The following is a 430,911-nucleotide window of genomic DNA, read 5'->3' on the forward strand; positions in this document are numbered from 1 at the left end:
GTAATACTCAGCTACTCCTGGCTGAGGCAGGAGAATCACTTGAACCTGGGAGGCGGAGGTTGCAGTGAGCCAAGATCGTGCCACTGCACTCCAGCCTAGGTGACAGAGAGAGACTCCGTCACAAAAAAAAAAAAGAATACAACTTTTATATCATGCATCCTCCCTTTCAAACAGCCATCATTCACCATTTACTTCCCATGCTTCCAAAAGTAAGCAACACACTCCAATTTTAAACTCCATAAATACTCTCTGGTGGCATGTTTTATATATTTTTGTTAATAAAAATAATAATAGATAAGGGCCCTTATATCTTTATCTTGCCTTCTTTTTTTCAGGGTGTCAGTGACCTTTATATGTCTTCTTTCAAAGGGACTTTTTAAAAAGTTTTCCCTAATTCTCTAAAGATCTACTCAAATGTTCTCCACAGTGCTTGGATACCTGACACCAAGCTGGAATACTGGAATTGTGTGTTAAATGTGTTTTTCTTCCAGTAGTAAAACAGCATAAGGAAGCTATCTCCCTGAAAAACTTTAGAGGTTTATATGAATTAATTTAAGGAGCTTATCCTATTCCACTCTACACTCGGGGCAACCACAATTGCAGTCGTTGAATGCACTGGGTGATAACATCTCTCCTCAGCACTCTTCTCAGAGCCTTAGCTACATCTTTATTCCGGAGAGTATAAATCAGAGAATTCAATGTGGGCGTAATGATGCTGTAGAACACAGAACCAACTTTGTTCTGCAATAGAGTGCACTGGGACCTGGGTCTCATGTAGGAGAAGATGCAGGCACCAAACCAAAGAGAAACCACCGTGAGGTGGGAGCCACAAGTGGCAAAGGCATTTCTCTTGCTCCCAGATGAGCGCATCTGAATGACACTTTGAAGGATGAAGACATAGGATGTAGAAATCAGGAAGATGGGGAGGAGGAGGAGAATGCTGCTGATGTACACTGTGGTCTCATACACAGTGATGTCGCCACATACCAACTTCACAACAGCTGGGAACTCACAGTAGAAGTGGTAGACTTTCCGAGGCCCACAGAAAGGGAAGTGCATCAAGATCGCCATGTGAATTAGGGAGTTCACGGATGCCCCCAACCATGACATGACAGCCATCATCAGTCCCACCTTCTTGTTCATGAGCACAGCATAGCGCAGTGGATGACAGATGGCAACATAGCGGTCATAGGACATGACAGCTAAGAGAAAACATTCAGCACCACCTAGACACAAATAGAGGAAGTGCTGGGTTGCACAGCCCACAAAGGAGATAGATTTCTTGCCAGATAGGTAGTTGGTAGCCATCTTCAGGATGATTGTGGAGACATGCATCAGATCCATGAGGGAGAGCTGGCTGAGCAGGAAATACATTGGTGTATGAAGCTGGGGATCAATGCAGATGAGGAGAATGGTGAGGGTGTTGCCACTCACCGCAATAAGGAAGACCACCATGGTCAAGGAGAAAAGGAAAAGGTGGGTAAGGGAGTCATCGAAGAGCCCCTCAAGGATGAAGTCTGCCAGAGAGGTCTGATTCTTCTGCCACATTGTCCCCTTTCTCAATCCCTGAGGAAACAGAGAGTGGAGATAAAGAGTGTGACTGGAAATACTGGGGTCCAGTATACCCAAGGAAAAGCACCTTTTGATAGAGGACAGAACCTGTGAAAAAAATTTCCGTTTCTAATTATTCAACCTCTCTAATTATTCAAATAACCTTTTTTTAAAAGAGAGCTTAGAAATCTGCCTTCACAAACATAATCACTCTGAAATTTCAGAATATCTGGACTCTATTATCAAACTTCAAGTCTCTTCTCGTTAAGAAAGATATATATGTGTGTGTGTGTGTGTGTGTATGTATATGTATGTGTGTATATATTTATTCCCCATTTACTTCCTAGGCTTCCAAAACACACATATGTATACACACACACACACACACACACATTTGTCTTTCTTAATGAGAAGAGACTTGAAGTTTGATACTTAATGGAGTCTAGATATTCTGAGATTTCAGAGTGATCATGTTTGTGAAGGCAGATTTTTAAGCTCTCTCTCTCTATACAGACACACACAGAGAGACAGTTTGGAGAAAAGCTTGGGGGCGTTGCTTATTTTATCAGTGAGGATTTTACTAGAAAAGCTATAACACTAAGAGATTTCTCTTATACAATTGTGGAAGCTGGTTAGGCAATCTATGCGTGGCTGTTACCTTTGTGTCTGATGCTGGAACTTTAATTCCAGAGGGCAAGTAGTCAGGAAAAAAAAAATGGATATAAAGAGTGGCAGATCAAAGTCATGCTGGAACCCACAAGCATGAGCTGCAATCCCACAAAGGCAGACTGAAACCCATGTCAGTTCTTGTTGTCTCTGAAATTGGCGGTGTGGATATCCTGCAGAAGCTGGGGCGCCTCTTTTTTTTTTTTTTTTTTTTTTTGAGTTGGAGTCTTGCTCTGTCGCCCAGGCTGGAATGCTGTGGCCCGATCTCGTCTCACTGCAAGCTCCGCCTCCCGGGTTCATGCCATTCTCTTGCCTCAGCCTCCGTAGTAGCTGGGACTACAGGCGCCTGCCACCACACCCGGCTAATTTTTTGTATTTTTAGTAGAGACGGGGATTTCACCGTGTTCGACAGGATGGTCTCCATCTCCTGACCTCGTGATCCCCCCGCCTCGGCCTCCCAAAGTGCTGGGATTACAGGCGTGAACCACCGCACCCGGCCGCTGGGGCGCTTCTTAATGGCCAGATTAAAAATGCACACACCTGGCCGGGCGCGGCGGCTCACGCCTGTAATCCCAGCACTTTGGGAGGCCGAGGCAGGTGGATCACGAGGTCAGGAGATGGAGACCATCCTGGCTAACACGGTGAAACCCCGTCTCTACTAAAAATACAAAAAATTTGCCGGGCGTGGTGGCGGGCGCCTGTAGTCCCAGCTACTCGGGAGGCTGAGGCAAGAGAATGGTGTGAACCCAGGAAGCGGAGCTTGCAGTGAGTGGAGATCGCATCACTGCACTCCAGCCTGGGCAACAGAGCGAGACTCCGTCTTAAAAAAAAAAATAAAAAAAAAAAAATAAAAAAAAAAAAGAATGCACACACCTGACCCAGAAGTCAGAAAAACTAAAGGAGAATCCAAGGGAAGGCCTTTTGAAGACCATCTGGTTGGCAACACGTTTTGGTGCTGGGGCAGTGTCCTCTAGGATGTGAAATATACTCTAAATCTGCATCCAATTTATGCTGCTCTTCCTCCCATAGCAAGATTCATGGAACCAGAAATCACCAGGTAGAAGAGAGAATGAGTCCTCTCACTATAGCCCCCATAACTGTGACCCACCAGCACAATTTTAGTTTTCTATCCCTTCACTTTTAGCTTTTGCTGTTTTAGAGGTCTTAGTTCCAAAGGGAGAAATTCTTCTACCAGGTGTCACAACAATAATCCCATTTTCTGATAGTTAAGACTGCCACCATGCCACTTGGGGCTCCTCATAGAACTGAATCAATAGGCAAATAAGGTTACTCTATTGGCTAGTAAGACTGATTCTGACTAGCAATGGGAAATTCAGTCACTACTATACAGTGAGGATATGGAGAATTATGTCTGCAGTCAGATTTTCTAGGGTGTACTCTCATGTCTCATGATGTAAGCCAATAGAAAACTACAACCCAATTCAGACAAGACTGCTAGTGGCCCAGATGCTTCAGGAATAAAGGTTTGGGTTACCCCACCAGGCAAAGAGTCATGAATAACTGTAGACAAAGAGAATTGGAATGGGTAGTGAAAGCAAGTCGTTATAAATACCAGCCAAAAACCATGTGAGCAGCTACAGAAACAAAAACTGTAATAGTTATGGGCATTTATTCTGTGTGTGTGTGTATGTGTACTGAATATTTGTTTTCTTCTCCTCTGTCATCCCCCGTATCTAACATAAGATGTATTAATAATTGTTAATTTCAGGCAGGGGACAGTGGCTCAGGTCTGTAATCCCAGCACTTTGGGAGGCCAAGGCAGGCAGATCACCTGAGGTCAGGACTTTGAGACCAGCCTGGCCAACATAGTGAAACCCTGTCTCTACTAAAAATACAAAAATTAGCCAGGCTTGGTGGCACATACCTGTAATTGCAGCTACTCGAGGGGCTGAGGCATTAGAATCCCTTGAACCCGGGAGGTGGAGTTTGCAGTGAGCCAAGATTGTGCCACTGCACTCTAGCCTGGGCGACAGGGCAAGACTCTGTCTCAAAAAAAAAAAGTAATCTTAATTGATTCCTCAAATATCCACCCTATTCTTTTTTGTGTTTTTTCTCCTAAATGTCTTTCTAGACCTTCATGCGGTGACGATTATCTATTTACTTCTTAAAGCAAAGAACTCAGAACTGAATGCATTCTCCCAAGCATTTGATCAGTAAGAAAGAGGTCACATCTGGCCGGGCGCGGTCGCTCATGCCTGTAATCCTGGCACTTTGGGAGGCCACGACAAGTGGATCACCTGAGGTCAGGAGTTCGAGACCAGCCTGACCAACATGTAGAAACCCCGTCTCTACTGAAAATACAAAATTAGCCGGGCGTGGTGGCGCATGCCTGTAATCCCAGCTACTCCAGAGGCTGAGGCAGGAGAATCGCTAGAACCCAGGAGGCAGATGATGCAGTGAGCCGAGATCACACCATTGCACTCCACCTTGAGCAACAAGAGCAAAATTCTGTCTCAAAAAAAAAAAAAAAAGTCACATCTATTACTGTCTCTCTCCTAATGCAGTCTACAGTCTCATCTTTCTGGCTGTCACTTCACACTGTTATTTCACACTCAGCTTCTGGTGGACTAGAAGCTCAACTTCTCCCATGCTCCTCCTGATCACTCCAACCCATTAGAGATCTCCACACACTTCCCTTTTATTTAAGTATCCATATACTTCTCTATCACTTTCCACATTAGTGTCCATCTTTCTCTACAAATCTCCATGGTGTAAGTTTTTCACCATCTGACCTGTGTCTCTCTTCCTCCCTTCAGCAACTTTGCTAATAATTTCCCATTCTGATTTGTGGCCTTCAAGTGACTTTTTTTTTTCTCTGCCTTCCAAGGAAGCTTTCCTTATGGATTGACTTAAGGGATAAGCTGACAATGCCCTAATTTATAATAAAGGTTTCCTAAATACCTCAAGCCCTAATATTATCTTACCTGTTATTTCCCTGCAGAGACTCGTAGGAAGACAAAGCATAGAAATGAAATGCAGAGGGCAAGAGAGGTCCACACTGACCCACCTGTTGGCTACTGTTGATCAAAACAAGCCTTTTCTGAGGTGCTCACCAGACTTCCTTCCCTAAGCCTGGAAATTTCCATTTACGTTACATTTACTGTGGAACGGCATAGAAGAAATTGCCCCAACGCAGGCATTGTTGTTTGCACTAATTACCCTAATGGCAGAATATCACCAGGACCAATGGGACACATGTGTGTTCATATTGTGAGCTCCATCAACACACATCAGGACAGATTAAGTAACTGAACTTTAGCCTCTACTAGTTGGACCTTTGAATCACACATATGCTTCCTCTGGCTCTATATGTATATTTGAGACAACCCTCCATTCCAATATCGGAGCTTGGGCAATAGGAATTTCCATTAATATTACTTTATTAAGAAGGTAAACTGAATACCAGTTTAATCATGAATGTGCCCAGAGTCAAAAGAAAATCTGTTATGGTTTTCCATTGTTTTGGATCTCTCAAGGCACTCTCTTCTTAGCTTTACACTTCCTTCCCTACTTAATAAAATATGAATTTGGCTGATGCAGTCAGGAAGCACTTTTCTGACTGCATAAATGTCTTCTCAATAGTAATCATGGGGGTTAGAGTAAGAACATTCTTGGTCTGATGTGAGCCAATCATAAGAAAAAACAGACATCATCTGGGAGAAATAAAACATCCCCCTAACCCAGAGGACCTATGTCAGCTGAAGCAAATTGTGGACACTAAATAGAATGGCGTCAGGGATTCCATCCCAGAGGACACATCTTGCATGGCTTCTGGAGACCATTACTCAAGATGTCAATTAGACTGTGCTGTATGCACTGAGATAAGCATCCCCAAAGGGCTTTACTTGGAGTTTGTTCCAAGTGATCAGGAGAATGAGATATTTTGCGGAGTGAGCCTGAAGATAACAGGAGAATATTCTCCTCAGGGGCCAATTAACTGTGGAGATAAAAAATTCTTAGAGTCCCTTGATTGTTTTTCACTTGGGAACCCAGATTTCTGTAACGCCTTTCCACGCAACCCTTTTGAGAAGACAGTCTGAGTAATAATATCTAGTCTCTTTTGCCCACAGGACCCTTTTGAGGGTTTCCATGTGCCATATCATAGGAAAGAAGTCAAGGAATAGAGGCAGGCAGTTCCCATCCTAGCTGTTGATCGTACTCCAATTTCATAGACTACATGAATATAACATGTCAAGAGATTTCAGGTCGAGTGCGGTGGCTCACACCTTTAATCCCAGCACTTTGGGAGATGGAGGCAGGTGGATTACTTGAGGTCAGAAGTCTGAGACCAGCCTGGCCAACATGGCAGAACCCTGTCTGTACTAAAAATACAAAAATTAGCCAGGCATGGTGGCACACATCTGTAGTCCAAACTACTCGGGAGACTGAGGCAGGAGAATCACTTGAACCCGAGAGGTGTAGGTTGCAGTGAGCTGAGATCGCACCACAGCACTCCAGCCTGGGTGACAGAGTAAAACTTCATCTCCAAAAAAAAAAAAGAAAGAAAGAAAGAAAAAGATTTCAGACACAGAGGGAAAAGGAAAAAATGGCATAACCCTACCTCTCCTTCTTATGCACTCCGATATCATTCTCATACCCTGCCCTTCCTTTCCATTATAGGGATATGTTGACCTCTTCTTTGTTTCTCCATCTCAACTCAAATCCTAAAATGTTTTGCTTCACTGATATTCGCTGGTTGTTTAAAATTGTGTAGCACTCTCCCCAACTCTCTCTCACTCCTGCTTTCTCCATGTGACCTACCTGCTCTCACTTTGCCTTCTACGGTGAGTAAAAGCTCCCTGAGGCCTCCCAAGAAGATCATCGGACACAAGCACCAGGCTTCCTGTACAGCCTGCAGAACCATGAGCCAATTAAACCTCTTTTCTTTATACATTACCCAGCCTTGGGTACTTCTTATAGCAATGGAGGAATAACCTAATACAGATTGCAAATAATTTCTCTCATTCAATAGGTGGGCTTTTTATTTTTATTTTTTATCGTTTCTTTGCTGTGCAGAAGCTTTTGAGTTTGATGTCTTCCCACTTGCCCGTTTTTGCTTTTGTTGCCTTCTTTTGGTGTCATACCCAAGAAATCATTATAAAGGCTAATGTCAAGAAGCTTTTCCCTTATGTTTTCCTCTAGGAGTTTTATGGTTTCAGGTCTTACATTTTGGTCTTTAATTCATTTTATGCTGATTTTTGTGTATGGTGTAAGAGAGGGGTTTAATTTCTTTGTTTGCATGCGGATATCCAGTTTTCCCAAAACCAGTTATTAAAGAGACTATCTTTTCTTTTTTTTTTTTTGAGACGGAGTCTCACTGTTTTGCCAGGCTGGAGTGCAATGGCGTGATCTCGGCTCACTGCAACCTCTGCCTCCCAGGTTCAAGCAATTCTCCTGCCTCAGCCTTCCAAGTAGCTGGGATTACAGGCACATGCCGACATGCCCAGATAATTTTTGTATTTTTAGTAGAGACGGGGTTTCACCACGTTGGCCAGGATGGAAAAGAGACTATCCTGTCTTTATTGTGCATTCTTGGCACACTTGTTGAAGATAAGCTGACTGTATATGCATGGGTTTATTTCTGCACTGCCTATTCTGTTCTGTTTGTCTATCTGTCTGTTTTTATGCCAATACTGAAGCGACATCATTTGTCTGGGGAAATACCCAAGGTTCGTTGTCTTGTGCTAAGGAAATCAAATATGAGGACACATACAAGGAGTGGGTTTAAGAGCAGAACTTTAATTAAAGTGAAAGAAAGAAGACAGAGCTTCCTCATGCAGAGGAAGGGAACCAAAGTGGGTTTCCAGGTTTGGGGTGAGATGCAGTTGACTTTATAGAGGGGCTTAGAAAGGCAGTGTCTGATTTTCATAGGGCCCATGGGATTGGTTGGACCAGGTGTGCCATTTACATAGCCCGTGATTAGGCTGGCCATCCCACCCTAATCTTTTATTATACAGGTGGGATCTCCACCTGGCCAGCACCATGACATCTGCACATTTGGCAACAAAGAGAAGGGAGGAGAAAACCTCCATGTTGGATGTACCTGGCTTCCAGGTATCTCTTTGGTATCGGCACGGCTGCCAGTATTCACCTATGCAAGCTTCCAGCTTGTGTATCAATGCTTGCAGCTTGATTTTTCAGGTTGATTTTTGTTAGAAAAGAAATGATGTGGGGGCTGCTTTTTATTAAAAGGAAATTCCACTGAGAATTCTTTTACCCTTACTAACTGCCTAAATAATTCCTTTTTAACTTCTATATCAGTATCATGCTGTTTTGATTATTGTAGCTATGGAATATAGTCTTAAATCAGGACTTGTAATGTCCCCAGCTGTGTTTTTCTTGCTCAAAATTGCTTTGGCTATTTGAGGCCTTTTGTGGTTCCATGTGAATTCTAGGATTTTTTTCTATTTCTGTAATAAATACCATCAGGATTTTGATAGAGACTGCACTGATTCTGTAGGTTGCTTTGGTAATATGAACATTTTAACAATATTATTCTTCCAATTCATTAACATGGAATGTCTTTTCATTTATTTGTGTTTTCTCCATTCCAAAAACAACATAATACACATTCTTATCATCTGCAATGGCACATACTCTAAAATCAACCAATCAGCCATAAAACAATTCTCCACAAATTCAAAAAAACCAAAATCATACCAACCACACTCTCAGACCACAAAACAATAAAAATAGAAAACAATAATAAGAATAGCAATCAAAACTAAACAATAACATGGAAATTAAACAACCTGCTACTTAATGACTTCTAGGTAAACAATGAAATGAAGGCAGAAATCAAGAAATTCTTTGAAACTAGTGAGAACAAAAGATATAATATACCAAAATCTCTGGGACATGGCCAAAGCAGTATTAAGTGGAAAGCTTATAGCACTAACTGCCCACATCAGAAAGCTAGAATCTCAAATTAACAACCTAATATCACACCTTGAGGAACTAGAAAAACAAGAGCAAACCAAATCCAAAGTCAGTAAGAGACAAGAAATAACCAAAATCAGAGCTGAACTATATGAAATTCAGGTGCAAAAAAACCATACAAAATATCAATGAAACCAGAAGTCGATATTTGAAGGAATAAGTAAGATTGATAGACCGCTAGATAGACTAATAAAGAAAAAGAGAGAAGATCCAATTAAACACAATCAGAAATGACAAGGGGACATTACTACTGACCCAATAGAAATATTTAAAAAAAACAAAAACCTCAGAGAGTATAACAAACACCTCCATGCACACAAGCTAGAAAACCTACTAAAAGTGGCTAAATTCCTGGAAACATACAATCTCCCACGATTGAACCAGGAAGAAATTAAAAATCTGAACATACCAATAACAAGTTACAAAATTGAATTGGTAATAAAAAGCCTATCAACCAGATAAAGCCCAGGATCAGAAGGATTCACAGCTGAATTCTACCAGATGTATAAAGAAGAGCTGGTATCATTCCTGCTGAAACTATCCAAAAAACTGAAGAGGGACTCCTCCCTACCTCATTCTATGAGGTCAGGATCATCCTGATACAAAAACATGGCAGAGACAAAACAAAAAAAGAAAACTTCAGGTCAATATCCTTAAAAAAAACATAGATGGAAAAATTCTTAACAAAATACTTGGCTGGGCTTGGTGGCTCACACCTGTAATCCCAGTACTTTGGGCGGCCGAGGAGGGCGGATCACGTGAGGTCAGGAGTTTTAGACCAGCCTGACCAATATGATGAAACCCTGTCTCTACTAAAAATACAAAAATTAGCCAGGCGTGGTGGCACGTGCCTGTAATCCCACCTACTCAGGAGCCTGAGACAGGAGAATCGCTTGAATCCGAGAGGCGGAGGTTGCAATCAGCCGAGATCAGGCCATTGCACTCCAGCCTGGGCAACAAGAGCGAAACTCCATCTCAAAAAACAAACAAACAAAATGCTAGCAAATCTAATCCAGCAGCACATCAAAAAGGTAATCCACCACTATCAAGTAGGCTTTACCCCTGGGATGCAAGGTTAGTTCAACATATGCAAATCAGTAAGTGTAATTTATCACATAAACAGAACCAAAAACAAAAACCATATGATTATATCAATATATGCAGAATACATTGGGAGTCATCCACCTGCCCTCCCACCTGGGGGTTGGGAGGGCAGGTGGATGACTACAAAGCGGATACACAGGGTAATGATAGGATGATGAAACTATTATATTTGGTACTGGAGTGATAAATACATAACTCATGCATTTGCCAAAACCCATAGAACCATACATCAACAAGGAGTGAACTTTGATATACACAAAATTTTAAAAATTAAACAGGATGTTCAAAGAATTCCAGGATGAAATGCAGACTGTGAGGATGACTCTAACTATATTACAAATCTTTATTACACAATCTCACTGAAGAATGGAGTGGTAGGGGAAGGAGCTGAATAACTTTGGAAAATGCTGTTTTGATGGAAAAACATAAGGTGAAAAATAAAAGGAATTGTGCACAAACACTGTACTCCAGTTGATAAATTTCTCACTGGGATACAGGTTAACAATTCTGAATCTGCTTTGCGTGTATGATGGGGTTATAAATAAACAGATGGTGGATGATCAGAGAAGAAAATTACAGATGATAAGAAAGGAGGGAAGGCTAGAATGAATCTCATGGAGCTGGATTACAGTTGGAGACATTAGTATTAATTCATGCTTAGCTGAATATAAATATAGATGGGTAGACAAAGAAATAATTCTAGAAGTGTGTATATATATGGGTATTGTGATGGTTAATAATGAGTGTCAACTTGATTGAAGGATGCAAAGTATTGATCCTGGGTGTGTCTGTGAGGGTGTTGCCGAAGGAGATTAACATTTGAGTCAGTGGGCTGGGAAAGGCAGACCCACCCTTAATCTAGGTGGGCACCATCTAATCAGCTGCCAGCACAGCCAAGATATAAAGCAGGCAGAAAAATGTGAAAAGGCTAAACTGGCTTAGCCTCCCAGCCTACATCCTTCTCCTGTGCTGAATGCTTCCTGCCCTCAAACATCAGACTCCAAGTTCTTCAGCTTTGGGACTCTGACTGGCTTCCTTGCTCCTCAGCTTGCAGACAGGTCTGCATGATATGCAGATACCACCGGAAAGTGGACAACTGCAGCACTACAGCCCCTTTCTAGGACATCCCTGAAGGACAGGAAGTCTGTTAGCTAATTCACTGCATCAGACTAACCTGTAAAGGTGTGTGACTTAAGGTCTGTCATGGCCTTAGGTCTTATTTATAATTTGGTATCTTATTGTCACAGAGCCCATTTTGTTAATCCTGTTGTCTCTATTTTAATATTAATGTTGGGCAGCTGTTGTGTCTAAACTCCAAAAGGGAGGAGGTGCACCTGAGACACGTCTAACTTCTCAGCCCATCATGGCCAGAAATTTGTTTTTCAGGTTTCTCCGGAGTCCCCTTAGCCAAGAGGGGGTTCATTCAGTCAGACGGGAGGCTTAGGATTTTTAGTTTACAACTGACAGTTTATTTTCAATCCTGTTTGTATATCAAGAAGCATGGGAAAGAGTTTATGGGTGGATTTTTTTTTTGGTTGGCTTTTTTTTTTTTTTTTTTTTTAATTGATCATTCTTGGGTGTTTTTCACAGAGGGGGATTTGGCAGGGTCATAGGACAATAGTGGAGGGAAGGTCAGCAGATAAACAAGTGAACAAAGGTCTCTGGTTTTCCTAGGCAGAGGACCCTGAGGCCTTCCGCAGTGTTTGTGTCCCTGGGTACTTGAGATTAGGGAGTGGTGATGACTCTTAAGGAGCATGCTGCCTTCAAGCATCTGTTTCACAAAGCACATCTTGCACTGCCCTTAATCCATTTAACCCTGAGTGGACACAGCACATGTTTCAGAGAGCACAGGGTTTCGGGGTAAGGTCACAGATCAACAGGATCCCAAGGCAGAAGAATTTTTCTTAGTACAGAACAAAATAAAAAGTCTCCCATGTCTACTTCTTTCCACACAGACACGGCAACCATCCGATTTCTAATCTTTTCCCCACCTTTCCCCCCTTTCTATTCCACAAAACCACCATTGTCATCATGGCCCGTTCTCAATGAGCTGTTGGGCACACCTCCCAGACGGGGTGGTGGCTGGGCAGAGGGGCTCCTCACTTCCCAGTAGGGGCGGCCGGGCAGAGGCGCCCCTCACCTCCCGGACAGGGCGGCTGGCCGGGTGGGGGGCTGAACCCCCCACCTCCCTCCCGGACCGGGCGGCTGGCCGGGCGGGGGGCTGACCCCCCCACCTCCCTCCCGGACGGGGTGGCTGGCCGGGCAGAGGGGCTCCTCACTTCCCAGTAGGGGCGGCCGGGCAGAGGCGCCCCTCACCTCCCGGACAAGGCGGCTGGCCGGGCGGGGGGCTGACCCCCCCACCTCCCTCCCGGACGGGGCGACTGGCTGGGCAGGGGGCTGACCCCCCACCTCCCTCCCGGATGGGGCGGCTGGCCGGGCAGAGGGGCTCCTCACTTCCCAGTAGGGGCGGCCGGGCAGAGGCGCCCCTCACCTCCCGGACGAGGCGGCTGGCCGGGCGGGGGGCTGACCCCCCCACCTCCCTCCCGGACGGGGCGGCTGGCCGGGCGGGGGGCTGACCCCCCTACCTCCCTCCCGGACGGGGCGGCTGGCTGGGCGGGGGGCTGACCCCCCCACCTCCCTCCCGGACGGGTCGGCTGCCGGGCGGAGAAGCTCCTCACTTCCCAGACGGGGTGGCTGCCGGGCGGAGGGGCTCCTCACTTCTCAGACGGGGCGGCTGCTGGGCGGAGGGTCTCCTCCCTTCTCAGATGGGGCGGCCGGGCAGAGACGCTCCTCACCTCCCAGACGGGGTCGTGGCTGGGCAGAGGCGCTCCTCACATCCCAGACGGGGTGGCGGGGCAAAGGCGCTCCCCACATCTCAGACGATGGGCGGCTGGACAGAGACGCTCCTCGCTTCCTAGATGGGATGGTGGCCGGGAAGAGGCGCTCCTCACTTTCCAGACTGGGCAGCCAGGCAGAGGGGCTCCTCACATCCCAGACGATGGGCGGCCAGGCAGAGACGCTCCTCACTTCCTAGACAGGGTGGCGGCCGGGCAGAGGCTGCACTCTGGGCACTTTGGGAGGCCAAGGCAGGCAGCTGGGAGGTGGAGGTTGTAGCGAGCCGAGATCACGCCACTGCACTCCAGCCTGGGCACCATTGAGCACTGAGTGAACCAGACCCGTCTGCAATCCTGGCACCTCCGGAGGCCAAGGCTGGCAGATCACTCGCGGTTAGGAGCTGGAGACCAGCCCGGCCAACACAGCGAAACCCCGTCTCCACCAAAAAAATACGAAAACCAATCAGGCGTGGCGGCGCGCGCCTGCAATCGCAGGCACTCGGCAGGCTGAGGCAGGAGAATCAGGCAGGGAGGTTGCAGTGAGCCGAGATGGCAGCAGTACAGTCCAGCTTCGGCTCGGCATCAGAGGGAGACCGTGGAAAGAGAGGGAGAGGGAGAACGTGGGGAGAGGGAGACCGTGGGGAGAGGGAGAGGGAGAGGGACAGGGAGAGGGAGAGGGACTTGGTTGGCTTTTTAAACAAAAATGAACACCTAGGTCCCATCCCATACCTGATGAGACCAGAGGGGTCAATATCAAGACTCAAGCACAGAGACAAAGAATTGTGAAGAATAAGAAGGGTAGGGGAAAAGAATTTTTTCTCTGTTGAAGATGCAAGTTCTTTGCAATCGTATGAAGGGGGACTCATGAAGGCTTAAAAGGAAAAGTTTGGAATCATTGCCACCAAAGACGTTAAAACAAGTCAAGTGATAAAAAAAGTTTACCATGCAGCTCAAAGGGCCCACTTGAAGGCAGAGAGCAAGGATTTATAGCAGAATCAATCAACCTTTCAATAGCCAGAAGGAAGAGAGGAGGGAAGGTACTGATGAGTTTCCAAAGGATTAGCTATTAGTAAGACAGGCACTGAAGGACGTCCTGAAGGGCAAGTGTAGTCATCATTTCCTAAGGTGGCCATAACAAACTGGGTGGCTTAAAACAATGGAAATTTACTGTCTAACCTCAGTTTTGGCAGTTAGAAATCAGAAACCAAAGTGTTGATGGGGCCATGCTCCCTTCAAAGCTTCTAGGGGAAGATTCTTCCTGGCTTCCCCCAGCTTCTGGTAGCCCCAGGTTCCTTGGCTTGTGACAGCATAACTCCAATCCAATCTCTGCCTCCATCTTCCAGAGCCTCTTTCACGTTGTTTCCATCTGGCATTTTTCTGTGTGTGTGTGGGCATGAGTGTGTGAACATATGCATAAGTTTCCTTCTTTTTATAAGGACACCAGTCATATTGGGTTAGAGCCCACCCAAATGACCTTATCTTGTTTACATCTGCAAATATCCTATTTCCAAATAAGGTCATTTTCACAGGTAGCTCTTCAACATATGTTTTTGGGGAACATAATTCAACCTATAACAGCAAATATCCTGGGAAGTTGAGAACTCAGTAGAAACTGTTGAATGAGGGGGCTGCTCAGGCTGAATAGGAAGACAAGCCAAGATGGCTGATGTATAAGAAGGGGAGGAGGGGAGGAGGAGTTAGGGAAGATGCTGTAAGTTGTGTAAGAATCCTCACTACCACCATTCAACCCAGCAATCCCATTATTCGGTATATGCCCAATACCCAAAGACATCATTCAACCATAGAGACATATGCATGTATATATTCATTGCAGCACTATTCACAATAGCAAAGACATGGAATCAACCTAAATGCCCATCAACAGTAGACTGGATAAAGAAAACATAGTACATATACACCATGGAATACTATGCAGCCATAAAAAAAGAATGAGATCATGTCTTTGCAGCAACATGGATGGAGCTGGAGGCCATTACCCTAAGCAAACCAACACATGAACAGAAAACCAAACATCACATGTTCTCACGTATAAGGGAGAGCTAAACATTGAGTACCCATGGACACAAAAAAGGGAACAACAGACACCAGGGACTACTTGAGGGTAGAGGGTGGAGGAGGGTGGGGTATCAAAAAAGTATCTATTGGGTACTATGCTTATTACCTGGGTAATGAAATAATATGTACACCAAACCCCTGTGACATGTAATTGATCTATAGAACAAACCTGCACGTGTTCCCCTTAAACTAAAATATAAGTTAAAATAAAATCCTCGTTAAATCACTGCCTGAAAGTCTTTACTGAAAATCTGGGAGAAAATATATTGAAATGTTAGTAGTGCATAACTTTAATTTTTATACTTTTTGCATCTTACAAACTTTCTACAATAAGTACACATGACTTATATAAACAGAGAAAAGCAATCATTATCTTAAAAATAACTATCCAGTAACTGCCACAATCTCCTGAGTCCAGACAATCTAGAGCAGAAGGGTAGACTGAGGAAAATATACACAGTATAAAAAAGTAACAAAATCAAAACCTGAAACAAAGATCAACATCCAATAAATGCTTCTGAATAAAGGGAGAGTAGATAAGAACTGGATTTTAATCCCAACACTGCCATTTACCAGCTGGCCAATACTGAGCTAGTTACTCTAAAGAGTTCAGTTTTCTCATTTGTACAAATAGGATTTGACTTTCCATCTCACTGAGTTGTGATGAGAGTCATATGCAACAGCATATGAAGAGGCTAGCAAAAGATATTTAACAAGCGTTCAACATTCTCATGATGACATGAATAACACTGTACATACAACATACCAACTTGATAAATACACAGCACAGTTAATAGCTGAGGGCAGAGTTATGGTTGGGAAGAGAGAGAGTGCAACATAGGCAGAGTGAGGGGGGATTCCCACAATTTTCTAAGACAGAAAAGTGGGGGAATCAGTAGTTACTGGAAAGAATAGGCAATGCCTGACTGGATAGAAAAAGATTCTATGCCTTTGTCAAATTTCACAAAAGTGACTTAAGCCTATACTGCGGGATGTTCACACTACGTCCCTTTAGTGCAGTTACGGTACTTCAGGCTGCAAGTAACCAAATACAACTAAAATTGTCTTATACAATAAGGGCGTAATTATCTCATATAACAAGAAGCTTGGCATGAAGGAAATTTCAACAATTTCACAACGGCAACAAAAACTCTGTTTCTTCTACCTTTCCACCATTCCTGTGTTCTCAGTTCCAATATGGCTGCTAACATCCATATGTCTTCCCCGCACATCTCTTTAAAAGCTACAAAAAGATTTCCCAAAAGCGTCTTGGAAAATTTCCTGTCCCATCTCCATTGGCCAGACCCACCTCCCATGGGACTGCCTCTTGTGAAGCACACAAAGGGCAGATACCAAACGGTACCGTTAGGGAGACCCAGAAGATGGACCATCCAGGATAGAGACATGAAGGGCAGAAGAGGGCCCAGGGATGTGTGTCCCTCAGCTGGACTACAGGGAAGGAGTTTTGGTCAGGGGAAGAAAAGCCTCATTTCCTATCAGTCACTGGTGGAATGACTAAAGATGCTAATGGACTCAACCAAAAAAATGGCCGGAGGCGTGAGACAGAAGAACAAGAAAAGGTGTGCAGGTGCACTCCGTCCACAGCGCTGTAGAAGGAGACATTCCCAGTCCCACGATCCAGGTAAACCCCCACTCGGTGGAGAGCTGGCTCTTGCTGGGTGGGAGTTCCAGGGAAGCCTATCAAGGGCCAATAGCCAGCAGCACTCCAATAAATCGCCCAGATGCCCACATCTGGGGACATTTTTGAACGATCAGTAATTCCCATGACGTCCTCCCGACACACCCCAACAGCAACCTCCAGACTATCTCTACTCTCAACTTCCCAGTAATGTTTCCCTGAGGTGAAAACGTTTTTTCCCAGAACACAGGGTAAGTGCTGAAATCTCTCTACAAAAGCAGTCTTCTGAGGATTCCTCCATCCAGCAAAGTAGTTCCATGCTGAAGAAAACACTGGCCAAGAACTGGCTGATGCTGTATTTTTCACGTATCTCCCTTCCTGGGAGAAGACGAGTTTGGGATGAGCTGTGTCTTCAGCTAGGTTTACAGCCACTGTGGAGAAAATGAGAGCTAAGTAGTGCAGCAGCTTATCATCAACCCTTCCCCAGAAATGCCCATCTTTTCCAGCATCAGTTTCATCTTTCTCCTCCTAACAAACACTCATGACTCCACTGCTGCCCAACTGATCCTCAGCCAGGCCTAGCAGGCCACAGCATGGCCTTTAGCAACCTGAAGTCCTCATTTCCCTTCTGCTCTAAAAGACTAAGCCCTAGACCAGGCGCAGTGACTCATGCCTGTAATCCCAGCACTTTGGGAGGCTGAGGCAGGGAGATCACTGGAGGTCACGAGAGTGAGACCAGCCTGGCCAACATGGCGAAACCCCGTCTCTACTGAAAATACCAAAAAACAAACAAACAAAAAAACTGGCCCGGCATGATGGTGGGCACCTGTAATCCCAGTTACTGGGGAGGCTGAGGCAGAAGAATCACTTAAACCCAGAAGGCGGAGGTTGTAGTGACCCGAGATCGTGCCACTGCACTCCAGCCTGGGTGACAGAGCAAGATTCTATCTTTAAAAAAAAAAAGACTAACCTCTAGAAACTGGGGATCTAATTATTTCATGCCCCAAGTTTTCACAAACAGCCTAAAATTTGGAGAGATATTAACAAATTCTCACGTTGAATCAAAACTAGAACCAAGGCTGCCGACTAGCTGGTTCTTTGGCTAGATACACACAGGTGTCACATAGGACAGAATAATGAGGTCTCTTTTCACGGGTTCCAGTTGTTTATGGGGCATCTCCACAAATCTCCCCACAGATCATTCAAAACTGAACTAATTATCTTACTTACACCCCCTTCTATACTCTCGGGACTAATCCACTTCATATGCAGACATCTTGCCTTCTATGTTCTCTAAGGTGTCAGAGTCCCCTCCACCTGAACACTCATGCTTTTAAATCTTTATTTTCGACTCTTTCCTCTAACCTTCAATAGCTAGTTAGTCACCAAGTCCTACCAATTCTACCTCTGAAATTTGTCACTCAGGTTCTTTTCCTCCCCTCCACTCCCATTGCCACTGCCTTTACTCCAATCTCCAGTGTCACTCAATGTGTTAATAATGTCCTCCCTGGCCTCCCTGACTCCAAATTCCCTTCCCTCTAACTCTCCATGTCTCTTGAGTTTGAGGACTTTTTTTAAAAAAAATCAGGAATGTATGCTAGAGTTTGACAAATGCTTTTCCTGCTTCCACTGAGACAATCACATGGTTTTCCTTTTTTTTTTTTTTTTACTTTAGTGATATAAACTACATCGATTTTCAAATATTAAACCAACTATGCTCTTCTGGGATAAATCTCACATATTGTGATTATTATACATTATCCTTTTTGTATACCAAAGGATATATAAATTGGTTGTGATTATTACATATTATCCTTTTAATATATTGTTGGATTCAATTTGCTAAAGTTTTCTGAGAATTTAGGTATCTATGTTCATGAGAGACATTGATGTATAATTCTTTTCTCTTGTGACGTCTTTGTCTGATTTTGGCATCATGGTAATACAGGCCTCACAGAAAGAATTGGGAAATATTCCCTCTTCATCAATTTTCAATAGGAGTTCTTGAAGAATTGGCATTTATTTCTTAAATGTTTGGTGAAATGTTTCACCAAGAAAATCATCTGGGGACCAGGCGCGGTGGCTCATGCCTGTAATCCCAATGCTTTGGGAGGCCAAGGCAGTGGATTACGAGGTCAGGAGTTCAAGACCAGCCTGACCAACATGGTGAAACCCCATCTCTACTAAAAAAAAATACAAAAATTAGCCAGGCATGGTGGCGCGCACCTGCAGTCCCAGCTACTTGGGAGGCTGAGGCAGGAGAATCACTTGAACCTGGGAGGTGGAGGTTGCAGTAAGCTGAGATTGCACCACTGCGCCCCAGCCTAGGCAACAGACCAAGACTCCATCCCCCCCCCAAAAAAAAAAAGAAAAGAAAAGAAAGAAAAGAAACAAAACGAAAGCCATTTGGAAGGTTTCTAATAGCAATTTCTTTCATAGAAATAAGATTATTCCAGTTATCTCTATCTTCATGAGTCAGCTTTTGTAATTTGTGTCTTTTAAGGACTTCATCCATTTCATCTATATTGTCAAGTTTATTGGCAAAAAGTTGCTCTTAATATTCTATTATCCTTTTAATATCTGCAGAATCTGTAATGATGTCACCTTTCTCATTTCTGACATTAGTAATGTGTGTTTTCTTTTTTTCTGATCATTTTGATTAAAGGTGTGTCAATTTTACTGAAATTCTCAAAGGACCAGCTTTTGGTTTCATTGGTTTCTGTTGGCTTTCTGTATTTCACTGCAATGATTTCTGCTCTGATTTTTATTATTTCCATTCTTCTGTTTACTTTGGGCTTTACTTGCTCCTCTTTCTCTAGTGTCTTAAGGTGGAAGCTGAGGTCAGTGATTTGAGAAGTTTCTTCTTTCCAATATAGCACTATACACTTTTCTTTAAGTTTTGCTTTAGGTGCATCCCACAAATTCTGGTATATTGTCTTTTCCTTTTCATTCCATTCAAACTACTTCCTAATTTGCCTTTTGATTTCTTCTTTAATTCAAGGGTTACTAAAAAGTCTATTATTTAGATTCTTGATATTTAGGGGGGTTTCTAAGGATATTTTGATACTGATTTCTATCAATTCCATTGTGATCAGAGAACATACTCTGAATGATCGGAATCCTTTGAATTTGACACTTGCTTTACAGCCAGCTTAGTCTATCTTGGAAAATGTTTCACGTACACTGAAAAAAATATGTAGTATATAGCTGTTGGGTAGAGTGTTCTATAAATAATGGGATCAAGTTGATTGATAATATTATTCAAGTCTACTATATCCCTGCTGATTTATTGCCTAATTATTCTAAAAATTATTAAAAGGTACTGAAAACTGCAAACGTAATTGTGAATTTGTGTATTTCTTCTTGCAGCTCTATTAGTTTTTGCTTAATATGTTTGAAGCACTGTTAAGTGCAGAAATGTTTAGAACTTACATTCTCTTGACGAACTGACCACTTTATCATTAGGATATAACATTCTTTATCTCTGGTAATATCCTTTGCTCAGAAATCTACTTTGATACTAATATACCCACTCCAGATCTATTAACATATCTTTTTCCATTCTTTTGCTTTAAACGTATATGGTTCTTCATATTTAATGTGTTTCTTTTCCAGTAAAAAATTGGGTCTTATTTTTTTTTTTTAGCCAATCCAACCAACTTCTGCCTTTTGATTAGCGCATGCAGACCATTTATAGTTAATGTGATTATTAGTATGATTAGATTTGTGTCTATTATTTTGCTGTTTTCTATTTGTCCTATATGTTTTCTTCTTTTTCTGCCTTATTTTTTATTAATCTTTTTTTATAATTCCACTTTATTTCCTTTTATTGACTAGCTACATCTCTTTTATTTTAGTGGTTTAAGGTTTATGGTATCGTATGGCAGATGCACCTGACAGCAATAACTCAAGCATACCCTAACAATGACCCTATGGTCCAAGTAGAATGTGGGTTCACACTTCCAAGCTAAGAAATGTGGGAGTGGCCAACTCAGAGATCTGCTCCTTTTCTAGGAAGGACATCTGAACATCTGAACCTCTGGCCCATTCTTGGAATGCAGGCTGTACAGAGGATCAAGGCCCTTTGATTCGGGTTAAATGGAGGTTGTTAGGAGCAGGTTGCTAAGTGAAAATGCTATATAATCTGCATGCTTTTTACAAACAGTAGCAACTGGTTTTCGTGTCCAGCCCACTGCTCCTGGACCACCCAGCATATAAGTCCTCAATAAATCCTATGTCTCATTCACCGGCTCCAGGTTTCTTCCACCTCTCAGACACAGTGCCATCCGTACTGAAATCAATAGGGGTCTAGCACAACAATTAGCCCAGCAGGAGGTTGGAGAAAATTCCACGAGTGCCAAGACAATGGGATCAGGGGAGAATCCACGGTGGAAATCCTGGGCTGGTTGTCCACATGTATGTGGGGCCCAATAGCCACTATCCTTGATGGGTGGGGCCCACCAGGTGAGTATGGGGATACCCCCAAAATGCCAAAAGTTCTGGAAGAACTGCTGCAGGGGGTGGATCCAACTAAGGGAAAGTCAAATGCCCAAGCTGTGGCAGCTGCAGTTGGCCGGCCAGTCCTGACTGTGCTTAGAGCAGCCCCCAAGGTTGAGCTTGTGGCACAGGCAAGGGTGTACCACTTACAAGATGAGCTGCAACTAGGGAGATATTAGCTCAGGCTAATTTCTGTCCCACCTGTGGGAACAGGATGACAAAATGGAGACACTGGTTTGTTGCATAGCCTGTTTGAAGGGTCACTGACTGCCACATGGAGTTAGGACTATCATGACTAAATTGTCCTGGAACCCTAAGTCCTGGGACCCCGTGAAGAGATCTAGTGGCAGGGAGGATGAGGACTGGGATGAGTCCATAGAGGTTCCCATCCTCTCAGCATGTCTGATGGTCACTACCAAGATAAAAGAAGACCAACCACACCCACAGAGGGTAGCCCTACAAGACTTGCCTCCACCTGAAAGAAGGCAGACCACCACAATGCAGGATTATACCGCTGTGGAAATGGTGAAGCTGGGAAGTAAGTTCAAACAGAGTGGGAGACAGTCGATCCCACCCTCCCTGGGATTTTACACTCTCCCACTTAGTAGAAATGGATTTTGAATGTTCCCGATGCAGATAATGATAAATGTTTGAGGTGATGAATATGCTAATTACCCTGATTTTATCATTATGCACTGTATACATGTATTGAAACATCACACTGTACCTCATAAATATGTAAAATTATTATGTAGCAACTAAAAAAAAGAACAAAAGATTTCTCAAGTCGGTTCTTGCACTCCATGGGGGAAAGGCCTAGAAAAGAATATACAGGTCACACCTATTTTACATCCTACTCCCCAACCCCCTGTATTTCCAAAATAATGAATCCCAGTCTTCCTTGTGCAAGGGGACAATCATCCTCTTATAGAACATTATAATACCCCCCACTGTCTTACTCTGGCCACTTGCAAAGCATTGCAAAGGGCCCAATCCACTTTGTATTATAAACCAGGCGCCAGGCCACTGCCAGGGGTGGTGCTCTCAGAATGACACAACTTCCTGTGTCTTACTAAATGGCTTCCCCTTTCTTGTACCCACTAAACATCTCACCTGTTGCCCACAGATGGGGTGCAGCAAACCGCTTCACCAACTGGGTGCACATGGTGACCTCTTTCCAGAACACAACAGACTATTGGGTCTGCAGAGAGTTGCCCCTCTCCTCCACAATGGGCCTGCCATGGGGCATCCATGCTGCTAACTTGAGTACCTGGAGCCATGTCTATATTTGGCATGATAAGTCTCACCCACTTCCCTTCAGCACCACCACCACATTATGCAGTGCGTTTCCCACCATCAGTGAGACAAGATGACATATTTTCCACCTAGTATGGGAGCAGGTTAGTGCTACCCCAGCTGTGGGGTATTCCATACACGATGGACAAGGGTGAGTAACAAGAGTGCAGATACAGGTAGTAAGTCATGCACCCTTATGTACTGAAAGGCATGATAATAGCATGTCACAAGCTAAACTCTTAATGTGGGGTGGCTACCCCCACAGCAATGCAACCAATCCCTTCAAATAGCCAATAATATGTGGCTAGGGTGGCACAGTAACTGTCTCCACGTAGGGGCCCATGCCCTCCCCTTGGGGATGGCTACAGGTAGACGGCAACCACAGCTGGCCTTACTTACCCTAAAATTGGGCTGGTAGATGCACCTGGGGTCGTCTTCACCTGCCGGACACATTCTGTCCCATTGAGACACCATTCTTACTAACTGGGAGAGTATAAAAGCCAGGCACTTCCAGAAGTGTGCATTCTGGAGTTGCAATTTGGAGACCTCGCTAAACATATGGCTGCAGCCTTCAAGGATACCTGTGCCATGCCATTACTCTTCTCACTGGGCAACTGTGTAAAATCGCATGGCCCTGGATATCTTAACTGCTGCCCTGGGTGGAAGCTGCACATTAATTAAAACCAAATGTTGTGTATATATCCCTATTACTCTCACATTATAACCGGGGTTATGTGAACCCTAGAAACCCATATTTCAGTAAAAATTCTCTATCTTATCAAGTGCTTGGAAAAGCTTTCTGTAGAGTATGATTGCTACTATGCTTGTCATTGTCTTTTGTTGCTGTAGTTTCTAACGCTGCTGCAGCATCTGGCAGCAATGCTACTGCACATACCTTGCCTCAGGGAAGTTGCAGAGAATGACGTGATAAGAATGTGGGGGCCATTCAAGGGTATGCTGGACTGCAGTGTACGGCAGACACACCTGACAGCAGTAACTCCAGCACACCCTGAGAATAACCCTATGGTCTAAGAAGACTGTGTATTCAGAGTTCTGAGCTAAAGAATCCAGGAGTGGCCAACCCAGAAATGCACTCCTCATCTATAAAGGCCATGTGAACTCCTGGTCCATTCCTTGGAATGCAGGCAATACAGGGAATCGAGGCCCTTTCTTTTGGGTTAAATGGAAGGTCCCAGGTGGAGATTGCTAAATGAAAATGCTATATATAACCTGCATGCTTTTTACAAATAGCAGTGGTTTGTTTTCCTGTCCAGCTGGCCATTCCTGGACTGCCCTGCATGTAGGTCTTCAATAAACCCCATGTCTCATTCACTACTCCAGATCTCCTCTTCGGCCTTTCAGACACGGTGCCATCCTTAATGAAGTCAGTAGGGGACTGGCACAAGTATACACCTTTTTATCAGTCTCCCTTCAAGTGATATTATACCACTTCACACATGAGAACTGTATCATAGTATACTTTCATCTCTCCTCTCCCAATCTTCACACTACTGTCATGGATTTTACTTTTAAATATAAGTTCCAAAATACACCATATTTTGTCTGTTGAAATAGTCAATTATTAGGGTTCTCCAAAGGAACAGAACCAAAAGGATATATATGTCTGTGTCTGTGTATGGTGGGTGGGTGTGTGTGCGCACACGTGCATGCATGCACCTGTGAGTTTTCTGGGTTTTCTTTTGAGATGGGGTCTCGCTGTTGCCCATGCTGGAGTGCAGTGGTGCAATCACAGCTCACTGCGGCCTCAACCTCCTGGGCTTAAGCCATCCTCCCGCCGTGGCCTCCCAAGTAACTGGGACTACAGGCACACACCAGCACACTAATTATTTTATTTTTTGTAGAGACAGGGTCTCACTATGTTGCCCAGGCTGGCCTCAAACTCCTGGCCTCAAGCAATCCTCCTAACTCAGCCTCCCAAAGAATTGGGATTACAGATGTGAGCCACCACACCCAGCCAGTGTATAAGATTTAATATAAGGAACTGGCTTGTGTGATTATTGCTACTGACAAGTCCGAATCTGCTGTGTGAGTTGGCAGGCTCAAGACCCAGATAGAGCCAGCGTTCTAGTTGGAAGGCCATTAGGCAGGAAGAGCCAATGCTGCAGTGAAGGCCAAGGTAGTATGCTTTAGAAATCCATCAGAAAGGTCAAGCCTTTTTTTTCTATTCAAGCCTTCAACTGATTAGATGAGGCCCACCCACATTATGAAGGGCAGTCTACACAGGCTTACTGACTTAAATGTTAATCTTATCCAAAATCACCCTCAAAAAAACACCCAAAATAATTTTTGACCAATATCTGGGCACTCTGTGGCCCAGTCAAGTTGATGTATAAACTTACCATCGCAATTCCTTTTTAAAGGAATAAATAATGACAATAATATATATTTATTCGTGTCATTACCATTTCTGGTGCTCTTTTATTCCTTTGTGTAGAGAGATTTCCATCTGGCATTTTCCTTCTGTCTGAAGGACTTCCTTTAAGACTTCCTTTCTTGAAGTGTCAGTCTGCTGTAAACTCTTTCTTTTAAGCTTTAGTTTACCTCCAAACTTATTTATTTCACCTTTGTTTTTGAAGGATATTTTTTGCCAGTTCTAGAACTCTAGGTTAACAGTTTTTTTCTTTCAGGACTTTAAAGAGTTTGCTTACTGGCATTGTTTCCAATGAGAAGTGTAATGTCAACTTCGTCTTTGTTCCACTGCAAGTAACTATCCTCTCCCCTGGTTGCATTTAAGATTTTCTTTTTAACACTGGTTTCCAGCAAGTTATGATGAGCCTTGGCATATTTTTCTTCATATTTCTCATACTCAGGGTTTGTTGAGCATCTTGGATCTGTGGACTTAGTTTTTATTATATTCAGAAAATCTTTGGCCATTATGTCTTCAAGTATTTTTCCTATTCCATCTCCCTCCCCACTCCTCTCTTTCAGGGACGCCAATCACCATAGATAATAAGGCTGCATAAAGTTGTCCCACAGGTCACTGATGCTCTTTGTGTTTTTGTAAATTGTTTTATTCTGTGTATGTTTCATTTTTTTGTAGTTTCCATTGCTCTGTCTTCAAGTTCACCAATTTTTTCTTTTGTAATATTTAATCAACTATTAATCCCATCCAGTGCATTCTTCGCCTTAATCACATTTTTCATCTTTAAAACTTTGATCTGGTCTCTATGTACCTCTTTACAGAATACACTCATAATAAATGTTTTAAAGTCCTTCCATGCTTATTCTAACATCTGTGTCAATTCTAGGTCAGTTTCAGTTGATTATTTTCCTCCATTATGGGTCACTGCTTTCCTATCTTTTTGCATGCATATTTGACTGGATGCCAGACATTGTGAATTTATATTGTTAGGTGCTCTTTTTTTGTTTATTTCTACCAATTTTCTAGGGCTTTATCCTGGGATGCAGTTAAGTTAGTTGGAAAGAGTTTGACCCCTTTGGGTCTTGCTTTCATGATTTGTAAGGTGGGTGTGGAGCAGCACCCAGTCAAGGGCTAAATATTTTCTGCTAATGAGGCAAGATTTTCCTGAGTACGCTACTCAGTGCCCGTGAACTACGAGTTTTCTGGTGTGGCTGATAGGAACTGGCACTGTTCCTGGCCCTGTGTGAGCACCAGGAACCGTTCCCTCTAATCGTTTTAGAAGCTTCTATCTCCAGCCTTGAGTAGATTTTCACAGGCATGTGCTGATCAGAACTCTGCCAAACAACTAGGAAGCTCCTCCATAGATGGCGAGGGTTCTCTCTGTGTCCGGCTCTCTCCGCTCCAGGATACTGCCCAGTACTTTGCGAACTCTCACTACTTTGTTCTCCGTGAACTCCCAGGTCTATTCCTCAACTCAGCAAGTCTCCCTGGCTCTACCTCAGTTACCTCAGCCTTACATGGTCTGGAAACTCCCTCAGGCAGAGGGTAGGGCAATCATAGGCTGACCTCATTTGTTTCACATTTCTCAGGAATCACCGTCCTTCACTGCCTGACGTCTGGTGCTTTGAAAACGGTTGTTTCACATATTGTGCCTGTTTTGTTTTTGTGTTTTTATTTTAGTTGCTGCAGACAAGAAAACAACTCGTTTATTTACTCCATTTTGGCTAGAAGTGAACACCCACAACATGGTTCTTTTTAGTTTGTTTGTTTTTTGAGACAGAGTCTCACTCTATCGCCCAGTCTGGAGTGCAGTGGATACAATCTCAGCTCACTGCAACCTCCACCTCCCAGGTTCAAGCGATTCTCCTGCCTCAGCCTCCCGAGTAGCTGGGATTACAGGTGCACACCACTATGCTCAGCTAATTTTTGTATTTTAGTAGAGACAGGGTTTCACCATGTTGGCCAGGCTGGTCTCGAACTCCTGACCTCAAATGATCCGCCTGCCTCGACCTCCCAAAGTGCTGGGATTACAGACATGAGCCTTCGTGCCCGGCCTACAACATGGTTCTTAATCAAACATGTGCACATAAGAATCACCAGCACAGCTTCTAGAGCATGTACCTGCCTTGGTGCCTCCCTGGAGATCCAATGAGTTTATTTTCAGTCTGTCCTACACTCTTCTTCTCAACCTCAACCTCTACCTTTCCTCAAAATACACCTTGTTCTTTAGCCTCTTTGGATACCCACCCCTCCATGTTCTCCACACCTTAGCTCATGCTGCTGCTTCTGCTTGAAACAGTCATCCCTGTTTTCCACCTGCCAAACTCCTACTAATCCCTCAAATCTCAAAACTGTCGCCTCTGCTGTGAAAACTTTCCCATCTCGCCCCCAACAGAGCCCTTCCTCTGAATTTCTGTAACATTTTATTCCTACCACCAGCAAACACTGGCTCCTACTATATCACTGTGAGTGCTGTGTGTCTGTCTCTCCAATGTGCTTACGAACTCATGAAGAAGTGAACAGGTCTCTTCTTTTTGTATCACTAGCACCTTGTAACAGTGCGTTAAATAAATGTTTCTTGAATGAAGTGTATACCCATTTATTAACCACCTTTCCTGACACTCTATTAGCTGCATGCTGTTTCCTCTTTCCTCTCCAGACTTCTCTCTTTATTCTCCTATTTGAAAGATTTCTAAGGAGCCCCAAGTCCTAGAAATTCTGCTCACCTTGGAATCGCTTTAGCATTTCCTTCATCAATGGTATCTGGCACACTGTCTTCACCTTTACAGCTTCAAGAGAATAGTTCACATCCTGGATCTCACTCCTAAGAAGGTAGAGAAGACTGCTCTTAGGGGACAACTAGGGTAGCCAAGACCTCCACTCCCGGTCAAAGGTTCTTAGCCCAAAGTTCAGATGGCTTCTGTTCCCATTCCTCCTCCCAGAAACAATCAGGAGAATTTTTCCTCAGACCCCCATTAGGGTGTGCCCAGACTGACCTATGGATCCTAGGCCTTGTTTCCCCTCTGCTCAGCCTGTATCTTTACCATGCCACCCAGGTCCCCATAAGAGAACAGGAGTGCATACCTGGTCAACACTTCTTTTGGATTCTGTGAAAAGAAGGAAGACATAAGCAAATTACGAACCTTCTCCTGGAGACCTGGAATACAACTGTGTGAGCAGGTATTTTCTGACGGTTGCATTTGCTCATGTCACATATGATCTCCTGCTGCCAAAGCCAACAGATTGACAGAATCTGGTCCTTTCTTTCACGTGGCCCCTCTGCACTTATTCGACAATGCTGCCTGCGCCCCTCCTCTTTCTCCTTTGGCACTATGACATAAACTGGCTCCTGGCTTCCTGCCGGCCTCCCCAACTAGTCTCAATCACAGAGCCTGCTCCTTTGCGTGCCTTTTGGTGGGTCCTCAGCAGCTCCAGCTTTGAGCTTCCACTCTTCTCCTTCCTGTTGTTTTACAAGATTGCTTTTAAATTATAATCGCAAGGGATATTTTATCATGCCCAAGTCCAAAGAGATTTTCTACAGGTGAATTTTACTAAACTTTATGGAACTGAAAATACCCTAAGTTATAACACAAAAGAGAAAAATATAAATTTTCCCAACTGATTTTTCAGAGACTATTATAACCTTGTTCCTTAAGCCATGAAATGAAACAGTAGAAAAAAATTACAGACCCATTTTACTTAAAGACATAGATGTGAAAATTCTAAGTAACATATCAGGTAACCAATGGCAACGTGTATTTAAAAAATACAGCTCCTCCAAAAACCTGTAACTCAGCCTAATCAAGAAAAAAACAGACAAATTCCAATAGGGGAGCATCCTACAAAATACCTGACCAACACTCCTCAAAACTTTCAAGATCATCAAAAACCAGAAAAGTCTCAGAAAATGTCACAGCCAAGAGGCACCTAAGGAGAGACAATGACAACCAAATGAAATCTGGTATCCTGGGTGTGGTTCTAGAAAATAAAATGAATACTAGGTAAAAACTGAGGAAATGGAAATAAACTACAAACTCTAGTTAGTAAACTGTATCACTGGTTCATTAATTGTAACAAATGAACTATATTAACACTAGATGTTGACAATAGGGGAAACTGGGTGAAGGGGTATGTGGGAACTCTGTCCCATCTTCTCAACTTTTTGGTAAACCTAAATTGTTCATTTTTTTAAAAAAACTGGTTAATTACCACATGAAAAGTGCTCAATCTCACTAGTTATCAGGAAAATGCTTTATCTGGATGAGTACAGTGGCTCATGCCTGTAATCCCAGCACTTTGGGAGGCTTAGGTGGGTGGATCACTTGAGGTCAGGAGTTCAAGACCAGCCTGGCCAACATGATGACACCCCATCTCTACTAAAACTACAAAAATTAGACAGGCATGATGGCGGGTGTCTGTAATCCCAGCTACTCGGGAGGCTGAGGAACGAGAAATGCTTGAACCTGGGGGGCGAAGTTGCAGTAAGCCAAGATGGTGCCACTGCACTCCAGCCTGGGTTACAAAGCGAGACGCTGTCTAAAAAATAAAAAATAAAAATTAAAAAAAAAAAATAGCTTTATCAAGGAAAGGTGTACATACATATATATATATATCCATATACCTTTAGGAAGAGGGAAGGGGTGCTGACTGAGGGCAGGAGATGACATTTTGCACCTTTCAGGGTGGCTAAAGTTAAAGAACTGACAAATCTAAGTATTGGTGAGGATACACAGCAACTGGAACTCTTAATTTTACACACTGGTAACAATAGTGTAAACTGGAACAATCACTTTGTACCAGTTTGAAAATGGTTTGGAATCATCTACTAAAGCTGAACACACATGTATGTCCTATGACCAGGAATTGTTCTCACAGGTATACAACTGATAGAAATGTATATAAATGTGCACCCAAAAAGATATGTTCACACATATTCCTGTTTTTAATAATAGAAACAGAAATCATCCAAATTTCCCTCAAAAGAAAAATGAATAATATGCTTTGGTATATTAATATAATGGAATACGACAGTACTATACAGCGGGCACTACTGACATTTTGGGCTGGATAAGTCTTTGCTGGGAGCTGAAGGCAGGCATGTCCTGTGCATTACAGAATGTTGGCAGCATCCTACACACAAGAGATGCTGGTAGTAACCACCCTCCAGTTGTGACAACCAAAAATGTCTCTATATAATATCAGATTTTGCCCTTGGAGGGAGCAAAATCACCCTGATTCAAAACACTGGTGTACAGCAATGAAAACAAATACCTACTGCATGGATTCATCTCACAAACGTAATGTGAGCAAAAGAAGCCAGTACGAAAGAGTGCGTCCTGAAAGATACTCACTCAAAAATAAGCACAACGAGTGCTGGGTGTGGTGGCTCACGCCTGTAATCCCAGCACTTTGCGAAGCCAAGGCAGGCGGATCACTCGAGGTCAGGAGTTCAAGACCAGCCTGGCCAACATGGCAAAACCCCGTCTCTACCAAAAATAGAAAAATTAGCCAGGTGTGGTGGCACACGCCTGTAATCCCAGCTACTTGGGAGGCTGAGCCCAGAGAATAGCTTGTACCCGGGAGGCAGAGGTTGCAGTGAGCCAAGATCGCTCCACTGCACTCCAGCCTCGGCCACACAGCAAGACTCCATCTCAAAAAAAAAAAGTAAAAAAAAATTAGAGTGTGAGAAGTCCAGAGGGAGGCTACCCTTTGAGGAGAAGGGAAGAGGTACTGATTGGGGACATGAGGAAGCTTCTAGGATGCTATGTGTGTTCTATTTTTTTGACTTGGATAGTAGTTACATGAATGGTCACTTTGTGATAATCTGTCAAGCTTATGATTTATACATTTTTCTCCACGAGTGTCATACTTTTTTTTTTTAAATAGAGACAAGATCTTGCTAAGATGCCCAGGCTAGTGCAAACTCCTGAGCTCAAGAGATCCTCCCATCTCAGTTTCCCAAAGTGCTGGAATTACAGACGTGAGCCACTGTACCTGGCCTTAAAATGTGTTTTAATGTTTATTTTATTATGACAATAAATATAACAATTTGTCAAAATCTGTGGAATACAGAGCAATAAAGGTAAAAGTATAACTTAAATTTACCAGCAAACAAAGGGGTAAATATAAAGGAGCCAAGCATTCCAACTCAAGAAGTTGAGAAAAGAGCTAGAGAAGAAACCCAAGGACCAATTTAAAAAAAAACAGCTGGGGGCGGTGGCTCACACCTGTAATCCCCGAACACTTTGGGAGATCAAGGCAGGAAAATTACTTGAGCCCAGCAGCTTGAGGGTGCAGTGAGCTATGAGCACACCACCGCACTCCAGTCTGGGTAACAAAGCAAGACCCTGTCTCAAAACCTAAATAAAATAAAAATAAAGATAAACAATAAAGAGCAGATATTAATGGTTTCACTGCAGCATTATTTGTAGTGGTAATGGTGTTGGAGGCAACGCAGGTAGCCATTACCGGAAAAAGAAACAGGTAAAATGTGGAAGATGTACATTAGAAGTGGGTCATGGGGTAAAAGTAAAGGAAATCAATTTTAAAAATGGGTAGGTAGATAGATAAGTACAGTAGTTCTCTCAGGCTCTGAGATTCTATGTTCTAGTTTCATCTGTTTGTTTTGTTTTGTTTTGTTTTTTGGTATGGAGTCTTGCTCTGTCGCCCAGGCTGGAGTGCAGTGGCACAATCTCGGCTCACTGCAATCTCTGTCTCCCGGGTTCAAGTGATTCTCCTGCCTCAGCCTCCCAAGTAGCTGAGATTACAGGTATGTGCCACCATCCCCAGCTAATTTTTAGTAGAGACGGGGTTTCACCATGTTGGCCAGTCTGGTCTCAAACTCCTGACCTCAGGTGATCCACCCACCTCAACCTCCCAAAGTGTTGGGATTACAGGCGTGAGCCACTGCACCCGGCCCCAGTTTCATCTTTTTTAATCGTTTCCCTAACTTTGCATTTCCATTTGCTGATATAATTTTTTGTAAACATTCTGCTGGCTCACATGTATCTTCGAGGTTTCAGATTCTAATTAGATGTTAAGCCTGTATTTTAAATGTGTTATTTCAGAGATTCTTTTATGACACATATTTGGATATGTACTTGCAACTGCATTGCTTAAGCATGTTGTAAAACTTTTACATAATTCTTGGAAGTCATTACATTTAATTTTAACTGTTAGGTTATATCTATCATATAAAACCTAGCTAGCAATTTCTTATTGATAATAACTACTGGGTGGGTCCAGGTTTCTGACTTCCTTAAGAGTAGAACAGAATGTTGTCTCTTGCTTATGAAAAAAAAATAGTAATGGTAGACAGAAAATGTTCTTGAGAACACCTTTTAGAGATCTTTTCATCTTCATTCACGTGATATGGAGGAAAGAGAGGTTCTGAGGCATCCGATACTCAACATGAATTATTTCAGCAAAAAGAAAAAGCAAAGTCACAAATGTAGGACCCTATCCAAAAACTAAAAGAAGCTATAAGGACACTTTACCTACAGAGGATATAAAGGTAAAGATTAACTCAAAGGAGGGGCTTTTGATAACAAACTGGCCTAAAGACCCAAACTTAAGTGCTAAGTTAGAATTATAATCTTTTAAAGGTTGCTAGTCATTGGAAATTATTTAAATGAAAGTACCACTCAAAATATGGGGATAAGAACAAAGTTTTATCAAGCTGTGATTGTAATGATTAAAAATAAGCGAGAAAGTTAAGTGTCTCTTAATTGTTGATAACAGTTATGTACTTGGGAGTTTTATGCTTGCTTTGTTTTATTGTTTAATAATTATAAATGTACACATAAGATGAATGAAAAAAATCTTATATGTGCTAAGTCTCAGATCCTAGATGAACTATGAGACTGTGTGAATCAACTTATCTCCTATGAGCTGAGCTCAGCATACCTACATTTCACATTAATTTCCTTTGAATGGTGAATCTTTGGCTTTTTAGTTATGTGACAGCACAGAACTAGCAAGAGATAAGACATGTCTATGAAACCCACTCACCAGGAAGGACATTCAGCTCTAAAGACAAGAGAGAGTTCAGTTAGTGAAGATGAGATCACCCCCACTCGTAACTGTCTCACCTGAAGCAGCTCCAGGGTGGGAGCCTGGCTCTTCTCCCCCACCTCTAAGATGAGCTTCTTCAATGAAGCGATAGTTTGATTGAGTTTTAACGTGTTCTCATTCAGCTTCTTCTTCGTCTCTTCTTCTTCTTTGTTCAATCTCTGAAGAAACAGGTCCTCTTCTTCAACCAGGAAGTTGTGCAGCTTTGAAAACTCCGTGCTGATTCTCATTCGCTGACTCTTTATCTTATCCTAAGGCCACATGAGATTTGCTCACTCCTTTTTCTGCCTGACCCCAGCTACTAAATTCCTTACACAATTCCCCAGTAATCCACAGTCAATCCTAATCAAACCCTCTTGAAAAGCTCCTGCCCACCCCCACTAAAATTTCCATTACTCCTTTATTTATACCTACTTGATAGCTCTGTCTAGTCATTATAGTATTCATTCATTCTTCCTAACATTTCAGTCTCTACTACTGACAAGTTTTAAACTAAAACAAACTTTCACATCTACTACTTAGTTTAGCCTTCAGAACTCGTTTAGTTTTACCAAATCTTTAGGAGTGTGAGGGTGTGTGTGTGTGTGTGTGTGTGTGCGTGTGTGTGTGCATCCATTCATCTGTTTCTTTCCACAATGCCATGGGCCCAAACCGACTCTAACCTAGGGAGTATATTTAGGAAAAAGTAGGAAGGAGAGGGGTGCTACCTTAAAGTAGAGACATGGGGATGAAGTATGCGGAACTCATTATCACCCAAAGCCACTAGCAGCAGGGACAGGTACTTCCTCTCCTATCCCCGTATCTACAAGGGGCCTGACAACTGAACTGACACCCAGAAAGCTCTTCTTTCAGTCACATGATATGGAGGAAACAGAGGTTCTGAGGCATCCAAGACTCTACGTGAACTGCAAAACCCCATGACCAAAAGGACCTCAGAAGCAAGAAATGTCCCAGACCAAAAGGACCTCAGGAGCAAGAAATATCCAACCACTTCTGCCATTACCTTCCACTGTGTGGCGTTCTTCACTTCTACATCCTGTAAATGCATGACTTTCTTCATCTTGGCCACGAGATTACGCTGAGACTTAAGAAGTTTCTCCTGCCAGCAGAAACACACACAGGTAAGAAAACACATCTCCAACCATCATCATCTTCTTTTTTCTTTTTGTTTTTTTTTTTTTTTTTTTTTGAGACAAAGTCTCACTTTGTCACCCAGGTTAGACTGCAGCGGCCTGATCATGGCTCACTACAGCCTCAGCATCCCAAGCTCAAGTGATCCTCCCACCTCAGCCTCCCAAGTAGCTGGACTACAGGCATGCTCCGTCAGGTCCAACTAATTTTTTTATGTTTCGTAGAGACAAAGTCTCCCTATGTTGCCCAGGCTGGTCTTGAACTCCTGGGCTCAACAGATCCTCCCACCTCAGCCTCCCAAAGTGCTGGGATTACAGCCATGAGCCACCACGCCTGGCAACTTCATTTTTTAAGAGCTAAAAGTCACCTAATCAAAACAGAGAATGAGATTGAAAAAATGCTGAAGACGGTCACAGGCCTATGATAAGAACTATTCTGGTCTGAAATCATCACAACACTATATTGAGTTTTCCTGGTAAGTTAGCAAAAACTAAAAACTGTTAGAAGATTAGCAAATATCTACTACTGGCAGAGAGAAGGCCTCTGGCACCACAGGAGATTAAAAACGTGCCTTTTTTTGATGGACAACTGGCAGGATTTAACAAAATTTTAAATGGGTATAATGCTACTTCTAATAATCTATGCAACAAAACACTAGCAAAAATAACCAATATGTAAAGAAATGGTCACTATAGCATTATTCATTATCCACTAATTAGGAATTATTAAATAAATTATGTTATATTGATACTTTGCATCAATTTCAGGTAGCTGTCTATATATTGACATGAAATACACAATAAGTTGAAAGCAAGCCATAAGACAATATGTATTGTACAATTCTGTTTTGAAAAGAATAAACGTGTCTATGCGCATACGTGTTTATCTATGTGTGTGTATTTGTATGTGAAAGCAAGGGAAATCTGGAAGGATGTATACCCAAGTATTAACATTGGTGACTTCCAAGGAAAAAGAATGGCTTACGAATTTGGAGGTGGGGTACTAGAAATTTTATGCATTTTTGCTTTAATTTCTACAAGTGGCATATGCCATTTTTGTAATTTAAAAACCCGAGTAAGTTATTAAAAAATAAAGCAAGTCAATCAACATTGACAAATTGGGCTGAGGGGCAGCACCCGATAGTAGGATGTCAGCTGCGAGTGCAGAGATGGAAGCAGAAATGTTAGAGAAACACACAAGAGAAAAACCCACAGGAACTGATGATCAAATGGCTGCAGGAGGAAAGGGTCCAGATTTAGCCCCTCAGTTGTGGTTTAAGTAACTGGATGGACTGCAGGTTATTTATCAAATTAGAAAATATAGGAAGAAGAGCAGTGTGTAAATGGGAGGAAGGAAAATAAATTTCACCTAAATAAATTGAGTCTGAGATGCCTGTGGGACATCCAAGTGGATATGTTAGCAATTAGAGTTGGGAAGGAGATCTATGCTGCAGAAGCAGATTTCGGGATTAAAGCACAGGTGGCAGTTGGAGCCTTGGGTGAGCGTAAAATCACCCAGTAAGATTCTATAGAGTAAGAGGATCAAGGCTAGAACTGGCAACAACTACATTTAAGCAGTATGTAGAAAATAAAAATCCTGCAAAGAAGCTAAGGTGAGCAGTTGGTGAAAAACCAAGAGAGAATGGTTTCTCCTATGCCAAAGGAAGAGACCATTTAAATTACAAAACTAGTGAATAGTGTCAAATGCTGGAGGGTGGCCTGGGCAACTTTCTGTAAGTCTCACTATATGTCAAAATAAACAAAAAATTAAAAAAATTAAAAATAAATTTAAAAAACTAAAAGAAAAGAAATGATTAGAACTAAAAAATAATCTGTACAACTTTTTAAATTCTTCCCCAGAAAACTAACAATTACTAATAGGTATAACTTTTCATCCAATCATTTACAAGTGACAATGGTTAAAATCAAGTTAAATAACTGACAAGGTTGATAACATCAAAGTTGGCAAGGGTATGGAGCAACTGGAACTCTTACACAACATTAGCAGGCGAATGAAATGCTACCACCATTTTGGAAGAAGGTTCAGTGTAAAACTAAACATACATTAATCCTAGGGTACAGCAATTCTACTCCTAGACCCTGGAAAAATGAAAACATGTACCCATAAATAGACCTGTACAAGAATATTCATCGCAGCTTTATTCACAATAGCTAGAAGCTGGAAACAGTCCAGGTATTCATTGATAGGAAGGTGGATAAATAATGGCAAAAACCGCAATTACATTTGCACCAACCTATACAAAAATGGATAAATCTCAAAATCAATATGCTGAGCAAAAGGATCCATACAGACAATGGAATTCCATTTATATGAAGTTCTGGAACAGGCAAAACCTAATTTGTGTTTGAAAAAAAATCAGAACGGTGGTTGCCCTGGTAGGGGAAGGGTGCAGAGAATAACTGGGAAAGGGCATGAAAGAATTCTCTGGATGGTAATATCCTTTATCTTGAGAAGGGCATTTGTCAAAGCTCAGCAAATGTACAACTAAGATTTGTGTTTTTCATGGTATTAAATTTTACCTCAAAAAATACCATAGGCCAGGCACGGTGGCTCACGCCTGTAACCCCAGCATTTTGGGAGGCCAAGGCAGGTGGACAGCTTGAGGCCAAGAGTTCGAGACCAGCCTGGGCAACATGGTGAAACCCTGTCTCTACTAAAATACAAAAGAAATAGCCAGGTGTGGTGGCACAAGCCTGTAATCCAGCTACTTGGGAGGCTGAGGCATGAGAATCGCTTGAACCCAGAGGCAAAGGTTTCAGTGAGCCGAGATCACACCACTGCACTCCAGCCTGGGTAACAGAATGAGACTCTACATATTAAAAAAAAAAAATAATACCATAAACAAATGTTAAATCTGGTTAATGATATACATGCTGAAGTATTTTGTTTGCAATTGAATTTTAAAAGCATCAAAAGGAAATAAGAATTGATGTATTCAGAGAGATACAGACAAATGGACAGCTATGTGATAAAAGAGTCAAATGTTAATGGTAGAATCTACATGTGGGTACACTGGTGTTACTACAAAATTCTTCCAACTTTGATGTATGCTTGAAATTTTCATGGTAAAATGAAATAGGAAAACAAAATTAAATTATAAAAGGGATTCATACAGTTCTGTTAAATGGCACAATACCATCTGTGCTATTCTGTTTCTACCATGATGTTTCCTAACATTATATCATCTATTTACTATCTCTAGTAGTTAACTTTAATAGGCATGTAACCCTGCTACTCTCTCATGTAATTTCACTTTATTCAATTATAACTGCCGCTTTGTGGTCACTGTCAAATTTGATGTATATGAGGTTTGTAATGAGATATATATTAGTTCCTTCAAATAGGACCAAGTTTTTGAAAGTTTTCACTTTGCTTGATAATGAAAAATATAATAATCTACTAAATAGAGATTTTCTATGTCTTAAAAAGCCTTAACAAGTCAGTATGCATGAATTCTCTCATATGGTTCTACTACTCAAGACTCTACCCAAGTTTTTTTCAATCTGGCCACAGTTGGAATCTAAACTGGGAGGTGAGTTAACTTGACAGCCTTGGTGGAAGTTAGAAAACACTTTCCCTGCAACAACAGAAACTGCCAGGAGGTGGCAGGAGCGCAACACCAAGCATTTCAATCTGGGTTAGAAATACCAGAAATTTTAAAAATCACTCTCTCAGCTAGGTGCGGTGGCTCACGCCTGTAATCCCAGCACTTTGGGAGGCCAAGGCGGGCAGATTACGAGGTCAGGAGTTCCAGAGCAGCCTGACCAACATGGTGAAACCCCGTCTTTACTAAAAATACAAAAAAAAATTAGCCGGGCATGGTGGCACACGCCTGTAATCCCAGCTACTCAGGAAGCTGAGGCAGGAAAATCGCTTGAACCCGGGAGGTGGAGGTTGCAGTGAGCTGGGATCGCGCCACTGCACTCCAGCCTGGGCAACACAGTGAGACTCCATCTCAAATAAATAAATAAATAAATAAATAAAAATAATAATTTTTTTAAAAATCACTTTCTCTTAATTTAGCACCAGAAAATTATACGTATATGAAAACACAAGTGTAATAAAAGAGCATACTTTTATAGAATGAAGACATTTACTGACTTGTGATCATGTAGCTCAAACAACATTAAACTTCCAAAGATCTTAGTTTCACTCTAGACCTTCAAACCAGCTGTGCATCTGTGAGCAAGTCAGCCTTGCTTATTTCCTGGATCAAGGCTTCCTTAACTATAAAATGAAGACAACTGGACCAAATGTCTCTTAAATACCATCCCAGCTCTTGAGTTCTATGAATTTCAGTCACTGTAACTTCTGCAATTGATCCAAGCTGGTAGGTGTACTTTGGAAATATACCTCAAATCTACCTACATGCCAAACCCCACTGCCACCGCTAGTTGAAGCCACCATCATCTTTTGTCTGACAACTACAATAACCTCCCGACTGCCCTCCCTACTTACAGTCATGTCCTTCTCTCATACAATATCCACAACGCAGCCACAGTGGCACGATCATAGCTCACTGCAGCCTCGAACTCCTGAGTGCAAGTGATCCTCTAGTCTCGGCCTCCCGAATAGCTGGGACTACAGATGTGCATCACTACATCCAGCTAATTTTTGTATTTTTTGTAGAGATGGGATCTCACAGTTGCCTAGGCTGGTCTTGAACTCCCGGACTCAAGCAATCCTCCTGCCTCAGCCTCCCAAAGTGCCAGGATTATAGGCATAAGCCACCACACCTGGCCTTGGAATAACTTTTCTAAAAACTAATCAGATATTGTCACTCTCCTGCTCAAGATTCTTCACTGGCTTTCCTCTTCACCAAGAAAATCTGAACACTTCATTGTGGCCCAACATAAGCTGACCGCTGCCTACATCTCGTTTCACATCGCATGCCACCTTTCCCCTTGCTCTTGGTCCTCCAGGTGCAGAGACCTTCTTCCTACCCCATAAACATATCCAGCTCTCCCCCGCCTCAGGGCCTCTTCCCACAGTTCCTCAGATGGCAGACTCTGCATCCAGCAAGTTTCAGCTGCAATGTCACCTCCTAAGAGAAGACTGCTCCCTTCTCTGGCATAGCACTTTTTCTTTTTTTCTTTTTTTCTTTTTTTTTTCTTGAGACGGAGTCTTGCTCTGTCACCCAGGCTGAAGTGCAGTGACATGATCTCGGCTCACTGCAACCTCCGCCTCCCGGATTCAAGCAATTCTCCTGCCTCAGCCTCCCAACTAGCTGGGATTACAGGTGCCCACCGCCGCACCTAGCTGATTTTTGTATTTTTAGTAAAGACAGGGTTTCACCATGTTGGCCAGGCTGGTCTCAAACTCCTGACCTCAAGGGATCCTCGCGTCTCAGCCTCCCAAAGTGCTGGGATTACAGGCGTGAGCCACTGCGCCTGGCCTAGGATAGCACTTTCTTTTTCTTTCCCAGCATGCCATCACCATCTGTGATTATTTCATTTATTTGTCTGTCTGCTATCTACCTCCCACCCTCAGCCCAACTGGACTGTGAGCTCCATGGAAAGCCTTTACCTGTCTTGTTCACCACTGGATTCCCAGTGCTGCATCTGGTGCCGTGCCACAGCATCTGACACAAAGCCAGTGCTCAATAAACATCTTAAATTAATTAACAGAATGGAGGGATTAGCTCCTAGAGTCAGGCATGAAGGAAAAAAGAGCTGCACTTGGAGGCCTTTTCCATGCAAACAATTTGCATCCGGAGATTTATGAAGCTATTTCTCTTTCTCTTTTCTCTTTTTCTCCCCTCACCATAACGGGTATAGGATGGGGATATTTTCCATGGATTTAGGGAACTTCCAGCTATCCAACTTTTAAAACACAGTCCATCCATCTGAGTATATGCTGAGAATGGGATGCTTGGAAATAAAGCAGCTTCACCCAGGGGCAGTTTATGTTTTTCTAACTAACTTGGGGTGGGGATGGAATGAAAGGTGGTTGAATAGGGCAGTGACTAAGCAGAGGAGGATGGAGAGATGGGCGGATATCAGGGAATTCCGCCCAGTGACCTGGCTCCTGAACACCTACGAAGTCAACCTTGTGACATTCAGCCCATCCCAGTGTAACCCTTACCCATCCACTCCTGTCCTGTTGGGCCATTGTGTTTAATCCTGAAATCCCACCTCTTCTAAGAAGTCTTCTCAGATTAGTTGTGGCAGAGTGAAAAGTGTAAAGGATTAGGGGTTAGAAGACCTCAGTTCAAGCATAGCCACTTCCTAGTTCTGTGACCTCGGGGGCATGTAACCTCACATCTCTGTGGCACAGTTGCCTCATCTTCAAAAAGGGAATAACAGAATCCACCTAATAGGATGTCTATGAAGATTAAAGAATTACAGTATGAAAAATGCTTAGAACTGTGGGTGGTACGTAAGAAGTAATGAACAACTGATAGCTATTACTGCTGAAGATGGAAGATTTAAGGGCTATGTTCCCCTTTCATACCCATCCACTTATATTTCCCTCGGCCCCCACCCACAAGTGTATTTTCCCTTCCATTTATCTGATGGGTCCTCTCCATGTCTTTTGCTGGCTACCAACCATTGGTGTTTCCCAAGCTTCTCTTTGTGCCTTTTTTTACTCTCTATGTGGTCCTCCTAGGAGAATCTCATCTTCTTACTTCTTCCATGACTTCAAGAACAGGCTGAGGATTCTAAAATATTATCTCTAGCCTCCAAGGCACCCCACCTCCTGTCCCTCTTCCTTGGACTTCCTGTCACAATTACTTCACACTCAGTACATTCCACAAGCATGGGATCTTCTGTCCTAAGACTACGCTTCCTCCTGTGTACCTTACCTCAGTTAACCTGACAGTCATCTACCTGCCATCTGAAGCAGAAATCTGAACTACCATCCAAGACTCCTCTCTCTCTCACCCACCAAGTCTAATTGATCACCAAGTCATTCAACTCCAGCTCATTATCACTCCATCCCTCCCTCTCCATCATCCCTGCCCTGAACTAATTCAGGTCTTTATTACCTCCTGCTTAAAATGGTACAAGAGCAGCCTAATTAGTCTTCTCTTCCATTCATCCACGTGGATGTCAAAGTTACCTGTCTAAAACAAAAAAAACGATCATATCATTCCCTGCCTTAAAACCCTTTTATAACTCCCCACTGCCTGAAAGAGAAAGTTCAATCTTTTTACTATGGCAAACAAGATCCTTCATGATAAGGCCCTGCCTTTTTCTTCAAGCTCATGGCCCACCATCCTCCTTCCCATGCTCCATGCTCCAGAAGTACTGAGCAACCTCCAGTCCTCTCACACACCACATGCTATCCCACTCCACCACATTTGGAATATGCTGTTCCTTTGGCCTGAAATACCTTCTTTCCTACCTCTACTCACCCTTGAAGAGCTAACACATTTAACTCCTCAACGGAGCCTTTCCTCACTCCTCAGTGATCACTCCGACCTCAGACCTTCTGTACACTTGGTAAATACTTCAGCTACTCTCACACACACTGAAATTAATGTTGTACACGCTTAAGTTCCTTACAAGACAAAGCCCATGTCTTTCTCATCCACTTATGTCCAGATTCTAAAACAATGTTTGGCAAATAGTAAGCATCAATAAACGTTACTGAGTGAAGGAATGAACATACACTTTCTAGTCCAGCTTTGTGTCTGTTTCCTGTTCATAGTCAGCTGGTACAACTGTACAGTATTTTACAGTTTCCAAACATTTTCACTGTGTCATTAAATTCATGTGTTTGGCCAGGAAAGCTTGCTCACGCCTGTAATCCCAGCACTTTGGGAGGCCAAGGTGGGTGGATCACCTGAGGTCAGGAGTTCGAGACCAGCCTGACCAACATAGTGAAACCCTGTCTTCACTAAAAATACAAAATTAGCTGGGCATGCTGGCAGGTGCCTGTAATCCCAGCTACTCGGTAAGCTGAGGCAGGAGAATCACTTGAACCCGGGAGGTGGAGGTTGCAGTGAGTTGAGATCTCACCACTGCATTCCAGCCTGGGCAACAAGAGCGAAACTCCATCTCAAAAACAATAATAATAAAATAAATAAATAAATTCATGTGTTCATGTACTTACTGCATATCAATTCTGCTGGAGACCACTGGAGTTACACCATCAGTAATGGGAGGGGGTGGGGCTACTCTGGAAAGGATGATCAGGGAAGGTCTTCAAGCTAAAAGCTAAAAGGATCTAAAGGATAGATGTGGGTAGAGAAAGAGAACAGACTTGAAACAAAAGCAAGAAAGCCAGTATGGCTGAAGCAGAGTAAGGTAAAGTGATTTATTCAACCGGAGCTTCTTAACCCATGAGATAGGACAGATAATCCCCAAATTCAAATGTTACAGGATTTTCCCAACTGATGAAGGAAGCTAGTAACAAAACCCAGCCTCATCATTACAAGCTAGGCTTTTCCCAAATCATCAGCTGTCTATGACATTTACAGATACAGACAGGCACTGTCCAATACAGTATCCATTTAGCCATACAAGCACCTGAAACGTGGATATTCCAAACTGCTATGTGTTGTAAATGTAAAATACACACCAATTTCAGACCTATTATGAAAAAGGAGTATAAAATATCTCATTGAGGCCGGGCGTGGTGACTCACACCTTAATCCCAGCACTATGGGAGGCCAAGCGGGGCAGATCACTTGAGGTCAGCAGTTCGAGACCAGCCTGGCCAAGATGGTGAAACCCCTCTATACTAAAAAACAAAAATTAACCGGGTGTGGTGGCGTGTGCCTGTAATCCCAGCTACTCGGGAGGCTGAGGCAGGAGAACTGCTTGAACCCCGGAGGAGGAGGTTGCAGTGAGCCAAGATCACGCCACTGTGCTCCAGCCTGGGCAATAAAGTGAGACTCCATCTCAGAAAAAAAAAAAAAATCTCATTGATAATTTTCATCTCAGCTTTGAATATTTGGGGTAATCAGATTAAATAAAATATATTATTACAATTAACGTCACCTCGTTTCCTTATCTTACCAGAAAGATTTTAAATTACATATGTGGTTTCTATTGGACAGCAGCGGCACACACCCTCTCAGTATGTTTTTCTTTATTATGAGCTCCCCAAGGGCCAGTTTATTGAAAATTCTGCACAATGATTGCTGAGGTTTGCACCTCCCCTCCTCTCATTCCAGTTTTAACCCTAGCTCTGAAATTCGTGTTTTGCTTAACTTCTTTGAGTTTCAGGGGCTTTTCATGCTTCCAGTAGGAATGACAGCCACTTCGTGGCTCTTTTAGGAGCATTAAGTAAACTTTATCGGGCAACACTGACAGCCCCGTCATAGTCACCGCGACGGCCAGCTCACCCGGTAGCTCTCGAAGGCCTCGTCGATGGGTGCCATGGCGTGAGTCTGGTGCTCCTGGGACTCCCTGCACACCAGGCACACTGGCCGCTGGTCGTCCTCGCAGAAGAGCCGCAGCGGCTCCCAGTGGCGGCCGCACAGGCCCGGGGGCACGGGGCCCAGGCGCCGGCGCTGCGTCTTCTCAGTCAGCCTGGCCAGGGCCCAGTTGGGTCGCAGCGCGGCGGGCGCCGATGGGTGCCGACATTCGGGGCAGGGGAACGGGCCGCCGCCCGGCGCCCAGTTGCGGTGCAGGCAGCCGCGGCAGAAGTTGTGGCCGCACTCGATGGACACCGGGTCCTGGAAATAGTCCAGGCAGATGGGGCAGGTCAACTCCTCCTGGATGTCCTCAGCTTCCATGCTGCTTCCCTGCCGCGGAGACGGAGTCCGACGTGAGGCGCGGGAGAGGCCAGCAAGCTGCGAGCGGCCGCGGGGAGGCCAGACGACTTCCGAACCGCCGTCACCGCCTCACGTAAAAGGGTACAACGCAGTTTCTCTTCCGGGGTTCAGGACCCAAAAAGAACGCACGGACGTTGCCCGGCCTGAGCGCGCAAGACCGGAAGCTGCTGGGTATCCGCGCCGGAACCGCGAGGGGGTTGGTTCAGGCCTAGGCGCGGGGCAGGACGGGACCGGTGAGTGGCTCCTCCAAACAGCTATAGAGACCCAGAAATGCCTGTGGAAAGCTACAGAGGACTTGGGCAAGGCGTTAGAGCCGGACGTTGTGGTCCCTGGGGGAGCCAACCGGGGAGGTGCCTATGATCTTTCTTTCCAAGTTTGAGGGTTCAGGTCTGTGTTCGCCTGCTGGTTAGACCGATTTAAGTTTTAGAGTCCCAGGAGTTCTGGGCGAGCTGCAGCCTAGGGGCCTGGAAGGCCAGGAAGACTTGAAGGATCTGTGTTGGTAGGCCTGGAGTTTGGCTAACGTGGGGATGATTTGGATTCTGAGATGCAGATACATTGCCTTTTTGGTATCCAATTTGAAAAGTAGCAACCATTTTGCTATCCCAAAGAACATCCATGGAGGCTTTCAACAAATAATATGCTCACCTGTTTCAGGGAATTATCTATATCCCTTAAGTGGATTTTCGATCTTGTGTTTCTGAGGTGCTTTGCTTTTTATTCTTCCCACTTTCTTCCTTTTCTTGTGAATATTTGTTTAAAACAAAAAAAACTCTGGACTGACAAATTTAATAGAAGCTATTTGCACAAAGAACAGTTCATGAATTGGGCAGCACTCAGAACCAAAAGAGGTTCAGAGAGCTCTGTCCAGCAGTATGACCTGCTAGCTTTTATAGGAAGCAAAGTAGAGAAATCACCTCATTAGCTAACATCTAGGTGTCTGCCTTATTTGACAATGATATGATGAGGCATTTGCCTTATTGGGGCATGGTCTGATCAGTTGGCTGTCTGTTATTTGCTGAAGCTCGGCCGTGATTGGCTGAAACCCAGCTGTTATAAAAAATAAAGTAAGTTAGGCTTCAGTTCGTTTACATACTAAGTCAGGTTGTATTTTGTTATATGGGAACTCAAGTACCAAGACAGCCTCAGGCTAATGGGCTTTTGCTTATTTAACAGATTTTTCATTCTTTTTATGTCCCAATATCAAATACTGCCTTTCCTATAATAATTTTTCTCAGTAAGTAGTATGATTAAATGATTAGAAAAAGGGGTTCTTGAGGTATCTGTTTGGGGGTTATTGATGAAAGTTCCACTGAATATTTCTAAAACATTTAAATTGGACAACTAATGAATGGATTTTCTTTGCAAATTGGAATACTCTATGGAGAAGGGATCTGGTTCTTTAATAGGGACCAAGCAGGAAGGAATGCTCTTAACAGTTACTGATGTTTACCATGAGTGTTTATGGCATCTGTGTGTCTATATGTTTACCTAAGTATTGAATGAGAAGTTTCAGCATTCCTGCAAAGTATTTATTCCCCTTACAGTAGTCATTTAAATCTTTTCAGGTAAATCCCTTAAAATCCTTATGTCTTTATTCCTGCCATACCAGAGATGACCTTCCTTCTTTACTAAGTGAGGCTCCCTAATTAACAATTTTTCTCCATCACAAAATGTCTATAAGTCTGTATACCAGCCAAGGTTCATTCAGAGAAGTGGAATCACTATGTTTCTTTATGTTCGCAGGGCAAGCAGTTAAGAAGGGAAGATGAACATAAAGTAGGGAAGAGCAAAAATGAGTTGGAACCTAAGACACGAGCTGGTCATTCTTTCACTGTCTCCAACTTTAAAGATATGAGTATCCTTGCTAGAGGAGCTGACACTTTTTGCCACAGGACTAGACACACACACAGCTCAGGAATCAAAAAAGGTGAAGGAAGACTCAGGGAAAAGCTTCTGCCCCATCCCAACAAGGTGAACCAGCTGATTGGTGACAAAGTAGATGAGCCGCAGTAGCACCTAGTGTCCCTGCACCACCGTTTCAAGTATAAAACTGGAGGGATGCTTCAGTTCTCCCCTTCAAGACTTACACAACCATGTCTCTGTTGGGCTATTCTAACCAGAAACAAAAGGAAAGGAAATTCTGGGAAACATAGTTTAGCTTAGCAAAGTTGATATATTACAAAATTACCACTGTCCACTCTGCATCGAGTTGACATCCATACAGACCTCTTTAAAACACACTTTCAAAATAAAGTCCACACCCTACACATAAGCTATCTCTAGAGAAATTTGAAGTCTGTTGTGCACTGAGGATAACCACAACAACAAACTGTAAACCTAGCCCAATTTCTGACTAGACTGATACCACCGAACCACTGCTATGCACTCAAGAGCACTAAAGGCCTAGCAGAAGGAAAGACACACTCATCTCCAAGCATAAAAACAATCTTTACTTCATACTGTGAAGAGAGAATTGAAAAAATAATTTAAGCAAAAAAAATACAACATGACTAACTTTTAACAGAAAGAAAAAAAGACGCATACAGAAAGGCAAGAAAAAACACAGTCCAAAGAGATAAAACAATCATTAGAACCAGATTCATAAGACATAGACATTAGAAATATGAGAGAATTTTAAATAACTGTGATTAATGTGATGAAGGCCCTAAGGGGAAAGGTGAACAAAATGCAAGCTCAGATGGGTGATTTTAGCAAATAGATGGAAACTATCAGGAAAAATAAAATGGAAACTATAAAAATAAAAAATATAATAATAGAGATGAAGAATGCCCTCCATGGGCCCATTAGGAGACTGAACACAGTTGAGGAAAAAATCAGACTTGAAGGTAGGTAAATAGAAATTGCTGAAACACACACACACACACACACAAAAAGAGTGACAGAAACAGAACACAGCATCCAAGACTGGTGGGAAAATATCAACATCAAATCAAGAAATAGGCGCAGTGGCTCACCCCTGTAATCCCAGCACTTGGGGAGGCCGAGGCAGGCAGATCACGAGGTCAGGAGATCGAGACCATCCTAGCTAACGCAGTGAAACCCCGTCTCTACTAAAAATTCAAAAAAATTAGCCGGGCATGGTAGCAGGCACCTGTCGTCCCAGCTACTCGGGAGGCTGAGGTAAGAGAATTGCGTGAACCCGGGAGGCGGAGCTTGCAGTGAGCTGAGATCACACCACTGCACTCCAGCCTGGGCGACAGAGCAAGACTCTATCTCAAAAAAAAAAAAAAAATCAAGAAATAATGGCTGAGAATTTCCAAAATTTGTAAGACACCAAACCAATCCAAGGAGCTCAGAGAACACAGAGCAGGATAAATTCTTTAAAAAGAAACTAAGCTTATTGTATTCAAACTAAGCTTATTGTATTGATACCTGGTAGTTATAACTTACCAAATACACTGCCCAACATCTCCAGATGATCTATTATTTCTGAAAGTTTCCTTTATTACATTTCTTACTTCAGGGAGATATAGCCTTCGCTTCATGTTATGGTTGGTGCAGTCAGTATTCTCAGAAAGAAAGTACTGGTTCCATTTTACCTCCATCTTTTGTTTCCTGTCAGAAAACCTACCATACCACCAAGTACTCCTTCTCTACACTGCCTCTGATATTTAAGTAATTTGAGAATTCTGTTGAGACTATCTCCCTTTTTTGGTATGATGAATCTGGTCCTAAATTGCATGCCAAAGACTTTGAGAACTAAACTGTAGACCCAGATCTCATGTCCCAGACTGGCCTTTTGTTACCCACACAATGAATGGGTTAAATTGCTTGGCAGGGGACAGTCCAATGACCACAACCAAGGAGGATTTCCCAGGGGGATTTTATTACTTGCGATAAGTAAGGAGGACACTGGGAATAATTCCCCAAAGCAATGCCTCCCTGAGCAATGGTGCAAACATGGCTTTTATTAGTCTGGTTAGCTGAGTCATTGTATGTAGAGGTGGAGTCAAGGCAGCGCAGTCCCAGTTGTCGGTTATGCTGCTACATATGTCACATGTATAGAAAATGGTGAATAAGCTCCTCCTTGGACAGGATTTTAAGTATGGTGATGAGGAAAGTTGGCCAAAGTTCATCTCCAACTCAGGCATCTCTGGGTCCAACTGGTCTTTGTTTTTCCTGGGCTAAGCTTCTTCCTGGAACTTTTTAAAACAAAAATTCAAGATGTAACAGTTACAAGTGTGTAACTTTTTCACAGTGCGTACCCAAAACCCAAGGACCCTGGGTTACACTTTAGGTGCCACCCATGTGGGACCTATCAGAAGAGTACTACAAAGGCTTTGAAAACTGAACTGACATTGGAACCACAACCCTCAGAAGGCTGGTCAAAACTTATGACTTGAACCCAAATGGGTTAATTACCCTTTAAAACATAAATATCAACATCCTCCACCAAATTTAACCAAGACCCAGAGCATCCTAATGACATTCAAAATGTCCAGGATACAATCGATATTAATTGGCAGGTGAAGAACCAGGAAAATCTCAACTCACGTTGGGAAAAAATGTAACAGATGCAGAATGTAAGTTGCCACACATGTTGGAATTATCAAGACTATAAAGCTGCTATTCAAATGGAAAGTTTAAAAGTCTCAGAGAAGTAATAGAAAATACAAAGAATAGCCCCATGGAAATTTTAGAACGGGAAAATACAAAAACCGTCATCACATCATATCCGGGGCACATGCTGTCAACATTGCTCATCACTGTTGATGTTAACCTTGATCACCCGGCTGAGGTAGTATTTGATGGGTTTCTCCCTGTAAAGTTATTCTTTCCCCTCCCCCTATTTTACTGTTTAGTGGGAAGTCACTATGTGCAGCCCATGCCTAAAAAGGGAGTAGTTGGTGGGCACGGTGGCTCACGCCTGTAATCCCAGCACTTTGGGAGGCTGAGTGGGTGGATCACCTGAGGTCAGGAGTTCGAGACCAGCTTGGCCGACATGGTGAAACCCCGTCTCTGCTAAAAATACAAAAATTAGCCAGGCATGGTGGTGCACGCCTGTAATCCCAGCTATTCAGGAGGCTGAGGCAGGAGAACTGCTTGAACCTGGGAGGCAGAGATTGCAGTGATCCTGCCATTGCACTCCAGCCTGGGCGATGAGCAAAATTCCATCTCAAAAGAAAAAAAAGTGAGTAGTTATATTTCCCCTCCTTGCGGTGGAGTATCTACATTCTTCTGCATGAGAAATTTGTCAGTTATCTCCTATTTATTCAATTATTTATATTATGAATTCATGGATTCCTATTTTATACTTTGGGTATAATCCAATACTATGTTGTTTATTTTACTGCTCAGATTATTCCTGTGTTGGCCATTGGGAACTTTTTCAGTTGACATCTGTGTCCCTTTGACAAACTCCTGTCATTTTGTGGGGAAGAGGGAGTAGCACTTTCTTACTTTCTACCGCTACAAAATCCTCCAGTCTTATCTTGTATTTCTCTTCCCTAACCCTAAAGTCAATCATTCTCATTTCTCTAATGATAAATGATGTTAAACATCTTTTCATATGCTTTCTTATTATCTGTATATCTTCTCTGATGATTACCAAGGATGGGAAGGGTAGTAGGGGGAAAGTGGAGATGGTTAATGGGTACAAAAAATAGAATGAATAAGAATTAGTAGTTGATAGCACAACAGGGTGATTACAGTCAAAAATAATTGTACATTATAAAATAACTAGTATAATTGGATTATTTATAACAAAGGCTGAAGGCTTGAGGTGATAAATACCCCATTTACCCTGATGTGACTATTACACATTGCATACCTGTATCAAAATACCTTGTATACCCCATAAATATATAACCTACTATGTACCCATTTAAATAAAAAAAGTTTTTAAAAAAGAAATAGTGCTGAGACAATTGAATATCCACATGCAAAAGATAAAGTTTGACATTTATCTTACACCATACACAAAAATTAACTCAAAACCAACCAGAGACCTAAATGTAAGAGCTGAAACTATACAACTCTTATGGAAACATAGGCATTAATCTTTATGGCTGTGAATTAGGCAATAGTTTCTTAGGTAATACACAAAAATCATAAGCAACAAAAGAAAAAATTGGATGTTAGACTTCATTAAAATTTAAAACTTTTGTGCATCACTATCAAGAAAGTGAAAGACAATCATAGAATGGGAGAAGATATTTGGAAATCATACATACAATAAGTATCTAATACCCACAATATATAAAGAGCTCTTACAATGCAACAACAAAAATACAAAAAACTCTATTTATAAATGGGAAAAGGATTTGAATAGACATTTCTCCAAAGAAGATATACAAATAACCACTAAGCACATGGAAAATGTTCAATGTAATTAGCCATTAGGCAAGTGCAAATCAAAACTACAATGAGATACCACTTCACACCCACTAGGATGGCTAGAATTTAATAGATAAATAAAAAGTATTCCCACATTGCTGGTAGGAATGTAAAAATAGTGCAGCTGCTGTGGAAAAGAGTTTGGCAGTTCCTCAAAAGTTGAAACGTGGAGTTTCCTTATGACCCAGACATTCTATTCCTGGTTATTTATGCAAGAGAACTGACAACATGTGTTTACACAACACTAAAACTGGGGCCAGGTGTGGTGGCTCAGGACTGTTGTTCCAGCACTTTGGGAAGCTGAGGCAGGCAGATAACCTGAGGTCAGGAGTTTGAGACCAGCCTGGCCAACATGGCAAAACCCTGTCTCTACAAAAAATACAAAAATTAGCTGGGTGTGGTGGTGCGCACCTGTAGTCCCAGGTACTCAGGACGCTGAAGCAGGAGAATCGCTTGAACCCAGGAAGTGGAGGTTGCAATAAGCCAAGATCACACCACTGCACTCCAGTCTGGGTGACAGAGTGAGACTCCATCCCAAAAAAAAAAAAAAAAGTGGTACACATATGTTCATAGCAACAGTGGTCATAAGAGCCAAAAAATGGAAACAACCCAAATGTCCTGAAACTGAAGAATGTATAAACAAAATGTGGTATCTCCTTAAACAAAATGTGGTATATCCTAACAGTGGAATAACACTCAACCATATAAAGGAATGTAATACTGAAACATGCCACAACATGAATGAACCTCAAGTTATGCTCAGTGAAAGAAGCCAGACATGAAAGACCACATATTGCATGATTCCATTTGTATGAAAGAGTAGGAAAACCAATAGAGACAAAACCATATGATGGTTGCATGTTTTGGGTGCTAATAAGAGTTTGAGAGTAACATGAGGGGGTAGGGTTTTTTTAAGTTGATGAAAATGTTATTAAATTGGTAGTGTTGATGGATATACAACTCTGAATATACTAAAGGCTATTTAATTGTATACTTTTGTCACTGGTAGAGGATAGTGACTGCAAGTTGTCCAGGTTCTTGGCGTTTTGAACAAGGAATTGGACAAAACTCCTAGCAAAGCAAAGAAAGGATGAAGCAACAAAAGAACGAAAGCAGGGATTTATTGAAAACCAAAGTACACGCCACAGTGTGGGAGCAATCCGAGCAGCGGTTCAAGGGCACGGATACACAATCTTCTTGGGTCCCAGTACCCACTAGAAGTTTCCCTTTGGCCAGTTCATGCTTTGCAGAAAGCAACCAATCAGAGGCTAGGAAGAAGTTACGAAGTTGCAAAGGAAGACTCATCTGCAAACAGCCTGATTTGTTGGGGACAGGCAATTTCCCATCTGCTGCACAGAAAAGGTGGGGGTGTTGCAAAGGGAGTAGCCTCTGGTCCTTGTGTTACTTAGGCAAGGAAAGTTAGAGTTTTCCTTTCAATTTAGTCCTAGGAAGTTGGCGTGAAACAGCCTTAGGTTCCCTTCCTCCAGAACCTATTCTCCTGCCTCACTTTAAGTGGATAAATTATATGGTGTATGAATTATATCTCAATAAAGCTGTTTTAAAAGGGGGTGGTATAAGGAAGAATTCCAAATGATGCTATTTGCGTTTTTCCTTGGTCACTTTGGCTGGGCTCTGGCTACAGTGGATGAGGGATTCTTATGAAGCACTTGTGTAGCAGGAAGAAAAAAAAAATTTCCTAGCTATTGCCAAAGCATCCCTTGGGATCCCCTAACTTACTTGGGGATAATTTGGGATTCAGAAAGAGAAAAAAAAATAGATAACTGCCTTTGTTGAGAATTTCAGGGCAAGAGAAAACTAAGAAAAGAGGGCAGCGTTCTGTTAAAAAAAAAAAGGGATAGAACAACACTGTCCAACAGAAATGACTAAGAGACTCGAGAAGACTGATATTCAGATTGCAGTTACCCGCCGAATCACACTGTGATGTCAGCCTCCCTTGCTGTTACTCCCAAATCAGCATATCAGCAGTAGAACTCTACTGCTTTTTCTGTGTGGTATTGAGGGTTATGAAATTAAAGAGTAGGAACTTGGTCCAGCATGAGTTGCTGCAGTTCTGGAGACAATTGTAACAAGCTGCAACGAGAACTGCAGAAATGAAGAATGAGAATTGAGCAGAAATCAGAGCTATCAGTGATCAAGGGGGCCTAAGCCCCTGAATTCACAGTAATTTTCCTTAAGGATATGGCCGGGTATTTGGATAAATCTATAGATATTAGAGGACACTGACTTATATATGCTTGAAGCCCAGAGTTTCTGGCTTATGACATGTGCTGCAGGTCTGAGGGGCATTCATTTACAAAACTTTGATGATAAGGGGAGCAGAGAATGTGGAAAAACAGAAAAGAGGTAAATGAAGCCAGTGAGACAGGAAGGGGCATTATCTTCAGCAACAGGAATGCCAACAGCAGTCATCAATATTTATTGAGCAGGACAGGGGAGAGACACAGTTTAGGGAGGCTTCTCCCGGCTGACTCTTGAACCAAGCCCATAAAAATTGTGATGCTGACACCAGAAAATTCCAGTGAAAAGGCACAGTCAGGAAATGCTTTAGACTACATGGCCCAAGGGGCCCTTAGAGATCCTTCAACAGCCTCTAATTTGTCACAGACATGAATCCCCACTCACTGGATGTTGGAAAGAAGATTCAATCACAGAGTTTCCTTCAGGCAAGTCAGGTGTCTTTATAACTCTGCAAAGTAGAGAATCAAGAAGAAGCTGAGATTTTTCCTAAGTGGAGAGAGACCTAAATGGAAGTTCAGGAGGGACAACGGACTAGCACTCTTGTCCTTGTTCGCTGGAAGGAACCATCAAGTTGATGGGGATGGACATTGGGATAGATTTTGAGAGCAAGAGAGAACAAAGAAAAGGGTTGGGAGTGGCGGTCAGAACACATCTGCCTAGAACCTGGTTACCTACTTTGTAACATGCAGAAGTTGTACTTCCCAGAAAGGTGAGGGACCTGCCCCGGGAGGAGATCATCAGGACACAAACATCAGTGACAGGAAGAGAGCGTGTCCTTCTCACCTGCTTCTTGAAATTGCTCTTTGGTTTCCACCACTGGGAGGCTATCGGTTGCTTTCTTGTGTCTTCTGGTGCTCTCTGAAGTTAGGAAGTATTTAGAAGAGGAAGATTTGTGCTTCCAGGTCCTCCACCATCTCCCCAAACCCAGAAGCACAAGCTCCAAAAAAGTAAACAAGAGACAGAAACCGCTGACTCCAAACATGGTCTTTAGGAAAATGGTCTTCTCAGAGGGGCGGGACAGATTGCAGGTTATACTACCAAGGCAAGGTTCTCGGCGACATGCAAAGGAGCTGGGCATCTGGAACCCATACAGGTGGTACTGCAACCCCAGGGCTGCCCCCTCCAGGACAAGCCGAGCCCCCAGCTGAGCCACATAAGCCCAGAGCAGCCTGAGGCTTCCAGCCCCTGGGACATCTGTGTTGCCCTCCCGTCCCTGGATCAGGGTCTCCTCCTCCTTCCCCTTTCCTGATAATTCCCAGTGCCAGATCACGTGATACAGAGTGAAACCCATATAGAGGGCGCTGGGTACAGCCACCAAGATGACCTGGAAGACCCAGAAACGCAGCGGGGAGAGGGGGTGGAAGGCATCGAAGCAGGCAGCCTTGCAGCCCGGCTGCTGGGTGTGACACACGAATTCACTCTGCTCATCACCATAGACTCCAGGCCCACTGGCAGCCAGCAGCACAAGGCGGAATCCCAGGAGCACGGGAAGCAAGAGGCGCCCCACGGGGGTGGAGCGCCGGCTCTCCTCCGCCAGCAGCCGCCGCAGGAACCTGCCACACATCCTGTTTTGGAGCAGAGGACAAGAGATCAGTGTTGTTCACTGTCCTTCAGAGGGAGCTCCAGTCCACCTTGTCACTCCTAATCCAAGGATCACTGAAGGCAAGCTTTTTTATTCCTCTCCAAGTATCTGACTGATTAAATACCAAGACTCTGATTGCACCTCTTTACTACTTAATGAAATCATCTATGTAAAATAATAACAGTGAGTGTGTGTGGTGTGGCTCTCTCTTCTGCCCTCCCCTTCTGTACTGCTGGAGTGGAGAGGAACTCTCAGGTTGGAGAGACCAGGATACATCTTCATCTCTCTCTTTCCCTCCTTCCCTCCGTCTCTCTTTCCCAAAGGCTGAACGTAAGAGAGTAGACTGGGATGTTTTGTTAATTTTCCTTTGAAAGGTATTGCTTCCCCAGCTGATGGCTGCCAGGCCTGGTGCTCCTACAGCATCATCTTAAGCAAATTAGTGCTGATGCTGAGAGGGAATGTGCATTCTCTTGCGGTCTTCTTTTCTCTTCCTCCATGCCCTTGGATGATCACAGGTGTGTCTGGATGTCCTCTTCTCCCATCACAGTGGTAAAGTTGAGAGGTAGTTAGGTTATGGGGCTAGATGTGATGGATGAAATGAACAGAGCAAGCATCGAGGCTTGCTTTAGTCTGATGCTCTTAGGCCTTACAAGCTGAGGAAGAAGAGAACATTTGGAAGGTAACCCAGCAGAATTTACCAGAATTACATACTATAGGATTTGGGGCCAGAGCCAGAACTGACTAGATAGAAATTCAGATTTTTGACCCCCACTTGCCATTGTTCCTTGGGCATATTATCTCCCTCATGGTGACAGGCGACCATGATCAAGGATAAGTTTCAGAAATCCCTCTGTTCCCCAGCCAAAATACCACAATGCTACAAGCCCAAGTTCACCATCTCTATATTTGTCCTAATCAGCTGCCTTCCCCAATGCCCAGCAGCTGTTTCAAACCGTCCCCATTTAGCCTAAATTCTCACTCATCTGGTTACCCTCACACTCAGAAGACCATGTGGTATGGTCTGAATGATGATCAAGATGCATATGCTAGAACCTAATACAGTAGTCCCCCCTCTTATCTGCGATTTCACTTTCTACAGTTTCAGTTACCCACAGTCAACAGAGGTCCAAAAATATTAAATGGAAAATTCCAGAAATACAAAATTAATGTTTTAAATTGTGTGCTGTTCTGAGTAGCACTATGAAATCTCACACCATCCCACCCAGGATGTGAATCATCCCTTTGTCCAGGGTATCCAACGCTGTAGACGCTCCTTGCTGGTTTGTGACTTAATCGCCATTTTGGTTATCAGATCAACTATCAATACTCGTTCAAGTAACTCTTATTTTACTTAAGAATAGCCCCAAAAAGCAAGAGTAGTGATGCCAGCATATTGTTACAATTGTTCCAGTTGTTCTATTTCTTTTTTTTTTTTTTTTTTTTTGAGACGGACTCTCGCTCTGTCACCAGGCTGGAGTGCACTGGCACGATCTTGGCTCGCTGCAATCTCTGCCTCCCAGGTTCAAGCAATTCCCCTGCCTCAGCCTGCTGAGTAGCTGGGACTATAGGGGCGCACCACCACGCCGGGCTAATTTTTTGTATTTTAGTAGAAACAGGGTCACTATGTTGGCCGGGATGGTCTCAGTCTCCTGACCTTGTGATCCACCTGCCTCGGCCTCCCAAAGTGCTGGGATTACAGGCATGAGCCACCATGCCCAGCCACAATTGTTCTATTTTCTTAGTAGTTATTGTTGTTAATCTCTTACTGTGCTAATTTGTAATTAAACTTTATCATAGGGATGTACATATGGGGAAAAAAAACATAGTATATATGGAGTTTGGTACTATCCACAATTTCAGGCATCCACTGGAGGTCTTGGAACATATCTCCCACAGATAAGGTGGAAGTGCTGTACTCAATGTGATAGTATTAAGAGGTGGAAAGGTGGAAGTGCTGTACTCAGTGTGATAGTACTAAGAGGTGGAGCCCTTACCAAGTGTCTTAGTCCATTTTGTGTTGCCACAAAGGAGAACCTGAGGCTGGGTGATTTATAAAGAGGTTTATTTGACTCACAGCTCTGCAGCCTGCACATCTGCTTAGCTTCTGTTGAGGGTTTCCATACTGTGTCAAAACATGGCAGGGAAGGTCAAAGGGGAAGAGGGACCAAACCCAAGGGGCATCCTGGCTTTACAACAACCCACTCTTGAGGGAACTAATCCATTCCCTCAAGAATGAATCCAGTTTCACAGAAGCGATAACCCACTCACTGCCACAAGAATGGCACCAAGTTATTCATGAGGAATCTGCCCCCAGGACCCAAACACCTCCCCCTAGACCCCACCTCCCAACACCATCAAACTATAGGGATTAAATTACAACATGAGATTTGGTGGGAACAAACAAACTGTATCAAACCAGAGGTGATTAAGCCTTGAGGAAAGAACCTTCATGAATGAGATTAGTGCTCTTATAAAAGATGCTCCAGGGAGCCCCTCCATCCCTTCCCACTGTGTGAGGATACACAAGAGGTGCCATCTAAGAGGAACAAGCCCTTGCCAGACACTGAATCTGCTGGTGCCTGGATCGTGGACTTCTCAGCCTCCAGAACTTTGAGAAATAAATATCTCTTATTTATGAATTACCCTCTCTAAGGTATTTTGTTATAGTAGCCCAAACAGACTAAGACACCACGAAAACCTCTTACTCCAAAGAGAAAATAGAGACACTGATGTGAAACCCCACAGATACTACTTTCTCTTATCTTAATATTTACTTCCTTTTCTAACATTGTAGAGAAAGAAGTGGACCTACAGTTATCCAAGTTTACTCTGCCTTCCAAATCTGTGTCCTTGGGTCTCATCTTTCCTGCTTCTTCAAGGATTTGTTCCCCAAATTATCTTCCCTGTAATTTGGACTTCCCCTGTGGTCTCAGTCAGAAGGATGGGTTGAGATGAGTCCCAGGGACAATTCTAAGGGTCTCAATTGACCAGAGAAATATGTCATCATTCACCAACTGCAAGACACTATATTTTGAGCCATTAAGAGTCAGAGTTTGAGTTCATCTAGGTTGGTCACGCATCCTCCCTCAACCAGCCCCATCTGTGAGGATACCTGCAGCCCTGCCCCATCTTGTAAGTCTAGGGGGGGTGTCCCTGGATTTATGGGAAGCATCCCCAGGGCTCTGAGGGTTTCTGTCCTTCCTCTCTTGAGAGTTATCAGACTAGATGATCATTAGGTAAATTCTCAAGTCTTGCTGTCAGCCTTGTTTTATTTCGAAGTGCAGGTCCAGCACCCTCTAAACACATTTCCGTCACATTTCCAGCAGACGTGGAATTTCACACAGGGTGGGTCTGACATATTTCAAGGGTCAGGGATTCAAATCATTTCCAGAGGCCGTACCTAGTGTCCCCTTTCTTTCTGTCTCTCCCATTCCCACCCCAGGCCCATGAAGAGACACCTAAATCCTCTCAGAGGCTCTCAGAACAAAGCTGAGGTCTCCAGAGCTCACCACAGAGCTTTGGGGTTTTGGAAAGGAGAGAGGGGCAACAGTAGAACAAAAGGACCTGCCCAGGGCCCCTTGGTTTGGAGCTCTCATATCTAACCCTAAGCACCCTTCCTTGTCATTCACCTGCCTTCACCTGCAGCTGTTATCGCCAACACAATGCTTATGTCCCATGCTTTCAGGGCCTTCTGGAGGGTTCAGACAAAACTGTGCTTTCTGTCCCAAAGTCTGCATACCAAAGGGACCTCCCTATATGATAGCCTCCTACCCCCTTACCCCCTGCTTTTCAGGGACCCTGTGGTCTCTCCAATCTGGTCCAGCTGTCCCCAGCTCACCTTTCTCTTTCCCTAAGACCCACATCCTCCTCTCATCAACAAGTCTGCAGCTTTGCCCCACGGTGGACAGGGCCCCCAGGTCAAACTTCAGGACCTAGAGAGCTGAGGCTGAGAAGGAGGGGGAGATGTACCAAAGCCCCCAGCTCAGCATTGTTGGAAAAGCTCGGCTGAAGGGACACCCCTGTTTCTGAGTAGAGAAACAGCTTGCAAATAAAGTTGTCTGGGAGGTAGTAGAATTGGAGCTCTGTCAGGATTTTAGTCAGTGAAGCAACACCTGTGAGCTCAAGAGTTGGGAGAGGAAGGAAAGGCCAGGGTTTGGAGAAATTTTCTAATATCCAAACAGATTTTGAAATTCCATCATGATTTTGGTGTGAATTTTTCTTATCATCTCTTGGGAGAAAACGTCCAGGATTCTGTTGGTGGCAGAATCCATGTCAAAGAGTTAAGGTATGAGGGAGGGAATGCCCACCCCATCTGGCCTGGAATACCTTCTAGATGCTTTTATCCAGTGTGGCAACAGAGCAGCAACACTGGCATCACCAGGCATGCAGAATCTCGGGCCGTATCCCAGGCCTCCTAAGTCATATCTGAATTTCGATAATATCCTCAGGTATGATCATGTCAGAGTTGGAGAAGCCTCTCGAGAACCCAGAGCAGCCCCCCTACCACCACCACCACCACCACGAGGCCCTGAGCCAGCTCAGTGGCTCTCTGTCCCTGCACTCACCCAGTGGCTTTCAGCAGAAGCATTCACAACAGGGGAGAGAGGCCGAGAGAGGAGTCCTCAGGCTGGAGCCTGTGGGGTCCCACACTTCCCTGGCCCAGCCTCCTGCCACCACCTACTTCTTTTCCCTCCCCTTTTCATTCCTGGCAGCCTTCATGAAGGGGAAAAGAATTGCAGCTGGAGCAGCAGCAGGCCTGCTGTTAAAGAATGAGTTCTGCAGAATAACCAACCCTCTGTTGTTGAGAGTGAGGGGTGTTTTCAAAGTGAACTGAAACAGGGATTTTCAGATCATCTGAAGGGGGAGCAATGGCTTCAGTGTGTTTCCAGCACTGGGGCATGAAGGCAATGACAGGTAGAATAAAACCCCCCTGCTCTCCTGCCCAAAGTAGCTGAAGCACAAGCTTACCCACAGAAGAATGTGTGTGTGCACGTATGTATAAGTGTGAGTGTGTATTTGTATGTCTTTGTGTGTTTGTGTGTGTTTGCTTCATTTCCTCAGACAGCCTTCATCCCAGAATTTGTGGTGATTTCGGGATGTCCTCTCCTCTTGGCTGGGAGAATAGCACAGACTCCCCGCCACAGCATGATGGGAATCTGCTCCACGTCCCTTCAGGAATCCAGAGAACCCAGACCCCTCTCCGTCAGGCCCAGGGAGAACTGTGACGCCTGTCCCCATGGCCATTCCTAGCCCCACTGCTAGAGCCAGGAGTCTCTCCAGAGATACCGCCAAGAATGGGAAGCAGCAAAGTGAGGAGAGTAACTCACAGGGCTGAGGGAGTGTGCAGAGAGGGACTGGTCTCCTGTGTTCGAAGTGACAGTGCTCAGGGTCAATGCTGGACTCTTCACAGAGGAGATGCCAGAGGCAACCTCATGTATTAGTCCATTTTCACGCTGCTAATGAAGACATACCTGAAACTGGGCAATTTACAAAAGAAAGATGTTCAGTGAACTTACAGTTCCACGTGGCTGAGGAAGCCTCACAATCATGGTGAAGGCAAGGAGGAGCAAGTCATATCTCACATGGATGGCAGCAGGCCAAGAGAGAGCTTGTGCAGAAAAAAAAACCTATGAAAACATCAGATCTCCTGAGACTTATTCACTATCACGAGAACAGCACAGGAAAGACCTGCCCCCATGATTCAATTACTTCCTACCAGGTCCCTCCCACAACATGTGGAAATTCATGATGAGATTCGGGTGGGGACACAGCCAAACCATGTCACCTCGGTTCCAGATACTGCCCCTCACTAAGGCATGAGGCTCAGTCACAATAGTCCTTTCTATTCATGAGAACAACCACTTCCTGGGTGCAAAACATCCTCATAACCCAGGACTGAAACAGACGTCCACCACCCAAAATCCTATTCCCAGATGGCCTTCCTTTCCTCAGACTCTCTCCAGGACTCTAGTACCTTCTTGTCCAAAATATCTGCTGCCAGCAATTGGCTCTGCAGGACTGTGGTCCCTGCAGCAGCTAAGATGTCCTAATTCTCTGGTGCTCTCCATGGATTCAAGGAGGGGGTCTTGAGAACATTCTCCAGCCAGTGAAGCTTCTTGACTGAAAGGGGACTATCCTAAGTGCCTCTGGGAAGCCTTGCAACCTTCCTATGATTCCCAGAATGGAGCAGCCTGCAGAGCATCCTAAGAGAAACTAAGGTCCAAAGAGAAATTTTCTTGGCACCTCTCTCTAAAGCAAAGGAAAAAAATAGCACAAAATAGCATATCAAAAAAGCATCTTACTAAAATTATATTGAGAGCTTATACAAATTATAAGATAATTCTAAGTGCACCGGTACGTAAACTTAGCAAAGACATGAAAAGACCATTCATAGAAAAGGTTATTCAAAGCCTGTAAATGTTTAGTCCAGGTAGGAATCAAAGAAATAGTAAAATAGTGATGAAATACTATTTTTATCCACTTGTCACAGACTAGTTTTGTGTAAAGTGATCATATCACACTATTTTTTTTTTTTTTGAGATGGAATCTCACTCTGTCACCCAAGCTGGAGTGCAGTGGCGCAATCTCAGCTCACTGCAACCTCCACCTCCCAGGTTCAAGTGATTCTCCTGCCTCAGCCTCCCGAGTAGCTGGGACTATAGGCACATGCCACCATGCCCGGCTAATTCTTATATTTTTAGTAGAGATGGGGTTTCACCATGTTGGCCAGGCTGGTCTCAAACTCTTGGCCTCAAGTGACCTACCCGCCTCAGCGTCCCAAATTGCTGGGATTACAGGCTGAGCCACTGCGCCCGGCCATATCACACTTTATAACCTGGGCATGCAGGCCAATTCCAACGTCTTCCATTCATCTGCTGATGGTCTTAAGATTCCAAGGGCAGCACCCTTAGCCCTTGCTCTTGGGGAGAAGAACTCACAGCACACCTCTCTCCAAAAAGATCTTCTCTCTTGGCTGGTCAAAGTGCAGTGCTGTTTTCAAACAATTTATCACAACCAGTTACAAATGTCTTTGTTCCTTCTCTACTCCCACTGCTTCACTCAACTAGCCTAAAAAAAGAAAATAAATTTAAAAAAAAAAAACAAAGATATCTTCTCTCCAAAGTTAATTCTCTCTCCCTGTAATTTCCAACAACTCTGCCATTTTATACAACTTTGATGTGGGTGTAGATTTTAAGAGTAGCTTAACCTTTATTTATTTATTTATTTATTTATTTATTTATTTGCTTTTCCTTTGAATTGCTGCATCTCAGACCAGCAAATCACTTTGGAATATGATATGTGTTGTATTTCCCAAACATTGCATCTCGAAATCCCAATCAAAATTTCCAGTTTAACATCCTGTTTGACTAACATTATTCAGTGCTTAATAAATGATGGATTTTTTTTTTTTTTGAGACAGGGTCTCACTTTGTCACCCAGCTGTAGAGCAGTGGTATGAACACGGCTCACTGCAGCTTCAATTTCCCAGGCTCAAGTGATCCTCCCACCTCAGCCCCCCAAACAGCTGAGACTACAGGTGTGCACCATCATGCCCAGCTAAGTTTTGTAGTTTTTGTAGAGACAGGGTTTCTCCACATTGCCCAGGCTTGTCTAGAACTCCTGGCCTCAAGCGATCTGCCCACCTTGACCTCCCAAAGTGCTGGGATTACAAGTGTGAGCCACCATGCCCAGCCTTGAGTTAATTTCTGTGTATGTTGTGAGGTAATCTCATTCTTTTGCATATGCATATCCAGTTGTCCCAGCACAATTTGTTGAAATGACTGTTCTTTCCCGACTGAATTGTCTTGACACTCTTATCAAAAATAAATTGGCCATAAATTTAAGAATTTGCTTCCCAGCTTTCAATTCTATTCCACTGATTGAATTTATGTTTATGTATATTGTTCTTCTTTTTCAATATTTTTTATCTACTTTGGGTCTTTTGTAATTCTGTTTGAATTTTAGGATCTGTTTGTCTATTTCTTCAAAAAAGGAAACTGGAATTTTTATAAGGATTGCAATGAATTTTTTTATCAATTTGAGAGCACCACCATGTTAACAACATTAAATCTTCTAATCCATAAGCATGGAATATATATTATTTATGTTTTCTTTAATTTCTTTCAACAATGTCTTGAAGTTTTCTGTGTAGAAGCCTGGCACTTCCTTGATTACATTTATTTCTAAGTATTTTGTTCTTCTTTATGCTATTGTAAATTGAATTGTTTTCTCATTCTCCTTTTTGTATTGTTTATTGCTAGTGTATAGAAATAGAATTGATTTTAATATACTCATCTTGTATACTGTGATGTGGCTGAACTAATTTATTAATTATAGTAAGCTGTTGTGGGTTCCTTAGGATTTTCTCTACACAAGATTATGTCATTTTCAAACAAAGTTTTATTTCTTCCTTTCTAATCTAGATGTCTTTTTTTCTTGCCTAATTGCCCTAAATAGAACCGCCAGTACTAGCTAGAGGTGTTGTTGAATAGGTGTGATAAGATCACACATCCTTCTCTTGTTCCTTCTTCTAGGAGGAAAGCTTTCAGTTTTGTATATGTCTTTTATGTTTACCTATGTCATTACCTTTGCAACTGTTCTTTATTTCTTCATATGATCTCTTACTAGCATTCTTTCATTTCAGTCTGTAGGACTTCTCTTAGTATTTTCTGTAGGGCAGTTATGCTAATAATAAATTCTCTCAGTTTTTATTATCTAGAATTGTCTCAATTCCTCCTTCATTTTTGAAGGATACTTTTGCTGGTTGTAGAATCCTTGACTGACAGCCCTTTTCTTTCTGCATTTTGAGTATATCGTTCCAGTGTCTTCTGGCCTCCATGGTTTTGAGGAGATATCAGCTGTTAAACTTATTGAGGATCCTTTGTCCTTAATGAGTTGCTTTTCTCTTGCTACTTTCAAGATTCTCTCTTAAGTTGTTGTTGTTTTATCTGGTCTTTGACTTTTGACAGTTTGATCATCATGTACCTAAGTATGGATGTCTTTGAGTTTATCCTACTTGGAGTTTGTTGATAGCAAATGTGATGCATTTGCAACCGTATATTTTCTCCATGGAAACACTATTTTCTATTAGCCATCTCCACAGATCCCTGAAGGTCAAGGCCCTTTGGCCATAATTTCAACCTTCCTGATTATTATAATAATAATAACTACTTTGCTTCTGATTATTAAGTGCTGCCAAATAGCTTCTGCTGATTCAGAATCCTATCATTCCTATTGCTATTAGGGAACCAGTATATCCAGTATATAAGGGCATCTGCTGTCAGCCTCCGTCTACAGAGGATGAACACTACTGAGATTCTTACAGCTTCTAAACTCCTCATCACCAGCACATTCATTATTTCTTTGGTGAAAATGAGTATTATCCAGGACTTCCCAAGGAATAGAGTCTGGTGGTGGATTTTCCAATCTTTTGTTATAGATCTATTCTCCCACATCCATTTCTCTGAGAACTGTGAACCCTTTACTCACAATTTTCCATATGAGTTCTGACATCTCAACTTTATTAATAGAAGCTCTTGTTGTTTTCCAGCTTTCCAAAAGCCACCCCAGTATCATTTCATATCAACCTCCTAAGAATAAACTTGCTAGGGTGTTAAATCCTGTGTCCCATAAGAATGCCCTATATTGACAAACTCCTACATCCAGCTTTCTATTTTTAGTCCCCTCCCTTTGATCCAGGATCTTCAGAATCTTCTCTCTGATTTATTTTCCTTGCTCCTGATGACACATGTTGTCCAAGTCTTGAAGCTCCTTTAGTATCTAATCCATCCCTCTCCTTAGTAAGTCAAGTACTTCCCCAGTTGGGCCATGCTAAGATTTGATTTTTGTTATGGGTCTAGTGGCCAAAGGGGGAGGTGCAACACATCCTGAGGGGAGCCAGCATTTCCTTACAATGAATTTGTCTAGTGTAAGACTTTTGCAAGGTTTTCAAGCAAGAGTGGGCCTCTATCTTCCAATAAAAAGTGTGAGCCACTTCTGCAGGTCCAAATGGTCCAGAATAATCTGATGATCCAAGGACCTCAAAGGGCATCTATCTAATATCACCATCCCATGTCTCAGGGTCTTATTCTTTCCTATTGAGGTCCTGGTTTTGGTACTAGAAACTTCCCTAGGCTGAAAAATTTGAACTTCTCTGTAGTTATGCCACTCTTAAAGTTAAATATTCAGCCTGGTCTCTCTGCCTTCAGGCAACGAGAGATAAGGGTCTCTTTAAATGTTGCCAAGAAGGCATTGTAACTCTTATATTTTGCTTTAAATTGATTACTTATTGTCCTGAGCCTTTCATTTTTTTCTCTTTAAGGCATCACTGAAGCTCAGTAATAGCCACCTAATTCCATAGTCCTTTATTTTATTTTATTTTGTTTTGTTTTATTTTATTTTTGAGACAGAGTCTCACTCTTGTCACCCAGGCTGGAGTGCAATGGCGTGATCTCAGTTCACTGCAACCTCCGCCAAGTGATTCTCCTGCCCCAGCCTCCCGAGTAGCTGGGATTCCAGGTGCCCACCACCATGCCTGGCTAATTTTTGACTTTTTAGTAGAGATGGGGTTTCACCATGTTGGCCAGGCTGGTCTTGAACTCCTGACCTCAGATGATCCACCTGCCTCAGCCTCCCAAAGTGCTAAGATTACAGGCGTGAGCCACCACACCTGGCTCCATAGCCCTTATACTTGCAATTTGTCTTATATCTCTTAAATGCCAGACACATTACATCAGCCAGTGAATCTAATTCCACCTGTGTCCTAGCCTAGTTATTCCGAGTAAAAGTCTTAACACTTGCACTGCTAAAGCAAGTCAGAAACTATGCCTGCCATCAACATGGCTGTCCCCCTTGCCAGAGGGCTGACAAGTAACCCAGCCCTAGAATCCCATTCTTATGTTGTGCTTCCTAGGACCGCTCCTGGTACCCACTGTCTTAGGTTTGATTCCTTAGAAGCAGAACTTAAAAGAGACTTGAATACATGTGATTTTTTAGGTTGGACTCACCAGTAAAAATCTCTAAGGAAATAGAGGAAGCAGAAAAGGTAATGTAAAAAAAAAAAAAACTGTGCCAAATGTGATCTCAGGTAAGGTTTGAACTTGATCTTGTCCACAGGGGACCCTGAAGCATAAATCATACCACAGATTTTATCCACTTGAGGTAAAAGGGCTGTTCTTTTGTACTCCAATAACATTCAGTCATTGGCATTGGGATGCCATCGGGGAGAGGAAGAAATCATATTATCCCGGGTGAAGCCATCTCTTTTTTTTATTTTTATTTTTTTTGTTTGAGATGGAGTCTCACTCTGTCACCTAGGCTGGAGTGCAGTGGCATGATCTCGGCTCACTGCAAGCTCCGCCTCCCGGGTTCACGCCATTCTCCTGCCTCAGCCTCCCGAGTAGCTGGGACTACAGGCGCCTGCCACCATGCCCGGCTAGTTGTTTGTCTTTTTAGTAGAGACAGAGTTTCACCGTGTTAGTCAGGATGGTCTCGATCTCCTGACCTCGTGATCCGCCTGCCTTGGCCTCCCAAAGTGCTGCGATTACAGGCGTGAGCCACCATGCCCGGCCAAGCCATCTATTTAGAAAAGGAGAGAGTTCATGAGCCAATAATAGCCACCATTAACAACAGCCTGTGAGTGGGCATGCCAGCCCAGAAAAGGACATCTAGACAGGGCACCAACAGTAGATAAGAATGACAGTAGCTTTCTTGTTGGAAACAATATAAGCTAGAAGACAGTGGAAAAACATGTTTAAAGTAATCAAAGGAATAAATTGCCAATGTAGAATTATATACCCAGCAAAAATATTTTTCAGGCCAGGTACGGTGGCTTACACCTGTAATCTTAGCACTTTGGGAGGCTGAAGTGGGCAGATTGCTTAAGCTTGGGAATTCAAGACCAGCCTGGGCAACATGGTGAAACCCCGTCTCTACAAACAAAAAAATACAAAAATTATCCAGGTGTGGTGGCACACGCCTGTAGTCCAGCTACTTGGGAGGCTGAGGTGGGAGGACAGCTTGAGCCTGGGAGGTGGAGGTTGCAGTAAGCTATGATCACATCACTGCACTCCAGCCTGGGTGACAGAGGGAGACCCTATCTCAAAAATATTTTTTTTCAAAAGCTGAGGCAAAAATTAAAACTTTTTAAGATATATAACAGTTGGAAGAATTCATCTCCAGAGTGAATGAAAAAACATATATGCACCATGATAAATGGTAAAGGAAGTCCTTTGAGCTAGAAGAATTTGAAACCAGATAGAAACCTGGATCTACGTTAGAGAATAAAGAACACCAGAAGTGGTAACTATGAGGGTAAATATAAAGATTATTTTTGTTATTATTTAAATCGTTTTAAAGATAATTGATAAAGATAATTAACAAGGACAAACTTAAGAGAATATAGATGATAGTCGTGAAAAGGCACTTCACAGAAGAAATCCAAATGGCCAATGGACAAATGAAACGTTTCCAGAGTCAACCCTTCCCCACTTTATCTCTAAAGATAAAGACAAAGATAATCTTTCACTTAAAGCGAAAAGATAACAATGTATTATGGGGTTTATAGCATATATTGAGGTAAGATATATGGTAACAATTATATAAAAGCCAGGAGGGAAGAAATGGGAGTATACTGTAAGGTTCTTACAATGTGTGAAGAGTGCTATAATATCAATTGAAGTAGACTAATAACATGAAGATATAAACCATAAGCCTAAAATAACCCAAAAAGGGTTATAGTTAATAATACAAACATGGAGGTAAAAATAAAATTATATATAAATATATGCTCAATCCAACAGAAGGTAGAAAAAGAGGAAAGGGGGAACAGATCAAACAAATGGCACAAATAGAAAACAAATAGCAACATGAGAGGTTTAAACCTAACCATACAAATCATCACATTAAATATAAATGATCTAACCATTCCAATTTATAGGCAGAGATTAACATATTAACTTACAAAGCAAGACCTAACAGTATGCTGCCCAAAGATAACTCACTTTAATTATAAAGGTACAAGGTTAAAAGTAAAATAATGGAAAATATACCATGCTGACACTAATCAAAAGTAACCTACAGTGACTATATTAATATCAAAGTAGATTTCAGAGCAAAAAATATTACCAGAGATAAAGAAGATATTTGATTGTTACAAATGAGTCCATTTATCAAATCCTAAATGTTTACACACGTAATAACAGAGCTTCAAAATACGTACAGCAAAAATTAATAGAAATACATGGAGAAATAGACAAATTCACAAAATAGTTAAGGAGCCAACACCCATCTCTCAAAAATTGATAGGACAAGTAGACAGAAAATCAGTAAACAAATAGAAGGCTTGAACAATACTATAAGCCAAATTGACCTAATCAACAAAATTGACAATAGAACATTCTACGCAACAATACATTCTTGTCAAGAGCACACAGAACATCTACCAAGATAGATCATGTTCTACACCATAAAATAAGCCTGGATACATGTAAAAGGATTTAAGTGATACAATATATGTCTTTGATCACAATGGAATTAATAGGGATGGTTTCAGTGCATATATATATATGTCAAAACATCACATTTTACATTTTATGTGCAGATTTTTGTATGTTACACTTTGCTAAAGCTGCTTTTAAAAATATATATAAAGAGCATGAAAAAGCAAGCCTTGTTATCAGGGATATATAAAGAACTACAAATCAATAACAAGGACAAACTTAAGAGAATATAGATGATAGTCATGAAAAGGCACTTCACAGAAGAAATCCAAATGGCCAATAGACAAATGAAACGTTTCCAGAGTCGACCCTTCCCCGCTCTGCAAAATCACTTCTCAAGAAGAAGCCACAGAGTCAGGTGTGTTCAGCACATTTTTGCTCACAACATGTGATTATATCCTTGGAAACCAAGAGTTGTGACCCCACCATTCTGGGTTACACAGATGGTCTAGCCAGAGTGACCAAAGTCCTTGTCTAAATGTCTGAAGTGGGAGTGGAAAGTGGGGAGCTGCCTAGGACCCAGGAAATAGGGGACATTTTTCAGTTGCATGAGTTTCTCCTGAGTCCTCAATGGCTCCATTTATAAATGTCCCTAACCCTGGGTCAGTGTGGGTATCGGGGGAGGAGACTAAAGTTGGTGATGGGGATTGGGGGGATGGGGATTCTGCCTAATTATTTCTAAGCTTCTGACAGCACCCTAAAGCACAAAGACAAACTTCTCTTTCACAATTATTTTCTGAGGATTAATGCCAGAAAAGAAGCCCCCAAGGGTAAAGGGAGCTCTCATTCCACTTCTTCTATCAACAATGCCCTCTTTGTCTCTCTCCTTCCCACCAGACAAGACCAGCCTCCTCCCACAGCCATACGTTGACAACACGTGCCAAGGCCTGGGGCAACAGGGTACCCAGGGTGAAGGGCTCACCCAAGAGTAGGGAGCGAAGAGAAATGTGGAAGCTCAGCACCTCTGTGCCCCAAGAACGATGATGAAGTGGCGTCATTTGTCTGGAGTAATACCCAAGATTCATTGCCTCACGCCAAGGAAATCAAGAAGGTGGAGACGCACAAGGAGGAGTTTAAGATTGGAGGTTTAATAGGCAAAAGAAAGAGAAAAAAGAAAAGCTCTCTCTCCTGCAGAGAGAGAGGGACTTCCGAGTGGGTCTTCCGGTTTTGTGGTGAAATGCACGGGGGGGGGGTTTTATAGACAAGCTTGAGGAGGCAGTGTCTGATTTACATAGGGCCCGAGAGATTAGTCAGACCAGGTGTGCCATTTGCATAGCGCACCAACAAGTTGGCCATCTCACCTTAACCTTTTATTATGCAGATGGGGTCTCTACTTGGCCATCACCACGTTGCCTGCTTTTTTACTGCAAGCGTGTTGACAAAGGAAAGGGAAGAGGGCACCTCCATGTTGAATATACCTGGCTTCCAGGTGTCCCTTTTCTATTGGCACAGCTGTTGGCATTTACCTATGCAAGCTTTTAGCTTGCTTATCTATGCTTGCAGCTTAATTTTTCAGGCTGCTTATTGTTAGAAAAGAAATTATTTGGGGGCTGCTTTTCATTAAAGGGAAATCTTACCACGGACTCTCTTACCCTCACTATCTGCCTAAATAATTTTTTTCTAGCTCCTGTATCAATGACAGAAGGGATCTTTCTTCTCCCTCCCTCTTTTCCACACCTGGGTGCATCTACCTGGTTTGGGGGAGGGTGAGCGACACAAGGAACAAAGGTTGAGAAGGAATCAGCAGAAGAAAAGGCTCAGAACTGAAAACAAAGCATCTTCCACAGAGTCAAATATAACAGCACAGGGCCTAGGATACTGTGTGACCTAGAGAAAAGGGAGCAAAGCCAGCCTTGGGCCCATCTTTCCGCAGAAATCTGGAAGAAACAAAACTATAAACTGGTGAGGTCTTAAGAGTGCACAGGTTTTAAATCTGTAATATTGACCAACAGTCAGCAAATACATTTCTTTCTCACCAGTATGGCAATGATTCAACTGAGCAACAAGTTGAAATCAAAGAACTGGTGGTACGGAGGCAGCATCCTGGTTTTATTCCATGCTCATCCCTTCCTGTTCATGCCTGGATTTTTTTAACTCTTTTTCTTTTTCTTTGTGAAACAGGGTCTCACTTTATCATCCAGGCTGGAGTGCAGTAGCACGATCTTAGGTCACTGCAACCTCAACCTCCAGGCTCAAGTGATCCTCCCACCTCAGCCTCCTGAGTAGCTGGGACAACAGGTGTACACCACCATGCTTGGCTAATTTTTTTTGTTTTTTTGTGTGGTTTTTTTTTGTTTGTTTGTTTGTTTTGAGACGGAGTCTAGCTCTGTCACCCAGGCTGGAGTCCAGTGGCGTGATCTCAGCTCACTGCAAGCTCCGCTCCCAGGTTGACGTCATTCTCCTGCCTCAGCCTCCCGAGTAGCTAGGACTACAGGCGCCCACCACCATGCCTAGCTAATTTTTTTTTTGTATTTTTAGTAGAGATGGGGTTTCACTGTGTTAGCCAGGATGGTCTCGATCTCCTGACCTCATGATCCACCCTCCTCAGCCTCCCACAGTGCTGGGATTACAGGCTTGAGCCACTGCGCCCAGCCTTTTTTTTTTTTTTTTTTTTTGTATTCTTTTGTAGCGCCGTGGTCTCACTATGTTGCCCAGGCTGCCTGAATTTTCTAATAAATTCTCCTTCCTGTACTTTCTTTCTTTCTTTTTTTTTTTTTTATTTTGGAGACAGAGTCTAGCTCTGTCACCCAGGCTGGAGTGCAGTGGTGCCATCTCAGCTCACTGCAACCTCTGCCTCCCAGGTTCAAGTGATTCTCCCGCCTCAGCCTCCCGAGTAGCTGGGATTACAGGTGCCTGCCACCACGCCCAGCTAATTTTTTGTATTTTAGTAGAGATGGGGTTTCACCATGTTGGCCAGGCTGGTCTCAAACTCCTGACCTCAGGTGATCCACCCACCTCAGCCTCCTGAAGTGCTGGGATTACAGGAGTGAGCCACCGCGCCCAGCCTCCACCATGTGCTTTCTAGCATATAATGGCAAGTCTTTCTGCCCATATGAGCATGCAACACTAGAAAGCTGACAGGAGAAAAAAGGCTGGACATGAAGAGCATGTGGGCAGCTCTTGACCCCAGTTGCCAGGTCCTCCTTCTTGACTTCTTGCTGCCCCACAGTAGGACTCTGCAGTTCACCCCCACCGCAAAGTCCTCTACATTTTCACAAGTCCTTACTTAGTGACTTTCTCTACACCAGAATGTTTAGGCCCAGTGAAGTCCTCCCCAGGTTTCAGGCCACTGCCCACCCCAGCAATCAGGCCTTCTTCCACTATGGTTTTGAATGCAGGAAGGCTGAGTCTCTGGGATCCTGGAGCCAGGTGGTGGGGATGGAGGATAGGAGAAGATCCAAGTTCAGAAAGTCAGGAAAGAAATCTTGTGGGAATGTGAATTAATTCAACCATTGTGGAAGACAGTGTGGCGATTCCTCAAAGATTTAGAACCAGAAATTCCATTTGACCCAGCAATTCCATTACTGGGTATATACCTCAAAGGAATATAAATAATTCTATTATAAAGATACATGCACATATATGTTCATTGCAGCACTATTCACAATAGCAAAGACATGGAATCAACCCAAGTGCTCATCGATGATAGACTGAATAAAGAAAATATGCTACATATACACCATGGAATACTATGCAGTCATAAAAAATAATGAGATCATGTCCTTTGCAGGGACATGGATGAAGCTGGAAAACCATTATCCCCAGCAAACTAACGCAGGAATAGAAAACCAAACACTGCATGTTCTCACTTATAACTGGGAGCTGAACAATGAGAACACATGGACACAGGGAGGGGAACAACACACACTGGGTCCTGTCAGGGGAGGATGTAGGTTAGGGGAGAGCATTAGGAAAAAGAGCTAATGCATGCAGGGTTTAACACCTAGGTGATGGGTTGATACGTGCAGCAAACCACCATGGCACACGTTTACCTATGTAACAAACCTGTACATCCTACACTTGTACCCAGGAACTTAAAAAATAAAATAAAGCCAAGCACAGTGGCTCCTGCCTGTAATCCCAGCACTTTGGGAGGCCAAGGCAGGTGGCTTACCTGAGGTCAGGAGTTCAAGACCAGCCTGACCAACATGGAAAAACCTTGTCTGTACTAAAAACACAAAATTAGCCAGGTATGGTGGCACATGCCTGTAATCCCAGCTACTTGGGAGGCTGAAGCAGGAGAATCGCTTGAACCCGGGAGGCAGAGGTTGCAGTGAGCTGAGATCGTGCCATTGCACTCCAGCCTGAGCAACAAGAGCGAAACTCCATCTCAAAAAAAAATAAAATTAAAATTAAATAAAAAAGAAAGAAATCTTCATGGTAACCTTGAAAAACATCGTAGACTCTGCCAAGGAGAGAGAGGGCCAATGCACTGAGGACTGTGGTTGGAAGGTAGAAACATGCTGTTTTCACAAGCTCATGGGGCAGCCCCAAGCAGGTGTGAAAAGGAGGATTAGCAGGAAGAAAATATCAAAGCCCTGAAGGAGAGATCAAAGGTAAAAGTAGAAATGCACAGACATTTCCCCATTTCCCAACCCCACAACACATCTGCTTCCTCCTTCCCCATCATTCTCTCATCTTCTCTCCAGGCCTCAGCTCACACAGGAAGTGATAGCAGAGTCACTTCTTATCCAGGCACCCCTGACCTCTCACCTCCACACCCAACTCATCTGAGGATGATCCCTCTTAGAAGGTATCAGACTTAGGGCTGGACATGGTGGCTCATGCTTGTAATTCCAGTGCTTTGAGAAGCCAAGGCAGGAGGATGCTTGAGGCCAGGAGTTCCAGACCGGACTGGGCAAAAGAGCAAGATTCCCACCTCTACAAAAATTTAAAAATTAGCTGGGCATGGTGGTGTGCACCTGCAGTCCCTGCTGCTTAGGAGGCTGAGGCAGGAAGATCGCTTGAGCCCAGGAGTGAGACTGCAGTGAGCTATGATGGCACCACTGCACTCCAGCCTGAGTGACAGAGCGAGACCCTAACTCAAAAAAAAAAAAAAGAAACTAAGAAAGAATCAGGATGGTGGCTCTGCTAGTCACTACCTGCTTGACAATGAGCAAGTAACTTAATTCTAGGCTGCATTGCATCAATGAGTTGTGAGAATTCAGTGTAGCAAAACCAGCCTATATGAGTTTCCTGAGGGCAGGGAAGATGTGCCTCTTGATCTTCCCTGAAACCCCTTTGCCAAAGACAATGTTCAGCATTTAGAACTTGCTTGGTAAATAGAGCCCATAGTTTGCAGTCCATGCTAGCTACTCACAAATTGTTGTTTTCCTTGCCACAGACTGTGAGAACTACACGGAACCCTAAGGAGCTACTAATCCAGCTGACACACGTGGAAACTGACTCAGACTAAGTGATACATACAGGCCATATGGACTACCAGACACAGGGCAAGACTAGATGCTGGTTCCTCAGACCAGGTGAAGTGCTGATACCAAGGCATGCAATAAGGGGTAAAGGGTGGAATTAGAGAACAAAATGCTGAGAATCTGGCTCCAGGAAGAGAGATAAGAAGGTAGCCTGGACTGTCTCCTAAGCAGGAGTGATTAAAGCACGGGGAACTGGGAAAGAAGAAGTTATGAGTTACAGGGATGATGGGCACTAGGTATTTACAGTAGACGGGATTTATTAAGTACTGTGTACCAGGTGCATGTTATTTCTTTTATTTTACCTTAATTGTTTTAGAAACAGGGTCTCACTCTGTTGCCCAGGCTGGAATGTGATGATGCAGTACAGCTCACCGTGATCTCAAACTCCTGGACTCAAGCAATCCTCCCACCTCACCCTGAGTATCTGGGACTACAGGCATGCGCCACCACACCTGACTAATTTTTTTAAATTATTTTTTGTAGAGTCAGGGTCATTAATCATAATGCTCACTATATTGGGTAAAATCCTTATTAGGAGTTACTCTTTTAAAAAATCAGATGGAGGAGGTTGAAGCTCTAAGCCCAGGTTGCACTGATCTCAGAAAGTGGGATTCAAGGAGAGGAAAACAATGGAGAATTATTACAAATGGATGGTAGGGATGGGGACACCAGGAATTTGGGATGAGGATGCTAAAAGTAAGATAAATGATGGCCAGGCACAGTGGCTCACTCCTGTAATCCCAGCGCTTTAGGAGGCCAAGGTGGGCAGATCACCTGAGGTCAGAAGTTCGAGACCAGCCTGACCAACATGGAGAAACCCCAACTCTACTAAAAATACAAAATTAGCCGGGTGTGGTGGCGCATCCCTGAAATTGTGGCTGCTCGGGAAGCTGAGGCAGGAGAATGGCTTGAACCCAGGAGGCGAAGGTTGCAGTGAGCCAAGATAGCACCATTGCACTCCAGCCTGGGCAGCAAGAGTGAAACTCCATCTCAAAAAAAAAAAAAAAAGACTAGAAGTAAGAATTCTACAATCATTAGACTGGGCAGATGAACTCTTAAGACGGGAAGAAAAGTTGCAAAACGTTAGAGCTTTAAAATAATTTTACTTGGTTTTGGAATACTTATGAATGTCATGTCTGGTTCTCTTACTATTTACAATATATCCAAAGAAACTGTTTACTGACTTCAGCGGCTGCAAATCTGATTTTTCTCTTCCAGCCCACTCATAGGCTCCTTCTTGTGGCAAAACATGATATTACTCCTAAGACTCAAACACCAACCTAAGCACAAATATCTGGCAAGTGAAGACATTAAGAGTTTTGTTTTATTTGCAAACTGTGCATCTGACAAAGGTCTAATAGCTAGCATCTATAAGGAACTTAAACAAATTTATGAGAGAAAAACAAACAACCCCATGAAAAAGTGGGCAAAGGAGAGGAACAGACAGTTCCCAAAAGAAGACATACAGGCGGCCAACAGACATATGAAAAAACTCAACATCACTGGTCATTAGGGAAATGCAAATCAAAACCACAATGAGATACCATCTCATACCAGTCAGAATGGCTATTATTAAAAAGTCAAAAAATGACAGATGCTGGCAAGGTTGCAGAGAAAAGGGAACATTTTCACATTGTTGCTGGGAATGTAAATTAGTTCAATCATTGTGGGAAGCAATATGGCGATTCCTCAAAGAGCTAAAAGCAGAACTACCATTCGACCCAGCAATCCCATTACTGAGTATATACCCAGAGGAACATAAAGCATTCTACCATAAAGACACATGGGCCAGGCGTGGTAGCTCATGCCTGTAATCCCAGCACTTTGGGATGCCAAGGCAGGCAGATCACCTGAGGTCAGGAGTTCAAGACCAGCCTGGCCAACATGATGAAACCCTGGGCTCTACTAAAAATACAAAAGTTAGCTGGGCACAGTGGCTCACACCTGTAATCCCAGCTACTCAGGAGGCCCAGGCAGGAGAATCATTTAAACCCAGGTGGCAGAGGTTGTAGTGAGCCAAGATTGCACCACTGTACTCCAGCCCGGGTGACAGAGCTAGACTCCGTCTCCAAAAAAAAAAAAAACAAAGACACATCCACATGAGTGTTCATTGCAGCACTATTTACAATACTGAAGTGCCGAGACCAGCTCGGTTGGGGAGACCCTAACCCAGCGGCGCTAGAGGAGTTAAAGATGCACACACAGAAATATAGAGGTGTGAAGTGGGAAATCAGGGGTCTCACAGCCTTCAGAACTGAGAGCCCCAAACAGAGATTTACCCACATATTTAGTAACAGCAAACCAGTTATTATCATTGTTTCTGTAGATATTAAATTAACTAAAAGTATCCATTATGAGAAACAAAGGGATGGGCCAAATTAAAGGAATAGGTTGGGCTAGTTAACTGCAGCAGGAACACGTCCTTAAGACACAGATCGCTCATGCTATTGTTTGCAGCTTGAGAATGCGTTTAAGCGGTTTTCCGCCCTGGGCAGGCCAAGTGTTCCTTGCCCTCATTCCTTCATTCCTGTAAACCCACAACCTTCCAGCTTGGGCGTTAGGGCCATTATGAACATGTTACAGTGCTGCAGAGATTTTGTTTATGACCAGTCTTGGGGCCAGATTATGGCCAGATTTTGGGGGGCTTGCTCCCAACAGTGAAGACATGGAACCAACTTAAATGCCCATCAGTGACAGATTGGCTAAAGAAACTGTGGTACATATACACCATGAAATATTATGCAGCCATAAAAAAGAACAAGATCATGTCTTTTGAGGGAATATGGATGAAGCTGGAGTCTATAATCCTTAGCAAACTAATGCAGCAACAGAACACCAAATACCACACGTTCTCACTTATAAGTGGGAGCTAAATGATGAGAACTTATGAACACAAAGAAGGAAACAACAGACACTGGGGTCTGCTTGAGGGTGGGAGGAGGGAGAGGAGCAGAAAAGACAACTGTTGGGTACTGGGCTTAATACCTGGGTGATGAAATAATATATACAACAAACCACGATGACACATGTTTACCTATGTAACAAATCTTCACACGTACCCCCAAACCTAAAATAAAAGTTTTAAAAAAGAGTTTTGTTTTCAAAATCCTTTCTTCCTAGGAGGTTGCAAATTTTACTGAATAAGAATAACCAGGGATGGGGCCTGGCACGGTGGCTCATGCCTGTAATCCCAGCACTTTGGGAGGCTGAGGCAGGTGGATCACCTGAGGTCAGGAGTTCGTGACCAGCCTGACCAGCATGGAGAAACCCTGTCTCTACAAAAAATACAAAAGTTAGCAGGGCATGGTGGCACATGCCTGCAATCCCAGCTACTCAGGAGGCTGAGACAGGAGAATCACTTGAACCCAAGAGACGAAGGTTGCAGTGAGCCGAGATTGCATCATTGCACTCCAGCCTGGGTGACAGAGCGAGACTCTATCTAAAAAAAAAAAAAAAAAAAAGTAGTTCCTTGGAAGTTAAAGGTTAAGCTTAAGGACTGATTCAAAGGCAGGTGCAAAAAATAAACCCTCTTTTGTAACCCAGAACTCATTTTTCAGTATGAGTTTTGATACATATAAGAAGGAAAGCTAGGCATGGTGGCTCACACCTGTAAACCTAGCACTTTGGGAGGCCGAGGCGGGTGGATCACGAGGTCAGGAGATCGAGACCATCCTGGTTAACATGGTGAAACCCCGGCACTACTAAAAATACAAAAAATTAGCCGGGGGTCGTGGCGGGTGCCTGTAGTCCCAGCTACTCGGGAGGCTGAGGCAGGAGAATGGCGTGAACCCAGGAGGTGGAGCTTGCAATGAGCCGAGATTGCGCCACTGCACTCCAGCCTGGGTGACAGTGAGAGGCTCCGTCTCAAAAAAAAAAAAAAAAGAAGGAATATGATACCTGAGATAGTTTAAAATAATGGAGGTATTGATAACCATAAAGGTTGGTTCCAGGACTGTAGGGTTGATCATTTAAAAGCATAGGACATAAGGAAAATCTCAGCTATGTTGATTTAGTATTCCATTGGAGGTGGAGCTTGCAATGAGCCGAGATTGCGCCCCTGCACTCCAGCCTGGGTGACAGTGAGAGGCTCCGTCTCAAAAAAAAAAAAAAAAAGAAGGAATATGATACCTGAGATAGTTTAAAATAATGGAGGTATTGATAACCATAAAGGTTGGTTCCAGGACTGTAGGGTTGATCATTTAAAAGCATAGGACATAAGGAAAATCTCAGCTATGTTGATTTAGTATTCCATTGGAGGTGGAGCTTGCAATGAGCCGAGATTGCGCCACTGCACTCCAGCCTGGGTGACAGTGAGAGGCTCCGTCTCAAAAAAAAAAAAAAAAGAAGGAATATGATACCTGAGATAGTTTAAAATAATGGAGGTATTGATAACCATAAAGGTTGGTTCCAGGACTGTAGGGTTGATCATTTAAAAGCATAGGACATAAGGAAAATCTCAGCTATGTTGGTTTAGTATTCCATTGTCATGCTTACATGATATGTCAAGACAGCTTTTCTTAAAGGCTTTTACCTTGAGAACATGATTCCTAGAGTTGTAATGGCATATCCCACAGATTTGTACTATGCTTGAGTGTGATTCCTCAGGAACGAATATGATTTGAACTCATTCACGTTTAGAGAGGGTGTCAAGTTGAAAACCAGGCAGATTCACTTACCCTAAAAATGACTCTAAAGTAAAATGATTGAAGAAATTAGATTCCAAAGATTCTGGGTGGAAATTCTGAAGTATATTTACATTCATGTGGACATAAAAGAGGCCAAAATTCAAGAACTGTGGGCTGACAGGAGAGCTGTGGATTAAGCACCAGTTCTATTAAAAGGGAGGCTGGGCACAGTGGCTCACACTTTTAATCCCAGTGATTCAGGAGGCTGAGGTGGGAGGATGGCTTGAACCCAGGAGTTCGAGACCAGCCTGGGCAATATAGCAAGACCCCATTACAGGTATGAGCCACTGCACCTGGCCTCATCTTTTAATTAGCATAAAGCCCTTAGTTCCTACAGCTTTGCTCCACAAGAGTGAAGTCAACGCTGAGCCTCAGCAGGACATCTCTTCCCACTGTGGGCCCCGAAGCTTAGTGAAGCTAACTTGCTGGCCTCTGGAGAACCAAAATCTGTGTCTAGAAATGGTTCCAGCAACTTCTCCACACCCCATGATGAAATAGATTACTGGGCTTTTTCCTGATGTGATGCAAGATCAAATACACTTTGCATAATTCAGATTTTAGACTACACCAGCCAAAACCACAAGGACACTGTGCTACTGTCTTGAGTTGGTGACTCTCTTTTCATTCTACCTAATCACCCTGTGGCCCTGGGTGACAGCCAGCCTCTCTCCAGCCAAGAAGATCATGACTACAGTTGTGTAGTATTTGGTTCATAAAAGATCTGAACAGGAAATTCAGGCCATTGCAGGCTGGAGTGCAGTGGCGAAATCATAGCTCACTGCAGCCTCGAACTCCTGAGCTCAAGCAATCCTTCCTCCTTAGCCTACTCGGTAGCAAGGACTACAGGCATGCACCACTATGCCTGGCTCATTTTTTTTTTTTTTTTTTTTTTGGTTTTCGTAGAGACAGGGGTCTCAATATGTTGCCCAGCTGGTCTCGAACTCCTGGACTCAAGTGATCCTCCCACTTCAGCCTTCCAAAGCACTGGCATTACAGGTATGAACAACCATGCCTAGCCCCATATTAGTATTTTCCCTTTTTTTTTTTTTTGTACTTTTAGTAGAGTCAGGGTTTCACCATGTTAGCCAGGATGGTCTTGATCTCCTGACCTCGTAATCTGCCTGCCTTGGCCTCCCAAAGTGCTAGGATTACAGACGTGAGCCACCACACCTGGCCCCATATTAGTATTTTTCCTGTACAATATTGGATGAGCAATATGTAAAAATACTGATTTGAACAGGTTTATTCCATTTAGTCAGAGAAGATAAGCCAAAGCGCTCAGGAGGAAATTGCCCAGCCAGTGACATTTCACAGTAATGTCGAATACTTTGAGCAAATAAAGAATAGCACATGACAGGAGGAACATTTCAATTTTTTTAAAAAAAGCAAAGGGCAACATGAGCAGGCCAGGGCAAAGGAAGATTTGAATGTGAGCTCTGGCGTCATGACAGGAGAGATGGGTAGGGGTAGAAGAAGGGGAGGAAACCTCAGAAGATCCAAGTCTTGGCCAGATGTGGAGGGGGAGCAATGGGGCACAGAGCTACTCAGAATTCTGCAAACTCTATTTATTTATTTATTTATTTATTTATTTATTTATTTATTTATTTATTTTTGAGATGGAGTCTTGCTGTGTCACCCAGGCTGGAGTGCGGTGGTGCAATCTCGGCTCACTGCAACCTCCGCCTCCCAGGTTCAAGCAATTCTCCTGCCTCAGCCTCCTGAGTAGCTGAGATTACAGGCGCCCGCCACCACACCCGGCTGATTTTTGTGTGTTTAGTAGAAATTTTTGTGTGTTTTAGTGTGTTTTGTGTGTTTAGTGTGTTTAGTTCACCATGTTGGCCAGGCTGGTCTTGAACGCCTGACCTCAGGTGATCCACCCACCTCAGCCTCCCAAAGTGCTGGGATTACAGGCGTGAGCCACAGCGCCCGGCCTGAAAACTCTTTTACACAAACCCAAGCGTCTTCTGTGCCTCAGTTTCCCCACACTCCTTGGCTTCCTGGGAGACCCGGCCCTTCACTCCAGCCGCTCCGCATCTCCACACCATGTTGGTCTTGGCTCACACATCCAGAGCTTGTTTGAGAACCCTCAGCTCTCCAGGGCACAGCTCAAGGATACAGGAATTGGCCCTGGGGTTGTCAGATCCCCTCCAAGTCCCAGGGAGTGAGTTTCCTCAAATGAGTCACCAACCGCCATGCACAGGTTTCAACCGCAAAAGACACAGCAGAGCTCTCACCTTGACCTTCTCATGAAACCTCACCTGCCTGTGTCTGTGCTTTTCCTTCCCGTGGCACAGAACTTTCCTTACATCCTGTCCTCAGCCTCCCACTCTGGATTATTCCAAAGTCCATCCTCCAAGCTGGGCTCCTTAAGGAAATCATTCCCAGCCTTCAGAATTCTAAGTCAAACATCTCATCTTTTTGGAAAGCCTAAATTTGAAGTTATCCTTCCCCACCACCCGCTTTTTTTTTTTTTTCTTAATGCTTTGGGTTCAACTTGGAAATCAAAGCTGAGAAATTACTTCTTCAGACTAATGAAATCCGCATTTCCTCTTCTGGGGCAAAAAGTTCTATCTGAACATATAGAGCCCCAGGGAAGAAAGCTCAATCAAGAGGGAAAAATACAGCAACTGTATTTTTCAATTCAAAAAGGATGACACCCTCAACAAATAAAAGGATAAAGAATCAACAGCTTAGGTCAATAAGGAAACCAAAAGCTCGTGTGAGCAGGTCAGGGCTAAAGAACATTAAAAATGGGATCTGGCCTCATCTGTAACAGGAAAGAGGAGTGGGGTGGACAAGGGGGAGGAAACCTCAGAAAACTGAAGTCCTGGACAGGTGTCAGGGTTGGGGAGAGGGGCACAGAGCCACTGAGTCACCCAGAGAAAAACCCCCGTAGGGAATGATGTATCAGAGATGTGAAGACCTAAGAGCTTGCCAAGAGGCGGTCAAAAGAATGTTTCTGCCAGGGGAGGTCGGTCACTACTGTAATCCCAGCACTTTTGTAGGCTGAGGCTGGTGGATCACCTGAGGTCAGGAGTTTGAGACCAGCCTGGCCAACATGGTGAAACCCCATCTCTACTAAAAATACAAAAATTAGCTTGGCATGGTGGCAGACACCTGTAATCCCAGCTACTCACAAAGCTGAGGCAGGAGAATCACTTGAACCCAGAAGATGGAGGTTCCAGTAAGCCAAGATCACGCCACTGCACTCCAGCCTGGGTGAGAGAGCAAGACTCCATCTCAAAAAAAAAAAAAAAAGAGTGTTTCTAACCAGGTCAGCATGAAACAGCAAGTGGGTGTGGGGGACACAGGAGCCTGACAAGGGAGGTGACCTGGGGGTAGGGCTGGGCCATGAGCATAGACTAGGCATCAGGGATGATAAAGGAGTCCAGAGAACCCAATGTGGTTCCTTCGACAGTCACTGCTTGCTCCCCCAAAGGAGGACCACTGTTAGATTCTCCCACAGGTAGGACCAAATCCAAGTGCAAATTGAAGAGGCCCCAACCCAAAGAGTCTCATTGCCAAAAATGATCTCTTTTAATAATTTCTCAGTCACCTTAGAATAGCATGTCACTTTGTACACCCCATGTTATACTGTTCATAACATTTAACAGAAGAGAGGATGATATTACTCCCAATGTCACAGGAGGTGTACACTCCCCTATGATATTGTTCCTAATCTCCAGAGGGGAAGAGGATGATACTACTTCCAATATCCCAGGGGGGTGTACAGCCCCCCCTGTGATATTTTTCATAATATCCAAGGGGAAAGAGGGTGATATTACTCCAAATATCACGGGAGTGTACACCCCCCATGATATTTTTTGAAATATACATGAGGAGAAACAATGATATTACTCCCAATATTGCAGGGGGTGTACACGCCCTTGTGATACTGTTCATAATATTAAGGGAAAAAAAGAATATTATTCTCTCCCGCCTGAATATTACAAACAATATCACGGGGGGAGGTTCATCCCCTGCGATATTGGGAGTAATATCATCTTCTCCTCCCCTAAATAGTAAAAGCAATATCATAGGGGAATGTACACCCCCTGCAATACTGGGAGTAATATCATCCTCCCTTCCTGTGAATATTATGAGCAATATCACAGGGGGTGTGATATTGTTCATAAAATTGTTCGTAATACGCCCGCTGATATTGTTCGTAATATTAAGGGGCAGAGATGATAATATTACTCCCAATATCTCAGGGAACATACACTCCCCTGTGATATCATTTATAATTTTCAGGGGCAGAGAGAAAAATGATCTCCTTTAATAATTTCTCAGCCACCTTAAAATAGCATGTCACTTTGTACACCAGATGTTATATTGTTCATAATATTCAACAGAAGAGCGGATGATATTAGAAGAGGGGAGGTACAATCCCCTGTGATATTGCCCGTAGCATCCAGAATAGAGAGGATGACATTATTCCACATATCGCAGGGTGTGTACACCCCCTGTGATATTGTTTGTAATATCCAGGGAGGAAGAGGATGATATTGCTCCCAATATTGCAGGAGATGTATACCCCCCTGTGATATTGTCCCTAATATCCAGGGGCAAGAGGACGATATTACTCCCAATATCGCAGGGGGTGTATACTTCTCCTGTAATATTGTTCCTAATACCAAGTGGGGGAGAGGAGGATACTACTTTCAATATCGCAGGAGGTATACATTCCCCTGTGATATTGTTTTTAATATTTAGGGGAGGAAAAGATGATATTACTCCCAATATCACAGGGGATGGACCCCCCCGTGACATTGTTTGTAATATTCAGGGGGGAGATGATACTATTTTCGATATCGTAAGCACTGTGTGTGTACACTGTCTGTGACATTGTTCCTAATATCCACAGGGAAAAAAAGATGATTTTACTCCTTATATCATAGAAGGTGTACACCCCTCTGTGATATTGTTCGTAATATCCAGGTGGGGAGAGAATGATATTACTCCTTATATCGCAGGGTGTGTACAACCCCCTGTAATATTGTTTGTAATATCCAGAGGGGAAGAAATGATATTGCTCCCCATATGGCAGAGGATATAGACCCTCCTATAATATTATTCGTAATATCCAGGAGGGGAGAGGATGCTATTACTCCCCATTTCACCGGGGGTGTGCACCCTTCTGTGATATTGTTCATAATATCCAGGGAGAAAGAATATAATATTACTCCCCATATCGCAGGGGTTGTACACCCACCTGTGATATTGTTTCTAATATCCAAGGGGAAGAGAATGATATTACTCCCATAAACAGGGAGGTGTACACCCCCCTGTAATATTCTTCATAATATCCAGGAAGGGAGATGATATTACTCCCAATATGGTAAACACCCTGTGTGTACACCATCTGTGATATTGTTCGTAATATCCAGGAGGGGAGAGGGTGATATTACTCCCAATATCGCAGGGAGTGTACACTCCTCTGTGATATTCTAGGAGGGAGGATAATATTACTCCCGATATCGCAGGCAGTATACACCCTCCTGTGATATTGTTTGTAATATCCAGAAGGGGAGAGGATGATATTACTGCCCATATTGCAGGATGGTCACACCCACAAGTCATATTCTCCAAAATATCCAATGAGGGTCAGGATGATGTAACTTCCCATATGGCAGAGGGTGTACACTGCCCCGTGATAATGTTCATAATATTCAGTGGGGAGAGGATAATATTACTCCCCATATCGCAGGGTATGTACATCCCCCTGTGATATTGTTTGTAATATCCAGGGAATGAGAGGATAACATTACTCCTTATATGGCAGAGGGGGCACACCCCCCCGTGATATTGTTCATAATATCCCTGGAGGGAGAGGGTGACATTACTTCTTATATCGCTGATGGTGTAAACCCTCCTGTGATATTGTTGGTAATACCCAGGGGAAAGAGGATGATATTACTCCCCATATTGCAAGGAGTGTACACCTTCCTGTGATATTGTTCGTAACATCCAGGGGGGAAGAGGATGATGTTACTTCCCTGTGATATTGTTCATTATATTCAGAAAGGGAGAGAGTGATGTTACTCCCAATATCGCAGAGGGTGTACACCCTTCTGTAATATTGTTCATAATATCCAGGAGGGAAGAGGATAATATTACTCCCAATATCACAGGGGGTAAACACCCCGTTGTGATTTTGTTCGTAATCTCCTGGAAGGGAGATGATATTACTCCCAATATGGTAAACACCCTGTGTGTACACCGTCTGTGATATTGTTCGTAATATCCAGGAGGGGAGGGGATGATATTACTCCCAATATCGCAGGGGGTGTACATCCCCTGTAATATTGTTCCTAATATCCAAGGGGGAGAGGAGATTACTGCTCTTCATATCGTAGAGGGTGTACACCCGATTGTAATATTGTTCGTAATATCCAGGAGGGGAGAGAATGATATTACTCCCCATATCGCAGGGGGTATACATCCCACTTTCATATTGTTCATAGTATCCAGAGGGGGAGAAAATAATATTATTTCATATATCGCAAGGTGTGTACACCCCCCTGTAATATTGTTTGTAATATTTAGAAGGGGAGAGGATGACATTACTTCCCATATCACAGGGAGTGGACATCCCCCTGTGATATTGTTTGTAATACTTAGGGAGGGAGAGGAAGATATTACTCCCCATATCGCAGAAGATGTACACCCCCCTATTATATTGTTCCTAATATGCAGGGGGGAAGGCATGATATTACTCCCCATATCACAGGGGGTGTACATCCCCTTGTGCTATTGTTCATAATATCCAGTGGGGGAGAGGATGATATTACCTCTCCGTGATATTGTTTGTAATATCCAGAGGGGGAGAAAATAATATTATTTCCTATATCACAAGGTGTGTACACCCCCCTGTAATATTGTTTGTAATATTCAGAAGGGGAGAGGATGACATTATTTCCCACATCACGGGTGGTTCACATGCCCCTGTGATATTGTCCATAATATTTATGGAGGAAATGGAAGATATTACTCCCCATATCGCAGGGGGTGTACATTCCGCTGTGATATTTTTTGTAATATCCAGGGAGGGAGAGGATTATATTACTTCGAATATCACAGGGGGTGTACACCTCCATGTGATATTGCTTGCCATATCCGGGGGGGAGAGGATGACATCAAGTTTAATATTTTAAACACCCTGTGTGTACACTCCCTGGTAATATTGTTAGTAATATCTAGGGAAAGAGAGGACAATATTAAACCCAATATTGCAGGGGGGTACACAACCCTGTGATGTTGTTCATAATATCGAGGGAGGAAGAGTATGATACTACTTCCAATATCGCAGGCAGTGTACACCACACTGCGATATTGTTCCTAATATCGAGAAGGGCAAAGGATGATATTACTCCCAATATCGAAGGTGGTGTACTCTCCCCCTTGATATTGTTTCTAATATCCAGGGGGGAGAGGATGATATTACTCCCAATATAGCAGGGGGTGTACACTTCCTTTGTGATGTTTTTTCTAATATCCAACGGGGCAGAGGATAATATTACTCCCAATGTCGCAGGGGTGTCCACCCCCCACTGTAATATCTTTCCTAATATCCAGGGGAAATGAGGATGATATTGCTCCAATATCGCAGAAGGTGTATTCCTCCCTGTAATATTTGTTCTTATGTCCAGGTGGAAGAGAAAATGACATTACTCCCAATATTGCAGGTTGTGTGCAACCTCCGTGATGCTGTTCCTAATATTCAAAGCGGGAGAGAATGACATTACTGCCAATATCACAGGGGGTGTACAACCCCCACTGTGATATTGTTCCTAATATTCAGAATGGGAGAGGATGATATTACTCCCAATATTGCAGGGGGGGTAACACCCCCTGTGATATTGTATTTAATATCCAGGTAGGGAGAGGATGATATTACTCCCAATATAGCAGAACGTGTACACCCCATCCCTGTGATATTACTCCTAATATCCATTTGAGGAGAGTATGATATTTCTCTCAATATAGCAGGGGGTGTACACTCCCCCTGTGATATTGTTCCTAATATCCGGGGGGGGAGAGGATGATATTACCTTAATATCGCAGGGGTTTTACACCCCCCTTTAATATTGTTTTTAATATCCAGCGGCAGAGAGGATGATATTACTCCCAATGTCGAAGGGGGATACACCCCTTCTGTGATATTGTTCCTAATATCCAGGGGCAGAGAGGATATTACTGCCAATATCGCAAGGAATATACAACCCTCTGTGATTTTGTTCCTAATATTCAGAGGGAAGAGGATGATATTTCTCCCAATGTCGCAGGGAGTGTATCCCCACTCCGTAATATTGTTTCTAATATTCGGGGGCGAGAGGATGATGTTACTCCCAATATCTCAAAAAGTGTACACCTCCCTGTGATAATATTACTCTTAATATCGCAGGGGGTATACACCCCCACTGTGATATTGTTCCTAAAATCCAGGCGGGGAGAGGATATTATCCCAATGTCTCAGGGGGTGTACACTTCTCTGGTAATATTGTTCCTAATATCGGGGGGGTAGAGGATAATATTACTCCCAATATCGAAGGGGGTGTACACCCTTAATGTAATATTTTTCCTAATATCGAGGGCAAAAGAGGATTATATTATTCCCAATATCGGAGGAAGTGTACAACCCCCATCATGTTGTTTCTAATATCCAAGTGGGGAGAGGATGATATTACTCCCAATATCGCGGGAGGTGTACACCCTTTCTGTGATATTTTATGTAATATCCAAAGAAGGAAAGGTTGCTTTACCCCCAATATCGCAGGGGGTGTACATACCCCCTGTGACATTGTTTTTAATATCCAGGTGGAGAGAGGATATTACTACCAATATCGTAGGGCGTGTACACACCTTCTGTGACATTGTTCCTAATATCCAGGGGGTGAGAGGATGATGTGACTGTCAATACCGCAGAAAGTGTACAGCCTCCCCCCAATGCCGTGATATTGTTCCAAGTAGGGAGAGGATGATATTACACCCAATATCGAAGAGGGTGTACACCTTCTCTGTGATATTGTTCCTAATATCCAGGTGGGGAGAGGATAATAGTACTCCCAATATTGCAGAGGGTGTACACCCCCCTTGTGATATTGGTCCTAATATCCAAGAAGAAAGAGCATGATATTATGGTCAATATCGCAGGGGGTATACACCCTCCCTGTGACATTGTTCCTAATATTTAGGTAAAGAGAAGATGATATTACTTTCAATATCGCAGGGGGGGTACATACCCCCTGTGACATTGTTCTTAATATCCAAGTGGAGAGAGGATGATATTACTCCCAATATTGCAGGGGGTGTACACCCTGCCTGTGATATTGTTTTTAATATCCAGAAGGAGAGAGGATGATATTACTCTCAATATCGCAGGAGGTGTACAACCTCCTGTGATATTGTTTCTAATATCCAGGAAAAAAGAGGATGATATTACTTTCAATATGGAAAGAGGTGTACACCCCCACATGATATTGTTCCTAATATCCTGGTGGGGAAAGGTTGATATTACTCCCAATATTGCAGGAGGTGTACACACCTCCTGTGTTAATTTTCCTAATATCCAGGGGATAGACAATGACATTACTCCCAATAACTCAGGGGGTGTACACCCCCTTTGTGATGTTGTTCCTAATATTTAGGGGTGAGAGGTTGATACTACTACCAATATCGCAGGGGGTGTACACCACCACCCCGTGATATTCTTTCCAATATCCCGGGGGAAAGAGAATGATATTACCCCCAATATTGAAGGGGGTGTACACCCCCCCAGAGATATTATTTTTAATATTCAGGAAGGAATAAGATGATATTACTGGCAATATCGCAGGGGGTGTACCCTCCGCCTGCAATATTCTTCCTAACATCCAGGTGGGGAAAGGATGATATTACTCCCAATATCGCAGAAGGTGTATACACCCCTGTGATATTGTTCCTAATAACCATGAAAAGAGAGGATGATATTACTTCCAATATAGCAGGGGTTTTACACCCCAAATGTGATATTGTTTCTAATATCCAGGAAGGGAAAATGATACTACTTTTTTTTTTTTTTTTGAGACGGAGTCTCGCTGTCGCCCCAGCTGGAGTGCAGTGGTGCGATCTCGGCTCACTGCAGGCTCCGCCCCCCTGGTTCACACCATTTTCCTGCCTCAGCCTCCCGAGTAGCTGGGACTACAGGCGCCCACCCCCTCGCCCAGCTAATTTTTTATATTTTTAGTAGAGCCGGGGTTTCACCGTGTTTACCAGAATGGTCTCAATCTCCTGACCTCGTGATCCTCCCGCCTCTGCCTCCAAAAGTGCAGGGATTACAGACGTGAGCCACCGCACCCGGCCTGAAAATGATACTACTCTTAATATCGCAGGGGGTGTACACCCCTCCTGTGATATTGTTCCTACTGTCCAGGGTGAGAGAACACGATATGACTCCCAATATTGCAGAGTATGTACACCCCCCCGAGATATTGCTCCTAATACCCAGGGAAGGAGAAGATGATATTACTCCCAAAAGCACAGAAGATGTACACCCCTCCTGTGAAATTCTTCCTAATATCAACGGGAAGAGAGGATGACACTACTCCCAATATCTCAGGCGGTGTACAACCTCATCCTCTCCCAACCTGAACATTAGGAACAATATCACAGGGAGCGTGTACACCCCATGCGATATTAGGATTAATATCCTCTCCCAAATTGGATATTAGAAACTATATCAAAGGGGGGGATATACATTCCCTGCGATATTGGGAGTAATATTATCCTCTCTTCCCATGGATATTAGGAACAATATCCCAAAGGGAGAGTACACTCCCTGTGATATTGGGAATAATATCATCCTCTCCTCCTCTGGATATTAAGAACAATATCACAGAGGGTGGTGTATACCCCCTGCAATATTGAGAGTAATATCATCCTCTCCCCTCCCAGAATATTACGAACAATATTACAGGGGGGTTTACACCCCCTGCGATATTGGAAGTAGTATCATATTCTCCCCTCCCCCCCGCATATTACAAACAATATCACAGGGGAGTGTACATTCCCTGCGATACTGGGAGTAATATTATTTTCTCCCCCCTTCCCCGGATATTATGGACAATATCACAGGGTGGTGTACACACAGGGTGTTTACCATCTTGGGATTGATATCATCCTCCTCCCCGGATATTGCGAACAATACCACAGCAGAGTGTACACCCCTGCGATATTCGGAATAATATCATCCTCTCCCCCCTGGATATTACGGACAATATCACAGGGGGGTGTACACCCCCTGTGATTTGGAAGTAATATTATCCTCTCCCCTTCTGGATATTACAAACTATAACACAGGGGCTTGTACACCCCCTGTGATATTTGCTGTAATATCATCCTCTTCCCCCTTGCATATTATGCACAATATCACAGGAGGGTGTACATTCCCTGAAATTTTGGGAGTAATATCATTCTTTTTTCCCTGGATATTACAGACAATATCACAGGGAAGTGTACACCTACTGCGATATTGGGAATAATATTACCCACTCCCCCTCTGGATACTGCGAACAATATCACAGAGTGGTGTACATCTCCTGCGGTATTGGGAGTAATATCATCCTCCCCTTGACTGGATACTACAAACAATATCACAGTGGGGTACACACCCACTGCGATATTGGGAGTAATTTCATCCTCTTCCACCCTGAATATTACGAACAATATTACAGGCGGGTGTACACCCCCTGTGATATTGGGAGTAATATTATCCTCTCTTCCCCTGGATATTATGAACCATATCACAGAGGTGTGTACACCCCTTAGATTTTAAAAGTAATGTCATCGTCTCCTTTCCTGGATATTACAAACAATATCACAGGGGAATGAATACCCAAAGCGACATTGGGAGTAATATTATCCTCTCTTCCCCTGAATACTACAAGGAATGTCACAGAGGGGTGTACCCCCGCTGAGATATTGGGAGTAATTTCATCCTCTCCCCTCTTGGATATTTCGAACAATATCACAAGACAGTGACCACCCCCTGTGATATTTGCATTTATATCATCCTCTTCACCCCTAAATATTATGAAAAATATCACAGAGGGGTGTACAACCCTTGGGATATTGGGAGTAATATTATCCTCTCCCCTCCCTGGAAATTACAAACAATATTACGGTGGTGGTGTACATCCTTTGTGATATTGAGAATAATAGAAATTTCTCCATCTTGGATATTAGGAACAATATCACAAGGGGGGCTGTACACCCCCTGCGATATTGGAAGTAATACTATTCTCTCTTCCTTTGGATGTTAGGAACAATATCACAAGGGCGTATGCACTTCCTGCGATATTAGAAGTAATATCATCCTCTCCTACCCTGGATATCAGGAACAATATGACAAAAGGAGTGTACACCTTCTGTGATATTGGGAGTAATTTCATCGTCTCCACCCCTGGATATTAGGAAAAATATCAAAAAAAAGTTTTCACCCCCTGCGATATTGGGAGTAATATCATCCTCTCCCTCCCAAGATGTTAGGAACACTATCACAGAGGGGTGTACACCCCCCGTACACTATTAAAAGTAATATCTTCCTCTCCCCCCTGGATATTAGGAAAAATATCACAGAGACCTGTACACTTCCTGCGTATTATCCACTCCCACCCTGGATATTAGCAAAAAAATCACGGGGGGGTGCACACCCCCTGCGATACTGGGAGTCGTATCATCCTCTCCCTTCCTGAATATTAAGAACAAGATTACGACGGGGGATGTAAATTCCCTGCGCTATTGAGAGTAATATCATTTTCTCCCCTCCTGGATATTAAGAACAATATCTCATAGGGGGTGTACACCCCCTGTGGTATTGGGAGTAATGTCAGCTTCTCACCTTTTGGTTATTAAGAACAATGTCACGGGGGGAGGATGTAGACCCCTGCAATATTGGGAGTAATATCCTCTCCACCCCTGGATATTAGGAACAATATCAAAGGGGGGGTGTACAACCCCTGCAATATTTGGGTAATATCATCCTTGTCCCCCCTGAATATTAGGAACAATATCACAGAGAGTTTAAACACCCCTTGTATATTGGGAGAGATATTCTCCCCTCCCCAACTGGGTATTAGGAACAATATCAAGGGGGGGTGTACACCTTCTGTGATATTGGGAGTAATATCATCTTTCTTCACTCTGGACATTATGAACAATATCACAGGGGGGTGTACACTGGCAAGTAATATCATCCTCTCCCTTCATGGGTATTAGGTACAATACCACAAGGCGTCTAGGGACACCTGAACAATCCCCAAGGGAAAGGGGGTTCAGGCCACACTTGGGATTGCCCAGGTCAAGGTGCCCAGGAACCATGGCCTCCAGGGGAAACCAAGAGTTTCAGATGAATTCAGTGCTTGAGGGCAGAACCAATGAGAAAATCTAGTCACATTTCTACAGCGCATCACCGTTAAAAAAAGGATTCTCTGTTATGCTAGGCAAGGAGGGATGATTATTTATTAGCTTCTACAGATTAGACAATGGGGTGGGGGTGGGCTCAAGGTGAGATGATTTTTTGGGTCCAAGTCTACTCAAGACAGGCATCCCAGTCTTCGGTCTCCAAATCCACCTCCTGTCTGTCCCCCCACACTGCTCCTCAGGCCTTGTGGATCCATTGACTGTGATTTCTGTGGTTCAGCTCCCACATCAGGCAGGAAGGGCAGCTACTGGGTCTGAGATCCCACATTGCCTCCAACCCTTGCTTCCTAGCTGGCCTCCCAGGGCACCACGAGGGGCTGGGCCAGGCTGCTGTGCTGCACGTGGCAGGAGTAGGGGGCTGTGTCCTGCGGGGGCACTGCCACCACCACCCAGGACTGGTAAGTGCCATTTCCATTGTGAAGAACATCTCCCCGTAACTCAGGCTCCTGCACCTCGCCGGCCCGAGTCCAGTGCACATCAATTTTCCCTGGGTAGAAGTCGTAGGCCAGGCACTTCAGTTTCTTCTTTTCTCCTGGGGCCTGGTGGCTGGTGACCACCACAGAGGGAGGATCTGTGGAGGGATAGAGTGTGACACTGCAGGCTTGAGGTGGACTTCTCCCGGCCCAGGTCTCTTCCTACCCCCACCCCTGGATGTCAGCGATCAGCAGAGCTCGAAGCTCTGTACCTGCCCACCCCCAGCCCCGGGAGACTTTCCAGAATATCAGGGAAGGCTGACGCTTTCCCTCTTGCCCAATCCCCACCTCACCCATGTATTGACTCTGACGGCAATAAGTTGTGAATGCTCCGTGTGCTTCTCCATGTTTTCCCACATCTCAGTGGGCTTTGGAGTTCTGTCCCCCAGTCTCAGTCCAGCTGCTTGGTTCAGCCCATGCCTCTATCCAGCAACCACTTCCCTGCAGCACTGCACAATCCTGAGTCTCACTACGTCTCCAATCCAAGTCTCAGCTTGCAGCCATCAATTCCGCTCACACTGGCTTGCTCTTGTCCTTCTGGGGCTGACATTTTACACGCCTCCCTTCTCTCCACCACCCAGATGGGAGGCATCATTGTAGAGATAAAAAACGATGGGATTTGGAATCTGAAATCTGGAATTTGAGTCCCAGCTCTGCCTCTTACAGACAGTGTTACCCTCACCTCCCTAACCTCAAGCTCCTTGTCTGTTAATTGGAGATGATTTGGGGACACTCATCAAGAAAGAATGGCCTTCCTGGCCCATTCTGCCTGAAATTTTGATGATGTTCTTTTTGGACCACAAATTATATTATCCCAGGGAAGGAATAAATCCTAAAAGATGAAAGCTGGGGGTCTGAGGGACATCCAGGAACAGATGAGACCGGACTAAGATGTTGCCTGAGCTCCTAGCCTGAGATCGTCTTTTATTCTGGGCTCAGTACTGGGGAGCAGGAAGCAGTGAGTACCTTGCCGGTCCAGGATATTTTTGCTGTATTTCAGGTATTTCCGCAGAGTCGCAGGGCACTCCTCCTCCAGGTAAGCCTTGGCCCGCTGCACGTAGACTGGTTCTGCCTCCCACTTCTGCTTGGTTATCTGGGCTGCTGGGTCGAAGGGGACCCAGGCTGGGATTTCTTTGTTGAATTCAATGTAGTCCTTTCCATCATAGTAATATTTCCAGAATGCTCCGCTGCTTCTGTTATTCTCGATCTCACAACCAAACCTTCCCTGCAATACGTGAGACCCTGAAAACTCCCCCGACCCCACAGAGAGACAGTCAGCCTGGTGAGAAATTTATCAAAATAACTCTTAGTCTTGCACATTGGGCAACCCAAAAGAAATAAAGGTTTTTGCAATTCAAGCATGCAATCCCTTTATCAAGACAAATAGGTTATTACTCCAATATATACAACAGACAGAGAGGGGCTAACTCAGTTTGGTTTGGCATTTCAGGTTTGTCTCAGATGAGATATGTTCCTCCTTAAGAGAGCTACAGCCTGGGCGCTGTGGCTCATGCCTGTAATCCCAGCACTTTGAGAAGCTGAAGCGAGTGGATCGCTTGAGCCCAGGGGTTCCAGACCAGCCAGGGTGATATGGCGAAATCCCACCACTACAAAAAATATAAAAATTAGCGCAGCATGGTGGTGCATGCCTGTAGCCCCAGCTACTCAGGAGGCTGAGGTGGGAGGATCACTTCAGCCTGGGAAGTCAAGGCTGCAATGAGCCAAAATCACACTACTGCATTTCAGCCTGGGTGACAGAGTGAGACCCTATCTCAAAAAAAAAAAAAAAAAAAAAAAAAAAAGCACCAGGCCCAGTGGCTCACACTTGTAATCCCAGCACTTTGAGAGGCTGAGGAGGATGGATCACCTTAGGTCATGAGTTCGAGACCAGCCTGGCCAATATGGTGAAACCCCATCTCTACCAAAAATATAAAATTAGGCTGGACGCAGTGGCTCATGCCTGTAATCCCAGCAGTTAGGGAGGCTGAGGCCAAAGGATCACCTGAGGTCAGGAGTTTGAGACCAGCCTGGCCAACATGGTAAGACCTCATCTCTACTAAAAATACAAAAATTTGCTGGGTGTGCTGGCACATGCCTGTAATCCCAGCTACTCATGAGGCTGAGGCAGGAGAATCGCTTGAACCTGGGGGACAGAAGTTGTAGTGAGCCGAGATGGAGCCATTGTACATCAGCCTGAAAGACAGAGCAAGACTCAGTCTTAAAAAAAAAAAAAAAATTAACCAGGAGTAGTGACACATGCCTGTAGCCTGTAGTCCCAGTTATCGGGAGGCTGAGGCAGGAGAATCCCTTGAACCCAGGAGGCAAAGTTTGCAGTGAGCTGAGATTGCATCACTGCACTCCAGCTTGGGTGACAAGAGCAAAACTCCATCTCAAAAAAAAAAAAGCTACAGAATATGAATATATTTCTATCTCTTCTATAGCATCTCTTCTAAGGACAATTATTTGTTTGAATTTATGCTGAGTCCTGAGGAAGCTGTCACAACTACACCAAAGTGTACTTCCAAATTGGATAGAAATTATTTGTGATTTCATATGAGTAAAGGAAGGCTCTCTTTTTCTCTCAGTTCTAGGAAGAGTTCATATCATCACCTAAGTAACCCTAATCTGATCACTTCTTTCTACCTTTCTGGTGTTTGATATCTTTATCCCAAATCTCTAAAGCCCCAACCTTCTTGCCCATTAGCCACAACTCTCAGAAATGGACCTCATAGGGCAGGGGACACAGCCTCTTTGTTCTGATGATAAAAGCAGGTGTTTACCCAGCACTGGTTGGTGCTGTTGGCATAGACTCTGAAAGCTCTCAAGCTGTCTGGGCTCACGTCCCAGGTCTCTCCCCAGCCCCCCACCCCCACCTGGTGTGTTGCCTGAACTGGAGCCACTCAACTCCCTGTGCCTCTATTTCCTCACCTCTGAAATGGCAATGCCAAGAGCACTGTTTTAGGGGGCTATTCTGAGCATTATATATGCTCATAGATGGGCCTGGCACAAAGTAAGTGCTCAGTAAATGTCAGCTACTATTATTTCCTTTTTTTGTTTTTTGTTTTTTGTTTTTAGACAACGTTTCACTCTTGTCACCCAGGCTGTAGTGCAATGGTAGGATTTTGGCTCACTGTAACCTCTGCCTCCTGGGTTCAAGCAATTCTCCTGCCTCAGCCTCCTGAGTAGCTGGGACCACAGACGTGTGCCACCATGCCAGGCTATTTTTGTATTATTAGTAGAGACAGGGTTTCACCATGTTGGCCGGGCTGGTCTCGAACTCCTGACCTTAGGTGATCTGCCTGCCTCAGCCTCCCAAAGTGCTGGGATTACAAGAGTGAGCCACCAAGCCCTGCCTTCTATTATTTTCTAATACCCTGTGTTCATCTCCTCATCCTCCTTCCTCTTAATTATCCACTTTGCCATTTCTATTCCTGTCCATCAATGCTTCCCCCAGTGTCTTTTCTGATCACCTGTGCCCCCTCCTCTCCTATTGCTGACACACAGCCTGGGCCATTTTCCTTACCAAGACCTCCCCCACCCCACATCCTTGAAACATCTGCCTATCTCTTTCTTGCCTCCTTTTGAAAATCTTCAGATCCCATGTAGCACCTTGGGCATTTTTGTACTTAGTAGCCCATCTTTTGACACCCACTCTATGATAATTTAACACCAGCAGTTCACCAGACCTGAGGTTGGCTGCCTTGGGGCTGGCAGTGTGGTTTAGGAGAAAGAGCACTGGGCCGGGGGCACAGGGACCATCTCTGCACGGGCTCTGCCACCAGCTCCTCTGACCATAGCGCAGGTGGCCCTTCCTGGGTCTGCATCGTATGGTAAGGAGGAACTTTAGGGCTCCAAGGAACTCTAACAGCCCACAGTTTTGAATCCAGCACTTCCTGAGCCCCCAGCATGGGCTACGGTGTGTGCTGGGTGCTTTTCTCTGTTGATTCCACAAATTTCAATTGAGCCAATATTGGCTGTACCCTGTGCTAGGTGATGGAGCTGCAAGGGAGATCAGGACAGACTGTGACATCCTTCATAGAACAGACATAGTTAAATATTACAGACTTGTTTGGAGGTAGGTCTCAGTGCTCCAATGTTTGCAGATTTCAACCAGATATTTTGGGAACGTTTCACTGTCAACAGCTAGGACTGGCAGAACCACCAGGTGAGCCCAGGTCTGAGTGACTTTGAGAGTGGCTCACTCTCCAGGCAACCTCCCTGGACAGGGGTGAGTCTGATGCCTTCTCACGGGGGTATCAGCCTCCGATGGGTGGGGTGTGGAGGTGAGAGGTCATAGGTGCCTGGATAGGAAGTGACTCTGCCATCACTTCCTGTGTGACCTGAGGCCTGGGATGAGGATGGGGCAATTGATGGGGAAGCGGGGAGCACCTGTGCTGTGGGGTGGGTGGGATGTGGACATGTCTGTGTTTCTGCTGTGTCTCCTGTTCTTCCCCTGGGATTGGGACTATTTCCATCCTGCTGATCCCTTGCCACTCACACTGGGGGGGCTGCCTCTTGGGTTAGACCTTCCACCCCTGTGGTCTGTTATTCACTGACCGTTACTGTCGTTGTAATACTCCACGATGTCTTTCAGGGTCTCCATAAAGATGTCCTCCCTGGCCTTCTGAAGTTGGCTGTCCTGCTTCCAATCCTCCATTCCTTCCACCTGTCTCCAGAGTCCCATGGGCTGAGACTTCCTGTCTTTACTGTTGTATCTAAAGAACTGGAGGTCATTGAGTGAGCCAAGGGCCTGAAACGCGGGGACGTCTTCAACATGCTTGGACAGCCCAGTGTAGATATAGGTCAGAGAGTAACGACCTGCAAAAGAAAAGATTCTGATGGTTGAGGTCCATGCAAGGGTCCCACTGTGGGGCTGCATAGGGCTAGGAGGGGAGACCTGCCACTGGCCTTTTCTTCCCCAGCTCTTTCTCCTGCCATCAACTTCACACCACTGGAGGCTCACTCAAGTGAATATGCTCTACTTTCATGCCTGAGATGATATTTCAGAGACCATCCTGTGTCTTCACTACATTATTTCCTCTGCTTGACACATAGGAAGATAACATTACTCAGCCACCTCGAAGATATATTGGGACCATGTGACTGAGTTTTGTCAAAAGAGAATGTGAGCAGAAGTGATGTCTTTCTTCTTGTCCAAGACCCTACCAGCTGGCTTGTCCCTTTTGTTTCTCATCCCTAGAGGTGACGACTTTGAAGGCCACAGGATAATATGAAAGAGTCTCAATATGCAATTGGCCTGGATCCCTGAGTCACCCCATGGAGGAATGGAACCTTGCCCAGTGTGCATGGAATCTGACATGCGTTAGAAATTAACATTTCTAGGCTGGGCTCCGTGGCTCATGCCTGTAATCCCAGGACTTTGGGAGGCCAAGGCAGGCAGATTACTTGAGATCAGGAGTTGAAGACCAGCCTGGCCAACATGGTGAAACCCCATCTCTATTAAAAAATACAAAAATTAGCTGGGCATGGTGGTGCGGGCCTGTAATCCCAGTCATGCTGGAGGCTGAGGCAGGAAAATCACTTGAACCAGAGAGGCAGAGGTTGCAACAAGCCAAGATCATGCCACTGCACTCCAGCTTGGATGACAGAGTGAGACTCCGTCTCAAAAAAAACAAATTAACATTTCGTCCGGGCTCAGTGGCTCACGCCTGTAATCCCAGCACTTTAGGGGGCCGAGGCGGGTGGATCACGAGGTCAGGAGATCGAGACCATCCTGGCTAACATGGTGAAACCCCGTCTCTACTAAGAATTCAAAAAATTAGCCAAGCATGGTGGCGGGTGCCTGTAGTCCCAGCTACTCAGGAGGCTGAGGCAGGAGAATGGCATGAACCCGGGAGGCGGAGCTTGCAGTGAGCTGAGATCATGCCACTGCACTTCAGCCTAGGTGACAAAGCAAGGCTCCATCTCAAAAAAAAAAAAATTAACACTTCTAGCTTAACCTGACAAATACATATAGTTAGAAAGGGTAGAAAGGAGAATTTACCAGAAAATTCAAGAAATGACCCAGACTGAATTAGCACAGGGTAAGACTAGGATGGAGCTCAGAATTCCCGGGGTTGTACCTTGCATTTTGGTACAAGGTGGGATCTGGGAGAGAGGGACATTTCCATAATAGTTCCATAATTATTTTATGATACAATTTACACAGGTGCTAATGATGTTGGAGGTCATATGGCAGAATCCTAGTTCAATTACTAAAATTATTCTTGCTCCTGAGTGTCTAAATGTGATTAGCCTTTAAATCAGTAGACCCTACAATTGAATTCATGGACATAGAGAGTAGAAGGATGGTTACCAAAGGCTGGGAAGGGTAGTGGCAGGGTTGGGGGGAAATTGGGAGGGTGGTTAATGGGTACAAAAAAAATAGTTAGAAAACTATTTGATAGCACAACAAAGTGACTCCAGTGAATAATAATTTAACTGGGGCCAGGTGTGGTGGCTCATGCCTGTAATTCCAACACTTTGGGAAGCTGAGGCAGGTGGGTCACTTGAGGTCAGGAGTTCGAAACCAGCCTGGCCAACATGGTGAAACCCCATCTCTACTAAAAATACATAAATTAGCCGGGCGTGGTGGCACACACCTGTAGTCCCAGCGACTCAGAAGGCTGAGGCAGGAGAATCGCTTAAGCCCGGGAGGCAGAGGTTGCAGTGAGCCAAGATTGCACCACTGCATTCCAGCCTGGGCAACTCTGTCACAAAAAAAAAAAAAAAAAGAAGAATGAATAAGACCTACTATTTGATAGCACAACAGGGTGACTATAGTCAATAATAATTTAACTGGGGCCAGGTGTGGTGGCTCGTGCCTGTAATTCCAGCACTCTGGGAGGCTGAAGTGAGTGGATCACTTGAGGTCAAGAGGTCAAGACCAGTCTAGCCAACATGGTGAAACCCTATCTCTATTAAAAATACATAAGTTAGCCGTGTGTGGCAGTGTACACCCGAGGCAAGATAATTGCTTGAACCCAACAGGCGGAGGTTTGCAGTAAGCCAAGATCACGCCACTGCACTCCAGCCTGGGTGACAGAACAAGAATCCATCTCAAAAATAATAATAATAATCATAATTTAATTGTACACTTTTAAATAACCAAAAGAGAGGCCAGGCGCAGTTGCTGACACCTGTAATCCCGGCACTTTGGGAGACCAAGGCGGGCAGATCACGAGGTCAGGATATCAAGACTAGCCTGGCCAACATGATGAAACCCGTCTCTACTAAAAATACAAAAAAATTAGCCAGGTGTGGTGGCAGGTGCCTGTAGTCCTAGCTACTCAGGAGACTGAGGCAGGAAAATTGCTTGAACCTGGGAGGCGGAGGTTGCAGTGAGCCGAGATCATGCCACTGCACTCCTGCCTGGGTGACAGAGTGAGACTCTGTCTCAAAAATAAATAAATAAATAAATAATCAAATACTTTTAAAAACTAAAATAACCAAAAAAGTATAATTGGATTGTCTGTAACACAAACGATAAAAGCTTGAAGGGATGGATACCTCATTTTTGATGATGTGATTATTTCACATTGCATGCCTGAATCAAAACCTCTCATGTACCCCATAAATATATACACATACTATGCACCCACAGTTTTTTTTTTAATTTACAAAAAAATCAGTAGACCTTGAGTAAAGTGGATTACTCTCCATAGTGGTGGGCTTCATCCAATCAGTTGAAGGCCTTAAGAGAAAAAGCCTCAGATGTCCCCTAAAGAGGAAAGAATTCTGCCTACAGTCTGCCCTTGGAATCAAGACTAAGACATCAACTCTTCCCTGGGTCTCCAGCCTGCTGGCCGGCTCTGAAGATTTAGGACTTGTTACTCCTCCCAATAGTGTGAGTCAATTTCTTAAAATAAATCTCTACTCTCTCTCTCTTTTGTATACATATATGTAAATCTCTTCCTATGTGTGTGTGTATCCATGTGTATACAGTGTATGTATGTATGTGTACGTACATATATATGTATATGTGTACCACCTATTAGTTCTGTTTCTCTGGAGAACCCTGAGTAATTCAGATTTTGGCACAGAATCAGATTAACATTCCAAAGTGATTGTTATATAACAAACATATAACACCTTTTCTGACAATTTGTAAATGTCATGAATTTTAAACTCACACAACTGAGAAGCCATTCGCTTCCATGTCTTTATCCTGCACATTCTCATGCCACAAACAGCCTCCTTCCCTTATCCTAGGAGTGACTCTTGATCTCCCGGAGCTCCCACTCTCTTCTCTTCCAGCCACTCGCCTTCCAGACCCACTGCAGTGGTGTCTGAGTGTGGGATTTGGGCACGGGTTTCCTTCTAGCACCATCCCTCCAGCCAACCTGCCTTCCCACTTTCCCCTTGGGGCTGCTCTCTCTTTCCCTCAGCGTCAGGCAGGTGTACCCAGCCATCGGAAGGAGGGAAGGAACAGGAGCAGAAGCAGCTCCAGGCATATGGTTCCTACTCCGTCCTGACTGTCTACCCCAAGCAGGTCGCTTGGTCTTTGGAGTCTTTGTTTTCACTGTAAACTAGGGGTTTTAGATTCAGATTCCTGAAGGTCTTATTTCGGGCCAGCGCAGAGGCTCCCTGAATGCTCCTGGAAGTGTGTGAGCTGAGGGAGTTGACAGCCTTGGGCACCCATTCCTGCCGTATGCCAGGGTATCCCAGCTGCATCCAGCCTGTCTCCCAGCCACATGTCCTGTTCCTCACCTCCTTCCAGTCCTCTCCAGCACCCATCCCTTGCTTTCCCCACTCACCATCTTGGTTCTCCTGGGGGACAGCAGGACCCAGAAGCAGCAGCAGAGACAGCAGGACAGGCACCATTCTTACCATTGTGTCTGCTTGGAGGGTTCTGGGCAGGAGGCACAGATATTATCCTGGGTCCTGGGGCCCTGCCCAGGGGAGGTGAATCTACAGGCCAATGGGAGTGCCAGGACGGGCTCCTCCCCTAATAGAGAAAAAAAAATGATACACAAGCTAGGCTGGGCAGAGGTTATGAAGAATGAATCTACACACAGGATATGCAAATTCAGAGCTGAGTCCAGAGTTGATCTCTGGACTGAGGCTTTGTGTGTGCCTGGGGTGGAAGGATGCCAGTGGGTAGGAGGTGCGTGTGATGGGTGGCAAGCGCCTGGGATGTGTCACCCTTCCAGTCTATTGTGACAACCCCTGGGCCAGTAGGGGCATTTGTGTGTTTTTGGACCACACTGTATCCCTGCCTTCCAGAAAAACTCTCAACATGTCCAAGACATGGACCTGGGTAGACCCCAGCTGGGGTGGGACCCTCACTCTCCCACATCCGATCCTGCCAGAGGCTGTGTCTGGAGGACAGTCACATTCCCATCTCTCCCTCCTTCCTTTCTGTGCCTGTGGAATCCCAGCCTTCCATGATGGAAGCAGAAATAGCCGCATCCTCCTTTTGCAGCCTCCCTGGCAACAGAACGAGCCTCCCAAAATGCTGGGATTAAAGGCGTGAGCCACCACGCCCAGCCAAGATAATTTTTAATGCATACAACAAGACTCGTTTTACACAGACGAAGCCAGTTATTTGAAAACCAGGTCTTTCCAGGCACGCTCAGTGTTGATGGGCTATTTGCAGAGAGACCCTCCGAATACAAAGCAACATGCTATTCTAAAGTGACTGGGGCCCGGGTGCGGTGACTCATGCTTGTAATCCCAGCACTTTGGGAGGCTGAGGTGGTTGGATCACCTCAGGTTGAGGTCAGGTACTCGAGACCAGCCTGGGCAACATGATGAAACCTCGTCTCTACTGAAAAAATACAAGAATTAGCTGCGCGTGGTGGCACATGCCTATAATCCCAGCACTCAGGAAGCTGAGGCAGGGGTTTCACCATGTTGGCCAAGCTGGTTTTGAACTCCTGACCTCGTGATCTGCCCGCCTCGGTCTCCCAAAGTGCTGGGTTTACTAGTGTGAGCAACTGTGCCCAGCCTCTCTTTTGGTTAAAGAAACCTACAAAGGGACCTTTTATAGTGACTTCAATTTTATGGAATAATTGTAATGCTCCTAAGGCCGTTGTGCTCCAAAGTCTAGCCGCAGGTATTGTTATTGATTGGGCTCCAAAAGGGCATTATTGGCAAGATTGCTCCAGCAAAAATACCTCATGCTCAGAGTTTAATTATTTGTTAGATTATGTAGAGGATGGATGGCAGTCATACAGGCTGAGACAATGGGTGTCCCCTTACCTATTTAAATGGATGGATGCAGGCATTACTCCTCCTAGACCAAAAATGATTCATCCCTTTGTTACCCCAGAACATCCTCAACTATGAAAATTAGCTGCAGCTATGACAGGAATAAGGATATGGAACACTACCTATCAACTCCTTCACACTAATACCAAAACACCCACATTCAACATCACCCTCATATCTGAACGGGTGATACCCATCAGGAGCTATGTCAAACCCCCTTACATGCTGTTGGTTGGAAATATAATTATCATTCCCAATACACAAACTATAGAATGTGATAACTGTAAGCTGTTCACGTGCATTGATGCTACTTTTAATCCCACTACAAGTACTCTCTTGGTAAGGGCTAGGGAGGGGGTATGGATACCAGTTTCTTTACATCGTCCATGGGAGTCTTCCCCCTCTATTCACATAGTCAATGAAGTTCTTAAAGGTATCCGCAAAAGAACAAAGAGATTTATTTTTACTCTTATTGCCATCATTGCAGGACTAATTGCGGTTACTGCAACAGCAGCAACTGCTGGAGTTGCCATCCACAATTCTGTTCAAACCGTTCAATATGTTGAATTGAAGCATGGCAGAAAAACTCCTCCAGACTTTGGAATTCTCAGGCTCAAATTGATCAAAAATTAGCTAATCAAATTAATGATCTCCGCCAAAGTGTAATCTGGCTGGGAGATATGAATTTGGAACACCGTATGCAATTACAGAGTGATTGGAATACTTCTGATTATTGCATAATGCCTTATGCTTATAATAAATATCAACATAGCTGGGAAAATGTCTCAAGACATTTAAAAGCCTGGGATGATAACTTAACCTTGGATATTTCAAAACTTAAAGAGCAAATTTTCGAGGATTCACAAGCTCATTTATCCACTGTTCCTGGCTCAGACATTTTTGAAGGCATAACTAAACAATTATCTGATCTTAATCCCTTTAAATAGATCAAACCCCTTGGAGGATCATTGTTGTCACTGGCATTATTAATATTGGTATGCTTACGTTGTCTCCTTTTAGCCTGCAGATGCCTCCAAGGAGTCCGAAAACAAATCCGAAGTCAACGACAAGCAATGATGGCGATGGCGATCCTAGTTAATAAAAAGGGGGGAGATGTGGGCGGCAAGCCATCCAGGTGCCAAGCCAAGAGACCGAGGGCATGAGTTGTTCCAGTATAATAAAATATATAAAACAACAAGAGTTATACTAGATCTAGATCATAGATATGATTATATATCAATATCATTAATCATTAGTTTTTTCCAAATTTATTATTCCAATATTATAATATTATAATAATCCTCCAATATTATAATTTATTCCAATATTATAATAATCTTCGCTGCATAATCATAACCTAAGAAAAACCAGGCCATACAGAGATAGGAGCTGAGGGGACATAGTGAGAAGTGACCAGAAGACAAGAGTGCGAGCCTTCTGTTATGCCCAGACAGGGCCACCAGAAGGGCTCCTTGGTCTAGCAGTAACGCCAGTGTCTGGGAAGACGCCCCTTGCCGAGCGGACGGTGGTCTAGCGGTAGCCTCAGTGTCAAGGAAAACACCCGCTACTTAGCTGACCGGGAAAGGGAGTCTCCCTTTCCTTGGGGGAGTTTAGAGAAGACTCTACTCCTCCACCTCTTGTGGAGGGCCTGACATCAGTCAGGCCCGCCCGCAGTTATCCAGAGGCCTAACCGTCTCCCTGTGATGCTGTGCTTCAGTGGTCACGCTCCTAGTCCGCCTTCATGTTCCATCCTGTACACCTGGCTCTGCCTTTTAGATAACAATAGCAAATTAGTGAAAGTACTAAGTCTCTGATAAGCAGAAATAATGGCATAAGCTGTCTCTCTCTCTTCCTCTTTCTCTCTGCCTTGGCTGCCAGGCAGGGAAGGGCCCCCTGTCCAGTGGACACATGACCCACGTGACCTTACCTATCATTGGAGATGACTCACACTCTTTACCCTGCCCCTTTTGCTTTGTATCCAATAAATAACAGCGCAGCCAGACATTCGGGGCCACTACCGGTCTCCACGTCTTGGTGGTAGTGGTCCCCGGGGCCCAGCTGTCTTTTCTTTTATCTCTTTGTCTTGTGTCTTTATTTCTACACTCTCTCGTCTCTGCACACGGGGAGAAAAACCCTCCGACCCTGTGGGGCTGGTCCCTACACCAATCTACCATAACAGATACCTCAGCCAACTGTTGAAGTTATCACTGCACACCAGGCCTGCCAGAATCCCCCAAGACTCTTGTGTTTTCACTGCGCAGCCCCAATCTGGCCCAGTAACCAACCTCAGCTTCCCAGCCCTCCATTTCCCTGAGTAAATACTGCCTGGAAACAATCCTTGTACCAATCTCTGTATCCGCCAGGAGTATTTGTTATTGGAAACGTAATGCAGTTCTGACCTTAAGCAGAAAATAAACGTATTTATTGGTTAGCTCTCAGAATCCACAGAAAGGATGGAGAACCCAGGCTCAGAATTCCAGAGGAGCCCAACAGTCAAAATCACACCTGCAACCGGCCCAGTAAATATACAGAAGCTGCCAGCAGGGGGCAGCAGAGGCCACAGCACGGGATCTACAACATCCCGGGGGACTGAAGCTCAAGACGCCCCCCGCAGCTACTGCAGCCCCACTGCCCCGGGAGCTGGCAGTTGCAACCCCTGCCAAGACCACCAGAAAACATTGTCCACTGTGCCCTCCTCTTTGTTTCCCTAACACTTGACCTGATATCCAAGGCAGTAGCTTCGACTTGCTGAGCATAAACCCTGTGCACACCTGCTCGTTCTATTGCCAGGGAGGCTGCAAAAGGAGGATGCGGCTATTTCTGCTTCCATCATGGAAGGCTGGGATTCCACAGGCACCTAAAGGAAAGAGGGAGAGATGGGAATGGGAATGTCCTCCAGACAGCTCTGGCAGGATCGGATGTGGGAGAGTGAGGGTCCCACCCCAGCGGGGGTCTACCCATGTCCGTGTCTTGGACATGTTGAGAGTTTTTCCAGAAGGCAGAGATGAAGTGTGGTCTGACAACACCCAAGTGACCCCAGAGGGTGTCATAATAGACTGGAAGGGCGACACATCCCAGGCACCTGCCACCCATCACACACACCTCCCACACACTGGCATCCTTCCGCCCCAGGCACACACAAATCCTCAGTCCAGAGATCAACTGTCTCAGCTCTAAATTTGCATATCCTGTGTGTAGACTCACTGATCACAACCTCTGCCCAGCCTGGCTTGTGCATACTTCTTTCTTACTGTCAGGGGAGGAGCCCGGCCTGGTACTCCCATTGGCCTGTAGATTCACCTCCCCTGGGCATGGCCCCAGGACCCAGGATAATACCTGTGCCTCCTGCCCAGAACCTTCCAAGCAGACACAATGGTAAGAATGGTGTCTGTCCTGCTGTCTCTGCTGCTGCTTCTGGGTCCTGCTGTCCTCCAGGAGACCCGAGATGGTGAGTGGGGAAAGCAAGGGATGGGTGCTGGAGAGGACTGGAAGGAGGTGAGGAACAGGACATGTGGCTGGGAGAAGGGCTGGATGCAGCTGGGATTCCCTGGCATATGGCAGGAACAGGTGTCCAAGGCTGTCAACTCCCTCAGCTCACACACTTCCAGGAGCATTCAGGGAGCCTCTGCCCTCACCCAAAATAAGACCTTCAGGAATCTGAATCTAAAACCCCTTAGTTTACAGTGAAAACAAAGACTCCAAAGACCAAGCGACCTGCTTGGGGTGGAGAGCCAGGACGGAGCAGGAACCACAGGCCTGGAGCTGCTTCTGCTCCTGTTCCTTCCCTCCTTCCGATGGCTGGGTACACCTGCCTGACGCTGAGGAAAAGAGAGAACAGCCCCCAAGGGGAAAGTGGGAAGGCAGGTTGGCTGGAGGGATGGTGCTAGAAGGAAACCCGTGCCCTCACCCCACACTCAGACACCACTGCAGTGGGTCTGGAAAGCGAGTGGCCGGAAGAGAAGACAGTGGGAGCTTGGGGAGATCAAGATTCATTTATAGGAGAGGGGAAGGAGGCTGTTTGTGGCATGAGAATGTGCAGGATAAAGACATGGAAGTGAATGGCTTCTCAGTTGTGTGAGTTTAAAATTCATGCCGGGCGCGGTGGCTCACGCCTGTAATCCCAGCACTTTGGGAGGCCGAGGTGGGTGGATCACGAGGTCAGGAGATCGAGACCATCCTGGCTAACACGGTGAAACCCCGTCTCTACTAAATATACAAAAAATTAGCCGGGCGTAATGGCGGGGGCCTGTAGTCTCAGCTACTCGGGATGCTGAGGCAGGAGAATGGTGTGAACCCGAGAGATGGAGCTTGCAGTGAGCAGAGATCGCGCCACTGCACTCCAGCCTGGGCAACAGAGCGAGACTCTGTCTCAAAAAAATAAATAAATAAATAAAATAAAATAAAATTCATGACATTTACAAATTGTCAAAATAGGTGTTTCACGTTAGTTTTATAATAATCACATTTATAATATTAATCCCATTCTGCACCCAAATATGAATTATTCGGGGTTCTCCAGAGAAACAAAACTAATATACATTGTATAAACACTCACGTATGTATATATGAATATACATTGTATATTCATATGTACACTAAATATATGTGTATATGTATAATATACATATATACGTGTATGTATATACAAAACAGAGAAAGGGAGGAGTTTTATTTAATATTTCTTGTGGCTCACACAATTCTGAGGGCTAAAAGTCCTAAACCAGCAAAGCAAGCCAGCAGGCTAGAGACCAAGCAAAGAGTTGGTGTTGCGGTCCTGAGTCCAAGGGTAGTCTAGAGGCAGAATTCTTTCTTCTCTGGGGGACCTCAGCCTTTTCTCTTGATGCCTTCCACTGATTGGATGAGGCCCATCCACACTGTAGAGGGTAATCTGTTTTACTCAAGGTCTGATTTAAAGGCTAATCACATTCAGAAACTCATGAGCAAGAATGACTTCAGTACTTAAATTAGAAATCTGCCATATGACTTCCAACATTACTAACACTCATGTAAATTATATTCTAAATTAACTATGGAACTAATTGTGGAAATGTCCCACTCTCTCAGCTTCCATCTTGTACCAAACTGCAAGATACAATGCCAGGAATTCTGAGAGGTATCCTAGCCTTACCCTATGCTGATCCATTCTGGGTCACTTCTTGAGTTTTCTAGTAAATTCACCTTCCTACACTTTCTAACTATATGTATTTGTCCGGTTAGACTAGAAATGTTTATTTCTCATGTCAAGTTCAATGCAGATTGGGCAAGGTTCCTCTCCTCCACAGGGTGACTCAGGGATCCAGGCTGTTTGCATCTTGGGACTCTTCTGTTTCATCCTGTGGCCTCCACAGTCAACGAAAGGGATAAGAGACCGTAGGGGCAAGCCAGATGGTAGAGCCTTGGACCAGAAGAAAGACATCAGTCACTTCCACTCACATTCTTGTTTGACAAAACTCAGTCACATGGTTCCAATCTATCTATAAGGAGGCTGAGAAATGTTAACTTCTTCTGTGCCAAGCAGATTAAACTCTGTAGTGAAGAAACAGAATGGTCTCTGAAATATCATCCCCAGCATGAAAGTAGAGCCTGTTTCCTTGAGTGAGGCTCCAATGGTGTGAAGCTGATGGCAGAGGAGAGAGCTGGGGAGGAAGAGGCCAGTGGCCAGGCCTCCCCTCCTGGCCCTCTGCAGCCCCACAATGGGACACCCTTGCATGGACCCCAGCCCTCAGAGTCTTTTCTTTTGCAGGTCATTACTCTCTGACCTATCTCTACACTGGGCTGTCCAGGTCTGGCAAAGGCACCCACAGGCTGCAGGGCACTGTCTTCCTCAATGGCCATGCCTTCTTCCACTACAACAGTGAAGACAGGAAGGCTGAGCCCCTGGGACCATGGAGACATGCGGAAGGAGTAGAGGACTGGGAGAAGCAGAGCCAAGTTCAGAAGGCCAGGGAGGACATCTTTATGGAGACCCTGAACAACATCATGGAGTATTACAACGACGGTAACGGTCAGTGAACAACAGACCGCGGGGGTGGAAGGTCTAACCCAAGAGGCAGCCCCCCAGGTGTGAGTGGCAAGGGGTCAGCAGGATGGAAATAGTCCCAATCCCAGGGGAGGAACAGGAGACACAGCAGAAACACAGACATGTCCGCATCCCACCCCCCCCACAGCACAGTGTTGTCCCCTTCCCCATCGATTGCCCCATCCTCATCCCAGGTCTCAGGTCACACAGGAAGTGATGGCAGAGTCACTTCCTATCTAGGCACCTCTGACCTCTCACCTCCACTCCCCACCCATCAGAGGCTGATCTCCCCATGAGAAGGCATCAGACTCACCCCTGTCCAGGGAGGTTGCCTGGAGAATGAGCCACTCTCAAAGTCACTCAGACCTGGGCTCACCTGGTGGCTCTGCCAGTCCTACCTGTTGACAGTGAAATGTTCCCAAAATATCTGGTCGAAATCTGCAAACATTGGAGCACTGAGACCTATCTCCAAACAAGTCTGTAATATTTAACTATGTCTGTTCTATGAAGGATGTCACAGTCTGTCCTGATCTCCCTTGCAGCTCCATCACCTAGCACAGGGTACAGCCAATATTGGCTCAATTGAAATTTGTGGAATCAACAGAGAAAAGCACCCAGCACACACCGTAGCCCATGCTGGGGGCTCAGGAAGTGCTGCATTCAAAACCACAGGCTGTTAGAGATCCCTGCAGCCCTAAAGTTCCTCCTCACCATAAGATGCAGACCCAGGAAGGGCCACCTGCACTGTGGTCGGAGGAGCTGGTGGCAGAGCCCGTGCAGAGACGGTCCCCCTGCCCCCGGCCCAGCGTTCTTTCTCCCAAACCACACTGCCAGCCCCAAGGCAGCCAACCCCAGGCCTGGTGAACTGCTGGTGTTAAATTATCATGGAGTGGGTATCAAAAGATGGGCTTCTAAGTACAAAAATGCCCAAGGTGCTACATGGGATCTGAAGGTTTCCCAAAGGAGGCAAGAGATAAGCAGACGTTTGAAGGATGAGGGATGGGAGGTCTTGGTAAGGAAAATGACCCAGGCTGTGTGTTAGCCATAGGAGAGGAGGGGGCACAGGTGATCAGAAAAGACACTGGGGGAAGCATTGATGGACAGGAATAGAAATGGCAAAGTGGATAATTACGAGGAAGGAGGATGAAGAGATGAACACAGGGTATTAGAAAATAAGAGTAGCTGACATTTACTGAGCACTTACTTTGTGCCAGGCCCATTTATGAGCATATATAATGCTCAGAATAACCCCCTGAAACCGTGCTTTTGGCACTGCTGTTTCAGGGGTGAGGAAATAAAGGCACAAGGAGGTGACTGGCTCCAGTTCACACAACACACCAGGTTGGGGCGGGAAGAGACCTGGGACTTGAGCCCAGACAGCTTGAGAGCTGTGAGAGTCTATGCCAACAGCACCAACCTGTGCTAGGTAAACACCTGTTTTTATAATCAGAATGAAGAGGCTGTGTCCTCTGCCCTATGAGGTCCATTTCTGAGAGTTGTTGCTAATGGGCAAGAAGGTTGGGACTTTAGAGATTTGGGATAAAGATATCAAACACCAGAAAGGAAGAAAGAAGTGATCAGGCCAGGCGCAGTGGCTCGCATCTGTAATCCCAGCACTTTGGGACACCAAGGCAGTCAGATCACCTGAGGTCAGGAGTTCAAGACCAGCCTGGCCAACATGGCGAAACCCCATCTATACTAAATATACAAAAATTAGCCTCGTGTGGTGTTGCGCACCTGGAATTCCAGCTACTCAGCAGACTGAGGCAGGAGAATTGCTTGAACCCGGGAGATGGAGGTTGCAGTGAGCCAAGATCATGACACTGCACTCCAGCCTGGGCAGCAGAGTAAGACTCTGTCTCAAAAAAAAGAAACAAAGAAATAGTCAGACAGATTAGGTTGATTTAGGTGATGATATGAACTCCACCTAGAACTGAGAGAAAAGGAGAGCCTTCCTTTCCTCATATGGAATCACAAATAATTTCTATCAAATTCGGAAATGTACTTTGGTGTGGTTGTGACAGGTTCCTAAATACTCCCCGTAAGTTCAAACAAATAAAAAGAGATGCTACAGAAGAGACAGAAATCTGCCCACGGCCTGTAGCTCTCTTAACTTCCCTGGCTGGGAGGAATGCATATTTCATCTCAAATTGGCCCGAAATGCCAATCCATATAGCCTTTGCCACTCTGTGTCAACTGTACGTCCAGATAAAATCATATGCCATGATTACGGAACTGCATGCTTAGATTGCAAAAGCCTTTCCTCCTATTGAGTTGTGAAGAGTGCAGGACTAAGAGTTATTCAGTTGGCACTAGGCTGACTGGCTTCCTGTGGGGTCAGGGGAGGTTTCAGGGTCTCATGCCTTGCAGGAAAGGTTTGGTTGTGAGATCCAGAATAACAGAAGCACTGGAGCATTCTGGAAGAATGCCTATGATGGAAAGGACTACATTGAATTCAACAAAGAAATCCCAGCCTGAGTCCCCTTGGTCCCGGAAGCCCAGAACACCAAGCAGAAGTAGGAGGCAGAACCAGTCTACGTGCAGCGGGCCAAGGCTTACCTGGAGGAGGAGTGCCCTGCAACTCTGCGGAAATACCTGAAATACAGCGAAAATATCCTGGACCGGCAAGGTACTCACTGCTTCCTGCTATCCAGTGCTAAGCTGGGAAAAACCAAGGTGATCTCAGGCTGGGAGCTCAGAGAGCATCTTAGGCCAATCTCCTCTATCCATGTAAGTCACGTAGAACCCCAGTTTTCAACTTCCAGGATTCATTCCTTTCCTAGGAGGACATCAAAATTTCAGGCAGAATGGGCCAGGAAAGCCACTGATTCACTGGTAGGCTTCCCTAAATATCACCCATTGAGAGATGAGGAGCTGGAGGTGACAGAGGTGAGGGTAACACTGTGTGTAAGAGGCAGAGCTGCAGCCAGGCATGCTGGCTCACGCCTGTAATCCCAACACTTTGGGAGTGAGTCCAAGGTGGGTGGATCACTTGAGGTTAGGAGTTCGAGACCAGCCTGGCCAACATGATGAAACCTCGTCTCTACCAAAAATACAGAAATTAGCCTGGCGTGGTGGCAGGCGCCTGTAATCCCAGCTACTCGGGAGGCTGAGGCATGAAAATTGCTTGAACCCAGGAGGACTAGATTGCAATGAGCCAAGATCGCGCCACTGCACTTTAGCCTGGGCAATAGTGTGAGACTCAGTCTCAAAAAAAAAAAAAAGAAAAAAAAAAAGGAAGAGCTAGGACTTGAATTCCAGATTTCAGATTCCAAATGCCATCGTTGTTTCTCTCTACAATGATGCCTCCCATCTGGGTGGTGGAGAGAAGGGAGGTGTGTAAAATGTCAGCCCCAGAAAGACAACAGCGAGCCAGTGTGAATGGAATCGATGGCTGCAAGCTGAGACTTGGATTGCAGACATAGTGAGACTCAGGATTGTGCAGTGCTGCAGGGAAGCGGTTGCTGGATAGAGGCATGGGCTGAACCAAGCAGCTGGACTGAGATTGGGGGACAGAACTCCAAAGCCCACTCAGATGTGGGAAAACATGGGAAAGTGCACAGAGCATTCACAACTTATCAGAGTCAATACATGGGTGGGGTGGAGAATGGGCGAGAGGGGAGCCAGGACATTCCATGATCCAACAGAGAAGGATCAGGGAAAGCCTCAGCCTTCCCTGATCTTCTGGAAAGTGTCCCAGGGCAGGGGGCAGTGGGGCGGGCAGATACAGAGCTTAGAGCTCTGCTGATTGCTGACATCCAGGGGTAGGGGTGAGAAGAGACCTGGGCCGGGAGAAGTCGACCTCAAACCTGCAGTGTCACACTCTATCCCTCCACAGATCCTCCCTCTGTGGTGGTCACCAGCCACCAGGCCCCAGGAGAAAAGAAGAAACTGAAGTGCCTGGCCTACGACTTCTACCCAGGGAAAATTGATGTGCACTGGACTCGGGCCGGCGAGGTGCAGGAGCCTGAGTTACGGGGAGATGTTCTTCACGGTGGAAACGGCACTTACCTGACCTGGTTGTTGGTGCATGTGCCCCCGCAGGACACAGCCCCCTACTCCTGCCACGTGCAGCACAGCAGCCTGGCCCAGCCCCTCGTGGTGCCCGGGGAGGCCAGGTAGGAAGCAAGGGCTGGAGGCAATGTGGGATCTCAGCCCCAGTAGCTGCCCTTCCTGCCTGATGTGGGAGCTGAACCACCGAAATCACGGTCAATGGATCCTCAAGGCCCAAGGAGCAGTGTGGGGGGACAGACAGGAGGTGGATTTGGAGACCGAAGACTGGGATGCCTGTCCTGAGCTGACTCGGACCCAAAAACCATCTCACCTTGAACCACCCCCCGCCATTGTCTAATCTGTGGAAACTAATAAATAATCATCTCTCTTTGTCAAGCACGACAGAGAACAGTATTAACTGTAAAATGCTATAGAAATGTGATGTGATTTTCTCATTGGTCCTGCTCCCAAGCACTGAATTCATCTGAAACTCTTGGTTTCCCTTGGAGGCCATGGTTCCTGGGCACCCTGACTTGGGCAATCCCAAGCATGGCCCGGACCCGCTGTCCCTTAGGGATTGTTCAGGTGTCCCCTGCTGACATCCACAGGCGTGGCCATGGCCACTCTGGCTGTGAGGTGCTAGAACCCTGCAAGCTCTTTCACACAGCCAAGCCTCTTCTGTGCCTCAGTTTCCCCACACTTCTTGGCTTCCTGGGAGACCCAGCCCTCCACTCCAGCTGCTCCACATCTCCACACCATGTTCGCCTTGGCCCACCAGCCAAAGCTTATTTGAGAGCTCTCAGCTCTCCAGGGTACAGCTCAATGAAGCGGGAATTGGCCCTGAGGTTCTCAGACTCCCTCTGAGTCCCTGAGAGTGAGTTTCCTCAAATGAGTCGCCAACTGCCATGCACAGGTATCAACCCCAAACACACAGCAGAGCTCTCACCTTGACCTTCTCATGAAGCCTCACCTGCCTGTGTCTGTGCTTTTCCTTCCTGTGGGAAAAGAACTTTCCTTTTTTTCTTCCTTTTTCTTTTTTTTTTTTTTTTTTTTTTTTTTGAGATGGAGTCTTGCTCTGTTGCCCAGCCTGGATTGCAGTGTTGCAATCTTGGCTTACTGCAAACTCCGCCTCCCGGGTTCCAACGATTCTCCTGCCTCAGCCTCCCAAGTAGCTGGGATTACAGGCATCAGCCACTACGCCCGGCTAATTTTTCTATTTTTAGTAGAGACAGGGTTTCACCATGTTGGCAAGGCTCGTCTCGAACTCCTGACCTCAGGTGATCTGCCTGCCTCGGCCTCCCAAAATGCTGGCATTACAGGCGTGAGCCACTGTGTCTAGCGACAAGAACTTTCTTTACATCCTATACTCAGCCTCCCACTCTGGATTATTCCAAAATCCATCCTCCAAGCTGGGTTCCATAGAAGAATCATTCCCAGTCTTTGGAATTCTGAGTTAATCATCTTATCTTTCATGAAAGCCTAAATTTGAAGGCTACAATTTTTTGTTTTAACTCTTCGACTCCAATTTGAAAATCAAAGCTGAGAAATTACTTTTTTTTTTAAAGTCTACATGAAATCCACCTTTCTCCCTTCCAGGGCAAAAACATCCTATATGAACAGTAGCCAAGTTCAGGAAAGAAAATGCAAATAGTCGCCAGGCGCGGTGGCTCACGCCTATAATCTCAGCACTTTGGGAGGCCCAGGCGGGCGGATCACGAGGTCAAGGATCAAGACCAGCCTGGCCAACATAGTGAAACCCCGTCTTCACTGAAAACACAAAAAATTAGCCGGGTGTGGTGGTGTGTGCCTATAATTTCAGCTACTTGGGAGGCTGAGGCAGGAGAATAGCTGGGTTTGGTGATGTGTGCCTGTAATCCCAGCTACGGGGGAGGCTGAGGCAGGAGGATCACGTGAACCCAGGAGGCAGGGGTTGCAGTGAGCTGAGATCTCGCCACTGCACTCCAGCCTGGGCGACAGTGCAAGACTCTGTCTCAAAAAAAGAAAATGCAAATAATCAAGAGGAAAAAATATAGCATGTGAAATGTGAATATGAGGACACTTGGAGCAAATAAAAGGTGAAAGTTAAACATTTAAGATCAACGAAGAAACCAAAATCCACATGATCAGACCAGGGCTAAGGAAAATTGGAATAGGAGATGTGACCTCATCTATAACAGGAGACATGGATGATGATAAAGGAGGAGAGAGAAGCCACAGGATTCAAGTCCTGGGCAGGTGTGGGGCAGGAGGAGAGGGACACAGGGCTACTGAGATACTCAGGGAAAACTTCCTGGAGCAATTCGGATTTCAGAGAGATGTGGAGGCCTAAGACAGCTTGCCAAGTCGAGGTCAAAAGATTTCCATGCAGAATGGGATTTTACATTCCCTGTTCTTTTGAGTCTCCAGTGCCTACCAGAGAATCAAATATACAATAGGTCCGGGCACAGTGGCTCATGCCTGTAATCTCAGCTCTTTGGGATGCCAAAGTGGGAGGATTGCTTGAGCCAGGAGTTCCAGATCAGTCTGGGCAACATAGCAAGACCCTGTCTCTACATTTAAAAAAATAAAAAATTATCTGGGCATGGTGGCACACACTTGTAGTCCCAGCTACTTGGGAGGCTGAGGCAGGAAGATCACTTGAGCATGGGAGGTCAAGGCTGCTGTGAGCTATGATTGTACTATTGCACTCCAGCCTGAGCAACAGAGCAAGACCGTGTCTCAAAAATAAATAAATAAATACACATATTAATACAATAGGTAATTAATACATAATTTCTGGATGAATCAATAAATACGTAAGCAAAGGCAATAGAAAGCACTAAATATTTCTGACGACCACGAAGAACCTTTTGGCTGGGACAGTGAATTCTACTGGGAAAGAAGTTTGAAAAAGCAAAGCTCAGAGAAATTGAAGAGGACCTTAACATATGTATACCTTGCTATATCTGATTGATGTCTTTTGCCTGATTCAGTGTGCATCATTCCTCCAGCCTACCTGGGAACTATCCCCAGGAGAGTCCACCAGAGAGAGACAAGATAGTCTAAGGCAGGGGTCCCCAACTCCCGGTACCCGTTCATAGCCAGTTAGGAGCCGAACCACGCAGCAGAAGGTGAGCTGCAGGGTCGAAGCTTCATCTGTATTTACAGCTGCTCCCCCACCCCCCGACCATTGCTCCAATTACCGCCTGAGCTCACCTCCTGTCAGATCGGCAGCAGCATTAGACTCTCACAGAAGCACGAACCCTATTGTGAACTGTGCAAGAAAGGTATGTAGGCTGCCCGCTCCTTATGAGATCTAACGCCTGATGATCTGTCACTGTCTCCCATCAACCCCAGATGGGACCATCTAGTTGCAAGAAAACAAGCTCAGGGCTCCCACTGATTCTACACCGTGGCGAGTTGTAGAATTATTTCATTATATATTACGATGTAATAATAATAGAAATAAAGTGCACAATAAACGGGATGCACTGGAATCATCCCAAAACCATTCCCCTCCCCAGTCCGTGGAAAAACTGTCTTCTACGGAGCCGGTCCCTAGTGCCAAAGAGATTGGGGACCGCCGGCTTAAACAAAGAGGTCTTTTTCTCAAGCAGGTTCCAATCAGCGCTAGGCCGGATTCGCTATGGCTTTTGCCTGCCCCCTAGTGGTCAAGGAAATAGTTGCAGCCAAGTGTTAGGATCCAGTCCTTGAGAATTTGGCTCAAAGCCTGGATGCAAAGGCCATGAGATAACGGTCATCCGGTCTTCCTCGCACAACTCACACAATTCTCGCCGTCTTTTTTTTTTTTAAGAGGGAATTTCACTCTTGTTGCCCAGGCTGGAGTGCAGTGGCGCGATCTCGGCTCACTGCAACTTCCAACTCCTGGGTTCAAGCGATTCTCCTGCTTCAGCCTCCCATGTAGCTGAGATTACAGGCGCCCGCCACCACACCCAGCTAATTTTTTGTATTTTTAGTAGAGACGGGGTTTCATCATGTTGGCCAGGCTGGTCTCCAACTCCTGACCTCAGATGATCCACTCGCCTCGACCTCCCAAAGTGCTGGGATTACAGGCATGAACCACGGCGCCCAGCCAATTCCTGCCTTTTATTATGGAGGAAAACCTCCGCGGGATTACAGCACACCCAGTGGACGTCTGTTACCTCATCGAACTTGGGTCCAACCACCGGGTGCTGCAAACACTGACATGTGGATTCCAGTGAGAGAAACTGAGGCATTTATTGCAGGGTGCCAAGCAAGGAGAATCAGCCAGCTCAAGTGTAAGACCTAAATTCCCCAATGGCTTGTAGGTAAGGGTTTTTAGAGGCAGAGAAGCAGAAGTTACAGGCAAAGTCATAAATCAATACATGGCCCGGCACAGTGGCTCACGCCTGTAATTCCAACACTTTGGGAGGCCAAGGCAGGTGGATCACCTGAGGTCAGGAGTTCAAGACCAGCCTGGCCAACATGGTGAAACCCCATCTCTACTAAAAATACACAAAATTAGCCAGCTGTGGTGGTGCACGCCTATAATCCCAGCTACTCAGAAGGCTGAGGCAGGAAAATCTCTTGAAGCCGGGAGGCAGAGGTTGCAGTGAGCAGAGATCGCGACACTACACTACACCCTAGGCGACAGAGCAAGACTCTGTCTCAAAAAATAAAAAATAAATCACTCATAACCTGGTGCAATGGTTCACACCTGTAATCCCAGCACTTTGGGAGGCCGAGGCAGGAGGATTGCTTGAAGTCAGGAGTTTGAGACCAGACTGGGAAACATAGCAAGACCCCATATCTATAAAAACATTAAAACTTAGCTGGGCGTGGTGTCATGCACCTGTAGTCCCAGCTACTCAGGAAGCCGAGGCAGGACGATTGCTTGAGCCCAACAGTTGGAAGCTGCAGTGAGCTATGATCACACCATTGTACTCCAGCCTGGGCAACAGAGGTCTTTAAAAACAAAAAATCAATAACGTGTAATAATCTTTTTTTAAAACTCCCTAACAGGATGTGTGGCAGGTTCCTGAGGTGGTGGCTGCTGGCGGAGGAGAGCTGGCACTCCACCCCCGTGGGGCGCCTCCTGTTTCCCGTGCTCCTGGGATTCCGCCTTGTGCTGCTGGCTGCCAGTGGGCCTGGAGTCTATGGCGATGAGCAGAGTGAATTCGTGTGTCACACCCAGCAGCCGGGCTGCAAGGCTGCCTGCTTCGATGCCTTCCACCCGCTCTCCCCGCTGCGTTTCTGGGTCTTCCAGGTCATCTTGGTGGCTGTACCTAGCGTCCTCTACATGGGTTTCACTCTGTATCACGTGATCTGGCACTGGGAAGAATCATGAAAGGGGACGGAGGAAGAGGACACCCTGATCCAGGGAGGGGAGAGCAGCAGAGATACCCCAGGGGCTGGAAGCCTCAGGCTGCTCTGAGCTTATGTGGCTCAGCTGGGAGCTCAGCTGGTCCTGGAGGGGACAGCGCCGGGGTTGCAGTACCACCTGTATGGGTTCCAGATGCCCAGCTCCTTTGCATGTGGCCAAGAGCCTTGCCCGTATAGATTAACTTGCACCTTTTCCCACCCCTCGGAGAAGATCATCTTTCTAAAAGCCATGTTTGGGGTCAGTGGGTTCCGTCTCTTGTTCACTCTTTTGGAGATTGTGCTTCTGGGTCTGGGAAGACTGTGTAAGCCCCTGCGGAACTTCCTGGGTGGGGCCTCTTCCTCCAGCCACGCCCTGGCCCTGAGCAGCAAAAGGAACCTCCAGCAGACACTGTGAGCCATCCATCGGCCTGGTCAGCCTTGTTCCATTTCAGAGACCATGTTCCCCACAGCCCCAGTGACTAGGGGTGACATCTCCTGACCTCCCCCACCTGTGGATATGGCCAAGTCGAGGTACCGGTTAACCAAAGATGCTGAAGGAGTGAAGAACCAGCCATCCCCTAATACGCAGGATGGTTATATTGATTATGTCAAACTGAAAACTTTGGAGAAACTCCTCTCTCAGAAAGCGATAACTGGGCCAGACACGGTGGCTCATGCCTGTAATCCCAGCATTTTGGGAGGCCTAGGCAGGTGGATCACTTGAGGTCAGGAGTTCAAGACCAGCCAGGCCAACATGGTGAAACCCGTGTCTACTAAAACTACAAAAATTCTGGGCATGGTGGTGGGCGTCTGTAATCCCAGCTACTTGAGAGGCTGAGGCAGGAGAATTGCTTGAACCTGGGAGGTGGAGGTTGCAAAGAGCCGAGATCATGCCACTGCACTCCAGCCTGGGTGACTCCGTCTCAAAAAAAAAAAAAAAAAAAAAAAGTGCTGGTGTTCCTTAGGACTGTGTTGCGGGCCCTCTCTCTCCCCATTCCACACCCTCACTCTCCCTGGATAACTTTCCCTTTGTCTATAGCTCCAGCCACCACGTCCTTGCGGATGACTTCCCAGTGCAGATCCCCAGTCTGGGCTACCTCTCGAGTTCAGGCTTGAAATCCTGTCGTTCGGCCAGGCACGGTGGCTCACGCTGTAATATCAGCCCTCTGGGGGTCGAGGCGGGCAGATCACCTGAGGTCAAGTGTCTGAGACCAGTCTGGCCAACATGGTGAAACCCCGTCTCTACTAAAAATACAAAAAATTACAGGCATGCATGGTGGTGCGTGCCTATAATCCCAACTACTTGGGAGGCTGAGACAGGAGAATCGCTTGAACCCTGGAGGCAGAGGTTGCAGTGAGCCGAGATCGCACCACTGCACTCCAGCTTGGGCGACAGAGACTCTGGTCAGATGCCTCCTAGGCTCAGGCACCTGCTCTGGGAGCAGTGGGCTCCTCTGCATCCTTGAGCACCTAATCTTTATGTGCAGGATCATAAAACACACCGTGCGGATCAGTGTCAGATTTCCTTCTTAAGCTAATAGAACAGAATGCAGCTTTCAGGATTCAGGAAAGATTTTTCTGCACAGGCAAGTCAGTTGCAGTCGCGTGTTATTGCCACCAGAGGACACAATGATCCTGCTAACATGATGAAAGACTCTCCCAGCGGATTTAATAACAATCTTAGCAATTTTTTATTTATTTTTTTTTTCTTGCTCCGTCGCCAGGCTGGAGTGCAGTGGTGCCATCTCGGCTCACTGTAACCTCCGCCTCCCGCCTCCTGGGTTCAAGCGATTCTCCTGCCTCAGTCTGCCGAGTAGCTGGGATTACAGGCGCGCACCAACATGCCCGGCTAATTTTTGTATTTTTAGTAGAGACGGGGTTTCACCATATAGACCAGGCTGGTGGGTGATCCGCCCATCTTGGCCTCCCAACGTGCTAGGATTACAGGGGTGAGCCACCGCGCCTGGCCTTAATCTACTTTTTATATCTGTGGTTTTGCCTTTCCTGGTCATTCCATCTATGTTGAATACTACAATACGTGGCCTTCTGTGCAAGGGCAATTGGTTCCATGCTTAGTCCCACCAGATGATAGATGTTAACCAATATTTACTGATAAGTTGGGGCCTCTCCGACAAGGAGACCAATGAGGCTGTCTCCTTCAAAAGCATCTCAGCTCTGTCTTGGAGCTTTGAGTTGAGAGTTTTTTTTTCAAGCCAGATTTTACGTCGTTCCCAGACACATTCACAAGCCTTGCTGGACCAAAGAAAAAAAACGAGTTAGCCTGGGCACAGCGGCTCACACCTGTAATACCAACACTTTGGGAGGCCAAGATGGGTGGATGGCTTGATGCCAGGAGTTCGAGACCAGCCTGGTCAACATAGCGAGACCCCCCATCTCTAAAAAATAAAATAAAGTACATATACCAGCAATGATGTATAACCGAAAAATAAATAAATAAACAAGTTAATATTGAAATGTCATGTTTGCCCCCAACCCAAATAAGCACTATAACCTCTTGTTATTCACTTCTCATGCAACCAGTCTTCTGTTCTCTGTGAGTCTTTAGGAAATGAGGAGCATGATCTTCTAGCAGTAAAACACCTGTAGAGAATTGCCTTATGTTTTTTGTTTGTTTATTTGTTTGTGTGCTTTGGTTTGGTTTGCTTTTTTTTTTTTTTTTTTTTTTTTTTTGAGATGGAGTCTCGCCCTGTTGCCCAGGCTGGAGTGTAGTGGCGAAATCTCGGCTCACTGCAACCTCCACCTCCCTGGTTCAAGCAATTCCCCTGTCTCAGCCTCCCGAGTAGCTGAGATTACAGGTGCACACCACCACGCCCGGCTAATTTTTTTGTATTTTTAGTAGAGATGGGGTTTCACCATGTTGGCCAGACTGGTCTCGAACTTCTGACCTCAGGCAATCCGCCTGCCTCAGCCTCCCAAAGCGCTGGGATTACAGGCATGAGCCACTGCGCCCCGCCTCCATGTTAATCACTCTTTCTGATTTCAAATAACTCATTATCCCCATGACCTTATGGATTTGTTTTTCCTCTTCATCCACAAAATTCTCCAGAGAAGTCTCCCTTGTTATCTCTTGGCTGTGCTTTCTATCTCACCAGTTATCTTTCTCCAAAGAGCTTCCTCTGCAAAGAAGCTTTGTATATGAAGACCATGTGGGGGCTGAATCAAGACCAAGTTTCACAACCTAAAAGTAGTTCACAAAGCTTCCTTGCCTCTATTCTCTGCAAATCTGTAAACTCTTCAGCTGACCCAATTTCTCTCTTTAGCCTTCAGAGATTATTTTATTTTATTTTATTTCATTTCATTTCATTTCATTTTGACAGAATCTAGCTCTGTCGCCCAGGCTGGAGTGCAGTGGCACCATCTTTGCTCACTGCAACCTCCCCCTCACAGGTTCAAGCAACTGTCCTGCCTCAGCCTCCCGAGTAGCTGGGATTACAGGCGTGAGCCACCACGCCCAGCTGATTTTTTTTTGTATTTTTAGTAGAGACAGGGTTTTGCCATGTTGGTCAGGCTGGTCTGGAACTCCTGATCTCAAATGATCCGCCTGCCTTCACCTCCCAAAGTGCTGGGATTACAGGCGGGAGCCACCACACCAGCCAATTCTATTTTTAATTTTATTGAAGAAGCGCTGTACTATTTCTCACGGGGGCTGCACCATGTTATGTTCCCACCAGCAATGCACAAAGATTCCAATTTGTCCACATCCTCACCAAACACCTGCTATTTTGTTTTGTTTTGTTGGTGGTGGTGGTGGTTTTTTGTGTTTGTTTGTTTGTTTGTTTTTAGTACAGGGAGAGTATCCCTAATCCAAATATCTGAGCTCCAAAAGTTACAAAACCAGAACTTGAGGGCCATCATGGCACTTAGAGAAAATGCTCATTAGAGCATTTCAGACTTAGGATTTTGGGATTAGGGCTGCTCAACCAGTAAAGCAAATATTCCAAAGTCAAAAAAAAATTCTGAAATCTGAAACATTTCCGGTCCCAAGCATTTCAGATAAGGGATATTTAAACTGTAGCCATCCCGACGAGTGTGAGGCGTCTTCTCAAAAGTCTTGCACACTATTTTGTCTGCTTTGATCTGTCATGTGTTTCCTACCACTTTGAAAGCATAACGAATTTTATCCGTATTCATTTATGATGAGAGGCAGTCCAGGCAGTGCAAAGGGCACAAATCGTGGTCCCACAAGTCCTGGCTTCTGACCCGGATCACTGTGAGACCCTGAGCAAGCAAGAACTTGCTCCAGGCCTCAGTTTCCTTGGTCTCTGGGGGAAGCCAGGATGATAATCAGCCATGCTCCAACCCCTCAGCTGAAACTCAGGCCTGGATGCATTGTAAATGGATTTCCTCTTCCACAGGTGAGCCGCTGAATTCGATTCCTTCTTCCTTCCTTCCTTCCTTCTTTCCTTCCTTCCTTTCTTCCTTCCTCTCTTCCTTCCTTCCCTCTCTCCCTCCTCCCTCCCTCTGTCCTTCCTCCCTCTCTCCTTCCCTCTCTTCTTTCCTTTTTTTTCCTTTTTGAGATGGGGTCTCACTGTGTTTCCCAGGCTGGAGTGCAATGGTGCAAGCAAAGCTCACTGCAGCCTCTGACTCCAGGGCTCAAGTGATCCTTCCACTTAAGCCTCCCGAATAGCTGGGGCTACAGGTGTGCCCCACCACACCCGGCTCATTTTATTAATTCTTGGTAGAGACCAGGTCTCTCTCTGTTGCCCAGGCCAGTCTCGAACTCCTGGCCTCAAGCGATCCTCCCACCTCGGCCTCCCAAAGGACTGGGATTACAGGTACGAGTCACTGCGCCCAGGCTTTTCTCCCTTTTGACTCATTTTGAGGCCCCCGTCGTAGGGTACACGCCCTGGGAATCGGGGGTCTTCCAGTATAGGGAACCACCGAGATGCGGGCCCTCCGAAGTCCTAGAGAGGGCGCCTCGGCCGCCGGCACCCGCCACACTTCCGGCCTTTGTGGGCCGCAGCGACGGCGGTCTGCGGCTGTCGGTTCTGTTTGTTGCTGTCACTGCTGTTTGTTCTTGCCAGCGGCTAGGTGTGTAGTTGCTTGGGGCTCCTAGCACGAGGCCTCTGTCCCCAGGCACGCAGCGCCAGTCTCCGGCTGTTGCGCCCTGGGCGCCGCCTCTCTCCGGCCCCCCTTTGTTTCCTGAGCCAGCTGGGAAGACTAAAAGGGTGGGTCCTGGGAGCGGCCCATGGTTCGACCCTTCTTTTCAGGCATCCTTGGAGCATGCAGGCTGCAGATTTCAGGCCGACCCCGCTAGCACCAAAGTCCATGCTGCTGTCCGTGGCAGCTCAGTTTGAAAATGGCCTGGTAGAAAGTCCAGGTTGTTGAACTGGTAAACGCACTCTGCATCCCTTGACTTGAAGTTTTCATTATTCTCTAACGTGCACTTACCCCCAGTAGAGAGCAAATGAAGATTCATACAAGAAATACTGCCTTTCCCAAAATGGGACATTCCAGCAAGGGTGCCGGTACTGACTTGGGTTAGCTTAAGAGAGAGATGCAGTTGAAAAGCTTGTCGGCAGGGATCAGGGAAGACTTCCACTAAGTGGTGTGTATTCAAAGGAGAGGTAGGAATTGGTTAGGTGGACGACATGCTCCACCATCCAAGAAGAACATTCCAGATGGAACTCAGGCAAAAGCACAAAGTTCGAAAAGTCAGAAGTGCAGGGGAAGTGGTAAATATTTCGACACCATCCAGATAAATGGTTGTTTTTGGTTTTTTGGGATGGGGGACAGGGTCTTGCTCTGTTGCCCAGGCTGGAGTGCAGTGGCACGATCTCGGCTCACTGCAACCTCCGTCTCCCGGGTTCAAGCGATTCTCCTGCCTCAGCCTCCCCAGTAGCTAGAATTACAGGCGCCTGCCACCAAGCCCAGCTAATTTTTGTATTTTTAATAGAGACAGGGTTTCGCTATGTTGGCCAGGCTGGTCTCGAACTCCTGACCTCAGTGATCCTCCCACTTCGGCCTCCCAAATTGCTGGGATTACAGGCGTGAGCCACCTTCCCCGGCCCCATCCTGATAAATGTTTATTCTCTGTCGGGGAGTGGTGATTAAGATCTGTGTGACCACAGATCACTTCTGCTCAAAATAGCCAAGCCCCTTAAAAAATAAAGGTTTGTTTTCTAGAAATAGTATAGCAGGAGAACTGACTGCCACTTATTGGCCAATTTATTTAACCTTTCTGACTTTCAAATCCCTTGTTTCTAGGGGCATAGCAATAATATCTTGTAATAGGGAGGAATGGATTAGGTTAATTTGTAGAAAGCATCCACCACAGTGTGTGTGGCAGGTAGTATTAATACGTCGGAGGTTTATCATTGTTTTTACTGTTAATAATCATTAAAAATGTGATAGTATCCCTTCCCATTATGGAGCCTCCTTCTCTGTACAGTAAGCAATGTGGAAAGAGGAAGAGGAGTAAATTCCAGAAAGTGTTAAGAAAGATGTATGTAGAAATGATAGCAACCTATTCAATTTTCACAAAATTTGAATAGGGCATCATACTGTCTCTTACTATACCCATAAAATATCTTGTAGCATTTTTATCTGAGTGAAAGCAAGCATGATAATGTATCTTTTAAAAAATAAATATACTTTGTAAATCACTTTTTTTTTTTTTTGAGACAGGGTCTGGCTGTTTTGCCCAGAATGGAGTGCAGTGGCGTGATGGTCTCGGCTGACAGCAGCCTCGACCTCCTGGGCTCAAGCCTTGGCCTCCCAAAGTGCTGGGATTACAGGTATGAGCCACCATGCCCGGCCCTCCCTTTCTTTTGTGTCTTTGGATTTGTCTTTGTGGAGAGGGTACCAGGTAGGTCTTTTTTCCTCTGAGCAATTATTAAACCTGTGTTCCTTATGAACTGTATTGTTCTGTTTGAAAGCCCCTGTCTGGCACGCAAAACAAGACCAAAATTAATAGAGTTGGGCAAACTACTGAAAACTATATATATTTGCAATCAAAACTTCAAGAAAAAGCAATAACAATCCTCATTAAAGAGGTTAGCACTGGCCAGGTGTGGTGGCTCACGCCTGTAGTCTTAGCACTTTGGTAGACCAGTGCAGGAGGATGGCTTGAGCCCGGGAGTTCCAGACCACCCTGGGCAACATGGCAAAACCTCGTCCTTACCAAGAAAATATACAAAAATTCCCTGGGTATAGTGGCACACGCCTGTAGTCCCAGCTACTCAGGAGGCTGAGATGGGAGGATTGCCTGAGCCCAGGAGTTTGAGGCTGCAGTGAGCGTGATCACATCACTGCACTCCAGTCTGGGTGATGGAGGAAGACTCAGTCAAAAAAAAAGAAAAAAAAAAGGTAGGAGCTTTCCTCAAACATCTTCTCTGTCCATTCAAATGTCTTTGTTGTAACTGAATCGCAGGGTTCAGTCACTTGCTATTTGCAGAGTCTGATTAACAAGAGCAAAGTGTGGTATAAAGTGACCTTTTTTTTTTTTTTTGAGACAGAGTCTCACTCTGTTACCCGGCTGGAGTGCAGTGGCACGATCTCGGCTCACTGCAACCTTTGCCTCCCAGATTCAAGCGATTCTCCTGTCTCAGCCTCCCGAGGAGCTGGGATTACAGGCGCCTGCCGCCACACTCGGCTAAGTTTTCTATTTTTATTAGAAACGGCGTTTCACCATGATGGCCAGGCTGACCTCGAACTCCTGACCTCAGGTGATCTACCTGCCTCGGCCTCCCAAAGTCCTGGGATGTCAGGCGTGAGCCACCATGCCCGGCCAGTATCTGTAGCTCTTAGCCCTGGGTCAGTTTCTCCAGAGGAACACCTTCCAGTCTCCTTCCTGAAAAGTCCAAGCCCAGCCACCACTCTATACCAACAGAAGTAAAGACTTAACCATTGAAGGTGGGAGAAGGAAGTTTAGGGCTGCCCATCCATGGTGGGTCTGAGATCCCACACCCCTCAGGCCAGCAATCAGACCCCGCTGGCCTGAGGAATACCGGGCACAGTTGAGGGTGTGGACGCTACAGAGAAAACAAGAGGATTAAATAGATATTTACCTCCCGAATGGTGAGACCCTCCCTCATCCCTGCTCAGATGGCTACTTTTATCTAGAACAGGAGATGGCAAACATTTTTCTATAAAGGGCCAGATAGGCAGGGCACAGTGGCTCACACCTGTAGGAGGTGGGAGGATCGCTTGAACCCAGGAAGCAGAGGTTACAGTAAGCCAAGATCGTGCCACTGCCCTCAACCCTGGGTGACAGAGTGAGACCCCATAGCAAAAAAAAAAAAAAAACTAATTTTTGTCTGTAGGCATAAGGGTTGCTGGCTCTTTCTCCCTCATGCAGCCTCCAAGATGTACTATGGAAATTTAGACATTTATGAATTGCCTTGCAATGGAAAGGTAGTAACAGCAACTTCGAGAGTTCCTGCCAAGTTCTACCCCGAGTGGAACAAGTTGCTGATTGTTCCCTTCCCTGGATTTTAACCAAGGTGATAAATACAGTGGGAGGAGATATCTGGGAGAGGTAGAGGCTTTGACTCCAGACCTTGAGCTTTTTTTTTTTTTTTTTTTTTTTTTTGAGACAGAGTCTCACTCTGTTGCCCAGGCTGGAGTACAGTGTTGCAATCTTGGCTCACTACAACCTCTGCCTCCCCGGTTCAAGCGATTCTCCTGCCTCAGCCTCACAAGTAGCTGGGATTACAGGCGACCACCATCACCCCTGGCTAATTTTTGTATTTTTAGTAGAGACAGGGTTTTACTATGTTGGTTAGGCTGGTATCAAACTCTTGACCCCAAGTGATCCGCCCGCCTCGGCCTTCCAAAGTGCTGGGATTACAGGCATGAGCCACCGTGCCAGCTGATCTTGAGTTTATGGAAGTCAGAAACTTTGTCCCTAAGCAATAAAAATAGTTTTTTTTTTCTTTTTCTTCTTTTTTTTTTTTTTTTTTTTTTTTGCCTTTGGGTTCAAGTGATCCTCCTGCCTCAGTCTCCCAAGTAGCTGGGACTACAGGTGCATGCCACCACACCTGGCTAATTTTTTATATTTTGTAGAAACAGGATCTTGCTGGCTGGGCGCAGTGGCTCATGCCTGTAATCCCAGCACTTTGGGTGGCTGAGGCGGGTGGATCACCTGAGGTCAGGAGTTCAAGACCAGCCTGACCAACATGGTGAAACCCCATCTCTACTAAAAATACAAAAATTAGCCAGGCGTGGTGGTACATGCCTGCAATCCCAGCTACTTAGGAGGCTGAGGCAAGAGAATCACTTGAACCCAGGAGGTAGAGGCTGCAGTGAGCCAAGATTATGCGATTGCACTATAGCCTGAGCAACAAAAGCAAAACTTTGTCTCAAAAAAAAAAAAAAAAAAAAAACCAGGGTCTTGCTTCGTTGCCCAGGCTGGTCTTGAACTCCTGGCTCAAGTGATCCTCCTGCCTCGGCCTCCCAAAATGCTGGGATTACAGGTTTGAGCCACCACCCCGCCCCCACCTTTCTTAGTTGCAGGGGCAGAATGGGGGTTTGGAATACAAAAGAGCTGTTCCTGCTACTTACACATACATATTTTTAAGCAAGTCAGTTCTCCTAGCTAAGTCTTAATGTCTTTATCTCTAAAATGGGGATAACCCACCCTACCTCATTGGGTATTTGTGTAGATTAATAAAATAGCAGGTAAAAATCCCTGTCATATCAAGGGTGTTCAAAAAATGGCAAATATTATCATTCTGATTTATCTAGACAAGGAAACTCCAAGATGTTAAGGCATCATCCAAAGGGCACACAGCTCATTAGGGGTAGGAGCAGGAATACAATTTGTTTTCTTGACTCTCCAGCTAATATTCTTGCTTCTAACCTGTACTACTTGAAAAGGAGGCTTTAGTTCTTTTTATTGTATTTATTTATGTATGTATGTATGTATGTATGTATTTATTTATTTATTTTGAGATGGAGTTTTGCTCTTGTCGCACAGGCTAGAGTGCAATGGCGCCCTGTCACCTCACTGCAACCTCCACCTCCAGGGTTCAAGCAATTCTCCTGCCTCAGCCTCCCAAGTAGCTGGGATTACAGGCGCATACCATCATGCCTGGCTAATTTTTGTATTTTTAGCAGAGACAAGGTCTCACCATGTTGGCCAGGCTGGTCTCGCCTGACCTCGGGTGATCCACCTACCTCAGCCTCCCAAAGTGCTGGGATTACAGGCGTGAGCCACCACACCTGGCCTAGTTCTTTTTTTTTTTTTTTTTTTTGAGAAAGAGTTTCTCTCTTATTGCCCAGACTGGAGTGCAATGGCACCATCTCGACTCACTGCAACCTCCGCCTCCCAGCTCAAGCGATTCTCCCGCCTCAGCCTCCAGAGTAGCTGGGATTACAGGTGCCCACCACCAGGCCCGGTTAATTTTTTGTATTTTTTTAGTAGAGACAGGGTTTCACCATGTAGGTCAGGCTTGTCTCAAACTCCTGACCTCAGGTGATCCACCCGCCTCAGCATCCCAAAGTGCTGGGATTGCAGGTGTGAAGTACCGCACTTGGCACCCCCTCCTTTTTTTTTTTTTTAACCATGTTTGAATTGCTAAGGTAAGAAAAGTGTCAGGGCTGCAGGATGTTAGGAAATAAAGATTCTCCCCTTTTCTTTCTTTCTTTTTTTAGAGACAGGATCTCGCTCTGACACCCAGGATGGAGTGCAGTGGTGTGATCGTACCTCATTATAGCCTCCAACTCTTGGCCTCAAGCGATCCTCCTGCCTCGGTCTCCCAAGTAGCTAGGACTATAGGCACATGCCACCACGCTCAGCTAATTTTTGTATTTTTTGTAGACACAGAATCTTCCCATGTTGCTCAGGCTGATCTCAAACTCCTGGCCTCAAGCAATCCTCCCGCCTCAGCCTCACAAATTGCTGGGATTACAGGTGTGAGCCACCATGCCCCACCCCAGTTCTCCCCTTTTCTAACACCACCCTTCCTACCACCTTGGTTTCTGCTGCAGACAACAGGCCCCCTCCTATCACGGCCAGACTTTGAGCAAAGCTGGCTTTTCTGTACCACATAGTACAGGAGGTATTGGCAAGCACCACTCCTGCCCCACCTTTGCCCCTCCTGCCTACTCTTCCCCCATCCATCTCCACCCCGAGTCTCACCCCCTCCGGATGCAGGCTCTCTTCCCCTGAGCAGAGCTGCTCTTCCTGGGCAGTTACAAAGATTCTTTGTAATGTGTTTACAGGAGGAGGGGGTGAGAGCGGGGCCTGGCTGTACTGATGGGCCCACCAGCCCTGTTTACATAAGCAGAGAAGGAGCCAAAACAGATGACCCTGTAGCTCAGGGACCTAGATTAAACACATAACCAAAGTCCAGAGCCCTGTGCCCCAGCCGCCCAGTTTCTAGGCTACACCACACAGAAGCAGCATGGAGGAGCCTCTTGACCCAGGGAGGGTTGTTGACTCGGCTGGGTGAGAGATGTTTGCACAGAGAGGGAACTAGCAGGGCCATCTGGCTGTTCTCCTGCTAAGCGCTGGGCATTTGCAGGTCAGGCACCCTCAGGATTCCAGGGCCCCTGGGAAGGCAGCCCCAGCCAATACTGTTTCTTCTTTGGGGAAATTTCTAAAACATTGTTATTTTTACATTTTTCGCCCGGTAATTATACCCAACCCAAATAAACTGTGAAGTTTTATTTTGCGAGGTGGTGAGAAATGCAGTTCTCCGCATTTAAAACATGGCGATGGCTGGCACCTAAAAGTCCTCTGCAGTTTACAAAGCATTGCCACCTCCACAATGTCATACCGTCCTCAGAGTAGCTAAGTGGGTAGCTATTTGCCAAAACCATCCCTATTTTACAGATGAGGGAGTCAAGACTTAGAGAGGTCGGGTCACTTGCACAAACCACACGCCCAACAAGAGTGACTCCAAATTTTACACCCCTACTACTCTGACCCCTACTTCCTCTCCATTGGGCTGTAAAATAAGGCAAGAAGAGAGCTTGTTCCAATACATAATCACCTTGCAGGTGGCTCCCAGGAGAGAGTGTCACATCTCATCTCAGACATGCTGGAAGCCGAAGTGGTCAGCCTCAAGGGGCACTTAGAGGGCCCTGCAGTCCACCCAAGGACACCACCAGCGGGGCGTTCCCAGTACGCCACTCAAAGCCTTACGTGGAGAGGCCAGGCGCAGTGGCGCAGACCTGTAATCCCAGCACTTTAGGGAGGCTGAGGCGGGTGGATCACCGAGGTCAGGAGTTCGAGACCAGCCTGGCCAACATGGCGAAACCCTGTCTCTATTAAAAATATAAAAATTAGCTGGGTGTGGTGGCAGGCACCTGTAATCCCAGCTACTTGGGAGGCTGAGCAGGAGAATCACTTGAACCTGGGAGGCGGAGGTTGCAGTGAGCTGAGATTGCCCCATTGCGCACCAGCCTGGGCAACAAGAATGAAACTCCGTCTCAAAAAAAGAAAAAAAAGAGAAAAGAAATAAAATGCCTTATGTGGAGAGACTGAGCCCCCAACTATGTGAAACTGCATGAAACATACACAGAGCATCCCACCACTAGCTGAAATCATGGAGATAAGAGAGGGAACGTGTTTAGAATCACAGAAACTTTCCTCCAAGTTTGTTTCCTCTTGTCTCCTCGTGGGCTTTGTCTCCCCGCATTCAAACCTGTACAATCTACCTGAAGCCATTACCTGAGTCCCAATTAGTGTTCTTTCTACTTTCTCCTACTTCTTTATCCTCCCTTTTACAACCCAAAACACCAAACCTACCCGAAAGGCATCATCATTCCATCTTCTTCGCCGCCTTTGTCTCTCTGCCTCTTTTTTTTGTTGTTTGTTTGTTTGTTTTGTTTTGTTTTGAGACAGGGTCTCACTCTGTGGCCCAGGCTGGAGTACAGTGGCACGATCTAGTCTCACTGCAGCCTCAGTCTACTGAGCTCGAGCGATCCTCCCACCTCAGCCTCCTGAGTAGCTAGGACCACAGGCACGCACCACCACACCTGGCTAATTTTTTAAATTTTTTGTAGAGACAAGGCCTCAGTATGTTACCCAGGCTGGTCTCAAACTCCTGGTCTCAATGATCCTCCCACATTGGCCTCCCAAACTGTTGGGATTACAGGTGTGAGCCACCAGGCCCGGCCTGTCTCTGTCTCTTAACCCCAACTCTACTGCTCCATCCAAATAGCTTTGCCCAGTTTCACTGATTAGAACTTCTCTGCCACCCAAAGGTCCCAGCTCTGCTCCCATCACCCTTAGTCCAGCCCCAGCATCTGGCTCAGCCACCAGGTCCTCCTGGGCTTTTCTTTCTTGTCACTGTCAAATCCTGGTTCCCCTGCCTTCTCCTCAATTTATGTATTTATTGTTTACACACACACACACACACACACACACACACACACACACACACACATATATATATTTTTTTTTGAGATGGAGTCTCGCTCTGTCGCCAGGCTGGAGTGCAGTGGCATGATCTTGGCTCACTGCAACCTCTACCCCCCAGATTCAAGCGATTCTCCTGCCTCAGCCTCCCAAGTAGCTGGGACTACAGGCGCCCGCCACCACACCCAGCTAATTTTTGTATTTTTAGTAGAGACTGGGTTTCATCATGTTGGCCAGGATGATCTCAATCGCTTGACCTCATGATCCGCCCGCCCACCTCAGCCTCTCGAAGTGCTGAGATTACAGGCATGAGCCACCATGCCTGGCCCTTTTTTTTTTTTTTTTTTTTTAGACAGAGTTTTTGCTCTTGTTCCCCAGGCTGGAGTGCAGTGGCGCAATCTCGGCTCATTGCAACCTCCACCTCCCAGGTTCAAGTGATCCTTCTGCCTCAGCCTCCTGAGTAACTGGGATTACAGGTGCGCACCACCACACCTGGCTAATTTTTAAAATATTTTTAGTAGAGAGAGGGTTTCACCATGTTAACCAACCTGGTCTCGAACTCCTGACCTCAAGTGATCCACCCACCTTGGCCTCCCAAAGTGCTGCAATTACAGGCATGGGCCACTGCGCCCAGCCTGTATTTTATTTATTTTGAGACAGAGTCTCACTCTGTTGCCCAGGCTAAAGCGCAGTGGCACAATCTCTCCTCCTCCGGGGTTCAAGTGATTCTTGTTCCTCAGCCTCCCAAGTAGCTGAAATTACAGGCATGTGCCACCACGCGTGGCTAATTATTTTGTATTTTAGTAGAGACAGGGTTTCGCCATGTTGGCCAGGCTGGTCTCGAACTCCTGACCTCAAGCGATCCACCTGCCTCAGCCTCTCAAAATGCTGGGATCACAGGCGTTAGCCACCATGCCCTGCCCCAACCCCAATTTATTCTTTAGTGATCACGTTTCTGTAACAACTGTGTGACTGTGTTTTGCAGCTTTTAAACTAGTTTTACGCAAATGTATATAGAGGTACCTTCATACAGAGTCTCATTTACAAGTTAACTTCGCCTCCCCGTAGGATCTGTGTTCATTTCCTGCTGAAATTGCTAAATGTGGCTTGTTTGTTTTTTTCTGTCTTCATCTTCAATGTGCCTGGATTCTTCCTGCTATCATGCTTTTAACCAACCTACATTCAGGTCTTTCATTACCTTCCTGATAAAGTGCTATTTATAAGTTTTCAGTACTCTTTCTACTTTGAAGCCCTGACTTCTTTTCCCCCAACCACTTTATTCTCTCTCTACAGTCACTGGTTTTTTGTTTTTGTTTTTGTTTCGTTTGTTTGTTTTTTTTTTGAGATGGAGTCTCACTGTGTTGCCCAAGCTGGTCTTAAACTCCTGGGCTCAAGCCCTCCTCCCACCTCAGCCTCCCGAGTAGCTGGGATTACAGACGTGAACAACCACACTGGCTCTTCTCTGTCTACATTCAGCACCACCATAGATTATTTTTTGTTTTTTGGGGTTTTGTTTTGTTTTGTTTTGTTTGAGACAGAGTCTCCCTCTGTTGCCCAGGCCGGAGTACAGTGTACAGTGGCGCGATATTGGCTCACTGCAACGTCTGCCTCCTGGGCTTAACCGATTCTCATTCCTCAGCCTCCGGAGTGGCTGGGAATGCAGGCGTGCACCACCACACCCGGCTGATTTTTGTATTTTTAGTAGAAATGGGGTTTCACCATGTTGGCCAGGCTGGTCTCGAACTCCTGACCTCAAGTGATCCACCTATCTCGGCCTCCCAAAGTGCTGGAATTACAGGTGTGAGTGTGAGCCACCACACCTGGCCTACCTACTTTTAATTACGTGTAGATTAAGGGGCAGTTAGTGCAGAAATTACTAGGGAAGAGGTAGTAACTTCTAGGTTGTCAGCTCATTGCCATGGAAAGGGGTGGTAACTCCCGGGTGTTGCCATGGCAACGGTAAACTGACATGGCACTCTGGTGGGCATGTCTTATGGAAAGCTGCTTCTGCCCTGGCCCCATTTTAGCTAATCCTCAATTTGGTCCACTGTCCAAGCCCCACCTGCAGAGTCAAGTCCCTCCTCCCACCTCAGCACTGCTAGAAAAGAGCTTCAGGATGGAGCCACACATGTCACTCAAGCCCAAGGGTCAGTCAACAGCCCACAGCCCTAAATTCATCTGTGTCCAATGCCAGACCCTGCAACTGCTGATTTACATGAATCAACTCCATCATGCAAGCCTCATGACATCCCAATGAGGTAGGTGCTGTTTGAATCCTCATTTTACACTTAGAGAAACTGAGGCTCCAAAAGTTCAAGTAACTAGACCAAGAGTACATGGTACAGACAAGATGAGAACCAAGACCATCTGAGTCCTGCGCCCCTCTACTATACACCATAGCTAGGAAGGATATGGCTTGGGCTGACTTGGGAATGAGGCCACAAGGCTAGGGGCTGTTTGGTTTGTTTTGATTTGATTTGATTAGGCACCAATGTTCTCATAAACATCCGTATCCAGACGCAGGTGCTTTTGCAGTCATGTGACTGGACGTGGGCTAGGACTCTGTTGTCCGTGGCTGGAGTCCATAGCTGAGAACAAAGAAGGAAAAACTTCAGGAGGACACTCCCAGCCCACAGCACGGCACATCAAAGATCCCAGATGCCACCTACGTGACAGGCAGAAACGCTCGCGAGCTTTGCTTGCTCAGCCAGTTTTTCTGCTCCTCAAGTCTGGACGAAAGCAGCAAGAAAGAGAGAAAGGACTTGGTAGAAGCCAAAGAGAAAGGACTTTGCCTTCTGCCTATTGGTGGGGGCTTCCCTCTCCTCCTCCATGACTGGTTCCCTTGCCCCCTCACCATGAAGACAAGTGAGAATGTCTTCAAAACCTGGGGACAGAGGCTGGGTGCGGTGTCTCTCACCTGTGATCCCAGCACTTTGGGAGGCTGAGGTGGGCAGATCACTTGAGGCCAGGAGTTCAAGACCAGCCTGGCCAACATGGAGAAGTCTCATATCTACTGAAAATACAAAAAATTAGCTGGGCGTAGTGGCATGCACCTGTAACCCCAGCTACTGGGGAGGCTGAGGCAGGAGAATCACTTGAACCGGGAAGCAGAGGTTGGAGTGAGCTGAGATTGCACCACTGCACTCTGCACTCCAGCCTGCACAACAGAGGGAGACTCCATCTCAAAAAAAAAAAAAAAAAGAGCAGGGGGCAGGGCGGGCAGGAATCCCAGTCACCAGGGAGACTCCATATCTACAAAAAACCTCATCCTCGGCCAGGCACAGTGGCTCACACCTGTAATCCCAGCACTTTGGGAGGCCGAGGCAGGCAGATCACAAGGTCAGGAGATCAAGACCATCCTGGCCAACATGGTGAAACCCCATCTCTACTAAAAATACAAAAATTAGCTAGGTGTGGAAGCACAGGCCTGTAGTCCCAGCTACTCAGGAGGCTGAGGCAGGAGAATCACTTGAACCCAGGAGGCGGAAATTGCAGTGAGCCGAGATCACGCCACTGCACTCCAGCCTGGCGACAGGGCAAGACTCAAAAACAAAAACAAAAACAAAAAAACCCTCAACCTCTAGTTGAGCATTATTTTAAATAGGAGACTCTCGTGCCTAGGCAGGTGGCGGGTGATTCAACAAAGCCACTAAGAGGGGAAGGTGGCCAGGGAGGGGCAGGAGCACCACAGGAGGTCCACGTTCCATTCACTAAGAGGGGAAGGTGGCCAGGGAGGGGCAGGAGCACCGCAGGAGGTCCACGTTCCAGCCATTTGAGTGGCCAAGGGTGCCTGAGTTTGTCACAGATCAAATGGACCCAGGAGCAGGTAGCTGGACTTGAGTTGTCCAACTGGTGCCCCCACCCAAGAATCTCCTCAAAAGGAGGTTGTGCAGTGCCCTGCTAGGGGCAGAAGGCAGATCGACTGGGACAGGGGACTGAGTAGTAAGCAGGCCCCCAAGGCCCCCTGAGGATTTCATCCCTGAACACCACAAGCCAACGTTTGTGTGGCTGACGCACAGTAGCGGTAGACTGTGTTTTCCAAAAGTGACCTTGGCAGCGTTTTTGGTCCCACATGCAATTCCAGAACCACATCACTTCCCATCAAAAGGTGGCATCTGGCTGGGTGCCATGGCTCACGCCTGTAATCCCAGCCCTTTAGGAGGCCAAGGTGGGCAGATCACCTGAGGTCAGGAGTTCAAGACCAGCCTGGCCAACATGGCCGTCTCTACTAAAAATACAAAAATTAGCCGGGCACAGTGGCAGGCACCTGTAATCCCAGCTACTCAGGAGGCTGAGGCAGGAGGATTGCTTGAACCCGGGAGGTGGAGGTTGCAGTGAGCCAAGATCGCGTTACTGCGCTCTAGCCTGGGCGACAAAAGTGAGACTTAGTCTCAAAAAAAAAAAAAAAGGTGGCATCGCCAGGCATGGTGCCTGTAAAACCAGCACTTTGGGAGGCCAAGGCAGGAGTATCCCTTTAGCCCAGGAGTTTAAGACCAGCTTAGGCAACATAGTGAGACCCCATCTCTAACAAAAAATAAAATAAAATTAGCTGGGTGTGGTGGCGTGCACCTGTACTCCCAGCTACTCAAGAGGCTGAGGTGGAAGGATTGCTTGAACCCAGGAGTTTGAGACCAGCCTGGGCAACATAGTGAAACCCCCATCTCTACAAAAAAAATTTAAACATTAGCCGGGCATAGTTGCTCATGCCTGTAGTCCCAGCTACACGGGAAGATGAGGGTGGAGGATCACTTGAGCCCAGGAGGTCGAGGCTGCAGCGAGTCATGATTGTACTCCAGCCTGGGTGACAAGAGTGAGACCCCGTGTCATAAAAAAAAGAAGAAAAGAGGGGGGAACATATTTTCCCTTCCCCTGAAACTAGGTGTGACTTTATGACTGCCTCAAGGCATTGAATGCAGTGAAAGGGATGCTGAGTGCTTCTAAGATTAGGTTATAAAGGACATGTGGCCTTCATTCACCTGTCCCCTCTGTCTCTCTGTCACCCACTCCACTTCCTTCCTTCCCGTACCTCCTTCCTTCCCTCCCTTCCATTCCCTTCCCTTTCCTTTCCTTCCTTCCTTCACTCCCTCCCTCCCTCCCTTTCTTTCCTTCTTTCCCTCCCTCCCCTTTCCTTCTTTCCCTCCCTCCCTCCCTGCCTTCCTTCCTTCCTTTCCTCCCTCCCTCCCTACCTGCCTGCCCGCTCACCTGCTCTTCCTTCCTTCCTTCCTTCCTTCCTTCCCTTCCCTTCCCTTTCCTTCCTTCCTTCCTTCCTTCCTCCTCTCTCTCTCTCTGGATACTTGTCCTTGGACCCCAGCCACCATCCTGTGAGGAAGCCCAGAGCACATGAAGAGACCACCTGCACATGTTCAGATCCACTGCCCCAGCTAAGATCTCCGCTGACAGCCAGACCAATCACCAATCTTAGGAGCTGGCGAGCCTTCAGATGGTCCAACCTTTGAGGCCCCCCAGAGGAGCCAGGTGGAGCATAGATGAGCCATCCATGTGGATCCCTCCACCAAATGGAAGATTTAGGAGCAAAATAAACAATGTTGTCATTGCTTTCACCCACGAAATTGTTGAATAATTTGTTTTGCTGCTTAAGTAGCTGGAACACTGTGTTACCGAGGGAAGAGCAACAACCAACAGGAGAGAATAGTCAGTTAAGTAAGAGATTTTTGACCCTCTCCCTATCCGTCCACTTTGCTCAACACAACAGAGAAGCCACAGCTTCCAATAGGAAAATAGAGAGGGAAGGTGTCTCCAACAGTCAGATCACTCACTCCTGCCACCCCAGGGAGAGGGAAGGGGAGGAGGAAAAGCATAGATGAAAGTACCCTTCCCACAGCAGGTTCCCCAGCCACAGCCCTAGCCGACAGTAAAGAAAACTCAGGCTGGGCACGGTGGCTCACGCCTATAATCCCAACACTTTGGGAGGCCGAGGTGGGCGGATCGCTGGAGGTCAGGAGTTCGACACCAGCCTGGCCAACATGGCAAAATCCCATCTCTACTACAAATACAAAAACTAGTCAGGCAGGTGGCACACGCCTTTAATCCCAGCTACGTGGGAGGCTGAGGCAGGAGAATCGCTTGAACCTGGGAGGCGGAGGTTGCAGTGATCCCAGCCTCGGTGACAAAAGCAAAAACTCCGTCAAGAAGAAAGAAGAAGACTCAGTAAAATGGGACCTTTGGAATCAGATATAAGACTTGGGTTTGTTTTTTTTGTTTTGTTTTGTTTTTTTTAAGACAGAGTTTCGCTCTTATTGCCCAGGCTGGAGTGCAATGGTTCAATCTCGGCTCACCGCAACCTCTGCCTCCTGGGTTCAAGCGATTCTCCTACCTCAGCCTACTGAGTAGCTGGGATTACAGGCATGCACCACCATGCCCAGCTAATTTTGTATTTTTAGTAGAGGCGGGGTTTCTCCGTGTTGGTCAGGCTGGTCCCGAGCTCCTGACCTCAGGTGATCTGCCCGCCTTGGCAGCAGCACCCCATCTGGAGTGGCCACTGCCATGATGCTGGCTGCAGTGAGTGAGGCATAGCTGGGATCGCAGCACTCCACAGAGCTGGAGGGAGCTGGGAACACATGGAAGCCCCCACTCCTTCCAAGTTGGAGGGACAGGAGACCCTCCCTCCCAGGAGTAGCTGCAGCCACCCAGTCACAGCCGCAAACCCGGGCTCCCCTTCAGCATTGACTCCACCAGCTTTCACAACACAGAAGTCAAACTTAGGCAACCACAGTTTCTAGGGTGCCCTTCAGGAACTTTTATTTGTTCAGGGCAGCCAGCCAATTTTTAAGCACAATGTCTCTTTGTAATCATAAATCATTAGTTTCATGATTCTTTCAACACTTTCATCTTAGAGTCCTTTCAAAACTCTTGGGTGGATACCACCTGATCTTGTCAGCTGAGCTTGTTTGCTGACAGGTCTAGAACCCTGGGGTTACAAACGTTATTGCCTATATTCCCTCTGACTATCTGTGGGACCAGTAATCTCATTTCTTGGAATCCATCCTTAGGAAGTAATCAAAGATGTCGAGGCCAGGCGCGGTGGCTCACACTTGTAATCCCAGCACTTTGAGAGGCTGAGGTGGGTGGATCACTTGAGGCCAGGAGTTCGAGACCAGCATGGCCAACATGGTAAAACCCCATCTCTACTAAAAATACACAAATTAGCCAGGCATGGTGAGTGCACACCTGTAATCCTAGCTACTTGGGAGGCTGAGGCATGAGAATCACTTGAGCCCAGGAGGCGGAGGTTGCAGTGAGCTGAGATCACGCCATTGCACTCCAACATGGCAACTGAGGGAAACTCTCTCAAAAAAAAAGAAAGAAAAGAGGCCAGGTGCAGTGACTCACACCTGTAATCCTAGCACTTTGGGAGGCCGAGGCTGGTGGATCACTTCCTGCCTCTGCCACCCCTGAGACAGCAAGAGCAACCCTTCCTCTTCCTCCTCAGCTTACTCAGTGTGAAGACGATGAGTATGAAGACCTTGATGATGATCTATTTCCACTTACTGAATAGTAAATATATTTTCTCTTCCTTAAAAAACAGTGTTCACATGATATGAATGTAGCAGATACTTCCAGGATACCAGCCTCCTCTTCAATACAACTGCAACTATGGTTTTGAACAGTGTTTAAAATAATATCAATAAATATTTATTTGTATATGAAAACAGGAAAAAGGTAAACTAAAGCCATGGGGATTGTGTTAGGGTGGAGAGATTACCGGTAATTATTTTTCTCCATTTTGCAAATTTCCTTTAATGATACTGTTGTTGCTTCTTTTTTGGATACAGAGTCTAGCTCTGTCCCCAGGCTGGAGAGCAGTGGCACGATCTCGGCTCACTGCAGCCTCCGCCTCTGGAGTTCAAGCGATTCTCCTGCCTCAGCCTCCCAAGTAGCTGGGACTATAGGCGTGTGCCACCACGCCCAGCTAATTTTTGTATTTTTAGTAGAGACGGGGTTTCACCATATGGGCCAGGATGATCTCAATCTCTTGACTTCGTGATCCACCCACCTTGGCCTCCCAAACTGCTGGGATTACAGGCATGAGCCACCGTGCCCGGCCCTTTTTTTCTTTTTTGAGATGGGATCTTGCTCTGTGGCCCAGACTGGGGTGCAATGGCACAATCATAGCTCACTGCAGCCTCAACCTCCTGGGCTCAATCTATCCTTCTACCTCAGCCTCCCAAGCAGCTGGGACCACTGGCACACACTACCCTGCACCCAGCTAATTTTAGTATTTTTTGTAGAGAGAGGGTCTCATTACGTTGCTTAGGCTGGTCTCCAACTCTTGGGCTCAAGAATCCTCCCGTCCCAGCCTCCCGAAGTGCTAAGATTACAGGCTTGAGTCATCGTGTCTGGCCCTGTCATTGCTTTTTAGTTTTCAAACATTTTTTAAAAAGTAAATCTGGCCGGGCACGGTGGCTCACGCCTGTAATTCCAGCACTTTGGGAGGCTGAGGCGGGTGGATCACAAGGTCAGTAGATCGAGACCATCCTGGCCAATATGGTGAAACCCTGTTCTCTACCAAAAATACAAAAATTAACCAGGCATGGTGGTGTGCGCCTGTAGTCCCAGGTACTCAGGAGGCTAAGGCAGGAGAATCGCTTGAACCTGGGAGGTGGAGGTTGCAGTGAGCCAAGATGGTGCCACTGCACTGCAGGCTGGGTGACAGAGCGAGACTCCATCTAAAAAAAAAAAGTAAATCTCTCCAAGCAGTAAGAGTCATGCAACCAAGCTACTGAGTTTCTCCCATGAACTTGTCTCGGAACATAGTGGAAAGTCACAACCATTAAAGCCTGTAGTCCCCCCCACCCTTGCACAACGTGGCCCCCTCTTATGCGTGCCTTACCCTGCAAGGCAAAGATGAAGGCTGTAACTGTGGTAGGTTGTGAAAGCACTTTGAAGGTAAAAGTGTCTGTTGTTACTCTGAAAACTCCTTTTAAACGGCTATAATAGCATATGCCACATGAGCAAAGCACAGAACCTTATAACTATGCTTGCTTGTGGAAAGACATCCCTTGTCCACGGGCCAAGTATTTGAAAATACCACTCCATATAGCTCCAGGGCCCTGAGAGAAGCTACCGTGGCAGCTTTGGGAAACCAGCCACCCTTGGCTTCACTTTGATCTTCCTCAGTCTACATCCTTGTTTCAGTTCCTTTGCCACAGACATACAATTACCAAGTACTATATTGCTTGATAATAACTATAATTACTACAAGGACTGCCTGAGATGAAAAAGACAGGTGAAATCGAACTTTCACATGGACTGGTGTCTGAGCTGGAGAGTCTGTTTGAGTTTGAGTAGGGGAAAGCCTGAAACCCCCCACCACCTGCTCCCGTTAGTCCCTGCATTAACTAGGGGCGGACTGGGACCTGATCCTCCAAGCTGGAGGCTTGAAAACTCAAGGGCAGGCGCCTGGTCCAGCGATTCGGAAACCGAGATGCAAAGTCCTCCCGCGCTCCTAGAGAGGACCCGGAAGCGCGGCGCGGTCCCGGAAGACGAGGTGGTGACACGCTTCCGGCCTTTGTGACTCATTGTGTCTGTGTCGAGGCGTCGGGAGGGCCTAAGTCCGTGTGCGGTGCCCTTCGGCCGGCCTGAGCCCCAGAGTCAGCTCCCCTTTCTCGCCCAGCGCCCCCAGGCCGCTCCCGGGGCTCACGGTGAGACTTGGGGCCGGCCTCTGGGGTGGGAGGGCGGGGCCGCAAGGGTGTGTGCGCGAGGGTGGGCTCCGCAGCTGCGGCCCTGGGACCCCCTCCAGGCGGCCCCGCTGTTGTGCGAAGAGAGTCCATGCCCCTGCCTCCTGGCCGGGCCCGGCCGTAGAAAGCGCCGTTCTTCCTGGGAGACGTCCCCGCCCCACCCCCAGGATCAGGCGGGGAGGGGGCGAGGGTTTCAGTGGCTGAGGGTGCCCGGAGACCCGGGGAGAAGCCGTCTGTGGGCCCCTCTCCCGCAGTGTCGTCATCGCCCTTTGACGTTTCTGCAAACGGGGTCGCGAGCGAACCGACCCCGGTCTTGATTTTTCTGCTCTCCCTTAGTCGCCATTTGCTTTGATTCCGGTGAGGTGTCTTTTTCCCCCCCCGGTTCCTTCGGGACCTCGAGGTGAAATGAGCGGAAGGATGAGAGATGGACACATTTTGAGGTGCCGCATACGTTTCCAGACCTGCCTTTCCTTCTCCCACCCTCATCACTGAGCGGTGATTAAAGAGTATTTGAAGCCTAGTCATAGTGGATAAATAGGTGATTGGGATCTAGTAGAGATTATATACACCCCACTCTTTCAGCTTGATGGAATGCTTTGAAGGCTTTGGAAAAGAGCTGTCCGGGACGTTAGGTGGATTTTTCAATTCTGGATAGTTGCTCTGTTTGACATGGAGTGGGGTGAGAAGTGAAGGGAATTTGTGGAAATTGCACTGTGTCACTAGGAGACTGATTAGCTGAGTGACCTTGGATAAGACGAGACACTCACCAAGTCTTAATTTCGTCATCAATAAAAACTAACTGGATTTTCTCAAAAGGCCCTTCCGACTTCGAAATGATTTGGTCAATGTAATTGAAGAATTAACTACAGTTTAGCTTGACACTCCTCCATCCCTCCCCTCCCTTTCCTGCAGTGCCCCCTGTACACAGTAAGATACTTTCATTATAGAGAGTGGCTGTTCCATGGCCTGGGACCAAAGAAAGCATTTATTGTACGGGCCAGTGCTAGGCGGATTGGAGGCGGTCAATAAATACTTGTTGAATTGAATTGTGGAGAATTCATTGTAACCACATCAGCAAAGCACTGTTAGTATATATGCTGAACAAATGTGGAGAAATCGCTGTTTTACATAGGAAACCATGGTGATTTGCCCCAGAATGTGTATCCAGGTTTGTATCTTCTCTGAATTAACATATAAGATTCTTGTTTATTATTTCAGGCAGTTTTCACCACTCTTAAAATACAAACGAGGAAGCTAGCTACTTAGTCTTTTGCTCATTCTCGATTTAAAAGCATTTAAAATACAGATGAATAGCATATTAAATCTAACATTTTCATTCTGTGGGAGTATCAATATTCTTTGAATAGCTAGCTGTCTTTTAAGGTAGCTTTTTCATATTAAAACATTTGATTGCTCTTTAAAAAAATGAGTGTAAAGGGCAAAGGGCAATTTATTTAAAAAAAAATTTTTTTTTTTTTGAGACAGAGTCTTGCTCTGTCGCCCAGGCTGGAGTGCAGTGGTGCGATCTCGGCTTACTGCAACCTCTGCCTCCCGAGTTCAAGCGATCCTCCTGCCTCCGCCTCCCGAATAGCTGGGACTACAGGCATGTGTCCCAAGGCTTGGCTGATTTTTGTATTTTTAGTAGAGACAGAGTTTCGCCATGTTGGCCAGGCTGGTCTCGAACGCCTGATCTCAGGCAGTCCGCCAACCTCAGCCTCCCAAAGTGCTGGGATTACGGGCGTGAGCCACTGTGTGCCCAGCCTTTGTTTACATTTTCAAGACTATGCCCTGGAAAAATACTGGGCTGTTTGGAACACAGCCTTTGAGCTTGTAACTTCAAGCCGTTGTTTAAGAAAATCATTTCTGTTTATCCTAGGTGAGAACTGAGGTATCCTTAGCTGCTGGAGGTAATTTTATTTAAAGTGGATGGTATGTCAGTATGTTTTTCAGCCCATATTCACCCAGAGGTAGTTTCCTACTATCTGGAACCCCCACCCTACCCCCATTTGACTGATAAAGATACAAAATGCCAGAGAAGTTAAATACCTCTCTCAGGGATGTGCCACTTACTTGTGGGAGACTAGAATTCAGTTATTGCCTGTGCAGCTTTCACTATTACAGGAGTTGTCCCATTGCTTAATCTTCTAAGCAGGCTGAAAATTGGAATGTACAGTTACATCTTTTAAGCTTATTGAAAAAAATTAAGACATTTCTGTAGTGCCTACTAAATGCCAGGCACTATTTTAAGTGCTTTATATCTATTACCTCATTTAATCCTCACGGCAACTCTATGGGACAAATGCTGATTTTTATTCCCATTATACAGATGAGGAAACTGACGCATAGAGAGGTTAACTTGTTGACTTGCCTAAGGCCGTCAACTAGTAAGGGGTGGAGCAGCTTTAATGCTAACCTGAAACTCATCCAACTAGTCCATGGAACAAATTTGAGTGCAACATTGAATGTAGAATGATCGGGCTTTTAAAAAATAGTAACGTTGTCAATTCAGTCAAGTGTATTTTTGAAACTGAGGCTTGCAAGGAATCATGCTAAGTGGTCTAAGGAGTACAAAGAGGACTGCTCTTAATAATCTAGTTGAGGAAGAAGGCAAGAAAAATTACAGAGAAAGAAACATCATGAGAAATTTTTTTTTTTTTTTTGAGACAGAGTCTCGCTCTGTCACCCAGGCTGGAGTGCAGTGGCGCAATCGCAGCCTCCCGGGTTCACGCCATTCTCCTGCCTCAGCCTCCCAAGTAGCTGGGACTACAGGCGCCCGCCACCACACCCAGCTAATTTTTTATATTTTTAGTAGAGACGGGGTTTCATCGTGTTACCAGGATGGTCTCGATCTCCTCACCTCGTGATCCGCCCACCTCAGCCTCCCAAAGTGCTAGGATTACAGGCATGAGCCACTGCGCCCGGCGCATCATGAGAAATTACCTAGCAAATGTTTGGTGAAGAGTATTAGGGCCTTTAGAGACAGAAGAGTATGTGCTCAGATCATCTGGGAAACCTCAAATAAAACCCAGCCTTTCCACTGCTGTGATGGCTTTTCCCTGCACCCCAGAGTAGGAGCAGAGAGATACTGAAGGTGAGGAGGAGGATCTGTCCCAGTTGTGGGCAGAGGGAATGTGCCCATGTCTGTGTCTATTTCCCCCTGGACTCATTTCCTCCTTAGAGTCGCATCTTCGCACTGACCCAAGAAGTGTCCTGCTCAATAGCTAAGGCAGGATAAAACTTTCACAAAAGTAGGGATTTCTGGTGGCTGGGCTCGCTATCACACTAGTTCTGCTCAGTTACCATGTTTGAAGATCCCACCTGGTTATGTTGTAGACAGTCCCCACTTGAATCTTCTGCTGTGTCTCCTCCCTTTCCCAGGAAGGGCTTCAGTCACATAGTGACCCTCCAGTGAAAACTGGGTGGTAGATAAGGCCCGTTCCTGAGTGATTTTTTTTTCTCTTTGAGAAGGAGTCTCTCTCTGTCACCCAGGCTGGAGTGCAGTGGCGCGTTCTCAGCTCACTGCACCCTCCACCTCCCAGGTTCAAGTGATTCTCCTGCCTCAGCCTCCCGAGTAGCTGAGATTACAGGTATGTGCCACACATCCAGCTAATTTTTGTATTTTTAGTAGAGACGGGGTTTCGTCATGTTGGCCAGGCTGGTCCCGAGCTCCTCAGCTCAGGTGATCGACCCTCCTTGGCATCCCAAAGTGCTGGGATTACAGGCGTGAGCTACCGTGCCTGGCCCTGATTGATTCTTCATTGTCACGTTCATAGGCCTTCATTTTAGGATCTGTATACCCCACATGTCAGGTACAAGATAAATTTTGTATAATGGTTAAAGAGTTTACATTGGGGAATCACTTTTATTTCAAATTCTGCCTCTACCATATACTTGCTGTGTGACCTTGAGTAAGTTATTTAATGGCAGTATATCTCAGTTCTTCTTTTGTTTTTTTTTGAGATGGAGTCTCACTCTGTTGCCCAGACTGGAGTGCAGTGGTGTAATCTCAGCTCACTGCAGCCTCCGCCTCCCAGGTTGAAGCAACTCTCCTGCCTCAGCCTCCCGAGTAGCTGGGACTACAGGCATTGCACCACCACACCTGGCTAATTTTTGTATTTTTAGTAGAGATGGGGTTTTGCCATGTTATCCAGGCTGGTCTCGAACTCCTGACCTCAGGTTATCTATCTGCCTTGGCCTCCCAAAGTGCTGGGATGACAGGCATGAGCCGCTGCGCTCAGCCTCTCAGTTCTTTATACAGTGAGATGATAAGTGTAGCTACCTGCTAAGATTGTTATGTGGTCAAGTGAAAATGCTTAAATACCCGGTACCTAGAAAGCACTCAGTAAACATTGGCTCTTACTGTTATAGTTATGAGAGGGTTCTTGAACAGTGATAAGAGGCAAGTCGCGTTTTAGCTAGCTTTAAAGGTTAAGTAGGATTTGAAAAGGCAGAGAGGACTGCGGGGGGAAGTCCCAGGCATGGAGTGTGATGTGAGGAAAGGATGGCAGTCAAAATACAAGGCATATATAGGAAATACTGATGAGAGGGCTTTTGTTGCATAGGGAAGGTTTATGGGGGGATTGATGGGAAAAGAAGCTTGAGGGAAAATTGGGACCAGGCACTGGAAAGTATTAACTGCAAGGCTGTAGAGTTTTAGAAAGAATAATCTGAAAGGTGGATTGTGGGAGAGAAGGGAGAAAATGAAGGCAGGGAACCAAAGAAAGGAAGCTGGACTTCATGGAACTAGATTAAAAAAAATAAGTATGGCCTGTAATCCCAGCTACTCAGGAGGCTGAGGCAGGAGAATTACTTGAACCCGAGAGGCGGATGTTGCAGTGAGCTGAGATCATGCCATTGCACTCCAGCCTGGGCGATAGAGCAAGACTCCGTTTCAATATATATGTATATATAATTTTTGTGCTGTTATATGTACATGATCCCTTTTTCACCAAAATTAAGAATATGTTTAGTGAGAGCCATAAAACTAAAAATGCTTTTGCTAGTTTAAAACTCGGTTTAACCCATCATGATAAAGCAGTTTAATGGTCTGTTTCTAAAACTTCAATTTGATGCTTAGTTTTGATGGCTGTAGAGGTGAAAAGAATAAATTCAGAAAGATTTGTAGCTTCAGATGGAAGAATCACAGTGTCAGTTCTGCTTAGTAACTTGTGATTGATCCAACCTATCAACCATGCTGAATTTTTGTTGTTGAAATGCAGGGTATAGTCTTACAAACTAATCAGGTGGTGGCATTTTATATTTTTAACAAATAGGCTTAAGACCCACCTGAAATTCTTCATTTGAAAGATTTTTAAACAGGTTAGAAAATATTTCCAAGTTTCTTTTTTTTTTCCTTTTTTTTTTTTTTTTTTTTTTGAGATGGAGTCTCACTTTGTTACCCAGGCTGGAGTGCAATGGCGTGATCTCAGTTCACTGCAACCTCAGCCTCCTGGGTTCAAGCGATTCTCCTGCCTCAGTCTCCCAAATAGCTGGGATTACAGGCGCCTGCTACCATGCCCAGCTAATTTTTTGTATTTTTAGTAGAGACGGGGTTTCACGATGATGGCCAAGCTGGTCTTGAACTCCTGACCGCAGGTGGCCCCCTGCTCCCTGCCTCAGCCTCCCAAAGTGCTGGTATTACAGGCATGAGCCACCTCACCCAGCCCCAAGTTTCTAAAATGTGAACATAGATGGGTTTTTCCTGGATACTTGACATCATTTTTGGCAGTTAAATTACATAACAATGGAACCATTTCATACAGCTGTTCCTGTAATTGCCCTTTCTTCACACTTTCTTTAAAGAAGCTGATTACTCATTGGTGACTTTTTCTTTGATTTAGACTGACATTGGTTTTTACCTCCTAATGTGGCTAAAACCTTACTCTAGATAGAAGCTTCATCTGTGCCATTTTCTTCTTGTTCACATCTGTTTATATTATTAGTGTGTCCTGTAATTGCAGTTTCTCTATAAGAATCTTTTTTTTTTTTTTTTTCCTTTTCCTGATAGGGCTTTGCTCTGTCACCCAGGCTGGAATGCAGTGGCGTGATCGTAGCTGACTGCAGCCTCAAACTTCTGGTTTCATGCAATCCTCCCACCTTAGCCTCCTGAGTAGCTGTGACTGCAGACACAGTCCCCATGCCCAGCTAATTTTTTTCTTTTTCATAGGGACAGGGTCTTGCTATGTTGCCCAGGCTGGTCTCAAACTTCTGGCTTCAAGCATCCTCCTGCCTCATCCTCCCAAAGGGCTGGAATTATAGGCATGAGCTACCATATCTGGCCACAAGAATCTTTAAAGCTGCTTGTCTCTTTTATGACAGAGTCTCGCTCTGTGGCCAGGATGGAGTGCAGTGGCGCGATCTCGGCTCACTGCAACCTCCGCCTCCTGGGTTCAAGTGATTCTCCTTCCTCAGCCTCCCAAGTAGCTGGGACTACAGGTGCCCGCCACCGCGCCCAGCTAATTTTTCTATTTTTAGTAGAGACAGGGTTTCACCATGTTGACCAGGATGGTCCCGATCTCCTGACCTCGTGATCCGCACGCCTTGGCCTCCCAAAGTTTTGGGATTATAGGCATGAGCCACTGCGCCCAGCCAAAGCTAGATTTAGAAATCCATTATTTCACATAACTGGTCTCAGATAAACCAGTCTACATCACAATGTCTAAAATGAACAACACCTGTGACAGGTCAGCACAGACTAAGTAAGTGTATTAGTGTCAATTTATAGCTTAATTTCTCTCTCTTTTAAGATACAGACATTCCAATTATTTTCTTTCTGTATCCTTTGCGGATCATCTTGTACTTTGGAAACCACAATTTAACTGCCCAAGTCACTCATAAAAATAGCAAAAGTAGCTGGATGGTACAAAAGTAGGTCCCAGGGCTTCAAATTTGGTTGAATATTGACTCCAGTAGGCAGCCACCTACTACTGAGCAAACCTAACCCTCAGTTATGTCATTTGTAAAACAGCACTTAACAGTTTGGCCGACCTGCTAGGGCTGTTGTAGGGACAAAAGAAGATGGTGCGTGTACTGCTTTAAGCCTGGCACCTGGCACTCTGCTAACATTCAGCTCTCTGGGCTGGGCACTGTTAATGCTCCATTTCGTAACCTGCTGTCAACCTGCAGGTAAATCACTCTGACTCCAAGCAAACACCCTGAGGGTGGAGTCGGCCTGTTTGAGGTTTCTGTTTGCAAATCTTGATATATGAAGTGACAGTGGAGATTGTACAGTTTTTTCCTCGATTTGTCAGGATTTTTTTTTTTTTGACGGAGTTTAACTTCTTGTCTCCCAGGTAGGAAGTGCAGTGGCGTAATCTCGGCTCACTACAACCTCCACCTCCTGGGTTCAAGCGTTTCTCCTGCCTCAGCTTTCCGAGTAGCTGGGATTACAGGCGCCTGCCACCATGCCCTGCTGACTTTTGTATTTTTAGTAGAGACGGGGTTTCACCATGTTGGCCAGGCTGGTCTTGAACTCCTGACCGCAGGCGATTGGCCTGCCTCGGCCTCCCAAAGTGCTGAGATTACAGGCGTGAGCCACCACCCCCGGCCTCAGGAGCGTTCTGATAGTGCCTCGATGTGCTGCCTCCTATAAAGTGTTAGCAGCACAGATCACTTTTTGTAAAGGTACGTACTAATGACTTTTTTTTTATACTTCAGGAATAGTAAAGAAACACATCATAAAACCTCCCAGGACATAAAGGTGAGCACAGACCCTGTTTGGATCAAGTCAGTTCCTGGAGCCTGAATGATGACTGCTGAATCACGGGAAGCCACGGGTCTGTCCCCACAGGCTGCACAGGAGAAGGATGGTATCGTAATAGTGAAGGTGGAAGAGGAAGATGAGGAAGACCACATGTGGGGGCAGGATTCCACCCTACAGGACACGCCTCCTCCAGACCCAGAGATATTCCGCCAACGCTTCAGGCGCTTCTGTTACCAGAACACTTTTGGGCCCCGAGAGGCTCTCAGTCGGCTGAAGGAACTTTGTCATCAGTGGCTGCGGCCAGAAATAAACACCAAGGAACAGATCCTGGAGCTTCTGGTGCTAGAGCAGTTTCTTTCCATCCTGCCCAAGGAGCTCCAGGTCTGGCTGCAGGAATACCGCCCCGATAGTGGAGAGGAGGCCGTGACCCTTCTAGAAGACTTGGAGCTTGATTTATCAGGACAACAGGTAAAAAGAGGTGAAACCTATTATGTGTGAGCAGGGCACAGACGTTGAAACTGGAGCCAGGAGAAGTATTGGCAGGCTTTAGGTTATTAGGTGGTTACTCTGTCTTAAAAATGTTCTGGCTTTCTTCCTGCATCCACTGGCATACTCATGGTCTGTTTTTAAATATTTTAATTCCCATTTACAAAGTGATTTACCCACAAGCCCAACCTGTCTGTCTTCAGGTCCCAGGTCAAGTTCATGGACCTGAGATGCTCGCAAGGGGGATGGTGCCTCTGGATCCAGTTCAGGAGTCCTCGAGCTTTGACCTTCATCACGAGGCCACCCAGTCCCACTTCAAACATTCGTCTCGGAAACCCCGCCTCTTACAGTCACGAGGTAAGAAGCAAGGTTTCATTTAGGGGAAGGGAAATGATTCAGGACGAGAGTCTTTGTGCTGCTGAGTGCCTGTGATGAAGAAGCATGTTAGTCCTGGGCAACGTAGCGAGACCCCATCTCTACAAAAAATAGAAAAATTAGCCAGGTATAGTGGCGCACACCTGTGATTCCAGCTACGCAGGAGGCTGAGGTGGGAGGATTGCTTGAGCCCAGGAGGTTGAGGCTGCAGTGAGCTGTAATCATGCCACTACTCCAACCTGGGCAACACAGCAAGGACCCTGTCTCAAAAGCTACTTACAGAAAAGAATTAGGCTCGGCACGGTAGCTCACACCTGTAATCCCAGCACTTTGGGAGGCTGAGGCGGGCAGATCACTTGAGGTCAGGAGTTTGAGACCAGCCTGGCCAACATGGTGAAACCTTGTCTCTACTAAAAATATGAAAATTAGCCAGGCATGGTGGCACATTCCTGTAATCCCAGCTACTCGGGAGGCTGAGGCAGGAGAATCACTTGAACCCAGGAGGTGGAGGTTGCAGTAAGCCGAGATCGTACCACTGTGCTCTAGCCTTGGTGACAGAGCGAGACTGTCTTAAAAAAAAAAAAAAAAAAAAAAGAATTAATTAAAAATTTAAAAAAAAATGAAAAAAAGCTGCATGCTTGTTTTTTGTTTTTAGTTATTCTACATTGTTGTCATTATTACCAAATATTGGGGAAAATACAACTTACAGACCAATCTCAGGAGTTAAATGTTACTACGAAGGCAAATGAACTATGCGTAATGAACCTGGTAGGCATTATTTATTGAATTATCAGCATTCCAGATGTCCAGCACATTTTTAATAGGAAAGTATTGGGAACAGATGTCATTATTTTCAGCCTAGGTTTTAAAACATTTTAGTATGTCATGAATTATCTTCAAAAGGATCATAAATCTTTTTTAAAGGTCCATTTTATTTAAAATATATAAAAATAATCACTGCACTGCAGCCTGGGTGACAGAGAGTCTGTTTCCAAAAAAAAAAAAAAAAACTATAGCATCAGTCTTTTCTAGGTTATTTTCAGAAATTTCAAACAATGGGAAAAGAATGGAAGAACTTTTGAGGGGAGTTGAGGAACACGAAAAAAGATCAGTTCACAGTCATATAAATAAAAAGTCATGTTACTTGTTTTTTCTCTTTTGACGGAAATATGTAATACATTTATCCAGTTTTAAAATCAAAGTATGTGCTTAGAATGTAAAGACAAGGAATGCTAAAAGTACATTTATCACTTAATGGCAGGGATAAGTTATGGTAAGTGCAATGTTAAGTGATTTTGTTGTGCGAACATCATAAAGTATACTTATACAAACCTAGATGGTCTAGCCTTCTCCACACCTACGCTACAAAGCTGTACAGTATGTTACTGTACTAAACACTGTAGGGAATTGTAACACAGTGGTAAGTATTTGTGTATCTAAACATCGAAAAAGTAAAAACAGAGTATAAAAGATTTTTAGCCCAGGCACAGTGGCTCACGCCTGTAATCCCAGCACTTTGGGAGGCCAAGGTGGGTGGATCACTTGAGGTTAGGAGTTTGTGACCAGCCTGGCCAACATGTTAAAACCCGGTCTCTACTGAAAATACAAAAATTGGCTGAGCGCAGTGGCTCACACCTATAATCCCAGCACTTTAGGAGGCCAAGGCAGGCAGATCACCTGAGGTCAGGAGTTCGAGATCAGCCTGACCAACGTGGAGAAACCCCGTCTTTACTAAAAATACAAAATTAGCCAGGCCTGGTGGCAGGTGCCTATAATCCCAGCTACTCAGGAGGCTGAGGCAGGAGAATTGCTTGAACTCAGGCAGCAGAGGTTGCGGTGAGCCAAAATCGCACCATTGTCATGCCATCGCACTCCAGCCTGAGCAACAAGAGTGAAACTCATCTCAAAAAAAAAAAAAAAAAAAAAAAAAGTACACCTGTATGGAACACTTAACCATGACTGGAGCTTGCAGGACCGGAAGTTGCTCTGGATGAGTCAGTGAGTGAGTGGTGAGTGAATGTGAAAGCCTAGGACACTACTCTACCATAGACTGTAGAAACACTGTACACTTAGGCTACACTAAATTTATCTTTAAAATTTTTGTTTCTTCAATAATAAATCAGCCAGGCATGGTGGCTCATGGCTTAATCCCAGCACTTCGGGAGTCCAAGGTGGGCGGATTACTTGAGGCCAGGAGTCTCAGACTGGTTTGGCCAACATAGTGAAACACTGTCTCTACAAAATAAAAAAATTAGCCAGGCGTGGTGGTGCATGCCTGTAATTCCAGTTACTCAGGAGGCTGAGGCACAAGAATTGCTTGAACCTGTAGGCAGAGGTTGTGGTGAGCCAAGATTGCACCACTGCACTCCAGCCTGGGTGACAGAGTGAGACTCTGTCTCAGAAAAAAAAAATAAATAAATAAATACAAATAATAAATTAGCTTACTGTAACTTTTTTACTTTATGAACTTTTTGATTTTTTTAACTTTTTGACTGTTGTAATAACATAACTCAAAAGACAAACATGTTGCACAGCTATACAAAAACATTTTTTATCCCCCTATTCTATAGGGGTTTTTCTAGTTAAAAAAATTTTTATTTTATACTTTTTAAGCTTTTTTTGTTAAAAATTCATACACCCTCCAAGCTAGGCAACAGAGCAAAACTCCATCTCAAAAAAGAAAAAAAAAGGCCAGGCGCAGTGGCCCACGCCTCTAATCCTGGCACTTTGGGAGGCGAAGGTGGGCAAATCACTTGAGGTCAGGAGTTCAAGACCAGCCTGGCCAACATGGCGAAACGCCGTCTGTACTAAAAATACAAAAATTAGTTGGTTGTGGTGGTGTACACCTGTAATCGCAGCTACTCAGGAGGCTGAGACACAAGAACGCTTGAACCCGGGAGGTGGAGGTTGCAGCAAACCAAGATGGCTCCTCTGCACTCCAGCCTGGGCGACAGAGCAACACTCATCTCAAAAAAAAAAAAAAAAGAATTGGTCGAGGCACATTCCTTAACCAGTGTGTTTATTGGTGATGACATTTAAGGAATATTAGACATGGAGCTTAAGGATGCATCCTCTCTTCCGTGCATCCTGGAGGACAGCCAGCAGGTATGTGCTAGAGAAAGCTGTGTAAACTGGTGCACCGTGGCCAGGCGTGGTGGCTCACGCCTGTAATTCCAGCACTTTGGGAAGCCGAGGCAGGAGGATCACAAGGTCAGGAGATTGAGACCATCCTGGCTAACGGTGAAACCCCGTCTCTCCTAAAAATACAAAAAATTAGCCAGGCATGGTGGCGGGTGCCTGTAGTCCCAGCTACTCAGGAGGCTGAGGCAGGAGAATGGCGTGAACCCGGGAGGCGGAGCTTGCAGTGAGCCGAGATTGCGCCACTGCACTCCAGCCTGGGCAACAGAGGGAGATGCTGTCTCAAAAAAAAAAAAAAAAAACACCGGTGCACCGTGATGTTTAACTCCACTACTGTTGATGTTCTTGTAAGGTTTCTCCACACTCTACAAGCAGAAGTCACAGGGCGACCTTAGGAAACTGGAGAGGATATTCATGGTCTTAAGCACTAGATTATAGAGTTTAGGTTGCCAGAGTAACAGTTTCAAAGATCCTGGCACACACAGTTGCTCTTTAGTAAATAGTTCTTAAATAAATTGAGACATGTACATTTATTCTCAATTTCCTCTTTCTTATTTGTTTTCCAGAGTGTTTCCTTACTCTCAGAAGTTTAAAAAATTAAGTACTTGGGGCTGGGCGCAGTGACTCACGCCTGTAATCCCAGCACTTTGGGAGGCTGAGGTGGCCAGATCATAAGGTCAAGAGATCGAGATCATCCTGGCCAACATGGTGAAACCCCGTCTCTACTAAAAATACAAAAACTAGCTGAGCGTGGTGGCAGGCACCTGTAGTCCCAGCTATTTGGGAGGCTGAGGCAGCAGAATCACTTGAACCCAGGAGGGGAGGTTGCAGTGAGCCGAGATCGCGCCATGCACACCAGCCTGGGTGATAGAGCGAGACTCCATCTCCAAAAAAAAAAAAAGTACTTGGGTACAGTGGCTCACACCTGTAATCCTAGCATTTGGGGAGACCAAGGTGGGAGGATCACTTGAGCCTGGGAGGTCAAGGCTGCAGTGAGACATGTTTGAGCACTGCATTCCAACCTGGGTGACAGAGAGCCTATCTTATTGTTGTATAAAGGTTTGAAATAGGTACAAGGTTTGGTCATTCAGTTTCAAATTCATTTCTCAAATATCCTTGTATCTCACTAACATCATCTGTCTACCAGTAACATTTCCAAATCTAATAGTACTTGGCAAGAGATGGGGAGGGGGTTAAATTGCACAATTTAAAATTTTCATAATTGTTATGCATCACAGTTATTGTGATCACGTGATAATGTTATGCATGTCTTTTGTTGTGTGTCAGCCCCAACTTTTGTCTCAGCATTTGAACCATGCATACATCTTATCAAAAAAAAAAAAAAAAAACAGTATTTATTGTGGCCAAGTGAGGGAGAAAAGTAGAGGGACAAAAACTGGCAAAAACTTAGCCAGAGGTGGCCGGACACAGTGGCTAACACTTGTAATCCCAGAGCTTTGGGAGGCCGAGGCGGGCAGATCACCTGAGGTCAGGAGTTCGAGACCAGCCTGACCAACATGGAGAAACCCCGCCTCTACTAAAAATACAAAATTAGCTGGGCGTGGTGGCTCATGCCTGTAATCCCAGCTACTCTGGAGGCTGAGGCAGGAGAATCACTTGAACCCGGGAGCCGAAAGTTGCGATGAGCTAAGATCGCACCATTGCACTCCAGCCTGGGCAACAAGAGCAAAACTCTGTCTCAAAAAAAAAAAAAAAAAAAAAAAAACTTACCCAGAGCTAAGGAGACCTCCTTACTTCCCTGCCTTTCTGGATATTGCTACTAAAGTGTTTTTTTTGTTGTTGTTTTTCTGGATTTCATTGAGACGGGGTCTCACTCTATCATCCAGGCTGGAGTGCGTGATCATAGCTCACTGCAGCCTCGACCCCTTGAGCTCAAGCAATCCTCCCGCCTCACCTGCCACTAAAGATTTTAAAGCTGTGTTGTGTTTTCCACAAGTGTAGGCATAAATGGGATTCTCATATCCTGGTATCGTTCCTTGGACTGGAGGAAATTAGGAGCCAGACTTGAGCTATGGGCTGAAGGTACCCACTTTTATAGCTGAGAATAGGAACCTGGGTCCCCATCCTGGCTCTGCCACTGGGAATGTGACATTAGGGAAGTCATTTGCAGTCTCAGGGACTCAAGTTTCCCCTTCTTTAAAATAAAAGGGTTGGACCAGGTGATTAGGACCCTTTTATGACTCCTGCTCAAGAGTAGAGGTCTTGGGAAAACTGAGGCCCTGTGTTCTCTCGTTTGTGTTGTCTGGAATTCTGTATTTGGGACCTAAACACTGAACAGTGAACATGCTGGTGCAGGAAGGAACATGCCCCGAGCCCTTCTTTGAGCAAGGCTCAGAGCGGAGCTGATTTACTCACAGACCCTTTCTCCTCCCCCAGCTCTTCCTGCTGCCCACATTCCTGCACCCCCTCATGAGGGTAGTCCCAGAGACCAGGCGATGGCATCTGCACTATTCACAGCGGATTCCCAGGTGAGCTGTGGCCCCTCTGCTCTCCTGAGTCCTCAGTGTCTGCCTCTGTTCCTGAGCTCTCTTCATTATCTCCACAGGCCACTCTGGATGCCCCTGCTCTCAAAGAAGCCCCAACCCTGTCCTCTCCTTTTAGCATCTTTCTACCACAAACTCCCCTCCACCCCCAGGTTCTGGCCACCCTTTTCTTCCCAGCGTCCTGTAGCTTTGCAGCCACCTCTCTTCCTGACTCCAGGTTTGAGCAATGGGATTGTCCCTGAGTTTGGGGGGAAATGACTGTTTGTCTCGTGTTATTTTAGGCAATGGTGAAGATCGAGGACATGGCTGTGTCCCTCATTCTGGAGGAATGGGGATGTCAGAATCTGGCTCGGAGGAATCTCAGTAGGGACAACAGGCAGGAGAATTATGGGAGCGCATTTCCCCAGGGTAAGACGGATGCAGGCTTACTGTCTGATAAGATGGTTTTGTCTCTCTGTGTGTTAGCTGTGGGATCTCTGATGTGTTCAATTGAGTGTTGAGGAGTTAGAGACTACCTATCCCCTTTTGTAGACCAGATGGAAAGTGAGAATGTTTGTGTTCATTTAACTCCAGAAGCATGGTACTGTGACCCTGATTCCAGGTGGGTTTTTTATTGCTAAGTAGTTTTTGCTCTTTAAAATCAGAAATAATTGAGTTCCAAGTCCTCACCTCTTCAGCCACTCAGTTGCCTGGGAGGCAGTTCTGCTCCGTTCCCATGGATTACAATTTAGGTGCCTCTGTCGGGGGAATATCTTTCCTAGCAGAGATGACCAGGCGAACTGATCATCCGTCTAATCCCAACCCATTGTCCCGGTACCACATTCCCGAAACTACCAAGCATCCTTCTGTTGGCTTTCTGTCTTCTTCCATCCTGTGTGATTAGTGTGATTCCAATACACTGCTTTGTGTAATTCCACGAACTTGCACCTGGACTGTCCTTGTGATGAGGATTCCCAGCTTCCAAACTTAATGGTGATTTTCTATGAAGAGCTCTGGGTCCTGGATGTGTAGTAAGAACGAGGAAGTTCAAGAGGCATCAGCCAGATAAGACAAGGTGACACTGTTGGCAGACATTTCCATTTGTCTCTGCTGGATCTTAACCCCTCAGGACAGTGCTGCAAAGAAGCCCTCACGTGAGTACAGCAATAGGGAGGTCCACAGCAAGCTTCTACCTGGAGAGGGCAAAGGGAGTGTGAATAAAGCGTGAACATGAAGGATGTTACTAATGAAACATCAAGTTCTATTTTTGATCAGGCATAAATGGGGCTTATAATTTCTCTTGGTACTTGCTCTTTGTACTAGATGATTTTTTTTTTTTTTTTTTTTTTTTGAGACAGGGTCTTGCTGTTTCCCAGGCTGGCATGCAGTGCTGCGATCACAGCTCACTGCAGCCTCGACCTCTCAGGCTCAAGCAATCCTCCCACCTCAGCCTCCCAAGTAGCTGGGACTACAGGCATGCATCACCATGCCCAGCTAATTTTTACATGTTCTGTAGAGAAGAGGTTTCGCCATGTTGCCTAGGCTGGTCTCAAAACCCTTGGGCTAAAGTGATCCACCTGTCTCCACTTCCTGGAGTTCTGGGATTTAACAGGAGTGAGCCACTGCACCTGGTCTCCAGCATTGTTTTCTGTTTCTTTTTTGTTCTGAGTTATTCTGTGTCAGTCAGTGAAGGGTTTAATTATTTTTACTAATGTCGTAACCACTTTTTTCCACCTACTCCTCTGTTACTTGAGCACTGTCAGCTCTGTGTTCCTCTCCTTGTTGGATAGAAACTATTTCCTGTGTCTGAAGATTCCTGTAGCCTGCCAGGTTCAAAACAAGTTCCTTGACCAGGCACAATGGCTCACACCTGTAATCCCAACACTCGAGGAGGCTGTGGCAAGAGGATCGCTTGAAGCCAGGAGTTCAGGACCAGCATGGGCAATATAGCAAGACCACTGTCTCTACAAAAAAATTTAAAAATTAGCCAGGCGGGGTGGTGCAGGCCTATAGTCCCAGCTACTTGGGAGGCTGAGGCAGGAGGATCACTTGAGCCCAGGAGATCGAGGCTGCAGTGAGCTGTGCTCATGCCACTGTACTCCAGCCTGGCTGACAGAACAAGACCCTGTCTCAAAAACAAAAACAAAACAAAGTTTCTTGTTTGTTAATCATCAGCTTGTTGATAGAAAACTCACAGAATTGGAGAAATATTTACTATTCCTTTCTTTCTGCTAATACCACTAATCATTTTCTATGAAAGACCTGTTCTTTTTTTGAACTTATGAATAATGTTAGAAATGGAACATGATGTTTTAAATGTATACATAAACCTTCCAATTAATTATCAGGTGATCCAGTAGTAGACCTGTGACCTCTGAAGGCTCCTGCTTCTCATCCCTTCCCTTCTGCTGTGATTTGTTGTCTTCCCTCTGCTCATTCCCCTTGTGTCTGTTTCTTCCATCCTCTCCCCATGCTCCCTCTGTTGTCATTTCCCCTTACTCTCCACTCTTTGCCTGCGCTCTCATTTTCCAAATTTTTGTTGTTCCAAAACTAGGACAACAGATCTTCCTGTTGTCCCAGTTTTTCCCCTTGTTTTTCTCCTATTTTATGTCCAATTAATATTGTGAAGTCAGGCCGGGTGCAGTGGCTCATGCCTGTAATCCCATCACTTTGGGAGGCCAGGGCAGGTGGATCACCTGAGGTCAGGAGTTTGAGAGCAGTCTGGCCAACATGGTGAAACCCCGTGTCTACTAAAAAAATACAAAAGTTACCCGGGCGTAGGCCAGGCGTGGTGGCTCACGCCTGTAATCCCAGCACTTTGGGAGGCCGAGGCGGGTGGATCACGAGGTCAGGAGATCGAGACTATCCTGGCTAACATGGTGAAACCCCGTCTACACTAAAAATACAAAAAATTAGCCGGGCGTGGTGGCGGGCGCCTGTAGTCCCAGCTACTCAGGAGGCTGAGGCAGGAGAATGGCGTCAACCTGGGAGGCGGAGCTTGCAGTGAGCCGAGATCACGCCATTGCACTCCAGCCTGGGTAACAGAGCAAGACTCCATCTCAAAAAAAAAAAAAAGTTACCCGGGCGTGGTAGCATGCACCTATAGTCCCAGCTACTTGGGAGGCTGAGGCAGGAGAATCACTTGAACCTGGGAGGCGGAGGTTGCAGTGAACTGAGATCACGTCACTGCACTCCAGCCTGGGCGACAGAGCGAGACTCTGTCTCAAAGGAAATAAAAATAAAAATATTGCAAAGTCATTTTGCAGCCGTGTAGAAGCTTCTCGGGAAACTGTCGCTTGACCCACCTGTATATTCAAAAGAAAAAGGTGCGATTTGAATTTTCTATTTATTATGTCAGGTGGTGAAAACAGGAATGAGAACGAGGAGTCAACCTCAAAGGCTGAAACCTCGGAAGATTCAGCATCACGCGGGGAGACAACAGGAAGATCCCAGAAAGAGTTTGGAGAGAAACGTGACCAGGAGGGCAAAACAGGAGAAAGACAGCAGAAAAACCCTGAGGAGAAAACCAGGAAAGAGAAAAGAGATTCAGGGCCAGCTATAGGAAAGGACAAAAAAACCATCACAGGAGAGAGAGGTCCAAGGGAGAAGGGGAAAGGATTGGGAAGAAGCTTCAGTCTGAGCTCCAACTTCACCACCCCTGAAGAAGTTCCCACGGGAACAAAGTCTCACAGATGTGATGAATGTGGTAAATGCTTCACGAGAAGTTCAAGCCTTATCCGCCATAAAATAATCCACACTGGAGAAAAGCCCTATGAATGTAGTGAGTGTGGGAAAGCCTTCAGTCTTAACTCCAACCTTGTCCTGCATCAGAGGATCCACACAGGAGAGAAACCTCATGAATGTAACGAGTGTGGCAAGGCCTTCAGCCACAGTTCCAATCTCATCCTCCATCAGCGCATCCACTCTGGAGAGAAACCTTATGAATGTAATGAGTGCGGGAAGGCCTTCAGCCAGAGCTCGGACCTCACCAAGCATCAGAGAATTCACACGGGGGAGAAACCCTATGAATGTAGTGAATGTGGAAAAGCTTTCAACCGAAACTCATACCTGATTTTGCATCGGAGAATTCACACTCGAGAAAAGCCCTACAAGTGCACTAAGTGTGGCAAGGCCTTCACCCGCAGCTCCACCCTCACTCTGCATCACAGAATCCATGCCAGAGAGAGAGCCTCTGAGTACAGCCCAGCCTCCCTTGATGCATTTGGCGCGTTCCTGAAAAGTTGTGTGTAAAGGAAGAATTTGCCATCAAGCCATTTCCCCCTTTTGTTTCTAAAATTATTTCAGAGATGTGTGCTCCTGGAGGGAAAAAGAAATACAGCCTCAACAGATTAAAAAACAAAAGTCACACTTAAGGATCCTTCTAGTCACATCAGCAGTGTTCTGCCTTTATGTAGTAGTTGGGCATATAATCCTTCCACACAGCCCCTGCAGGGAAAGGCTAATCTTACGGATAATCCACGTGAGATTTCCACACAAGAGAAAAGCACACGCATAGTGAAATGTCAGTCTTTTCAGTAATGAGGATACCTTTAAGGCACTCTTGGACTCTCGGCAACCACAACATAATAGTTGAAAGATCAAGATTGGCTCCACGAAAGTGATACGGAGGTTAGGATGCTACTTGCTGCAAACAAGCCCTACTTTGGCCAACATCCTGCTTATTTCTCAAAAAAGAGGGACAGTGAAAACAAAAACGACATTGGGACATGCTGCTCAAGGTAGTTATATATACGATAAGTTGTATATATGATCACTGGTAGCCTACCAAAGCTGTAGAAATCTAGGACTGTGCTAATCAGTATCAAACCAAAGATTTCTATCTCTTCCCGAAAGAGAGGGTATGTGCACCAGTCTACAGTTCCAAAGGACTGCAACAAATGTAGATGGTTCTGTCCTCATCCCTGAGATCAGTTCTACTGAAATGGCAACAACAACTCCAAATACATCTCTCCCTTCTTGAAATCCCTAAAGCACTATCGCACTCCTAAATGCATTTCTCCACAAGTTAGCACTTGATTGTATACTGTCTTTTAATCCTTCATTGTTTCATGTATGAAGTTTTTAATCACCCCCTAACCCCCAAAAAAGATTCGGTTGTCAAGGGATATATTTCTATCCCTGCCAGCACAGTGCTGGACATAGTGAGTACTGAACACCTAAGAGGCACTCATTCAGACTGACTTCTACAGGACTTCTACGTGTGTGATAAAAGCCTGTGAATCGTGAGTCCCTGAAATATGGTAGCCTGGCCCAGCTTCTAAAGAGGACCTTCGTAGCCACAAGGCATGCTAAACCTCTAGGGTCTGATGCTGTTTTTGTTCCAAATATAAACGAAAGGCACTAGTCAGCCGCCTGCATAGACTTTCTAAACAGTGAGTAAATACCATGGAATGTCAGAAATGACTTTATCATCGTCATCTTGAAGAAAAATATGAACACTGATGAAGGTCATTTTTTTTTTTTGACATCTTTCTGTGGCAAAGCTCTTAGAATTCTTTGCAGTTAGCTGCTGAACAGTATGATGATTTGGGGATTTTCTGAATCATTTGTACTTAGATACTGGAGTTCAGAAGATGTGATTTTTGTTGCTTTTCAGAAAAAGGAACGTGGTAGGGAGTGTTTTTTCCCACGCTTTTCCAGTAACTTTGCAAAAGCATTAATTGTTCACTGGCAATTACTAAATGTATTTTGTTGCTCTGAGAAACTCAGCAGTGTACTGAGATGTGGCTGGCTGTGCCATCGTCATAGTGCACAGTGACTTTTCTGTTTCTTATCACTAAAGACTGAGGTGAGGTTATGAAACTTTCATTGGTCCCATCGTTGTGCGCAGGGTGCAACTGGCTACCTAGAAGCTGATGGCAGGAGACTGTTTCACACACAGGAGATTGTGAGCTGTGTAAGTAGTCATCGCCACTCAAGTAGGACAAGGGTCCTACCCAAGGCTAGGACCGCCCTGCGGAAACAGAAACATAGACTGAGAACAAACCTCAAGACTATCAGTGTGACCTCCCCATAACAAGAGAACCCCATATATAGTTTGAGACTTTCCCTTGAGAAACTTATACTAAAACTATTACTCATCAGTCATTCACTGATCAGCAGCTAAAGTCCATGAGACCAAATGGTTTTATATGGAACCAACGAAGTGGGAGCTAAAACTGCACAGTGGTCATTCTTTGGCCTCTCCTTGGCTTTATGACTTAAACCAACTACAACTTCCCTATAGCTTCTAAGCAGTTTCATCAGCATTACTTGGGAAAACGTGTTGCAAGTCAACCAGTCACTAGGATATTTCTACCCATGCAACGGAAGAAAAACCCATTACTCCAGAAGAGTATATCTAAGTAACTAAAATGGAGGCAGAAAATGTTTTAAGGATTTTCTTCAAAGAATAAGCCACAGCAATGGTTTTGTAGAAAACTCCTGTGCTTTTGAGCAAGGACTTTTGCCCTCTAGAAAGCAACTGAGGCCAGGTGCGGTGGCTCACGCCTGTAATCCCAGCACTTTGGGAGGCCGAGGTGAGCGGATCACCTGAGGTCAGGAGTTTTGAGACCAGCCTGGCCAACATGGTAAAATCCCGTCTCTACTAAAATTATAAAAATTAGCCGGGCATGATGGTGGGCACCTGTAATCCCAGCTACTTGGGAGGCTGAGGCAGGAGAATCACTTGAACCCAGGAGGCAGAGGTTGCAGTGAGCCAAGATTGCACACTGCACTCCAGCCTGGGTGACTAGCAAAACTCCATCTCAAAAAAAAAAAAAAGAAAGAAAGAAACTGAAAAGTGAGGTGTGGAACTCCAGGCAACGACCCAAGCACTTATTTTTTAAGAGGGAAAGGACTTTGGTCATGTTTACATTGGCCTTTGGTTTTTTTTTTTCTTTCAGCCACAACTATATGCTGATATAACTCAGCCATCACTTTTGAGTTTTGTTTTTAAATGAAGGTTAAATGTGACCTGTGCCCTCACATTTAATTCCGTTTCATGGAGACATCTTCCTGACTTTGTTGGATAGCTGCCACTAGGGTTGCTTCGATCTTCAGCCACATGCTGTCCTTGAAGCAGCTATTTGAAGATGTGTTTTCTGAGGAAAACAGGCTACAACTGTTTATTAAAACCACTTGCAGTGCATTCGTTTATCAGATGCTCAGTGCAAAGTGTAATTGGGTCATGGTCAAAAACGCTTGCAACATCTAATTGGCGTTCAAGATAGTCATTCAAAAGTTCTTGGCCCGCTGAAGTCTGTTAACAGTTGAAACATTCTACAGTTAACCATTAGCATGCTAGTTGTCCTAATGGAAATTTTTGAAGAGTTTTTCAATATATACCCTACCCTTGCCAGGAAGAGAAGTAAAATCCTCAGGTTGTGGGGTATTTGTTTCTACTCCAGCCTGGCAGGCAAGGCTAAAACCTGAGATTATCGATCTATGAGACATCTTGATATGTAAAGCACTTAATATTAAAGGCATAAAAGTGAAACTGCTAAATATGTATAGAGAGGTTGACGTGTGATACGTGGGACAGTTCACATAGACATCAGAGAATTTATTCCAGAAAGGAGCCTCCTGAATGTGATGAATACGGCAAAGCCTTTAATCACATCTCAGCCCTTAGCATCGGAAAGCTTATACTGTAAATAAACTTGATGAATATTATATGTGAGGAAAACTTTCATGTATAGCACTCATTGCTTCAGACAGAAAATGAATTCCGTCGGTATGTTCCAATCGTGATGAATTTGAGAAACATTGCAAGAGGGAGCTCAATCTTGGCCGGGCGCCGTGGCTCACGCCTGTAATCGCAGCACTTTGGGAGGCCGAGGCAGGCGGATCACGAGGTCAGTAGTTCGAGACCAGCCTGGCCAACATGGTGAAACCTTGTCTCTACTAAAAATACAAAAAAAAATTAGCTGGGCACAGTGGCGCACGCCTGTAGTCCCAGCTACTCGGGAGGCTGAGGCAGGAGAATGGCTTGAACCTGCGAGGCGGAGGTTGCAGTGAGCTAAGATCATGCCACTGGCACTCCAGCCTTGAGTGACAGAGCGAGGCTCTGTATCAAAAAAAAAAGTTGCGGGGGGGTGCTCAATCTTAACTGCAGAGGATCTACAGATGAAAAAAAATGTGGGGAAATGCTTTAAAAAAATAGCAAAATGTGCAACTTCTTACAAAAATTGTTAACGTTAGGTACTTCTATATATTTTATATGACCATAATGTCCGTGTGTGTTTTGTACCTTCAGTCCCTTGTTATTGTTCCGTATATTACCTGTAAGCAGATACTGTATTTTATTTTAGCCTATTTGACAGAACACATCACTCAGAAAAAGTGAAGTTTCAGAGCAAACAGTGAAGAAATCAGTGTGATTGTAGACAAAAAGTCGGTTCACAGAACGGAGCAGCGGGGAGAGGAAGGGAAAAGCTTCATAGTTTGGTGCTTATCACATCAAGAGATTGGTAAATTTCTGAGGAAAGACAGGCTAATGGGGCACTGAAATGGAACAACTCCTTTAAACGTGCAGCCTTTTGAATTTTTCCTCAAAACCAAGAAGTTGACCTCTGAGCTGTCAGGTGACCACTGTGTGCAAAGGGGATGGATTCTCTTGTCAGTAGACGGTCTTCTCCATGAAGCGAGAGTAGGAAGTGTACTGGAATGGCCAAGTGGGACTGCTTCAGCTGACCAGGTTCTTTTAAACCGTAGTCATGCTTTCCCACTAACTCTTAAATCCTTATGCTTAGAAAATTGAGGATAAGGCTGGGCACAGTGGCTCAGGCCTGTAATCCCAGCACTTTGGGAGACCAAGGCGGGTGGATCACAAGGTCAGGAGATCGAGACCATCCTGGCTAACATGGCGAAACCCCGTCTCTACTAAAAATACAAAAAAATAGCTGGGCGTGGTGGCGGGCGCCTGTAGTCCCAGCTACTCAGGAGGCTGAGGCAGGAGGATCACTTGAACATGGGAGGCGGAGGTTGCAGTGAGCCAAGATGGCGCCACTGCACTCCAGCCTGGGTGATGGCGTGAGACTCCATGTCAAAAAAAAAAAAAAGGTTGGGGGGAGGATAGGACTGGCCAGGCACGGTGGCTCACTCCTGTAATCTCAGCACTTTGGGAGGCAGAGGTGGGCGGATCACTTGAGGTCAGGAGTTTGAGACCAGCCTGGCCAACGTGGTGAAAGCCTGTCTCTACTAAAAATACAAAAATTAGCCGGGCGTGGTGGTGGGCGCCTGTAGTCCCAGCTACTCAGGAGGCTGAGGCAGGAGAATCACCTAAATCTGGGAGGCAGAGGTTGCAGTGAGCCGAGATTGCACCACTGCACTCCAGCCTGGGTAACAGAGACTCTGTCTCAAAAAAAGAAAAAAAAAAAAGAAAGAAAGAAAGAAAATTGGGGATAGGAGAACAGCAAGGTGGGCATTTCCCGGAATTGTGTGCAGATGCATCCAGTCGTGGCATTGCAAGAAGTCTGTCTGATGAAGCTCGGGAAGCATTTTGCAATATTCCCTTTGGCTGTGTTCCTGTGTTCCCTGCTCCCACTTTTCTTCCCCTGGTTTGTGATTATTAGGAGAGAGGTTTTGCAAAGACTCGTTGCTGTGAAAGAATCTTTTTTTAATTTTTATCCTAGAGTCAGTCACTTTTATTCCAGGTAGTCATGCTGATCTGCTTATCCAAAGCCAGCTAACCAGGTTCATCCTACCATCCTCATGGAAGACTGTGTGTATGAATTGGAGTAACAGAACTGAAATACACTTAAACAGTGACAGCAGTACTTCCCAGGGTGGGGGCCATATTTCTCTGTGTCCTACTCTGAGCAACTTCTCAGAGATACGAGGGGGCTAGGGTTTTCCCATCTGGGAAATGGGGTGAAAGTCTGCAGATTGTTAAATGAAATATAGAATCAGAGAAAAAGAAAAGTCAGTGATATAAATAGATCATTTCATAGAAATTAGGGTAGATTTTTATTTCAACTACTACTGGAGAATTTAATAAAAGGCATTATTTGAAAAGTTTTTCTAACATAGATTTAGGGTTTTTTTTTTTAGAGTGGACACACTACATTTAAAAGCAATTATTTTGCTATTCAGATTTTTTATTATCTGAAAATGAAATTATCTGTTTTACTTTTCAAAGCTTTGTGAAACAAACTTGAAGTTATAGGGAGGTAAGCCATCTCCAACTCTGCAGGTCAAACGAAAGTTTGGGAAATACTTTTGACATCCCACAATACAGAATGTCTTAACATGAGAATTGAATTTCATGATGTGTGGTTCCATTTAATAGCGGACACCACCCCAATCTCATGTTTTCCTGTTACCCTAAAACAGTGGAAGGAAACTGGGTGTTTGGTAGACTTCTAAATCATGGTCTCTGACAATTTGAATCTGAGATTCTCACCTCCATTTACTAAAGAATCGTGACTTAATTCAAATTGCACAGTAATCAGTAAAGTGAATACGTTTTTAAAATGGAATTTTCTCCCTTCAGCAAGCACTCATTAAGGAGTGAGGCTGAGTATTTTAAGATAGAGTGAGATCTGTGAGTGATTGAAAGGTGATATTTAAAAACTTGGATTTCATTCCAGTGTCAGGTTTGGGTTTTAAGTTCCTTTGGTCCAGGGAAGGGTCCAAGCAGCCACAGTTGCCCTAAATCTCCATCATTAAGTCTTCCAGCAAGGTTAAGTGCAGTATGGAAGGAGAAGGGGGAAGAGGACGGTAACGGCCCCACACTCCAGGCTGAGAAAGAGTAATTAGGAGGCCTGAGGAGGGGCCGAGGAAAGGCTGTTGGGGTGTGCTGGGGTTGGTACCCGAGCGCCTTCCCCTCACCTCAACCAGAGAAGAGCATCCGGTTGCTTTTTAAAGCTTTTAGCCTGCCCTAGCAAGGACAAAGCATGTTAGATTAGAGATGCTTCTGCTGATCGCAGGGGTTCTTATTTGAAAACATCTATGATGGGGGTGGGGTGGGAGGAGACAGGTTGTGGTTATGCAGGAAAATCTTGTCCTAAAAATATATGAGTTTGGGGGTAAGGGGTGGGATAGCCAAGCAAAATCAGTAATTATTTTAAAATGAACATATGTATTTTTATTAACTTTTAGTTAAATACAGATTTTACAACGAGGTCAGCATAAGCCTAAATCTATATAGAGGGCTAACTCAGGCATTGTCTTGTTTATTTGTAGACTGGATTAAAAACAACCTGTCCTGTTTTGTCAGTTCCCAGCTTCTTCGTTTAGAATAAATTAGACCAAAAGAAGAAACGTGCTTGTCTCTGTATACCCGCAGAATGAAGTTACTGTTGTTAAAACTGGATTTTTTCATTTTACTAGGTTCCGAAGAGTCCAGATGCTTGGTAGATGTTCAATACGTGATTTTTTTTTTAATTGAATGTGTTCATTTAAAATCCTCCTTAACATTTCTAGAAAGACTTCTTTCAATAAATAATGGAATCTTAGAGGAAAAGTGGTTTTTTAAAAGCTAGGGAACTCCTCCACTAAAAGTAACCATTGGAAACCTCGAATGAGGGCTAAAGTTTTAATCATAAGAGAAAAGGCAGCATAATGAAATGTGTACACATACATAGTCAGTGGTCCATTTTAGGAAGCCAGTGGCGTCTGATAAAGAAATGTTAAGAGTAGTGAGGTTGAGGAAGGAAATTGTGGGGATTTGAAATATTCTCTTTATGTTGTTTCTCTTCTGAGTCATGGTAAAACAATAAATTATCATCTCTAGGTGGCAGTGCTTGTGCTGGTTTGTTTTTTGTTCTTTGTTTTTCTCATCCTTGGTTGCATAAATACACATTGGGGGTGAAGAAAAAAAAGTATTCCAAAGTTAAAAGACTGGAGCTGCAACCCACAAACAAAATTCTCATGCAAAACTATCTGTTTACTTTGCAAACCAAAATTAAATTTCAAAGGCCACCCAGTCACCTGAATGGACCTCTCCTCTCAGCCAAGGGCATTCCAAAGTTAACCTGAAAAACTAGTTCAGGCCATGATGGGAAGGGGGAGCCAAACATGCCTCATTATACCCTCTCCCCATATGGAATTACTGATAACAACAGACTCTTTAAGACTGATAGACATGGCCAGCCATGGTGGCTTATGCCTGTAATCCCTGCAGTTTGGGAGGCCGAGGCAGGCAGATCACCTGAGGCCAGGAGTTCGAAACCAGCCTGGCCAACATGGTGAAACCCCCTCTCTACTAAAAATACAAAAATTAACCAGGCGTGGTGGCGGGCGCCTGTAGTCCCAGCTACTCGGGAGGCTGAGCCAGGAGAATCACTTGAACCCAGGAGGGGGAGGTTGCAGTGAGCCGAGATCGCACCACTGCACTCCAGCTTGGGCAACAGAGTGAGACTTTGTCTCAAAAAAAAAAAAAAAAAAAAGGTGAACTGGGAGGATGTGAGGTTGTGTCCAGGAGGCATCCAAACACATCTCTGACTGTTTTTACTCACACTTCTGACACAATGTGGGATTTTTTTTCATACACCAACCAATTCTCTGGACACCAACTGGGTGCCATACGATTCAATTCAATTCTGACACTACCTGTAACTGATGCAGACTCCACAGGTTGTGGGCTCAGTCCCTCAAGACTGCCCCCATTTCAGACGCCAGTCTTACATTCCGGGTTTTCACCTGTGCTTTGGACCGGCTATAAATCAAGGGCTTCCACAATCTTCTCCTCAGTCTCAGGTTTGATAATTTGCTGGGATGGCTCATAGGTCTCATATATATTTTTATTATATATACACATGTGTATGTGTATATGTGTATAGATACACGTGTGTGTGTGTGTGTGTGTGTGTATACGAATACACCACCACACCCAGGTAATTTTTGGGTTTTTTTTTTTTTTTTTTTAGACGGAGTCTCGCTCTGTCTCCCAGGCTGGCGTGCAGTGGCGCCATCTCGGCTCACTGCAAGCTCCGCCTCCCGGGTTCCCGCCATTCTCTTGCCTCAGCCTCCCGAGTAGCTGGGACTACAGGCGCCCGCCACTGTGCCCGGCTAACTTTTTTTGTATGTTTTAGTAGAGACGGGGTTTCATAGTGTTAGCCAGGATGGTCTCGATCTCCTGACCTCATGATCTGCCTGCCTAGGCCTCCCAAAGTGCTGGGATTACAGGCGTGAGCCACCGCACCTGGCCTTTTTTGGGTATTTTTTGTAGTGACAGTCTGGCTATTTCCCAAGCTGGTCTTGAACTCTTGGGCTCAAGTGATCTGCCTGCCTTGGCCTCACAGGTGTGAGCCACCACACCCAGCCCTATTTTTTCTTAATAATTATTTTTTCTTTTATAGAGATGGGGGTCCCCCTATGTTGCCCAGGCTGGTCTCGAACTCCTGTCCTCAAGCAATCCTCCCACCTTGGCCTCCCAAAGTGCTGGGATTACAGGCGTGAGCCACTGTGCCCGACCCAGAACTGGATTTTATTTTTCTTTATTTTTGTAAGACAAGTCTCGTTCTGTTGCTCAGGCTGGAGTGCAGTGGCACGATTGTGGCTCACTGCAACCTCAACCTCCTGGACTCAAGCAATCCTCCTATTTCAGCCTCAGCTGGGACTACAGGCATGCATCACTACGCCTAGATTTTTTTTTAATTTTTTGCAGAGACAGGGTCTTGCTATGTTGCCCAGGCTGGTCTCAAATTCCTGGGCCTCAAGCAATCCTCCCACCTCAGCTTCCCGAAGTGCTGGGATTATATTCATGAGCCACCATGCAAGGGCCTAAAATCCAGTTTTAGCAAGAACCCTGCTAAGTTTAGCAAAAACCTCCCACCCTCCATATCTACTTAGGCTTTTTTCTTTTTCTTTTCTTTCTTGATTTTTTTTTTTTTTTTTTTTTTTTTTTTGGAGACAGAATCTCTCTCTGTTGCCCAAGCTGGAGGGCATGATCTCAGCTCACTGCAACCTCCACCCCCTGGGTTCAAGTGATTCTCCTGACTCAGCCTCCCGAGTAGCTGGGACTACAGGTGCACACCACTACACCCAGCTAATTTTTGTATTTTTTTTAGAGACGGGGTTTCGCCATGTTGGCCAGGCTGGTCTCGAACTCCTGACTTCAAGTGATCCACCTGCCTCAGCCTCCCAGGGTGCTGGGATGACAGGCGTGAGCCACCGCTCCCAGCCCATATCTAATTACTCTTGATATTTATCTGGTCAGGTTCCTTGTCCTCCACCATCCCCCAGGCGATGTCTGATCAGCCTGGCCTGTGTTCAGCAAGAATACCCCTTCCCTCTGATGTTTCCTCTTGATCATTTTCCATACACTGACCCCCATCCTGCTCCTTGGCTATAAATTGCCACTTGCCCATGCTGTGTTCAGAGCTGAGCCCAATCTCTCTCCCCTCACTGCAAGACCCCACTGCAGTGGTTCCTGTATTTATTAGGATGGTCCTGAATAAAGTCTTCCTTACCATGCTTTAACAAGTAGCACTGAGCCGGGCATGGTGGCTCACGCCTGTAATCCCAGCACTTTGGGAGGCTGAGGCAGGCGGATCACGAGGTCGGGAGATCGAGACCATCCTGGCTAACACGGTGAAACTCCGTCTCTACTAAAAAAAATACAAAAAAATAAAATAAAATTAGCCAGGCGTGGTGGCGGGTGCCTGTAGTCCCAGCTGCTCGGGAGGCTGAGGCAGGAGAATGGCGTGAACCCGGGAGGTGGAGCTTGCAATGAGCTGAGATCGTGCCACTGCACTCCAGCCTGGGTGATGGCGTGAGACTCTATCTCAAAAAAAAAAAAAAAAAAAAAAAAAGTAGCACTGAATAATTTTTTTCATGAAGTTTAACTCCACCATTCCACTTTCATTCTCTTTTCCTTTCAATTTCTTTAGCAAATGTCTTTGCAGCTTTCCAACATGCTGCACATGTCTTCTGCTTCCTGGAAGAAAAAGGACATGTTCGGAGTTGTCATGCGCCAGAGGCTTGCCCAGCCTGCTCTAAGGGAAGTCACGGTTTGGTTACCCTCTGCTGGCCAGCTGATGGCAGCAAAAATAGGTGATGATGAGAACGAGCGAGGAAGATCCAGAAATGCACCTTTTTAGAGAGAACCATGAACACCTTACTGGAAATGGAAGGAAGGTGCCAGAGACAACACTAAATGCTGGAATCTTTTCCTCTCCTGGGTTTCCGCTGCAAAGGGCACTGGAATTATTTTTCTTTTGTCAAGCCAATAATCTCCCAGGCATGGTGGTGTGCATCTGATCCCGCTACTTGGGAGGCTGAGGCAGGAGGATTGCTTGAGCACAGGAATTCTCGACCAGCCTGGGCAACATGGCGAAACCCCTACGAAACATTTTTTCAAAAAATAGGTGCGGTGCGGGTGCGGTGGCTCACGCCTGTAATCCCAGCACTTTAGGAGGCCGAGGTGGGCAGATCCTGAGGTCAGGAGATCCAGACCATCCTGCCCAACATGGTGAAACCCCATCTCTACTAAAAATACAAAAAGCTAGGTGTGATTGCGCATGCCTGCAATCCCAGCAACTTGGGAGGCTGAGGCAGGAGAATTGCTTCAACCAGGGAGTTGGAGGTTGCAGTGAGCCGAGATGGCGCCACTGCACTCCAGCCTGGCGACAGAGCAAGACTCAGTCTCACCAAAAAAAAAAAAAAAAAAAAAATTGTCCAGCATGGTGGCGTGCATGGGAATTATTTTTCTTTTGTGGTCCCAGCTACTCGGGAGGCTGAGGCAGCAGGATTGCTTGAGCCCAGGAGTTCTCTACCAGCCTGGGCAACATGGTAAAACCCCTAGAAATAATTTTTTAGGGGCTGGGCGCAGTGGCTCACGCCTGTAATCCCAGCACTTTGGGAGGCCGAGGCGGGTGGATCACGAGGTCAGGAGATCGAGATCATCCTGGCTAACACGGTGAAACCCCGTCTCTACTAAAAATACAAAAAATTAGCCGGGCATGGTGGCGGGTGCCTGTAGTCCCAGCTACCCGGGAGGCTGAGGCAGGAGAATGGTGTGAACCTGGGAGGCGGAGCTTGCAGTGAGCCGAGATCACGCCACTGCACTCCAGCCTGGGCGACAGAGCGAGACTCCGTCTCAAAAAAAAAAAAAAAAGAAATAATTTTTTAGAAAAATAGCCAGGCATGGTAGCATGTGCCTACTCGGGAGGCTGAGGTGGGAGGATCACTTGAGTCCAGGAGTTGGAGGCTGCAGTGAGCTATGATCACACCACTGCACTCCAGCCTGGGCAACAGAGTGAGGCCCTACCGCAAATAAATAAATAAAAATAAAAAATCTCTTGAGACACAGCAAGCACACAGGATTGGAGAATCTGGCTTGTGCTCTCAGCTTTGATACTAATTAGCTAACTAGTGTACCTTGGATCCGACTTCTTCAGGCACTGGTTTCTTCAACTGAAAACAAGAAACAAGAGTTTAACCAGATTGTCCTTAAGGTCTCTTTTGACGTTAATATTTTACAGCAGCTCTAAGCCCCTTTGCTTGAGGAGCATCTCAGCCCTGGAAAGGACAATGGGTTTGGAAATAGATGGATTTTCTTCAAGCCCCAGCATAACCACTTAATGGTTTCATAACTAGACAAAGACCCGTTGACCAAGAGGCTGAATGGAGCCCCACCAAAGCATCGACACAGGTGTGGCTCTTGAAATGTGTGTAGGTTTCCCGGTTCTTCCCTCTGTCCTGGTGATCCTGTTTCCATTTCCCATCTCTTTCTTCCCCGTCTAACTGAGAGGCAGTAGAGCACAGGCTTTGGAGAAAGGGGGCCAAGTTTCACTCCTGATGCTCCCACGTATCAGTTGTGTGATATTGGAAAAGTGACTTTTTGGAGCCTGTTTCCTGGTCTATAAAATGGAGATTTTGGGGCCAGGCACAGTGGCTCACGGTGGCTCCCAGCACTTTGGGAGGCTGAGGCAGGTGGATCACTTGAGGTCACGAGTTCAAGACCATGGGGGAATGAATTAAAAGGACTAACCATGTAACAATTGTTAAAGCTGGCCAATGTATATGGAGGCTTTTTTTTTTTTTTTGGTGAGACAGAGTCTCACTCTGTCACCAGGCTGTAGTGCAGGGGTGCAATCTCAGCTCACTGCAATGTCTGCCTCCTGGGTTCAAGCAATTGTCCTTCCTCAGCCACCCGAGTAGCTGGGATTACAGGCATGTGCCACCACACCCAGCTAATTTTTGTATTTTTAATAGAGACAGAGTTTCACCATGTTGGCCAGGATGGTCTCGATCTCTTGACCTTGTGATCCGCCTGCCTCAGCCTCCTAAAGTGCTGGGATTACAGGCGTGAGCCACCGTGCCCTGCCAAGGCTCATTTTTTTTTTTTTTTAAGAGAAAGCAAGTTTATTAGAGAAGTAAAGAAACAGCCGGGCACGGTGGCTCACACCTGTAATCCCAGCACTTTGGGAGGGCGAGGCGGGCAGATCATGAGGTCAGGAGATCAAGACCATCCTGGCCAACATGGTGAAACCCTGTCTCTACTAAAATACAAAAAAAAATAAAAAATTACCCGAGCGTGGTGGTGCGCGCCTGTAGTCCCAGCTACTCGGGAGGCTGAGGCAGAGGAATCGCTTGAACCTAGGAGGCGGAGGTTGCAGTGAGCCTAGATTGCACCACTGCACTCCAGCCTGGCGACAGAGTAAGACTCCATCTCAAAAAAAAAAAAGAAAGAAACAAAAGAATGCACATGGAGGCTCATTTTCTCTAATTTTGCATGTCTTTAAACATAAAAAATTTTTAAATTATCCTGGAAAATGTCAGGGAAAAATGATATTGAGTATCTATGAATTCATGACGCGTATGGACAGGGAATTCCACGTGCAGGCAGCCATATTGGTGTTCCTCAACACATGTGAGTTTTGCAGGACCAGACAAAAGCAAACTCACAGGGGGCCCGATGGAGTAGTGCTGAGGTGGAAAATACAGACTCTTCAGTCTGGAAACCTGCAGCTGAGCCAGAGCAGCAGGAGGAAAAGGCAGGCAAAGACATCTTCATCGAGTCCTGCAGCATTGGAAGGAGTTCAGCCCCTAGGTCTTCTGCTCAGGAAGTTTAGGACCCACAGAAGGGCAAGGCTACTTCTGATTGATGTCACCATGACCCTGGTCTGCAAAGTTGAGGACTAAACTCTGACTGTTTTCTTCTTTTGCCCAAATTACTATCTAAGGGGCCTGGAGAGTCACCCCCTTCAAACCATAAAGCCTCATCAGACAGGTTTTATTTAACTTTATATAACCTGGCTGACTTTTCAACCAGGCTCTGGCATAACATCACATGGCAGATAAAGAAGGAAACGAAAATATTTCCACCCCAAATATGTTTTTTTGCCATATCTTGAAATAACCCTACCAAGCTGTCTTCTCGTGGGGAAAATCTACACTTGGTAGAGAATCCCCTTCCCTTTCCAGGCCTTTTTCCTGATCCAGGAGAGAATCAACTGGGCGTCTGGCACTTTTTAAAGTCTGATAAGAAATATTTGCAGTCTGTTCTTTCTGAAGCCGGCTGCCTGGAGGCTCCATCTGCATAATGGGAACCCTGGTCTCCACAACCCCTTAGTTCAGCGGTCCCCAACCTTTTTTGGCACCAGGAACCAGTTTTGTGGAAGACAGTTTTTTCCATGGATGGCAGGAGGGGGATGGATGGTTTCGTGGTTTCAGGATGATTCAAGCACATTACATTTATTGTGTACTTTATTTCTATTATTATTACATTGTAATATATCATGAAATAATTGTACAACTCATCATAACATAGAATTAGTGGGAGCCCTGAGTTTGTTTTCCTGTAATTAGAGGGTTCCATTGGGGAATTATGGGAGACAGCGACAGATCATCAGGTATTAGATTCTCATAAAGAGTGCACAACCTAGATCCCTCGCATGCACTGTCCACAATAGGGTTTGTGCTCCTGTAAGAATCTAATGCTATGGCTGATCTGACAGGAGGCGGAGCTCAGGCAGTAATTAGAGCAATGGGGAGTGGCTGTAGATACAGGTGAAGCTTTGCTCCTGCAGCTCACCTCCTGCAGTAACGGCCCAGTTCCTAACAGGCCATGGACTGGTATCTGTCTGTGCCCCAAGGGTTGGGGACCCCTGCCTTAGTCATCCCAGACATTCCTTTCTATTGATTATAGGTCTTTAGACAATAACTTTCAGCCAGTTGCCCATTAGAAGATCCTTGAGTTCACCTATGACTTGGAACATCCCCGCTTGGAATTGTCCTGCCTTTCCCACAGAACCAATGTTCATCTTACATGTCTTGATTGGTGTCTTATGTCTCCCTAAATTGTATAAACCCAAGCTGTAGCCCGACCATCATAGGTACATGTTCTTAGGACCTCTTGAGACTGTACCTTGGGCCATTGGTCACTCATATTTGTCTCAAAATAAATGTCTTCAAATATTTTACAGTTTGATTGTTTTCATCAACGAAGTATTAACTCAATCTCTGGCTTCACGGGCCAAGCACAGCGTTCCATGTCCATAAACCTGGACCGAGGAGCTGGGCCCAAGGGTATCCAGTGACCTCGATCCAGGTTTATGGACAAGGAACCCTGTGCTTATCCCAAGGGTACTCAGGGACCTTGGGCTCTGAAGTCCACGAGGGTGACCGAGGTGGCTGCCTCAGCCCATGCCCTCCCTGCCCCAGGGCGTCGGGGTTGGGTGAGAGAACCGCCGCAGCCTTCATCTGGTCTGACCGTCTTCGGTAAAAACAGAAAGAGTCCCTGGCTTTTCATTTTCGGGGTGGACTCAACTCCTCCCTGATGTCCCAAGGGCCAGAGACACAGAGAGGACCTCCCGAATTTCTAGAGGGGCCGCTACGGCCCCGCACTACTTTTCCGCGGGGGCGGGGCTATGACGCACTTCCGGGTGCGCGGTCCCGAGGTACGCGGTGCGGTCTCCCGGTACCCGGAGCGGCTCTGATTCATGGTGAGCCTGCTGGTCGCGGGTTAGCGAGGCGGACAGGAGAGGGAGCCGTGGCTGAATGGTCTGGGGAGGGAGGAGTGGGTTTAGCAGCTGTGGCTTCCGAGGACCCCACCTAGACCGGTCCTAGCAGGGCTGTGGGGAGGAGCTCCTCGTCCCCGCCCAGGACCAGCTGGTGGGGGCGCTGGCTGCCTGGAAAGCCTTTTCTTCCACTTGGGGCTTTAACAAATGAAAGCTGGAAGAACAGATGTTTTGGAAGTTCTTTCGCGTTCCAGAATAGTTTTTTTTGTGCGTTCCCCAAGCCAAGCCGTCTATCAGTCTGACCGTGGCCGCCTTTTTTCCCTTTCTCTGAACTGGAGGTCCGAACGCAAGGCTCATTGATGGCAATACGCCCAAGGTGTTGGAAACCTGTGGGAAGCCGAACCTCATTAGAAGTGTTGGGTAGAATCAAATCCAAGGGAAGAAATAGTCCCCTCGGGCTTTGTTCGGGCTAGAACACACACACAGAATAGGGATCTGCTCATGGTTTAGAAAAACAGTCTTAAAGAACCATGTATAAATAAAAGAGTGTCAGGACAAAGTTGATTTGGGCCAGGCGCGGTGGCTCACGCCTGTAATCCCAGCAGTTCGGGAGGCCGAGGCCGGCGGATCACTTGAGGTCAGGAGTTCGAGACCAGCCTGGCCAAACCCTGTCCCCACGAAAAATACAAAAATTAGCTGGGTGTGGTGGAGCGCGCCTGTAATCCCAGCTACTCAGGAGGCTGAGGCAGGAGAATCGCTTGAACCCACCAGGTGGAGGTTGCACTGAACCGAGATCACGCCACTGCACTCCAGCCTGGGCGACAGAGCAACACTTGGTCTCACAAAAAAAAAGAACGTTGATTTGATGGGTGAGGTACTTGGAAACCCACGAAATCTAAGGAACAGTTGAGCTGTGGAGAGGAAAAGAATTAAGAGGCAAGATAATTGTTTTCAAGTGTTGGAAGGCTGCTATGGAGAAAGTGAGTATTGGTCTTGGACTAACCTAGGATTTTTGAAATGATGCGGAATTTGATTCAGGTTAAAGAATTTGTGTGGCCGGGCGCGGTGGCTCATGCCTGTAATCCAGCACTTTGGGAGGCCGAGGCGAGTGCATCACCTGAGGTCGGGAGTTCGAGACCAGCCTGACCAACATGGAGAAACCCCGTCTCTACTACAAATACAAAATTAGGCGGGCGTGGTGGCACATGCCTGTAAGGAGGCTGAGGCAGGAGAATCGCTTGAACCTGGGAGGCAGAGGTTGCGGTGAGCCGAGATCGCGCCATTGCACTCCAGCCTGGGAAACAAGAGTGAAACTACGTCTCAAAAAAAAAAAAAAAAAAAAAAAAAGGAAGAACTTGTAACAATTAGTGGAATTCTGTGGCTCAAGAATTATCTAATTTGGCTGCCTAGGGATCTAGGGATTTTCTTTTTTTTTTTTTTTTTTTTTTTTTTTTTGAGATGGAGTCTCGCTCTGTCGCCTAGGTTGGAATGCAGTGGCGCGATCTCGGCTCACTGCAAGCTCCGCCTCCCGGGTTCTAGCCATTCTCCTGCCTCAGCCTCCCAAGTAGCTGGGACTACAGGCGCCCGCCACAACGCCTGGCTAATTTTTTGTATTTTTTAGTAGAGACGGGGTTTCACCGTGTTAGCCAGAATGGTCTCGATCTCCTGACCTCGTGATCTGCCCGCCTCGGGCCTCCCAAAGTGCTGGAATTACAGGTGTGAGCCACGGCGCCGGGCCCCCTAGGGATTTTCAGGTACGGACTGAGTGTGAAGCATTTTAGCACAAGTGGGTAAGTGCTGTTCTACTTTTAGAATCTATGGTAATTTGATTTTTTTATGCCTCATCTTGTTACAGAATGGACTTGGGGCGCTTTCATAAGGGCATATAAGCTGTGGGAGATTGGCATAAAGGAGGAGGGAAAATGGACACAGAACAAGGGCCTTCTGTTTATGATAGACCATGAACTTTTGCTTGATGGACTTCTTGAGATAAACAGTCTAGATAGCTTTTAAAAAGTCACTGTGATTGTAGACAATGTGAGTTAGTAATGAAGCATTTGATTTCTAGCCGCATGCTTCTTTATTTTTTTAAGAGACAGGGTTTTCCTTTGTCACCCAGGCTGGAGCACAGTGGTACAGCCACAACTCTGCAGCCCGGAACTCCTGAGCTCAAGTTATGCCTCAGCCTGGGCAACAAAGCAAGACTTCGTTTCTACAAAAATAAGTAAATCAATAAATAAATTTTTTTTAATTAGCTAGATGTGGTGATGCACACCTGTAGTCCTGGCTACTTTGGAGGCTGAGGTGAGAGGATCGCTTGAGGCCAGGAGTTCAACGCTGCAGTGAGCTGTCATGGCACCACTACACGCCAGCCTGGGCAACAAAGCGAGACCCTGCCTCTGTAATTGAAAAACAATAAAATAAAGACCCAGTGAAGTGGTTCACGCCTGTAACCCCAGAACTTTGAGAGACCAAGGCAAGAAGATGGCTTGAGACTAGGAGTTCAAGACTTCCGTGAGCTGTGATTGTGCCACTGCACTCCAGTCTAGGCAACAGGCTAAGACACTGTCTCTAAAAAATAAAAAAATTAAATTAAAAAAAAAAAGTGAAAGAGGATTCGGGATGACCCCAGGTTTTTCGGTCCAAGTAAAAAGAACAATGAGAGTTGCCATTAGCTGAGATGAGCAGCTTTTGAGGGAGAGATGGGAATTCCATTTTGGACATGTTAAGGTTGAGATGTCTTACTGGACATCCAGGTGGTAATGGCAAGTGGGTAGTTGGTCGTATGAGTCTGGAGGTCAGCAGGGAGGTCTAAGTTGGAGATACAGTTTGGGCAGTTGTGAGTATATAGATGGTAATTAAAACCATGCAACTTGTGAAATCACCAAGGAGAGTGAGTGCAGGAAGGAGGAAGGGCACCCGGCCCTCTACTCGTTTGTAGTCTTTATGCATTGTACATTTGAGTTGTGTGCACCGCAAAACTGATGTACCACCGGGCGTGGTGGCTCACGCCTGTAATCCCAGCACTCTGCGAGGCCGAGGTGGGCAGATCACTTGAGGTCAGGAGTTCAAGACCAGCCTGGCCAACATGGTGAAACCCCATCTCTACTAAAAATATAAAAATTAGCCGGGCATGGCACGCACCTGTAATCCCACCTACTCAGGAGGCTGAGGCATGAGAATAACTTGAACTCGGGAGGCGAAGGTTGCAGTGAGCCAAGATCATGGCACTGCACTCCAGCCTGGGCAACGGAGTGAGACTCCATCTCAAAAAAAAAAAAAAAAAGAACTGATGTGCCTAGAATAAATCACTTAGCTAATGAGCTTACCCAGCCAACTGCCCAGCAGCAACATCCAAGGAAACTTTTTTTTCTGTAATTTGCAGAGGCAATCATGTGATCCAGTGGCATCTGTGAATTTGGATTCACCAAGTTCTCAGAGTGTATCGCACATGAATGTTATGTTACTACATGACGCTCCCTGTGTGATGCCAGCAGGTGCTGCATGACTCCCTGGTGAATTGCCTTGTTTCCCAGGCCAGATCACAGAAGCTGAGCAGCCCAAACAATGGTTTCTTTCCTGGTCTTAGGGTGCCCTCCTCTGGATAGAGTATTAAATTTTGTAACAGTTACGTAAAGTTAATCTGCCACTGAGGAGGGCTCTTACATACATACATACATACATACATAATTTTTTTTTTTTTTTTTTTTTTGCAACAGAGTCTTACTCTGTTACCCAGGCTGGAGTGTAGTGACAGGATCTTGGCTCACTACAACCTCCACCTCCCAGGTTCAAGTGATTCCCTGCCTCAGCCTCCCAAGTAGCTGGGATTACAGGTGCCTGCCACCACTCCCAGCTAATTTTTGTATTTTTAGTGGAGACTGTAACTTGTAATTTTATGGCAACTATATTTTTTTAGGTTTAACATGTGGCCCTAAAGAACCAGAAACCGAAAGGAACCAGTATTCCTGCCCCACAGAGTCCCATCTTTAGTGAGGCTATTTCTGGAGTTTATATGATGACCAAGATACTAGGTATGGCCCCAGTTCACCATGTTGGCCAGGCTGGTCTCAACTCCTGGCCTCAAGTGATCCGCCTGCCTTGGCCTCCAGAAGTGCTGGGATTACGGCCGTTAGCCACCACGCCCGGCCAGTCGTTTTAAATATTCTAAAGAATGCTCTCCAGCACAGCTACCTCATTATTTCTTGTTTATTTTAGTCTTTGGTGCTCAGGCCTTTGTTTTAGTAGGTGAGATGACGTTGCATCTCCCCTGACTCAATTTTTAAGTAGTCCTCAACTTGGGCACTCCTGTGGTATGTACTGAGTACATACAGACTTATTTGGCCAAAGAATCCTTTATTCAAATTATTGGTTATAGTGTGTTTTGTTTTTTGTTTTTTGTTTTTTTTTTGCAACGGAGTCTCACTCTGTTGCCCAGGCTGGAGTGCAGTGGCACAATCTCGGCTCACTGCAACCTCTGCCTCCCACGTTCAAGCTATTCTCATGTCTCAGCCTCCCATGTAGTTGGGATCACAGGTGCCTGTCACCACGCCCGGCTAATTTTTGTATTTTTAGTAGAGACGGGGTTTTGCCATGTTGGTCAGGTTGGTCTCGAACTCCTGACCTCAGGTGATCCACCTGCCTCGGTCTCCCAAAGTGCTGGGATTACAGGCGTGAGTCACCGCACCCCGCCTTAGTTATAGTGCTTTTGAACAAATTTTGGGAAATAATTCTGTATGCATTTTTTTCCGTGCCTTACAGTTTCCCTTTTCATGCTTTGGTTTGCTTCCTGATGTCTTAATTCCACTGCTAAACACTCCACCAACATTTCTTTTGGTGGAGCGTGGTGGTGCGTGCCTGTAGTCCCAGCTACTCAGGAGGCTGAGGCAGGAGAATCGCTTGAACCCGGGAGGCGGAGGTTGCAGTGAGCCGAGATCACGCCACTGTACTCTAGCCGGGGCAGCAGAGTGAGACGCTGTCTCAAAAAAAAAAAAAAAAAAAAAGACTAATCAAAGCCTTAATTTCATAACTATGAACCGTGTTTACAGAATGTTAGCACTAAAGTCCATTTTGTTTGTCAGAAAACTACTTATGATCTCTCTTTTTTTTTTTTTTTTGAGACTGAGTCTTGATCTGTCACCCAGGCTGGAGTGCAGTGGTGCAATCTTGGCTCACTGCATCCTTCCCCTCCCAGGTTAAAGCGATTCTCCTGCCTCAGCCTCCTGACTAGCTGGGATTACAGGTGTGCAACACCACACCCGCCTAATTTTTGTATTTTTAGTAGAGACAGGGTTTCACCATGTTGGCCAGGCTGGTCTCGAACTCCTGACCTCAAGTGATCCGCCCGCCTTGGCCTCTCAAAGTGCTGGGATTACAGATGTGAGCCACTGCACCTGGCACTTCAGTTTGTTTTGTTTTTATTTTTTGAGACAGAGTTTTGCTCTGTCACCCAGGCTGGAGTGCAGTGGCGCGATCTCGGCTCATTGCAACCTCTGCCTCCCATGTTCAGGGGATTCTTGTGTGCCTCAGCCTCCCAAATAGCTGAGATTACAGGTGCACACCACCATGCCCAGCTAATTTTTGTATTTTTAGTAGAGACAGGATTTCACCATGTTGGCCAGGCTGGTCTCAAGTCCAGGCCTGCCTCGGACTCCCAGAGTGCTGGGATTACAGGCATGAGCCACTGCGCCCGACCTCAGTTATTTTTAATGTACTAGTTAATTACACCCTTCGAGCATGACTCAGGTCATACTGACAGGCCCAGTCATTTGACTAGTGAATTTTCCTTTTTTTTTTTTTTTTGAGACAGAGTCTCGCTCTGTCACCCAGGCTGGAGTGCAGTGGCGCGATCTCTGTTCACTGCAAGCTCCACGTCCCTGGTTCAGGCCATTCTCCTGCCTCAGCCTCCCGAATAGCTGGACTACAGGCGCCTGCAACCACGCCCGGCTAACTTTTTTTTGTATTTTTAGTAGAAACAGGGTTTCACCATGTTAGCCAGGATGGTCTCGATCTCCTGACCTCGTGATCCGCCCGCCTTGGCCTCCCAAAGTGCTGGGATTACAGGCGTGAGCCACCGCGCCCGGCCCTCCTCTTTTTTTTTTTTAGACGGAGTCTCGCTCTGTCGCCCAGGCTGGAGTGCAGTGGCACAATCTCAGCTCACTGCAAGCTCCGTCTCCCGGGTTCACACCATTCTCCTGCTCAGCCTCCCAAGTAGCTGGGACTACAGGCACCCGCCACCACGCCTGGCTAATTTTTTGTATTTTTAGTAGAGATGAGGTTTCACCGTGTTAGCCAGGATGGTCTCGATCTCCTGACCTCGTGATCCGCCCACCTCAGCACCTCCCAAAGTGCTGGGATTACAGGCGTGAGCCACCATGCCTGGCCTTGACTAGTGAATTTTCATTGCTCAAGCTAAATGTCTTAGGTTTAAACAGATGGCATCTAGCCAGTAGATAGCTTGATAAAATCTCAGAAACTATAATATCTATAGTGGTGAGATTCTGAACTAGTTTTGGAGCAAAGTTAACTTTAAAATTATGCCACATTGCACTTTTTAGGAAAGTGGAGACCACTGAAATCAAAGTAGGATATCCTGAGCTGATTGCAGAAAGATTTTTTTTTTTTTAGAGATGGAATCTCGCTCTGTTGCGCAGGCTGGAATGCAGTGGCGCAGGCTTGGCTCATTGTATCCTCTGCCTCCTGGGTTCAAGCAATTCTCCTGCCTCAGCCTCCCAGGTAGCTGGGATTACAGGCATCCATCACCACGCCTGGCTAATTTTGTATTTTTAGTAGAGACAGGGTTTCACCATGTTGGCCAGGCTGGTCTCAAACTCCTGACCTCATGTGATCCACCCGTCTCAGCCTCCCAAAGTGCTGGAATTATAGGCATGAGCCACTGTACCCAGCTCATTCCAGAAAGATTTTGAGCAGTTGTTTTTGTATGGTAGTTTTATGGTGGACATAATTTCCACAATTTCTTGTGTTAAAGGTATGGCTGTAAAGACCCAAAAACACTTTTCAGTTTGATTATTTTTTGGTAACTATATTTTCTTAGGTTTAACTTGTGGCCCTAAAGAACTGGAAACCCAAAGGAACGAATATTCCTGCCCCACAGAGTCCCATCTTTGGTGAGGCTGTTTCTGGAGTTTACATGATGACCAAGGTACTAGGCATGGCCCCAGTTCTGGGCCCTAGGCCTCCACAGGAGCAGGTGGGGCCTCTGATGGTAAAAGTCGAGGAGAAAGAAGAGAAAGGCAAGTACCTTCCTAGCCTGGAGATGTTCCGCCAGCGCTTCAGGCAGTTTGGGTACCATGATACCCCTGGACCCCGAGAGGCCCTGAGCCAACTCCGGGTGCTCTGCTGTGAGTGGCTGAGGCCCGAGATCCACACCAAGGAGCAGATCCTGGAGCTACTGGTGCTGGAGCAGTTCCTGACCATCCTGCCCCAGGAGCTCCAGGCCTGGGTGCAGGAGCATTGCCCGGAGAGCGCTGAAGAGGCTGTCACTCTCCTCGAAGATCTGGAGCGGGAACTGGATGAGCCAGGACACCAGGTAGGCAGGAGAGACCTTTGTTATTCTAGGAGATTGGGAGCGTAACATTCTAGGCAGGAACAAGGGTTTGTCCATACATTAAGATTTGCTGAATGGAAATTTCTGCTGAATTAGACCTTGTTTCCTCCTATTTTTCTCTATCATCCTAAACTAACTTTTAGCCTTGGGAATGGAATGGGATGGGTGTTTTCCTTTTCTCTTTCCTAGAGGTTCTATGTAGCTCTACTGGGATTTTCATTCTTGGTCTTAAAGTGAGCCATGCACAAACCTAGCCATTCCTGATTGTCTCTAGGTCTCAACTCCTCCAAACGAACAGAAACCGGTGTGGGAGAAGATATCCTCCTCAGGAACTGCAAAGGAATCCCCGAGCAGCATGCAGCCACAGCCCTTGGAGACCAGTCACAAATACGAGTCTTGGGGGCCCCTGTACATCCAAGAGTCTGGTGAGGAGCAGGAGTTCGCTCAAGATCCAAGAAAGGTCCGAGGTGAGGACCACCCATTAGACTCCTATTCAGTGCCCCAGGCCCCTGTGGTTGGAGAAGCAGAATAATTAGTAATTCTTGGTTGTGAGGTGATTTCATAGATTGACTTGATTAGTTGGGCTGACTGGGTGGAAATAGTCCCCTTTCCTCCCCCAAGTAAGGCTGTCTTAACCTGGGCCCTAGCATGGGAATGGATCACTCTTAAAGGATCAGTTTCTCTTTGAAGTCTGAGTATTACAAATAATTTTTTTTAAAGGGTCAATTGAAATGAGTTTAAAAAAGAAACTGTTAACAGAGGTGTAGAGACTTCAAATGAACCAATAAGGAATAGTGTTGCACCAGACAACAGTGAAAAGCTGTTACTCCCTGTGAGCCTAAAGGGACAGAGGGGGACCCTCTTACCAGAATCAGGTAAGAGCTATAGTCATGGAGGAGGGGGTCACTTGATAGAAGTTGTGGCTGTAGGCCCTGCTGTGGGATGAGGAGAAAACGGAATAAATACCCCAACTGCACCCTCCTCCTGCCCTTAAATCTCCTGCTTTTGTTCCCCAATGACAAACTCAGTTGGCAGCCAGAGGGCAGGAAAGACAAGACAGTGCAGCCCTTAGGGTCAGCTTCCTGGGGCACAGGGCGGGTCAGAGAATGGATCTGAGAAGGGCAAATGGGAAATAATTGGCAACCTCCTTTCTGAAGCTATGGAAAGAGGTGGGGCATTTTTCACAAGTCAAAGCTGTATTAGGTGACTACTCCTGAGCTCAAATCTCCATATATTATGGTTTATAGAATAATCTCAGGCCATAAATGGTCATCCCCTGTGGGGGTGTTTTTGTGTGTTTTTCTGAGACAGGGATTCCATCCGTCATCCAGGCTGGAGGGCAGTGGCGTGATCATAGCTCACTGCAGCCTCAATCTCTGGGGCTCAAATGATCCTCCCACCTCAGCCTCCCAAGTAGCTGGGACCACCATGTCTGGCTAACTTTATTTTTTTGTACAGACAGGGTCTCACTATGTTGCCCAAGCTGGCCCTATGTTATTTTGTTATTTTATGGGTTCTACTCTTAAGTACCTTCATTTACCAGAAGGATTAGAACTAAATCTTTGAAACAGAGTTAATGTTTAATTATATGTTTGCAAAAATATGGCATATTATTCCAAATCCTAATAGTTTCAAACCAGGACTTTGCTTACGTGTTGGTGGTGTAGACCACTATTTATGTGTGTGGTGTGATTTCATGACAAGAGTCCATGGCCCTCAGAAATCTCCCTCCATGCTTGCTGTGTCTGAAACGTGAAACTCCATCATGGAAACAGAGTTTCGAGCCGGTTAAAAATCACATTTTCTAGGAAAAGTAAAAAATTAAACTGTTAGCTAAATTCTTCATGGTTTATGGTGAACACAGTAGACCTCTCCAGGCAATTGGGGTTTCCCCAGAGTTGCCACAGTAATTAGAGATAAAAATAGCCGGAGACCTATCTGGTCAGTTTTATTTTCCATATCTCTTGGTGTAGCCCCTTGGCAGTATTACACAAAGAGGAGGGTGGAGTGGAAGGATTATCAGAGCCAGGAACAGGCTTGGGTTTTAGTACCCAGATGGGACAGAAGACAAAGCTGCTGGGCCCTCCTAAGGAAAGGGAAGTTGGCTGTGAAAGCTTTGCATAAAGTCTTTTTTTTTTTTTTTTTTTTGAGACGGAGTCTCCCTCTGTTGCTAGGCTGGAGTGCATTTATGCAATCTCGGCTCAGTGCAACCTCTGCCTCCCAGGTTCAAGAGATTCTCCTGCCTCAGCCTCCCGAGTAGCTGGAACTACAGGTGCACACCACCACGCCCAGCTCTTTTTAAAAAAACAGAGTTTCGGTCTTGTTGCCCAGGCTGGAGTGCAGTGGCGCTATATCGGCTCACCGCAACCTCCGCATTCCAGTTTCAAGTGATTCTCCTGCCTCAGCCTCCCGAGTAGCTGGGATTATAGGCTTCTGCTACCATGCTCGGCTAATTTTTGTATTTTTGGTAGAGACAGGGTTTCACCATGTTGGCCAGACTGGTCTCGAACTCCTGACCTCATGATCCGCCCTCCTCGGCCTCCCAAAGTGCTGGGATTACAGGCGTGAGCCACCACGCCCAGCCAAGAAACTGTTAATAAAAACACAAACAGGCACCTTTGACAGAAACAAAATAGAATTTCTAAAAGTGAAAACTGTAGTCATTGAAATGAAGAATGCAATGGCTGTTTTAAATAATGAAGGACATGATTAGCAAACAGAGGTAGATGGAAGGAAGTCATCTGAAATGCTACTTAGAAAGATCAAGGTGGCAGGCATTGGACATCAGTGTGGGATCAGATGAGAAGGTCCAGTGTATGTTTAATAGCTGTTCCAGAGGAGGCGGAAAGAGTTGGAGAGGGCAGACATGATGGCTCACACCGGTCATCCCAGCACTTTGGGAGGCCGAGGAGGGCGGATCATGAGGTCAGGAGATGGAGACCATCCTGGTCAACATGGTGAAACCCCATCTCTACTAAAAATACAAAAATTAGTTGGGCGTGGTGGCATGCACCTGTAGTCCCAGCTACTCAGGAGGCTGAGGCAGGAGAATCGCTTGAAGCCAGGAGGCGGAGATTGCAGTGAGCCAAGATCGCGCCATTGCACTCCAGCCTGGCAACAGAGTGAGATTCCATCTCAAAAAATAAAAAAAAAACCAGACTGGCTGGGCATGGTGGCTCACGCCTGTAATCCCAACACTTCGGGAGGCTGAGGCAGGCGGATCACCTGAGGTCAGGAGTTTGAGACCAGCCTGGCCAACATAGTGAAACTCCATCTCAACCGGGCATGGTGGCACGTGTTGTCCCTGGGACCTGTAGTCCCAGCTACTCGGGAGGCTGAGGCAGGGGAATCGCTTGAACTTGGGAGGCAGAGGTTGCAGTAAGTCAAGATCGCGCCACTGCACTCCAGCCTGGCGCAACAGAGTAGGACTCCGTCAAAAAAAAAAAAAAAAAAAACATTTCTACTAAAAATACAAAAATTAGTCGAGTGTATTGGTACACGCCTGTAGTCCCAGCTCCCAGCTACTTGGGAGGCTGAGGCAGGAGAATCACCTGAACCCAGGAGGTGGAGGTTGTGGTGCAGCAGTGACCTGAGATTGCACCACTGCACTCCAGCCTGGGCGACAGAGTGAGACCGGGTCTCAAAAGTAACCAAGACATAAAAGACGGATTACCCCCCTCAAAGGAATGCTGATTAGACTGATGACAAACTACCCAACAGTAACAGTGCAGCCTGGAAGACAATGAAATAAATAGTCCTGGTAAATTCTTTTTCAATTTTTGCCTCATTCAGCTATTTTTTAAAATGTTAACTTTTGGCTGGGCATGGTGGCTCACACCTGTAATCCCAGCACTTTGGGAGGCCAAGGCAGGTGGATCATTTGAGGCCAGGAGTTTGAGGCTAGCCTGAGCAACATGGTAAAACCCCATTTGTACAAAAAATACGAAAATTAGCCAGGTGTGGTGGCTAGTGCCTGGGGTCCCAGCTATTCGGGAGGCTGAGGCAGGAGGATCATTTGAGCCTGGGAGGTGGAGGTTGCAGTGAGCTAAGATTATGCCACTGTACTCCCACCTGGGCAACAGAGCCAGACTCTATCTCAAAACAAAACAAAGTTTATGAGGTTACTTCTGTCCCACACATGTAGTCCATGGCTGTCCAGTGACTCGAAGAGAAGTCTGTGTGTAGGCAAGCGATTGCTAATTATGGAGAGTGTGAAGGACTTCAGCTGCTGAAGCTCTGACCCCCAGCAGATGGTGAGGAGAGGGTGAGCCTGGAAGCAGCTGATAGTCACTGTCAGCAAAGGAAGGAGATAGACAGCTGGGCAGAGAGAGAGAAGCTGTCAGGGCGGTTCCTAGGGAAGGGGAAACGGGTGAAGAAGGTAGCTTGCTGACAGGCTTCTGTACCCTCAGAGGACTAACAGTTCTCCAAGGGGTCCCATTTTTCAGAGCGAATTTCTCTTACTCCCCTTTTCCCTGATGTGGATGGCCAGGTGGACTTTGAAGAGGTGTGACTGCCTGGTGAGGCGTTCTAAAAAGATAAACTGGTTCCATCTGATTTTAATAGTGAGCGTCACTTTATAACTGAATTACAAGATGTAGCCAGTGTAAGTAAATGATGAGCGTGAAGCCCTCTTGGAGATCACGTGCTTTCATTCTGATTGATACGGATCTGGGGCGGGAATGATTGTAAATGGTCAGAATGCCCTCTGATTGCTTTTATGTTCAACTGCTGTGGGAACATGGGTTTTTGTGAGTTTGCCACTCAGCCTCATCCTTAATTGTCCTTGTCATTTTCCTTAACCCTGGCCCTGCAGCAGTCATTCTCCCTTGTTTTTAATCTGCGTGAGGCTCAACTGTTCTTTTTTTTTTTTTTTTTTTTTTTAAAGGGCCGGGTGTGGTGGTTCATGCCTGTAATCCCAGCACTTCGGGAGGCTGAGGCGGGCAGATCACCTGAGGTCAGGAGTTCTAGACCAGCCTATGGTCTAGAACATGGAGAAACCCTGTCTCTACTAAAAATACAAAATAAGCCGGGCATGGTGGCACATGCCTGTAATCTCAGCTACTCGGGAGGCTGAGGCAGGAGAATCGCTTGAACCTGGGAGGCAGAGGTTGCGGTGAGCTGAGATTGAACCATTGCACTCCAGCCTGGACAACAGGAGCAAAACTCCATCTCAAAAAAAAAAAAAACATCTGGGCACGGTGGCTCACGCCTGTAATCCCAGCACGTGGATCACCTGATGTCAGGAGTTTGAGACCAGCCTAGCCAACATGGTGAAACCCCATCTCTATTAAAAATACAAAAATTAGCTGGGCGTGGTGCCAGGTGCTTCTAGTCCCAGCTCTTCGGGAGGCTGAGTCAGGAGAATCACTTGAACCCAGGAGCGGAGACTGCGGTGAGCCAAGATGATACCACTGCACTCCAGCCTGGGCAACAGAATGAGACTCCGTCTCAAAATAAATAAATAAAATAAATATTTTTTTAAAGATAGGGTCTCACTCTGTTGCCCAGGCCAGCACAATCATGGCTCACTGCAGTCTTGACCCATTGCAGCCTTGACCTTCCAGGCTTAAGTGATCCTCTTATTCAGTCTCCCAAGTAGCTGGGACCACAGGGGCACACCATGCCCACCTAATTTTTTTATTTTAACTTTTTGTAGAAATGGGGTCTCCCTATGTTGCCCAAGCTGGTCTTGAACTCCCAGACTCAAGCCATCCTCCCGCCTCAGCTCCCAAAGTGCTGGGATTACAGGCGTGAGCCGCTGTGCCCGGCTACCACTCTCATATGCTGCATTTTGCCTTCTGTATGTGAAGCTGTTTTTCTGGCAGAAAAAGCCACGTTCTCTTCACATCTTAATAGCTTCGGGTGGGGAATTGTGTGAAAGTGTGGTATGGAGGCCAGGCCTGGTGGCTCATGCCTATAATCCCAGCACTCTGGGAGGCTGAGGCAGGCGGATCACCTGAGGTCAGGAGATCAAGACCATCCTGGCCAGCATGTTGAAACCCCATCTCTACTAAAAAAAAATACAAAAAATAGCTGGGTGTGGTGGCACGTGCCTGTAATTCCAGCTACTCTGGAGGCTGAGGCAGGAGAATCGCTTGAATCAGGGAGTTGGAGGTTGCAGTGAGCTGAGGTCACCTGCATTCCAGCCTGCTGACAGCGAGACTCCATCTCAAAAAAAAAAAGAAGTGCAGTATTGTAAACTAGATTGGATGCTGATTTACTTGTATCTATGCGCTATCATGAGCTCTGTTTAGTCACCCTTCAGAAACCATCAGTCTCACCTGATGGTTCTATCTCTCTGGTAACAGTTTCTTCCTCAGAACAAGAAACAACTGAAGTATCCTTAATCTGCTTATTGTTTCAGATTGCAGATTGAGTACCCAGCACGAGGAATCAGCAGATGAGCAGAAAGGTTCTGAAGCAGAGGGGCTCAAAGGGGATATAATTTCTGTGATTATCGCCAATAAACCTGAGGCCAGCTTAGAGAGGCAGTGCGTAAACCTTGAAAATGAAAAAGGAACAAAACCCCCTCTTCAAGAGGCAGGCTCCAAGAAAGGTAGAGAATCAGTTCCTACTAAACCTACCCCAGGAGAGAGACGTTATATATGTGCTGAATGTGGCAAAGCCTTTAGTAATAGCTCAAATCTCACCAAACACAGGAGAACACACACTGGGGAGAAACCTTACGTGTGCACCAAGTGTGGGAAAGCTTTCAGCCACAGCTCAAACCTCACCCTCCACTACAGAACACACTTGGTGGACCGGCCCTATGACTGTAAGTGTGGAAAAGCTTTTGGGCAGAGCTCAGACCTTCTTAAACATCAGAGAATGCACACAGAAGAGGCGCCATATCAGTGCAAAGATTGTGGCAAGGCTTTCAGCGGGAAAGGCAGCCTCATTCGTCACTATCGGATCCACACTGGGGAGAAGCCTTATCAGTGTAACGAATGTGGGAAGAGCTTCAGTCAGCATGCGGGCCTCAGCTCCCACCAGAGACTCCACACCGGAGAGAAGCCATATAAGTGTAAGGAGTGTGGGAAAGCCTTCAACCACAGCTCCAACTTCAATAAACACCACAGAATCCACACCGGGGAAAAGCCCTACTGGTGTCATCACTGTGGAAAGACCTTCTGTAGCAAGTCCAATCTTTCCAAACATCAGCGAGTCCACACTGGAGAGGGAGAAGCACCGTAACTTTCAAGCGCTCCTGTTGTTGTCGTTGTTTTAAACTTTAGAATCTGAAAACCAGAAAGAAGTCTTGTCATTGCAGCAGCATCGATTCCGGTGATAGAGTTTGTATCACTCAACATCAGGGGATGCCTGAGGAGTGCGAGCTCCACAGCAACATGGCAGGCAGGAGGTCCTCAGAAGGTGTCAGGAGGTTCCACACTCGCCAGTTCACTGGAGCAGAGTCCCTTCGCCACACTTAGGGTCCCAGTAAGCCATGCCAGCATTACCTTTTGCGTAGTTAAACAGACGTGTATCCAGTCTAGTTAAGGAAGAAACATTAAGATTGTTTAATTTTTAACATATATTCAAGAATTTTAATTTGTAAAGAATTGAGCCACATTGAACACAATTGAATGAGATTCAGAATAAACTTATAACATCTTGTAATGCCTCAGGACTATTATTATAACAAATGATGTGTTGGTTATTGAATACTTACAGATGGAGAAAACTATTCCTACTGGTTTAGCTTTTAGAAAATTTGGATTTGGGGGTCAGGCACGGTGGCTTACGCCTGTAATCCCAGCACCTTGGAAGCCTGAGGCGGTCGATCACCTCAGGTCAGGAGTTCGAGACCAGTCTGGCCAAAATGGCGAAACACTGTCTCTACTAAAGATACAATTAGCTGAGCATAGTGGCGGGTGCCTGTAGTCCAAGCCACTCGGGAGGCTGAGGTGGGAGAATCGCTTGAACCCGGGAGGCAGAGGTTGCAGTGAGCCAACATTGCGCCACTGCACTCCAGCCTGGGTGACAGAACGAGACTCTGTCTCAAAAAAAAAAAAAATAAAGCGAATGCTTTCACTAGATAATAACTGCATACCAAGAGCCAGGGGCCATGTTGAACTGTGCCGGCACAGCTGTTGTGGATGAGTTTGTGGCAAACAACCATTATCAGCCACAACTCGTCGGTTTTTTACAGAAGCCATACAGAAAGAGTGTCTTTTGCGTCTTTGAGGGCAGCAATAATCACTTCAGTTCCATTCAGGGTGTGGTATTGTTTCTTGCCACTTTGATTGGCTGGGGAAGGGCAGGGTGTGCAGGAGTTTCCACTTGACCCTTCTGCCTATGACCTAAGCTACAGGTTAAGTAAACAATGTGCTGGGCATCTGTCCCCCTGCTAAACATATCCCAATTATCTTCTCAGGGACATGGCCATAGGGTGAGTCTGTTCCCACTGGGCCCACTGAGATGGATTTGGGCCAGGACTCCATTTATCAGCTGACCTGTGTCTGGAGGGCAATGGTAAGTTTTAGATCCGTGTCATACTAGATCCTGTATCAAAAAGCCTCAAAAGGCCTGGGCATTCTGTTTTCTTAGTACGTTACTCTAGTGAACAGCCACAGGTCCTTTGGGGAAATATTTATTGCATAATACTCGTGGTACAGTTGGAAGGTCTTCAAAGAAACCCAGACTCCCCTTAACTTGATGGATTCCAGATCTCAGAACTGGCTCAGATCTGGAAAGCAGCAGCAGGATTGCAATTTCCCATTGTAACAGCCGGTATCAGCCTTCTCATCAACTCTTGGGATTTTTTGTTTATACAAATCAAAGCCTTATCCTGTTGGCTGAAAGTTTTTGTTAAGAACACCAAGGGTTATTAGTCAATGCCACAGTTCTCTGTGGGTCAAGACACCCTAGTGGGCTGTGCACAGTGGCTCATGCCTATAATCCCAGCACTTTGGGAGGCTGATGCAGAAGGATCGTTTGAGCCCAGGAGTTCGAGACCAGCCTGGGCAACATAGTGAGATCCCATCTCTCTTGTTTTTTAAATTCATATTTAATTTAAACAAAAATAAGGCCGAGCGTGGTGGCTCACGCCTCTAATCCCAGCACTTGGGAGGCCGAGGTGGGCGGATCACGAGGTCAGGAGATTGAGACCATCCTGGCTAACAAGGTGAAACCCCATCTTTACTAAAAATACAAAAAAAAAAAAATTAGCTGGGCGTGGTGGCGGGCACCTGTAGTCCCAGCTACTCCGGAGGCTGAGGCAGGAGAATGGCATGAACCTGGGAGGTGGAGGTTGCAGTGAGCCGAGATCACGCCACTGCACTCCAGCCTGGGCAACACAGTGAGACTCCATCTCAAACAATAAATAAATAGGCCGGGTGTGGTGGCTCACGCCTGTAATCCCAACACTTTGGGAGGTTGAGGCAGGTGGATCACCTGAAATCAGGAGTTTGAGACCAGCCTGGCCAACATGGTGAGACCCTGTCTCTACTAAAAATGCAAAAATTAGCCAGGTGTGGTGGCGTGCGCCTGTAGTCCCAGCTACTCAGGAGGCTAAGGCAGGAGAATTGCTTCAACCTAGGAGGCAGAGGTTGCAGTGAGCCGAGATTATGCCATTGCACTCTAGCCTGGGTGACAGAGTGTCAAGATTCCATCTCAAAAAAAAATCACCCTAGTTGCCACTCTGGCCTGGTTGCCCATCATGGTAATTGTGTCCACTTTGCCTGTGATAGCTCAGTGCTGCCGCCTGGCCTCTGTTGACCAGTCATCCCATTAATAACAGGGAACTCTGTTCTGTGGCAGAATCTCCTACTATTAACCCTGCTGAGGCAGCTGTCACTGAACAATCCCGGTGCTCCCCTCACTTCATCCTTTATTGTCTGAGTGAACGGGAAGCTATTTGGGCCTTCCGAGATAACATAGGTGTTTGGTTCTCAGATCTCGTGTAAGAAATTCATTTTAACACACGCTGAGTCTGCTGACACCCTTTCTCTGCTCATCATTTTAGCAGCTCTACCTCATTTACTGTAGGCCATCATTCCTCGCCAAGTATTGGATTTTTTTCTTTTCAGAGAGACAGGGGTCTCATTATATTGCCTAGGCTAGTTTCCAACTCCTGGGCTCAAGCAGTCCTCCCATCTCAGCTTCCTGAGTAGCTGGGACTACAGATGTGTGCCACCACGCCCAGCTAATTTTTATTTTTGTAGAGACTGGGTCTCACTATGTTGCCCAGGCTGGGCTTGAACTCCTGAGTTCAAGCGATTCTCCTGCCTTACCCTCCCAGAGTGCTGAGATTACAGGCGTGAGCCACTGCACCCAGCTGATTAATACATGAAAACCACTCGGAAAAGAGCCAGGCAACGCTGACACAGAGTATATGCCATGTATCAGCTACTGCTACCATCACTTGCAAATCCCATCTCCTCTACAATCTCAACTCTGAAAACAGTATCATTCCACTCCATCTTTACTGAACCTGCCCAGGCTTGATGCTGGTTAGATGGAGGAGGATGAGGAGTATAATCAAAGAAAACTTACAAAATTTTGATCCTGACAGGTTTACAGAAATTTTAAGAGGGGGCAATAAATGGGAAAGTGGGATCTGGTTTGAAACATACTATGAAACTGTAGAAAGTCCAGGTGTAACTGCTCTGCAGTCCACTGGAGACCCACGACTGAGGCTTGGGAGAGCCATCAGGACATGGGCAGGTTTTTTTCTTCTTCTTCGAGACAGTCTCGCTCTGTCACCCAGGCTGGAGTGCAGCAGCATTATCTCAGCTCACTGCAACCTCTGCCTCCTGGGTTCAAGTGATTCTCCTGCCTCAGCCTCCCGAGTAGCTGGGATTACAGGCATGTGCCACCAAGCCTAATTTTTCTATTTTTAGTAGAGACAGAGTTTTACCGTGTTGGCCAGGCTAGTCTCAAACTCTCACCTCGTGATCCGCCCGCCTTGGCCTCCCAAAGTGCTGGGATTACAGCCATGAGAACACAGATTTAAAATTTATTTGCATAGGCTGGGCGTAGTGGCACATGCTTGTAATCCCAGCACTTTCGGAGGCCGAGGCAGGCAGATCATGAGGTCAGGAGTTCAAGACCAGCCTGGCCAACATGGTGAAATCCCGTTGTCTATTAAAAATACAAAAGTTAGCTGGGCGTGGTGGTGGGCGCCTGTAATCTCAGATACTAGTGAGGCTGAGGTTGCAGTGAGCCGAGATTGGTCCACTGCACTCCAGCCTGGGCAAGAGCAAGACTCCATCTCAAAAAAAAAAAATGGCAATCTATAAAGTAATTTCATTTCATTTTTGAGACTGTCTTGCTCTGTTATCGTGTGGTGGTGCAATCACAGGGGCTCACTGCAGGCTCAACTTCCTAGGCTCAAGCAGTCCTCTCACCTCAGCCTCCCGAGTAGCTGGGACCACAAGTGTGCACCACCACACCCAGCTAATTTTTTTTTTGAGATGGAGTCTCACTCTGTTGCCCAGGCTGGAGTACAATGGAGCAATCTTGGTTCACCGCAACCACTGCCACCTGCATTTAAGCGATTCTCCTCCCTCAGTCTCCTGAGTAGCTGGGATTACAGGCACGTGCCACCACACCTGGCTGATATATATATATAATTTTTTTTTTTTTAGGAGAGAGAGCATTTCACCATGTTGGTCAGGCTGGTCTCGAACTCCTGACCTTGTGATCCGCCCACCTCGGCCTCCCAAAGTGCTAGGATTACAACTGTGAGCCACTGCGCTCAGCCCTAATTTTTTTTTTTTAATTTTGTTGTAGAGATAGGGTCTTGCCACGTTGCCTAGGCTGGTCTGAAGAGATTCTACTGCCTTGGCCTCCCTAAGTGTTGGGATTATAAGCATGAGCCACTGTACCTAGCCTATAAAGAAATTTTAGGGCCAGGCATGGTGGCTCACGCCTATAATCCCAGCACTTTGAGGCTGAGGCCGGCAGATTGCTAGAGCTCAGTTTAAGACCAGCCTGGGCAACATGGTGAAACCCCATCTCTACTAAAAATACAAAAATTAGCTGGGGCGTGGTGGTGCACACCTGTAGTCCCAGCTACTCTAGAGACTGAGGCACGGGAAGTGCTTGAACCCGGGAGGCAGAGGCAGCAGTGAGCCAAGATGGTGCCACTGCATTCCTGCCTGAGCAACAGTGCTAGACTCTGTCTCAAAAAAAAAAAAAAAAAAAAAATTAAGTCAACTTTCAAATTCCATTTATAGTTACCAACATGTCTTGTCTTTTTTTTTTGAGATGGAGTTTCGCTTTTCTTGCCCAGGCTGGAGTTCAATGGCGCGATCTCAGCTCACCACAACCTGCGCCTCCCGGGTTCAAGTAGTTCTCCTGGCTCAGCCTCCTGAGTAGCTAGGATTATAGGCATGTGCCACCATGCCCGGCTAATTTTGTGTTTTTAGTAGAGACGGGGTTTCTCCATGTTGGTCAGGCTGGTCTAGAACTCCAGACCTCAGGTGATCTGCCTGCCTTGGCCTCCCAGAGTGCTGGGATTACAGGCATGAGCCACTGCACCCAGCCAACATGTCTTGTTTTAACTGAAATATATGGTCCAAACATTGCACAAAACCACACTCAATCTCTTCTGAAAAACTATTCTGTTTAATAGTGCACTTCATTTATGCTACAGGATGAGCAGGGTTGGGAAAACACAATGGAAGGTCATCCCGTCGGTTGGGAAAACTCGGGGAGTGCCATCCTCACCCAGCAACGAGCTCTGCTACCAGGCTCAGGCACAGCCTGCCTTCTCTGGGCTTCGTTTTTTTGTTTTTTTGTTTTTTTTTTCTCCCTTTTGGGCTTTGCTCTTTCTCTGCATTAATCTTCAGCTGCTGAAGAGTCAGAGGTGGAGGCAGGAGTGGTCTGGCTCCTGGGGCTGGGTGTCAGAGGTGAGAGGGCAGGGCAAGCAGGCCAAGTGAGCTCCTTGAAAGCATCCTTACCCAGGCATTTAGAGAAAATCATTTTCATCATTGGAGTGGGAAGAGGACAAGAGAGGACAGCAATCAGAGGCCAACGCTAAGTGCTTCTGACCCTCTCCCTCACAGCCGGTTACTAGCTGTTTGGACAGATTTGCCCATTCAGCCCCAGGACAACTGGGGGGGATGGCAGGGGGTCTGCTGGCAATATCACCAGGTTTCTCTTGGAAACATGGTCTGGCTGCTCCAAGAGCCCTAAAGGACACCATCATCACAGATGATGATTCTGGAATCTCTTCTACCCTCAATAAAATAATCCCTCAATGCCAAATTTCCATAATTAACGAAATCATGAAACAAAACAGCATGTTTCTTACCGAAACTTAAAGCTGGACTAGGAACAGTAGCTTTGAAATAGTCTCCCTTTACCCTCCCTAGCAAATAACAGGACCCAGAGCGTCCTTTCCACTGCTGTCTGTGCTGACTACGCGGACTCCAACTAAAGGAATCCATCGAATTCTGTCCCGACTGTGCTTCCATCCCCACCTTGGAAAGGTTCCTCTGCTGTGAGAAAAACAGTTTAGTGCAAACTCCTTTCCTAAATGGGGTAACTGGTCCCAGAGCTGCTTTCTATTCCCAGCACGCCATCCACTTGCCTTGACGCTTTCTAAGGCTGGTGTGATTTCTGGGAAAATTCAACGATTTGCCCCATCTGCCCCATTCTCTAAAATGAAAAGTCTGAGTTGAAAGGGACACATCCTAAGCTGTTGAGATTTATAGGGTAAGGCAAGAGCTCTTGAGACTCAGGGAAAGTGAGGAAAATGGGTGTGTGGCTCTTTCACGTGGACTCTCTGATATTTAACTCGGTCGTAACTCTGAGGGAGCTTTTGCTCATGCCGATCCCATTCAAAGGCTTCTCTCCAGTGTGAATTCTCTGATGGCGAACAAGAGCCGAGCTGTACCTGAAGGCTTTCCCACACTCACTACATTCATAGGGGTTCTCCCCGGTGTGGATTCTTTGATGCTGAATAAGGCCTGAACTGTAGGTAAACTTTCCTCCACATTCCATACATTCGTAGGGCTTCTCTCCAGTGTGGATTCTCTGGTGCTGATAGAGGTGTGAGCTCTGGCTGAAGGCTTTCCCACATTCATTACATTCATAGGGTTTTTCTCCAGTGTGGATTCTCTGATGGTGAATAAGGGTTGAGCTCCTGCTGAAGGCCTTCCCACATTCATTGCAGGCGTAGGGTTTCTCACCAGTGTGGATTCTCTGATGGTGGGTGAGGGTGGAGCTCCAGCTGAAGGTCTTCCCACACTCATTACATTCATAGGGTTTCTCCCCCGTGTGGATCCTCCGATGCAGAATGAGGGCAGAGCTACAGCTGAAGGTTTTCCCACAATCACTACATTCATAAGGTTTTTCCCCAGTGTGGATTCTCTGATGCTGAATAAGGTGTGAGCTCTGGCTGAAGGCCTTCCCACACTCATTACATTCATAGGGCTTTTCCCCAGTGTGGATTCTCTGATGTTGAATAAGGTCTGAAGTTCGATTAAAGCTCTTGCTACATTCATCACACTTATGGGGTCTGTCTCCCACGGGGAGTCTCTGATGTGAGATAAGGTTGGAATTCACAGTGAAGCTGTTCCCAAAATCATTATATTTCTCGCTTCTCTCTCCCCTGGGGGTTAGCTTCTCCTCAACTGTCACTTGACCAAAATCTGGCATTTTCCTGTTCAGTCTTTCTCCAGGGGAGTTCCCCAGCGGCCTTTTCAGACTGACTTCTCGTTCATAGGCTTCTTTAAACTTGAGACCCTGAGAAATATCCTTTTGAAATCTTCCCAGTAGGACCCCATGTGATCTTGTGTCTTCAGAAATTTCTTGATCATTTTCAGTCCTGGTCTCACGATCTGACACAATAAAAAATGCAAATGTCACTTGTTCCTTAGGGAAGAAAGAGTGAAAATCACAGGACAGGATCATTGTAACGAATACTTACAGTGCCAAAAGCACATGCCTACAAAGAGGCCTGCCCCACATGTGTGCGGCTAAGGCAAAATGAGACAGCCGGGCTAAGGAGACAGGGAAGGGGCAGGGCAGAGCAAAACCAAGGAGAACAGAGCTGGAAGTGGAAAGAAAGCTGAGTGTGTGTGGAGGGGAGGACGGATCAGGCAGAGAGGCAGGGAACCAACTTTAGAAGAGGAAGGTCATATTGCTTAATGAAGTGACAAAGCCTTTAGAGAGGTCAGGGCAGTGGATATAACTGGGGACACAGTGACTGCAAGAAGGGAGAGCAAGTACAGGACAGTTGGTGAGAAAAGGGGGGAAGGGTGAGGAGAGACAGCAGCAGCGCGGGAACAAGCAAGGGGGAGGATGCTAGTGGCTGCCATGGCCCCATAAGAAGAGCAATCATGGCTGTCGTCACGCCACAAATGCCAAGCCCATGGAAACGGCAAGACAACTGAGTCCGCCTCTGGGCCCTATGCATAAAAGGCTATGCTCGCACGTAAGGCTATGCAAAGAATCTCAGTGTCTGACGTCTCTGTTTTCACTCCTTTTGAGTTTCTAAAGCCAACTCTGGGCACAGAGGATAAATGTAAAGGGTCCAGAGAGTTTGCGTTTTTAGCTTAATTGATATTTTAAAAAGTAAAGACAGGGTAATGTGTGTTAGGGACGGGAACGGCTGTTTCTCCTTCACCTGAAGAGGTACCTCTTAGGACCTCTCTGCTCTCAGTTCCTTTGAAACCCAGGCCCCTTGGCTCTTCCTCTCATTCTAGCAGAGAGATGGTGGCAGGATTCAGAAATGGGAATTCTGCTCATGGGGAGAGACATGGGACAAGGAGGTTTATCTGCTCACCCTGAGAGTCCCAGAGCTCAATTCCAGACCCCAGATCTGCCGGGGACAGAAGGGAAATGTACAGGAAGGTCTCAAATGAGAGTTAGGAAGACGTCCTGGCTCTGCTCAGGAAAATGCCCACTAAGAGTGGGGTGAGAGACAAGGAATTCTACATCCTAAAAGTTGAGAAACTAATTTATTAATCTTTCTTTTTTTGTTTTTGTTTTTGAGACAAGGTCTCACTCTATCGCCCAGGATGGAGTGCAGTGGCGTGTTCTTGGCTAACTGCAACCTCCACCTCCCAGGTTCAAGCAATTCTCCTGCCTCAGCCTCCCAAGTAGCTGGGATTACAGGCACATGCCACCACCCCCAGCTAATTTTTTTTGTATTTTTAGTAGAGATGGCGTTTCAACATGTTGGCCAGGCTGGTCTCAAACTCCTGACCTCAGTATCTGCCCGCCTCAGTCTCCCAAAGTGCTGGGATTACAGGCATGAGCCACCGCGCCTGGCCTAATTTCTTAACCTTTCTAAGTTTCTACAGAGCAGCAGGGGCACTAGGTCCTGAACAAAGCAACAGGTCCCTAGAAGTTAGAGAAGGGGAGCAGAGAAGCAGAGAAGGAGAGGACAGAGACGTGGGCAAAGAGCAGCACCTCATGTGTTCAGGGATAATCCTTCGGAAAAGTCTCTGGATTATATATTAAGTCCTGAGAATAACACGGAAAAAGTATCAGATTTGGCCAGGCGCGGTGGCTCATGCCTGTAATCTCAGCACTTTGGGAGGCCGAGGCAGGTGGATCACCTGAGGTCAGGAGTTCGAGACCAGCCTGACCAACATGGAAAAACTCCGTCTCTACTAAAAATACAAAATTAGCTGGGTGTGGTGACGCATGCCTATCATCACAGCTACTCAGGAGGCTGTGGCAGGAGAATTGCTTGAACGCAGGACGCAGAGGTTGCGGTGAGCCGAGACCACGCTATTGCACTCCAGCCTGGCAACAAGAGTGAAACTCCATCTCAAAAAAAAAAGGTACCAGATTTGGAGTTAAAGACTGGGCCCCAAGTTTTGCCACTCATCAGCCCAACTGATGACCATGCATGCACAAGACATTGAGACCGCTACTCTCACCTCCACTTTATTTACTTATTTATTTTTTGAGACAGGGTCTGTGTCACCCAGGCTGGACTGCAGTAATGCCATCTCGGCTCACTGCAACCTCGGCTTCCCAGGCTCAAGTGATCCTCCAACCTCAGCCTCCCAAGTAGCTGGGACTACAGGCATGTGCCACCATGCCTGGCTAATTTTTTGGATATTTGGTAGAGACAGGGTCTCGCCATGTTGCCCAAGCTGGTCTTGAACTCTTGACCTCAAGTGATCCTCCTGCCTCAGCTTCTCAGAGTGTTGGGATTACAGGTGTGAGCCACCTCGCCTGGACTACTTTCACTTTCCTTACCTGTAAAATGAGGAATAATACTAGCTGCCTCAATTAATGTGTTACTGTGAAGATTAAATGAAAGAATATATATGAGAACTCTTTATAAGTTGCAGACTGCTGTATAAATGAGTTAAGATTATTGTTCTTACAGTTTCCTAAGACTAAGTCAATCCTTACCTAGGCCAGGTGCAGTGGCTCATGCCTATAATCCCAGCACTTTGGGAGGCCAAGACGGGTGGATCACTTGAGGTCAGGAGTTTGAGACCAGCCTGGCCAACATGGTGAAACCCCGTCTCTACTAAAACAAAAAAAAACAAAACAAATACAAAAATTAGCCTGGTGTGGTGGTGCGTGCCTGTAGTCCCAGCTACTTGGGAGGCAGAGGTGAGAACCTGGGAACACTTGAATCTGGGAGATGGATGTTGCACTGAGCAAAGATTGTGCCATTGCACCTCAAAAAAAAAATCTGCTGAAACAGCTCTTTTCAGTGACTAGATTGTTACTAGCAAACGAAGAAGCAAAGAAACACCAGCGAGTTTTGTTGACAAGGCATAACTCCTTACCCAGTGAGAACACATTCCCGTAATTCTCCAGCATCACATCTCTATAGAGGTCCCTCTGAGCAGGTTCCAAACGCTTCCACTCCTTCCGGATGAAGTACACAGCTACATCCTCAAAGGTTACCAGCTCCTGAAACAACACGTGCTGGCATGCAATTTCAGGGTGAGGAATGTGAATGGCGGCACCAAAAAAATCACTGAGGATGGGGTGAAAAATGCACATTTGGGAAGGGAGGAAGGGAGGACAGGGTGGAGGAAGAGAGACAGGAGTCCAAGATAGAAGGTGAGGGTCCATGATTCAGCAGGACAGAACCATGGGCCTGATGGAGGAGATCAGGGTTTAAAGCTCTGAATGGGATGTCATTGCACAGAAAATGGAAAGGAAAAGGATAAACGGAACCACAGCTCACCTGGGACTTGGCCTTTAGGAGCGCAGCCGCCAACATCTCATCCCCCAGGCTGTCCTTGTCGGAAAAGGCAGGAACTTTTGAAGGAAGAGCTGAAGGGCAATAAAAGGGCCCAGGAATGAGTCCATCTGCTCTGTGACCTCCCAACCTGCTGACTTCCCAACCCACAGAAAGCTCCCGGGGTCCTGGGACAACACAGGACCCTCTCTCTCACATTTCTAAGTTTGCTTCCTCTGCAGCTAGCTACAGTGTGTCCAACAAAGGCAAACTCAGAGCGAGTCCATCCTGCCTGAGCAGATGGCCACAGGCCTGGTCATTCTTAGTCTCCAGTCTGTCCCAGGTCCCCTCTTCTCTCCAGTCACTCTTCTCTCAATGAAACCGCCCAGTCCTATCTTAGTGATTACTGCATTCTTGTCCATTCACCCAAGCTTGGCCAGAAACATATGATCCCGCTCTTGCATGAAGTTCTATTTTTTTTTTTTTTGAGGTGGGTTTTGCTATGTTGCCCAGGCTGGTCTCAAACTCCTGGGCTCAAGTGATCCTCCTGCCTCAGCCTCCCAAATAGCTGGGATTACAGTCGTGTGCCACTGCACCCAGCATGAAGTTCTTAGACCAGAGAAAAACCAGCAGCTTCACCCCAGCCCTGACTGGAAACACAATGCCCACAGCTCCTTTCTCTCCACCCCAGATCAAATCTGTACACTAAAAATGTTCCCTGTTTCTGTGTTGAATCTCTTACCTTTTTCTGCAATTCTTTTTTTTTTTTCTTTTTGAGGTGGCGTCTCACTCTGTCACCCAGGCTGGAGTGCAGTGGCGTGATCTCGGCTCACTGCAACCTCCACCTCCCGGGTTCAAGCAATTCTCCTGCCTCAGCCTCTGGAGGAGCTGGGACTACAGGTGCGTGCCACCATGCCCGGCTAATTTTTTGTATTTTTAGTAGAGATGCGGTTTCACTGTGTTGGCCAAGATGGTCTCAATTTCCTGACCTTGTGATCTGCCCGCCTCAGCCTCCCTAAGTGCTGGGATTACAGAAGTGAGCCACCGCGCTCGGCCGCAAAGTATACTTTAGTGGCTTCCTATTCACTCTGTCTTTTTGTCTATGACCCATAAAATGATTCCGAAGCGCCTCCTCTAAAAGCATGCTCCTAAAAAGCACAAACTATGCCTATGAAGTCGGCTGCATAGAATGCCCGAGAAATGGAATGATTGACACGGTTTCATTAATCTCGCGTGAGGTACTCACAACCCCTCAAAACTGCCTCAGTGGCCAGGCGCGGTGGGTCATGCCTGTAATTTCAACACTTTGGGAGGCCAAGGTGGGCACTGAGGTCAGGAGTTTAAGACCAGCCTGACCAACATGGCAAAACCCCGTCTCTACAAAAATTAGCCGGGCATGGTGACGGGCGCCTGCAGTCCCAGCTACATGGGAGGCTGAGGCAGGAGAATCACTTGAACCCAGGAGGCGGAGGTTGCAGTGAGCCGAGATTGTGCCACTGCACTCTAGCCTGAGCAACAGAGCAAGACTCCATCTCAAAAAAAACAAAACAAAACAAAACAATCTGCCTCAATTATCAAACCTATCAAGCTGTCATTGATTACTGTTCGGTCAGCTTCCCCACTAGGCTGTGAGTTACTGAATGGCGAAGAGTGTGTCTTATTCACATCTGGATTCTAGTAGTTAGCCTAGTACCTGGTAAGTGAGCGATTTCAATGGATGATTGCAGAATGACTGAGTAAAAGAATGAATGAGTCCTTATTCCTCACCACTGTCAAGCAGGGCCTGAGGTTCCTGAGATACGAGATCAGCCTGAGTTTCCATGGAAGGGCAAGGTGCTCTCTGGTCTCCTGGGTGCAGACTCAGCGGGAAGCGGGTTTTAAAAGAGAATGAGGAAGCACTGCAGAAGCAAAAGTTCAAGGTTCAAAGATAATTCAAAAAAACCTCCTGAATACAGAAAGATGGGAGCTAGTATTTCAGTGAGTACCCAGGAACAGTGAGAAGAAATGTGGCAACTGGGACTAGTCTTTTATTTTCTTTTATTTTTTAATTTTTTTTTTCCTTTTTGTGGAGAACAGGGTCTCGCTATATTGCCCAGGCAGGTCTGGAACTCCTGGGCTCAAGCTATCCTCCCACCTGTTGCCTCCCTGAGAGCTGGGATTACAGGCGTGAGCCACCGCGCCCGGTATTTTTAAATTTTCTTTATTTTTTTTAAGACGGAATTTCACTCTTGTCACCCAGGCTGGAGTGCAATGGCGCAATCTCATCTCACTGCCACCTCTGCCTCCCGGGTTCAAGCGATTCTCCTGCCTTAGCCTCCCAAGTAGCTGGGATTACAGGCACGCACCACCATGCCTGGCTAATTTTTGTATTTTTAGTAGAGGTGGGATTTCACCATGTCAGCCAGGCTGGTCTCAAACTCCTGATCTCAGGTGATCCGCCCACCCCAGCCTCCCCAAGTGCTAGGATTACAGGTGTGAGCCACCATGCCCAGCCTCAGACTAGTCTTTTAGATCCTGGTAAATATACTCCCTGAAATGAGACTATCACAAGGACCACAAAAAGGGCCCAAGTTCCTCAACAATATCCCGCCTTTGGCTGCCCCCATCACTTTGAGTAATATTTATAACAAAATGCAGGAGCGGGTATATACATTCACTGGCATAAAAAGACTACTCCCAGGCTGGGCACGGTGGCTCATGCCTGTAATCCCAGCACTTTGGGAGGCTGAGGCAGGCAAATCACGAGGTCAGGAGTTCGAGACCAGCCTGGCCAGGATGATGAAACCCCATCTCTACTAAAAATACAAAAAATTAGCTGGGCATGGTGGTGTGTGCCTGTAATCCCAGCTACTCAGGAAGCTGAAGCAGGAGAATCACTTGATCCCAGGAGGTGGAGGTTGCAGTGAGCCGAGATCACGCCACTGCACTCCAGTCTGGGCAATAGACAGAGACTCTGCCTCAAAAAAAAAAAAAAAGAAAAAGAAAAGAAAAAATACAAAAATTAGCTGGGCATGGTGTTACATGCGCCTGTAATCCCAGCTACTTGGGAGGCTGAGGCAGGAGAATCGCTTGAACCCGGGAGGCAGAGGTGGCAGTGACCCAAGATCGCACCATTGTACTCCAGCCTGGGCAACAGTGAGACTCTGTCTCAAACAAAACAAAACAAAACAAAACAAACCAACCAACCCTGGATTTGATCTACCTCTCATTATCTCTTTACTCATTTGCTCACATAGCAAATGTTTGCTGAGGGCTAACTCTATTGCCACTCACAACTGCAAGGAGTAAAAAAATCGGGAATGCAAAAAGTATGTGCTTCATAATTACAGACTGTTACACTCACATAAGGCATCAAAGGAAGAGGAATGGATAAGAGAATGTTTGAGAGAATAAAAGAAAAAAAAAGAACAAAGGAAGAGGGGTCCTGTTTGAAAGTCAGTCGCAAGTTTGGGCAACTCTGGTCTTCGGGTAGCAGGGGATATAGAATGTCCAATACCAGAGCCCTTACACAGTGGAAAGCACTGACTCAGGCACAAGCCAGGCCACTGGCAATCAAGGTGACACACCTTCTTGCCACCATCGCCCTCCTAGCAGGGTCCCTTCAATGGTGTCTCAGAGCCAACCATCATATCCTCTTATCAACCACCTTTACAATCTCCGGAGCTATTTATGAGCTGACGCCCTCAACAAGTCAGCTTTCAGTACAAACTCCTAGAAAGGCAGGTCAAAGGTCTGACTCCAGAGAAAAAGGCAACAGCTCCCTCTCACAGCTGGGTTAAGTGAAGCTGGAACTCAAAGGCATATTGTTGAGAACAAGCACCCAGTGTCCAGATCAGTAAACAGCGTTTCTCACAGAAAGAAAACTCTCCATTGTGCCCCCATGGCTTCAGGTCCAGACAGGGCCCTTCCCCTGCTCTGTTGCCAGCCTCACTCCCTGGTGCTGCCCGTGGGGACCGAGATAGATGGCCTGGCAGTAAGAACAAGACACGGAAAGCTTTACCTGCCTGATTCTTTCCTTCCTTCTTTGAAGTCAGTCCCTAGAAGGCCAAAGGAGCAATTACTGGGAATTTAGCAGCCTCTGTTCAAGTTCCCGGGAATTCTGACTTTTGTTGATGCCAATGCTGTGTGATTAAGGGGAAAAAAAGGAATTTAAAATATTCATGCAAACGTCTTTTTTTTTCCATGAGACAGGGTCTGACTCTGCTGCTCAGGCTGGAGTGCAGTGAGTTTGAGCTCACTCCAGACTCAAACTCCTAAGTTCAAGTGATCCTCCCAGCTCAGCCTCCCAAGGAGCTGGGACTAAAGGTGTGCACTGCCACATCTGGCTGAGTTTTTTAAAATTCTTTTTGTAGAAATGCAGCCTCACTGTGTTGCTCAGGCTGGTCTCAATCTCCTGGCCTCAAGTGATTCTCCCACCTCAGCCTCCCAAAGTGCTGGGATTACAGGCATGAGCCACCGAGTCCAGCCTAAACTTCATTTCTAATCAAGACATTTAAAGAAAAGGAAAAAAAAGAGAATACTTATTATATGCTAATAAATACCAATTAAGACCACCACCACAACTAGTATTTGCGTTGCACCCGTGGAGAGATGAAAGGGAATGGTAGGTTCTCAGGTCCACCTCCACCCAGGGTAAGAAAGTTCTAACGTTCTGTCAGCTAACTTGCTAGACACTGTGCTCCGAACTACTTCAGCAGGGGATCCACATTGCACAGCTGAGCCATTAGAAGTCTTCAGGTGATTCGCTGAAAATCTATCTCCTTGGACCTTCACCGCACAGAGACCTAGTGCATCACAGAAATTCAATGACTGGCGACCTGCAGTGGCTCACGCCTGTAACCCCAGCACTTTAGGAGGCTGAGGTGGGAGGATTACTTGAGCCCAGGAGTTCCAGGCTATGGTGAGCCATGATGGCACCACGGCACTCCAGCCGGGGGCAACAGAGCAAGACCTTAATACACACACAAACATTTTAAAAGGAAAAAAAAAAAAAAGGCCGGGCGCGGTGGCTAACGCCTGTAATCCCAACACTTTGGGAGGCCAAGGCAGGTGGATCACTTGAGGCCAGGAGTTGCAGACCAGCCTGGCCAAAAGGGCGGAACCCCGTCTCTACTAAAAATACAAAAAATTCGCCGGAGGTGGTGGCGGGCGCCTGTAGTCCCAACCACTCGGGAGGCTGAAGCAGGAGAAGCGCTTGAACCGGGAGGCGGAGGTTGCAGTGAGCCGAGATCGCGCCACTGCACTCCAGAGACAGTCTCAAAAATAAATAAAAATTAATTTTTTTAAAAAAAGAGCTTCAATAACAGAATCTTCTCCTTCCACCCGACTGTCCATCAAACACGTATAATCAAATGATGCCCACTCTCCACAGATGTCTTTTCTGGAGAAAATAATACGCTCGTTCCTCTAATTAGCCCATCGGTTTCAGGTTCATCACTCTGCTATCTTCTCCTGGAGTTTACAAAAGCCCTTCAGAGTGTAAACACCGATGTGGATTCAATCCCACTTCCGGAGAGAGGATCAAACCAGGAATCTAATACAACTGAAAACGGAGCCTGAGCCAGGTGTATCACGCGATGCACTGGGCTCCAGCAGGATTACCCCTGGAATCGGCGTCTGCACCCACTCCCAGCCCTCGTGCTAACTGCGTACGCTTAGCAGAATTTCTCTGATCCTTGGACCCAGCTGCGTAAAAATAAACTTCCTCTCCTGCCACGGGCGCGAATAACTGTGTTAACATCAAATAAAAACGTCTGGGAGAAATACCAAGTTAGGGTCGCTGTCATTAGCTGCTTTCAAGAGAGAGGCGCCCCTACCGCTCTGCTGAAACTTTTAAACGCTCCAGCTGGGTCGCCGTTAAAGTCACAAAACCAGAACCGGAGCCCCATTACTAACCCCTACGCAGGATCCCGCTAGGCTAGGGGGATCCCTGGGGAAGCGGAGTAGAGGACGGGCTGCAGGGGACGGAGGGGCGCCTCCCCGAACCCTGCTCCGGGCCGGCCGGGGGACCCTGCGGGCCGCAGTGGCACAGACACCACCCCCTTCCCCGGCGACCACAGCCTCCGTCTCACCGCGAGACCCGGGGACGCGTGGACTCACCCTGGGGGCAGGGACGACAGATTTGGGGGACCGGACACGGACCAGGCCCTGTTGGACCCTGTCACAGACCCACACACCGGGGACAGAACAAAGAACGGAAGTTCCCCCTCGTTTCGCTTCCGGGTCGGTTGTTCTTGCCACTCACCCGTACCCCCAACGCCCACTTGTTCTGTCTAGGAAAATGGGAGGTCCTCGCCTCTCTGTGGTTTGCTGACTCAGGGCGGCTGGCAGGCGGCGAGGGCAAGGAGCGCGATCGCTGACGCGGCACTCGGGGATCTTTCGCTGCGGGGGCTGGCCGGCTGCGCCCTCTGCTGGCCACGAATGTGCGAAAGCGGCCGACCACGGTCCTGGGCCTCAGGACATGTGCTCCAGCGTCGCCGGCCTTGGGGGCGGGCGGCGGGGGCGCGCGGGGATGTCGAGCCCGCGCTTCTCAGGCTGGCTCGCGAAGGGCAGCAGTAAACATACAATTATTGAAGGATTCATCAATATTAAAAAATGAACCCTGATTTAAAACTTGCCTCCGAACAAACCGAGTTTTTTTTGTTTCTTGTAAAAATGCCCCCTTTAAATTACCCACATCTGAAGAAAACATTCCAGTCCATCACAGAGTTGACATGAGGAAAAAACCCGTGTACAGGTGATGAGAGCAGAGAAGAGGAAGCTTACCGGCCGGGCGCGGAGGCTCACGCCTGTAATCCCAGCACTTTAGGAGGCCGAGGCGGGCGGATCACCTGAGGTCAGGAGTTCGAGACCAGCCTGGCCAACATGGCGAAACCCCGTCTCGACTAAAAATACAAAAAAATTACCCGGGCGTGGTGGCAGACGCCTGTAATCCCAGCTACTCTGGAGGCTGAGACAGGAGAATCGCTTGAACCCAGGAGGCGGAGGTTGCAGTGAGCCGACATCGCACCACTGTACTCCAGGCTGGCCACAGAGTGAGACTGTCTCAAAAAAAAAAAAAAGGAAGCTACAGGTGGAAGCGAGGCGGGGATAGTCAAGGAAGTGACCGTGTCCTGGAGACGCGGCAACCGTGGTGACCGCAGTCAACACAGTAAGCCCCAGCATTCGCATTGTAATTGAGCTCATTCAAGCTGAGCGCTCTCCAGTAGGGACTTTCCCCTGTAGGGAGCATGCGCATTTTGATTTCACCTGTCCTCAAACTGACCCTTTGCTCATTATCTTGGTAAAAAACACGCCCCTGGGTGGAAATTTAAGATGCTAATGAAACATGCAATGTATGAACAAGCCTGTACACCCACTGCGCATGTGCACCTAGAGGACCACCCAGAACATACTTACTAGTAACACTTCTCCCACCCCCTTATGAATAATCGTGTAAGACCCCTTACAAAGGGGGTCTCTCTAGAGCCAGCCTTTGCTGTTTCATCCTTAGGAGCAGCCCTCCCTGAACTAACTCTCTCTCTATCTCTCTCTCTCCCAGGGTGTACTGTCTACTCTGCACTTAACTTTCAAAATACTATTTTCCTTTTGCAATAAATTACTCTATGCTGGATTTCCTTTGACATGTGTTTCTTTTATTCTTTTTCCTTTTTTTTTTTTTTTTTTTGTTGTTGTTGTTGTTGAGAGGGAGTCTCACTCTTGTCACCCAGGCTGATTCTCGTGCCTCAGCCTCCCAAGTAGCTGGGACTACAGGCGTGTGATACCATACCCGGCTAATTTGTGTGTATTTTTAGTAGAGACAAGGTTTCACCATGTTGGTCAGGCTTGTCTCGAACTCCTTACCTCAAATGATCTGCCGCCTCAATCTCCCAAAGTGCTGGGGTTACAGGTGTGAGCCACCGCGCCCGGCCTCCTGTGTGTTTCTTGTTTAAATTTTTTTTTTCTTTTGAGACGGGGGTCTTACTCTGTCACCCAGGCTGGAGTGCAGTGTTGTGATTTCGGCTCACTGCAACCTCCACCTCACAAGGTCAAGTGATCCTCCCACCTCAGCCTCCCAAGTAGCTGGAACCCCAGATGCATGCCACCACGCCCGGCTACTTTTTTGTAGAGACAGAGGGTTTTCACCATGTTGCCCAGACTGGTCTCAAACTCCTGAGCTCAAGGGATCCGCCCACCTCAGCCTCCCAAAGTGTTGGGATTACAGGTGTGAGCCACTGCACCCAGCCTTAAATCCTTTTAAACTAAGAAGATAAGAAATGAGGTATCACAATAGCCATCAATAGAAGGAAAGCACCTCATCATGTTCATGCTTTCCTCTGCCTTCTTCAACATATGAAGTCTTTTTTTTTTTTTTTTTTTTAGAGACAGGGTCTCACTCTGTCACCCAGGCTGGAGTGCAGTGGCGCGATCCTACCTCACTACAGCCTCAACCTCCTGGACTCAGGCGATCCTCCCTCCTCAGCTTCCAGAGTAGCTGGGACCACAGGCACGCACCATCACACCTGGCTTCCTTTCTGTTTTGTAGACTGGGTGCTGCCAGTTCATGAATCCCTAATAAAGCCAACTCAATCTTTAAAATTCAATTTGTTGGCCGGGTGCAGTGCTTCACGCCTGTAATCCCAGCACTTTGGGAGGCCGAGGCAGATAGATCACCTGAGGTCAGGAGTTTGAGACCAGCCTGGCCAACATGGTGAAACCCTGCCTCTACTAAAAATACAAAAACAAAAATTAGCCGGGAGTGGTGGCAGGCACCTGTAATCCCAGCTACTTGGGAGACTGAGGTGGCAGAATGGCTTGAACCTGGGAGGTGGAGGTTGCAGTGAGCCGAGATCGCACCACTGCACTCCAGCCTGGGAGCGACAGAGGGATACTCCATCTCTGTATATATATACGTATCCTGAAGTATGTTTATGGTCTGTTTCCTACAACTAGGGTATAAGCTCCATGAGGTCAGGACTTCGTTTTGTTTAGTGATGTACCTGCTGCCTGGTAGGCACTCCCAAATATTTGTTAAATTAATGACTGATAGGTGAATAGATAACCACTGACCCATACCAAAAAGGAGCACTTGCTTTTTGTTCGTTTTTGTTTTTGGGGTGGGGATATTTTTTTGGTTTGTTTGTTTGTTTGTTTTGAGACAAACAAATATGGCGAAACTCTATCTCTACAAAAAATACAAAATTTAGCCTGGCGTGGTGGCACGCATTTGCAGTCCCAGCTACTTGGGAGGCTGAGATGGGACAGTCACTTGAGTTCAGGAGGTTGAGGCTGCACTGAATTGTGATTGTAACACTGCACTCCAGCCTGGGTGACAGAGCAAGACTCTGTCTCAAAAACAACAATAACAAACACAAAACAAAACAAAAACAAAAAAAAAGAAACGTTTAGCAAACTTAGTTCTAAAATGCGCACAATCAACTGATTCAATGTCAAAGTCATCCTTAAATTCCACAATAATCTCTTGTTTTATGAGCTGTATAATTATCTGAACAATGTTTCAAAAGCACCTGAAACAACAAGGCAAAGGAGTTCTTTAATGTGTGAGAGAGCAGTGCAAACGATCAACTTTACTAACCCTAGAATAATTCTCATCTTGTTTTTATTTTAGCCTTCTATCTAGCTGAGAAGCACTATGCTCCTTGGAAGCTGCCTAGCATTCTTTAAAGAGAGACATTTTTCTGGCCAGGCACGGTGGCTCACACCTGTAATCCTAGCACTTTAGGAGGCCGAGGCAGGTGGATCGGTTGAGGCCAGGAGTCTGAGAACTGACTAGCCAACATGCTGAAAACCCATCTCTACTAAAAATACAAAAATGAGCCAGGTGTGGTGGCGCAAGCCTGATATCTCAGCTACTTGGGAGGCTGAGGCACAAGAATCACTTGAACCCAGGAGGTGGAGGTTGCAGTGAGCCAACATCTCACCAAAGAGATACATTTTTCTGACCTGGTTTTTCCAAATAGAAACAAGGCATTAGGTACTTTTCTTTGACAACCCTCTCAGTTTGTCCAGACCTGGTTGGTTTATCACTGGGGACTAGAATAAAATAAATTCCTTTTTAACTTCCCTTTGGCGAGAAGACCCCTCTTCCTGCAGGATTTCTCAAGTCCGTTCCATTGAGGGTTGCTGGCCCCTTCAAGTTTCCTTCATCCAGGCTCCTAAACGGAGAGATTGCATAATTCCCCTGTAAATTACAACTATCACCATATGGGGCTGTTCAGGGTCATAACACAGTTCTTCACCTGCTTTCTAGGAGCTTACACTTTGGGTGGGGATACAGACACCTAGAGCCAGAGTATGTCTGGCTCTTTCTAGGTGTCTGTACCCCTCTTTGTAGGGGTGGCAGGAGGAGCAGTGTGTGCAACTTGCTTAGGTTTAGGGGTAAGGAGGGGGTGGAGCAGCCTAGGCTAGCCAGATGTGAATTTTGGGTTTTTTTATGAGACAGAGTCTTGCTTTGTCAACCAGGCTGGAGTGTGGTGGTGTGATCTCGGCTCGCTGCAACCTCCGCCTCCCGGGTTCAAGTGATTCTCCTCCCTCAGCCTCTCGAGTAGCTGGGATTACAGGCATGCACCACCACGCCTGGCTAATTTTTGTATTTTTAGTAGAGATGGGGTTTCACCATCTCTACTGGTCGAGACCAGGCTGGTCTTGAACTCCTGACTTCAGGTGATTCACCCACCTCGGCCTCCCAAAGTGCTGAGATTACAAGCATAAGCCACTGTGCCTGGCCAGGAACTCAGTATTTAAGGGAAGAAAGCATGCAAGAGGAAAATAAGGAAGAAGGAGAGGCAGTGAGGCAAATGTTTTTTGTTTTGTTTTGTTTTGTTTTTCTTAAGACAGTGTCTCGCTCTGTCAGCAGGCTGGAGTGCAGTGGCGCAATCTCGGCTCACTGCAACCGCTGCCTCCCAGGTTCAAGCGATTCTTGTGCCTCAGCCTCCCAAGTAGCTGGTACTACAGGTGCGTGTCACCATGCCCAGCTAATATTTTGTATTTTTAGTAGAGACGGGGTTTCACAGTGTTAGCCAGGATAGTCTCAATCTCTTGACCTTGTGATCTGCCTGCCTCGGCCTCCCAAAGTGCTGGGATTACAGGCGTGAGCCACTGCACCCAGTCCAGCAAATGGTTATTTTATTTTATTTTTTGAAATAGAGTCTCAATCTGTTGCCCAGGCTGGAGTCCAGTGGGTCCATCTCGGCTCACTGCAATCTCCACCTCCTAGGCTCAAGTGATTCTCCTGCCTCAGCCTCCCAAGTAGCTGAGATTACAGGTGGGCACCACCACACCCAGCTAATTTTTGTATTTTTAGTAAAGATGGGGTTTTGCCATGTTGGCCAGGCTGGTCTTGAACTCCTGGCCTCAAGTGATCCACTCGCTTCCCAAAGTGCTGCGATTACAGGCATGAGCCACTGCACACCCTGCTGCACATTGTTACTTTTTTGTGAGTTTCTCATTAGTGTTCAGTAAATCTACATTTTATGTAAGATACAATAAACATTTGAAAAGAGGGAGTGGAGGAAAAAGTCAGTTATGCATCTGTCTCAGGATAGGTGGAGGGATGATTCCTGGTCTCTTCCTTGTTCTATAATTGGGAAGATAAGCTTGTAATCAACATTGTCAGTATGAGATTTCACAGAACTCGGATTAGGGCTGGTTTATAGGGGGAATGTTTATGCTGAAAGATTCAGAGGCTAATGAGGAATTTCCTGGCAAGCAATTTGTGAGGAAGACCATCTGGGGAGGTATATGCCTTTTGCCATTGTAGGAGCCTGGCTTATGTATGAGGCTATGACACAGGGTTGTGGAATTACAGCTATCTGGGAACAAAAAGGAAGGGAGTTTTGACTCACTTCCCAAGCATAAATTTCCTCGGCATGCCTCTACCATACCCAGCGAATTTTGTTTCCATGTTTTGTTGAAACAAGGTGTCACCATGTTGCCAAGGCTGGTCTCAAACTCCTGGGTTCAAGTGATCCTCCAACCTTGGCCTCCCAAAGTGCTAGGATTACAGGCGTGAGTCACCATGCCTGGCCTTGTGGAGTTATCTTCTTTCTTTCTTTCTTTCTTTCTTTTTTTTTTTTTTTTGAGATGGAGTCTCACTTTGTCTTGCCCGGGCTGGAGTGCAGTGGCGCGATCGCAGCTCACTGCAGCTTCCACCTCCCGGGTTCAAGCAATTCTCCTGCCTCAGGCTCCTGAGTAGCTGGGATTACAGGCGCCTGCCACCACGCCTGGCTAATTTTTGTATTTTTAGTAGAGATGGGGTTTCACCATGTTGGCTAGGCTCGTCTCAAACTGCTGACCTCAAGTGATTGTCTGGCCTCGGTCTCCCAAAATGCTGGTATTACAGGTGTGAGCCACCATGCCTGGCCTTGTGGGGTTATTTTCGAAAGTCCTTGAGATAATTCCTATCTCAGACATGCAAGCATGAGACCTTCTCCTTGGTGTTCTCATGGCTCCAATTTGTTTGGACCTGACAATGTGATTTTGTCCTGGTATCTGCAACTTTCACAAGATGGAGCAACTAACTCAACACCAGATTCCACCCCTAATTATTCCTTCATTCACTCAAAAAGTATCTAGGCTCCAATGTGTCAGGCACCGTGTTGGTCACAGGGGATACCATGATGAACAAGAGAAGGAACCACAGGCTTTTGAATGGGAAACTAAAGCATGTGAAAAACACACGGAGAGCTGGGTGCGGTGGCTCATGCCTGTAATCCCAGTGCTTTGGGAGGCTGAGGATGGAGGATCTCTTCTGCCCGGGAGTTGGAGACCAGCCTGGACAACCTAGTGAGACCCCCGTCTCTATCAAAATAAAAACAAATAATAAAATTAGCTGGGTGCGGTGGGGTGCGCCTGTAGTCCCAGCTACTCGGGAGGCTGAACTGGGAGGATCACTTGAGCCCAGGAGTTTGAGGGTGCAGTGAGCTGACATCAGGCCACTGCACTCCAGCCTGGGCGACAGAGCGAGACCCTGTCTCAAACAAAACAAAACAAACCACCACCACCACCAGACATGAGGGCCAGTGCAGCTGAAGCCTGAAGATCAAGGGCTAGAAGAGGCCAGGCCGGGGCCAGATCAGGCAGGGCCTTGCAGGTTGTGGTTAGTTGTTTGGATTTTATTGTGAGGGAAATAACACGACATGTCATTCCTTCTGCAACAGCCTTAAGAACTAGGCGTTCTTATCCCAATTTCACAGACGAGGACGATCAAGTCGTTAATTTGTCAAAGGTCACCCGCAGGCGACAGGCGGGGACAGGGTCTGGGAAAACCCGCTAGGCACCGAGGCCCAGAGGGCGTCGGGCGTCCCCGCACCGAGTGCCGCCCGCCGCGACCCGGGAACTGCCTGCTCCCCGGACGCCAGGCCCGCCGCACGCCGCGGGGACACCGAACATGCGCCGCTCGCCTTACGGAAGCCGGGAAGGAAGGGGGCGGGGCCGAGGCTGGCGGGCGCGGGGAAAATGGCGGCGGCGGCGGCGGCGGCTGCAGCTACGAACGGGACCGGAGGAAGCAGCGGGATGGAGGTGGATGCAGCAGGTAACGGGCCGTGCGGGGGTGGCTTCCGGAGACCTCCTTCAGGGGTTCGTTGAGGCCTCCCTGTGCTCCCGGGAGAAGGGAGGAGGGCGGAGCAGCAACATCTTTCCCTGGGATAAGTTACGGGAGGAAAGTGTGGCCCGGGCTCCGCCGTCCCCCACTGCCATCTCCAGGGAAGAACGTGGGGCCCGGACTCTCACCCTCTCTCCTTTCCCTCCACCCTTAGTAGTCCCCAGCGTGATGGCCTGCGGAGTGACTGGGAGTGTTTCCGTCGCTCTCCATCCCCTTGTCATTCTCAACATCTCAGACCACTGGATCCGCATGCGCTCCCAGGAGGGGCGGCCTGTGCAGGGTGAGTGTTGGGCATAGACTCCAGTCTCTTCTCCTTGCTCACCTCCCCCAGGCAGTGGTCTTTTCCCCTTCCTCTACTGGAGCCAATTCCCCCTCCCCCAAATCATCGTTTCCCCAATACATGGTTCCCACTGATCTCAGACCCTCAGGTCATAGAAGTTTCTTTACCCTCACCTTTTCCATGTCATTCTCTTTCCCAGTGATTGGGGCTCTGATTGGCAAGCAGGAGGGCCGAAATATCGAGGTGATGAACTCCTTTGAGCTGCTGTCCCACACCGTGGAAGAGAAGATTATCATTGACAAGGAATATTATTACACCAAGGAGGAGCAGTGTGAGAGTGGAATAGATGTGGGGAAGAGGAGTGGGAGTTAAAAAAAAAATGTACAGGGTGGGGAAGATGGAGAGGGTTGGAAAGAAACAGGAGAGGAGACCAAGAACAGGGGAGAAAAAGTGAAGAGTAGCTGGAGAGATCTCAGAAAAAGAAAACGTTCAGAGTTCTTTCTCAAAAGAAAGCAAAGGATGAGAGGAGACAGGATAGAAGGGAGTAGTTATTCTAAACTGAGCCAGGATTTGAGGAGGGAGGAGAGAAGCTGGTGAAAATACACCAGGAGCTTCACATTGAGGAAGGATGGTTTAAAGAATTACTATGTCAGGCCGGGCTCAGTGACTCATGCCTCTAATCCCAGCACTTTGGGAGGCCGAGGTGGGTGGATCATGAGGTCAGGAGTTCAAGACCAGCCTGGCAAACATAGTGAAACCCCACCTCTACTAAAAATACAAAAATTAGTCTGGCATGGTGGTGCGTGCCTGTAGTCCCAGCTACGCGGGATGCTGAGGCAGGAGAATTGCTTGAACCTGGGAGGCGGAGGTTGTGGTGAGCTGAGATCATGCCACTGCACTCCAGCCTGGGCAACAGAGCGAGATTCCGTCTCAGAAAAAAAAAAAAAAAGAATTACTATATGTTCTGGCCCCTTCCCCTCTAGTTAAACAGGTGTTCAAGGAGCTGGAGTTTCTGGGTTGGTATACCACAGGGGGGCCACCTGACCCCTCGGACATCCACGTCCATAAGCAGGTATGCATGCTCACACCTGTGCATGCTGGGGCAGAGAATGGAGAATGAGGGGAAGGAGAAAGGTAGGGGGCACTGACTTCCTGTGCATTGTCCCTCTCTTCCAGGTGTGTGAGATCATCGAGAGCCCCCTCTTTCTGAAGTTGAACCCTATGACCAAGCACACAGATGTGAGTAATACTCCATGCCTACTCTGTCATGATTGTCGCTATACCTTTTACTGTGTGACACTCCTCTATTGGGGAATGCCAGATGCCACTTACCAGCTGTGACTCTGGCTTAGTCATTTAATCTCCAAACTGTGAAAGGAGGTAATCCCTACTTCATTGGTTTCTTGGGAAGATGAGAGGAAATGTGTAAAAGCAGCTAGCCCAAATGTTGGCATATAGTGTTCAGGTTTCTCCGTCTCCTTCACAGCTTCCTGTCAGCGTTTTTGAGTCTGTCATTGATATAATCAATGGAGAGGTAATACCCTACCCTTCAACCCTCAGATCCTGCTCTTGGCCTCTTTCCTGCTTTTGATTCTCCCTTTGTGGGTTACCTTGCCCTGTAGGCCACAATGCTGTTTGCTGAGCTGACCTACACTCTGGCCACAGAGGAAGCGGAACGCATTGGTGTAGACCACGTAGCCCGAATGACAGCAACAGGCAGTGGAGAGAACTCCACTGGTAATGGAGGGGATTCCTTGGAAGTGGGGTTGGAAGGTGTGGCCACATCCCGTCTCAACCTCCTCCTGTCCTCATCCCCTTGCAGTGGCTGAACACCTGATAGCACAGCACAGCGCCATCAAGATGCTGCACAGCCGCGTCAAGCTCATCTTGGAGTACGTCAAGGCCTCTGAAGCGGGTAGGACAGGGGCTTCCCTGGCATTCTTCCTCTCCCTCCTGGGGAAGTGACAGCATCCAAACTAATGTAGTCTCTTTTTGTGCCTTTAGGAGAGGTCCCCTTTAATCATGAGATCCTGCGGGAGGCCTATGCTCTGTGTCACTGTCTCCCGGTGCTCAGCACAGACAAGTTCAAGACAGATTTTTATGATGTGAGTGTAAAACCCGGATGGGGAGGCGGGGCTTATGCTGTCACTTTCACGTGCAGGACTGGGGACTGTTGTTCCCCGGGCATGCCACGAGGGATCCCGAGGAACTGGTCCTTTCTGTTCCCTCCCAGCAATGCAACGACGTGGGGCTCATGGCCTACCTCGGCACCATCACCAAAACGTGCAACACCATGAACCAGTTTGTGAACAAGTTCAATGTCCTCTACGACCGACAAGGCATCGGCAGGAGAATGCGCGGGCTCTTTTTCTGATGAGGGTACTTGAAGGGCTGATGGACAGGGGTCAGGCAACTATCCCAAAGGGGAGGGCACTACACTTCCTTGAGAGAAACCGCTGTCATTAATAAAAGGGGAGCAGCCCCTGAGCACCCCTGCTGGTGGCTCTGTCCTCTGTTAGGCACCACACTGGTTGGTCAACTTGGATGTTCATCGAGGCTCATTCTGGCCTTGCTCAGAAGCCCTTCTGATGCTCTTCAGTGAGGGAGGCACTACCATTTGAAGTGACCCCATGTCAGTCACATGGACTGGTCTTTAGCAAAGTCCAAGGCTGCCTGCTTCCACCTAAGTGGTCTCTGTTCTACACTTTAATGTCACCCTCTACATCATCTTACCTAGCCCACCCAACCTTATAAACATGATAATTGACTACTTTCCTGAGCTAAATTAACTTGTTTTTCACATACGCAAAAAAGAAGGGATAGTAAGCAGATTTTTATTAGAAAGAAGTCCAAGCCTTGATCCTGTGGGCACTGTGAATTACCAGGAGGGAGAGTTTCTCAATGACCGTTTACTACATATTTTGGAGAGGCAGCTAGGAAGTGGTCTAAAGGTTGGGATTGCTGTATGTGATCACTTGTGCTGATTTTCATCACCCGCTAACCAGAGCTTTAGAGTGGGAGTTGGGAACTAAGTAATGACCTGTCTGCTAGAAAAGGGGAAAAACCAAGAGACCCTGCATTTCATACTGGCGCCATATCCCCAGAGCCTGACTTGCACACAGGCAGTATAAGACCAAATAAGGGAGTCGGGGGGCTCAAAAAGTGGAGCCCCATCTTAAGTATCTCCAAACAGCAGGGACCGCTTAGTCCTTGCCGCATCCCCAGTGTCTATACTGGGGGCCTGGCAGGGAGATGCACTTTACTCAGGTAATTTACTGAGTGGATGAAATAGCATAAAAACGAACAGGAATCTAAAAAACGCACAAAACCCTGTTTTAATGGAAGTCAGGCCCAGGCTAGAAGATGACAATCTACAAACACTTTTATTAGCAAAAGGAGTAAGTGCAGCATGGGAGAAAGAGGGGCTCCTCCTTCCCCTCAAAGGCATCACTGCCCCTTCCCAAGGGGCAGGCCAGCAGGGAACAAGAGGACCCCAGGGTTGCAAGCAGGCTGGAATCAGACAAAAGTGATCCGTGTCCGGGAAGCATTGACCTGCCAGACATTGAGCTCCTCATATTCATCCAGAGCCGCCTGGAACTGGGCGGGTGTGAAGCCACGAGATACACAGCGCTGCTCTGCCTCAGAGAACCGGACACTTCGGCCCCCTGAGACCAGTTCACGGACGGTGGCAAATATCACATCTGCTGGTCTCTGAGTCCTGAAGGAAATGAGTGGGTGTGTAAGGTCAGGATACAAACAGGAATGCTCGACATCAACAGAGAACAATGGTGGCCAGTGTTAGAATTGAGGCCAACCTCAGACACATGGCCACAGAAGACAAAGTGACACAGCTTTGTCCTTCACTAAACCACTCACCTAGCTGTCTGCCCCTTGTCTCCTAGAAGAGAGTCCTTTGACATCTCCATTAGCCTGATGGCTTCATTCACATCTTCTTTCTCCACCACATCCACCATTCTCAGACGTGCCTAAGGGGAAGGTAGGGGGGAAAGATGGGAACGGGAGGAGGGCAGTGGAACGAGGTCAGGGGACACCCTTGTTCTGGCTTTAAGGCTGGGCAGCCCATGGGTCGCCTACTCACAAAACAGGAGTGGAATCCCCCCTCCCCCCAGCATCCGCAGTGTTGGGCCGGCACTGTCAGACCGAGACAAGTGCAATGCCCAGGGCAGCGTCCAGCAATTGCCCAAGTCTCCGCCTCTCAACACTGGCCAGTCCCGGAGTTCAGCTGTCCTGTGAGGGAGACCAGACCCTTTTGAACGCCACTGGGCTCCCCAGCATGACAGATGGAGCTTGGGGAGCTCAGCCAAGAAGACAATTGGCAGAGAGAACGTGTCCCGGGGGCTCGGGAAGTGCTAGCTCAGCAGTAGGTTGGGTAATCACACTACCTGCACGAACAGCACTTTGGAGCCCCCAGGACTGAGGTCCAAGACGGGAGGACAGAAAGGAAGGTCTGTAGCACAGGATCTAGGACACATGGAGTGAAACAGACCCCAACCACCCTCTCAGTGAAGGTTAAGAAGTGGGGAAAAGGCCTTTCCCTCCACGGACGCTGTGCGTGCCCTGCTGGAGCAGCAAGTACCCACAGTGCGGTAGCACGGAGAGGACCACTATCTGCACTGTCAGCACTTTAGCCCCGGCAGGGCTGGAGCGGGAGGTGGGGAGGCGGCAATGAGAGCACGGTAAGGAGCTACCCCTTTAAGGGTCAAAACAGATGGCCCTCCAGCAATTTGGGCACTTACCAGAGCAGTGGAAAGGCGCAGGATAGCCAGCAGGGTCCGGGCAGAAGTATAGGTGGCATCCTTACTAGCCCAAGCCTCTCGCCTCATCTCCACGTATGCTGCTGTGATGTAGTCAGCCAGAGACTCTGGCACCATGGGCTGCTTCTCGCGGCACATGGCTATGTAACGCCTGTGGGGGAAGGTTCATGGGGAAGCAGAAGAGGGAGATGGGGAAGGGAGTGAATATGAGCCCATGTTGTTTTCTGTACCAGGGCTCCCCATTTAACATGGTCCCCTCCAAGAATTTTAAGTGGAAAACACAAATTAGTGGGTGATTATTTGCTTGGCTTGAATATCACTGATGGATTTCACCAAACGTATAGCCCCCACCAGTATCCTCCAAGTTATTTCCTATTTTTTTCGGGAAAATGGCCTTTGTAAGACAAATCCGTCTGTCATTAAGAGAGGATCCAGACCCCTCCTCTGAGCGCATGACATGGCAAAACATATATTTTATTTAAAGAGAACTGTTTACAGAATATTTAAAAGGGAGTAAAAACCGGAAAGAACACTGGAGGCTCATGGGAAAATAGCGATAGAGATTATCATCCAGAATGCCTGGGAGCAGGTGTTTTAAACTTTAAATTTTGGAGTATTTGCATATGCATGAGATAGCTTGGGGATGGGACTCCAGTCTAAACATGAAATTCACCTGTATTTCATATACAACTGATACACATAACCTGAAGGTAATTTTATTAAAAATATTTTTGTGGGCCAGGAGCAGTGGTTCATGCCTGTAATCCCAGCACTTTGGGAGGCAGAGGTGGGCATCCTGGCCAACATGGTGAAACTGCTCTCTACTAAAATACAAAAAATTAACCAGGCGTGGTGGCGTGCGCCTGTAATCCCAGCTACTCAGGAGGCTGAGGCAGGAGAATCGCTTGAATCTGGGAGGCAGAGGTTGCAGAGAGCTGAGATCACTACACTCCAGCCTGGGTGACAGAGCAAGACTTCGTCTCAAAAAAAATAAATAGTGTAGGAAACAAAATTTCCTGTGTCCCTATGATATGAAGTGTGGAATTTTCCACTTAAAAGCTGATCTGAGGCTCTGGACATGTCTGTAGCGGGAAGTGGTGGTGTGAAAAACACACACCCTAAGACTAATAAGCACTTTTTCAGGAGGCTCGCACGGCCCACGCCAACGTTTGCCCACCCGCACCCAGCTCTCCTACCTCATGAGCTTCATGTCCAGAGGTTCAAACTGGGAGGGGGGCTGCCGGCTGTGCTGGTGCACATAGGTGATGTGCTGGGCCAACCTGGACAGAGGGAAGGTTAGAAGGAACACCCTTTTTAGGGCTACGCACCCATGTCCTCTTAGGTGTCCCTCCTTTGGCTCTGCCACTTCCTCACAGTGTAGGAGGGACAAGCTTTCCCGGGAAATCCTCATCAGCATTTCAGCCCCAACCCACCATTTCCCTGAGAACCATGGACCAGCCCCTGCTGCAAAGGGGAGGCTCTGGGGTTTCCAGGAGCGTGGAATTTGTTTTCTGATTCACCTCTCCTCCTCCCTACACAGATCATTACAGGGGACCTCTCTTTGGGTGTTGAGCTTCATTCACCGTAGGTCATTGTCTCGGTCGGGCCGGTCCTGAATCAGCCAGAGGAGGTCAAACCGGGAGAGCAGTGCAGCAGGTAGCTGTATGTTCTGCTCCAGGCTGCGGCGAGGGTTGTAGCGCCCGTAGGCAGGGTTGGCGGCAGCCAGGATGGAGCAGCGGGCATTGAGTGTGGTGAGAATGCCGGCCTTGGCAATGGAGATGGTCTGCTGCTCCATGACCTCGTGGATGGCTGTGCGGTCGGCCTCAGCCATCTTGTCGAACTCATCAATGCAGCACACACCCTGGTCAGCCAGCACCAGGGCCCCACCCTCTAAGGTCAGTTCTCCACTCACGGAGTCTCTCAGCACAGCTGCCGTAAGCCCCACTCCTGAGGAGCCCCGGCCTGTTGTGTACTGGCCTGGAAGAGAAGAAATAAGGAACCATGAGAGAGAAAGAACAAGAAAGAGAACAAGCAAAAGACAACAAACGGGCCAGGGAGGCGAGGCCTGCGCTGGGATCATTCCACTCCCTCCACCAGGCCTTCTTGAGATGCCCGAGGATCTGTGGGGCACTGGCAATGTCCCCCTTCCCCTCCCACTGGTTCTCTTCAGAACACAACTGTGGCTCACTGAAACCTTGGCTCCTGGGCTCAAGCCATCCTCCGGCCTCAGCCTCCCAAGTAACTGAGACTATAGGCACTCACTACCACACCCAACCAATTTTTAAAACTTTTTAGTAGAGGCCGGGCGCAGTGGCTAACTCCTCTAATCCCAGCACTTTCGGAGGCCGATAACAAGGCGGGCAGATCACGAGGTCAGGAGTTCGAGACCAGCCTGCCCAACACAGTAAACCCTGTCTCTACTAAAAATACAAAAAGTGGCCAAGTGTGGTGGCACGCGCCTGTAGTCCCAGCTACTCGGGAGGCCGAAGCAGGAGAATTGCTTGAACCTGGGAGGCAGAGGTTGCAGTGAGCCAAGACCATGCCATTGCACTCCAGTCTGGGTGACTGAGACTCCGTCTCAAAAAAAACAAAAAACAAAACAATACCCAAACAACAAAAAAAACTTTTTAGGCCGGGTGCGGTGGCTCACGCCTGTAATCCCAGCACTTTGGGAGGCCGAGGCGGGCGGATCACGAGGTCAGGATATCGAGACCATCTGGCTAACACGGTGAAACCCCGTCTCTATTAAAAATACAAAGAATTAGCCAGGCGTGGTGGCGGGCGCCTGTAGTCCCAGCTACTCGGGAGGCTGAGGCAGGAGAATGGCGTGACCCCAGGAGGTGGAGCTTGCAGTGAACCGAGATAGCGCCACTGCACTCCGGCCTGGGCGAAAGAGCAAGCCTCTATCTCAAAAAAAACAAAAACAAAAACAAAACTTTTTAGTAGACATGGAAGCGGTCTCAAAATCCTCGCCTCAAATGATTCTCCTGCCTCAGCCTCTCAGAGCATTGGGATTACAGGCGTGAGCAAACATGCACCCCTACTTTTTGAATAAACACTGTGGTCCTGTCTGTCACTATATTCACCTCCCGCAAAGCCCAACTACTTACTGCGAGGCGCCAGTCGATCAATGTATGACAGGAGCTGAGACTTGGCCACACCAGGATCCCCCATCAGACAGATGTTGATGTTGCCTGGAGGAAGGGAAGGCAGCCCTGGAATGACTCTTCTCCCAGTGCTTGGCCAACAACAGAGCAATTTTGAGTTCTGCCTACCCCTAACACCCAGCACTATTTCTAAGCCCTCCCTGTGTCCACGAAGGCAAGATGTCCACTCATACTGTGACCTACAGGGACACTTGTCATCCTTTTTTCCTCCTAAATGACTTCATCCACCCTGAGCCTCTCCCTTGTTTCTTCTTACCCCGGATTTTCATGCCTCGAGGAGACTGGTCCACACCCCCGACTAGCAGGAGCAGCAGTGCCTTCTTCACATCTTCATGCCCGTATATTTCTGGGGCGATTGAAGCTGCCAGCTTTTCGTAGAAATCCTCCTCTGTAGAGAAGTTAAGGTTGTTTTATTTTCTGGGGGAAAAGGGAGCTAGGATGTAAACGGAATTTCCTCTCTCTCCCCTGCCCCTCACCTGCAATTTGCCTCAGCTCCTCCCTGGTGAGCTCTCCAGCCCCAGACTCATCATCCTCACTCTTGTTCATCTTCACAATCCGATGGGCTTCCAGGTAGGTTTCTGAGAGTAAACCCTTGGGCAGGAAAATGCCAGGATACAGATGTAATCCCTTCAACTTGCCCATCACTGGATTCCCTAACAATTTCTTGACAAATCCCTGGGTTCTGTTTTGTTTGGGGTTTTGCTGCTCTTTTCTCTGTGTGGGTAGAATGAGTAGGTGAGGGAAAAGGGGATGATCCATTCCTCATGTCAAACTCTTCCTTACCTGTACCACCTGTCGGAACCCAGTGCGCAGGATTGGCAAGAAAATACCAGTGACGCTGACGTGGTCTCCAGGCTGGGCAATCCTTGTGTTCTCTCCTTCTACCAGCACCGTGATACTACGAGGGATATTTCCCACAGGCACCTGATCACTCTAGGGGAGGGAAAGGCACATAAGACTAGGAGAAATGGACAAGGACCCAACCTTCCCTCCCTAGGCATCCCACTCAAAGGCTCCCAGGCTACCCAGCCACAGACAAGCCCACAGCAGGGGTGCTGAGACCTCCTTTCCCCTTCCCAAGGCTCCCAGGAAATTCTAGTTCCACCTCCCTCCTGCACTTCCCTCTTTTGTTCTTCTTTCTTCCTGCCATTCCACAAGTGACTACAGGATTCAAGTGGACTCCCGATCCACCTGCCCAGGGCCACGTACCCCAAACTCACATGTTCTTGCATCTTCATCTCCTGGAATTTGATGAATCTGGAGCCCCGTGTCTGCAGATACAGCCGCCCTCCTGAGCGGTTGGTTTGGCACTCCTGGCTTGGGCACATGATCAGAGGCATGAAAGTGGGAGACTGGATCTAGGATGTGAGAACAGAAACACCAAAGGAACTCAGAAGGAAAAGAGCCCCATTGGGTCGGTCCTTTGAATCACATTTTCTCTTCATGGCAGACATCTTGTAAGTGTCAAGAACCCTCTGAACTTACTCTGGGTCAACAACAAACACCCAGAAAATAGGTAGAAAGACCACTACATACCCAAGAATGAAAGGCGAACACACAGGCAACTTTTACAACCAAATAAAACAATAGGCATCACAGGATCAAATTAATCTCTACAAAACAACTAATGGGTAAGTGCTTTCCTGCTTCTTGCTCCACACGTACCGGCTGGTAGGTCTCTGCCCCACACTGGTCACAAGTGTAAGTGGCCACCACCATCTTGGGTTTGACTTCAGAGACACGAGTGACGATTCCACGCACAGTTACCAACTTCCCCACAGAGTCAGCCCGCACTTCCCGGATCACACGAGGCTTGTTGCTGCTAGGGCCTTGAAAATACAGCTCACTAAGGGGAGAAAACAGTCACAAACAAGATCCTGGAGAACCAATCCCTACATCTTTCCCGACAGAGACCACTCACAATCTGCGCATGAGTTCAGCAGGGTACTGGTTCTGGGGGCTTCGGACCATCCCAGGGTCCCGACTCCGCTGCTCCATCATTAGCCGATGCTCAATGTAAACGTCCAGGACATCTTTATTTACCACCTAAAGGAGAAGAACAAAAAAAAAAAAAAAAAAGAGCAACAGGATGGGGAAAGGAGAGCACAGAGAACACCAGGCAGAAGTGCCCCTCCTTTCTGCCTGCTCAGAAAACATCAGTATCTGAGCAGCCTCTCTACAGAAGCTTAAACGCCTCGCCCTTTGTTTGCCATTGTTCTCTAACCACTCACTTCCCTCTCCTTGTACTGAGGCAGCAGCTCTTGTACGGCATCAGCAAAGAGCTTCGCGTAGCGCCTGGCATTCTCACAAATTGAGTCCACCAACTCGGGGTCATCCTCGGCTACGTCGTCCAGGTCCACATACAGAGCCACCTGTTCCCGATGAGCCAGCCGAACCTCAAGTGGGGAAGAGACAGAAACACCTCAGAGCCACATTCACTTTGCTCACCAGTGTTCATATGTGAAAATGCATCACTGAGAACTCAGCACAGGCTCTGGGCATCCACAGGGGAGAACGCAGCGCCACACAGAGCGATACTCGCTTTTCAGCCCTCAAACCCTCTAATTGTTATGTCTTTAATAAAACAAGCCAAGCTGCTGCTTATGGCTCCTTAAGCACCCCGCTCCCCATTCCCTTTACCCAATCTTAGACTTACCAACTGGTTCCCATACTTGAACTGCTTCTTCCCGAGTTCATCATCCTGGTAGAACTCTTGTAAGAACTTCTTAACCTTTTCTGTAACATGAAATGTAAAACCGTAAGACACAAACTTTAAGACAAATCTTAGATACCCATTTTCGCTTAAAACACGACCTATGAACTAATTAATAATATGAGCATTTAAATAAACCTACCGAAGTCTCCCCAAAGTGGGCATAACTCTTTTTCACAAGTCTGTTTCTAACCAGCGAAGAATAAAGAGCCCGTGGCAGTGCACAGGGCCATCCAACATCTCCCCAGGGGAATTCCGGTCCCTACTTTAGTTTAAAATTCTAGCGCCCTTCCCCGTTGGCCCCTCACACTCCGGTCTCAAGGTTCTCAGCTTTCTTTCCACCCCTATGATCCCCCGCCTTCTTTGGGTCCCCTTAGCCCCTGATTTCACCGGGACCTCCGCCACCGCACCCCGCCACCGCACCCCACCCCCGCTCCCGCCATCGCTTCCGCTCTTAGTAAACAAAGAAGCACATGGGCCCGGATTCCAGCCGCTTCACAGCTCGGGATTCCTCCGCCCAGGGCGGGAGCCAGTCCAGCCATTGGCCATCACACCCAGAGACACCGCGATCCCAGCCCACTGCCGCCTTTCCCGGGCCCGAGCGAAGCTCCGGATCCCAGGCACGCCCCCCCGGGCCGCAGCTCTCTCCGCGGCCGCCGCGCGGAAGGACACTGTTTACACGACACTCCCTCCAGCCTCCTCGCGCCACTTCCGCCCGGCTCCACTTCCGCTCGGAGGGCGGCCTCAAACGGCCAATCCCGGCGCGCAGCGGCCCCGGCCTGCCCGCCCCCGGGGCCTACGCGCGCCTGGGGAGGGCGCGGGAACCTGGGAATGCCCAAAAGCGCGAAGGAAAGCGGGCACGGGAGCCCAGAGCCCTTAAGACTCTCCTGAGGTCCTGGGCGCGACTTTTCCCTGTGCAGCCCCCAGCCGGGTTAGCGCGCCCCCAAGCCCCCAACCCCACGACCCTAACACCTTTACCAGGTGGGATTACTAGCTTTTCTTCAACATCGATGGCCCCCCGCACGCTTCCCAGGCCCCGTGGGCCTTAGCCAGGCCGCAGCTCGACCCTGCCTCTGGCCTCGCGCACCCCAGAACCCGCCGACCCCGGTCCCCCAAGACCCCAGCTCACACCAACAGGTGTTCCCCGGGAGGCTCCCCGCGCAGGACGCCCTCCCGGGCTCGTAGACCCGTACCCTTCTCTAGCGCGTAGTCCTTCAGTGCCATCGCTGCCGAGGGCCGTGCGGCCGCGCTTGGCGGGCTCAGAGGTCTTGCTCCTGGGGAAGCTGAGAATCTCCGCGCGGTGGACTGTGGCCGGCCAACCGAAATTGGCGCGAAACGTCGCCCCCCACGTGACCGGCGCCACTGCGTGCGGGCCAATCGGACAAGGCGGCCTTCTTCACCTCCCGCTAGCCGCAAGCCAATCACCGTGCGGGCCTAGAATGAGTGACGGGGAGGCGGTGCGGGCGTCGGAAGGGAATCTCCGGGCGGGGTAGTGCAGGCGCCGGGTTTCCCGCGGTCCGAGCTGGCGCGGGCGGAGGAGAATCGCTCTTAAAGGGCCAGCGCACACGCGTTCTTTTGTTCCGGGGCCGCAGGGCGGGGCAGGCCCGACTTTCGCCGTCTTCTTGTCTACTCTCCAGAACGGCCATGATTTCCCAATTCTTCATTCTGTCCTCCAAGGGGGACCCGCTCATCTACAAAGACTGTATCCTAGACCCTTGGGGCTGGGAAGGGGCGGAGGGGCCGGGCGGGAGGGGCGCCCAGGGCCAGCCTGTGTCGCAGGATCCTTCACTGAGTCCTTCCACCCGCCAGTCCGCGGGGACAGTGGCGGCCGGGATGTGGCCGAGCTCTTCTACCGGAAGCTGACGGGACTGCCAGGAGACGAGTCCCCGGTTGTCATGGTAACCAGTGGCGGGAGGCGGGTGAGGAGCGGGGTCCCGTCGGGCCGGGTGGGCGCCAGCTCCCTCCCAGGACTGGTTCATTGGTAGATTCCACTTGGGGGGTGCATTCCGCCAAATAAAGCTAACGTGAGGCCCGGCGCGGTGGCTCACGCCTGTAATCCCAGCACTTTGGGAGACCGAGGCGGGCGGATCACCTGAGGTCAGGAGTTCGAAATCAGCCTGGCCAACATGGTGAAACTCCGCCTCTACTAAAAATACAAAAAAAAAAAAAACATAGCTGGGCGTGGTGGCGGGCGCCTGTAATCCCATCTACTCGGGAAGCTGAGGCTTGAGAATCGCTTGAATCCAAGAGGCAGAGGTTGCAGTGAGCCGAGATCCGGACACCGCACTCCAGCCTGGGAGACAGAGCGAGACTCCCTCTCGGGGTAGGTGGGGGTGGGGAAAAAAAAAAAAAGAGTCAATGGGCGCCAGCAACACACCAGGCCCAGCTCCCTGCGTGACTCCATCCTCAGCAACTCGGGGTAGTTAGTGTAATTAACCCCCTTTCCACATTGGGAAGCTGGGCCCAGGCATATGTCATGTATCTCCCAAAGGCACTGCTGTTGTGACTAGTAAGAGGCATCGGGATCCGAGCTCAGGTCTCCTGGGTTCTGATCACTCCACCTCCCTTTTTTTAACGCCTCTCTTCTCCCTGCCTGTGTCTCAGCATCACCATGGCCGTCATTTCATTCACATCAGACACAGCGGCCTCTATTTGGTGGTCACAACTTCAGAAAACGTTTCTCCCTTCAGCCTCCTAGAACTGCTCTCCAGGTGAGGAGGGTTGGGCTGGGCACCTGGTAGCTAGGAGGGGTCTGAGAGGAGGAGAAAATACACGCTCCAAGTGTTTCCTCAGGTTGGCCACCCTTCTGGGCGATTACTGTGGCTCCCTGGGCGAGGGGACCATCTCCCGCAATGTGGCTCTGGTATACGAACTCCTGGATGAAGTGCTGGTGAGAATCAACAATCCCCTTCTGTGGCCCCTACCCAATTCCCCTGAAGATACATCTGCTCTTCTACTGTGGGATGCCGTGGTTAGGAGGCCAAGTCTACCTTTTTTTTTTTTTTTTTTTTTGCTTTTAGAGACAGGGTCTTGCTCTGTTGCCCAGGCTGGACTGCAGTGGTGCAGTTATAGCTCACTGCAGCCTGGAACTCCTGGGCTCAAGCCGTCCTCCTGCCCCAGCCTCCCCTGTGCCTAGCTAATTGTTTATTTTTTGTAGAGACTAGAGTCTCACTGTGTTGCCCAGGCTGGTCTTGAACTCATGGCCTCAAGCCATTCTCCTACGTCTCGGCCTTCCAAAGCGCTGAGAGTACAGGAGTGAGTCACCATGCCTGGCCCCACTCCCCCTCTTTACCCCTTCCCTCCACTGATCACTCAGACTGTCCTTCCTTTACCACTAGGACTATGGCTATGTACAGACCACATCCACGGAGATGCTGAGGAATTTCATCCAGACGGAAGCTGTGGTCAGCAAGCCCTTCAGCCTCTTTGACCTCAGCAGCGTTGGCTTGGTCAGTAGAGGGAAAGAGGAGGGTGAGGAAAGAGAAGAGGGGTTGGCTGGGGTTGTCAGACCTGATGATTGATTGCTTTGGATGCTTTACAGTTTGGGGCTGAGACACAACAGAGCAAAGTGGCCCCCAGCAGTGCAGCCAGCCGCCCCGTCCTGTCCAGTCGCTCTGACCAGGTGAGGGAAGGATCCATGGGGTCAGACGCTCTGGTTTTGCTCTGGGATCCGGGAGTCCAAGATCTTAGGTCGGGCACAGCGGCTCACGCCTGTAGTCCCAGCACTTTGGGAGGCCGAGGTGGGCAGATCACCTGATGCCAGGAGTTTCAGAGCAGCCTGGCCAACATGGTGAAAACCTGTCTCTACTAAAAATGCAAAAAAAAAAAAAAAAAAAGAAAAAGATCTTGGCACATCTCCCACCCCCCCAGATGTGGGTGGAGGTGGGAGATGATCCCTTCCATCACCCATGTCCTCACCCTAGAGCTGTAGCTTTGACTGTCCTGTTCTTTCTCCCTGTCTGTCCATTTCAGAACATAGGCTATTCTGCTTCCAACCACCCAAATTCTCTCTCTTTCTCAGAGCCAAAAGAATGAAGTTTTTTTGGATGTGGTCGAGAGATTGTCTGTACTGATAGCATCTAATGTAAGTTTGAGCTCCCAAACCTGGAGCTGAGGACAGATGGGACTTGGGAAACATGGTGGGGTGGCTAAGACTCCCAGCAACGGCCGGGCACAGTGGCTCATGCTTGTAATCCCAGTGCTTTGGGAGGCCGAGGTGGGAGAATTACTTGGGGCCAGGAGTTTGAAACCAGCCTGGGCAACATAGCCAGACCCCGTCTCTACAAAAAATACAAATAAACAAATTACCCAGACATGGTAGTGTACACCTGCTGTCCCAGCTACTTGGGAGGCTGAGCCAGGAGGATCACTTGAGCCCAGGAGGTTAAGGCTGCAGTAAGCCAAGATCGAGTCACTGCACGCTAGCCCGGATGACAGAGCAAGACCCTGTCTCTTAAAAAAAATAAATAAGTAAAAAAGGCTGGGCACAGTGGCTCATGCCTGTAATCCCAGCACTTTGAGAGGCCGAGGTGGGTGGATCACTTAAGGTCAGGAGTTTGAGACCAGCCTGGCCAACACAGTGAAACTCCATCTCTACTAAAAATACAAAAATTAGCTACTTATGGTGGCAGGCATCTGTAACCCTAGCTACTTGTGAGGCTGAGGCAGGAGAATGTCTTGAACCTGGGAGGTGGAGGTTGCAGTGAGCCGAGATCACGCCACTGCCAGCCTGGGCGACAGAGCGAGACCGTCTCAAAAAAAGAAAGAAAAAAAGACTCTAACCTTGACGCCCCTGCCTCTCAGGGATCCCTGCTGAAGGTGGATGTGCAGGGAGAGATTCGGCTCAAGAGCTTCCTTCCTAGCGGCTCTGGTGAGGCATCTGCAGGCAGGACCAAGGGTTGGGGTTAGGGCGGGTTCCTTGGTGTCTTAAACCATGGCATTGCTGAGCTCTCCTGATGGTCTCTCCTCCGACAGAGATGCGCATTGGCTTGACGGAAGAGTTTTGTGTGGGGAAGTCAGAGCTGAGAGGTGAGGAGAAAGTGGGTCTTTCTCCCCTTGGAGTAGGTCATTGCCAGAGTTCATGGAGAGAAGTCAGACAGAGCCTCCCCTCTCCTTGCTCCTCTCCCAAAACAGGAGTCAGGAGAGAAGTCTCTCTCTCTCTCTTTCCAGGTTATGGGCCAGGAATCCGGGTCGATGAAGTCTCGTTTCACAGCTCTGTGAATCTGGACGAATTTGAGTCTCATCGAATCCTCCGCTTGCAACCACCTCAGGGCGAGGTCAGGGTTGGGGTGGCCTCATAAATTCCGTCCACCATGGGGAAGGGGGCAGTGGGGTCGTGAGACCAAACTAACCTTGTTGCTCTCTGGTCTCTCAGCTGACTGTGATGCGGTACCAACTCTCCGATGACCTCCCCTCACCGCTCCCCTTCCGGCTCTTCCCCTCTGTGCAGTGGGACCGAGGCTCAGGCCGGTGAGACAATTTCCTGGGTTCTAGAACTACCTTGGAACCCAAGCCAAGACCTGTATGTTCCCAAGACTCACTGCAGAGTGGGGGTGGTGGTAGTGGTGATGGAGTGCAAATTGGAAAAAGGCTTGGGTTGCGGCCGGTGGCTCACACCTGTAATCCTAGCACTTTGGGAGGCTGAGGCGGGAGGATCACTTGAGCCCAGGAGTTCCAGACCAGCCTGGGCAACATAGTGAGACCCCATCTCTCTGAAAAAAAAAAAAAGGAAAAAGCTTTGGCTAATGGAGTTGGGCTGGGCTTCAGCCCTTTTCCCTCTTGGGAGTACAGCCCACACCCACACAGCCCCACATGGAGGTCCCTGGTGGGGAATGGTGAGATGCCAGTAGAAGATGGCCTGAGTCGTGGTGTTTTACCCTCTCATCCAGGCTCCAGGTTTATCTAAAGTTGCGATGTGACCTGCTCTCAAAGAGGTAAGAGTGAGGCTGGCCTGGCTGAGTTCAGCTCTATGGGACGGAAGACAGGGCCAGGGCACCTGCTGCTTCTCCCTTCAGATGCAGCTGCCAGCCTCAGAAGCCAGTTAAGGTAGAGGCTGTAGAATTTGGGAAGGTGGGGGGCACCTGTGCTGAAATCCTGTTATGACATTGAAGAGGAACAGGACAAGGGACTGTGCCTTCCTGGGGCTGACTTTGTTCCCGTCTCCTCTGTAGCCAAGCCCTCAATGTCAGGCTGCACCTCCCCCTGCCTCGAGGGGTGGTCAGGTGAGTGTGTGCACCCACCACGGGGAGATTCCTGGGGAGAGAGTGAGCTCAGCATGACGGGTCTGCCTCAAGAAGGTGCCAAGCCCAGCACCTTCCCTTTCCAAACTCCAGCCTGTCTCAGGAGCTGAGCAGCCCAGAGCAGAAGGCTGAGCTGGCAGAGGGAGCCCTTCGCTGGGACCTGCCTCGGGTGCAAGGAGGCTCTCAACTCTCAGGCCTTTTCCAGGTATTCGCTGTGGACCCCCAGCCCCTCTCCTCCCACATTCACTTGCAGCCCCCACCCCACCCTCCCGAAGCAGCTGCTGCCTGGTTCCCCCAGCGTGGTCAGCTTCTTGCCCTCCTTCCTCTCCCTGCCTCTGCCCCTCACAGATGGACGTCCCAGGGCCCCCAGGACCTCCCAGCCATGGGCTCTCCACCTCGGCCTCTCCTCTGGGGCTGGGCCCTGCCAGTCTCTCCTTCGAGCTTCCCCGGCACACGTGCTCTGGCCTCCAGGTCCGATTCCTCAGGCTGGCCTTCAGGCCATGCGGCAATGCCAACCCCCACAAGTGGGTGCGACACCTAAGCCACAGCGACGCCTATGTCATTCGGATCTGAGGCTCCCCAAACGAGGACACGACGGCCAAGGTGGCAGTTTGTCCCACGGGAGGACAGTCGTTTCTTTTCCAGCCTCCTGGCCTTCGGACTCTGAATCTGGGCAGGAAGAGTCCTCAGTCCCAAGACCAGGAGGGGGCAATGGGCCCAGCCTTTCTGTGGTATCTGATGCAGGAAGGACTGCAGTGGATCAGAACTTACAAACCAAACTTTTATTCTGAGAAACTGGCTGTACAATATCTAAAAAGAAAGTGACATGAAGGAAGCAATCTACAACTTCCTTCCGCTTAGCGAGCATGCATGTGTGTACGTGCACGTGTGTACATGTCTGCATGTGTGGGAATCCGGGGGCTGGCAGGTGGAGCATCACGGAGCAGGCTGAGGGGAGCCGGAGTTGGGCTGGGAGCCATTGGCTTTTGGAGTCCCTGGAGCTGGAGGGGGACTGTCCCCAGCCTCCTGCTTCCCCCCACAAAGGGCACTGCCGCTGAGTGGGGACGGGGACGATGCCGGGGGAGGAACTGGAGAAGGATGGGAGGTGGGGCCTCCTTTGCCCTCCCCTGTTGGGGGAAGTGAGACCACGATGTACTTCTGGACACTCCCAGGACCAGAGGGAGCAGTGCTGGGGGGTGCGGTGGTGGCGGTGGAGACCAACTTGACGATGGGCTGCACGCTGGGGACGGTGGTGGTGACGGGCGAAGTGGTGGTGGAACCTGAGCCGGGGGCCGAGGTGCTGAGGGACAGGACCTGGATAGAAAGGAAAGGCAGGCCGCTTGCCCTGTGCCCTCCCTGCCCCCCAGAGGCCTGGCGAGGACGCTTCACTCGCTCCCTGCCTGAACAAGTTGTTCCTGTAGTTCACCCTGTAGACAGCTATGGCTGGAGACCTTGTTCATGCAGGGCAGCTACAGCCCTGCAGGACCCTGGTGGGCGCCTCTTCCAGCTCTTGACTTGGGGCCCAGAGGGGACTGTGCTCTACTCCTGGGCCTCCCCAGGGTGCTCTGAGGTAACCCAGGCCCTCCAGATGCTCCCTGTCCCACAGCTCTGCATACCTGCTGGGTGGATGGGGCGCTGGAGGACGATGACATTACAATAAACTTGGTTGGAGGAGGGGAAGGCTGTGGTGGGGCAGCCGCTCGTGCAGACACCAGTGTCTGGACAGGAAGTGCGATGGAGCCAGGAACCTTCAGCAAGCCAGGGGTGCGAGGGCCAGGCTGTGGGGCCTGCGAGAGGGTCAGCGTGGGCCGGGGCTGCGGGGAGAAGAGGAAAGGGGGAAGTGGCACCATCTACTAAGAAGAGGAGTCTGAAGGGAGAGGCCTGGGCTCCCCTCGCTCTTCCTCAGTGGCTCTCACTAGGGCTGGGGCATCCTCACTCAGGGCCTGGTTGCCCTGAGACTACTGACTGAGGGCACATGTGGCTGTGTGCAAGTGCCTGTCCCACACAGGGGTTCTCCTCTGCTTCCTCCTATTCCTCCTCCCCACCCGGCCACGGACCTGCGTGATGGTCAGAGTGGTCCTGTTGACCTGCTGAGCCTGCAGAGCAGCCTGGGCCCGAGCCTTGACCACCTGGGAGCAGAGGAGGGGCCCAAGGGACCCGAATTCTGCCCGATAGGCGTCCTGATTGTCAGGCGGTGGGCGCAGCTTTGCCAGAACAGGAGCACAGTGTTTCTGCAGAACAGAAAAAAAGCCAGGTAGAGGGAGGGCTGGGGAAAAAAGCCAGGTAGAGGGAGGGCTGGTGACACTCTTGAGAAGAACCTTGGGGATGGGGTAAAAAAGGACATTCCTTATCATCTCAGTGCCCCTGTTGAAGGCCAAATTATGCTGAACTATTAGTGTGTGTACAGAACACTGTGGGCTTTCTCATAAGAAAAGATGGGCACGGGGCCAGGTGCAGCATCTTAGGCCTGTATCCCAGCACTTGGGAGGCTGAGGTGGGTGGATCACTTGAGGTCAAGAGCCTGGCCAAAATGGAGAAACCTCATCTCCACTAAAAATACAAAAACTAGCCAGGCATGGTGGCACGCACCTGTAGTCCCAGCTACTGGGGAGGTTGAGGTACTAGAATGCTTGAACCCAGGTGGTGGAGGCTGCAGTGAGCAGAGGTTGCATCAGTGCACTCCCGCTTGGGTGACAGAGTGAGACTGTCTCAGAAAAAAAAAAAAAAGAATGGCTGGGTGTGGTGGTTCATGCCTGTAATCCCAGCACTTTGGGAGGCTGAGGCTGGCAGATCACCTGAGGTCAGGAGCTCAAGACCAGCCTGGCCAATATGGTGAAACCCCGTCTCTACTAAAAATACAAAAAATTAGCCAGGCATGGTGGCGCGTGCCTGTGGTCCCAGCTACTTGGGAGGCTGAGGCATGAGAATTGCTTGAACCTGAGAGGCAGAGGTTGCAGTGAGCCTGAGATCGCACCACTGCACTCCAGCCTGGGTTACAGAGTGAGACTCCATCTCAAAAAAAAAAAAAGAAAAGAAAAAGAAAACATGGGCACTAATGTGTGAATGAACTTGCTAAATACTGTGGCAGGATGGTTAATCAAGAGCGCATTTGCCTTGTACAGAGAAGACCACAGAGTAACAGGAGCATTGGGGAAGGATGGTCCAAATGCCACAGGCTGAGCGTGTTAAACCCTTCTTTTTTGGGGGGCGGTGGTCTCCCTCTGTAACCCAGGCTGGAGTGCAGTGGCACGATCATAGCTCTCTGTAGCCTTGAACTCCTGGGTTCAAGCAATCCTCCCACCTCGGCCTCCCTAGTAGCTGGGACCACAGACACGTCACCACTCCCGGCTTTTTGGTTTTTTTTTTTGCAGGTGGGATCTCGCTACGTTGTCCAGGCTGGCCTCATACTCCTAGGCTCCCAGAGTGCTGGGATTACAGGCAGAAGCCATCATGCCCAGCCCCCTTATTTCTTACTCAGTCTAATCTCAGTCTTTCCATCTGTAAAATAGTATCAGACTCTGCAATGTCCTCTGAAAACATGAGGCAAAGATGGGAGTAAGTGAATAAAATATGCCATATGCTTGCTAAACACTGCCTGTGTCTCAGTGGGCAGGTGTGGGGACAGGGGCTTCAGTCACCAGCAGGAGGCTCTGCACATGGTCTGCTCCAATCCGGTCAATGTTGCTCAGCACAGGGCCGTCCAGCACACTGCGGATCCGCTCCCCTTCCTGCTGCAGCCGGGGCAGAATCAGAGTCTTGATAACCTGTTAGAAGGGAAAAGGACAAGCAAAAGCCGGAGGGTCACCAGGGTCTCCCAGATGGGGGTACAGTGCCCTCTATAACCTCATGACTGTGTCCCCTCCCCCATTTCTTCCTCCCAGAGGCCTAACATCGTGTCCCAGCTCAGCCAAGCCTGCGATGGAGCCATAACGAGTCGTCCAGGGCGTCTTCTCGTCCACCCAGCTCTGTAAGGGGAAGGAAATAAACTAAGATGAAGGGGTCTGAAAGGATGATTGACAGGGACCTAAGTCTTTCATAGACACTTTCCTTGTAAATCATTAAGACATTACAATGAGGCCAGACGTGGTGGCTCACACCTGTAATCCCAGCACTTTGGGAGGCCGAGGCAGGCAGATCACCTGAGGTCAGGAGTTCCAGACCACCCTAGTCAACATGGTGAAACTCTGTCTCTACTAAAAATACAAAAATTAGCCAGTTGTGGCCAGGTGCAGTGGCTCATACCCGTAATCCCAGCACTTTGGGAGGCCAAGGCAGGCAGATCACCTGAGGTCGGGAGTTCTAGAGCAGCCTGACCAACATGGAGAAACCCCGTCTCTACTAAAAACACAAAATTAGCTGGGTGTGGCGGCACATGCCTGTAATCCCAGCTACTCGGGAGGCTGAGGCAGGAGAATCATTGGAACCCAGGAGGCGGAGGTTGTGGTAAGCCAAGATTGCACCATTGCACTCCAGCCTGGGCAAGAAGAGCGAAACTCCATCTCAAAAAAACAAAAACAAAAAAATTAGCCAGTTGTGGTGGCAGGTGCCTGTAATCCCAAGTACTCAAGAGTCTGAGGGAGAAGAATCGCTTGAACCCAGGAGGCAGAGGGTGCGGTCAGCAGAGATTGCACCACTGCACTCCAGCCTGGGCAAGAGCGAGACTCCATCTCAAAAAAAAAAAAAAAAGGTATTACAGACAAGCCTCAAGACCCTTAGACCCCCACAAGTTCCAGTCCCTCTTCCCTCTGCCCCCTTGTTTCCAGTGTGACTTCCCCCAACCAGAGGTGGCCAGTGATGAAGCAAATGACGCTCAAGTTTTCCTGGCTCACCTTGGTGAAGGTCTTGGTGATCCGGGACTGGATGTTGTTAGTGGTTGTGCTAAAATGCTTGCAGATCTGGGCCACCAGGCGGGCAGCAAAGTCTCGGAGTGCCCAGTGATTGTCCACATCTGGTCGCAGGCACAACTGTCTGCTCACGATGCAGGTCATCACAGCTGGAATCAGCTCATGGACCTAAGGGAGAAAGGGCGGGACAGCTGATTCTGGTTTTGTTTGTCTGCTTGAGATAAAGTCTTGCTCTGTCACCCAGGCTGGTGTGCAGGGACACAATCATGGCTAACTGCAGCATCAATCTCCCGGGCTCAAGCAATTCTCCCATCTCAGCCTCCCAGGTAGCTGGGGCCACAGGTGTGCACCACCATGCCTGGCTAATTTTGTTTTGGTTAATTTTTTTTGTAGAGATAGCAGTCTCACTACTGTCCTCAGGCTGTCCTCAAACTCCTGAGCTCAAGCAATCCTCCCACTTCGGCCTCCCAAAGTTGCTGGGATTTCAGGTGTGAGCCACTGCTGACCACTGACTTCCTGTTGGTGGCAGCAGGGTCCCTAGTCCCTGGAAGGGAGGATGGGCAGGATCACTCACGTATTTTTCTAGATAGAGCGTGGGGTTGTCCATCAGCGCTTTCACCATACGCATCAGGTAGATGAGTAGGGCCAGGTTGTTCTGAACCACGTTCACACGGACCTGTGGGAGGGAGAAGTGCTGGGCATGGGGCAGGGAGACCCTCACAGGAGCTTCCACTGCCGTCCCTGCACTGTGGAACCTCATGCTCTCACCCCCTCCGAGATAAAGGTACTGAACCGTGGCAGCATCTGATACAGTCCAGGGTCCGTGGCAATGCTTTGCAGGGCTTCCTGTGGGAGGAGGGAAGCCAGTCAGGTGGGGGTGGGATGTGGGGAGCAATTCATAGGGCCCCCAGGAGGAGGCGTCTCAGGGCCAGGGCAAGCTGGTGGGGCCCTCACCGCCCTCTTGGCCTCGCAGGAGCCCACGCAGGCCTCGGTGATCTCCTTGTAGTAGAGCTGCTGCTCCACAGACAACTCGTGGATGCTCCGGGGCTTCAGTCGCAAGGGGGCCCCCTCCAGCAAGGGCGGCGCCTTCTTCTCTTTCCCTGTGTGATTGGAAAGGTGGGTCTGACAAAGAAAGCTCCAGAAGAAACCTCAGTAACAGAAGAACCTTAACCCTCCACTTCCCCTGAGACCCAGGAGACCTGGCTTCTTCTTAGGCTCCCCCATCCTTTCTGGGGCTCTGGCCCTGACCTCAGCCACTTCACCAATGGCCACATGGAGGCCTGGCATGGTGGCTCACACCTGTAATCCCAGCACTTTGGGAGGCCAAGGCGGGCGGATCACATGAGGCTGAGTTTGAAACCAGCCTGGCCAACATAGCAAAACCCTGTCTCTACTAAAAAAAATTACAAAAATTAGCCGGGCGTGGTGGTGGGCACCTGTAAGCCCAGCTACTCAGGAGGCTGAGGCAGGAGAATCGCTTGAACCCTGGAGGTGGAGGTTGCAGTGAGCTGAGATCGTACCACTACACTCCAGCCTGGGTGACAGAGTGAGACTCTGTCTCAAAAACAAAAAAAAAGGAAACAAAACAAACGGCCATGTGGCTTTGGGCAAGAGTCCAGAGAGGCCTAGCCTAGGAGGACTGACCTTTGCCGTCGGCTGTGGTGGCCCCTTGACCTTTGCCCTTCAGGGGTCCGTCTTCCTCCTGGCCTGGCTTGGCTGACTTCAGGGGTTCTGTGGCTTCAGCCTTCTGTTGCTCTTTGGGAGCTGGTGGGAAAGCAGGCACAGCGGGAGGGGTGATGAGCATAGTAGAAAAGTAAAAGGTGGGAGGAGGCCGGATGCGGTGGCTCATGCCTGTAATCCCAGCACTTTGGGAGGCCAAGGCGGGTGGATCACCTCAGGTCAGAAGTTCGAGACCAGCCTGGCCAACATGGTGAAACCTCGTGTCTACTAAAATTACAAAAAATTAGCCGGGCGTGGTGGTGTGTGCTTGTAGTCCCAGCTACTCAGGAGGCTGAGACACAAGAATCGCGTGAACCCAGGAGGCACAGGTTTGCAGTGAGCCAAGATTGAGCCACTGCACTCCAGCACTCCTGCACTCCAGCACAGGCAACAGAGTGAGACTCTGTCTCAAAAAAAAAAGGTGGAAGGAAGGGGAAAGGGACCCAGAGACCCAGAGGGTGGGGCATGGAGGTTACCTGGGGGCGGGTTCTCGGGGATAGCTGGCTGGCAGCCCTCGATGCTCAGCCAATGAGCTGCAAGGAAGGCAGGTGTCAAGGTGAATTGCCACGCATGGACATTGGGGAGTTGCCCCATGCTATGGAAGCGTGTTTCCACTCCTGCTCCCCTTGCAACTCACCAGGGATCTCACACTGAGCTTTTCTTCTATTGTGAGGCTCCTCACACCTACACACATCTGTCCTCCTTTCCCTCCTCCCTGCCACCCTGCTCTCCCCTCCCCCAACCTTTGAGGCAGACGTCCAGGGGCACCCGGGGCAGAGGGGTATTGATGATGTCGCTCAGATCAACCTCCTTCTCCTCATAGAAGTAAAGCTCCCGGCCCCCACCAGAGGCGAAGCGGAAAGGAATGAACTCCTGGGCGTGGAAGCCATAGAGTGGCTGTGGCAGGAGAGAGGGGCATGGGTAAGAAGGGAGCCGGAGGAGACCTGGCTGAAGGATGGCGTCTCACCCCCCCCCCGCCTGTCTCCCCAAATCACCTCGACATTCTTTAGCTTCAAGGCGTAGTCAATGTCACTGGTGGTGAGCTTCTGCCGCTTCCCCATGTGCATGAACTTCAAGGCATCCTGGGGTCGGTGACAGAACAGACATCAGCCCAAAATCCTAAGGACGGGGCCCTGGGTGACATGGACCCAATGTAGAGCTGGACAGAAGGGCCGGGTCACCTGTGCGATCTCTTTGATGCGGTAGCTGACCTCATCCGTTAGCAGCTGGCAGGTCTCCTCCTGAATCTGGGCGATGCCCATGGATTCAGCCACCACCTTCATGGACTCCGAGGGCAGCACAGTGTTGCTAAGCTTCAGCTTCTTCTCCTCAGCCATTCTGGAGTCCCTCTTCTCCTCCCTGGAAGGATGAAGCCCCCGGTGGAGAGACGGAGACCCTGGCAGAGGAACGGGGCAGGCAGAAGAAAAAGAAACGTGAGACACAGGGAGAGGGCCAACAAAGGGAGGACAGTGGAGACAGGGGAGGAACTCCGAGTGTCTTATGTCCATCCCCACGTGAGTCAGCCCTGAGGTGTAACAGAGAAAGATACAAATCTGGGCTGGGGCCAGGTTCAGTGGCTCACGCCTGTAATCCCACCAGCACTTTGGGAGGACGAGGCGGGCGGATCACTTGAGGTCAGGAATTCGAGACCAGCCTGGCCAACATGGAGAAACCCCATCTCTACTAAAAATACAAAAATTAGCAGGGCGTGGTAGTGCACACCTGTAATCCCAGCTACTAGGGAGACTAAGGCACGAGAATCACTTGAAACCAGAGGGCAGAGGTTGCAGTGAGCCGAGATCACGCCACTGCACTCCAGCCAGGGTGACTCCGTCTCAGGAAAAAAAAAAAAAAAATCTGGACTGGGCCTAGTGGCTCATGCCTGTAATTCCAACACTCTGGGAGCCCAAGGTAGGAGGATCGCTTGAGCCCAGCAGTTCACGACCAGCCTGGACAACACAGTGAGACCCCATCTGTACAAAAAATACAAAAATTAGCTGGGTATGCAGGCACAGGGCTGTTGTTCTAGCTACTCAGGAGGCAGAGGTGGGAAAACTGATAGAGCCCAGGAGCTCCTAGGCTCAAGCAATCCTCACACCTCAGCCTCCCAAGTAGCTGGGACTATAGGTGTGTACCACTACACACAGCCAATTTTTTGCAGGGGCAGGGGCAGAGACAGAGTCTCACTATGTTGTCCAGGCTGGTCTTGAACTGCTGGGCTCACGCAGTCCTCCTGCTTCGGCCTCCCAAAGTGTTGGAATTACAGGCCTGAGCCACCAGGCCCAGCCCAGATTTTTATCTTTTTCTGTTACACCTCAGGGCTTCAATCCCACCACTTTGAAGTTTTGGGCTCAAGCAATCCTCCAGCGTTGGCCTCTCAAAGTGTTGGAATTAAAGGCGTGAGCCGAAGTGTCTGGCCCAGGCTCAGCTTTCCTTATCTTCATAGCAATGCCATCCATCCAGACACTTGTTCTTTATCTGAGCCTTCACATCAAATCCACCAGGTAGGCCAGGTGCGGTGGCTCACGTCTGTAATTCCAGCAATTTGGGAGGCCAAGGTGGGTGGATCACTTCAGGTCAGGAGTTCGAGACCAGCCTGAGCAACATGGTAAAACCCTTTCTCTACTAAAAATACAAAAATTAGCTGGGCATGGTGGCGCGTGCCTGTAATCCCAGCTACTTGGGAGGCTGAGGCAGGAGAATCACTTGAGCCTCGGCAGTAGAGTTTGCAGTGAGTTGAGATTGCGCCATTGCACTCCAGCCTCAGTGACAGATGGACTCTGTCTCAAAAAAAAAAAAAAGGTAAAAAAATAAATCCGGTCGGGCGCGTTGGCTCACACCTGTAATCCCAGCACTTTGGGAGGCCGAGGCGGACGGATCACCAGGTCAAGAGATGGAGACCATCCTGGCCAACATGGTGAAATCCCATCTCTACTAAAAATACAAAAACTAGCTTGGCGTGGTGGCACGCACCTGTAGTCCCAGCTACTCGGGAGGCTGAGGCAAGAGAATCACTTGAACCTGGGAAGTGGAGGTTGCAGTGAGCCAAGATCGTGCCACTGGACTCCAGCCTGGCGACAGAGCGAGACTCTGTCTCAAAAATCAATCAATCCACCAGGTAGTCCAACCTGACTCCTCTGCTCCCACTGCTTGGCCCAGGTCACCATCATCTATCCACTGGGTAACTCCAAAAACCTCCTAACAATGTCAACCGGAGTCTACCCTTGCCTTTCTCTACATCTATTCCTAACGTTGCAGCCAAAATGCTTCTGTCAAACTGTAAAGCAGATTGTCATTTCTTTGCTCAAACCCTCATAATGGCTCTCCACTTGCCATAAAGTAAAACCTGAAATCCTTATAATGGGCAGGTGCAGTGGCTCAGCTCATGCCTGTAATCTGTGCACTTTGGGAGGGTGAGGTGGGAAGACTGCTTGGGCTTAGGAATTCCTGACCACCCTGGGCAACATAGCAAAACCCCATCTCAGGCCAGGCACAGTGGCTCACGCCTGTAATCCTAGCACTTTGGGAGACGAAGGTGGGCGGATCACTTGAGGGCAGGAGTTCAAGACCAGCCTGGCCAACATGGTGAAACCCTATCTCTACTAAAAATAAAAAAATTAGATGGGCATGGTGGCGGGCACCTGTAATCACAGCTACTCGGGAGGCTGAGGCAGAAGAATCACTCGAACCCGGGAGGCGGAGGTTGCAGTGAGCAAAGATCTGTGTCATTGCACTCCAGCCTGGGCAACAAAGCAAGACTTCTTCTCAAAAACAACAACAACAACAACAAAAAAAACAGACGAAATCCTTATAATGTCCTACAAAGCCCTTCAAAATTACCTTCTCCCCATTATATCTCTGAACGCCCTTCCTTCTTCCACTTTGATCCAGACACATACATTCCTTCTGGCTGCTCCTTAAACTTGCCAGGTATGTACTTGCTTAATAGCCTTTGCTGCATTCCCTCTGCCTGGAATGTTCTTCCCAAATATCTAATTGGCTGCCTACCCTGACCACCCTATTTAACTCTGCACTCTGCCCTCAGAGTGGGGGCAGCCCACTTTTTCTTTTCCATAGCATTTAACATCTTTTGGGCATGGCGCAGTGGCTCACGCCTGTAATCCCAACACTTTGGGAGGCCGAGGTGGGCAGATCACGAGGTCAAGAGATCGAGACCATCCTGGCCAACATGGTTAAACCCCATCTCTACTAAAAATACAAAAATTAGCTGGGCGTGGTGATGTGCACCTGTAGTCCCAGATACTCGGGAGGCTGAGGCAGGAGAATTGCTTGAACCCAGGAGGTGGAGGTTGCAGTGAGTAGAGGTTGTGCCACTGCACTCCAGCCTGGCAACAGAGTGAGACCCCGTCTCCGTCCACCATCTAGACAGGGCTCTTTTTTTTTTTTTTTTTTTTTGAGCTAGAGTTTCACTCTTGTTGTCCAGGCTGGAGAGCAATGGCGCGATCTTGGCTCACTGCAACCTCCGCCTCCCAGATTCAAGCAATTCTCCTGTCTCAGCCTCCTGCGTAGCTGGGATTACAGGCATGCGCCACCACACCTGGCTAATTTTTGTATTTTTAGTAGAGATGGGGTTTCACCATGTTGCTCAGGCTGGTCTTGAACTCCTGACCTCAGGTGTTCCACCCACCCTGGCCTCCCAAAGTGCTGGGATTACAGGCGTGAGCCACTGTGCCCGGCCGACAGAGCTCTTTATTATGTTCACTGATGTATTCCAGGAGCCCAGCCTGGGACATCATAAATATTTGTGAAGTAAATGAATTAGTTGTAAGGCTTAGAGATATTGGTGCTCAGTAAATACTTGGTATCACTATTATTAATAGGTCATAGGCCCAAGCTTTGAGCCTACACTGTAGTTAAAAGCAAACTGGGCCGGCCGTGGTGGCTCACGCCTGTAATCCCAGCACTTTGGGAGGCCGAGGCGGGCGGATCACTAGGTCAGGAGATTGAGACCATCCTGGCTAACAAGGTGAAACCTCGTCTCTACTAAAAAATAGAAAAAATTAGCCAGGCATGGTGGCAGGCACCTATAGTCCCTGCTACTCGGGAGGCTGCTGAGGCAGGAGAATGGCGTGAGCCCGGGAGGCGGAGCTTGCAGTGAGCCGAGATCGCACCACTGCACTCCAGCCTGGGCAACAGAGCCAGACTCTGTCTCAAAAAAAAAAAAAAAACAAAAAAAGCAAAGTGGAGCCAGGTGCAGTGGCTCACGCCTGTAATTTGGGAGGCCAAGGCGGGAAGATCACCTGAGGTTAGGAGTTCGAGACCACCCTGGCCAACATGGTGAAACCCTGTCTTTTTGTAAAAACACAAAAATTAACCAGACATGGTGGCGGGCGCCTGTAGTCCCAGCTATCTGGGAGGCTGAGGTGGGAGAACCGCTTGAACCAGGAAGCGGAGGTTGCAGTGAACCGAGATCGTGCCACTGCACTCCAGCCTGGGCGATAGAGAGAGACTCCATCTCAAAAAAAAAAAAAAAGCAAATTGGAGCCAAGAGAGGTAACTCACCCCAGTAATCCCAGCACTTTGGAAGGCAGAGGTGGGGGGATTGTTTGAGGCCAGGAGTTTGAGACAGCCTGGTCAACATAGTGAGACCCCCATTTCTGCAAAAATTAAAAAATTAGACGGACCTGGTGGTGTGAACCTGTCATCCCAGCTACTTAGGAGGCTGAGGCAGGAGGATCGCTTGAACTGAGGAGTTGGAGGCTGCAGTGAGCCAAGATGGTGCCACTGCACAACAGCCTGGGTAACAGACGGAAACCCTGTCTCAAAAAAAAAACAAAAAAAAATTAAAGTGGCACACTTGCAGTTGGACATTAGGAAGATTAACATATCAATACTGCTTAGGAGTAGTACAGGTAGGGTGGGGCCGTGCTGGAAGGATGGGAAGAGGGAGGCCGAAAAACAAATTGGTTCTTTTCAAACCATCCCTGATCTCCTCCCCGACTTTTATAAGTCTTATCTATAGGGAACACAACTATTCGAGACATACTCTGTGCCTGGCGCCGGGTTTACAAGAGGGGGTCGTGTCCCACTTCCCTGGCGAACTCCTACGAATCCTTCAATACCCGGCGGTACCCTCTGCCAGTAAAGGCTCATAAAACACGCTACAGTCACAGGATCTCCTCAGATCAGTGGAGGCGGCAGGAAGGCGTCCCAGGGAAGGGTTAACTTAAGCGAGATCCCAGCAGAGAAGCAGGTCGAAGATCCCCGGGCAGCGCGAAAGGAGGTTCAGAGAGCCCACCCCATCTCCTGCAACATCTCTCCAATGCAGGCACACACACGGGGTCCCCACGAGCACAGACACACAACCAACCGTCCTCTTTCCAGTCCCCACAAGGGACCTTCAAAGGGTCTCCTCCGGGGTACCACTCAGACCCGCCCCCGCCACCCGAGCGCGGGGAGCAGGAAAACTCTAGCGGCAGCCGAGACGCTGCTCACCCGGCGCTCGGCGCCATCTTGGCCCCGCCCCCTCGTGGGAGCAGGTCCTGGCAGAGCCTAAGAGCAAGTCACTGCCCCTTCCCCGTACCAGAATAAGTCCTCTAGGCTCGCAGAATGAAATTATATTTTAAAAGTTTGTTTCTACATCTATATATAAGGAGCACTCCCTCTTGGTGTAATTACTGCAATTTATTCCTTCACTACCCGGCTGCCAGGACCTTCAAGAGGCGCCACAAAACGGAGGCAGGGAAACCCGTAGCAACGAGGCCCCACCCTTGTTGGGCTGATCCTGCGCATGCGCCGACCTTCCTCGGCTGGATTTAAGGTTGCCGCTAGCCGCCTGGGAATTTAAGGGACCCACACTACCTTCCCGAAGTTGAAGGCAAGCGGTGATTGTTTGTAGACGGCGCTTTGTCATGGGACCTGTGCGGTTGGGAATATTGCTTTTCCTTTTTTTGGCCGTGCACGAGGCTTGGGCTGGGATGTTGAAGGAGGAGGACGATGACACAGAACGCTTGCCCAGCAAATGCGAAGGTATTTGAAGGGGGTAGCCCCTATAGGCATCGCCCGGCCACACCTCCTTCTTCTAGGCCGGACATCCTAGCCTGTATTGGGTGGGTCACCCGACCTCCTTGAAGGCTTGAGGGAGGTTCTGGTGGAGCTTGGCTGAATTTGGATGGGGTCAAGGAAGCGAACGTGTAGTGCCACCTCAAACTGCATCCAGAGAGAGCCTGCATTTTTTTGGCTGGCTTGGAACCCCCCGCCCGCCAATGGATTGTGGGAATTGTAGTTCAGGGACCATCGGCCCGGGACTGCCAACTTTTAGAGCATCTTCAGTGAGTGTTTACCTCATGTCACCAGACCTTAATCTGCAGAGGCTGCAGGAGCCGGGTGTGAGGCTCAGGCCTTGTGGACATCCGCTGCCCTACCCTAGCATAGACGCTCCCAAATTACAGGCCCCACACCCCGCTGAGGGGGTTTGAGGGTGAGTAATTCAGCCTTTGAAGCTCATAAACAAAAGGAAGCCACACAACTAGGAGAGTGTCCCCATCCGGTGAGACTTTGCAGACGGTGCGTACTATATGGATTTTTCAGCAAGCAGCGCCTTCCATAGCTGCACTAGCGTGGGGCCCAGTTGAGAAAGGGGGCTGGCCCTGATGCCCTAGTTTGCTGCCCTCCTGACTTTACGTTTCTTCCCTGGATTCCTTTTCTCTTCGCTTCACCCCCTCAACTGTATTCCAGTATCATGAAAGGCAGTCATGACAGTCTCATGACTTGGTCCTCATCTCTGTCTCCTTTCACCTCCGTGTGCCGCTCTTCTCCCCTGACCTGTCAATCTTTTTAAACAGACTTAATCACCTAATTGTATCAGTCCTTGCTTTAACACCTCTGCAGGCCTTCTATCAGAATACAGCCAACGGGCCTGGGCACAGTGGCTCACATCTGTAATCCCAGCACTTTGGAAGGCCAAGGTGGGAGGATCACTTGAGCCCATGAGTTCAGGCCCAGCTTCACCACAGCTTGTCATCCTTGGTTTATCTGTCCCAACTACACTGACAGAGACCTGTAGATAGAGATAATAGGTCTTATTGCTGTCTATATTGTTAGTATGCATACAGAAGGAGCTCAATAAATAACTGCAGGATAACAGTGAATACTTATACAGTGCTCACTATGTGCCAGCCTTTATATATGTTGATTTATTTAATCTTCATCACACTCCTATGAGGGACATACTATTATTATCCAATTGTATTAATTTTATATATATATATATATATATATATATTTTTTTTTTTTTTTTTTTTTTTTTTTTTTTTTTCTCTTTTCAGACAGCGTCTCATGCCGTTGCCCAGGCTGGAGTGCAGTGGTGCAATCTCGCTCACTGCAACCTCCGCCTCCCGGGTTCAAGCGATTCTCCTGCCTCAGCCTCCCAAGTAGCTGGGATTACAGGCGCCCGCCACCATGCCCAGCTAATTTTTGTATTTTTAGTAGAGACAAGGTTTCACTATGTTGGCCAGGATGGTCTCAATCTCTTGACCTCGTGATCCACCCACCTCAGCCTCCCAAAGTGTTGGGATTACAGGCATGAGTCACTGTGCTGGCCTATTTATTTTTAATGTATTTTACTTTTTTTAAGATGGAGTCTCCCTTTGTTGCCTGGGCTGGGGTGCAGTGGTGGGATCTCAGCTCACTGCAACCTCCACCTCCTGGGTTCGAGTGATTCTCCTGCCTCAGCTTCCCGAGTAGCTATTACAGGTGCGCACCACCACACCTGGCTAGTTTTTGTATTTTTAATAGAGATGGGGTTTCACCATGTGGGCCAGGCTGGTCTTGAACTCCTCAAGTGATCTGCCCGCCTCAGCCTCCCAAAGTGCTGGGATTACAGGTGTGAGCCACCACTCCTGGCCTATTATCCCATTATAAAGATGAAGAAACCGGCCGGGCGTGGTGGCTCACGCCTGTAATCCCAGTACTTTGGGAGGCCAAGGCGGGCGGATCACAAGGTCAGCTGATCGAGACCATCCTGGCTAACACGGTGAAACCCTGTCTCTACTAAAAATACAAAAAATTAGCCGGGCGTGGTGGTGGGTGCCTGTAGTCCCAGCTACTCGGGAGACTGAGGCAGGAGAATGGCGTGAACCCAGGAGGCGGAGCTGGCAGTGAGCCGAGACTGCGCCACTGCACTACAGCCTGGGCGACAGAGCGAGAGTCCGTCTGAAAAAAAAAAAAAAAAAGATGAAGAAACCGAGGCACAGCAAGCAGGAAGATTGCCACACAGCTGCTAAATGGCTGAGCCAGGATTCCAACCCAGCCAGTCTGGCTCCATAGTCTGCACTTGTATGCTCTGCTGCCTCAGGTCATCTGCAGAATGAATGGCTGGTGTGTTTGTCTTTTACCTCCCCCCGGACGTTTCTCCTCCCCACCAGTGTGTAAGCTGCTGAGCACAGAGCTACAGGCGGAACTGAGTCGCACCGGTCGATCTCGAGAGGTGCTGGAGCTGGGGCAGGTGCTGGATACAGGCAAGAGGAAGAGACACGTGCCTTACAGCGTTTCGTGAGTCCTTCGTGCTCCTCCCCTTTCCAACCCCCAACGGAGCCCTGGGAGTTCCTACAGCATCCAGGGAATCTTTGTTTCCTCTCTTTCCACAGAGAGACAAGGCTGGAAGAGGCCTTAGAGAATTTATGTGAGCGGATCCTGGACTATAGTGTTCACGCTGAGCGCAAGGGCTCACTGAGATATGCCAAGGTCAGACCCTTCCCCAGGGCAGGACCCCACTTCTCAGATACAAAGATCTGTATCCCCTGAGGCCCTCCAGAGGTTATCTGCCCATCATCTCACCATCATGGAACTCACCCTTGAATCTCCAGTAGTTGACAAAACTGAAATGGCAGAAAGGGGAAGGGAGGGGTGGGGTGGTGAGCTGGGCTGATGCCAAATTCTTAATCTCTCAGGGTCAGAGTCAGACCATGGCAACACTGAAAGGCCTAGTGCAGAAGGGGGTGAAGGTGGATCTGGGGATCCCTCTGGAGCTTTGGGATGAGCCCAGCGTGGAGGTCACATACCTCAAGAAGCAGGTAGGATAAGACACTGCACCATCCAGGGAGGTGAGAAGGGAACCTGAGAGGGGAGCTAGGTTCTAGGGTTTGACTATAGGGGATGTCTACCCCTAAGCATGGGGAAGGGGCCAGAGTGAGGACTGTGCCATTGATTAAAGTGGGTCCAGGAGCGGTGGGGTGCGGTGGCTCACACCTGTAATCCCAGCAATTTGGGAGGCTGAGGCAGGTGGATCACCTGAGGTCATAAGTTCGAGACCAGCCTGGCCAACAAGGCAAAACCCCGTCTTTAATAAAAACACAAAAGTTAGCTGGGCGTGGTGGTGCACGCCTGTGATCCCAGCTACTTGGGAGGCTGAGGCAAGAGAATTGCTTGAATCCAGGAGGTGGAGGTTGCCATGAGCCAAGATCGCACCATTGCACTCCAGCCAGGGCGACAGAGCAAGACTCCATCTTAAAAAAAAAAACAAAAACAAAAACAAAAAAAAAGAAATCATAATGAGCCGGGTGGAGTGGCTCACAACTGTAATGCTAGCACTTAGTGAGTCTGAGGGAGAAGGACTGTTTGAGACCAGAGTTAGAGACCAGCTTGTGCAACATAAGAGACCCCCTTCTCTACAAATAATAATAATTTTAAAGAATTTTTTTTTTCAAGACGGAGTTTCACTCTTATTGCCCAGGCTGGAGTGCACCGGCACCATCTCGGCTCACCGCGACCTCCGCCTCCCGGGTTCAAGCCATTCTCCTGCTTCAGCCTCCCGAGTAGCTGGGATTACAGGCCCCTGCCACCACGCCCAGCTAATTTTTTGTAATTTTAGTAGAGACGGGGTTTCATCATGTTGGCCAGGCTGGTCGAACTCCTGACCTCAGGTGATCCACCCGCCTTGGCCTCCCAAAGTGCTGGGATTACAGGCATGAGCCATTGGGCCCTGCCTTAAGGAAAATTTTTAAAAAGTAATAATGGGCCAGGTGCGATGGCTCACGTATGTAATCCCAGCACTTTGGGAGGGCGAGACAGGCGGATCACGACATCAGGGGTTCAAGACCAGCCGGGCCATCATAGTGAAACCCTGTCTCTACTAAAAATACAAGAATTAGCCGGGCGTGGTGGTGTGGTGGCATGCATCTGTAGTCCCAGCTACTCAGGAAGCTGAGGCAGGAGAATCACTTGAACCCGGGAGGCGGAGGTTGCAGTGAGCTGAGATCCCACCACTGCAGTCCAGCCTGGGTGACAGAGCGAGACTCCATCTCAAAAAAAAAAAAAAGTAACAATGGTTGCTAATGATATCCACCATCACTTATTGAGCACCTACTGTGTCCCAGACTCTGGACCAGATACTTTGCATCTGTAGCCTCATTTTACCCTTAACAGCCTGATGTGGTAGGTGCAATTACCATACATATTTTACAGGCAAGGAGCTGAGACTCAAGAGTTTAATAATCTACTTGGCAGAATAGGTGCTGGTAAATGTTTGTTGAATGAATGAGGATTGCACATCTAGTAGGCCAAACTTAGCTTCCTGGCTACCTGCCTCTCCAAAATCAGTCAGGTTGAGCAGGGAGAGAAGACAGGCGGGATCCCAAATCCCTCCAGAGCAGATACTCTTCTGGCCCTTCTACTTGACCAGTGTGAGACCATGTTGGAGGAGTTTGAAGACATTGTGGGAGACTGGTACTTCCACCATCAGGAGCAGCCCCTACAAAATTTTCTCTGTGAAGGTCATGTGCTCCCAGCTGCTGAAACTGGTAAGCGTAAGGGTTGAACTCCTCTCCTGCCAAGCCATAGCCTCCCCTGCCTCCAGGACTAATATCTAAATTGTTTTCTGTCATCCGATCTAGCATGTCTACAGGAAACTTGGACTGGAAAGGAGATCACAGATGGGGAAGAGAAAACAGAAGGGGAGGAAGAGCAGGAGGAGGAGGAGGAAGAGGAGGAAGAGGAAGGGGGAGACAAGATGACCAAGACAGGAAGCCACCCCAAACTTGACCGAGAAGATCTTTGACCCTTGCCTTTGAGCCCCCAGGAGGGGAAGGGATCATGGAGAGCCCTCTAAAGCCTGCACTCTCCCTGCTCCACAGCTTTCAGGGTGTGTTTATGAGTGACTCCACCCAAGCTTGTAGCTGTTCTCTCCCATCTAACCTCAGGCAAGATCCTGGTGAAACAGCATGACATGGCTTCTGGGGTGGAGGGTGGGGGTGGAGGTCCTGCTCCTAGAGATGAACTCTATCCAGCCCCTTAATTGGCAGGTGTATGTGCTGACAGTACTGAAAGCTTTCCTCTTTAACTGATCCCACCCCCACCCAAAAGTCAGCAGTGGCACTGGAGCTGTGGGCTTTGGGGAAGTCACTTAGCTCCTTAAGGTCTGTTTTTAGACCCTTCCAAGGAAGAGGCCAGAACGGACATTCTCTGCGATCTATATACATTGCCTGTATCCAGGAGGCTACACACCAGCAAACCGTGAAGGAGAATGGGACACTGGGTCATGGCCTGGAGTTGCTGATAATTTAGGTGGGATAGATACTTGGTCTACTTAAGCTCAATGTAACCCAGAGCCCACCATATAGTTTTATAGGTGCTCAATTTTCTATATCGCTATTAAACTTTTTTCTTTTTTTCTAAAAACTAGCTGGGCCCAAAGTTTCAAACAACAGCCGGGCACACATAGCTAGCTGGTCGATGAGGCAGCACCCAGAATGGCCGCTGTCTTGTTAAGCTCAAGCTCCAGCCTGAGCAACATAGTGAAACCCCAATTCTACACACACACACACACACAAAGAAGACTGCAGGGCTGGTGGTGCAGCGCCTGTAGTCCCAGTTACTGCAGAGGTGGAGATGGGAGGATCACTTGAGTCCAAAAGGTCAAGACCAGCCTGGAGGCTGGGCGCAGTGACTCACACCTGTAATCCTAGCACTTTGGGAGGCCGAGGCAGGCGGATCACCTGAGTGTAGGAGTTCGAGAGCAGCCTGGCCAACATGGAGAAACCTCGTCTCTACCAAAAATACAAAAATTAGCCGGGCGGCTGGGCGCGGTGACTCACGCCTGTAATCCCAGCACTTTGGGAGGCCAAGGCGGGTGGATAACAAGATTAGGAGATCGAGACCATCCTGGCTAATACGGTGAAAGCCCGTCTCTACTAAAAATACAAAAAATTAGCCGGGTGTGGTGGCAGGCGCCTGCAGTCCCAGCTACTCGGGAGGCTGAGGCAGAAGAATGGCGGGAACCCGGGAGGCGGAGCTGGCAGTGAGCCAAGATCGTGCCACTGCACTCCAGCCTGGGTGATAGAGCGAGACTCCGTCTCAAAAAAAAAAGCCACGCATGGTGGTGGGCGCCTGTAATCCCAGTTACTCGGGAGGCTGAGACAGGAGAATCGCTTGAACCCAGGAGGCGGAGGTTGCAGTGAGCTGAGATCACGCCACTGCACTCTAGCCTGGGCGACAGAACAAGACTCCGTCTCAAAAAAAACCAAAAAAAATTTAGAGGGGCGTGCACGCCTGTATTCCCAGCACTCCAGGAGGCTGAAGCAGGAGGATCGCTAGAACCAGGGGTTCAAGACTGGGGCGAGCTATGATGGTGCCCCTGCACTCTAGCCTGGGCGACAGGGCGAGACTGTCTCAAAAGAAAAAAAGACCAGGCGCGGTGGCTCACACCTGTAATCCTAGCACTTCAGGAGACCAAGACTGGAGGATCGCTGGAGCCCAGGAGTTCCAGACCAGTCCTGGCAACAGAACTAGACCGTGTCTCCAAAAAAAAAGAGAAAGAAAAAATAGAAACCTTAGCTGGGCTTGGTGGTGCGCATCTGTGGTCCCAGATACTCGGGACGCTGAGGCGGGAGGATCACATGAGCCCAGGAGGTTGAGGCTGCAGTGAGGTATGATCGCGCCACTGCACTCCTGCCTGGGCAACTGAGCATGAACCCTCCTCAAAGCTAATGGCGCTTCAAAATTCTGCAGTGCAAAGAAGTTGCTGGGGTTGCGGAGCGGAGAACCGCCAGGAGGCTGGAGCCCAGCCAGGCAGCCTCCTCGGGCACACGGTGAAGGCGCCGGAACTACAGCTACCTCCGCGGCGCCGCTTCGGCCGCCATATCTGGGTACACGGGAACCGCAGAGGACAAACTCTCACCCGCGTTTTCGATTTCTGCGCTTTCTTCGAGTGAGGCAAGACCTAGCAGAGGCCCAAGGTAGAGCGCGGCTAGGATTCGATGGAGGGAAACATAAAGGATAGCCTTTGGAGGGTGACGGGCAAGGACGTACGTACCGCGAACGGAATGGGGCGGGGGCCGAGGACGCCGAGGGAGGGGCGGGCCCAAGTGTGAAGGGAGTCTGGGCGATACCATTTTGGGCAGGGGTTGAGGGTGATACCAACTTAATGGGAGGCGGGTGGCAGAGAACCGAGGCTTAGGGGCAGTGGCGGGGCCGAGCGCGGGTGGGGGATCGCGGAGGGACAGGACGGTCGCCCACTGCTCCATTTCCTTTCTCCCCAGCCCGTCCCTCCCTGCCAGGAGCAGCCTCATGCGGACCGAGCCGCTGTGCGGGGCATCCCCTCTGCTGGTGCCCGGCGACCCCTACTCTGTGGTGGTTCTGCTGCAGGGCTACGCGGAGCCAGAGGGTGTGGGCGATGCCGTGCGCGCCGACGGCTCCGTGACCCTGGTCCTACCCCAGACCCGGGGCCCGGCCTCCAGCCACCGAGAGTCCCCGCGCGGGAGTGGCGGCGCAGAGGCCGCCCTGGAGGAGGCGGCCCGTGGCCCCATCCTGGTGGACACCGGGGGCCCCTGGGCTCGGGAGGCGCTGCTGGGGGCGCTGGCGGGGCAGGGCGTGGCCCCGGGAGACGTGACGCTAGTGGTGGGGACCCACGGGCACTCGGATCACATCGGGAACTTGGGGCTGTTCCCAGGCGCGGCTCTGCTGGTCTCGCACGACTTCTGCCTTCCCGGAGGCCGCTACCTGCCCCACGGGCTGGGTGAGGGGCAGCCCCTGCGCCTGGGCCCGGGGCTCGAGGTGTGGGCCACGCCGGGCCACGGGGGCCAGCGCGACGTGAGCGTGGTGGTGGCCGGCACGGCTCTGGGCACCGTGGTGGTGGCGGGAGATGTGTTTGAGCGAGATGGGGACGAGGATTCGTGGCAGGCACTGAGTGAAGACCCCGCAGCCCAGGAGCGGAGCCGGAAGAGGGTCCTGGTCGTTGCCGACGTGGTCGTACCTGGTCACGGGCCCCCCTTTCGAGTGTTAAGGGAAGCCTCGCAGCCCGAGACGGAGGGTGGAGGGAACAGCCAGCAGGAGCCGGTGGTCGGAGACGAGGAGCCCGCCCTGCACTAATCAGCCTCGAGAGGGACTGCACTCTTGTCAGGGAAGCCCTAACAGCGAAGAGCTGCTGGAGACAGAGTCAGAGCAGTCAAGGGTGGGAGCTTCCAGCCCTTCCAGGAGGCCAGTTTTCTAGTGAAGACAGAGTGCACCTGACACTGCCATCACATCGTCAGTATCACTGCCTGTCTCTGCCACCAAACTAAGATCAAAGGAGGGGCTCAGCTCCCTGTGCATTCTCCCTGGGCCTCAGTAAAATGGGAGAAGGTTCGTGGGAGGGGCCTCCAAAATAAAAATGGAAACTGCATTGAAAATCATAGTGCCCTAGTGTAAATGTGAAGCATTGACAATGATAATCGTGCAAACATGGTAATCTACAACTACAGCAGAGGCATACTTTGGCCAATTGCCCCTTTCTTATAGGATGGAGGTTGCTGAGAGAAGGTACAGGGCATAAAGATGACCCCTTAGTCACCTGACTTATGTATTTGTTCATATTTTTTTGTCACACAGGCTAGAGTGCAGTTGTGCAGTCATAGCTCACTGCAGCCTCCAGCTTAAGCCATCCACCTGCCTCAGCCTCCCAAGTAGCTGGGATGACAGGCAAGTGCCACTATGCCCCACTAATTTTTTTTTTTTTTTGAAACACGGTTTCACTCTGTCCCCACAGGCTGCAATGCAATAGCACAATCTTGTACTGCAGACTGCACTGCAACCTCTGCCTCCTGGGTTCAATTGGTTCTTGTGCCTCAGCCTTCCCAGCAGCTGGGATTACAGGCTCACACTACCATGTCCAGCTAATTTTTATATTTTTAGTAGAGAAAGGGTCTTACCATGTTGGCCACACTGGTCTCAAACTCCTGGCCTCAAGTGATCTGCCCATCTCAGCCTCCCAAAGTGCTGAGGTTACAGGTATGAACCACCATGCCTGGCTATCAGCTAATTTTTTTTTTTCATTTTTTTTCAGAAATGGTCTCACTGTGTTGCCCAGGCTGGTCTTGAACTCCTGACCTAAAAAGATCCTACCTTCTCAGGCCCTCTGCATTTTTTTTTGCTGGGATTACAGGCATGAGCCACTGTGCCCTTCCCCAAGTGTGATGATTTAATATCTGTTTTCTTTCAGCAGCCGGATTGCTCCCATGGGCATGGGATGGGGCCACACCTGCCTGGCTCTCCTATGCTTGGGACCTCCAGCACCTTGGACAACCTCTGGCACAGAGTAGGGCGGGGTGAAACAGCAACAGATGCCTGAAGTGAGATCCTAAGAGCTCACAGAGCAGACCAGTTCTACTTGCTCTAAGCACTTTCTGTACATTATTATTATTATTATTATTGACTGAGTCTTGCTCTGTAACCCAGGCTGGAGTGTAGTGGTGCAATCAAAACTCACTGTGACCTGGAACTCCTGGGCTTAAGTGATCCTTCCACTTCAGCCTTCAGCCTCCCAAACTGCTGGGGTTACAGGCGTGAGCCACCGTGCCCAGCCCCATCCATTAACTTATTTGTTCCTCATCGCAGCTCTGAGCTAAGTACTATTATTATCTTTCTTTCTTTCTTTCCTTTCTCTCTCTCTCTCTGTCTCTTTCTTTCTTTCCACAGAGTCTCACTCTGTTGCCCAGGTTGGAGGAGTGCAGTGGCTCGATCTCGGTCAATGCAACCTCCGCCTCCTGGGTTCAAGCACTTCTCTGCCTCAGCCTTCCGAGTAGCTGGGATTACAGGTGCCTGCCACCGTGCCCAGCTACATTTTTTTTTTTTTTCTGAGACGGAGTTTCACTCTTGTTGCCCAGGCTGGAATACAGTGGCACAGTCTCAGCTCACTGCAACCTCCGCCTCCTGGGTTCAAGCGATTCTTGTGCCTCAGCCACCCGAGTAGCTGGGACTACAGGCGCACACCACCACATCTAGCTAAATTTTCTATTTTTAGTAGAGACAGGGTTTCACCATGTTGGCCAGGCTGGTCTCGAACTCCTGACCTCAGGCGATCCACCCACCTCAGCCTCCCAAAGTGCTGGGATTACAGGCGTGAGTCACTGCGCCTGGCTTTTTGTATTTTTTTTTTTAAGCGGAGATGGGGTTTTGCCATGTTGGCCAGGCTGGTTGAACTCCTGACCTCAGGTGATCCAGCTGCCTCAGCCTCCCAAAGTGCTAGGATTACAGATGTTGAGCTGCCACACCTGGCCTATTATTCCTTTTCACAAATAAGAAAATACTGAAGTGCTGAGTGGTTAAGTGACTTGACCTTAAGTCAACAGAGATGACATAAATAGTAATTAGTGGCTGGGTGAGGTGGCTCACACCTGTAATCCCAGAGCTTTGGGAAGCTGAGGTGGGAGGATTGCTTGAGCCCAGGAGTTTGAGGCCAGCCTGGGCAACATAGCAAAACCCCAACTCTAAAAAAAGAAAAAAAAAATTAGTTGGGCTTGGTGGAGCCCACCTGCAGCCCCAGCTACTTGGGAGGCTGAGGCAGAAGGATCACTTGAGCCCAGGAGTTGGAGGCTGCAGTGAAGCCATGATTGCATCACTGCACTCCAGCATGGGCAACAGGTCAAGACCCTGAAAGTTATTGGCAAAGAGTAACTGGCAGAGCAGAGATTCCAACCCAGGCAATCTCGCTACAGAGGTGGACTTTACCTCTTCATGGCATTCTGAGGCGGCTCCTGCAATGAATAATAGATTGATTTCCAATCGACCAATGCAAAAGGGACACGTGGTTTTTCTTTTCTAACCAAAGAGAGCATACGCATTAGACTGGAAAGACCAGAGTTTCCTAGTGCTAAGTTCTCAGGTTGAGGACTGAGTGCCACTGGAAATTTCCCGGACGAAAAGCTGCTTGGAGCCTCCAGGGACCGGCATCCGGTAAGAGAAGGCGCTGCAGGAGCCTCCAGCTTAGCCCCCCTACCTGGGTACTTCGCCCCGGCCCCACTACCTCCAGGCATCCGAGCGGCAGCTGTTAACTTTCGTGATCTTTGGCGCCCCCTTCTGCAGGCCCGCGGAGCAGCAGCCGTCTCGACTGCCGTCCCTCTCCCGGGAGCGCAGCAGCCTCTTTCTTTCCTTTTTCTTTTCTTTTCTTTTCTTTTCTTTTCTTTTCTTTTCTTTTCTTTTCTTTTCTTTTCTTTTCTTTTCTTTTCTTTTCTTTTCTTTTCTTTTTCTTTCTTTCTCTCTTTCTTTCTCTCTTTCTCTCTTTCCTTCTTTCCTTCTTTTTCTCTCCTTCCTTCCTTCCTTTCTTTCTTTCTTTCTCTCTCTCTTTCTCTCCCCGCTTCTCTCTTTCTTTCTTTTTTTCTTTTGAGACGGAGTCTCGCTCTGTTACCCAGGCTGGAATGCAGTGGCGCGATCTCGACTCGCTGCAAGCTCTGCCTTCCAGGTTCACGCCATTCTCCTGCCTCAGCATCCCGAGTAGCTGGGACTACAGGCGCCCGCCACCACACCCGGCTAATTTTTGTATTTTTAGTAGAGACGGGGTTTCACCGTGTTAGCCACGATGGTCTCGATCTCCTGATGTCGTGATTCGCCCGCCTCCGCCTCCCAAAGTGCTGGGATTACAGGCTTGAGCAACCGCGCCGGGCCCTTTTCTTTCCTTTTCCTTTTCTTTCTTTTCTTTCTTTCTTTGTTTCTTTGTTTCTTTCTTTCTTTCTTTCTTTCTTTCTTTCTTTCTTTCTTTCTTTCTTTTTCTTTCTTCTCTCTCTCTCTTCCTTCCTTCCTTTCTTTTTTTAGAGACAGAGTCTTGGGCCGGGCACAGTGGCTCATACCTGCAAGATTCCATCTCATAAATAAATAAATAAATAAATAAATAAATAAATAAAATTTATGTAGCCATGAGGTGTCACCGTGTTGCCCAGGCTGGTCTTGAACTTCCAGGCTAAAGCAATCCTTCCACCTCATACTCTAGAGTAGCTGGGACTACAGGTACACAACACTATGCCTGGCTAATTTTTTATTTTATTTTTTATAGAGATGGGGTCTCACTGTGTTGCCTGGGCTCAAGTGATTCTCTCGCCTTGGCCTCTCAAAGTACTGGGATTACAGGCATGAGCCATTGCGCCCAGCCTGGAAGGAGGTTTTGGTTCACCAAACATAATCCTCCTCTTGCTGGTAGGTCTCCAGCAGGTGCTCCACTTATACTGGCATATACGGTCTTATACTGGCTCTGACCCAAAGCCTAGTGTCTAAGCCACCACCAAACACATCTGCAGGTCCCTTCTTGTGTTTAAAACTATATGTCTGTGGCTGGGCGTGGTGGCTTACGCCTGTAATCCCAGCACTTTGGGAGGCTGAGGGGGGTGGGTCACTTGACGTCAGGAGTCCGAGACCAGCCTGGCCAGCATGGTGAAATCCTATCTCTACTAAAAATACAAAAATTAGCTCGGCGTGGTAGCATGCACCTATAATCCCAGTTACTCGGGAGGCTGAGGTAGGAGAATCGCTTGAACACGGGAAGTGGAGGTTGCAGTGAGTCGATTGTGCCACTGAACTCCAGCCTGGATGACAGAGGGAGACTCCATCTCAAAAAACAAACAAACAAAAAACAACTGTATGTCTGTGGGTTTTGCTAAATCCCACAGAGAATAACTCGCATCTCTGTCTCCTGATCCTCACTGGTGCACCTGCACACCCTCCCCTTGCCACCAGAGGGGAGTCTAGGCTTGCCTCCAACTCCCTGGTCTCCAGCTCTCCCTACCCCTGACAAACCCTTCCTTCTCTGTGCCTCAAAACCTGGAGTAAATCCCCCTTTCCCCTCCTATCTCCTCTGTTGGCAACCCTGCTTCTACCATCTCCATCCTAGACGTAGAACAAGGAGCTTGTTTACACACAGAAGAAAGAGAGGCGCTGAGTTAGGGAGTAGCTAATGAAAGTGGATCTCTGAGGTCCTGGGGATTCCTTGCACAGTGGGCTAAAAAGAGGGAGAGATGCCAGAGAAGATAGACAGATCACAAAGGGCAAAGCTGCATAAATGCACAGATCAAAGGGAGAACTGGGAAAGTGTTACCAGATGGTGCCGTGCAATTCCAGGCTCTTGGTGTCCCGAACAAAGAATTGGACGAGACACAAACAGATAGCAAAGCAAAGCAGCAAAACTGTATTAAGCACAGTATTCCACTCTCGGAGGGCAGAGCAGAGTGACCTCTGCCAGATGAGATCAGCATTAGTTTGGTGTACTTTTTTTTTTTTTTTTTTAGACGGAGTCTCTGTCGCCCAGGCTGGAGTGCTTTGGTGCAATCTCGGCTCAGTGCAGCCTCCACCTCCCAGGTTCAAGCAATTCTCCTGCCTCAGCCTCCTGAGTAGCTGGGATTATAGGCACACGCCACCACGCCCGCCTAATTTTTGTATTTTTAGTAAAGATGGGGTTTCATCATGTTGGCCAGGCTGGTCTTGAACTCCTGACCTCAAATTATCCACCCGCCTTGGCCTCCCAAAGTGCTGGGATTACAGGCGTGAGCCACCGTGCCTGGCCATGAAGCTTGAAGTTGTTTATTAGACATCGGACCTGTGCTCAAGACCCCAGGTAGAAAATTTTTAAAATCCAGGCCAGGCGCGGTGGCTCATGCCTGTAATCCCAGCCCTTTGGGAGGCCGAGATAGGCAGATCACGAGGTCAGGAGATGGAGACCATCCTGGCTAACATGGTGAAACCCTGTCTCTACTAAAAATACAAAAAATTAGCCGGGCATGGTGGCGGGTGCCCGTAGTCCCAGCTACTCAGGAGGCTGAGGCAGGAGAATGGCGTGAATCCGGGAGGTGGAGGTTGCAGTGAGCTGAGACTGTGCCAGTGCACTCCAGCCTGGGTGACAGAGCGAGACTCTGTCTCAAAAAAAAAAAAAAAATTTTAATCCAAGGATCAGTAAGAAACCATCAATGTAGAAGATGTATATCAATAATGGCAGTTTTTGAAGTTTCCAGTTGCATGATTAAATAATTAGAAGCTGTGTTCAGCAGTGTTTGTAATATATAATGAAATAATTCTACAACTCATCATCATGTAGAATCAGTGGGAGCCCTGAGCTTGTTTTCCTGCAACTAGAGACCAGCCTGGCCAACATGGTGAAACCCTGTCTCTACTAAAAATACAAAAATTAGCTGGGCGTGGTGGTGTGCGCCTGTAATCCCAGCTACTCGGGAGGCTGAGGCAGGAGAATTGCTGGAACCCGGGAGGCGGAGGTTGCAGTGAGCCGAGAATGTGCCACTGCACTCCAGCCTGGGCAACAGAATGAGACTCTGTCTAAAAAAAAAAAAAAAAAGAAAAAGCAACTGCTGTCTACTCTCCAATTTCTCTCCCTGCAGCCCCACCTTTAATTGGGAGTTTTTGTCCTTCTCAGCATTTAGTTTTTGGGGCTAAGGGAAAACCCAGGAATTCAGACCATCATCTCTTAGAAATTCCAGACATCCGGCCAGGCACGGTGGCTCACGCCTGTAATCCCAGCACTTTGGGAGGCTGAGGCGGGCGGATCATGAGGTCAGGAGATCGAGACCATCCTGGCTAACACAGTGAAACCCCGTCTCTACTAAAAATACAAAAAATTAGCCGGGCGTGGTGGCCGGCGCCTGTAGTCCCAGCTACTTGGGAGGCTGAGGCAGGAGAATGGCGTGAACCCGGGAGGCGGAGCTTGCAGTGAGCCAAGATCATGCCACTGTACTCCAGCCTGGGCGACAGAGTGAGACTCTGTCTCAAAAAAATAAATAAGTAAATAAATAAATTCCAGACATCCTACCACTCAGTTGATCCTTTTCTTTTTTTTTCTTTCTTCCTTTTACCTTTTTTTTTTTTTTTTTTTTTTGAGACAGGATCTCACTCTGTCACCCAGGCTGGTGCAGTGGGGGTGATCATAGCTTGCTGCAGCCTCGACCTCCCAGACTCAAGTGATCCTCCCACCTCAGACTCCCAAGTAGCTGGGACCACAGGCACTTGCCACCATGCCCAGCTAATTTTTTGATTTTTTGTAGAGACAGAGTCTCTCCCAGGGTACTGGGATTACAGACTTGAGCTGCCATGCCCAGCATGAATGCTTTTTTTCTAAGTCTGAATTTTCATTGTCGTCTTCTTTTTTTTTTTTTCTGAGACAGAGTCTCTCTCTGTAGCCCAGGCTAGAGTGCAGTGGCACCATCTCGGCTCACTGCAACCTCTGCCTCAAACAATTTTCCTGCCTCAGCCGCCAGACTGGGACTACAGGTGCATGCCACCATGCCTGGCTAATTTTTGTATTTTTTATTTTTTTAAATTTTATTTTATAAATTATATATATATATATATATATATATATTTTTTTTTTTTTTTTTTTTTTTTTTGAGACGGAGTCTAGCTCTGTTGCCCAGGCGGGAGTGCAGTGGCGTGGCGTGATCTCAGCTCACTGCAACCTCCGTTGTCCAGGTTTAAGCAATTCTCCTGCCTTAGCCTCCCGAGTAGCTGGGATTACAGGTGCCCACCACCACGCCCAGCTAATTTTTGTATTGTTAGTACAGATGGGGTTTCACCATGTTGACCAGGCTGGTCTCGAACTCATGACCTCAGGCGATCTGCCCGCCTTGGCCTCCCAAAGTGCTGGGATTACAGGCATGAGCCACTGTGCCCAGCCCCAGATCATGATTTTAATCCATACTGATTGCTTGACAAATAGAAGAAATACACTGCTCCCTAAACCTGAGTCTGTCCATGTGTCTGTTTCCCCTGCCTACATTTTCTTTCTGAAATTTAAATCCCCTTCCCCCATTGCAGGATACTCCTCAACCCTTGCTCCCCTCCCTCTGTAAGTCCCCAAAGCCTTGTGTCCTCTTTTCATAAAAAACTCACAGGGTAGCGTCCTGGTGATGTTTCACCTACTGCCAAAGTACAGCATCTGAAAATGTGTGGAAGATGTGGCTGGTCAAGCACCCAGAAGGAAGTTCAGTGGGGAGAAAGGCAGCTGCCTGAGGAAGGAGAGAACCACACTTCTTAGTAGAGTAAATGTAGAGTCTGGGAATGCAAGCGCAAAGAAGGAATAAGGCTGCCGGCAAGAGGAACCTAATGACTGTGGAACTTAATGGTCCAGACCCCCAGGAAAAGAATAATCACCTCCTCCTCCCACTCACCCACCAGAAAGCATTTTTGTTTGTTTGTTTGTTTGAGACGGAGTCTCATTGTGTCACCCAGACTGGAGTGTAGTGGCGCCATGCAACCTCCGCCGCCCGGGTTCAAGCGATTCTCCTGCCTCAGCCTCCTGAAGAGCTGGGATTATAGGCACACGCCACCACACCCAGCTAATTTTTGTGTTTTTGGTAGAGATGGGGTTTCATCATGTTGGCCAGGCTGGTCACAAACTCCTGACCTCAAGTGATCCGCCCGCCTTGGCCTCCCAAAGGTCGGATTTACAGGTGTGACCCACCACGCCCAGCCCAGAAAGCCTTTTCTACTGGATATCTGTAGAAGAAAGCAATGCCCTGGGGAGAGGGTTGCGTTTCTCTGCTTTCTAGAAAGAAACTGGACTTGAAGGCAGTACCTAAGTATATAAAGAAATTATGCAGGGATGGATGGTATATTGAGCTCTATGGCTTGAGCTCAGGAGTTTGAGACCAGCCTGGCAGCAAAGTGAGACCCTATTACTACAAAAAATACAAAAATTAGCTGGGCATGGGGGCGCACATCTGTAGTCTCAGTTACTCAGGAGGCTGAAGTGGGAGGATCACTTGAGCCCAGGAGTTGGAGGCTGCAGTAAGCTATGATTGCACCACTGCACTCCAGCCTAGGCAACAGAGCAAGACCCCATCTCAAAAAAATAAACAATTAAAAAATTAAAAAGTTGCTTCATGTGACCAATATGTTTTTTATTTTATTTATTTTTTTTCTGGGACGGAATCTCCCTCTGTCGCCCAGGCTGGAGTGCAGTGGCGCGATCTTGGCTCACTGCAGCCTCCACCTCCTGGGTTCAAGTGATTCTCCTGCCTCAGCCTCACAAATAGCTGGGACTAAGGCGCATGCCACCATGCCTGGCTAATTTTTTTTATTTTTAGTAGAGATAGGGTTTCACCATATTGGTCAGGCTGGTCTGGAACTCCCGCCCTCAGGTAATCCGCCTGCCTCGGCCTCCCAAAGTGCGGAGATTACAGGTGAGCCACTGCACCCGGCCACAGCAATATGTTTAGACTTACGTTTTCTAGCAGCAAGGCCAACACTAAAGGTTATAAGATGTTTTCTTGCTTTTTAAAATTTGTTCTTTCTTTTTTTTTTTTTAATTATTTTTTTTGAAATGGAGTCTCACTCTGTCGCCCAGGCTGGAGTGCAGTGGCGCAATCTCGGCTCATTGCAAGCTCCATCTCCCGGGTTCGCGCCATTCTCGCCTTGGCCTCTGGAGTAGCTGGGACTACAGGCGCCTGCCACCACACCCGGCTAATTTTTTGTATTTTTTAGTAGGAACGGGGTTTCACCGTGTTAGCCAGGATGGTCTCGATCTCCTGATCTTGTGATCCGCCCGCCTTGGCCTCCCAAAGTGCTGGGATTACAGGCGTGAGCCACCACGCCCGGCCCACTTTTTTTTTTTTTAAACACATATATTTACATATTTTTTTCTAGTGCCAAAAGTAAAATGTTTTATTTCCCTGTAAGGTAAGATACAAATTTGTCTGGAGAAAAAGTCCTGTTAACTAAAATATTAATACAAGGTACAAAGACGAAAGTAGAGTTGTTTGGAGAAAACTTGAGATAATAGAGTCCCTGAGGGTAAAGTAGGGTCATTGTTGCAAAAACTGAGGGAGGAAGGTTGTGCTCAAGGGTTTATAAGGTAGTGGTTCAGCATGCTGGTTTCTTTCCAGGTCAGTAGGTTCCATCATAAGCTGTGGTCACATTCAGCTACCTGTTCCATTGAGTGATCAAACAAGGTTGGGAGCTGAATACACACACACACAAAAATCTTCACCTGAAGCCATATCTAGGTGGTGACAGGCACCTGCTTTCCCCTAGGGTATATATTGCAAGTCACTGGCTCTTAGCCCTGCTGCTAGTCCAGGAAGTAACTTCGTGTGTCTAGAAACCTACACCTTCCTGAAGCGCGTTAGTCCCATCTGCCAGGAAATCAGCCTTCCAAAATGTACAAACCTTTTTTACAAAATAAAGCCTGAGCTTCAGCTGAGATGCTTTGGGAGAAATGAATTGTTCAGTTTTATCTGAAGCCATTTTTAGAAATTATAATGCACAAATCTGAGCCCGGTGTATGAAGTCCTTGGGGACCTTCTTGCTTTATTCTGCTGCCTCACCTCTTGCCTCATCCCATCCCCAACTCAAACATTTTTCTGTGTGATTTATGTTATACCTGGGCATCTCTGTTCCCCAGCCGTGAGTGCCCTTCTGACACTCTGTACCTGGCTGACACAAAGTCCTCTTTGAGAACGCAGCTTAGATATCTCCCCTTTGGGTGGGGCACGATGGTTCATGCCTGTAATCCCCAGCACTCTGGGAGGCTGAGGCGGGCAGATCAGTTGAGGCCCGGAGTTGAAAACCAGCCTAGTCAACATGGTGAAACCCCACATCTACTAAAAATACAAAAATTAGCTGGTACGGTGGTGCGCACCTACTCCCAGCTACTCGGGAGGCTGAGGCTGGAGCATCGCTTGAACCCAGGAGGTGGAGGTTGCAGTGAGCCGAGATTGAGCCACTACACTTCACTTCAGCCTAGGCAAAAGGGTGAGACCCCATCTCCAACAACAACAAAAAAGATATCTCCTTTTTTTTTTTTTTTTTTTTGAGATGGAGTCTAGCTCTGTTGCCCAGGCTGGTGTGCAATGGCACAATCTCGGCTCACTGCAACCTCCGCCTCCCAGGTTCAAGCAATCCTCCTGCCTCAGCCCCCCCAGTAGCTGAGATTACAGGCACGTGCCACCACGCCCAGCTAATTTTTGTATTTTTAGTAGAGACGAGGTTTCGCCATGTTGACCAGGCTGGTCTCGAACTCCTGACCTCAGGTGATCCACCTGCCTCGGCCTCCCAAAGTGCTGGGATTACAGGCGTGAGCTACTGTGCCTGGCCAAGATATCTCCTTTTTGTGGAATTCTTCCCACAACCCCAAAGGCTGAGTCACATACCTTTCCTGTGTATTCTCACTTCTTTTTTTTTTTTTTTAAGATGGAGTCTCGCTCTGTCGCCCAGGCTGGAGTGCAGTGGTGCGATCTTGGCTCACTGCAAGCTCCACCTCCTGGGTTCAAGCGATCCTCCTGATTCAGCCTCCTGAGTAGCTGGGATTACAGGCACCCGCCACCACGCCCAGCTAATTTTTTTTTTTTTTTTGTATTTTTAGCAGAGACGGGGTTTCACCATGTTAGCCAGGATGGTCTCGATCTTCTGACCTCGTGACTCACCTGCCTTGGCCTCCCAAACTGCTGGGATTACAGGTGTGAGCCACCGCGCATGGACTTTTTTTTTTTTTTTCTCAATTTGAGAGCAGTTACTGTTTATTAACTGAAAACATTAGAACAATAATCATGGTAGACACCTTAGTTCATCTAATAAGTCTGTTGATCTGGTCCTCTCTGTTGCCAGTATCTCCACCTTCTACAAAATGGGTGGTCTTTTTCTTCATTCTACCTCGTGGAGAGGATAATTGAAAGGAGCATGGGAAGTTATTTGCTTCTTTGAAGCATTTTCCAACAGTATAGATCTTATGAATCAGATCCTCCATGTAGGTGATGCCATGTTTACCAAGAGATCAAGCAATCAAGTGTTATCTGTCAAAGCAATTCACTTCTTATTGATTTTGCCATAACCACACTTGTAGATTAGTTCAATTACTGACTTCAGATTTGGGTATCCCCATGCAATATATGGTTCCACAATCCTCAGCATGTTTTTTGTTTGTTTGTTTGAGATGGAGTCTTGCTCTGTCACCTAGGGTGGAGCGCAGTGGCGCGATCTTGGCTCACTGCAACCTCTGCCTCCCGAGCTCAAGCGATTCTCCTGCCTCAGCCTCCCAAGTAGCTGAGGCTACAGGCACACACCACCATGTGCGGCTAATTTTTTTGTTTTTTAATTATTTTTAGTAGAGACGAGGTTTCACCATGTTGACCAGGCTGGTCTCCAACTCCTGACCTCAAGTGATCGTACTGCCTCAGCTTCCCAAAATGCTGAGATTACCAGCGTGAAGCACCGTGGCTGGCATCAGCATATTAATTGAAGCCTTGTAGAGCTTCACAAAGGTTCCATTGAAGATTTGAGGAAGATGAAGAAGCTGCAACACCTTTCGGACCTTTGGGCTCACACCATTGATACTGCTGATCCTGATGACCAATGCCAATTTGTGTTCTGCAGGTACACAGAAGTTGCTAGCTTTTCTTGTCATCTTAGCCATTTGAATTTCAGTTCTGTCCATTCGCCTATAGTCCTTGTGATAGTGCTTCGCTTTTTCCTACCTAAGCTTCCTCCTGGCCTCTTGAAGCATCTTTAGGCAAACTTATTTCTCAGGTGCTTGATCTTCAGCTCTGCAAAATTCCTTCGCTTTTTCTTAAGGGTTTCTGGCACAGCAGGAACCTTCTTCTTTTCAACACCCTCCATGGTTCCAGTTGGAAAAGAGCCTCATAGGTCACTTTTTTTTTTTTTTTTTTGAGATAGAGCCTTGTTATGGAGTGCAATGGTGTGATCTCAGCTTGCTGCAACCTCCGCCTCCCGGGTTTAAACAATTCTCCTGCCTCAGCCTCCCGAGTAGCTGGGATTATAGGCACGTACCACCACACCCAACTAATTTTTGTATTTTTAGTAGAGACGGGGTTTCTCTATGTTGGCCAGGCTGGTCTCAAACTTCTGACCTCAGGTGATCTGGCCCGCCTTGGCCTCCCAGAGTGCTGGGATTATAGGCATAAGCCACTTCGCCCAGCCCTCACAGGCTCATTTTTTTTGTTGTTTGTTTGTTTTTGAGAGGGAGTTTCGCTCTTGTTGCCCAGGGTGGAATACGATGGCGCAATCTCGGCTCACCGCAACCTCCACCTCCTGGGTTCAAGTGATTCTCCTTCCTGCCTCAGCCTCCCGAGTAGCCGGGATTACAGGCATGCGCCACCACGCCCGGCTAATTTTGTATTTTTAGTAGAGATGGATTTCTCCATGTTGATCAGGCTGGTCTCAAACTCCTGACCTCAGGTGATACACCCACCTTGGTCTCCCAAAGTGGTGAGATTACAGATGTGAGCCACCGTGTCTGCCCCATAGCTCACTTCTAATCATGACAGTCACCATATGAAACTGAAGCTGCCAGTTACTGGGGCAGCACAATCACACACTCTGATTAGTCATTGCTTTTCCTCTCAAGAAACTGAAGCTAATTCTGGCTGATTACAGATAAAGGGAATTAATAAAAGGATCCTGGGCAGCCCACATAAGTATTAGGAGAATGGAGATGAAAACTTGAATGCTGATCTTCCAAGAACTATGTCCTAAAATCATGCTCAGACCCCCAGTGCTGCAGCCCTACTCATTGGGGTAGGAGAGACTCCTGCTGTCATTCACACTGCACCAAGGATGCATGCCTTTCTGTGCCAGGAGTCTAGCCTCGCAAACTACCACCACTATTGAGGGCCAGGTGCCTCTAATACCACCCTCACCAGCAAAATGGATCCCATGTGGACCTCATTTTCAAGTTGCTCACGTGTGCATTGAAGGAAGTGATATTATGAAAGCCAAGATGAGATAAGATTTCCCAATAAAGGAAGGTGTGGTTGGTCTATGCTGTTTACTAAGCGTGAAAAAAAAGAACAATCTGCAAATGAACTGTGGCTTTTGGCCTGACTACCCCCAATAAAGACAACTGAAAAAAGATTTAAAATAAAAATATTTATGGCTGGGCACAGTGGCTCACACCTGTAATCCCAGCACTTTGGGAGGCCAAGGCGGGTGGATCACCTGAGGTCAGGAGTTCGAGACCAGCCTGGCCAACATGGCAAAACTCCATGTGTACTAAAAATACAAAAATTCACCAGGCATGCTGGTGCACACCTGCAATCTCAGCTACTTGGGAGGCTGAGGTAGGAGAATCGTTTCAACCCAGGAGGTGGAGGTTGCAGTGAGCCGAGATTGTGCCACTGCACTCCAGCCTGGGTGACACAGAGAAACTCTGTCTCAAAAAATAAAATAAAATAAAAATATTTAAAATGCATCAAAGACCTTGTATGACACTGAAGAATTATCAGGAGAGAACAGGGAAAAGGACTGGAGCTCAAATAGATGGCTTAGGGGTGATTCTAAACCAGGGATATTTGTGAGTAAAGACAGCAGAGACATAAAGCTTGGCTTTTGCCATTCTCAAGAGTAGAGTGGGCCGGGTACAGTGGCTCATGCCTGTAATCCCAGCAGGTGGTAGGCCAAGGTGGGAAGATCACATGAGCCCAGGAGTTTTACACCAGCCTGGGCAAAATAGTAAGACCCCATCTCTTTAAAAAAAAAAAAAAAAAAAAACAGCCAGGTGTGGTGGCATGCACCTGTAGTCCCAGCTACTTGGGGGGCTGAGGCAGGAGGATCGCTTGAACCTGGGAGGTCAAGGCTGCATTGAGCTGAGATTGCGACACTGCACTCCAGCCTGGGTAACAAGGTGAGACCCCGTGTCCAAAAAACAAGAGAGATAGAGTGAACATGGGTGAAAGTCCTTCAGCAACTGGGAAGGTAAACTTTAGAGAAGCATCTTCTGCTGTTTGTTGAGACTCTAATCCATGGGCATTCACTGAAAGGCAGAGATGTATTTTTGGTGGCTTTCATGCATTAGCACAATGGGAGTTGGAGCTTAACGTTCACCAAATGGAAGATGCTATGTAACAGTCCCTGTACTGGGTTGAAAACTGAAGAATTTTACTCTGTTTGTTGGGGTAGACTGTACTCCCAGGAATTTTTCTGTGTGGCCACAGAACTTCAAACCATGTGTCTGAACTGTTAAATACCTTAGATATCTAATAGTGGAAACTGTTCAGAGTAAGATAATAGTGCCTTAGGTCTTAACGGTATACATAAAAGTATTTTTTCAAATAAAATGTCCAGAAAACAATCAAATATCACAAAGCAGGTAATAAAGCAGGGCAGCCAGAACAATAGAAACAACAGACTACAGAAACATGGACACACACAGACACACAAGGACTCCAGATGTTGGAATTATCAGACACAGATTGTAACACTTACTATGTTGAAGGAAATGAAAGTCCAATTTTAAGATCTCAGTGGCCGGGCAGTGCAGCTCACACCTGAAATTCCAGCACTGTGCAAGGCTGAGGCACAGATCACTTGAGACCAGGAGTTCAAGAGCAGCCTGGGCAACATAGCGAGACCTCATCTCTGTAACAAACAATAACAAACAAAAATTTAAAAATAAGTTTGTGGATTTAGGCATGTTTGTTATGTTTCAATTCACTGCAGTTATTGTCCTGATTGATTTCAAAATATTCTTTTTTTTTTTTTGTCCAGTGGAAGCCTCTTCAAGTTGGCCTTTGAGTTCTTTTGACACAACCCTAGTCACCAATAAAGTTATCTTTTTATTTATTTATTTATTTGTCTATTCTTTGAGAAGGAGTCACATTCTGTTGTCCAGGCTGGAGTGCAGTGGTGTGATCTCCATTCACTGCAACCTCCACCTCCCGGATTCAAGCGATTCTCCTGCCTCAGCCACCTGAGTAGCTGGGATTACAGGCACATGCCACCACGCCTGGCTAATTTTTATATTTTTAGTAGAGACGGGGTTTCAAAGTGTTGGCCAGGCTGGTCTTTAACACCTGACCTCGTGATCCGCCTGCCTCGGCCTCCCAAAGTGCTGAGATTACAGGCGTAAACCACTGCGCCCAGCCTAAAGTTATCTTTAACTTCATTCTGTGGTTTTATTATTACTTTTTCCTTTTTTTTTTTTTTGAGACTGAGTCTCGCTCTATCATCCGGGCTGGAGTGCAGTAGTGCGATCTTGGCTCACTGCAACCTCTGTCTCCCAGGTTCAAGGCCTGAGCCTCCCGAGTAGCTGGGATTACAGGTGCCTGCCAATATGTGCAGCCAATTTTTGAATTTTTAGTAGAGACAGGATTTGGCCGCTATCGGGGGAAATTCACCCCCAATATTTCACATAGCTTCTTTTCTATATTCCCTAAGAGTCGGCCGGTCTGAGAAATAAAGGGACAGAGTACAAAAAAGAGAAATTTTAAAGCTGGGTGTCCAGGGAAGACATCACATGTCGGCAGGTTCCGTGATGACTAATAAAAACCAGCAAGTTTTTATTAGTGATTTTTTCAAAAGGGGAGGGAGTGTACGAATAGGGTGTGGGTCACAGAGATCACATGCTTCACAAGGTAATAAGATATCACAAGGTAAATGGAGGCAGGGCGAGATCACAGGACCACAAGACGGGACAAATTAAAATTGCTAATGAAGTTTCGGGCACGCATTGTCATTGATAACATCTTATCAGGAGACAGGTTTGAGCAGACAACTGGTCTGACCAAAATTTATTAGGCGGGAATTTCTTCGTCCTAATAAGCCTGGGAGCGCTACGGGAGACTGGGGCTTATTTCATCCCTACAGCTTCGACCATGAAAGACGGCCGCCCCACAAAGCGGCCATTTCAGAGGCCTACCCTCAGGGACACACTCTCTTTCTCAGGGATGCTCCTTGCTGAGAAAAAGAATTCAGCAATATTTCTCCCATTTGCTTTTGAAAGAAGAGAAATATGGCACTGTTCCACCCGGCTCACCGGCAGTCAGAGTTTAAGGTTATCTCTCTTGTTCCCTGAACATTGCTGTTATCCTGTTCTTTTTTCAAGGTGCCCAGATTTCATATTGTTCAAACACACATCCTCTACAAACAATTTGTGTTAACACAATCATCACAGGGTCCTGAGGTGACATACATCCTCCTCAGCTTACCAAAATGACGGGATTAAGAGATTAAAGACAGGCATAGGAAATCACAAGGGTATTGATTGGGGAAGTGATAAGCGTCCATGAAATCTTCACAATTTACATTCAGAGATTGCAGTAAAGACAGGCGTAAGAAATTATAAAAGTATTAATTTGGGGAACTAATAAATGTCCATGAAATCTTCACAATCCACGTTCTTCTGCCATGGCTTCAGCCAATCCCTCCGTTTGGGGTCCCTGACTTCCCACAACAGGCCACGTTGGCCAGGCTGGTCTCAAACTCCTGAGCTAAAAAATTAGCCGGGCGTGGTGGCAGACGCCTGTAGTCCCAACTACTCGGGAGGCTGAGGCAGGAGAATGATGTGAACCCGGGAGGAGGAGTTTGCAGTGAGCTGAGATCACGCCACTGCACTCTAGCCAGCCTGGGCGGGAAAAAAAAAAAAAAAAAAAGAGAGAGACAAACTCAATAGAAAAATGAGAAAAGAGTTGAACTGGGCCGGCATGGTGGCTCATGCCTGTAATCCCAGCACTTTGGGAGGCCGAGGTGGGTAGATCACTTAAGGTCAGGAGTTTGAGACCAGCCTGGCCAACATGGTCAACATGGTGAAACCCCCTTTCTACTAAAAACCCAAAAAAATTAGTCGTGCCTGGTGGTGCGTGCCTGTAATCCCAGCTACTCGGGAGGCTGAGGCAGGAGGATTGCTTGAACCTGGGAGGTGGAGGTTGCAGTGGGCCGAGATCGCACCACCGCTCTCTAGCCTGGGCAACAGAGGAAGACTATCTCAAAAAAAAAATAAATAAATAAGCCAGTTGCAGTGGCTCATGCCTGTAATCGTAGCACTTTGGGAGGCCGAGGCAGGTGGATTGCTCTGAGCTCAGGAGTTCAAGACCAGCCTGGGCAACACGGTGAAACCCCGTCTCTACTAAAAATACAAAAAAAAAAGCCGGGATGGCAACGTGCCCCTGTAGTCCCAGCTACTTGGGAGGCTGAGGCAAGGGAATTGCTTGAATCCAGGAGGCGGAGGTTGCAGTGAGCCAAGAGCGCACCATTGCACTCCAGCCTGGGCAACATAGCAAGACTCTGTCTCAAAAAAAAAAAAAAGTTGAACTGATACTTCACAAAAGATGATATCCCAAAAGCCAAACCTGTCTGAAAATGTGATCAACCTCATTAATATTTAGGTAAATGCAAATAAAAACTACAATGAGAAGCCATCGCATATCCAAAAACTTTACCCTAAAAGTGTGGCAATACTGGCTGGGCATGGTGGCTCAGGCCTGTAATCCCAACACTTTGGGAGGCTGATGCAGGCAGATCACGAGGTCAAGAGATCAAGACTATCCTGGCCAACATGGTGAAACCCATCTCTACTAAAAATACAAAAATTAGCTGGGTGTGGTGGTGCGCTCCTGTAGTCCCAGCTACTCGGGAGGCTGAGGCAGAAGAATTGCTTGAACCCGGGAACCAGGAGGTGGAGGTTGCAGTGAGCTGAGATTGCGCCACTGCACTCCAGCCTGGGCAACAGAACAAGACTGTCTCAAAAAAAAAACAAAAAACAAAAAGTGTGGCAATACCATGTGTTAATGGAGCTGGAGATAACTGGGAACTCTGACACATTGCTAGAGGAGTGTGAGTTGGTCCAACCAGTTTGATTTGCAGACCATAGATAAAAAAGATAGGAAACTCTCTGATTCATTTTATCTGGCAACCTGCTCTTTCTACCAAAAGCAGATAAAGAATATACCAAAAAGAAACTACAGCCCAATCTCATTTATCATAATAGATTTTAAAAATTCTAAATAAAGCAGTAAAACAAATGGGTAGTATAATTTGTTCCAGCAGATTTTATTCCAGAAACACAAAGATGGTTAAATATCAAGAATACTGCCACCATAATTTATTACATCAAAATCTTTTTTTTTTCTTTTGAGACGGAGTTTCATTCTTGTTGCCCAGGTTGGAGTGCAATGGCACAATCTCAGCTCATTGCAACCTTCGCCTCCTGGATTCAAGGATTCTCCTGCCTCAGCCTCCCCAGTAGCTGGGATTACAGGCATGCACCACCACACCCACCTAGTTTTTTTTTTTTTTGTTTGTTTGTTTTGTATTTTTAGTAGTGATGAGGTTTCACCATGTTGGCCAGGCAGGTCTCGAACTCCTGACTTCAGGTGATCCACCCGCCTTGGTCTCCCAAAGTGCTGGGATTACAGGTGTGAGCTACCACGCCCAGCCTTGAAATTGCTGTTTCTAACAAGTCTTAAAAGACACCCAGACTTTAACAATTGTTATTATATTCAGATTTTTTTGTTGCTTTTTGAGACAATCTTGCTCTTTTACCCAGTCTTGAGTGCAGTAGCATGATCATGGCTCACTGCAGCCTCAACCTCCTGGGCTCAAGCGATTCTCCCACCTCAGCCTCCCGGGTAGCTGGGACTACATGTGCAGTATCATGCCTGGTTAATTTTTAAATTTTTAGAGATGGGGTCTTGCTATGTTGCCCAGGCTTCTAGAATCATTCTTCATATTATTTCACTAACACAGCCTCCACCACATTAATATGGCAACAGGTTTAGAAATTATTTAAAACAAAAATTTCTAATGTTTACATATATTGTGTGATGTGTGTGTGTGTGTGTGTGTGTGTGTGTGTGTGTATCATTCCAAGGTACTGTTTCTAATTTTTTCCTGTAGGGAATGAATATTCAGTATTGCAGCTGCATTGGCTAGCTGGGGATTCTATTTACCACCACATTGTCCCGGACTGAATCTGGGGACAAAAAAACCACTTCGGGAACAAATTCTTGTCTTCAACAAAGAGCTGTCTTGAGTAGGCACAAAAGTAGCATTTGAGGGCCGGACGCGGTGGCTCAAGCCTGTAATCCCAGCACTTTGGGAGGCCGAGGCGGGCGGATCACGAGGTCAGGAGTTTGAGACCAGCCTGGCCAATATGGTGAAACCCTATCTCTACTAAAAACACAAAAATAGCCGGGCGTGGTGGTGGGCGCCTGTAATCCCAGCTACTCGCGAGGCTGAGGCAGGAGAATTGCTTGAACACGGGAGGCGGAAGTTGTATTGAGCCAGAGATCGCGCCATTGCACTGCAACCTGGGCGACCGAGTGAGACTCCGACTCAAAAAAAAAAAAAAGTAGCATTTGAGTACCTTTTTTTTCCTTTTCTTTTCTTTTTTTTTTAGAGGAAGGGCACCCAGGCTGGAGTGCAGTGGCACCATAATAGCTCACTGCACTCTGCAACTGCTGAGCTCAAGAGATTCTCCTCCATCAGCCTCCCTAGTAGCTGGAATTACTGGCGTGAGGCACCATGCCCGGCTTATTTTCTTATTTTTTTGTAGAGGTGGTTGGAGCGGGGGGACTGGGGAGGGTCTCGCTATGTTGCTCAGGCTCGTCTCGAACTCTTGCCCTGAAATGATCCGTCCTCGGCCTCGCAAAGCGCTGAGATTACAGGCGTGAGCCACGGCGCCCAGCCTTGAATAGTTTTTCACATGCATTGCACGTTATTTCCTTTTATTCTCTAGTTTTTGGGTCCAGTCTTAAACCTGGGAAGGGATTCATTTGGGGGGGTCACACCAGCGGGCATCCTGGCTCAGGCGGAACTCTGGCTCCAGACAGTGCGCCCAGGACCAAACGGTCAACCCCGGCCTACTCCCGCCCCTCCCAGATCCTCCCCTCCTCGGACGCTCCCGCGTCTTCCTCTCGCTCAGGCACTGAGGGGCGGGGAGATGGGTGTTAAAGAGGGGATATCACCAATCAACGTGCGCCTCCGGGAAACAGCGCTTCGCACTGGCTGGTTGGGTCTGACGACGTGGCCACTGTCCAATCCTCATGCTAGAGGCGGGGCTAAAGGCCAGTGGCGCAAGCAGAAGGAGGAGCGCAGCGGCTGCAAGCACGTGACCGGGGCCTGAAGCCGGAAGCTACCTATCTGGTAGGGAGCTCCCCCAGCACCGAAGACTGCGATGGTGAGTGAGGACGCATGCGCGAGAGGACCCGCCGGGGGTTCAGCGTCTCTGCTCCCCAGTCTGTGTGGTTTCCCCCTGGTGGGCCTGCGCTCCACCCTCACCTCCTATCCGCTCGGGGAGGAAGAGGGGATGGAAATGGGAGGGATGGCGACGAGAATGCTGGGGAGGGGTCTGTGGGAGGGTGTTCTGGGGCTGCGGGTAGTCTGCAGGTCGGGCGGAGACGAAGGGAGGTGAAGAGAGGGTCTGGGGGCAGGGGCCAGTGGGGCAGCAAAGGCCCCTTGGGGTAGCAAAGGTGGGATGTGGAAGGCCAGGGGAGCCCGGGGGCGAGAGTGGGGGCAGATGGAGGCTCGGGAAGATCAGTATTGAGGACCATGTAGGGGGGAGGGGGCCGGGAAGGGACCTGGCTGGGGAATGAGAAAACCTGGGGCCATCGTCAACCCAGAGACTTGGGTTTGCAGGTGAAGGGTATCGGGCCGTCCATCCCTCTAGCATGCTTCTCACGACTTGCATCTTTACCCACTAGACTTCTGCGCTGACCCAGGGGCTGGAGCGAATCCCAGACCAGCTCGGCTACCTGGTACTGAGTGAAGGTGCAGTGCTGGCGGTGCGTTCTGGGAAAGGGAGGGGGTCCCTTAGTGCACACAGCCCGGTAACCCCTTCTAATATTGGCCCTTCTTTTCTCGGCTTTTATCTGGTTTCCTGCCTGGCATCTATTAGGTTGGTACAAAAGTATTTGCAGTTTTTGCAATTACTTTCAGTAATCAGTCTGTGGAATCTTAGTCTCCTAACGGCTGCGATTTATTTATTTATAGTTTTTGAGACTGAGTTTCGTTCTTGTTGCCCAAGCTGGAGTGCAGTGGTGCGACCTCGGCTCACTGCAACCTCCGCCTCCGGGGTTCAAGCGATTCTCCTGCCTCAGCCTCCCGAGTAGCTGGGATTATAGGCACGTGCCACCATGCTCTGCTAATTTTTTGTATTTTTAGTAGAAACGGGGTTTCACCGTGTTAGCCAGGCTGGTCTCAAACTCCTGACCTCAGGTGATCCACCTGCCTCAGCCTCCCAAAGTGCTGGGATTACAGGCGTGAGCCAACATGCCTGGCCTTTATTTGGTATTTCTTAAAAAGGCATTTGTATTTTGTTCCATAGTACTGTATGGTGTTAGGTCTCTAGATTACAGGCGTGAGCCACCACGTCTGGCCTTTATTTGGTATTTCTTAAAGAGGCATTTGTATTTTGTTCCATAGTACTGTATAGTGTTAAGTCTCCAGATGTTTTTGACTTAGGTAGAGACAAAGCTTAAGGTTAAGGGTTGAAAACAATACAGGTGGTAAAGACTATTGAGGGAATCCAGGATATTAAAAATTCAACATGTTATGACAAGGTAACTAACTTTCCGGGAGGTAGGAATTCAGCCCACCTTAAAGGAGAGTATTTACAGTGGGGGAGGACTTATTTGCAGGTGTGTGGCACTAACCTATCTGAACTGATGGTAAGTTTATGCTGAAAAGATTTGGGAAGGTTTGAGGGAAGAGAGGAGGATATGGTCAGGGAGGATGTAATTGTGAAGGATCTTCAAGGCCAGGTTAACACACTTGAACTTATTCTTGAAGGTAATACAGTTTGAAAGGTTTTTTAAAACAGAAACAAGACCCAGTGAGGTGGTTGAGCAATATTGTTGTTAGTGATGTGAAGATGGGCAGAAGGAGGCGTCATTAAGAGATGAGACTGGGCTGGGCGTGGTGGTTCATGCCTGTAATTCTAGCACTTTGGGAGGCCAAGGCGGGCGGATCACGAGGTCAGGAGATCGAGACCATCCTGGCCAACACGGTGAAACCCCGTCTGTACTAAAAATACAAAAACAAAATTAGCCAGGCCTGGTGGCGGGCACTTGTAGTCCCAGCTACTCGGGAAGCTGAGGCAGTAGAATGGCGTGAACCTGGAAGGTGGAGGTTGCAGTTAGCCGAGATCACACCACTGTACTCCAGCCTGGGCGACAGAGCAAGACTCCGTCTCAAAAAAAACAAAAAAAAAAAGAGATGAGACTGGGCAAGTGGTGGTAAGAAGGAGGAGCAAGGAGAGAAGAGTTTTGTTTTTGTTTTTTTTTGTTTTTGTTTTTTGAGACAGAGTCTCGCTCTGTGGCCCAGGCTGGAGTGCAGTGGCATGATCTCAGCTCACTGCAACCTCCGTCTTCCGGGTTCAAGTGATTTTCCTGCCTCAGCCTCCTGATTAGCTAGGATTACAGGTGTGCACCACCATGCCCAGCTAATTTTTGTATTTTTAGTAGAGAGAGGGTTTCACCATGTTGGCCGGGCTGGTCTCGAACTCCTGACCTCATGATTTGCCCGCCTCAGCCTCCCACCCAAAGTGCTGGGATTACAGGCATAAGCCACTGCACCCGGCCTGTTTTTTTGTTTTTGTTTTTGTTTTTTTTGAGACGGAGTCTCACTCTGTCACCCAGGCTGGAGTGCAGTGGTGCAGTCTCCCCTCACTGCAAGCTCCGCCTCCCGGGTTCACGCCATTCTCCTGCCTCAGCCTCCCTAGTAGCTGGGACTACAGGCGCCCGCCACCATGCCCGGCTACTTTTTTGTATTTTTAGTAGAGATGGGGTTTCACCATGTTAGCCAGGATGGTCTGGATCTCCTGACCTCGTGATCCGCCTACCTCGGCCTCCCAAAGTGCTGGGATTACAGGTGTGAGCCACAGCACCCCGTCCTGTTTTTTTGTTTGTTTGTTTTTTTTTAAGATAGAGTCTCGCCGTCACTCAGGCTGGAGTGCAGTGGTAACGATCACATCTCATTGTAGCCTTGAACTCCTGGGCCCAAGCAATCCTCCCGCCTCAGCATCCCAAGTAACTAGAACTACAGGCAAGCACCACCACGCCCAGCCATTAAAAAAAAAAAAAAAATGTGTGGAGACAGGGGCCTTGCTATGTTGCCCAGGCTGGTCTCAAACTCCTGGCCTCCAGCATTCCTCCTGCCTTGGCCTCCCAGAGTGCTGAGATTACAGGCATGAGCTCCTGTGCTTGGCTGGAAGAAGTTATTTTAAAGGAGGAATCAGTATATCTTGCTAATGACTAGAAATAGGTAATAGAGGAAATATTTCTGTAGCCAGAACTCTAAAGCCTGGAAGAGTGATGATGCCTTAAGAAACATGTCCCTGCGTGGTGGCTCACGCCTTTAATCCCAGCACTTTGGGAGGCTGAGGTGGGTGGATCACTTGAGGTTGGGAGTTCGAGAGCACCCTAGCCAACATGGTGAAACCTCATCTCTACAAAAAATTAGCCTGGCATGGAAGCACATGCATGTAATCCCAGCTTCTTGGGAGGTTGAGGCAGGAGAATTGCTTGAACCCAGGAGGCAGAGGTTGCAGTGAGCCAAGATTGCACCACTGTACTCCAGCCTGGGTGATAGAGTGAGACTCTGTCTCAAAAAACAAACAAACAAACAGGAAATCAAAAAAAGAAGTGGATTGGGAAGGAGGTGGATAAGGATAAGGTGAAATTTGATGGCCCAACTTTAGACATTGAGTTTGATATAAAATAGCAGTTAATATATATTGCTAGTTCAGCAAAAGGAACTAAATCTAGTGGAGGCCCATATCAAGGAAGAGGGAAGAGGAAGTTGAGACAGTCACCAGAAAAGAGGAAGCCCAAGCCACTGTCCCATCACTTACTCTAGGGGTCAACAGAGGGAGGTATTCAAGGACAAAGGGAATGTTTATGTTTGAGATTCTGCAAACAGGGCAGCAAGTGTGAAGACAGAAAAAGATGGAGCCATTAACAGGTAAGTGGTGGGCAGGCATTCATTTTGGAGAATGTGGCTTTATCAAATAGGCAGGGACATGGGAGAAATCCAGTTTTATGGGGTTAGAAAAGCATGGTCAATAAAGAGATGGATGGCCAGGCACGGTGGCTCACGTCTGTAATCCCAGCATTTTGGGAGGCTGAGGCGGGCAGATCATTTGAGGTCAAGAGTTTGAGACCAGCTGATTAATATGGTAAAACCCCGTCTCTACTAAAAATATAAAAAATTAGCTAGATGTGGTGGTGCTGGTACGTGCCTGTAATCTCAGCTATTTGGGAGGCTGAGGCAGGAGAATCACTTGAACCCGAGAGGCCGAGATTGCACCACTGCACTACAGCCTGGGTGACAGAACGAGATTCCGTCTCAAAAAAGAAAAAAAAAAAAAAGATGGATAAGTTACTGCTCATCCGGGGAAGGCCAGTATTATGGGAAACAGGATGGCATCCGGAGGGTGACAACATTATAGGGGGAGATTTCAGGTTGTTTTTTTCCAAAGCTGAGGGTACTGGCAAGCCAAGGGGGAGAGGGTCTAAGTGTGAGAACCAAGGGGACTGTGCCTGGAATTCCTTCCTGAGCCTGTGCCGTAATGCCCGCCCCTCTCCCTCCTCCGTCTGCATGCAGTCATCTGGGGACCTGGAGAATGATGAGCAGGCAGCCAGTGCCATCTCTGAGCTGGTCAGCACAGCCTGCGGTTTCCGGCTGCACCGCGGCATGAATGTGCCCTTCAAGCGCCTGTCTGGTGAGCCCCTGCCCCTGCCCTTGGTGGTGGTACTGGGAGCGGGGGGCTACTTCCAGGGGCTTCTCGGCTTCTCTTCTTCCAGCCTCCTACCATCTCCTGGGGTCTCTGGTCTGGCCACTTTCCTCCCTTTGGGACTCCCTGGTATCAGAATTGTGAATGAGAAGGCAAGAGAAAGGAGATCTAGCAGAGGCCACTCATCTTCAAATCTCTGAGCCTGGAACTATAGAACTTCTTTGGCTTTGATCCCAGCCAATGTGCGTGTGGCCCCGCCCCATGGAGTCTGTTGCACCCACTAACTCTGTGCTCCCTTCCCTCTCCTGGGGCGGGGGAAGGTGTGTCTCTCCTCCAGTGGTCTTTGGAGAACACACACTGCTGGTGACGGTGTCAGGACAGAGGGTGTTTGTGGTGAAGAGGCAGAACCGAGGTCGGGAGCCCATTGATGTCTGAGCCTGCCGGAGGGCGAGGGTCGGAGAAGCGGATTGGGTCCTGGGCCTCTGTGATGAGGCAGGCACACCTGTCGGTCTTGGCTTGCTGCTAGAACTAGGGCCTTCTGCTCGCCCACCTCCCACCCCTACCTGGACGGGCCCAGGCTTGGGGACTCTGAGCTGTGTTAAGGAGAACAAGGGCAAGGAGACCTCCCTTTGTGCTCCCTCACTCCCTAATAAACATGAGTCTGATGTTCTCCAGCCCAGGGACATGTGTGTTTAGTGTTGGAATGGTTACACCCCATGTCTGTCTTCCACCTTCTGGGGAGAAAGTCATGCACCTTAGCCCAAGTTGGGTGCGGCAGGGCCACCTCTGTGTGCTATAAAACTGGGAAGCAGAAAAAGCTGGAGGGGAAGGGAGTCACCCTGAGCCCTGGCGACCTCTGCTCTTCCCATCAGTACACAAACTAGTCATCCTTCTCCCTCCTGAACAGGCATTTAATAGTCTTATTTCAGTTGGAAGCAATAGTTGGAAAATAAGTTACAGGAACAGACCAAAAAAAAAAAAATTAAAGTGCTTCAGGCTGCAAACGTAAACATAAGGGGCAGGAGGCTACCTGGCCCTGTCCCCAACCCCTGAGACAGGAAGGTCACTGTCAGGGGCCCTTAGCCATCACCACCCTCTAATCTCAGCCCTGCGGGAGGGAGGGAGGGAATGTCAGAGGTGGGAAAGAACTCAACGGGAATGAGGAAGAGACTTTGTAAACTCAGAACCAGGGTAAAGGGCCGGGGACAAGGGAGCTCTGGGAACCCTTGCCCTGGCCTAGGGGTGGGGCCAGCCCCCCCCACAGGAACTCGGGGAATACTGGTGGCTTAGTCCCAGCCATGCCCGCCCACTTCACAGCTTCTTCCCCCATCCCTCATCAGCAGACACAAGACAGGCAGCTCTGCCAGGCCTCTTCACCCCCGTCTGGGAGGCATCCCAGGGGAGGCACAGCCCGGGAGCAGGGATCCCCTCTGGGGGCGTTGGGTCTCTGGAGTGTAAGAGGGAACAGAGCTGGCACGGTGCTACTTGACGGGTTCCACCACCAGGACCTTGCACTCGCGCTTGGCAATCTTGTCCAGAGACAACACAGCCTTGTCCGGGGGCAGGTAGAGGGGGCGGCCAACAGGAGAGGCCACAGGGGGCGTGATGGCTCTGCGCTCCATCACACTGCCCGACCTGGGGGAAGGCAGAGGCTGTGGGCGCTGGTCAGACCCGGCACCCTCGCTGCTCCCATCCTCTACCCGGTCCCATGCCACGCCCCCTGGTTCTGTACCTCATGAGGTGGCTTCGGGAAGGCTGCTGGTGGGAGAAGGACTGGGAGCGGCCCAGGCTAGCCTGATGCCTCTCCACCAAGTCCCGGACAGCAGGGCTGCTGGGGCTGCTCTTGCGGGAGAGGGGCCGGGCCTCGGGTGGAGGGTGGGACACGCTGGCGGTGAACTGCAGCTTCAGTTTCATGTGCTGGCTTAGCTGGGGGGAGACACAGGTCAGCATGCCAGCTCGGCTTCCAGGACCCAGGCCTCCTTCCAAATGGTCTTCCCCATGTGACAGACTGATGTCAAATCTAAATCCCACCTTCCCTCTGCCCAGCTTTTTATTTCATCCCCAAAATCTAAGGGTCCTGCCTCCGTCCACCCCAGCATTCTGCATCACTCAGCACTCAGCCCAGACCCTCCCCAGCCCACCTCGAAGAGCCCCGTCCTCAGAGCCTGGAAGGCCACACTGAAGGTGAGCGCGCTGCCCTTCCGGGAAAAGCCAAGGTTGTTGAGGGGCGTGTGGCAGACGACGGAGTCCAGGGCAGCCTGCATGGCCCGGCGCTCCTCCTCACACAGCTGCTTTCCTGGGGGCAGAAACAGGGACCAGCAAACACTACAGCGTTCCTCATTCCCACAGGGCCTTCGCCAGCACAGTCTCATCTGATTCTCAAAGCCACTCTGTGGAGTAAACTGAGCAAACGTTATCTTTTGTGCATGTTGTAGATAACAACAGCTAATACGTACTGTGTGCAAGGCACGTCACGTATATTAACTCAGTATCTGCATGACAGCCCCATCAGATATGAGTTGCTCTATTTTAAAGGTGAGGACTCTGAGGCCCAGAGAGGTTAAGTAACTTATTCAAGGTCACACAGCTAGTAAAGGAGAGAAGTAGAGTTCACACCAGCGAGTGCAGCTCCAGTGTCTATGCCCTGAAAGTCACTCTGCCCCACTGCCTCTCTAAACTCTCCATCTAGGACACTGGGGAGACCACCCAGGTACAGGGCGGAAGCCACCTGCCACAAGTCGCCTCCTGTGATGGGGCTGGCACCAAATTTGGCTGTTTTCACTGTCCTGCCTCCCTGACTTTTTCCTTTCTCTTCCCCTCCCTGGGGACCAAATTCCTACCTGGCAGCTGACCTACCAGCCTGTGCATGCTCTGGGGTCCACACGAGCCTCACAGCAAGGAAGTCTTGGAGATTGTTAAGCAGCGTGTAGGTGACAGTGAAACGCTCGTAGGTCCGAACAGGGGACTTACAAGAAGCGGTCATCACAAAACACGGGCGGTCCAAGCGGACACTGGGCAGGCTAGGAGTGGTGAGAGAGGGATGCTGGCTGTGTGTGTCAGGCCACAAAGGCGAACGCCACGATTCCTCCAGGATCCACACTCACCGGTAGTGGGTGTAGATGCTCTGAGTGAAGGGCAGCTTTGGGGTAGACCACTGAACCACAGCAATCAGGGGAACTTCCAGGCCCTGCAGGAGGGACAAAGGGGGTTGGCACAGGTATTAAGAGTGCCCCTCCCATCTTGAGTCAGCTGCCTGGTCTTTCCCTCCCACTGCCTTATCACTTTTCTTTGAACACACCAGCCCCTTATGCTCACCTCCTTGGCCCCTGGAGGGGGCTGCTCACCCCCTCTCAGCTGAAACAGGAAGTTGTGTTCCTCCAGGGCATTCAGCGGGCAGGGGAAGCAGCCAGAGGTCCCGGGTAGGCGGCAGAAGGAGCCCATGGAGACTTCCCCAGACTGGTGACTAGCTCAGAAAAGAGGACAAGGCATGGTCTCCCCATGCCAGAGCTCAGCCCCTGAAGCCATCCCCACCACTTCACAGCCTCGCCCCTCCCAGGACCTCACCAGACATTGTCCACCAGCAGCACAGAGCCATCGGGCATGACAGGTAGATAACTGGCGTTGAAGTTGGGGAGGATTCGGATATCCCAGATGGAGATTTCCTCCTGAGAGGAGCTGTTCAGCACTGTGGGAGAGGACCAGCTTGGCTCAGAATAGCTGGACCCCTCAGGCCCCACCTTTACCCAGAAAAAACCGGACCTACCCCACCAGCCTGCCCAGAGGAACTGCATCCAATCAGTTCCCTTGTTGCTCCCGGAGGCTGGAGCCGGCAGCCCTGCTTACCCTTGAGCACGGTCAAGTGTTTTCCAGCCACAGTGAACTGCCGGCATCTCAGAACCGGAGGGGGCAGCAGAGTCAGCAGCGTGCTCACTGCGGGAGGGGGTGGGGGCAAGAAGTGATGGTCTGGAGGCTGACCTCACCTCCAACCCAGAATTCTCACCTTCCTCTTCTCAGAGCCCATTAGCCACTTTCCAGTGTGACCCCTCCCCTCTGTCCCCCAATTCCCAGACTCTAGCCCTTTGCCTCTGCGCTGCCCTGCCCACCTTGGGCCTTGAAAGCGCTCTGCTCGCCCCGGAATGTCTCCCCAGGAGATCGGGTCTGCAGCAATCGCAGGTAGCCTTGATCTCTGACCTCTGGTGCCTCAATCTCCCGCTTCCACACAGTCACTACAATCTGTCAAGAGGAAAGACAGATGGCTGAGCCCGGAAAAGGTGTCTGAATTAGGACAATAGCTCCACTCTTGCTCATCTTACCTTGGCCTTAGGTGTCCCTGGGGGCAGTCTATCCAGTGAAACGGTGAGTGGGAAGATGACCTCATCTGTGGACACAATCGGTTCCTCCACAGGCAGCTGGGGTTGGGAAAGGGGTGAAGAGGTCAGGAGCAAGTCAGAGGCAGCCTGCAGCCTTTCCCTTTAAGACCGGCAGTTCATCTGCCTCCTGCCTCAGGCCCCCAGCAAACCGCCCCTCCGTCCTGTGCCAGGTCCCCCAAAGCTCCTCACCGTGGTCGCTCCCCCTGAGGTAGCAGGGCCCGGGCCGTGGGTGAGAAGGGGGCTGCAGCCTCGGAACAAACCCCCACCCCCAGGATCCCCTCCCCCTGGGGGCTCCGAATCCTGGTCGCCGGCGCCGCCGCCCCCCGGCATCCCGCCTCCGGCGCTGACCGAGGCCAGGGCGGCCAGGGCGGTTGCCAGTTCTGCCCAGGCTCCTCTGGAGCCCAAGCCCGGGCCGCCCCCGGTGCCGGACCCCGCACCGCCCCGGCAGCGCAACACCAGCAGAAAACGGACAGTCTCCCCCAAGTACAGATGGTTGCGCCGGGGCAGCGCCCGGTACCGGCCCGGATCCCCTGCCAGCTCCGCGCGCGGCGGCAGCGGCACGGCCGGGAAGTACATCGAGTAGTCGCACTGGGACTCCATGGGGCGGCGAGGACGGCGCGACTGGGAGCCCGGACCGGAGGCCGACCGCCGGCGGGGCCCGCTAGGGTGGGTCCAGAGGGTCCCGACACCTCCGGCTGCTGCGCCCGGCTGGGGCGGCCGGAGAGACCGGCCCGGTCCCGGCACCGGGGCAACGAACCCGAACCGAGACCCGGCAGCGCCGGAACCGGGGTACTGAGCCGAATGACTGGAGAGAAACAGGAAGCGGAAGGGAGGGGGCGTGGCCGCCGAGGCCCCGGAATCTGCGGGTGCCCGGACCGTGGAGGAGGGGGCGGGGTCCCGCTGCTCTGAGGCTGCGAGAATGCAGGCGGGGGCTGCGGCCAGGCTTCTTGGAAAAGAAATGGAAGACCTCGTCGGCCAGGCGGGTTGGCTCACGCCAGTAATCCCAGCACTGTGGGAGGCCGAGGCGGCAGGATCGCTTGAGGCCAGGAGTTCAAGACCACCCTGGCCAACATAGCAAGAACTCCTCTCTGCAAAAAATTTAAAAATTATCCGGGCGCGGTGGCGCGCGCCTGTATTCCCAGCTACTTAGAAGGCCTAGGCAGGAGGATCCTTTGAGCCCAGGAGTTTGAGGCTGAAGTGAGCTATGATTGGGACACTGGACTGCAGCCTAGGTGACAGAGTGAGATCTTGTCTCGGAAAAAAAAAAAAAAACAACCCTTCCAACCCCACTTCTCCCAGGAAGATTCTCCATCCCTCCCCTTTCCACCCTCCATAAATCAAGTAGAAGTTTCAAATTATTTATTCATTCAACAAACATGTCAGAGAGAAATGAACAGTCTAGTAGCAAATATTTCATAGAGAAATGGACGTATCATTCCAACTCACCACGCCCCAAACTTCCTGTGGCTCACTCCATCTTTTGCCCCTCTAGGGAGCTTCGGTGATGTGGATCTGCCTTGGGGCAGGAAAGGGGAAGGGGAGGTCAGGCCTAGTGGCTCACGCCTGTAATGGCAGCACTTTGGGAGGCAGAGTCATGTGGATCACCTGAGGTGAGGAGTTCAAGACCAGCCTAACCAACATGTTGAATCCCTGTCTCTAAAAATATAAAAATTAGCCGGGTATGGTGGCACGTATCTGTAATCCTAGCTACTCTGGAGGCTGAGGCAGGAGAATCGCTTGAACCTGGGAGGCAGAGGTTGCAGTGAGCCGAGATCATGCCACTGCACTCCAGCCTGGGGGACAGAGCAAGACTCCGTTTCAAAAAAAAAAAAAGTTGGGGGGAAAGAACAAAATGAGTGGAGGGTGGAGGAGGGAAGCACTGCTGGGAGCCCAGCGAAGAGGGGGCTTGCATCGGGACAAAGACTCATCCCTTCTGGGAGATGCAGAAATGGCATCTTGCTGCCCCCCACTCATCACATGTGCCCTTCAAACATGGCTGCTCTTCCACCTAAATCTGTAGTCTGATGTTTATGGGGAGAGTGGCCTTGAAGTCTTGAGGGGCAGTGAGACGGTAGGGGGGAACTGCTTGGCATCCAGCTTGTCCTTGTACTGGAGCTCAGGGGTAGCTAGGCGCTCACATTCCTCTTGGTCTTGGGGGCTCAATCCACTCCGAAGTATATAGCCCAAAACCTTAGCTGACCCAAACTGGAAGGGGCGGAACCGGCGATCAGTGATGTATTTGGGGTCAGAAGCCTCACCCCCTACCAGACAATGTTTCGCTAGGGCCTCTCGGCGAGCCCGGAGCTCGGCCACAGCTGTCTGCAGCCGGCCCTGGCCGTATTTCTCTATCCGTGCCCAGAGACTGCGGTTGAAGTGGACATAGAGAGCCCAGTCCAGGTTGTTCCAGGCTCGGGCCCGTGCAGTCAGCTGCCGGTCCTCCGCAGTCAGTCCACTGTTGCTGACAGTGCTGAGGCCCTGCTTATGTCCAGCCTGGGCATTGTGCATGAAGCCCACCACGTCATCTAGACCCCAGCACAGGGCATCTGCCAGCAGAACCAATGACTCATCGAAGTACTCAGCCACCATGACCAGGTCAAAGACAGAGTCCAGCCATGCCAGACCCCACTGGATGAAGGATGAAGACCCCAAATCGAAAGAGGCAGGGCTTGATATCTGGCTGCGATGATCAGTAACAGTGGAAACAGGATGGATGAGGGCATTGGGATTGAGGGTTTGGGCTCGAGGGCCAGCACCAGAAGGCAAGACCTGCAGCTGTGGGGGGTTGGGGTCTCTGGGGGGATGAATATTCCCTCTCTTGGCCCTCTTCTCTGGGGGAAAGGGCAGGCCAAAGTCAAACCATAGTAAGTTGCGAGCGTAGTGGTCCCCACGGGCCCCAGGCCTGTAGAAGCCTCGAGGATTGGCCAGGAAGGCAGCCAAAGATGGTGACTTGCGGAAGGCTGATGAGGTGGATTTATAGTAGGAGAAGGCAGAGCGAGCCAGAGCCGCTGGGTCTCGGACAATGGAAAAAAAGAAGCTGTCAGAAGGCATGACCTGAAGTACCTGCAGAGGAGGGAAGACAGAAGAGAGAGAACTGGGCTGGGGAGAAGGTATGCATAAGTATGCACAAGCCATGTGTCCGCTGACCAGCCTCCTGAAACCTCCTCCTCCCAGCTCTGCTAGGAATCCCCAGCTTCCATCACTTGCTGAGTGGCAAGTTACTTAACATCTCTGAGACTCAATTTGCTTATCTGCAAATGGGGATAATCATACTTTCTCAAGTGACTATGAAAGATACATGAGATAAAACATACAAGAAATCTGGAGCATGGAGCCAGGCATGTTTTGTGTGCCTGTAGTCCCAGCTACTCAGGAGGCTGAGGCAGTAGGATGGCTTGAGCATTGCTATGTTGCCGAGGCCAGCCTGGGCAACATAGCGAGACCCTGTCTCTACAAAAATAAAACTAAAAAGCCGGGCATGGTGGCTCAAGCCTGTAATCCCAGCACTTTGGGAGGCCGAGGCGGGCGGATTACTTGAGGTCAGGAGTTCGAGACCAGCCTGGCCAACATGGTGAAACCCCGTCTCTACTAAAAATACAAAAAAATTAGCCAGGTGTGATGGCACACGCCTGTAATCCCAGCTACTCGGGAGGCTGAGGCAGGAGAATTGCTTGAGCCCAGGAGGCGGAGGTTGCAGTGAGCTGAGATCGTGCCACTGCACTTGACAGCCTGGCCAACAGAGCAAGACTCTGTCTCAAAAAAAAAAAAAAAAAAACTAAAAAAGTTAGCAGGTCAATCAATGATAGACTGGATAAATAAAATGTGGCACATATACACCATGGAATACTATGCAGCCATAGAAAAGAATGAGATAATGTCCTTTGCAGGTGCATGGATGAAGCTGGAAGCCATCATCATGCTCAGCAAACTAACCTACTCCAGTAAACTAACAAAACTAACACAGGAACAGAAAACCAAACACCATGTGTTCTCACTCATAAGTAAGTGGGAGTTGAACAGTGAGAACACATGGACACAGGGAGGGGAGCATCACACACTGGGGCCTGTCGGGGTGGGGAGCAAGGGGAGGGAGAGCATTAGGATGAATACCTAATGCCTGCAGGGCTTAAAACCTAGATGATGTGTTGATCAGTGCATCAAACCACCAGGGCACATGTGTACCTATGTAACAAACCTGCATGTTCTGCACATGTATCCCAGAACTTAAAATAAAAATAAATTAGCGCGGTATCCTGGTACACACCTGTAGTCCCAGCTACTCAAGAGGCTGAGGTGGTAGGATTGCTTAAGCCCAGGAGTTCAAGACAAGCCTGAGCAACACAGCAAGACCCTGCCTTGAAAGAAAGGGGCCGGGTGCAGTGACTCACACCTGTAATCCCAGCACTTTGGGAGGCTGAGGCGGGTGGATCACAAGGTCAGGAGTTCAAGACCAGCCTGGCCAAGATGGTGAAACCACATCTCTACTAAAACTATAAAAATTAGCCAGGCGTGGTGGCAGGCGCCTGTAATCCCAGCTACTCAGGAGGCTGAGGCAGGAGAATCGCTTGAAGCTGGGTGGCAGAGGTTGCAGTGAGCCGAGATCGCGCCACTGCACTCCAGCCTGGGCAGCAAAGTGAGACTCTGTCTCAAAAAAAAAAAAAAAAGAAAGAAGCAGCCAGAGAGGGAAGGAGGGAAGGGAAGAGGAGGGGAGGGGAGGGGAGGGGAGGGGGGAGAGGGGAGGGAGAGGGGGAAGAGGAGAGGCTTGTCGGGGTCAGGGGCAAAGGAAGAGAGAGAGAGCATGAGGATGAATGCCTAATGCATGCAAGGCTTAAAACCTAGATGACAGGTTGACAGGTGCAGCAAACCACCGTGGCACATGTATACCTGTGTAACAAACCTGCATATTCTGCACATGTATCCCAGAACTTAAAAATTAGCCGGGCACTAATTTTAAAGGGGAGGGGAGGGGAGGAAAAGGAAGGGAAAAAAAAGAAAAAGAAAAAAAAAGAAAGAAGGGAGGGACGGAAACCTGGAGGATAGGAAACTCCTGGAGAACATTAATTTCCTCGGGCATTTCTGTCTGCCTTGGTCAGTAAAACCTCTAGGAACCAACCTTTGTACTCATTTCTCCAGCAAAAACCTGTTGAGTGCCTGGGAGGGGGCATCACTGGCAACAAAGGAGCAACTATAATGCCATCTCGGGCATAGGCAGCAGGTGGGCAGGCCAGGCCCAGAATGGCTGAGGGGTAAAGCACTTCAGGGTCTCCTGGGCATCCTAGAGGGCAAAAAACACCCTGGGCTGGGACACTGGGAAGCCACGGCTGCCTGGTAGGATGCTGCCCTGAGGGCTGGGACACGTGATTACACCGCTCTGCAAGAATGAAGGTGGAGATCAGGCTGCACCACACCCTAACGTGGCCCTGCAGGCTGATGCAGGTCAGAACCTAGCTCCTAGTCTCCTTGAAGGGTTTCTGCCTCCAAAAATGACTTCCATCATTGAATCTGACTTCTGTCTGTCATGGTGTTCCTCAATCGGCTCTGCAAGTATGGCACACCTGAATAGCAGCCTGTGAACTCTCTTTTTTTTTTTTTTTTTTGAGGGGGAGGACAGGAAATGAGCATTTTAGCTTTTCAGTGTTTATTTTCTTCTTACTATTTTTTAAGAGACAGTGTCTCCTTGCTCTGTCACTTAGGCAGCATATCATAGCTCACTGCAGCCTTGAAAACTCCTGGGCTCAAGGGATTCCCCAATCTCAGCCTCCTGAATAGCTGGGACTACAGGCACACACCAACATTCCCTGTTAATTTTTAATTTTTTTGTAGTGATGGGGTCTTGCTATGTTGCCCAGATTGGCGTTGAACTCCTGGGCTCAAGTAATCCTCTCACCTCAGCATCCAAAACACTCGGATCACAGGCATGAGCCACCATGCCTGGCCCTGCAGGTCTCTTTGAAGGCAGAGGGGAAAGCGAAGAAAACAGTCTTTGGCATCTGGACCTGGAATAAAATCCCACTCTGCCATTTACTAATTCTGTGACTTTGGGCGGGTTATTGAAGGTCTCAGAGCCATCATTCCTCCATCTAGAAATCTGAGTAACTGGGTAACACTTACCTGGAAGAATGTGCAAGTGTCTGGAACATGGTAGGTATTCAGTGAATGGTGGCGTCAGTGAAGGCCATCATCCTAGCCTCTGGAGAAACCTACCTCAAAGGTCACTGTCATTGCCTCACTCCTGGCAGTGGCCTTTCGCTGCCCATCAGAGCACGCCCATGTCCTCAGCTGGTGTCTCCAGCTCCAGCTTCAACAAGGGTGACTTTGCAGCCCCTGTGGAACTTCTACCCCCAGTACAGACGTTCTCCCTCTTACATGCACACACACACGTGCACCCCACCATGTCCTTGCTGGTGTTTTGCTCCCTCTAAGAATGCCTCATGCTGTCCTTACCACAAGCCACATCCACCTTTTCCTTTAAAACCCCCCGCTCTCGGCTGGGCACGGTGGCTGACACCTGGAATCCCAGCATTTTGGGAGGCTGAGGTGGGCGGATCACTTGAGGTCAGGAGTTTGAGACCAGCCTGGTCAACATGGCGAAACCCTGTCTCTACTAAAAGTACAAAAATTAGCTAGGCGTGGTGGCGGGTGCCTGTAGTCCCAGCTACTTGGGAGGCATGAGAATTGCTTGAACCCGGGAGGCAGAGGTTGCAGTGAGCTGAGATCGTGCCACTGCACTCCAGCCCAGGGGAAAGAGCAAGACTCTGTCTCAAAATAAATAAAATAAAAATCAAAATTAAATAATAAAGTAAAATAAACCCCCCTCTCCAGAAAGCATCACCTCTTTGGTGAATATTCTTCTCACCATTCCAGATACAAACACATGCACAAGCCTCGGAAGAAGCCTCGACTTTGGAGTGCATGGACCTGGGCTCAACTTCCAGCTCTGCCACTTTAATTTTCAATTTTATTTATTTATCTTTCTTTCCTTTTTTTTTTTTTTTTGAGACAGAGTCTCACTGTGTCACCCAGGCTGGAGTGCAGTGGCACGATCTCAGCTCACTGCAAGCTCCGCCTCCCAGGTTCATGCCATTTTCCTGCCTCAGCCTCCTGAGTAGCTGGGACTACGGGCACCCACCACCATGCCCGGCTAATTTTTTGTATTTTTAGTAGAAACGGGGTTTCACTGTGTTAGCCAGGATGGTCTCGATCTCCTGACCTTGTGATCCACCCGCCTTGGCCTCCCAAAGTGCTGGGATTACAGGCGTGAGCCACTGCGCCCGGCCTTTTTTTTCTTTTGTGAAATGGAGTCTCGCTCTGTTGCCCAGGCTGGAGTGCAGTGGCACAATCTCGGCTCACTGCAACCTCTGCCTCCTGGGTTCAAGCAATTCTCCTGCCTCAGCCTCCCGAGTAGCTGGGATTACAGGCGTGTGCCACCACGCCTGGCTAATTTTTGTATTTTTAGTAGAGACAGGGTTTCACCATGTTGGCCAGGCTGGTCTCGAACTTCTGACCTCAGGTGATCTGCCCACCTTGGTCTCCCAAAGTGCTGGGCTTAGTCCCGGGCTAAAAATACAGCTGATCCTCAAAATGTGAGGGGGTTGAAGAAGACAAGTCAGAAGGCAGTGGGGGAGGTGGGGCCCTGGTGTGACAGTGAAAGGGAGGCTAAGAAAGGGAAGGGGCGTGTTGTCCTAGGTACTTGCCAGGCTGAGGTGGGAGGATCATTTGAGGCCAGCCTGGGCAACATAGTGAGACTCCATCTCTACAAAAAATAAAATAAAAAAATAGCCAGGTGTGGTGGCATGCACCTGTAGTCCCAGCTAGTTGGGAGGCTGAGGTGAGAGGATCGCTTGAGCCCAGGAGTTTGAGGTTACAGTGAGCTATAATTGTACCACTGCATTCCAGCCTGGATGACAGAATGAGACCCTGTCTCACACACACACACACACACACACACACACACACACACACAGGCTGGGCAAGCTCACTCCTGTAATCCCAACCCTTTGGGAGGTCAAGGTGAGCAGATCACTTGAGCCCAGGACTATTTATTTATTTATTTAAGCCCAGGGGTTTGAGATCAGCCTGGGCAACATAGCAAGACCCCATCTCTACAAAAAATTAAAAAGTAGCCACGTGTAGTGGCACATGCCTTAGCCATAGCTACTCAGGAGGCTGAGGTGGGAGGATCACTTGAGCCTGGGAAGTCAAGGCTGCAGTGAGCTATGATTGTGCCACTGCACTCCAGCCTGGGCGACAGAGTAAGACCCTGTCTTCCAAAAAATAATTTAAAAACAGAAGAGTAAGGGGCACCTGGAGGGAGAGTTGGGGGCTCAGAGTTGGCAAGGCACTGATGCCAGGGAAATACATTGGTGAAAGAGAGAGACTGGAGTAAGCGCCAGAGAGAGAAGGGAGGAGGACTTGGGCTCCCAGAAACTACTGGGGAAGGGACACCTGTAGAGAGGATGGCAGGGAGCCCAACTTTGTGGCCCCTATGTCCAACTTTAGGGTGAGATGATGCCTGGGGAGCCCCCAGGTCTGGGCCCCCTCCCTTGGTGGTGTCAGCCTGAGCCCATCTGTTTCTGGTCCCTCCCACCACTGCGACACTCCTTACCTCTTTCAGGTTGAACCTCATGTGGTGACAGAGGATGTGGAAGGGGAGCTGGGTGCCTCCACCCTGTGGGCGGTAGCCTTTTACCCTAGAGGCCTGGAAGAGCTTTGGGTAGCCAAACTGGTAGCGGGCAGGGAGGGCGAAGCGCAGCCCGTGCTGGTCCCCATAGCGGTGAAGCAGGCTCAGCACAGAGCTGCTCCCGGATTTATGTGTCTTCAGGAACACCAGTCGCTGCCGGGGTGGGCAGGACGGAAGGGCTGGTCGTAGGGATGGGGCCGAGGGCTGTCGGAGCTGTAGCCCAGGTAGCCTGGGAAGAGATGGAGGGGGAGTGTCCTGTTCCTCAGCAGCAAATGGGTAGAAGGGACAGAGGGCATGGAGGCTTCTGAGTCCTCAGGAGTCACCAGCCCCAGGTGGGATGGGGAAGAGCAAGTACGGGGCGTCTAGAAGGAGTTGGGGCAAAGTGGGAACTCACCTCCTCTGGAAGGGCCCTCCCAAGAGCTGGAGTGCAAAGCCAATGGTCATGAAGACTCCCAGAGCCACCCCCAGGCTCCGAGGTCCCCAGAGCCGCAGCGTCCTGGCAGGAGAGAGAGGGCCCATGTGGCACAGGGAAGGGTGAGGTGACAGAGAGATGGAGCCAGGGCCAGGAAGAGGGGCAGAGACAGCTGGAGACAGCCGTGCAGCTGCGGAAGGCACTGGTTGGAGATCGGGGGGTCATTCCCCAGGCCTGCTCACAGTCTTGGTTGAGTCTGCCCCCTGAGTTAGCAGATTTTTGCCTCTGTCAGCGTCTAGAAGGGAAATGAGGGGGGAAGAAGGGAAGTCTAAGGAGAGAGGCAGAGGCAGCCTTCTCTCCTGCTGCAGCTGAGACCTCCTTCAGGGAAGGGGAGTGGCTGGGGATGTTGTCTATACCCAGACTCTCCTAGGTGGCCCCACAACTACTGTCTCTGCTCTATCACTTTCTTATCTCCAGTTCCTCCCGCTCCCCACCTACAGTTGTCCCTGAGCCTTGGGGATTTATAAGGGAAGGAGAGAAAAAGCCCCAGCTCGTGAATGAAACAGCCAGCAAGAGAGAGAGAGATCAGATCAATCAGCTCATTAACACAGTCAGGTCAGACCATGGTCGGGAACCTGGTTTCCTCCAGAGCCCCTCTGGCTGTCACAGATGGGGATAAAGAGCCCTATCCCAGGACCAGGAAGGGAAGCCATACAGTGGGAATGAGGATCAGACAGGACACAGGTGTATGAACCCAGGCAGGAGGAAGGGAGGTTGGACTTCCAGGAGTGGCATTGCAATGGGTAAGAGCCATTGGGTTATAAATTCCCGCGCCTCTTTTTTCTCTGTCTCAGCACGGGGCAGACCCCCATGTATGACAGGGGCTGGGGGAGACGTGTGGCTACTTATAAAGCCCAGATCCCTGGACTTACCCACCATTCCACTTTCCAACCTTATCAGTGCACCCGGAGGAGACTGAAAGGGTGGGGCTGGAGAGGGAGACAGAAAGAGAGAGAGACACACACACACACACACACACACACAGAGAAACAGAGAGAGAGAGACAGAGGGACAGAGAGACTATGACACAAAGATAAGGAGAAAGGCGCAAACACTAACTGCAGAGTTCCTTCTGAAGCCCGAGCTTCCTAATCAACCGGGAGTCCAGCCCCGCCCCTTCAGATTACAACTCGCGATCAGGGACCACGGCCCCTCCAACAAGCCCCGACAGCTCCCTGCTCCGATGAGCCAGGGGTAACCCCAAGCAGAGAGAAGCCACACTTTTACTCCCGGAGACCTGCCCTCTCTGGCATCACTCCCCAATTCCCTCCCTGATCACAGCCCCTGGGGTCTAGCCGCGTCTCCCCTATCCAGAGTTCTTCATTTCCTTCCATCCATCTCTCCCTTCCCATGATTGGAGATCCCAGCCCTCTGTCCCCTCCAGCTTTGGTGACTGCCCAGTTGCCCCCGCTGGGGTTCCATGAACCCCTCATGTCTCCTCCCATAAATTAGAGGGTCCCTCCACTGGTCCTATCCTTGGTTTCACTTCCCACTCACCAGGCCACAAGGGGAGCAGCAAGGGAAATCGGGCCGGGCCCTCCCGCCCATCCCAGCCACCGCCCGACTCTTGGCTCAGCTCAACTTTCCCCAAGAACTTTCTCAGCGCCCAGGCTCCTCCCTCCTCCCTTTGTGCCGCCAGCCCCAGCAGCTGCTGCAGCTTTGATCGCGGTTCTAGGTCTCTCCCTCGCTGCATCTTCCCCTCTTCGGCAGGGCACCCAGACTCCTCTTGGAAGACACCACTTCCGCCCCCGCTTTCACACTTGGGAATCAATCCTACCATTTTCTCTTGGCTTGCCGCAGAACAAAAGATTCATTCAGGCGGTGGAAAGAAAGAAGGAAGGAAGGAGAAAGTGATATTTGAAAGCAGACATTGTCAAGGACGTGGCAAGGTAGCCAGAGACTGACACTCAGAGAACAAGGCCTCCCATCCTGAAGGCAGGGGGCAGTGGTGTGGTCACCTTAATAATGCTTCGTGGCCGGGTGCGGTGGCTCACGCCTGTAATCCCAGCACTTTGGGAGGCTAAGGCTGGTGGATCGCTTGAGGTCAGGAGTTTGCGATCAGCCTGGCCAACATGGTGAAACCCCGTCTCTACTAAAAATACAAAAATTAGCTGACTGTGGTGGCAGGCGCCTGTAATCCCAGCTACTCAGGAGGCTGAGGCAGGAGAATCATTTGAACTGGGGAGGCGGAGGTTGCAGTGAACTGAGATCGCGCCATTGCACTCCAGCCTCGCGACAACAGCGAGACTCTATCTCAAAAAAAAAAAAAAAAAAGCCTCATGTTCAAAGAGCATTTTGCAGGTGACAAGGTGCTTTTTCACACAGATTCTATTTGGTCCCCACAATTCTCCCTGTTGTACAAACGAAGATGCTCAGAGGCCCAGAGGGTGGGCAATTTGGAGATCAGAGGTTATTGTCTAGGCCCGCCTCCTGGGGGACAGGTGCCAAGGGAAGTGAAAAGCCGGCAGAAAATGAGCCAGTCACAGAGGCTCTGAGACCTCTGCTAGGAGCCAGGGCTCAGGCACTGATGGTGACAGCACAGAAGCCACACATGGGGTCCAATACATTACCATTTATTTGCAGAATAAACATGGACTCAAACACTGAAACATGGAGTTTGTGAAGGATGTGGGTGGCAGAGGTCACGAGATGAGCACCCCCCCACCTTGTTTTTTTTAAAATTTGGTTTAAGAAATTGATACTGAAAAAACTCAACAGAACCCAGGCCCATGAAGTCTCACATCCTACTCAAGCACCCTCAGTCCCCTGCCCTGCATCCAGCTGGTCCATTTCTGAGACCAGATGCCCCCACCCCTCCCCACTTCCAACTTCCTTCAAACCCCTTCCCCAGCTGCAACTCTAAACTCCTCATTTTCTCTGTTGGGGCTGATCACCAGCCCCAGCCTTAGAGGGCTAGAGACTATACCTTCTAAGGAAACCACACTCCCTCCTAAATAAATACCCCCAGGCCCCCCTCCCATTACCAAATGAAAAAATAAATATTGTGAACACCCACCCACCTCTGATGAAAATCTCCTGGATTTGGGGCCCCAGCCATTCACCTGCAAAGTCCCTTCTCTACCCTCTCTGCAGCCCCCTTCGACTCCTCCCCAGGCCCAGCTGAGGGGGGAGGAGGGGAAAGGGCCATGAACCCTTCTGATGCTAGGGCACCCCTCCCCCGTTATCGAGGTCCAAGCAGGGCCAGGGCTGAGAGGGAGAGAATGAGGATGGTTTGGGTGTGAAAACCAATAGATGCCCCCCCACTCCTGCTCCGGCCCTGGTTGTAGCGGGCACTGCCACCTCCTCCTTTGCCCCCAGAACCATCCCTTCTAGGAGGGTATGGAGGCCGAGGAGGCCGGGCTGGGGGAGCCACAGCCCCAGCCATCCAGTCATCTGCATACTGCTGTCCCCCTCCAGAGCCGCTGGCATCCTCATCTGCAAGGAAGAAGAGGGACAGAGCAGGATGGGAGGGAGAAGCAGAGGGAGACAGAGGGAGGAAAAGAAATTGAGATAAAAACAGAAAGAGAGAGGAAAGGGAGGGAGACACAGGTGGATGCCGGGTTGGGGAAGGGAGAAAGACCATGAGTGACAGGAAGGCAGGGAGAGAAGGAAGGAGAGAGATCCGACAGCAGACATGGGGGGAGAGATCATGATGGGAGACAGTGAGACAGAGAGAAAAAAAAACAAAACAGGCAGATGGGGAGAGAGGATAACAGGAAAAAACAGAAAAATCAGAAGTACACAGAAGCAGAAAGCAGCCAGGAAGAGGGGTGCGGGAAGAGTGACAAAGAGAGACAGAGACAGACAGATAGAAGGAGAGAAGAAAACAATGAGTGTCTGTGCCTTGCTTCTCTGTTTGGCAAACTCCACCCTGCGGAGCCAGCTCAATGTCACCCACCACCCTGGCTTCCCAGCCTCCCCCAAATTGCCCCCTCCCCCATTTTCCCACTGCCCTTTGCCCATTATAAGGGGCTTCCCACTGTTCTTTAAGAATGTTTTCGTGTCTCCCCTACTGGCCTGAAAGGATACAGACCCCCTCATTGATCTGTTACCCCCAGTCTTTCAGGGCAACGCTCAATAAATGCTCGTTGAATGAATTAGTGAATTAATCAATGAACGCTAAGAGCAGAGGCACGGGCGGGAACTACCAGGAGAGGGGAGAGGCTTCAGGGCAGTGGGCGGGGCTCAGGCTCAGGGATGCAGGGGTCTCACCCGCGTCCTGCCCGTCCAGGTCGTGTCCCAGTGCGGCCGTTTTCATTCTGGCCGTGGCCGCCCGGAGCTGTAGCCGACGCCGCCGTGTCGGGACATCGGGGCCCGAGGCGTCCACCTTGAGCTCGGGGTTGTTGACCTGCTCGGCCGGGGAGCCCCCGACCACTGGCGGCAAGTACCTGCGAGCAGAGCAGCCCCGAAGCGCCAGCTAGCGCGCGCGGCCCCGCCCCTCCCGGCCGCGGTCCCGCCCCCTGCTGCCCCCCGACGCCCCCGAGGCTCACCGGCCCCGCCCGGCTCCGGTCCAGCAGGGCGCCGCCTCCAGCGAGGCGTCCGCTGCCATGCGAGAGTCTCCGCACACCGTCAGGGACAGCCGGGCCCAGAAGCCCCGCATCCGGGCCAGACGCTCGCGGAGCTCCCACACCTGGGCGGGCGAGAGGGGGCGGGGCGAGCTGGAGCGCGACCCCCACAACCATCCCCGGCCCCGGGCCCCCCCGCCCCCAACTCTTGGTCATCCCACGCACCAGCCGGTGCAGGTTGGTGCCTGCGGCCGTCGTGGGCCGCTCCTCCTCGGTCACCATCGACCACAGCCGGCCCGCCTCTTCCCGGGGCGGCGGGGCTCGACGGTTGCGGGCAGGCACCGGGTCGGGGGGGCCGCACTCCTGAAACACCTGCGGCACCGGGAAGAGACCTCACACAGTCACCCTGGGGGGAAACCACACTGCGTCCCCACTCTGACCCCAGAGTCTCTTCCCAGATCCCCTATACTGCCTCTCTGACACCCACACCGTCCCCGCCCCGGGCCTCACCTCCACCCTTCTCTCCCCTGTACCTGGGCGGACACCTTCGCACTGTTTTCCTGCAGGTACATCAAACCCTCCGAGATCTTCACCCCAATGGACTCGGCCGTCAGCTCAAAGGAAAAGGGGCCCTGGAGCTTATCAGCCAGGATCAGGAGACCATCTTAAGGGAGGGAGAGAAAGAGAAAGGATGGGATGAGTGGTGATACTGAACTAGGATGTTCCTGAAAATCCTCACTCGGGCCTTAGAGAAGCAGCAAAGTGTTTGGGGGAAACTCACATGAGCTCCCTCTCATGTATCCCCCCAATTTGGCTTTAAAGCCCCTCTCCATTTCACCCCCAGCCTTACTCAGGACCCTCCTCCATCCCAGACTTTTTTAAAATTTAAATTTAAATTTTAGGATTTTAGGATTTTTTTTTTTTTTGAGACATAGTCTCACTCTGTCGCCCAGGCTGGATGGAGTGCAGTGGCGCGATCTCGGGTCACTGCAACCTCTGCCTCCTGGGTTCAAGCGATTCTTCTGCCTCAGCCTCCGGAGTAGCTGAGACTACAGGCGCCTGCCACCATGCCGGCTAATTTTTGTATATATATATATGTGTGTGTGTATATATATATATGTGTGTGTGTGTGTATATATATATACGTGTATATATATGTATATATACACGTATATATATGTGTATATATATGTGTGTATATATATGTGTGTATATATATATGTGTGTGTATATATATACGTATATATATGTGTGTATATATATACGTGTATATATATATATTTTTTTCCGGTAGAGAAGGGGTTTCACCATATTGGCCAAGCTGGTCTTTGTCTCAAAAAAAAAAGAGTCTCATCTGTCACCCAGGCTGGAGTGCAATGGCATGATCTTGGCTCACTGCAATCTCTGCCTCCCGGGTTCAAGTGATTCTTCTGCCTCAGCGTCCCAAGTAGCTGGGACTACAGGTGCATGCCACCACGCCTGGCTAATTTTTGTATTTTTAGTAGAGATGGGGTTTCACCATGTTAGCCAGGCTGGTCTCGAACTCCTGACCTCTTGATCCACCCACCTCGGCCTCCCAAAGTGCTGGGATTACAGGCATGAGCCATCATGCCCAGCCGGCCAAGCTGGTCTTGAACTCCTGACCTGTCCTTGTGATCCGCCTGCCTCCGCCTCCCAAAGTGCTAGGATTACAAGCGTGAGCCACCGTGCCTGGCCAATTTTAGGATTTTTTTAGACAGGGTCTTACTCTCTCGCCCAGGTTGGAGTATAGTGGCATCATCATAGCTTACTGCAGCCTCTAACTCCTGGGATCAAGGGAGCCTCCTGCCTCAGCCTCTGGAGTAACTGGGACAACAGGCATGTGTGCCACCATGCCTGATAATTTCTTTCTTTTTTTTTTTTTTGGTAGAGATGCGGTCTAGCTACGTTGCCCAGGCTGGCCTCCAACTCCTGGCCTCAAGTGATCCTCCTGCCTCAGCCTCAGGAGTAACTGGGACTACAGGCGCGGGCGCTACCATGCCTGGCTGATTTCTTTCTTTTCTTTCTTTCTTTCTTTCTTTTTCTTTCTTTCCTTCCTTCTTTCCTTCTTTCTTTCTCTGTCTCTCTCTCTCTCTTTCTTTCTCTCTCTCTCTTTCTTTCTTGAGATGACGTCTAGCTATGTTGCCCCAGCTGGGCTCCAACTCCTGGCCTCAAGTGATCCTCCTGCCTCAGCCTCTCAAAGTGCTGTGATTACAGGTGTGAGCCACCATGCCTGGCTCCAGGCTTTCTTGAATCCCCTCACCCAGATAGTTGCCCCAGTCAGGCTCCAGTCCCCTGCTGCTGAGACAGCCACGAACCACGTTGAGGCAGAAGCCCTGGCAGGGCATAAGTGAGGGGACCCCCCGGCACAGGGGACAGCCGATGAGACGCATCAGAGCCTGGCTGCAGCCTTCAGACACCGGCACCTGGGGGCAGAGAGTGGGGCTGTGTCCTCCACAAACGCTGTGGCTGCTCTCAGCCTGGCTTGGTGCTGGGCACAGACAGAAATCACATACCCCACCCTACACCTAGGGTTGGTGACCCCACGTGGCAGCAGGTGAGATTGTCACAGATCTGAGGAGGGAGGTTCCAGGTTGCTGACTCTGATTCGTGGGAGGGGTGGAAATAGAGAGGCAGTTAGGGGTGGAGGGAACATTCAAGGACAAGAGTGAGCCCATCACAGCTGGGGAGGGAGGAGGCGGTCAGGAGGCAGAAGGTGAGGCTGGGAGGTCAGGTAGAGGATGGGCAGTGAGAGAGGCCAAGCCAGGCATCTGGCCTTCAGCAGCAGGGAAGTGGAGTCATTGAGGGATCCTGGGGGGTTGGGCGGGGGCAGTATCCAATCTCCTACTGCTATGGAGATGAGCAGGCCCTTGGGGACTGAGGAGGGTATGGGTCCACAGAGGGGAGGAGGGGGTCAGAGATCATGGATCGTGGACCATTGGAGGTTTCACTCCAGCCCCCTCCTTCCTAATTCATCCTAGGACACCAGGGCCTGGAGGCAGACAGAGCCCAAGGCCTGTCCTGCTGGCTGGTGGCTGTTTCTTCCTTGTGGGGTCTCTCTCACTTCCACCTCTCCCTCCCTGGGCCCTGCCCATACTCAGGCACCCTCCAACCTTAAGCGCTTCGCTGACCACATTTCTTCCAGTCTCCAGGCCCTGCACAAAGGCTCGGGCAGCCACCAGGGTCCGGGTTATCTGGGAGAAGGCAAAGAAGGTGAGAAAAACCACAAGGTTGTTATGGGTCAGTCAAGACTGGAGCCAAGAGACTGCATCAAGAGCAGTGAGGGTTGGGTGTGTGGGGTTCTCTCAGAGTGGGTCGAGTGTTGGGTGGTACAGAGAGGCAGGTTCAAGAGCCCCCACAGGAATTATAGTCTTAAAGAAAAACAAAGGAAGGCTTGGGAAGAGATGGAGGGATTATGTTGTACAGGGCTTAGAGAGAGAGAAATTGTGTATCGGAACTAACACTGAACTTGAAGCCAGAAGACCTGGGTGTGAGCCACGGCTCTGCCACTTACTGGCTGAAAAGCTTAATCTCTGGGAGCCTCAGTTTTCTCATCTGTAAAATAAGGGCATGACTGTCTACCTCACAGGGTTATGATGACAACTAAATGTGATACTATAAAAGAAAATGCCTTTTGCGTATTGAATGCACAATTCCTGTTTAGTTGAACCAGAGGAAGTCAAGGTGTTACGATTAGGAAGGGGTTGGCACAAAGGTGGCTGGAGGCTAAGGGCAGGTGAGTGTTTGTGTGAAACTAGGGCTCAGAATGGGAGGTGGCAGGGGTGGGGGCATCTGCTTCAAGAAGACCAAGGGGCACTGGGTCGGGCAGTGGTGAGTAAAGCTCAGGATAGGGATCACCAGGTCAGAAATGGCTTCAATGCAGGATGGGGGATCACCAGGTCAGAGGTGACTGGAGCACGCCAGTTTGGAGGTGAGTGGTGCACAGTTCAGGGGTCACTAGGTCAGAAGTGGTTGAAGCTCAGGCCTCAGGATCCCTCACCTGCAGGCGGAGGCGGCGGGGTGAGTCCCCAAAGGGCTGCAGAGAGCCATCGGTAGATGAGGCCAAGCGTGAGAGGCAGAGCAGGTAGTCAGGGGGGAAGCTGTACTGTGGGTGCAGCAGCGGGAACACTCTCTCCAGGAGCTGTGCCCAGAAATCCGCCAGGGTGTCATCCAACCCCTCACCAGATTCCCCATAGAAGTCTCGCAGCCGAGAGAACAGGCCATTGAATATGAGGGCGTGCTGGGCATACAGGCGGCCGTAGGAGTGGGAGAAGAGCTGGGTCAGAGAGTGCTGGGCTACTGAGAGCATCTCCAGAAAAAACTCTGCAGCAAATGCAGGGAACAGGTGGAAGGCAGGTCAGGCCAAAGAATGGGGAGAAAAGTGAACAGGCAGAGGCAGGAGGAGATGGGAGAGAAGAGAAAAGACAAGTGAATCAGAAACTGAGTAACTCTCAGAGATGGGGCAGACAGGGAATGGGGGAGGGCAGGGCCCTGGAGACAGAGTCTGGGGGGTGGGCGGGCTGGGAGGGGATGGAGTCTTCACAGATGGAGTAAGGAGTGGGGACAGGAGCCTTGCTGGGGTCCTAAGCACCGAGAGGAGCTGTGAAGCTGAGTTTGGGGACCCCAGGTCCTCACCATCAAATTTTCTGTGCCTGGCAGCCAGTGTGTGAACCAGAAAGGAGCCGCTGTCCTCCACCAGGCCTCGGAAGGTGGCCTCAGTCTCCCTGATCAGCCTCTGCTCTGTCTCACTGGAACAGCAGGTGTACTCCTGGGGACAGACCCGGAGGTGCTCACCTGGACAGAGGAGACGTGAAGGAATGGTGGGAAGTGATATCCTAAAATCCCTTCCATTTCCCGCCTATCTCTGGGGACTATGCCTTCTCTTCTACCTGCCTGGTCTCTTTTCTATTGTCTGCACCCTCTTCCCTACCTGAACCTATCCCCTACCTTATTGTCTCCTGACCCATCCCAAGTTCACTCCCATTAGCCACGGGATCATCTATTTAACAGCTGCCCTGAGGGCCAAGTCAGTGGTCAGAGTGTCCTCAGGTGACCCTCCCCAATGTCCACACCCCAGACCTCGAGGGACTTGGAGAACAGCTTCTAGGGGATGAAGAATGGGGCTTGGAAGGGTGGGGTTACTTGGTGAGCAATAAAGTATTCTCATAGAAGGGGCTAATAGAAACAGCGAGGAGAACATGGCTGTGAAGAAAGAAACACATAGGGGGTGTTAATTAGGAGGAGGGGATTCCTGGGGTGGGGATGGAGTAAGAGCGCTATTCTTTGCATAGGAGGGTTATTGTGATCCCGGTAAGGAAGTTACAGGAGGAGAACAGACATTACTGTGGGATGAAAAGATTAGTATAACGGTCACTCTGAAAAGGAAGAGAGTTATTGTGAGATGAGGAGGCCCCGCCCCCGCCCCCCACCCCCAATTCTCTAGTCTTCCTCTTTCTCCTCACCTGAGATCAGGGCGGGAGGGATTAGGTTTAAGCTATATCCCCGGGCCCCCAGCACCTGCCGGGTCTCTGCACAACTCCGGGTGACCTTTGCCTCGCTCCCGGGTCCGGGACCAGGACCGGGACACAGAGGCAGCAGCAGAAGCAGGAGAGGTCGCAGCGCGGACATAACTGCAGCCACCCCAGGACGGCAAAGTGGGTCCTAAGGAGGAAAGCAGAGCCTCCCAAACTCGGGAATCCGGTACTCGGCCGCGGGACCGCTCCGCGGGCCAGAGAAAGAGCGCTGCTCCGGAAAACTGAATACCGAGCACGATAGCTGGACCAGGCGGCATCTGCCGAGACAATGGGAGCGGGGAGCCGGACAGGGGGCGGGGCCCGAGGCGGGGCCCCGCCAATAATGGCTCGGAGCCGGCTTCAGGGGCGGGGGCAAGGAAGAAATTAAGCCAATGTAGCGCGGAAGCTCGGCAGGGGGGCGGGACCCGGCTGGCACTCAGGAGGTTGGTGAAATAGGGGCGTGGTCTCCCTCGGGGGCGTGGCGATCCGGCTCAAAAGGCGGGGCCTGGGTGGAACCTAGCCTATGGCAATTGAGAAGCCAGATTAAAGGGGTTACTAGCAGTCTGGTCCAAAACCCGCCCAATGGAGTAGGAGATTGAGGGTAGCGGGGGTGGGACCTGGGTGGGGGCGGGGCTAAAGCGGGCCGCCCGCGTGCCCAAGCCCACGTGAGAGGGCAGGACGCCTGAGAGCTTGAGGCCACACGAGGCTGTGGAGCGGCGTGACTCAAACGTGGCGCGCATCAGCTCGCACACTTCCAAACCTCGCGATAGCTACTGGCCCTGGGCGAGCCGTTGGGATTGCGCTTGCGCACAGCGTGTCTTGTACGTTCCCGCGCTTTTCTGGAATCTTTCGCCCCCGGAAGGGCAGCGGCGGGCGCCTGTGTGGAAGGTGGGGTGGCCAGAGACACCCGAGGGACCTGAGGTGGGGACCTTCCCTGAACCCTGCTCGGCCAGAAGTCACTCTTCCAGGCTCTGACAGGTTTCTCCTTGACCCAAGAATAGGCCCTCTCGCGACCCTCCCGGCCCTGACACTAGGAGCCTTCCCGGGCCGTGCCCCAATGGCCTCCGCCACAGAGCTGGAGAATCCTCTCCCCAGGCCTCCATAGACTGAGAGTCCATTCTCTTAAGCGCTTGGAAGGCTCTTTATCCTGGAGCCGCTTACCCCAGGGGCAGTCGTAGATATTTTTACCTTCTGGAAAAATAGGAAACGCGCACCTGCCTTTCCTCCTTTTGCGTTTCCAGCCCTATTCTCATGGCGCCTCCACCCCCAAATCCTTAAGAGCCTCCTGTTCCATTCCAGGTGGAATCAGGTGCTAGTCCTCTGGAAACGAAAGCCTGGGGTCTTCTTGTATTTTTTTTCTTATTTCTTTCTTTATTTTTTTTATTTCATTTTAAAAAACCTGTAAGTTCCCTTGCAGAGGGCGGTTTATACTTCCGAAGCCTCCAGAGAGGGGTGCGTCTGAAGCTGCCCTGCTGTCTGCCTTGCTTGGCTTTTTTTTTTTTTTCCATTTAATTTTTTTTTTTTAGAGACAGGGCGTTGCTATGTGGCCCAGGCTGATCTTGAATTCCTGGACCCAAGCGATGCTCCCGCTTCGCCCTCCCAAAGTACTGGGATTATAGGCGGGAGCACTGTGCACCACGCCTCGGCTTTTGGAGAGCAATTCCAAACCCACTGCCCAGTTTCTGGTGTCTGTAATCCCTTGGTGCTTTAGGTCCACTCTTTGCCTTATTTTATTTATTTGTCATTACTTTTTTTTTTTTTTGAGACAGAGTCTCGCTCTGTTTCCCAGGCTGGAGTGCAGTGGTGCAGTCATAGCTCGCTGCAGCCTCGACCTCCTGGGCTCAGGCGATCGTCCCGCTTCATTCTGCCGAGTAGCTGGGACTACAGGTGCACCACCACACCTGGCTAGTTTTTTTGGTTTTGGTTTGGTTTTTTCGTAGAGACAGGATCTTGCTATATTGCCCAGACTGATTTTGAACTCGTAGGGTTAGGCAGTCCTCCTGCTTCAGCTGCTCAAAGTGCTGGGATTCCAGGTTTGAGCCACCCTGGGCACCTTGCCTTTTTTTTTTTTTTTTTAATTATGAGTTAAATTCCCTTGCAGCAGGCAGTTTACACTTCTGAAGCCTCTAGAGAGGGCTGTGTCTGAAGCTGCCCTGGTGTGTACCTTGCTTGGGTTTTGTTTTTTTTTTTTTGGGTGTGTCTCATGTTGCCAAGGCTGGTCTCAAACTGCTGGGCTCAAGCAGTCCTCCTGTCTCAGCCTCCTGAGTAGCTGGGACCACAGGTGTGCGCAACAACACCTAGCTAGTTTTTGCTTATTTTTTGTAGAGATGGGGTCTTGCTATGTTGCCCAGATTGGTCTTGAACTACTGGGCTCAAGCAGTCCTCCCGCCTCAGCCGCCTAAAGTTCTGGGATTACAAGTATGATCTACCACACCCAGTGTGCAATTTTTTTTTTTAAAGAAAATACCTATGAGTTAAATTTCCTTGCAGTAGGCAGTTTGCACTTCCACAGCCTCTAGAGAGAGATGTGTCTGAAGCTACCCTGGTGTGTGACTTCCTCAGCTTTTGGAGAGCAACTCCAAACCTGCTGGCCAGTTTCTGGGGTGTTGTTGTGCTTAATCCCTTGATGCCTTAGGTCAGCTCTTTGTCTTATTTATTTATTTATTTTGAGATGGAGTTTCACTCTTGTTGCCCAGGCTGGAGTGCAGTGGCACGATCTCAGCTCACCACAACCTCCGCCTTCTAGGTTCAAGCGATTCTCCTGCCTCAGCCTCCCAAGTAGCTGGAATTACAGGCATATGCCACCACACCCGGATAATTTTGTATTTTTAGTAGAAATGGGGTTTCTCCATGTTGGTCAGGCTGGTCTCGAACCCCTGACCTCAGGTGATCTGCCTGCCTCGACCTCCCAAAGTGCTGGGATTACAGGCATGAGTCACTGTGCCCAGCCATTTGTCTTATTTATCATTACTATTTTTTTGAGGGGGGACAGGGTCTTCTTCTGTCACCCAAGCTGGATGGAGTACAGTGGTGCGATCGTAGCTCACTGCAGCCTTGAACTCCTGGACTCAAGCAATCCTCCCACCTCAGCCTCCTGAATAGCTGAATACAGGCATGCTCTACCACACCTGACTAATGATTATTATTATTTTTTTTTTAGAAATGGGGTCTTGCTGTATTGCCCAGGCTGGTCTTGAACTCCTGGGCTCAAGCCATCCTCCTGCCTTGGCCTCCCAAAGTGCTGGGATTATAGGCATGAGCCACGGTGCCCAGCCTTTGTCTTAGTTTTTGGTCCCCCTCACCTGACCCCAGAGTTCTAGAACCATTCCCTTGGAAAGAAAGGGACTGGTCAGGGCTGGGGATGGAGAAGTGCTGTGGTAGGAGCCCTTTCTTCTCTTTCTTCCCCAGCTGGATCGCCATACCTACCCTGTGGTCCTCATCTTCCTGGCCTCATAGCTCCTCCTCTCCAAGCATGTCTTCCCCGTTGCAAAGAGCTGTGGGAGATACCAAGAGGGCCTTGTCTGCATCTTCTAGTTCCTCTGCCAGTCTACCCTTTGATGACAGGGACTCAAACCATACCTCAGAGGGGTAAGTAGATGTTGCATTGTGTGGCCACTTCCTGTGTCCCTGGCAGCCTTCCCCCTCGTTTTCCCACATTGATGATAATATGCGTGGGACTGTGTGAAAACACCAGAAGTGCTATACTCGTTCAGCACAGTGACACCCTCCCTCCAGCTCCAGGTGTTTTTTTTGGCGGTCCTAGATGTTGTAGACATCAAAATAGTAGTACATCCTGTTTTTTTTTTTTTTTTTGAGACGGAGTCTCGCCCTGTCGCCCAGGCTGGAGTGCAGTGGCGCGATCTCGGCTTACTGCAACCTCCGCCTCCTGGGTTCAAGCACATCCTGTTTTTAATCCATCATCCATCTTGTCTAAACCTCTCTTAAACACATTTCTATGTTCAGCATGTACCAACCCTGGTGGGGGCTGAGAGCTGGCAGATGGGGGAGTAAAGAGTTCTTTATTTGTTGCCTGGTAAATTGTATATACTTTTTGGCTAGTGTCCCCTATTTCTTCTACTTGGGGATTTTGTAAATAGGTCTGTGTATCCTTATTTATTACCATATATGAGTTTATTCTGTGTAGGTTATAATAATATATCTTGGTTTTTTACCTTTCCAGAAGGAAAAAAGCGAATTTCATACAGATCTGCTTTATCCCCTGGCTGTTTTAATTGGCTTTCTCTGAATCATTTCTGTTTCTGTCAGTGCTGCTGTGGGGGACCAGATTATATCAAAGTTATAAACTTGAATTGATAAGACATGTGGTTTATGTTTCAAGGGGGTGAAATTTAACTCTAGATACATATTACTCTCCCATTTATGGATGAATGATAGATGACTTCCTGAGCCATGATTATCTTTCTCTACAAAGAGCAGTGATCTCGCTACCTGCTAAGTGAGTATCATTTGATTCTCTTCTTCGGAGAGAATACTAGGAAGAGTTGTCCTTCTCCTGCCTCATTTCCTCATTCTTCATCTCCATTGCTTTCATGTGAAAGTTTTCCTTTAAGGCTTTGTCCCGGCCGGGTGTGGTGGCTCATGCCTATAATCCCAACACTTTGGGAGGCCGAGGCGGGTGGATCACCTGAAGTCAGGAGTTTGAGACCACCTTGGCCAACACGGTGAAACACCTGTAATCCCAGCTACTCGGGAGGCTGAGGTAGGAGAATCGCTTGAACCTGGGAGGCGGAGGTTGCAGTGAGCTGAGATCATGCGATTGCACTCCAGCCTGGGTGACAAGGGTGAAACTCCGTCTCAAAAAAAAAAAAAAAAAAGACTTTGTCCCAACTTCCTACTAACAATAAGCTCATTTTTTCTTAAAATCTGGATATGTTTTTCTCATGGAGATGGGGTGCGGTGAGAGACAGAGAAACCATAATTAATTAGCCTTTTATATGGAGGGAATAGGGTGGTTATATTTAAAGAGAACCATACTTTCTCACAGGAATGGCGACTCTTTGTTAGCTGATGAAGACACTGACTTTGAAGACAGCTTGAATCGCAATGTGAAGAAGAGAGCAGCAAAACGACCACCGAAAACAACACCGGTGAGTCAGCCAGTTTTCTTTTGTTTTTGAATCTTGTGGGGGAAGCAGCCCAGCTACTTGGGAGGCTGAGGCAGGAGAATGGCGTGAACCCAGGGGGCAGAGCTTGCAGTGAGCCGAGATTGCGCCCCTGCACTCTAGCCTGGGCGACAGAGCGAGACTCCGTCTCAAAAAAAAAAAAAGAAAAGAAAACCTAAAAGAGGTTCAGGTGATACGGTTCATAAAAGGACAAGATTTACAAAGTATTAAGGGATGGAAATAGGAAGAAGAGAAATTTTGAAGAGAAAAGAAGAGAAAAGGACGTTAGGATGTAGAGATACAGGAAGGGGACTCAAGGACTTTTTTTTTAAGGGAAAAAAATAAACTTCATAACAATATAAAAATCAATTATTTCAGGACTGAGTCTAACTCAGACTCTGCTGTGGAATTGGCAGCTTAAGCCTACTTGTGTGATAATGATGAAACCAAGCGTTAATGTCACTGTTACCTTTTTTGTTTTTTTTTCATATTTCTGATCTTTTTATACATATTAGGTGGCAAAACATCCAAAGAAAGGGTCCCGAGTGGTACATCGTCATAGCCGGAAACAGTCAGAGCCACCAGCCAATGATCTTTTCAATGCTGTGAAAGCCGCCAAAAGTGACATGCAGGTAAAGCAGTGTCTCACCTCTGTTGATACCATCTCACTTTTTGTAAGGTGGTAAGGACAAGTGTCTACAAACTTGATTTGACGTGAACATTTTAGTGAGTGTAACATGTCAAGAAAGATAAGGTTATGGGGTGAATCCTTGGAGTGATAGAAGGGTAACCTTGAATGAGAGAGCATGTTCTTTTTTTTTTTTTAGACAGAGTCTCTTTCTGTCGCCCAGGCTGGAGTGCAGTGGCACAGTCTTGGCTCACTGCAGCCTCTGCCTCCTGGGTTCAAGCGATTCTTGTGCCTCAGCCTCCCAAGTAGCTGGGATTACAGGCGTGTGCCACCACGCCCAGCTACTTTTTGTATTTTTAGTAGAGATGGGGTTTCGCCATGTTGGCCAGGCTGGTCTCCAACTTCTGACCTCAGGTGATCCGCCCACCTTGGCCTCCCAAAGTGCTGGGATTACAGGCGTGAGTCACTGCACCTGGCTTTGAGAGAGCATGTTCTTTTCTTAAAGGTATCACAGGAGTGATTATGCCTTTATTGATTGATGGAGCAGATGAGGAGAGGCATTGCATGACACAGGAAGGAAGCTTGGATGTGGGTGGCACCTTGTTCACCCATGTTATTTTTTAGCTCCATCTTGACAATTATACTTAATTATTTTTTCCTTGTTTCTTTTTTTATAATTTTATTGAAGTTCTAATACCCGAAAGTGTACAAAGCTTATATGTAGTTTAAAAAATAAAAATGAAATGATTACTCAGATCTCTAGCCCCAGCTCAAGAAATGAAACATTAATAGTGCTGTAGAGATCCTTTGTGTACCTTCTTTCTACTCCATTTCACAGTCTCCTTATTACCCACAGGTAAACACTAGAGTGAATTTTGTGTTAATCTTTCTCATCTCTCATTATAGTGTTACCACTATGAATATGTTCTTTAATTATGTAAATGAATCCATTATTCAGGCTTCTATGATTTAATTATTTGAGTTAACATTGTTTGAGATTTACCCACATTAATGTGTAATTTTATAGTTTCTGGGAAAATATTTAAAATTTTCAAACATATAGAATTTTGCTAGTTATATTTTCGTTATTTGATTTCTAACTTCATTGTGTTGTAGTCAGGGAATGTGGTGTTTGAAATTTATGTAGGGGCCGGGCACAGTGGCTCACACCTGTGATCCCAGCACTTGGGGAGGCTGAGGCGGGCAGATCACTCGAGGCCAGGAGTTTGAGACCAGCCTGGCCAACATGGTGAAACCCCATCTCTACTAAAAATACAAAAATTAGCTGCATGTGGTGGCGTTTGTCTGTAATCCCAGCCACTTTGGAGGCTGAGGCATGAGAATTACTTGAACTCGGGAGGCGGAGGTTGCAGTGAGCTGAGATTGTGCCACGGCACTCCAGCCTGGATGACAGAGTGAGACTCTGTCTCAAAAAAAAAAAAAGAAAGAAATTTATGGAGACTTAGCCTTATGGCCTAGTATTGAGTTGGTACATTCGTTTTATCTTTTCTGTTTCTTTTTCCACCTTTGCTTGCCTTCCTTTGGATTTCTTATCTTCTGCAAGGACCTGAGCACATTTTAATTCCAAATGTCTTTTCCACCTTATATGCAGTTGTACAGCGTGTTAGTTTTTTTTTTTTTTTTTTTTTTTGAGACGGAGTCTTGTTCTGTCGCCAGGCTGGAGTGCAGTGACGTGATCTTGGCTCACTGCAACCTCCACCTCCCGGGTTCACATGATTCTCCTGCCTCAGCCTCCCGAGTAGCTGGGATTACAGATGCATGCCACCACGCCCAACTAATTTTTGTATTTTTAGCAGAGATGGGGTTTCACCGTGTTGGCCGGGATGGTCTCGATCTTTTGACCTCGTGATCCGCCGGCCTCGGCCTTCCAAAGTGCTGGGATTACAGGTGTGAGCCACCATGCCTGGCCTTTTATTTCTTTTTTTTAGCCCATTCTCCCCCTTTTATTTTTAAAATTTTATTAAACATAGTCATTTTATAATCTATGATAAATTATTATCTAAAGTCTTTGTGAGTATAATTCTGTCAGTGCCTTGTTTCTTTATATGTTTTACTAGGTTTTATTGTGAGCCACTCATTTTCCCTGGAGTTCTTATGTGTTGGAATTCTTTGGGGCCTAGGCCAAAGCTGGGTTTTTAAGAAAGGAACCTGCTTTTGCTTTGACAGTTGTCTGGGGACACTCCAGAATCACTTTTTTTTTTTTAAGACAGGGTCTCATTCTTTCTAGGCTGGAGTGCAGTGGTGCTATCACGGCTCCCTGCTGGTTTGACCTCCCTCAGTGGCGAGGTGGTGATCTTCCCACCTCAGCCCCTCTCATAGCTGGGACTATAGGCATGTGCCACCATGCCTGACTAATTATTCTGTTTTTGGTAGACCAGCCTGGGCAACATGAGTTTCACTTTACTTGGGTTACTGCTCCCAGCCTGAATCGCTTTTAATTATCTGAATGATTATTCTGGGCTGGGTGTGGTGGCTCATGCCTGTAATCCCAGCACTTTGGGAGGCTAAGGTGGATCTCACTTGAGGTCAGGAGTTCGAGATCAGCCTGGCCAATATGGTGAAACCCTGTCTCTACTAAAAATACAAAAATTAGCCATTAGCCAGGCGTGGTGGCGCACACCTGTAATCCCAGCTACTTGTGAGGCTGAAGCAGGAGAATTGCTTGAACGTGGGAGGTGGAGGTTGTAGTGAGCCGAGATCACACCATTGCACTCCAGCTTGGGCTACAGAGTGAGACTCCATCTCAAAAAAAAAAAAAAAGGAAAAGAAAAAAAAAGATTATTCTGATTATTCTGATCATGTATGTGGTGTGAATCTTGATTGCAAATCCAGATCTGAGGGCTCACTATGGTTATGAATTCTCAAGAAAGAATTATTTTTTTTCCCTCCACTGTACCCTCAGGTCATAACAAGCTAGTTTTCTTGCTGTCTCTATCTGCCCGGTAGGTTTAGTGTTCAATCTGACTTCCTTGAGGATCTGACTCTTTGCAGGACCCAGCTTTATTTAGGTGCCTCCTCTTGGACTACTCGTCTTGGAAAAAGCTTAGGCTCTACCTCCTGTGCTCTGCATTCCATGCAGCCATCTGGATACAAAGTCATAAATCCCCAGGGATTAATGAAACCTTTAGGGCAAAAGTCAGTTTGTTTACCTCCCAGGGTTGCTACTTACACCTCATTTTTGGCCTATATGAAATTTTACCTTTCATTCTAGTTCACCAGTACATTGTGAAAGATGTTTTAAATGTTTTACAGAAGTTTAGATGGTTCAACTGGGAAGATCATATAGGATTTCTATTCTGTCATATTGCCAGAAACAGAAGTCATCTACATTTTTTTTCCCTAGTCTTTGGTAGATGAGTGGCTGGATAGCTACAAGCAAGACCAGGATGCAGGATTTCTGGAGCTTGTTAACTTTTTCATCCAATCTTGCGGATGTAAAGGTGAGGAAACTGCTCCCCCTTTCTAATTCCCAGCCTTTTGTTCCTATGTTATGAAATTCTTTCTCCATTTAGATAAGTAGGATTAGACATTTCCTAAATAAAGGAAGATGGTAAAGCATTAGAAAAATTTTACTTATTTAGGCCGGGCACTGTGACTCACACCTGTAATCCCAGCACTTTGGGAAGCTGAGGCAGGTGGATCACTTGAGGTCAGGAGTTTAAAACCAGCTTGGGAAACATGGCGAAACCCCTACTAAAATACAAAAAATTATCTGGGTATGGTGGCTCATGCCTGTAGAATTGCTTGAACCCAGGAGGTGGAGGTTATAGTGAGCCAGGATAGCGCCACTGCACTCCAGCCTGGGCGACAGAGCCAGACTGTCTTCAAAAAAAAAGAGAGAAAAGTTTCACTTCTTTAACTAAATTTTTTATTGATAAATATGGGAAGTGATCCAGTAGGGAACCATGTTGGTTTAGAGGCAAGACACTTTAGGGAAAAAGAAGTAATCACGCTTATGTTATGGCACAAATTTGAAGACACCCTTTGGTCTTTCTGGATGCAATAATGTTACTCTTTGTTTCCCAGCTACTTTGCCCATATTTCTCCTCTGTAGCTGTGGTACCCCCAGAACTCTTATTGCCATGGCTTCGTTTATTGGGACAGATGGTCTCAGTCAGGTTGTATTATATAAGAAATCAGCATCTGGCTTAGTTTTATTGCTGTCTTTGTTTTGTTTTTTTTTGTTTTTTTTTGAGACAGAGTCTCACTCTGTTGCCCAGGCTAGAGTGCAGTGGCATGATCTCGGCTCACTGCAACCTCTACATCCTGGATTTAAGCGATTCTCGTGCCTCAGCCTCCCAGGTGGCTGGGATTACAGGCGAGTGCCACCATACGTGGCTAATTTTTGTATTTTTAGTAGAGATGGGGTTTCACCAGGCTGATCTTGAACTCCTGACCTCAGGCGATCCCCCTGCCTCGACCTCCCAAAGTGTTGGTATTACAGGCATGAGCCATCGCGCCTGGCCTGTTTTTTGGTTTGTTTTTTTTTTGTCGTTGTTGTTGTTGTTTTTTGGCAGTTTTTCACTGCTTGATTCCTTTTTTTTTTTTTGAAACAAATCCTGCCTCAGGTTTATTTGTACAAATAGTGCAAGGGGACACCAGTCCTGACCTCATGCTGGCAGAGAGAGATCTCTACTCTGAAGCCTTTGTACAGGCCTGGGTACTTTTGGGAGCCTGAGCTGGAACTGAAGGTGGAGGTGCAGCCTGGCCCTTCATTTGATCCTTGGCCTTTGGCTGGCACAGCCTGAGCCCCTTGGCATTGTGGGCACAAGCATGCTTCTCAAGCTTGGGGTGGGCAGTGTAGGCAAGTCGGCTTAACCTCCTTGGGCTTTATGAGGGACTTGATAGCCTCAGCATGTGCACTCATGGCCCTATGGCCCTGGCATTGTTGCCCTGCATCATCTTTTTTTTTTTTTTTTTTGAGACAGTCTCACTTGTTGCCCAGGCTGGAGTGCAGTAGTGCGATCTCAGCTTACTGCAACCTCCGCCTCCCAGGTTCAAGCGATTCTCCTGCCTCAGCCTCCCGAGTAGCTGGGATTACAGGCACCCGCCACTATGCCCAGCTCATTTTTTGCATTTTTAGTAGAGACGGGGTTTCACCATGTTGGCCAGGCTGGTCTCGAATTCCTGACCTTGTGATTCACCCACCTTGGCCTCCCAAAGTGCTGGGATTACAGGCATGACCGACTGCACCCGGCTGGCCTGCATCTTCTTTAGGCCGTTCTTGTTGTGCTTCTTGGCAAAGCACATATTCCTCAGGAATTTGGGTCCATCCGCTTAAGAGATTTGTATCTTTGTGATTGGGGTTTCTTGATGCCATTTCTGTGCAGTTTTCAGCCTGGTTGTGTGAGGTGTGGTTCTTGGATTTGGCCATGTCTACACCATAACCTGTGGCTCCCTTCCTTTGGGTTTTTAGAGAGATTGCCTTATAGCAGATACATGGTTGGATGTTGGCAGACTGTTGACCAGGGGGTCTTCTCATTCCCCACCTAAGCTCTTTGCAGAATGTTTCCTTGCTCATCTTCAGGTATATCTGTAAATGATCAAAGCATCCTGTTATTTTCCTTGTAAGCACCTCATATCCTTCATTCTTTAGGCATTGTGACCCCTGAGATGTTCAAGAAGATGTCCAACTCAGAGATCATCCAGCACCTAACAGAGCAGTTTAATGAGGTGGAAGAAGATGACCAGGATCCTCTTACCCCTCTTATTTCAAAACACAATGCCTATTATCCCCTTCTTTTTGATTCTGTGAAATAGGGTAGCTTTTAGAAGGAGGAATTCAGTCTCTTGGGGGTAAAAGAGATCTGAATATGCCTCTCAAATTGGGGAGAATACCAGGAAATGAGGTATAACAGATATTTTTACTGGACTGTTGAGTTTTGACATCCAAGCCCCTATGACTTCATGGACCTGGTAATAACTTTCCCATCCTTTTCATACATCCTTTTGTAGGACTCGGGGGACTACCCTCTCATAGCTCCAGGTCCATCCTGGAAGAAGTTCCAGGGCAGCTTCTGTGAATTTGTGAGGACATTGGTCTGTCAGTGCCAGTACAGCCTCCTCTATGATGGCTTCCCTATGGACGACCTCATCTCCCTGCTCACTGGCCTCTCAGACTCACAAGTCCGCGCCTTCCGTCACACTAGCACCCTGGCTGGTGAGCATTCATTTTTACTCTGGACATTCTCCTGGGGATTTATAGGACTTTCCTCTGTTCTCTGATTCAGGATCTTCTTTCCTACCTGCATCTTGGCTCTTCACTTCAAGGCCATGCCTCTTTTATCCTAAACTTCAATCCAGTTTCTCACTAGTGGAGTTTTGAGAAGGGGTAGATCACAGCAACAATTTCCAGGTTTAATATTTTTGTCAGAGCTCACCACTAGGGGTATGCTGATGGTTAAAAGAAGACCACAAGGGTTCGAGGGAAACAGTCCACTCCAGGACAGGCCGTCTTAGGATTTTAGGGTCATCCTGCTCTGACGTCTCATTTTCATTGCCCTTCTTTCCTTCTATTTTTTCCTTCTACTCATCCTCTCTCCTCTGACCTCAGTAATGATTTCTTTATCTCTTTTTCCTTTCTCAAAGCTATGAAACTGATGACCTCCCTGGTAAAAGTTGCCCTCCAACTGAGTGTGCACCAAGATAACAATCAGCGTCAGTATGAGGCTGAAAGAAACAAGGGGCCAGGGCAGAGGGCACCTGAGCGGCTGGAGAGCCTGTTGGAGAAACGCAAAGAGGTGAGGAGTGTTCCCTGCTTCTTCCTTCCCTTTTTCCCAACTTGCACCCACTTCTGCCACAGACCCCCTTATCAGGCCCTGGGCAGTCTTTCAAGATCATGAATAATGGAGTCTGGCAATAGTTTCATAGACCCATCCTGTAAGGGGTCATTACATGCTCATCTTGTTTCTGGGTTGTGGGCTCAACAAATAATGTGTAATTTAGAGTTCTCTCTAATTCCACTTTTGCTCAGTTTTTTTTTTTTTGTCAGCACTCATTGTTAGGAGTGTTTAAGTGCTGTACCTGCCTGTCATGCAGGGAATTAAGTTTTGACCTACTTGTCAAGTGTGCAGTGTGCAAGTGAGTGCAGGAGTACTAAAAGCCAACCATTGACAAGGGAGGCCAAATTTTCAAGGAATGGAAAGAAAACAGGCCTCCCAGTGAACTCGCTTTAAATTCTGTTGAATTTAGTCACTAGCTCCATAGCCTTATGTAACCTCTCTTCAGTTTTCTTTTCTTTAAAAAAAGGAATAATCTCACCTTTTTGTGAAGAATAAATGAGATGAGTAAATTGCCTCGCTTGGCTCATAGTAGATACTTGTTTTGTTTCCTTTTAAACTTAAAGATGACCACTGGGGGGCATAAGCCATAGCAAAATCTTTTACGCTGATGAAATCTTTAATCAGCTGGGTCTGTCATAAGAGTAACACTACTGGTGTTTTCTCCTCACTCTCTGTTAGTGTCTAAGACCCCTCCTATGAGGTTGGCAGGACTCACCATGTCTGACCATATCATTTGGCTGTTTCTCTAGCCCTCACAAAAGATCTCTTCCATTCTAAATCACTAGAGAAGGAAACTTTCCACTTCCCTTATTCTCTTTTGTTATTTTGCATTGTCAGGTTGATCTTAAAAGCTTGAATATTAATCTATCCCGGATTTTAAATTATGTACACTAGTGCGAATCTTTTCTTTTCTTTTTCTTTTTTGGCTTCTCTGGGCTCTTGCTTAATCAATTATCATTATAATTCCCCCATTTTATCCTAAATTTCTTCCTCCCCACTATTTTCTTCTCTCCACTTATAAATGTATATAGGCTCTTGAATCTTTATTTCACTCTGCTCCTTTGTGAGTTACTCTTTTTTCCATCCTTCCTTTTAGGATAGTATTTCCTTACTTCCTTAATGTCCAACTAACTGAATCCTTTTTGCTACCTAGCTTATTTCCCCATTTTCTTTGAAACTGTTCTTTCTAAACCAATGACTTCCTAATTCCTAAAGCCAGTAGCCTTTTCTCAGTCTCCCTTTCCCAAATATTTTACATATTTGCTTTACCTATTTTTGCTATTTTAGTGTAAAATATGGACATATAGGTACTTCAGCCCTAAAGACTTAAGTATGTCCTGTCGAAAATGATATGTTGTTCTTACATAATTGAAGAGGTGGGGCCTGTTGTCTTAAAGGATGTTCCCTTTCTCCTTATAATTCTGTTTCCTTGGTGTCTATTGTTCATGTGATCCAGGATTTTTCAATAATGGCACTATGGACGTTGCGGGGCTGTCCTGCCATGGTAGGATGTTTAGCAGATCTCTGGCCTTTATCTACTAGATAGATACCAGTAGTACCCTGCTCCCCCAGCAAGTTGTGGCAGCCAAAAAAATCTTTAGACACTGCTAAATCTCCCCTGGGGAACAAAATTAGCCTCAGTTGAGAACCACTGATCTAATTCCTTTCTTCTCATTTTTGCTAGTTCCACTTCTATTAAACTGCAACTTACTAAAAATTTGTTTTCCAAATTGTTAGAAACATATACGGGCATCATACCTCAAAGATATTGCAGATTCAATTCCAGACCACCATAATAAAGTGAATATTGAAGTACAGTGAGTCACACAATCAAAAAATCAAAATTTTTAATTCTCAGTGCATATGAAAGTTGTGTTTACACTGTAGTCTGTTAAGTGTGCAAGACTATTGTCTAAAAAGCAGTGTATGTACCTTAATTTAGAAATATTTTATTGCTAAAAAATGCTAATGACAATCTGAACCTTTAGCGAGTTAAATCTTTTTGTTGGTGGAGGGTCTTGCCTCCATGTTGATGGCTGCTGACTGATCAGGGTAGTGGTTGCTGAAGGTTAGGGTGGCTGTAGCAATTTCTTGAAATAAGACAACAGTGAAGTTTGCTGCATCTACTGACTCTTCCTTTTACAAAAAATTTCTCTGTAACATGAAATGCTGTTTGATGACATTTTACCCACAGTAGAAATTCTTTCAAAACAAGAGTCAATTCTCTCAAGCCCTGGTGCTGCTTTATCAGCTAAATTTAGGTAATAGTCTGAATCATTTGTTGTCATTTCAACAGTATTCACAACCTCTTCACCAGGAATAGATTCCATTTCAGGAAACCACTTTCCTTGCTCATTCATAAGAAGCAATTCCTTATTTGTTCAAGGTCATGAAATTGCAGCAATTCAGCCACATCTTCAGTCTCTACTTCTAGTTCTCTTGCTATTTCCACTGCACGTGTAGTTTACTTCCTCTACTGAAGTCTTAAACCTCTCAAAGTCATCCGTGAGGGTTAGAATCAACTTAACTCTTGTTAATGTTGATATTTTGACCTCTTCCCATGAACCACAAATGTTCTTTATGGCATTTAAAATGGTGAATCCCGGCCAGGCACAGTGGCTCACACCTGTAATCCCAGCACTTTGGGAGGCTGAGGCAGGTGGACTACGTGAGGTGAGGAGTTTGAAACCAGCCTGGCCAACATGGCAAAAACCCATCTCTACTAAAAATACAAAAATTAGCTAGGTGTGGTGGTGCTGCTTGTAATCCCAGCTACTTGGGAGGCTGAAGCAGGAGAATTGCTTGAACCCAGGAGGCAGAGGTTGCAGTGAGCCAAGATTGCGCCACCACACTCTAGCCTGTGCTATGGAGCAAGACTCCATCTCAAAAATAAATAAAATAAAATAAGATAAAATGGTGAATCCTTCCCGGACGGGGGGTTGAGTTTTTCTGGTTTTGTTTTTTGTTTTGAAGACAGGGTCTCGCTCTGTTGCCTAGACCGGAATGTACTGGTGCAGTCATGGCTCACTGCAGCCCCAACCTCCTGTGCTCAAGTGATGTTCCTGCCTTATCCTTCCAAGTATCTGGTACTACAGATTGCATACCACATCTGGCTAGTTTTTGTTTTGTTTCTGTAGAGACAGGGTCTCACTGTGTTGCCCAGGCTAGTCTTGAACTCCTGGGCTTAATCAGTCCTCCCACCTCAGCCTCCCAAAAAGTTGGGATAGTAGGCATGAGCCACCATGCCTAACCCCAGGAGGTTTTAAATGGACTTTGCCCAAATCATCAGAGGAATCACTGTGGCAGCTATAGCCTTATGAAATGTATTTCTGAAATAATAAGACTTGAAGTTGAAATTACTCCTTGTTTCATGGGCTGCAAAATGGATGTTGTGTTAGTGGGCATGAAAAAAGCAACATGGATCTCCTTGTACATCTTCACCAGAGCTCTTGGGTGACCAGGTGCATTGTCATTGAGCGGTAATATTTTGAAAGGAATCTTTTTTTCTGAGCAGTAGGCCTCACCCATGTGCTTAAAATATTCAGGAAACCATACTGTGAACAGATGTGATATCAGTTAGGCTTTGTTGTTTCATTTATAGAGCATAGGAAGAGTAGATTTAGCATAATTCTTAAGGGCCTTAGGATTTTTAAAATGGTAAATGAGTATTGGCTTCAACTTAAAGTCAGCAACTGCATTAGCCCCTAACGAGGAGTCAGGCTGTCCGTTGAAGCTTTGAAGCCAGGCATTGACTTCTCCTCAATAGCTGCGAAAATCCTAGATTTTCCAATATAAGGCGTTTTCCAATTATAAGGCAGTTTAGTCCACATTGAAAATTCATTGTTTAGTGTAGCCACCTTCATCAGTGATCTTAGCTAGATTTTCTTGATAACTTGTTGCTTCTCTATCAGTATTTGCTGCTTCACCGTGTACTTTTATGTTATGGAGAGGGCTTCTTTCCTTAAACCTCACGAACTAACTTCTAGCTTCAAACTTTTCTTCTGTGGCTTCCTTACTTTGCTCAGCCTTCATAGAATGGAAAACAGCTAGGACATTGATCTGGATTGGGCTTTGGCCAAAGGGAATGTTGTGGCTGGTTTGATCTTCTGTTCGGACTACTAAAACTGTCTCTGTATCAGCAATAAGACTGTTTAACTTTCTTACCCTTTGTGTGTTCACTGGAGTAGCATTTTTAATTTCTTTCAAGAATTTTTCTTTTGCATTCATAACTTGGCTGTTTGGCACAAGAGGCCTAGCTATCGATTGGCCTGTCTTGGTTTTCAACTAAGCTTAATCATTTCTTTTTTTTTTTTTTTTTTTTCTTTTTCAGACGGAGTCTCACTTTGTTGCCCAGGCTAGAGTGCGATGGCGTGATCTTGGCTCACCACAACCTCCATCTCCTGGGTTCAAGTGATTCTCCTGCCTCAGCCTCCTGAGTAGGTGGGGTTATAGGTGCCCGCCACCGCACCCAGCTAATTTTCTGTTTTTAGTAGAGACGGGGTTTCGCCATGTTGGTCAGGCTGGTCTCGAACTGACCTCAAGTGATTTGCCCACCTTGGCCACCCAAAGTGCTGGGATTATAGGTGTGAGCCACTGCACCTGGCCTCTAAGCTTAATCATTTCTAGCTTTTGATTTAAAGTGAGAAACATGTGACTCTTCCTTTCATTTGGACACTTAAAAGGGTTATTAATTGACCTAATTACAATATTTTTGTGTCTCAAGGAATGAATAGGGAGGCCTGAGGAGAGAGAGAGAGACAGAGAAACTCTTGTTGGTAGAGTAGTCAGAACACAGACATTGTTAAGTTTGCCATCTTATATGGGCACGGTTTGTGGTACCCCAAAACAGTTACAGTAGTAACATTAGGCTGGGTGTGATGGCCCATGCCTGTAATCCCAGCACTTTGGGAGAGTGAGGTGGAAGGATCGCTTGAGCCCAGGAGTTCAAGACCAGCCTGGGCAAACATAGGGAGAGCCCGTCTCTACAAAAAAAAAAATTTTTTTTAACTAGCTGGGTGTGGCAGCATGCATCTGGACTCCCAGCTAGTTGGGAGGCTGAGGCAGGAGGATTGCTCGAGTCCAGGAGGTGGAGGCTGCCGTGAGCCATGGTCACACCACTGTACTCCAGCCTGGGTGCCAGAGTGAGACCCTGTCTCATAAAAAAATATGTAACATTAAAGATTACTGATCACAGATAACCATAACAGATACCATAATGAAAAGGTTTGAAATATTGTGAGAATTACCAAAATGTGCCACAGGGACACAAAGTGAGGATATACTATTAGAAAAATGGCACTGATAGGTATGCTCAATGCAGGGTTGTCACACACCTTTAGTTTGTTTAAAAAAAATCCACAATGTCTGCAAATCAATAAAGTGCAATAAAGCGAGATACACCTGTATAATGCCAGCTAGGGCTTCTGAATAGTCCGAATAACCACATGCAGAGGGGTTATTATTTTTACTAAACACAAACCTCTGAGGCATTAGTTGACTATACAGCTTCTTCCAGAATTAGAAGGTTTAAAAGAGAGCATAGGATTACGGGGGTTCACACTATCCTATAATAAACAGGAAGTAGGTGGAAGTTGTAGTTTTTCTGTATCTTCAGGGCCTTATGCTTGTTAGGGTACAAGAAAGATTAACCCGTTTCTCCCTGTCCTCCAGCTCCAAGAGCATCAAGAGGAGATTGAGGGGATGATGAATGCCCTCTTCAGGGGTGTCTTTGTTCATCGGTACAGGTGAGCTAATGGGCCTCTCTCATTGAAGCAGCTGGCCTTTGGTTATGGAATCTGAGGAAGTGAATAAGGTTTTCCCCCCTCCAACCCTTAGTTATTTGGTTAGTCCCAGAATTAATGCAGCTGGAGCAAAAATTCTTGACAACAAATGTTTCAAATTGGTGAGGTTTAGTTTATCACCACCTACAAAGGATCTTGTAAGTGCTTCTGGGAGAAAATAAGAGAATAAAGCATTGCTGAGTATTTTCCTGCTCTGGCTTTGCCCCAGATCTGCCCCAACTCCTCATCTTTCTGGGGTTGGAGACTTGAGGATAAGAGCAGAGAATAGAAAGGCGGGGCTTTTCTGAGGGATGCCTGCTGCCTGGTGAGCCTTCTCCTGGCCCAGCCTGCTGTCTCACTGTGCGAAGGGCAGGGGAGTTTTATACTGTTTAATGACCTGATCAAATTAAGTTAAAAAGAATATATGTAGGCCGGGCGTGGTGGCTCACGCCTGTAATCCCAGCACTTTGGGAGGCCAAGGCAGGCAGATCACCTGAGGTCAGGAGTTCACAACCAGCCTGACCAACATGGAGAAACTCCATCTCTACTGAAAATACAAAATTAGCCGGGTGTGGTGGCGCATCCCTGTAATCCCAGCTGCTCAGGAGGCTGAGGCAGGAGAATCGCTTGAACCCAGGAGGTGGAGGTTGCGGTGAGCTGAGATGACGCCATTGCACTCCAGCCTAGGCAACAAGAGTGAAACTCCATCTCAAAAAAAGAAAAAAAAGAAAAAAAAAATTGTAGATGTTTCTCACTCTTACCTAGGTTTCACTTCTGCCTCTCCAGAGCCTTTCAGCTGATGTAACCTTTTCTTAATGTGGAATTAAAACACACTCACACACTTTGGCCAACAGTTGAATTAACTTTTTTTTTTTTGGCAGGGACGGAGTCTCACTGTGTTGCCCAGGCTGGAGTGCAGTGGTGCGATCTCGGCTCACGGCAAGCCCCACCCCCCGGGTTTAGGCGATTCTTCTGCCTCAGCCTCCCAAGTAGCTGGGACTACAGGCGCCCACCACCATGCTTGGCTAATTTTTGGCCACCATGCCCAGCCTGAATGAACTTTCAAAATTGGTTTTTAAAAGAGGTATGGAGACCGGGTGCAGTGGCTCACACCTGTAACCCCAGCACTTTGGGAGGCCAAGACAGGCAGATCACTTGAGGTCAGGAGTTCGAGACCAGCCTGGCCAACATGGCAAAACCCCGTCTCTACTAAAAATACAAAAAGGAAGCTGGGCGTGGTGGTGCACCTGTAATCCCAGCTACTCGGGAGGCTGAGGCAGGAGAATCACTTGAACCCGAGAGGTAGAGGTTGCAGTGAGCTGAGATTGTGCCGCTGCACTCCAGCCTGGGCAACAGGTGGAGTGGAGAATTAGGCTGTACAAGGCTGGTGTTTAACTATTTTATGGTTTGGTAACAGAAAGAAAATATTTACTAACTGGGTATGGCACATTTTTGTAGTCCTAGCTACTTGAGAGGCCAAAGTGGGAAGATGACTTGAACCCAGGAGTTCAAGGCCAGCTTGGGCAACATAGCAAGAGATCCTATCCCTTAAAAAAAATATTTACATGTATTTTACTATATATATAGTATTTACATCGGGAGGAAGAAATGAAAGGCATGGGGTACATGGCATTTCAAGAAAATAAATTCTTCCATGAGAGGGAGTTATCTGGTAGGATGGAAAGTGAGTTTGGAGAGAGGGTGGCTCTAAGAGTCAACTTATCTGTCTGTGTCTAGGGATGTCCTTCCTGAGATCCGTGCTATCTGCATTGAGGAAATTGGGTGTTGGATGCAAAGCTACAGCACGTCTTTCCTCACCGACAGCTATTTAAAATATATTGGTTGGACTCTGCATGATAAGGTGGGATTCGAGTCAGTTTCCCTTTCCGTTTCCTTCATCTTTTTCCTGTCCTAGGACATTTCACCTTTTCCTGGGCCTGCCACTGAGATATTTTACCTAGTGACCAATGATGAACCCATCAAGGCGCTGAACCTTGAAATTCCCCTAGCACTGGGGAGAGTAGGATAAGGTAGAGAGAGACATACCCAGGAGATGAAATGACTCAAAACCTGAGGTACGGGGAGAGAGACTTTCCCATGGAAGAGAGTTATTGATGGATGGTAATGCAGGTGCTAAGGGGCAGCCAAAGGATCCTTCTCATCATGAGTACTGCTGTGATCCTTTTGTTTTTTAAGTAAGAAGACAGCTGTTCATTGTTTCTGACATCTTAAGAGTCCTCAGTAGAGGGGACACCCAAGCTAGAATGAGGGATCGGAGAGGGGAGTCTGGAGGCTTAGTAGGGGCGAGTAGAGTGTGGTTAGTCTTATTTCCATTCTCCTGGTTTTCCCTCCTCACCAGCACCGAGAAGTCCGCCTGAAGTGTGTGAAGGCCCTGAAAGGGCTGTACGGTAACCGGGACCTGACCACACGCCTGGAGCTCTTCACCAGCCGCTTCAAGGTAAAATGGGTGGTGCTCCATGGCTTGGCTCTTTGTCGTGGTTCCTATTTCCCCACCTTGTATCTTTCTACCCCTCATGCTCTAAGATGTCTTGGCTATCCCAGCATCTGCCTCTACGTAGGCACTCTCTTTAGGAGTCTCTGATTCTAAGAGAACAGAATGTTTGGAATGGGTGTAATGAGATATTGAGTGACTTTCTCCTTTCTGCAGGACCGGATGGTTTCCATGGTCATGGACAGAGAGTATGATGTGGCAGTGGAGGCTGTCAGATTACTGATACTTATCCTTAAGTGAGTCCTGGGAAGAGGGGAGGCCAGTGTCTCAGACCTTTGCCCTTCCAGGGTCATCTCCCTCCACCTGTCATAGCTGACTCTTCCATCTGTGCAGGTTGACTGAGGTCATTCCTGAGTTGCAGTATGTTGAGGGGGTAATATTTCTGTCTTCTCTAACTCCCCATACTCCTTTGTCTTCCGCTCTTCATTTAGAAGTTTTTTGTGAGTTATGTCCTTGTTGCTTTTGCCTCTTTTTGTTTCTAGCCTTGGTTGTGCCAGAAGACAATGTCCCTATTCACATACTCTTTCTGCTTTTCTGTGGGCAGGAACATGGAAGGGGTGCTGACGGACGCGGATTGTGAGAGCGTCTACCCAGTTGTGTATGCCTCTCATCGAGGCCTGGCCTCTGCCGCAGGCGAATTTCTGTACTGGAAGTGAGTGGGGCTCCTTTTATGTTTCTTTAACACCACGCTCTCGGTTTCTCTCCTCCATCTGCTGCTGCCCTACCTAAGGCTTCCCCATCTCTGTGAAAGTCTCCCTGGTGTCTCCTTTCTTCTCGCAGCTCCTTGGGGCTTTCCTTAGCTCTCACCTCCTTTTCCTTTATCATCTCCTTGGGCCATCTCCTCCCTCTGTGGTCGTTACACCTCCTTGTTTCCTGTTGTGCTGAGCCCTTTCCTCGTGTCCATTCCACCAGACTCTTCTACCCTGAGTGCGAGATAAGAATGATGGGTGGAAGAGAGCAACGCCAGAGCCCAGGCGCCCAGAGGACTTTCTTCCAGCTTCTGCTGTCCTTCTTTGTGGAGAGCGAGGTGACATACACAGAGAGAAGTCTGGCTGTTGTGCATAGGACCTACAAGTGGGCTGGGGTTGGTGGCTCACGCCTGTAAGCCCAGCACTTTGGGAGGCTGAGGTGGGAGGATCCTTTGAGCCCAGGAGTTTGAGACCAGCCTGGGCAACACAGTGAGACCCTGTCTCTATCGAAAAAAAAAAAAAGACAAATGGAGAAGGATGGGAGTGGACACTGTAGGAAGGAGAGCGATATTTAATCAGTAACCACTTCGTAGGGTATTTTTAACATGCTATCATTAACTCCCCATGCACGTTCTCCCCTAGCTCCATGACCACGCTGCTTACTTAGTAGACAGTCTGTGGGACTGTGCAGGGGCTCGGCTGAAGGACTGGGAGGGTCTGACAAGCCTGCTGCTGGAGAAGGACCAGAGTACGTGTCACACGGAGCCAGGGACAGGGACCTTCCACCCCCTAGGGTGAAACTGGGAGGGATTGCTTGCTTCACTTGTACAAGGCAGCAACGGTGGCATCGGGTGGGGGGAGCTTGGAGTTGGAAGGTGGCTAATCTTTGATTCTATGTTTTTGATCCTCCTGGCACTCCAGACCTGGGTGATGTGCAGGAGAGCACACTGATAGAAATCCTTGTGTCCAGTGCCCGGCAAGCTTCAGAGGGGCACCCGCCTGTGGGCCGGGTCACTGGGAGGAAGGTATGGTGTGAGGGTAGAGTGGGTAGGTCAGCAATACTCAGTCTTGACAGGCAATGTGCATCCTTATCCCCCAGGCTGGGGTTAGGGTGCTCCTTCTACCCTTTAAAGAATTTCATTTCCAGAAAAAAGGGCCAGGCGCAGTGGCTTACGCCTATAATCCCAGCACTTTGGGAGGCTGAGGCAGGCAGATCACGAGGTCAGGAGATCGAGACCATCCTGGCTGACACAGTGAAACCCTGTCTCTACTAAAAATACAAAAAAAAAAAAAAAAATTAGCTGGGCGTGGTAGCGGGCACCTGTAGTCCCAGCTACTTGGGAGGCTGAGGCAGGAGAATGGCGTGAACCTGGGAGGTGGAGCTTGCAGTGAGCCAAGATCACGCCACTGCACTCCAGCCTGGGTGACAGAGCGAGACTCCGTCTCAAAAAAAAAAAAAAAAAGGAGTTTCATTTCCAGAAAAAAGAAATCTCGTGGGAGCTACTGAGTTCTCTTTTCCTTCTAGGCAGATAAGGTCATGGGGAGGAGGACTGCACACACCCCCTGCACCAGTGTTTCTTTACACCTCCCCCACCCCCAAGTGACTCTCATTCCAGGGCTTAACCTCTAAGGAGCGCAAGACCCAAGCCGATGACAGGGTGAAGTTGACTGAGCACCTCATCCCCCTGCTGCCCCAGCTCCTGGCCAAGGTACCGCTGCCCCTCCACTCTGCATCACACCAAGAGAAGTGAAAGGAAATGGCCTCTGTGGGGGTGGGAGTAGGAATTAGCAATGTGTCAGCTTGTAAGGAGGCCTCCCTGTCAATCATCACAGTTCTCAGCTGATGCAGAGAAGGTCACTCCCCTGCTCCAGCTTCTCAGCTGCTTTGACCTCCACATCTACTGCACTGGGCGCTTGGAGAAGGTAGGGAGATAGATTTCCTATACCTTGCTGCTTGCCTGCCAGGGCCAAAGGGTTCTATTGCCAGTATCTTTTTTTCCTAAGAACTTGGGTTCCAGAAAAATCAGCAAGCCTTTTCTTAGGCATCTTATCCTTGAAGTTTAATGCTTTTAACCCCGTTCCACTTCCCGCCAGAAGAGTGTCCTCCTCCCATCCCCACAGCACACCATCTTCTGCCTTTTCTTCTCAGCACCTGGAGCTGTTCCTGCAGCAACTCCAGGAGGTGGTGGTGAAGCATGCAGAGCCAGCGGTGCTTGAGGCTGGGGCGCATGCCCTCTACCTGCTCTGTAATCCCGAATTCACTTTCTTCAGCCGGGCGGACTTTGCCCGCAGCCAGCTAGTAGATTTGCTGACTGACCGCTTCCAGCAGGAGCTTGAAGAGCTGTTACAGGTAGGAGCTGGGGCTGGACAATGGGACACCCCAAACAAGGGTGGGAGGGGCTGCAAGACGGGGGATGTGGACTGATGAGTTCTGGGGGAAATGCTATTGTGGATCTTCTTTCCTTCTCAGTCGTCCTTCCTAGATGAGGATGAGGTATATAATCTGGCAGCCACTCTGAAACGCCTCTCTGCCTTCTACAAGTGAGTGGCTTTCCTCCTCTTCCCCATCCCGTTTTTACTGGTGTCTGTGGAGTTGGTTCCCTCTGTTCTTTTCCAGTATAACATTCCCCTTTCTCCCCCAAAGCACTCATGACCTGACTCGCTGGGAGCTCTATGAGCCATGTTGCCAACTCCTGCAGAAGGCTGTGGACACAGGAGAGGTTCCTCACCAGGTGAGTGGACAGGCTAGAGATGGGTTGGGGGCTGGGGGGCTAGATTTTAAGGACCTACGTTCTAGGTGGCCACTAGGTGTGTCAAGTCTCAGTGCGTGGAGTGGACAAAGCGAGGAAGATCAGGTGGGTGGGGGTCACCTCTTACATTCCTCTCTTAGAAGGTGGACTCTACTTCCAGGGTCTTCTTGGATTTCCTGGAAGCCAAGGATAATATTGAGGGATTCTAGAAGACGTAGAGTAAATTAGGGAGCGGTGACATTTCTACTTCGTGTAGATGCCTCTGAAGAATGTCCAGAATATCACTCATTTTCCACTGGAAAAGGAATTAGCTCTCCCTTTACTCATTTTCTCTCCTCTTCACTGGTGTGTTTCTGGCTATCTGTCTCTCCCTCTCCTAACCCAAACCTCATTTTTCAAACCCTTTGTTGTTACAGGTTATCCTGCCAGCCTTGACTCTTGTCTATTTTTCCATTCTCTGGACACTAACCCACATTTCTAAATCAGATGCTTCCCAGGTGAGTGTGGGTCTTAGATGGGATAATGGGAACAGAGGAGTCTGTGTCTTCATTCTTCCCCTTCAAGCCACTGTGCCCACAGAAGCAGCTGTCGAGTTTGAGGGACAGAATGGTGGCCTTCTGTGAACTCTGCCAGAGTTGCCTCTCAGATGTGGATACTGAGATCCAGGAGCAGGTGAGTACTGACTCAAGTGGGAGCAACAAGGCGAGTATCCCTGCCCCCATTCCAAGGAGAAATTGACAGTGTCATTTCTACCTTGGGAAACATTCTGTCCTTTTAAACATCCTTTCTTTTCCCCCTACAGGCTTTTGTCTTATTAAGTGATCTACTTCTCATCTTTAGCCCTCAGATGATTGTTGGGGGCCGTGATTTCCTTAGGCCACTTGTCTTTTTTCCTGAAGCTACTCTCCAGTCTGAGCTAGCCAGCTTCCTCATGGACCACGTCTTCATCCAGCCGGGAGACCTGGGCAGTGGTGCAGTGACTCTATACCTGGGGCTCAGTAAGGGCTGGGGCTTGGGTGTAGCTCAGAAATATAGGGCAGGAAGCTTAAGTCTGTGATTCCCTTTTGCCTTCCATGTGAGCCAGGTGATTCCCAGGAGGATCATTTACAGATAGAGCGGCTACACCAGCGGCGCCGCCTCCTAGCCGGGTTCTGCAAGCTGTTGCTTTATGGGGTGCTGGAGATGGATGCAGCCTCAGATGTTTTCAAACACTACAACAAGGTACACCAAGGCCCTACAGAAATAAAAGAGAAGGGAGCAAGTTGAGCACAGCCATGACTTGGAAACATAATAGCACTACAGGTGGGGGATATCCAATGGTTTCAAGCTTAAAGGAGAAGTAGGAGGGAAAGGCACTGGGAGTTCAGAATAAGGGGACAAAGAAAAGAGACTTAATAGTAAATAATTATGGAGAAAAAGCTGTGAAGAAATTCACTGGAGGGGAAATAGCTTATTCTTCCTGTCCAGAAATATTTATTTTTCTCTGACCCCAGTCTATGGAATGGGGTAACATAAGAAGGAAAAAAGAATAAAAGAGGGATCAGTCCTCACAGGATACCTAGATAGGTGCCCCAGTTTCCTCAACCCACCAGTATTGATTTATGCTTATTGAGCACCTGCTGTGTGCCAAGCACCATTCCAGGAGCTAAGGCCACAGCAGTGAACAAAACACACAAGTTCCTATTTGGTGGAGCTTCCATTGTAGTTGGGGAGAGACAAATAGTGAAGGTGTCAGTGCTGTGTGAGAGGGCACTGTCAGGCTTACTTCTCTTCTCCAAGAATTGGGCTTGGGGCAGTGTTTATTTCTTTTCTTTTCTTTTTTTTTTTTTTTCCTGAGACAGATTCTAGCTCTGTCGCCAGGCTAGAATGCAATGGCACTATCTCGGCTCACTGCAACCTCTGCCTCCCGGGGTTCAAGCAGTTCTCCTGCCTCAGCCTCCCAAGTAGCTGGGATTACAGGCATGCGCTGCCACGCCCAGCTAATTTTTATAGTTTTAGTAAAGACAGGGTTTCACCATCGCCAGGATGGTCTTGATCTCCTGACCTTGTGATCCGCCCAACTTGGCCTCCCAAACTGCTGGGATTATAGGCGTGAGCCACCATGCCTGGCCTGTTTCATTATTTGTTTTTTATTTTATTTATTTATTTATTTATTTATTTTTTGAGACGGAATCTCGCTCTGTCGCCCAGGCTGGAGTGCAGTGGCGTGATCTCGGCTCACTACAAGGTCCGGCTCCTGGGTTCACGCCATTCTCCTGCCTCAGCCTCCCGAGTAGCTGGGACTACAGGCACCCACCACCACGCCCGGCTAATTTTTTGTATTTTTAGTAGAGACGGGGTTTCACCGTATTAGCCAGGATGGTCTCGATCTCCTGACCTCGTGATCCACCCGTCTTGGCCTCCCAAAGTGCTGGGATTACAGGTGTGAGCCACTGCACCCGGCCTTATTATTTGTTTACCGAAACTCTGATTTATTTTGGGCTTTGCACCTGTTGATTAGAGATGAAGTCTAGTCTGAATTATTTTATGCTTCAGTTCATGTTTCCTACCTAAGGGAGTTTGGGAGGGAGACATGATTAGGGATGTGAAGGAAGAAACCAAATGGTCTTTTCCACCAGTCAGACATTACCTTCCCCACTCTTTCCCCTCAGTTCTACAATGACTATGGTGACATTATCAAGGAAACATTAACTAGAGCAAGGCAGATTGACCGAAGTCATTGTTCCCGAATCCTGCTGCTGAGCCTCAAGCAGGTGCGCCCTTCTGCCTTGAGGACATGCCAGCCCTGTTGTCCCCAAGTCTCTGTCTACCCTCAGCCACTCAGAATGTAAGATCCTTCAGAGCAGTAACTTTTCTTGTTTTGACTCTTAACTTTACGTGATAGGTTCCTTCATTCTTAGTAGACCCTTGGGAAGTATTTTTTTTTTAACTGACTGGGCAACCCCATCAAAAGTAACTTATCAGGACATTGGAACGCCAACAAGGAAGTGATAGGGAGTTCCTAATTATTTTTCAGTCTGTTCTCTCTCAGCCTCCTTCAGTTACTATAGACGTTTTTATTTAATGTTATGGAGTAGAGGTGATTGGCTTTGTTTGCTGCAGGGGTATCGGGAGTTCCCTAGAAGGAAGGAAAGAGTAAAAGTAGTAGATGGTGTCCCAAGGCCTTTGGAATTTCTGAGTAGAGAAGAGAATGCTGGACTTCTCTGTTTCCGCCGTGTTCCTCCCTTTCCCACATGCACCATGTCTCCTGGACACAGCTGTACACAGAACTGCTGCAGGAGCATGGGCCCCAGGGCCTGAATGAGCTTCCTGCCTTCATCGAGATGAGGGACCTGGCCCGGAGGTTTGCCTTGAGTTTTGGACCCCAGCAGCTGCAGAACCGTGACCTCGTGGTCATGCTACACAAGTAGGAAGTATTGGTTGCAGGTTGTGTCCAGGGAGGGCTGGGAACGAGGTCTTGGAGGGAGGTCTCGGAGGGAGGGTATGTGTGTCAAGGCATAGCAGTCAGGTTAGGGGTGGGTATGCCTTTGGAGACAAGCTGGGGACGGGGGGAGGGTGCATTTGGACAGGATAGCTCAGGCCTGGGAGGGAAGTGGGAAGAGACTTTCTTCCTAAAATAATTCTGCCCAACCAAGGGAAGGCATCCAGTTCTCCTTGTCTGAGCTTCCTCCAGCTGGCTCCTCCAATCAGCCTCCAAATCTGGCATTCCTGGAGCTCCTTTCAGAGTTTTCCCCCCGACTCTTCCATCAGGACAAGCAGCTTTTGTAAGTTGGTGGGTGGATAGAGATGTGGATTAGGGAAGGGCCTGCTGAGGGCCCAGTAGCCCCTTCAGGCTTTTGGTTCTACCTCTTTCATAGACTGTCCTATCTAGAAAAGTGCCTGCAGCATGTCTCCCAGGCACCTGGCCATCCCTGGGGCCCAGTCACCACCTACTGCCACTCCCTCAGCCCTGTGGAGAACACAGCAGAGACCAGCCCTCAGGTCCTCCCCAGCTCCAAGAGGAGGCGCGTTGAAGGTAGGGTGCTGTGTGTGGGTATGGGGGTGCCCAGCAGGTGGTCGTTGGCTGCCTGCAAACTTATTTTGTCAAGTATTTCATTGAGCATCTACTGTCATTCAGGGTATTAATTTCTTTCAAGGTTTATCTAGTCAACTGAAAACCTGTATTAAAAATCAAATAGAGGGCCAGGTGTGGTGGCTCATGCCTGCAATCCCAGCACTTTGGGAGGCCGAGGCAGGCGGCTCACGAGGTCAGGTGTTCGAGACCAGCCTGGCCAAGATGGTGAAACCCCGTCTCTACTAAAAATACAAAAATTAGCTGGGCATGGTGGCGCGCATCTGTAATCCCAACTACTCAGGAGGCTGAGGCAGGAGAATCACTTGAACCCGGGAGGCGGAGGTTGCCGTGAGCTGAGATTGCGCGACTGCACCCCAGCCTGGGTGACAGAGCGAGACTCTGTCTCAAAAAAAAAAAAAAGAAACTGATGATAAAACCAAATATTGAACTAAGAAATCTATACATTCAGAGTACCCTCCTCAACATCTTGTATTCCATTATTTTCGAAACCTTGGACACTTTTACACAACCTTCATTGTTTTTTACCTTCAGATCACCTGTTGTCTTATAAGTTGCCTAAGGTTTTGTTTTTGTTTTTGTTTATTTTTTGAGATGGAGTCTTGCTCTGTTGCCCAGGCTGGAGTGCAGTGGCGCCATCTCGGCTCACTGCAAGCTCTGCCTCCCAGGTTCACGCCATTCTCCTGCCTCAGCCTCCCGAGTAGCTGGGACTACAGGCACCCGCCACCACGCCTGGCTAATTTTTTTTGAATTTTTGGTAGAGATGGGTTTTCAGCATGTTAGCCAGGATGGTCTTGATCTCCTGACCTCATGATCTGCCTGCCTCAGCCTCCCAAAGTGCTGGGATTACAGGTGTGAGCCACTGTGCCTGGCTGCCTAAGGTTTTTTCTTTGCTTTTTAAAAAACAGCTTCATATTAAGCAACATTGTAGCAATCATTATTTCATATGCAAGTATGTGTTTTCTAGTGTACATTTTTAAATGGGACTTTATGTGACAGCTTTATTGAGATACAACTTACATATCATAAAAATCATTTTTTTTTTTTTGAGACGGAATCTCGCTCTGTCACCCAGGCTGGAGTCCAGTGGCGTGATCTCGACTCACTGCAACCTCCGCCTCCCACGTTCAAGTGGTTCTCCTCCCTCAGCCTCCTGAGTAGTTGGGATTACAGGCGTCCACCACCACCCCCAGCCAATTTTTGTATTTCTAGTAGAGACAGGGTTTCACCATGTTGGCCAGGCTGGTCTCAAACTCCTGACCTTGTGATCTGCCCACCTCAGCCTCCCAAAGTGCTCCCAAAGTGCTGGTGAGCCCCCGTGCCCAGCCAAAAATCACCCTTTTAAAGTGTACACTTAGCATATTCACTGAATTGTACAACCATCACAACTATCTAATTTTAGAACATTTTCATCTTTCCAAAAGAAACCACATACCCATTCGCAGTCTCTGCCCATCTTCCCAGCCTTAGGTAGTATCACTAATATAATTCCTATCTCTTGATTTGCCTACTCTGGACCTTTCATATAAATGGAATCATATAATATGTGGCCTTTTATGTCCAGCTTCTTTCACTTAGTACAGTGTTTTCAACGTTCATCCATACTTTGACATATATCAGTATCTCATACCTTTTTATGGCCGAAACAATATGCCATCGTGTGGATATGCCACATTCTACTTATCCACTTGTCAGTTGATTGACATTTGGGCTCTTTTATGCATAATGCTGCTAAACATGCATGTACACATTTTTGGGTGGATGCATCTTTTCAGTTATCTTGAGATATACCTGGGAGTGGAATTGCTGGTTCGTATGGCAATTCTATGTTTAAGTTTTTGAGGAACTACCACACTGTTTTCCAAAGTACCTACACCAGTTTACAATCCTACCAGCAATGTATGGGGACTCTGGTTTCTCCATGTTGTCACCGGTACTTATTAATGTCTTTTTTTATTTTATCCATCTCCTAGTAGCTGTGAGGTGTGGTATCTCATTGTGGTTTAAATTTGCATTTCCCTAATGACAAATGGTATTGAGCATCTTTTCATGTGCTTATTGACAATTTGTTTATCTTCTTTGGAGAAATGCCTGTTCTGATCCTTTAGCTATTTTAAAATAGGGTTGTCTTTTTATTGTTGAGTTGTAAGTATTCTTTATATATTCTAGACATGAGATTCCTTATGATATGCAAACATTTTCTCCCATTTTTTGGGTTGTCTTTTCGTGTTATTGGTGGTGTCCTTTGAAACACAAAAGTTCTTGAATTTGGTGAAATCTAACTTTTTCCTTTTGTTGCTTGTGCTTTTGGTGCCATATCTTGAGAAATTGTTGGCTAATTCATGAGGTCACAAAGATTTACTCCTGTGTTTTCTTCTAAGAGTTATAGTTTTAGCCGGGCATGGTGGCTCACGCCTGTAATCCCAGCACTTTGGGAGGCCGAGGCGGGCGGATCACGAGGTCAGGAGATTGAGACCATCCTGGCTAACACGGTGAAACCCCGTCTCTACTAAAAATACAAAAAATTAGCCAGGCATGATGGTGGGCGCCTGTAGTCCCAGCCACTCGGGAGGCTGAGGCAGGAGAATGGCGTGAACCCGGGAGGCGGAGCTTGCAGTGAGCCGAGATTGTTCCACTGCACTCCAACCTGGGCGAAAGAGCGAGATACTGTCTCAGAAAAAAAAAAAAAGTTATAGTTTTAGCTCTTAATTTAGATTTGTGATCCAGTTTGAGTTAATTTTTGTATATAGTGTGAGATGAGGTGTGATTTCCTTTTGTTGTCTTCTGTGTACCACCTAAAATTATGTCTTATACCACCAGGAAACTCTGCTTTAATTAATTAACTAATACATAGTTGTTAGGGACCTACTATATGAAAGATACTATGTTCAGTGTTTTAGGGGCCATGAAGAATCCAGCAGCTTATTATCTAATAGGAAAGGGAGAAATTTTAATTATGGAAAACTCGAATTATGAACAATTGCCAATAACTGCCTGAGGGCTTGTACAAGTGAATGCTGTAGAATTCAGAGAATGATGAGAGCTTTACCAAGAAGATGGAATTGCTGGAGCTTAAAAAATAAGTAAGATTTTTATAAGCTGAACAGAGGAAGGAGGAGCATCATGGGCTGGCAGAATAGCACAAGCAAAGCATAGAAGGCTGTGTGCTGGGCGAAGCATGGAGGTACATAGATCGCTCTGCCTAAAGCGTAGGGTTTGTGAAGGCAAGATAAAACTGAAGAGTTTGTTTTTATTCATTCAATAGATACTGAGCACCGTGTGCTGGGAATACAGCAGTGAACAAAAAAGCTAAACATCTCTTTCTTTAGAGAGTGTCAGATAGTAGTAAATACTATGGCAAAAAAGCAGGGAGGATTGTGAGGAATGCTGGCGGGGTGGGGATTGCAGTCTTACAAAGACTGATCAAGGGAAGACTCAACACAAATGTTGGGCAAAAAGCCTAAAAAATAAGTTAAAAGATACACTTAGGCACATTACAATTTTAACAGGTTTATTTGAGCATTCAGCAATTTTATCAATCAGGCAGTGGCAGACCGCCAGCAGTTCAGGGCGCCACCACCGAGGAAACCAGAGGGGACACTTACAAGGTGTCTCTGGGAGCAAGACAAAGAAACTATTTGATTGGTTAGAGTGGAAAGTTCATATTTAGAGGTTAACTGACCATAAATCTCTTGTTAGAGGTTAGTCGGTAGTTTCTGACTGGTTAAGCTGAAGTTTCCTGCTCCTAGGTTACACACAACACTTTCACTCTGAGTTGAGTTTCAGTTTGCTGACTTAGGAACCCAAAGTGCAGGAGCCATTTCAGCCTATTGGCCTCCCAGCGAATTTTTTATAACAGGTGAGGGAGGGTGCTTAGTGTGTATCAGAATAGCATACCAAAGGAAGCAGCCAGTCCTGAGGCCACGAGGGGATGGGGGGAATGTTCCTGGAATGTTCAAGGAACAGCAGAGAAGACCATTATGGCCAGAATGCAGATTGTAGGACATGAGACCAAAGAGGGTACAGGATCCCAGAGCATCTAAGGCAGAGACTGGCTTTTACTCTGAGTGCAGTAGGAAAACCATTGGAGGATTTTGAGGAACGACAGGATCAACCTCTGTTTTTAAAGGATCCTTCTGGCTGCTGTGTCGAAAACGACAGGAGATGGGGGAAGGCTAGAAGCTGGGAGACCAGCAGGGAGGTTGTGGCTGTTGTAGGAGTCCAGCCCAAGATGCAAGATAAGAGAGCTTCTTAGGCCGGGGGCAATGGTGGAGGTGCCGAGAAACGGCCAGATTCTGGGTGCATTTTCAAGGTATCTCTAATAGGCTTTTCTGACAAACTGGATGTGGGATGTAAGACAAAAAGAGCAGTTGAGGATGGCTCCAAGGATTTTGGCCTGACAGAAGGATGGAGTTGACAGTATCTGAGATGGGGAAGGCAGAGAGTGAAGATAGCTGTGGGGGAAGGTTGGGGCATTGGTGTTGGCCACAGGATTACAGGTGGAGATGTTGAACAAACCATGGGGGCTGTTAAGATGGAGTTCAGGGGAGAGCTGAAGGCTTGAGATCCCTTTGGGATGTGGCAGAGTATAGGTGATATTTAAGGACATGAACGTGAGTGGCTGGGGAAGCCAGTGAAGATGGAGAAGAGGAGAGACTCAAGGGCCCAGCCCTCGGGCATCACACCATTAATAGCTCAGGGAGATCAGGAGGACACATCTGGGGCCCCAAGGTTTCCTCTCTGGGAATCCAAGCCCAGGGGTATGTCTCTTCCCTGTTTTCTGTAGCCCTCTGCTTAAACCCATAGGCTGAGCGCTCACTTTGGGATTATTGTTTTTAGTGGAGAAGGGGGGTAATGGGAGTGTGACTGTTTACAGTTAACAGATGTTAATGTCAATTTGACTGATGCTTTAAAATAGTATTGCCTGGGTTTTCTCAGGCAGTGAGAATCTTTGGATTCTTTCTCCTCCTCTACCTTCTCCAATCTCTGCAGGAGATAAGTCCCCCTTCATATCATATCAGTTATACTGGCATTGCAATCACTTCATTTTTTTCTAGCTTTTAGAAAATCCTGTCTCCCATTTTCCGGTTCCTCCCTGGCCCTCATTTGTCCACTCTAGCCTCTGGTACCAAAACTCTATTGCCATTTACAGCTTTTTCTGACCACAGAAATCTTGGATAGGATCTCAGATGTCTTCATTGGCTAACTCAGACCTCTCAATCTTAGAGACTCCAACCCTCCCTCATGTTTGTGTTCACCTGTTCACCTGTTACAGTTTATCTGTGAAATGTATATTTATATATCTTTCCATCTTGTTTTCTAGGCTGTGTAGCAAGTTCTTCTTGGACAAGGCCTAGCTACAATTCTCTAAGCCTTACTTTTTGGTACATAGGGCTATGTATTTAGTACATAGGGCTATGCCCATTTGAGGGCAACAGAATGAAGCTGTATAAGTTTTCCATTCTCTTCCTGATTGACTTTCCCTTACTAAATCCTGGGCAGGTCTTGGAAAGAGAGCACACCTGTCGCAGGCCCTGGGCTGTGGTTAATGTATGCATCTGCTTGGCAGGGCCTGCCAAGCCTAACAGAGAGGACGTCTCCTCGTCCCAGGAAGAAAGTCTGCAGCTGAACAGCATCCCGCCCACGCCCACCCTCACCTCCACAGCTGTGAAGAGCAGGCAGCCCCTGTGGGGGTTGAAAGAGATGGAGGAAGAAGATGGCTCAGAGTTGGATTTTGCCCAGGGGTGAGGCCATGGAGGGAATCTGGGTGTCTGAGTTCCCAGTTTGGTGTCTGGCTGCCTCCATCTTGCTGTTTCTGTTTCATGGTTCCCTGCTGTAGCACTCCCACATTGTTGGGTTCTTCTCAAACCCTTCTCCATTGTTTAGCTTTAAAATGCATCTCTCTGAGCTTTTCTCCCCATTAACACCAGCTGCCTTACATCCTCTTCTTACCCTTGATTTTTATCCCATCATTGATCCTGCTTCATTCCCAGCAGTCAGCCCGTCGCAGGCACCGAGAGGTCAAGGTTCTTGGGTCCACAATATTTCCAGACTCCACACAACCCTTCAGGTCCTGGCCTGGGCAACCAGCTGATGCGGTGAGCTTTTCTCATCATCTCCTGTCTTCACTTCAGATCTGTCGCCCACTGTGAGGGGATTCCTGTCTCACCCATTGCCTCTCTGTGGGTGCTTTTTGGACTTGTTTTAGCCACAGAGCACTTCCTGTCAGCACAATCGGGAAACTACTATGCTGTACTTACTGCTCCCCACTTCCCCCACCCCGGGTGTCTGAGAAACTCTCAGGGGTCCTCAAAGAACAGTTTGAAAAGCCAGTCTCTTTGCCCCTACATCAGACTCAGCCTTATGGAAGAGGACGAGGAAGAAGAGTTAGAAATCCAGGATGAGTCAAATGAAGAACGGCAGGATACAGACATGGTGAGTAGACCACCCTGCCCTTCTCTCTCAAGAACTAGGGGCTGATGTGCCAAAGAGAAGCCAGGGTGTTTCCCCTCTCTCCGCTCGGTGATGCCTGGTCTGGAAAAGCTGAATGAATCTAGAGTAAAGGAGGACAGGTTATATGTTGGTTTGGACTTTGCTTGGACTCTACTTTTATTAAAGAATAAGGAAAAGAAATTACAAATACCAAAGAAGGTTGGAATAGCACTCTCGCTCCCAATCCCTAAATAAATATTGTTGCCTCCGAACCCCCTAGGAATTGGAAGGAGTCCTAATGCTGGAGGTGGGAGGTCATTCAGTCCAAGTGGCAGCCCCTTCAGTGTCTCTCCCCACAAAACATGACCCCCTATCCTCCATCTCCCTACTAGAGGGCTTCCCCTCCCTGTCCCTTCCCTCACTCCCTTTCTAACCTAGCCTGTTTCCCCAGGAGGAACTGCTGCTGGTGTAGTGGGAAAAGCCTGGCATTTGGAGTGAGGTGACATGAGTGCTAGTCCTCAACTCCATGTCAAGTTAGCGCTTTTACCCCTCCTCAGCCTCCATTTTCTCATCTTTATTTTTTAATTATTTTTATTTTTTGAGGTAGAGTCTCTCTTTGTCACCTAGGCTGGAGTGCAGTGGCATAGTCTCGGCTCACTGCAACCTCTGCCTCCTGGGCTCAAGCAATTCTCCTGCCTCAGACTCCCAAGTAGCTGGGATTACAGGCACGCGCCATCATGCCCGGCTAATTTTTTTTGTATTTTTAGTAGAGACGGGGTTTTGCCATGTTGGCCAGGCTAATCTCGAACACCTGACCTCAAGTGGCTCCACCTGGCTCAGCCTCCCTAAGTGCTGGGATTACAGGTGTGAGCCACTGCGTGGGGCCCATTTTCTCATCTTTAAAACAGAGCTGTTAGCCTGTAGTTCCAGCAACTCGGGAGGTGGAGACAGGAGGATCAATAGTCCAGGAGTTGGAGTCCAGCCTGGGTAACATAGTAAACACGTGTCTCTTAAAAAAAAATCAACAATTCAAAAATAAATAAAATGGACCTTTTACATAAAATATAAGGTAAAACCACCTTATAAATGGAAAAGGGCTATGTCTGAGTTCAGGCTACTGTAACAGAATTCCATAGACTGGTGTCTTACAAACAGCAGGTATGTATTTCTCACAGTTCTGGAGGCTGAAGTCCAAGGGTTGGGTTCTGGTGAGGGCCTTCTTCCAGCCTGTAGACTGCTGGCTTCTAGTTGTATCCTCACCTGGAGGAGAAACAGCAAGCTAGCCCTCTGGCCTGGGCTTAGAAGGGCATTCATCCATCCATGAGGGCTGCACCCCTATGACCCAATCACCTCCCAAAGGCCCCACTTCCAAACAGCATCACACTGGGGGAAGGATTTCAATATGTGGGTTTAGGGGGACACAGATATTCAGTCCATTACAGGCTGCGTATCTTCTGCTGTTATTCTTCTGTTCTCTTCTCTGCAGGGAAGGAAAAAGAACAGAATAGAACAGAACAGGGGAGTCTTGTGCTCAGAAGGAGAAACCAAACAATGATACCTTCAAACCAGAGACTAGAGAGCAAGGCCTCTGTTAAAATATTATTTCCTAACATCTCAGAAAAAATCCGTTTTCTGGTTTCCAAAACAAAGTCATTTAAGGGGCTCAGTCAGCAGGCCAAGAAGCGCTCTGCAGTCAGGCCTGATCCTGGTGCCCACACTGACTTCCCTCCCAGGAGGTGCCATAGGGGCCTGCTGTGCCCATATTTGTTCTTATGAGGCTGGGAAAGGAACTGGTTTTTTTATTTGCGAAGTGACAGGAGTGTGTAAAGGCCTTTTTGACTTTTAACCTCATTCTCTCTAGCAAGCAAGTAGCTACTCTTCCACCAGTGAGCGCGGGCTGGACCTCTTAGATTCTACAGAGCTGGATATTGAGGTGAGTGTCCCCAGAGCAGGAGTTATGTATCCTTCGGAAATGCTGGCAGGCAACCCGTGCACTCATCAAATTGACAGGCCATAGCCTGGGGGTGGCCCTCTGGGCTGTCTCTGGGGCTTTGAGGGTAACCCAGGGGAGGATGGTCTGCCCATTGGCCCGTTGCTGTGTCCTGTGTATTCCTTTCATCTTTCTCATTATAGGATTTCTGACAGGACTCTGGGCCCCTCCCCAGCTCCACTCCCTACCTCAAGAATGTGACCATTTGGAAAAGGCAAAGAGAAAAGGAGCAAAATGAAGCATTCCCCCAGGCTTCAGCCCTGGGCTCTGAGGGGAAAGAGTTGGGCATTGTTTTTCTAACCTAACCTTTCCCTCTGGGGTAGAGAAGCCGAGAGACCCTGTCCTCCCTAATGCACTGTGGCCCAGTCCCCTTGCCTTTTTCCTGTTCTGTTTGGAGTGGAGAAGGGCAGCACCTCTGTGTTTAATGGAAATAGCCCATAGTCTCCTGGATTTTTGGAACATCTTTCTCAGCCTATTTTGTGTCCTAATGATTCGCTCAATAAACATGTTTGAATCCACACGTTCCCAAGGTGTGGCTTGAGATCGTTAAACTGATGGAGGTCAGGTTCTTGGTCCGCCTTGTCCCATGGCCCAGCATATAGATGTCCCCACACCCTGCAGGTGCTTTGTCTACAGGCTCTCCAGGAAGTATTGCTTAGTAACTGAGAGGTGGGGTGAGGCAGTAGAGATGGGGAGAGTTTGACTGCCTGTGAGTAGTTTATCTAGTGGCCACAGCCTCTGCAGTAGTAAAAGTTGTGCTGACAGGTGGCAGAGTGGAGCAGGACCTTGTGAAGCTACCTGTCTCACCCATGTGAGCCAGGCCAGGCCATGTGTCCTGGCAGCCTTCACCCACGGGTTCTTTCCAAAGGAAATTTTATCCTCATCCCAAAGATACCTGTCATAATTTGGAATTTGATCAAATCACAGTATCTGAGAGTTAAAAGGAAACTAAGGAGTTACTCTAAATGTCCAACCCTAAAATCCAAGTGACAATGTCACCTTCACTCTTGCCTTCTCCAGCTAGTTCTTCACCAAATTCTGTCAAGACTTGGTGAAGAAAATTCTCTGGCCTATGTCCTCCACACATTGTCACCATCGTCTCTCACCTAGACTGCCACAGTGCAGCCTCAGGGCCAGCCTCTTGAAACTCAGACAGACTTGTTTGCTCTTGTTTTGCCTTGTGGAGCAGCACAGCACCTCTGTTCTCTCTTGTCCCTCTGACAAGCAGTATTTGAAGACGGCTGTTGTCATTTTGTACTTTCACTGTTTTCTTCTGTGGTTTAAGGAATGCTTCAGCCTCTCTCTTTAGATAAAATTTCCAGTTCTTCCCATCATGGGCACCTGCTTTAGTGACAGGTTCTCACTGTGGTCTCCTAGGTCAGACACAGCCATCCAGCTAGTGATGTGTGCAGAAAAAGCCGTGACTCCCTGCAATCAGGTCACTCATCCAAGACCACCTCGCCCCTTTCATTCTCCCTCCCCGCCCCCACCTGCCCCTCCCAGATGAAAGCTATAAGAAATTGGGTTGAGTCTCCTTTTGGAAAGGTAGCCCTCGGGGAGTCAGAGCTGGGGTGTGGGGGAAGGCTAACTCATTGAGCGATCTTTCGCCTGTATTCAGGTAGAATAGTTCTGGGGAAAGGAGCCTGTTTTGTGGGATGAGGGAACAGAGTGGGAGAACTGAGGAGAAGATGTGGAGGTCTCTCAAAATCCAGGAGGGGAAAGATTCCTGAATTATTTAAATACTAACCAAGCTAAGGGTGCTTCACAAGAGGATAAGAGCAGCTTGGGGGCTTTGCATCAATATGGACACCTGTGTACAGCCAGGCAGCCCAGTGCACTGGGTTGAGTCACAGCCTTAGAATCTGGGAGCTTGACACCATGCTCTCTAAAGCCTTTGACACTGTTTATTGAGAGGCTGGGTCTAGGTTGTCTCCTCTTGAATATGGGCTTTGTGATGCTTGACTAATAGAAGATGATAGAAATGATGCCATGCTAGTTAGTGGGCCCAGATTTTAAGGAAACTGGCAGTTTCCGTTTCCTGTCTCTTCCTGTACCTGGGTTCACACTTGGAACCCGGTCACCATTCTGTGAGCAAGGCCAGCAGCCAAAGGAAAAGGCCACGTGTAGGTGTTCCTGCCAGCAGTCCTCACCGAGGTCCCAGCCAACATCCATGTTGGCTGCCAGATTCAGTCCAGATGGGAGTCAGATGATTCCAACCTTCCCTGTTTTTCAGTTTTCCCAGCTGAGGTCCAGGGATCAGGGAGCAGAGACAGCCCATCTTTTCTGTGCACTTTCCAAATTCCTGATCGTGGAGCCCATGAGCATAGTAAGATGTAAAGCACTCAGTCTGGAGGGGTTTGTTATGTAGCCATAGCAACCGGAACAGGGCCTTAAGAGTCATAAGACTCCCAACTTTTGGACATTTGTATCAGTTTTTTAAAAAATTGTAAGTTATATAAACATATACTAATTCTTCTATATTATACACATTTAAAATGTAACATGAGTTGACGAAATAAGTGTTTTAAAATATTTCATTGGTTAACACTGCAAAATGCCTTTTTGCTCTTAAAAAAGGGCTTAGAGCAAAGTGAGAAACATTTTTTAAAATCATGGTTCAACATTTTCTGAAGTTCAGTTGAAAGTTCAGTTTAGGGCTGGGTGCGGTGGCTCAGGCCTGTAATCCCAGCACTTTGGGAGGCCAAGGCGGGCAGATCACGAGGTCAAGAGATTGAGACCATCCTGGCCAACATGGTGAAACCCCGTCTCTACTAAAAATACAACAAAATTAGCTGGGTGTGGTGGCATGAGCCTGTAGTCCCAGCTACTCGGGAGGCTGAGACAGGAGAATCGCTTGAATTTGGGAGATGGAGGTTGCAGTGAGCCGACCCAGCAAGACTCCGTTTCAAAAAAAAAAAAAAGTTCAATTTATTCTGATACTTTTAATGACCTTCATAACTGCCAGGAGTACCTCTCAAAAACAGGCAAATCAAGTGGATTAGGTGCCTCTTTGCAGTTACCGCTTTTTAAATAGATCCAAACCCGCTGAAAATCTTCATCTAGAAGACTTGTGAACAGGTCAGAGGATGATTTCCCGGCACAGACAACAGTGCTCTCATGAGGACAGGCATTGTCTGGGAGCACAAAACCTGAAGTGTGTGAGCTGCAGTGTGTGGTGATGGGCTGGGGGTTTGCCTCTCTTCCCTCACAATACTGATCGTATTCCAAGGGAATCATGACTTACAATGTTTTTATCTACACTTGATCTTGGCCAAAAGGCCAAGAAGCGATACTGTCTTTTTGTCTTAAAAGGTTAGAATGTTTCTTTATTTCTACTGCACAACATCTGTGGATACTTTTTTGTGCACGCCCTCACCCTGACAGGCTCAGCTGTGAAGGGTTCATGCCAGCAAGCCCCCTGCTGGCCGTCCAGGACAGCCCAGGGCTCTGGCTTCTCAGCAGCACCTCCCACTGGCCAGGCCCAGGCCAGGCTGGACGAGCTGAGGCCAGCTTAGGTAGCAGGCATGGAGGCCTTTGCCCAGCCTGGTAAGTGATGCAGAGCAGTGCTTTTCAGGGGTGGCACTGTAGATGTCCAGCCCTACTAGGTCTGTGGGTTTTTCTCCTCCTGTGCGGAGATGAGAGATGGTAGAAATGAAGACACAAGACAAAGAGATAGAAGAAAAGACAGCTGGGCCCGGGGGACCACTACCACCTAGACGCGGAGACCAGTAGTGGCCCTGAATGCCTGACCGCGCTGCTATTTATGGTATTCAAGGCAAAGGGGGCAGGGTAAGGAGTGCGAGTCATCTCTATCGATAGATAAGGTCACATGAGTCACGTGTCCACCAGACAGGGGTCTTTACCTTTTAGGTAGCCGAGGCGGAGAGAGAGAGGACAGCTTACATCATTACTTCTTCTATGCTCTTCTCAGAAAGATCAAAGACTAATACTTTCACTAATTCTGCTACTGCCATCTAGAAGGTGGAGCCAGGTGTACAGAGCGGAACATGAAAGTGAAACAGGAGGGTGACTGCTGAAGCACAGCATCACAGGGAGACGGTTAGGCCTCCGGATGGCTGTGGGCGGGCCTGACTGATGTCAGGCCTTCCACAAGAGGTGGTGGAGCAGCGTCTTCTCTAACTCCCCCAGGGAAAGGGAGTCTCCCTTTCCCGGTCTGCTAAGTAACAGTTATCTTCCCAGGCACTGGCACCACTGCTAGACCAAGGTCTGCTAAGTAACGGGTGCCTTCCCAGGCACTGGCATTACCACTAGACCAGGGAGCCCTCTAGTGGCCCTGTCCGGGCATGACAGAGGGTTCACACTCCTGCCTTCTGGTCACTTCTCAGCATGTCCCTTCAGCTCCTATCTCTGTATGGCCTGGTTTTTCCTAGGTTATAATTGTAGAACAAAGATTATTATAATATTGGAATAAAGAGTTATGCTATAAACTAATGATTAGTAATATATATAATCATAGCTATAATCTATTTCTAGTATAACTATTCTTATTCTATGTATTTTCTTTATTATACTGGAACAGCTTGTGCCCTCGGTCTCTTGCCTTGGCAGCTGGGTGGCTTGCCTCCCACATGGCACTGCTGGGCATTGTCTGTTAATATTGAATAATTGTTTTAAGATTATTTTCAATAAGGCTTTACCTTTTTTAACTTGCACTGTGGCCATGAGCTCTGCTGGAAGTGACTTGTTGGTGTTATCTCCTCAGTTATAAAGTGAAGGGATTTTTCTTTTTCAGATTACTGAGAGTCTTCCGTTACTAGGTAAGTCACCGCATCCTTATAACTCCAGGTGACACTGACTGGGGTTTATGGGATGAAAGAGGAGTGTGTGCTTGGATGATGGGGTGTGATAGTGAAGGGGTGAAAGGTTTCTTCTCACACATAGACATCGTGAGGTCTTCCTTGAGCTCTTTAGAGCCTTCCCTCGGGATAGGATGAAATACTGAGATCCTAGAAAGGATTCACAAAACGTGTCACTCATCAGCGCAGATTCACCGATTCACCCCTAGATGTGTGTGGGATTTGGATGGCAGAGAGAAACAGGCACTGAAGATTTTTGGTCAGGACAGGGCAGAGAAATAAGAAGAGTTGAAAATTCACCAAAGGATAGATAAACCCAGGGCGTTTAGAGAAAACCTGTAGTGTGCAAAGGAGCCCAGAATCCTGGGGCAACTTGGAGGGAAATATACTTAATTTGATTCACTAAGTTAGGCCCAGTGAAGGGATTGGGTGGCATAGGTAGAAGCCGAAAAATAAAGTATCTTGTATTGCTGGAGTAGCCTCTGTTTCTGAGGTCACATCCAAACTTAGCGAGGCAGCTTAACCTGGTGAGAGACATGGGTTCAACTCCTGGCTTCTGCACTGCTAGGGCAGAGGACTGCTGTTTGCTGACACAATCTTGGTGCGTTGGAAGTGAAAGGGAAGAGGCACTGGTGGCTGTGCTTTGGGCCCGAGCAGCCAGAAGCCAGTTGCCATCACCTATGACGAGGAGACAGCGCCTGGGGCAGAGCCCAGTATGGGGTGCGTTCAGGGTAGATCAGGAGGTATGAGTGGGTAGTGGGCGAGCCAGGCTGGGGGTTGTGGGGGAGGCCTGCATTGCAGGTGTAAGCGTGGGACCCACATCAGATTGGTAGTGGGTCATGCATGCTGGGCTGGCTCTCAGGTCCTCCCTGCTGGCTTCCCACTCCCAGGGGCTTTCTCCTCCGATTCCTTAGCTGGGTGAGGGGCGGGACAGAGCCCTTTCTTAGGGAAGCCCGGCACCCCTTGCTGTCCAGGGAAGGGGAGTCCTTCTAGCCCCTGACAGCTTCTCTGCCCCTCCCCTGGCCTCCCCAGGCCTAGCCAGGGCTGGGTTCTCACCCACCTGTGCCGCCCTGCCTTGTTACCTGGAAGCACAGCCTTGGGGACTGAGCAGGCCCTCACTGTCACTTTAAGAAGGGAATCAGCCACTTTGTGCTCACCACCTCTGGGGAAGGTGTGAGAGGAGAGAAGGAAGTGGCTGTTTGGCTGCTGACAACATGAAGACTTCCTGCGATGAGAACAGAGGCACAGGTGCCGGCCCTGCAGCCCCCAGAACCTGGACTGGAGGGGGCCATGGGGCACCGGACCCTGGTCCTGCCCTGGGTGCTGCTGACCTTGTGTGTCACTGCGGGTGAGTGCCGGCACCAGAGAGGGGCAGGGGCTGCAGGGAGGGTGATGTAGGACAACAGCCCACCGACCTTGCTGCTGTTCCACAGGGACCCCGGAGGTGTGGGTTCAAGTTCGGATGGAGGCCACCGAGCTCTCGTCCTTCACCATCCGTTGTGGGTTCCTGGGGTCTGGCTCCATCTCCCTGGTGACTGTGAGCTGGGGGGGCCCCAACGGTGCTGGGGGGACCACGCTGGCTGTGTTGCACCCAGAACGTGGCATCCGGCAATGGGCCCCTGCTCGCCAGGCCCGCTGGGAAACCCAGAGCAGCATCTCTCTCATCCTGGAAGGCTCTGGGGCCAGCAGCCCCTGCGCCAACACCACCTTCTGCTGCAAGTTTGCGTCCTTCCCTGAGGGCTCCTGGGAGGCCTGTGGGAGCCTCCCGCCCAGCTCAGACCCAGGTGGGGCCGGGGCGAGGGGTCCAGGAGGGCAGGGAGGGGCTCGGGAACTGGCCACCCATCTGATTCTTGTCTCCGTGCCCAGGGCTCTCTGCCCCGCCGACTCCTGCCCCCATTCTGCGGGCAGACCTGGCCGGGATCTTGGGGGTCTCAGGAGTCCTCCTCTTTGGCTGTGTCTACCTCCTTCATCTGCTGCGCCGACATAAGCACCGGTGAGACCTGGTCCCTGTCCACGTCCCCCTGACACTGGGATGGCCACATGCCCTGCAGAGCTCTGACCATCCTTGCTCTCTCCCAGCCCTGCCCCTAGGCTCCAGCCGTCCCGCACCAGCCCCCAGGCACCGAGAGCACGAGCATGGGTGAGGAGGGGACCTGCTTTGGGGATGAGGTGACAGGGGCAGGGGCAGGGGGGCCAGGGCTGGGCCCAAGCTGTGCAGACTCACTTGACCCTCCTTCCCCCGCGCAGGCACCAAGCCAGGCCTCCCAGGCTGCTCTTCACGTCCCTTATGCCACTATCAACACCAGCTGCCGCCCAGCTACTTTGGACACAGCTCACCCCCATGGGGGGCCGTCCTGGTGGGCGTCACTCCCCACCCACGCTGCACACCGGCCCCAGGGCCCTGCCGCCTGGGCCTCCACACCCATCCCTGCACGTGGCAGCTTTGTCTCTGTTGAGAATGGACTCTACGCTCAGGCAGGGGAGAGGCCTCCTCACACTGGTCCCGGCCTCACTCTTTTCCCTGACCCTCGGGGGCCCAGGGCCATGGAAGGACCCTTAGGAGTTCGATGAGAGAGACCATGAGGCCACTGGGCTTTCCCCCTCCCAGGCCTCCTGGGTGTCACCCCCTTACTTTAATTCTTGGGCCTCCAATAAGTGTCCCATAGGTGTCTGGCCAGGCCCACCTGCTGCGGATGTGGTCTCTGTGTGTGCGTGTGTGGGCACAGGTGTGAGTGTGTGAGTGACAGTTACCCCATTTCAGTCATTTCCTGCTGCAACTAAGTCAGCAACACAGTTTCTCTGATGTCGGCCTCGGCTGTGCTTCTTCTTTGGGGGTGAAGAGAGTGGGGAGGCAGTCTCCACCCCTGGGAGGCAGAAGCCAGGTGAGAACCAGAGTGGGTTGGGGCCTCATTGCAGGGCTGGGGTTGGCCCAGGGAGAGGGCAGTGTCCCAATCTTAGAGATCTGTCCTGGCTTCTCAGAGTGGCAGGGGTGTTGGGGGAGCTTCCTGAGGGACACCTGTGGCTGCCTAGATAGGGCTGGGGGATCCCAGTGGGATGGTCTCTGCTCCAATCCCACCATGTTCTAGGACAACAGCAAGGGTTCCTGGGGCTTTGGCCTGAGAGAAGTCCCTGTGGTTTGACCTGGCTTCCCTCTGCTGGGCTCCCTGCTGTGGCCTGGGCTGGGGTCCTGATGCCCTCCTTCCACAGCTGGCGTTAGGCAGGGTGTGGAGAGTAGGGGGACTCACCTGAAATCTTCCCTCAATCACTTCCCCCGCCTCCTCTCGGGGAAGGCAGAGGCCTTCACAGACATGGGGGACTCCCCACAAAATGTTCCATCCAGAGCCAACCTTTCTGCTTGGTAGAGCTGTGTCTCCCCCTCAGCCTAGTTCCAGGGCGGGTCCGTGTCTCCCACCCCAAACTAGTTCCAGGGTGGGTCCCTGTCTCCCACCTCAGACCAGCTTTGGGGCTGGTCCGTGTCTCCCCCTTCAGACTATCTCTGGGGCAGGTCCATGTCTCCCACCTCAGACTAGCTCCAGGGCAGGTCTGTGTCTCCCCATTTAAACTAGCTCTGGGGCGGGTCCGTGTCTCCCCCATCAGACTAGCTCCGGGGCGGGTCTGTGTCTCCCACCTCAGACTAGCTCCAGGGCAGGTCCATGTCTCCCACCTCAGACTAGTTCTGGGGCGGGTCTTTGTCTCCCCGCTCAGACTAGCTCTGGAACGGGTCCTTGCCTTCCCACTCAGATTAGTTCCGGGGTGGGTCCATGTCTCCCCGCTCAGACTAGCTCCAGGGAAGGTCTGTGTCTCTTCCCTCAGATGAGCTCCTGGCAAAGCCTCCCCCGTCAGACTAAGACTCCTAGGCAGAGCCGTGCCTCCCCCTGGTCCAGCCGGCGACCCCTCATGCCCAAGGCAGCCCTACCCATTGAAGTAGGACATGACATCCATGAGGAGTGTGGCAACAGCAGGCAGCGTGTCGGGGTCCAGGCTGGTGACACAGAACCTGTTGCTCGGGCTGGACAGTGGGTGGATGACCGGCATCTGGACTGTAAGAGCACAAAGATGTCAGGCACTGAGGCTGGGACTGAAAGCAGCAGCTCTGGTGAGTGCAGGGCCTGGGAAGAGGGCTGGGGAGGGCTCAGCCGCAGGCCCTGAGAGACTCATTCACTGCTGCTTCTCCAGCCTCTACCACCAATTACCACCGTCCTGATTCTCCATCTCACTCTCAGGCCCCTGGGCCTTTGCACATGCTGTGCTGGCTGCCTGGGATGCCCTTCCCAACTGGCACCACCTGGCCCCGTTCCTACCTGTGTTCCAGGCTTCAGCACCACAGTCCCTGCCCAGGGAAACCCACCCTGACACCTGGGATTGCAGCAGGAGTGGCCTCTGGCCATTGCTGTATGCATGCACGTCCACCACCCTTGCTAGACATGGCAGCAGGGCCTGCCCAGGACCTTTCCATCACATTTTTTTTTTTTTGAGATGGAGTTTTGTTCTTGTTGCCCAGACTGGAGTGCAATGGCACAATCTCGGCTCACCGCAACCTCCGCCTCCTGGGTTCAAGTGATTCTCCTGCCTCAGCCTCCTCAGTAGCTGGAATTACAAATATGCACCACCACACCCAGCTAATTTTGTATTTTTAGTAGAGACCAGGTTTCTCCATGTTGGTCAGGCTTGTCTCAAACTCCTGACCTCAGGTGAATTGCCTGCCTCGGCCTCCCAAAGTGCTGGGTTTACAAGCATGAGCCACCACACCTTGCCCTTTGCATCCCGTTCTGCCTGGCACTCCATTCATGCTCAGTGGGCAGAAGCCCGTGCTGAGAGCAAGGCTGGTCTACGGCTTGGCCTGGTAACTTCGTGAGGTTTCCCCGCACAAACCCCCGCCCCCAGCTCACCCAGCTTGGGCTTCACGAAGCCACTGGTGATGCCGAGGTTCTCGGCTGCTACAGTCTAGCCACTGACCACAGGATGGTGAACTCTGATGACAACGTGTGGGTGACAAAGGGCAGGTCCCGCTTGAGCACCTAGGGGCAAGAAGTTGAGGCTGTGTGTGCCTGGTGGCCCTGGGGCACCAACCTCTCACCCTGAGACTCTGCCCCCACCCTGGAATAGCGTGGAAGGGCAAGGCTGCAAGGGGTGGGAGATGGGAGTGAGTGTGTCAGAGGCGGGCCCAAGTGTGCAAGGCGTGTCTGTGATGGTCAGCTCACCAGGATGAAGTCTGTCTGATACGTGGACAGCATGAACACGGATATGTTCTGGTCAGCCAGTGGGGCGATGACTGACTTGGCGATCTTGGTCATGCCAATAGGCTGGGAGCTGGAGAAGCTGCCACCGCCGGACACCACGTTCAGGGCCAGCCAGGTGGCATCCGCCACACTCAGGTGCTCCGAGGAGGGCAGCTCTGGAGGGAGACACAGAAGGCAGCCCTGTGACTGCTGAGGTTCCAGCTGTCCCAAGGGCAGGGCAAGGTAGGCCAGAGAGGTGGAGAGTGAGGCTCTGGGGCCAGCTCTACCCTGTGCCTTGCCTCACTTTCCAACAGGATTTTTTTTTTTTTTTTTTTTTTGAGACAGTCTTGCTCTGTCACCAGGCTGGAGTGCCTGGAGTGGTGCGATCTCGGCTCACTGCAACCTCTGACTTCCTGGTTCAAGTGATTCTCCTGCCTCGGCCTCCCAAGTAGCTGGGATTACAGGCACGTGCCACCATGCCTGGCTAATTTTTGTATTTTTAATAGAGACGGGGTTTCACCATGTTGGCCAGGATGGTCTCAATCTCTTGACCTCGTGATCCGCCTGCGTCAGCCTCCCAAAGTGCTGGGATTAGAGGCGTGAGCCACCGCACCTGGCTGGATGGGATTGTTTTTTGAGAGAGTCTTGCTCTGTCGCCCAGGCTGGAGTGCAGTGGTGCAATCTCGGCTCATTGCAACCTCCACCTCCTGGGTTCAAGTGATTCTTGAGTAGTGGAGATTACAGGTATGCACCATCACACCCAGCTAATTTTTGTATTTTTAGTAGAGATGGCATTTTCCCATGTTGGTCTGGCTGGTCTCGAACTCCTGATCTCAAGGGGTCCTCCTGCCTTGGCCTCCCAAAGCGCTAGGATTACAGGCGTGAGCCACTGCGCTCGGCCTTCAACAGAATGGGATTTGAATCAAAGGCTGCTTCCTGGGAGGACTGGGCAGGGAAGGCCCTCAGATGACACAGGACATCCCCAGCAGCTTAGCAGAGTAGGAGCCATGTGGGCAAGTGGTTGATCTGCGCCAAGCCTCAGTTTCCTCAGCCGTAAAACGATGGCATCAGTAGTGGGTAATGCCCTTATCTTTAGTTCTTACAACCCTTTTGTGGGTCTGATGCTGTCATCACGCCCATTGTCTCGCGTGCAACTGGCTTTCAAACTGGGTTCCTGGAGACCTCCCAGGAAGGCTCTGGGTGGAGGGGAGGCCAGGAAAAGGCTGGGTGGGGCTTTGGGGTTTCTCTTCCCCCTTCAGCCAGCCCTGCACATTGGGCTTCTCTGGAAGAACAGGCAACTCCAGGAGGGCCCCTGAAGAGGCTGCATCATGGGGGGCAGTGACTGTCACCCATGTCCCTCCTGAGAGCCTGGAAGTCCCAGGGGCTGGCAATGGCTTTGGCAGGCGGGGGAGTCCACAGCAGCAGCAACTGCTAAGCCTCCTTACCTAGCTCATGAAAACCCAGAATCCAAACGCTGGAGCCATCCCTTCCACCCTGTCCTACAGACAGAGTCCCTGAGTAGCCCTGAACGTGGGACACAGGCACACACTATGTGTGACCACACCCAGCCGCAGACTCGAGCCCAGGCTGCATTTGGGGCTCTTCATACATCACCAGGCACCTGCATAAACCCACCTAGTGCCAGGCCCTGAGTGGGGAGGGGGCACGGCACAGGGAGGTGAACTCTGACACTGCATCCCACAAGGAGGCAGGATTTTTTTTTTTTTGAGATGGAGCCTCACTCTGTCACCCAGGCTGGAGTGCATTGGCATGATCTTGGCTCACTGCAACCTCTGCCTCCTGGTTCAAGCAATTATCCTGCCTCGGCCTCTCGAGTAGCTGGGATTAGAGGCACCCACCACCATGCCTGGCTAATTTTTGTATTTTTGGTAAAGATGGGGTTTCACCACGTTGGCCTGGCTGGTCTCAAACTCCTGGCCTCAAGTGATCCACCCACCTTGGTCTCCCAAAGGGCTGGGATTACAAGCGTGAGCCACCGCGCCTGGCCAAGGCAGGGTTATTTTGCTCACTGTACACTCAACGGTCCAGAAACTCTGGACCTGGAAGGCTCAGTGATTTGCCGAAGATCACTTAGGAAATAACAGAGCCAGGATTCCAGTGTGGGTCTGGCTCAAGAACCCAGGCTCTATTTTGGGCACCAAATGAAAACCACCAAGTCCCTAAGAAAATAGGGGGCTAAAAAGAGAGGTGCTGAGGCTGGAGGCAGTGGCTCACGCCTGTACTCTCATTGCTTTGGGAGGCCAAGGTGGGAGGATCGCTTGAGACCAGGAATTGGAGACCAGCCTGGAGAACGTACTGAGACCCCATCTCTAAAAAAATTAAAAATAAATGAGCCAGGCGTGGTGGCACATGCCTGTGGTCCCAGACGCTTGGGAGGCTGAGGTGGGAGGATCGCTTGAGTCTGGGATTTCAAGGCTGCAGTGAGCTATGACTGCACCACTGCACTCCAGCCTAGGTGACACAGCCAGACCCTATCTCAAAAAATAAATCGATAAAAAGGGAGACAGGGGCTCAGAGATGGGTGAGCTAAGGCAGCTGTGATGATGAAGATTCCTGGGGAAAGACGAGCTGGGCTCTGCTGGCAGGCAAGATGGCCTGAGAGGAGGGAAATTGAGTGAGGCCCATGCCTGTTCCTACCTGCCCAGCTCTGGTCACCATGGTGACCACAGCCCAGGGAGCCCATTGGTCCCGCTGGCTGAGAAGGACCAGTGGTCAGCCAGTGGGTGGCTAGAGAGGCAGGCAGCTGCACAGAAATGGGAAAAGGCGGCCCCAGTCTTGAGCAGTGGGAGGCCTGTCTCTTATCAAAGCCGCAGGCTTCGGACTCCGAGGGGCCAATCCTGGCTCTGTCCTCCCCAGCGGAAGCGGCTGCTGATATAGCCTCCGAGGTGGTGAAGTGCTGGGGTGCATATATGCACCTTGAGGGGGTGCTGACATAACCAAGACTCTGCCACTAGGAGTCTCTTGGCAGGTTTGGACGAGACCCAGAGTGGTCTTGGGGAGAAGCCCAGGCCTGAGACCAGCTGGAAACATGGCTGTGGGGGAAGAGGCGGCTGCTGCTGGCTGGAGGATTTCAGGTCAATCAGCAGCTGGCCAGGAGCAGGCAGCCTGTCTGATGGATTGGTCTACCCGCCCTGCTCACAGCCTCCACCCTGGGAAGAACCCAGAGCTGCTGCTGCTTTTTTTTTGAGGGAGAGTGTCTTACTCTGTTGCCCAGGCTGGAGTGCAGTGGCGCGATCTCGGCTCACTGCAACCTCTGCCTCCCGGGTTCAAGCGATTCTCATGTCTCAGCCTCCTGAGTAGCTGGGACTACAGGTGCATACCACCATGCCTGGCTCTTTTTTTTTTGTATTTTTAGTAGAGAAGGGGTTTCACCATGTTGGGCAGGCTGGTCTTGAACTCCTGACCTCAAGTGATCTGCCTGCCTCGGCCTCCCAAAGTGCTGGGATTACAGGTGTCAGCCACCTTGCCTGGCCACCTCTCCACCTTTTGATCAGTCACTGCCTGCTGACCATGCCTTGCCACGCGTGGCATGGACCACAATGATGTACTGCTGTTCCCAGTTCACAGACAAGGGGACTGTGATGGGTGAGGGCTGGTGATGTGGAGCCTAGATAAGCACTGGGCCCCTCTAACTCCAAGTCTAAGCTTCTACCCATTACCCAGAGGCTTCTAACGTTATTCTGAATCTGTCAGGACACCTAGCACTGCACACAGTGCTCATTAAATACTTAAAAGAGGCCAGGTACGGTGGCTCATGCCTGTAATCCCAGTACTTTGGGAGGCCAAGGCAGGCAGATGATTTGAGGTCAGGAGTTCAAGACCAGCCTGGCCAACATGGGTGAAACCTTGTCTGTACTAAAAATATAAAAATTAGCCGGGCGTGGTGGTGAGTGCCTGTAATCCCACCTACTCAGGAGGCTGAGGCATGAGAATTGCTTGAACCCAGGAGGTGGAGGTTGCAGTGAGCAGAGATTGTGTAACTGCACTCCCAACAGGGGTGACAGAACAAGACTCGGTCACACACACACGTAAAAAATCAGAATATACACATGTACAAACCCCTCTGTCTGCCACACAGACATACTGCATCCATTTGAGCCAAGACCTTTTTTTCTTTTTTTGAGACAGGGTGTTGCTCTATCACCCAGGCTGGAGTGCAGTGGTACAATCATGGCTCACTGCAGCCTCAACCTCCCAGGCTCAAATGATCAGCCCACCGAGTAGCTGGGACCACAGCCATGTGCCACCACACCAGATTAATTTTTGTATTGTTTGTAGAGACGGGGCTTTGCCATGTTGCCCAACCTGCTTGAACTCCTGGGCTCAAGCGATCTACCTGCCTCAGCCTCCCAAAGGGCTGGGATTACAGGCATGAGCCACTGTGCTCAGACCAAGAATCTCTTAACAACGTTCACATTGAACAAGGAACTCTGCTGGCTAATGTCATTTACAAGCCATCCCCTGCCCTCCCAGGAAAGACCCAGCATCCACTGAACCATGGCCAGCTGCTAGCTTCTAACTATCAAAGCTGCCAGTGAACACACACCCTGGCTCATTTTAAGAGTGGCAGAAGAGGCCCTTTGGTGGGAAGCAATGTTTGCAGCGCTGGAGGTTTGCAGAACGGGGGTGACAGGGCACCAGCCTTCATTCCCCATGCCAGAGCCAGCATCCTTCTTCCGGGGTCACGCCTGTAATCCCAACACTTTAGGAGGCGAAGGTGGGAGGACTGCTTGAGGCCAGGAGTTCCAGACCAGCATAGGCAACATAGTGAGACTCCTCTACAAAAAAACACAAAAACTAGCCAGTGGGCTGTGCGCGGTGGTTCACGCCTATAATCCCAGCACTTTGGAACTTTGGAAGGTTGAGGCGGGTGGATCACTTGAGGTCAGGAGTTCGAGACCAGCCTGGCCAACATGGTGAAACCCTGTTCCTACTAAAAATACAAAAATTAGCTGGGCATAGCGGTGCATGCCTGTAGTCTCAGCTACTCAGGAGGCTGAGGCAGGAGAATCGCTTGAACCCAGGAGGTGGAGGTTGCAGTGAGCTGAGATCGTGCCACTATACTCCAGTCTGGACAACAGAGCAAGACTCCATCTCAAAACAAAACAAAACAACAACAAAAAAAAAAATCCCCAAAACTAGCCAGTGGGCCAGGTGCAGTAGTTCATGCCTGTAATCCCAGCACTTTGGGAGGTCGAGGCAAGAGGATCATCTGAGGTCAGGAGCTCAAGACCAGCCTTGCCAGCATGGTGAAACCCTGTCTCTACTAAAAATACAAAAAAAATTAGCTGGGTGTGGTGGTGCATGCCTGTAATCCCAGCTACTCACGAGGCTGAGGCAGAAGAATCGCTTGAACCTGGGAGGTGGAGGTTGCAGTGAGCCAAAATCGCGCCACTGCACTCCAGCCTGGGGACAGAGAGAGACTACCTCGAGAAAAGCAAGCAAACAAAAACTAAACTCTCCTTCTGAAGCAGAGCGTCCAAGGAGATGAGGGGTACAGTTGTCCTCCTAGTCTCATACTGTAGCCCCTAGGCCCACCCCAAATCCTGCCACAGCCCCCTGAGAGTCTTCTCAGACTGTCCTAGGCCACACATGGTGGTATACTGTCTTCTCCCATTACTTTCTGGCAGCACTTTCTCCTTATTTAGGCTAGAGGCGCCTTGAGAGCATTTCCTACTTTCCTTCCTGGCTTGGTTGTCACTCACTAACTCTGGGCAAGTTAATGTCTGCTTGCTTTCTCGCTTGTAAAATGGGTCTTTACTCTTTTTTTTTTTTTTTTTTTCTTTTGAGACGGAGTCTCACTCTGTCCCCCAGGCTGGAGTGCAGTGGCGCGATCTTGGCTCACTGCAACCTCCACCTCCCGGGTTCAAGCGATTCTCCTGCCTCGGCCTCCCGAGTAGCTGGGATTGCAGGCATGTGCCACCACACCCAGCTAATTTTTTATTTTTAGTAGAGACGGTGTTCCTCCATGTTGGTCAGGCTGGTCTCGAACTCCATTTTTTTTTTTTTTTGAGACAGAGTTTTGCTCTGTTGCCCAGGCTGGAATGCAGTGGCGCGATCCCGGCTCACTGCAAGCTCCGCCTCCCGGGTTCACGACTTTCTCCTGCCTCAGCCTCCCGAGTAGCTGGGACCACAGGCGCCCACCACCACGCCTGGCATATTTTTTTTTGTATTTTTAGTAGAGATGGGGTTTCACCATGTTAGCCAGGATGGTCTCAATCTCCTGACCTTGTGATCCACCCACCTCCGCCTCCCAAAGTGCTGGGATTACAGGTGTGAGGCACCGCGCTCGGCCTCGAACTTTTTTTTTTTTGAGATGGAGTCTTTCTCCATCGCCCAGGCTGGAGTGCAGTGGCATGATCTTGGCTCATTGCAGCCTCTGCCTCGTGGGTTCAAGCGATTCTCCTTCCTCAGCCTCCTGAGTAGCTGGAGCTACAGGCATGTGTCACCATGCCCAGGTAATTTTTGTATTTTTGGTAGAGATGGGGTTTCACCATGTTGACCAGGATGGTCTTGAACTCCTGACCTCAGGTGATCTGCCTGCCTCAGCCTCACAAAGTGCTGGGATTGTAGATGTGAACCACTGTGCCTGGCCAAAATGCTAATATTTTGGCAGCACTTTGGGAGGTCAAGGCAGGTGGATCACTTGAGTTCAGGAGTTTGAGACCAGCCTGGTCAACATGGTGAAACCAAACCCCACCTCTACTAAAAATACAAAAAAATTAGCCGGGCATGGTGGTGGGTGCCTATAATCCCAGCTACTCAGAAGGCTGAGGCAGGAGAATCGCTTGAACCTGGGAGGTGGAGGTTGCAGTGAGCCAAGATCACGCCACTGCACTCCAGCCTGGGTGACAGAGTGAGACTCTGTCTCAAAAAAAAAAAAGAAAAGAAAAAAGAGAAAAAACAAATCCACTCAATTTTTTTTTTCTTGGGCAATAATAGATTTCCAAGCAGCCTAGTTTGCTGACCAGGAAACGCACCCTGGAATGGAAGCCCTTACCCTGAAGTCACAGAGGTAAGGCTGGCTGGCTGGCTAGCCTCCGGCCTTGCTGGGCTAATTGAAACCTGCTTTCCCAGTGGTCCCTGTGTTCCTCAGTGCTGCGCCTGTGGCTGGGAAAGGCTCAGGGAGGGGCAGGGCAAGGCAGTTTCAAAAGTCACAAGGCTCTGGGGAATGGCAGAGTCGAGGGATTGCGGGCAATTCCTTCCCTGGGCCAGCCGAGGGTCTCAGCCTGGGCCCAAGGACCTCTATATGAAGAGAGCTTACTCACCCCCAGGAATTTCCTACTTCACTCCTTGTTCCCTCTCCTGCACACACACACACACACACACACCCCAGGAGACTCTACCCCAACTCAGCCCTAACCCAGCCGAACAACCTTCAGTGGCTCCCCAGTGCCTGAAGAATATGATCCAAACTTTCCCTGCCTACCTCTGTCTTCCCCTTTTTTACGTGCTGGACCTGGCCCTTGCTTCTGCTCCTGTACTTTCTCATTCAGCTCTCCTCTGACATGTTTTCTTCCTTCCCCACAAGGCCAGCAAAAATATCACCTCCTCCAGGAAGTCCTCCATGACCACGTGAGCTCACCAGGAACTTCTGCTTTTGAGCCCCCAGAAAGAGCCATGCTGCAGAAGTCTCCCCATGCTGCTTCTAACCCAAATAAAGTACAGGAGAGGAGTTCAGGAAAAAGTCTAGAGCCAGGCACAGCAGTACACGCCTCTACTCTCAGCTACTCGGGAGGCTGAGGTGGGAGGATTGCTTGAACCCAGGAGTCTGAGGCTGCTATGCACTATGATCACACCTGTGATTAGCCACTGTACTCCAGCCTGGGCAACATAGCAAGAACCTGTTTCTTAAAAAAAAAAAAAAAAAAAAAAAAATTTAAGTGCCTGCATGCCAGGTAGAAACCATGAAGGGAGGGGTGCTTTCCAGGCAGAGAAGCCCATGTGTGTGCAGCCACATGGAGGAATCTTTCCTGATCCCTCCTCCTCCAGGCAAGCCCTGTCCTCCTCTCTCTCTTCCCACACTCTAGTTCCCTGGGGATGCCAAGTGTGTCCCCAGTACTACAAGCTGTGGCTGTACACACATGGGGTTCTCTCTGCCTGGAAAGTGCCCCTCCATTATGTTTTCCACCTGGCAGGGGGCGGGGTGGGGAGGGGCACTTAATTTTAATTTTAATTTTTTTTTAAGAAATAGATTCTCAGGGCCGGGCGCAGTGGCTCACGCCTGTAATCCCAGCACTTTGGGAGGCCGAGGCAGGTGGATCACGAGGTCAGGAGATTGAGACCATCCTGGTTAACACGGTAAAACCCCGTCTCTACTAAAAAATACAAAAAATTAGCCGGGCATGGTGGTGGGCGCCTGTAGTCCCAGCTACTCGGGAGACTGAGGCAGGAGAACAGCGTGAACCTGGGAGGTGTAGCTTGCAGTGAGCTGAGATCGCGCCACTGCACTCTAGCCTGGGTGACAGAGCAAGACTCCGTCTCAAAAAAAAAAAAAAAAAAAAAAAAAGAAATAGGTTCTCAGGCCAGGCGAGGCGGCTCACGCCTGTAATCCCAGCACTTTGGGAGGCTGAGGTGGGTGGATCACCTGAGGTCAGGAGTTCTAGACCAGCCTGGCCAACAGGGTGAATCCCCATCTCTACTAAAAAATACAGAAATTAGCCAGGTGTGGTGGTGGGCACCTGTAATCCCAGCTACTTGGGAGGCTGAGGCAGGAGAATGGCTTGAACCTGGGAGGCGGAGGTTGCAGTGAGCCAAGATCACTGCACTCCAGCCTGGATGACAGAGTGAGACTCCATCTCAAAAAAAAAAATCCAGGTTCTTATTATGTTGCCCAGGCTGGAGTGCAGTGGCTATTCACAGGCGTGATCATTGCACACTACAGTCTCAAACTCCTGGGTTTAAGCAATCCTCCCACCTCAGCCTCCCAAGTAGCTGGGAGTAGAGGCATACACCACCATGCCTGGCTCTTTACTCTTAGCTGGGTTCACTTCAAGTGTTGCTTTAGTTCTGGGAAGTCCTCTTAAACTGTGCCCTTGCCAGCTAGACACTTTTATTTTTTTTATTTTTAAGAGATAGAGTCTCGCTCTGTCTTCCAGCCTGGAAAGCGGTGGTTCAATAACAGCTCACTGCAGCCTCCAACTCCTGGGCTCAAACGATCCTCCTGCCTCGGTCTCTCAGGTAGCTGGGACCACAGGAACATGCCATCATGTCCAGTTAATTTAAAGTAATTTTTTAGTAGAGACGGGGTCTCACTATGGTCTCAAACTCCTGGGCTCAAGTGATCCTCCCACCTTAGCCTCCCAAAGTGTTGAGACTAAAAGCATGAGCCACTGCGCCCGACTGAAGATGTTCTAAAGCACTTTGCAGGTTTCAGTGAAACATGTTCCTTTTCTTCTGGGTTGATCTAATTCTCAGCTGAGTAGTGCCATACCTACTTACTACTCAGGAGTCTTTCCTAGGGCGATCTCAAGAGCAGGAGGGGAGGGGACCCTCCAGAACCCAGGGAGAGAAGGAAATACACTCTGCTGTTTTTCTAGCTGACCAGCAGATGGGGGCAGAAATAAGAAGGTAGGTGGGGGCAGAAATAAGGAGGTGGGTTGGGGACAGAAATAAGGAGGTGGGTAGCCAGCCCTGACTTCGGGGCATGGTCCAGCCGAGCCCCTAGGGAGAGAAGCACTTACCTAGGAATCCTTCCTCATCGACAATGATAGTGTAATCCTCTGGTGTCTCAGTCAGACTGAAGAACTTGCACCTGGATGGATGGACAGACAGACACAGAATATCTCATTAGTCCAGGCAGGTCCCCTGGGGCAGCTGCCCACCCGTGCCCCGGGGATGATGTCTCAGTTTACCCAGAGTTCCAGCCCCAGGCTGCTGGGTGACCGCGGGTAAGTTGTTTATCTCTCCCTTCATGTCCCCCTACTCAGTTCTCACTCAGGAGAGGCACAGAGATGCTGATTGTCCCCACTGTACCCCCGCAATCTTTGGGGACCTCTGAGCCAGTCAGCCCCTATGATTGTGTCCAGGCCTGAGGGCCCGAGATCCCAAGTTTTCTTGGAGGGAAGAAGTGGCCAAAGGGTGGCTCCAGTGTGGGTCAGGCAGAGGAGCCGTCTTTTCCATGGCCCTGCCACTGTAACCTCTAGGTGTCTGTTCCCATCTCCCCTCCCATTGTCTTGGGCTCCTCCTCAGCAACTCTGGAGCTCCAAGTCACAAAAATGCCTAATTCCCACCAGCTGACTGACAGCCCAGCCCTTGGTTAACTTTCCATCCCTAAAGAGAGAGGAATGCGGCCATCCGTGACATTTTTGGGACATGGATCTCTGCCCCACCTCACATCACCTCTGATAGCACCGCTCAGCCGGGGAGGTATGTTGCTCATCTACCCCCAAAACGAGACCATCTGTTCCCCAAAAACAGGGACCAGAACTGTGACCCTGCTGGCCTCAGTCCTGGGCATGGTTTTGGTGCCCAAGTCTGTGTCCAGGCCGCTCTCAGGCTGGGCTTCAAGGCTTTTGGTCCTTGGGTGATGGGGGTCATCACCCCCTCAACCCCCGTGTCCCTGTTCCCCATTTAGCCAGAACCGCACCCCCACTGCACCCTAGAGAGTATTGCAAGCAGAGATGGCAAGTCCAAGCGTGCACAGGCAGAGGCTTGCAGGAAACTGACCCCTGGCCGCTTATCTGGTGTTCCGGCTCTCAAGCACAAAGCCAGGCATGGGCTCTGCATCCCCACCCATTGAGGGGAGCCAGGACAGAAAGAAGCCCACAAGTAACCCAGGTGTATTTGTCTGTTCTCATGCTGCTAATAAACACATACCCGAGACTGGGTAATTTATAAAGGGAAAAGGTTTAATGGACTCATAGTTCCACGTGGCTGGTTGGTGGTTGGCAGGGTTGCGGGGGCGGGGGTGCTCACAATCATGACAGAAGGCAAAGAAGGAGCCAAGGCACGTCTTACATGGCAACAGGCAAGAGAGCATGTGCAGGGGAACTACCTTTATAAAACCATCAGATCTCCTGAGACTTATTCACTGCCACGAGAACAGTATGAGGGAGACCACCCCCATGATTCAATTATCTCCACCTGCCCCCACCCTTGACACGTGGGGATTATTACAATTCAAGGTGAGATTTGGGTGGGCACACAGCCAAACCATATCACCAGGCAAAGGGCAAGTATCACTCTCTCAAATATGCAAATGGAAAAGGGATCTTTGAGTGGACAGTGTTGCAGGGGATGGGGGTGGCTGGTGTATCCATGGGTCGCCCTCCTCCCTGGCCTCCTCTCCTGCCACCTGCCCTGCAGCCCCCTCATCTACAGAACCTCTCCAGCTCCTTTTTAAAACTTATTCCTGAAAATTTTCACAAGGATATGGAGCCACTGGAACTCTCTTATGCTGCTGGTGGGAGTACAAAATGGCCCAGCCCTTCAAACATTCATTTGGCAGTTTCTTTCTTCTTTTTAGAGATAGGGTCTTGCTCTGTCACCCAGTCTGGCGTGCAGTGATGCAATCACAGCTCATGGAGGCCTTGAATGCCTGGGCTCAAGCAATTCCCCTGCCTCAGTCTCCTGAGTAGCTGGAACTACAGGCACACAATACCATGTCCAGCTAAATTTTTTTTTTTTTTTTTGAGACAGAGTCTCTCACCCTGTCACCCAGGCTAGAGTGCAGTGGCATCTCAGCTCACTGCAACCTCCACCTCCCAGGTTCAAGTGATTCTCCTGCCTCAGCTTCCCCAGTAGCTGGGCTTACAGGCGCCCGCCACCACATCTGGCTAATTTTTGTATTTTTAGTGAAGACAAGGTTTCTCCATGTTGGCCAGGCTGGTCTCGAACTCCTGACTTCAGGTGATCCACCCGTCTCAGCATCCCAAAGTGCTGGGATTATAGGCGTGAGCCACCGTGCCCAGACAGTCCAGCTAGTTTTTAAAGTTGTTTTTGTAGAGATGAGGTCTTGCTATGTTGTCTAGGCTGGTCTTGAACTCTTGTCCTTAAGCGATCCTCCCTCTTTGGCTTTCCAAAGTGCTGGGATTACAGGCGTGAGCCACTGCACCCAGCTGGCAATTTCTTATAAAGTTCAGCACACATTGACCACCCAGCCTCAGCTATCCTGCTCCTGGGTATTCATCCACGAGAAGTGAAAACAGGTGCCCGCACAAAGACTTAGATGCGAATACATATTGCCTGTTTGTATTTGCTCTAAATTGGAAACAACCCAAATGTCCTTCCTTCAACTGGAAAGAGGATAAACTAAGGCACATCCACATGAGGAAATACGGGTCAGCAATTAAAAGGAATAAACTACCGATTCATGCATTAACACGGGTAGATCTAAAGTGCATTTTGCTAAGTTAAACAGCCAAGCTCAAAAGATTCTATACTGTATGTTTCTATTCATACAACATTCTGGAAGAGGCCAAACTATAGGGACAAATGATTAGCAGTTATCAGGGGACGGGTAGACACTGACTAGAGAGGGGCACTGGGAAATTCTGGGGGGATGGGCCTCTTGAGTGTGGCGGTGGTTACAAGATCATATAAATTCACATAAATTTAGGCCGGGCACGGTGACTCACGCCTGTAATCCCAGCACTTTGAGAGGCAGAGGTGGGAGGATCACCTGAGGTCAGGAGTTTGAGACCACTTGGCCAACATGGTGAAACCCTGTCTCTACAAAAAAATGCAAAAATTAGCCAGGCGTGGCAGTGGGCACCTGTAATCCCAACTACTGGGGAGGCAGAGGCAGAAGACTCGCTTGAACCCAGGAGGCGGAGGTTGCAATTAGCCAAGATCACGCCACTACACTCCAGCCTGGGTGATTAGATTCAGACTCCATCTCAAAAAAACCTCACAAGATCATATAAATTTGTCAAAACCCAAAGAACTATCTGCTAAAAAGGGGTGAATTTGTGAATTACGCTGTATGTAAATCATACCTTGATAAACTTGAATGTAAAGAAAATGCTTGGTCTGCTGCGGTGGCTCACGCCTGTAATCCCAGCATTTTGGGAGGCTGAGGTGGGCGGATCACTCGAGGTCAAGAGTTTGAGACCAGCCTGGCCAACATGGCAAAACCCCATTTCTACTAAAAATATAAAAATTAGCCCGGCGTGGTGGTGGGCGTCTGTAATCCCAGCCACTTGGAAGGCTGAGGCAGGAGAATTATTTGAACCTGGGAGGTTGCTGTGAGCTGAGATCGTGCCACTGCACTAGAGCCTAGGCAACAGAGCCACTCCATCTCGGGGAAAAAAAAAAAAAAAAATCCTGTGCTAGGGTCATCCATGAGGTGGCCTCTCTCCCCCTGGGAGGGGCGTAACGCATTCTGCTGGAACAACCACCCACGCTCATCAATTTCCCTCCGGCTCTTCAGTTTTCTAATTACGTCTCTGTCCCTGCCTGTCCCATATCCAATTTGCAAGTATTGCCTGGATACGTGAAATCTATAATTGCTTTGAGAACAACAGCAAATTATCACCACAGTAAGTGGCAATCACTGGTCAGGCCTGGACCCTTCCTAGGGACCCCCATGAACTCAGAAAGAGCCCTGGACTCCCACAGTCACCAGACTGCCATGAGCTGGTACTCCCTGGGTGGGGTGGGGCTGCCCAGCTGCCCGAGAGCCCCGGGGAGGCAAACAGACGCGGCCCTTGCTCCCGGCGCCCTCGGCTCTGAGGGACACTCCAGAAATAGACCGCACAAATTATTCCGGAAGGCATAAACACCAGCAGAAGGCAACAGCGGCCTGTGTGTAAACGGAGTATAAATATGTTGTTGAAGTGACCTGTCCCCAGGGGCTGAGCAATTCTGTGGCTCTGCCAGCTAGGGGACATCTCAGAATGTGCACCTCGGCACGGGTGGGCTTCGGGGAGGGCAGATCAGCCGGAGGCACCTGCTGCCGTCGCTCTGGTCACTACCCTCAGGAGTCGGCCCCCAGACTCCTCCCTCTCCTTGACCTCCTTGTTGTTGTTTTTTTTTTTTTTTTTTTTTTTTTGAGATGGAGTCTCGCTCTGTCACCCAGGCTGGAGTGCAGTGGCGCAATCTCGGCTCACTGCAAGCTCCGCCTCCTGGGTTCACGCCATTCTCCTGCCTCAGCCTCCAGAGTAGCTGAGACTACAGGCGCCCACCACCACGCCCGACTAATTTTTTGTATTTTTAGTAGAGACAGGGTTTCATCGTGTTAGCCAGGGTGGTCATAAACTCCTGACCTCATGATCCACCCGGCTCCGCCTCCCAAAGTGCTGGGATTACAGGCATGAGCCACCGCACCCGGCCTTTTTTTTTTTTTTTCTTTTTTGAGACAGGCTCTTGCTCTGTTGCCCAGGCTGGAGTGCAGTGGCATGATCTTGGCTCACTGTGGCCTTGACCTCCTGGGCTCAAGCAATCCTCCTAGCTCAGCCTCCCAACTAGCTTGGACTACAGGCGTGCATTACCCATGCCCAGCCGGCTAATTTTTTATTTTTTGTAGAGACAGGGTCTCACTACGTTGTCCCGACTGGTCTTGCACTTCTGAGCTCAAGTGATCCTTCTGCCTTGGCCTCCCAAAGTGCTGGGATTATAGGAGTGAGTCACTGCGCCCAGCCCACACCACTTCTTAATTCAAGCTACAGGTCCCCCCTTTGCCTTTGGATTACATCTGCTGCATTTCTTGTCTTATCAAGCTTAACCTTCCTATCTTTGCTTCTCGAAGTCATCTCCCTATTGCTGGGCAGTTGGCCATTCCCCAGTCCAAGCACAGCACCCCCTTGCGGGCCATCCTTAGCCTCCCAAGTACCCGGGATTACAGGTGCACACCACCACACCCAGCTAATTTTTTAAATTTTTATAGAGATGGGATCTTGCTATGTTGCCCAGGTGGGTCTTGAACTCCTGGCCTCAAGTGATCCTCCCACCTCCACCTCCCAAAGTGCTGGGATTATGGGTGTGAGCCACTCCACACAGCCCCATGTCTTCTTTACTCGAAGGTCACTCTGAGATCCGTTTTTGCCTCTCCACCACTCCCCACAAAGCAAACTCAAGACTGGACTACCCTTCTGTCTTGTCTCCCTCTTCCACTCCTGGCCTCAACGCACCTGCCTCCACAGTCTCATGCCTCCAACAGTGACGAATGTTCTTTCTTTTTTATTTGAGATGAAGTTTCACGCTTGTTGCCCAGGCTGGAGTGCAGTGGTGCCACATCTTGGCTCACTGCAACCTCTGCCTCTGGGGTTCAAGCGATTCTCCAGCCTCAGCCTCCCAGGTAGCTGGGATTACAGGCGCCCGCCACCACATCCAGCTAATTTTTTGGAGTTTTTAGTAGAGACAGGGTTTCACCATGTTGGCCAGGCTGGTCTCAAACTCCTGACCTCAGAAGATCCACCCGCCTCAGCCTCCCAAAGTGCTGGGATTACAGGCATGACCCACCTCGCCCAGCCTAAATGTTCTTTCATCTACCCAGCATAGCCTCCCAACTTTGTTGGCTGAAGATTTCATGTTCATCCTTTAAGACCCAGTTCAAACATCTCCTCTGGGGTAAAACCTTTCCTGGCCAGAAATGGTGGCTCATACCTGTAATCCCAGAACTTTGGGAGGTGGAGGTGAATGGATCTCTTGAGGTTGGGAGTTCAAGACCAGTCTGGCCAACATGGTGAAACCCTGCCTCTACTAAAAATTAAAAAAAAAAAAACAAAAACCCTGCCTGATCAACACCAGCCACTTCCTTTCCCTCATCTCCCATCATAGAGGTTGTCCTCCTTTGACAGCCTACAGCCCCACACTATGTCTATGAGATGACTTTCAGGCCACTGTGGACAACTGGGCTGGTGGTGCATCACAGCCCTAGGATACAATTCATCTCACAGTCTATGTGAATTATGCCCTTAGAGTTGTGCAGCGCACAACCCATGCAACTGCATGTGACAGTGCCGAGTGCTTCCCACAATCTATTACAAATCATACTTTAAGGGTCTACTTCCCTCAGTAGACCACAGCGCTCAGAAGCAAGGACAGAGGGTCCTCCGTACACACACCTTGTATCTGACACTGGCTGGACATGGAATCAACACTCAAGGATTGCTGAGCGAAAGGATGGCCTGTGGCCACACACTTGCCTTCAAAATCAAAGAAGCCTCAATGAGAAAAAACCCTGTCTGCCCTCATGTGGCATCATCTTGACTTAACCCTCCTCTTGGAGAAGCTAAGGTCTCCAGTTCTAATTCTCTCTCCGCCTTTTCTAATGAGTCATGGCCAGGTGCACACCCCAGATGCCAGGCCCCCGGGGTTTGTGGCCTCTCTGTACTCTGCCTACAAAGAGCTGGAAAGAGGAGCAAATGCCAGAAAGTACCCAGTATGGGTGCTAAGTGCTGTTAAAAAACTCCAGGCGGGAGGCCGGGCGCGGTGGCTCACATCTGTAATCTCAGCACTTCTGGAGGCCAAGGCAGGGGGATCACTTGAGCCTAGGAGTTTGAGACCAGCCTGGGCAACATGGTAAGACTCCATCTCTACAAAAAAATTTAAAAATTACCTGAGCATGGTGGTGTGCCCCTGTAGTCTCAGCTACTCAGGAGGTGGAGGTGGGAGGATCACTTGGGCCTGGGAGGCGGAGGCTGCAGTGAGCCATGATTGCACCACTGCACTCCAGCCTGGGTGACACAGTGAGATCCTGTCTTAAAAAATAAAATAAAAGATGCAGGCTTGATTCCTGCAGGGTCACCATACTCTGTGTCAGCCAGACTCTGCCAAGGTCACCTGCTAGCTTGCCTGGGAACAAGCCAGGACCTTTGGAATTAATAGCCTGGCCTGCTGGGTGCAGTGGCTCATGCCTGTAATCCCAGCACTTTGGGAGGCAGAGGCAGGTGGCTCACCTGAGGTCAGGAGTTCGAGACCAGTCTGGCCAACATGGTGAAACCCCATCTCTACCTCTACTAAAAATACAAAAAATTAGCCAGGCGTGGTGGCGCGCACCTGTAGTCCCAGCTACTCGGGAGGCTGACGCAGAATTGCTTGAACCGGGGAGGTGGAGATTGCAGTGAGCCGAGATCATGCCACTGCACTGCAGACTGGGTAACAGAGCGAGACTCCATCTCAAAAACAAACAAAAAAGAGCCTGGCCAGCGGGGTTTTGAAACAAGCCCAGAGCCTTCACTGCTCAAGTGACCCACCCACCCAAAAAAGAGAGGCTCTGCAAACAGGCCCCAAGACAGGCGTCTTGGATGTTATAGGCCCTGTTTACAAAACATTCTCGGGCCTTACTTAAAGCAGGTCCTTTCTCAGCCCACTTGGGATTACAGCACCAGCCTGGAAGGACAGGGGTGTTTCTTTCAAAGTGTGGCCCATTCTGTCTGGAATGAGGGAGGTTTGGCCACATCTCCTGCAGCCTATCCAAGTGAGGGAATGAAGGGATCAGGGCCTCACCTGCTTCCGGAGACTGCCCACCCCTGCCCCTGCCAGCCAACTTCTGGCTGCCTCCCTGCTGATGTTTTTCTGATGTGGCTAACAGTAGCATTCATTCATTCATTCATTCCTTTAGAGACAGTGTCTTGCTCTGTCACCCAGGCTGGAGTGCACTGGCATGATCATAGTTCACTGCAGCCTCCAACTCCTGGGCTCAAGTGGTCCTCCCACCTCAGCCTCCTGAGTAGCTGGGACTATAGATGCACATCACCATGGCTGGCTAATTTTTAAATGTTTGTGGAGACGGGGTCTTGCTATGTTGCCCAGGCTGGTCTCAAATTCCTGACCTCAAGCGATCCTCCCAAGCCTCGGCCTCCCAAAGTACTGGGATTACAGGTGTAAGCCAGTGCACCCGGCTGACAGGGGCCTTTTAAAACACGCAGTGAGCGGCCGGGCGCGGTGGCTCATGCCTGTAATCCCAGCACTTTGGAAGGCCAAGGCAGGCGGATCACAAGGTCAAGAGATCAAGACCATCCGGGACAACAAGGTGAAACCCCGTCTCTACTAAAAATACAAAAATTAGCTGGGCATGGTGGTGTGCGCCTGCTACTCAGGAGGCTGAGTGCCCAGCTACTCAGGAGGCTGGGGCGGGAGAATCACTTGAATCTGGGAGGCAGGGGTTGCAGTGAGCCAAGATCACGCCAGCCACTGCACTCCAGCTTGGAGACAGAGCAAGATTCCATCTCAAAAAAAAAAAAAAAAAAAAAAAGGCAGTGAGTGATAGAAGTGTTTCGGGGCCACAGTTCATGGAGCTTTTCTTCCCAGAGGAAAATCGGGGGGAGGGTGAATGCCCGGCTTTGTTCTGCTAACCAGCTGCAGCTTTTTCATCTGTTTCTCCTGGGTTTTCAATGGGTCTCTCGTGTTATTTACATTTCATTTCTCCTGTCTTTAGCAACTAGAAGCTGCCCTTTCAAGTTTTACTTAGAAAAAAGCCCTTAATTGGTTCTGCAACTGGAAGGGCGATCCTGAACAGGAGTTATTTTGCCTTAAGATAGAAAATAAGGCCGGGTGCGGTGGCTCATGCTTGTAATCCCAGCCCTTGGGGAGGCCGAGGTGAGTGGATCACGAGGTCAGGAGATCGAGACCACCCTGGCTAACACGGTGAAACCGTGTCTCTACTGAAAAAAAAAATACAAAAAATTAGCTGGGCGCGGTGGCGGGTGCCTGTAGTCCCAGCTACTCGGGAGGCTGAGGCAGGAGAATGGCGTGAGCACGGGAGGTGGAGCTTGCAGTGAGCTGAGATCGCGCCACTGCACTCCAGCCTGGGCGACAGAGTGAGACTCCATCTCAAAAAAAGAAAAAAAAAGATAGAAAATAAAATGTGCTTGTGTCACGGGCGACCAGGCTGAATCCAATCAGACAGCGTGGGTGATGGTGTTTGGCAAATTCCAGGGTGATTATGGAGAGGCAGGGCTACCAAAGGGGATGGATAGGGCAGAAGAAATCACAAAGATCTGGGGAAAGCCCCAGGAACCCAGGCTCCCCCCAAGGAGATCTCAGTCCTTGTAGACAAGAGTATACCTTCTGCTTGTCAGGTCTTGGTGCAAAATGATCACTGATTTTGGATCTCCCCAATTCTCACGGTCCCCAGTCCAACTTCCTTTCACCCCTACCAGCCTATCACCTCCCCAGCCATGGCGATATCCATTATAGTACTGAGATTAATCACTTCCATGTCTGTCTGCCTTTTTTTTTTTTTTTTTTTTTTGAGATGGAGTCTCACTCTGTTGCCCAGGCTGGAGTGCAGTGGTGCGATCTCGGCTCACTGCAACTTCTGCCTCCCATGTTCAAGTGATTCTCCTGCCTCAGCTCCCCGAGTAGCCGGGATTACAGGTGTGTGCCACCATGCCCCGCTAATTTTTGCATTTTTAGTAGAGATGGGGTTTCGCCATGTTGGCCAGGCTGGTCTCCAACTCCTGACCTCAGGTGATCCACCCACCTCAGCCTCCCAAAGTGCTGGGATTACAGGTGTGAGCCACCGTGCCCCGCCCCATTTCTGTCTTTGCGAGCAAGAGACAAGGCTGCATCTCCTCCTCCAGGGCCGCCATGCCCAGCACAGGGCTTGGTACGAGGTCTGTAATCAGTGTGACCTTAATGAATGTGCTGTAGAATGATTCCCATTTCACAGACGGGAAAACCGAAGCTTAGTTGGGTTAAAGGAGTTAGCTGCCTGGGGTCTGCCGAGCCGGGGCTGAGCTGCCTGTACGGGTTGGGGACTTCCTGAAGGCAGGGGGGACTTGTAGCATACGCCCCATGACTCAGCGTTTCCATTCTGAGACATGCACCCTTTACAGATACGTAACGGGAGACACAGACAAGAGGATCCGTGACAGCCTGTTCTCAGTAACAAAAACCTGGCCACAGCCCAGATGCCCATCAGCAGGAGAGGACATGAAGAATGGCAGAATATTACCCAGCAGGCAACATGAACCATCCACAGTGTTAAGCAAAGAGATAAACAAGTATCAGCAATGTCACAGCACTGTGGGTTGAAAAACAAGTCCCCAGACATTGTGTATGGCAGGGTACACTTTTTACAGAGTTACAACTACTTATGATTTAAAAAAAAAACAAAAACACCTGGCCAGGCACAGTGGTTCATGCCTGTAATCCCAGCACTTTGGGGAGGCCAAGGCAAGCAGATCACTTGAGGTCAGGAGTTCGAGGCCAGCCTGGCCAACATGGTGAAAACCCATCTCTACTAAAAATACAAAAATTAGCCTGGCGTAGTGGCACATGCCTGTAATCCTAGCTACCTGGGGGACTGAAGCACGAGAATCGCTTGAACCTGGGAGTTCGAGGCTGCAGTGTAGATCACACCACTGCACTCCGGACTAGTGAGACTCTGTCTCAAAAAAAAAAAAAGGCAATGCTTTGGAGTTGGCTGTTCGATCCTGTGGTCTTGGGCATATTTACACAGCTCCTGAGCCTGTTCCCCAAACTTCCAAGAGGGGTACATACTGTCTGCCTTCAGGAACCAGGGTGGGGAATCAATGTCCCTTTGTAGATAAAATCACCAGGTGACCAGCCTGGGCAACACAGTGAGACCCTGCCTCTACCAAAAAAAAAATCTAAAAAAAAATATTAACAGGGCCTGGTAGCATGCACCTGTAGTCCCAGCTACTCAGGAGGCTGAGGAAGGAGGATTGCTCAAGCCCAGGAGGTCGAGGCTGCAGTGATGAGCTGTGATTGCACCACTGCACTTCGGCCTAGGTGACAGCGTAAGACCTTGTCTCAAAAAATAAAAAATAAAATTAAAAAAGCACCAGGCGGCCGGGCGCGGTGGCTCATGCCTGTAATCCCAGCACTTTGGGAGGCCGAGGGGATGGTTCACCTGAGGTCAGGAGTTTGAGACCAACCTGGCCAACATGGTAAAACCCCGTCTCTACTAAAAATACAAAAAAAAATTAGCCGGGCGTGGTGGCAGGCACCTGTAATCCCAGCTACTCAGGAGGCTGAGGTGGGAGAATTGCTTGAATCTGGGAGGCGGAGGTTGCAGTGAGCCGAGATCGCGCCACTGCACTCCAGCCTGGGTGACAGAGCGAGATTCTGTCTCCAAAAAAAAAAAAAGCACCAGGCATGCTGTGGCTGCTTTCATAAACAGCATCCATTTCTGGTTTTGGTTAATGGCACGACACTTCCCTGGTCTTTTCCCGACATAACCAGAAGCACATTCAACCTTCTGTGTTCCTTACACCAGAGCTGAGAAAGCACACCGAGACACACAATCTCTGACCTTTCCCAGCATGCAGACAGTTTGTGTCAACATGCTGAAGACCACAATGGAAATATGTGACCCTAAAGTAACCTGCAGTCCTGCCCTGACACTATGAATTGGGACGCAACATTCTCTGGAGGCCTTGCTATTAAAGGACTTTGGGGACACGCTGGGGCATGGGCTGGAGTTGTTGTCCTGTCACATGGTAACTCTGGGAGTGGCCCTGGTTCCCGGTCACACTCATCTCCTGCGGCCACCACCACTCCAACCCTACCGTGTACTGCTGGCCTGTGGGGCTGGGTGTTCCTGGGGGCCCCTCGGCTGGCCCCATCCTTAGATGACCTCTGCCCAAACTCACCCTCAGCAAAGACATGCAGCTCAGAAATCCCCCTTCCTGCCACCGGGGCCCATCTACCCCTTGCTGGGTCAGCTTAACCTTCCCTCCCCCAGACCTCTTCCACCCCTGCCCCTCTGCCTTGCTCAGCACCCCAACACACACCCCAGATTTCCTAAGACACAGACCAACTGGGAAGGGCACCCTCTCAGAAAGTCTCTGATCATTCGCCCATCTTTTTTTTTTTTTTGAGATAAAGTCTTGCTCTGTTGCCCAGGCTGGAGTGCAGTGATGCAGTCATAGCTCACTGCAGCAGCCTCAGACTCCTGGGCTCAAGTGATCCTCCCAACTCAGCCTCCCAAGTTGCTGCAACTACAGGTACACACCACCATGCCTGGCTAATTTTTTTTTTTTTTTGAGACGCAGTCTTGCTCTGTTGCCCAGGCTGGAGCGCAGTGGCATGATCTCGGCTCACTGCAAGCTCTGCCTCCCAGGTTCACGCCATTCTCCTGCCTCAGCCTCCCAAGTAGCTGTGACTACAGGTGCCTGCCACCATGCCTGGCTAATTTTTTTGTATTTTTAGTAGAGACAGGGTTTCACCGTGTTAGCCAGGATGGTCTCAATCTCCTGACCTCATGATCCGCCCGCCTCGGTCTCCCAAAGTGCTGGGATTACAAGCGTGAGCCACCGTGCCCGGCCTTTTTTTTTTTTCATTTTTTTGTAAAGACAGGGTCTCACTATATTGCTCAAACTGGTCTCGAACTCCTGGCCTCGAGTGATCCTCCCGCCTCAGCCTCCCAAAGTGCTGGGGTTACATGTGAGCCACTGTGTCAGCCACTGTGTCTGGCCTGTCCACCCATCTGATCCCTTCTCTCTGGCCTCAGGAAAACAGCACTCTGGCAAACTCCTTCCTCCTTTCATGACTCTCCCAAGCACCTCCCTGAGCTGTCGGTTTCATACTTGGCTTCTTAGTCTTAGCAATAAATAGGATCAAGTTTCTTCTGTCCTAAAAAAAAAGTCTTCCTTCATCCCCATCTCCTCCTGAGGCCACCTCCTTACCCCGACCACCTGCCATTGGGCCACGTCCTCAAGCCCTCCAGGGCATCCCGCTCCGTTCATCAGTGACCTCCCTGAGCCCAGCCCGATGACGTCTTCCCTTGTGCCTCCCTGCCCATGACCTGTTGCCTGGACCCACATGGCTGGCCAAGGCCTCCCTGGAATCTGCAATCTCCCGCACGGTCTCCTCTGACGTCTTGGACACTGACAGTCCTCTGCTTCCTGTGGTGGCTGCTCTTCTCCTCCCCAGCGTAGGCAGCTCTCAAGGGGTCGTCTCTCATCTCCTATTACACCCTCTCCCCAGATGCTCACTCCTGGGCTTCCAACCACCATGGTCCAGGCTCTCCCTGCAGACTTGCACTTCTCTCCCTGCACCCTGGCTTCAACCACCTTGGTTGATTCTTTTTTTTTTTTTTCTTGGAGACGGAGTCTTGCTTTGTTGCCTAGGCTGGAGTGCAGTGACGCAATCTCGGCTCACCGCAACCTCTGCCTACCGGGTTCAAGCAATTCTCCTGCCTCCGCCTCCCAAGTAGCTGGGATTACAGGCGCCTGCCACCATGCCCAGCTAATTTTTGTATTTTTTAGTAGAGATGGGGTTTCACTATGTTAACCAGGCTGGTCTCGAACTCCTGATCTCAAGTGATCCAACCGCCTCAGCCCCCCAAAATGCTGGGATTACAGGCATGAACCACCACACCCGGGCGGTTGATTCATTTGTCCCATCAACTCTCTGACATAGCTGTTGCTGCCCATTTGACAGATGAGGCAACTGAGGCTTAGAGAGGCTGAGCCACCACCTTACAGATGACCCAGGTCGCAGCTGGTCCCCTCACGCTGCCAGAGTTGTTGACATGTGCCCTCAGCCTGGTGGGGTGAAAGAGAATTGCACACCAGCCACTGACTCTCAAAATCCATTGTTCCCCCCACCACCCAACCCCGGCCTTGGCCTGGAGCCAAGCACCAGGGCAGAGCTGAGGCCCAGGGTGGTCCCCGATCTGGGCCGAGAAGCTGAGTAGCTGAGTCATCTCTGAGAAGAACACTCCCATCTTCAATTGCTGCTGCTGCCTGTTGTGGATGGCCCGGCTGACACAGGTAACTTGATCTGTTTACTCTGGGATTCCTAAGCCCGCAGAGTCAGGCCCTCACACGGGGCCTCTCCCTGGGCATCCTGGGCGAGGAGCCCTGGCCCAGCCAGAGCCCTGTTCCAGCAACAGACCTGAAACCCCAAGGCAGAGGGGGAAGGAGGGTGCAGCAGGGGAGAGACACTTCCAGGTAAACTTGCCTGGCAAAACCTTTTCTGAGATGTCTGATTTATGAACCAGCTAAAGTAGCAGAGAAAAGAGAATTACAAGTGTTTTTTTTTTTTTTAAATCTGTGGCACAGTTTACCACCAGTTCACCAGCAAATAAGAAAGGGGGGTGCCAGGCATGGTGGCTCACACCTGCAATCCCAGCACTTTGGGAGGCAGAGGCGGGTGGATCACTTGAGACCAGGAGTTCGAGACCAGCCTGGGCAACATGGTGAAACCCTGTCTCTACTAAAAATACCAAAATTAGCTGGGCGTGGTGGCAGGTGCCTGTAATCTCAGCTACTCCGGAGACTGAAGCAGGAGAATCGCTTGACCCCAGGAGGCAGAGGTTGCAGTGAGCTGAGATCATGCCACTGCACTCCAGCCTGGGTGACACAGCGAGACTCTGTCTTAAAAAAAAATCTTTTCGTGTAGAGACAGGGTCTAACTATGTTGCTGAGGCTGGTCTTGAATTCCTGGCCTCAAGCCATCCTCCCACCTTTGCCTCCCGAAGGGTTAGGATTACAGGATTGAGCCACCATACAGGGACCTATAGTCCCTTGATTAGCATCTTAAGGGGAAAGAATTTTAGCATGGAATAGATCATCTTTAAACAAAAACCCAGGATCAGAGAAGGGACGGGATCTGCCAGAGGTCACACCTTGCACGAGCCAGGACCAGAACTGGGAAGACCTTTCACCTCCAGCAGTGACCCATCCCCCTGACCCCCACCCAGACTCTTCCTGGTGTCCACCTGCTGTGTGCCACTCGATTCACCAAGCCCTCTTTGACTGACCCCTTGGGGACCTCAAATCCAGCCTTTTTCATCCCTGCTGTCATCTCACAAGCCTCTTCCTGGGTCTCCTGAGACCCTGTCCATCCACGCTGTACAGTACAGGCAAAGGCACTTCTCAAAGCACAAATGTGATGACCTCGCTCCTTGGGTCAAGCACCTCCCGTGGCTCCCACTGTCTCCATGATAACACCAAGGGCCCCAGGATGGCTTCCAGCTCCGTGACTTGGGCTGTTTCTGTCCAGCCCCCATGGGGCCACTGCTGGGCGCCTCCTCGTTCGTTAGTGTGCCGTATCCTCCCCCGGGACCCTCATTCCACTCCCCAGCCTTCAGGTCTCAGGGTGGACACCTTCACGAACCATGCTCCACTACGTCCCCTCCTCAACACTACCCACACCTCCCCTCCAACCGTCAGTGCCTACTTAGGGAGGTGTCTGGCCATTAGATCACTGCTGAAGTTTACCAACTCCACCCTGGCCTGGGCTGCTGAGTGGGCAGAGACCAAGGAGGCTTTGTCACTGCTACCCCAGCTCCCAGTTCTGGGCGAGGCTTGTAGTATTTGCTGATTGACTCTGCACCTGTCTTGGGTGCCAGAGGCCGCTCCTGGCCTGGGGTGGGGTGGGTGGGGGCACTGGGAGCTGGACAGGAGGGTTGTGCACCAGGCAGACAGAGCATCCCCTGCTCACTATGGAACCTTGGCCCACTCCTTGTCCTGGCTTCAGTTTCTCCAGCTGTACAGTGAGATGACTGGCGTGGGCAATCCCTGCAGTCCCTCCAGGGGTCACGGTCCCATGCTTCCCTCATATCCAATTATGGAGAATGTGATAAAGGCCACTGTGTCTCCCACCACCAGGCAGGCAGGGCATCTTCATGGGCTGAGGACCTACAGATGCTCACACCTTCCAGCTCACCCAACTATAGTGTGGCTGGTGGTTAGGTGCATGGGGATTTTCTTTTCCTTTTTTTTTTTTTTTCCCAGACAGGTTCGTGCTCTGTCACCCAGGCTGGAATGCAACGGCACCAATCACAGTTCACTGCAGCCTCTAACTCCTGGGCTTACGTGATCCTCCTGCCCGAGTAGCTGGGACTATAGGTGCGTGACACCACACTCAACTAATTTCTTATTTTATTATTTATTTCTGAGACTGGGTCTCACTCTGTCACCCAGGCTGGAGTACGGTGGCACGATCTCAGCTCCCCACAACCTCTGCCTCCCGCATTCAAGTGATTCTCCTGCCTCAGCCTCCCGAGTAGCTGGGATTACAAGCACTCACCACCATGCCTGGCTAATTTTTGTACTTTTAGTAGAGACGGGATTTCACCACGTTGGCCAGGCTGGTCTCAAACTCCTGACCTCAAGCAATCCACCCGCCTTGGCCTCCCAAAGTGCTAGGATTATGGGTGTGAGCCACCGCACCCAGCCTAATTTTTTATTTTTTGTAGAGACAGGGTCTCACTATGTTGCACAAGCTGGTCTTGAACTCCTGGCTCAAGAGATCTTCCTGCCTCGGACTTCCAAATTGCTGGGATTGCAGGTATAAGCCACTGCACCTAGTCAAAACATGTTTATTTATTTATTTATTTATTTAATTTTTTTTAAGATGGAGTCTCGCTCTGTCGCCCAGGCTGGAGTGCAGTGGCGCCATCTTGGCTCACTGCAAGCTCCACCTCCCGGGTTCACTCCATTCTCCTGCCTCAGCCTCCCGAGTAGCTGGGACTACAGGCGCCCGCCACCATAGAGAAGGGGTTTCACTGTGTTAGCCAGGATGGTCTCCATCTCCTGACCTTGTGATCTGCCCGCCTCGGCCTCCCAAAATGCTGGGATTACAGGCGTGAGCCACCGCGCCTGGCACCAAAACATGTTTTTAATAAGATAAAATCTGAGCTCGGGTCATGGTTTCTTATAGATATGTATTTTTTTTTAACCCCAAACTCGGTTTTTACAATTGCGGCATAACTTACTATAACAAAATGTACAGATTTTCAGGTGGGCAATTAGATGACTTTTGGCAAGTGTATATCCCCCATTTAACCAGCACCCCGATAAGTATATTGGACATTCCCATCATTGCAGAAAGTGTTCCGTGCTCCTTTCCCAACAACTGGAGGCAGCCACTGCTCTAGTCTCTAGTGCCGTGGATTCACTGTGTCTGTTTTGCGCTTCAAATCCATGGAAACACACACATTGTGTCCTATTTTCTGCCTGGTTTATTTTGCTCAATATATTATTTTTGAGATTAATCCAGGCTGGGTGCAGTGGTTCATGCCCATACCCAACATTTTGGGAGGCTGGGGCGGGAGGATTGCTTGAAGCCAGGAGTTCAAGACCAGCCTGGGCAACATAGTGAGATCCCATCTCTACAGAAAAAAAAAATAGGTGGACACAGTGGTTAGTCTCAGCTACTCAGGTGGCTGAGTTGGGAGGATTGCCTGAGCCTGGGTGGTAGAGGCTGCGGTGAGCTATGATTGCGCCACTGCACTCCAGCCTGGGTGACAGAGCAAGACTCCATCTCAAAAACAAAACAAAAATTACCCAGGCATGGTGGCATGCTCCTGTAGTCCCAGCTATTTGGGAGGCTGAGGCAGGAGGACTGCTTGAGCCCAGGAGGTCCAGGCTGCAGTGAGCTATAACTGCACTACTGCACTCCAGCCTGGGCAAAGCAAGACCCTGTCTCAATTAAAAAAAAAAAAAAAAAAAAAAAAAAGGCCAGGCATGGTGGCTCACGCCTGTAATCCCAGCACTTTGGGAGGCTGAGATGGGCGAATCACGAGGTCAAGAGATCGAGACCACCCTGGCTAACATGGTGAAACCCCGTCTCTAGTAAAAATACAAAAAAAATACCCGGGTGTGGTGGCGGGCACCTGTAGTCTCAGCTACTCGGGAGGCTGAGGCAGGAGAATGGCATGAACCTGGGAGGCAGAGCTTGCAGTGAGCCGAGATAGCGCCACTGCACTCCAGCCTGGGTGACAGAGCAAGACTCCGTCTCAAAAAAAAAAAAAAGAAAAAGAAAAAAAGGAAAATTCCCTCCAGTGTTATGGCTGAATGCCCTAATATCCTACAGTAATAGAAACACAGAATATCTTCTGCATTTTGAAATGCAATGTGGAATGAAAAAAAAAAAAAAAGCATGCCTCAGAAGATCGCAGGCTGCCAGGTATCTTTTCCATACATATAAATGGGATGAAAGCCTTTGCAAAAATCAAGGGAAAGATAAATGTGGGCAGAGAGCAGTTACCATCAATGTCATGGTCGGTGTGGGGGGCAGTGTTATTCAAATGATAAACAAACATAAAGTAAAAGCAGGATCAATAAGTATGTCACGAACCAAAAATTCTGAGTCATCAAATTCTGCACGCCTGAGGTCCATTTAAAAAAAGGAGCCTGGGCCGGGTGCGGTGGTTCACGCCTGTAATCCCAGCAATCTGGGAGGCCGAGGTGGGCAGATCATGAGGTCAGGAGATCAAGACCATCCTGGCTAACATGGTGAAACCCCAACTCTACTAAAAACACAAAAAATTAGCTGGGCGTGGTGGCGGGCTCCTGTAGTCCCAGCTACTCAGGAGGCTGAGGCAGGAGAATGGCGTGAGCCCAGGAGGTGGAGCTTGCAATGAGCCGAGATCGTGCCACTGCACTCCAGCCTGGGTGACAGAGTGAGACTCCGTCTCAAAAAAAAAAAAAAAAAAAAAAGCCGGGTGTGGTGGCGGGCACTTGTAATCCCAGCTACTTGGGAGGCTGAGGCAGGAGAATTGCTTGAACCCGGGAGGCAGAGGTTGCAGCGATCCGAGATGGCACCACTGAACTCCAGCCTGGGTGACAGAACGAGACTCCGTCTCAAAAAAGAAAAAAAAAAAAGAAGTGGCCCGTGACCTCGGCCATCTCTGAACAACAGATGAGCAATGAGCAATGAAAGCCAGAGGCCAAGAGTGAGAACAGTTTAATATCAATTTTTGTAAAATATTATTAAAAAAAAAAAAAAGGCCAGGCGCAGTGACTCACGCCTGTAATTCCAGCACTTTGGGAGGCCAAAGCGGGTGTATCACTTGAGTTCAAGAGATCAAGACCAGCCTAGCCAACATGGCAAAACCCTGTCTCTACTAAAAATACAAAAATTGGCCAGCTGTGTGGTGCATGTCTATAATCCCAGCTACTCAGGAGGCTGAGGTGGGAAAATTGCCTGAACCTAGGAGGTGGAGGTTGCAGTGAGCCAATATCACGCCACTGCACTCTAGCCTAGGTGACAGAGCAAGACTCTGTCTCGGAAAAAAATAATTAAATTAAAAGAAAAAAAGAAAACCAGACAGAACCTTCTCACTGCTCAGTCTCTGTCTTCCCCAGCCACTGTGAAAGGGGCCTGACTCCCCATGGGGGTGATGAACAGGCTCTCGGGAGACCAGAGGCATGGCCTTCCTGGATCACACAAATTGCCTGAATTGCTCTCCCTTGGGCCACCTGTCCCTGCCCTCTGCGGGAGAAAGGCCCAGACTGCAGGAGAATCTGCCCTCCCAACAGATGTGTGTGTTTGAGCGACTTAAGAACCTTCCTTCTCCTATAGGATTTAGGGGTCCTGGCATCTTTTTTTTTTTTTCTTTTTGAGACAGGGTCTCACTCTGTTGCCCAGGCTGGAGGCGTGATCTTGGCTCACTGCAACCTCCACCTCCCAGGTTGAAGCAATTCTCCTGCCTCAGCCTCCCGAGTAGCTGAGATTACAGGCTCCTGCCACCACGCCCAGGTAATTTTTGTATTTTTAGTAGAGATGGGGTTTCACCATGTTGGCCAAGCTGGTCTTGAACTCCTGACCTCAAGTGATCTGCCCACCTTGGCCTCCCAAAGTGCTGAGATTACAGGTGTGAGCCACTGCGCCCGGCCGGTGCTGGCTTTAGAGAACTAACACTCGTTGGTAGCATAAACTTGGGGAAGATCCTAATGGTTGAATTTTTTTGTTGTTATTTAAAGTCAAGGTCTCGCTCTGTCGCCCACGCTGGAGTGCACTGCCAGCCTCAAACTCCTGGGCTCGAGAGATTCTCCCACCTTGCCCTCCAGAGTAGCTGGGACTACAGGCGTATGCCACCATACCTGGCTAAATTTTTAAAAATTTAAAAAATTTTTTCGAGATGGGGGTCTTACTACATTGTCCAGGCTGGTCTCCAACTCCTGACCTCAAGTGATCCTCCCTCCTTGGTCTCCCAAAGTGCTGGGATGACAGGCGTGAGCCACTGCACCTGGCCAAACCATTTGTTTTTCATGGGATATTCTAGGAACACACGTGGTGTGCAGGGCAGGGCCTGCAGTACAGGTAGGAGCTGTGCTGTCTTAAAATCACCACCTTCTCCCAGACCCACATTTTTGGAAGGGGGCATAAGGGGCAGGTGATCAGAAGCACCACAGGCAGTATCTGAGCTCAGTGCATGGCCTCTTGGGCTCTAGATATGGGAACCTTCTGCAACACTGAGACCTGCAGCCATGCTTTTTTTTTTTTTTTTTTTTTTTTTTTTTTTTTGAGACAGTCTCGCTCTGTTGCCCAAGCTGGAGTGCAGTGGTGCGATCTCGGCTTACCATAATCTCCACCTCCTGGCTTCAAGCAATTCTCTGCCTCAGCCTCCCGAGTAGCTGGGATTACAGGCATCCACCACCACACCTGGCTAATTCTTTTTTTGTATTTTTAGTAGAGACGGGGTTTCACCATCTTGGCCAGGCTGGTCTTGAACTCCTGACCTTGTGATCCACCCCTGCAGGCATGTTCTAAAGACAGTATCCAGCTGGGTGCGGCAGCTTACACCTGTCATCCCAGCACTTTGGAAGGCCAAGGAGGGCTGATCACTTGAGGTCAGGAGTTCAAGACCAGCCTGGCCAACATGGCGAAACCCCATCTCTACTAAAAATACAAAAAAATTAGCTGGGTGTGGTGGTGCGCGCCTGTAGTCACAGCTACTTGGGTGGCTAAGGCAGGAGAATCGCTTGAACCGGGAAGGTGGAGGTTGCAGTGAGCCGAGATCACACCACTGCCCTCCAGCCTGGGCGACAGAGTGAGACTCTGTATCAAAAAAAATCCAAATAAATAAATAAATAAAGGTGGCATCCATGTCTCAGTGAGCATCTGCTGAAGAAGTAAATGGAAAGCTGAAATTGGCTAAAATGATTTAAGAAAAAAAGAGCTGGCCAGATGCAGTGGCTCACACCTGTAATCCCAGCACTTTGGGAGGCCAAGGCGGGCGGATCACCTGAGGTCAGGAGTTCGAGACCAGCCTGGCCAACATGGTGAAACCCTATCTCTACTAAAAATACAAAAAGATCAGCCAGGTGTGGTGGTACATGCCTGTAGTCGCAGCTACTCAGGAGGCTGAGGCAGGAGAATTGTTTGAACTGGGGAAGTGGAGGTTGCAGTGAGCCAAAATTGCACCACCGCCCTCCAGCCTGGGTGACAGAGTGACACTCTGTCTCAAAAAAATCCAAATAAATAAATAAATAAAGGTGGCATTGGTGTCTTGGTGAGCATCTGCTGAAGGAGTCAATGGAAAGCTGAAATTGGCTAAAATGATTTAACGAAAAAAGAGCTATCCAGGTATCCATCTGGAGCAACCACCTGTGGTATATGCGGTGCTGGGCTTGGTCTCTCCATGATGCCATCTAACCCTCAGGCCATCCTAAGGAAGGTTCTGCCATGCCCCTCTGCAGACGGGACACTGAGACCTGGGGGGTAATGGAACATGTTCACTGTCACAGTTAGCAAGGGCAGAGCTGGGATGAGAGGATCAGGGCAGAACTGAGATCTCCTGACAATGATTCCTTTTTTTTTTTTTTTTTGAGACAGGCTTTTTCTCAATCTCTGTCCCCCAGGCTGGAGTGCAGTGGCATGATCCTGGCTTACTGCAGCCTCAACCTCCCGGGCTCAAGTGATCCTCCCACCTAAGCCTCCAGAATAGTTGGGACTACAGGCAGGAATCACCATGCCCAGCTACTTCTTGTATATTTTTTTGTAGAGATGGGGGTCTCGCTATGTTGCCCAGGCTGGTCTCGAGCTTCTAAGCTCAAGCAATCCCATCACCTCAGCCTCCCAAACTGCTGAGATTACAGGTGTGAGCCACTGCCCCCAACCCCCTGACAGTGACTCTTGAAAGGGGCTCAACTTTTGCTTCTGTGGGAGCCCCGAGGACCAGAACCAGACCTGCCCTGAGAAGGGGCTAGACCTCCCATCTTTCAGAGTCTCACTGGCTCACCCTTCATAGAGAGAGGAGTGGCACAGTCTAGAGTGGTTCTTCTTTTTTTTTTGAGACAGGGTCTCACTCTGTCGCCCAGGATGGAGTGCTGTGGCTTAATCTCAGCTCACTGCAATCTCTACCTCTTGGGTTCAAACAATTCTTATGCCTCAGCCTCCTGAGTAGCTGGGATTACAGGTGTGCACCATCACACCCAGCTAATTTTTGTATTTTTAGTAGAGACGGGGTTTCTACTAACCCCATGGGCCAGGCTGGTCTTGAACTCCTGACCTCAGGCGATCCGACTGCCTCGGCCTCCCAAAGTGCTGGGATTACAGGTGTGAGCCACTGTGCCCAAGTGGCTCTTAAATCAGACTTCTGAGTCCAAAGCTAGCTTCTTCGACTAAGTTATACAGATGGCTTTAGGGAGGTTCCTCACCCTCTGGGGCCTCGGTTTCCTTATCTGTGACAAGGGGGAGGTCACATACCCACCTGAGTTGATAATGCATCCAAAGGGCATGGCGGTGGGCCTGGCCCATAGGAACCTGAGTCAAGGGGAGCCTGTCATCTTCATCAACAGCAGTGAGAGGAGCAGGAAGGGAGGTGTTGGCTCCTGGGTCCCTGGGGCCCTTCCTCCAGGGATCCACCATCAGAGGGTGCCCTCCCAAAGGTGGGGAGATGGCAGCTGGCCTGTTGTTCTGTATCACCCAGCACTTCAACTCTCCCAGGCAACCATGGTTGGCGGGTCCCAATTTCTACTGAGATCACCCCATGTAGTTCACATGGCGAGGGTCCCACACCCCAGCCTCACCACTTCCATCAAGCCAAACGCTTCCCATTTCCAGCCCAATGATGCTACTAACTTCCCTGCCCCTCCTTGGAGATCCCCAACCCCAAATAACCTCCCCTGATCTCCAGGGTCTCTTGGTGACAATACCTGCCTGCCTGCCTGAGCTAAGGGGGTCCGTTGCTTCTATCAGTCTCAATGCCCCAGAAACTGAGCGAAAACCCAAGTATTGACGGCCTACTGAACGCAAAGTCTGAGTCTGACCCTGGTATTCTATTCCTTGGTTTTTAGAACGCCTCCAGACACAGATGAGGGCTGAAGGCTCAGAAAGGCCGGGTCAGGCCAGGCGAGGTGGCTCACGTCTGAAATCACAGCACTTTTGGAGGCCAGGGCAGGAGGATCGTTTGAGGCCAGGAGTTTGAGGCCAGCCTAGGCAACAAAGTGAGACCCTGTCTCTACAAAATATTGTAAAAATTAGCCAGGTGTGGTGGCATACACGTGCGGCCCCAACTATTCAGGAGGCTGAGGCAGGAGGATCCCTTGAGTCCAGGAGCTGCAGTGAGCTATGATTTTGCCACTGTACTCTGGCCTGGGTGATCGAGCGAGACCTGTCTTCAAAAGAAAACAAGAAAGGCAGGGTGACCTGCCCAGGGATATGTGGTAGGAACAGCAGAGTGGAGAGAGAGCGCTTGATAAGGTGCCTTGTTGGGAAACATTCCCCACATCATGGTGCCATGGGAACCACATAAGCAGGTCAAGTGTGCCTCACTCAAGCACTCAGGAACCAAGTTTGCAGAGGGGGTCAGGGCAGGAGATGCACACGACTCCCAGCCAACCCCACACTCTGGACCTGGGGCACCTGCTAAGCGCTTTCTCTGTAAGATCTCACTTAAACCTCCCGTGAACAGCCCTGTAACGTGGGTGCCATCACCTTCTTCATTCTTCTACAGAAACTGACAAATAAAGGCAGTTAAACCAGGCTAATTTGGACTGACGGGCTGGGTGGGGGGCGGGGCGGGGCGGGGACGTCATCAGAGAGAAGCTGCAGGAGGGAAATTGTAGACTAGAACAAAGTCTGAAGAGGGTGGAGAAAAGCACAGATTTAAAAGAAAGAAAGAAATGTGGCTGGGCATAGTGGCTCACGCCTGTAATCCCAGCACTTTGGGAGGCTGAGGCGGGTCGATCACCCGAGGTCAGGAGTTTGAGACCAGCCTGGCCAACATGGCGAAACCCCATCTCTACTAAAAATGCCAAAATTAGCTGAGTGTGGTGGTGCACACCTGTAATCCCAGCTACTCGGGAGGCTGAGGCAGGAGAATCGCTCAAACCCAGGAGTCAGAGTTTGCAGTGAGCTGAGATTGCGCCACTGCACTCCAGCCTGGGAGACAGGGTGAGACTCTGTCCCCGCCACCAAAAAAAAAAAAAAAAAATGCGTTTTACTGCCTGCAAGCTTGAGTTCTCCCTCCAGCACCCTACCCACCAGGGCTCCTCAGAGGCCTGGCTTGAGGAACGGATACGGTAGCCTTGTCATCTGCAGGTGACACCAGGCCTGCAGCTTGTTCTGAGGTGTCACCCCCTTATTCTTTTTTTGTTTTTTTTTTTTTTGAGACAGAGTCTCACTCTGTTGCCCAGGCTGGAGTGCAGTGGTGCGATCTCTGCTTACTGCAACCTCCTCTTCCCGGGTTCAAGCAATTCTCCTGCTTCAGCCTCCCAAGAAGCTGGGACTACAGGCGTGCACCACCACACCCGGCTAATTTTTGTATTTTTAGTAGAGACGGGGTTTTACCATATTAGCCAGGCTGGTCTCGAACTCCTGACTTTGTGATCCGCCTGTCTCAGCCTCCCAAAGTGCTGGGATTACAGGCGTGAACCACCACGCCCAGCCCACACACCCCCTCATTCTTGACTGTGCTGCTCTAGTGGACGAAACAGCCCAAAAGCATTGCTCAGTTGGGAGGGGGTGGAGGGAGTCCAGCCTGGGTGTGTGCAAAGGAGTCACCCAGGAAACTCACCGCGGGATCTGCCCTTACAGATGCACTCGCCTGGGGCCAAGCCCTGGGTGGCTGGGGCAGGTTACCCGGAGGCCCAGGGGCCAAATGCAGGAGCAAGTTCCCATCAGGAAAGGGGAAGAGCGAATCAGAGATCCAGCTCCTGCATGCAGGGGAGTGGGCACGGGCAATCCCCTTACCCCAGGGTCGTTCCCCAGCCTCACCTCGAAGGCAATGAAGGAGGGTAGAGTCTGAGGGCACCCCTGACACCTCCACCTGTCCCCATCCCCTATCAGCGTTCCACATTCCAGTGCAGGCCCAAAATTCTAACCCCAAAGAAGAAGCGTGGTGGGGTACGCTTCTTCCCACTTTTTTTTTTTTTCTTGAGACTGGGTCTCACTTTGTCAACCAGGCTGGAGTGCAATGGTGTCAGCATAGCTCACTGCAGCCTCCAACTCCTGGGCCCAAGTGATCCTCCTGTCTCAGCCTCCAGAGTAGCTGGGGCTACAGGTGTGCACTACCACGTCTGGCTAGTTTTTAAAATTTCTTGTAGAGACGGGGTCTGGCTATGTTGCCCCAAATGGTCTTGAATTCCTGGCCTCAAGCGATCCTCTTGCCTCCACCTCCCAAAGTGCTGGGATTATAGGCGTGAGCCACCGCACTGGGCCTTGATTTCACATTTGAACTCTCCCACATTAAAAAAAAAAAATTATTAAAAAAAAAATAGGCCCAGCGTGGTAGCTCATACTTGTAATCCCAGCACTTTAGAAGGCCAAGGTAGGAGAATTGTCTGAGCTCAGGAGTTCAAGACCAGCCTGGGGAACATGGTAAAACCCCAACAGGATGGATTTGATTCCTATACAAATTGAAGCTCCCCTGCCAAGGAGGGCCTGCCTGGAGGGGATGAGACCTTCGTTCTGAGGCCTCAGGGTCAGTGGATCAGGAGTGGGGGAGCTAGAATAGAAGCGGACAGCCTGGGCATGGGGACTCACGCCTGTAATCCCAGCACTTTGGGAGGCCAAGGCAGGTGGATCACCTGAGGTTCGGAGTTCAAGACCAGCCTGGCCAACATGGTGAAACCCTGACTCTACTGAAAATATAAAAATTAGCCAGGCATGGTGGTGTACACCTGTAATCCCAGGGAGGACTGAGGCAGGAGAATCACTTGAACAAGGGAGGCGGAGGTTGCAATGAGCCAAGATTGCACCATTGCACTCCAGCAGGCTGAATGACAGAGCAAGACTCTGTCTCAAAAAAAAAAAGAAAAAGAGGACAAGACATGGCAGTCAGCGCGCAGAGGAGGGGCGACTGGAGAACGACTGGGGGTCAGACGGGCAGGACCTGGGTGGGCTGGGTGGGAGGAGGGCTGGATGTGGCGCTGTGCACCAGGGAGGGGACACAGAAGCAGGGGGCAGTCTGGGAGGAAGACTTGCAAGCACCATATGGGGACACAGTAGACACCCAGAGTGTCCAGGCACCCTGCAGGCAGAGCTGCTGTGCAGGGCAGAGAAGGGTGCCCAAGACGTTGCTGGGAGCAGAGAAGTCACACCTTCCTCAAGGCCGGCTGGAGGACGCAACGGCTCTTTGTGTTCCAAGAAGCAGCTCTTACCAGGGGGCTGCCTGCCTGGCCCCAAAGTTTCTCCAGTCTCCTTACTATAGACCCCTCCCCTCCTGCCAGCCTCCCGCATCCCCACAGCTCAGCCAATCTGAAACAAATAAACAGCTTCCCTTCCTCCAATAAAAATCAGCCATCCTGCAATTGTCAGATGTGCCCTTCCAGTGCTTCCAAAGCAGAACAGACCATCCGTGCCATGGGGACAGAGGCCACCACTGCCACCTCGCCGAGGCCTGCATCAAGTAGAGGGCACCTCAATAAACATCCATTGAATTTCTGTGAATAATAGGTTCACTATGTAATCAACACCTCACTAAGTCCCTAACATAAAATTCCCCATTTAATTCTCACAACCACCCAAGATGTTGATAGTATTATCTCCAGTTATTTTTTGGTAGAGATGGGGTCTCACTATGTTGTCCAGCTGATCTCAAACTCCTGAGCTCAGGCAATCCTCCCGCTTCCTCAGGCAAGACCTCCCAAAGTGATGGGATTACAAGTGTGAGCCACCATGCCTCACTTTATTCCTATTTTAAAGATGAAGCCAGGCCACAGTGTGGTGGCTCACGCCTATAATTCTACCACTTTGGGAGGTCAAGGCAGGAGAATTGTCAGAGCTCAAGAGTTCGAGACTGGCCTGGGCAACATAGTAAGACCCTGTTGCTACTAAAAATCTTTTTTAAAAATTAGCTGGGCATGACGGTGCACACCTGTGGTCCCAGCTACTTGGAAGGCTGAGGCAGGAGGATTGCTTACGCCTGGAACGTTGAGGCTGCAGTGAGCTATGCTCATGCCACTGCATTCTAGCATAGATAACAGAGCCAGACCCTCCTTGGAGGTTCTAAGTTGCCCAAGATCACATGGCTGGTGGGTTGTGGGAATTTGGATAAAAACACATTTTCCTGTTATGTGCATATCCTGAGAAATGACCCTCGGCATAAGCTTTTCCATCTTGGGTTAACAGTGGAAAGGAGTGGAGGGCATAGGCGGGGAGGAGTTCGGAGTGGGGGGGCCAAGGCTGAACCCTAAACTGCTGTTGTCCATTGTGTGACTTGGGGGCAGACAGCTCCTTCCTGTAGAGCTGCTATGAGGGTGAATGATGGGAACTCCCAGCGGAGGCCTCATGCATAGTGGGTGTTCGAGAAGGAACTGCCATGGCTGGGAGCAGTGGCTCACGCTTATGATCTCAGCCCTTTGGGAGGCCGAGGCAGGTGGATCACCTGAGGTCAGGAGTTCGAGACCAGCCTGGCCTACATGGTGAAACCCCATCTCTACTAAAAAATACAAAAATTAGCTGGGTGTGGTGGCACATGCCTGTAGTCCCAGCTACTCGGGAAGCTGAGGCAGGAGGATCACTTGAGCCCAGGTGGCAGAGGCTGTATTGAGCTGAGATTGCACTGCACTCCAGCCTGGGCGATAGAGTAAGACCGTGTCTAAAAAAAAAAAAAAAAATACGGGAACATCAGACACTGGGGACTCCAATAGAGGTTGGGAAGGGGAGGAAGGTTAAAAAAATTACCTATCGGGTACAATGTTCACTATTTGGGTAATGGGCGTACTAGAGGCCCAGTCCCTACCAGTATGCCATATATGCATGTAACAAACATGCACGTGTACCTCTTGAATCTAAAATAAAATAAAATCTTAAACATTAATTTTAATTTTTATTTTTTTGAGACAAGGTCTGGCTCTACTGCCTGGCTGGAGTACGGTGGCACAATCTCGGCTCACTGCAGCCTCCACCTCCTGGGGTCAAGCGATCCTTCCACCTCAGCCTCCTGAGTAGCTAAGACCACAGGTGCATGCCACTATGCCCAGCTACATTTTGTATATTTTGTAGAGATGAGGTTTCACCATGTTGCCCAGGCTGGTCTCCAACTTGTGAGCTCAACCAATCTACTCGCCTCAGCCTCCCAAAGTGCTGGGATTACAGGCATGAGCCACCACGCCTGGCCTCAAATTTTATTAATTGTTGTAAAATACACACAACAAAACCTACCATCTTAACTATCTTTAAGTGTGCAATTCAATCGTGTTAAGCACGTTTGCAATACGGACAGCAACTGCCACCATCCATCTCTAGAACTCTTCATCTTACCCAACAGGAACTCCATACCCACTAAACACCAACTCCCCAGCTCTTGGCAACCACCATTCTTTCTGTCTCTATGACTCCGGCTACACCAGGTATTTCATACAAGTGGGATCTCATGCAGTATTTGTTCTTTTGTGACTAGTTTATTTCACTCAGCATGATGTCTTCAAGGTTCATTCATGTTGTAGCATGTGTCAGAATTTCCTTCCTTTTTCCCCTCTGAATAATATTCCTCTGTGTGAATACATCCCATTTTGTTGATCTGTTCATCCATCAGTAGACACCTGGGTCACTTCCACCTTTAGGCCTTAGTGAATAAGGTTGCTGTAAATGTGGGTGCATGGCCAGGCGCGGTGGCTCATACCTGTTATCCCAGCACTCTGGGAGGCCGAGGCTGGTGGATCACTTGAGGTCAGGAGTTCAAGACCAGCCTGGGCAACATGATGAAACCCCATCTCTACTAAAAATGCAAAAATTAGCCAGGTGTGGTGGCGTGCACCTGTAATCCCAGCTACTCGGGAGGCTGAGGGACCAGAATCGCTTGAACCCAGGAGATGGAAGTTGCAATGAGCCAAGATCGCACCATTGCACTCCAGCCTGGGTGACAGCAAGACCCTGTCTCAAAAAAAAAAAAAAAAAAAAAAATTGGGGTGTGCAAGCAAAACCTCAGGTTTTCGAGCAGAGATCTAGCTCAGAGGTTGGAGTATGTTCAATGTGTTATGGTGAGGGCAAGCCTGAGTATATATGGCACCTAGACACCAGTTTTCCATTTAGGCCAGGCACCGTAGCTCACACCTGTAATCCCAGCACTTTGGAAGGCTGAGGCAGGAGGATCACTTGGGTCCGGGAGTTCGAGACCAGCCTGGGCAACATAGCAAGACCCCATCTCTACAAAAAAAACAAAAATTATCTGGGTGTAGTGGTGAGTGCTTGCAGTCCCAGCTACTCAGTGGGGCTGAGGCAGGAGGATTGCTGGAGCCTGAGAAATCGAGGCTGGAGTGAGCTGGGATTGCATCACTGCACTCCAACTAGGGTGACACAGTGAGACCCTGTCTCAAGAATTTTTTTCAGGCCAGGTGCGGTGGCTCATGCCTGTAATTCCAGCACTTTGGGGAGGCCGAGGCGGGCGGGTCACGAGGTCAGGAGAGCAAGACCATCCTGGCTCACATGGTGAAACTCCGTCTCTACTAAAAATACAAAAAAATTAGCCGGGCGTGGTGGCAGGTGCCTGTAGTCCCAGCTACTCGGGAGGCTGAGGCAGGAGAATGGTGTGAACCCGGGAGGCAGAGCTTGTGGTGAGCCAAGATCGCACCACTCCACTCCAGCCTGGGGGACAGAGCCAGACTCTGTCTCAAAAAAAAAAAAAAAAAGAATGTTTTTCAAAAAGTTTTAATTTAGCACCGTGGATGGCCCACAGGGACCTTGGACACCCAGAATCCCACTGGCCCAGCGCGGATGCAACTGGGCTGGTTTCTCATACTGCAGATCTGTTATAAGAGAAAACCTTTCCAGCTGTGTGCAGGCTCAGAAGAGACCAATTAAACCTTTTACAAGGTTTTTTTGTTTTTGTTTTTGTTTTTTCTGAGATGGAGTTTCACTCTTGTCGCCCAGGCTGGAGTGTAGTGACATGATTTTGGCTCACTGCAACCTCTGCCTTCTGGGTTCAAGTGATTCTCCTGCCTCAGCCTCCTGAGTAGCTGGGATTACAGGCGCCCGCCACCACGTCGGCTAATTTTTGTATTTTTGGTAGAATCGGGGCTTCACCTTGTTAGCCAGGCTGGTCTCGAACTACTGACCTCAGGTGATGCACCTGCTTGGCCCTCCCACAGGTGCCAGGATTACAGGCGTGAGCCACTGCGCCCAGCTACAACTGACTTTTTTGATCCCTGGGAGATAAGTCAACACCGAGGGACGACCGGTCCTAAGCCCTGGACATGGACCTGGGGGTGAGGACAGAAGGGGATCAGGACCAGCCCTCTCATCCTGCACCCTGAGGCATGGGTGATCCCAGGAAGCCACTCACCAGGCACCAGGGTGGCTTCCTGGAGGAGAGGATGCTGAAGCCGACCTCAAGAAGTGTCTGTGTTAGGTTTAAGGACTCATGAGAGTTCTCTGGCTGGACTAAAGGTAGCATGATCACATAGTCAGGTTTGCCCTATTGTCTGCAGGTTGTTGTTATTATTGTTAAGATGATGATGATGATGATGATGATGATGATGAGACAGAGTCTCATTATGTTGTCCAGGCTGGAGTACAGTGGTGCAATCTCGGCTCACTGCAACCTCTACCTCCTAGGCTCAAGGAATCCTCCCACCTCAGCCTCCTAAGTAGTTGGGATCACAGGCAGGCGCCATCATACCTAGCTAATTTTTTTGTATTTTTTGCAGAGTCGGGGTCCCACCATGTTGCCTCCGCTGGTCTCCAATTCCTGAGCTCAAGCGATCAGCCTAAAGTGCTGGGATTACAGGCTTGCTGGGATTACAGGCATACTGGGATTACAGGCATGAGCCACTGCACTTGGCCAACCTAGTAATTATTTTAAGTACTTCCTGCTATTCTAAAAAATGTTTGTTCCCGTCTCAATGATAAATGGCAGGGTCATTTCATTCCTTATCTGTTGCTACATAACAAATTACCCCAAATCTTAGTGGCTTGAAACAACAACAAACTTTTATTATCTCTCACAGTTCCTATGGGTTAGGAATTTAGGTGTGGCTGAACTTGGCAGTTCAAGGCATTGGCTGGGGCTGCAATCCATTGGAAGGCTTGCCTGGGGCGAAAGGATCTGTTTTCAAAGCCCCGCTCTGCCGGTTGAGGGTGGGATGCCTCAGTTCCTCTCCATATGGGCCTCTCCATGGGGCTGCTTGGGTGTCCTCAGGCCTTGGGGGTTGGTTTCCCACAGAGCAAGGGATCTGGGAGAGAGGGAGCGCCACGCAGAAGCTATCGTTTTGTGCCCTAGCCTCGGAAGTCTTGCGGTATTGCTTTTACCATCTCCTAGTGACTTAGAAGAAAGTAGCCAAGACAGACATTTAAAGGAGAGGGGGGTGGAGGGATCCTAGCTTTTTTTTTTTTTTTTTGACACGGAGTCTGGCTCTGTTGCCCAGGCTGGAATGCAGTGGCGGGATCTCGGCTTCACGCCATTCTCCTGCCTCAGCCTCCTGAGTAGCTGGGAATACAGGCGCCCGCCACCACGCCCAGCTAATTTTTCTATTTTTAGTAGAGACGGGGTTTCACCGTGTTAGCCAGGATGGTCTCGATCTCCTGACCTTGTGATCTGCCCTCCTCGGTCTCCCAAAGTGCTGGGATTACAGGCGTGAGCCACGGCGCCCAGCCGATCCTAGCTTTTAAAACCACCAGCAGCTGGGAGCAGTGGCTCATGCCTGTAATCCCAGCACTTTGGGAAACCAAGAAGGGAGGATCACTTAAGGTCAGGAGTTTGAGACCGGCGTGGACAACAGAGTGAGACCCCCTCTGTACAAAAAAATCTAAAAACTACCACAGTTGGCCAGGTGCAGTGGCTCATGCCTGTAATCCCAGCACGTTGGGAGGCCAAGGCGGGCAGATCACTTGAGGTCAGGAGTTCAAGACCAGCCTGGCCAACTTGGTAAAACCCATCTGAATTAAAAATACAAAAAATTAGCTAGGCATGGTGGTGGTACCTGTAACCTCAGCTACTCAGGAGGCTGAGGCAGGAGCATCACTTCAACCCAGGAGGCAGAGGTTGCAGTGAGCCGAGATCGTGCCACTGTACTCCAGCCTGGGAGACAGAGTGTAACTCCATCTCCAAAAACAAAAGCAAAAGCAAAACAAAACAAAACTACCATGGTTACCTAAAATAGAGCATGTGTTGGGAAGGGAGTAGACAGAGCCAGAGTGGATAGACAGAAGACATCTGATCAAGAAAGAATTCAGGCCGGGAGTGGTGGCTCACGCTTGTAATCCCAGCACTTTGGAAGGCCAAGGTGGGTGGATCACCTGAGGTCAGGAGTTTGAGACCACCCTGGCCAACAAGGCAAAACCCCGTCTCTATTAAAATACAAAAAATTAGCCAGGCATGGTGGTGCATGCCTGCAATCCCAGCTACTCGGGAGGCTGAGGCACAAGAGTCACTTGAACCCAGGAAGCAGAGATTGCATGCAGTGAGCTGAGATCACGCCATTGCATTCCTGCTTGGGTGACAGAGTGAGACCCTGTCTGAAAAAACAAACAAAACCAACAAGGCAGAGATGTGGCCAGGGATTCTGAAGGAATGCATGAAGTCGACCCAGCACCCACTCCAGTTGTGTCCCTCCATCCTCCCGGACTCCCCCCCTGCCCCTGCACTCCCAGCCATGCCCCCTGTGCGGGCCTCTGGTCCTCTCACCCTCTACCTTTGCTGGAGAACACACAGGACTCACGTCTTTTCCTCCCATGGGACAGAAACTCCTTTCGCGCTTCCTATTAGGCCTTGCCTACAGCAGGTACACACTGCTGGGTTTCTGCGTGAACAGAGCATACCAATTTGCACCCACCACAGGACAGCGGCTTGTTCCCTGCAGACACCTTTCTCTTTCCAGCCTCCAGGCGTTTGCTCCTTCAGCCCAGAGGGATGGGGCAGCAATGAGCATTTGGGCTGCCCTAGAGGCAGGAGGCAGGAAGATATCTGGATAGTTCAGGAAAGAGATAAGGACAAAGGAAAAAGTCATAGGAAAAAGATTTGGGAGCTAGGGTTGAGCCAGCCCCTTTCTCTAGGCAGCAGCAGACTATGGCTGTCCTGAGTGGGCACACGCACGGCTCTGGGGCTCACCCTGTACACTCTTCACCCATACCCCTCCCCTGATCCATCTGTACCCACCCACTCCTGTTCTCTGCTTGCTCATCTTGCTTTATCCCCAGCACCTCCTGACATTTTCTCATGCCACCCATCACCCCATTCTTGGATCAGATGATGCCGCCTCCTCTAGGAAGCCTTACTGGCTTGCAGCTCTGTGGTCCTAGAGCATTTTGGCTGCCCCTGCCAGAGGCCTGACACCTAAATGACAGGTGAGGTCCTTGGCTTAGTTCTGTGAGAGCAGTGACAGCATCTCCACTTTCCAGAATCAGGATGCGTTATGTGTGTGTGTAAAAAGTCTTCTAAGCCTGGGCTTTTCTGGCTCTGCCCTCACAAACTGGTGCTGGCCAGTGGCCCCAGGGCCTTCCCAGTTAATGCTTAATGGCTGGGTACAGTGGCTCACACTTGTAATCCAGCACTTTGGGAGTTCCAGGTGTCTTTACTAAAAACACAAAAATTAGCCAGGCATGGTGGTAGAGAGCTGTAATCCCAGCTACTTGGGAAACTGAGGCAGGAGAATCGCTTGAACCTGGGAGACAGAGGTTACAGTGAGCTGAGATCATGCCACTGCACTCCAGCCTGGGCAACAGAGCAAGACTCTGTCTCAAAAAAAAAAAAAAAATGCTTATTGGAGCTTCTAGTAGACCAGATACTCTTGAGAGTGCTTGGCGTGGTTTATCTCATCAAGCCCTCACAACCACTTAGGTTGCAGGCATGATCATCATCCCTGTTTTACAGGTAAGAAACATAGCACAGAGAAGTCAAGCAACTTGCCCAAGGTCACACAGCCAGGATGAGCAGTGCTGGGATTCCAGCCGAGGTGTCCCAGGGCTCTAACTCCCTTGGGCTAGCCTGTCTTTCCCTAAAGGGCAATCAGACAGTGGCCTCAGCCCAATGTGCTCCGAGGAATGACGAGGGCTCTGCATGGACTTTTTGCAATTTTAAGCTTTTCTCTCATAAATGCCTCTTAAGACGTTAGTGTTCACTGGCCAGGCATGGTGGCTCACGCCTCCCAGCACTTTGGGAGGCCCAGATGGGCGGATCACAAGTTCAGGAGTTCGAGACCAGCCTGACCAACAGCTCATGCCTGTAACAGTTTAAATGTTATGTCCACACGCACCTCTGAGAGGCTGAGGTGGGAGGATCATGTGAGGCCAGGAGTTCAAGGCCAGCCCGGGCAACACAGTGAGACCCCCATCGCTACAAGAAATTTAAAAATTAGCTGAGTGTGGTGGTGCGCACCCGCAGTCCCAGGTGCTTGGGAGGCCGAGGTGAGAGGATTGCTTGAGCCTAGAAGTTCGAGGCTGCAGTGAGGTATGATGGTGCCACTGTACTTCAGCCTGGGCAACGGAGACCCCATCTCTTAAAAACAAACAAACAAAAAGCTCTAAGATCTAGTGCCACCTCCTACAGGTAGGCACCCAGCCTTCTAGGTACCCTGCTAGACCAGCCCTTCCCTGACTCCACCCTGCTGTAGAGTGATGGCCTCTTTCTTTCTCTTCCACCAGGCTCTAGGGCTTGGCAGAGGAAGGGGCAAGGTATCTCTGCATCCCTTGGACCCAGCCACACCCCCACACAGAGTGAATGTTTCCTAATGCCATTCCCTTTCCACAACTCCACTGCACGAGAGAGAAGTGACTTAAGTCTGCTAAGGGGCGGAGGGAAAGGTTCAGGAAGGTTTCAGCGTGCTATCATTAGCTCTTGAGGATTGAATAGGAATTTACTAGGGGTGGATGGGGGAGAATATTCCAGGCAGATGGAAGAGAGGTAGATACGAAGGCACAGAGGTATGTAGGGAACAATAAGGGAAATTGTGTATTTGCTGGGGGAGGGCTAAAGATGAGGATTCAAGGCCAGGAGCAGTAATCCCAGGACTTTGGGAGGTCGAGGTGGGAGGACTGCTTGAGCCCAGGAGTTGGAGGCTGTATTGATCTATGATGGCGCCACTGTACTCCAGCCTGTACGACAGAGCAAGACTCTGTCTCTAAAAGAGAAAAATAAAAAACAAAAAAATAAAGATGAGGATTCAGGATCTAGATCCCAAAGGGCCTCGAATGCCATGTCAACGATTTGATGCTATAGAGTGACTGACAAAACTGTAACCGGGCCGGGAGTGGTGGCTCACGCCTGGAATCCCAGCACTTTGGGAGGTGGAGGCCAGTGGATCACCTGAGGTCGGGAGTTCAAGACCAGCCTGACCAACATGGAGAAGCCCCGTCTCCACACAAAATTAGCCAGGCGTGGTTGTGCATGCCTGTAATCCCAGCTACTCGGCAGGCTGAGGTAGGAGAATCGCTTGAACCTGGGAGATGGAGGCTGCAGTGAGCTGAGATGGCACCACTGCACTCCAGCCCGGACAAGAGCAAAACTCCATCTCAAAAAAAAAAAAAAGAAAAGTAAACAGGTGGCACAGGGACCCTCAGGGCATGCTGTCCTAGTCTGGGCTAAACGTAGGTTTTGGAGAGGGAGGTGACAGAGCTATGGGTCACCACCTGGGGGCAGGTATTACAGGAAGAATCTAAGGGGTTCTACCTGGATGGCTGATTATTGAAAACAGTTTAAATGCTATGTTCGCAGGCTGCGACCCATTAACACTTGCTAAAAAGCCATTTCCCACAATCGTCCCACACCATCCACACAGCAGTTCTGTGTCCATGAGGGGGCCAAGTAGTGCTATCTCTATTTTACAGACGGACAAAGTGTGAGCCAGAGGAGAGACTTTGCCTCAGCCACGCAGGCAGCGGGCTCTGGTCACACATGACCTGAAGCCACGATCCGGGCTCAGAGTGCTTGGGGTGGCAGGTCCTCAGGCATTTGACGAATGTTCCGCACCTTCTGAGGCCGGACCATGGAAACAGAGATGGCCTTTGGCCTCTGAGTCATCTTGAAACTGGACTAGTCAGCTGGGTCACCTGGGCCTGGGACAGGACAGGCTGCTTTCTGCAGGAGGGAGGAAGGGGGACCCACTGAGGGACAGGTTTTCTTGTGTTCCCAGAGGCCAGCAGGGGGGCTTGACCCCAGAGACACGCCTATCCATGAGTACCCAAAGGGGACCCTGAGTTGGGGGCTGGAAGAAGGCCAGTCTCTCCACCAAGGGAAAGGGGCTGAGGGACCCTGCCCTTTGCTGCCTTTCTAAGAAGCCCCCAAATGCCCCCTCCTTCCAGCACCCAGGCCCTGTGCACAGCCGCAGCCTGAGTCATCATCCTCATTTGAATGGTGGCCGAGAAATCAGCCAGGGGGCTGCCCAGGGCTGAGGGCCAAGACTTGGAAAAACAAGGCTGTTCTGTTACCTCCAAGCCTTGGAACGTCCAGCCCGGCTAGGGAGTGGGGGGCAGAGGGCAGGCAGAAGCAGGATCTGAAGGTGTCAACAGCCAGAGGGGGCTTTGTGTGAGGGGTGGGGGCGCGGTTCAGAATCCGAGCTGTTGGCTTTTGTTTTCAAATGACCTGTTTAATCATTACCCTTTGCAATCAACGGGGAGCACAGGCTCCGTGGCAGAGGCTTGGCGACTATTTCAAATCTCCATCCCCTACTGAGCAGCCGGAGAAGAAAGTAAACAAGATGCCACCGGCAGGTCTGGCTCCATCTCGCAAACAATAGCCGGACTGAGCACCCGGCTCAGACACACACATCAAAGTGAGATTTCCAAGCCAGAACTTTTCACAGGCAGATAACAGGCTGGGATGGAATTATTTCCCTGTGTCCCTTGAGCTCAGTGCCAAAGGGGGCAGCCTACAGGGGCTGTCATTTTCACGCTAACCTTGACCCGAAACGTATTCATTCATTTTGCAGTGAGGGAGAGCCACCACCGCCCCAAACCGCGAAAAACCAACCAGTAACAACTTTATCATTCCTTTTTAACAGTCACAATCGTGGGCAAATGAGACTTAAGTTACAGCAGCTAGCTGGCACTCACACTCCCCTCGGCTCAGGGTCCTTAAACAACAACAACAAAACCCTAATGCAAGCACCCACCGGGGCTCACAATGTCAAACCCTTACCTGGCATAGGGAAAATCCAAGTGAGAGAGAGAGTGAGTGTCTGTGTGTGTGTGTGTGTGATTCCATCTGTTACCTTCCAAGGCCTTCAACTATTTTTCCCCCAGCAGCATCCAAGCCCAGCCTCAAGGCAGATGCATAAACATGCCTGCTCCTCCCCTTCTACGGTTGGGCAAAACATCCCCCCACCCCCTTTCCAGGACCCCAAGGAGAAAGAATCACGTCCTCTGTAGCCCCTCCCTGGCCCTCGCCTACCCCCCGTTTCCCCCCCAATTCCAGGCCGTCCGCAGCAAGCCTCGTAGGCACCTTGAGATAAACACCCACTAATGATTTTATGATTTTCTGCTCTGGGTAACCGCGCTCAGCGGAATCCCTCCCCACGCCGTGGCGACGGGGGCCGGCCCAACCGAGGGATGGGGGTATGGGGGCGTTTGTTTTTTCCACGGCCTCGTCCCCACACCTGTTTTTCATTCATTCATTCGTTCGTTCCTTCATCCATTCACGGATCCGTCACTGCAGCCGCCCCAGCCCCCCGGATTTCGGGAAGGGGGCTGCGATGGGGGAGGGGGTGGGAGATGGGGGGGACGACAGAGGTGGGGGGTGGCGCACCGAGGGGTGGAGGGTTGCGAGGGGTCCGGGAGCCAGGACCCTGCGGCTCCGGCTTTGTCAGACGCGAGCGAAGCGGCGGCGGGGGCGGGGCGGGGGCGCTCCCGGGGCCCGAAGTTGTCTTCCGAGGCGCGGCGGCGAGGACAGCGGCCCGGGGTGCGCCCCCTTTGTCTGTCCCCGGCAGGCGCCGCGTCCCCGCGCGCTTACCTGGTCTTGGAGAACAGGAAGGCAAGTTTGATCAGGCCCGTAGGTGAACAGCGGGATACTCTCCTTGGCGACGCTGGCAACTTGCAGCCGGTGCTCCAGGATGTGGAGTTCCATCGTCCGCCCGCGCCCCGTCCGCGGCAGCTCATCCGCTGGGGGACGAGCCGCGGCCCCCGCCCCCTCCGCGCCCTGCCGGCACCGACAGCCGGCCCGGGGACCCGGGAGCTCGGCGCCAGGCGCGGGGGGCGGCGGCGGCCGGACCGGGCCGGACAAAAGGGAGGAGGCCCGCCAAGTTGCGAGGGGGAGCCACGGGTCGAGGGAGGCAGCGCCGGCGGAGCAGCGGCGCGCGGGTGCCGGCGCGGGGAGCAGCTGGTGTTCGCTGTAACAAACAACTTGCCACTCAAACGCCGGTCCCCACTGCGCATGCGCGGTCCGCGCGCGGCCTGCCAGGACTTGTAGTCCGCCTGCGGGGCTCTCCCGGTGCTGCTGCTGCTGCTGCCGCCGCCGGGCGGCCGGAGCTACCGGCAGCCCGATGCACGGGAAATGCAGGAGAGCGGGCACCCTCAGGACCACGGGGAAGGCCGAGGGGAGGCACGGGGCGGGTGGAGCCAGCCTGAGCCTAGGCGCGCCCTCTGGCACCCACTCAGGCTCGGTACTAGGCGCTTGGAGTGTAAAGCGAGCAAACCAGACGACTCCGGTGCTGGAGAAGGCCCGAGTCTGGGAGCGCCAAGATGTAGGGCAATCGGTCATGAGAGTGCAGAGAAGCCAAACCAAAAAGCTTGCTGGGGACCCGGAGGGAGGGGATTGACAGGTCAAAGGGGGTGACCTGGGGGGAGGGGGACACTCAGGCTGGGTTTTGAAGGATGAATGGGAGTTCGTAGCAAGGGAGTGAGGGCGCGCGGTTGAAGGACAGAAGCCTTCGGGAGGCTGAGGCAGGTGGATCGCCTGATGTCAGAAATTTGAGACCAGCCTGGTCAACGTGGTGAAACCCTGCCTCTACTAAAAATACAAAAGTTAGCAGGGCATGCTGGTGAGTGACTGTAATCTCAGCTACTCAGGAGGCTGAGGCAGGAGAATCGCTTGAACCTGGGAGGCGGAGGTTGCAGTGAGCTGAGATTGCACCACTGACTCCAGCCTAGGCAATAGAGTGAGAGTTCATCTCGAAGAAACAAAACAAACACAGTACAAACCAAAAAACAAAACCCAGCTGGGTGCAGTGGCTCACGCCTATCATCCCAGCATGTTGAGAGGCTTGAGTTGGGCAGATCACTTGAGGTCAAGAGTTCAAGACTAACCTGGTCAACATGGTGAGATCCCGTCTCTACTAAAATTACAAAAAAATTAGCTGGGAACGGTCGCATGTGCCTGTAATCCCAGCTACTAGGGAGGCTGAGGCAGGAGAATCACCTCAACCTGGGAGATGGCAGTTGCAGTAAGCCAAGATGGCGACACTGCACTCCAGCCTGGGCGACAGAGTGAGTGAGACTATGTCTCAAAGAAACAAAAAAAAAAAAGAAAGAAAAATCTCCAAGTATGTTTGGAAGAGGTTGACCAACTGCCCTGATTTTCCTGGGACCAAGGAGAATTTCAAGATGTAAGACTTTCATTTTCGAAACCAGGACACTCTCCAGGAAGACAAGTTGGTCACAGGACTTTGAAACGATTTACTTATGTAAATCTATGAACTCTAAATACAGATCGAGTATTGTGAATGAAAATTGAGCATCCAAACTGAGATGTGCTATCGTGTAAAATGAACCCTGGATTGCAAAGATTATTATGAAAAAACTTTATTTTATTAATAATTTAAAAATATTGATTATATGTTGAAACACTTTTTTTTTTTTCTGAGATGGAGTCTCACTGTGTCACCCAGGCTGGAGTACAGTGGCGCAATCTTGGCTCACTGCAACCTCTGCCTCCTGTGTTCAAGTGATTCTCCTGCCTCAGCCTCCTGAGTAGCTGAGATTACAGGCATGCGCTACCACGCCCAGCTAATTTTTTTATAGCAGAGACAGGGTTTCACTGTGTTGGCCAGGCTAGTCTGGAACCCCTGACCTCAAGTGATCTGCCCGCCTCGGCCTCCAAAGTGTTGGGATTACAGGCATGAGCCCCCACACCGGCCTTTTTTTTTTTTTTTTGAAATGGAGTCTTGCTCCCTCGCCCAGGCTGGAGTGCAGCAGCACGATCTTGGCTCATTGCAACCTCTGCCTCCCGGATTCAAGCGATTCTCCTGCCTCAGCCTCCTGAGTACAAGTGCGCATCATCATGCCCAGCTAATTTTTGTATTTTTGGTAGAGACGGGGTTTCACCATGTTGACCAGGCTTGTCTCGAACTCCTGACCTCAGGTGATCTGCCTGCCTCAGCCTCACAGAGTGCTGGGATTACAGATGTGAACCACTGTGCCTGGCCAAAATGCTAATATTTTGGCAGCACTTTGGGAGGTCGAGGCAGGCGGATCACTTGAGTTCAGGAGTTTGAGACCAGCCTGGCCAACATGGTGAAACCAAACCCCACCTCCACTAAAAATACAAAAAAATTAGCTTGGTGTTGTGGCGGGCACCTATAATCCCAGCTATTTAGGAGGCTGAGGCAGGAGAATTGCTTAAACCTGGGAGGCAGAGGTTGCAGTGAGCCGAGATCATGCCACTGCACTCCAGCCTGGGCAACAGAGTGAGACTCTGTCTCAAAAAAAAAAAAAAAAAAAAAAAAAGCAGAGTGAAGTCAGCACCCAATTCAACATGGCAGGTTCTAGAGAGGTTCAAATCATGATGGGGCAGGGTGCGATGAGGGGAGGTCCCTTCTGTTACAGGCTACTGTTAGTCCACACTTCGTCTGACCTAGTGGCCTTCTGTGCATGGCGGCCACCCAGCATAGATTTTGATGATTTCCCATGTCACAAGCCCTGTCTTCACAAGGTGAGCTTCTGCAGCCTCCCTGTGGCTAAGATGCAGGCACATCACACCTGTGTATGGCTCAGGTTCAGAAGTGAGCAAAAGGTGCATGGATGGGATTTCAGAGAAGGCAGCAGGGATTTGTCTGGTAACAATTACTATATACTACATAGCTCACACTTAGTGGAGAAAAATGACAAAATAGCCCGGTGCAGTGGCTTATGCCTCTAAGCACGGTGGCTCATGCCTGTAATCCCAACAACTTGGGAGGCTGAGATGGGAGGATTGCTTGAGACCAGGAGTTTGTGACTAGCAAGATCCTGTCTTAAAACATTAAAAAAAAAAAAAAAAAAGCTGGGGATGGTGGCACATGCCTGTTGTCCCAACTACTTGGGAGGCTGAGGCAGGAGAATCACTGGAACTGAGGAGTTCAAGGCTGCAGTGAGCTGTGATAGCACCACTGCACTGTTGTCTGGGCAGCCAGGCAGGACCCTGTCAAAAAGAAAGAATGAAAGAAAAGAAAGACAAAAGAAAGAAATGAAAAGCCAAAGAAAGAAAAGAAAGATGAAAGAAAGAAAGAAAAGAAAGATGAAAGAAAACAAGAGAGAGAGAGAAAGAGAAAGAAAAAGAAAGAAAGAAAAAGAAAGAGGAAGAAAGAAAAAGCAGGAAGGAAGGAAAATAGGAAATGACATTATATTAACTCATGAATTCTTTTTTTTTTTTTTTTTTTGAGATGAAGCCTCACTCCATCACCCAGGCTGGAGTGCCGTGGCACAATCTCAGTCACTGCAACCTCCGCCTCAAGCAATTCTCATGCCTCAGCCTTCCGAGTAGCTGGGATTACAGGTGCACACCACCATGCCCAGTTAATTTTTTTGTATTTTTAGTAGAGATGGGGTTTCACCATGTTGGCCAGGCTGGTCTCAAAGTCCTGATCTCAGATGATCTGCCTGCCTCGGCCTCCCAAAGTGCTGGGAGAATTCTACTTTTTTTTTTGAGACAGGGTCTCACTCTTACCCAGGCTGGAGTGCAGTGGCGTCATCACGGTTCCCTGCAGGCTCAAGCGATCCTCCTATCTCAGCCTCACAAGTAGCTGGGTCTACAGGCACACACCACCACACCTGGCTAATATTTGTATTTTTTGGTAGAGATGGGGTTTCATCATGTTGCCCAGACTGGTCTCAAACTCCTGATCCCAAGTGATTCTCCCACCTCTGCCTCCCAAAGTGTTAGAATTACAGGTGTGGGCCACCGTGCCTGGCCTGAACTCACGAATTCTATAGGTTGTGAATTCAGACAGGGCCTGTGAGAAGTTTGTCTTTGCTCTGTGGTATCTGGCCTTTACTTGGAAAGGCTTGAATGCTGGCGGTGATTTGGATGCCTGGGGGCTGGGGTTGCCTGGAAGCTTCTTTACTCTGTGTCTGAAGCCTGGTTGATGGGTGCCTCTCTCCATGGGGCTAGGGCTTCTCACAGCTTGGCAGCTGGATTCCCAGAGAGGACATTGCAGGGAGAGTCTGGAGAGCAAATGTGCCAAGAAAGTCAGCTGGAAGCCACATGGCCTTTTATGACTTAACCTCAGAAATCAAGCTGGGTGCGGTGACTGCTGGATGCGGTGGCTCAAGCCTGTAATCCCAGCCCTTTGAGAGGCTGAGTTGGGCGGATCATTTGAGACCAGGAGTTTGACACCAGCCTGGCCAACATGGTGAAACTCTGTCTCTACTAAAAATACAAAAATTAGCTGGGTGTGGTGGTGCGTGCCTATAATCCCAGCACTTTGCGAGGCTGAGGCGGGCAGATCACTTGAGGCCAGGAGTTTGACGCCAGCCTGGTCAAGATGGTGAAACTCTGTCTCTGCTAAAAATACAAAAATTAGCCAGGCGTGCTGGTGCATGTCTACAGTCTCAGCTACTCGGGAGCTGAAGCATGAGAATTGCTTGAACCCAGGAGGCAGAGGTTGCAGTGAGCCGAGATTGTGCCACTGCACTCCAGCCTGGGCAACGGAGCAAGACTCCATCTCAAAACAACACACAAAAAAAGAAATCATAGGGATGTCACCTGCATGGTATTCTCTGGGTTGAAACAGGTGCAACCCCAGCTTGAGTTAGGGGAGGGGGCTGATATAGTCTGAATATTTGTCCCCTCTAAATCTCGTGTTGAAATGTGATCCCCAATATTGGAGATGAGGCCAAGTGGGAGGTGTTTGGGTCATGGGGGCAGATGCCTCATGAATGGCTTGGTGCCCTCCCTGTGGTAATGAGTGAATTCTTGCTCTATTCACATGAGAGCTGGATCTTTAGAAGAACCTGGCATGTCTGTTGCTCACCACGTGATCTTGTCGGCCCGCCTTCATCTTCCACTATGATAGGAGGCTTCCTGCGGTCCTCACTAGCAGCAGATGCTGGCACCATGCTTCTTGCACAGCCTGCAGAACCACGAGCCAAATACACCTCTTTCCTTTATAAATCACCCAGCCTCAGGTATTCCTTTATAGCAACAAAAATAGATTAAGACAGGGTCATAGACCCTGCTTCTTGATGGAGGAGTGACAAAGTTACTTTGTGGAAGAGCATGTTGGATGAAGTTACTATTGCAGCCATTTTGGGAAAATACAACTCGCCATTTAGAAACGTGAAGTCCTGGAGAAGGTGTGGCTGTGGAAGCTGCCACAGCTTCATTTTCTTTCTGCCTGCCTGCCTGCCTGCCTGCCTCTCTCCCTCTCTCTCTCTTTTTTTTTTGAGACAGAGTCTCGCTCTGTTGCCCAGGCTGGAGTTCAGTGGTGTGATCCTGGCTCACTGCAATCTCCGCTTCCTGGATTCAAGTGATTCTCATGCCTTAGCCTCCCAAGTAGCTGGGACTACAGGCGCCCACCACCACACCCAGCTAATTTTTGTATAGTAGAGATGGGGGTTCACCATGTTGGCTAGGCTGGTCTCGAACTCCTGACCTTAAGTGATCCACCCACCTCAGCCTCCCAAAGTGCTGGGATTACAGGCGTCAGCCACTGTGCCTGGCCCACAGCTTCATTTTCTTATCAGGCCAGTTCTGCCCCACGGTGCTGGGTAAGGGTCCTAGAACTTTAAGCCTAGACTTTATTTCTTCAGCTTTCCAAAAGATCCTGTTCTCTTTTCAATGTTTTAAAATTAAGCTTTTTGGCCAGGTACTATAGCTCATGTCTGTAATCTCTGCACTTTGGGAGGCCAAGGTGGGAGGATCGCTCGAGGCCAGGAGTTTGTGACAAGTTTGGCCAATACAGTGAAACCTTGTCTCTATAAAATAAATAAATAAAATAAGGCTTGTTATCTTAAGATAATTGTAGATTCACTTGCAATTGTAAGAGATTATTACCCAGAGAGCCCTCGTGCCCTTCATGCAATTTCCCCCAACGGTAACAGCTTGCAAAACTAGAGTACAATCTCACAACCAGGAAATTGCCTTCAATACCATCCACTGAACTTACCCAGGTTCTATCAGTTTTACATGTAATTGTGTGTGTGTGTTTAGTTCCATGCAATTTACTCAGTGCTCTAAAAATAGACTCTTCATCTTACAATGTTTTTAAATTTACAGAAAAATTGTTAAGACAGTAGGATTCTCATATATCCTGTACCATTTCCCCCTTTTATTAACATCTTGCACTGGTATAGTATATTTGTTACCGTTAATGAACTGAAGTTAATACATTGTAATTAACTGAAGTCCATACTTTAGTTAGACCTCCTTAATTTTTACCAATTTCCTTTTTCTTTTCTTTTTCTTTTTTTTTTTTTTTTTTTTGAGACAGAGTTTCACTCTTGTTGCCCAGGCTGGAGTGCAATGGCGCAATCTTGGCTCACTGCAACCTCCGTCTCCCCGGTTCAAGGGATTCTCCTGCCTCAGCCTCCCGAGTAGCTGGGATTACAGGCATGCGCCACCACCCCGGCCAATTTTGTATTTTTAGTAGAGACGGGGGTTTCTCCATGTTGGTCAGGCTGGTCTTGAACTCCCGACCTCAGGTGATCCACCCACCTCAGCCTCCCAAAGTGATGGGATTATAGGTGTGAGCCACCGTGCCCGGCCCAATTTCCTTTTTCTGTCCGAAGATCCCATCCATGACACCATGTGACATTTAGTAGTAATGTCTTCTTAGGCTCCTCTTGGCTGTGATAGTTTACAAAAAAAAAATTAATTTTCTTTGAGACAGTCTCACTCTGTCACTCAGGCTGGAGAGTAGTGGTGTGATCATAGCTCACTGCAGCCTCAATCTCCTGGGCTCAAGTGATCCTCCCTCCTCAGCCTCCCATATTTTTAATACAGACAGGGTTTCACCATGTTGGCTAGGCTGGTCTTGAACTCCTGACCGCAGGTGATCTGACCTCAGGTGATCTGCCCGCCTCGGACTCCCAAAGTGCTGGGATTACTGGTAGGAGCCACCACACTTGGCCAGTTTACTTGATATTTTAAAAATAAATTCCTCTGCTATGTAAACTGACCAGAATGGATTCTGTTGATTGCAACTAAGACCCATAACTGATACAGTTGGCATTCAAGCCTCACGCTGGCTAATTTTGTGTGTGTGTGTGTGTGTGTGTGTGTGTGTGTGTGTGTGTGTGTGGTAGAAATGGAGTCTTGCTATGTTGCCCAGGCTGGTCTCAAACTCCTGGCCTCAAGTGATCCTCCTGCCTTGGCTTCCGAAGAGCTGGGATGACGGTGTGAGCCACCACACCTGGTCAGTTTATTTGACATATTAAAAATAAATTTGTGGCTAGGCGAGGTGGCTCACACCTGTAATCCCAGCACTTTGGGAGGCCAAGGCGGGTGGATCACTTGAGGTCAGGAGTTCGAGACCAGCCTGGCCAATATGGTGAAACCCCATCTCTACTAAAAATACAAAAATTAGCTGGATGTGGTGGCACACGCCTGTAATTTCAGCTACTTGGGAGGCTGAGGTGGGAGAATAGCTTGTACCCTGGAGGCGGAGGTTGCGGTGAGCCAAGATCGTGCCACTGCACTCCAGCCTGGGCAATAGAGCAAGAATTCGTCTCAATAAATAAATAAATAAATTCATTCATTCATTTCTTTGCTATGTAGACTGACCAGAGTAGATTCTGTTGCTTGCAGCTAAGACCCATAACTGATGTACTTGGCATTCAAGGCTCACTGTGGTGTGGTCTTTGCTTACATCTCTGGTCCCATCTGCCACTATTCCCAGCCTAGTACTTTACCTTCCAGTGAGAGATCTCTCTCCTTCTTCCATACTCTCTCATGGCCTCTGACTCTTGTACAGGCTGACAGATCCATATTTATTTCACCTCTGTCATCACCTCCTCTGGGAAGCTTTCTGTGATTTTTCCCAGCAGCGTGGGGTGCCTGCCTCTCACCTGTATGTCCACAGTTCTTCGGGGCAGGGCCATATGCTCGTTAAAATCATGGTTTCTGGCCAGGTATGGTGGCTTATGCCTGTAATCTCAGCACTTTGGGAGGCCAAGCGGGCGGATCACTTTGAAGTCAGGTGTTCAAGACCAGACTGGCCAATATGGCAAAACCCCTCTACTAAAAATACAAAAATTAGCTGGGTGTGGTGGTTTATGCTTGTAATCCCAGCTACTTGGGAGGCTGAGGCAGGCAAATCACTTGATCACTTGAACCTAGGTGGTGGAGGTTGCAGTGAGTGGAGATTGTACCACTACACTACAGCCTGGGCAACAGAGACTGTCTCAAAAAAAAAAAAAAAAAAAAGGCCGGGCGCTGTGGCTCACGCCTGTAATCCCAGCAGTTTGGGAGGCCTAGGCGGGCAGATCACAAGGTCAGGAGATCGAGACCATCCTGGCTAACACAGTGAAACCCCGTCTCTACTAAAAAATACAAAAAATTAGCTGGGCGTGGTGGCGGGCGCCTGTAGTCCCAGCTACTCTGGAGGCTGAGGCAGGAGAATGGCGTGAACCCAGGAGGCAGAGCTTGCAGTGAGCCGAGATCGTGCCACTGCACTCCAGCCTGGGCAACAGAGCGAGACTCTGCCTCAAAAGAAAAAAAAACACAAAAAACAACAACAAAAAAAAAAACAAAAAAAGGCCGGGGGGGTGGTGGCTCATGCCTGTAATCTCAGCACTTTGGGAGGCTGAGGCGAACAGATCATGAGGTCAGGAGTTTGAGACCAGCCTGGCCAACATGGTGAAACCTTGTCTCTACTAAAAATACAAAAATTAGCCAGGTGTGGTGGCGGGAACCTGTAATCCCAGCTACTTGGGAGGCTGAGGCAGGAGAATCGCTTGAACCTGGGAGGCAGAGGTTGCAGTGAGCTGAGATCGTCCCATTACACTCCGGCCTGGGTGACAAGAGCAGGACTCCGTTTCAAAAAAAAAAAAAAAATCGTGGTCTCTGATGTCAGACATAGCTGAGTTCTGACACTGCCTTCTTCTAGCTGTGTGGTTTTAGGCATGTTGTTTATTTTTTATTTATATTTTTATCTTATTTTATGATTATTTTTCTTATTATTTTTTGACAGAGTCTCACTCTGTCGCCCAGGCTGGAGTGCAGTGGCGTGATCTCAGCTCACTGCAACCTCCGCCTCCCAGGTTCAAGCAATTCTCCTGCCTCAGCCTCCTGAGTAGCTGGGACTACAGGCGCATGCCACCACACCCAGCTAATTTTTGTATTTATAGTAGAGACGGGGTTTCACCATGTTGGCCAGGCTGATCTCGAACTCCTGACCTCAAGTGATCTGCCTGCCTTGGCCTCCTAAAGTATTTTATTATCTTTTTTTTAAAAAAGAGATGGAGGTTTTACTAAGTTGCCCAGGCTGGTCTTGAATTCCTGGACTCAAACAATCCTCCTGCTTTGGCCTCCCAAAGTGCTGGGATTACGGTCATGGATGTGATTACCACCACACCCGGCCTGAACACACCGTTTAATCTCTGTGAATGCTCTTTTCCTCCTAGGTAAAACAGCATAATAAGAGTTCCTGACTCATAGGTTGCAACAAAAACTGAAGAAAATGCTAAAAAGTGCACAGCATGGCCGGGCACAGTGGCTCGCGCCTGTAATCTCAGCACTTTGGGAGGGCGAGGTGGGCGGATCACGAGGTCAAGAGATTGAGACCATCCTGGCCAACATGGTGAAACCCCGTCTCTACTAAAAATACAAAAATTAGCCAGGCGTGGTGGAGGGCACCTGTAATCCCAGCTACTCGGGAGGCTGAGGCAGGAGAATTGCTTGAACCTGGGAGGCAGGAGAATTGCTTGAACCTGGGAGGCGGAGGCTGCAGTGAGCCGAGATCGCACCACTGCACTCCATCCAGCCTGGCGACTTGAGTGAGACTCCGTCTCAAAAAAAAAAAAAGCAAACAGCACACAAATTAGGCCCATGGTCAATGTTAGCTGTGGTCATTCCTATGATCATGCCCAGAAGCCCTGACCTGTCATTCGTGGCATGAAGTTGAAATGGTCCGATTCCATGGGGGCTGTCACTTCCCTTATACCAGTTGCTTAGCTCCAGGATGGCAGAGGCCACTCCTTTTTCATCTTTCTATTCTCAGAGTTGACCTACAAATAGGTGTTTGTCAAGTGGCCTAAATGGATTACCCACCCCAGCTCCTGTAGTTCCTGCCACATGGGACACCATGAGAATCTTCTTTTCTAGCTCTGTGCCAGGAAAGCTTTTGCTGCCTCCGAAGACCTGGGAAGTTTTCTGCTTGGGGACAATTAGGCAACATGGCTCAAGGGCTGCTGCTGGTATCTGGAGTCTGTTAGCCTGGGTCCCTTCCCTTCCCCTTCCCCTTCCCTTCCCCTTCCCTTCCCCTTCCCTTCCCCTTCCCTTCCCCTCCCCTTCCCCTCCCCTTCTCCTCCCCTTCCCCTTACCCTCCCCTCCCCTTCCCCTCCCCCTCCCCTCCCCCTTCCCTTCCCCCCCTTCCCCTTCCCTTCCCCCTCCCCTCCCCTTTCTTTCTTTCTCTCTCTCTCTCTTTCTTTCTTTCTTCTTTCTTTCTCTTTCTTTCTCTCTCTCTCTCTCTCTCTTTCTTTCCTGTTTTTTTTTTTTTTGGAGTCTCACTCTGTTGCCCAGGCTGGAGTGCAGTGGCACGATCTCAGCTCACTGCAACCTCTGCCTCCCAGGTTCAAGCAATTCTCCTGCCTCAGCCTCCCGAGTAGCTTGGAGCTTGGACTACAGGCGCCTGCCACCACGCCCGGCTAATTTTTTGTATTTTTAGTAGAGATGGGGTTTCACCATGTTAGCCAGGATGGTCTCAATCTCCTGACCTCATGATCCACCCGCCTCGGCCTCCCAAAGTGCTGGGATTACAGGCGTGAGCCACCGCGCCCAGCTAATTTTTGTATTTTTAGTAGAGATGGAGTTTTACCATGTTGGTCAGGCTGGTCTTGAACTCCTGACTTTAGATGATCCATCCGCCTTGGCCTCCCAAAGTACTGGGATTACAGGCATGAGCCACTGCACCCAGTCTAACCTGGGTTTCAATCCCAGCTGTGTGGCTTGCATCCTGTGTGAACCTTGGTGGAGTTGTTTCCCTCTCTGTGCCTCATTTCCTTATCTGCTAGTTTGGCCTGACACACAGGACCGGCTACGTAATTTGCAGGGCCCGTTCCAAAATGAAACTTGAGGGCTCTTGTTGAAAAATTATTAAGGATTTCAAAATGGCCACCGTACAGCATGAAACCGAGTGTGTAATTGCATGGCTCATGCCCCCTGAGACCGGCTCTGCTGACACTCACCCAGAGTACGTGCTGGTTTTTTCCTATCTTGCTCAGTGCTCTGTCCACAGTCCCTAGAACAGTAGGTACAGACTGAATACATGTTTATTGAATAGGCCGGGTGCAGTGGCTCATGCCTGTAATCCCAGCACTTTGGGAGGCTGAGACAGGTGAATCACATGAGGTCAGGAGTTCGAGACCAGCCTGGCCAACATGGCGAAACTCCGTCTCTACTAAAAATACAAAAAGTAGCTGGGTGTGGTGGCTCATGCCTGTAATCCCAGCTACTCAGGAGGCTGAGGCAGGAGAATTACTTGAACCTGGGAGGTGGAGGTTGCAGTCAGCAGACATCGAGGCATTGCACTCCAGCCTGGGTGACAGAGCAAGAATCCATCTAAAAAAAAAAAAAGTTTATTGAATAAACAAACAAATAAATAACTAAATGGGCACTTTAAAATACAAATATTAGCTAGGCATGGTGGTGCCTGCTTGCAGGCTTGTGGTCCCAGTTACTTGGGAGTCTGAGGTGGGAGAATTGCTTGAGCCCAGGAGTTTGAGGCTACAGTGAGCTGTGATTGCACCACTACACTCCAGCCTGGGTGACAGAGTGAGACCCTATCTCAAAAAAAGAAAAAAAAAATTCCTCTTTATCCTTGATTTTAAGTGGTTTAATAATGATAAAACCCTATATAGACATATTAATTTATGCTGTTTGTTCTTGGAGTGTTTTTGATTTGAGGACTTATGTCTTTTTAGTTCTTTTTTCTTTCTTTTCCTTTTTTTTTTTTTTTTTTGAGATGGAGTCTTGCTCTGTCACCCAGGCTGGAGTGCAGTGGCACGATATTGGCTCACTGCAACCTCTGCCTCCCGGGTTCAAGGGATTCTCCTGCCTTAGCCTCCTGCGTAGGTGGGACTACAGGTGCATGCCACCACGCCAGGCTAGTTTTTGTATTTTTAGTAGAGACGAGGTTTCACCATATTGGCCAGGCTGGTCTGGAACTCCTGACCTCAGTTGATCCACTTGCTTCGGCCTCCCAAAGTGCTGGGGCTATAGGCATGAGTCAACATGCCCAGACTAGTTTTTGAAAATTCTCATTGATTGTCCATCATATGTTGCTTCTCTGTGATTTTCTGCTGTTTTTCTAAAACTTCCATTAGCCCTATGTTGCAATCCCTCCATCTTTCTCCCATTTCTCATAATTGCTCTTTTGTGAATTTCATCTTTGGTTCCTAGTGCTCTTGTGTTGGTCTGGACCCTTCTAGTAACAGAACGGCCATCTGAATGGAGGTCCATGCAGGGTTTCTCTCTCTCTCTTTTTAGAGACAAGGTCTTTTCTTTTTTTTCTTGCTTCATTGTCTATGCTGCAGTGCAGTGGTGTGATCTTGGCTCACTGCAATCTCTGCCTCCCAGGTTCAAGCAATTCTCCTGCCTCAGCCTCCCAAGTAGCTGGGATTACAGGTGCATGCCACCACACCCGGCTAATTTTTGTATTTTTAGTAGAGATGGGGTTTCACAATGTTGGCCAGGCTGGTCTCGAACTTCTGACCTCAGGTGATCTGCCTGCCTTAGCCTCCCAAAGTGCTGGGATTACAGGTGTGAGCCACTGCACCTGGCCTAGAGACAGGATCTTGCTCTGTTGTCCAGGCTGGAGTGCAGTGGTGCAATCCTAGCTCACTGCAACCCCCAACTCCTGACTTCAAGAGATCATTTCTCCTCAGTCTTCAGAGCAGCCGGGACTACAGGTGCATGCTACCATGCCTGGCTAAGGTTTCTCTCAAAAGTGACACTGAGATCTGAAGGGTGGCAAAATGTCATTTAGGAACAGGGGAAGATAGGGCTGGGGGAGTCCTCCAGGCAATAGAAACAGGATTTATGAAGATGAGATGGTGCCTGACACAAAGGGCTGGGATGGGTGCAGATTGGAAGCCACCAGAAGGCTCTAGCCCAAGAGAAGACTTGACACATTGGCAGATTCTTCTGGCTGCCTTGTGGAGTAGAGGACAGGAGAAGGTCAAGGGCAGGGGTGGGGAATCCAGCCTGGAAGTGACTGCAGCCTAGCTGAGAGAGCCGTGGTGGCCAGGACCAGTGAGGCAGCAGCGTGGATGGAGAGAGAGGAGGGATGCAGAGATGTTTAGGACATGAGCTGGCTGGTGATGGATAGCATGGGGCAGGCTGGTGGTGGTAAGGGGTCCAGGGTCCAGCTGCCACTAGGAGGGTGGGTAGGTTTGGGCACAAGCCCTTGTCTTTCTGATCCTTGTTCAGGTGAGATCCCCCTGCACAGATTTCACCTGCTTTTTTTTTTTTTCCTGAGCCATTTCAGACTGCCTCCTGGGGATGCGGTCTGCATGATTTTATTTATTTATTTATTTATTTAGACAGAGTCTTGCTCTGTTACCCAGGCTGGAGTGCAGTGGTGCGATCTCGACTCACTGCAACCTCCGCCTCCTGGGTTCAAGTGATCCTCCTGATTCAGCCTCCTGAGTAGCTGGGATTACAGGCACGCGCCACCACATCTGGTTAATTTTTGTATTTTTAGTAGAGACAGGGTTTCACCATGTTGGCCAGGCTGGTCTTGAACTCCTGGCCTCAAGTGATCCACCTGCCTCAGCCTCCCAAAGTGCTGGGATTATAGGCGTGAGCCTCTGTCTACAGAATCTTGTAGCCTACAAAATCTTCTGGCCTCTGTCTGCAGAATCTTCTCTCTACCCCGTGCTAGCCTCTCCTCTGACCCACTGGGAGTGTTAAGTCCATTCTTCTGGACTTTTGCTCCAGCTGTGATGAACACTATGCTTCTACCTCAGTCCTGAGCCTGGACCCAGCTGTGCAAGCCTGGCCAGACCCCTCTCCCAGGGCTGGACACCAATTTCATGTCTTCAGGTCCTACTGTAATCTAAACAGGCTACCCAGAAGAGAATCCTGCCCCAGTCCAAGTGTGAGCAGACCTGGAGACTCTGGTGCTGAACTGTACCCCCTGATGGCCAGCCTGGATGTCACCTCTATCCTGCTTGAGCCAGGCTCCCCAGATCCCTGGACCACCTCCACTCCAGACCAGACACTGGGGAAGCTGCTGGTCCCACACCATTTCTGAGTTTTCTCCTCTATCCTTCTGCTTAAAGTTCCCTTCAAGGTCTTAAGTGCAAGTCATCCCAGAAACCCAGGTAGGGGAGTAGAGAGGCCAGATATGGACAGGAAGGCTGCCAAGAAAGGGGTGTTAGTCGGGCACAATGGCTCAGGTCTGTAAGCCCAGAACTTTGGGAGGCTGAGGCTGGAAGATTGCTTGAACCTAGGAGGACTGCTTGAGACCAGCCTGGGCAACATGGCGAAACCCTATCTCTACAAAAAAAAAAACCCCACAAAAATTAGCTGGACGTGGTGTGCACCTGTAGTCCCAGCACAGGGACTCTTCAGGAAGAGGTTGTAGTAAGCCCAGATCACACCATTGCACTCCAGCCAGAGAGAGAGAGAGAGAGAGAGAGAGAGAGAGAAAGGAAACAGCCAGGCGCGGTGGCTCATGCCTGTAATCCCAGCACTTTGGGAAGCTGAGGTGGGCGGATCACTTGATGTCAGGAGTTCAAGACCAGCCTGGCCAACATGGGGAAACCCACTCTCTACTAAAAATATAAAATTAGCCGGGTGTGGTGGCACATGCCTGTAATCCCAGCTACTCAGGAGGCTGAGGCAGGAGAATCCTTGAACCTGGGAGGCAGAGGTTGCAGTGAGCTGAGATCGCACCACTGCACTCCAGCTTGGGTGACAAGAGCAAAACTCCATCTAAAAAAACACCAAAAGAATGAAAAAAGAAGTGAGTGTTATCAAGGAAGTTACCAGTTACCAGTGTGGGCAATTGAGCTTAAACCTGGTGGGGACCTCTGGGAGGCAGTACAGAATGTGGAAACCCATGGTTGTCCCACCTGTGTGGGGTCATGTGGCTAAGCTGTTTATACACCCATTTTCATCAGTCACTGGCTAAGAGCAGCCCCTGGGGGAGGGGCCTTCATGCATTTGCTTCTGCTCTGCCCTGGCAGGCTCAGAGACTCAGGCAAGGACTACAGATGCTCATGACCGAATGTCTCACCTGGGCCCGGAATGGCAGCATCAAGCACCCTCTCAGCCTAGCCCAGAAGTCAGAGTTCCTATTTCATCAGTTGCAAAGCAGAGACAATGCCATCTGCCTGATAGCAGAGCAAAAGGCGGGTGGGAGCAGGGTCCTCTGAGAGCTGGGGAGGGGCTGGAGTGGCCCTCAGTGCTGTGCACATGTGCCCTAGATACATGGGAATTGGACCTGGATCCCCCCCTTCCCTCCAGCTCTGGCCACCGGCTCCTGCTGGTGTGATGTTCTTGTTCTAAAAACAGATATGTCACACCTCAAGCAGATTTGCAGTCCCTTGACAGCAGCCTCTAAAGGACCTCTGCCTCTCTGCATGGCTTCCCAGGGCCCCGGAGAACAGTGAGGGCCAGTCCAAGGGGGCTGCTCCAGAGGGCAGCACAGCCCCGGACTCCATCTCCCCAGCCCCTGTGGGGAGGGGAATATTCCTGGAGTGGGAACCCAGTTGGTCTTAGAGCTCTGCTAACAGACGGTTGGTACCTCCGAAGGCTGAACTGGGGAACCATTTTATTTTGCTGCCCAGCCTCTTTTTTTTTTTTTTTTTTTTTTTTTTTTTTTTCAGATGGAGTCTCACTCTGTTGCCCGGGCTGAAGTGCAGTGGCACTATCTCAGCTCACTGCAACCTCTGCCTCCCAGGTTCAAGCGATTCTCCTGCCTCAGCCTCCCGAGTAGCTGGGATTACAGGTGCCCACCACCGCACCCAGCTAATTTTTGTATTTTTAGTAGAGATGGGGTTTTACCATGTTAGCCAGGATGGTCTCAATCTCTTGACCTCGTGATCCGCCTGTCTTGGCCTCCCAAAGTGTTGAGGTTACAGGCGTGAGCCACTGCACTGGGCTACCACCCAGCCACTTGGTTCCTCTGGGTGACAAGATTCAACATGTCCCTGAGGCTAGGGAATTTCTGTTCAGAGCAGGGAGACCCTATCATCAGAGAGGAGCCTCCCACTTCAGGAATCCTGAGGCCCATGGAGCCTGGGTACCCTCTCTACTCTTCTCCCAGAAGGTATTTGCCCCAGGCACTTTGCAGACCAACCAGGAAGCATGGCAGAAGGCCAGGAATGGCTGGGGGCTGGTGGGAAGGATCAGGCCTGGCCCAGGCATTGCTGCTCTAGGGTCTCAAGGGTTCCCTGTCACTTTGGCCATTCTTCTGTTGCTAGTGTTCCTGGGCCCTTGGCAGCTGGGATCATTGCGGCCTCCCCACTGGGGGTGCTGGGGCCAGTCCTAGCCAGGGCAGAGAGTGGGTCAGCCGTCTCAGCTCCTTGAGTGGTTGGTGCTGGTACTGGTCTCATGGTTTTAGACCTGGCACCCAGTGGGTATGGGGAGCCGTGGGCACCTGTGGGCCTACTTATGGAAGTCATCCTCTTCCCTTATCAGGTACTGCCAACCCTGTGGTGCAGCTGCTGCCTCAGTTTCCCTTTGTGTTCCAGGTCCCCACTGTGGCAGTTGCTCTTCCCTGAGATCCAGCCAGTGGAGCCGAGTCCCTGGTGTCTTGCTGACTTCCTGCCAGCCCCTGAACCCAGAACTCTCTCTTTCCCTTGGCCACTGGCTAGGAGCCTCTACCACTGAAAAAACTCAGTTTCCTAGCCAGGTGCAGTGGCTCACGCCTGTAACCTCAGCACTTTGGTAGGCTGAGGCAGGAGGATCGCTTGAGAACAGGAGTTTGAGACCAGCCTGGGCAACATAGTGAGACCCCACCTCTAAAAAAAAAAAAAAAAGCCAGGCATGGTGGTGCATGCCTGTAGTCCCAGCTACTTGGGGGGATTACTTGAGCCTGGGAGGTTGAGGCTGCAGTGAGCTATGAGGGGTGCCACTGTACTCCAGCCTGGGAGACAGAGTATGACCCTGTCTCAGTAACCAAAACCAAAACCAAACAAACAAACAAAAAAGGAAAAAACCCTCATTTTCCTTCCCTGTTAATATGGGTGATAATGCCCACTCTATAGAGTTGTTGGAAGGCATACTGATAGCATTTTTACGCATTTGACACTCCCTGGTAGATAGCAGGTGCTCAGTAAAAAGTGACAATGGGCTGGGCACGGTGGCTCACGCCTGTAATCCCAGCACTTTGGGAGGCTGAGGTGGGCAGATCACCTGAGGTCAGGAGTTCCAGACCAGCCTGGCCAACATGGTGAAACCCCATCTCTACTAAAAATACAAAAATTAGCTGGGTGTGGTTGTGGGCACCTGTAGCTACTCAGGAAGCTGAGGCAGGAGAACAACTTGAACCCAGGAGGTGGAGGTTGCAGTGAGCCATTGCACTCCAGCCTGGGCAACAACAGTGAAACTCTGTCTCAAAAAAAAAAAAAAGTGACAATGATCATTCCTGGTGTTAACAACAGACGTCCTTTTTTGGGGGGGTGGGGGACAGAATCTCCCGTTGCCCAGGCTGGAGTGCAGAGACACGATCTTGGCTCACTGCAAGCTCCGCCTCCTGGGATCACGCCATTCTCCTGCCTCAGCCTCCTGAATAGCTGGGACTACAGGCAGCTGCCAACACGTCCAGCTAATTTTTTGTATTTTTAGTAGAGACAGGGTTTCACCGTGTCAGCCAGGATGGTCTCGATCTCCTGACCTTGTGATCTGCATGCCTTGGCCTCCCAGAGTGCTGGGATTATAGGTGTGAGCCACCGCGCCCAGCCAATAACAGACTTATCTTTCTGCCTCTCACCTGACTCTGAGAGACTTTTGCTGCCATGATCTCTACATCTGAACTCCTCCCGAGAGCAGAGCTGCCCAGAAGGACCATCTGTGGTGATGGAAATGTTCTATGAATGCACCATCCAATATGCTGGCCACTTGAACACACGTGGTCCTGGCCCTTGTGGGCACTGGAATTGTGAGCAGCGTGACTGAGTATCTTAGTCTATTTGGGCTTCTGTTACAGAAAACCATAGGCTGGGTGGCTTAACAACACACATTTCTCTCTCACAATTCCAAGATTGAGGAACCAGCAGATTGGTGTCTGGTGAGGGCCCACTTCCTGGTTTGTGGATGGCTGTCTTCTCCCTGTATCCTCACATGATGGGGAGTGATATAGTTTGGCTCTGTGTCCCCCGCTTAAATCTCATGTCGAGACCAGGTGCAGTGGCTCACACCTGTAATCCCAGCACTTTGGGAGGCCGAGGTGGGCGGATCACCTGAGGCCAGGACTTTGAGATTAGCCTGGACCACATGGTGAAACCCTGTCTCCACTAAAAATACAAAATTAGCCGCGTGTAGTGGTGGGCGCCTGTAATCCCAGTTACTTAGGAGGCTGAGGCAGGAGAATCGCTTGAACCTGGGAGGCAGAAGTTGCAGTGAGCCCAGATGGCGCCACTACACTCCAGCCTGGGTGACAGAGTGAAACTGTGTCTCAAAAAAAAACAAAAAAAGAAAAAAAAAGAGGTTTCATGTCAAATTGTAATCCCCAGTGTTGGAGGTGGGGCCTGGTAGGAGGTGATTAAATCATGGGGTGGATTTCTCATGAATGGGCTGGCACCATCCCCTCCATGCTGTTTTCATGGTAGGTTATCATGAGCTCTGCTTGTTTAAAAGTGAGTAGCACCTCCCCACCTCTCTCTCATCCTCTTGCTCTGACCATGTGAGATGTGCATGCTTCCCCTTTACCTTCCACCATGATTGTAAGTTTCCTGAGACCTCCCCAGAAGCTAAGCAGATGTCAGAATCATGAGTCCTGTACAGCCTGTGGAACGTGAGCCAATTAAAACTCTTTTCTTGGCTGGGTGTGGTGGCTCACACCTGTAATCCCAGCATTTTGGGAGGCCAAGGTGGGTGGATCACCTGAGGTCATGAGTTCGAGACCAGCCTGGGCAACATGGTGAAACCCCCGTCTCTACTAAAAATACAAAAATTTGCTGGACGTGGTGGCAGATGCCTGTAATCCAGCTACTCAGGAGGCTGAGGCAGGAGAATGGCTTGAACCCAGGAGGTGGAGGTGGCAGTGAGCCAAGATCGTGCCATTGCACTCTTGCCTGGGTGACGACAGTGAAACTCCATCTCCAAGAACAAAACAAAACACCCCTCTTTTCTTTATAAATTACCCAGTCTCAGGTTTTTCTTTATAGCAGTGCCAGAATGGACCAAGACAGGGAGAGAGGAAGCAAGCTCTGTGATGACTCTTCTCGAAAGGCTGCTAATCCCATCAAGTGAATTCCACCCTTATAACCTCATCTCAACGTGATCACCTCCCAAACTTCTTGCCTCCAAATACCATCACATTGGGAGTTAGGAGTTTGACATATGAATTTTGGAGAGTCCACAAACATTCTGCCTGTAACACTAGAAATGAAATTTTGATTTCATTTTATCTATTTGTTTGAGACAGAGTCTTGCTGTTGCCCAGGCTGCCAGTGCAGTGGCGTGATCTCGGCTCACTGCAACCTCCACCTCCCAGGTTCAAATGATTCTCCTGACTCAGCCTCCTGAATAGTTGGGACTATAGGCACCCACCACCATGCCTGGCTAATGTTTTTTGTATTTTTAGTAGAGACAAGGTTTCACCATGTTGGCCAGCCTGGTCTTGAACTCCTGACCTCAAGTGATCCTCCCACCTCGGCCTCCCAAAGTGCTGGGATTACAGGGTGAGCCAGCGAACTTGGCCTTCCTTTAATTTTAATCAATTTAAATGTAAAGAGCTGCATGTAGCTAGGAGCTACTGAATTGGACAGCACAGCCTTAAGGAGAGTGGAAATCAGCTGAATCCAGTTGAAACAGGAGTTAAATCAGTTGGAGCCAGCCAACATTGGATGACCTTGGCTGAAACCACCTGAAACTGGTTGAAAGGAGCCACAAACTGTTCACAACCAGCTGAAGCTGAATTAACCTGGCTGAAACTGGATGAAGTCATTTGAAACCAGCTGAAACTGGATCAAACCAGCTGGCAGTGGTTGAAACCAGATGAAATCATTTAAGTAGGGTTTGTCATATTATTTTGCTTCTTGATGAACTAGTCCTGGGTTTTTTTTGTTTGTTTGTTTTTTGTTTTTTTTTTGAGAGAGAGTCTTGCTGTGTCGCTCAGGCTGGAGTGCAGTGGTGAGATTTCAGCTCACTGCAACCTTCTCCTCCAGGATTAAAGTGATCTTCCTGCCTCAGCCTCCTGAGTAGCTGGGATTACAGGAGTGCACCACCACTCCCGACTAATTTTTTTATTTTTAGTAGAGACAGGGTTTCATCATGCTGGCCAGGTTGGTCTCAAGCTCCTGACCTCAGGTGATCCACCATCTTGGCCTCCCAAAGTTCTGGTATTACAGGCATGAGCCCTGGTGCCCAGCAGCATAAACATTTAGTTTTATTCTAACAAGGTAGCTTGTACATTTTAAGATATAAAACTGAACATCTTTTTTCCTCTCCAGAGAAACATAAGGAAAACCAAGGAACTTTTTACAACAAACATTTTTAAACATTTACAAAAGTAGACAGAAGAGTACAGTGAACCCCTGTGGACCCACTGCCCAGCTTAAATAGCAATCAGGATTTTGCCAATGTGCTCCAAACTATCCTCCCCTTCCCCTCTTTTTCTTGGCTGGGATGTTTTAAAGCAAATCCTAGATATGTAGTAAAAAGAAAATGTAAAAGTAAAACAGAACAAAAATTACAATGCAGAATACCATTTCCAAATAAGATCTGGCCAGGCGCGGTGGCTCACGCCTGTAATCCCAGCACTTTGGGAGGCTGAGGCGGGCAGATCACATGAGGTCAGGAGTTCAAGACCAGCCTGGCCAACACGGCGAAATGCCGTCTCTATTAAAAATACAAAAATTAGGCCAGGCGCGGTGGCTCACACCTGTAATCCCAGCACTTTGGGAGGCCAAGGCGGGCGGATCATGAGGTCAGGAGATTGAGACCATCTTGGCTAACATGGTGAAACCCCATCTCTACTAAAAATACAAAAATTAGCCGGGTGTGGTGGCAGGCGCCTGTAGTCCCAGCTACTCGGGAGGCTGAGGCAGGAGAATGGCGTGAACCCGGGAGGCGGAGCTTGCAGTGAGCTGAGATCGTGCCACTGCACTCCAGCCTGGGCGACAGAGCGAGACTCAATCTTAAAAAACAACAACAACAACAAAACCCAAAAATTAGTCGAGCATGGTGGCATGCACCTGTACTCTCAGCTACTTGGGAGGCCGAGGCACGAGAATCACTTGAACCTGGGAGGTGGAGGTTATAGTGAGCCGAGATCGCACCACTGCACTCCAGCCTGGGCAACACAGCGAGACTCTATCTCAAAAAAAAAAAAAAATCTGTTAGGCTGAGGCTGGGTGCAGTGGCTCATGCCTGTAATTGCAGCACTTTGGGAGGCTGAAGCAGGAGGAACACTTGAGCCCAGGAGCTTGAGATCAGCCTGGGCAATGGAGCAAGATCCCCCAACTCTACAAAAATATAGAAGCCAGGCTTGGACCAGGTACATGCCTGTGGTCCCAGCTACTTGGAAGGCTGAAGCAGGAGGATCATGTGAGCCCAGGAGCTTGAAACCAGCCTGGGCAGTATCAGAGACCCCATCTCTACAAAAAATTTCAAAATTTAGCCTGGCATTGTGATGTGCACCTATGGTTCCAGCTACTTGGGAGGCTGAGACTGGAGGATCATTTGAGCCCAGGAGTTTAAGACTGCAGTGAGCTATGATGGCACCACTCAACTCCAGCCTGGCCGAGCAACAGAGTGAGACTCTGCCTCTAAAAAATAAATAAATAACAAAAACTAGGTGTAGTGTGTAGTGGGTCATGCCTATAATTCCAGCACTTTGGGAGGCTGAGGTGGGAGGCTAGATTGAGCCTAGGAGTTTAAGACCAGCCTGGGCAACATGGCAAAACTTGTCCCTAAAAAAAATACAAAATTTAGCCAGGCATGGCAGTGCACGCCTGTGGTCCCAGCTACTTGGGAGGCTGAGGCAGGAGGATCATCTGAGCCCAGGAGTTCGAGACTGCAGTGAGCTGTGATTGTGCCACCACACTCCAGCCTGGGTGAAAGGGCAAAACCCTGCCTCAAAACAAACAAATATACAACAACAACAACAACAAAAACCCTCAAACAAGATCCTTTATGTTCTTCAGTTTCTCCATCAAGCAGCAGGGCCCCAGGTAGCATTAGAAGTGGATTTTCTTTTTTTTTTTTTTGAGACGGAGTCTCGCTCTGTCGCCCAGGCTGGAGTGCAGTGGCACGACCTTGGCTCACTGCAAGCTCCGCCTCCTGGGTTCATGCCATTCTTCTGCCTCAGCCTCCCCAGTAGCTGGGACTACAGGCGCCCACCACTATGCCCAGCTAATTTTTTTTTATTATTTTAGTAGAGACGGGGTTTCACCGTGTTAGCCAGGATGGTCTCAATCTGCTGATCTTGATCTTGTGATCTGACTGCCTCAGCCTCCCAGAGTGCTGAGATTACAGGCGTGAGCCACCGCACCCGGCCAAGAGTGGATTTTATATCTAAAGCTACAGTTTAAACCACAAGGGCGTCTGCTAAATACCACCCAAGGAGAAGCTAAGTTGTCAAAATGCCCACTCAACCCTCCCAAACATCTCAAACCCACCCTTTTCTGATCTCTACTCCAACGTCTTTTGTTTTTGTTTTGTCTTACACCAGGAGAAGAGAGAGATTCGTGTTGACAAGTCCTTGTTGTCCAGACTCACACGGATACAGCTGTGGGGAAGGAAGGAAGGCTGCAATGCTGCTGTTTCCATGAACATGCCTGGCACCCTCCAGGTGTCAGCAGGGCCAGGGGAGTGGAGAACTGGTCTCCCTCTCCGCTCCTCTATAGAACACAGTAGTGTGAGGATTCTGTACAGGTTTTGTTGGGAAAGAAAGGAGTAAAAAGGGACTTGGGACAGAAAATGTTTCCTCCTTTTCAAATAAATTGTGCATCAGGATGTAGAGAGAGTGGAAGAGGGAGTTCAGAGGCATCAGGTGACCAAACGTAAGAGAAAAGAACAGTCTGGGTGTGGTGGCTCATGCCTGTAATCCCAGCACTTTAGGAGGCCGAGGCGGGTGATTCATCTGAGGTCAGGAGTTCAAGACCAGCTTGCTCAACATGGTGAAACCCCATCTCTACAAAAATACAGAAATCAGTCGTGCGTGGTGGTGGGTGCCTGTAATCCCAGCTACTCGGGAGGCTGAGGCGGGGGAATCGCTTGAACCCGGGAGGTGGAGGTTGCAGTGAGCCCAGTGCACTCCAGCCTGGGTGACAGAGCGAGACTCCGTCTCAAAAAAAAAAAAAAAAATCAGATGACCCGCTGTGGAGCTGACTCTATTCCCAAATCAGGATTTTCATCAAGGTAAAAATCTAGGCTGGGCTGGGTGGCTCCAGCCTGTAACCTCAGCACTCTGGGAGGCCGAGGTGGGCAGATTGTTTGAGCTTGGGAGTTCAAGACCATCCTGGACAACAGGGTGAAACATCGTCTCTACCAAAAATACAAAAAATTAGACAACCGTGGTGGCGTGCACCAATAGTCCCAGATACTTGGGAGGCTGAGATCAGAGAATCACTCGAACCCGGGAGGTGGAGGTTGCAGTGAGCCGAGATTATGCCACTGTACTCTAGCCTGGGTGACAGAGTGAGACTCTGTTTCCAAAAAAAAAAAAAAAAAAAAAAAAGTAGGGCTTAAATTGGGAGAGTGACATGATATCAGATCATTACACTTGCGAAAATCATTACACTTGCGAAAAGATGAGCGTCATCAATACTTAGTGTTGGCAGAGATTTCAAACAAAGAATTCTCTCATATGTGCTGGCGGGAATGGAAGTTGTACAAACACCAAGGAAACCCCAGCACCAGCAATGGACTCACCCACACCCCATGACCCAGCAGCTCCACTCCTGGTGACTGTTCTAGAGAGGTGTGTGTGTGCAGGAACGTTCATCACAATGTTCACAGTGGTGCTGGAAGGACCCAAGTGTCCACCAGCAGGAGAAATGAACAAATGCACTGTGGCATATTCTTTTTTTTCTTTTTCTTTTTTTTGAGACAGAGTCTCACTCTGTCACCCAGGCTGGAGTGCGGTGGCGCAATCTCGGCTCACTGCAACCTCTGCCTCCTGGATTCAAGTGATTCTCCCACCTCAGCCTACCGAGTAGCTGGGACTACAGGTGTGTGCCACCACACCCAGCTATTTTTTTTTTTTTTTTTGAGACGGAGTCTCACTCTTGTAGCCCAGGCTAGAGTGCAAATGGCATGATCTTTGCTCACTGCAAGCGCTGCCTCCTGGGTTCACGCCATTCTCCTGCCTCAGCCTCCTGAGTAGCTGGGAATACAGGTGCCCGCAACCATGCCTGGCTAATTTTTTGTATTTTTAGCAGAGACAGGGTCTTAGCCAGGATGGTCTTGATTTCCTGATCTCGTGATCCACCCTCTTTGGCCTCCCAAAGTGCTGGGATTACAGGCATGAGCCACGGCACCCGGCCCCGTCTAATTTTTTGTATTTTTAGTAGAGACAGGGTTTCGCCATGTTGGCCAGGCTGGTCTCAAACTCCTGACCTCAGGTGGATCTGCCCACCTGGGCCTCCCAAAGTGTTGGGATGACAGGCGTGAGCCACTGCACCTGGCCATTGTAGCATATTCTTACAATGGAACAAGAAAGAAGAAGCTGCTTCTTCATTCAACATGTATGAATCTCATGTTCAACATGTATGAACATAACGATTAGACCAAGGAGTAACACACGAAAGCATGTACAAAATATGATTCAATGCATACAAAGTCTTTTACTTTTATGTGTGTATATATATGTATATATATACACATATATATATGTGTATATATATGTGTATATATATGTGTATATATATATACACGTGTATATATATGTGTATATATATATACACGTGTATATATATGTGTATATATATATATGTGTATATATATATGTGTGTATATATATATATGATATATCATGGCTCACTGCAGCCTCCACCTTCCAGGCTCAATTATATATAATATAATATAATATAATATATAATGTAATATATAATATATATATGTATGATATATATTATATAATATATATTATATTATATAATATATATATATATTTTTTGAGACGGAGGCATGGGTGGACACGGTGCTCATGCCTGTAATCCCAGCACTTTGGGAGGCCGAGGTGGGCGGATCACTTGAGCTCAGGAGTTTGAGACCAGCCTGGCCAAGATGGTGAAACCTCGTCTCTACTAAAAATACAAAAATTAGAGGCAGGTGGTGGTGCAAGTCTGTAATCCCAACTACTCGGGAGGCTGAGGCAGGAGAATTGCTTGAACCTGGGAGGCGGAGGTTGCAGTGAGCTGAGATTGTGCCATTGCACCACTCTGCACTCCAGCCTGGGTGGCAGAGTGAGACTCTATCACACACACACAAAAAAAAAAAAAAAAAAAAAGAAGAAGGGGATATTAAGATATTCAGATAGAGACACCAGGGGTGTGTGTGCACAGAGGAAAGACCATGTGAGAACCCAGCAAGAAGGTGGCCATCTGCAAGCCAAGGAGAGAGGCTTCAGGAGAAACCACCCCTGCCAACATCTTGATCTTGGACTTCCAGCCTCCAGAGCTATGAGAAAATAAATTTCTGTTGTTTAAGCCACCTGGTCTGTGGTATTTTGTTATAGCAGCCTGAGCAAACTAATACAGCTTCTCAAAGATGCCTCTAACCCAACTCCATTCCCACCCTAAGAAAGAAACTGTGGAGAACCTGCAAGTTCAAGGGTTTAATTTTGAGGTCAATACAGTAAGTCTGTCCTTTTAAATAGACCAGACCCGTGAATGTAAATGCCAGCTCCCAGCCCCTCCCAGGAAGGCTGAGTCTCAGCCCCAAAGAAAAAGAGGAAAAGCCAAGGACACTCCCTGCCTCCCTCATCCCCTCCTTCCCCTCCATGGGGCTGGCTGAATGGGAATCTCATGAACTCCTCAGCCCTCGCAGGCTTCAGCCCCGTGGGACTCTCCTTTGTGGTCAGAGAGTTATAAATTTGCCTTGTCATGGCACAGCCAGCAGGCCTGCCCTGTCCTCCTTCTAATCAGGTCTGCAGACCCCAGAGCCTGCCACTCACCTGCTACTATCCTGGCAGTACGCAGCCACCTTCCCAACAGAGGCACCGATGATGAGCACACGGGTCAAAGACCTTGACCCTGCCATAGCTTTCTCCAGACCATGGCAGCGTGGAGGCTGCTCCAGTGTCTGGGCCCGAAAGCTGGGTTTTCCTATCGGCCCTTCTCCCAGCCTCTCTCATCATTAAAACAGCCATCCTTCATGGCATCCTGCATCCAGACTCGCCGTGCATTGATCAGCTCTATTAACCTACTTTTCATTTCAAAGCCACACAGCCATTCCTACCGTTTCTGTCCTGTGTAAATCCTCACTGAAAGCACACTGCACGCCCTTTGTCTTCCTGCTATTTTTTGTTTGTTTGCTTGGTTGGTTTTCTACTCTTTTTTCCTAACGGTTTTTCTCTCTCCAAGGCACATGATCCCACAACCCATGTGATTTAAAAATTCTCTCTGGGGCCGGACATGGTGGCTCACATCTGTAATCCTGGTACTTTGGGAGGGCGAGGCAGGTGGATTGCTTGAGATCAGGGGTTCAGACCAGCCTGGCCACATGGTGAAACCCCGTCTCTACAAAATACAAAAAGTAGCGGGGGGTGGTGGTGCAGGTCTGTAATCCCAGCTACTCAGGAGGCTGAGGCAGGAGAATCGCTTGAACCTGGGAGGTGGAGGGTGCAGTGAGCTGAGACTGTGCCACTGCAGTCCAGCCTGGGTGACAGAGCAAGACTCCATCTCAAAAAAAAAAAAAAATTATCTTTGGAAGAGTGAAATTCTGTCATTTGCAGGAACACGGGTGAGCTTGGAGACCATTATGTTAAGTGAAATAAGTCAGGCACAGCAAGACAAATGGGCTGGGTGTGGTGGCTCGTGCCTGTAATCCCAGTACTTTGTGGAGGTGGGGGGATTGCTTGAGCCCAGGAGTTCGACACCAGCTTTGGTAACAGAGAGAAACCCCATGCCTACACAAAATAAAAATAAGAAATTAGCTAGGCGTGATGGTGTGCCCCTACAGTCCTAGTTACCAGGAAGGCTGAGGCAGGAGGATTGCTTGAGCCCAGAAGGTTGAGGCTGCAGTGAGCTATGATTGCATCACTGCACTCCAACCTGGGTGACAGAATGAGACCCTGTCTCAATGAAAAAAAAAAGAAGACAAATGCCGCATGATTGTGTTAACATGTGGTAGCTAAAAAAGTTAATCTCAGAATTAGAGAGGAGAGGCCAGGTACGGTGGCTCACGTGTGTAATCTCAGCACTTTGGGAGGCCAAGGCAGGCGGATCACCTGAGGTCAGGAGTTCTAGACCAGGCTGGCCAACAGGGTGAAACCCCGTCTCTACCAAGAATACAAAAATTAGCTGGGAGTGGAGGCACATGCCTGTAATCTCATCTACTCAGGAGGCTGAGGCAGGAGAATTGCTTGAACCTGGGAGGCAGAGGTTGCAGTGAGCCGAGATTGCGCCACTGCACTCCAGCCTGGGCGATAGAGGGAGACTCTTTCTCAAAAACAAAACAAAACAATTTATTTTCTATATTCAAATAGGTAGAAGAGCAGATTTTGAATGTTCCCAACACAAAGAAATGATAACTGAGGAAATGAATCCGCTAATCACCCTGATGTGATCATTACACATTGTATACATATATTGAAATATCACCTGTATCCCGTAAATTATTACAATTATTATATAAACATACAATTATTATACATAAATTAAAAATAATAAAAGCAAGAAAGAGTTCTTTTTGGCATTTTAAACAGAATTCCCCCTCTTTTGCTCGTGAATTTGAGAGGCAGTGTTCGAATCACAGCTTGGTTAGCGTGTGACCTCAAGGAATGTTTGTTATCTGGGGCTGCTCAAACAAACCATCCCACAACTTAGTAGCATTAAATGGATTGCCCCAAACTTAGCGCCTGTCGTGATTTCTTTGGACCAGCGATTCTGGAAGTAGTTGGCTGTGCAATTCTGGCTGGAGGCAGGTGGAGGGGTGGAGGGAGTAAGGAGGTGGGCGGGGGTGAGAATGGGGCAGTGAAGGATGGGGTAGTGGAAGGCTGGCTGGGGATGCGTCTTCATGTCGTCTCAGGGCACATCCTAGGGTTAGCTTGGGCTTCCTTGCAGCATGGTGGCCTCAGGGCAGTGAGTCCATTTACACAACAGCTCAGGGCCACCGCGTACATGTTTTAGACTGTAAATTGGAGGCTGAAAAACATCATAACATCACTTTTGCCCTACTCAATGACTATCCTGTTACTAAGGTTGGGCCAAAATTAAAGGGGGGGTCATAGGCCCCCACCTCTTTTTTTATTTTCAGACAGGGTCTCCCTCCGCTGCCCAGGCTGGAGTGCAGGGGCGCAATCATAGCTCACTGCAGCCTTGACCTCCCAGGCTCAAGCAATCCTCCTGCTTCAGCCTCCCAAGTAGCTGGGACATGGGCATGCATCATCACACCTGGCTAATTAAAAACATTTTTTTTTGAGACGGAGTCTCGCTCTGTTGTCCAGGCTGGAGTGGAGTGGCACGCTCTCGGCTCACTGCAACCTCTGCCTCCTGGGTTCAAGCAATTCTCCTGCCTCAGCCTCCTGAGTACCTGGGATTACAGGTGCCCAACACCACACCTGGCTAATTTTTTGTATTTTAGTAGAGACAGGATTTCACCATGTTGCCCAGGCTGGTCTCAAACTCCTCAGCTCAGGCAACCCGCCTGCCTTGGCCTCCCAAAGTGCTAGGATTACAGGCATGAGTGACCATGCCCAGCCTAAAAACTTTTTTTTAAGGGATGGGATCTTGCTAGGCTGCCCAGGCTGGTCTTGAAGTCCTGGCCTCAAGCAATCCTCCCACCTTGGCCTCCCAAGGTTCTAGGATTACAGGCGTGAGCCACCATGCCTGGCTGACCCTCACCTATTTTTTTGTTGTTGTTTGAGACAGGGTCTACCTCCATCTCCTCGGCTGGAGTGCAGTGGCTTGATCATGGCTCACTCCAGCCTCAACCTCCTGGGCTCAAGCAATGCTACCACTTCAGCCTCCCGAGTGGCTGTGACTACAGGTGTGCACCACCACACCCTGCTAATTTTTGTATTTTTTGTAGAGATGAGGTCTTGCTATATTGCCCAGGCTAGTTTCAAACTCCTGGCCTCAGTCAATCCTCCCACCTTGGCCTCCCAAAGTGCTGGGATTATAGGTATGAGCCACCACCTCTGGCCAGCTCCCACCTGTTGATCAAAGGAGCATCAAAGAATTTGCAGCCTCCAGAAGGAGGTCATTTCCTGCCTCTGAGTCTCAGTTTCCACATCTATGAAAGAAAGTTAATGATCCTTCACTCCAGGGTTGTCGTGAAGGCTAAATTAAGTTGTATTTGGAAAAATATGTGGGGCACAGTAGGTGTGTTTCTCACACCCAGAGTCAGAGTGTTTAGCAGAGGGTTAGTAGTTGCCTCCAGGGCATGAAGGGCTCTTCCTGACCCTAAGTGTGAGGAACGCTTTGGGTTAAAAGATTGTACTTTTCTGCGTTCAGCTGAAAGGTGGAGGGCTCAGTGAGGTGGCTCACACCTGTAATTCCAATGCTTTGGGAGGCCGAGGTGGGAGGATCACTTGAGCCCAGGAGTTTGAGAGCAGCTTAAACAACACAGTAAGACCTTGTTTCTACACACACACACACACACACACACACACACACACACACACACACACACACACACTAGCCAGGCGTGGTGGCATGCGCCTGTAGTTCCAGCTACTTGGGAGGCTGAGGTGGGTGGATTGCTTGAGGCAAGGAGTTTGAGACAAGCCTGGTCAACATAGTGACACCCCATCATCCCCCAAAATCATTTTTCTTTGTTTTAAGGCAGAGCCTCACTCTATTGCCCAGGCTGGAGTGCAGTGGTGTGATCTCACCTCCTTGCAACCTCTGCCTCCTGGGTTCAAGCGATTCTTGTGTCTCAGCCTCCTGAGTAGCTAGGATTACAGGTGTGCACCACCATGCCTGGCTAATTTTTGTATTTTTAGCGGAGATGGGGTTTTGCCGTGTTGGTCAGGCTGGTCTTGAACTCCTGGCCTCAAGTGATCCATCTGCCTTGGCCTCCCAAAGTGCTGGGATTACAGGTGTGAGCCACTGTGCCCAGCCACAATAAATCATTTTTTAAAGGTTAAATTTAACCTCATTTAAGTAATACATATAAGTCTCATCGAATAATTGAAGCCAGTTTGTGAGGTAAAGTCTATTATTATGTGCATTTTAATTCTTAGTGTTTAATTAAAGCCTCATAAGTACAAATAAAAACAGGACTTGCTATAACAGGTTGCCACCTATTTTCTTTAAAGATGATGAGCAGCATCTTATTTGCGTTAACACAAGTCATCCACATAACAAATATAGATAAGAAAAGTGGCCAGGTGTGGTGGCTCATGCCTCTAATCCTAGTACTTTGGGAGGCCGAGGCAGACAGATCACTTGAGGTCAGGAGTTCGAGACCAGCCTGGGCAATATGGTGAAACCCCATCTCTATCAAAAATACAAAAATTAGCCCGGCATGGTGGTGGGCGCCTGTAATCCCAGCTACTTGGGAGGCTGAGGCAGGAGAATTGCTTGAACCTGGAAGGCGAAGTTTGCAGTGAGCCAAGATCATGCCACTGCACTCCAGCCTGGGTGACAGAGCGAGACTCTGTCTAGAAAAAAGAAAAAAGAAAAGAAAAGAAAAGTAAGGCACTTAGAGGGTAAGTGGCTTCACTCGGTACTAAGTAGGGGAGTGTGGATTTGAGCCAAGCTGTGGGTTCAAACCACATCAACACCTGCTATGCCTGACTGCGTCTCCACGCTGCTGGGAAGGTTGACTGAATCTGCCACTACCTCCCTGGGGTGCATGTGCTTACCAAACCATTGCATTATGTAAAAGGCGGTGCTGTAGGTTTTTAGTTTTTTAATTTTTATTTTTTTGAGATAGAGTCTCACTCTGTCACCCAGGCTGGAGTGTAGTGGCATGATCTTGGCTGACTGCAATCTCTGCCTTCCGGGTTCAAGCGATTCTCTTGCCTCAGCCTCCTGAGTAGCTGGGACTACAGGCCCACACCACCACGCCTGGCTAATTTTTGTATTTTTAGTAGAGACAGGGTTTCACCATGTTGGACATCATGGTCTTGGTCTCTTGGGCTCATTATCTGCCTGCCTCGGCCTCCCGAAGTGCTGGGATTACAGGTGTGAGCCACCGTGCCTGGCCTCTAGTGACCTCATTTTAACTTGATCACCTCTGTAAAGACTCTGGTTCCAATAAGGTCACCTCTAAGGTCTGGAGGGTCATGGCTTCAATACATGAATTAGGGGTGGGGGGCACACCATGCAGCCCATAATACTAGCGTATCTGGTTATGTTAAACTTGCTATAGCCACAGTCTCGCTGACTTGGATATGGTACCATGGGAAGGGCCCTTAAAGATCATCTTATCTGGTTGGGCTCAATGGCTCATGTGTGTAATTCCAGCACTCTGAGAGGCCAAGGCAAGAGGATCGCTTGTGACCAAGAGTTCAAGACCAGTCTGGGCAACAGAGCAAGATGCTATATCTACTACAGGCATGCACCTGTAGTCTCAGCTACTTGGGAGGGTGAGAGAAGAGGATTGCTTGAGCCCAGGAGGCAACAGAGAGCTGATTGTACCACTGCACCCCAGCCAAGGCAACAGAGACCTTGTCTCTAAAAAACAAAAACAGGCCAGGTGCAGTGTCTTATGCCTGTATTCCCAGCACTTTGACAGGCAGAGGCAGGTGGATCATTTGAAGTCAGGTGTTCAAGATCAGCCTGGCAAACATGACGAAACCCTAAAATACAAAAATTAGCCGGGAGTGGTGGTGGGTGCCTGTAATCTCAGCTACTCGGGAGGCTGAGGCAGGAGAATCACTTGAACCTGGGAGGCAGAGGTTGCAGTGAGCCGAGATGGAGCCACTGCACTGCAGCCTGGGTGACAAGAGCGAAACTCTGTCTCAAAATATTAGGAAAAAAAAAGAGAGAGAGCCTCTTTTCCATCTCCCCGCCACAGAGTTGTCTTCAGTAATTTCATTCCCTTTTTTCCTGAGGATTCACTGGGTTTCTGGGTCCCAGAGGGGAAGTTCTCTTCAAGGTACAGAAACCACGACTCCGCAGAGAACCGCAGAGACGGCGGCATGACCAGACCACGGACAGGTGTGGAGAAGCTGCTGGGCTAAAACTTGGGCTGAACTTCCGCTGCAGGTCGACTTATTCCCATCAGCACCAAAGCCACTGGAGGGGGTCATCCACTAGCAAATGAAGTGGGGGCACGGATTGGAGGCTGTTTCAGAAGGTCCCACTGAGCCACGGACTCAAGGCCTGGCCACAGCCCTCCCAAGCAAGGCCCAGATCATATTTCACCACGCTCAGAAAACCTTGTCAGCTCATTTCAGTCCACGGTGACTTTGCTTTCTTTAGGATCTCTCTTGCACTGTCCAACTCAGAGAATTTCAAATCTGAATGGATTCCAATGATGGAGCTAAATCAGGCCTCACCTCAGTTTTTTAATTACAATCAATAGGGCTGGGTCCCAGCATCTGTGTCTTAATGTTCCTCCATGTGATCCTCATGCTGAAAGGCTGGTATTTGAAAATCCCTTTTTTTGGGGAGTGAAGGGTTTTTTTTAGAGACAGGCCTCACTCTGATGCCCAGCCTGGAATGCAGTGGTAGATCACAGCTCACTGCAGCCTCGAACTCCTGGCCGCAAGAAATCCTCCCACCTTAGCCAACCAAAGTGTTGGGATTGCAGGAGTGACCACTGTGTCCAGCCAGGAAAGCCCTTCTGTTTCACTTGAATGATATTTCTGCCGCAGACCTACAGCCATTGTTGTATTAAACGGCATCATTGCAGGAAAAGAAAAGGTGAGAGGTGACTGTTTTGCTTTTTTCTGAACATATCAGACCAAACCTGGGCTGTCTGGCACTTTTTTTTTTTTTTTGAGTCGGAGTCTCACTCTGTCGCCCAGGCTGGAGTGTAGTGTCGTGATCTCGGCTCACTGGAACCTCCACCATCCCGGTTCAAGTGATTCTCCTGCCTCAGCCCCGCAAGTAGCTGGAATTACAGAAGTGCACTCCCACACCCAGCTCATTGTTTCTGTATTTTTACAGAAAAACAGACAGGTTTCACCATGTTGGCCAGGCTGATCTCAACCTCCTCACCTCTGGTTATCTGTCGGCATCGGCTTCCAAAAGTGCTGGGATTACAAGTGTGAGCCACCGCGCCTGGTTTGCCCATTTTTTGACAATGTATCAACATCATCTAAGATGGGCACTGCCTCAGTGTAGTGTGTCTAGACAAGGTGGCCGGAACAGAGAGGAATATGCATACCAGGCTTAAAGACGGGTTAAATCAGAGCTTTTCATTCCACAAAAGAGCAATTTTAATGAGGTCAGAACATGGATGTTCTAATATTTGAAAGCCTGTTAACTAGGAGAGAGAGAGAGTAAAGTGATTTGTTGTAGGAGGACACACCCAGCTCTGACGGTTTAAAGCGTCATGAATGCAAATTTGAACTCCAGAAAAGCAGAGCTTCCTAACAATGGGACTTCCACAGCAATGGGATTTCCTTCCACATTCAGTTTGTGCCTTTCCCATGAGCGAGAGACTCCTAGGAGAGCCGCAGCCCGTTAGGAAGCCATGTGGGAACTCATCCACAGGTTCTTTTTGTTTGTTTTTTTTTTTTTTTTGAGATGTAGTTTTGCTCTTGTTGCCCAGGCTGGAGTGCAATGGTGCGACCTTGGCTCACTGCAACCTCCGCCTCCCAAGTTTAAGCCATTCTGCTGCCCCCGCCTCCTGAGTGGCTGGGATTACAGGCACCCACCACCATGCCTGACTAATTTTTTGTATTTTTAGAAGAGATG

The 430,911-nt window shown here is 48.4% G+C and overlaps 19 protein-coding genes, 3 long non-coding RNA genes, 5 other non-coding genes and 5 pseudogenes across 148 annotated transcripts, besides 81 other annotated features; 14 read left to right on the top strand and 18 right to left on the bottom strand.

Annotated features, from left to right (window-relative positions):
- Positions 1–576: 576 nt before the first annotated feature.
- OR2AE1 (olfactory receptor family 2 subfamily AE member 1) lies at positions 577–1,548 on the bottom strand. Its single transcript, NM_001005276.1, has one exon. It carries the CDS (start codon positions 1,546–1,548, stop codon positions 577–579), a length of 972 nt encoding a protein of 323 aa, NP_001005276.1.
- Positions 11,785–12,552: an enhancer, noted in NCBI's record as "NANOG-H3K27ac hESC enhancer chr7:99484893-99485660 (GRCh37/hg19 assembly coordinates)". NCBI's record gives its function as "activates a minimal SCP1, AML or CMV promoter by ChIP-STARR-seq in primed H9 embryonic stem cells {active_cell/tissue: H9 hESC(primed)}" and the evidence as "EXISTENCE:reporter gene assay evidence [ECO:0000049][PMID:30033119]".
- TRIM4 (tripartite motif containing 4) lies at positions 14,918–44,045 on the bottom strand. 2 transcript variants are annotated; one of them, NM_033017.4, is made up of 7 exons: positions 43,524–44,045; positions 41,217–41,294; positions 34,080–34,175; positions 33,097–33,327; positions 28,091–28,113; positions 27,733–27,830; positions 14,918–17,261 (listed from the first exon to the last, which is right to left on the bottom strand). In NM_033017.4, exons 1-7 carry the CDS (start codon positions 43,914–43,916, stop codon positions 16,678–16,680), a joined length of 1,503 nt encoding a protein of 500 aa, NP_148977.2. In that variant the 5' UTR covers positions 43,917–44,045; the 3' UTR covers positions 14,918–16,677. The 2 variants fall into 2 exon arrangements, with proteins under 2 accessions (NP_148977.2, NP_149082.1); NM_033091.3 differs by lacking the exon at positions 41,217–41,294.
- Positions 43,617–43,776: a silencer, noted in NCBI's record as "silent region_18411". NCBI's record gives its function as "represses an Ori minimal core promoter by ATAC-STARR-seq in GM12878 lymphoblastoid cells {active_cell/tissue: GM12878}" and the evidence as "EXISTENCE:reporter gene assay evidence [ECO:0000049][PMID:35858748]".
- Positions 43,907–43,956: an enhancer, noted in NCBI's record as "active region_26328". NCBI's record gives its function as "activates an Ori minimal core promoter by ATAC-STARR-seq in GM12878 lymphoblastoid cells {active_cell/tissue: GM12878}" and the evidence as "EXISTENCE:reporter gene assay evidence [ECO:0000049][PMID:35858748]".
- Positions 43,987–44,066: an enhancer, noted in NCBI's record as "active region_26329". NCBI's record gives its function as "activates an Ori minimal core promoter by ATAC-STARR-seq in GM12878 lymphoblastoid cells {active_cell/tissue: GM12878}" and the evidence as "EXISTENCE:reporter gene assay evidence [ECO:0000049][PMID:35858748]".
- Positions 44,118–49,829, top strand: LOC101927610 (uncharacterized). Of its 2 annotated transcripts, none has more exons than XR_001745295.3 (2): positions 44,118–44,454; positions 45,699–49,829. It is a non-coding gene; the product is annotated as an uncharacterized LOC101927610 (long non-coding RNA). The 2 variants fall into 2 exon arrangements; XR_001745296.3 differs by having other exon boundaries at positions 44,118–44,342.
- Positions 44,307–44,416: an enhancer, noted in NCBI's record as "active region_26330". NCBI's record gives its function as "activates an Ori minimal core promoter by ATAC-STARR-seq in GM12878 lymphoblastoid cells {active_cell/tissue: GM12878}" and the evidence as "EXISTENCE:reporter gene assay evidence [ECO:0000049][PMID:35858748]".
- On the bottom strand, positions 47,781–55,262 carry GJC3 (gap junction protein gamma 3). 2 transcript variants are annotated; one of them, XM_047420329.1, is made up of 3 exons: positions 53,896–55,262; positions 53,355–53,429; positions 47,781–48,118 (listed from the first exon to the last, which is right to left on the bottom strand). In XM_047420329.1, exons 1-3 carry the CDS (start codon positions 54,133–54,135, stop codon positions 48,101–48,103), a joined length of 333 nt encoding a protein of 110 aa, XP_047276285.1. In that variant the 5' UTR covers positions 54,136–55,262; the 3' UTR covers positions 47,781–48,100. The 2 variants fall into 2 exon arrangements, with proteins under 2 accessions (XP_047276285.1, NP_853516.1); NM_181538.3 differs by having other exon boundaries at positions 53,355–54,135.
- Positions 53,348–53,933: an enhancer, noted in NCBI's record as "H3K4me1 hESC enhancer chr7:99526456-99527041 (GRCh37/hg19 assembly coordinates)". NCBI's record gives its function as "activates a minimal SCP1, AML or CMV promoter by ChIP-STARR-seq in primed H9 embryonic stem cells {active_cell/tissue: H9 hESC(primed)}" and the evidence as "EXISTENCE:reporter gene assay evidence [ECO:0000049][PMID:30033119]".
- Positions 53,934–54,518: an enhancer, noted in NCBI's record as "H3K4me1 hESC enhancer chr7:99527042-99527626 (GRCh37/hg19 assembly coordinates)". NCBI's record gives its function as "activates a minimal SCP1, AML or CMV promoter by ChIP-STARR-seq in primed H9 embryonic stem cells {active_cell/tissue: H9 hESC(primed)}" and the evidence as "EXISTENCE:reporter gene assay evidence [ECO:0000049][PMID:30033119]".
- Positions 68,473–69,328: an enhancer, noted in NCBI's record as "OCT4-NANOG-H3K27ac-H3K4me1 hESC enhancer chr7:99541581-99542436 (GRCh37/hg19 assembly coordinates)". NCBI's record gives its function as "activates a minimal SCP1, AML or CMV promoter by ChIP-STARR-seq in naive and primed H9 embryonic stem cells {active_cell/tissue: H9 hESC(naive and primed)}" and the evidence as "EXISTENCE:reporter gene assay evidence [ECO:0000049][PMID:30033119]".
- Positions 70,186–71,041: an enhancer, noted in NCBI's record as "NANOG-H3K27ac-H3K4me1 hESC enhancer chr7:99543294-99544149 (GRCh37/hg19 assembly coordinates)". NCBI's record gives its function as "activates a minimal SCP1, AML or CMV promoter by ChIP-STARR-seq in naive H9 embryonic stem cells {active_cell/tissue: H9 hESC(naive)}" and the evidence as "EXISTENCE:reporter gene assay evidence [ECO:0000049][PMID:30033119]".
- Positions 76,548–76,673, top strand: LOC124900245 (small nucleolar RNA SNORA40). The gene has a single exon (XR_007060660.1). It is a non-coding gene; the product is annotated as a small nucleolar RNA SNORA40 (small nucleolar RNA).
- Positions 76,674–91,244: 14,571 nt separating this feature from the next.
- On the bottom strand, positions 91,245–100,546 carry AZGP1 (alpha-2-glycoprotein 1, zinc-binding). The gene is made up of 4 exons (NM_001185.4): positions 100,460–100,546; positions 96,261–96,521; positions 92,670–92,945; positions 91,245–91,801 (listed from the first exon to the last, which is right to left on the bottom strand). The coding sequence occupies exons 1-4, from the start codon at positions 100,533–100,535 to the stop codon at positions 91,518–91,520; spliced, it is 897 nt and encodes a 298-aa protein (NP_001176.1). The 5' UTR covers positions 100,536–100,546; the 3' UTR covers positions 91,245–91,517.
- A 4,730-nt stretch (positions 100,547–105,276) lies between these two features.
- AZGP1P1 (AZGP1 pseudogene 1) lies at positions 105,277–108,752 on the top strand (annotated as a pseudogene). Its single transcript, NR_036679.1, has 2 exons — positions 105,277–105,363; positions 107,659–108,752. The product of NR_036679.1 is annotated as an AZGP1 pseudogene 1 (transcript).
- Positions 107,578–107,733: a silencer, noted in NCBI's record as "fragment chr7:99580686-99580841 (GRCh37/hg19 assembly coordinates)". NCBI's record gives its function as "represses an EF-1alpha promoter that drives an FKBP-Casp9 reporter gene in an ReSE screen in K562 erythroleukemia cells {active_cell/tissue: K562}" and the evidence as "EXISTENCE:reporter gene assay evidence [ECO:0000049][PMID:32094911]".
- LOC100128334 (gap junction protein gamma 3 pseudogene) lies at positions 116,912–117,588 on the top strand (annotated as a pseudogene).
- Positions 118,591–119,092: an enhancer, noted in NCBI's record as "H3K27ac hESC enhancer chr7:99591699-99592200 (GRCh37/hg19 assembly coordinates)". NCBI's record gives its function as "activates a minimal SCP1, AML or CMV promoter by ChIP-STARR-seq in naive H9 embryonic stem cells {active_cell/tissue: H9 hESC(naive)}" and the evidence as "EXISTENCE:reporter gene assay evidence [ECO:0000049][PMID:30033119]".
- LOC105375423 (uncharacterized) lies at positions 121,590–136,149 on the top strand. Of its 2 annotated transcripts, NR_159959.1 has the most exons (4): positions 122,205–122,301; positions 123,898–124,007; positions 132,636–132,837; positions 135,891–136,149. It is a non-coding gene; the product is annotated as an uncharacterized LOC105375423 (long non-coding RNA). The 2 variants fall into 2 exon arrangements; NR_159960.1 differs by lacking the exons at positions 122,205–122,301; positions 132,636–132,837 and adding an exon at positions 121,590–121,625.
- Positions 121,948–122,037: an enhancer, noted in NCBI's record as "active region_26331". NCBI's record gives its function as "activates an Ori minimal core promoter by ATAC-STARR-seq in GM12878 lymphoblastoid cells {active_cell/tissue: GM12878}" and the evidence as "EXISTENCE:reporter gene assay evidence [ECO:0000049][PMID:35858748]".
- Positions 122,048–122,167: an enhancer, noted in NCBI's record as "active region_26332". NCBI's record gives its function as "activates an Ori minimal core promoter by ATAC-STARR-seq in GM12878 lymphoblastoid cells {active_cell/tissue: GM12878}" and the evidence as "EXISTENCE:reporter gene assay evidence [ECO:0000049][PMID:35858748]".
- Positions 128,198–128,698: an enhancer, noted in NCBI's record as "H3K27ac hESC enhancer chr7:99601306-99601806 (GRCh37/hg19 assembly coordinates)". NCBI's record gives its function as "activates a minimal SCP1, AML or CMV promoter by ChIP-STARR-seq in naive H9 embryonic stem cells {active_cell/tissue: H9 hESC(naive)}" and the evidence as "EXISTENCE:reporter gene assay evidence [ECO:0000049][PMID:30033119]".
- Positions 128,301–128,595: an enhancer, noted in NCBI's record as "tiled region #15167; HepG2 Activating DNase unmatched - State 5:Enh". NCBI's record gives its function as "activates a minimal TATA promoter and a strong SV40 promoter by Sharpr-MPRA in HepG2 cells {active_cell/tissue: HepG2}" and the evidence as "EXISTENCE:reporter gene assay evidence [ECO:0000049][PMID:27701403]".
- Positions 131,718–132,218: an enhancer, noted in NCBI's record as "H3K4me1 hESC enhancer chr7:99604826-99605326 (GRCh37/hg19 assembly coordinates)". NCBI's record gives its function as "activates a minimal SCP1, AML or CMV promoter by ChIP-STARR-seq in primed H9 embryonic stem cells {active_cell/tissue: H9 hESC(primed)}" and the evidence as "EXISTENCE:reporter gene assay evidence [ECO:0000049][PMID:30033119]".
- Positions 132,219–132,719: an enhancer, noted in NCBI's record as "H3K4me1 hESC enhancer chr7:99605327-99605827 (GRCh37/hg19 assembly coordinates)". NCBI's record gives its function as "activates a minimal SCP1, AML or CMV promoter by ChIP-STARR-seq in primed H9 embryonic stem cells {active_cell/tissue: H9 hESC(primed)}" and the evidence as "EXISTENCE:reporter gene assay evidence [ECO:0000049][PMID:30033119]".
- Positions 134,437–134,936: an enhancer, noted in NCBI's record as "H3K4me1 hESC enhancer chr7:99607545-99608044 (GRCh37/hg19 assembly coordinates)". NCBI's record gives its function as "activates a minimal SCP1, AML or CMV promoter by ChIP-STARR-seq in primed H9 embryonic stem cells {active_cell/tissue: H9 hESC(primed)}" and the evidence as "EXISTENCE:reporter gene assay evidence [ECO:0000049][PMID:30033119]".
- On the top strand, positions 140,111–169,889 carry ZKSCAN1 (zinc finger with KRAB and SCAN domains 1). 10 transcript variants are annotated; one of them, NM_001287054.3, is made up of 8 exons: positions 140,111–140,241; positions 143,746–143,864; positions 147,934–147,976; positions 148,067–148,447; positions 148,669–148,822; positions 154,376–154,467; positions 154,764–154,890; positions 157,820–166,204. In NM_001287054.3, the coding sequence occupies exons 4-8, from the start codon at positions 148,130–148,132 to the stop codon at positions 158,710–158,712; spliced, it is 1,584 nt and encodes a 527-aa protein (NP_001273983.1). In that variant the 5' UTR covers positions 140,111–140,241; positions 143,746–143,864; positions 147,934–147,976; positions 148,067–148,129; the 3' UTR covers positions 158,713–166,204. The 10 variants fall into 10 exon arrangements, 9 of the variants coding, with proteins under 9 accessions (NP_001273983.1, NP_001333510.1, NP_001333509.1 ...); NR_144477.2 differs by lacking the exon at positions 143,746–143,864 and adding an exon at positions 155,366–155,615 and having other exon boundaries at positions 147,934–148,447; NM_001346581.2 differs by having other exon boundaries at positions 147,934–148,447.
- Positions 140,197–140,366: a silencer, noted in NCBI's record as "silent region_18412". NCBI's record gives its function as "represses an Ori minimal core promoter by ATAC-STARR-seq in GM12878 lymphoblastoid cells {active_cell/tissue: GM12878}" and the evidence as "EXISTENCE:reporter gene assay evidence [ECO:0000049][PMID:35858748]".
- Positions 161,845–162,346: an enhancer, noted in NCBI's record as "H3K4me1 hESC enhancer chr7:99634953-99635454 (GRCh37/hg19 assembly coordinates)". NCBI's record gives its function as "activates a minimal SCP1, AML or CMV promoter by ChIP-STARR-seq in primed H9 embryonic stem cells {active_cell/tissue: H9 hESC(primed)}" and the evidence as "EXISTENCE:reporter gene assay evidence [ECO:0000049][PMID:30033119]".
- Positions 162,347–162,846: an enhancer, noted in NCBI's record as "H3K4me1 hESC enhancer chr7:99635455-99635954 (GRCh37/hg19 assembly coordinates)". NCBI's record gives its function as "activates a minimal SCP1, AML or CMV promoter by ChIP-STARR-seq in primed H9 embryonic stem cells {active_cell/tissue: H9 hESC(primed)}" and the evidence as "EXISTENCE:reporter gene assay evidence [ECO:0000049][PMID:30033119]".
- Positions 174,191–174,810: an enhancer, noted in NCBI's record as "H3K27ac-H3K4me1 hESC enhancer chr7:99647299-99647918 (GRCh37/hg19 assembly coordinates)". NCBI's record gives its function as "activates a minimal SCP1, AML or CMV promoter by ChIP-STARR-seq in primed H9 embryonic stem cells {active_cell/tissue: H9 hESC(primed)}" and the evidence as "EXISTENCE:reporter gene assay evidence [ECO:0000049][PMID:30033119]".
- On the top strand, positions 174,289–189,555 carry ZSCAN21 (zinc finger and SCAN domain containing 21). Of its 8 annotated transcripts, XM_047420807.1 has the most exons (6): positions 174,289–175,351; positions 175,993–176,161; positions 181,426–181,920; positions 182,213–182,405; positions 188,303–188,494; positions 188,598–189,555. In XM_047420807.1, exons 3-6 carry the CDS (start codon positions 181,522–181,524, stop codon positions 189,164–189,166), a joined length of 1,353 nt encoding a protein of 450 aa, XP_047276763.1. In that variant the 5' UTR covers positions 174,289–175,351; positions 175,993–176,161; positions 181,426–181,521; the 3' UTR covers positions 189,167–189,555. The 8 variants fall into 8 exon arrangements, with proteins under 8 accessions (XP_047276763.1, XP_005250625.1, XP_047276762.1 ...); XM_005250568.5 differs by having other exon boundaries at positions 188,303–189,555; XM_047420806.1 differs by having other exon boundaries at positions 175,993–176,125; positions 188,303–189,555.
- Positions 183,875–183,994: an enhancer, noted in NCBI's record as "active region_26333". NCBI's record gives its function as "activates an Ori minimal core promoter by ATAC-STARR-seq in GM12878 lymphoblastoid cells {active_cell/tissue: GM12878}" and the evidence as "EXISTENCE:reporter gene assay evidence [ECO:0000049][PMID:35858748]".
- Positions 188,352–207,092, bottom strand: ZNF3 (zinc finger protein 3). 29 transcript variants are annotated; one of them, XM_047420802.1, is made up of 6 exons: positions 206,816–207,092; positions 204,051–204,171; positions 201,818–201,948; positions 200,057–200,145; positions 199,650–199,776; positions 188,352–189,427 (listed from the first exon to the last, which is right to left on the bottom strand). In XM_047420802.1, exons 3-6 carry the CDS (start codon positions 201,870–201,872, stop codon positions 189,303–189,305), a joined length of 396 nt encoding a protein of 131 aa, XP_047276758.1. In that variant the 5' UTR covers positions 201,873–201,948; positions 204,051–204,171; positions 206,816–207,092; the 3' UTR covers positions 188,352–189,302. The 29 variants fall into 29 exon arrangements, with proteins under 29 accessions (XP_047276758.1, NP_060185.2, NP_001305066.1 ...); NM_017715.4 differs by lacking the exon at positions 206,816–207,092 and adding an exon at positions 206,150–206,238; NM_001278287.2 differs by lacking the exon at positions 188,352–189,427 and adding an exon at positions 194,488–196,727 and having other exon boundaries at positions 204,051–204,087.
- Positions 190,401–190,695: a silencer, noted in NCBI's record as "tiled region #7718; HepG2 Repressive non-DNase unmatched - State 14:Gen5'". NCBI's record gives its function as "represses a minimal TATA promoter and a strong SV40 promoter by Sharpr-MPRA in HepG2 cells {active_cell/tissue: HepG2}" and the evidence as "EXISTENCE:reporter gene assay evidence [ECO:0000049][PMID:27701403]".
- Positions 206,177–206,326: an enhancer, noted in NCBI's record as "active region_26334". NCBI's record gives its function as "activates an Ori minimal core promoter by ATAC-STARR-seq in GM12878 lymphoblastoid cells {active_cell/tissue: GM12878}" and the evidence as "EXISTENCE:reporter gene assay evidence [ECO:0000049][PMID:35858748]".
- Positions 206,483–207,464: an enhancer, noted in NCBI's record as "OCT4-NANOG-H3K27ac-H3K4me1 hESC enhancer chr7:99679591-99680572 (GRCh37/hg19 assembly coordinates)". NCBI's record gives its function as "activates a minimal SCP1, AML or CMV promoter by ChIP-STARR-seq in naive and primed H9 embryonic stem cells {active_cell/tissue: H9 hESC(naive and primed)}" and the evidence as "EXISTENCE:reporter gene assay evidence [ECO:0000049][PMID:30033119]".
- Positions 206,567–206,646: a silencer, noted in NCBI's record as "silent region_18413". NCBI's record gives its function as "represses an Ori minimal core promoter by ATAC-STARR-seq in GM12878 lymphoblastoid cells {active_cell/tissue: GM12878}" and the evidence as "EXISTENCE:reporter gene assay evidence [ECO:0000049][PMID:35858748]".
- Positions 211,604–212,297: an enhancer, noted in NCBI's record as "H3K27ac hESC enhancer chr7:99684712-99685405 (GRCh37/hg19 assembly coordinates)". NCBI's record gives its function as "activates a minimal SCP1, AML or CMV promoter by ChIP-STARR-seq in primed H9 embryonic stem cells {active_cell/tissue: H9 hESC(primed)}" and the evidence as "EXISTENCE:reporter gene assay evidence [ECO:0000049][PMID:30033119]".
- Positions 213,344–213,533: a silencer, noted in NCBI's record as "silent region_18414". NCBI's record gives its function as "represses an Ori minimal core promoter by ATAC-STARR-seq in GM12878 lymphoblastoid cells {active_cell/tissue: GM12878}" and the evidence as "EXISTENCE:reporter gene assay evidence [ECO:0000049][PMID:35858748]".
- COPS6 (COP9 signalosome subunit 6) lies at positions 213,484–216,702 on the top strand. Its single transcript, NM_006833.5, has 10 exons — positions 213,484–213,581; positions 213,805–213,930; positions 214,130–214,261; positions 214,914–215,002; positions 215,107–215,169; positions 215,417–215,464; positions 215,553–215,667; positions 215,753–215,845; positions 215,935–216,035; positions 216,164–216,702. Exons 1-10 carry the CDS (start codon positions 213,506–213,508, stop codon positions 216,302–216,304), a joined length of 984 nt encoding a protein of 327 aa, NP_006824.2. The 5' UTR covers positions 213,484–213,505; the 3' UTR covers positions 216,305–216,702.
- Positions 213,684–214,375: an enhancer, noted in NCBI's record as "H3K27ac hESC enhancer chr7:99686792-99687483 (GRCh37/hg19 assembly coordinates)". NCBI's record gives its function as "activates a minimal SCP1, AML or CMV promoter by ChIP-STARR-seq in naive H9 embryonic stem cells {active_cell/tissue: H9 hESC(naive)}" and the evidence as "EXISTENCE:reporter gene assay evidence [ECO:0000049][PMID:30033119]".
- Positions 213,684–215,081: a biological region, named in NCBI's record as "CDK7 strongly-dependent group 2 enhancer GRCh37_chr7:99686990-99688189".
- Positions 213,882–215,081: an enhancer, noted in NCBI's record as "CDK7 strongly-dependent group 2 enhancer chr7:99686990-99688189 (GRCh37/hg19 assembly coordinates)". NCBI's record gives its function as "activates an origin of replication core promoter dependent on BRD2, BRD4, P300/CBP, MED14 and CDK7 cofactors, with strong dependence on CDK7, by STARR-seq in HCT116 cells {active_cell/tissue: HCT116}" and the evidence as "EXISTENCE:reporter gene assay evidence [ECO:0000049][PMID:35650434]".
- Positions 215,941–216,235: an enhancer, noted in NCBI's record as "tiled region #1952; K562 Activating non-DNase unmatched - State 25:Art". NCBI's record gives its function as "activates a minimal TATA promoter and a strong SV40 promoter by Sharpr-MPRA in K562 cells {active_cell/tissue: K562}" and the evidence as "EXISTENCE:reporter gene assay evidence [ECO:0000049][PMID:27701403]".
- Positions 217,243–225,912, bottom strand: MCM7 (minichromosome maintenance complex component 7). Of its 6 annotated transcripts, none has more exons than NM_005916.5 (15): positions 225,779–225,912; positions 224,529–224,608; positions 224,104–224,268; positions 223,794–223,918; positions 223,538–223,718; positions 223,093–223,230; positions 222,656–222,805; positions 222,349–222,463; positions 222,129–222,260; positions 221,816–221,899; positions 220,289–220,682; positions 219,902–219,985; positions 218,688–218,856; positions 217,807–217,916; positions 217,243–217,648 (listed from the first exon to the last, which is right to left on the bottom strand). In NM_005916.5, the coding sequence occupies exons 1-15, from the start codon at positions 225,807–225,809 to the stop codon at positions 217,447–217,449; spliced, it is 2,160 nt and encodes a 719-aa protein (NP_005907.3). In that variant the 5' UTR covers positions 225,810–225,912; the 3' UTR covers positions 217,243–217,446. The 6 variants fall into 6 exon arrangements, with proteins under 6 accessions (NP_005907.3, NP_001426201.1, NP_001426202.1 ...); NM_001439272.1 differs by having other exon boundaries at positions 225,715–225,912; NM_001439273.1 differs by lacking the exon at positions 225,779–225,912 and adding an exon at positions 225,059–225,269.
- On the bottom strand, positions 218,075–218,158 carry MIR25 (microRNA 25). Its single transcript, NR_029498.1, has one exon. It is a non-coding gene; the product is annotated as a microRNA 25 (primary transcript).
- Positions 218,283–218,362, bottom strand: MIR93 (microRNA 93). The gene has a single exon (NR_029510.1). It is a non-coding gene; the product is annotated as a microRNA 93 (primary transcript).
- Positions 218,508–218,589, bottom strand: MIR106B (microRNA 106b). Its single transcript, NR_029831.1, has one exon. It is a non-coding gene; the product is annotated as a microRNA 106b (primary transcript).
- Positions 220,016–220,516: an enhancer, noted in NCBI's record as "H3K4me1 hESC enhancer chr7:99693124-99693624 (GRCh37/hg19 assembly coordinates)". NCBI's record gives its function as "activates a minimal SCP1, AML or CMV promoter by ChIP-STARR-seq in naive H9 embryonic stem cells {active_cell/tissue: H9 hESC(naive)}" and the evidence as "EXISTENCE:reporter gene assay evidence [ECO:0000049][PMID:30033119]".
- Positions 225,107–225,266: an enhancer, noted in NCBI's record as "active region_26335". NCBI's record gives its function as "activates an Ori minimal core promoter by ATAC-STARR-seq in GM12878 lymphoblastoid cells {active_cell/tissue: GM12878}" and the evidence as "EXISTENCE:reporter gene assay evidence [ECO:0000049][PMID:35858748]".
- On the top strand, positions 225,309–233,554 carry AP4M1 (adaptor related protein complex 4 subunit mu 1). 13 transcript variants are annotated; one of them, NM_001438825.1, is made up of 16 exons: positions 225,309–226,011; positions 226,223–226,287; positions 226,395–226,483; positions 227,190–227,296; positions 227,379–227,475; positions 227,924–228,034; positions 228,127–228,207; positions 228,607–228,669; positions 229,389–229,455; positions 229,560–229,613; positions 229,755–229,861; positions 229,960–230,054; positions 230,474–230,518; positions 230,756–230,806; positions 230,918–231,029; positions 231,173–233,554. In NM_001438825.1, the coding sequence occupies exons 2-16, from the start codon at positions 226,230–226,232 to the stop codon at positions 231,395–231,397; spliced, it is 1,362 nt and encodes a 453-aa protein (NP_001425754.1). In that variant the 5' UTR covers positions 225,309–226,011; positions 226,223–226,229; the 3' UTR covers positions 231,398–233,554. The 13 variants fall into 13 exon arrangements, 12 of the variants coding, with proteins under 12 accessions (NP_001425754.1, NP_001425753.1, NP_001425755.1 ...); NM_001438824.1 differs by having other exon boundaries at positions 225,309–225,566; positions 226,395–226,504; NM_001438826.1 differs by having other exon boundaries at positions 225,309–225,566.
- Positions 225,377–225,476: a silencer, noted in NCBI's record as "silent region_18415". NCBI's record gives its function as "represses an Ori minimal core promoter by ATAC-STARR-seq in GM12878 lymphoblastoid cells {active_cell/tissue: GM12878}" and the evidence as "EXISTENCE:reporter gene assay evidence [ECO:0000049][PMID:35858748]".
- Positions 225,612–226,164: an enhancer, noted in NCBI's record as "NANOG-H3K27ac-H3K4me1 hESC enhancer chr7:99698720-99699272 (GRCh37/hg19 assembly coordinates)". NCBI's record gives its function as "activates a minimal SCP1, AML or CMV promoter by ChIP-STARR-seq in naive and primed H9 embryonic stem cells {active_cell/tissue: H9 hESC(naive and primed)}" and the evidence as "EXISTENCE:reporter gene assay evidence [ECO:0000049][PMID:30033119]".
- Positions 226,187–226,236: an enhancer, noted in NCBI's record as "active region_26336". NCBI's record gives its function as "activates an Ori minimal core promoter by ATAC-STARR-seq in GM12878 lymphoblastoid cells {active_cell/tissue: GM12878}" and the evidence as "EXISTENCE:reporter gene assay evidence [ECO:0000049][PMID:35858748]".
- TAF6 (TATA-box binding protein associated factor 6) lies at positions 231,585–251,686 on the bottom strand. 18 transcript variants are annotated; one of them, NM_001365003.1, is made up of 16 exons: positions 243,719–243,873; positions 243,033–243,164; positions 238,599–238,783; positions 238,383–238,469; positions 238,131–238,284; positions 237,864–237,920; positions 237,313–237,432; positions 236,623–236,768; positions 236,437–236,514; positions 236,243–236,344; positions 235,654–235,836; positions 234,715–234,789; positions 234,463–234,588; positions 232,882–233,055; positions 232,441–232,638; positions 231,585–232,138 (listed from the first exon to the last, which is right to left on the bottom strand). In NM_001365003.1, exons 3-16 carry the CDS (start codon positions 238,722–238,724, stop codon positions 231,761–231,763), a joined length of 2,004 nt encoding a protein of 667 aa, NP_001351932.1. In that variant the 5' UTR covers positions 238,725–238,783; positions 243,033–243,164; positions 243,719–243,873; the 3' UTR covers positions 231,585–231,760. The 18 variants fall into 18 exon arrangements, 17 of the variants coding, with proteins under 17 accessions (NP_001351932.1, NP_001351933.1, NP_001351927.1 ...); NM_001365004.1 differs by having other exon boundaries at positions 238,569–238,783; positions 242,911–243,164; NM_001364998.1 differs by having other exon boundaries at positions 238,569–238,783; positions 243,395–243,873.
- Positions 231,862–232,362: an enhancer, noted in NCBI's record as "H3K4me1 hESC enhancer chr7:99704970-99705470 (GRCh37/hg19 assembly coordinates)". NCBI's record gives its function as "activates a minimal SCP1, AML or CMV promoter by ChIP-STARR-seq in naive H9 embryonic stem cells {active_cell/tissue: H9 hESC(naive)}" and the evidence as "EXISTENCE:reporter gene assay evidence [ECO:0000049][PMID:30033119]".
- Positions 235,141–235,368: a silencer, noted in NCBI's record as "fragment chr7:99708249-99708476 (GRCh37/hg19 assembly coordinates)". NCBI's record gives its function as "represses an EF-1alpha promoter that drives an FKBP-Casp9 reporter gene in an ReSE screen in phorbol 12-myristate 13-acetate-treated (for megakaryocytic differentiation) K562 erythroleukemia cells {active_cell/tissue: K562(+PMA)}" and the evidence as "EXISTENCE:reporter gene assay evidence [ECO:0000049][PMID:32094911]".
- Positions 243,826–243,975: an enhancer, noted in NCBI's record as "active region_26337". NCBI's record gives its function as "activates an Ori minimal core promoter by ATAC-STARR-seq in GM12878 lymphoblastoid cells {active_cell/tissue: GM12878}" and the evidence as "EXISTENCE:reporter gene assay evidence [ECO:0000049][PMID:35858748]".
- CNPY4 (canopy FGF signaling regulator 4) lies at positions 244,149–250,023 on the top strand. The gene is made up of 6 exons (NM_152755.2): positions 244,149–244,377; positions 246,774–246,900; positions 246,996–247,092; positions 247,299–247,421; positions 249,029–249,146; positions 249,240–250,023. Exons 1-6 carry the CDS (start codon positions 244,260–244,262, stop codon positions 249,401–249,403), a joined length of 747 nt encoding a protein of 248 aa, NP_689968.1. The 5' UTR covers positions 244,149–244,259; the 3' UTR covers positions 249,404–250,023.
- Positions 244,186–244,405: an enhancer, noted in NCBI's record as "active region_26338". NCBI's record gives its function as "activates an Ori minimal core promoter by ATAC-STARR-seq in GM12878 lymphoblastoid cells {active_cell/tissue: GM12878}" and the evidence as "EXISTENCE:reporter gene assay evidence [ECO:0000049][PMID:35858748]".
- Positions 244,776–244,845: an enhancer, noted in NCBI's record as "active region_26339". NCBI's record gives its function as "activates an Ori minimal core promoter by ATAC-STARR-seq in GM12878 lymphoblastoid cells {active_cell/tissue: GM12878}" and the evidence as "EXISTENCE:reporter gene assay evidence [ECO:0000049][PMID:35858748]".
- Positions 250,052–250,721: an enhancer, noted in NCBI's record as "H3K4me1 hESC enhancer chr7:99723160-99723829 (GRCh37/hg19 assembly coordinates)". NCBI's record gives its function as "activates a minimal SCP1, AML or CMV promoter by ChIP-STARR-seq in primed H9 embryonic stem cells {active_cell/tissue: H9 hESC(primed)}" and the evidence as "EXISTENCE:reporter gene assay evidence [ECO:0000049][PMID:30033119]".
- Positions 251,432–251,501: an enhancer, noted in NCBI's record as "active region_26340". NCBI's record gives its function as "activates an Ori minimal core promoter by ATAC-STARR-seq in GM12878 lymphoblastoid cells {active_cell/tissue: GM12878}" and the evidence as "EXISTENCE:reporter gene assay evidence [ECO:0000049][PMID:35858748]".
- MBLAC1 (metallo-beta-lactamase domain containing 1) lies at positions 251,482–253,010 on the top strand. 2 transcript variants are annotated; one of them, XM_005250250.4, is made up of 2 exons: positions 251,482–251,648; positions 251,883–253,010. In XM_005250250.4, exon 2 carries the CDS (start codon positions 251,911–251,913, stop codon positions 252,709–252,711), a length of 801 nt encoding a protein of 266 aa, XP_005250307.1. In that variant the 5' UTR covers positions 251,482–251,648; positions 251,883–251,910; the 3' UTR covers positions 252,712–253,010. The 2 variants fall into 2 exon arrangements, with proteins under 2 accessions (XP_005250307.1, NP_981942.1); NM_203397.3 differs by having other exon boundaries at positions 251,482–251,579.
- Positions 251,702–251,821: a silencer, noted in NCBI's record as "silent region_18416". NCBI's record gives its function as "represses an Ori minimal core promoter by ATAC-STARR-seq in GM12878 lymphoblastoid cells {active_cell/tissue: GM12878}" and the evidence as "EXISTENCE:reporter gene assay evidence [ECO:0000049][PMID:35858748]".
- Positions 251,912–252,391: a silencer, noted in NCBI's record as "silent region_18417". NCBI's record gives its function as "represses an Ori minimal core promoter by ATAC-STARR-seq in GM12878 lymphoblastoid cells {active_cell/tissue: GM12878}" and the evidence as "EXISTENCE:reporter gene assay evidence [ECO:0000049][PMID:35858748]".
- Positions 262,347–262,406: an enhancer, noted in NCBI's record as "active region_26341". NCBI's record gives its function as "activates an Ori minimal core promoter by ATAC-STARR-seq in GM12878 lymphoblastoid cells {active_cell/tissue: GM12878}" and the evidence as "EXISTENCE:reporter gene assay evidence [ECO:0000049][PMID:35858748]".
- RPL7P60 (ribosomal protein L7 pseudogene 60) lies at positions 264,080–265,213 on the bottom strand (annotated as a pseudogene).
- Positions 272,436–273,048: an enhancer, noted in NCBI's record as "H3K4me1 hESC enhancer chr7:99745544-99746156 (GRCh37/hg19 assembly coordinates)". NCBI's record gives its function as "activates a minimal SCP1, AML or CMV promoter by ChIP-STARR-seq in naive H9 embryonic stem cells {active_cell/tissue: H9 hESC(naive)}" and the evidence as "EXISTENCE:reporter gene assay evidence [ECO:0000049][PMID:30033119]".
- Positions 273,073–273,132: an enhancer, noted in NCBI's record as "active region_26342". NCBI's record gives its function as "activates an Ori minimal core promoter by ATAC-STARR-seq in GM12878 lymphoblastoid cells {active_cell/tissue: GM12878}" and the evidence as "EXISTENCE:reporter gene assay evidence [ECO:0000049][PMID:35858748]".
- Positions 273,403–273,512: an enhancer, noted in NCBI's record as "active region_26343". NCBI's record gives its function as "activates an Ori minimal core promoter by ATAC-STARR-seq in GM12878 lymphoblastoid cells {active_cell/tissue: GM12878}" and the evidence as "EXISTENCE:reporter gene assay evidence [ECO:0000049][PMID:35858748]".
- On the top strand, positions 273,433–278,718 carry LAMTOR4 (late endosomal/lysosomal adaptor, MAPK and MTOR activator 4). 9 transcript variants are annotated; one of them, NR_134527.2, is made up of 5 exons: positions 273,433–273,490; positions 274,014–274,094; positions 277,231–277,272; positions 277,915–278,032; positions 278,382–278,718. NR_134527.2 is itself a non-coding variant. In NM_001394588.1 (4 exons), the coding sequence occupies exons 1-4, from the start codon at positions 273,488–273,490 to the stop codon at positions 278,409–278,411; spliced, it is 327 nt and encodes a 108-aa protein (NP_001381517.1). In that variant the 5' UTR covers positions 273,433–273,487; the 3' UTR covers positions 278,412–278,718. The 9 variants fall into 9 exon arrangements, 6 of the variants coding, with proteins under 6 accessions (NP_001381517.1, NP_001381516.1, NP_001305165.1 ...); NR_134529.3 differs by lacking the exon at positions 277,231–277,272 and having other exon boundaries at positions 273,433–273,548; NR_134526.2 differs by lacking the exon at positions 277,231–277,272 and having other exon boundaries at positions 274,014–274,080.
- Positions 273,661–274,273: an enhancer, noted in NCBI's record as "H3K27ac-H3K4me1 hESC enhancer chr7:99746769-99747381 (GRCh37/hg19 assembly coordinates)". NCBI's record gives its function as "activates a minimal SCP1, AML or CMV promoter by ChIP-STARR-seq in naive H9 embryonic stem cells {active_cell/tissue: H9 hESC(naive)}" and the evidence as "EXISTENCE:reporter gene assay evidence [ECO:0000049][PMID:30033119]".
- Positions 273,813–273,902: a silencer, noted in NCBI's record as "silent region_18418". NCBI's record gives its function as "represses an Ori minimal core promoter by ATAC-STARR-seq in GM12878 lymphoblastoid cells {active_cell/tissue: GM12878}" and the evidence as "EXISTENCE:reporter gene assay evidence [ECO:0000049][PMID:35858748]".
- Positions 273,913–274,002: a silencer, noted in NCBI's record as "silent region_18419". NCBI's record gives its function as "represses an Ori minimal core promoter by ATAC-STARR-seq in GM12878 lymphoblastoid cells {active_cell/tissue: GM12878}" and the evidence as "EXISTENCE:reporter gene assay evidence [ECO:0000049][PMID:35858748]".
- A 219-nt stretch (positions 278,719–278,937) lies between the features above and the next one.
- TRAPPC14 (trafficking protein particle complex subunit 14) lies at positions 278,938–283,238 on the bottom strand. 2 transcript variants are annotated; one of them, NM_001303470.2, is made up of 11 exons: positions 283,104–283,238; positions 282,358–282,453; positions 282,148–282,277; positions 281,888–281,974; positions 281,609–281,729; positions 281,360–281,507; positions 281,149–281,231; positions 280,901–281,064; positions 280,186–280,340; positions 279,777–279,970; positions 278,938–279,679 (listed from the first exon to the last, which is right to left on the bottom strand). In NM_001303470.2, exons 5-11 carry the CDS (start codon positions 281,644–281,646, stop codon positions 279,526–279,528), a joined length of 936 nt encoding a protein of 311 aa, NP_001290399.1. In that variant the 5' UTR covers positions 281,647–281,729; positions 281,888–281,974; positions 282,148–282,277; positions 282,358–282,453; positions 283,104–283,238; the 3' UTR covers positions 278,938–279,525. The 2 variants fall into 2 exon arrangements, with proteins under 2 accessions (NP_001290399.1, NP_060745.3); NM_018275.5 differs by having other exon boundaries at positions 282,604–283,238.
- MIR4658 (microRNA 4658) lies at positions 281,120–281,184 on the bottom strand. The gene has a single exon (NR_039802.1). It is a non-coding gene; the product is annotated as a microRNA 4658 (primary transcript).
- Positions 282,345–282,521: a silencer, noted in NCBI's record as "fragment chr7:99755453-99755629 (GRCh37/hg19 assembly coordinates)". NCBI's record gives its function as "represses an EF-1alpha promoter that drives an FKBP-Casp9 reporter gene in an ReSE screen in HepG2 liver carcinoma cells {active_cell/tissue: HepG2}" and the evidence as "EXISTENCE:reporter gene assay evidence [ECO:0000049][PMID:32094911]".
- Positions 282,553–282,702: a silencer, noted in NCBI's record as "silent region_18420". NCBI's record gives its function as "represses an Ori minimal core promoter by ATAC-STARR-seq in GM12878 lymphoblastoid cells {active_cell/tissue: GM12878}" and the evidence as "EXISTENCE:reporter gene assay evidence [ECO:0000049][PMID:35858748]".
- Positions 282,733–283,372: a silencer, noted in NCBI's record as "silent region_18421". NCBI's record gives its function as "represses an Ori minimal core promoter by ATAC-STARR-seq in GM12878 lymphoblastoid cells {active_cell/tissue: GM12878}" and the evidence as "EXISTENCE:reporter gene assay evidence [ECO:0000049][PMID:35858748]".
- On the bottom strand, positions 283,759–293,132 carry GAL3ST4 (galactose-3-O-sulfotransferase 4). Its single transcript, NM_024637.5, has 4 exons — positions 293,061–293,132; positions 291,486–291,798; positions 291,017–291,320; positions 283,759–285,474 (listed from the first exon to the last, which is right to left on the bottom strand). The coding sequence occupies exons 2-4, from the start codon at positions 291,608–291,610 to the stop codon at positions 284,443–284,445; spliced, it is 1,461 nt and encodes a 486-aa protein (NP_078913.3). The 5' UTR covers positions 291,611–291,798; positions 293,061–293,132; the 3' UTR covers positions 283,759–284,442.
- Positions 284,819–285,318: an enhancer, noted in NCBI's record as "H3K4me1 hESC enhancer chr7:99757927-99758426 (GRCh37/hg19 assembly coordinates)". NCBI's record gives its function as "activates a minimal SCP1, AML or CMV promoter by ChIP-STARR-seq in naive H9 embryonic stem cells {active_cell/tissue: H9 hESC(naive)}" and the evidence as "EXISTENCE:reporter gene assay evidence [ECO:0000049][PMID:30033119]".
- A 988-nt stretch (positions 293,133–294,120) lies between the features above and the next one.
- GPC2 (glypican 2) lies at positions 294,121–301,896 on the bottom strand. The gene is made up of 10 exons (NM_152742.3): positions 301,549–301,896; positions 300,722–300,880; positions 300,087–300,409; positions 299,200–299,280; positions 298,350–298,512; positions 296,602–296,732; positions 296,294–296,440; positions 296,054–296,193; positions 295,776–295,951; positions 294,121–294,998 (listed from the first exon to the last, which is right to left on the bottom strand). Exons 1-10 carry the CDS (start codon positions 301,712–301,714, stop codon positions 294,745–294,747), a joined length of 1,740 nt encoding a protein of 579 aa, NP_689955.1. The 5' UTR covers positions 301,715–301,896; the 3' UTR covers positions 294,121–294,744.
- Positions 295,978–296,197: a silencer, noted in NCBI's record as "silent region_18422". NCBI's record gives its function as "represses an Ori minimal core promoter by ATAC-STARR-seq in GM12878 lymphoblastoid cells {active_cell/tissue: GM12878}" and the evidence as "EXISTENCE:reporter gene assay evidence [ECO:0000049][PMID:35858748]".
- Positions 296,338–296,447: a silencer, noted in NCBI's record as "silent region_18423". NCBI's record gives its function as "represses an Ori minimal core promoter by ATAC-STARR-seq in GM12878 lymphoblastoid cells {active_cell/tissue: GM12878}" and the evidence as "EXISTENCE:reporter gene assay evidence [ECO:0000049][PMID:35858748]".
- Positions 301,858–301,977: a silencer, noted in NCBI's record as "silent region_18424". NCBI's record gives its function as "represses an Ori minimal core promoter by ATAC-STARR-seq in GM12878 lymphoblastoid cells {active_cell/tissue: GM12878}" and the evidence as "EXISTENCE:reporter gene assay evidence [ECO:0000049][PMID:35858748]".
- Positions 302,158–302,207: a silencer, noted in NCBI's record as "silent region_18425". NCBI's record gives its function as "represses an Ori minimal core promoter by ATAC-STARR-seq in GM12878 lymphoblastoid cells {active_cell/tissue: GM12878}" and the evidence as "EXISTENCE:reporter gene assay evidence [ECO:0000049][PMID:35858748]".
- Positions 302,239–343,849, top strand: STAG3 (STAG3 cohesin complex component). Of its 23 annotated transcripts, XM_017011683.3 has the most exons (35): positions 302,433–302,520; positions 305,008–305,187; positions 306,605–306,707; positions 307,238–307,354; positions 310,715–310,811; positions 312,968–313,044; positions 313,327–313,531; positions 313,960–314,111; positions 319,824–319,897; positions 321,671–321,794; positions 322,293–322,391; positions 322,602–322,681; positions 322,990–323,097; positions 323,358–323,472; positions 323,777–323,882; positions 324,056–324,159; positions 324,751–324,843; positions 324,968–325,057; positions 325,284–325,484; positions 325,605–325,675; positions 325,779–325,866; positions 326,301–326,381; positions 326,464–326,556; positions 326,687–326,855; positions 326,969–327,105; positions 328,536–328,637; positions 329,142–329,290; positions 329,520–329,648; positions 329,742–329,899; positions 335,526–335,700; positions 335,950–336,054; positions 336,310–336,391; positions 338,250–338,321; positions 343,132–343,156; positions 343,764–343,849. In XM_017011683.3, exons 2-35 carry the CDS (start codon positions 305,072–305,074, stop codon positions 343,784–343,786), a joined length of 3,720 nt encoding a protein of 1,239 aa, XP_016867172.1. In that variant the 5' UTR covers positions 302,433–302,520; positions 305,008–305,071; the 3' UTR covers positions 343,787–343,849. The 23 variants fall into 23 exon arrangements, with proteins under 23 accessions (XP_016867174.2, XP_047275744.1, NP_001269645.1 ...); XM_017011685.2 differs by lacking the exons at positions 302,433–302,520; positions 343,764–343,849 and adding an exon at positions 302,239–302,420 and having other exon boundaries at positions 343,132–343,470; XM_047419788.1 differs by lacking the exons at positions 302,433–302,520; positions 343,132–343,156; positions 343,764–343,849 and adding exons at positions 302,239–302,420; positions 338,522–338,902.
- On the bottom strand, positions 311,968–312,770 carry LOC102724025 (60S ribosomal protein L29-like; annotated as a pseudogene).
- Positions 314,725–314,884: an enhancer, noted in NCBI's record as "active region_26344". NCBI's record gives its function as "activates an Ori minimal core promoter by ATAC-STARR-seq in GM12878 lymphoblastoid cells {active_cell/tissue: GM12878}" and the evidence as "EXISTENCE:reporter gene assay evidence [ECO:0000049][PMID:35858748]".
- Positions 324,518–324,857: an enhancer, noted in NCBI's record as "active region_26345". NCBI's record gives its function as "activates an Ori minimal core promoter by ATAC-STARR-seq in GM12878 lymphoblastoid cells {active_cell/tissue: GM12878}" and the evidence as "EXISTENCE:reporter gene assay evidence [ECO:0000049][PMID:35858748]".
- CASTOR3P (CASTOR family member 3, pseudogene) lies at positions 325,168–396,747 on the bottom strand (annotated as a pseudogene). 4 transcript variants are annotated; one of them, NR_028039.1, is made up of 8 exons: positions 396,353–396,747; positions 358,119–358,189; positions 348,397–348,590; positions 348,085–348,213; positions 347,112–347,235; positions 337,562–337,648; positions 335,909–336,509; positions 325,168–327,118 (listed from the first exon to the last, which is right to left on the bottom strand). The product of NR_028039.1 is annotated as a CASTOR family member 3, pseudogene, transcript variant 3 (transcript). The 4 variants fall into 4 exon arrangements; NR_028038.2 differs by lacking the exon at positions 325,168–327,118 and having other exon boundaries at positions 333,451–336,509; positions 396,353–396,720; NR_028040.1 differs by lacking the exons at positions 335,909–336,509; positions 337,562–337,648.
- Positions 336,003–336,102: an enhancer, noted in NCBI's record as "active region_26346". NCBI's record gives its function as "activates an Ori minimal core promoter by ATAC-STARR-seq in GM12878 lymphoblastoid cells {active_cell/tissue: GM12878}" and the evidence as "EXISTENCE:reporter gene assay evidence [ECO:0000049][PMID:35858748]".
- Positions 341,976–342,105: an enhancer, noted in NCBI's record as "active region_26347". NCBI's record gives its function as "activates an Ori minimal core promoter by ATAC-STARR-seq in GM12878 lymphoblastoid cells {active_cell/tissue: GM12878}" and the evidence as "EXISTENCE:reporter gene assay evidence [ECO:0000049][PMID:35858748]".
- Positions 342,166–342,525: an enhancer, noted in NCBI's record as "active region_26348". NCBI's record gives its function as "activates an Ori minimal core promoter by ATAC-STARR-seq in GM12878 lymphoblastoid cells {active_cell/tissue: GM12878}" and the evidence as "EXISTENCE:reporter gene assay evidence [ECO:0000049][PMID:35858748]".
- On the top strand, positions 343,763–346,005 carry PVRIG (PVR related immunoglobulin domain containing). Of its 3 annotated transcripts, NM_024070.3 has the most exons (6): positions 343,763–343,915; positions 344,228–344,543; positions 344,629–344,979; positions 345,062–345,188; positions 345,275–345,335; positions 345,443–346,003. In NM_024070.3, the coding sequence occupies exons 2-6, from the start codon at positions 344,426–344,428 to the stop codon at positions 345,764–345,766; spliced, it is 981 nt and encodes a 326-aa protein (NP_076975.2). In that variant the 5' UTR covers positions 343,763–343,915; positions 344,228–344,425; the 3' UTR covers positions 345,767–346,003. The 3 variants fall into 3 exon arrangements, with proteins under 3 accessions (NP_076975.2, NP_001384175.1, NP_001374063.1); NM_001397246.1 differs by lacking the exon at positions 343,763–343,915 and having other exon boundaries at positions 344,464–344,543; positions 345,443–346,005; NM_001387134.1 differs by lacking the exon at positions 343,763–343,915 and having other exon boundaries at positions 344,464–344,543; positions 345,131–345,188; positions 345,443–346,005.
- Positions 344,354–344,483: an enhancer, noted in NCBI's record as "active region_26349". NCBI's record gives its function as "activates an Ori minimal core promoter by ATAC-STARR-seq in GM12878 lymphoblastoid cells {active_cell/tissue: GM12878}" and the evidence as "EXISTENCE:reporter gene assay evidence [ECO:0000049][PMID:35858748]".
- Positions 344,544–344,613: an enhancer, noted in NCBI's record as "active region_26350". NCBI's record gives its function as "activates an Ori minimal core promoter by ATAC-STARR-seq in GM12878 lymphoblastoid cells {active_cell/tissue: GM12878}" and the evidence as "EXISTENCE:reporter gene assay evidence [ECO:0000049][PMID:35858748]".
- Positions 345,534–345,583: a silencer, noted in NCBI's record as "silent region_18426". NCBI's record gives its function as "represses an Ori minimal core promoter by ATAC-STARR-seq in GM12878 lymphoblastoid cells {active_cell/tissue: GM12878}" and the evidence as "EXISTENCE:reporter gene assay evidence [ECO:0000049][PMID:35858748]".
- Positions 346,004–346,103: an enhancer, noted in NCBI's record as "active region_26351". NCBI's record gives its function as "activates an Ori minimal core promoter by ATAC-STARR-seq in GM12878 lymphoblastoid cells {active_cell/tissue: GM12878}" and the evidence as "EXISTENCE:reporter gene assay evidence [ECO:0000049][PMID:35858748]".
- Positions 346,124–346,223: an enhancer, noted in NCBI's record as "active region_26352". NCBI's record gives its function as "activates an Ori minimal core promoter by ATAC-STARR-seq in GM12878 lymphoblastoid cells {active_cell/tissue: GM12878}" and the evidence as "EXISTENCE:reporter gene assay evidence [ECO:0000049][PMID:35858748]".
- Positions 368,019–368,418: an enhancer, noted in NCBI's record as "active region_26353". NCBI's record gives its function as "activates an Ori minimal core promoter by ATAC-STARR-seq in GM12878 lymphoblastoid cells {active_cell/tissue: GM12878}" and the evidence as "EXISTENCE:reporter gene assay evidence [ECO:0000049][PMID:35858748]".
- Positions 371,281–372,078: an enhancer, noted in NCBI's record as "H3K27ac-H3K4me1 hESC enhancer chr7:99844389-99845186 (GRCh37/hg19 assembly coordinates)". NCBI's record gives its function as "activates a minimal SCP1, AML or CMV promoter by ChIP-STARR-seq in naive H9 embryonic stem cells {active_cell/tissue: H9 hESC(naive)}" and the evidence as "EXISTENCE:reporter gene assay evidence [ECO:0000049][PMID:30033119]".
- Positions 372,877–373,673: an enhancer, noted in NCBI's record as "H3K27ac-H3K4me1 hESC enhancer chr7:99845985-99846781 (GRCh37/hg19 assembly coordinates)". NCBI's record gives its function as "activates a minimal SCP1, AML or CMV promoter by ChIP-STARR-seq in naive H9 embryonic stem cells {active_cell/tissue: H9 hESC(naive)}" and the evidence as "EXISTENCE:reporter gene assay evidence [ECO:0000049][PMID:30033119]".
- LOC105375426 (uncharacterized) lies at positions 389,382–391,999 on the bottom strand. The gene is made up of 2 exons (XR_927809.2): positions 391,131–391,999; positions 389,382–389,645 (listed from the first exon to the last, which is right to left on the bottom strand). It is a non-coding gene; the product is annotated as an uncharacterized LOC105375426 (long non-coding RNA).
- Positions 393,794–394,316: an enhancer, noted in NCBI's record as "H3K27ac-H3K4me1 hESC enhancer chr7:99866902-99867424 (GRCh37/hg19 assembly coordinates)". NCBI's record gives its function as "activates a minimal SCP1, AML or CMV promoter by ChIP-STARR-seq in naive H9 embryonic stem cells {active_cell/tissue: H9 hESC(naive)}" and the evidence as "EXISTENCE:reporter gene assay evidence [ECO:0000049][PMID:30033119]".
- Positions 394,841–395,362: an enhancer, noted in NCBI's record as "NANOG-H3K27ac-H3K4me1 hESC enhancer chr7:99867949-99868470 (GRCh37/hg19 assembly coordinates)". NCBI's record gives its function as "activates a minimal SCP1, AML or CMV promoter by ChIP-STARR-seq in naive and primed H9 embryonic stem cells {active_cell/tissue: H9 hESC(naive and primed)}" and the evidence as "EXISTENCE:reporter gene assay evidence [ECO:0000049][PMID:30033119]".
- Positions 396,231–396,280: a silencer, noted in NCBI's record as "silent region_18427". NCBI's record gives its function as "represses an Ori minimal core promoter by ATAC-STARR-seq in GM12878 lymphoblastoid cells {active_cell/tissue: GM12878}" and the evidence as "EXISTENCE:reporter gene assay evidence [ECO:0000049][PMID:35858748]".
- Positions 396,341–396,660: a silencer, noted in NCBI's record as "silent region_18428". NCBI's record gives its function as "represses an Ori minimal core promoter by ATAC-STARR-seq in GM12878 lymphoblastoid cells {active_cell/tissue: GM12878}" and the evidence as "EXISTENCE:reporter gene assay evidence [ECO:0000049][PMID:35858748]".
- Positions 396,941–397,030: a silencer, noted in NCBI's record as "silent region_18429". NCBI's record gives its function as "represses an Ori minimal core promoter by ATAC-STARR-seq in GM12878 lymphoblastoid cells {active_cell/tissue: GM12878}" and the evidence as "EXISTENCE:reporter gene assay evidence [ECO:0000049][PMID:35858748]".
- Positions 413,406–413,569: a silencer, noted in NCBI's record as "fragment chr7:99886514-99886677 (GRCh37/hg19 assembly coordinates)". NCBI's record gives its function as "represses an EF-1alpha promoter that drives an FKBP-Casp9 reporter gene in an ReSE screen in HepG2 liver carcinoma cells {active_cell/tissue: HepG2}" and the evidence as "EXISTENCE:reporter gene assay evidence [ECO:0000049][PMID:32094911]".

The sequence above is a fragment of the Homo sapiens genome, chromosome 7 (genome assembly GCF_000001405.40).
Source record: "Homo sapiens chromosome 7, GRCh38.p14 Primary Assembly".
NCBI classification, from domain to species: Eukaryota; Metazoa; Chordata; class Mammalia; order Primates; family Hominidae; genus Homo; species Homo sapiens.

What these genes read in the sequence shown, in the direction of transcription:
- PVRIG (NM_024070.3), top strand. Translation starts at nt 344,426, where the DNA reads ATGAGAACAGAGGCACAGGTGCCGGCCCTGCAGCCCCCAGAACCTGGA. An exon ending in GACCTTGTGTGTCACTGCGG is followed by an intron (nt 344,544 to 344,628) that starts GTGAGTGCCGGC and finishes GCTGTTCCACAG; the next exon opens with GGACCCCGGAGGTGTGGGTT. An exon ending in CACCGAGAGCACGAGCATGG is followed by an intron (nt 345,336 to 345,442) that starts GTGAGGAGGGGA and finishes TCCCCCGCGCAG; the next exon opens with GCACCAAGCCAGGCCTCCCA.
- TRIM4 (NM_033017.4), bottom strand. Translation starts at nt 43,916, where the DNA reads ATGGAAGCTGAGGACATCCAGGAGGAGTTGACCTGCCCCATCTGCCTG. An exon ending in AGAACGCCACACAGTGGAAG is followed by an intron (nt 33,328 to 34,079) that starts GTAATGGCAGAA and finishes ATGTGGCCTTAG; the next exon opens with GATAAGATAAAGAGTCAGCG. An exon ending in CCAAAAGAAGTGTTGACCAG is followed by an intron (nt 27,831 to 28,090) that starts GTATGCACTCCT and finishes CTACCTTCTTAG; the next exon opens with GAGTGAGATCCAGGATGTGA.
- ZSCAN21 (XM_005250568.5), top strand. Translation starts at nt 181,522, where the DNA reads ATGATGACCAAGGTACTAGGCATGGCCCCAGTTCTGGGCCCTAGGCCT. An exon ending in TGGATGAGCCAGGACACCAG is followed by an intron (nt 181,921 to 182,212) that starts GTAGGCAGGAGA and finishes GATTGTCTCTAG; the next exon opens with GTCTCAACTCCTCCAAACGA. An exon ending in AGATCCAAGAAAGGTCCGAG is followed by an intron (nt 182,406 to 188,302) that starts GTGAGGACCACC and finishes TTATTGTTTCAG; the next exon opens with ATTGCAGATTGAGTACCCAG.
- TRAPPC14 (NM_018275.5), bottom strand. Translation starts at nt 283,014, where the DNA reads ATGGAGTCCCAGTGCGACTACTCGATGTACTTCCCGGCCGTGCCGCTG. An exon ending in ACACTTGACCGTGCTCAAGG is followed by an intron (nt 281,730 to 281,887) that starts GTAAGCAGGGCT and finishes CCTCTCCCACAG; the next exon opens with TGCTGAACAGCTCCTCTCAG. An exon ending in TGAGGACGGGGCTCTTCGAG is followed by an intron (nt 279,971 to 280,185) that starts GTGGGCTGGGGA and finishes GTCTCCCCCCAG; the next exon opens with CTAAGCCAGCACATGAAACT.
- ZKSCAN1 (NM_001346581.2), top strand. Translation starts at nt 148,022, where the DNA reads ATGATGACTGCTGAATCACGGGAAGCCACGGGTCTGTCCCCACAGGCT. An exon ending in TTGATTTATCAGGACAACAG is followed by an intron (nt 148,448 to 148,668) that starts GTAAAAAGAGGT and finishes GTCTGTCTTCAG; the next exon opens with GTCCCAGGTCAAGTTCATGG. An exon ending in CCGCCTCTTACAGTCACGAG is followed by an intron (nt 148,823 to 154,375) that starts GTAAGAAGCAAG and finishes CTCCTCCCCCAG; the next exon opens with CTCTTCCTGCTGCCCACATT.
- AP4M1 (NM_001438824.1), top strand. Translation starts at nt 226,230, where the DNA reads ATGATTTCCCAATTCTTCATTCTGTCCTCCAAGGGGGACCCGCTCATC. An exon ending in CTCCTAGAACTGCTCTCCAG is followed by an intron (nt 227,297 to 227,378) that starts GTGAGGAGGGTT and finishes GTGTTTCCTCAG; the next exon opens with GTTGGCCACCCTTCTGGGCG. An exon ending in TGTGACCTGCTCTCAAAGAG is followed by an intron (nt 230,519 to 230,755) that starts GTAAGAGTGAGG and finishes TCTCCTCTGTAG; the next exon opens with CCAAGCCCTCAATGTCAGGC.
- GAL3ST4 (NM_024637.5), bottom strand. Translation starts at nt 291,610, where the DNA reads ATGGGCCCTCTCTCTCCTGCCAGGACGCTGCGGCTCTGGGGACCTCGG. An exon ending in GGAGGGCCCTTCCAGAGGAG is followed by an intron (nt 291,321 to 291,485) that starts GTGAGTTCCCAC and finishes ATCTCTTCCCAG; the next exon opens with GCTACCTGGGCTACAGCTCC. An exon ending in TGAGGTTCAACCTGAAAGAG is followed by an intron (nt 285,475 to 291,016) that starts GTAAGGAGTGTC and finishes CCTCCTCTGCAG; the next exon opens with GTACTTCAGGTCATGCCTTC.
- GPC2 (NM_152742.3), bottom strand. Translation starts at nt 301,714, where the DNA reads ATGTCCGCGCTGCGACCTCTCCTGCTTCTGCTGCTGCCTCTGTGTCCC. An exon ending in TGACTGGGGCAACTATCTGG is followed by an intron (nt 296,733 to 298,349) that starts GTGAGGGGATTC and finishes CCCTCCCTTAAG; the next exon opens with ATGGTCTCCTGATCCTGGCT. An exon ending in GCACCAACCTGCACCGGCTG is followed by an intron (nt 296,194 to 296,293) that starts GTGCGTGGGATG and finishes TCGCCCGCCCAG; the next exon opens with GTGTGGGAGCTCCGCGAGCG.
- MCM7 (NM_005916.5), bottom strand. Translation starts at nt 225,809, where the DNA reads ATGGCACTGAAGGACTACGCGCTAGAGAAGG. An exon ending in GGACTACGCGCTAGAGAAGG is followed by an intron (nt 224,609 to 225,778) that starts GTACGGGTCTAC and finishes TTCATGTTACAG; the next exon opens with AAAAGGTTAAGAAGTTCTTA. An exon ending in TCGAGGCATGAAAATCCGGG is followed by an intron (nt 221,900 to 222,128) that starts GTAAGAAGAAAC and finishes CCCTTCCTCCAG; the next exon opens with GCAACATCAACATCTGTCTG.
- STAG3 (XM_017011685.2), top strand. Translation starts at nt 305,072, where the DNA reads ATGTCTTCCCCGTTGCAAAGAGCTGTGGGAGATACCAAGAGGGCCTTG. An exon ending in TCACACTAGCACCCTGGCTG is followed by an intron (nt 313,532 to 313,959) that starts GTGAGCATTCAT and finishes CCTTTCTCAAAG; the next exon opens with CTATGAAACTGATGACCTCC. An exon ending in CGCCTCTCTGCCTTCTACAA is followed by an intron (nt 325,676 to 325,778) that starts GTGAGTGGCTTT and finishes TCTCCCCCAAAG; the next exon opens with CACTCATGACCTGACTCGCT.
- MBLAC1 (XM_005250250.4), top strand. Translation starts at nt 251,911, where the DNA reads ATGCGGACCGAGCCGCTGTGCGGGGCATCCCCTCTGCTGGTGCCCGGC.
- CNPY4 (NM_152755.2), top strand. Translation starts at nt 244,260, where the DNA reads ATGGGACCTGTGCGGTTGGGAATATTGCTTTTCCTTTTTTTGGCCGTG. An exon ending in CTTGCCCAGCAAATGCGAAG is followed by an intron (nt 244,378 to 246,773) that starts GTATTTGAAGGG and finishes CCTCCCCACCAG; the next exon opens with TGTGTAAGCTGCTGAGCACA. An exon ending in GCTCACTGAGATATGCCAAG is followed by an intron (nt 247,093 to 247,298) that starts GTCAGACCCTTC and finishes TTAATCTCTCAG; the next exon opens with GGTCAGAGTCAGACCATGGC.
- TAF6 (XM_024446899.2), bottom strand. Translation starts at nt 241,116, where the DNA reads ATGACACAGATCTTTGCTCACTGCAACCTCCGCCTCCCGGGTTCGAGT. An exon ending in CCGAGTAGCTGTGATTACAG is followed by an intron (nt 238,784 to 241,028) that starts GTGCCCGCCACC and finishes TTCCTCTGCCAG; the next exon opens with GGTCTCCGTCTCTCCACCGG. An exon ending in CCTGCGAGGCCAAGAGGGCG is followed by an intron (nt 236,515 to 236,622) that starts GTGAGGGCCCCA and finishes CTCCTCCCACAG; the next exon opens with GAAGCCCTGCAAAGCATTGC.
- GJC3 (NM_181538.3), bottom strand. Translation starts at nt 54,135, where the DNA reads ATGTGTGGCAGGTTCCTGCGGCGGCTGCTGGCGGAGGAGAGCCGGCGC. An exon ending in AGAGCAATTTCAAGAAGCAG is followed by an intron (nt 48,119 to 53,354) that starts GTGAGAAGGACA and finishes TGTTTTAAAAAG; the next exon opens with TTCCAGGAAGAAGCTTAGCC.
- LAMTOR4 (NM_001394587.1), top strand. Translation starts at nt 273,488, where the DNA reads ATGGTGAGTGAGGACGCATGCGCGAGAGGACCCGCCGGGGGTTCAGCG. An exon ending in GTCTGTGTGGTTTCCCCCTG is followed by an intron (nt 273,569 to 274,013) that starts GTGGGCCTGCGC and finishes TTTACCCACTAG; the next exon opens with ACTTCTGCGCTGACCCAGGG. An exon ending in GCCCTTCAAGCGCCTGTCTG is followed by an intron (nt 278,033 to 278,381) that starts GTGAGCCCCTGC and finishes TCTCTCCTCCAG; the next exon opens with TGGTCTTTGGAGAACACACA.
- COPS6 (NM_006833.5), top strand. Translation starts at nt 213,506, where the DNA reads ATGGCGGCGGCGGCGGCGGCGGCTGCAGCTACGAACGGGACCGGAGGA. An exon ending in CAGTGGAGAGAACTCCACTG is followed by an intron (nt 215,668 to 215,752) that starts GTAATGGAGGGG and finishes ATCCCCTTGCAG; the next exon opens with TGGCTGAACACCTGATAGCA. An exon ending in CGTCAAGGCCTCTGAAGCGG is followed by an intron (nt 215,846 to 215,934) that starts GTAGGACAGGGG and finishes TTGTGCCTTTAG; the next exon opens with GAGAGGTCCCCTTTAATCAT.
- ZNF3 (NM_001371217.1), bottom strand. Translation starts at nt 199,941, where the DNA reads ATGGACCCTCACCTTCTATCTTGGACTCCTGTCTCTCTTCCTCCACCC. An exon ending in CGGGAATGTGTTCTCACTGG is followed by an intron (nt 196,728 to 199,649) that starts GTAAGGAGTTAT and finishes TTATTGTGTCAG; the next exon opens with ATCGTGAGACCAGGACTGAA.
- OR2AE1 (NM_001005276.1), bottom strand. Translation starts at nt 1,548, where the DNA reads ATGTGGCAGAAGAATCAGACCTCTCTGGCAGACTTCATCCTTGAGGGG.
- AZGP1 (NM_001185.4), bottom strand. Translation starts at nt 100,535, where the DNA reads ATGGTAAGAATGGTGCCTGTCCTGCTGTCTCTGCTGCTGCTTCTGGGT. An exon ending in GTATTACAACGACAGTAACG is followed by an intron (nt 92,946 to 96,260) that starts GTCAGTGAATAA and finishes GGGAGTTTTCAG; the next exon opens with GGTCTCACGTATTGCAGGGA. An exon ending in AAATATCCTGGACCGGCAAG is followed by an intron (nt 91,802 to 92,669) that starts GTACTCACTGCT and finishes ATCCCTCCACAG; the next exon opens with ATCCTCCCTCTGTGGTGGTC.